Source organism: Theropithecus gelada, chromosome 6 (genome assembly GCF_003255815.1).
Source record: "Theropithecus gelada isolate Dixy chromosome 6, Tgel_1.0, whole genome shotgun sequence".
Lineage (NCBI taxonomy): Eukaryota > Metazoa > Chordata > Mammalia > Primates > Cercopithecidae > Theropithecus > Theropithecus gelada.
In genome coordinates, this window is record NC_037673.1 from 165,811,141 (window position 1) to 166,387,856 (window position 576,716).

At 43.8% G+C, this 576,716-nt stretch overlaps 3 protein-coding genes, 1 long non-coding RNA gene and 1 pseudogene across 6 annotated transcripts in view; 2 read left to right on the forward strand and 3 right to left on the reverse strand.

The window, feature by feature from the left end:
- Window positions 1-34,106: 34,106 nt before the first annotated feature.
- Window positions 34,107-469,564, forward strand: DOCK2 (dedicator of cytokinesis 2). The gene is made up of 52 exons (XM_025388691.1): window positions 34,107-34,223; window positions 51,314-51,397; window positions 65,627-65,667; window positions 66,877-66,932; window positions 67,415-67,511; window positions 70,516-70,664; window positions 77,953-78,088; window positions 80,417-80,571; window positions 85,555-85,636; window positions 92,275-92,410; window positions 94,838-94,913; window positions 95,853-95,929; window positions 96,485-96,610; window positions 98,796-98,920; window positions 104,952-105,050; window positions 108,727-108,799; window positions 108,912-109,015; window positions 110,817-111,000; window positions 111,150-111,247; window positions 112,995-113,084; window positions 114,155-114,255; window positions 115,424-115,558; window positions 143,202-143,310; window positions 153,402-153,472; window positions 155,222-155,328; window positions 197,335-197,483; window positions 227,785-227,880; window positions 369,694-369,792; window positions 372,468-372,562; window positions 383,544-383,622; window positions 394,481-394,581; window positions 394,672-394,730; window positions 405,022-405,170; window positions 414,389-414,474; window positions 420,712-420,868; window positions 422,826-422,866; window positions 427,254-427,344; window positions 428,217-428,336; window positions 431,973-432,062; window positions 433,662-433,766; window positions 436,452-436,593; window positions 441,485-441,566; window positions 443,190-443,274; window positions 444,085-444,171; window positions 453,662-453,838; window positions 455,273-455,356; window positions 462,091-462,228; window positions 463,844-463,971; window positions 465,090-465,261; window positions 466,342-466,462; window positions 468,020-468,162; window positions 468,984-469,564. The coding sequence occupies exons 1-52, from the start codon at window positions 34,181-34,183 to the stop codon at window positions 469,044-469,046; spliced, it is 5,493 nt and encodes a 1,830-aa protein (XP_025244476.1). The 5' UTR covers window positions 34,107-34,180; the 3' UTR covers window positions 469,047-469,564.
- INSYN2B (inhibitory synaptic factor family member 2B) lies at window positions 248,422-367,374 on the reverse strand. 2 transcript variants are annotated; one of them, XM_025388693.1, is made up of 4 exons: window positions 366,910-367,374; window positions 269,497-271,765; window positions 268,313-268,387; window positions 248,422-250,954 (listed from the first exon to the last, which is right to left on the reverse strand). In XM_025388693.1, exons 2-4 carry the CDS (start codon window positions 270,840-270,842, stop codon window positions 250,768-250,770), a joined length of 1,608 nt encoding a protein of 535 aa, XP_025244478.1. In that variant the 5' UTR covers window positions 270,843-271,765; window positions 366,910-367,374; the 3' UTR covers window positions 248,422-250,767. The 2 variants fall into 2 exon arrangements, with proteins under 2 accessions (XP_025244478.1, XP_025244477.1); XM_025388692.1 differs by having other exon boundaries at window positions 366,891-367,374.
- Window positions 469,565-491,945: 22,381 nt separating the features above from the next.
- Window positions 491,946-495,417, forward strand: FOXI1 (forkhead box I1). Of its 2 annotated transcripts, none has more exons than XM_025388987.1 (2): window positions 491,946-492,574; window positions 494,095-495,417. In XM_025388987.1, exons 1-2 carry the CDS (start codon window positions 492,001-492,003, stop codon window positions 494,655-494,657), a joined length of 1,137 nt encoding a protein of 378 aa, XP_025244772.1. In that variant the 5' UTR covers window positions 491,946-492,000; the 3' UTR covers window positions 494,658-495,417. The 2 variants fall into 2 exon arrangements, with proteins under 2 accessions (XP_025244772.1, XP_025244773.1); XM_025388988.1 differs by having other exon boundaries at window positions 494,380-494,657.
- Window positions 495,418-521,838: 26,421 nt separating this feature from the next.
- LOC112627106 lies at window positions 521,839-529,384 on the reverse strand (annotated as a pseudogene).
- Window positions 529,385-571,101: 41,717 nt separating this feature from the next.
- LOC112626573 overlaps window positions 571,102-576,716 on the reverse strand; it is an 8,451-nt gene continuing 2,836 nt past the window's right edge. Inside the window, exons 4-5 of the long non-coding RNA XR_003119913.1 lie at window positions 574,329-574,419; window positions 571,102-572,653 (exon numbers count right to left, since the gene is read on the reverse strand). This is a non-coding gene — a long non-coding RNA (uncharacterized LOC112626573). The remainder of the gene's footprint in view (window positions 572,654-574,328; window positions 574,420-576,716) is intronic.

The following is a 576,716-nucleotide window of genomic DNA, read 5'->3' on the forward strand; positions in this document are numbered from 1 at the left end:
TACTCAAGAAGAAATAAAAAATCTCAATAGAGCTATAAAAGAGGGAATCAAATCAGTAGTCAAAAAAACTTTCAAAAAGAAACGCTCATGACCAGATGGTTGCACTAGTGAACTTTACCAAATACTTAAAAAAGAGCTGATGTTTCTAAAACTAGTATGACTCAATCTCTTCCAAAAAAATTGAAGAGATTATTTCCTAACTAATTCTATGAGGAAAGTATTGCCCTGATTCCAAAGCCAGACAAAGACATCAGAAGAAAACTACAAACCAATATCCCTTATGGACATAAATGCAAAAATCCATAACAAAATACTAGCAAATTCAATCCAGCAGCATACTGAATTATATACCATAACCAAGTGGGATTTGTCCCGCGAATGCAAGGGTGAATTAAAAATAGGAAAACCAATGTAATATACTGTATTAGTTTCTGGTGAAATGAATTATCACACATTGAATGGCTTAAAACAATAGAAATGTACTGTTTTATAGTTCTGGAGGCTAGAAGTCTGAAATCAAGTTGTCGGCAGGGTCTTGCTCCCACTGAAGGCTCTAGGGAAGAAATCTTTTCCTAGCTTTTGTTGGCTCCCAGCAATCTTTGGCATTCTTCTTAGCCATCACTCCAATGTCTGGCTGTCTTCACACAGCCCACATCTCCATCCCTGTGTGTCCTCTCCTCTTCTTATAAGGACACCTTAACTAAGTATGATCTCATCTTGATCCTTAACTAATTATATCTGCAAAGACCATACTCAAAATAAGGCCACATTCTAAGGTTCTAAATGGATAAATTTTGGGGGTATACTATTTGAACTAATACACCGTAGTAACAGAACAAAGACGGGGAAACCCCTGACATGATTATCTCAGTTGATGCAGAAGAAGCATTTGAAAAAATCCAGTATTTGTTTATGATTTTTAAAACACTCGACAAACTAGAAATAGAAGAGAACTTCTAAACTAATTAAAGGGCATTAATGAAGAAAATTAATGAAAGTATGAAAAAGTCATACTTACTGGTAAAAGACTGAAAGTTCTTCCCCTAATATTAGGAACAAGAAAAAGATGTCTGATCTTGACACTTATATTCAACATTGTACTGAAATTAATAGCCAGGTCAGTTAGACAAGAAAAAGAAACAAAAGGCATCCAAATCAAGAAAGAAGGAGTAAAAATACCTATATTCACAGATGAGATAATCTTTCACACAGAAAATATTAAAGAATTCCCCAAAAATCTATTAGAGCTAATAAATGATTTCAGTAGTTGCAGTATACAAAATCAACATATAAAAATCAGTAGTATTCTTATACACTAGCAATGAACAATTGGAAAATGAAATTAAGAAAATAACTTTATTTAAGCAGCACCAGAAAGAAAAAGCTCTTAGGAATAAATTAACCAAAGAAGTGAAACTATTACACACTGAAAACTACCAAGTATTATTGAAAGAAGTTAAAGATTTAAATAAATGGAAAGATATCTCATGTACATGAATTGAAAGACTTAATATTGTTAAGATGGCCATACTTTCTGTCTTAGTCAGTTTGGGCTGCCATAACAAATTATTCTAGACCGGGTAGCTTAAACAACTAACATTTCTTCTCACAGTTCTTAATGCTAGACAGTTCAAGATCAAGATGCCAGCAGATCCAGTACCTGCTGAGGGCTCACTTTATGGTCTGCAAATGGCAATCTTCTTGTATCTTCCACATGGTGAAGAGCAGAGACAGAGAATAAGTTTGTGTCTCTTTTTATAAGGACACTAACCCCATTCATGAGGGTGGAGTCCTCATGACCTAATTACCTCCTAAAGGCTCCACTTCCTAATGCCATCACATTGGGAGTTGGTATTTTGAAATATGAATTTTGGCAGGGGGATACATTCAGTCCACATCACTAACCAAAGTGACCTACAGCTTCAATACAATTCCTATCAAAACCCCAATGAAAACGTGATTCTACAATTTATACAAAATTGCCAGAGACCCCAATAGCCAAAACAATCTTGAAACAAACAAACAAACACACACACAAAAACAGAGTTAGGGGACTTACACAGTCCTATTTTAAAACTTACTAAAGAGACAGGAAACAAAGTATTGTAGAACTGGCATAAAGATAGACATAGATAATGGAATATAATTGAGAAATAAATGAGACTATAAGTAAATCAGAAATAAACCTGTACATGTATGATCAATTGATTTTTAACAATGGTAGCAAGACCATTTAATAGGGAGGAAATGGTTTCTCCAACAAATGATGCTGGAACTACTTGATAACCACATGCAAAAGAATGAAGTTAGACCCTTACATCACCTCATATGGAAGTATAAGTTCAAAAATGAATCAAAGACCCAAATGTAAGAAGTAAACTATAACACCCTTAATAGAAAATATAGGGCTAAATCTTTATTACCTTGGATTTCACAGTGATTTCTTAGATATAACATGAAAAGCATAAGCAACAAAGGAAAAAATAGGTAAAATGGTCTTCATCAAAATTAAAAACTTTTGTGCATCAAATGACACAAGTGGGTAAAAACATATCCCACAGAAGGGTGGGGAGCAAGATGGCAAATAGAAGTTTCCACTGGAACACCAAATTTAACAACTATCTACACACAAAAAAAGAACCTTCATAACAACTAAAAATCAGGTGAGCACTCAGAGGACCTGATTTTAACTTCATATTACTGAAAGAGGCACTGAAGAGGGTAGGAAAGACAATCTTGAATTGCTGATGCCTCCTCTCTGCCATCCTCCACAGTGGCAGCATGGCACAGAGAAAGAATCTGGGTGCTTGGGGAAGAAAAGCACAGCAATTATTAGGCTTTGCATTAAACTCAGTGCTGCTCTGTCACAGTAGAAAGCAAAACTGGCTTAACTCAGCTGATGCCCACCCACAGAGGGAGCATATAGACCAGCTCTAGCCAGAGGGGAATTACATATCCAAGCAGCCAGAACTTGAGTTCCGACAAGCCTTACCACCAGGCTAAAGTATTCTGGCATCCTAAGTCAACTTGAAACTCAGACTAAGTCACAAGGACTGCAACTCCTAGGTGAGTCCTACTGCTAACCAGGACTCAGAGCCAGTGGACTGAGGGGCACATGACCTACTGGGATACCAGCCAAAGCAGTTAAGGGAGTGCTTGCATGACCCCTCCCCCAGCCACAGGCTATAGAACTCATGGCTCCAAAACAGATTCCTTGTACCTGAGGAGAGAAGAGGGAAGAGCAAAGAGGTCTTCATTGTGCATCTTGGATACTGGGTCAACTACAAAGTAAGACAGGGCATCAGGCAGAGTCATGAGGCCACCATTCCAGGCCCTAGCTCTTGGACAACATTTCTAGACACATCCTGAGCCAGAGGGAACCCACTGCCTTGAAGGGAAGGACCCAGTTATGGCAGGACCCATCATCTGCTCACTAAAGAGCCCTTGGGCCCTGACTAACTGCTAGTGATACCCAGATAGTATACTGTGGGCCTTGGGTGCGACTCTGCCTTCAGACAAGACTCAGCACATTCTCAGCTGTAGTAGCTACAGTGACAGACTCCTTCTGCTTGAGAAAAGAAGAGAGAAAATTAAAAGGGACTTTGTCTTGCACCTTAGGTACCAGCTCAGCCACAGGGGGATAGAGCACCAAGCAGGCTTTTGCAATCCCCAATTCTAGGCCTTAACTCTTAAATGACATTTCTGGACCTGTCCTGGGTCCAGAGGGAAGCCCACTGCCCTGAAGGGTAAGCCCCAGGCCTGCCAGCATTCACCACAAACTGACTGAAGAGCCCTTCAGCCTTAAGTGAACACTGGAAGTAGCCTGGCAGTACTGCCTGTGGGCCTGTGGAGATGATGCCCATGGGGTGACCACCCAGCTCCACTGCCTATGAAAAGGGGAGGGAGGAGTGGGAAGAACTGCACCTTATGCTTTGAGTGTCAGCTCAGCAGCAGTATAATAGAACACCGGATAGATGTCTAAGGTTTTTGATTTCAGTTCCTGGCTACTGGATGGCATCTCTGGACTTACCCAGGGCCTAAGAAAACTTACCACCCTGAAGAGAAGGACATAAGCCTGTCTGGCTTTGCCACTTGCTGATTGTAAAGCTCTGCTGATTATCAAGCCCTAGGACCTTGAGTGAATGTAGGTGGTAGCCAGGTAGTGGTTATAGCAGGCCTTGGGTAAGAAGCAGTGCTGTGCTGACTTTAGGTTTGACCCAGTGCAGTCCCAGTAGTGGTAGCCACAGGGGTGCTTGTGTCACCCCCGTCCCCAGCTCCAAGCAGCTCAGCACAAAGAAACTCTTTATGTTTGGGAGAAAGTACAGGAAGAGGACAAGAGTTTCTGCCTGGTAATCCAGATAATTCTTCCAGATCTTACCCAAGAGCACCAAGATGACACCTCTATGAATTTGCAAGAACCACAGCCTTACTGGACATGGGGTGCCTCCTAATGAAGACATGGCTTAGATCACAACACCCAAGTCCTTTTGAATGCCTGGGAAGCCTTCCCAAGAAGGACAGGTACAAATAAGTCAAGACCGTGAAGACTACAATAAATACCTAATTCCTTAATGCCCAGACACTGACAAACATCTACAAGCATCAACATCATTCAGGAAAACCTCACGAAATAATCTAAATAAGGCACCAGGGACCAATCCTGGAGAAACAGAGATATGTGATCTTTCAGACATAGAATTCAAAATAGCTGTTTTGAGAAAACACAAAGAAATTCAAGGTAACACAGAGAAGGAATTCAGAATTCTATCAGATAATTTTAACAAAGAGATCAAAATAACTTTAAAAAATCAAGCAGAAATCTTGGGCTTGAACAATGCAATTGACATACTGAAGAATGCATCTGAGTCTTTTAATAGCAGAATTGATCAAGCCAAAGAAAACAATGAATGAGCATGAAGACAGCTTATTTGGCTCACTCCTGTAATCCCAGCACTTTGGGATTTGCAGAATAAACATTTTTTCCCTCAGCACGTGGATTATTCTAAAAGATAGACCATATGTTAGGTCATAAAAGAAGTCTTAAAACGTTGCAAAAATTGAAATATCAAGCATCTTCTCTGACCACAATGCAAAAAACCAAAAACAAAAAACAAAACAAAACAAAACTAGAAAGCAATAACAAGAGATATTTTGGAAACTATACAAACACATGGAAATCAAATAATATGCTCCTAAATGACCGGCGGGTCACTGAATACATTAAGAAGGAAATTAAGAAATTTCTGGGCTGGGCGCCAGTGGCTCACACCTGTAATCCCAGCACTTTGGGAGGCCGAGGCAGGTGGATCATGAGGTCAGGAGTTCGATAGAAGCCTGGCCAATATGGGGAAACCCTGTCTCTATTAAAAATGCAAAAATTAGCCAGGCATGGCAGCACATGCCTGTAGTCCCAGCTATTCAGGAGGCTGAGGCAGGAGAATTGCTTGAACCCAGTAGGTGGAGGTTGCAGGAGCCAAGATCATGCCACCACTCTCCAGCCTGGGTGACAGAGTGAGACTCCGTGTCACAAAAAAGAAAAAAAAAAAAAAAAATTCTGGAAACAAATGATAGCAGAAACACAACATACCAAAACCTATGGGATACAACAAAAGCAGTACTAATAGAAAAGTTTATAGCTATGAGAACCTACATCAAAAAAGAAGAAAAAATTTCAAATAACCTAATGATTCATCTTAAATAACCAGAAAAGCAAGAGTAAACCAATCCCAAAATCAGTAGAAGAAAGGAAATAATAAGGATCAGAGCAGAAATGAATGACCTTGAAATGAAGAAAACAATAGAAATGATCAATGAAACAAAAAGTTTTTGAAAAGCTGAATAAAATTAAGAAATCTTTAACTAGACTAAGAACAAAAGAGAGAACACCCAAATAAATAAAATTAGAGATGAAAAGACAGATATCACAATCTATATTACAGAAATTTAAAAGATCACTGATGGCAACTATGAGTAACTATATGCCAATAAATTGGGAAATCTAGAAGAAATTGGTAAATTTCTAGATATGTAAAACCTGCCAAGAATGAACAATGAGGAAATCCAAAGCCTGAACAGACCAATAACAAGAAACAAGATTGAAGCTGTAAAAAAAATAGTCTTCCACCAAAGAAAAGCCTGATAACTTCACTGCTGAATTCCACCAAACATTTAAAGAACCAATACCAATTCTACTCAAACTATTTGGAAAAATAGAGGAGGAGGAAAGACTTCCAAACTCATTCTGTGAGGCCAGTATTACCCTGATACCAAAACCAGACAAAGACACATCACAAAAAGAAAACTACAGGCCAAAATCACTGGTGCATATTGATGCAAAAATTCTCAAGGAAACACTAGCAAAACAAATTCGACAACACATTAAAAAGATCATTCATCATGACCAAGTGCATTTATCCCTGGGATGCAAGGATGGTTCAACATACACAAATCAATCAATGTGATACATCTTAGCAGCAGAATAAATAACAGAAATTCAATTTCAATTAATGCTGTAAAAACATTTGATAAAAGTCAACATATCTTCATGATAAAAACCCTCAAAAAACTGGGCATAGAGGGAATACACCTCAACATAATGATAGCCATATATGGCAGACTCCACAGCTGGTATCGTACTGAATGGGTAAACACTGAAAGTCTTTCCTCTAAGATCTGGAACATGACAAGGATGTCCACTGTTACCACTGTTATTCAACATAGTACTGGAAATCCTAGCTAAAGCAATCAGACAAGAGAAAGAGATGTAGGTGTTTAGGGCTATGAACATTCCTCTTGGCACTGCATTTGCTGTATCCCAGAGGTTTTGATAGGTTGTGTTGTTATTGTTGTTCAGTTTGAAGAATTTTTAAATTTCCATCTTGATTTTATTTTTGACCCAATGATCATTCAGGATCAGGTTATTTAATTTCTATGTATTTGCATGGTTTTGAAGGTTCCTTTTGGAGTTGATTTCCAGTTTTATTCCACTGTGGTCTGAGGGAGTGCTTAATATAATTTCAGTTTCCCCTGGAGGCATCACATTACCTGATTTCAAACTACACTATAATGCCATAATCACCAAAACAGCATGATACTGGTATACAAATAGGCATGTAGACCAATGGAACAGAATAGAGAACCCAGAAATAAACCCAAATACTTACAACCAACTGATCTTTGACAAAGCAAATAAAAACATAAAGAGAGGAAAGACACCCTTTTCAACAAATGGTGCTGGGATAATTGGCTAGCCACATGGAGGAGAATGAAACTGGATCCGTATCTCTCCCATAATACATATATATATACACATCATATATATATACACTATACACACACACACACACACATATGATAGAATACTAGTAATCTATAAAAAGGAATGAATTCATGGCATTTGCAGCGACCTTGACAAGATTGGTGACTATTATTCCAAGTGAAGTAACTCAGGAATGGAAAACCAAACATCACATGTTCCCACTTATAAGTGGGAGCTAAACTATGAGCATGCAAAGACATAAGAATGACACAATGGACTTTGGGGACCAGGGGAAAGGGGTGGGAAGGGAGTGAGGGATAAAAGACTATAAATAGGGTGCAGTGTATAGTGCTCAGGTGATGGGTGCACCAAAATCTCACAAATCACCACTAAAGAACCTACTCATGTAACCAAAAACCACCTGTTCCCCAATAACCTATGGAAATAAAATTAAAAAAAAAAAAACTATGCAAAGAAAAAGAAGAGTGGCATAAAATAAAGTCTTGAAAAAAAATCTAGAATTCTGCACCCTGTGAAATTATCCTTTAAAAGTGAAGGAGAAATACTTTCTCAGAAAAACAAAAAATGAAGGAATGTATCACAGTACAAATGCTTTACAAGAAATATTCATAGAAGTTCCTCAGAGAGAAGAAAAATGATATAGGTCAGAAACTTGGATTTACATAAAGAAAGAAAGAACTTTAGACAAGGAAGGAATGAAGATAAAATAAAACCTTTTTTCTTATTTTAATTGATCTAACAGATAACAGTTTGCTCATAATAATAAGAGCAACAAAATGTATTGGGTAATTATAGCCTATGGATAAGTAAAATTAATGAAAGCAATGTAATAAAGGATGAGAGAGAGGAACTGACAATATTCTGTTATAAAGTACCTGCCTTACCTGTTAAGTGCTATAGTGTTATTTGAAAGTGGACTTAGATTAGTTGTAATATATATTGCAAACTCTAGGGTAACCACTAGTATTTTTTAAAGTTTAATTTGATAATCTAAGATGACAGGAGAGAAATTAAAATCATACAAAATGTTCAGTTAAAACAAAAGAAGGCAGAAAAAGAATGGAAGACAAAAAGGAAACAAAGAACAAGGGTGATGAATAAAAAACAACTACAAATATGGTAACTATTCATCCAACAATATCAAAATAACTTTAAATCTGAATGGTTAAAATACAATTCAAAGACAGCCTATTGGAGTAGATAAAAAGCTGAAACGCAATTATTTGTTGTCTGCAAGAATCCCAGTTTAAAGACCCAGATAAATTAAAATTGTCGAAATATGTGAGGTAAAAACTAAGTGAATGTCAAGGAGAAATACACAAATCCATTTTTATAGATGGAGACTTCAACACCCCTCCACCATTAATTGATAGATGCTCCAGTAGTGAAAAAAATCAGTAAGGATATGGTTGAACTGAACAGCATCATCAATCAACTGGATCTAACTGACATCTATTGAACAACAGCAGAATACACATTTGATATGGCTTGTCCCTGTGTCCACACCCAAATCTCATCTTGATCTGTAATCCCCATGTATCAAGGGAGGGACAAGGTGGGTGGTGACTGGATCATGGGGGTGATTTCTCATATGCTGTTCTCATGATAATGAATGAGTCCTCATGAGATGCTATGGTTTTACAAGTGTTTGGAAGTTCCTCCTTCACTCTTCTCCCTCTCCTGCTGCCTTGTAAAGAAGGTGCCTGCTTCCCTTTCTACCGTGATTACAAGTTTCCTGAGGTCTCCCCAGCCATGCGGAACTGTGCGTCAATTAAATCTCTTTCCTTTATAAATTACCAAGCCTTGGGTAATAGCTGCATAGGAGTGTGAAAATGGACTAATACAACAATCTTTTCAAGTTCACATGGAACTGTCACCTTAATAGACCATTTTTGAAGTCATAAACACACAGTAACAAATCTAAATGAATAAAAATCATATAAAGTATGCCCTCAGATCATGATGAAATTAAGCTAGAAATCAATAACAGAAAGACAGCTGGAAATTTCTCAAAATTAAACAACATACTTTTAAATAACATGAGTTTAAGAAGTCTTAAGATACATTTAAAAATTGTTTAAGCTAAAAGGAAATGAAAACACAGTTGATTTAAATCGAGGGATGCAATGCAAGAAGTGCTTCAAGGGAAATTTCTCACATTAAAAGCATATATTAGAACATTCAGGAGATCTAAAAGTCAATGCTCTAAGTTTCCACCTTAGGAAACTAGAAAAAAAAATAGCAAATTATATCCAAACTAAGCAGAGGAAAATCAATAATAAATAGAGCAGAAATCAGTGAAGTTAAGAACAGGAAATAAGTAGAGAAAACCAATGAAACAGAAAGCAGGTTATTTGACAGGATCAATAAATTAAGAAACTTCTAGCCAGGCTAACTGAGAAAAGAAAAGAGAGAAGATAAAAATTATTAGTACTAGAAATAAAAGAAGGGTTATCACCACTGATCCCATGGCCATTGAAAGGATAATAAAGGAATATTGCAAACAACTCTATGCCTACAAATCTGAAAACTTAGATAAAATGACCAATTCCTTGAAAGACACAACCTACCAAAATTCACATGAGGAAAAATGTATAATCTGAGAAGGCCTATACCTGTTAAATAAAATGATCAGTAATTAATCACCTTCCAAAACAGAAAGCACCAAACTTTTGGTAGAATTCAAACGGTTGAATTCAGTTGAACAAACAGTTGAACAGAGAATAGAAGCAGACAGAATACTTCCTAACTCATTCTACATGGTCAGCATTACCTCAATACCAAAACCAGACAAAAATCTTACCAAAAAAAAAAAAAACAAAACAAAACTACAGACCAATCTCTCTCATGAACAAAGATGCAAAACTTCTCAACAAAGTATGAGCAAAATGAACCCAATAAGGTACAAAAAGAACAACATGTCATAACCAAATGTGATTTACTCTAGGTATGCAAGGCTGGTCCAACATTCAAAAGATCAGTTAATCCATCGCATCAACAGACTAAAGACAAAAAAATTACATGATAATATCAATAGATGCAGAAAAAGCATTTGACAAAATCTAACACCAATTTATGACAAAAACTCTCATGCAAACCAGGAATAGAGAGGGATTTTCTGAACTTGCAAAAGGACATCAACAAAATACCTATTGCTAACACCATGCTTAATGGTAAGAAACTTAGTGAATTCCTCATGATTAGAAACTTGGCAAGATACCCCCTCTCACTACTCCTATTGAACATTGCACTGGAAGTTCTAGCTCATGCAATAAGACAAAAAAGGGGAAATAAAGATAAAGAGCCTTGCAGTCTTGAAAGAAGTAAATAAAACTCTTTTTTTCAATAATCAACAACAAAAAGCACCCTGCTAGAACTAATAAGCAATTATAACAAGTTTGTAGGATACAAGGTTAATGTGCAAAAGTCCACTGCTTTCCTATCTACGATTATAACAATAAAAAAGTGTACATTAAAATTTAAAACATGATACCATTTACACTATCAACTCCCCAAAATGAAATTGTTATAACAAAATATGTACAATATCTATGTGAGACAAACTACAAAACTCTGAAGAAGGAAATCAAAGAAGATCTAAATAAATGAAGAAACATTCCATAATTATGGTTAGGAAGACTCAATATTGTTAAGATATCAGTTCTTCCCAACTTGAGCTTTAGATTCAATGCAATCCAAATCAAAATTCTAGCAGGCTGTTTGATGGATGTCAATAAACTGGTTTTAAGGTTTATATGGCAATGTAGACGACAAAGAATAGCCAACACGATATGGGAGAAGAAGGACAAAGTCACCAACTTCAAGGTTTAATATAAAGCTGCAGTAATCAGTATAGTGTGGTGTTGGTGAAAGAATAGACAAGTCGATGAATGAACAGATTAGAAAGCCCAGAAGTAGACCCACACAAAGTCAACTGATCTTTGATGAAGGAGCAAAGGCAATTCAGCGGTGGTAAGATAGTCTTTTCAACAAGTGGTGCTGGATCAACTGCATATCCACATGTGAAATAAAACAAGACAAAACAAAATGAATCTAGACATAGACCTCATATGTTTCATGGAAAAATAAACTGGATCTTAGACCTAAATATCAAACGCACAGCTATAAAATTTCTAGAAGATACTATAGTGGACTGATGGCCATCGTTAATCTTATAGACATAAAATGTCTCCTATAGTGTATTATGTTAGGATCTTGTAAGACGAAACAGAACCAAAATATCAGAGGACTCACAACTCCTCTCCCATGTCCCCACCCACAGACAACAAAAATTTTTATTAAAGACTGTGCTTTGCTGTACTGACAGAAGGGGGAGCACTTTAACCTGGAACCTTGTAAAATACAGTAGCCCCGTCTCCCTTATCTGGGTTTTGCTTTCCGTGGTTTCATTCACCCAGGTTTAACAATGGTCTGAAAATATTAACTGGAACATTCCAGAAATAAACAATTCGTAAATTTTAAGTTGCACATTGCTCAAAGTAGCATAATAAAATCTCTTGTCATCCTGTTTTGTCCTGCCCTGGGCCCCTTTGTCCCGGATATCCACGCTGTAGACGCTATCTGGCCATTGGTGACTTAGTAGCCATCTAGGTTACCAGATTAATTGTTGCAGTATCTTGGCGTTTTTATTCAAGTAACCTTTATTTTACTTAATAATGGTCCCAAAGTACAAGAGTAGTGATGATGGCAATTCAGATATGTCAAAGAGAAGCCATAAAGTGCTTCCTTTAAGTGAAAAGGTGAAAGTTCTCAAGGGGAAAAAAAAGTCACATGCTGAAGTTTCTAGATCTACATTAGGAACAAATCTTGTATTTGTGAAATTATTTGTCATGAAGGAAAAAGAAATTCATACTAGTTTTGCTGTCACACGTCAAACTGCAAATGTTATAGCCATAGCACGGGATAAGTGCTTAGTTAACATGGAAAAGGCATTAAATCTGTGGGTGGAAGACATGAACAGAATCGTGTTTTGATTGACAGCAACCCTGTTTGATACTATCTATGGCTTTGGGGGTTTTGGAATGTGTCCCCTACAGACTACTGGGGGGATTGCTGTAGGCCAAATTTCTATGACATAAATAGGCAAAACCAAACCAAAGCTATACAAAACTATTATATGAAAGAAACAGAAAACAAGACTAACTCAGCTGATGAGCTCCTCCTCCCATCACCCCCACAAAAGCCAAAATGAAGAAGAAGTAAACCATGGCACAACACTCTAAATAGAGAAAATTGAATGGGAACACCTTATTAGATGTTTAAAACAATGAATAATTTGGGTGGGCACAGTAGCTTACACCTGTAATCCCAGAACTTTCAGAGGCTGACACAGGCAGATCACTTGAGTCCAGGAGTTTGAGACCAGGCCTGGGCAATGAGGGAAAACCCTGTCTCTACTAAAAATACAAAAATTGGCTGGGTGTGGTGGTGGGCATCTGTAGTCCCAGCGACTCAGGAGGCTGAGGCAAGAGGATCACTTGAGCCTGGGAAGCGGAGGTTGCAATGAGCTGTGATGGGGTCACTGCACTGCAGCCTGGGCAATAGAGCCAGACCTTGTCTGAAAAAACAACAACCACAAAAATTCCTCAATAACTTAAGCGAAAAGATCAAGTCACTTGCAAAGACAAGAGAAATAATCTGATATCAAACTTTCCCAAAACAACATGCAGAGGAAGATATTAATGAGACAGCTTTTTAAAAATAAGGAAACTGCAATTAAGCTTCCTCCATGTAACCAAGGATTTTATATGCATCAAAGCTATTCTTTACTCATCAAGGCTACAATAAAACAGTTCTAAACACTTGAGAACTTAGGGAATTTTGTACCCACAGATCCTCCTTGAAGAATCTCTTGGAGAGGAAACATTTCAACACAAGATGACTCGGGAAACTCTTGCAAAGGGATTTAAAGAATGAACAAATGAGCTAAATACATTGTGCATAACTGGAACAAGGCTTCTCACTGTTGGAGAGGGGACTTAAAATATGGAAAGGAGGAAGGCTAAAATGAACCTTGTGGTGTTGGATTGGAATCGGAGTATGAACTCCTAGCTCTATCTACTGAGTGGTCCCAGGAGCAATAGCATCCCAGCAGCCATGAGAACACATAGCACCCAGGTCTTGGTTTCGTAACACCATTCTCCACCATAATGAGCCAGGACTCTGGGAAATGGCTCATTCGAGGACTATGCCTGGGAATGTATGAGATGAGCCTTGAACACCTTGTGCCAGAATGTAAGAAAGTGCCCAAAGAATGATGGGAGCATGTCAAAATGACTTGAGAACCAACTTAAAGTTTCTTCCACTGGCCAAATCAGGGATAATTTGAGCAATTAAATCACTGATAGTAATGGGCTATAACCTATTGAGTAAAATAAAAAACCAGAAGTTCATACTATTACAAAGGAAGGAAGGAAAAACTTTTTCTCACAGTAGAATCTCAGGTAATGAATATTAAAAAAAATAGAATTTAAAAATCTATTTGGTAATTATATTAACACATGATTCAGGCAAAAATCATCAGTAGATACAAAATGAGTGGAGTAATGTTTGATAAGTTATGGAATATTTACATAGTCGTATAGCGTCTTTTCACAAATATATATCAATCACAAAGGGAAAACTAGTAATCCTCTCATGGAGAAATCTGACAGATGTCACCTCAATTTATAATAAAAGTTAACATAATTGTTATAATGTATCTCCAAATATAAAACTGTGAGGAAAAACAGAGCATTACTTCTAGGGTATTCCTGTCTTAAATTGCATAGATTGAATCTAACAATAAGGAAACATTGTAAAATCCTGAGTTGCATTCTATTCAATACCTGGGTTGTACTCTCCAAAATGCTAAGATTGCTAGGAGCAGTGGTTCACACTTAATCCCAGTGCTTTGGCAGGCTGGGGTAGGAGAATTGCTTTAGACTGCGAGTTTGAGATCAGCCTGGGCAATATAGCAAGACCTCATATCTACATAATATTTTAAAAATTAGCCAGGGATGGTGGTGCCACATGCCTGTAGTTCTAGCTACTTGGGAGGCTGAGGTCAGAGGATCACTGAAGCCCAGGAGTTCGAGGTTACAGCGAGCTATGATCATGCCACTGAGCTCTGGCCTGGGTGACAGAGCAAGACCCTGTCTCTAAAACAAAGAAACAAAGATCATGAAAGGTAAATAAAGGTGGAGGAACCGATTCTGATTAAAGGAGATGAAAGAGACATATCACAAGTGAATGCAACTTGTGATATGGAATTTTCTTTTGTTAATCTGAAGGAGGACCTTAACTGATAGTATTGTCCCAATGTTAATTTTCTGAATTTGGTTGTTGGACTGTCCTTGTTTTCAAAGAAATGCACAATGAAGTAAATAGTTTACTGTGAAGTAAAAGTGTATCATTTCTGCACCTTATTCTCAAATGGTTCAGAAAAAGGTAGTTTATATATTGAAAGGGGCGTAATTAAGCAAATATAGTGAAACGTTAACATTTGAGGAATCTGGGTGAAGAATCTACATAAAATTTTTTTTATTCGTGTGACTCTTTTTTAAGCCTGAAATTGTTACAGGTAGTTATGCATGAGCAGCACAGGAGAGGGCTCTCCCCCAACCCACTAAAAATGATGGTGTTTCAGCAATTCTCGCATTGCCTCTCTAAAAATGATAATTTGGCAGCCAGGGAGAGAAAAATCTCCTGATGGTCCACACCTGTTAACATTAAAAGTGCTACTTGAATGCAGACCCCAGGGAGAAGCAGCTTCTTGGGCATGTGTGATAAGAAAGAAAACGGCGAAGTATGACATTCTGGGGACACACACCACCAGAAAAAGGAAAAGAGCCTCAGACGGGCATGTGTGTAACGCCCTAAACACACTGCGCGTGCTCAATTCCAAAGCGTAAGGAAAGCACTGCGCGTGCGGAAAGAATCACGGGGAAAGAGGCGAGCCTATAAAGTCCCAGGATCAAGGTTAAAGGGCTCTTTTTTGCTTCTTCTCTATCTTCGACATGGAGGTACCCACTTGTCTCTCCCAAGGGTTCCTTCCTGTTCTAAAGCCTTTTTAATAAACTTCCACTCCTGCTCTGAAAGTTGCCTGGGTGTCTTTTTCTGCTTTTTGCCCCTCAGACAAATTTCTTCTGAGGAGGAGGTAAGGACTGAAAAGTTGCTTGTGGACGCCTACGAATTTGCCTCCAGTAAGTCAGCTCTCTGCTACCACTAACAGAATTATGTTAAAATTAGACGTTTTTAATGTCATTATTTGCAGGTTCTATGTCTGTGTAGAAAATCTAAAATATTTTGTTGGTAAACTATTAAAATTGATAACTGAATTTACTAAAGGCACCTATCACAGATAGGGTCGATTTTTAGAAATCAATTATATCAGCTACAAACAGAGAAGATTTTTTAAAAATTAAGTTATTGTACATACATCATATGCCTAGAGATAAAGTCAACAAATAGATCTATAAAATCTCTACACTGAAAACTACAAAACATCACAGAGATGAAGAACATGTATATAAGTAGTAGAAAATACCATATTAAAGATATCATTAGTCTCTAGATTGAGCTAAAGATGTGAAACGATTGCAATAAAATTTATGATACTTTTTTTTTTCTGGATCATGTAAGTTGATTCTAAAGTGTATATGGACTTTGGGAGGCTGAGGCGGGCAGATCACCTGAGGTCAGGAGTTTGAGACCAGTCTGGCCAGCATGGCAAAACCCCATCTTCAGTAGAAATACAAAAATTAGTCAGGCGTGGTGGCAGGCACCTGTAATCCCAGCTACTTGGGAGGCTGATGCAGGAGAATCGCTTGAACCTGAGAGGCAGAGATTGCAGTGAGCTGAGATCGTGCCACTGTACTCCAGCCTGGGTGACAGAGTGAGACTCTGTCTCAAAAAAAAAAAAAAAAAAAAAAAAAAGTGTATATGGAAATGCAAAAGGCCAGGAATATCCAATGAAATCTTGAAGACCACAGGTGGGGCACTTACACTAACAGAACTAAAGCTCTGTTATGAAATGATAATTAATTCAGTGTGGTATAAAAGCAAACATAGAGAAATAGACCAAAGGAAGAAAACAGACAATCCATAAACAGAGTCAAACATGTATGCTCATCTGATTTTTGACCAAAAAATGACACTGCAAACGCAAGAGGGAAAGGATAGTCTTTTGAAAATAATGCTGGGTCAATTTGTATAATGTATGCAGAAAAAAGTTACTCTTGATCCCTATCTCAACCGAATGCAACTATCAAGTCTAAATATACTGCAGATATAAATGTAAGGCAGGGTAACTTTCCTTCAGAGCTCAGTTTTAAATCCAAAATCTCTGACCTCATGGAGTGTTCTTTTTAATATATAATAGTGTTTCTTATAAGCCTTGAGGAATACCTTATATGGAAAAAGAGGACAAAGAAAAGTCAGCAAAGGAAATATAAAAGAAGCACACATAAAGAATAATTAAAAAGAGAATAGGATAGTGTAATTTAAAACCTAAAAGAGTGATTTCCCTCAGCTGAGCAGATGGCCATTTGAAACAATATTTTTCTTATCTGGTTACAATGAATTCTTTACCATGAATAATCTATTATTCACATTTCCTCTAGATTTCCTTACTGAATATCTCCACCCCCCACCACCCTCTAATAGTTTCAACTGGTGCTTGTGCATCAAAAGAGAAGAGAGTTTACCTGAGCTATTTTTGAACTGTTTTTACTATATGAACTATCCACAAAGTTGGAAAACATAGGATAAATTGTTCAGACAATATATTAGTCACATTTTACATTAAAAAAATATGTTCCACAAAGTTTCAGCATTAGGTCTAATTGCTAACCTGGAATGGGGGGGCGAGTATAATTGGGAAAATAGTATTTATTGAACTGTTTTTAGATTAACAATTGAACGATTTTCTTTAATTTAGAGGTATTCGACCTGAAAATTCTTCATCAGGATGATGAAGAATAGTATATTGAGCAATATTATTTGACACAGAAACCAATAACTCTTTAAAATTAAATTTGTTCCATGTTTCTCAACTTTATGGACACCTTGCACAATAAAACATAGTTTCTAACACTTATTAGCACTTTTCTATCTCACCTAATCAGAAACATAAGATGACACGGTTACATTGGTGCATGTTTAGCACCTCTCTTATGTGATGGTTCTCTTTGCTCTGTCTTGCTGATTTACCAAGGAGGACAAAACAATGGAGGTCACAGAAATTGTTAAGCCCAGTTCTGATATGCCAGTGGGGCAGGGAAGCGCTGTGTAAAGAAGGGTGGGTCCCACCCTTGGACCTGTGCCTATGGACCTGACTGAGAACAGACGTTCCTGTTTTCATGGCTGGATGTTGTATTTTCTAAGACCACTCTGGCCCACCATGTCCCCCTCCATCCTGTGCCCGTATAAACCTGAGACCTTGGCAGGCATGTACACAAGCATCTGAATATTGAGAGGAGCAGAGGAACAGAGCAGCACAGAGCAGTGAAGAGTGGCAGAGAGCAGCGGGGCGGCACAGCAGAGAAGGAGGGAAGAGATGTCTGAACATCAAGAGGAGTTCAGCAGCGGATGGCTGAACTCCAGAGGTAGATTATCTCTCCCAACCCTCCACCTTCCCGCTGCCCATCCATCTCACTGAGAGTCATCTCCACCACTCAATAAAACCTTGCGCTCAACCTTTGAGCCCACATGTGATTCGATTCTTCCTGGACACTGAGCAAGAGCTTGGGATACAGAAAGCTGTCATACTGGCCCTCTGCCCTTGCAGTAAGGCAGAGGGTCCATTGAGCTGATTAACACTCAAGCCATCTGCAGGTGGCAAAGCTGAAAGAGCTATGTAACACTGGGGTTGCCGGCACTCACCACTACACACTACTGTGGGGTTGAAAGCCCAAAGCACAAGCCCCGGCCTCTGCACCTGCCCGTCTGCATGCTCCCCCAGGGGTCTGAGCTGTGGGGCAACTGGACAGGCGAGCCACACTCCTGTTGCATGTCCTGCAAGGGGAATCAGGGAACTCTCCCATTTCAGTTCTATAGCATAGCTTTGGCAGTTATTCCTGGAAATCCCGTTTCTGTTGTTTCAGCCCACTCATCAATTCTGTGATCCACTTAGTACTCTGCTTCCTACTTAAATTAGTGAGAGTAGATTCTGTTCTCTGTAAGTGAACTACCAGCATAGTCATCCTTTTAGAACAAAAGCACAGGCCAGGCAAGGAGACTCACACCTGTAACCTCAGCACTTTGGGAGGCTGAGGCATGTGGATCGCTTGAGCCCAGGAGTTCAAGATGAGCCTGAGAAACATGGCAAGACCTTGTGTCTACAAAAAATAGAAAAATTAGCTGAGTGTGATGGCATGCACTTGTAATCCCAGCTACTCAGGGGGCTGAGGAGGGAGAATCACCTCTGCATTATTTTAAGCCCATTGTTGAGGTCTACTGCTCAGAAAAAAAAGATTCTTTTCAAAATGTTATTGCTCATTGACAGTGCACCTTGTCACCCAAGAGCTCTGGTGGAGATGTACAAGAAGATTGATGTTGTTTTCATGTCTGCTAACAGGAAATCCATTCTGCAGCCCATGGATCAAGGAGTGATTAGGACTTTCAAGTCTTATTGTTTAAGAAATATATTTCTTAAGGCTATAGCTGCTGTAGATTGTAGATTCCTCTGATGGATCTGGGCAAAGCCAATTGAAAACCTTCTGGAAAAGATTCACCACCATTTTTTTTTTTAATTTTACTTTAAGTTCCAGGATACACATGCATAACGTGCAGGTTTGTTACATAGGTATACATGACCTTTGGTGGCTTCCTGCACCTATCAACCTATCATCTAGGTTTTAAGCCCCGTATGCATTAGCCATTTGTCCTAAAGCTCTCCCTCCCCTTGCCTCTTCCACCTGACAGGCCCCAGTGTGTGTTGTTCCCCTTCCTGTGTCCATGTGTTCTCGTTGTTCAACTCCTACTTATGAGTGAGAACATACAGTGTTTGGTTTTCTGTTCCTGTGTTAGTTTGCTGAGAATGATGGCTTCCAGTTTCATCCCTGTTCCTGTAAAGGACATGATTTCATTCCTTTTTATGCCTGCATAGTATTCCATGGTGTATACGTGCCACATTTTCTTTATCCAGTCTATCATTGAATGTGTGCATATGTCTTTATAATAGAATGATTTCTATTCCTTTGGATATATACCCAGTAATGGGATTGCTGGGTCAAATGGTATTTCTGGTTCAAGATTCTTGAGGAATTGTCACACTGTCTTCCACAATAGTTGAACTAGTTTACATTCCCACCAACAGTGTAAAATCATTCCTGTTTCTCCACTGCCTCTCCAGCCTCTATTGTTTCTTGGCTTTTTGATAATTGCTATTCTGACTGCATGAGATGGTATCTCATTATGATTTTGATTTGCATTTCTCTAATAATCAGTGATGTTGAGCTTTTTTTCATGTATGTTTCTTGGTCACATAAATGTCTTCTTTTGATAAGTGTCTGTTCATATCCTTTGTCCACTTTATGGTGGGGTTGGTTTTTTTTTTCCTATAAATTTGTTTTCTTGTAGATTCTGGATATTAGACCTTTTTCTGATGGGTAGATTGCAAAAATTTTCTCCCATTATGTAGCTTGCCTTTTCACTCTGATGACAGGTTCTTTTGCAGTGCAGAAGCTCCTTAGTTAGCTTTTGTTGCAATTGCTTTTGGCATTTTTGTCATGAAGTCTTTGCCCATACCTATGTCCTGAAAGGTATTGCCTAGGTTTTCTTCTAGGGTTTTTATGGTCTGAGGTCTTTAATCTTTAATCCATCTTGAGTTAATTTTTGTATAAGGTGTAAGGAAGCAGTCCAGTTTCAGTTTTCTACATATGGCTAGCCAGTTTTCCCAACAACATTTATTAAGTAGGGAATCCTTTCCCTGTTGTTTGTTTTTGTCAGGTTTGTCGGAGATCAGTTGGTAGGAGATGTGTGGTGTTATTTCTGAGGTCTGTGTTCTGTTCCATTGATCTATATGTCTGTTTTGGTACCAGTACCATGCTGTTTTGGTTACTGTAGCCTTGTAGTATAGTTTGGAGTCAAGTAGCATGATGTCTCCCCAGCTTTGTTCTTTTTGCTTAGGATTGTCTTTGCTATAAGGGCTCTGTTTTGGTTCCATATGAAATTTAAAAGTAGTTTTTTTTTTTTTCTAATTCTGTGAAGAATGTCAATGGTAGTTTGATGGGAATAGCATTGAATCTATAAATTACTTTGGGCAGTATGGCCATTTTCATGATATTGATTCTTCCTGTCTATGAGGATGGAATGTTTTTTCATTTGTTTGTGTCCTCTCTTATTTCCTTGAGCAGTGGTTTGTATTTCTCCTTGAAGAGGTCCTTCACATCCCTTGTTAACTGTAATCCTAGGTATTTTATTATCTTTGTAGCAATTGTGAATGGCAGTTCATTCATGATTTGGCTCTCTGCTTGTCTGTTGTTGGTGTCTAGAAGTGCTTGTGATTTTTGCACATTGATTTTGTATCCAGAGACTTTGCTGTAGTTGCTTATCAGGTTAAGGAGTTTTGGGGCTCAGATAATGGGGTTTTCTAAATGTAGAATCATGTCGTCTGCAAACAGAGACCATTTGACTTCCTCTCTTCCTGTTTGAAAACCTTTATTTCTTTCTCTTGCCTGATTGCCCTGGCCAGAACTTCCAATACTATGTTGAATAGGAGTGGTGAGAGAGGGCGTCCTTGTTTTGTGCCAGTTTTCAAAGGGAATGCTTCCAGCTTTTGCCCATTCAATATGATATTGGCCATGGGTTTTTCATAAATAGCTCTTATTATTTTGAGATATGTTCCATCAATATTTAGTTTATTGAGAGTTTTTAACAGGAAGGGATGTTGAATTTTATCAAAGGCCTTTTCAGCATCTATTGAGAAAATCATGTGATTTTTGTCATTGGTTCTGCTTATGTGATGGATCACATTTATTGATTTGCACATATTGAACCAGCCTTGCATCCCAGAGATGAAACCGACATGATCATGGTGGATAAGCTTTTTGATGTGCTGCTGGATTTGGTTTGCCAGTGTTTTACTGAGGATTTTAGCATTGATGTTTATATTCGCCTGAAGTTTTCTTATTTTGTTGTGTCTGTTCCAGGTTTTGGTGTGAGGATTATGCTTACCTCATAAAATGAGCTAGGAAGGAATCCCTCCTTTTCAGTTGTTTGGAATAGTTTCAGAAGGAATAGTACCAGCTCCTCTTTGTACCTCCAGTAGAATTCAGCTGTGAATCCATCTGGTCCTGGGCTTTTTTTTTTCATTGGCAGGCTATTAATTACTGCCTCAGTTTCAGAACTTGTTATTGGTCTGTTCAGGGATTTGACGTCTTCCTGGTTTAGTCTTGGGAGGGTGTATGTCCAGGAACTTATCCATTTCTTCTAAATTTTCTAGTTTATTTGTGTCGAGGTGTTTATATTATTCTCTGATGGTGGTTTGTATTTCTGTGGGGTCAGTGGTGATATCCCCTTTATAATATTTTATTGCCTCTATTTAATTCTTTTTTCTTCTTTATTAGTCTAGCTAGTGGTCTATTTTGTTAATTTTTTTCAAAAAACCAGGTCTTGGATTCATTGAGTTTTTGAAGGGTTTTTGTGTCTCTCTCTCCTTCAGTTCTGCTCTGATCTTAGTTATTTCTTGTCTTTTGCTAGCTTTTGGATTTATTTGCTCTTGCTTCTCTAGTTCTTTTAATTGTGATGTTAGGGAGTCGATTTGAGATCTTTCTAGCTTTCTGACGTGGGCATTTAGTGCTGTAAATTTCCCTCTTAACACTGCTTTGACTGGATTCACCACCATTCTTAATGGCATTAAGGACATTTGCAGTTCATGAGAGGAGGTCAAAATATCAACATTAACAGGAGTTTGGAAGAAGTTGATTTCAACCCTCATGGGTGACTTTGAGGGATTCAAGACTTCACTGAAGGAAGTAACTGCAGATTTGGTGAAAATAGCAAGACCTAGAATTAGAAGTGGAACCTGAAGTGAAGATGTGACTGAATTGTTGCAATCTCATGGTAACTCTTGAAAGGATGAAGAATTGCTTTTTATGAATGAGCAAAGAAAGTGATTTCTTGAGATGCAGTCTATTCTTGGTGAAGATGTTGTGAACATTGTTCAAGTAATTATAAACGATTTAGAAATATTACACAAATGTAGTTGATAAGGCAGAGGCAGGGATTGAGAGGACTAATTTTGAAAGAAGTTCTACTGTGGGAAAAATGCTATCAAACAGTATCATATGCTACTGAGAAATCTTTAATGAAAGGAAGAGTTCATCAGTGGAGTAATTTATTTGCTGTCTTGTTTTAAGAAATCACGGCCAGGTGTGGTGGTTCACACCTATAATCCCAAAACTTTGGGAGGCCAAGGTGGGAGTATTGTTTGAGCCCAGGAGCTTGAGATCAGCTGGGGCAACCAGCTGGTACCCTGTCTCTACAAAAATATTAAAAAATAAGGCTGGACATGGTGGCTCATGCCTGTAATCCCAGCACTTTGGGAGGCTGAGGTGGGCAGATCACCTGAGGTCAGGAGTTCGAGACCAGCCTGACCAATATGGAGAAACCTCATATCTCCTAAACATACAAAATTAACTGGGCATGGTGGTGCATGCCTGTAATCCCAGCTACTCAGGAGGCTGAGGCAGGAGAATCACTTGAACCTGGGAGGTGGAGGTTGCAGTGAGTAAAGATCATGCCATTGCACTCCAGCCTGGGCAACAAGAGTGCAACTCTATCTCAAAAAAAATTAATTAATTAAAAAAATAATTAGCTGGGCATGGTGGCACATACCTGTAGTCTAAGCTACTTGGGAGGCTGAGGCAAGAGGATTGCTTGAGCCTGGGAGGTCAAGGTTGCAGGAAGCTACGATCACGCACCACTGCCCTCCAGCCTGGATAACAGAATAAGACTCTATATCAGAAAACAAAGGAAGAAAGAAAGAAAAATAAAGTTGCCACAGCCACCCCAACCTTCGGCAATCACCACTCTGATCAGTCAGTAGCCATCAACATTGAGGGAAGATCATCCACCAGCAAAAACAGTTATGGTTGACTGAAGGCTCAGATGATTGTCAATATTTTTTAACAATAAAGTATTTTAAATTAAGGTATACACATTATCTGTGTTCATAGACATAATACTACTTCCACTTAATAGACTGTGGTATAGGATAAATATAATTTTAAATGCATTGGGAAACCAAAAAGTTTATGTGACTTGCTTTATTTTGCAGCAGTCGAGAACTGAACCCTCAATATATCTGAAGTATGTCTTTATTTTCCAAACTTCTTTGCAGCTAGATGTGGGCATGGGACCAATTCTTGGCCAAAGGAATGTGAGCAAAAGTGTTGAGTGCTACTCTGAGCCATGCTCTTAATTCCCTCTAACTCCCTTTCTGCTGACTGGAATGGAAATACGGTGGTGAGTCATTGTGGATTATGCACATAATGATTGTGAACCTGGGGGATAATGGAATAACAAGAAAGAAAGAGCCTTCACCCTTGACAATGCCATAGAACTGCAATACCAACTATGCAGAAAAGAATTGGACTTCTGTCTTATTTTGGCTACTTTATTTTTGGGTCTCTGGCTTTGGCTGCCTACTTGATCTACATATTCATCTCTTGGTAGGCAAGTCCTATGGATACCATCTCTGAAATATATTTTGCATTTGACTGCTGTGCCCCTACCACTTGGTCCAATCCACCATCATCTTTCCCTGGATGCTGAAATTACCACTAACTGGTCTTGTCACTTTTATTCTTGACCTACGGAATTTATTTTCTAGTTGAAATATTTTTTAAAAAAGATTATATTACCTCGTGCTTAATATCCTCTAGTGACATTGTCAATGCCTTCCACCTAAAGACCACCAGCAATGTACCTGCAGTAGAAAAAAAAAAGTTAGGTTTATTGCTTGTGGCTGCATACCATGGAGAGTCATGGGATGTTCCAGTAAGAGTATGTTAGAAGGGGCTTTGCTATGGATAGGACTTGGACTTGTGTTATGTGATTTGCAGTAGTGTTTAAGAAGGCAGTGTTAATTCTGTGATTAGGTAGCTTAATACATCTCATTTAGAAGAATGGAAGACTAGAATGAGGCTAAGCCTGAAACTGATTAAAAGGAAAAATCGGTAGTCGTTCATGTTAGCCATGATAGAAGAATGATGTTTGGTCATTTTTGGTTTGGACAATGTTCATGTTTTGTCTGTGTTCACTGATGATTACAGAGTTGTCTTATTTTTGTCTAGATTCATCACAGTCACAGGCTGGCCTTGTCTGATGTTGATGTTCAAGAAATTGTTCATGTTCAACAGGAGAACACCACAGCCTACCTGTGGGGACCCAGCCAGCACCTGGCTGTCTTTCTCACTTCCCAGTACACTTCGAGTAAAATTCCACCTCTTTAGTGTGATCTTCAAGGTTTTACATAATTTGGTTCCTACCTAACTTCCAACCTAAATTTCACTGCACAGTCACTGCACACCCATGACACAGGCCCTTTTTGGTTTCTTAAATGCAGTAAGCTTGTTTTCCCACTGGTATCTGTACAAATATGGTTTCCTCTCCCAGGAACATGTTTTTCCCAAGGGTCACTTCTTAAGAAAAAATTTTTACTTTAAGTTCCGGGATACATATGCAGAATGTGCAGGTTTGTTACATAGGTGTACATGTGCCATGGTGGTTTGCTGCACCTATCAACCTGTCATCTAGGTTTTCAGCCCACAGGCGTTAGGTATTTGTCCTAATGCTCTCTCTCCCCTTGCCCTCCACCCTAAGACAGGCCCCAGTGTGTGATGTTCCCCTCCCTGTGGCCATGTGTTCTTATTGTTCAACTCCACTTATGAGTGAGAACATGTGGTGTTTGGTTTTCTATTCCTGTGTTAGTTTGCTGAGAACGATGGCTTCCAGCTTCATCTATGTCCCGGCAAAGGACATGAACTCATTTTTTTTTTAATTATTATACTTTAAGTTCTAGGGTACATGTACACAACATGCAGGTTTGTTATATATGTGTACATGTGCCATGTTGGCGTGCTGCACCCACTAACTCGTCATTTACATTATGGCTGCATAATATTCCATGGTATATATATATGACATTTTCTTTATCCAGTGTATCACTGATGGGCATTTGGGTTGGTTCCAAGTCTTTGCTATTGTAAATAGTGCTGCAGTAAACATACGTGTGCATGTGTCTTTATAGTAGAATGATTTCTATTCCTTTGGGTATATATCTAGTAGTGGGATTGCTGGGTCAAATAGTATTTCTGGTTCTAGATCCTTGCAAGGCTGTGGAGAAATAGGAATGCTTTTACACTGTTGGTGGGAGTGTAAATTAGTTCAACCATTGTGGAAGACAGTGTGGTGATTCCTCAAGAGTCACTTTTTAACTATTACTTTCTCAGACAGCCCTTCCCAGACCATCCCCTTTTCCACTCTCCCACAGTACTCTTTATATAATGTATTTTCTTTATTAAAATGTATTATGTACATGTGGACTTTCTGCCTTCCCTTCTAGGCTACAAGATTGATGAGAGCAGCAATCTTGTTTGCGCTGTTCCCCAAGATATATCCTCAGAGCTTTTCACATGATGGGTTCTCTGTAGACGTTTATGAAGTCAAGGAGCACTCGGCCTCTAGGAATGGGTGGAAATCCAGGAAAGCCACAATTACAACATGGCATGCAGATGTGTGTTGGACTTAGAGAAGAGATACACCCAGATTATTGGAGGCTTATTGCTAAAACACAAAGGCTTATGAGGAATCTATTGCCTCTTTCTAAACCAGATAATTGATTTCTCCAAAAAATCAAGAGATTGAGATTGTTCAAGAGGCACTCTTGGCTCAAGTAATTTGCTTTCTGCAGTAGTGTCTACCACTTATACTTCTGAAATGAGAAGACCTAACTGGGTTGGTTTGCTATCACCCAATACAAAGCCTCCTTATTGGCCAGAAACTGTTGGCCTTCCTCGTTTCTAATACATCCACCAAGGTCACAACTCAATGTCTATGGGGACTAGGCAGGTAACTTAAATGAGTGAAGCAAACTGGGTTTGTTGTTGTTATGGCAACTGAAGAAGAACTTGTTCTATGTAGACCTACATCTATGACTATTCCTCACATCTGTAAATATATACATTCTCTCCCATGTTTCCTGAAACATGTATCTTGTCAGTCTCTCCTATTTTCCCACTTTTGATGGAACACAAGGCCAAGCAGTATTTCATTTTTGTTTTTACCTCAAGAAAAACAACTGTGTAAGCACAATGGTAAATAGCAATTGAGATTTGGCCTCAGCATCGGAGATTGTGGCAACTGGAGTGCATGCTCAAGCTCAAGGACAGCTGCCGAAGCTACCTCCAGCTGAACCTGCCTTGTGGAAATGCAGTGTCTACATTTATTTAGAGAGAGACTAGAAATCTAGAAGTTCAGGTAAAATCTCTTGATTGTTAATTGCTGGCAATTTGTTTAAACATTAAACACTGTGAAAATAAAATATGCTTGTTAAACAAATATGTCATCCTCCAGGTTTGACCTTTGGACTGCTAGTGGTTGGCCCCTGTCAAATATCATTGTTTCTAGATGAGTCAGTGCCAACAAGATGTGGAAAAGGAGCAGGGCTGATGTCACTACATCCAGTGTGATCCTTGGCAGCTTTGCAGAAGAAACCATTGCGACTACCAGACAGACCAGTAGTTCATGAGCATGGGCTGCTGCAGGAGGGTTATCTAACTGGAGGGGGAATTGGGAGGTGGGGAGACCAAGTAAGTCTTCCCAGAACTACTTAACCTAGAGGGCAAGAAGGGGTATTCCTATTGGAGGAAGGGCTACAGCACACACAGATGTGAGAACTTGTGGCACTTCTAGGAAACTTCAAACTGCACCATCTTGTAAGAGTGTAGGGTGATTGTGCATGTGGTGCAGGGAGGTGGTATAAGAAGAGGCAGAGGAGGCAGGAAATGAAGCTGTCGAGGGGAATGACAGCCCTACATGATATTCTTAAGACTTTAAATAGTGTCCAAAAGTATTTGAAGGATGCACTGAGAGATATTATTTTGGGCTTTGATGTCTTAGTCTTACAGTTGAGGTAAATCCCACTGGCAGATACCTAGAGCATTAACTAGCAGTAGGTTTGAGGCTATTAACATTTTCAAATATATATATTTAATAGCAATATAATTTAATATATAATAATATAGAATATAATAATAATATAATTTATATATATATAAATAAATTTTTTTCTTTCTGTAGTTTTTCGGGAAACAGGTGGTGTTTGGTTACATAAGTAACTTCTTTAGTGGTGATTTGTGAAATTTTGGTGCACCCATCGCCTGAGCAGTATACACTGCACCCTATTTGTAGTCTTTCATTCCTCATCCCCTTCCCACCCTTTCCCCTTGAGTCCATTCTGTCATTCTTATGCCTTTGCATCCTATAGCTAAGCTCCCACTTATGAATGAGAACATACAACGTTTGGTTTTCCATTCCTGAATTACTTCACTTAGAATAAACTTATGATGAAATACTACCGGAATACTACTCAGCCATAAAAAGGAATGAATTAATGGCATTTGCAGTGACCTGGATGAGGCTATGAACGTTTCATCTGATAGAGCAAACTCTAGGTAAGCAGGAAAGCTCTTGGTTCTCCCTATAGCCAACCCTCACACCCACAGTCACTTCTAGAGTTTTGTCTGTTACCTGAAGGCAGAATTATTTGAATGCCTACTTATCTACATGCCATCTTTGTTGTTGGGCCTCCTTCATTTACTGTAGCTAATTGATTTTGGGAGTGTATATCCTTACCTAGAGCCTTTTATGGTCCTGATAGGGACCTGGACTCCTCTCTGGTGAGTAAAATTTAGGTAAGTACAAGTTTTTGCTTTTGACTATCTGAGCTGCTCAGAATATACTTGGCTATTTGCCATGACTGTAACAGGTAACACAAGAAAAGAAAATGAGAAAAATGTTGACTAGTACTGTGGAGGCTGGAGTTTCCAAAGGCAGTCATGTGATGGACACAGGTGGATGGGACACGAGAAGCCTGTAGGCATCCACCTACTGACATGCCAGTGCTACCTCCAGGTAGCCCTCTCCCCTATCTGGGCCCAGGAGCACTCTGGCTGGGAGTTGGGGGACATATGTAGAAGGAGACCAAATCCCATGAACTACTCAGAACAAGCTGACAGGCACTATAGTGACACCAGTGGTGCCCAGTGAGGGCTTTCCAGGGCAAGAATGGGAGGAGGGCACTCGAATGCCTTGAGATGTAGCTGTTTAGCAACTGTATGGAAATATTCCAATATTTAGTAATCATTACAGGCATGCTAGAGAAATCTAGCCAAATCTTGGACCTGAATATATGACTCTGAAAAAGATGAACATGAGAAACCTCCCCTTCTGCTGTGCCTTAGGGAAAGAGTCTTCTACAATTTACCTAAACCATGAGTTCAATTAGATTTCTTTGGGCTATGCTTGAGGCTTTGCATAGCTCTTTCCTGTGGAATGTCTTTATTTCACAAAAGTTGTAAAACCTCTCAAGTTATTACAAACCTGCTTTGCTTATTTTTTTTCTAGATTATTCCAGAAGCTTGAGAAGACCAAAACTGCTTGGGCAAAGGGTCTCAGAAGTAACATGGAGAAGAGATTGGAAGGAGGCAAGGTTGGAGGAAGGGATCTCTAATCCAAGTTAACAAGTTCGTGGGATGGGGAAGAGGGCAGATTCAACAGCTGTTTTTGAGATTATCATTTGGAGTGAAAGGAAGATTGGGATGAGTTAAGCTTCTGACCCGAGTGAAGTGAAGGATAATGATGCACTCATAGGCAATCATAGTGGATACTGGCTACAATAAGGGATTTCATCTCTCTGACCTCAGTTTGCTTATTAGCAAAATGGGGGTAAAATTGGGGTAATAATGGTACCTGTCTTATGGGGCTGCTTTTAGGATGACACGAGATAATGCATATCAAGTGTTTAAGTCTGGGATTGACAGGCAGTAAGCATTCACTGAATGGGGCTTAGAAAGTGTTCAGTGAATTTGCTGCAAACCACAAAGCTAGGTAAGTGATGGAGATGGGGTTCTAGCACCTCATTAAAGCACAGTCTGGTCACTTCACTTGTTAACATCGGGTAGAAGCAGTCAGAAGGGGGACAAGTCTAGGGAACAGTTATGTGATGAGCTTGGTTTTGAAATATGGAGACATTGATGGAGTGGGGAGGGGATGTCTAGTAGGTAGTTGGACACATGGGACTGAACTTAAAAGAAATCTTGGCTAGAGATGTCCTTTTACCCACAGTCATCCCTCACAATGTATGTGAAGTTATAGCCATCGAGAGTGTACTACCTAATAGTCAAGTAACTGACAGATGATGTTTAATAAAATTGTGTGACCAAGATTATTGTAAATTCTTTAAGTGGTTTTAGTCAGATTTTTATGTTTGACTATTGATCTCTCTTGCCAAAAAATTTTTATGGTGCCATAGAATTGTTAACTGTAATGAAAAGCCCATATTTCAGAAACATAAAAGCCATCTCCTAACCATATGAAGTTTAAAGATTTCTACATTAAAAGCTACCCCATTAAGAAGTTAATTAACCCTCAGTCAAAATTTCTAGACTTCATTTCCTTCAACTGAAAGTAGTTTTATAACTCTTTTAATATGCTGAATAATTTGTTTGTTTAACATTATTTAAGGAACAGATTCCTATTATAGCTTGTGTCACAAGTTGAATGGGGAAAAAAAATCTTCAGTGCTCCTCAAGTTTGATCTTATTTGCTTTCTGGCACCACCACCCACTCTTGGCCTCCCATCAGATACTTTATCAGACTGTTGATGTGAAGTTGCCTGTTTGTATGTCAGAAGCTTAAACCTAAATAAAAAAAAAAACAATTGTATTTTATATCACCTGGCTACAAGTTTATGAAGACAATACAACTGTGTATAGCATAGTGGGAGATGGCAAACTATGGTTCACAGATCAGATCTGGCTTGCTGCATGTTTTTGTACGGCCCATGAACTAAGACTGGTTTTTACATTTTTAAATTGCTGAAGAATATAGAAATAAAGGTAATATTCCATGCTATATGAAAACTGTAGGAAGTAAAAATTATATTTTATGGGAACACAGCCATGCTCATTCATGTATGCATCATTTATAGTTGTTTTCATGCTACAATGGCAGAATTGACTATTTGCAACAAGGACTGTATATGGTGTTTTCATTGCTTCATAGTGCTGTCCAGCAACCCACTAATCACAAGGATGAGGTTACAACTCCACAGCATTTAAAGTGCATATCACTCTCTATAGTAACATTTTAAAAAATTACTAGTGCTATAGCCACCATGTCAAAAAGAAAAGAAAGCATAGTGGGCTCCAAACGTCATGCTTCTAAGGCACCGTGGAGTGTGTATTGTTTTCTTACCAAATTAAATAGTGCTATGGTTTAAATGTGACCTCCCCAAAGTTCATTTGTTAGGAATTTAATCCCCAATATAACAGTGTTGGAAGGTGGAGCCTAATAAGATGTAATTAGTTAATCATGAGGGCTCTGCATAAATAGATTAATGTTGTTATCGTGGGAGTGAGTTAGTTATTGAGGGAGTGGTTAGTTACTGTGAGAGTGGGTTTGTTGTAAAGGTGTGTTTGGCCTATCTTGCTCTCTGGCTCTTTCTCTGTCACCTTCCACCATGGGAGGGCACAGCAACAAATGCCCTTGCTAGATGTTGGCCCCTTGATATTTAACTTCCCAGCCTCCAGAGGTGTGAGCCAAATAAATTTCTGTTCATCGTAAATTACACAGTCTGTAGCATTCTGTTATAGCAGCACAAAACAAACAAAGCAGAGGAGAAAGCATTGTGTTTATTACATGTTGACACTCCAAACAATATAATAGATTAAGCACTCATCACATTTTTTCCAACTCACACAAAAGCAATGACCAGAAAAATTAGAAAATTTAAAATAATATCTCATCACAGCACAATTTCTTTAAAATAATAAAAAATGAAAATGAGAGTACAACCAGAATAAGTTTCCAAGTGGCTTGTTATGCAAGCAAGGCAAAATATTTTATTGATGTTGAGTTCATTAAATCATGTTTGATTATAGCAGCAGATGGAATATATCCAGTGAAAATAAATTAGTTTAAGACTATTAGCCTTTTGGTGACACTGATTGCTTGGTTAAGAACATTGACAGCAGCATCAATAGTGAATTTTAAAATGTCTTCTAGTGGTTTTCCTTAGCTCTTGTTGACAAATATTACCAATGCAGCTCAGTTGTTTATTTGAGGAGTCAGTGCTGAGTTTGAAGTGAATGAAGAAATAGCTTCTATGAAGAGCCTGTGTAGAAGAACTATGGGCAAGATTATTTTAAAAGAAAATGAGAAAACACTAATTCAACACGACCTGAAGTGGAATCTGCCAAGATGTGTTGCAACTGTTCATAGTAAAAAATATCTACGGAGCAGAAAAAGGCTTTTGGAACAAATTTAGAAAGTGGGTGAAAATGTAAGATATTTAAAGCCTATGATTACTAATTGTAATATTCACCATCAGGTACTTTGTGGAAAATATTTAAATCTGTGATGTTATTGAATCAGTGGTATCAAAAGTTAATTTTATTAGCTCTTCTGGACTTTTAACCATTGCCCATTTAATAAACATTTTTTTCAGAAATAGGAAGTAAATATCCTGTCAGATCAGCATTAACATATGAACATTTGAATCAATTTCAATAAGGCACATTAACTTTGAACTCCAATAAGGTGAAATGTGATATCATTCCCATTGTATTTTTTTGGGGCCCTACTAAGCCAGTATTACAAAAAATATTCATTCACCTCATATTTTGAATTTTATTAATAAAAATTTTTAGAAGCTTGTTTTCTTTCTTTACATAAGTACCTTCATCTTACATATATATTTGATTTTGCTTTCCGGACAACAAAGACTAAAATATTGACTATCTGTGCCTTTACAGAAAATGTTTGCCAACCTCTATTGTATAGCCCCAATTTGTAATGCTGTTGTGTTAGCTAGTTTTGTGAGTCAGATTGGCAAGGCTGTGGCCCAGTTATGCAATCAAACACCAAGCTTCACAATCTTCACAGGTGTTGCTGTGAAGTACTTTGTAGATGTGATTAACATCTTCTATCATCCATCAAATTCAATTAAGGGAGATTATCCTCAATAAATTGGGTTGGTGTGATCCAATTAGTTGACAAACCTTATGAATAGAACTGAGGTTCCTTGAAAAAGAAGAAATTCCTCCTGAGGATAGCTCCTGCCTGTGAATTTCCAAACTGCTCTTCCTGACAGCCTCACAATTGTATTAGCCAATCCCCAATCTCTCTCTCTCTCTCTCATATATATATACACACACACACACACGTATATATGTATATGTATAATATATATGTATGTATGCATTTATGTATGTATGTATATATATGTATGTGTATATATAATCTCCTATTCTGGTCATCTGGGGGAACCCTAATGCCACTGCTGTCTGTACAAGACATTATTACCTAACTTACGCTGCTAGAAAACAGAAAAGAAAATAACTGCAGATAAAACGAAATAATTTTTTGTCACTCCAGTTCAGCTGTGATACTGCCTATGTATCTTAATGACTCTCAGTGTAAAGCAGAAAGGGGTAATGAGAGTCATGAATAAAGAAAGAAAACTCAGCAAAACTTAAATTCAGCCTTATCACTGTGGATCAGACATGATTTTTTTTCTGGACAGAATCTGTTCCCAGAGCAAAAAATGAGATTTTTCGAGGAAATGTCTCCATTAGCCTAACTCTAGGGCTCTTTTCCTGGGGCCCACTATTGCTGGCTGTGACAGCACCCTTCACCTTGCAGTGATGTTGGTAAATAGTGTATTTACGTATTTTCAGAATAAAACTTCTAGAGCTTATACCAGATTTTCCAACGGGTTTGTGGCACCAAAACGATAAAAAGCTGTAAATGGGTCAGGCGCGGTGGCTCATGCCTGTAATCCCAGCACTTTGGGAGTCTGAGGCTGGCAGATCACCTGAGGTCGGGAGTTCGAGACCAGCCTGACCAACATGGAGAAACCCCATTTCTACTGAAAATGCAAAGTTAGCCGGGCGTGGTGGTGCATGCCTGTAATCCCAGCTACTCGGGAGGCTGAGACAGGAGAGTCACTTGAACTCGGGAGGCGGAGGTCGCGGTGAGCCGGGATCGTGTTTGCACTCCAGACTGGGCAGCAAGAGAGAAACTCCGTCTCAAAAAAAAAAAAAAAAAAAAAAAGGCGGCTGTAAACGATCCACCTCCATGTCACCTGCTGTGTACATTGCCTCTCTAACCCTTAGAATAATCATATGAAGTAGGTACTAGTATCCCATTTCACAGATGAGAAAACTGAAGCTTAGAAAAATGAATTCATTTGTCCCCGTCTGGATTCGAACCCAGATCTGACACCAAAGCTCACGCTGAGGGGAGTTAAGGAAATGGTTTGTTCAGTCCCCTAGGCAGGGCAATCAGAAAACTCTCTGCACTTGCGGTGGCGGTCTGGGGAGCCCCAGGTGGGGACTGGCCTCTGCCCCCTCGCCTGGGGAGGAGACAAGGTGGGAGTGGTCCCCAAGCTTTGCGTGAAGTGGGGTGGGGTGGCGTGTCCCAGCCTACGGGGCACCAGCTTTCTAGTGTGCCCCTGCCCAACGGGAGGGAGGAGGGAGCGGGGAGCCCCGGGGAGGGAGGAGAGGGCGGGCCCTGAGAGGAGTTTGAAAAGAGGAAGGAAGTGGGGCCCAGCGGCGCCCAGCTACCCCCTGCCAGCTTCCCTGCGGGAGGAGGCGAGGCCCCGGCTCAGTCATGGCCCCCTGGCGTAAAGCTGACAAGGAGCGGCACGGCGTGGGTAGGTGCGGGTGCCAGGGCGCGGCAGGGAGCGGGACAGGTGGCGGGAGAGCCGCGAGCAGGAGGATGCTGCGGGGCTGGCCGCGCGGGGTGGGCAGGGCGCGCCGCCTGCAGGTCAGAGGGCGCAGCCTGCGGCGGCGCCCCGGGGCTGAAAAGCCGAGGCTCGGGGAGAGGACGGCGGGACCCCACCCCGCGCGCTAAGCACAGCCCTCGCCTCTCGCCTGCCGAGGGAACCTGAGGCATTTCTGAGATAGGGTCAAGACTTGAGCTTGACGACTCAGCTCTTCTCGCCAGACTCATCGTCCCCAGGAGTGCCCCAACTCGCCGCATGGGAGACTTGGCCTTATAGAGGGAGCTCCACTCTCCTCAGGCTCAGCCTTGGCCTGCCCACCATGCATACTTCCACCCCCTCCAAAGCGACACCCATCTGCCTGCTTCCCCTGTCTGTTCCTTCTGGGTCAGGTGACTCCCGATTTGGCAGGGCATCCAGAGGGCAGCTCAAGCTTGGGGGATGGGGCTGGACGGTGGGGTTCTCTACTCAGCCCCTAAGAGCCTCTGGGGAAAAAGGCTCCCGTCAGGTGGTCTGAGGGTAACCCAGAAGCTAGCTTTGTCAGCCTCAGCCATCTAAACTCCCAGAGGCCTCTGCCTGGAGCTCAGGGGCGGAAGTGGTGGCTGGGGGAAGGGAGGCCTCAGGTGCTGCTACTCTCTCTGAGTGGCATCCGTGGTGCAATCTTCATGGACTCACTGTGGTTTTCAAACTTCAATATCAATTAAAAAGTCACTCTGGAGCTTCCTACACAGGCAGATACCAGACACCATCTCAGAAACAAAGATTTAGCAGGTGAGGCATTGGAAGACCCAAGCGCCCAGAGGGATTCGATGCAGGGGGTCCCCGGGCCGCTGTTCGGGAAACACTGCCCTGGAGAGATCAGTAGTTATCCACTCAATTACTGGGCACCGGGCATGGGGTGGGGGGCATTTTGATATGAATGGTTCCCATCCAGAGAACAAATAATAATTCATATCCTCAACGGGCAGTTACAAAGTAAGGAAGGATACAGCTTCTGCCCTTGAGGAGTTATGTGGAAGGCTAGAGGCTTAGACTGGGAAGTCAGAACTGAGTTGAAATCAGGGTCTGTTTCCTCATCTATAAAGTGGGAATGTTAATAATAATGCAGGTTTCATGAGACTCTTGTAAGGATTGAATGGGGTTATGCATGGAAAGCATTTAGTAGTGTGCTGGCTCAATGAGAATTAGAGATTGAGGTCAAGGGGCTTACCTAGCAGCTTCAGAACCAAGAGACACCAGCACCAAGATGCACCCTAATGCCAGATTCAGGACAGTCATGCCTTATGAGACTGTAGTGTTTCATGGTTTGCAAGACCAAATGTCATGCAGTCTGTGTCTGACTTCAGAACCCGCATGTGAGGCAGTGTATTATTCCCACTTTACAGATGCAGTAACCAAGTTAACATCACTTGGAAGCAATGAAGCTGGGCCTTAAATTCAATTGTCTTCAGACCCTAGGTCATGGCACCAGAAAAGCATCTAGAAGGGAAACATCATGGGTAAAGGCAGGGAGCTGGCATCCCTGCAGTGTGTGGGTCAAACAATAAGTATTCTGCTTTGGTTTTAGTATTGCTTTTAGTGTTAAAAAAAATTGCAGAGGTAGATTATGGCTAGATTGTGAAGGGCTCTGAGTGCCAAGCTTCGAAGTTTGGATTTCCTTCAGTGAGCACTGGAGGTTTTGAGCAGTGTCATCTGGAAGAAGTTAAATAGTTAATTAGGACAGGAGTGGGGATTGGACTTAGAATAGAAGGAAAATGGGTAACAGTTTTACCTGTCTACTTTCTGCCTGGTTAATCTAGCAGGAGGTCACTTATAATCAACATTTCCTGTTAACTTTTACTAGGTTAATCCACTCTGCCTGAGGCTCTTGTCAGTGAAGAGAGCTTTCTCCTTTCAGGAGAGAGGAAAGGGTAGAAAAGGAGGAGGTAGAAAGAGAAACTAACAGTATCAGTTAGGGTTAAGTGTGACTAAGGGTGACAGTAAACTTGCAAAATTGTGGCCTAACTAAACTGCAAGTTTATTTATGTCTTGCATAGAAAGCTCAGAAATGGTCTGTGAAGAGGTGGTAAGGTGGCTCATTCTGTATCTCACACTGTATCCTTGGCATGTGACTTCTGCCTTCTGAGCCACACAGGCTGCTTAAGCTTCGGTTATCAGGTCCACCTTCCAGCCAGCAAAAAGGATGCAGGAAAAAGAAGGTCATGACTTTTCCGTTTAAAGACATTTACCTGAAGGCACACTTGACATTTCTTCTTACCTCCTATTGGCTAAAATGTAATCACATGACTGACTATAGCTGCAAGGGAAGCTAGAAAATGTAGTCTGTAATGTAGGCAGCCATGTACCCAGCTAAAAATTAGGAGTTCTCTTCATAACTAAGGAGAGGAGGAAGAATATTGAGGATGATGTGTTAGTTTGCTAGGACTGCCATAGCAAAATACCACAGACTGGGTGGTTTAAACAACAGAAATGTATTTTCTCACAGTTCTCGAGGCTGGAAGTCCAAGATCAAAGTACCAGCAGTGTTGGCTTGTCTTGTGGCCTGTCTCCATGGTTTGCAGATGGCTGTCTTGCTGCCTCTTCATTGCTTTCTGTGCAGGCACACCCTTGCTGCTTCTTCCTCCTGTCATGAGGACACCAGTCATATTGGATTAGCATCCCACCCTAAAGGACTCATTTTAACTTAATCACCCCTTTATCTCTGAATATGCACTTACCTCCAAATAGGAGTACATTCTGAGATGCTGATACTGGGACTTCAGCATAAGAATTTTGGTGGGGACATAAGTTTGTGACAAATAATCTGTGGCTTCTGGCATGGTATTTTGGGACTATAAAGAGGGCTTCAAGGCAGGAGTCCTGAGACAAAGGGTGAGGGTAGAAAAGAGTTGTTTACCCTGAAGCTGAGCCTCCCAGACAGATTTGTGTGGGACTCTAGCTATTCTTGTAGGCGAGGGAAAAACTTCTTTCTGCTACTGCATCTTGGGTTTTCTGTAAATTAGACTAACAAAAGACTGATGAACAAGAGAAAACAAACAAGTTTATTAGCATGTACATCCTGCTTACATATGGAGTACTCAAAGGGTTGGTTTGAACTTGAGCTTATACAGCATCTTAGCAAAAGTACAATAAAGGTTTAGAGAAGTAGCAAGACAAAGGAGGGTTTTAGGCTTCCAAGGGCAGCAAACTGTGGGAAGGGAAATATATGGGGAATCTAATGGAAGATAAAGGATTATTTGTGCAGGTCCATCTTGGAGCCAACTTTGTCTTCTTCATGGTCATAAAACTTTCCTGGGAGAGGGGATTTATGGCAGTCCTTATTTCTTAGGAGTTTCTTCAGATAAATAAATATCCAGGAAAGCTTCTTTCTGTACCTGTTGATTCTTATGTGCATCCAGCTCAAAATAATATGCCCTATGGAAGTGGCATATTTTGATCACGTTTTGATCAGAAACCTGTTCTGTATGCAGCTTCTCTCTAGCTATGGTTTTACACCAATGTGTGGTGTTGAGGAATATTTGTTGGTTCCTTCTGAGGGCGGTGAGGGAGAATCTGTTCCAGGTCTCTCCCCCAGCTGCCAGTGGTTTGCTGGCAATCCTCAGCATTCCTTGGCTTGCAGAAGCATCGCGTTGATCTCTGCCTCCATCTTCACGTGGTATTCTCATTGTGTGCGTGTCTGTCTCCACATTTCTCCTTTTAAAAAAGACATCCAGTCAGATTAGGGCCCACCCTAGTGACTTCAGTTAAATGTGATTACCTCTGTAAAGACTCTGTCTCCAAATAAGATCATATTCTGAGGTACTGGGAGTTGGGACTCCAATGTCTCTTTTTTTTTTGGAGGGGGTGGGCACAATTCAAACCATAACAGGCTCTGCAGAAGCAGAGAAGGGATCTTTTTCACATCTTGGTTGGGGAATATGGAGGAATCCATGACCAGCCCGTGGTCCAGGGATGTGGGTGATGCTGTCATAGCCCAGTACCCTGGACAGAGCTGATCCATGCACACTGACAGACTTGGAGTGGGCAATGTGTGCTGGCGTCATTTGCAGCATGGATTTTTGTTGCAGGGAACAAAATCTAGTCAAACCAGTTCAAGGAAAATGTGTGTGGTATGTATCTGTGGGAAAGCAGGGGGAAGTGGTGTATTTTAGGGTCAGAAGAATCACATGGAAATCCAGGAAACAGGAGGAGCCAGGCCTCGGAAAGGGCTTGAACTGAGGCAACCCTGGAATCCTCTGCCTCTCCTCTCATGGCTTCTCAGCTTCTCTGAGCATGCCGGCTCTGGTCTCCTTTCTCTCCCCACCACCTCCCTTTGATTGTATTGCTCTTCATAGCTGATACTCTAACACCACAGTGGTGACCCCAGGATGCAACCCACCCCTCTCTGCACAACCTTGCAAGTCAAGCATCCACTTAATCTTCTGTGTGTTTATTTGTTCAAAGTCCCAGTAGAAGGGAGTGGCAGCTTGGTTTCCCTTTGTAAGAAAGACCACCCAAATCAGAGGTCATTGCCAGCCTAAGAATGGGCCTCACTCTGGAGAAGATGCTGCCCCTGGCAGGTCTAATTCTCTGTGACTATGAGGTGGGGTCACGTGGCTTGCTACTCATCTAGCAGGAACCATGGGTGGGGACTGATTCTTTGAGTGGAACCTGCATTCCAAACACACCCAGGGCAGAACTTCACTACAGAGGGACCAATTATCCTGCTTTTATTGCCAAAAGCAACAGTTGAAAAGAGAGCATCATTCACTCATTAACTTGTCCATTTGTTCACTCATTCATTCTTTGTGAACTTCTTAAATACTTGTTGGGTCTGTGTGCCAGGCATTATGCTAGTCACTGAGATTACTAGAATTAGGCCAATATGGCCCCTATCCTTCTGGGGCCTATAGTCTAGTAGGGAAGATGAAAGAGAACTTCATGAATAAATCAGTAACCATATAATTACAAATTGTGATATGTGCTATTGTAATATGAGTGAGAATATTAGGAATGGTCTTGAATTAGATGATGTGAGAAGGCCTCTCAGGCGCAATGGGGAAAAGAATTCCAAAGCCAGTACTTGGAGGGATATTAATACATGCATCTTTGCTACAGTGGCTGACTGCACCTTTGGACTGGTCTCCAGAAATTAGTCTGGTGAAACAAAAATACACGGATTAGACATCTAATTCCTTCCTACCACCAATTCTTAGGTGCCGGGGCTTCCTACTTTCAGATGCTTCAGCAACTTGAGGCTGTTTAGGAGTGCCTGCTGGGCTGGCTGTTTGAGTTCATATAAGGAGACTGTCCTAATCCGTAGTTATATGGGCACCTCATTAGTCTGTGGACATCTTGCCCCTAACCATAATGTTTGCATTTGAATGAGCCTTGAAGACAGATTGTGTTTTCTAAGCTCTGCTTCCTCCTGAGATCAGCATCCTATTGCTGCTGTCTGTTGAGAGAGGAAATGTAGTCACCATACTGCTTTGCTAATTTCTGGACCTTTGGATTTGTTTTTTTTTTTTTTTTTTTTTTTTTTTTAAAGCTTACAGGCCTTTAATCTAATAGTCAATTACACATGGGTGCCGCAGTCTGTGCTCTGCAGCATACGTTCTGCAAATGGGGAATGATAGTGCTTATCACCACGCAACTCCAGAGGAGTCTGGATAGAGACACCACAAATGTTCCCTTTAATAGGCACTTTCTCCTTTCTTCCCCCTTCCCTTAATAGGTGTGAACTGAAAAACAGGCTGAGTTTGCGGGCTGCTTAAGTCTTACTCTGTTGTTAGTTCTCCTTGGAGAAAGTCATTCCTTGTCTCCCTGCCCCCCACCGGGTCAGCTTCTGCTTTGGTTTAAAGTCATGGTGGCAGAAACTGAGGCTGGAGAAAGTATGACCGCTAACGTGGGCACTTCCCAGAGCCTTCTCCGTTCATCACTCTAGGGCAGTGGTCTGCAGACGTTTCAGCACCAGGGGCTGGTTTGGTGGAAGACAATTTTTCCACAGACTGATAAGGAGGTGGGGCGGGGTGGGAGGGATGGTTTTGGGATGAAACTGTTCCACTTCAGATCGTGAGGCATTAGATTCTCATAAGGAGCATACAACCTAGAACCCTCGCATGCGCAGTTCACAATAGGGTTCCTGCTCCTGTGAGAATCTAATGCCCCTGCTGACCTGACAGGAGGCGGAGCTCAGGCCAATGCTGGATTGCCTGCTGCTCACCTCCTGCTGTGCAGCCCTGTTCCTAACAGGCCACCAACTGGTACCGGTATGTGGCCTGGGGAGTTGGGGACCCCTGCTCTAGGGCACTGAGTTCCCTTGACAGCACATGGCCCCTTGGATCACAGCTTAAGCTAAGATGATGGATGGAGACATAGGTGGACAGTCTGATGTGCACATTGTCACAGCACAGGGTCTGAGTGGGGCAATAGGCATTTGTTTGGTTGAATTAAATGGTGCAATGCCAGGCCTAGTGACACCCTGACTGACATGGTGGGCTGCAGCAGCAGGGCCATCCCAGTGTCAGCTGAACCTTGAGGGGTTTCCTGGAAAGTGGGTTTTTGCTGCTGGCTTCCCTGGTGGTAGCAGTCAGGGAAGGACCCTTCCAAGTAGAACGGATAGCCAATGTAAAAAGGAGGAAGCCTCTCTGATGTGTGGGAGGCCAGTGTGGCTGCACTAGAGTAAGCAACGCACAGAGCAGTAGGAAATGGATTCTCTGAGAGAGGTCATAGGGAGCAGTACTTTGTAGGTATTGTGAGGCTTTTACTCTGAATGAGGGAGGGGGACATTGCAGGGTTTGAAGTAGAATTGTAGAACGACCTGTCTTATGTTTCAAAAGGATTGAGCATAGTAGTTTTATGATGAATTAATCAGGAGGAATTAAATGTGGTAGCAGGGGGACCAGTTAGGCAGCAACAGTGATAACTCAGGCAAGAGATGGCGGTGGCTTGGAGCAGGAGGGAACAGTGGAGACGGTGAGATGTGCTTAGATTCGGGATGTATGTGTTGTAGGTCAAGCAAATGGGGTTTTCTTCTTGGAATGGATGTGGGTATGAGAAGGAGAGAGGAGCCAGTGGTGACTCCAAGGTTTCTGGTCTGAATAGCTAGAAGAATGAGAACTGCATCGAGGTCTTCCCTAGTGAAAACCTTGATCTAAGTAGTCATCGACGTTGGCATAAATCATACCATTGCCTCACATTTTGTAGCATGGTACATTTTTTTTTTTAAATTTTACTGACAGTTCCAGGATACAAGTGCAGAACATGCAGGTTTGTTACATAGGTATACATGTGCCATGGTGGTTTGCTGCACCTATCAACCCATCATCTGGGTTTTAAGCCACGTATGCATTAGCTGTTTGTCCTAATGCTCTCCCCCCCTCACACCCCCCTACCCTCCCCCCGACAGGCCCTGGTGTGTGATGTTTCTTTCCCTGTGGCCATATGTTCTCATTGTTCAACTCCCAGTTATGAGTGAGAACATGCAGTGTTTGGTTTTCTGTTCCTGTGTTAGTTTGCTGAGGATGATGGCTTCTAGCTTTATCCCTATCCCTGCAAAGGACATGATCTCATTCCTTTTTATGGCTGCATAGTATTCCATGGTATATATGTACGACATTTTCTTTATCCAGCCTATCATTGATGGGCATTTGGGTTGGTTCCAAGTGTTTGCTATTGTAAATAGTGCTGCAATAAACATACGTGTGCATGTGTCTTTATAGTAGAATGATTTCTATTCCTTTGGGTATATACCTAGTAATGAGACTGCTGGGTCAAATGGTATTTCTGGTTCTAGATCCTTGAGGAATTGTTTTCCACAATGGTTGAACTAATTCACATTCCCACCAACAGTGTAAAAGCATTCTTATTTCTCCACAGCCTCACCAGCATCTATAGTTTCTGGACTTTTTAGTAATCGCCATTCTGACTGGCATGAGATGGATATCTCATTGTGCATTTCTCTGATGATCAGTGGTGCTGAGCATTTTTTCACGTTTGTTGGCCACATAAATGTCTTCTTTTGAGAAATGTCTGTTCATATCCTCTGTCCACTTTTTGATGGGGTTGTTTGTTTCTTGTAAATTTGTTTCAGTTTCTTATAGATTCTGGATATTAGACCTTTGTCAGATGAGTAGATTGCAAAAATTTTCTCCCATTCTGTAGGTTGCCTGTTGACTCTGATGATAGTTTCTTTTGCTGTGCAGAAGGTGTTTAGTTTAATTAGATCCCATTTGTTAATTTTGGCTTTTGCTGCAATTGCTTTTGGTGTTTTCATCATGAAGTCTTTGCCCATGCCTATGTCCTAATTGGTATTGCCTAAGTTTTCTTCTAGGGTTTTTTATTTTTATTTATTTATTTTTTTGAGATATTTATTTATATTTTTTTAGAGTAGAGTCTCACTCTACTGCCCAGGCTGGAGTGCAGTGGCGCAATCTCGGCTCACTGCAAGCTCCGCCTCCTGGGTTCACGCCATTCTCCTGCGTCAACCTCCCGAGTAGCTGGGACTATAGGCGCCCACCACCATGTCTGGCTAATTTTTTGTATTTTTAGTGGAGATGGGGTTTCACTGTGTTAGCCAGGATGGTTTCGATCTCCTGACCTCATGATCCGCCCGCCTTGGCCTCCCAAAGTGCTGGTATTACAGGCATGAGCCACCGCGCCCAGCCTCTTCTAGGGTTTTTATGGTTTGGGATTTTACATTTAAGTTTGTAATCCATCTTGAGTTAATTTTTGTATAAGATATAAGGAAGGGGTCCAGTTTCAGTTTTCCACATATGGTTGACCAGTTTTCCCAGCACCATTCCACTGTATTCCATTGCTTCTTTTTGTCAGGTTTGTCGAAGATCAGATGGTTGTAGATGTGTGGTGTTATTTCTGAGGTCTCTGTTCTGTTCCATTGGTCTATATGTCTGTTTTGGTACCAGTACCATAGTACATGGTACATTTACAAAGCCCTTGTGTTATCATGTTTAGCCCTCACAGACACTCTAAGAAAAATAACTTCTGTCCTTATTTCGCAGGTGAGGAAACTGAGGCATAGATCTTTGAGGTCTCGCTGAAATGCAGCCTGTTCCAGGCAGTTCTATCATACCTCACCCCCTCTATTTTATGGAAGTTGCCCCTTTTCACTTTGTCTTTTAGTTAGTCAACTGTATGTCATCTTCCCCACTAGCTGGTACATTGTTGGAGAGCAGAGCTGTATGGAGGGTTAACTTTGAGTCTATTCAGCATCAATGCAATAGCAGGAATGTGGGAGGTCAGAGAAACTAATCATTATTGTAGCCTACATCCCCTTGAGAATCCTGTGGCAGCTAGAAGCCCTTCTTCCCACAAAAATATGCACATGGGCAGTTCTGCATTGCAGTGTCACCAAAAGTCATTCATGGAAGCCAGTTAAGGTCCCTGGTAAAACGTACTCATTTTACTCTGTAACTATTTAATAAACAAATACAATAGACATAGCCAAAGCGTTCTGCCCATGGTATGAATTCTTGAAGCTTGTCAAGAGTCAGAAAACAATTCTTATAGTCTGTTCAGATGAATTAAGTTCAATAAGCCTGCGCTGACTGATGGTCCTTAGCTGGGTATTTGGGCCCAGAGGTGAATACAATAGTTCAGGAAGCTTACTGTTCAGTCATAACCTCTCTTTCTGTATGAGGCAGCGGAGAGCACCATTATTAGTACTGATGTCCCCATTGGATGGGTTGGGGGCAGTCCACCCTTTGCTTCAAGTTACTACAGCTGCTGTCATTCCCTTCATACTTCCTTGCAGCCTTGCGTTGAATGATCTGGGCACCTCTAGAATGTAAGCTCCATGATGGCAGGGCCACGTCTGTTCTTCTTCTTCAGCACAGAGCTGGTGCCCAGTGGTTGTTGATTAGATGGATGAAGAGGTGGATTCATAGGTGGATGGATAGTTGTTGATTAGACGGATGGGTGGGTAGTGGGTGAGTGGATGGATGGTTGGATGAATGGCTGGGTGGATGAGTGGAGGGGGAAGGGCATGGGTAAAGGGTAGGGGCTGGAGGTTTTAAAATTTTCTGGTGACCTTACAGGATTCAGATGGACTGAGTTGCCCCATCTTGCCTTTATCTTCCCACCCCATCCCTTTCCCTGTCAGGAGGCGAGGTCCTGTGAGAGCATCCTAGCACAGCAATAGAGTACTCTTGAACTCGTCTCCAAACGGTGGACCCCTGCAGATGGTCGCTGTTCTAAGCTCACCAGGTCTCCCTGGGACTCCATTCAGATGGCCCTGCCATCCATCCCTCGCACATCAAGCTGGTTGCCCCCTCTTTTCCCTGCTGTCACAACCTCTCCCCACCTCCTTGGGGGCTCTCAGTCCAGTTCTTCCCCTTGCCAGTCTCTGCCCCTCCCTCTCCCTCCAGTCTCACTTCCTTAGTGGGGCCTCTTTTTCCCTCTGAGAGCCCACAGCTGCTGTGACTTGCAGTTTAGCCGTTCACTTCTGAAGACAGCTCTTTGTTTCTTGTGTGTTTATTTTGTCTCTTCAACTAGATTTCACGGAAGCTCAGGAGAGCAGGAGTCACCCCCTCTCACCCCACTTTTCTGACCTGCAGGATCCTGCAGAGCGCCAGATACTCTCTGCATTTGGGGCTGGAGGGCTGATTTGGTTGATTTCACCATAAATTTTCTTCCAGCTCTGTAGTGTGTGTGTGCATGTGTGAGTCCGGGAGTGTGTGAGAATGTGAGTGTGAATGTGCCTATAGGAGTACTAGAATGGAGAGAGTGAAATCCAGCATGATGTTTCAGAGCAGGATTTGTCAACCTTGGCACTATTGACACTGTGGGCCAGGAAAGTCTTTGCTATGGGGCTGTCCTGTGCACTGTAGGATGTTTAGCAGCATCTCTGGCCTCTAGTCACTAGAGGCTAGTAGCACTGACACCCCCGACTCCCCTCCCCGAGGTTGGGACAAGCAAAAATATCTCCAGACATCAACAAATGTCTCTTCCAGTGGGGCAAATTCACTCCCAGTTGAGAATCACTGTTTTACAGAATTCATTGGAATCCTAAGTTTCCTCTTGTTGACTGGGCATGTCATTGACTCGTTAAAAACTGACCACTACAATATGCAGCCCATAAAGTTGATATCATGGTCCAGCAAGAGGCCTGAAGCACCTGGCACAGTGCCGGGGCCAAATGCATCTCCACTCATGAGAGGCGATGTGAGTGTGGTGCATGGCTGAGAGCGTGTGCTCTGGAGCCAGCCTGTCTGGGGTGAAATCCTCACTTGGCCCCTTCTTTGCTGTGTTCACCCCAGGATGTTTACTTGATCTTGCACTACCTCAGTTTCCTCACCTGTAAAACAGAGACAATAATAATCATACACACCCCAAGAACTGCAGATTCACGATTAAATGGGTGACTGTGCGTAAAGCCCTTGGAATAGTGTCTGGTACGCGGTAAGTGTTTGGCAGAGGTTAGCTGTTCTTGTGATTCCTCTGCTCTCTCCTGGTGGGTGGAGGAACACCTCCTCCTTCTAGGTTCCCTCTGGCTATAATTCTTCAGCCTCATTCGCTGCTGACTAGCGCCCGGGTTTGAGCTCTGGGGTGGCTGCCAGAGGCTTCTGCTGGGTCATTGCAGTCGCCCTGTGGATGCAGTGTCAGGATGCTGCCTCAGTGCTCAGGCTGTCAACACCTGTCCAGAGACTTCCTCTGCTTGCGCGTTTCAGTGAGCGCATTTCACTTGAATCCAAAGTGGACCTGCCGGCTAGTTCTGTTTCCCCCTGGAGTGGAGACTCTCCAAAACCCAGCTCAGGGACTGGAGAAGTGAGCTTCGGGCAATTACATTCTTTCTCCATTATTGCTTTTGTTCCTCTTATACAGTCACTTGTCCAAACTCTATTAACACTTGGTGTTGGCTGAAGCTTGTGTTTTCAAACATGTCAGCAGATGGCAGGGCCCCAGATGAGGTACGAATCCATCTCAAAGGGTCACACGGCACTTGATGGCTGCAATCAAAATTGGCAGCTAAGCTGGGTCAGCGTCTCTTGAAGCAATCTTGAGAAATGCAAGAAAGAATATAGCCAGAAGAAGGGACATAGCTGCCCTTTGTGTTCATTCACATCCCTTCAGTCCAGTGAGCGTTTCTTAAAAGTTCAATAAATATCGATTGCACTTCTACTGTGGGCCAGGTGCTGGGAATTCAGTGGTCAACAAGATAGACTCAGTCTCCATCCTTACCGAGGCTGGAGGGAAAGACAGGATATAAACAAGTCCAGTATGTATAATAGAGTGTGATGCCAGCAATGGCCTGGTGAGGAAGCAGGGACTCTGGACTCCACTCTGGGTTTGAATTTGCTTTCTGCCACTTACTATGTGGCTATGAGTAAGTTCCTTAACATCTCTTTGAGTTTCTTGTATGTTACAGGAAGACTAATAACTTGAGGTTACTATGAAGATTAAATGGACTGATACAAGTAAAGTGCTGGGGACTTTTTTTTTTTTTTTTTTTTTTTGCTGGCGTCTTGCTCTGTCGCCCAGGCTGGAGTGCAGAGGTGCAATCTCGGCTGACTGAAACCTCTGCCTCCCAGGTTCAAGCGATTCTCCTGCCTCAGCCCCCCCGAGTAGCTGGGACTATAGGTGTACCCCACCAGACTCAGCTAATTTTCGTGTTTTTAGTAGAGACGGGGTTTCACCATGTTGGCCAGGCTGGTCTCAAACTCCTGACCTCAAATGATCCACCTGCCTCCCATGATGTTGGGATTATAGGCGTGAGCCATTACACTGGCAGTGCTAGGGATTTTGCCTGTCTTATCTATCACTGTGACTGTAGTACTCACAGCAATACCTAGAACACAGCAGGTACTACATACTGTGTCTGCAGTACTTAGGACAGTATCTAGCATACACTAGATGTTCACATGAATATCTGTTGAAAACACCATGCAGTATGTACTTGGCGTATAAAATGTGCTTTAAATATTTACCATTTTCTTAGGAAGCAGGGTGTACAGTAGTTAGAATTTAGACTTTGAGGTCTATCTATATGTCTTACTAGGTGGAGCAGTTGTTTACCAACCCCTTCCTCAGTTTCCTTATATGTAAATCAAAGAGAAACATTGAACTTATCTCCTAAAATTGCACAAAGCACAGAGACCCTTCTTTAGTTGTTTTTATGAGCCACTGTGCTAGAACAATGGTGTTTACTTTCACCTTAGCTCCCTCTCTTTGGACTCCTGATGAATAGAGTACTTCAATATGTTTAGGTAGAATTGGTAACTAATCAGTGGATTTGATTTCCAGGGTTGCTAGACATTCCATCTGCCTCAAAATAGCAGTCCAGTGGCTTGCCAACCTGGGATTTCCAATATGAGTCCTTGCTGGATTCAGTGACCCAAGATGGCTTCGGTACTTGGGAACATCCCTTTGATCCTTGGCCATAAATGCTTTGTTCTGGGTGGGCTTGTCAGGATACTGGTTTCTGCTTTGGTTCTTACGTATGGTGCTTTGGCACAAGGAGAGGTCAAGTCTTTCATAGGGAATGTATCAGTATTCCCCAGGGCTTGGCGACCTTGCATAATGGGGAAGCTGGAATGGTTATTTGTGGGAATGGCCAAGGGCTTGAGGGGCTGTGGGTAGGCTTCCCCGATTTGTCTGTCTTTTGTGGACAGGCACTGGGCAGAGTGGACCCAGCTGTGATTTCTTCCTCTTGTTTTTCTGCCTTTTTCATCCCTTGTTCAAAAGTTGAGAGTGGTTAGGCCCATCTTAGACTGGTCAGAAGCAAACTGAAGGACAGAGATAAGCCATCAAACTTAGCAGAGGGGCATTCTGGCTTGGAGCTTCCTGTTAGTCATCTAGAAGACTAAACAGAATTGGGTATTCATAGGCAAAGCCACTTCCTTTGTCAGTCATGCCTGCTTTTCTTCAAATGGAGCCTTAAGAAGCCCTTATGCAAGGCAGAAATAGATTTATAAATTAAGTGCCAAAGTCAGTTACTTTCATTTTTGTAATCAGTGAGTACTTAGAATGAATACGCATCTTCACCTTGAATACCCAGTTTCAAGATCTGTCCAGGACATCTTAAGCCAATCTACTGGCACCTTCTCACCTGACATTGCTGGGCAGAGGATGAGGGAAGATTCCCGAGGAAAGCAGGGAGTTGCTGGTCAGGGAGTAACATACAGTCCTGCCCCACCTCCAGATATCTGATGGACACACCTGATTTGCTCATGCTCCAGAGACTAACGCACGTTGTGCATGGTTTTCTTCTGTTGGAAGCCTCAGTTGCTTCCACCATCCTGTCCAGTTGTACTGCCAAGTCCTTAGGCAGACCACTTGGGCTGGAAGAGCAGGGAGCAGAGTCTGCCCAGTGAGGACACCAGCAAACTGGAGTGTGTCCAGGCGACAGCAGCCTATAAAGGGAAGGGGGTTGAAGTCAGGCCAAGTGCGGAGGGAATGAAGAAACAGGTTGCGTTTATGCAGGAAGAGAGAAGCTTCGGCGTCCCCCGAGGGCCCTCTCAAGGTTTGCTTTTAGACACAGGGTTAATTTGGTTAAGTGTTGGTCGACAGAGCCGTTGGTTGCAAACTGCAGGAAAGTAGATTTAAAAGTGACACAAAGTTCTGAAGGAGTGAGCCTTGTTCAGGAGATAATATAATGCTAATAAAAAGAAAAGTGACTACCATTTACTGAGCACTTACTATGGCTGGACATTAAGTCAAGTCGTGTATGGGCATTAATATCAGCTGAGCCTCCCAGGAACCCAATAAGGTAGGGACCATTATTTCTTGCATTCTACAGTTGGAGGAACTGAGGCTTAGGGAGATGCAGCCTCTTGCTCAGGCAGCCTGTCCCTGGCTCTTACAGTGCCTTTCTGTGGATTACAAAAAGATACTCCTCCTCTGGTGGGCACAGTGTGAGGGCAGTGTGCAAGCCTTGGCAAGCAGATCACAGGTTGGGTGCCAGCCTTCACTGCTCTCTTGATTGGGTGGCCTTGTGCAGGCCACAGCCTGGGCAGTTGTACACTGCAGCCCTAGGCTTGAGACCAGAGCCAGGAAAGGACAGAATTGGCCTCAAAAGCCACATCTGTCTGACTCCAGAGACAACTAGCTCTTAACTCCTAAGCTTTATCATCTTTCAGGGTGGACACTTCATCTCTCTGAATGCACACAAAGGGAGTTAGGGATATGGGGGACACCTGGGAGCAGAGGGGACAGCCTGTGCTCCTCTCCCTTTAAGCATCCTAAAAACCCTGCTAGATAGGTACTGTTAACATCCCCATTGTAAGAAAGTGAGACCCAGAGAGGTGAAGTCACTTGCCCAAGATAACATAGTAGTGAGTGGCAGAATTGGGGTTCCTTCTGAACCGCTCTGGTCTTTTAATGTGGTTTAGGCAGACGTGCTGGGGAGATAGTACCAGGGGAAGGAGGAAGGATGGAAGAGGGAGGGAAGGAGATAAGTGGGAAGAGGCAGAGATGAATGAGAGTTAGAGACTGGAGGTGGTGTCTGTGATGCAAAAGAATCTGCACCGAACCCAGCGGCATTTCACCCAGCTTGTACATAGGGGTTAGACACAGAGCAGCTTTGGTCATTTAGACCCTGGTCACTTAGTGGCTCAGTCTATGGTCCGTGTCCTCAATGTTAAAAGGAGGTAATTATGAAGAGGCGGACCTGTAGAGTAGAGGAGTGGGAAAGAGCATGGGCCTGTACTCCCAGGTCCAGCACTGTGTGACCTTGGACAAGGCAAGTAACCTCTCTCTGCCTGAGTTTCTGTATCTGAAATTTGGAAATAGTAAGACTTCTCACTTCCAACGATTATTGTGAGAATTAAATGAGTAAAGGCACATGGAGAACTTAGAATCATGTCTGGGATATAAGTGATTGCTACGTACTAGTTCTTATTAGGATCCACAATGATAAGCCACTTCCAGAAAAGTGGGGCATGCCTACGTTTAGTTCCTGTTTAGGATATAACCTTTTTACAATGGTATCTTCTTATCTTAGCTCCCCACCCAACCTTGTGGGGTGGGTAAGAGTAGCACAATAATGCCCACTTTACAAGTGGGGAAACACATTTAGAGGGAAAATGAGTCTGTTTTGTAGCGGTCACCAGCTAGAGTGGGTTTGGAGGAGTCTGGAGATGTAGCTGCTCCCGGTCATGTGGGCAGCAGCAGGACTGAGGGCATCATGAGGGACTGGAGCTCACACCGGGGCCTTCCTCCTGGTAAATCTCCTACACAGGTTCCTTCCCTTGCATAGCCCTCTCCATCATCCCAGTGGTCTGTGCCAGTAGGGGAGGAGCATGGACCCAACTCAGCTGGCCCTGTCTCCAGGAAGCCTCCTGTGGCCCCCATGCATGGCTCCAGCATGCTATCTCCCGTGCTCTCGAAGCACCTGTACTTCCTGAGCCCAGACCATCCATCTGGTCATTGCAGGGAAACCTGTCAGCTTCTCCCATTAGAATACAAGGCCTTGGCTGTCTAATTCTACCATCTGGTTACTGGTTATGAAGCATTACAACATGGCAGGCTCTTCACGTGCTAGGACTCTGTTTCTTTCTCATAATAACTTGTCATAGATCCCTGGGGTGCCTGAGCTGGAACTGAACCCCAGGCCTGGCTGAAGGAGGGGCTCAGGTTCTCAGAGGACAGAGCTGCCTGGCTCTCCTGCCATCCTGCTCACCAGTTCATCTCTCCCACCTAGTATAACACCTCACAACACTTCAGGCGCTTAGTATGGAGTTTCTTTTTAATTGTAGCAAAACATGCATAACAAACGATGTACCATTTTAACTGCCTGGTGTACAGTAAGAGGACAGTCCGTAGTAAATATCAGCAGCCTCCTTGTCACTCAGGCTGAATGCAGGGCCTGTGTTGAGGAGAGGCGAGCTTTGGTTAACAGAAGGTCTTGGGAGCCAGGCTGACTCTGAAATGACTCTTGTGGCAGGCAATAGGTTTGTGTGTCAGTTTTGTTTAGCCCAGGTGGGCTGCATGGGCATGGAATGGACTTGAGGCAGGGATAGCAGGAAGGAGCAGAGACTAAAGAGATCCAGAGGTCTCACCTAGCTGTCTTTCTTTCTATTTCACAGCCATATACAACTTCCAAGGCAGCGGAGCCCCCCAGCTCTCCCTGCAGATTGGTGATGTGGTGCGAATACAGGAGACATGTGGAGGTGAGTTGCTGGCCCATGCCCCAGGTGCTGGACCTTTGGCTGGTGGAAGCCTATGGTACACCCAGGCCCCTCAGCCCTCTCTCTGCACCTGCGACTGTGTGGTCTGTTTAAAAACGTTTTGGTAACGCTAGTAATTAGAATGTACTAAACAGAAATGTTTTCTCATTTTAAGAATGTATGTTTCATAGCGAAAGCCTAACTGGGTGGTTCGATATTTGTTATGTTCTCCATTTGCCTCAGCCATGGGGCTATTCAGCCCGTGACTCTTGCTAGATACAGTTCTTTATTAGTATTAATATCATGATAAAGGGAAATAAGCATCATTAGGGTTTGGAAGGGTCCCATAAATCACACCTCTAATTCCAGGAGAGCTGATGTGCACAGTCGTGTAATTTGTTTACTGCATGAAGGCACCCAGCCTTGGGAGCAGGAGCTCACTGCCCTCCCCAAGCTGGGAGCCCTGTCTTGGGCAGTGCGGTGGTATCTCTTTCTTTCTCCTACAAAGGTGCCATTGCCTTGTGAAGCCAGGTGTCTACTGGGCTGTGTCCACCCATGGTAGTGTGGTGGTCGGGAGTGCTTTTTAAAATTTGCACCAAGACTAATAATGGCCTTGGACTCCTAAGTCAGGCAGTTGGAAATCAATATGTCACTGATAAACTTGATATTGGGAGCATGGCTTGGGCATGAGAACCAAATGAGCTACTGATCTGTTACCCGCAGTCAGGCATGCTCCACCCCTCACTGGCCCAGTCGGCCCATCACGGTTCCCTCCTGCCTGGGCCTGCTGGTAGCTCCTGCTACATGGAGGGCACAGAACATGGGCTTCCTGTGTCTGGGTAGAAAGGCAGAGGAAGAAGAGAGAGTGGATTGAGCACATAGGCCTGGTGTGCCCCCAGTGAATCCATCAGATGAGGACCTGGGGAGGGAGTGAGGGTCAGGGAGGAGGCACATGTGCCACTGTGAAGGAGGCCTTCCGTGGGGAAAGGCGGTCACTTGCGGGAGTAGACGTCTTTGGTCCTTTCCACAAAATAGACACTGTGCTACATTCTTTATAACACATGATCCTAGTCACTCCTCACCACAACCCATAGGACAAGCGGTGTCCTTTCCAGTACTGGATTAGCCACATGCAATCTCCTAGGCAATGGAATCCCCAGCTGGGTCTGAAGATTTGTACAAGGATGCTTGTGTAAGCACATACACACACACACAGACACACACAAACATACGTGTGTACATATATACACATATGCATACCTGTGCACATAGATACAACCAAAAAAACATACAGAAAACCATTTTTAGGGGAAATAATTTGAAATTTGATATTTCAAGATAACTTTAAAAGGGGTCATGGGGGAGATGAGAACTTTGTTCATCTTCCTTATATTTATTTTATTCTTTAGTATTATTTTTACTTGGGGTTGTAGATGAGGGGATACCAGGGCCTGCAAAGTTCACACTCCGGCCCTGTTGAAACCTTTTACACAAGGAGTGGACAAGGCTGGAGGAGAGGGGTGGGGACACTGTCCTAGAGAACTGGGTCTGTGATTCCAAGCACCCTGCCCCCTGCCCACAGCATAACCCGATCTTTTACAAATCTAGTTCTGCCCAGTGGCAGACAAGCAAACTGTAGGTGACTACCAAGGGCAAAGAATGAAAATAAAAACAGCAGCAACTCTCCTCAGTGCCTCTTTCATGCTACTGGATGCTAATGCTGAGAAACAGATATGAGACCTCATATTTGCAGATGAGGAAATGGAGGCAGGGAAATGGGAAATGACTCATCTAAAGTCGCACAGTGAGCCAGTGGATTTTTTTTTTTTTTTTTCTTTGAGACAGAGTCTTGCTCTTGTCTCCCAAGCTGGAGTGCAATGATGCAATCTTGGCTCACTGCAGCCTCCGCCTCCCAGATTCAAGCAATTCTTGTGCCTCAGCCTCCTTAGTAGCTGGGATTACCAGCATGCACCACCATGCCTGGCTAATTTTTGTATTTTCAATAGAGATGGGGTTTCGCCACGTTGACCAGGCTGGTCTTGAACACCTGGCCCTAGGTGATTTGCCCACCTCGGCCCCCCAGAGTGCTGGGATGACAGGCATGAGCCAACGCGCCTGGCTCCAGTGGCTCTTTTCTGATGGCCAAGCCCACATTCTTTCCTCCACCCATGCCTGCCAAAACAATAACAAGGCCTTGGTCATTATTTTCTGTGTCCTACATTGTGAAATCCAGATGAGTATTTTTCTTTTCGTTGTATGCAGTTTCCCTGGATAGAAAGCTTGAGGGAGCAAACCTCCCCCACAGGCTGCCATAGTCAGAGCCTTGCCAGTACCTTTTCCTGGCCTGGCGCCCTGACCTTTACGAAGGGTACTCTGGTGGATTCAAGCCACCTTTATTCATTCATCTCAGGGACACCTTTATCCTTTCTTTGGTTCTGATTTTCCATTTCTAATTCAATTAGTCTTATTTTAATGTATCTTTGTAAATTAGTCACAATATCTTGCTGGAAAAAGCTGGATATATTCATTTGGTAAGTGGCTAATAATTTATTAATTCTTTGAAAAGACGGTGTTCAGAAGTCTGCTAGAATGAGTCTAGCTATCTGAGGAAATATCGTATCTCCTGGTATGCAAATTATTAGGACTTCTCATGCATACGCTCATGACTATGCAGAGTTTTCAAACTGGAATTTAGGGGATCCAAAGGCTTCTTGGGGTGCCTTAAGTGGCAGAAGGAAATGGAGCTGGAGGGCGTCTGAGAGCAGGTCTGGTGTTGTCCACTTTGCAGATGGGGTGTGTGGTCTGTGATTCTGATCGAAAAAAAGAGTTCCTCCAAAAATATAAAAGATGTGAAAACCACAATGTTAGTCCAAAATTAGTCAAAACTGTGTAGTAGAAAGAATATGGGTGTACCCGTGAAATCTTCTTATAGAAAACTACTTCAAAAACAAAATCCAGCCAATTGAGAGGTGAATCACAATAAAGCAATATAGGATTAAAAAGCTATGATAAAAGGAAATAGTGGCCAATATTGGGTCAAAATGAATCGGTTTATAAAAATTGATATTAAAAACAGTAGGAATTTCTTGTAGAAGGCACAAACATAAAAAAAAGTGTGATATTTTTCCCCCCAATCACTTCCTTCAGTGATATTTGGTTGACATCTTTCCTGGGATTTGGTGACATCAGAAGACTTTAATCTCATATCCATGTGCTGCTCACCCACTTCTTCCCTTTCCCCAGTTCAGATAAGACCTGGGGAAGGAGTGAGTTTGGGATGTTTTGTTTCCTATTCTTTGTCTTCCCTACTGAAATAAGCCTTATGATTGGCCAGCCCACCGTACAAATGGTCATGTAGCCGGGGAATGAAATGCCAGATGCCCCTGACATCATATTTATGGCTACCAAAAGAATGTTACTGTTGGGAACCTAGAAAGTATTTTTAAAAATCTAATAAAATTGAGACTTGGGAGGAGAATGGAAGAGAATAGCTAACTCAATGACATCACTTTGACAACGAAGTCAGTGAATATTAATTGGAAATAAAACATGGAATTAAAAAAAAACCACTTCTATCTTTGAATGCTTTTCATAACAATTTTCATTTTAGAGAAGTTTTTAAGAAATCTTTTTAGTGATAAAGTAACATTGAATCGAAGTTCAAATGTCCCTCAATTTCACTTGGTTTCTTTTTCTTCTGTTAAATACAAATAAGATTAAATAAAATTTTTATTTATATAGTATCCTCACTATATGCTCATTTTTATGAGAGTATTTTAAAAATCATATTTTGTCTTTTTATCTGTCATTCTATGTACATAAAAATAAATGAAGAGTTGCCTGGAATGATATTAATAGTATTTTTCTGTGTAATGGGATTCAGGATAATTCTTTAAGTTTTTATGTTTGTACTTTTCTGTTTAGTTTAAATTCTTTATAATAGCATATATTAGTTTTAAACAAACAAAACAAAATACAGTCTTTAAGCTGGGCATGGTGGTGTACACCTATAGTTCTAGCTACTTGGGAGGCTGAAGCAGGAGGATCTCTTGAGCCTAGGAGTTCAAAACTAACAAGACTCTATCTCTGAAAAATGAGGCAAAAAAAGTATGAAGAGTAAAATAACAGTCACTTACATCCCAACCACCCATAATTAATCATTGCCAACACCTGAGGATATTTGCTTCCAATCTACAAGACTGCATTATTATTATTATTATTATTATTATTATTATTATTATTAAGATGGGGGTTTCACTTTGTTGCCCAGTCTGGTCTCCAACTCCAGGGCCCAAGCAGTCCTCCTGCCTCAGCCTTCCAAGTACCTGGGATTACAGATGCATGTCACCCTGTCGGGCTTTCAGTAGTTTTAAAATCTTCCCCGCCACCTCCAGTAAAGAAATGAAAAGAGCACTGGCTTTTATTCCCTGCTTCTGCTACTCACTAGTGGAGTCATCCTGGGTATGTAAGCTTTAGGTTTCTCATCTGTCAAGTGGGTTGTTTTCACCTTGCTCCTGGGCTTGTTACGAGGATAAAATGAGAAAAAGTAAAGAAACTGTCTAGCACCAGCCTGGCTCATAGAAGGTTCTTTGTGTTTGTTAATTCCATCCTCTCCCCCATTATGTAGCGCTTTACCGAAACTCGCAGATGTATGTTTTTACAACATGGCCCAGAAGCTAAATCTTTGCCTGGAATGGGTGAGGCTAGCCCTTCCTTGCCTATGTACTAAATTTCCTCAGCTGGATGAAGAGGGAAAACAGGACCCTAACCTGGAAGTTTAAACATGGGTGAATTTCACTTTTTATTATAAAGATAACGTATTGTTATGATAAAAACTCCCATAGCTCAAGATGGTACTCATGCTACGCCTTAGACATGAAATGCTGACTTCATTATCCATATTATATTTCTCATACTGCCTCTTTTACCCAGAGGCGGCATAAACATTCTGTGTTTTAGATGTGGAAAACACATGTAAGTGTACTGAGCATAGGAATTCCTCATAGAAGGGACAAATATGAAAAAAGCAGTGCTAGTTTATTTCCCCCCAGTCACTTCCTCCAGTCATACTTGATTGACATCTTTCCTGATATTTGATGACATCGGAAGACTTCAATCTTATATATCAATTGTGTAGCTCACCTACTTCTTCTGTTTCCCTGGTTTGAACAAGACCTGGGGAAGGAGGGAGTTTGGGTTGCCTTCTTTCCAATTCTTTCTTCTCTACTGAAATAAGCCCTCTGTGATCAGCCAGTCCACTGTAGAAATAGCCAATTAGCTGGGGATTGAGATGCCAGATGCCCCTGACATCTTTGTGTGAAGCTCCTGGAATGCACTCATACTGTGTTTGGATGTAGTTTTGGGGTGGAGGAACTGTATCATGCCCTCCTACCTCCAAAGGCTGTCATGGGAGAATTGCTTGAGCCCAGGAGTTCGAGGCTGTAGTGAGGCATGATCATGCCACTGCACTCCAGCCTGGGCAACAGAGTGAGACTTTGTCTCTAAAAATAAATAAGTAAATAAACAAATAAAATCAGAGGAGTGAGGGAGGAGATGGATAGAGCATCCTCTGCTTTTAAAAAATAACGCATTGCTTTTGTTGTTGCTGTTTTCCAGAAATGCAACTACATACTCTATGTACTATTCTGAGACCTTCTGTTCTCATTTGAAAATATTGGAGTGCTTTCTAAGTGAACACATATTTATTACCACATTGTTGGTTTGGCTGCAAAAAGCTTGGCACAATGAGATTTTGAATGTACTCCTCACCGAGTAGGGTACACCCAGAGCCATACACAGTGGCTTCCTTGCTAATAACTCTTTTCAGGGTGATCTTGACCCATCCAAATTATTTGCTTTTAGTATAAGTGAGGACATTATGAGCACTTAACATGGAATCTTTTTAAAGCACCACCTTGCAGGTGATAGTCTTTTGTTCAGGTGTGCTGTAGTGACAGGTCACTTTGAAAAGGACTCCATTTTATTCAGTAAGGCTGCTTCATTATCAGCAGTGTGTATATGAAGTTTTCTTCCCTTCTGAATGAGGATGAGGCTAAGACATCAGTAAACTTCCATTATGTTTCATTTGAGGCATGTCTATTTGCTTTGTTGTGATGGAAATATGTTGAAACGACTTTAGTGAAAAAACAGAAATGATATTATAAATCCATATGTCCTGAAAATAAAACAGAAAATGTGCCCAACTTTCTCTGCATTATTATTAATTGATTTTTTTTAAAGAATGGTATCTACTAACTCTTTTGGACACTGGGAAAACTCTCCGAGTTTGAGGCACTATTATTCTCATTTTATAGATGAGTGGACTGAGGCTCAGAGGAAAGTATTAATTTGTCTATGATCACACAGTTAAGTAGCAGATCTCCATCAAATTCAGACTTTGATTGCAGAGTTCGTACTCTTTAAAAATTTTTAAATTATATATATTTAAGGTATATAACATGATATTATGAGATACACATAGGTAGTAAGATAGTTATGATAGTGAAACAAATTAACATATCCATTATCTCACATAGTTACCTTTCTTTTTGTTTTTGTTTTTGTGGCATCAGCAGCTAAAATCTAATCATTTAGCAGAAATCTCAAATACAGTACAATTTTATTGACTATAGATGCCTTGTTGTACATTAGATCTCTAGACATGTTCTTCCTACATATCTGTTACCCTGTAACCTCTAATCGACATTTCCCCATTTCATTCCTCCCATCCCCTACCCTGCCCCGGTAACCACTGTTTCATTCTCTATGTCTGTTTATTTGACTCTTTTTTTTTGTTCCATATATAAGTGAAATAATGCAATACTTTCTGTGTTGTCTTATTTCACTTAGCATAATGTCTTCCAGGTTCATCCATGCTATGACAAATGGCAAGATCTCCTCCTTTTTAAAGGCTGAATAATATTCCATTGTATATGTACATTACAGTTTCTTTATCTACTCATCCATTGGTGAGCATGCGGGTTGTTTCCATATCTTGGTTATTGTGAATAATGCTGTAATGAATATGAGAGCACAGACATCTTTATAAGGCAGTTACTTCATTTTCTTTGGATCTATGCCTTGAAGAGGGATTGCTGGATCATATGCTAGTTTTATTTTTAATTTCTTTGGGAACTGCCACACCTTTTTCAACAATGAGTGTACCAATCTACATTCTCACCAATAGTGTAAAAGAGTTCCCTTTTTTCCACACCCTCTCCAACATTTATTATCTCTTGACTTTTTGATAATAGCCGTTTTCACAGGTGTGAGGTGACATCTCATTCTGGTTTGATTTTCATTTTTCATTTTTTTTTTTTTTTTTGAGGCGGAGTCTCGCTCTGTCACCCAGGCTAGAGTGCAGTGGCCGGATCTCGGCTCACTGCAAGCTCTGCCTCCCGGGTTTACGCCATTCTCCTGCCTCAGCCTCCCGAGTAGCTGGGACTACAGGAGCCCGCCACCTCGCCCGGCTAGTTTTTTGTATATTTTTTAGTAGAGACGGGGTTTCACTGTGTTAGCCAGGATAGTCTCGATCTCCTGACCTCATGATCCGCCCGTCTCGGCCTCCCAAAGTGCTGGGATTACAGGCTTGAGCCACCGCGCCTGGCCTGATTTTCATTTTTCTAACAACTAATGATGTCAAGCACCTTTCCATGTATCTGTTGGCCATTTGTATGTCTTCCTTGGAGAAATGTCTATTCAGGTTCTTTGCTTATTTTGTACTCATTTTTATACTATTGAGTTATATGAGTTCTTTATAAAATTTTTGATATTAACTCCTTATCAAATGTATAGTTTACAATTTTTTCCCTAATTCACACGTTTTTGTTTCATTTTGTTGTTTTCTTTAGTATGCAGAAGGTTTTTAGTCAGGATTCACACTCTTTACCAGTCTGTTTTCACACTGCTGTAAAGAAATAGCTGAGACTGCGTAATTTATGAAGAAAAGAGGTTTAATTGACTCACAGTTCTGCATGGCTGGAGAGGCCTCAGGAAACTTAAAATCATGGTGGAAGATGAAGGGGAAGCAAGGCATGTTTTACATGGCAGCAGGAAAGACAGAATAAGAAAGGAAGTGCCATACTTTTAAACCATCAGATCTTGTGAGAACTCACTATCACAAGAACAGAATGGGGGAAACTGCCCCTATGATCCAATCACCTCCCACCAGGTCCCTCCCCTGACACATGGGGATTACAATTTGAGATGAGATGTGGGTGGAGACACAGAGCCAAATCACATCATTCCTCCCCTGGCCCTTCCAAAATCTCATGTCCTTCTCACATTGCAAAATCAATCATGCCTTTCCAACAGTCCCCCAAAGTCTTAACTCACTCCAGCGTTAACTCAAAAGGCCAAGTCCAAAGTCTCATCTGAGACAAGGCAAGTTCCTTCCAAATATGAGTCGGTAAAATCAAAAAAACAAGTCAGTTACTTCCAAGATAAGTGGGGATACAAGCATTGGGTAAATTCTCCCATTCCAAAAGGGAGAAATTAGCCAAAACAAAGGGACTACAGGCCCCATGCAAGCCCAAAACCCAGCAGGGCAGCCATTGAATCATAAAGCTCCAAAATCTCCTTTGATTCCATGTCTCACATCTATGCAAGGTTATGTTGGTGCAAGGGATGGGCCCCCAAGGCCTTGGGCAGCTCTGCCTCTGTGGCTTTACAGGGTACAGCCCCCACAGCTTCTTTCACAAGCTGGTATTGAGAGCCTGCAGCTTTTCTAGGCACACAGTGCAAGCTGTTGGTGGATCTACCATTCTGGGGTCTGTAGGATGGTGACCTTCTCCTCACAGCTCCACTAGGCAGTGGCTCGCTGGGGACTCTGTGTGGGGGCTCCAACCCCACATTTCCCCTCTGCACTGTCCTAGTAGAAGTTCTCCATGAAGATTCTGCCCCTGCAGAAGACTTCTGCGTGGACATCCAGGCATTTCCATACATCCTCTGAAATCTAAGCAGAGATTCCCAAAGTTCAACTCTTGTCTCCCGTGTCCCTGCAGGCCTAACAGCACATGAAAGCTGCTAAATCTCGGGTCCTGCACCCTCTGAAACAACAGTTTTAGCTGTACCTTGGCCCCTTTTAGCCATAGCTGGAGGTGGAGTGCCTGGGACACAGGGCGCCACGTACTGAGGCTGCACAGAGCAGCAACGGGGCCCTAGGCCCAGCCCACAAAACCATTTTTCCCTCCTAGGCCTCTGGGTCTGTGATTGGAGGGGCTGATATGAAGATCTCTGAAATGCCCTGGAGACATTTTCCCCATTACCTAGGCTGTTAACATTCAGCTCCTTGTTACTTATGTAAATTTCTGCAGCTTCCTTGAATTTCTCCACAGAAAATGGGTTTTTCTTTTCTATCACATGGTCAGGCTGCAAATTTTCCAAAATTTTACTCTCTGCTTCCCTTTTAAACAAAATTTCCAATTTCAGACCATCTCTTTGTGAGTGCATATGATTATATACTTTTAGAAACAGCCAGGTCAGATCCTGAATGCTATGATGCTTAAAAATTTCTTCTGCCAGATACCCTAAATCATCTCTCTTAAATTCAGATTTCTACAGATCTCTAGGACAGGGGCAAAGTGCCGCAGTCTTTTGCCAAAGCATAGCAAGAGTGACCTTTGCTCCAGTTCCTAAGAAGTTCCTCATTTCCATCTGAGACCACCTCAGCCTGGATTTCATTGTCCATATCACTATCAGTATTTTGGTCAAAACCATTCAACAAGTCTCTAGGAAGTTCCAGACTTTCCCACATCTTCCTATCTTTTTCTGAGCCCTTCAAACTGTTCCAACCTCTGCCTGTTACCCAGTTCTAAAATTGATTCCAGATTTTCAGGTATTTTATGGCAGTCCCCCAGTTCTGTCAGTACCAAGTTTCTGTATTATTCTGTTTTCACACAGTTATAAAGAACTACCCGAGAGTGGGTAATTTATGAAGAAAAGAGGTTTAATTAACTTGCAGTTCTGCATGGCTAAGGAGGCCACAGGAAACTTACAATCATGGTGGAAGGTGAAGGGGAAGCAGGTACATCTTACACGGCAGCAGGAAAGAGAAAGAGCAAGGGGGAAGTGCCACACTTTGAAACCATCAGATCTCTTGAGAACTCGCTGTCATCAGAACAGCATGAGGGAAATCATCCCTATGATCCAATCACCTCCTACCAGGTCCCTCCTCTGACACAAGGGGATTACAATTTGATATGAGATTTGGGTGGGGACACAAAGCCAAATCATATCAACCAGTGATAGGTACTAGCTTCCATTTGATCTCAATATTATTATATATTTCAACACACAAGAAAGAAAAAGCACTCCTAAGTACTCATCACTCAGATGAATATCAACATATTTATATATGTTTACATATAAATATGGTAGCGAGAGAACTTATATATGTGTGTTTATATGTATATACACATGTTTATATGTATATACACACACATATGTATATACTTTCTTCAGACATTTGTTTTTAAGAAACAAAAATTTCGAATGAAATTGAAATCCCTTTTTACCCCTCCTCTATTCTTTTTTCTTTTGTCCATATGTAGGTAACACTTATCCTGAAATCAGTATGTTTTCTTTCCATCCAAGTTTTTGTACTTTTGCCAGATGCATATACTTTCTAACCTTGTCTAACAAATAGTGTTTGTAGCACTCCTCTGGGGCTAGGTGTTATTTCCCTCACTCTACAGATGAAAACACTGAGGTTTAAGTGACACGACCAAAGGCTCTGTGGCTTGGCAATGGCATAGGGAGGACTGGATCTCCAGACCTCAGATTCTTTTTTGATGGTGTGGGATATTTTAAATCTCCTGCCTCCCCTGACTCTTACAGGATTTGAGAATTTAGATAGATTTGATATTGGTATTTGAGATGTGAAAAGAGAGGATTATCTGAATAACTGGCACTTTACAATTTTCCAAAAGAATTGTACAAATATTTCCTTTTCTCATCTTCCTCCAGAATGCATGTCTAGTCAGTTCGGGCTGCTATATATCATAAACTGCTTAAACAACAGAAATTAATTTCTAATACTTACGGAGACTGGAAAGTTGAAGATCTAGGCACTAACAGATCTGGTTTCTGGTGAGGGCTGCCTCTTGGTTTGTAGATGGCTGAGTTCTTGTCATAGCCTCACATGGCAGAGAGCAAAGAGAGAGGGAGCAAACTCTTTTGTAAGGGCACGAATCCCATTCATAAAAGCTCCATTCTCATGACCTAAGGACCCCACCTCCTAATGCCATCACATCAGGTGTCAGAATTGCAACATATGAATTTTGGAAGGACACATTCAGGCCATAGCAATGCGCATGGTGAATTTTATGTTAAAGAAAGTGGTTATTTCATGGAAAGGGTTAGCAAAAAACCCTTGTTATTATTGAATTCAAAAGAGTGTTGAACTCAGGAGCGGATTCTGGGACATGGTAAATGCCATGTTACACTGAGCCTGCTTTTGATCATGGTGTCCATTGTCCAGCAATTTTTCTCTTTTGTACCAACTGTTGTTATCTGCCCAGTCATGTCTTGGAGCATAGACAGATGTAGCTGATTGGTGACCATATTAGGGAACCAACATCAGTGGTCGGAGATAAATGACCTAGCAGAAGTGAAAATGCCAGAAAAAAGTCATAAGGATAGTCCTGATGCAGGTGATGCACTAGGCATGGGTTTGGATTCTGGTTTGGCTGCTTTTCTGCTGAATAATGTGTTGGAATTTCTTCCCCACTTATTTGATCTCAGTGTCACCATCCGGCAAGTGGAGATAAAGCCTTCTTGCAATGAATCCCTGGGGATTTGTTCCTGAAAGCATGTAGCCCAGTGCAATATATATAGTTGGTGCACAATTAATGTTGATTGAACTTGAACCTGGGAGCCAGAATAAGAATATTGGGTGTAAGTGTCAGCAGAATCCTGTTGTCAGGAGTGAGCTACAACTCTGAGAATTAGGAAACCTATAAGATGTATACACATAAGCGAGTTTTGAGGTTCAGAGCAGGCAAACTCCTTGGATCCAGGAAGACTAGGCACCCTAATGGAGTCCCTGTCACAGAGATGCAGATGTGGACATGAGCTTTGTATAGGGACCATCTATTAGTCCCTTGATTGTTTTTCTATTTTTTGGTGGATTTTAGTGGACTTGGCCATCATGTGGGTTCAAGTCACTGCTACCAGATGACTTTATCTGTATTTGCACTCTCACCCCATCACATGGGAGACAATGTGACCAACCAGCTTTAAGGATTGGCTTCAAAGTCATATAAGCTTGAGTTTGAACCTCGGTTGTCTGATCTTGGCCCAGCCCATCAATTTACTTGAATATCAGTTTTCTCATCTATAAAATGGGAATGATAATACTTAGCTCACAGTGTTGCTCTGAGAATTAAACGAGAGAATGCCTGTACAACATTTAGCATACAGCTTTGCATGTTGCAGTTGACCAGTGAAAGACAGGTAATAATAATATAACAAAATTGCATTTCTATCTAGTTGGTGAAAAGGGGCAAATGAAGGAGGCTGTTGTATCACAGTGCAGCAGGGTGTTGCTTGAGTGTAAATCTCAGCTGCATCACCCACTAACTGTGTGACCATCAGCAAGCTGCTTAATCTCTGTGCCTGTCTATTTTCATTTGCAGAACTGAAGCAGGAATAGTACCTACTTAACAGGATTGTTGTAAAGATTAATTTATAATTTGACAAAACAAAACAAAAAATGTCAACAGAGTTACCAGCACATCGGAAGCACTTAGAAAGTATAAGCAGTATTGTTAATTATGGATTATTTTTCAATAGTTGTTGACAAATAATTATAGGCTACTGAAAATAGAATGTGATGCTTCATGAAGTAGAACATCTTCCATCACTGAAAGTATTCAGGTGGAAAGTAACTTAGTGGAGATTTAGTTTTGGAGATTCAGACACTGAGAAGCTGGAAATATTAATATTAGGTAACCATCAAATCATTCCCTCATAATATAGGAAGCATAGCGTGATCGTTGCTTATGTTCAAAACCTGACACAGCAACCTCTACTAGCTGTGTGATCCTTGGAAAGTCACTTAACTTCTCTGTGCCTCAGGTAGGCCACTCATTTGTAAAAAAGGATAATAACAGTTCATACCTCATACGGTTGTTACGAATATTGAAGGGCTTAATATGCAAAGAGTGCTTAGAATGGTATTTTTATTTCCCACCTGAGATTCTCTTTCTAACCTCCCTTTCTTCCTTTCTGTTTTTCCTCTCTCCTTCCTTTCTCTTTTTCTCCTTCCTCTCACTTTCTGTCACTCATGGCCGCCTGTTGCTTCAGAGTTTCCTTTAGGACCTGGCCGTCAGGCTGACTCATGACTATGAAGGGTGACTTTGCATTTTAAGTTGTTTGTTTTGGGGCTTGCTTGTATGTCTGTTGGGAACATATTTCATCAACAATCTGTCAGCCCAGTAATGAGGGTCTGCTAATGAGGCTCCCAACAGACGCGTTTTATTTACAGAGATGACAAATGCCACTCCTTGGCTGTGTTCAAATCATTTCAAAGGCCAGTGGACTCATTACGGTCATCAGGACTTGCTGCACCCGGGCATATTTTGTCTGACTGTGTGTAATTTGGATTTCTGTTCATTGAAACATTTTTTAATATTCCCGCAAAGGCAAGATCTTTTAAAATCCCTGTCCCTTTATCTGTCCCTAATTCCCTGTCCCTTTATCTGTCCCTAAACTTACCTGTTTTGTAATGACTAACTTTTGTAAATCACATTTTAGACACCATTTGCTGCTGTTAGAACTGTCAGTGTTATTTTAGGATGTTTGCCCAAATCCAGGAGCATTTCTATGTCCTGAAAGCAGGAATTGAAAACATGCAGATGATCACAGGGCCCAGGAAGTCAGTGGACACGAGGGAGGGACTGCATTGGGGCTGGCGGACTGGAGGCAGATGCTCTGTCTGGTGGGCCCTGCTGCTCTTCTCCTCCCAGCTGGTTGGGAGCACTGGCCAGCACAACTAGAGCTCCTGATTTTTCAAAATCAGGAGCACCTTTATATGAAGTTTACTTTTAGATGTTATTTTGAGATGTGGCAACCAATTCAACAGATTTCAAAGATTATGAGCTTCCAGAGTTTGATCTCTACCCAAGGTCTAAAGCAATTTGCAGTAGTTTTACTAGTTAAAAACAAAACAAAACAGAAAAACAACAAACTTGTAATAAATGAGGGACCTGTTTCTTTGTTTTCTCTTTGCAGACTGGTATAGGGGATACCTCATAAAGCACAAAATGTTACAGGTAAGGTCACCTGATTTTTATTTGGGTCAGTACTAGATGTCTTCATATGGCCCTACTATCCCATCTGAGCAGGTCTCTCCCACCATTGTTCCTCAGCAAAGGGAACCCAACCCTCCCTCCTGTGCCCTGTGCTCTCTGACCTCTGTGCCTTGGCACTTGCTGTGCCTCAGCTCCCTCCCGTTTCCCTCACTCTTTAAGGTTCATCTCTGCTGCCATCTTCTCCCTGCAACATTTCCCTATATGCCACTCACTTGATTTATCCCTTCCTCGAGTCTCTGGGGGGTTGTGCCTTGATAAATTTGAAATTTATTCTACTGCCTTCCTTTAGAGTTGTTTGCGACATTCAGTCATCTCATCATCCGTATATCCAGGTCAACACAGAAAGGACAGGCCTGGTTTCTACCTTCGAGGGGTTCTCTTGTTCTAACCTCATGTTTCACTGTCGTCTCCATGCGAGCAGATGCTTGCTTTGCTTGCCTCATTTTCTCTCACAGCATCTAGCACAGTGACCAGGTGTCCCCAGTATGTACATTGGTTGCATTTATGAAGGAAGGGATTTCCAAGTAATTGATAAACTTACCTTGTTAACTGAGCCAAATGTATGGAGCAAGGAAATGATAGAAGCTTCTTCCTTCTTCCCTGACATGCTGTGTTGGGAGGGATGCCCCTACTCTGCTCTCTCAAAGAACAATGGAATAAATGCAGGCAGAATAGGTCTCAAATCAAACTAGCCCAAATGCACCTAGGAACGTTGTTGCTTCAGGACCAGTTATTTCTGACCTTCCGGTTGTTCCTGACCGTGAAGGGTGACTGCTTTCCGGAATTGGGCAGGTGACGGGAGAAGCAGAGCTCCTGGTCTCGCTTAAAGTCAGTGAGTGGTTTTGGTTGTCTTTCAAACGATACTGTCTTATAGCCCACCTGTAGGATGAGTGGCCATAATGGGTTGGAGCATCCCTTGGGATCTAGGGCTATGGTGAGACCTAGGGTTATTGTGGGATCTGGAGCAACTGATGGAGAACTGGAGGGAAAGCCAGATCTAAATAAGTAGATTTGGAATCCAGCCCCTGCTCTATCTGGCTCTGGGTTTATTCCTTTAAAGTCTGAGGATTTTATAAGCCAGTAGCTTTTGAAAAAAAATTATAAAGACCTAGGGTCATTCATTTCTGCGGTGATATATCTTTTTATTTCATTTTGTTTTGTTTCCAACAGGGCATTTTTCCTAAGTCATTTATCCACATCAAGGAAGTGACAGTTGAGAAAAGAAGGTATTTGCCATTCTTCACCACACTTGACCCTCCAGTGGCTTATGGATGTCTCTGTCCTGTTTATTTTGAGAATCTGACTTGGCAGATCTGAGGGGTGCTCAGCTAATCTTCCTCGTGCCTGTGTGTATTTGTGGATCTCCTTTCTCTCCCTCAATGGGAGATCTAATGCAAGTTGATTCATGTTCAGATCTGACTCTGAGGGGGTATTAGTTTGGGGAATCAAACTTTTTGCTGGCGGCTACCTTAGAACTGTATTAAAGTAGATTAATCCTAAATAATGAGCCCACCCTAGCAAAGGAGGACATAACAAAGCAAGTCCCTTGTATTTGCATAACGTAATTGGTGTGGCTGTTGGAGGCGTTTTAGTCTAATGTCAGGAAGGGCCCTGTTCGCAGCTGCAGCTTAATGCAAATTTGTTCGTGTTTTATCTGGTCAGCACCTGGGTCTCAATTTCACACCACTTTTTCTCCCACCTTAAATAGAAATACTGAGAACATCATTCCTGCAGAAATTCCTCTGGCACAAGAAGTGACAACGACACTTTGGGAATGGGGAAGCATCTGGAAACAACTCTATGTGGTGAGACTCAGAATTGCTCCCTGAGATGGAAGCTTCTTGCAGTCTTCAGTTTGGTTCCAGTTTTCAGTTTAGCATTGAGTCAGGCAGGTGGAGGTGGCTTTGGTGACATAGCAGAGCGCACACTGTTAACGTATGAGGACATCAAGGCCTAGAGAGGATCGGGGACTTTCTCAAAGTCACAGAGCTAGCTAGTGACAGAACCATAATCAGTGGTGTCTGCTGTGAACCTTAGGTGTTTAGTACAGAAGTTGTCAAAGTTGAGCATGCATAAGAATCACCTTGAGAACTGTTAAAAATAAAGCTTCCTCCCAAGGGGTTTAATAATCTGCATTTTTAGTAAACTCGGATTTGATTTGCTAGTCTGCTGATAACACCTTGAGAAATACTGTTCTTAATACTTTAATTAACCAATGGCTATTGTCCTCAGATCTATGAAGAAGTTTTGACTCTGGAAAAACAAAGAACATATTTTTGCATTTTTTTTCCCTGTTTGGAAGCAAATCTAATTTTAAATCCTCCTTTGATGCTCTCAAGCTCCTAATGAAAGCAATTAGCTAAGCAAACCATTAAGCTGAGAGTGAAAATGTCAACCAAGGCTTACTGCATGCTTATTACGTGCACACATGCTGGTGAATGCACAGGATTTGTAGACTTACCTTTCATGGTCTTAAATGTTGACTCCCATGTGGACATTTCATAATGTCCGTTATGAAGACATAATTGGCACACTCAATTTTATTTGCTTTAGAAAAGTTTAGGGGGCAAATAGCATCCTTTGGCTAAAGCAATTTTTTGTTCATCTCCACTACTCTCAACCTTTTTTCTTTTTTCCTTTTCTTTTTTTTTTTTAAGATGGAGTATTTTTAGTAGAGATAGGGTTTCACCATGTTGGTCAGGCTGGCCTTGAATTCCTGACCTCAGGTGTTCCACCCACCTCGGCCTCCCAAAGTGCTGAGATTACAGGCATGAGCCACTGTGCCCAGCCCATTAGCCGTTTTAAAACATCACAATGACATGTACCATTGAAGCTTGGCATTTTCCCTTAGGAAATCTTTGAATAGTAAGTCCATTTGCTCTAGTCAGGAGGTCCTTAAACATCTAGTACTTCGGTATCACATTCCTGATTCTTGCCATATCTGCATACAACCTGTGTAACATTTACTTAACACCTGCATTGGATCTCTTTTCAGTAAGCTTGAATCTATAGACATAAAGAATGAGATAGCATGCTGCATCATTCCAGCAGTTCTCGATTCCCCATCTCCAACTAGATGCCCCACAATTCAGTTCAACTCTGACTACCCAGGGTTAGTGCCAGACTCCATTGTTTAAAGCCTCAATCCCACAAGATAGCCCTCACTTTAGATGCCAGTCACAAGTCCTGGGTGCCCAGGCTACCTGAAGTTCTGTTGGACTTGGCTATAAATTCAGGGATTCTCACTACCCCTCCCTGCCTGGGCACTCCCTTTTCCCACTTCAGGTTTCATAATTTGTTAGAACAACTCAGAGAACTCAGGAAAGTGCTATACATATGATTACGGTTTTATTATAAATGGTGTAATTCAAGAACAGCCTCGTGGAAGACAGACAGAGGGCAAGGCTTAGAGGGGCACAGAGCTTCCATGTCCTCTCTCGACGCACCACCCTCCCAGCACATTGATGTGTTCACCTTCTGGGAAGCCACTCAAACATTATTCACCAAGAGTTTTAATCAGAGTTTCATTACACAGGCATAATTGATTAAATTATTGGCTATTGGTGCTTGAGCTCAATCTTCAGTCCCCCTTCCCTCCCAGAGGCTGGGGTGGGGCAGGTGGAGGGGAATGGGGCTGTTAAGTTCTAGCCCTGTAGTCATGTGGTTGGGGGTTTGGTTCCTGGTTGGTTCCTCTGCAACCAGCCCCTCATCCTGAAGCTATCTAGGGGGCCCTCCTAGAGTCACCTCATTAGCATAAACTCAGGTATCATTGAAAGGCTATTGTTAGGAATAAGAAAATATATTCTTATCACTCTGGATATTGCAAGAGTTTTAGGAGCACTGCTTCAAGAACCAAGGACAAAGTATATGTGTGTGTATATATATGTGTGTGTGTGTGTATATATATGTGTGTATATATATATATTTTTAATTATACCACCCTCACTTCCCCAAATGGAAAGACAAAAGTACTTGGCACAATTAGAAGAACGTTATTCAACTAAATACAATGAAAACAAGATAACATTATTTTTATTAAAAAAAATTTCGGAGACAGGGTCTCGCTCTGTCACCCAGGCCGGAGTGCAGTGGGGCCATCATAGCTCACTGGAGTTCTAAACTCCTGGGCTCAAGCGATCCTCCCGCCTCAGCCTCTGGAACATACTTGCTATTGTACCCGTCAAAAGCTCTGAGTCCAAGACCTTTACTCTCTCTTTGTTAAAAAAGACATTAACAATGTGTGGGAGGTGTTAGAGACATATTACTATAAAACTGCAGCTTTCTCTTTCCCTTACACAGAAGGAAGGAAACGGAGTGGAAGAGAATCACCCTAGGGGTCCATGTTGTTTGACCTTGTATCTTTGTACCACGAAGAGCCATCTTGCTTTCCATAGGTGGTACACATGCCACACTTTGGGGAATGCTGCCCTAGAAGCAGTCCTTTATCATCAGAGAAATGGCCCTGGCTCCCAGCCTCAAAGGGCCTGAGCTTTGGGACCTCCATTAGGGCAGATGTTCGTAGCATTCCTGTTCAATAAATATCTTTTTGGATAAAGTCAGAAATCACTCATTCCTTAACCAAGAAGTGATTGAGATTTTTATTTTTGCTTTTGGGAAATCCCTGTGGCCCACGGGGAATAAATATTTCAACGACTAGGACCCCCACCTAATCACTTTGTAGTGGGTAGGGCTGGGAGAGAGCCTCAGGCCACGGCCCTTGACCACACTCGCCTGACTTTGGCACAGCCTGCCAAATAGATGGTCAGGCCCCTTAACGCAGGCGATTATGGGTTGTTTCTTGTCTCCTAGGCCAGCAAAAAGGAGCGTTTTCTGCAGGTGCAGTCCATGATGTACGATCTGATGGAGTGGAGGTCCCAGCTTCTCTCAGGAACCTTGCCCAAGGACGAGCTGAAGGAACTGAAGCAGAAAGTCACGTCCAAAATTGACTATGGCAACAAGTAACCTCTCTTTCCTCTGTAAAGAGGCTTTCTTCCCCCAGCCATCCTCTCTCTTCCCTTTCTCTCTCCCCAGAAGCTTGGTTTCATTTTTAGATGCAAGTTTGTCACTTTCTGTTTGGGAGAAGGTTGTGACCAATGGCTGTGCTTGTGTGCTGTTGTTACCACCCCCGGGGGACCGAGGGACACGCAGGTGGAGAGAAGGCTCGTGCTTACGCGGTGTTATTACCAGGCTGAGAGATTTAGGACACTCATTTAACCTACTTCCGATGGACTAGGGAGCACAGTCATGCTGGTTCACTTTCAGCTTAGTTGTCGTTTTATCCCTGCATTTGCAAAATTCTCCCTTAAATCCCAGTGTGAGACTTAATGTCTCTTCCCCCATCCGAAAGTATCCAACCCACACACCATCAGCTAACTCAAATGCACAATTACAAAAATGTTTCCTCAAAAGGGAAGAGAAGTAAAAATTGGTTGGGATTTGAATGCTATCGAGTTAAGGAGAAAATGAGCCAATTATTTGAGGTGGGACAACCCACTGATAATAACATTATAAGTAACTCTTAATCAGAGCTCGTTGTACACCAGGCTTGCTGCTAAGTGTTTTACAGGCATTGTCTCATTTAATTCTCGTAATAACTCTATGGGGCATGCAGTTTTATTATCCCCATTTTTTTCAGATGAAGAAACTGAGGGTTTTCAGTAGGGTAGGTAACTTGTCCAGAGTTGCACAGCTAGTAAATGACAGAACCTGAATTTAGACCCAGGCAGTCTGGCTCCAGGGTCCATGGGCCTCACCACTCTGCTACTTGGATAGCATTTGGGAACTATGAGGACCTCCTCTCCCTCCTGATCTTTTGAATGGCCTCCAAACATTCTGTTCATTTGCTCATTTATTCCAACCACAGACATGTATTGAGCACTTATAGTTGGCTGGATTTCCTGCTAGGTATTGGGGCTGTAGAAATAAAAGTCCCTGTCCACTCAAGGGTCACAGTTCCAATTAGGAGTAAGCCACAAGTAAACTGCTGATATGTACTGTGATAAGTTCGATAGCCCAGGAAGCAAGAGTTACTTTTAATGAACCTTAGAGAAGGAAGTCAAGGAAGACTTCCTGAAGGAGGTGACCCCTGAACTGAAGTTTGAAGGATAAAGGGATATTAAGGAGGCTCAAAACAAGAAGGAGAGTCAGGGGCTCATGAGAGAGCATGGCATACTCAAGGAACTGCAAAGCAGGTCTGAAGGCTGGAACACAGGGCCTGAGGGGGAAGTAAAAAGCCCATTTAATGGGAATAAAAAGAAGTTTCCCCAGCAGTCAGGCCAGGCTTTCTTGTCCTGCCATAAGCACTAGGAGGAGGATTCTGAGAGGAAAGTCAGTGGCTCCAACTCACAGCTGATCCAGGAACACAGTCCCTCTGCCAGTGCCTCTGTTGGCATCTGGCAAGCGTGTCCAAATCTGCTTATAAAGCACATCATCCTAAAGTGACAGGAAGGGTTTGCCATGCAGCTGCTACTGCCGTTGGTTCCATGGTGTCTTTAGCTGAGAACAATTGCAGCTGAGTGTATGGGAATTGAGAGCTGCTTTGCAATGACATCTACGACCTTCAAATGTTGTTTTCTTAATGGGGGCTCCTGAGAAGAAGGACCAGGAATGGAAAAAGTGGTCGCCACTCACAGGAAGCCTTCCCTGATTTTCCACTACCCTCCTTGGGCCGGGGTAGGTGCTCTTGAAGGCCCTGAGTAGTAATTGCCTCCTTTTTGGCCCGGCTTCCCTCCTGTTGTGGGAGCTCCTATAGGATGTTGACTGTCTAAATCACCTCTATGCCTGTGCTTGGAACAAGGTGTGCACATAGTAGGTGCTCAGTGAGTGATAACTGAGTGAGTGGGTGAATGGTGGTGATGGGAGAAAAAGAAGAAAGAGGGTCCTCCCTAAACCAGCCCCTCTGCAGCATCCTCTGACCTAGCCCCGTGCTTTTAGTTCTGTCAGCTTCCTCTGGGGAAGTGAGAGATGCCCTGTGGCACAGGCTGAGACCTCAAGCTCAGGGGCCCCCTTATTTACCTGACCACTTCAGCTGCAGGCGAGAGAGTTGGGCATCTTATCACTGGCCTGATAGTTCGGGTGCTCCGAGCTCTGGTATGGGATGGGCAGCTTCCCCAAATCCAGGAGGCCCACCGTCTGGGCCGAGTGTCGGATCAGCCTGGGACTGCCTACCTCCAACCTCCAGCAGCTGGGAGAGTGGGTGGGGGTGGCACAAAGTGGAACTGAACCTTGGAGGAATGGTCAGAATGAGCTTGTTTCTTCTCTCATTCCATTACTTCATTCAGATACCAAACTTTCTTTACACACCTGGTAGGCCCCAAGAGTACAGGGTACAGACACATACAAAATACAGCCTCTGTTTTTAGCAACAATCAAAAAGCAAGCAATGAGAAATAATGATAACTTCCAGAGTGCTCACTCATTTCCGGAGGCACGGCTTAAAGCCCTTTCCAGGTATTAACTCTGTGAAGTCTCACAACAACTTTATGAGGTAGGCACTAATCTCATCTTGTTTCTCAGGTGGGGAAAGTGAGGCTCAAGAGCGATTAGGTGTGTGATCTGAGAAACCAACCTAGATGCCTCTTTATCAACTAAGATGGACCCTAAGGTTCAGGAAACAACAGCTACCTATGGGTCGAGTTGAGCGTTCAAGGGAGCTGGCTTGGCAACTCCCTAAATTCCTACAGCTACGAGAAAAACACCCTCTTGCCAAACTCCCTAACAGTAGGAGCCATCAGGCAGATTATCAGACCCCTCCTAACTCTGATTTACATCCACACCACTATAACTCTAAGCGGACAGAGGACTGGCCTGCTAAACATTCTTTTTTGATAGAGAACTGCAAACCTTAAGCCAGTTTCAGCTAGCTTAAGGCTGTCCACAAACTCTGTCCAGTAGTTCACCTTTTGATGTAAAGTGGCAAGTTTCACCTCATTTTAATAATAAACCCCACCCCAAAGTGAACATGGGCTGTATGTTACATACAGGTTTACCCATAGTGTATGCTCTTGTCTCCATAAATATGTTAATTTTTTCCCCAAACCTGCTGACTATGTATGATGTTGGCTCTGTGAGGCATAAAACCCAACACGTCCTTCCCCTCTTCAAAGAAAGGGCACCTTCCACACATACCAGAGACTGTCTCTTCAAAATTTGCAAACCGACGTCACTAGTAAGGTTCTCCTTTCTCTTCAAAGTTTGCAAACCAATGTCACCAGTAAGGTTCTCCTTTTGTAATGAAGCGCAGGCTCTGTTGCCCGCTGCTTGCAAAGCCAGTAACAGGGACAAAGTGCATTGTAAGGAAAGTGACTTTATTTCCAAAGCTAGTCATGGGGAAACATACAGGCTCACCCCTCTAGAAACCACTTCAAGACTCTGGGCTGAGGGCAAGGGTTTCAGAAAGGGAAGCTGGATGTGGGAGGCATGCAGGGGCTGTGCAGGGTGCAGGGGCTGTGTGTCTAGGCCTGATGCCGGTCTGGAGAACAGGCTGGTGCCATCTTGACAGTGGCCAGGCTGTCGATCCATCTTGAGGCAGTCTTTAAGTGGGGGAGAATTCTGTAGCTGCACCCTCATGCCTGGTTTGTTTTCAATTAGCCCCTGGAATTTCTTAACAAGCACAGAGTTAAGTAAATGTGCATGGAGTAAGAGCGTATATGGTAGAAGAGGGAAGGGAATGGAGCTTCAAAGTAGGTTTCAAGGGTATATTTTAAGACTAAGGAAAAAAAGGTTTCTACAGTTTTTCTCAAGGCTACATCTTGAGTTTTGCTTTTGTTTTTTTTTTTTTGTTGTTTGTTTGTTTTTTTGTTTTTTTTGAGACAGAGTCTCCATCTATTGCCCAGGTTGGAGTGCAGTGGCATGATCTCAGCTCACTGCAACCTCCACCTCCCGGGTTCAAGTGATTCTTCTGCCTCAGCCTCCCAAGTAGCTGGGACTACAGGCGCATGCTGCCACGCCTGGCTAATTTGTGTATTTTTAGTAGAGACGGGGTTTCACCACATTGGCCAGGCTGGTCTCGAACTCCTGACCTTGTGATCCACCCACCTCGGCCTCCCAAAGTGCTAGGATTACAGGTGTGAGCCACTGAGCCTAGCCAAGAAAAAAGTTTTAAAATGCATTTTGAAGCTGAGCTCCTTGGTTACACTTTCTACTATTTAGCCATCCCAGTGGTCTTTTGAACAGCAGGTGATTTTGCTCAAGATGCAGTGGAATTTGAACTGATAATGTGGCTGCAGAGTTCAAGTGCTTAACTGCTGCACTCTACTGCCTTCCAAGAGCCATGTGGGTTAATAAGGGAGGCAGAGAAGTAAACAGCCACTTTCAGTCGGAAGTCATACACATTAGGAGTGCAGGAAGCATGGGCAAGAAGGTTGGAGGATGTGGGGGTGGGAGTCAGGGTGGAGATGACAACCACTCTGAATCTAACTAGACCAGCAGGAATTATTAGGTGAAATGGAGAAGAGAAACTCAGAGGGAAAGAATGTGGGAGATGAAAGGTTCACGTGACCACGGAGAGGAAGACATGGGTGGACTGGGGCTGGAACCTTGAGGATTTTAGTGCCAAGTGAGTCTGGATTGTCCAGACAGCAGTGGGGAGCCATCACAGATTTTTAGGTGGCATATGCAATGGTGCAATCATAGCTTACTACAGTCTCCATCTCCTGGGCTCAAGTGTTCCTCCCACCTCAGCCTCCTGAGGAGCGGGGACTACAGGTGCATGTCACCATGCCCAGCTGAGTTTACCTTTTTTTAAAATTTTATTTTATACGCATACAGTGGGGGCTTTTCCCTCTACCCTCATCTTGGCTTCATTTGATCACTTCCTTGAACAGATGAGAGCAGTGGGATTACATCCTGATGAGAGGATGCCTAAATGTTCTGCTCCCCAAAATGCATGGTGGCTGCATTCAGAGGCTGTGGAGGACAGCCTCTCCTGCCCCTAGGTCACAGGAGTCCTGTCAATCCTACTGAAGCTCCCAAAGTTCCAAGTGATTTTGATGTCCAAGGATTAAGGAATCCTCAAATGACTTCTCCACATCCCAAGATAGCCAGACCTAGGAGAATGTTTTATTCATGTATTTTAGAACCGAATCCACTTCGATACATATTGAGAACAGCCAGAGAGATCTTGGCATTAAATTATGTATCGGCAATGCTCCATCTTTTCCAAGGTCAGGAGAGCCTCTGCTAAGCATTAGCTGAATGCGTTTCTTCCCCCTTAGCATTGCCGTTAGGCAGCATGGCTGTGCACCATTATGAGTCATATTGAGTTGGGAGTTAATTTCCTAATGAATGTGCACAAATGGGTGAACCTTGGCTCCCTTCCTACATTTGGACAAGATGAGAGATGTGCCTCTCAATTCGATTCTCTGATAGAGATGAAGACGTAGTCTCCTTCATTTGTCTTGCTGCCCTTCCAGAATCTTAGTAGTGGCAACCAAGCAGGACTACGGTTGGCCTTCTCAGAATCCATCAGCCCACCTCCTCCTATCTTCTTTGTATGGACAACTGAGGCTCTTCATCTCAATATCAAGTGCAAAAGCAGTTTCAAGTTAAGGTTTCTGCAAACATACCCTACCCCACCCTGCAACCCATACATTGCTCCTAGGCTCCTCCTATCTATTATAGCAAGCATACCAGAGAGGTTATGAGTGTGGACAGAGATGTATTCTTAGTTTTCACTAGCTATATGACCTTGAGCAGATTAATTAGTCCTCATATCCTCAGTCTTTTCTTCATTTGTAAAATGGGGTTATTAATAGTATCTCCTTCATAGGGTTGTTATGAGAATTAAATGGATTAATTTTATGTAAAACACTTATCCTATGTGAGCTTATTGTAAGTGCTGTGTGAGTTTGCTGCTGTTAGTGTCACTGATGCTGGTCAGGATGACAGGTGTGATTGAAACAAATCAGTACCAAACAGGGAAAAGCTTGTGGCCTGGAAGTCAAATAGCTGAAAGCAAGCTGTGGGTAACAGTCAATATGTCTGAGATTGTTTTTCCCCAACTGCTATTTTCAAATTTTTATTGAATAATATATAAATACCTCCTCTGTGTATATATTTTTAAAAAGGCTAGGTACGGTAGTAGCTGGGCATGGTGGCATGTGCCTGTAGTCCCAGCTGCTCAGGAGGCTGAGGTGGGAGGATTGCTTGAGCCCAAGAGTTCGAGGCTATGGGAAGCTATGATCACGCCACTGTACCCTAGCCTGGAAGACAGAGCAAGACCCTGACTCATTAAAAAAAAATTAAATAAATTGAGACAAGGCACATGTAACCTTTGACCCCTTTACTCCTCCAGCCCTAGGCCCCTAGCTGTCCCACGGATAACTTGTGTTGGTAGTTTGGTCCTTTTTTTCATTCAGAGCTTTCTTTCATACATAAGCTTACTTTTATACATGCACCCAGATAACATATCTGGCCTATTTTTTGTTTGTTTTATTATTTATTTATTTATAAAAATAAATATTGTATGTACACTATATGCATCTTTCCATGCTTGATTTTTGCACTGAAATATATTATTAAATATAGTAAAACTATATACTATTTTAAAAGCTCTGCTATATGGTATTCCATTATAGATAGGTCACTGTTGATTTAGCCATTTCTCTTTTAGACTTTTTTTTTTTTTTTTTTTTGGTGAGATGGAGTCTCACTCTGTCACCCAGGCTGGAGTGCAGTGGTGCAATCTCGGCTCACTGCAACTTCTGCCTCCCGGGTTCAAGCAATTCTCCTGTCTCAGCCTCCTGAGTAGCTAGGACTACAGGAGCTCACCATGATGCCCAGCTAATGTTTGTATTTTTAGTAGAGACGGGGTTTCACCATCTTGGCCAGGCTGGTCTTGAACTCGTGACCTCAGGTGATCCACCTACCTCGGCCTCCCAAAATGTTGGGATTACAGGCATGAGTCGCCATGCCCAGCCGACATTTTTTTTTTTTTTTTTTCAATACTTGCTGATGCGGTCAAGGCTACAACACATCCTAGTTCAAGTGTTGGGTGTTTCAGTTTAATACCGTGGAAAATACACCTTTTTAAAAAATTGAATGCACACTACTACAGTACCTTCCAAAGGGGGTCTACTATACCAATATGCACTCACTAGCAGTGTCCCAGGCTATCAGGGTAGAGCTCTTCTTTGTGACTGTATGATCCCCTGAAATCAGTCGAACTTTCTGGTAAAAAGCTTCTCACCTATCAGTGACCTAAAGTTCTCCCCTGATTTATCTTCACCTCCAGTTTTTGCTTTACAGAATCCTTGAGTTGGATTTGATTGTCAGAGATGAAGATGGAAATATCTTGGACCCCGATAATACCAGCGTCATCAGCTTGTTCCATGCACATGAGGAAGCAACTGGTAAAATCACAGAGCGTATCAAAGAAGAAATGGTGAGCTTTACTAAATAGGCTTTGGCCAAGTCATCCAATCATTGAGCACATCATAAACTTAAAACAATGGGCTAATGAACCAGACTGTGTATTATTCAAGGGGATCTGTCTATGGCCTGAGATGATCAGCAGCCACATGTGTTTAACTGTGGTTTTGTACCCACATCTGTAATTCATTCAACATCCATCTCACAGGTAGTTAAATGCCAGGCAAGTTTCTCGATCTCTTGGCACTTGTAGCTTCCAGAAGGGAGAATAGAAGAAAGGCGATAAAAAATTAAATAAATAAGTGAAAATATTAATTCCAGATGAGTTTATAAAAGGCAATGAACCAGGGTTATGTGAATCAAAGTGACTCAGGAGCTATGTTAAAAGGCACAGCCACAAAAGGCCTCTCTCAAGAGTGACATTTGAGCTGACACCTGAATCATGTGAAGGCACCAGGCCTGGGACGATCTGGGACAGGGTGTTCCAGGCAGAGGGCACAGCAGGTGCAAAGGCCCTGAGGTAGGACTGCATTCTGACTATTGAAGGAGTAGGAAAGCCAAACAAGGATGAGGTGTGGTGAACAGTGGGGGAGTTCAGGCAACGATTTGCAGAGGCAGGTAGGTGAAGCCAGATCTCGAAGGGCCTGAGGGGTTTTGGAAAAGAGTTTTGATGTTATTCCCACTGATGGGAAATCAGTGAAAGATTTCAAGGAAAGGTTAACAGTCTGATTTTTATTAAAAAACTTATTTTAGCTGCTCTGTATTATTTGAAAGCAATTGTGTTTTTAGATTTATTAAGATATAATTTTCATACAGTACATTTCACTCATTTTAAATTATGCTTTAATGAATCGTAATAATATATTGTGTTGGATAAACGTCATGACAATCAAGATAAAGAACAGTTCCATCATCCTAAAAGTTTCTTTGTGCTCCGTCTCCAGCCCCAAACCCCGTGCAACCTATAATTTCCTGTCACTATAGATTTGCCTTTTCTAGAGTTTCATATAAATGGAATCCATGCAGTATTAATTTTCTGTGTTTGACTTTTACTCAGCATGATGTTTTTGAGGTTTATGTTGTTGTGCATATTAACATTTTGGTCCTTTTATTACTGAGTCAGTACACCACTGACCAGTTACCAATGGTATATAGCATTGACCAATTATTGGGCATTTGGGTAAGTTTTCAGTTCAGAGCTATTATACTAATGCAACCGTGAACATTGGGAAACAAATCTTTATTTGGACATGTTTTGATTCCTTTTGGGCAATACTTAGCAGTGGGATTGCTGGATCATATGATAAGTGTATATATAACTTTTTAAGGTATTGCCATGCTATTTCTTGAAATGGCTGTACAATTTTTTGTTTTTTTTTTTTGTTTTTTTGAGACAGGGTCTCACTCTATCACCCAGGCTGGAGTGTAGTGGTGTGATCACGGCTCACTGCAGCCTTGACCCCCTGGGCTCAGGTGATTGTTCCACCTCAGGCTCCCAAGTAGCTGGGATCACAGGTGCATACCAACATGCCTGGCTAACCTTTTTTATTTTCTATAGAGATGGGCTTTCACTGTGTTGCCCAGGCTGATCTTGAACTCCTGGACTCAAATGATCAGCCCATCTCAGCCTTCCAAAGTACTGAGATTACGGGTGTGAGCCACGACACCAGCCCAATTTTGCATTTCTACCAGCAATATATGAGAGTTTTAGTTGCTCTACATCCTTGTCAACACTTGATATTATCAGACTTTTTAACTTAGGCATACTAGCGGTTGTGTAGTGGTATCTCATTGTAGTTTTAATTTTCATTTTTCTGATGTGCAGTGATGTTGAGTATCTCTTCATGTGATTCCTGTCATTTCCACTTGTACCTTCTCTTGGGAAGTGTCTGGTCAAACATTTTGCCCATTTAAATTGGGTTATTTTCCTCAAAATTAGTTGTAAGAGTCATTCGTATATTCTAGATACAAATTCTTTGTCAGATATGTTTTGCTAGTTTCTCCAAATCTGCACCTAGCTGTTGCATCCTTCAAAGAGCAAAAGTTTATAGTTTTGATAAAATCCATTTAAGCAATATTTTTCTTTTATAGTTTTTGCTTTTTATGACACTAACTTTATGAGGAAGTCTGGGTCAGTGGCGACATTTCCCAAGATAGAAAAATACAGGCGAAGAGAGTCAAAGTGAATTGATTCAGGTTGCAGAAGCTTTTGATGGCAGAGCTGGGTGGAATGTGCAACACTTCAGGCTTGAACCCAATGTCCTTGACTATCTCTTTGTTGCCCTGAGTGGTGCTAGGCTAATTTTCTCTATCTTCTTTCCTTCTTCCTTCTGCCTTTCAGTCAAAAGACCAGCCAGATTATGGAATGTATTCCCGGATCTCCTCATCCCCCACCCATAGCCTCTATGTGTTTGTGAGAAACTTTGTGTGCAGAATTGGGGAAGATGCTGAGCTCTTCATGTCTCTCTATGACCCCAACAAGCAAACGGTCATAAGGTAGGTATGTCCAGTGTTGCCCTACTCCTCTGACTGTGGGAAGCAGTGCACAGAGCATCTTTTCCTTCCATCCTCACTTATGGAGCAATTTCCACCTGGAAAAGAGACTGTGCCTTAGTGAGAATGTGGAAATAACTTCTTTGGAGGGTGTAGGAGTTGAGTGGAAGTGTTATTTACCACCAGTTTTTTCCCACAGTGGAGTTTATGGTTGTAGGGTTTTGTAAAATAGATTTTGATTACCAGAAAACAGTCAGAAATAACAAGATTCAGACAAGTAGCATTGGCTAGAATAAAAATGTCTACTTCTTTTTTGTTTTGAGACAGGGTCTTACTCTGCTGCCCAGGCTGGAGTGCATGGGTGCGATCACAGCTCACTGTAGCCTTGATCTCCTAGGCTCAAACGATTCTCCCACCTCAGCCTCCTGAGTATCTGGGACTATAGGCATGTGCCACCACACCCGGTTAATTTTTAATTTTTTGTAGAGGCAGGGTCTTGCTGCATTGTCCCGTCTGGTGTCGAACTCTTGGCTTCGAGTGATCCTCCCACCTTGGCTTCCCAAAGTACTGGGATTATAGGTGTCAGCCACTGCTCCCTGCCAGTATCTACTTTCAGAATAGGAGTTAAGAAATGAATGCTCCAAATTCTCTGTAGCGGCAATAGGCTAAGGGTATAGGCTCTGAGATTCGTCTGGGTTCACATCTTGGCCCCAGCCTTTACTCTTTCTTAACGTGGGGCAGGTTGTTAATATTTCTTAAGCCTGAGTTTCCCATCTGCACAATGTGAGTGCTGACCTCACAGGGTCATTTCCTTCAGGCTTTAATGAGAAAGAGTTGCGATGCACAAGGCCTGGCACATGGTGCCTGTACTGCAAGGGGCAGTGGCTGTTATCATTACTACTTTAATAAGTTGTTCTTGGCAATGGAGGAAGTGAGGGAACTTCTGGGTGCCTTGGCTCAAGGAAGGGAAAATACTTTTGGGAATCTCCAGGGAAGAGACTTTGCTGCCCCTCCAGCTCCCACTGCCAGACTCCTAGCCTCTGCTCAGACCATCCTTCCTCTCAAGCAACCACTGCCTGTCCCCTCCATTAGGGTTTTAGACCAAGACATGGTCTCATATTCGAGGCCACTGACTGTGAATACAGGCGTGCGCCACCACGCCTGGCTAATTTTTAATTTTTTTGTAGAGACACACATTAGAAAGGAGCTAGAACATGATCTCTCTGCTTTTGTCTTCCTGGCTTGTTGATGTCTTCCTGGCTTGTTGCTATGATGATGAAATGAACGAGTACACCATGCCTGGTGAATAGTGGTGCTTCAGTAAACAGCAGCCTCTTGGAGACATGCATAAAACTGGAGGGGCTGTCCATCTCAGAAGAATGTGCTGGGGTCTGTACATTGTCCCATCTAATCCTCACGGTTCTGTGTCATTAGGATGAGAAAATGAGGCTCAGGGAAGTCAAGCAACTTGCCCAAAGTCACAAATATTTGTAAAGAGCAGAGCTGGGATTTATACACAGGCCCATCTGACTCCAAAGACAAGCTATTTCCCACTTAAGTCTGTCACCAAGGAATGAGTTGTGTCAAGTATTCTAAACCGTTTTCACCAGGGTTTCAGTACCATTATGGTGGAAAGGTATTTATTATGCACCAAAGTCCCTAACCTTAAAGAGTCAGCCCAATTCACCTGGCTTAGCCTTAGTGGACACTGAGAATGAGTGTCCCTGGTCCCTTAGGCCCACCTTGAATTGCTTTGGGTGTCAGAGGCAGAGGCCCCTTGCTGTTTCCTTTCAGTTACTCCCAAGGTTCCTGAAAGGCTCACTGGTTGCAGTTTCAGGAGCCTTGGAAGCAACTGAGAGGGAATAGTATGGGGCCTATGACACACAACAGATCTGAAAGTGCTCACAAGCAGATCCTAAAAGTGCTTACTGCCTGCCACATTGACGAGGGAGTGTGGTTGGCTGGCCCCATCTCAGTGATGGATGGCTGGACCATCTCCGTGGAGGGAGGCCATGAATCAGCAAGGTGGCAGCTGTGCTCCCTGCCGTGCCACCTGGCATGCCATGCTCAATGGGGTGTGCCTGAGTGACATCTCTGAGAGTGCTGGAGATGAGAGCCAGCCCTGGGAAAGTGGGGATGAGCAGAGGGAGGAGGACAAAGCGGGCAGAAACCAGCAATCGCATAAAGAGGAGAAAGCAAAGGAAAAAGAGAAGAGGCACAATGCAGGAAGTGGGGAGGGGAATCTGGGAACACTCCCAATGTCAGTCTCACTCTGAAGAGCTGCTCTTCCCCTAAGCAAGAAATCTGGGCTCCTGCCTGCTTTGGCCAGGGTCGACATACAGTGAAAAACAGGCATGTTAAGACATCTTCAGTGTGGCCCAGATGTGGACTGGGGAGAATATAGCTGGGATCGATGTTTCAGTGTTGGACTGAATCATGGTCAGATCCCCAGTAGGTCCCTGAAGGGATCCTGTTTGGGAAATTTAATGTAAATTTTTACAGGACAAAAGAGAAGCAGTTCAGGTATCAGTCTAGTAGTAAGTCTTATGCCCAAAAATTGTGTGATGAGGAGTTGGAATAGTACTCCTCGTTCCTCCGAGGAGGGTGTCATTTGGAGGAGGTCTTACCTGTCTTGGTGCCGTAGCCTTCAGATTCTACCACCTAGATCTTCCTCGGTGAGGACGGATGGGGCCAGCTCAGCCCTCCAAATTGCTGTCCTTATTTATGATTGTGCTTCTCCTGGAAGAAAATTGCTGATGCTTGCTGTTTAGATGTAGCAAGCTGGGTCACTGAGGGGCTTGCCTACATATGATGGAAGTTACTGGAATGTGTCTAAGCATTTCACTAACAACAGTACAGAAATTACCAACGAGAAAGAATTAAAAATAAAAAAAAATTTGGATAGAGCATTCCTGGTTAGTTTACTGCAAACTCCACTACAATTTTTAGATCTTACTGAAAAAAATACAAAAGATGAAAAGATCCACTTAACTTGATTGAGTTTTAAGCATTGGTTAATCTGGGACTATGTTCATTTTTGCTATTGGCCCCACTGCCTGCTTGAACTCTGCTCAGTTTGCTCTCATTAACCTTTTAGGGGTGACTGGAGAGAGAGGAACCAGACATTAGAGATAAAAAAAAAAAAAAAGCTCTAAAAGGAAGTTACGTCCCTTTAATTTTGCTGAATTCTTTTATGCCTTCTTAGGCTAACTTGAGTTTTAAATTTTTAAAAAAATCTTGTTTTTAATTCAAAGTAATGGGCACTTATTTAGCACCGACTATATGCTCCTAGATGGCATGGAAAGTCTGATGACTCAACTCAGCAAACTATATTAAGCTTCTTCTAACTTAAATAAGTGCTAGACTTCTCTGTCTTCCTGGAGTGATGGGACTGACCAGCGTGATGGCTGCTAGGAGATGTGAGATGGTAAAGAATCGTATGTCAGAACCACGTAGCTGCTCCTCATAAAACCCTCCAATGGGTTTCCATTACTCTCAGCATCAAGACAAAATCCTTGAATGACCTACAAAGCCTATGTGATCTAGCATCTCCCTCTAATTTTTCTCTTGTAACTTTCCCTTGAATCTGTTTGTTTTTATTTATTTTTTTGAGATGGGGTCTCCCTTTTTACCCAGGCTGGAGTGCAGTGGCACAACCTCTGCTCACTGCAACCTCCGCCTTCCAGGTTCAAGTGATTCTCCTGCCTCAGCCACCCTAGTAGCTGGGACTACAGGTGTGTACCGCCACACCTGGCTACTTTTTAAATATTTTTAGTAGACATGGGGTTTCACCATGTTGCCCAGGCTGGTCTCGAACTCCTGACCTCAGATGATCTGCCCACCTTGGCCTCGCAAAGTGCTGGGATTACAGGCATGAGTCACTGCGCCCAGCCCCCTTGAATCTGTTTCTTAGATGCATCCTGCTCCTTCCTGACTCATGGCCTTTACTCATGTTGACTTTGCCTGAAACATTTCCCTTTCCTACCTTCTTTTCCTGACCAACTTTATTTCATGTCATTTCCTCAGCAAAGCCTTCCTTGACCACCCACTAGGTCAGGTCCATTTGATATACATTAAGACAACATCCTGAACTTTTCCTTTATACAGGCTGACTATTCCTTATTTAAAATGCTCGGGACCAGAAGTGTTTTGGATTTCAGATTTTCTCTTGGATTTTGGAATATTTGCATTATATATACCTACCAGTAGAGCATCTCTAATCCAAAAGTCTGAAATCTAAAATGTTCTAATGAACATTTCCTTTGAGCATCATGTTGACATCTGTAATCCAAAAGTCTGAAATCTAAAATGTTCTAATGAACATTTCCTTTGAGCATCATGTTGACACTTAAAAATTTTCAGGTTTGGGAGCATTTCATATTTTGGATTTTTAGATTCAGGGTTCTTAGCTTGTAGCACAATTTTATATAAATAGTGTCACAATGGCATTTAAACAGTTATTTAATTGTATCTTAGATAATGGCTGAGACCCTATATGACCCATCACAGTATGACATTCCACTCAAGGAAACAGCTCTACATTCAAAGGGTAACTTAAAGTAATTCAGATCTTTACTCAGTGTTGAATGGGGAATGGGCCGGAAAGGGTAAATATATTCTTAATGTCCAATAAAATATACTAAAGTCCTTTCCCCTGTCATCTCTGCCATTCTCAGTAACCTCTATCAGTATGCAGATGCTCTTCAAAAATATTAGACAGCTGTGCCAGAATTTGCTTAGCAGATGGGAGAGGGACAGAAGTGGGAAATACACATATGTTAATAGTTCTTTGCTCTTGCCCGTCTAATGTCTGTCTCTCAACACAACTGTGATCTCTCGGAGGGAAGGACCATTTCTATCTTAAACAGCTGCCTACACCCAGCAGCCAGTAATGTGTTGGGCACATAGTAGATGCTTGGTGAATGTTTTTATTAAATGGATGCCAGGTCCCCTGTCAGTAACAGGCTGCCACTCTTCTTCCCACAGTGAGAACTACCTAGTGCGATGGGGCAGCCGGGGCTTCCCTAAGGAGATTGAGATGCTCAACAACCTGAAGGTGGTCTTCACGGTGAGTGTGCACCCTCTTCTCATTACCGTGTTCCCCACCCACGAAAACGTAACCTTGGAAATAAGGCTGGTCAGAAGCTCAGGGTGGAGTGTGGCTCTCCTGCAGAGCTGTGTTCTGGGCTTCATGCAGAAATCCGAAGCCGACAAAGGACATTGTGTGCCTTGAGGAAGCTTTTGGGAAGATGGATGTTCACCTCTGTCTCTCCTTATCTCTCCCTATCTGTCTGACTCCTGCATACACACAGAACAGATGCAGAATGCTACATAAACAAGCACCAACTTCTTTGAGCAATAATGCCCAGGTGAACTGGGCACAACAGCTATTTTGATTTTCCAGTTCATTCATGATTAACCTGAGTTCCTTTCTTTGTTCAGGGCTTTCTGAAAAATCTTTCTAAAATATATCAGAAAAAAATAGGACCTTCCTAGAACATTGACTGCCTTGGTAAATTGGACATTCTGAACATAATTAAGTCATAGATGACTAACGATCTGGTGGGTCCTTAGGATCATCCTTCTAAATACCAATACTCACTGGGCAAGACATGTACATAGAAATGTTGAAATCAATTGTTATTTGGATGATTTATTTCTGAGAGTGAAGCTGGCTTTTTAGCTCTGAATAGTGGAAACGGGAAAGAAGGAGATAAGTAAAGGTTATAATTTCTGGTACAGACCCATTTCTCATCCTGTCTCCATAAGGGTGTGTGCTAAGAGTGTGATTTTTTATGGATTTATTTTTTTTTTGGAGATGGAGTCTCGCTCTGTGGCTCAGGCTGGAGTGCAGTGGCACCATCTCGGCTCTCCTGGGTTCAAGCAATTCTCCTGCCTCAGCCTCCTGAGTAGCTGGAATTATAGGCGTACACCACTACACTGGGCTCATATTTGTATTTTTAGTAGAGATGAGGTTTCACCATGTTGGTCAGGCTGGTCTCGAACTCCTGACTTCGTGATCTGTCTGCCTCGGCCTCCCAAAGTGCTGGAATTACAGGTGTGAGCCACTGCGCCCAGCAAGTGTGATCTTAAGACACCTAAATATCTTAGCATTGTCTGTAAGCTCCTTTGGGGAGAACATTATTTATGAGATTTTTTCCACTATATTGCCTGTATCCGCAAGGGAAATTACAGAGAAGGAGTCAGGGAGGGATTTGGACATTGACCAAACAGATGAGTTGGATCCAGGAGTGACCGACATGCTAGATTAACCTACCTTGCTCTACAATAATTTTCCAGTTACAGCCCATTAATTGCAACGTCTTATGTTATGTTGTGATTAGACTGAGGTATAGCTGATTAATTTTGTTTGTTATTTTCTTAAAAAATGGGCCAGAGGCATGGAATAGGATCATAGGTTGTAATTGCTTAGGCAAAGTTGCCTTGGCATATATAGATGTGCCTCCATCCTGTTTATCTGTTATTAGTTAGAAGGAGGAGCCTATTTGTTTTCTTGATAAATAGGAGAGTCCCACAGGCCTTCCTGATTAAACCACAAGACAGATGTTTCGTGAGAGGGAGAAGGACGGGGAATCAATCAGTGGTTCGTTTTGCAGAGAACCAATTCATGATGTAAACATGGGGGAAAGAGCATCAGTAAATTTGTGTCACACAGCATTAATGAGAATGTAATGTTACCTTCATGGAATTCTGCCTGGGCCACGCCTCGGCTCCTCAGAACAAGTGGAGTTGAGCGCCTTGGTTGACAGGCTCAACAGGCGGATGCTTCCCTCTGTTGACATGATCAGAGTCCTGATTTGGGGGTGTATTAGTTCACTCTTGCATGGCTATAAAGAAATCCCTGAAACTGGGTACTTTGTAAAGAAAAGAGGTTTAATTGGCTCATGGTTCTGCAGACTGTACGAGAAGCATGATGTTGGCATCTGCTCGACTTCTCGGGGCGCCTCAGGAAACTTGCCATCATGGCAGAAGGCAAAGGGAAAGCAGCCTTGTCCTATGTGGCCAGAGCAGGAAAAAGAGAGACAGGGAGAGGTGCTACCCACTTTTAAACAACCAGGTCTTAGGAGAACTTGCTATCATGATAGCACCTTTGGTGCTATCATCATTTCTCATGGTGTTAAACCATAAGAAAGCACCCCCATGATCCAGTCACCTCCCATCAGGTCCCACCTCCAGCCTGGGGATTACATTTTAACATGAGATTTGGGTGGGGACAGTGATCCAGACCATATCAGGGGCAAGGAAGGTGATGGTGCTCTCACTTCTTGTATCGATCCAAGAGCTAGCTGATGAGTGCCTACTATGCATGTGCTCTGTGCAAAGCACTGGCGATACAGCAGTGAGTGCTTTCATGGTGCAGTGGGGTTAAATTCAGATAATAAAATGCATGCACAAATAAACAAGAGCAATGTCAGAAAGCAATCGAAGCAACGCAGGATAATTAAAACAGGGTGATGTGATGGTATGTGACTGGAAGTTACTTTCAACTGGGTGGTGAGGTGACATTTAAATTAGAGATGAGATAAGACTTGGCAAGCATGTGTCTTGCTGGCCTTATTTCCTCCCTCTCTGGATGTTAGCTCTTCCTGGTCTCCTATGTTGGGGGAAGGCTTCCAGCTCTTTGAGCCTCTCTGAGCCTGGCATGTAGGTCCAGTTGACTGTTGACTTTCCTCCTGTTTTGTTTTATTTATTTATTTATGTATTTATTTATTTATTTTTATTTTTATTTTTTGAGATGGAGTCTTGCTCTGTCGCCAGGCTGGAGTGCAGTGGTGTAATCTCGACTCACTGCAACCTCCACCTCCTGGGTTCAAGCAATCCCCCTGTCTCAGCCTCCCGAGTAGCTGGGACTACAGGCGCATGCCACCACACCCGGCTAAGTTTTTGTATTTTAGTATAGACAGGGTTTCACCATGTTGGCCAGGATGGTCTCAATCTCCTGACCTCATGATCCACCCACCTCTGCCTCCCAAAGTGCTGGGATTACAGGCATGAGCCACTGCTCCCGGCCCTTTCCCTCTGTTTTGTAAGGGTTTACCCCACAAGGCTATGTAAGAGGAAAGCAGCATATACTATGAGGTTCCCTAAGATTTAGCCCAGTTTCGGGGTGGCTGCTAACACACCGCAAACAAGAGTGAACAATAAAAGAAGAACTAATGAGTTCCTAAATCAGGTGTCACTTGTTAAGTTCCATTGTCCTGCTTCCCCAACACTTTCGAGTTTTATAAGGCCAAAGCAGAAATGACTGGGAGACACCATGGTTTGGAGCAAAATTCTGTATAAGGATTGCCAGTTGACACATCCTCCAGAGAATATAATGTGAATATAGCATTTGGCTATTTTTTACACTTTAAGATTCTTTAGTGTGGAGGTATGTGTGGGGGGCGGCAGTGAGGGCGCCGTCCGATGAGACAGCTCTAAGAGGTCTGATATCTTCCTTTGAGCAAGTAAAAAATTTTTAAGAGAAGGGGGTGGAATGGGGGCTTACCTAGGAATCTTCTAGGTTTATGTAGTATATTAGTTTGCTAGGCCTGCCATAGCTATCACAGATTGGTTCATATAAGCAAAAGAAATGTATTTTCTCACAATTCTGGAGTTTAGAAGTCTGAGATTAAGATGTTGGGAGGGTTGGTTTTCTTCCTAGGCCTCTTGTCTTGGTTTGCAGATGCCTGTCTTCTCCCTGAGTATTCACCGTGGTCTTCTCTCTGTCTGTGCGCTGATATCCTCTTCTAAGGACAACAGTCATACTGATCAAACCACCTCTTTTTAACTTAATTACTTATTTAAAGACCCTGTTTCCAAATGCAGTCATATTGTGAGACACTGAAGATTAGGTATTCAATATATGAATTTGGGGTATGTGTGTGTGTGGTGGGGGTGGGGGGGGCAAATCAGCCCCTTCGTGTCTAGGAAGCTTTCAGGTATCAGGGCCTCTGTGGCCCTGAAATACCTCTGAAAGGCACCAATGTAAGTATTTCAAAAATATGAAGAATCCTAATTTGAGGAGAGAAGGTATTAGGGATGGAGGTCATTATGAAGGAAGCAGGATTCAAGTTTTAAGGATGGAAAGGATGTGGATATGTAGAGGAGGAAGAGGCAGGCATTGGAGGGGAGGTGTGGGAACAGGCTGGTCAGGAAGAAAGATCCAGAGTTGGAAGAGAGCATTGTGTGTTTACAGAGCAATAAAGAAATCTTTGTGACAAAAATAACCTACTTATATTCAGAGAGTCATGGGGAATCAGTGGGCTAGGACAGCTGGATATATTATGTCTAGGTCCTTTCATGTCAACTGGGAAAGAGTAGAACTAATAGGGTAGGAAATAGGGAGCTATTAGTGTTGTTTGGGGGGAGAGAAATGTTATAATAGCTGCAATGTCTAAAGATGAATTCGTAAGAGATTTCAGGGTGGTTTGGAAGAAGGAGTCAGGCCAGAGACAAGGCTGTTCCAACCATCTGGATGTGAGATAATTGGGATCTCAAATTCAAATGCCTGCAGAACAAGGCAAGGGACGCAGATGATGGGGTGGGGCGTCTTTCTTAGCCTGAAAAGCAGATGTCCATTCCTGCAGCTGGTGGATGGACAGCCCTTGTACCAGTCAGTGCTCTCCGGGGAGACAGAACCCATGGAATGTAAGTTTGAGATGCTAAAGGTAGGCTGGCAGGCTGGAAACTCAGGCAGGATTTCTATACCACAGTCTTGAGGCAGAATTCCTCCTTGTCTGGGAAACCTCAGTTTTTGCTCTTAAGACCTTCAGCTGGTTGGATGAGGCCCACAGACATTATAGAACGTCATCTCCTTTACTTAGTCAGCTGGTTGTAGATATTAATCAGGTCTACAAAATACCTTCATAGCAACATCCAGACTGGTGTTTGATCAAACAGCTAGGCACCACAGCCTAGCCAGGTTGACATATGAAATTTAACCATCACGGTCCCCAAGCAGGAAGGTGTGGACCACACTGGGGCCTTGCCTTGTTCCCAGAGATTTCTCACAGCCCCACTCCTTTCCTCCTATACCAGCATAGTGAGAGGTTGGGGATGGCAGCTGTGCATTGGTCCTGGATCTGATGTGAGCCGACAGCTTGTTCCCAGTGCATATGCCCACAGGAGAATTAACTCGAAGGAGAATAAACTGTTCCCTTTTGAGACCTGGCCCAGGGTATTCTACTCTGATGCCAACAGCATGCCTTGTTGTTTCTTCCTGAGCTGATCCTCACTGGCAGGGGGCCCTGGGATCACTGAAGTTTTTAGATTTGAGCAGGCAGTCAGGAGTTTCCTCCTGCGTGCCTTTCTGATGGCAAGAGAGCTGTACTGTAGTAGCTATGTTTGTGGTCTTTGGTGTCAGGAACTGGGCTGAAAGCCCAGAGTCTCATGGGCTATGGTCATGACCTTGGGGAAGCCTCTTATCTTCTTTGTGTCTCAGTTTCCCCATCTGTAAAATGGGGATGCAATAATTGTATGTACTTCAGAGATGTGAGGGACTGAATCTGATGATGCATGAATCGCTTAGCATAGTGGATGAGACATTAGTGCATTTCACCACTTTTGGCTTTTCTAGACTCAGTTGAGCTGGGTCTGGTGGCTCATGTCTTTAATCCCAGCACTTTGGGAGGCTGATGTGGGAGGATTGCTTGAGCCCAGGAGTTTGAAATCAGCCTGGATAACATAGTGAGAGCCCATCTCTAAAACAAACAAACAAAAAAATTAGCTGGGCATGGTGGCTCGTGCCTGTAATCCGAGCTACTCAAGAGGCTGAGGTGGGAGGATTATTTGAATCTGGGAGATTGAGGCTGCAGTGAGCTGTGATCATGCCACTGCCATCTAGCCTGTGTGACAGAGTGAAGCCCTGTCTTCAAATAAAGTAAATAAATAAACAAACACACAGATAGTTAACTGCAGTTTCCTGACCCCTTGAAGTCAGGTGCGGCCATATGCTTTTCTTTGGCAAATGACATGCAAGCAAAAATGATGTGCACCTCTCTTGGGTAGAGGATTTAAGAGCCAGAAGTGATTTGCCACATTCCTTTCCCCTGCCACAGAGACAATGAGAGCAGCTATGCTGAGACAGAGCTGCCAGCCAGGGGCCCAGAGTAAGTAAGTAATCAGAGCCCCCACCCCTCTGCATTGGCCCCGTAGACTGCACTAGAAGTAAACTTCTGCTGTGCTATAAGCTCTGAGATATTGGGGTTGTTAGCACCCCCTCAGCCCAACTGATGGCCACACTTCAGATGTTCAGGAAATGGTAGCTGTTATGATTTTTCTCTCTTCCTTTCGCCTTCTCTCTCAGAGGTTCTGAGCAATGACGTGACCGATGGCGTCATCCGAGTCGTCTGTAGCAAATGCTACTTTTGGATCCATCACCTCAGCATACGGAGAATCCTGTCTGTACAGCTGATATTCCACCTCTACCCTTCTCTCGTCCTATCATTTTGAGAGGGAAGAATTGGGATTAAACACTAGAGTTCTATCACTCATTTTCCTTTGCAAACTTTACCTTGCTTATCTGTAAAATGGGTGTGAGAGCCTTGTTTTCTGTGTTTTCCAGGTCTTATTGTATGATTGGTCCATGTATAGCAAGTATTATGTACATCCCTTAGAAATGACTATTACTGGGTTTTCTTGTCTACTTTTTTTTTCCCCCCCATTCAGCACATGATGGGTAATTTTTTGTTTCTTTCCCCATAGGATCTTGGAAACAAAGACCTCAACAGGGATAAAATTTACTTGATTTGTCAAATAGTCCGGGTCGGCAAGATGGATCTTAAGGATACTGGTGCAAAGAAGTGCACGCAGGGGCTGAGGAGGCCGTTTGGGGTGGCAGGTAAGGGACACACTCTGCACCATTAATTTTTATTGGAGCGCACATTTTATGTGGCTGAATTGTAATGATGATTTCTTTCCCAACCTCCTCCTGCTGCCCCCACCCCTGCAAAATTTATGCCAGACAGCCCTTAATAACTACATTTCTGGTGACTAAATCGAAATAATTGGTGACTAAGTCCAGATTTATGATGAACACAGTGAATCATGGGCTCCTCTTGTCTGGAGCAGAGCACTGGGAGACCGGTGCCGTCTGAGCAGTTGACGCCTTTGCTCCCCAGCTCTGTGAAAAAGGAAAAACAATACAGGCAGGATCTAATTATGAGGAGCAAATCATTAAAAAAATATATCTAGGACAGGAAATGCAGTTACACAGAATGAGTCACCTACCACGCATCTACATTCCAGATGGAAATGGACATTTGGAGAATTGGTGTGACCCGAGGCAGAGCCCTGCCTGAGGCTGCTGTACAGGAACATCCGCTCTGCATTCCTCTTAAGCTTTAGCTCTCTTGGGGTTTCTAAGGCCCCACTTTTATGGTTTTAGTTATGTTTGGCTACCACTTATACTGTTATTTACCTAATGTATTTTCTTTTAATCAACCTACTTTACATAATGTATGTTTTTTGTCAAAGGCAATTTAAATACCTGTGAAAATGGTGATTTGATATGCCAGTTTTATTCTTTTTATTAAAATATAAAATTGTAAGAGTATACCATTTATAACTCCTGCATACCATAGCTAACCTCAGTGTTTCAGGTTTCTCACTTCAAGATGCTCTGACCTGTAATCGCAGACCTGCTTACTCTCCAACTAGTCCCTTGGCACTGCTTGCAAGGTGGTGGAGTGGAGGATATTTTACTGAGCTCACTGTTTGTTGTTTTTTTTTTTTTAAAACCTGGGACTGCGGCTAGCTAGCCAGCCAGTGATCTTGGGCAAGCATTTTTCCCAGGGCCTTAGTTTTATTATGTGCAAAATGAAGAACTTGCACCTGATTAATTCATGAAGTCCTCTACTGCTCTAAAATGCTCTGATTCTACCTGTGGGGCGTTTCTGACACCACGGTGTTTCCGTTAAGGCAGTGAGGGTCTTCCAACCTTACTGCAAAGTGTGTCTTTGTCCTCAGCTGTAGCCTGACCTCTCTTTTAGTGTGAGGTGACAGAAATGTGATCTAAACTGGTAGAAGAAGGAAAAAAGGTACTTTATTGGTGTAACTGAAAGGCTTATGAATAGATTGCTTCAGGCATAGCCGGATCCAGGAACTCAAATCAATTTGTCTCTTTCTTGCTCCTATGTCCTCATGCTGGCTTACTATGAAGAATTTGTCTCTTTCTTGCTTAGTCCCTATGTCCTCATGCTGGCTTACTAAGAAGGTGGCTGTCCAATTAGTTGGCAAATTATCAGCCAGCTGTTCCAAGCTTGCATCCTACCAACTTAGCAACCCAGTGGAAAGAATGTACCTCTTTCCCATTAATTTCAGCAGAAGCCCCAGGAGCTTTAATATAGGTCATGTCCTCATCTCCATAGTATTTACTCTGGGCAGGGAGAGATGATTCTCTGATCTACCAGGTCCTCTGAATAACTCTGGAGCCAAAGGGAAATTGCCCCGCCCTAATCACAGCACTGAGGATGGATGAGGAGAGTCTGTTAGAGAGAATAGATGCTCAATTTCTCCTGTCTGCTCTCTGACTCCCCTCTTGATCTAGATGCAGTCAGTGCTTGGTTATTACCCAAACAATTTTAATGGCCCCCTGCCCAGTGCCTGGAGTGTTTGAGGTATTTTCTGTAACTAGGGTATGGGCTTGATTTGAGCAGCTTTTTTCAGCCTTCTCCTACACTCCCATTTCTATAATCTCCATTCTAGTGTAGGAGTTCTTTACCTTGGTTTTGGGACCCTTAGTGGCTGATTTAAGGAAAGGTTTCAGAGGATACGGGATCTGTCTGGAATCACAGGATTTGAAGATTCTTCAGTTACGTATCTGTACATATGGGTACGCTTATGAAAAGAGGGTGAATATTTCATGAGATTCTCAGATCCTACAGAGACCCAATCACTGCTCTCTGGTTTTGTAGGCACAGTAGACATTCAATACATGCATGTCAAATCCAAACCTAATTGCTGAATTCCACAGCCATGGCTCTGACCCTTTCCTTTCGTCCTCTGCTAAGCCATGGTGCTCTTGGATGCCTCTCTGGCCCACTGACGTCCTAGTCTGCTTTGCTTAGAGGTATTTGCCGTGGTGCTTGCATGCAAGGAACCTCTGCCGTCTATGTATTGTGCAGCACTGGCTTGCTTGCCATTTTAGGCTTCCCTGACCCCCAGGCATCCCAGGCCCTACCTCCTGTCCCACAAGCTCATCCCACTGTCATCCCTTTGTGGGAGCAGGAGGAAGTTAAACCATTAATTCATTCTGTCCTCTTTCTAGTTATGGATATAACAGACATCATCAAGGGGAAAGCAGAGAGTGATGAAGAAAAGCAGCACTTCATTCCTTTTCATCCGTAAGACATTTCCCATTTCTTTCTATTCAGCCACATCCTTTGTCATTAAGAGCTGCTGGAGCTCAGAGGGCACTGGTTCCCTGAGTTAGTGATAGGCAGGTGGAGCCTCCCAAGGGAAGTGCTGGGTGAGAATCATTGGCTCAGTGCCCAGGCACTCAAAACCAAACAGCTTTTCACCCATTCATTCATCAGATGTTATTTATGCCACAGACATTTATTGGCAGCCTGGCAGAGGCTGGCACTGTGCTAAGCATGGAGGATGAAGTAGTGAACTAGATGAGCCCTGTCTTCATGGAGCTCGTCATATAGATGGGGAATTAAACAGATAATCAGCAAAAGATTAATGCATTAATTACAAGTGCAGCAGAAACCACAAAGCTGTGAAGCAGCAGCATTTCAGAAGCGTGTGGCAGGGAATCCTAACCTTGCTCTCATGTGTAGACATATCCGTAACTTACGAGGAGGGCAATAAGGAAGGTGAATATCCTCTCCTCTCCTGTTCCAAAAGGAGTCCTCCAGAAAGCAGGGCTCCAGTTTGAGAGCATCATCAGTACTTAACAACCCTAAGGATGGTCCAGCTAATGAGGCTAGTGACTTTGCTGAAGGCGTGTGATTACGACTTAGCAGGAGCAACTCAAGGCTTTACCCTTGCTGAGCAGATATGCATGTTGAAAGCTTTGGAATCCTGCCTTTTTAAGCATCTTCCTGGAGAATAAGAAATGGCCTCTACCTGTAGCATTGATATTCCAAAATTTCAGAGCCACATTGCTTTGTGATAAAAAGTGATGTACCTCTTGATAGCATGTATATACCCTGAGCTGACACACGCAAGCTCGCTTTTCACCTGAGGCATGTGGAGGGTCTGGGGAGCTTCCTGGGGCACCTTGAAACACAAGGAGGGCACGATGCGGACATTTCATGCTCTCTTTTCCTTTCCAGGGTTACAGCTGAGAATGACTTCCTACACAGCCTGCTGGGCAAAGTCATAGCCTCCAAGGGGGACAGTGGCGGGCAAGGTATAATGCCAATGTGCCAGTGGGCTGAGCCTGCTCCAGCTTGGGAGCCCCTAACTCTTCAGCAAATGAATCAAAATCCTCAACCCTGGGATGCTTAGCTTTCTTTCCCGACAGACCACTGGGAAGAATGGGAACATACGATCTATAGGGATAAGTCACATCTCCTGAAGCAAATTGGAGGCTTGTCCTTGTGCCCAAAAGAAGAGAGGAATTGATACATCCTGAATGTCTCCTGTGTTCCAGGGGCACGTTAATAAGTTACCTTGTTTGATTTCATTCTTACTCCAGGCCCATGAGATAGGTGGTGTCATCCTCACTTTGGGCTTAGAGAAGCGGGATAATTTGCCAGAGGCTGACACTGCTGGAAATAATTAGTGGGATTCAGACCCAGAGATCTCCCGCTCCAGGGGCCCCGTGGGCTGAGTGGCTGCATCTGTGGTTGTATGGCTCTGTTCCCAGCCATCTCCAGAAAGACAGAGGGGAGAGGTGGCAGGAGGGCCGACTGAGAGAACACTTGCAAAAGTGGGCTCTTCACCGTGAGCCATTCCTTTCCAGGCCTCTGGGTGACCATGAAGATGCTAGTGGGTGACATCATTCAGATTCGCAAGGACTATCCACACCTGGTGGACAGGACCACCGTGGTGGCCAGGAAGCTGGGCTTCCCGGAGATCATCATGCCAGGTGAGACACAGCTGCTCTAACCTTCCCCTGGGGACATAGGGGCCAATTCAGCTTGTCTGATTCATTTTCCTTTTAAAGAGTCAATTCCTTCCTTTTTTACTGCCTCTCTCCGTTTCTCTCCCTGAAGGTAACCACTAAAACTGATTTCTGTATATCCGAAAGCTTCTATGCATTAACAAAATAGACACATGCACGTAAATATACACACATACCCCTTTTCCCCACAGATAGGGTCATACTTTATATTCCTTTACTTAATATATTTTATATAGTATTCTACAACTTGTTTTATCACTTAATAATTTATTGTGGACATCATTTCTATTTTACTACATGCAGGACAGTTCCACTCTTTCTGGGAGAATATTGTCATTCTCTTATATTTTTAAGCTTTTTTTTTTTTTTTTTTAATATTACCAAAGGAATTCATGTTCATTGTAAAATATTCAAATGGCATGAAAAGGTATAAAGTGAAATGTTAAAAACTCCTTCATATCTTTATCTCCAGAAGTAGCCAGTACATTTTCAAATGTGTGTGTAATTTTAAAAAATGAGTTTATATAATATTAAACAAAAATTATAGGAGAGCATTGTTTTAGACTAAGTTCCTGCACCAGCCCCCAACATACCAGACTGAAAATCAAAATGGAGTCAGCCATGCTAAAGTTTCATGTCACCAAACCTAAAGTAAATTGTTATCTGATCTTGTAAGAAATTGGGAGAGTGGGGAGAGATGGGGGAGAAGAGAGAGAGAGAGAGCGGGGTGGGGGGAAGGAGAGAGAGAGGGGGAGGGAGAGAGGAAAGAAAAAGAAAGAAAAGAGAGAAAGAGAAACAGCCTATTTTCCAGACAGGCCATTTTCAGTTTTCAATGGGCATAACGAAGTTCCCTTTGCTTTAATCCTCACAGCAAAGGGTAATCTGAAGTAACCTGATGTTAACCAATCAGTCACTTTTCTATTTTTCTGTTTCCCTGTTTCATCCTTATGAGAGCAATACCTTCGAAATAACCAATTCGCTCTGTCTTGCTTCTACTTCCTTCAGGCCTTCTCTGTCTATAAAGCCAACCTCTTCTGCTCAGCTCTTTGGAACATTGATTCTATTTTATGGAATGAAGCATTACCCGATTCTAGAATTGCAATAGAGCCAAGTGAGGTCTTTAAACTAAATTTGTTGTAATTTTGTCTTTTGACAATAGTAATACTCTTTTGAAACTTTTCTTTTGTGTCTTAAACCTGTGTCTTGGACTTCTGTTCACGATGGCTCTCACTGACTTGCCTTTTCTTTCCACATTTTTCTGGTGGTGGTCTCCTAGGGCCTGTGCTGTCATTTATTTGTCCATGCTTTACCTGAGACTTCAATTACTTGTGTATCCCCTTGTAGGATTTTCTATTCCTTTTTTTTTTTTTTTTTTTTTTGAGATGGTGTTTGGCTCTGTTACTCAGGCTGGAGTGCAGAGTACGCTGGTGTGACCTCGGTTCACTGCAGCCTCTGCCTCCCAGGCTCAAGAAATACTCCTACCTCAGCCTCCTGAGCAGCTGGGACCACAGTCATGTGCCACCACACTCGTCTAATTTTTCTGTATTTTTGATAGACACAGGGTTTCGCCATGTCACCCAGGCTGGTTTTGAACTCCTGAGCTCAGGCGATCTGCCCGCTTTGACCTCCCAAAGTGCTGGGATTACAGGCATGGGCTACCTGTGTCTGACGGATTTTCTATTTTTCTTGCCTCCCTTCCCGAAGATCCTCTGCAGCTCCTTCCTAACCCTGTGTACCTAGGATACATGGAAAGTTGCTCTGTTCTGCTCCTATACAGTAAAACATCGGCAGATGTGTATGTTTGGTTGTTTTCATGGGACAGGATCAATTCAATTGGAGCTTTGCTTTGCCTTCCCAGAAGGTGTCACTAGAGGATGAAAATTAAATGATTTTTAATGTTGAGAAAAACATGGCCAATTTTGAGTGTCCCTACTTCCCTTTTTGCAACTGATTTCCTAGCATCCCTTCATCCCCTTGTTACCTACTTCTCCAGCCTCCCTGATGAGGGAAAAATGCTTTCTCTAAGCAGTTCTGATTTTAATTAATAGCAATCCAGGTGGGGGAGCTTCTTCTCACCCTCCATCCCCTCTAGTTAGCGTCTCTCCTGCTGCAATCCACGCTAACTCTTGTCTCTCTCCTTATGCCTCAGGGGATGTCAGGAACGACATCTACATTACCCTCTTACAAGGTGACTTTGACAAGTACAACAAGACCACACAGAGGAATGTGGAAGTCATCATGTGTGTGTGCGCAGAGGACGGCAAAACGCTGCCCGTAAGGGACTCGCTGCTGCTCTGGGTGACAGGGTCCCCCTTGGGGGCCTCTGCTTGTAAAGATGTACTTTTCCTCTCCGTGATTCTGTTGTCTAAATGCCAGGTGCCTTTGGGATGGTGTTGAATAATGTGATCTACACCTTTTGAGCTTGGTTAGCGCAGTGTTCCGTAATAAGACCTTGTGATATTTCCTTATCCAAAGCAGTTTTTCAATGTCTGTTCCTTTCCTTTCACAACTCCTTCTTCTACATATGTATGTATGTATATATATGCATGCATGTATGTATACATGTTGTATGTATGCATACATATATGTATGTATTTTTGCTTGGTCTCAGCTTATAGGTTAGCTTTCTGCAGTTAAAATGTTCTCATGGAAACCTGAGCTGGTTTATTCAGGCAAAGTCCATGGTAAGAAAGAGGATCAATACAGTGCCTTGGGCTGGTGTGGAGGCTCAGGATGTGCTCAAAGCAGACATTCTCAACACTTAATCTAACTCCCCAGCGCTCAGCCAGAAATGCTGGTGGAAAGCCTTATTCGTAAATTGGCCTCCAGAGAGCTAGCCGGGTGTATTCAGGAATGCAAAGCGCATTGCTATATTTATACAGCATATGTCCTGTCCAATATTTGTCATGTGTGTTTATATTTGTTTGCTTGTATTTCCTTTAAGGTTGTCAGTGCCGTGCCCAGTGCGTAGGAGGGTTTTGTTTCTCGACTCCTCGTTTCAGAGTAGTTAGCTGAAAAGAAAATCAGCTCTCACGAGAAGTTTTAGCATGGGCGAATATTCCTCCTAGGCCACTGTGAGTGATCAAATAGCCAAGTAGGGCGGGTGTGTTCATCAGAGAGAGGGTGTGAAGATGGAAGAGGCATCAGTTCTGTCCTTGGGGCCTGGAGATCAGATTGATACTTTGTACCCAAGAATAACTAACATTCACAGGGGAATTACCAAGTGTCAGGCCGTGTGATAGTATGACACATTTCCTTTATTATGCCCCATTTTACAGATAGGGAAACAAAACCTTTGTCACTTACAATAACTCGCCCAAAGCCATAACGTTAGCGTATGGCAGAGATGGGGTTTGACTGGTTCCAGACCCTCTGGGACACTTCACTACAATGCCTGTACATGTAACAAAATTCTCCAATTTATTTCTCATTTTAAAAAATGAGGCTAATAACCACTGCTCACAAATTTGGGAAGATTCATAATCATTTTTTAAATGTAAAGAAATCCTCACAGTTGCCTTTTTGTTCCTAAAGACTGGTCATGTTAATTAGTATCTGTTTGAACAAAATCTAAGCACTGAACGCATCGTCCTTTTGTTGGAATCTGAAACTTTTCCAAAAAATAAAATAAGTGAGAAACCCTTGGCTCCAAGGAGCATAAAGGAGCCGACGGTTTTTATCTGAAAGGGAAATTGCAATTCCCAAGTGTAGAGATCATCGCTTTGAAGTTACTTTTTTTTTTTTTTTTGAGACGGAGTCTCGCTCTGTCGCCCAGGCTGGAGTGCAGTGGCCGGATCTCAGCTCACTGCAAGCTCCGCCTCCCGGGTTCACACCATTCTCCTGCCTCAGCCTCCCGAGTAGCTGGGACTATAGGTGCCGCCACCACGCCCGGCTAGTTTTTTGTATTTTTTAGTAGAGACGGGGTTTCACCGTGTTAGCCAGGATGGTCTCAATCTCCTGACCCCGTGATCCGCCCGTCTCGGCCTCCCAGAGTGCTGGGATTACAGGCTTGAGCCACCGCGCCCGGCCCCTTATCCAGCTTAACCTGTTGGAGAACTTTTTAACCTCAGCTTCATTTTTGAAACATTGATACACTTACCTGCGATGCTGCCAAAGGAAAAATTAAAAGACACAGTTAACAGGCAAGCAGCCATCTTATCTCTTGTCTGAACCATTCTTTCTTCCACTTTTGTCACCCTTTCAAGTCACTCCGAGCAGGCTGAGCAGATGCACTTATCAAAGATGAGTAGATAAGCAGGGATTCTGGGGCCTGGCATGGAAACGAACCATGGGGCATGGTGATAATTTGTGGTTTCCTCTGTTAGGGAAATTCTGAGGGAGTTCAGTTGACTGACTATTGAAAATTGCTTAGGAAGCCTGTGGGAGGCTTTCTTTATTTGCAGAAATAAATATGACCGCCTAATTAAGTGTCAGGCAGCACATTCAAACACTTCTGTTTGATATTGGCGGGCTCCTGTGAGAATGGTCCCCTTTAGAAATATTGATTTCTCCTCCTGCTCTAGGTGCGTGCACACTGTCTTTGGCAGGGCAGGACCAGAGGGCAGAGGAGGTTAGGCCTGCGCATGGCTCCCCTGGGGGTGTCAAGGGCCTTGCTCAGGAGGGGTCATACAGAGAAGTTAATGGGGTGGGCTCTGGGGTCAGGCAGACAGGGTTCAAATTGCAACCTCCCTTTCTTATTAGCTGTGTGATTTTAGGCAAGTGTATTCATGTGTAAAAAGAAATAACAACCTCTTCTCATGGGGTCGCAGGTTAAACAAAAGAGTGGGTGTTAAAACAACTGAAAGTGTATGATTGGATTGTTTGTAACACAAAGGATAAACGCTTGAGGACATGGATCCCATTTCCATGATGGGACTATTATGCATTGTATACTTGTATCAGAACATCTCATTTACTCCATAAATACACACACACACACACACACACACACACACACACTATGTGCCCACAAAAATTAAAAATTATAAAATTAAAATTAAAAAATTAAAGAAAAAAAACCATGCTGCTGGCACAGCAGCTCACACCTGTAATCCCAGCACTTTGGGAGGCCAAGGAGGGCAGATCCCTTGAGGTCAGGAGTTTGAGATCAGCCTGGCCAAGAAGGTGAAACCTCCTCTCTACTGAAAATACAAAAATTAGCTGAGTGCGGTGGCTGGCACCTGTAATCCCAGCTACTCGGGAGGTTGAGGCACGAGAATTGCTTGAACCCTGGAGGCAGAGGTTGCAGTGAGCTGAGATCGCACCCCAGCCACTCCAGCCCGGGCGACAAAGTGAGACCCTTTCTCAACAAACAAACAAAACACACTGTAGGTATAAGGCACCTGGTATGCAGTAAGTACCCAGCAACAGGAAGGAGAGTCACATTCAGAGAAGGGGACAAGTGCAGGGTGAAGCCCTCTGAGGGACCTGAGGGAGTCAAACAGGCAATCCAACCAGAAGCAAGTTCTGGTGAAAGAGAAAGGCTCAGATGCTGGGCCAAGAAACCTCTGTTCTTCTGAGACCAACCAGCTTGAGGCGGTGGAGGCAGGGGATAGGGGAAATATGGGATAGTGGTTAAGACCATGACCCCTGGGGCCAGACAGCCAGGTGCAAAGCCCAGCTCAGCCTGAATTAGTAAGAGGACATTGAGGCAGTTACATAACCTCTCTAAGCCTGAGAGTCTCTGTCTGAAAATAGGACCAGCAATGGCACTTTGCTTTTGTGAATATCAGATGAGGTAATCTACATAATAAGTGTTCATTAAATGTAGCTATTACTATTAGAAGGGTATACTGAACTCCTGGCCTGATTCCCACCTTAGGAATGCTAATTAGCATCTTCCCATGATGTGGTCTTGTGAGAGGAGAACACTGTCTTTCGTAAAGTATGTTCACCTCCCTGGGATCATCTCGTTCTCACCTGATTCCTACCAAGTAAACAGGGCATGTGTTAGGAGCTTGGATTTTCTCCTGCAGAGATGTTTCTTCCAAGGCCAAGCCAACATGAAAGCCTCCAGGCTTCCTGATCCTTACTCAGATTTTCTTCTACTGACCTGAAGTCTCCCACACCTATGAGGGGCTCTCACTGTTAATTGGGGGCCATGGGGATAGGCAATGTAGAAAATGATGGAACAGTGTGATTTGAGATATATACCATTCTATATTTTCCCTCGAACTGGGCTCAGTCCCTGGTCACAATGCTGTCTGGGGGCACTTCCCAACACTGTTTTCTCTCTGAAGTGTTGAGGGCCAGGGCACTATCTCTGGCTTTTCTCTGACTGGTACTGAGACTTTTTTCTCCAGCCTTAGGAAATCAAAAATTTTCATCATCAGTACAGTTTTGTGAGATTCAGTTGCCTGCCATACAGCAGTTTTACTTTCACCAGAGATATATGTGTAGTTTCTGGTTTTGTAAGCTACATGGGATTTACTGTAACTACAGAAGCTCTAAGCCCATAAATGTCACCAGATATAAATCTTTGTAGGCTGGAAGGCATCTAGGTTCTTATAGAAGGAACACTGGATGAGTAGTTAGAGGGTCTGTGAGATAGTCTTGGCTTTGTCACTTTTTGGGCAAGTGGCTTAATCTCTCAGGGCCTCAGTTTACCCAGCTGTGAAATGGGGATGCCGATAGTAAGCGTCAGAGGTGGTTATGAGGACTGAATTAAGCGAGGTGGTGTGTGTACAGGGCTTAGTGTGATGCTGGACACAAAACCCACTCTGAATGGTTAGAAAGACTTTGGAAGCATGTGTTTTTAGCTTAGTGCCTTCGGAAGTTCTGGAAGGCTTCATCCCATGGAAAAACAAGAGAGTTGTGTGTCTTCACTCAGTTCTGGTTCATTGGTTACACTTGTTTTTCTTTTAAAGATACATTCTGAAAGGACTACTGCGTATTCTGTTTTCAAATGGATCGATTTGGCTGCAAGTACTGTCAGTCAATATTGAAACTGAGCTCATTCCTTTTCCATACCTCGGAAGCACATAGGGAGATTTCCAGTGCGAAGGGCAGTCTTCCTTTCCCCAGGTTCGCGGGGTTCGCCAGGGCTCACGGAGTGTCTGTGTGTGGCCAGCTCTGGTGATGCAGCCTGCGGAAGGTCAAGGATCCACGGGAGAATCTGATGGAATCTTGTGAGAGGCATGACTTGCCATCAACATGCCGAGAGGCACGCAGTTTGCAATTGCAGGGGCTGGGGCTCCAGAACCAATCTTATGAATCTGGCAATCTGAGGATTGAAAACTGTTTGGCCTGGTATAAAAACCATACTTAGGGCCCCTTCTGGGTAATCCTAGCTTGGATCTTGTTTGGGGGCCGAAGGGCTGGAATGAACATAGAATTAGGCATTGTTACATGCGACTAGGAGATCATTCCTTGTTAGTCAGCTCCTTTCTGAACCTCTGAGGGTGATTTTTATGGCAAAGAATAAATGTCCCACTTGGGCATGTGTGCTCTGTGCTCACTCTCTGCTCAGAAAGCCCCTCCCACATTTCTGCTCTGAGCCAACTTGGAATCTTTCTTCAAGATACTCAACTGTCATTGCCTCCAAGAAGTCTTCCCTGATTCCTCACCTGTCCTTGTGTCCTTCTTCTGTGCCCGACAGTAGTGTGTACACGTGTCTGTCATCATGTTGCATTGCTGTCATGATGTGTTCCCTAAAGTTTCCTGCACTAAACTGTGAGCTCACATCAGGTTCAGTATCTGAGCCATTCCCATACCCCAGTGCTCAGCATGGAGTACCCAGAAGATGTTCTGTTATTGTGGCCTGAACTGAGCCTCCTCCCCGAAACCCCCTCGCTCCAGACTTGTTCTCTAAGGCAGGTGCTCAGGAGTCTCTCTGAAGCCTATGCTCTCTCCTTTTGCCCAGCACTGCCCACCGCCCTGATGTGTTAGCTGTGGAAATTCATCAGAAGAGTTGCTACTGGGCTTATCTGAGCCTGCTTGTAAACTTTGTGCACATTCGCATTTAGGAAACAAATAGGATTAATAAGACTGGCAGTGTGCAGTAACTCCAAGGCTGGTTATCACTTACAATAAGGCAGTCACATCAATGCCCTGGTGCACTCCAGTGGTTTCCAGAATGGAAGTAATGGAATTTCTGTAGTTAAGCGCCTGTCAGTCCGGTGGCTGGGGCGCTTCTGTGTAAATCTGTAGTAGAGAAGGAGTCATTATGGGCACCTGGCATGAGGGCTAGGGAAGGCAGGGTTGACCCAGTCCCTAAGGCTGGTGGTAGCCTAGGGACCAAACCTGTGCAAGCATAGAAAATGGCAATTCTGTAATGTTTTCTCTCACTTTGTCTTTCTTGGGTCAGAATGCAATTTGCGTGGGAGCAGGGGACAAGCCCATGAATGAATATCGCTCCGTCGTGTACTATCAAGTCAAACAGCCACGTTGGATGGAAACAGTCAAGGTAATAATTAATAAAAATAATAATAGATGCGAACACATGTCTAGTTCTTACCATGAACCAGGCACTGTTTTAAGTGCTTTATTTAAATAATTTATGTATTGCTTACAATAGCCATGTGAGGTTTGTACTAATATTTCCTTCATTTTATAGTTGAGGAAACTGGCACAGAACAGGTAAGTAGCCTGACCAGGACCACACTGCTAGGAAACATCAGAGCTGGGATTCAAACGTGAGCAGTCTGGCTCTGGGTCTGTGCCCATCACTGCAACCTGAGGGAGCAGAATACTGACTGGAGCAATTAGCATTTTTTTTTTTTTTGAGACAGATTCTCACTTTGTTACCCAGGCTAGAGTACAGTGTTACCATCTCTGCTCACTGCAAACTCTGTCTCCCGGGTTCAAGTGATTCTCCTGTCTCAGCCCCTTGAGTAGCTGGGATTACAAGCGTGCGCCACCACACCAGGCTAATTTTTGTGTTTTTAGTAGAGACGGGGTTTCACCTTGTTGGCCAGGCTGGTCTCAAACTCCTGACCTCAAGTGATCTGCCCACCTTGGCCTCTCAAAGTGCTGGGATTATGGGCATGAGCCACCGTGCCCAGCCTTCTTCCTTTTAATGAGAGCAGGCGAGCAAGGCAGTTCTGCACATGGACCCTAGACCCAGAGAGTCTGGGTTCGTGTTCCAGCCTTAATGCTCACCAATGGTGTGACCTTGGGCAAGTCATTCACCTGCTCTGTGCCCTGGTTTCCTCATCTGTAAAATGGGAGCAATAGGTGGACTGTGGAAGTAAAAGGATTTAATACACATAACACTGTCAGACAAGTCCTTGGAAGAGAGTACTTATTCAGTTAATACAACTCCTGATTATACTTGGCAGTTATCTCAGTCTGCAAAACTGAACTAGATTTTACATTCCTTCAAGATGCCCTTCAAACACTTGACCCTTGCCTATTTTTTACCCACCCCTCTACAAGGCAGTCTAATTGGTAGTGGCAGGCAGCTTTGCGCCTCTCTGTGTAGTTGCGGGGGGAAGGCAGAGGAAAGATATAGTTGTTCCAGATATCTGATGAAGTATCCCTCCAGGTCCTTCTCATATGGCATCTCCCCGCAAAATGTTCTGTGGAATACTAAGTGGTCTTTTATTAAAATAACATTTCAGGCTAGGTACAGTGGCTCATGCCTGTAATCCCAGCACTTTGGGAGGCCAAGGTGGGTGGATCACCTGAGGTCACGAGCTCGAGACGAGCCTGGCCAACATGATGAAGCTCTGTCTCTACTAAAAATAAATGAATAAATAAATACATAAATAAATAAGTTGTGCATGGTTGCATGTGCCTGTAGTTCCAGCTACTCAGGAGGCTGAGGCACAAGAATCACTTGAACCTGGGAGGAGGAGGTTGTAGTGAGCTGAGATTGCACCACTGCACTCCAACCTAGGCAACAGAGTGAGACTCCGTCTCAGGGAAAAAAAAAAAAAGAATCATATATTAAATGTATTAAAATAACATTTCCTTATCAAATGTGAGAAACTTGAACAAATATAGAAGTTAAAGGCTTCCTTATGTCAAGTTCTTAGAGCCCTTGAGATGTAAATGTGCTCTGCAGATCTGCAAAAGGAAATAAGGATGCAGAGCACATCCCAAAACTCATTGACTACAGAGCATTTTCCTTTTTCCTAGCGTCATATCCTGGAGTTAGGATTCTGTTGAACATATTTTAGAAATTCCTGGTTTTAACCAAAGCAGGTAGGAGGCTTGATGGAGCAATGTGATTGTAAACAACATATGAGAATATATTATGTTTATCTTCATGAAATATCTAGCTAAATTCTGAAGCCAGACATGAACATATTGGAGGGGCACAGGGTGACAGAAAGAACTTCTTTGACTCTAGGTTATAGCAGAAGTCACCATCTGTAAGGTCTTAGGGTCCTTGGAGGCACCTCTCTGAATTGGAAATGACCCCCTAGCGTGTGTCTGGTGGTATTGTCAGCCAGTGGAAATGGAGGCCTGGTGGGTGAGCACCTTGGTTCCCTTGATCACCCTTCCTTGGTGCAGGATGTAACCAAAATGGAATTGTCAAATAGTCCTCTTGTGGGTGGTGCCCATTTCATCAAGCTGCGCTGTTCTACTCAGCGGTGAGGAGTGGCAGAGCTTGCAAGCCAATGTGAGCCCATCACAGGCTGCATAATGCCTGAAAGATGCCCTTTTGGGATAATTCCTTGACAGAAGTGACATTAACCACAAATATTCACATTACCAGATCGTCACACTAAGCAGAAAGGAATAACCTGCATTGGAATAAGGATGTGGAATCAATTCAGTGAACACTGAAGCTTGATCATAGCTTCAAATATCTCTGCCTTATCATTAGCAGCATTCTTTATTCCCCCTAGGCTCTGTCTCCAAACACAAGACGTACACATTACTTCCTTTTCAGCGATAGCTATTCAAACCCCAGCAGTTCTCCACTTGTTACACATGTTATTACTTTCCTCAGTGTGTCTCCTCATACCCATTGCCTTCAAATTGATGACCTTGTCAACTTTGAGGTCAGAAAGTTGATGTACCACGTTGGGTTTCTCTTCTCTGTTCTCTCTTGCACCTTGGTTATATCTCCTTGCTACCCCTTGTCACAGGGCTGTTACACATTGCCCCTTGTGTAACATGGGACCATGAACTCTTTGAGTGTGAGGACTCTGCCTTGTATCAGCATGACCAGCACCCCACATGATTATAGTTTCTAGTGAACATTCAACACGCAGGGAAAGGATGAATTGGACTGCAGTTACCCGTGAGGCCCTCAGTTCCTTTGCTCTGCCTGAAACATGGACAGGATGGTGGACCTCCTCAGGCTCAATTCTCATTTTCTGCAACAGAAAGTTCCCCCAAGTATACATTTGTTTTTGCGTTTAATAGGCATCTGTACAGTACAAATTGTGTTCCTTTTTAAAAAAAGTGTCCTTTTCTCAGGTAGCTAAGCTTCTCTGCATTGGCCTGAATCTCAGATTGCAGAGCAGCTGTGAGACTTTGGGAGGTGGCCTGCACAGAGCCAGGCTGAAAGCATCATAATCAGTGATGCCAGTGGGCCATTCACTGGACAGGGATGCCCAGGTGACCAGTGGGTTGTTGTCTTAGCTCAGTGTCCTTGGAATCAAAAGCATCTGGACATGTGTCCAATCAAGGGTGAGATGAGCCCTAGGATTTTTCCAAATATTATTGGATTAAAGCATTTTTATTAATTTGCATAAATGAGAATCCTCAAGCAACCCCCCTAACAACCATTGTTAATTTGCTAAGCCCTGCTGCAATTGCCAGAACTCCTAGAGTGTGTAAGGAAAATGTGCATTGTGCAGTTTGCAGTGCATCAAATCCTGTGCTAAAGTTATGTGACTTTTATATCAATTTGGGGAGACTCATTTTTCCTCACTATAATTTACAGACCTCTTTTCATTGGCTGGGAATGCAATTTGCCAAATGGATTACATTTGGTACTTTATTTTCTCTTCATAGCTAGTTCTTATGTAATTTATTTACAGTTCATCAGGCTCGATGGATGGGTTGTAAATCAGCAGGCAGCTCTCTCAGTTAAATGGTCAGGCTGCCGTGGAAGAGTGGGGGTGCAGTGGGGAGGGCCCTTTAACTCATTGTGTTCTGAGCTCTGGTTTCTGTCTTTTGAGGTGGCTGTCCCTATTGAAGACATGCAGAGGATCCATCTGCGATTCATGTTTCGACATCGGTCATCTCTGGAATGTGAGTACCATACTGAATGGCATCTCTGCACCTCCCTCTAAGGGGAGAAGAATGGAATAGCTGGGTGGCCCATGTATCATTTTCTTTCTTGACCCCACAATGCTATTTCCAGCTAAAGATAAAGGAGAAAAGAACTTTGCCATGTCCTATGTGAAGCTGATGAAAGAAGATGGGACTACTCTACATGATGGATTCCATGACTTGGTTGTCCTCAAGGTACCATGAGTTGGAAGGAGCTCTGCACTGAGGGGGGTGCAGGAAGCAAGAGGGTGATGGCAAAATTGCTTAGTGGTCAACAGCAGGGACCCCAGAATCACACACACCAGGGTTTACCAACTTTGTGGCCTCTTACAAAATCTTGACTTCTTTGGGCCTCTGCTTCCTCATCTTTGTGCCCTCAGTGAATAATTGTGAGAATTATGAGACAGCGCATGTAAACATGGCAATGATGAGTACATGGAAGAACTCAATACATGGAAAAGGTTATTGTTATGTACAGAGAGGTTATCGTTATGACTGTTATGTACTCTTGATTCTGTAAGGACCTCTATGGCATGTGTAGAGGACGTACAATAAACATTTGAGAGATGCTGCATTGTAGCTAATGGAAAAATATTAAAACCTGTGGTCCTGATCGTGTTGCTGCTGATTAAGCCTGTACTCATCTCACATGTCTTCCTGAGTCTCAGTTTCTTTTTTCTTAAGCAGTTATGGCAATATTTATGACAACTCACTAGGATGACCCATGCAAAAGGGCCATCTAAACTATAAAGGGAGTGCAGATGTCCACTATTTTTATTTTTACATTATGAGACTTGTACGGTTTTTGAGAAGTGGAGAAGTGTTAGTCTGGTTTTACCTGCTGCTTTCCCACATGCCCTCTTATGACAACAGAATACATCTACTAGCACCTGGCTGGAGGCAAGTGTATGGCTGTGAGGTAGGGCAAGGTTGAGTAGCCAGCACATGGATCACACCATTGCCCTTGGCTTTCTTAGCCTTGTAGGCTGAAATTGCCCTTTTGCCTGTGGGATGCATGGCAAACACAGCCTCATCAAGGTTTCATCTCATGGTACTCTTGTACACTTCTCTGAGTCTCTCTGACTTTCCCAGAAAACCTCCTTTCTTCTGTACAGCCTCTGTTTTCTCATTTATCACACATAGAGTTCTTGGCTTGAAAGCCCTTCTTTCCTGACAGAATGTGAACTCCTTGGGGTCAGAGGCCCAGTTGCAGTCAATTTTCTTTTACCCCCATTAGGTCCCAGTTTCCTTGACTGAGGATAATAATAGTATCTGCTTCATATGATTGTTACGAGGCTTAAATGAAATGAACCAAGGCATATAAAACACTTGGTACCACTCCTGGTGTGGAGTAAGATAAATATTGTCTTCTGTAATGCCTACCTCTAGTCATTCATTTTAGCATGCCAAGGCACTTATGTGCCTATCACTCTGCTATGCATTCTGTATGCATTATTCTATATTATTTGCTCAGGTATTCTAGGAAGTAGGGATGATGATTATCTTCAGTTTACTAATGAAAAATAAAATGAGACACCAAGAGGCAAAATAATGTATTCAAGAAAGCATAGACCTGTGAATGGCAAAACAGGGTCCAGATCCCAGCACATTCTTACTTAGTGCCTTTGCCATTAAATTCCTCTTTAAGCTAGATTCCTTATTTTGCTGGTGAGCATATATTATGATCTCAAAAAAGGATGAATTAAAATGGACTGTCTGGGAATTTTCGATTCCATTTTTATTTTGCCATTAATGAAGTTCAGAGAGCTTTCACCTAGTGGATCAACCCCCTTTCCATTCATATGTCTTTGAATTCTTACCTGTATTGTGGAAAAACAGCCGTGCCACACAAGCCAATGTCTATTGCATCTCTGATGATTTTCTTCACTCTTTATGACTCTCTTCACTTCACAGTGTCTAATTTATCTGCTGCAAACTCTGTGTAGCATTGGACGTGAAGCCTTGGCTTGGGACAGTAACCAAGTGTTGTTTCCAGGGGGACAGCAAGAAGATGGAGGATGCCAGTGCATACCTGACCCTTCCTTCTTATCGACACCATGTGGAAAACAAGGGGGCCACGCTGAGCAGGAGCTCCAGCAGCGTTGGGGGGCTTTCTGTCAGCTCCCGGGATGTGTTCTCCATTTCCACCCTGGTGTGCTCCACAAAGCTCACTCAGAATGGTAATGGGGGTCATCAAGAATTGTGTCTGTGGGGAGTGTGTGTGTCCGTGTGTGCGCGCGCGTATGCATGTGCTTGCAGGCCCAAGAAGGTCCTGATATGGACAGTTAGGCCAGTAATGATACTTCTGAATGTCTGGACTCTATTTTAGTGGGCTTGCTGGGTTTGCTGAAGTGGCGTATGAAGCCTCAACTGCTACAGGAGAATTTAGAAAAGTTGAAGATTGTGGATGGAGAGGAAGTGGTGAAGGTCAGTGGGGCTTCATTTTGTTTGTATTCTTACACTAGTGACAGAACTCTCCATGTGGGTGGCTTCAGGGGAGAAACAAGGTATTGAAGGACATGGGGAAACTTTTCTTCCAACAATGGGACACATTCTCCCAAGTTGCCTTGAGGAATCTTTATTGGGAAATCCAGGGGAGTGACTTGGTTCAATGGCACTGAATGTTGGGTGCCAGAAGACAATGGTTATGTTCAATCTCTGGAAATAGATGAGCCTGGGTGTAAATCCCAGCTCTCCCACTTGCTAACTTTATGTGATAATATAAGTGTGACATAGTTCTCAGGGCTGTTATGAGCATTCAAGGTGATAATATTTAAAACTTACTCAATAGTCTCTTACACATAGTACACAACAATTAAACCAAAGCATATAAAACAAAGTTCAATAAATGGTAATTATTAATTATTTTTGTTGTCATATGTTGATATATATGTATATGCATATATATGTATGTATGTGTGTGAGCATACATATGTGTGTGTGTGTGTGTATATATATATATATATATATATAGTAGTATGATCTCTTAGTACTACCCACACATCATTGTTAGAAATAAAAAGTATTCTTGGTTTCTGCTGCTTGGAGAGCATTATGTATTAAAGATGAGAAAGGGAAAGACATCAGGGCTTACATTTTAAGTGAAATAAGCAGAAAACAATGCAAATGTCAGATGTATTATTGCATCTACATGGTAGTGGAGAATAGAAAGTGTCTGAAGTGCAAATCTAATTAAAGCAACCCTTCTCTCCAGCCTTATGAATTGGGACAAGTGTTTCCCAATGGTCCTGGAGATCTTGTTTCCATGATACAGTTAGAAATTCCAAGATTAAACATCTTTATATGGCAGCTATGTGTTTTGAGGGATTATAGGAAATACTGACCCATCCTTTAGGAGGGAGGAAAATCAAGTTTTATTTAATTGCCTCTACCTGGAGAAGCAGTGGTAGAATTTCCAGATGCCGTAAATGTATACCACTTCCCATCTACCTCGTTCAGCAATGGCAGAGTAACTCCCCAAGACACCACTTATAAAGTCTATAGCCTTTTGGTAGCTTGGAGAAGTCATGGAAGAAATGAGACTTTTGTTGTCTTCCTCTTGCATTCTTTTTTTTTTTTTAAAGTTTGTTATTTAAATATGATATACATATGATGAAATAGATACAGAGCAGTTATCTTAAGAGTATAGCATAATGGATTTTTACACACGTACACACCATGTGTACTCACCACCCAGAAGAAGATACAGGCCATTTTTAGCATTATAGTAGATTCCCTCTTACCCCTTCTCAGCCAGTAGTCCCCTGGGGTAATCACTGTCCTGTCTACCATCATCGTTGATGGGTTTTTGCCTACTCTTGAATTTCATAAGAATGGAGTAGTGAAGAGTGTACTTTCTCTGCCTCATATATTTTACTGAATATAATGCTTGTGAGAATCATCCTCATTGCTGCTTGTGGAAGTAGTTTGCACTTTAGTCCAGCTGTGTAGTATTCTCTAGTGTGAAAATGCCACCATCTGTGTATCCATTCTGCTGTTGATGGGCAGTTGGGTTCCTCTGGCTGTCATGAGTAAAACTACTCTAGACCTTTTGAGCATGACATGTGGTGGATGTGTGCTCTCATTCTCTTGTAGACACTCAGGAGTGGGATTGCTGGGTCACCTGCACTGTGTCTTGTTTCTGAAATAGTGTAACCTTTGTTATTTCTTCCAGTTTCTCCAGGATACTCTGGACGCCCTCTTCAACATCATGATGGAGCATTCTCAAAGTGATGAATATGACATCCTCGTCTTTGATGCCTTGGTAAGAGAGAGGGGAAAAGTGTCTAGTGACAACAGGCATTAATGTGTGTCTTACTGTGAAAATACTGAGAACTCGTGGCCCTCATGGCCTTTTTCATGAATTCTTTGGAGGTGTTGTAATGTTTGGCAACAAGACCAATAATGAGCTGCTGTTTCCTTTTGCTTCTTACCAGTTCATTTGAAAGCATGAGGCATGGTGGGTGAAAGGGGAATTTTAAATGCTGATGTCAGATTGACGCTGGCTGAAGGTACATGAGGCTGGATACTGTAAATGATTGCCTCTGCTTTCCATCAATGTCGGGAGCTGGTCCCTGGCTAGGTTGTGAAGCACCCAAAATGTTTCCTAGCTTTCCTTTCACCTTTTTCTCCCCATTTCCTCCAACTCGCTAATCATTACATTTCTCCTACCCACCCAGAACTTTCCATGGTGCTATACCATCCAAATCTTCTTAGTCCTCCCCTGTTGTCTTTTTGTCCTCTCCATATCTCAACTCAGATTTTCTCAGTGTTTTCTCAAAATAAACATAAGAAACATCTGCATTAGGGAATCAGTGCCCAACAAAGTTTTTATGTGTTAACCCCTCATGTCATGGATATTTGCATTTTTAAAGAGGTTACTGAGAGACAACGGTGGCTTAATCAAGTGCTTCCTCAGAGAGTACCCTAGAATGCTACCTCTCAGAAAAGATGTTTCATGACAAATATATGCTTTGATTAATTAATTTAGGGAAGTGTTGAATGTTGCATGACCCTTTTAGAGATTCACAATGTACATAAGTATATTAAAGATTCTAAAAAGTTTTGCAATAAGGAAGACAGTCTGATAATGATAACCTGACATTTCTCAAAACTTATTTGACCATGAAATCCTTTTCATCTTAGAACACCCTGCAGCACACTTCATGAAACGCTTTTTTGGGGAAGATGCTACTTTAATAAAGAGGACTCATTATGTATTACTGAGCTAATTCCTGGGCAAAGGATTTTAATGGGGGTTAAATTATGCCAGGTAAAGATGGCTTCCTGCCCTGGGTTTGCCCTGAAAATACTGCTGCCTTGCATCTTCCTCAGATTTACATAATAGGACTCATTGCAGACCGGAAATTTCAGCATTTCAACACTGTTCTGGAGGCTTACATCCAACAGCATTTCAGTGCAACCTTGGCTTACAAGTAAGTAATTGTGTACCTGGGGACTTCTTGTCTACTACCTTCTTGCCCTGCCAGGATGCCTAGGGCACAAGAACTTGAGTAATTTTCTTTTGTCACTAATCTGTGTGAGCTCTCCATTCTCTAACAAAATCTAACCTATGCTTGGGTTATTTGGATATCATTAAAAATGTGGAATACCCATAGGTTTGGATGAATGCCTTATGGTTGCAGTGGTACCTGGAACTGCTTATTCATCCATTCAGCTTGTGTGTTCTCATTTCTTGAGTGGACACCAGGACTTAAAGGCTACAGAGAAGACCAGGCATGGTGGCTCACGCCTGTAATCCCAGCACTTTGGGAGGCTAAGCTAGGCAGATCACCTGAGGTCAGGAGTTGGAGACCAGGCTGGCCAACATGGTGAAACCCTGTCTCTACTAAAAATACAAAAATTAGCTGAGCATGGTGGTGGGAGCCTGTAATCCCAGCTACTCAGGAGGCTGAGGCAGGAGAATCACTTGAACCAGGGAGATGGAGATTGCAGTGAGCAGAGATCACACCACTGCACTCCAGCCTGGGTGACAGAGTAAGACTCATTTCAAAAAAAAAAAGAAAGAAAGAAAGAAAGAAAAAAAAGGGCTACAGAGAAGAAAGTGCACATGCCAAGTAGCTCGGTCTGGCTTGGGTGTAGGGAGAGGGTGAGAGATAGGAGTTGATGCTGGGGAGTTTGGTGGGGACCAGATTGTGAACGGGCCTTGAAAGGCAGGCCAAGTAATTTGAAGTCTGCCCTATGGTAAAGAAGAAACATAGAAAGTTCCTAAGCAAACTTAGAGTTCTGTGATATTACAAGAACATGTTCTATAGAAAGAAAAAGCTGAAAAAAAGACATTATTGCCACCATTATTCCCCATTATTCCCACTTGTAGCCTGATTGTGACTAGTTTTCCTAGTCAAAAGATTTTTTTTTCCTCCCTATCTTTTTCATTGCTGGCTTTTTATGAGCAGGAAATACTTATTAATTCCCTGTAATAAATATAATTTTTATGCAGAATTATTTTTATGCTTACAGACGAGTAAGTGAGCTTGGCTCTACTACCACCTTTAACCTTTGATTGAATGCCTTATAATTTACTGAGCAAACTAATTACCATGATGAAAGAGATGTATTTAGAAAATATTATCCCTTATTCAGGAAATTGATGACAGTGCTGAAGACTTACTTGGATACTTCCAGCAGAGGGGAGCAATGTGAGCCAATCTTAAGAACGCTGAAGGCTTTGGAATATGTGTTCAAGTTCATTGTTCGGTCGAGGACATTATTTTCACAGTGAGTACTTGTTATGTAAGAGTGATTGATTAGCTCTGCAATTCCTCTGGGATACAACAGTATTTTTACTGTAGGAGAAACTCGTTTAAAAAATTATAACCAGCTGTCGATCAAAAACAGCTCAAGAATCCAACCTAGAGAGTAATGAATATGTAATAATCGTACCTCTAAGTTCATTTGGAAAAAAAAAGAAATCTTAACATGTTGCAGAGTTATTTTTTATCCAGTAAATGTGATTTGAGGCTCTTCTGTGTTTCATCTAACATTCTTCATTTGATTTGAAATACGGTGAACATTTTCCAGGAATCTATATTCAAGATTAGAGGGCCTGGGAGCAGGAAGGGCAGAACTCAGGGAGTTTGACGTTTATGTGGCTCTTGTAGGTTGTATGTGGCCGGTAAGCTGGTATTTGCAGTTGACCTGTCTATCCTTGAGATCCTAGTAGCCAAAAAGTGAACTGATGCATTAGGGTACCTTAGAAGATTTTGATGGTCAGTATCACAGAGGCCAGCTGCCTTTTTGAAGGGCTTTGGAGATGAAGGCATTCAAATGCAATCTACAAAAGAACAATTCATGTTCATCCTGACCATAGGGCAAAGTTAGATAGAGGATTGTTTGTGTGTGATCAGGTTTGTTGTGTGTGATGGAAAATAAGAAAAACATTCAAGGAGAGTGTTGTCTGGATTCTTAGTGCAAACAAAGAACGCTCAACTGAAACTGACTTAGGGATAAAGGAGACTTTATTTCACATCATTGAAAAACCAAGGGTGTAGTCGGCCTCAGGCATGGCTGAGTCCAGATGCTCAGTGTTGTTGGGATAGTCTTTGTCTGTCTAGATCTGGACTCTGCTTCTTTTTGTTGATTGTCTTATGAGGCAAGTTTTCCAATGCAGAGGCCACTAGAATCCTCAAGTTTACATTCTACCAGTGGAAGCAACTCTACGTTCCTTGTTGTCCTAGCAAAATCCTGTGTCAAGAACTGTCTTGGGTCTTGTGTAGTTGTGGTCACATGTGCATTCCTGGAGTCATGGTCAGGTCAGTCACTTATGGTGTGGACTTGTTATGTTGGAGAGATGACTTCTCAAAACAAACTTCAATTAGCCTGTGCAACAAAGCAAGACCCTGACTCAAAAAAAAAAAAAAGACCATCATTGTGATTATGATCATGACAATGGATGGGCTGTTAAAGCTTTATACTTGACAGTGCACCTGAAACAGGCAATCATCTGGGATTCTCTTAACACATTCTTTGAGATTTCAGGTGATGAATAGAAAGATGTGAGTGTCTTGAACCATGCCACAGAACAAATGTACTTAGGTCATTCTGAAAGTGAAGTGTCTGTTTCAGATTCCTGTGGCTTGTCATTTAGTCAAGTCTGAGTTGGGTATTCTTCTAGGTTTGAGAGATACTTGTCAGTGATTTGGGAAAACCAATAGGAGACTCCAGTGAGTCTAAGAGTGATTTTCAAGAATTCAGACATTGTAGTTACAGCGTAAAAGTCAAGGATATCTTATCCCATCTTCCAAGTGGGAATGTTTTATCTATAAGAAGAATATGTCTTTTCTACTTATCAGAGATTTTCTTCAGTTCTTCCTTTTGGTGTATTTATTTTATTGCTTCTCGCCTCTCCTGTATTTCTTCCCTTTTCCCTCCCTCCCTTCCTCCCTCCATTCCTTCCTTTCTTCCATTTTTTCCTTCCATTTTCAAGGACTGAGCTTCTTTACAAAGCCTCTTGCAGTGCCTGAAGCTCAGACAACCAACTGTGCAGATCCCCAAGGTTTCTGAGCTTGTGGAATTACACAAAGTTTGGAGCAGACTGTGCTTCTCTGTTCCATGTGATGGACACTAAGCAGCTCCCTGTCCTACTGACAGGCACAGAGAATCAGACTGCAGAGTTAGGATAACTCTCTAAAAGAGAGAAGAACCAGAACATGGTGCTGCAACAGGAGTTGCTCCCACTTGTCTCTGCTCCTCACAGATCCTCATGCTGCCCCAGGCTAGAGTACAGGGGGCAGCATGGAGTAATAGTTATGAGCAGATGTTCATGCAGGACAGACATTGAGTAGAGTGGTATCTCTGCCCCTATAAGTACTGGGGTTAGTGATTGAATCAGCCTCTCTGAGCCTCAGCATCCTCATCTATAAATGGGGATAAACCAGTTCATTGTGTTTCAATGATGAAATGAGATTATGGGTACAAAGTGCTCCATGCAATATCTGGTACTTATTTCATACATTTAATAAATGTTAGCTGGTATCATGTTTTCACTTAGGAGAAACAGCAAGGGTGCTTTTCTCTAAAACTCAGATTTAAATTATTAAGAAGAAATTCCAGGGTCTTGATTCAAGCTTAAAATTTGACTTACTACTTATACTATCCTAAGTATAGGATTTCTACTGTTTATTTCTCTGGAGGCAGGGATAACTTTTACCAGGTGTCTGTGCTTTTTGAGGACCACAGTGTGGGACTCTCCTGGCCCCAGGAATTCACCTTGGTCTACTGCTAGCCCTCACTGGGTAGTCCTGATTGTGTGTGTTGCTCTTATTTCCTCTGAGTGTAGTCAGGCCTCTCTGGCCAGAGCAGCTGTGGTGCCCAGGTCTCTGGCCTCTGCTTGCTATGCTTGGCTTTTCTTTGCATCCTGCCTTCTGCTCTTATTACAGACCTGCTTATTTGGGTCTTGCTTCCTCCCCCATCTCCATTTAACCCCGATCTTCTGCCTTCCACAAACTCCCCCTTCACCAGCCCCAGCCCCAGCTCATTTGCTTATGAGAAACTTCCAGCTCAGAGGTGAAAGGCACAGTCTCTAGAGCCAAGGCTGCTTGGGTGTGAATTCTGAGTTGGAATCTTGCCATTACATTTACTAGCATTTACAACTTTGGGCAAATTATTTAATCTACCTAAAGCTCAGTTTCCTCTTATGTAACACAGTCATGATAGTACCTAACATGCAGGGTTGTTGTACAGACTAAATGAGCCCAGTGGATGTAAGGTACTTACTTAGAGCAGTGCTGGTCACATAGCCAGTATACATGGTTATTCACGTATCATCTTCAGCAGTCTCCACAAAAATTCTACAGAGGAGCCCATTTTCTGACTTTATCTCCTACTACTCCTCACTCACTTTGTGCCAGCCACACTGGACTTGCTGTGGCTCAAGCTCCTTCCTTACTTAAAGGCCTTTGCACTCTTCCCCAGATCCGTTTGTTGACTCCCTCACCATTTTTATATCTTTGCTCAAACATTTCCTTCACTACCCTATTTAAAATTGCAACCCCTGTCCCGTGCACTGCTGATTTATCTCTTCCTTTTGGTCTTTTTTTCTCCCCATAGAACTAAACATGGCATACTATATAATAATCATGCTTTTGTTGACTGTCCCTTTCTTGCTAGAATGTCACCTCTGTCAGGACAGGAACCTTTGACTGTTTTGTACACCGCGGTACACTAAGGCAACTAGGACACAGTAAGAGCTCATTAAGTATGAAATTGGACACCATTTATAGCCCCCTTTCACAAAGAAGGAGACTGAGGCTTAGATTCAAGCTCAACGATCACACAGCTAAGAAATACAGCATAGTGAGGCTTTGCACTCTGCCTCATCTGATGAAGCAAATGTGAGAACATGGTCATTTTTTCTGGGCCATGCAAATGTGAAGTCCGGCTGGCCATGTTGAGGGGCTGTCCTGAGGGAGGGCGACTCTGCCTGGAGGGGTGGATGTACTGAGCGACATCCGCGGCTGCTGAGAGGCACACGGCTGCTTGGGTTTCAGTGCTAGGAAGCATGGTACCATCCCTGAGTTCAGGAGGAATTCAGCAAACAACAACAACAACAACAGCAACCACAACATGAGCGGGAGCAGGCGTGGTCAGGAAAGGCATCCTTGCTGTTATAGTGAAGCTATCCAGGCAACTGTGACTTTATCTTCATCCCCAGGGAATAAATAAAGAAAAGTTGACATAGGACAGTCCAGGTGAGCTCACACTCCTTGGAAACAAGGCACTGGTTCGGGAGGGAAAAATTGCACTCTGTGTCCTGATGGGAGCTTCACCAGCTGGAAGCTTCATTCCGCTCCCTACCCCCGAGAGCCGAGAAAGCCTGCCCTGGTGTGCACAGTTCCACTGGCCTGCACTGGAGCTGCCACTGCATTAACAAGGGCGTCTTAGGAGCATGATTCGCAGCTCAGTGACACCTCCAGTCTAGCTCCCCTCACCCAGGGCCAGACATGATTGCCCTTTCTCTAATTGCCTTCAGCATCAATGTCCAGAACCCAGACACCAGCTTTCTGGTACTTTCTTTTGCCTTCTGTTTTTTTTCTTATTTGCATATTTCTTTATTCCGTGCCACCCTACCAATCAACCTCTACCTTATCCCCTCCCACCAGCTTAGTTTCTTCCTATGTAAATATTATATAGTAGTTTACCTTCCAGGTCATGAATATGTTAGGCAGCAAGACTGTCTGAATAAAGCTCAGGGCAAGTCAATGTAGCTTGCAGTCAGAGGGAGCACATAAGCCTCTGCCTTTTGAAACAAATACGAATTTAACTCAGAGGTACTTGCCAGTGTGATTTGTTTTTATTGTTCATGTATGAATAAATATTAAAATGTAATAATCTGTTTATGCCGAGCATGAGCTGAAATGTCTGTGACATTGCGATTCCTGTTTCTTCTGCATGTAATTTGTTTGCATGTTAATGCCATTTATTTCTGTGTAAGCCTCTTTTTGGTTTTGAATATAATTTCACTTTTGGAAGACAGTAATGGCTTAGTAAACTGAACAATTGCAGTTAATGGAACTATTTTATGATAGCATCAGCTTGGCATCAGATCAGGATGAAAGAGAAAACTGTCACCAAAAGGATATCATCAAACAGTGACTTCTCTTTAATTTATTATTTATTTTATGAATTGCCGCAGTACTCAGGGAAAGCTAAACAGCCTTTCTCATGAACATATGTGAAAGTGGTTTGTCAACTGTTAAGTGTGTTGTGTGATTATAACATGAAATTGTGCATATGCATGAGCTATTTATTTATTTATTTATTTATTTATTTTTCCTTTTTAAAATTATATCTTAAGTTGTAGGGTACATGTGCACAAAATGCACATTTGTTACATAGGTATACATGTGCCATGTTGGTGTGCTGCACCCATTAACTCATCATTTACATTAGGTATTTATCCTAATGCTATCCCTGCCCCAACCCCCAACCCCTGACAGGCCCCCGTGTGTGATATTCCCTACCCTGTGTCCATGTGTTCTCATTGTTCAGCTCCCACCTATGAGTGAGAACATGCAGCGTTTGGTTTTCTCTCCTTGTGATAGTTTGCTTAGAATGATGGTTCCAACTTCATTAATGTCCCTGCAAAGGACATGAACTCATCCTTTTTTATGGCTGCATAGTATTCCATGGTGTATATGTGCCACATTTTTTAATTCAGTCTATCATTGATGGACATTTGAGTTGGTTTCAAGTCTTTGCTATTGTGAATAGTGCCGCAATAAACGATATGTGTGCATGTGTCTTTATAGCAGCATGATTTATAATCCTTTGAGTATATACCCAGTAATGGGATCCCTGGGTCAAATGGTATTTCTGGTTCTAGATCCTTGAGGAATCACCACACTGTCTTCCACAATGATTGAACTAATTTACACTCCCACCAACAGTGCAAAAGTGTTCCTGTTTCTCCACAACCTCTCCAGCATCTGTTGTTTCCTGACTTTTTAATGATTGACATTCTAACTAGCGTGAGATGGTATCTCATTGTGGTTTTGATTTGCATTTCTCTGATGGCCAGTGATGATGAGCATTTTTTCATATGTCTATTGGCTGCATAAATGTCTTCTTTTGAGAAGTATCTGTTTATATCCTTTGCCCACTTTTTGATGGGGTTGTTTTTTTTTTTTTTTTTTTGAGACGGAGTCTCGCTCTGCCGCCCAGGCTGGAGTGCAGTGGCCGGATCTCAGCTCACTGCAAGCTCCGCCTCCCGGGTTCACGCCATTCTCCTGCCTCAGCCTCCCGAGTAGCTGGGACTACAGGCGCCCGCCACTGCGCCCGGCTAGTTTTTTGTATTTTTTAGTAGAGACGGGGTTTCACCGTGTTAGCCAGGATGGTCTCGATCTCCTGACCTCGTGATCCGCCCGTCTCGGCCTCCCAAAGTGCTGGGATTACAGGCTTGAGCCACCGCGCCCGGCCGGGGTTGTTTTTTTCTTGTAAATTTGTTTGAGTTCTTTGTAGATTCTGGATATTAGCCCTTTGTCAGATGGGTAGATTGCAAAAATTGTCTCCCATTCTGTAGGTTGCCTGTTCACTCTGATGGTAGTTTCTTTTGCTGTGCAGAAGCTCTTTAATTTAACTAGATCCCATTTGTCTATTTTGACTTTTGTTGCCCTTGCTTTTGGTGTTTTAGTCATGAAGTCTTGTGCATGAACTTTTAAATAGTTCTCTGTTCCCTTTGCCTATGGAAATATTAGTAAACATTTATTGGGCACCTATTATGTGCCAGGCACTTTGTTAAGTCATGAGGACCCTGAAGTTAGGAAGTCAGGCTTCCTCAAGTATTGGCAATGTAGTGGACAAGATAAACATGCATCCCAGCAATCAAATCACAGTTGCCTGAGATAAGCAATGATCAGTGATGCAATATCACAGTGGAGCCCTGGAAATGGTTCTTGTGGGAGCAGACAGATTTGAATGACAAACCCTACCTTGGGAGGATCAGTAATTCTTCTCAGAGGAGGTGATGTTTCAAACTGGACATTGAAATGTATTTAAGAAGCCAGCCTAGCCAGGCGCGGTGGCTACTGGGGAGGCTGAAGTGACAGAATTGCTTGAACTGGGAGGTGGAGGTTGCAGTGAGCTGGGATCGTGCCACTGCACTCCAGCCTGAGCGACAGAGTAAGACCCTATCTCAAACAAACAAACAACAACAAAAAAATAAAAATAAAAAATAAATAAAAAGAAAGAAAAGAAAAGGAGCCAGCCCATGGGACGAAAGAGACTCTCAAGTTCTAAATACAATCTATGAAATAGAACTTCCAATGACTCCTGCTACTCTACAGTAGCATTTATGAAGCCCCCACTCTGTGCTTGGCCCTGCAGTGCTTTTCTAAAAACTCCACCTCACTTAATACAACAACCATGCAAAGCATAGGTATTATGATGCTCATTATATAAAAGAGAAAACAAGGCTCCGAACGGTACAGAAAGTAACTCCAGGTCATACTCTAGACGTCGGCAGGGAGGGATCTGACACCCAAGCTGAGGTTCTTGCCGCTGTGCCGTGCCCACACATGAACAGCATGTTTGTGGGGAAGAGTAGCTAGTGGATGAAGCCGTGGTGGTGGAGGGGCCCTGAGGCATTTGGAGAGGAGGCTTGAAGCTGAATTGTGAAACACCTTGACTGTCAGAGCCAGCAGCTTGACGTCATCCTGTATCCAGGGGGATTTTGATGTAGATCCTACCTTTTACTCTCAGAGAGCACACAGTGAGTGCCCCAATAGGTGTACACACTAAGCCATTGGGATCAGATAACAATGTTAAAATTATTTTATCTCACATGAAGAAATTAAACTTATAAACACTTAATTTAGACTAGCAGATGGATATCATTTATAAATAAATAAGCATCTATTGAGTTTCATGCTTAAAATGGAAAAAACCAAATTTCTCCTAAGAGCAGTTTGGAAACTGCTGCTTTTGGCAGTGGGGAGCCACTGAAGTGCTAAAGCAGGGGGTTAACATGATTAGATTCACGTTGTAGATAGAGTACTGGGGAAGAAAGGTTAGGTCGTGGAAGACGGGATGCAAAGCGAGAGATGGAGATGGGCTATCAATGGTGAAGCTGTTGCAATAATTCAGGCAAGAGCTCTTGAACTAAGGTAATCATGGTGGTACTGTGGAAGAGGAGAGGAGGAAGATAAGGGTTTACAGATGAGGAGATGGCCAGAACTAATTGAATATAGGAGTGGAATTCAAGGAGAGGGCCAAGCCAGATGATCTGACTCGACTTTCTGGTCCATTTGTCCTGGCATTGCAAACCAGCATGAGAAATACAGGGGAGTAGTGGGTTTTTATAGTGTAGTGGGCTTGGGACATAAAATATTTGAGGTGTTTATTGGCAGAGCCAGATGAAAATGTATAGCAGGCAGTTAGATACAGATACAGGTTAGGAGTTCAGGAGAATGGAGACACAGTTTTGGTCAAAAGTGATCCAAAGAGACATTTGAAGCTATAGCACAAGGTGAGTAATACTATAAAACTCAGAATGAAACCCAGGGAGTCAGCCCATTGAAGGGATGGGTGAAAAGAGGGTCCCACTAAAAGCTGGATTAGGGACATAGGATAACAAGCAGAAAGGATTGTCGTTCCAGGAACCAGGAAGGAGAATGTTTCAAGGAGGGAGTGTCGGCAGTGTCAGGTGCTACAGGGAGGCCATGGGAATGGAAACTGATTAGAGGCATGATATTTTGCAACAGAAGGTCATTGTTGAGTTAGCCAACCCTTTCCCAGAGCTTAGCATCTTTCCTAATATCTAGTCCAGAGGCCATCAGAGAAAGCAGAGGGGTCAGGGTTTGAAGTGCATTTGATTTCCTCTTATCTGTTTGTGAATTACCTGCATTTGGATTGTCTTTTTCCAGGGTGTAGTCCTAGACTGACTTCCCTCATCCATCCTTCAGAGTCTGGGGAAAATTTCATACTTTGCTCACAGCAAAGTGTAAGACACTGGTCTTGTCTGCTTCCACCTCCCTTTAAATGGTGCAGAACGAGGCTATCCTGTGCTGTAGACTATTAAGGGAAAAGCTGTGGAGGACACAGATATTCATTCTTTTAGGTTGAACTGGTAAACTATTTCCTTTGATTGTTAACTCATTATTGGAAATCTGGGAGCTAGATTGCTGGTTGAACCCTTGCCTAAGAGCAAAGATGGCTGTTTCTGTCAAATGCTGAGGCTGACAGTTGCTCAGAGAATGACTTGGGCGGGAGAGCAATTTACTGAATAAACGTATAGACTTAGAAACTGCGTTTGCCAATCCCCTGTAACGAAATATGAACATACCAGATAAGAAGGGTCTAGTTTGCCAGAGGGGTGAAATTTGCCATGCTAACACAATTGTCAGGGATGCTGAGTGCAATTGGGATGACTAGATGTACTTTGTGATCTTCGTCAAATGTACTTGAGGCAGGCATCACCCCGAAGGAGAATTTGTTTCCTTAGTAGAAAATAATATATTGCTCATTTGTTGGGCTTGCTGTTTATTGTGTCTTTGGGGTGGAAGGAAGATGGAAAAGGACTTTATCATGAGGCACATATAGTCACTGTCCTTCAAGTCTCTAAACTGGTCCCTCCACCTGGCAGATCTACTCTCCCACATACAGGAGAGACATATAGCCTGCTACAGAGACACATTGATTTCATTCATTCGTGTATTCAGTAATCACTTTTGAGTCTTACTATTTGGCCAAGTTCTATGCTAGGAGACTCTAGTGAATAAGAGAGACGGAGTGTCTGCCACATGCTGCCTTTATATTATACTGGGGGAGACGGAAAAACATAAAGAAATGAATAAACCAAGTCGTTTCAAACGGTAATTAATGCCAGTGAAGGAATAAGCAAGTGTGTGGCTGAGACAGGGGTGGAGAGGGTAGGGGGTAGCGGAATACAGGGTATAGCAGAGTGTTGAGGCTCTGGAGCCACACTGCCTGGGTTTGAATCCCAGTGACTGTGACCTTGGGCAAAGTCACTTCACCTCTGGGCCTTAGTTTCCTGGTCTAAAGTGGGGATTACCTCAGAGTGTTATTGTGAGGGTTCTGAAAATGTGATATTTATTTATTTATTTGTATTTTGGAGGTGGAGTCTCACTCTGTTGCCCAGGCTGGAGTGCAATGGCACAATCTTGACTCCCTGCAGCCTCTGCCTCCTGGGTTCAAGTGATTCTCCTGCCTCAGCCTCCCGAGTAGCTGGGAGTACAGGTGTGCACCACCATGTCCAGCTAATTTTTGTATTTTTAGTACAGATGGGGTTTTACCATGTTGGCCAGGCTGGTCTCGAACTCCTGACTTCAGGTGATCCGCCTGCCTCAGTCTTCCAAAGTGCTGGGATTACAGGTGTGAGCCACTGCTCCCGGCCCCGTAAACCGAGATGTGAAAGATGCAAATGAATCAGCCACTTGAGTGCTGGATGGGAGAAGGAGGTGAAGGGAGGAAAGCTATGATGAGCAAGTGCTCTCACAAGGTGAAGCTTTTCAGAAAGTTGGAGAAGACTGGTGCTGGGGGATGTATGGTGAGCACAGGGCAGAACAGGAGAAAGATGAATTTGGAGAGTGGAGAACAGGAGAAAGATGAATTTGGAGAGCGAGACAGAGGCTATCATTCAGGGATTATTCTAGGCACACTGCAAAGTCCTCAGAGGGCATTTAACTAAAAATGCTTGCATGTCAGGTAGCACGTATAATACTTGGGTGATAAGAAGGGTTTGTGTCATGGACCACATGTGTGTTGCAACCCCTACACGTCTCTTTAGTTACCTCACATAAGATACACAGGACATAAACTGTCCATTCTTTAATCAGGCTAGATGGAAGATGGACATCCTATGTTTCCTCAAATCAGTGAGCAATCCCTAGAGTTCTAGCAATTGCTCATCCGTTAAGCATTTTTGTTCTACAGTCACCACACTTACTATTTTTAAGAGCCATTTATGTTTCAGCCACCGTGAATTTTTTGTTAGTTTTGAACAATTTTTTTTAAAAATTTTAAGTATATGATTATAGCTACCATTCTCTCTCTGTCTCTTTTTTTAGAGATCAGGTCTTGCTCTGCTGCACAGGCTGAAGTACAGTGGCATGATCACAGCTCACTGTAACCTTGAACTCCTGGGCTCAAGTGATCTTCCTGTTTTGGCCTCCCAGGTAGCTAGGACTAATGCCCAGCTAATTTTTAAATTTTTTTGTGGAGATGCAGTCTCACTATGTTGCTGAGGCTGGTCTTGAACTTCTGGCCTCAGGTGATCCTCCCACCTCAGCCTCCCAAAGTGCTGAGAGTACAGGTGTGAGCCACCACACCCAGCCTTGCCACTTCTCAATACTGCATTAATGTATGGGCCTAAAGACCCTGATATGGTTTGGCTGTGTCTACACCCAAATCTCATCTTAAATTGTAACTTCCACAATTCCCCTGTGTCCTGAGAGGAGCCCAATGGGAGGTGATTGAATTATAGGGGTGGATCTTTTCTGTGCTGTCCTCATGATAGTGAATGAGTCTCATGAGATCTGATGATTTTAAAAACTGTAGTTTTCCTGTACAAGCTCTGTCTTTGCCTGCTGCCATCCATGTAAAACGTGACTTGCTCCTCCTTGCCTTTCTCCATAATTGTGAGGCTTCCCCAGCCACATGGAACGTAAGTCCATTAAACCTCTTTCTTTTGTAAATTGCCCAGTCTCAGCTATGTCTTTATCAGCAACACGAAAACGGACTAATACAGATCCTTATTCCTCAAAGTAACAGATGCTATCAAAGCCATTTGATGTGATTATTAGCAGTCATTGTGCCCAGGTACATTCTTGTGCACAAGTATACTTTTCCTCAGAAGAAGGTTCTTCCAAAGTATAATTTGCTGGGCTAAAGGGTATTAATTATTTTTTTCCTGAGTTCCTATCAGATGGACATTCTTTGGGAAAGGGCAAACTTGCATGTCTTGAGTGCCCTAGGAGTGATAAAATGAAGAGCTTGCCTATATTTTGGGTTTGGTGTGGTGACTCATGCCTGTAATCCCAGCACTTTGGGAGGCTGAGGTGGGAGGATCTGCTGAGCTCAGGAGTTTGAGACTAGCCTGGGCAACATGGTGAAACCCCATCTCTACTAAAAATACAAAAATTAGTCTGGCATGGTGGCACAGCCTGTAGTCCCAGCTACTTGGGAGGCTGAGGCAGGAGAATCACTTGAACCCAGGAGGCAGAGGTTGCAGTGAGCCGAGATTGCAGCACTGCACTCCAGCCTGAGTGACAGAGAGATACCCCATCTCAAAACAAAACAAAACAAAAACAATAACCATATTTTGTGAATGAGCCACAGGTGATAATACTTCATGCTAACAATTAAGAATACCCTAAATAGCATGAGCCACAGCATTTTATTCTCCTGACCTCTGTCTCTTCCTGGAATCACTTTCTTCCCTTGGCTCGCTAACACAGAACTCTTTTTGTATTCCTCATACTGTTATTTTCTCTCTGAAGGTCGTAAATGCTTTTGGTTCCTCCTTTCACTCGCTTCCCGCTCCCTAGCTGAATGCATCCATGCCCATTGCTTCAGTTATCACTTCTATGCAGATAACACAGAAATCCAGCCTCACCTCTTCACGAAGTTCCAGATCCATATATCCAATCACTTGATATATTCTTTTATAGTATATCAAAGGCAACTCCAAGCTAACACATCCAGAATCAAACTCATGATGTGCTCTATCTCACTGACCCACAAACCAGCATGTAGCATGAGACAGAAAAGAGGGACTTGTTCTTTTTTTTTTTTTTTTTTTTGAGATGGAGTCTCGCTCTGTCACCCAGGCTGGAGTGCAGTGGCCGGATCTCAGCTCACTGCAAGCTCCACCTCCCGGGTTCACGCCATTCTCCTGCCTCAGCTTCCCGAGTAGCTGGGACTACAGGCGCCTGCCACCTTGTCTGGCTAGTTTTTTGTATTTTTTAATAGAGACGGGGTTTCACCGTGTTAGCCAGGATGGTCTCGATCTCCTGACCTAGTGATCCGCGGGACTTGTTCTTGACACCTCATTCTGTTACTCCACATATGATCCACAGTCAAGTCTCAAACCTTTCTCCCTGAAATGTATCTGAATTTACCTATATCTTTCCATCTTTACTGCTAACCTCCTATTCCATGTTCTTACCCTCTCACATGTGGACTACTGTATTCGCTTTCTCCAGTGGTCTTACTATATCCATTGTTGGCTTCCTACAGTCTATTTTCTATAAAGGTTTTTGGATTTCCTAAATAGACAATTATAGTATCTATAAATATAGAACATTTTGTAACTCCCTTTCTAATCTTAATTCTTTCTCTCCCTATTTTACTGTACTGGCTAGGAGTCTAGGTCAGTGTTGAATAGAAATGGTAATACATATTGTGCTTTGGATATTTATTGTAGATGCTTTCCATCAGTTTAAGGAAGTCAATAGTTATGTCCATTATGGAGAGATAATAGGTTTAATTGTGATGACTGATATTTTGAATTTATTTCTACCATTTTAGCTGTGCATCCTCCACACCACCGATAAGAGAATTATTGGTATTAAATATTCAAAACTTCAAATCCAGGAAAACTAACTTCTAGCAACATAAACAAATGTTTCTGTCCTTTTTCTGCCTTTCTTTTTTTGGGATTATTTTCCATTTCCTCATTCCCTTTTTTCCCTTTCATTAGTTTGAAAGTTACTTTCTGTATTTAATACTATTAGTGGCTACTTGCATATTTTATCATACATACTTAACAGAGTAAAGCCTAAAGTTGCATTTTTAACATTTCCCTGAGTAATAAGATTTCAGAAGGCTCTGTCACCTCCTTCTTAAATATTATGCTAGAATTATGCTGCATTTTAGTTTTACTTTCTAAAAATAACTCCACATTCTAGATACTGTTTTAAACAGTTAGTATTTATGTTTTTACCAATAAAAGTTCATCAGTACTATTCTACTGTATACTTAAAAATGATTAACTTGGTAAATTTTATGTTATGTTTTTAACCACAATAAAAAAAAAAAGCTCATCACTCTTTCTCTTATCTTAGACCTTTCATATTTGCTTACTTTCTTTCTGGGGTTAATCTTGTAGAATTAACTTTAAGAAATTCTGTTGGTAAAATCCCTCAAATTCAATTATCTGATTTTATTCTGAAACTTGAAAGGAAGTTTTTCTAGGTATAGACTTATAGCTCATTTTTTGTTTACTGTCATCTACTGTTAATGTTAACTGTTAGTCTTACTATTGTTTCTTTATAGGCATTCTGGTTTTATCTCTCTGGTGGTTTGTAAGATCATCTCTTTCTCTTTGATGTTCTGCAGGTTCACCATGATGTACTTAGGAATGATTTTGTTTATGTTACTAGGAGTTAGTTTTCCTGGATTTGAAGTTTTGAATATTTAATACCAATAATTCCAAAAAGATTATTATTCTTGCCTTTTTAAATATTCGCATTTCTCCGTATATTTTATCATCTCTCTGAAATATCAATCGGCATATGTTAGACCTCATTATATTCTCTAGTTCTCATAAATTCTCTTTCATATTTTCTGTCTTTTTTGTTTTCTGGGTTCATTCTGCCTAATTTCTTTAAACCCATTTTCCAGCTTACCAAGTTCTCTCTTTAGCTTTGTCTAATATGCTCTTTAACTGTCTGAGTTTTTTCTTTCAATTACAATATTATTTTCAAAAACTCCATTTTGTTCTTTTTCAAATCTAATTGTTTGTTTTTATAATATTTTGTTTCTTGATCATATTTTCAAGCATCTTTTTAATGTTTTGAAGCATAATGAATGTGCTGGGTTTGTATACTTTGTTGCATAATTCCAGTAGTGGGAGTCTTTGTGGGATCTCATTCTGCCTCTCTGTTTTGGGTGACCCCGCTTCCTTATGCATTTTGCTGTTCTTATTATTTCCTGAAGCTAATTGTCCTTGGAACTTCATCAATTGGCATATATATTTTAATTAAAGTTTTTAATTTTCCTCCAAAGAAAATCAGAGTTTCCTTCTTTCATTCACCTGGGGCAATACCAAACAGAGACCTCATTAGTTAAAATTTCTTTTTGTGGATACAAGCAAGGAACATGAATTTGGGGGAAAAAACAAAACAAAACAAAACAAAACAAAAAGAAACCACAGGTTAGGACTGGCTTGTGGTTAAGAATTCTCAATGGAGATATGTTTTCCTTCTACACACAGCATCAAAGACCAGGGCATTTCCTTCCTGTTTCCTTTTGTGCAATAGGTTTATTTCTTTTCCTCCATTTTGAAGAAGATGCAACAAACTGGGAAACCAGCTTTATATGAGGGTCTCCAATATGCGGGTCCTAGGATTGATCTCATTTCTTCTATTCCCCAGGCAGGCATCAAAATAGAAGTTTAAGGACATGAGGGCTTGGCAGATGCCTTCAGAGCAAAGCTGGCTGCGTTGCTCTGATGTAACCAGAGACCCGCTTTGCTTTGTGTTTGTCCTCTGCGGATTCCTTACTTTCTTGACAGTTCAGTGACTCATATTTAAAATCCAGCTTTGGTAATTGTTTTCACTGACAGGTTTTCCAGGATATTTTGTTCACCATACTGTCAGGAATGGAAGTCTTTAAACTTTACCCTGCAGCCAGAGCGATCTTTCCACAGTTCAAATTGGATCACAGTACTGTCCTTCTTAAAATCCTCTTATTTCTTTTTATTCCTCTTAGGTAGAAGACCTAATGTGTCCTGCAAGGGTCTCCTGGTCTGGCCCTGTAGCCCCTCTGGTCCCCTTTGACCTGACTTCCCTAGGTGAAAGGAGAGGTCTTTCTTCACTGTGGAATTGGTAGCTTTCATTCAGCTCCTCTGATTCAGCTCCCTTCTGCTGTGGGGCCTGTGCACTTGCTGTTCCTGCAACCTGGACTGTTCTTCCCTTTCCTTCTCACCTAATTTTCTCTTATTTATCTCTCCTGTGTCCTCTCAAGAATCACTTTCTCAGGGAATCTATCCCTGTATTTTCTGGCTAGGTCAAAGCTCCCTATTTTACCTTTTCATTGCCCACGTATTTTGTGTTTGAAGTACATATCACAGTTTCTGTTTTACATGTATAGATGTCAATTTTTATTTCTTTGTATAAATTCCTTAATTGCACAGTGACTGGTGCATAGTAGGTGCTCAGCACAGTCGTTTGCACAATAACAAAAACACATTTTCATTAGTTGAATAACTTATCTTATGGAGACCCTAAGCACACTTACTTGAGCCAAGTAAAAGCTGCCGGTATTAGTCCGTTCTCAATTGCTACAAAGAACTACCTGAATCTGGGTAATTTATGAAGAGAAGAGTAAGTTTAACGGACTCAACAGTTCCATAGGCTGTACAGGAAGCATGGCTGGGAGGCCTCAGGAAGCTTATAAACATGGCAGGAGGTGAAGGGGAAGCAAGCATGCCTTACCATGGCAGAGCAGAGGGGAGAGGCAGAGAGAGAGAGAGAGAGATGGAGAGAGAGGGAGAATGACAGAGAACCAAGTGGGAAGTACTACACACTTCTAAAAAACCAGATCTTATGAGAACTCACTCACTCTCATGAGAACAGCAAGAAGGCAATCTCCCCCATGATCCAATCGTCTTTTGCCAGGTCCCTCCCCCAACACTGGAAATTACAATTTGACAGGAGATTTGGGCGGGGATGTGGAACGAAACCATATCACTGCCCTTCTTCTAGAATTGCGAGTCCATGATTTTTGAGTTTTTATTTATATCACCCCTCATGGCTTGCTTCCTAGGCTAATGTGATGGCTCTTTTTACTGGTTTCAGGCCAGGTGTACACAGCTGGGTCAGCAGAGTCTGGTACCTGAAATGCAGCACTGGATTTTAAAGCTCACCTGTTTGGGTCAGGGACCTTCCTCTTTTATCAACTTTTCCTCCTCTGACATGTTTTAATGTAATAGTCAAGTGCCTCTCCATTGTAGTAAGTGTTAGAATGTGACCTCTCCTAAACCCTAGAAGTCTACACAGGGTGTATTAAATCCCCTGCACTGGTTTGCACCCCGGTCTTTGTCTGCTGTGTGCATTGCATGCCCAGATTTTCTACCTGGACTTTTGCCATGGTGTTCCCACTTTGGAAGGCATCTGTGGGTTTCTCAGCCTGGAATCTAAAGATGGTGAACAACTTTTCAGTATATAGGTATTTCTCAACTTTTAACAAATTGCTCTTAAAGCCTATAGCTTCCAACACACCTTTAACTCAGGATTTATTCATCCTTACATTCAGCAACAATGCATCATGTACCCGTCCCACGCATACTGGGCTGTAAAACTTAGTTTCTTTTTTTAAGCACATGAGTCGATAATGAAAGTTTCTATTTCAAAATGAGTTCAAATACGTGTCTAGAGGTAGAACTTTGGTTTGCATTAGTAATCACATGTTTATCCAACACATATTGAGTAGGCCACTATACTAGGTACTAGAAATGTAACAATGAATTGGACAGCCTAGTGGAATTGGACAAAGGTATGAACGTTTTTAGTGTAGTTGAGAAGAGAGACATGAAGCAGATAATCATGTGGATGCATGTAAAATCAAGGGGAAATGTGTGTGAGGTGCCCTGGGAGCATGCGATGAAGAGATCAGCTTTCATCACAAGGTCAAGAATGCTTCTCTGAGGAAGTACCATCTAAGCTGTGACCTGAATGATGAGTAGGAGTTGGCAGGTGAAGAGGAGGAGGGTATAGTAGGTGAAAATAAAGTCAGGGGGCGCTCCCTAAGATAGGAGGGAATTTGACCCAAAGGAACTGTGGAAAGTCTAGGGTGGCTGGAATTCAGTGACCTAGGGATAGAATGACTGGACATTGCCTAGAAGGGTAGGAAAGGGTGGCTCTTGAAGAGCCTTGAGTGTCAGGCCGTGACCTCTAGAAATGATCTTAGGGAAATGGGGAGCTGTGATATTATGAAGTATGTACTTGGTCTTTGATCCTTTTTCTTGGCGTACATCTCCTAGAATCCTTAGAATCTCCACAGAGTGCTGTCTTTTTGCATGTTAATGAATTGACTGAAGCCTGGAAACCCTTAGGTAGTTTCAGTATGAGGGGTGGCCATCTGAAAGAGCAAGGCAGGATTAGAGGGTTGGGACTTTCAGCCCCACCCACAGCCTCCATGGAGGGGAGAGGGTTGAAGTTAACTTGATCACTGATGGCCAGTGTTTACATAATAAAACCTCTATAAAATCGCAAAAGGACTGGGTTCTGAGAGAACCCAGCAATTCCAGATAGCTGAACATGTGGAGCTTCCTGGAAGGTGGCATTCTGGACAGGGCATGGAAGCTCCGCATACCTTCCTCCCCATTCCTGTATCTTTTGTAATAAATACTCTTTATAACAAATCGGTAAATGTATTTCCCTGAGTTCTGTGAGCAGCTCTAGCAAGTTAATCAAACCCAAGGAGGGAGTTGTGGGAACTTGAATTAATAGCCAGTTGGTCAGAGGCACAGATAAAACAACCTGGGCTTATGATTGGCATTGGAAATGGGGGGCAGTCTTGGGGACTGAGCCCTCACTCTGTGGGATCTGACTCTTTCCAGGTAGATAGTGTTGGGTTTGGACTGAATTAGAGGACACCCAGCTGTGTCCACTGCAGAATTCATTGCTTGCTTGGTGGTGGGGAGAAACTCTCACACATTTGGTCACAGATGTCTTCCGTGTTCATGGTTGTAGCATGGGAGCAGAGGGAAAATAGCGTGTGTTTTTTCCACTTAGGAGTGATTAAAGGATTTTCAACAGGAAAATGCTATGATCACATCTGTGTTTTTAGAAAGGTCCCTCTGGCTATTATGTAGAAACTGGATTGAAAGAGAATAAGAGAGAGGCAAGGGGAACTGGTTCAGAGATGCCCAGAGGTGAGAGGAGATGGAGGCTTGGTCCTCCGTAGTGCTGAAGAAGATAGAGAGAGGGAAATGGCTTTTGGGGTGGAATTAATGGATCTTGATGACTGAATAACTTTCAAGCAATTCAAGATAGCTCCTTCTTAGCCCAGGGCTTTGACTTGGGCACCTGTGGGGCCCTTCATGCTGTGCTTGGAAACTAGAGGGTGTTTTGTAAACAGATAGAAATGTTCATTTTCAACTCAGGTGCTTAAAAAAGAACCTAAGTCTTATGGGCCAGTATAGTATGGAATGTGTATGTAATGTGTTATTGCTGAATGTAGGAAAGAACTCTCTGACAATAGAAGCCGGATAAGAATCCTGGAGAATTACCTCAATGGTAAATAGTTACCTAAATATAAGGACGCAAGGGCCCAGAGAGGAGTGTTCCAAAGGTCTGAATGTCTGTAAATGCTAGTCTGGTTTAGAATTGATTCAGTCCTGTGACCAATACCATTATTCCTTCTGTTTCCCTGTCCTCTGCTGGCAGCCTGGTGGGCCCTCGGTCATCCTACTGCACAAAGAGGTCTCCAGGCACTCAAACCTCAATGCATTTGATCTCCACACTCCTTGGGTGTTCCCAAATTTCAAAACAAAGAGTTTTATTGCATGTGCATTTTTAAAACTGACACCATTAGTAAGGAAAATGTTTAAAAAAAAATCACTGAACTATACACACTAAATGTCAGGGCTCTCAATGGAAGAGCAGGGAGCCTGGGGTTAATTTTCCTTTTCAGGAAGCCACAGAATCAAAGGACGAAGTTCAATGCTCTTGGCATGACCATAGTTTAGAGTAATAATAACTCGGCATTTCTTGGGCCACTGTCTCTCTAGCTGCAGTTTATGCCAGAAACTGGGAGGCAGGTGAAAAATCAGCATCTTGATTCTGTAATTGTGGAGGGAAAATGGCCTCTAGTTGTATGTGACCTTCAGTTAGATTCTCTAGCCCCAGCCTTATTCCCACATGAGAATGAGAAATTTCAGGACAGGCTTTGGAGAAATGGACTGTCGTAGGAAGGAGCTATAAGGCAAGAAATACACCAGAAAAAGAGTAGATCTCTCTTTTTAAAATTAAATGGAAATTTCACTTGTGTTTAAAAATCAGAATATAAAATAAGTGTATATAATGGGCATGTTATACCTAATCCCCTTTTCTAAGAGATAACTAAATTATTGATTTAATGTACAGATTTCCAGATTTTATTAAGTTTGCATGTATGTCTCCATAATCATTCGGCAAGTCATTTTTTTCTGTTACATATTTTCGGTTATATGGAAACCTCCTAGATTATAAACAAACAAGCAAACAAACAAAAACACTGAGGGAAGAAATGATAAGAGAAGTGGTCAAAATCCAACTTCTTCTTGGCACCCAGACTTTTATACCGACTGGGCCATAGACAAAGAGCTGGAAGGAGTGTGCTAAATATTAGCTACTTTTTCAAATAGATGATGCAATCTGTATATTTCTCTGTGTGTCTTGGAAACAGGGAAGAAAGAGAGATAGAGAGTGTGCATGTGTGTGCTTTTTTCTGTCTTTAGGAATATTGTTTTGGAAACATTCAATTTCTAATTATATTGGGGGAAAACCCTAAATACCATTTTTCATGCTAATGGAGAAATTTACTTAAGTGCAGAATTACGCAACTTAGTTTTCTTGCCAAATTACATAAAGTGTGCAGCTCCTCTGAATAGAATGAAGGATGGCACGGGCACACATCACACACTGTTCATAACTTAAAGTTCTTTTCAAGGCTTTTGCCTGCATCTTATTACCTACTTACTATTAATTTATTACACAGGGTTGCCATATTTCAAAAGTAAAGTGAATGTTTCAGATGGATTGTTTTTCTTTCATTTCTTCCATATTGTTAACTTCTATTTTTTTTTTAATTTAGACTGTTTATACTTCCACCAGAGGCAGTTTTTCTTCAGTGATTGCATTAATTTTTATGTGTTCATTCTAGACATTTTTCAAACAGAATCTCCACATGTTAAGTTTTGTCTTCTTTTCTCTCATCCACAAATCATTCTTTCCTGGTGTTATTTACAGGAAGAAGATGTTAGTGAAACTCCTTTGCGATTTGCCCTAAGGAATGATCCCACCCCAAATGTCAGGCTCTGGAAAAGTAACAGCTCAATAGAAATGATTTTGTCATTGACAAAAGTCCTTGGCACCAGGAGTTGATCTGCACCCCGCCTGTGGGCTGCTGGGGGTATGCAATGAAGTAAAGCCTGCACAGTCAGCTCTGTGGCCTCTAGGGCTGCTTGACAGTTGACACTGGCAACACTGTAGTCATTCTAACTGTTCCTTACATGTTCTCTTTCTCATGAGGCTTTGCCTTTCTCTTCTGACAGAAGACATATTTCCATTTCAACTTTGTTACCCTTTAGAGGAGAATTTCTCTGACCATTGTGTATGTGTTTTGTTTTTGTTTTTGGAGACAGGGTCTCATTGTGTCACCTAGGCTGGAGTGCAGTAGCTTGATTATGGCTCACTGCAACCTTGACTTCCCGGGCTCAGGTGATCCTCCAGCCTCAGCCTCCCAAATAGCTTGAACCACAGGCATGTACCACCATGCCCGGCTAATTGTTGTATTTTTTTGTAGAGACAGGGATTCTCCATGTTTCCCAGGTTGGTCTTGAACTCCTGGGCTCAAGTGATCCTCCCATTTCGGCCTCCCAAAGTGTTGGGATTACAGGTGTGAGCCCCTGCACCTAGCCTTCTGACCACTGCTGAATAAGACAGCTAACTCTCAGATTCTGTATCTTAGTCTGCAATTTCTTATTTGTTTCAGGTCCATACACCTTGATAGCGGGGAAGAGGTGGGGATGGTGGCGGCGACCATACAGGGAAGGGGTGAATTAGGAAGGGAACTGTCTCTTTCACAAGTCCTTTGCCTGCCTATTTCATGACTTAAATGTGCCTGCCTAGTGCACTGAAGGGCCTCATTCTATGAGCAGGATTGGGAAGTGCAAGGATGATCTTCAGACAGACTCAGCTGCTGGTTTAGCTTGAATTATTCTTGGTCCCAGGTTGTGGGGTGGGAGGGGGAGAGAGAGAGAATACACTTGACCCCTTGACTCCTGTCTTAAAGTATATTGTGATTTTCCCAGAGTAATCACTCTTTTGAAACCAGGAAAGATTCAATGGTTCTTTTTGTAAAGTCACTAATTTACACTTATCTGAATAGAGCAAATTATTGGCTCAGGGGAAGGAACACCAGCCAAGTCACCTTGGTTTTAGAGCTGGAATAGAAAAAGGTTAGAGCCAGCCTTCTAACTTCCCTCCGACAGTCCCATAGCATCATCCCCTGGGTAACGGATGCCTCCCAACCCACTGACTTGCTCTTGTTCCTGGGGTCATAAATTATTTAGCTGCCACTTATCTACCAGAATCTGTTACTAATTTTTTTTTCCCCCGAGATGGAGTGTCACTGTGTCTCCCAGGCTGGAGTGCAGTAGCGTGATCTCAGCTCACTGCAAGCTCCATCTCCTGGGTTCACACCATTCTCCTGCCTCAACCTCCTGAGTAGGTGGGACTACAGGCACCTGCCACCATGCCTGGCTAATTCTTTTGTATTTTTTATATAGTTAGAGTCTGGGTTTCACCGTGTTAGCCAGGATGGTCTCCATCTCCTGACCTCATGATCCACCCATCTCGGCTTCCCAAAGTGCTGGAATTACAGGTGGGAGTCACCGCGCCCAGCCCTTTTACTCATTTTTATCTCCAATGCGGTGCCTGGCATGTAGTAAGTGCTCAGTAAATGGTAATTGTCTTTATGAAGATGCTGATTTCTTTCTTCTTACAGTTCAGGAAGCAAAAATGGGTGTATCCAAAAGAAAAATGATATGATGTAATAATAGCTAACATCTATTGTTGACTATGTACTAGACACTGCTAATGGCTTTACATGCGTTGTTTGAAATTTGAGCAACCTTATGGGGCTAATACCATTTTACTAATGAGAAATCTGAGTCTCAGAGAGATTAGGTACCTTAGCCAAGGTCACCCAACTAATAAGTGACAGAGCAGGGCTATGAACCCAGGCAGTGCTGCCTAAATTTCTCTAATGCCTAGAAGAGGCAGAGAAGGAATCGGAGGGATGGATGCCTTCAATGTGGAAGTGATCGAGGTACAGAAAATGAAAGAGGGTCAGGGTGTTAGAATCCACCCCTGGATTCTAAAGGGAGTCTTCCCACTTGCTTTCTGCAGCCTGAGGTTGCTTTGGTTAGATTCTGCTCCCCTGGGATGCTAGCCTGAGGTTGGCATCTCAGTTTTAGGCTGAGGCTTTATGTACCTGCGTGGAAGAGGTGGTGCAGAGCATTGTACACAACATATGGGGCTCCATTTGCATTTAGTGAGTGCTCAGCTGTGCGCAGTGTCTCCTTAATGAATCACATGCAAGCCGAGCATCGCTATATTTATCCAAGCCCTGGGAGCAGGAGCGCTGGCTGTGGTCGACTTGCATGCCCCAGAACAGTGCCTTGCAGGTTGTTCCAGTTTTCCTTGTGGTCAGGGCCGTAGGGCCCTTCAATAACTTGTTCCCTGCCAAAATCTGCTGGTTTCTGAAGTATCTTTCCAGGCATTCTAGGCCAGAAAAAATGTTTACATCCTGAAACTATAACAGAGACCAAGCACTAAAAAAGAACCTGGAAGCTACATCTGCTGTGCCCTTGACTTCAAGGCCGCATTTGAAGAATCGCAGACAGCTCAGGCATTTTTATTTTCTTTTCAGGTCTTTCAAGGGGGGTCCCGCAATGCTTAATCACCCTGCTATCATCACGTTACTTCTTCCTTATAATCTAAAACCCTTATGAATTTTTTTCCTTATTGACTCCTTACTTGAAATATTTCTTTTTATAGTTGGGCATTGGTGGCATGTGCCTGTGGTCCCAGCTACTCAGGAGGCTGAGGCTGGAGGATTACTTGAGTCTGGGAGTTTGAGGCCAGTTGGGGCAACATATTGAGACCCTGTATCTTACAAAATATTCCTCTTATGCTCAGATCAGAGAGTTTGCCCAAATAATCACTTCTGTGCTTAGGAATCAAGAACAAGAATTTCTAAAGTTTACTTAACGCTGATTAAATGCCAACTACAATATTAAGCACTTGCAAAGAATTATCTCATGTTTTTCACCTCAAAATAACCATTCAAATGAGCATTAGAACTACATTTTATCAGGAAGAAAAGTAAAATTTCAGAGAAGTAATTAACTGAGGCCACACAGCAAGTATATGGAGGGGTCTGGCTTGATAGCAAAGTCCTTTATATGAAATAGATTTTTCTTTCCTTTCTTCTTCCCAGCTGTGGTCATGTCCTGTGACTCTTCTTCCCATTCCCAGCCATTCCTCAGATAAAAAAAGTAAATATTTTTAAATATGTGTATCTATTTTAGATATATATTTTTTGAGATTTATATACATAATATATAATTATGTTTATGATTTATATTTAAATTTATATAAATTTATATTTAAATTTTAAATTTAAGATTTATATTATGTAACATATATATATACATATATATATATATAAAAATAAAATAATTTTCCCCCATTTTCCTCCTAGAATTGTTTTTTATCCTTTATAAGACTTAGGCAGGTGCAGGATATATTTTCATCCCTGGACTCCAGTGTGGTGTCAAGCTCCTTAACTTGTGACGTGGATAGCAGGGAGCAGATTGGATTCCCACTGGGGTGGAGGCCCCTAATCATGGCTTCCTGGGATTTGTGTTATCTGCCTTCCCCTGTTAGATGATGAGAACACAGAAGAAGAATACGTGGTTCTGGTTCAAGCTATGTCACTGGCACCGTCTGTGACCTAGAGCACATCCCTGCTCTCTTTCTCGTGAAAATCAAATTTAGTTTCCTGCAAAATTTAATGTCGAGCAGAGAGCCTTGGTTTAGTCTTACAGACTAAAAATCTTTTTTCCTTCCAGCTCAGTCACGTAATATTTACAAGCTGGTGAAGCCAAGTCACTTGCCCACTGTGGCCCTTAGTCTCTTCATCTGTACAGTAAGAGCAAGAACTAAATGCTCACCAGACTTCCCAGCAGCTCTTGGTATCAAACTCAGGGGAGCTGCAGGAAGAAGCTGGCTCTACTCTGCCAAGTTCTGACTCTCGAGGGTTTGCAATGAAACCAGCAGAGGCTAGTCTAGGCAAAAAGGAGAGTTTATCGTAAAGATATTTGTGCAGCTCATAAAATCCAAAAGAAGTTAAATAATGAGACACAGAGACGTTGGGAACCAGGACAGCCTCAGGGATCTCTTCAGCAGGAGCTCATGACCCTTCCCTCTGGAGTGCTGCCATTCAGATGACTCCAAAAAAGTCTGTTTTTATGTTTCTTTTTTAAAAATGACAAATTCCAGAAGGAACACTGCCAGGGGGCCATTCAGTTATGCAGGGTAGGGTTGGACAGACCAATCAGCAGGAAAGTGTTGCTGGAGCCTAGCCTTGTTGGAGGAGCAGGTGGTTCCCAGGAGGACCTGGGCAGAACCCCTCACCACACACACAGGTACATCCTGCAGAAAGAGCCCATGTGTCTGTAAATGCTTGGGCAGCCAGGTCTGGGTGTTACATGTGGGTGGGAGACAGAGTGGGCAGGCTCAATACTCTAGAGCAGTAGCAGCCATAGTGATGCAGTTCATTCAGTGTTTTCAGGCATCTGTGCCTCATGGAAAGAGTAACAGACTTCAAGGCAAAAGGCGTGATGGGTGGACTGTCCGTTAGGGATTGCTGGTGGCTGTGGGCACAAAGAAAGACAAACAGTGTGATCTCATGGGGAGGCCGACCACCAGCACTATGCTGGATTAAGATCCTCTCTTTTCAGCCAGGTCAAGGACAGGGTACTCTGGTCCCATCTTTTCCACTTTGATGACATCTGGGCAAGTTTCAGCCTCTTGAGAGTTTTTCTGTTTCCTTATCTGTGAAGTGGGAATGAGAGCAATGATAATCATGCTACTCTTCCAGTTGATAACAGTACGGCAGGTGCTAACATCCGCTAGGGCCAGGTACCCATGCTGAGCGCTTCCCATGTGGGTCAGTCCTTGCAATCCTCTGACACAGTACTGTTACGGTTTACACTTTGTCCGAGGCTTCTAGAAATTAAGGAGGCAGTAAAGTGTAGAGCAAAGCAGTGTGCAAAGAGACTGAGAGGCTGGGCTCAGAAGCCGATGGCCCGTTTTGAATTCTGGCTCTGACACTCACTGGCCTGGTGTTCTCTGGCATGTTGCGTAAGCTTCATTAATCTGTAAAGTGGATGTGATACTAGTGCCTGCTTCATGCTGTGGTTGTGAGGAGTGAGTGATTTCACACGCATTCAGGAAGGTGCCTGGAGCAGAGCGGTGCTCTGTAATGTTTGCTGCTGTTTGTAATAAAGTGCCTGCCGGGCAGTGGGGATTTGAACCCAAAGCAGATTGGCTCTAGAATACATATGCTGTGGCAGTTATCTCTCATGGCGGGACAAGAAGGCTCAGCAGTGAGCAGTGTAAAAGCCAGGGTGGGGGCAAATTAGCAGAGGGAGCTATGGAGCTAGGGAGAGGAAGAGAATGACGAGCCCTAGGCATGTGGCCACTTCAACACTCCTTGTCTCTGTGACCTTGAGCTGGACCCAGAAGGTCAGCAGCAATTGCTGAGTCCCCGTAACCAACGGGAACATTCAGCACTGACTTCACTTATGCTTCTTACTTCAGGAGGGCTTTAGAGAGGGGGTTAGTTAGAAAAAGAAGGAAAGAAAGAGAGACAGAGAGTGACTGAGACAGAAAGAGAGTGACAAAGTCAGGGGGTGGCGGGGGTGGGGAGAGAACTAGATATAAAGACATAGAGGCCCAAGGAGAGAAAGAAAGTGATTAACACTCAAGAAAATAAACAGAAGGGGCACACACTTAGAGCCAGAGAAATGAAGTAGAAAGAGGGAATAAGGCTGAGGGGAAGGATGGGGATTTTGCAGAGACAGTGCTGAGGGGGCCGTGACTGGCTGGCCTGCTCTGTGGTTGAGAGGTAAACAAACCTGTTAAGTGTGTCAGTGCTTTATCTAGGAAACCACCTTTGCCAAGGCCCGGGTGCACTGAGGAGCTTTTTGAGCATGTAGGGCCGTGACAGGAGAGAGTCTCTTTATCTGAATTGGAGACAGGAGCGCTCTTCTGTGCATTTCACACTGGAGGCCACAGATTAGGCTGTGGATATTTCATGGTTGGTGATAAATGCTTGTTTGGAGAAGCCTTGAGCTGAACAACACTCCTAAGGCTGGGGAAGGGGTTGATAAAAGGCAGGTACCTGGAGACTGGTTTTACATGAGGGACTGGTTCTATGCAATTTTACACTTGTATATTATCATAGGCATTGAAAGTTCCTAGAAGGATACCCATTAAAATGTTGACAATAGCTAACCTCCCTGGTTGGATTAATGAGGAATCTCACCTTCTAAGTTATGTATTTCAATTAGGTTTACATGTTTAACAGTGTAGGTACTTCATAATCAGAGAAACAAAGGCTTAAGATAATAACTACACTCCTGAAATGAGGGCAGGGAAGGCAATGGCCCTTGGCATAAAATGGATTGTTGGGACTCATCTGACAAGCAGACAATGGGTGGTGGAAATGGCAGTGCATTTGGAAATATTTCTCCTGGATGTTTCCAAGATACTTTGAAAATCTGATGACCACAATGTTTTTCCTCTGATTCTTGCAGAAGGGTGAAATTATTAATGTCTCCTCAGCTAGGACAAATTTCCTTCCTTTGGGGTTTCCTTGGGGTTTAAAAAAATACAGCAGAAGGCGTATGCCCTGTTAGTCGGTGGGTTTCTGTTGGGTATGGTGGATGTGGGGCTTTACCCTTGAGAGAATGATGCACACAGCATCTGCAGAATCCTCTCCTCCTTGAAGTCCCCACCTCCCACTCCTTTTTGTTTTAAGTTTCAAATGAAGTTTGTGCCTAGTACACATTTTTAAACGTATTGTCTGTTAGCTTGAGAAATGACCCAGATGTATCTTATTTCAGGCTTTATGAAGGCAAAGAACAGATGGAGTTTGAAGAATCCATGAGACGGCTCTTTGAATCCATCAACAATCTGATGAAAAGTCAATACAAAACTACCATCCTTTTGCAGGTTGGTTTATGCTACAATACAATCTGTCTTTCCCTTGGCCATCCAGTAAGTAACAGCATGCTAAGATAATATCTTCTTTTGCTGAAATATGCAAACTTGTGTCCAGTGAAGGCCTGGGCTGGCCACTTGGTTAAATACCAAGGGCTCCTCAGGACAAGAGAAAATGTATTTATTATTTGCTTCCCATGAAGGTAGCAGTGCCTTCTTTTAAAATAGCTCTGAAATTTTTGTTACCTAGAAGGAAATTAGTCAAACCGGATCCACTTCCGATGGAGAGAATAGTTACGGTGGCAGTCTCTTAAACTGAGTCTCCAGTAGTTTAATTCTCGACAACATAAAGGCAGGGACCCTTTTGGGATTAAAGAGGGCTCCTCAATAAACAAGAGGTACTTTGGAGAGAATGAGTCCTCTCATGTGTGGTCCATGATGCTAATCTGTGAAGTCTGCAAATCTTTGAGAAACTGTGAGGCCTAGCCCTGTGTTCGGGAAGGAGTTGAGCAGCCAAGAGTCTGAATGAAGAGGCTGTTTCAGGGAGACTTCAGAACTTTCACAGAATGTACTTGCAGGCACTGGGGGTGCAGGTGGGGGAAGGTGGGAGTGCCTGATGTGTTGTGAATAAAGGAAGCCCATTTATCTAAATCAATGAGTTAATGCAGATTTTTGCTGCTGCTGCTTTTATTTTTTTTTGTTTGTTTGTTTAAATCAATGTTATTCTTTTAGTTGCTAATTTAAAGATCCATTATGCCTGGGATGCCCAGGCACTGGTTAGAATTAATGAGGTACTAGTGTTTAGCTAGAATGAAGGTGAGGAAGCAGAGGCAGAAGTCAGCCTGGGGAATGTTTGCTTCTCACACTATGGATTCCAGACTGTGCACGTTAGAATTGTGTGGGGATCTTTAATAAATTCTGATGCCTGGTTATAACCACCAGACTTTCTGATTTAATTGGTATGAGTGTGACCCAGGCCAGGGGATTTTAAAAATTCCCCAGGTGATTTTACTGTGAAGCAAAGTTTGAGAACCACTCTGCTGACAGCTTCCTTTAATTTAACAAAGAGTGGAAACCTGTGTGTTGAGGAAGGCAACTGTCTTATTCATCATGTGTCTTCAACACTCAGAATAATCTGGATAATTCTAACATTTATTCTCCTCAGAATATGTACCTATATTTCTTGATCTAAGTGAACAGCTGAATGTCCTAACACTGTTTGGTCTTATGTAACAAGACTGTTTCTTTAGCCCCTACTGGGGATCAGTGTCTTCCCTTGGGTTAGTTGGAAGTTCATTGTTTTAGTTTTCATTTTTCCCTTATCCCCTGCTGGTTAAAAAACAAACCAAAAACATCTTCCTCGTATTCCTAACACCCTCATCATTCTCTGACAAAGGGGATCACAGGAGCAGGGGACAGCATGAGGAGATGCAGCAGGAGCCCCCACCAGCCACTGCATCCGTATCACCTGGAAGCAACTGAGCCTCCAGTGAGCAGCCACACAGTGTTGGGATATCCGCAGAGAGCCAAGAATGGCCAGTTGCCATGAGAGGGGCTATAGGGTTGAATCAGGTGTGAAATCAGCTCTAAGGAAGCTGAAGTGTGAAAGAGCAGAAATGATGAGCAAATAGATAAAGCCAGTTTCTCATCCCAGAGGAGAAAGGTGCTGATGCCCCAAAGAAGTTGAGGTGCCATGGAGAGAGAGAAGAGTGGAAGAGGGAGTAGGTCATTGTGGAGCTACTCTTTCTAATTTCAGCACCTGTTTCCCTATGATGGGCTACAAATGTCTTCGGGAAGGAACAAAGGGAGAGAGAGAGTAAGAAGGCAGGGAAAGAAAGAAGGGAAGCAAAGAGGAGCAAGTGAGCATTTGCCGCTCTGAAGACATCTGGTCAACAGGAATGCTCTTTATCAGCTGCGTGATCTTACATTGGTCACTTCTCAGTGCCTCAGTTTCCTCATCTATAAGATTTCATTGTGCGGGTGAGGATCAAATAAACATTCTCCGCAGAAGAACAAGTTATAAAATGCTATGCAAATGCAGTGAACTGATACGATTATTATGGTTTTGGCATAAGTCTTTTTACCCAGGTGGTTCATGTCTGGGTAGCTGTGTTAGAAATGCCTTGCTTTCCTTGTAATTTGGGCCAGGTTTGTTGGTTTGTTCTTGCAGATTTCTACCTCAGAGACATAGAAAGGGGCTTCATCTCTTTTTCAATTTGCTCTAAGGGTCAAATTTAGCCTCAGGGATTTTCATAAAACCAATGATGCTTTCCACCTATTTACATAGCTGTTGAAAAGTTATCAAAGAAGAATTTAAAGTTATATTCTAATATGGAGAGCAGTACCATGTGAAGAGAACTTAATGATGAGGGCAGAGGGGTCAAGTCCCTGTGATGTCTCCAAATCCCACATGTGGAATCTTCTGTAGACTTTGAGATTTGCTGCAGGAGATGGAGCTTTGGCTTTTGACCAGAGAGATTGGGCATGTAGCCTTGGGCACATCATTTTAGCTTTCTGGGCCTCGGGTTATCCTTTGTAACATGGAAGGCCTAATGTATAATTTAGAGGATTACTGAGAGGGTGAAATAAAGTAATATATGTGAAACATGAAGTATAAAGCCTTTTCCATAGTTTGGTTTAAATCATTTTTAATCATTTATACCTCTTCCTCCTTTACTTCATCAAAAAACAGAAGCTTTTTGGGTATTTTACTAGTGAGGATTCAGAAGGTGGGTTATTTGTGTTCCTAATTTTGTTACACAAGACTAAATAGTGTTAGGATGTTCAATTATTCAGTTCGATAAAGAAATATAGACACACATTCTTAAGAGAATAAATCCACAAGAAGTGACTGTATGAAAACATGCATGGCAAAGTTTCAGCTAGTGAAATAGTACGAGGTGACTGGAGTCTTGATTCTGAGCCTGCATAGGGTGTGAGCTATTAGTAACATCAGCCGTAAGTGCCGGGTGGGTGCAGAGGATACGAATGCCCATGGTTGATGTTCCTGGTTCAAACTTTTCACATCCAGCTGGGTAGCGGCTTATGTTGGAAACCCTCATTTGTGACCAGCTTAATTGTGAGTACAGCAGATCTGGTTCAAATCTCAGCTGTGTCCACTGTGAATTCTGAAACCTAAGCAAGTTATTGCCCATCTCTAATGCTCACCCAGCTTTTGTGAGTTGCTTTCTGTGGTTTTTCTTATTGTTCTGAGTTGGCACGGAAGCAGCTCACCAAGACCATGGAGAATTGAAAGCCAGTTGTTCAAAGAGGAGAGGAGCAATAAAAATACTTTCCACTGATTGGGTACCCACCATGTTCCAGGCATGGAACTGGGCTCTTCATATACAGTGTTTTAAATCCCGCCAGAGATCTTCAAGGAACCACTATCCTCAGTGTCCATAGGAGGCTCATAAAGTTAAATAGTTCATCCCAAATTACACGTATTCATAGAGCTGGAGCTAGGATTTGAATTCACCCAGGTCATCTGCCTCCAAAGCGCTATTCTTCTCTATGCCACAGGTAAGGTTTAGGCCAGGGGTTCCCATGTTTCAACAATGGGCCACGTGCTCGGAAGTCCTTATGTGTGACAGCCCTGTAAGTGTGTTGATAAAACTGATGGCAGATTCAGAGGGTCAACACCAGACACTTGTAAATTAGACAGAGCTCAAATGTGAGTAAAAGGCATATGGTGATGTTGTGCAGGCCAATTTGTCCCATTCTCCTTACGATCCATGGTATTTCATAATGCTCCAATTTGATGGCGCAAGTGGAATTAAATGAACAGTTTGTATTGAATGACATGCTCTCTTGGCCACTGTGAATGCCACTTATGCTAATGAAGCCACTGGAGTTTCCAGGAGGGCAGGGGACTCTGCCATTTACATCCCCATTGTCTGGAACAATGGCTGCCACACAGAAAGTGCTCAAATATCTACTGTCTGAATGAATGAATGAATGAATGAATGAATGAATATAGGTGAATGCAATGGTGCATGCCTATAATCCCAGCACTTTAGGAGGCTGAGGCGAAAGGATCTCTCAAGCCCAGGAGTTCAAGACCAGGCTGGGGAACATAGTGAGGCCCTGTCTCGACAAAAAAATTAAAAAAAATTAGCTAGGCATGGGGGCCTGCCCATGCCTAGTGGTGTATGCTTGTGGTCCCAGCTACTCAGGAAGCTGAGGCAGGAGGATCACTTGAGCTTAGGGGATCAAGGCTGCAGTGAACTGTGATTGTGCCACTGCATTCCAGCCTGGGTGACAAAGCAAGACCCTGTCTCTTAAAATAAATAAATAAATAGTGCCGGGCACCGTGACTCACGCCTGTAATCCCAGCACTTTGGGAGACTGAGGAGGGCGGATTACAAGGTCAGGGATTCGAGATCAGCTTGGCCAAGATGGTGAAACCCCGCCTCTACTAAAAATACAAAAATTAGCTGGGTGTGGTGGCAGGCGCCTGTAATCCTAGGTACTCGGGAGGCTGAGGTAGGAGAATAACTTGAACCCCGGAGGTGGAGGTTGCAGTGAGCCAAGATCGCGCCATTGCACTCCAGCCTGGCGATAGAGCAAGACTCTGTCTGAAAATAAAATAATAAAATAAAATAAAATAAATAATTCATTTTGTTTAGTTTGATGTTTCAGTGTTTATTAAGTGTCAAGTGTTGAGCTAAAAGCTTTACATATATTGTTAGCTCAGTTGATCTTTTTAACAACAACCTTATAGGACAAATAGTGGTTTCTTAAAAATTTTACTCTAATTCCATGATATACATGCGCAGAATGTGCAAGTTTGTTACATAGATATACATGTGCCATGGTGGTTTGCTGCGCCTATCAACCTGTCATCTAGGTTTTAAGCCCCATGTTATTTATTAGCTATTTATCCCGATGCTTTCCCTTCCCTTGCCCCCCACGCCCTGACAGCCCCCGTGTGTGTCGTTCCCCACCCTGTGTTCTTATTGTTGCTCTCCCACTTATGAGTGAGAACATTTGGTGTAAAGCAGAGGTACAGACTATTTGTCTTTGCATATAGTCTTTATCTCCGCTTTGTAAATGAGGAAAATGAGGCTTAAAGAGGTTAAGTGACTTACCTTGGCTGAAAATTAGTAGATCTTGGATTTAAATTTTGGCTGTATAAGTCCAGAGTTTGAGTTCTTAATCACCACCAAGCAATAGCATAATTTCATTAAGACCCAAGTCTTCTGGCAAAACGCCAGGTGGATAAGACTCAGGGGTCCCCATAAAGTTGAGTTACAGAAAGGATGGAAGCACACATATTCTAGAACCTGTTGATCCCTTTCCCTTCAGTTTGCCTGAGAGATTAGTGATGATGCTGAATGTCCTGAGAGAGCTGCATTTATTTACCCCCAGGAACAACTCAGCATCTCAAAGTAAACTACCTTCTTATGGTCATGCTATGGGGAATTCCTGCAACATCGTTTTTCCAGTTTCCATGGACCTTGATCATCCACTGCTTGGCTAAAATAAGAGGATTAAAAATTGATGGGAATAGTACTTGTTTTGAATGCCTGTGGCTCTTGAATGAGGAAGATGTCTGGTAGCATTCTTGCATAACTCTGTATCATTTCAAGACATGTTCATTTTGGCCAGAAGTCTGTGTCTACTGGCACCAACACTGGTCACTCTGTTTGAAAGAGAGAGAAAGGGAGGGGAGAGAGAGAGAGAAAGAGTGTGAGAGAGAGAGCGAGAAAGCCTGAGAGCACTCAGCAGACAAGTCCCTTTGAGTTTGGAGGCATGCTAGTTTGGTTTTGATTTTTGTTGTTATGTTTAAACACTCGCTGTTTTCTAATTCTGGTGAAGTCCATCTAGATAGCAATGATGTCAAGCGTCCTCCCTTGATTTACCTCTGGGACAGTAAAACCACTATTGGTTGCTTTTGGTTTGATTCTCTTCTTGAGGGATGTACCTGGCCTTTGGCAGAGGGGTTCAGAGTGGACGATTAATCTAGGAAATTTACTCAGTGCCACGTGATCACCTAATTAGTGAGATAGCAAACATTTTCCTGTTGGCCTTTCTTGCAACCCCTATAGATGTGGTAATGAGGATCCTTAACTTAAGGGATGTCAGAAGAACTGCATTTTATTTTCAAAAACTATTCTTACAAAGGGTAGGGGAAGCTCTTTTTCCACTTCCTCCTCCAAATTAGCCTTCTTGCCCCTGCTGAATCCTCCCCACTTGCCGAGATAGAATGCCTCTCCTATAGTGTGACGGACAGTAGTGGATATACTGGATCAGAGCCAGCTGGACAGAGCTGGGTACACATCCTTGCTTTGCTACTCATTAGCTACGTGGCTTCTGGCAAGTTATTTAACCTCTCCATGCCATAGTTTTCTCATTGGTAAAATGGGATTAACAGTTTCCACTCACAGAGTTGTTGGAAGAATTAAATGAGGTCATGCATGTCAAGTATTTGGCATGTATACAGTTCCCAATAATGCTTCCTATTTTATTATTTATTATTTATTTATTTATTTATTTTTGAGAAAGCATCTCTGTCTGTCACCCTGGCTGGAGTGCAGTGGCAAAACACAGCACACTGCAGCCTCTAGTTCCTGGGTTGAAGTGATCCTCTTGCCTCAACCTCCTGAGTAGCTGGGACCTCAGGCCTATGCCACCATACCTGGCTATTTTATATATATATATATTTTGTAGAGATGAGGTCTTACCATGTTGCTTAGGCTGGTCTTGAACCCCTGGGCTCAAGTGATCAATCCCTCGGCCTCCTGAAGTGCTGGGATTATAGGCATGAGCCACCATGCCCAGCCATGATTCCCATTTAAAAACCCTATAATTCGTAATTGTATTATATGTGTACATGTATATATGCATCACGTGTATGTTTATGTGTATACGTATGTATATGTATGTGTGTTTTAAGTATTACACACAATATATCCACAATATAGACTATGGAATGAAAGTAATAATGATATAATATTATTTTATGAAGAATGGTACTAATAACGAGAGTAAAAATGATAGAATGGTTGGGCGCGGTGGCTCCAGCCTGTAATACCAGCACTTTGGGAAGCTGAGGCGGGTGGATCACCTGAGGTCAGGAGTTCAAACCCAGACTGGCCAACATGGTGAAATCCTGTCTCTACTAAAAATACAAAAAATTAGCCAGGCGTGGTGGCAGGTGCCTGTAATCCCAGCTACTCAGGAGGTTGAGGCAGGAGAATTGCTTGAACCCGGGAGGTGGAGGTTGCAGTGAGCTGAGATCACCCCATTGCACTCTAGCCTGGGCAACAAGAGCGAAACTCTGTCTCAAAAAAAAAAAAAAAAAAAAAAAAAAAAAGTGCTTGGACTAGCCTTTTTTCAGGGCACATGCCTCAGTATATGGTATCCCTTTAGATTTTAGAGGTTGTAAATTAGTCACCTCCGGGAGAAATGCAGCCTGCATTTGTGTTTGATTTGTCTAGCGAATCAAAGCATTAAATCAAAGTGTTAAAACAATTGAATAGGAATAACTGAGTCTTTAGGCAGAGAATGGAATCCACACACCTCATCACTTCCCACTGCCCTGTCCTCATTCCATATCACTTCTTTCTGTTGCTTGCCTAGCCCTGCAGTCATCTGATTTTGCTACATCTGCTTGATGTTCCCTGATAAAGATGGTCCTTGACCAACTAGGTTGGAATGTACTGGATACTGTGACTGCCTGGAGGAATGTCATAATGCTTCTTAGTATATTAAAATTATGAAAAGTTCTATAGTTAAAAAAAAACTCACTGGTTTATCTTTGCTTAAACCAATGCTTTCCAAAATTCTTTGATTGCAAACTCTTTTCCTCTACAGAATACCTAACACCATCCTATGGGACAAGAGGTTCCAATAGAACATAGTTTCAGAGACAATGGCTTTGGAATGTTGTTTTATATTATAATCTACATTTAAAAGAATAAAGAATAAATCTCTAGATACAAAATCCAATAACTATAAAGAAACAGTCTGACAAATATGACAGCCTACAAATTAAAATCTTTCTATGCAATGGAACAACAGGATAAGTGGGAGAAAATTCTTGTAAAATGTGTTACTGTAAAAGGGTTAATATTATTGATGCATGAAAAATTTTATAAACCAATAAGAAAAAAAACCCAAAATATGAACAGAAAAAGGATATGAACATGCAATTTAGTAAATATAGATGTTCAATAAATATGGAAAAGATGCCCAACCATACTAACAACCGAAGAGTTGCAAATTACACATCAGATCAACAAAAATCTACAAGATTGTATGTCCAATGGTAGCAAGGTTATGGGGAAAGGAACAGTTAGTTAAGGGAAATTGGTTACTGTATCTTCTAAGGTAATTGACAATCTCTCCTAAAATTTATATGTCTATATGTTTTCATGCACTAATTCTTCTTTGAACAATCTATCCTGCAAGGATCTTTACAGATATACAAACAGCATTTTTTTTTACCACATATTTATAATAAAGAAAAACTGACAATAGCATGGAGCCTATTAGCAGGGGTGGGTTGAAGAAGGTACAATGTACCCATTTGAGCAGTGCTGGGCAGTGGTTAGAAATGAAAAGAATCCACTCTATGAGAAGGCAGGATGCCACTGGTGTGTAGTTAACTACAGAAAGCAAGTTGCAGAGCTGTATATTTACATACACACACACACACACACACATGCGCATATACGTTCACGCATAGAAAGCAGTCTAGAAGGAAATTCACCACCATGTTAACTAACAGTGGAACTCCCCTCTCTGGGGAGGAGAGATTGGGGCTGAGAGGAGGATGTGATATAGGACTTTGGAAACCATTTTCACCCTAATGCCTTATCTGGTATGAATGTTTTTACATTGAACATATAGTATTGACTTTTTAAATTTTAAAAATTATAAACAGCAGGAAAAAAAAAGGATGAAGGCATAGAGAGAGAGAGAGTTGCTATTTGAGTAAGGTGGCCATGTAGCTTAAGGGTTACAAGAAATGGCTCTAAGTGCAGCCTGCCTGAATTTAAATCCTGGCTCTCCACTTGCTAACTTTTCAACCCCAGGCTAGTTATTTAATTGTGTGCACCAGAGATTCCTTATTTATGAAAATAATATTTCCCTTGCAGGGTTGTAACCAATAAGATAATCTATTAGCAGTCTTTGGCACAGAGTCTGCCCTGTTGTAAATTCTTAGAGAATAATCGTAATCATTATTTATGTTAAGTAAGAATCTCAGTTGTATATGGCTAGGAGGAAGATTTTCTTTAGGAAAGTAATTTTCACGATTTTTACTTCAGTCTGATTGTTAAAGGGTGATACATGTTAATAACAGAACACCTAGAATATATAGAAAATAAATAAAAAATGCATACTTCCATTAGATTCTTAAACATTATTTTCCGTTCATGTGACTCACAGTTCTTTCTGCTGAAACTGTAGTCTGCCCTGCTGCTTAGCAAGTGGTGTAGGTATGCAGCAGGTGAGTATGGCTCCTACGTCTGGATGCATCAGTTATTTGAAGACAGGAACCAATCCACCACAATGCTCAGCTTTCCCAACCCAGCTAGTGGACCAAGACATGCCCACTATTATTCACAAAGTGGCCAGGGAGAGGAAATATGAATAACTTGCCACCAGCAAAGCAATTCGAGTACACCATCTTCCATTAATAATATAAGTCACCATTTATTGAGCACTAAAATAGGCCTGGTGCTCTGTTGGATGCCTCACATATATTCTATTTAATCTTCACAATCCTGCAGAATACATATAACTCTGTCTGTTTCACAGATATGTTAATGTCTGAGAGGTTAAGTGTCTTGTCCAAAGCCACATGGCTAATAAGGTGTGGAAACAGAATTTGCAGATCTATAAAACTACAAGGTCTGTGGTCATTCTAGTCTATGTTATTGCTTCCTTGAAGACAGAAGTTGTGACTTCACTTTTGTATCCAAAGAAGTCCGTGCTTACGTTTTGGTGTACATACAGAGACTTGCATCAATATTGTAATGTCCGGGATGCAGGGTCATTCTCCTCGGATCTGTGTCATGCTGCAAAGTACCCTCTTTGCCAGCACAGACTTGTTGATGTGAGGATCACTCATATGTATTTTACATTCCACGTAGGTGGCGGCTTTGAAATACATCCCATCTGTCCTCCATGATGTAGAAACGGTCTTCGATGCGAAGTTACTCAGGTGAGAGCTTATGTTGTACTTTCTTGGGCTCTGTTGGCAAGGCAGGGATTCAGAGTGGGAGGAGGGCTCTTATGGGGAGCTCCAGATGGGCACTCAGCTTGGGGATGGGGAAGACCTGTGGCAGGGGATGTTTTCAGGGCTTTCAGTGTGGTATTTTTACCTTTTGGTTTTCTTGTGCCAGACTTTGGTGAGAACCAACTGTGTACTAAGCATCCCTCTGATGATATGAAAATTAATCATATAGGTTAAAAAATTGATGTTTGGAATAAATGTTTTCATTTCACCCGGGCCTGAATGTTATTTTGGGTTCCACTCTTTGCCCTGTAGACCCCACAGTTGCAAATGGAGAACAACCTAAGCATAGCTAAAGAGATAATGGAGATGGCTCCCTTTTCCCTTCTCCTTCTTAACTACACTCAGCTCATAGATGAACACATTATTTTAATGTGATTATGCTGTTGGAATAGGGGCATTTCAATCAGATATACCTTCTTCTTTTTAAAAAATGTATTGTAGTTTACAGATAACAGATTTCAAAGACTTTTTATATTTAAATACTTACAGATATAGAAAAGAGTTGCAAAGATTACATACAGAGAATTATCATATGCCCTTCACCCAGCTTCCCCTAATGTCAACATTTAAATAACTATGACACATTTATAAAAACTGAGAAATTAACATGGATACAGTTCTCTTAACTGCACTCTGGACTTCATTCAGATGTCACCAGTTTTTTCATGGATGTCCTTTTTCTGTTCATATGGAAGATTTTTGCTAGCTCCTTCTCATCCTTCAGACCCTCAGGCTAAATGTTATCTTTTTGGAAAAGCCACCACTGGATATTGTAAATAAATTAAATTTCTCCCCCTGCCCCTGTGCCATTATTCTCTGACACAGCTCCTTATTTATTTCCTCCACTACATACATCGCTGTGTATTGATTTGTTTGCTTCTGTGTCATTTGATGACCTCTATTAGAATGTAAGTTCCATGCCAACTGGGACCCAGTCTGTTCCCATTGTATTCCCATTTCTCTGTGCTTTGCCTGTCTCATATTAAGTAGATGTTTAATAAGTCCTTGAAAGAATGAATGAATACAATAAGTTTATTTTGGGAAGTCAACAAGGACTATAATTTTGTTTTAGGGTATTTTGATTCTCACCGTATTTGGGAAGAGCTGTCTCCCTTTTGATGTCCCAAACTGGTTCTAATCCACAATTTTTCATAGTGTTTTAAAAAAATTAGAGACCTTTTTGATTTTAAGACTTATCATAAAACATTACCAAGCATAAAACATTTGTAAGTAAAATGGTATGGTAATGAAGTCAGAACCTTGTTTTGAACTCTTGTTTCTTTAGCTTCCTAGCTGCATAACCTTAGGAAAGTTAGCCTTTCTAAACCTGAGCTTTCCAACTTATAAAATTGGGATTAGTATTGTGTATAGCTTGTAGAGTTACGAAGTTTACATGACATAATGAATGCAAAATGCAAAGTGTGTGCTTGGTATACAGTAACTGCTCAGGGCTATTGGTATTATTTTCAGATTTTTACATCTCTTTTAATGCTACTAATATTCTATACCAAGAACAACTTGTACATTTTTACTGAAGGCTTACCTTGCACCTCATGCTCTGCCCGGACTTGGGGGTTTCCCAGAGCTACAGGTCCAGGGATGGACTGTAAGTGCTATGAGGTGGGAGACATTGGTCTACCTTGCCCTACCAGCTCCTATTTTTCCTGCCCTCAGCCAACTCCTGTATGAGTTCTACACCTGCATCCCTCCTGTGAAACTCCAGAAGCAGAAAGTACAGTCTATGAATGAGATAGTCCAGAGTAACCTCTTTAAAAAGCAAGGTGAGTACACAGCACCCTTGCTGGGGTGGGGTAAGGGGCCAAAAAACCCCACATCATTTTGGGGAAGTTTGGCAGGAGAGGGCAACCTGTCCAGTGACTGAAACATCTCTTTTCTCACAACTCCCTTGGTCTGCATAAATGCAAAAAGTAGAAAGTAGCTGACAACTTAGATCAGAATCTAAATTGATTTTAGGAAAGCTGAGGTTGCATTGTTTATTTCTCTTGAGAAAGTTTAATGAGGTTTTTTCCCCCCCTGTATGGTTTATTATTGCTGTCTTTAACTTAAGGGGAAATGGATAAAGTTCCTTTTAGTAGAAAGAGCCTTTCGCAGGGAAGTTCTTAAAATTTTGAGTGTGTAAGAATAAACTGGAGAGCTTATTAAAATGCTAATTCCTGAGACCTAGCTCGAAGAGTCTGATTGAGTAGGAATTAACATTTTTTGAAGTTTTTAGAAAAATGTAAATTATTTTGGAATAGGTAATGCATTTACATGGATGAAAATGCAAAGGTATGAAAGAGTGCCATGTGGAAAGGGTCTCTCCAGACCCTGTGCGTGGCTACTCCTAGTCCCTTCTCCAGTGGCAAAAGGCATATCCAGTTTCTTGTGTTTGCTTCTAGGCACACTCTGTGGATGTGGAATCAATTACGTATATGCTATATATTCTTTATTATTATCATGCAAATGGTAGCATGGTATGTAACTGTTCTGCACTTTGCCTTTCTTCACTTAATGGTATATATTTTTGGGAGATCATGGAACGACAGTGGATTTGCACAGAAGTTATGATCAGAGCTTCTGCTTACCCTAAACTGGTCACCACTGGGCCCCACTGGCAGAAGACTTAGAGTTCCCTATCTTCAAGGTCAGTCAATTAGATGTCGATAGCTCCTCCAGATTTGATCAGGCAGGATTTGGAAGCTCATATTCATCCTCTACCTCATCTCTAGGAATGCTCTGCATGCCTAGATTTTCAAAATGGATCATGCCTTTTGTTCCATGTAAAAGAATGACCTGTTCAGAAACTCTGCATTCCTTCACTCCTATCTGTAAGGGTGAAGAAATGACTTTTCAGAATCAGTACTTTTTTCTGTATCCTAAGACCCAACCTTTCCAATTTTCAATTTCTCTATCCACATTAGTGTCAATAATAAAATGAGAAGCAAACTGTGCAAGAAACAAAAGGTCTTAGAATTCAGAGGATCAGCCATCACCCGACTGGAATTTATTCAGGGAGTGAAGCCTGAATATTTATGCAAATTGCCTGGTAATCACAGAAATATTCAGGAACCACTTCACTGTAAAGATGTTTTTTTCCAATGCCGGTTAACATGGTGCATCCAAAATTGCTGTCTGCATCCTATCCCCGGAGTTAAGGGTAGGAGGAGGATGTGGGGATGAAAATGTTTTTGTGATTTTAACATTTATGTGTGTGGTTTCCTGACCCTTTAGACAGATGTGTGACAATAGATTAATCCAATAAATATGTAGTTTGTTTGAGCAAGGTGGTTTTTGTGAGACTATGGAGACTAATTCTGGTAAGTCCTGTTGCATTTCTTGTGTGACTGTGCCTTTTTAAAGTGAGAATTCCATGGTTTTAAAGTTCTGATTTCCACCTCTAAATAAATTGCCCTTAGCCCAAAAGCATTGAAATATGTCTGCCCCTTCCTACCCCGGAAGCCCTTCGCAGGATTTCAGGTGCTGCCACTGCAGAGACAAATTGAGTCCCATCCTAGGGACATGACAAGGACAACTCTAGCTACGCGTATGGTGTGGCACAGGCAGCAGGGAGTGGACTGCCTGGCTCTCCTTCATTGTTCAGAGCTGCTGTCATTGTCAGGGGCCCAGCTTGGCATCGAGGCCAGATGGAGTGATAGCACGGGCCTGGGCTGGGCATGTGGTGTCAATTCCAGCCTCACGGAAGTCAGAGTAATTCCTTTACTGCAGCCACATCTCCAGGGTTGGGAGGAGGCCTCTGAGGGTTAGCATCATGGCAGGGCAGGCTGGACAGCTGCTACTTCTCAGTCCTGCTGTGTGTCTGGGTTTCAGATTCGGTAAAAACCCTCTGATTAATATTAACTGACAGAAGGCCCGCCCTGGCGTTGTACACAGTTATAAAAGAAAGCAAACTTCTTACCTTTAAATACACACAGAGACTAGAGGTAGACAAAGTGTCCTTTGGGGACCCATTTCAAAGAGGAGGCAAAGTGTAATTAGTGTGGCCACGCTCGGCTCACATGTGAAAGTTGCATGCCCCTACTCACAGCTGAGAGATAGCTCCTCTCCCACCATCTATTTGCTAAGTGAGCCCTCTTACCAAAATAGTCCCAAAGGGAAACTTCACCTCATCCCCTGTCTTAAATCCTCACATTCCCAATGAATAAAACCTGAGTTCATTATGCTTCTCGGTGTCCACTGCCCTTGGGTGAGCGTCTCTCTTTATACTCTTAAAAAAGGTGAGTGTGATTCCTCTGGCCAAGTTTGAGCAGTAATGAAATTCCTCCTGTTATTCTCCCTGTGAAGTGTCCTGTGCCTCCGGGACGTGATTTGCTTTGAGCCTGCACTCATTTAACTGCCAGATGTGCAAATTGCCTGGAGTATTTTCAGTGACATTTGCTTGTACTCACAGCCTTGAACATTTGTATTGACATTAAGCAGAGGGGCCAGAAGGCTTTTAAGCACTTTCTGAGATTTTGGCAGACTACCCTATTGGCCTGTCGTCAGGAGGATCCTATGGAGATGGTGGAGAAGGGTTTATTGGTTAAGGACGGTGGTTCTTGGGCCACACTAGACCTGAGTTTAATTCCTGGTTCAGCTTTTTACGTGACTATGTGACTATGGGTAATTTTCTAAACTTCTCTGATCCTCAGTAAGCTCATCTGTAAAATGGGAATAAGAACAATAACGTCTGTCTTAGAGGGTGATCGTGTGGGCTAATGAGATGGATGATGCATTTAAAGTACTTGGCACAGCGCTGGGCTCTGCATAATGTCTCATACTAAGCAGTAATTGTTATTATTGGTGTTGTGGTTATTTTTCCTGCTGATCCCAATTTCTGTGCTGACCTTTAAATTCCTTGCAATAAGGGAGTTCCTTAATGTTTGATAGTTGCACATAACCCTAAGCTGCGTGGTTTTCCCCAGGGTCTGAGAAACACAGGACCTAATGAATAAAAGGGCCTTGGTTGGTACATGCTTTGCATTCTGGCTTTGAATGTGGGTTTTTTTGTTTTTGTTTTTGTTTTCAATTTTTATTTCCCTAGAGTGTTTTTGTAAAGGGGCCATGTTACGTATGCCTAAAAGAAGTAGAGGTCAAGGTGAAATGTTTGCAATTTCTCACTTCATTGTTTGTGTTACTACAGGCTCCAGCATAGTTACATAGTTTTGGACACTTGACAGCCCTCCTCTCTGATTTACCCCTCAGGGCTCTTTTAAAACACACACAGAGACACACACACACACACACACACACACACACACACACACACACGGTTTTTTCCTTGTTTTCTTTATGAAGGCAATTAGCCTCAACTTTGATTTGACCTATGATATTGAGTAAATTACTTAATCCTTGCAAGTCTTAATTTCCTCATCTGTAAAATGGGAATAGTCACAGAATGCGTCTCCTTGGGTTGCTGGTGCATCAGTGGCACATGTGGCTAGTTAGCCTGAGAATTGCAGGAGTAAGGAGTCACCACCAGCCAGGTTCCCACATGGAATGGCTTGGTCCATGTGGATGACTTCAGGTTTCAGTGAGAGGAGAACTGAGAAACTTACAAACACTAATTTGCTGTCTTCTCCAACACAAGCTCAGACCTACCTGGTGGTGATGACAGGAGAAAGGATGCACAGATATGCCCGGAGAAAGCTCCAAGGGGAGTCTAGGAGAAAAGTAAACCCTCTGTGCCTTTGAAACAGATTTGTCCCTACGAGAACCTCATCTCCAAGAAATGTGTCTTTTTAGTCTGATGCTAATCAGAGGCACCATCTGGTTCAGTGTAAACTGCTTTAGGATCCACATTGCTAGAGCTTTCTCTTCAAATTTCCAAAACAAACACAGAGAGAGATTGACAGAAAGAGAGAGAGAGAGACAGAGAGAGAGACAGACACCTGACAGAGATTTGGAAACTCTTTCAATGTTTATTTTCAGCTGGTGGATTTTTTTTTTCACTGGGAACTTTATTGAGAAGCTGTTCTTTGAGCAAAGCATCCAGTTTCCCTTTTATTAAAGCATAGCTTCCTTCTTCCCTCTCATCTGTTGCCCACAGTATCTGGAGATGCTGCGTCCTCGATTCACAGTGTACAAGGGGCTAGACAATGGTTGAGGGAAAGAGGGATGGAAATAATTTTGCCCATATCTTTTCTAATCATCGTATCATTGTAGCATTGGGCTGCGAATAAACAACCCTCTGACTCTAGCAGTTACTACTTTTATTTTTTCTTTTCAACTTTTATTTCAGGTTCATGGGGAACATGTGCAAGTTTGTTACATGAATTGATTTCATGTCAGGGGTTTCATGTGCAGATAATTTTGTCACCGAGGTAATAAGCATAGACCCAATAGGCAGTTTTTTGATCCTTACCCTCCTCGCACCTTCCACCATCAAGTAGGCCCCGATGTCTATTGTTACCTTTTTGCATCCACGTGGACTCAATGTTTAACTCTCACGTATAAGTGAGAACATGCAGCATTTGATTTTCTGCTCCTGTGTTAATTCGCTTGGAATAATGGCCTTTGGCTTCATCAGTGCTCTGCAAAAGTATGTGATTTTAATCTTTTTTATGGCTGCGTAGTATTTTATCATGTCTATATACCACATTTTCTTTATCCGGTCCACCATCAATGCATGTTTAGGTTGATTCCACGTCTTTGCTATTGTGAATAAAGCTGTGATGAACATACACAGGCATATGTGTTTATACATGTTTATGTCCTTATGATAGAATGATTTATATTCCTTTGTGTATATATCCAGTAATGGGATTCCTGAGTTGAGTGGTAGTTCTGTTTTAGGTACTTTGAGAAATCTCCGAACTGCTTTGCATGATGGCTGAACTAATTTACATTCCCTCCAGCAGTGTATATGCATCCCCTTTTCACCAAAACCTCACCAGAATCTGTTCATTTTTGACTTTTTATTTTTATTTATTTATTTTTTTGAGTGTGAGTTTTGCTCTTGTCGCCCAGGCTGGAGTGCAATGGTGCGATCTCAGCTCACTGCAACCCCTACCTCCTGGGTTCAAGTGATTTTCCTGCCTCAGCCTCCCAACTAGCTGGGAGGTACACCACTGTGCCTGGCTTTTGTATTTTAATAGAGATGGGGTCTCACCATCCTGGCCAGGCTGGTCTCAAACCCCTGACCTCTGGTGATCTGCCTGCCTCAGCCTCCCAAAGTGCTGGGATTACAGTCATGAGCCACTGTGCCTGGCCAATTTTTGACTTTTTCATAATAGCCATTTTGACTGGTGTGAGATGGTGTCTCATTGTGGTTTTGATTTGCATATCTCTAATGACTGGTGATGCTGAGCATTTTTTCACATGCTTGTTGGCTGCATGTATGTCTTCTTTTAAGAAGTGTCTGTTCACGTCCTTTGCCCGCTTTTTAATAGGGTTGTTGTTTTTGCTTGTTAATTTGTTTAAGTTCGTTAGATTCTGGATATTAGACCTTTGTGAGAGGCATCATTTGCAAATAGGTTGTCTGTTTACTCTGTTGATAGTTGCTTTAGCTCTTTAGTTTAATTAGGTCCCACCCAATCAATTTTTGATTTTATTCCAGTGGTTATTACTTTGGTGAGCTTATGTAACATCTCTGAGCCTCGGGTTCCATGTCTGAAAAATTTGAAAAATGTGAATTAGGAGTGTCATAGAATAAGAGACCTTTGATTCAGGATATCCTTATTTTGGATCCTAGCTTGATTGCATACTAGCTGTGTTCCTTGGAATAAGTAACCTCTCTGAGCTGTAGCTTCTTTAGCTACAGAAATGCGACAGCTTATGAAAAACAACTAACAGAGTGCCAGAGACACAGTTGCTGCTTATAAAATGCATCTATTTTGTCTGTTGTGTAACAGTACTGACCATAACAATAGTAATGACATCAACAGCAACTTAAAGGGAGAGACTTAATATTTATCAAATGCCAGCTCTGTATCAGGTATTATATACAGCGTAAATATATGTTAAGTTTTTACAAAAACGCAATGGCCTAGAAAGTTAAGTAATTTTCATTCCAGTGAGACCAAATATTACACAATGTATTAAGGTATTAATATTTTGGACTGTGTGATCCTAGGGTTACAAATTAATCTCCAAATCTCCAGTGGTTTGATAATGGAAAGGTTTATTTCTCTCCTTTGCAAAGTCTGGTGAAGGTCATATTCCTTTTGTCCCTCCTGAAGTTGTGCCAGCTGGTGCGTGTGGCCTCCCTGTAGCAGGAAAGATAAGAAGGGAGGGAAGGAGCACAGTGGCTCTTAATGACCTTGGCCTGGAAGTGACATCCGCCAGTTCCACCCACAGTCCATTGGCCAGAACACATCACATGTGCTAATGCCAGATAATCTGGGATGCAAACTAAGCACATGCACATGCAATATTTGATGAGCACTGCCTCTGTGACTCACAGGTAGTAAGTGCTGGAACTGGTTCTGAGTGCAAGTCATTTGAATAACAGAACCCACCTTTTTCTCACTATACTGTGCTTTATTCTTATGAGGACTAAAAAGGAGCAAATAGTGGTGTATTGACTTGGTAATGCTTCCTTCTCCGTGTGAGAACAAGTGCTTCATCATTCATCCTGAAGGATTTGTTTATTTCCATTCCCCGCTCCCAACTCCTCCCCCAAATGCCAGGCTATACATGAACTCTAACAGGTGAGCACAGGAACCCTTGCCTGGAAGGGAGATGAGGCCCTTGCTGCCAGCAGTTGCTGTGTCACCTGTGGCTTCTCAGGGCACAGCTTTCCTGCAGCAAGCCAGGGTATTAGCAGGCTGTCCAAGACTTGGGATGTTGACATGAGGGTCTGCTTCTGAGACTGTTCAGAAAGAAAAGGCAGTTGGGAGAACAAAGCATCTATCTCTCAGGATGTGCTCTGCTCTCATAGTGGGACTGTCATCTCTCTTTGCACCTTACATGCCCTTGCAAAATTCAGTTCATTGCATATAGTGCCTGGAATATCTTCTACTGCCTCCCATTCCCTACCCCAACCCCAAGACATGCTCAACAGGCAACCCCTATTCATCCCTTTAAGAACCAAAGTAGCCCTCAAGCCTGCAATAAGTCCTCCCTGATGGCTCAGGCATTTCGGCTCAATTCCATTCAACACTTAGTCCCTGGGGAAGCAATGTGGACACAACTGTGGCGAGTGAGTAAACTTGTGCACCATGATCTCTGTGCAAAGAAAATGAAGCTGCTTCTTTTTGTTTGTTTTTAATCTAATTTAATCTTCTTTTGGAGTCTCTACTTTGTGCTGTGGCAGCTTAAAAATTTCAATACATGGTATCTTATGGCTCTAGATTTAACCAGTCTTTCTGACTCAAAACAGTCCCCAGCCTCCCAGGAACTCAAATAGGAAGGGGAAGAAAAGCACAGGTTTTGGCGTTTCCCTCAGTTTATCTAACATGACTCCCTTGGGGACTTTAGCCCCAGAGGGGATGTTGGTGGTACACACACATTTTGTGGCCTTGGGTCTCAATGCCAGGTGAAGGGGCAGCTGACCCTTCCCCTCCATCCTATCACCTTCCTTTCTGAGGAGGCTGTCCTCATCTCTGTCCCTGGGGTGGTAGAAACAAAATGGCTGCCAGGGTACCTGATGAATGGGGAAAGATGTGAAAGTAGAGGGTTGAATACATTGCAGATATTACCCGATTCCCAAAGGGGGCAAAACAACGCATCTAACCTCAACGCTTAGATACCCCTGAGGAGTTTGTTAAGATTGCAGAATCCTGGACCCTACTCCAAAGATTGACTCTGACTATCTGGGGAGGGGGCCAGGGCTGTGCATGGTGTCAGCCCGCCAAGGGGCTTTGGATGCAGGTGGCCCTTGACCTCTCTCAAATGGGAGGCATAGCTCCAGGAGCCTGAGGAGGGAAAGGAAAGCAGTGTGGGCATGGACACAGCTCCCCCATTGCAGAGTGCAAACCTCCATCATGACACTTGACATGTCATTCTAGCATTCTCTGTTTATGGGACTGTCTATACTGATGGAGTGAACTCCTTAAGGATAAGGGAAGTTATAAGTTTTGTTTTATTTACATTCCTGGTCTGTACACATGTTTATGTGCCTGGTCTCTCAGAGGCTGATCTGTGGGCCTTGGTAGTAAAATTCACCATTATTCAATGGCCAATGTCCCTTTAAGAAAAGAAAAGAGCACACCTCAATTTTACACAGCTGGAGCAGTCCTGGCCATTAATTCAAAATACATCTTATTATTGATCCACACAAGGCAGGCTTTTATTTATTTAAATGTTATATTTGTTATTTTTAATAACAAATGTAGCATCCACGCACTCGCCACACAAAACAAAAGCTAGGAAGTTAACAATCACTTACATGTAACCACATGACTACCTTTCTGCACCTAAGGTAACCACATTCTTGAGTCTTTTTTTTTTTTTTTTTTTTTTTGAGACAGGGTCTTGCTTTGTCACCCAGGGTGAAGCACAGTGGTACAGTCATAACTCATGTAACCCTGAGCTCCTGGACTCAAGCAATCCTCCTGCTTCAACTTCTGAGTAGCTAGGACTACAGGGACATGCCACCACGTCTGGTGAATTTTTTAAACAAAAACTTTGTAGAGGTAGGGTCTCCCTATATTCCCCAGGCTGGTCTCAAACCCCTGGGCTTAAGTGATCCTTCTGCCTTGGCCTCTCAAAGCACTGAGATTACAAGCATGAACCATTGCACCCAGCCTCTTGAATCTTTTGTTAATCATTCTACTGCTTTCCTTTTCATGCAGTTGTATTGCATTTATGTATATTCCTAGTGTTTTAGTTATTTTAACTTTATGAAAAGTGTATTGAACTGTCAATAATTTGAAGGAATTTATTTTTTTTTTTACTTAATATTAAACTAAGAATCATCCATATTACTGATTGCTGGAGTTCATGTTTTGATGACTATAGGAAATTCCATTGTGTGAATAAGACATAATTTGTTCATTCATGCTTTCAATTTCAGGCATTGGGTTGTTTCAGTGTTTCTTCTATTGTAAGCACTGCTGCTAAGAACATTCTTATACATGTCTCTTGTTGTAAATGTTCAAGAGTCTCCTTTGGGGATAGAACTACTGGTAGATTTGCTTGGCCATAAGGGATCAGAATCTTGAAGAGATAGTGAACACTCTTTTCCAAAGGTGGTTGTACCAATTTACACTCCCACCAGCAATGCCGAAGTGGTCCTGTGTAGCCACAGTCTCTTTAACACTAGATATTGCCCTACTTCTTAATCTTTGTCACTAAAATGGGCTTAGACTACGTCATCACTGTCTTTAGTTGCATTTCCTTGATCACCAGTAATGCGGAAAATCTTTTCTTCTGTTTCTTTGCCACTCGTGTTTTGTTTCTTTGCTATGTCTGTTCGTGTCTTTTGTCTGTTTTTCTTTTTCTTTTTCTTTTCCTTTTTTGAGATGGAGTCTCACTCTGTCGCCCAGGCTGGAGTGCAGTGGCGTGATCTCGGCTCACTGCAACCTCTGCCTCCCGGGTTCAAGTGATTCTCCTGCCTCAGCCTCCTGAGTAGCTGGGATTACAGGTGTGTGCCACCACACCTGGCTAATTTTTGTATTTTTAGTAGAGACAGGTTTCACCATATTGGTCAGGTTGGTCTTGAACTCCTGACCTTGTGATCCCTCTGCCTCAGCCTCCCAAAGTGCTGGGATTATAGGCGTGAGCCACCGTGCCCAGACTTTTGTCTGTTTTTCTATCAGATTAGTTGTATTTTTCTTATTGATCTATAGGATATTTAATATATTCTTTCTACTTATTTTTTGCTAATTTTATGTATTGTGAATATCTTCTCCCAGTTTATACCTTGTCTTTTTATTTAAGATGTATTTTCATAAGCAAAAGTTCTTAATTTTAATACAATCAAATCAATCATTTTGTTAGTCACATTTTTGTGCGTGCCTTAAGAAATCTTTCTCAATCCCAAAGTCTAAAATATGTCCATTATTTTTACTAAGAATTCTATAATTTTAGTTTTGATACCTAAATCCTTTATCTACAGAGTTTATGTTTTATATGTAGTGTGAGTAGCAATCTGATTTTTGTCTTTCGTCTTTGTTTTTTTCCCATTTGACCGCACCTCTTTCCCAACTTCATCTGCTGGACAGTTTCTCCTTTCTCCCTGCCAGTGTCATTTTGCATTTTCAGGACATTGCTCTTTCCTACAGGCTGTGGGCTGAGTCGCTATAGCCTAGATTGAATCTCTGGTGCTGAGGACAGGGTTGCTGTAGACTGGATTCCATCTCTGGTCCACAACGTGCAGGTTCTCTGTGCTATTGCTCACTGAGAGCTGAAGGATTAGGAAAAAGGAGTAGCCTCTCCTCCTCCAGTCAAGCCCCTGAATTGGTCTTCAGTGTGATGTTAGCATCCTGGGAATTATGTGCCAAGGCATAGCACTTACCTTCTCTAGGCTTGCATTTTCTCAATTATGAAAGAAATAATTTTCCTTATGGTAAGAAGTTGCTTAGGCTCATAGAGCTACCTTCCTGTAGTTTCTTTTTGTATCTGATAATAACAGCACTGAACTGGGAGCGAGAAGACCTGAATCCTAGTAACAAAAACATCAGCAGTTGCAACAGCAACTGACATTTATTGACTGCTCATTATGCACTGGCACTGTGCTAAACAGTTAGGTATATTATCTCATTTAGTGCACAGTTGTGAGATCTTGGGCAAGTCCCTTTCTGTAAATGATGACACTGAACAAGATTTTGTAGTGTTCCACCAACAATGAAAATCTATGTTTTAAAAAAGTCATCCTCTGATTCACAGTGATAATAATTCTGACTCTTTTTCACATAATATCATTTAGTGCCTTAAAAACCCTCCTCTTCCCATTGAAAAATATTCTCCCAATACTGTATTGAGAAGTATTGAGAAGCATTCCCCCAGTACGTCTCAGCATCCTGCCTGAGCCGGGGACAAGGGATGAGGCCATTTTACAGAACTTTACATGAATGGCAGGTGCTTACATGATGCATTCGAGGTTACACAGCTGGTCATTAACAACGCCTCACGTGCTGGAGCATTTCATTTCTTCAAGAAAGTACCATGGATTTTGAGGACAAGTTTTTTCTCATCAGAGCATTTAGAGGCATCAAGGATCTTCAAGTGAGGAGCCCATTTTGCCCATTTCAACTGCAGTGTTACAAAGCCATAGCCAGCACCAAAACGTCCCTTCCACACTCTGGAGATCTGAGAAGGGGCTCTCCCTCACATCCTCTCTTCCTGTTCTGATGTGATGGATTGCAGACTTCATTCTCAGAAAGAAACCTTCAGATCCAGAATCAGAGAAGACAGTGATTTAATGTGCTGCAGAACAAGTCCAAGAGAGATTTATGAAAGTGTCTATTGGGGGTGGGGGTGTGCTGAAGTTAAAAAAAATTGGCATACAATCAAGGAAAAAAATCCCTCTTGAACTTACCAAAATAACTTAGAATAGCAGCTTTCAATGGCATTATGAACTACAATTTAATTGGGGGAGAAAAAAATTCCAGATCACTTCTTTAATAGCAATATAAATAGACTCAGTAAACTCTGTGTGTGTGTGTGTGTGTGTGTGTGTGTAATTTACCTCATTAAAAATAGAGAACAACAAAATCACTCTGTTCTCATACCTTTCAATCTACATTCCATGAGATTCTTACCTAGTTTTGGAATGATTCTTTGCATTAATGTAAGCACACATAATGAGGGCATTTATATAAATCTTTATAAGGTTATGCATTTACTCCAAAATTTTGTTTTCACTGTGAAATTGCAATCATGAATGATTTCCATTATGCTGAGGAGGGCTTTTAGAATGTTGATATGGTTTGACTGTGTCCCCACCCAAATCTCATCTTGAATTGGAGCTCCCATAATTCCCTCATGTTGTGGGTGGGACCTGGTGGGAGATAACTGAATATGGGGGCAGTTTCCTCCATACTGTTCTCGTGGTAGTGAATAAGTCTCACGAGATCTGATGGTTTTATAAGGGGAAACCCCTTTCTCTTGGCTCTCATTCCCTCTTGCCTGCTACCATGTAAGACGTGCCTTTTGCCTTCTGCCATGATTGTGAGACCTCCCCAGCCACATGGAACTGTGAGTCCATTAAACTTCTTTTTCTTTATAAATTACCAGTCTTGGGTATGTCTTTATCAGCAGTGTGAAAATGTGCTAATACAAGTGTCCTGAGACTTTTATGTTGATCTGTTGAAATTTGATGTTGTTAGATTATTTTTCCCCAACATCTTCTTAGAATAGAAGGAAATTTCCTGAAAACTACAATACGGTTGAATTGAAAATTAGCTGCAGATTCATTTCAGTTCAAATACTACTTATTAAAAATCTAAAACTGTGGCAGCACTGTACTGTGAGGACTATTAACAAAATACAGTAATAAGTAATGTATGGCTGCCATTTATTTAACCATTATTTTGTGCCAGGCCCAAAATAATTAACTCATTTCATTATCATGACATCCCTGTAAAGTGTATGTATCACTATTCTCATTTAACAGGTGAGGAAACTGATAAGGAGGTTTAAAAACTTCTCGGTTAAGAAGGTTTTAAAACTTGCCAGTAGTTGCACACCAAGTAACAGCTGAGACACCATTCCAACTGCGGTCTGTCTGATTCCCCAGCACATGCTGAACTGCTGTGCTGGATGACTTCTGGAAGAGAAGGGTTTCTGTCTCCAGGAGCTTATGATTGGAGAAGAAAAGATTTACCCAAAGATCTCTTTCAATTTGAGCTCACACATGCTGGGCAGGTAATATAAATGAGTGAAGGGGCAGGGTCATAGTTATTACGAGATTTGCTAAGATAATCATTCCTTTTCGAATAGATAGTCCTAGTGTCACCTTCACTTGTATTTTTACAACTCAGACTTTCTACTTGCCTATTAAACATGAGGGAACCTTCTTTACTTCAAAAAGAAATCTGATTTCTTTTGTTTTCCTCCCTAAAACACAGTGCCATCTAGTTAGTCATCCATATCCCCATGGCTGTTTTTTTTTTTTTTTTCTTTTGAGACAGTCTCATTCTGTCACCCAGGCTGGAGTGTGGTTGTACAATCTTGGCTCACTACAGCCTCCGCCTCCCAGGTTCAAGCGATTCTCTTGCCTCAGCCTCCTGAGTAGCTGGGATTACAGGCGTGAGCCACAATGCCTGGCTAATTTTTTGTATTTCTGGTAGAGACGGGGTTTCACCACATTGACCAAGCTGGTCTAGAACTTCTGACCTCAGGTGATCTGTCCACCTTGGCCTCCCAAAGTGTTGGGATTACAGGCGTGAGCCACTGCACCCAGCCATATGCCTGTGTATGACAGAGACAAGTATACAGTGAAATGTTTCTTTGCTACTAAGGAAGCAAGAGTAACAGGTATCAGTGGCCACTCAGCTCTAGGAGGAGAGACTATAGGGATTGGTGAGGACTGGGGCAGAGTCTGTGCTGTGGGTAAACAGGACAGCAGTGAGGCAGGGCCATGTCAATATGCAGACTCAGTGCTGCTTGATAGTCTCTCACTCTTTCTTTTTAATTTTTTTTGAGATAAGTCTCCAAAGTAGAGACCTGCTGATTTATTTTTAAATGATATAGAAGACAAACAAAACCTACAGATTGACCCAGAATAGTAGTTTCTGGTGCAAATATAATGTTTATAGAGTTTTAATAAATTTATAAGGTTTTCATAAATTTATTATAAATAGATTTTATAATAAAGTTTTATAGAATTTTAAATATAACTTATAAGTTATTATGTTTGTAAATAACCCTATAAGAATGACTATTGCCAGAATTCAGTGGAAACAGGGCTGTTTGGGGACAGTTTTATGGAGAAGGCGGGATGTCAGCTGAACATGAAAGGCCAGTGTATGTGACACGGGCCCTCTCTGGACAACAGCCTGTGGGAGATCTTGGAGTGTCTGAACTGCAAGACGCCTGCTTCTCAACCTCAGCAGCACTTGGGATTCCTCCTTGCCTGATATGCTCTCTTGCTAAGGGGGGCCTTGGACCACACCGAGACCTCTACTAGGCATGCTTCTGGAGATGTTGGCCCAGAGATGGGAAAAATGGCATTTCTTCTTTATGAAAGTTAGGATTATCAAAATATCGTGAGTTGATTGTAAGACATTTGGAAATGTATAAAATGTCCATGATCTCACGATTTAGAGGAAACCATTATTTATTCTTCCTCTCTTTTGTATCATGTATATGATACGATATAATATGAATCATATCATATATGTATATGGGTCTCACTCTGCTGCCCAGTCTAGAGTTCAGTGGCATGATCATGGCTCATTGCAACCTTGACCTCTTGGGCTCAAGCAATCCTCCCACCTCAGCCTCCTAAATAGCTAGGAATACAGGCACACATCACCATGGCTAGCTAATTTCAAAATATTTTTTGTAGAGACAGGGTCTCACTACATTGCCCAGGCTGGTCTTGAATTCCTAGCCTCAAGTGATTCTTCCACATTAGCCTCCCAAAGTGTTGGGATAACAAGTGTGAGCCACCACATTTCACCTGTATCATATATTTTATATAATTGGGATTTTGTTTTACATGCTCTGTAGTCTCATTTCTTTACTGAGAATTATTGAGAACATTTTCCCATTCTGTTTTTAAGGGCTTCACACAACTCTTCGTAGGACACTGGCTATAATCAACTTTATGGCTTGGCTCTGCGCCCCTGACCAAATCTCACCTTGAGTTATAATAACCCCCACATGTCAAGGGTGGAACCAGGTGAAGATAATTGAATCATGGTGGCAGTTTCCCTCATGCTGTTCTCATGATAGTGAGTGAGTTCTCATGAGATCTGATAGTTTTATAAGAGGCTTCCCCCTTTGTTCGCCACGCGTTCTCACTTCGTCCTGCTGCCCGGTGAAAAAGGTGCTTGCTGCTCCTTTGCCTTCCGCCATGATTGTAAGTTTTCTGAGACCTCCCCAGCCATGCGGAACTGTGAGTCAGTTAAACCTCTTTCCTTTATAAATTACTGAGTCTCGGGTATTTCTTTATAGCAGCATGAGAATGGGCTAATACAACCATTTTTAGTATTTTCTTATTTAAGGATATTTAGGTTAATTTCACTGTGTGCTAGAAAAACTTCCTGGAATTCATAGCCTTAATAGACAAATCATTGTTCTCTTTACTTATTATTTGTTTACCATTGGACGTGAGTCTCACCCAACCTTACTCGTGTTTGTCCAGGTTTTGACTTTACCTTTTCCCTTCTTTTCACACACAAATGTGCACGCACACACACACACACATACACACACAGGGGATTTTGCTTCCTCCCTGTGTGATAGATTCAGCATGGAGCAGACTGTGTTGTCCTCAAGTTAAGGAGTTGGAGTAACAAGATCCAATTCCGAGGGACATGTTTTCATAACCCTGCATTATCCTTGATGGCAGGGGGTGTGTCTGTGTGGACGTTCCCTGAAATACCAAGCACTTAAATGCGACCACACTGAGAGCCCTCATTAGCCCTAGGCAGCCAAAGTAGATTTGCTGAGCATGCCACCATCCAGGCTGGAGAGACTGCCCACATGGAACCAGACGCCACTCAGACACTCCAAGATCTCCCACAGTGGAGAGGGGAGCCAATTATCCAAAGGCAAATGAGACTCTAATTACAGCTTCAGCTAAAGAGTGGGAAATTATTTGAGGAGAGACTTCCCATTTCTGGTGTAGGCAAAACACAGGACAGTTGTTCAGAACTGGGGGCTGGATCAAGTCCTGATTTTACTGCCTTACCTGGGATACTTCACCTCTGGAAGCATCCAATTCTTCATCTGTGAAATGGAAACAATATAGAAGGTTGACCTCACTGGTTTACTGTGAGCATTGAATGCGATGCTGCTGGTGAGAGGCATAGAGAGACCTGGTCCTTAGTAAGGACTCATAAACCAAGTTTCATCATCAGTAACTATTACTAGTGTTACCATTATTTGTAGTCATCTGATAGCATCATAGAAGGTACAACTGGAAGTCAGGAGAGCTGGAGTCTCAGCTCTGCAGTTTCCTGTATATTCCAACTTAGAGAATGAATTAATCCCTCCATCTCATTTTCCTCATTTCTCAAAGAAGAAGCTTGAATGAGGGGGATACACGGGCACACATTCCCTCCTAAGGTTTGTGGTCCTAAGCTAACTGTAACCTAAGGTTCAGGGTTTGAGTTACTCTGTGCACAGCACTTAGCACCTTCCGCTACCACAAGTGCTCCTGGATGCTGGGAACCCGGCTCCTCAGTTACTATTGCTAGAGTTCTTACTAACACACAGGGGCGCATTGTGCTGAGAAGTACCTATCATTACCTTTACGAATCCTCCCATCAACCCTGTCTTACAAGGGCTGTTATGATCACCTCTTTGCAGGTGCTAACGTTGAGACTTATATAGGAAGCTGGGATTTAACCATAGGCTCCTAACACCCATACTAAATGGTTGCGGTGTCCACCATGTTCAATAGTGACTAGTAATATTTTTGTTCTCATAAATATGAGTTGAGCTGCACTTGAGGATTTGGAAGAACTAGGATGGAGAGGACCACTCAGCAGTGTGCTCATATTGTACTCTTCTCTCTTTTACTCAGTCCTTTCAAAACTGTAGGCACAAAAGGCAGGAAGGCAACACCTGTAAGATCTTGGGGGCAGCTCCTGCTACCTCAGCCCTGTCTAACTTTCCCTCTCTGTAAAATGGGACTGAAAAACAGTTGCTCTGCCTATTTGCCTGGTAGAGTCATTTTGAGTTACACGAATGATTGTATATGCGTGTGCGCATTAAAGAATTTGCACATTGGGCATATCGAACGTTTGAGCTGAAAGGAATGTTAGCCACCAGCTGCCCAGAGATAGTCAAATTCAGCAACTGAGAGAAACCCTGAAGAGGCTTCACCTTGGGTGTATAACAAGCAGGCCCACTTCTCCCTGCTTCTTAGAATAGTTCACTGTACTTGTGTCTCTGTCAATCTCTTGATCTACCAATCTATCTATATATCCAAGAAAATTTTGAGCAAAAAAATTCTAAGTCTAAAGAAATATGTGGTATTTGTTTTTCTGTGCTTTGCTTATTTCACCTAGCATCACGTGAAAAATTGATCTGGCTCTGATAAGGACGTTGATAGTGGGGAAGCTGCGTGTGGGTGGGGACAGGAGATATATGGGAACTGTGTACTTTTGACTCAATTTTGCCGTGAACCTAAAGCTGCTCTTTAAACAAGCCTACTCAAAAAAAAATATCTATGCAGTATAAACATTGACCTGAATTACTGCCACCTTCAATCCATTTTACAGAGGAGGCAAAAAAGGCCCTGAAGGAGGAAGTAGCTCTTCTAAGGCTACTGAGTAGAAGAGTTAAGATAGAGCCCCTTGTTCAGCGTTTGCTGCCCACATACCAATTTACGTACCAATCATTAGCACTGGAAGTGTGGCCTTCTCCCTCCCTGGCTTAAACGGTACACTTCAGTGCCTTAGGGAGGTGGTGGCGGGGCTTCCGTTTCACTGCCTGTGCCCATGGTGGTGCCTGTGGTTGGAGGACATCTCTGCCATTGCTGGCTGTCTGGCATCACTGTGCCTGCAGTTGTGAGCTATTGGTGGTGGTGTCCAGTGGCTCACACTGGTTCATTGCTGGGACAGTGAGATAATTTCCTAGGGCCAGCTCTAGAGGAACTCATAAGATGATTATGTGGTGGCTGAGGTTCAGGTGGGCTCAGGCTTCCTGCCCCACCAGTTTCAAGCTATGCAGGTCTAACCGTCTCCCTGTCTGACTCTGTCTCTCATTTGTTCTGTCCCCACCTCACCCCCACATCATCCCATGCAGCCCCTTTTTTAAATCTTCTGCTTCACTCCATCCCTAGAGGAACTCCCCCTTTCCCCTCGCTCTCTTCTTAAGCCTGAACAACTCTCATCAGCTTCAGACACCAGCCAGTTCCTAGGGAGGCAGTTCTCCACCCAGTCCCTTCAGGTTCCAGGTGTGGGGTAGGTGTAGTGACTGACTGAGGCCCTGTAGAGAGAAGGTAGGCTGCAGGAATTCATCCCATTGCATTTGCCCTCCCAGAGAGCGTTCTAACCGATTTTCTTTCTGGGTCACCGAAGAAGTAAGGCACACCTTGCCAAGGTGAGCATTATTTTTTCTCAGACCCAGTCTCTTCTAATCTAATTTGGGGGTCGTGTATTTTCCCTTCCACCATGGCTTTGGCCTTGATCCTTTTGGATCTAGCAACCCTGGCATTACTGTGCTAAGAAGCATTTGGCTCTTTCCCATCCAGTGTGAGCCCAGTTTGCCCTGGTCACTGCCACCCTCCCCTAGCTGTAAACTCTCCTCTATGACTGAGGAGGCACAGAGTAGCTCTGTTTAGATTTGTAAGCTTTAAGACTTCCCCAACCCAATGAAGGTGTGTGTGTGTGTGGATGTGTGTGTTTAATGTGTGGTGAGCCATTCTAACACACCTCCTGGTGAAATCTTTAAGGGTTCCCCAAAATGGATGGGAAAGGTGTCCACTTCTTTTCTCATGGTGAGTTAAAATAATTTGGCATCCAATAAAGTACCTCTGGGCCTTGTGTGCTGGCAGCTTCTGGGCAGGTTGACGGTTTCCTCCCTGTTCATATTTGTTTCATCGTAAGCCAAACAAAAGCACTGAGAATCCACATATTCGGGATCTCAGGGGCCTCTCCTCCTTCTCTAAGATTTTCTTTGTACTTACACTACACCAGCTTCCTGACTTCAGGTAAAGAGTGTGTGTTTTCTCTCTGTATTCCCAGTAACTGGCACTGGGATAGGTGTTTGAAGGTGAAAGGAGCAGTTACCTTCATTGAAAGAAGGTAATATCGTCTATTGAAGAAAACGCTGCACAGTAGGTCTTCACTTATGTCGTCCCTCGGTTCTTGGAAGCTGTAACTTTAAGGGAAATGATATATAACAAAACCAATTTGCCAGAGGCTAATTGATATAAACAAGAGTTAAGTTCCTAACTTAAAATATCACCATAAAATATCGCCATACTTCTAAATAAAGACCAAAACACTTCTAATATTATACATTAAAATACATGTGAGCTGTACATACATTTAAGAATAATAAAAACAAGTAAGATCATGACTTACCCACTTATTCCAGTTCAGGGTCCTGGTGGCTAGAGCCCATGCTGGCATCTCAGGGTGCCAGGCAGAACCCAGCCCTGGACAGGATGCCATTTCATCACGAGGTACACTCACACACACCTACCCTCACTCACACGATGGCCATGTAGACACACTAAATGAACCTGATGCACATGTCTTTGGAATGTGGGAGGAAATTGGAGTACCCCGTGAAAATCCACATAGAAATGGGGAGAATGTGCAAACTCCACAGATAGTGGCCCCAGCTGGGAATTAATTTTTTTTCTCCTCAAGGTTATAACAAAACAACATTGAATGAAACGATGTTGTTATTCAAGGACCTGCTGTGCTAAGAGCTGGAAAATTTAAACTCTAGTCCAGGAAAGCTCCTAACAAGCGGTGTGACCTTGGACAAACCACTTAACCTCTTTGGGCTTCATTTCACATTTATATAATCAGAATGTTGGATCTCTGAGATCCTGTTCATCTCTGATGGTCAGCCAGTCTCTGTTGCCAGGACAGCAGAGAACAAGAGACAGCAGCTTCAAGTACTATTTATTTATTTATTTATTTTCTGAGATGGAGTCTTGCTGTGTCACCCAGGCTGGAGTGCAGTGGTGCGATCTCCGCTCACTGCAAGCTTCGCCACCTCCCGGGTTCACGCCATTCTCCTGCCTCAGCCTCCCTAGAAGCTGGGACTACAGGCGCCCGCCACCACGCCCGGCTAATTTTTTTGTATTTTTAGTAGAGACGGGATTTCACCATGTTCGCCAGGATGGTCTCGATCTCCTGACCTCGTGATCCACCCGCCTCGGCCTCCCAAAGTGCTGGGATTACAGGCGTGAGCCACCGCGCCCGGCCTCAAGTACTATTTAAACTGCTTGAAAGGCATTCTGTTTTCCTGGGGTTCTGGGGGTACTAGTGTCAGCCTGACATGAACACACGGAAGGACTCACTGTGTTTGGATGTACCCAGGTTAGGGTTTCGTCCACACAGGCCATGGTGTGTGAATCCAGTGTGTCACTGAGAGGCCTGTTAGGACTAGGTCTATGTTTCTTGGTGTGGGACCTGGAACTCCACCACTTTCTGCCCCTCTCCGCGCCCCTCCCCAGCCCCCCGCAGAGAGGGGCCGCAGTTAGGGCATTGCCCCCTTTGCAGGTGGATGTTTCTCTCCATGCAAGTGTTTGTGTGGGTCTCAAAAATTTGCTTTTCATCAGGCTCATCCCTGCCAATGTCCCAGATTTGCCAGAACCTCCATCTGCAGCAGGATGCTTTGTTTTGTTTGTTGGTTTATGGGGATTCTGGGCTCTGTCTCTGGGTACAGTGGCAGGTTTTAAAATCAGTTACAATCCAGGTAACAGGAGGTTCGCCACAGCACTCTGCTGTCTGTTCAAGGCCTGTGCTGAGAAATGAAGCAGGTCCCAGTTACCTCTCAGAAAATTTGTGGTATTTCAGGGGACTACAGCGAGTTGCAAATCTTGATAGGTGGTGGGACCTGTCTGCAAACAGCAGACTGGCTTATATCGTGGTTCAGCAGGAAAAGGAGAGAATAATTCCCTGAGCATAAGATGTGTTGCTCCCTCTTCTAGTTTATCAGGAGATATCCACATACATCAAGAGATAGACCCTGGGTTTGGGGTACAAGCAGGAGAGAGGGTTATTTCTTGTTCTTTTTCCAAGAAGATGGGAAACTGTGGCTGTAGGCTCCTTATTTGTGATCAGGTTCCTTGCAGCTCATTAATCTCCAGGGCTAAAGCTGACCAGTTACTCCTTTCTCTGTCTCTTGCCAGCCTAGTGGGAGAACACTAGGCAGCTTCCTCTGTAGGTTTTTTTTTTTTTTATTTTATTTATTTTTTTTTTAATTTCTTGATTCATCCTGGGAAATGGGTACATCCACAGAATGCACTGCTGTGTGATTGCAGGTCTCCAGGTCCTCATTTCTATGCCTTAGGGTCAGAAATAGGGGGAACACAGAGAGCAGGACTACCTAACTGTTTTGGAGAAATTCAACAGCCATGTAGGTCTTCAGTTCTCAACTGCATTCCAGGTTTGCTTTACCCATCCTTGCCTAGGGGATTTCATCCACTCTGCGGGCTCAATCCCATCCTGCTGCCTACAGCCGCAAAACTTAATTTTTAGTCTAAGTCTTTGCCTTCATCTCAAGACCTGTATCTTTAACTGGCTTTCTGACATATCAAATTCCACACGTGATAGATGGAGCCACCTTTTTGATGAAAAGAGGCAATGCTTAGAACAGGTTTTTCAATTCAAAAAATGTTTATTGATTCTCTGGCATAAACAAAACATTTTGTAACCATTTAGAAAATACGAAGATGATGGAAATATGGTGATGTCCTCAAGGAGCTTGCCTTTATTTGCAAAATGAGGCATTCTTTATTATGATTCAGAATGAATATTTTATAGTGGAGATAATAAGCAAAGGCACCCTGAGGCTTCAGAGGAGAGAGCCAGAGGATGAAAGTCATTCTTGTAGTTTAAAACCTCCAAAAGATTATTTAAAATGAACAAGAAACACCAAAGAACTTCAGAAATTGGAAATATTCAGCTTTTATTATATTAGATTTGGTAACCTCTGATTTTTTCATGATCTTGACTTTGGCCCCAAATGTACAAAGAAGGTTTGTTGGATGATCTCCTTGCCAAAGTCTTGAGTTCTAGAGAGCCATTTCAGGGTTTTTCATTTTGTTTCATAATTGAATTGTATTCATCAGTGACTTTGGAAAAGTCATGTCATTTTTTTGGTTCTTAGTTTCTTGATCTGTAAAATCTGGATGATAATGGGGTTAAATATGATTATTAAATTATTAAATTTAAATTATTAAATTTAATTATTATGAGATTACATAATGCTCAACACAGTCCCTGAATGGCAATAAATGCTAGATAAATGATAGCTTGAAGTTAGTATGATTATGATTTCCATTTTAATTATTCATTAATAATTATTATACCAATTTTTATTATTGGTTTGAAGCTAGAGCCACTGTAGAGCATTAAAAATCAAAAGTTGCTTAAATTGACTTTTTAGAATATAGATAGAAAGAAAAAGCTTTGGGAGAAAGACGGTGTTCATATGTACTATAATAATTATGATACTAGTTACTTTTAATAATTTTTATAGAAACTTACAAAGTAGATTGTTATCACTATTTTGCAGATGGAGAAACTCGCTTAAATGTGCCAGTTCTTTCAAATAAGCAAGCTTGCAGATACTTAACTAATTTTTAACTTTGATGTATTTGTTTTTTCCCCTCACAATCTACTGTCTCCTAAGAAGGGGGAGATACAGCTGATAGTTTGAAATTAGCACCCTCTTTTACTCAACCAGCATAAAATACTGTTTGACCCAGGCAAGTGACGAGGTGATGATTTGTAAGGCCAATTTAAATCAGTGTCTTGCCCACTGGCTTCCAAAGTCCAGGGATGTGCGGGTATATATTTTGGGCAGTCAGGTTCTGTTGTGCATGGATTGCAGTCAATTTCATTGATTTTTTTTTTTTTCTCAACACAACAGTTTCAAAAGGCTCTTTTGCTCCCCAAATAGCTGATCTTTTCAAACCTTTGCTCTTTTTTTCCTGGTAAGACTTTCAGATAACAGTGTAAATGCAATTAACCACACATTTCAGATGATGATGAGATATTTTTGAACATGTTTAACGGTTTCACAAAACATAGATGGGAAAAGTTGAGTGACTTCTTGGAGAAATTGCGTAATCCAACCTGTTCATTTTCAGCCCAGGAAACTGTGGTTCAGAGGGGACATGACCTGCCCAAGGTCACACCACAAGTTAGTGGCAGAGTTGGAATTAAAAGTTAGGAATCCAGATTTTAGTTTCTTTCTTTCATTTGCCGGGTAAGCAAAACTATTTTCTTTGGCATGAAGGATAATTTCAGGTGTGTACAGATAGAGGACTGTATCCAGAAGGGAAGTTCATTCATTCCTTTCAGTTCCCTTTCAATCCTTCTGATTATGTCAAGGATTGTGTATCTTTGCTGTTTTGTTTTTATCTTTCTCTAATAATCTCCTTTGATAACAAAGATGGAGCAGACCTCAGGCTTAAGCTTCTCTTAGAATTTAATAAAAGTGTTTATTTTTATTGTATTGATTGTTATGATATCTTCCATTTATGGCAAAGGATACTGGTTTTCTGGTTGAGGTAGCAAAGTTTTCTTTTAAAATAAACTTAAGCAGATTCAAATGAATTTACTTTACGAAAAATATTAAGTAAACAATAGTGCAGGTGGAAATTATGATGAGTACATAGCAGGTTTCCACTGAAAAAACATAATGATAAACTAAAGCTTGGAAAATACTCAATTTGATTTTGCCCTTTAGAAAGCTCTAAGCTCTCTGAAGATAGATATGGCTAAATCCCAGTTTCCTTCTTATTCATGTCATGTCCTTTTTAAGGAGCAGTCAGAAAAACAATCATTAGATCTAAAAGAAGAACATAAAAACTACCCGTGTATGAGATGAACTCGTGTGTCGATAACCTCATTATGGGCAGCTTCCCTACAAGCCAAAAAGTTGGATCAGCAACCAATCTAGTTTCAGTAAGGAGGTAGTTTTGTTTATATTTTACATTATAAACAGTATGCGAATGCATTTGAAAACAGAAACTCGTTTCATTCTTCAGGGACTGATGCTCTATTTTAAGATATTTTATACCTTATTCTTGCCTTTTTTTTTTCCTTCCTAAGTTCTCTACCTTCTGATCACCATCCCATCAGAGAGTGTGAATGAAGAAAAAGATGGCAAAATGCAATTTATCAAACATTTTCTCACTATTAACACATTTTAGAGATTAGCATATATAGAACAAATGGAATGGGAATATTAAAGTTATTCATTAAAATGGAGTGTAGAACTTTCCACATGTTTCTTTCATCTATAATTTACCAATATCAAATGAATACTTGGAAAGAAAGATGTACTAGATTGCAATATTTGAGTGTTTTTCCCATTATCTTTAATAGCAATTCTCCAGTATTGCTTAATTTGTTTCCCTTCTCCCTAAAGCAGAAGTTTCTTCTTAGCTGTGACTTAGTTATCTAGGGATCCTGGAGCTCTGAAGACCTCCATTATGGTTTGGCTAAGATGAGCTTGCCTTTCCTAAATGCTACACAGAACTCATTCATGCCCGCTCTTCCTGTGGGCTTCTTCTGCTGGCCATTAGTGCTTTTTGTGGACTGCTCCTTCAGTGGAAAATTTATTCTCATTTAGAGGAACCTGAAAAAAAAAAAAAGAAGGTAGAGTCAACTTCTGGTGACTTATGGGCAGTTAGAGTCAAATGTTTGAAAAATGGGCTTCTGAATCAGCAGAGATTTTACAAAGTGACTGGTGGAACTGCATACAAATTGGTAGAGTACAGAGATGCCAAGAAATGATGCTACTTCTATTACCACTAATAAAAAGACTGCATTGCTAAATTCAGGGCTAGAAAGGTTAATGATGATACATTCTTTTTTAGTATCAAAGATTAACATGATAACTTGCATATTAAAGTGAATTCGGACCTACTGCTAATGGAAGGGGCATACAAAATTAATTTCTACAGCACCTCATAAATGACAATCACTCACTTTTCTTTGGCTGGTGTTCTTTGTCTTGGCAGGGGCTGCATGTGTACTTAAAGTGGGCACACTTCTGTTAGTAGTGGGGCATCTTTGGCCCCTGAGGAATTTGGGAAGCTTGGGGCGTGTGCCCTGTAGCTCTTAACCACTGCCTGTCTGCTGGGTGTTTACCTGCTGGGATGTGTGTACTCCATTACCAGCCATCTTGTTGACTGGCATGGATCTTGGTTTTAATATTTAATGAGATGATGAAACCATGCTGAAATGAGAAGAGCGTGGAAGGTGGGAGAAAGAATGGGAAAGGTAAGAAAAGAGCTGCCCTCTCTTGATGGCAGGAGATTCTCCAAGAAGAATTCAGCACAGCATCTTCAGGCAACTATTTGCCATCTTTTCCCTATTGAGTACCAAGGCTCAGCTGATGTAGAAACATAGCCTGCCCAGTCTTTAAGAGCACAGGTTCTGGAGTCCAAGTACTTGATTACAAGTTCCAGCAAAATCCCTTGAGTAACTTACTTGACTTTTTCAAGACTTACTGTCTGTTTTAAACAGGAAAAATAATATGAACCATATATATATATATATATATATATACACACACACACATATTTATATTTTATATAAAATTAAATAGAACTTTAGTATAATTTACATATAGAAAAATACACACATCTTAAATATATAGTTCATGAATTTTTTCATATGTAAATCTATTAGCCACCACCCATATCAAGATACAGTATATTTTCATTACCCAGAAATTTACATATAAATATTTTAAAAATTAAATAACAGTAGCTTATACTTTTATAATGCTTTCCACGGGCCAGGTATGCTGATCTTAGTGCTTTATGTTATCTTGTTTCATTCTCACCCAGAGAGGTGCCGTTATTATTTCCACCCTACAGATACAGAAACAAAGACACAGAGAGGTTAAGTGATTTCTCCAAGATCACACAGACAATAACCGATATTCCACTTCCACACTCTGCTCACTGTTGTCTATATAGCACTTACCATGTGGTCTGTTACTGACTAAGTGCATTAGAGGAATGAGAATGGAGCCTCCTTGATGGCCGACATTTCCTTCCATTCCTCTTCTTCATAGTCCAGTTTATCATTCTGCCTTGTCTCGGGCTGACGGGCTGTGCATGGTACTCTAGCAGAGTCTTTGAGGGAAAAGATGGTTCCATCCCTACCTTCAATACTCAGATGCATGACTGGTGCTCTAGAAGTAGTTGTTGACTGTTACTCCCAGAAAATCCTGTCCCCCAGCTCCCCACTAACTGGCATGACTTGGTAAAGTGAGAATTTTGACAAATGTACAGGTGGGCTCACCGGGACCCCTGCCAGTTTGGGCTGCTTAGCCACCTTTGGGCTCAGTCTTAACCTTGTCCTTGTGATAGTCTACAAATTTCAAGTGAAAATCCCTCCTGTTTCTGGGTCTGTTGTGGCTCCCTTGTCCCAGCTTCCCATACTCATGTCTCCTCTGTCAGTCGTCATTCTTGCCCAGTTGCTACTGCTTTTCCTGCTCTACTTTTGCCTTTTTTTCTCTTCTTCTCTGTCTGTCTTCTCTTCCTTTGCCTTTTCTTTCTTCTTTTTCTCCATCTTTTTTTCCTCTTGTACCTCTTCTTTTTTCTTTTTCTCTTCGTCCTTCCTCTCCTTTTTCTTCTCCTTTTCATTTTATCATGATCTTCATGAGCAACACCAAATAAAATTAAGAAACCACTCTCTGCTAAATGCATTGTAGTTGCCCATGGGAATTTTTTTTTTTTTTTATAGGAGGCAGCCACGTCCACTGTATCTCTCATATAGTTAAACTGATGCTTACCCATTTGTACTAGATTATTTTCAGACATATTTAGCCAATCATTCCTTTGACATCTCCTTTTGGGTGTCTTATAGATACTCAAACTCATTATTTCCAAAACTGTACTCATTCTTTTCAAGAAAACCTCTTCTTCCATGACTTTTCTGCCTTTGAATCTTTCTCATCTATGCCTTGGATCCGGTCACATCTCTCTCTTTATCACCTGCACGCTGGTCCTGTAACACCCGTGTGTCATATGGAATGCTTGGCATTTGGCAGATGGTCGACACATACTTTTTCATGTGAATAGAGAAATGGAAGTGTCATGGAGGGACAAGCACACACTCATGAAACCTCCTCCCTTTATTTTTTTTTATATTTCACAAGATCACAAAACACAGTCAAGTGACTTGAAACCATTAGCTTTTCTCCAGTTCTTTTCAGAGCTAAGATTTCACAATTTGAGTCAAAAGCAACAAATGACTACTAAGCTCAATGTAGAACGTTAACATTAAAATACAATATGAAAATTTTCTTTAAGAATTTCGTGCCAGAAAAAGCTATGGTTCCTGCAAGGAATTGGTCCTCTTCTATCCTAATGATCAACAAACTCTAGAACTTGGATGGCTGCCTTTATGGCCCCAATAAGGGCAGTTGGAGTTTATGTTATCTTGTACACTGGGATGCCATCTGTCTTCTTTCATTCTTTTTGGACGAAGGTAATGTATAAAGAAATACTTATAACTAATAATAAACACATGAACAGATAATGTGCAAAATTATTTGCAATTTCATAGGAGTACAATGGGAGATTCATGTGGGGGCTACTGAACATAATTTGAAATGTGGTATGTTTCATTTCTTAACTTTTATTTGAAGTTTGGGGGTCCATGTGTGGGTTTGTTACATAGGTAAACTTGTGTCATGGGGATTTGTTATGCAGATTATTTTGTCACCCAGGTATTAAGCCTAATACCCATTAGCTATTTTTCCTGATCCTCTCCCTCCTTCTACTCTCCACCCTCCAATAGACCCCAGTGAGGGTTGTTCTCCTCTATGTGTCCATGTGTTCTCATCATTTAGCTCCCACTTATAAGTGAGAACAGTAGTATCTGGTTTTCTGTTCCTGCATTAGTTTGCTAAGGATAATGGCCTCCAGCTCCATCCATGTCCTTGCCTCCACCCATACCCTTGGACATAATCTTGTTCTTTTTTATGGCTGCATAGTATTCCATGGTGTATATGTACCACATTTTATTTATCCAGCATTTCATTAATAGGCATTTAGGTTAATTCCATGTCTTTGCAATTGTGAATAGTGCTGCAATGAATGTATGTGTTCATGTGTCTTTATAATAGAATGAGTTATATTTATTTGGGTCAATACCCAGTAATGGGATTGCTGGATCAAATGGTAGTTCTGTGAAATGCAATATGTTTCATTGTACATATGTTTTCTTACTGTTCCCATCACCTCACTGCTCCTTTCCTTTAGTACACATGGACTGTTCAAAGGTAAGGAGCATATGTTGTCCTCTCTTTGCACAGAGAGCTCATTACATGTCTTTAACTGTTATTTATTATCTTTATTTCCTACCATCTCATACTTTCCCCAGTTCTTCTTTTATTGCTGTAGAGTCCAAGCAAAATCTCTTTGATCCTCTTATTTAAATATTGGGCCTAAGTGTATGATTCATTTATTAAATCACTCTTTGCTTTGGGCCTTTTAGGGAAGGGCTCCCCTTGGCCCTTTTTTACAAGTGAAGAAATAAAGCAGGCAAGAGCCCCTGCTCCTCAAGTCTGTCTCATCTCTCTACCTTCTTAGATGAGTGCTTTTAGAAAAGAAAAACAGGCCAGAGGATAAATTCTTCCCATTTCCATTTTTATTTACAGGGACAAAAATGGCTGTGTTTTTTTCCTTTCCTCTTTGAAGTTTGCTTCCCGTTCTTCAGTTTATTTGAAATATAGTATACTTCTCGGTTTTCCTTTTGTAATAAACAACACTAGGTTTTAAATCTGCGGAGCTGTAAATGAGAGGAGCCCCAGCCTCCTCTCCTTCGGAGCTGATATGGGGAAGGTGAGGGAAGAGGAGAATCAGATGATGATTGGAAACAATTAGACAACCATTCCATTTTGCTAATGCTTGAATCCAGGATAATTTTCTCATTTAATTCTCTGAAATGAAGGGCCCCTCTGTTAGCCTTAAAATGTAAACAAGAGGCTTTTAATGCATGATTTTCCCAGAAATGGAATGCTAGCTGCTCATATTGATCCAAAACATTGCTGTTGGCTTTTGTTCTTTTTGGTATTTGTAAGTTTTGTGATGGCGACGATACAGGATTGTTCATGTGCAGCTTGAGGATTGTCAGTAAGTGCTATTATTATTCTAAGTTGCAAACAGAAATGAAAAAGGACATTCAGAGAACGCTTGCCTGAGCCCTCCATTAGTCTGTCCACATACAAAAGGGAAAATGGAAATCTGAGGCATATATCCCAATTATTTCAATTTATACCCACCTCTTAGAACTCAATTCTCTGAGTTTGGTATTCAGACAAAAGTGTAGTTTGTTTGAATGATGCAGATAACAGCTTTAAGTCCACTTTATTCCAGCCTGTCTGGACCAGGCATTTGTACAATTTATAAGTTAGCAACAGTGGAAGAAAACTGAAGCTTTAACACGCTCTGCTTTGGGCTGAAAAACTTGTGCATAGCGTTGGATCCCAAAGCCTCATTACACTTAATAACTGCAACTGAATTTGTATCATGTTTTATTTTGATCTTTTTACAAAAGAGTCATTCTCATCTCCATTTTTGGAGGGTGAGAAGTAAAATGGCTCATCCAAGCCTGGTGGTAGTAAGGCTGGGATTCAAACCCAGGTCTCCCAACCTTTAACCCAAAGCTCCACTCGCTATGCCATGCCTTCCTCTATGATTAGGTAAAATGGCTCAGGGGAGGTGGTGAAGGTAAAGAAACACACATACAGCTCTCCTTCTACACCTCCCATCCCACCCGCAGCTGCTATCATTTAGTTTCCTCGAGGATGGCACAGAAAAATGAATATTGACCAACCCAACACTAAACAAGTTTCTGATTCTATGAGTTGCCCTGAATACAGACCCCTTATTTGCCTTCAGCAAACACTCATTCATCTAACACTTATTAAGATCCTACTGGAAAACAGGCATTGCGTTAGGAACTGTAGGAGACATGACTTGATTGAGATTGGATATCTCACCCCAGGCTCTCGCTGTCTAATGAGGAAAGGTAGCAAATGGCTTGAAGTCACGATTGCTGTTTGCTAGCCAACTGCTATGTGATGGGGAAGCCCAACCGACTATAGTTGAATAAAAAAATGAAAGAAGTGAATGACTGGACTAAAGACTCAACCACTGAGTTGACTAACACTCGTTATTGTTTAATTCTGGGGTTCTAGGACTCAGATTTGTTTTCACCCCCCTTGGACTGTAACTTACGAAACCACAACAACCAGGCCAGGCGCGGTGGCTCACGCCTGTAATCACAGCACTTTGGGAGGCTGAGGCAGGCGAATCACAAGCTCAGGAGATCATAGCCATCCTGGCTAACACGGTAAAACCCCGTCTCTACTAAAAATACAAAAAGAAATTAGCCAGGCATGGTGGTGGGTGCCTGTAGTCCCAGCTACTCGGGAGGCTGAGGCAGGAGAATGGTGTGAACCCGGGAGGCAGAGCTTGCAGTGAGTCGAGATTGGGCCATTGCACTCCAGCCTGGGCAACAGAGTGAGACTCCTCTCAAAAACAAACAAACAAACAAAAAAAACACACACGCACACACACACCACAAACATCAATCGATCATTAAGCAGACCAAAAAAAAAAAAAAAAAAAAAAACCACACAACAAACATCAGTCAATTATTAAACAGACCAAGCAATCCAACTCTTGGATTTTCTATTTAAGGCCAACTTAAGGGAGTTAATAAACTCAAAGGGTGGCTGCCTCAAGCTAGCAGAATCTAGGAATTGGTAATAATTGCCCTGCACTCATGAGCTGGAGTGAGTGGGGCTGGAATGACACTGGTGTTGGAGTCAGGTCCGTGCTGGGGCCTTGCCTCTGTTGGAGACACATTAGCTGGGTGAGCTGCATGGAGCTCCTATTTTCTCATCTGTAAAATGGGAACAATGCAATCCATTGAATAGATTTTGGTAAGGAATAAATTAATTCTCAGTATGGTGTCTATAATCCAGCAGGAGTTCAATGTACATTGCATATCTCTCACAATTAATATTCCACTCTCCCACCCCCCTTCATGCCAGTAATTTCTGTCCCCTTTTAAAAAATATGAGGCCGGGCGCGGTGGCTCAAGCCTGTAATCCCAGCACTTTGGGAGGCCGAGACGGGCGGATCACGAGGTCAGGAGATCGAGACCATCCTGGCTAACACGGTGAAACCCCGTCTCTACTAAAAAATACAAAAAACTAGCCGGGCGAGGTGGCGGGCGCCTGTGGTCCCAGCTACTCGGGAGGCTGAGGCAGGAGAATGGCGTAAGCCCGGGAGGCGGAGCTTGCAGTGAGCCGAGATCGCGCCACTGCACTCCAGCCTGGGCGACAGAGCGAGACTCCGTCTCAAAAAAAAAAAAAAAAAAAAAATATGTTATAGTGACCCTGGCTGCTGAGAAGACTCTATTTGAGTATGTGAACATGGACTAGCTAATAAAGAGATAAAAGTGTAGGAGTTCCTGGTTAAGTACAGATTGGGAGTCATGAAGCCATGGAATTCTATGAGTCTCCAGAGGGGACTGGCATGAGGGAATAAGGGATTCTGTATGGTGTGATGCAAATGAGAGACAGTGGGTCAGGGATGATAGCCCTGGAAGGGTGTAGGAGGTGCTGACCAATCTGATAGGTGTCCTGAGCACTTATAAATCAATGTGGATTCAGATGTCACTGAATTGGAAATGGTGTCAAAGGATGTGAGACACAGATCTTCATAGTCACCACGTTAGTGGACTCATTTTTCCTCTTGCATGAATTTGAAGTAGAACACTTTCCTAAATATTTCGCTTTATTTATGTAATGTGTGTGTGTGTGTATATATATTTATATATGTATACATGTATGTGTGTATATATATATATTTTAAAGATGAGTGTCTTGTTATCTTGCCCAGCTGGGCTTGAACTCCTGGGCTGAAGCAATCCTTCCATCTCAGTGTCCCAAGTAGCTGGGATTGCAGGTGCATGCCCAGCACCCAGCTAAGAATCCTTCTTTAAAGATTGTCAAGATTATCCAGTACAGAGGCAGCTTGGTCAGCCAGAAGCTTTTTAAATTGCTGCTCCTTTCATCACCAGGATGAAGAGGTGGGTGCACAGTCTTCTGACAGGCCAAACCGCATTCATCTGGTGCGGCACTGCAAATGGAATCATTCTAAGCATTAGGAAACAAATCAAATTTTGGGTCCCAATTCAATTGGCCTTATCTGCAATTTTACTTTTCCAAAAGCACTTTTAAGGAGCTGGATTGGCTTCTTATTTTTCCAAAAGCACTTTCTAAGGAGCTGGATTTAATGAGCAAGCTAGCAATGAGGAGGCCAGTCAGCAGTTGCAGGCAAGTGCAGTGGGATAACTAAGGGTGCAAGTACCTTTCAGAACACACTATTTATGTCCTAAATAGCTTTCAAAAGGTGTGATGATAGGCTATCTCAGTGGCCATTTCCCACCATCAGAGAAATGTTGATGGGAGTCTTTCATTACTTGCTAGTTGAGGCCAGGAAATGGTCTCCATGATTACACTCTAATTTGATAAACCCTAAAATGAATCTATTGCTGTCTCACTCAAATGCTCCAAAATGCATATGCTTACATAGGTATGTAGCACGTGTAATCCATCAGCAGGTCATGTTGACTCTGCCTTCAAAACATAACCCATGTTCGTCGACTTCCCTCTGTACTTGCACCCTTGTCTCTACTGCCGCAAATGAGTCAAGCTTTCATCTTCTCTCCCCTGCACTGTTATAGTAAGGAAGAAGGATAGCTTAATAGGTATGAATATGGGCTCTGGAATCATATTTCCTGAGTTTAATTCAGCTCTGCTTACTAGCTGTATGATTTTAGGCAAGTTACTGAACCTCTCTAAGCTTCAGTTCCCTCGTCTGTAAAATAGGTATAATGATATACTTTGTAGAGAGAATGCCTGATAGACAGTGAGGGTGCAATAAATACAAGCCCCCTTCTTTACCTCTACAGAAAGCCTCCTCAGTGTTTTCCCACCTTTCTCTCTAGGGCCACCATTAAAAACACAAAAACGAGAAGTGTTTATCACTACCCGGGAATCAAACTTTTTACCATGGGCCACAGGGCCTGATGAGACCTGGCCCTGGCAACTTCTCCAAATTTATCATCTCACATTAAACCCCTGTTTCCTGCAACCCAGGCACACTCATGTCCACTTCATTCCTCCAAGGTCTGCAGATTTCCATCCCAGCGCCTTTCCATGCCCTTTCCTCTGCAAGTGTGCCTCCCTGAGATCAGCGCATGCAGCTCCCTTCTCTCGCTTCAGGTCCCAGCTCAAGTGTGTCCGGCTCAGCGAGGCCTTCCTTGACTGCTCTGTATGAAGTGGTCTTCACAGGCCCCTAGAGGATTCTCTTCATCCTGTCACCTGGTTAATTTCCTTGCTGGTAGTTATCAGTGCCCGTTGTCACATCAGCTCTCATGGCCCCCAACTCCAGCACCTGCCTCCCAGGGCTGCCCTCAGGCTGCAGGACCCTACTTTTCCCGGGGACTGGAACCACCCAAAGTGCTGTTGACACCCTGGGTCTGAACATTCCAGGTTCATCACCCCTGGAGTCTACACTGCCTCCAGAACTCCTCGTAGGATTGAGCTCAAAAGTTATCTTTTGTGAGGCTTGCTTGATTTTTGTACTCGGTTTGGCCTCCTTCCCTCCACTTCCCTACTCCCCTTGCATATTTTTCTGGAACATCTCCTAGTAAGTCCTCTTCACCCAAACTTCATGTTAGAGTTTGCTTCTGGAGTATCTAACCTAAGACAACTATTAACTTGTTCATTTAATTATTTATAGCACTTTACTAGAATATAATATCCATGAGAAGAGTGAGTATTGACTATGTGTGTATGCATATATATGTATATATATTTAAACATACATATTTAAGGATATGAATATATTGCATGTCGACTCTCAGAGCTTTCAAATTATATTTATAATCAGTGTGACTTTTTTGGATACAAACAGATTCACATCCTGTTAAAAGTTCTTTACTTTGAGAGGCCAAGGTGTGTGGATTGCTTAAGCCCAGGAGTTTGAGACCAGCCTGGGTAACATACCAAGATCCCATCTCTACACACATACATATACAATAACAGTTCCAGCAGTTCCGTGTCGGCCAACCCTCCCTGCTGTCTCTGTGCTTCTAAATGGCAGGAGCCAACTTATTATAGGGTATTTGCTTATTAGGTTTAGTGCAAAATCACTTTTTATGTTCGGTATAAAGGATATATGGTAAAAACAAGAGCTTGGTTCGGACTTTCAATGGATATCTAGTATAAAGTTTTGAAAGTACGTTTTTCCTTAAGGATTTACCACCTAACTGTATTTTTCTCCCTTCTAAGATACCTGGAGAGAATTTTAACTGGACGCTGAGTTCTAACATTTCTAAATAGGCTGTTTGTTTAGCTGGGAGATATATTTTGGCCCCATAGGGGTTCGTAAAGTGGAGACATAGATGGTGCCGGAGGGTGGCCAGAGGGCTGCGGGTGGTGATTCTGGGTTTTGCAATGAGGTGTGTTTCGGGGGGTGAGGCAAGTGACTCATGGGGAGCTGCTGAAGAATGCGTTGGGGGAAATGCTAGTGAAGTTGTAAAAGGCTTGTAACCTGATCTGGAATATGAAATTTGTGGGTAGTTATTGATTTCCCAGTGGGCGGAATTAGTTTTCTTTGTGATATGCTGGCTGGAGGAGGGAGGTTGTGAGAACAAATCGCTAACTGTCAGACTAGAATCGTGTCTGTGGAGGTCTCCCTTTGTGTCCAGTTGATCCAAGCAAGTGGCTTTCAACATCTGCAAATGCTCACAAACCGAACAGAAGAAAAGCAGCCTGGCAGAGCAGCGCTGGGTTTACACTGGGCAGCCCTGCCTGGGAGAATTTGGGGTTTCAATTACAGGGGGAGGGCAGGGTGAGCTGTGACATCTGTGGCCACCCCCGCTTCCCCATTGCCAGTCCTCCGAGAGAGTTGAGCTGAGAGGAATTCGACTTTCAGTCAATAGGAACTTGGCCAAAGCCGAATGAGTTTCACCTTAAAGTCTGTGAAAAATGGAACAGGATTGAAGAGTCGATTAACACACACTGGTGACAAAGTCAGGGGCTGGATGTGAGTGGAATGAGATTCCAAGTGCAGGCTGCCATAGTCAGGCTTGGAAACATGGGCACTCATGCTGAGGATGTGACTGAGCCCTGACACAGATGCATTGCTTATGTTTAACCTTCTTCCCCTGCAGTAAGAGAGAGGCTAGAAAAGTACAGTGCACTATACTCCAGAATGTCCTAAAATCTGTATTCTGATGGTGGGACCAGGATGTACCTGGGTTCACAGATTGGCAAGCATTTCCCTAGCAGGGATATAGTGTCCATCTTGTCTTATGTTTTATGAGTGACTCTTTGGGTTCTCCTTCTCTCAACATGAGTTTCATGGAGGAGAGGGGTAATGGCATATCCCATGGAAATCGCATTATATCCAAAGGCCACTGCTGACCTTCTGTTAGTTCTGAGTGAGTGCATGTGGATTGGTGTAGGGCTGGTCCTGAACTGGCACCTCTCAAAAAACCTGGAGGGATGATGGTGTACCCCAACTACCGCTTGGGCCTTACTTTCATTTATGGGATGACAGCAAGAATCTCACTGGTTTTCCTGTTACATAGAAAATGACTGTATCGTGTGATAAATGGTAAGATGGAAATATGTTGAAATATATTATGGGTGCCATAGGAATGAAGAAGAGTCACCCAAGGCAAAGTTGGGGTGTCAGGAAAATCATCCTAGAGGATTTCACGTCTAAGTTAGGAGCTAGAAGGGAAGAAGTCAGGAGAAGATGGGCGGGACAAGAGCATTCTAGGCAAAGAAAATAACGTGAAAATTCAGGAGAAGGAGAGAGTTTGTGGTTGGAACAGAGAGAGGGAGGTGGAGAAGTGGCAAGTGGTGAGCGCCCACGATGAGTTGAGGGAAGAACTTGCTCACAGATGGCCTCCATCCATGCCAGAGAGTTGAGAAAACTCATCCTGAGGGCAATAGGAAGTTACTGAAGAATTTCCTGACCACAAGGGACTCCTGTGCAGGGAGCAGGGAAGGCGGTTAGGAGACTTGACACAGAAAGTGGAGGAAGTTGGCTTGAGGGTAGAATGGGCATAACTTCATAATGGATTAGATGCTGATGTAAAGAGAAGAAGAACTCAAAGACAGTCTCTTTGCTTGGTTGACTGTGTGACTGGGGGTGTCCTCACTCTCAAGAGACAGCAAAGGAGAAAGAACAGATTTGAGGGGAGGAGGGTCAATTCAGATATGGTTTTTAGGAATGTTTCCTACTGGAGCTGGATTGTGGCTGTGGTCGCAGATGTGATTTTGGCTGGATGCACGTCAAGGTGGTTTTCCAAACTGACAAAGAATTTTCATTTAGTTCTTCCAATGGGGCTGATACTGGTGAGGAGCAGGTGAAGAAAAGGGTCCTCTTATTTGAAGTGTCCATGAGCCATGAAATAATTGCAAAAGCACACCACACTTCAAGAGGGCTATGCATTCAGGTAGGTAGCACTGACTGCTGCATGACAAAACTTTCCTAAGGGAGGACCCAGAACCCAGAAATACTGCATCTTCCTCTCTGCAGTCACTTGGACAAAGAAAACCCTTTCGATTAAAACCCAAGGAGTTGAGTAGTTCTGCAGATTCTCCCATGGCTGGTCTGAATTATAATTTGGACTTGTCACTTGGTGGCAAGTCTCCCAGCCTTTGTCAGACATTGGATACCTAAGGCAGGAACCCAGCCTGGGTGTGCAGGTCTCTGACATTCATTACCTCTGCCTATGAAGATTGATTTCAGGGTTTGCACTATTTATCTTCAAAACCATTTGTGTTTGTTGGTTTGACAATCAAGCAGCAATTTAGAAATGCTGCTTCCTGGAGCTTTACAGACTAATATAATTTCACAGCTCCAATTACAAAAGAGAAAAATTATTTCATCTACAAACAGAGGAGCCAGACATTTCTGAGAAATCATGGTTAAAGAGAAGACAGAGTACCTTTTGAAAAACAGACCATGTTATTAATGGCCACTTCAGTGAAAATCTTGCTGACTCTCCACACCATGAGCCTCCATCTTATGGGGATGCTGGTTTTGAGAATCTGTAAAGCGTCTGCCTTTCAGCTTGATAAACTATTGCTTCTCCTGATGCCTGGTCTGCAGCTCCCACAGCCTCAGTACTTTGTGAGCAAGGCAAACATCCACTGTCTTTCCACCTAGCAAATATATCCTTCCTCCTGCAACTTCCTTGGAACCTATGTTTTATAGAATCCTAGAATTTTGGATGTGGCTTTAATAATCATTCACTTCATCCCTTCATCTGATACTTTACCTCTTCCTCGTGCCTATCTATAGACGCAACTTACTACTTGAATACTTCTAGAGATGGAGAACTTACTATCAGACTTTTCCATGAAAAATCTACTAGCTTAGTTCAATTTTAAGTAGGATTTAAAGTCCGTGATTTCCCAAGGAGATCTTTCATATCTAAAATCTCCTGAGTGGCTTTTTCCTTGGATTCATATCTTAGTAATGGGATTTATGTGAGGTATCTCAACTAGAGTGCTAACAGAATGACCTTTTAAGGAAAACCCTGACCTCGGTTATTCCACAGCTCTGTTTTATGACCGCTCCTAATAGGTTGCCACTCCTAAGGTGTAAAGGTACTAAGTGTTTTTCCTGTCTACTCAAGTCTGCTTCTTATCTCCGTTGGCTCTGTGCAATGATGGGGAGTTAACCCCTAGTCATTCCTTTCCACCCTAGAATAGTGACTGGCACATAGTAAGCCTTCAATATATGTGTAGAATGACTGACTGAAAGAATTAGTTCAATGTGTGAATGGGTTAGTTCTTGATCTGCCTTTACATGGCTCCTTCCTATAGGTCCTACTGACCCTATTTTACAGGTGGGGAGAGTTTTAAATAATTTTTAATCTTGAGTCACAAAAAGCTATTTTAAGCCTTAAAACATTATCATCTTGTAGTTTAAGCTCAAGGCAATTGACCACGCTTGATTTGTTTTTTACTACCTTGCTTCAAGGGCTTATCAAATCTTTAGCTTCGGCAGAATCCAAATTCGTTATGTCAGAAGCTAGGAATCTAGGGGACAACCCACACGCTCTTATATTCATTGTTATCACCTGGATTGTCATCACCATGGCATCTTCACTGCAGTGACACAGATTTCCTGAAGGCACATCTTTTGGTGACTCCCTTTTACCCAGAGGACTGTGGAAAAACAAGACTTTCTGTTGTATTTTAAATCTCCTTTTTTAGAATCTCTTATTTCACTTTTCAAAGAGGAAGACTTTACCACCTTTATCTAACTTAATAAGATAATGCACAATTTTTATCTTCTGGTTGGGCTTAGTTATCACATCAATGAAGGCATAATTGGGAAGTATCATTAAGTTAGGGAAGTTATTCGTCTTCCAATGACAAAGCATTTACCACTTCAGATGAACTCACCTAGTTTTCTACAACAAGAATTTCAACACTTAATTTCCCTCTAGCAAACAAAACATTGCAAAGTTACAAGTTCATATCCTTTTGAAGATAACTTTTAGCCAGGCAGAAGGAAATAAAGAGAAGACAACTTTTAAAATAAACTTGTTAATGAATATTGTAAGACTTTTTTTACCCTGCTTAATAAATACATCTGGATGAAAATCTCAACTTTTTAATGGCAAGATATGGACTGAATATTTAACTTAAGTAATAGGGTAATTGATAAATTAATATATTTTCTCCAACTTTCTCCCTTATCATTCTAAATAAAGGGTAGTGGCTAATCAATGTATTGTACTCTCAAAAGTCCTTAGACCAACAAGTGGTTGTTTTTTTTTTTTTCTTTTGAGACTGGGTCTTACTCTGTTGCCCAGGCTGGTGTGTAGCGGTGTGATCATGGCTAACTGCAGCCTTTACTTCCTGGGCTCTGCTCTTCTCACTTCAGCCTCCTGAGTAGCTGGGACTACAGGCATGTATCACTATGCCCAGCTAATTTTTAAATTTTTGGTAGAGATGGGGTCTTCCTGTGTTGCCCAGGCTGGTCTTGAACTCCTGGGCTCGAGTGATGCAATTATAGGTGTGAGCTACCATGCCCAGCCCCAACAATATATTTCTTCAGTGCAAATTTCTCATAAAGTGTCATTAAAGCTGTGACCTATGATTTTATCTACAATTTTAAGCAAAGCAGAATCAAAATTTTTGTCATCTATAATTTTCTGTTTCCATAGAACTGACACTTCGTTGCAATTAAGAACACTTCTTTTAAGTGTTATCTTTCATTATTCTCCTTCCAAGAGAATATAACCCTAGATTTATGTTCTCTAAATCACCAAGTGTTCTCTAAGTCCTCACTCTTCTTATTGAAATGTTATCCACGTGTCACGGACTATCTCAAATGCCACCTCCTCCATTCCTTCAGCCAAGATTTACTGACTCACTCCTATGATCCAGGTACTGTATCAGGCACTTGAATTTTAGTTCAGCTCTCATGGAGCTTACTCCTTAGTGGGATGAATGGACATGAATTACACTTACTGGAATTTAATTAAAAACTGAGATTGGGCTCTGAGAGAAGGGACATACTCTGTTAGATCCTATAAAGTCTTCTATGAACCTTCTGACCAGAGCTCATGAGAGGGCTTCTGAAGCACTCAATGTGTTTTGTGACTCTATCAGTTGGGACTCTTTGGTTTCAAGCAGCAGAATCCTACTCTGGTAAATTTAAGTAAACACAAATGTATTTAGAAGAAAGGGAACAATCCATAGAATCAGAGGAAATGCTGGGAAACTAGTTATCAGAGAGGAGAGACTCCGAATCTTGGAGGGAGAGGGGACTCAGCATGCCCCCCGGGCAGCCTCCTTGGGGCACTTCTGTGATGACAGCAGAGCCCGAGAGACTGCACATTTCTCTTTTCTTTTCTTTTCTTTTTCTTTTTCTTTTTTATTTTTTTGGAGATGGAGTCTTGCTCTGTTGCCCAGGCTGGAGTGCAGTGCTGTGATCTTGGCTCACTGCAATTTCCGCCTCCCTGGTTTAAGCTATTCTCCTGCCTCAGCCTCCTGAGTCACTGGGATTACAGGTGCCCACCACACCCAGCTAGTTTTAGCTTTTATTTATTTATTTATTTATTTTAGTAGACGTAGGGTTTCACCATATTGGCCAGGCTGGTCTCACACTCCTGACCTCACATGATCTACCCGCCTTGGCCTCCCAAAGTGCTGAGATTACAGGTGTGAGCCACCATGCCCAGCCAAGACTGCACGTTTCATGTAGTGCATAAGAGCAGTCTCTGCAGTCGGGCTGGATTTACCACTTACTAGCTGTGTACACATGACAAGTCCCTTTGATTCCTCATCAGCAAAATGGGGAAATAATATTATCTACCTCCCTTAGTCACTAGGAGAATTTACTGAGATGATTCATGCAGGACACTTGCAACAGTGCCTGGTACATTGTAAGCACTCAAAATACTGTGTATTAGTACCATTGGCAGTTATCGTTATGAACATTCCCTCAAGATTCAGATTTCAGGAGGCCATCCTAATTGGGGCCAGGTGTCCAGCCCTTCTCCACGGGAAGGCAGGCAGCCTATGACAGCTTCTCAGGATTATAGCCCATGACAGTATGGCTCCCCCACGTACAGTCAGGGTGCTGTGCCAGAAGGAGTGGGTGGTAGCTCTTGGGCTGACAGAATAAGAGATGTCCTCTACCTCTTCTGAACTTAGTCTTATTCTAATTTCTACCATTGTTCATTGATTTTGCTTTTTTTTTTTTTTTTCCTGTAATCACCTCTGTCACTTTTTAAGTACCTAATGGGCAAGAACCACATCTTATCTCTGTACCTCCATAAAGAGAGTATCTTCCACATTAAAGATGTCCAATATCTATTTGTTAGATTGAATTAAAATGAAATCCTGCTGTGTATGATTCACATTGCAGCTCAAGCAGCATCTGAGTGGGGGCAGCTTGACACATTTTGGGATTTTTTTTTTTTCCCTCAAGGTTTTCTGTTTTCAAGGGAAGTATGGAGACAAAGCTGTGAAGGGCTTCAGAATCTTCCAGAAATTTCCCTGAAACAGCAATATCAAGAGACATACCCTTCTCTGCAAGAGTTTTCATTTCTTTCTTTCTGTTTTTTGAGATGGAGTCTCACTCTGTTACCCAGGCTGGAGTGCAGTGGCATCATCTCAGCTCACCGCAACCTCCATTTCCTGGGTTCAAGCGATTCTCCTGCCTCAGCCTCCTGAATAGCTGGGATTATAGGTGCACGCCACCATCCCCAGCTAATTTTTGTATTTCTAGTAGAGATGGGTTTTCGCCATGTTGGCCAGGCTGGTAAATGAAAGCAATATGCACAAGGATGCAAATGGAAGGTTGTTCGTTTTGTACTGTCTGTACCAGTGAAAAATGTCCAGTAGTACAGGTACGGGCTGAATAGAAAAATACATCCATAATAAAGAGTACTATAAAACAGTTAAAAATAACTAAGTTTGTCCCTAAATGTAATAATACAGAAAGTGCTCCAAGAAATATTAGTGCATGAAAAAAAGTCAAGGTTCAGAGTAATATATACATCATGGTCCCCTTGTATAAAATGGAAACAAAGCCAGAATAACTATATGTTTTATACTGATAAACAGATAAGTAAAATTGTATAAAAGGATCTTGGAAGTTTATAATCACAGTATATGACTTAAATGCAAAGTTAAAACAACACTAGATATTTCATATGGCACATTTTATATGTATGTGTATATATAAAATATATAGAATATATTAGAATATACATATTAGAATAACTGGTTGCCCCTGGGTAGAAAGGGTTAGAAAAGGGACTAGAATTATGAATGATGTTCTCAGGAAATCTTAACCTAATCTTTAATATTTTAATTTTTTACAAGGAGAATGTCTTCATGAACTGTTTATTTAATGAAAAATTATATGCATATATGAAAGAAAAGAAACTAAAAAATGAGGAATTCTACATGCCTCTGAACTGTCTTTATTCCAGAATGCCGGGACATTCTGCTTCCTGTCATCACCAAAGAGCTAAAGGAGCTGCTGGAGCAGAAGGATGAGATGCAACACCAGGTCCTGGAGAAGAAGTACTGCGTTGAATTGCTCAACAGCATCTTGGAAGTCCTTAGCTATCAGGATGTGGTGAGTCCTCCTGATGATGTAGATATCCTGGACTCAGACTAGGGCTAAGTTGATTAAATTGTGAAATATTGATGCTGATGGATAGCAGCTAGAGTCTAAAGATAAAAGTCAACGGCTTGCTCAGCAGGCCTACTTTTCCTGTGACTAACCCCCATTGCTGTGAAGGATGGCTAGGGGACTAGAGTTAATCATGTAGCATTTTGTCACTGTGTGTCTTGTCGGCGAGGCTTTCTCAGAATGTGGGTATAGACATTATTGCAGCCTTTTTAGATGGCTTGTCCATGTACTCATGCCCTAGTTTGCAGGGATGGGAGGAAGAGTTTCCTATGCCTAGACAGCCAAGAAAACTCTCGTGTCTGCTTTCTTAGCTGATTTACTTGGGTTTTGTTTCTTCAGTTACCTTTTGAAATGGCAAAAATGATTAAGCCTCTTCCTGGATGAGCAGATTGCCAGGGCTCAGATTCCAGAGATAGGGCATGGAGTGGGATGGTGGTGGCCATGAAGTCATTGTATGTTTTGTAGACATCATTCAGAGATTAGCTGGGGATGGAAACCAAAGGAAAGTGTCAGTGGGAGTAAGCGGAGGGCTTCCAAAGGGCTGAATCTGCAGAAGGTAAGCCAGATGAAGTGGTGAAGACTGAGAGGTAGTGATTAGACCCAGGCCTGGAATTCTTAAGCATTGGAAGATGGAAGGAGGGTGCTTGATTTGACCCAGGTTCCTCTGGCAGCTCCTCTTTGTCCTTGGGTAATGTCCAGGAGGTACTCAGTCCTTAGATGGGACTGGTTTCAGAGGACTACATAGACCCAAATAACCAATACACTTTTTTCTAAGTGTTGGTGTGAGCCTTGCCTTTTTCTGTCTCCTCCCTAGAACATCCTCAGAGAAGAGCTTTCTAAATGAACTGTGTCTATGATTGACTGTAATTCAAAAACTCTGCAGAGCAATGTTCCTTTACTGGTCAGATCCATAGTCAACCATTATGATCAATTTCCTTGCATGCTGCCTCTCCTGTCTCTTCCTTTCTACACTCACCATCCCAGTTAAGCTGCTTCTTGTCTTATTATTACATATGCATAGCTTGCTTCATTCATTCATTCATTCATGCAGAAATATTAATACATATGATATACCCAGTGTGCGCTAGGCACTGGGAACAAAAAAACCTGTCCCCGATATATAATGACTAAAATCTAGATGCGTATTTGGGGTACAAGAGCTACAAAGGATATATGTGTGTGTATGTGTTTATGTGTAAGCATTTTTGTCAAGGAAGCCTACACAAAGGAGGTGAAACTTCAGCTAGTGTTCAGTGGTGAATAATTAATGATCAGAGCTCTACTTTATTTGTTGCTTTCTAGGCACTGGGCTAAATGCAATCTGCACATTCTGTCTGCTCACCCTGATCCTAGATACTAAGGCTTATCATTCCCATTTTAGAGATGAAAAACCTGAAATTCATAGACTTCATTAACATTTGAGGCCAAATAAATAGAGCAAATAAATGTCAGGATCAAAATTCAAACCGAGGTCAGTCTGATTCAGACTCTGAGTAATCACAGGCATGGGGCATATAAAGTCATGGTCTTTTTCTTCTCTTTTTCTGTCTACTCCTACCTCATGTAATGGAAAGACAGTATAATAACCGAGAGCTTAGATATTCAAGATTCATTCAGATGATGATGTTAGGATGATGTTTCTATAAGGACATTCAGTAGCTAGCTGTTGAGCTGGTTCCAGTCTTAGCTATTTGATCTTTTTAAAAATTGTTTTTTTAAAGGGAGATTTCAGTCTTACTCATAGTGTAGAAACATGAGGGTTTGCCGATGATTTCTGTGGTAACATCCTATATAATGTTGCCTCAGTCAGGGAGGTTGATCATGCCTGTGATCCCAGCATTTTGGGTGGCCCAGGGAGGAGGATTACTTGAGGCCAGGAGTCAAGGTTTCCATGAGCTGTGATCTTGCCATTGCACTTCAGCCCAGGTGACAGAGCAGACCCTGTCTCTCTCTCTAAAAAAAGTTTGCCTCTTTCTGTTGAAAAGCCAATCCACAATGTTTTTTACATTTTAGTAATGCTCAGATCCCTTTTAATGGAGAAAAATGTGGATCCTTGGGAATATGCCAGTGTCCCCCTGTTTGAGGGACCCAGTTATGATGTGCTAATTGTCAAGTTCCTGGTTTGGTAGAGGGATGGCCCAAGTTCACGGTTATTTGTGAAGCAGGATGCTGCGGCTCTGTCCATCCCAGGGGAGTGGCCTCCTAGAGCTCTACCCTGACAGGCTGTCATCATTTTGCACATTCCCTGACATCAGACACTGGTGAGAAGAGGCTGCTGTCTCACACACCCTCAGTACTTAGGGCTTCAAAGCCAAGAGGTGAGTGGGAGGCTCTGAGCTCCCCATGGGGGATTGTGGCATCTGGACTTGAGGTGTGTGGGAGGTGCGTGTCACTCTTTCCCGCCTCTGAATGCAGTGCTTTTATAATCAATTCTGACTGTGGGGACTAACCCACCCCTTTCTCCGGGTGAGCAACTGTCTTTGCTGGATGGGTTATTAAATACTGTTATCACCATTGAATTTGGTACAAATTTTGATGCTTTTGGTGAGCTTCACATCTCACCTCTCCAGCTCATGAAGATGGAAATCTCTCTTCTCTTCTCAAAAGCTTCTTCAATGAATAGGAGGCATTTAGTAGCCATGATTACTTTGAGCTAAACTGAAAATCAGAGGCCCAAAAGTACCTAATCTAAATTTCTCATGTTCTAGCATATAGCGGCTCTCAACATTGCCTCATTGCCTGCATAGTCATATCGCCTCGAGAGTTTTTATTTTATTTATTTTTATGCCAGGTTTCTGCTTCTGCCTCCTGAGTAGATAGAACTATAGGTACCAGCGACCACACTTGGTTAGTTATTTAATTAATTTGTAGAGACAGGGTCTCACTATATTGCCCAGGCTGGTCTCAAACCCCTGGCTTCAAACCCCTGGCCTCAAGTGATCCTCCTGCCTTGGCCTCTCAAAGTGCTGGGATTACAAGCCACCTGGGGAGCTTTTTAAAAGTCAAACCAGCAGGAGGCAGCCAAATGGGTAGGCACATAGGGGCGGGTCCCTGGTGAAACCCCATCTCCAAGCCAAAGACAGTTTAAAACCTGAAAGCCAAGCTATATGTTAAATCCTCAGACTGGACTGAGAACTTGTCTTAGTGTTTGGCACACTTTCCTCTGATTAATCCCCACCCTTCACTCATTTTACATAAACTTACCTTTTCCTAATTGGTTTTCTACACTGTCATGCCCACCTTTGAGTGTTGTCTTCACTTTAGCCTTTTTTTGCCTACTCACAAACCAATCGGCAGTCCCCATTCTGAGTCCATTAGGCCCCAGAGCCAGTCACACAAGGTGTGGGGAGGGACGGGGCGGGTACAACTTTCCAACCTTGGGGTAGGGGAACCAGTGCCCCCCCCCACCCCTACTATGTCCCCCGTGCCCCACTGAAAACCGTTTTCACTGCTCAAGAAAATTATTCTCCACCCCCCTCACCCTTCAATGTCCCACGTATCCTCATTCTTCTTGGGTGCGGCACAAGAGATCAGGAACCGCTGAACATGGGTACAAGCTATAACATAGATGGTGAGCTGGATGGGCTGAGCGAGGCCTGGGCAGGGCGTCACTGGCTGGGGGTCCCCAGCTTGCAAAGTGACTGAGAAGAAAAGTCTTGCATCAAAAGCAGTAATACCTAGGCCCCTGTCCCAAGTATTCTGATTGAATTGGTCTGGGGTTGGTGGGGCATTGCAATGAGAAGGTGATGATTATGAGGTGATACTAACTGTCAGCCAATGTGAAGAGCCACAGTTGTAGTGCAGGTCTCAAACCTGAGCAGGCACCCCCAGTAACCTGGAGGAGCTGTTAAAACACATTTCTGATCATTAGTCTGGACGGTGGGGTCCAGGCGTCCAGTAACTTATTTTTCTATCAAGTTCCCAGGTGCTGTTGATGCTACCAGTGTAGAGACCATGCTCAGAAACCATTGCTCTAATTTGACCTATTTTCTTTTTTCCTTTGATATTCACTGGAAATAGAGGAATAGCTGGGCTCATTCTCAGTTCTTTACTTTCTTAATTTAAGAGCCCTGTCCAGTCTATAAAATCTAGCATCTTCCAATATGCATTTAATAAACCATAAAATGGCAAATATTTCAAACACATTAATTTGTACCCATAAATTCATTTTCATGCGATAGAAGGGGCATGGAATATGCAAAGATCCAACTTTGAAAATTCAGACTGTAGAATGTGCTGTTTGCTTTCTACAGGTGCCAACTTCTAAAAATTGAATATTTAGATGAAAACAAATAAAAAAGGCCCCCAGAGCAAATGTTCTGGGTTTTTCTCCTGGTTGTTTGGACCTTCTCTGCTGACAACAGCATAGCCATTTTGACTGGCTTTTAGTTGACATCATGGAACAACACATTGTCCCACCCCAAGCATAGAGACTACGTCCACCTACTGGAGCCGTTGCCCACGGTAGAGCCACATGTGGAAATTTAGCAATTATAGTGCAGGATGGCAAGCTTCCATTTTGGGGGGCGTTGTGTGTTTGGGGAATGGGAGAGGATGCTTGTCTTCAATACTGTCATTGTTTGGGTACTTACAGCTCAGAGCAGCAGGCCAACCTTATTCTTTGAAACCCTGGGTGTCATGGTAGGACTCAAGGGGAGATGTCTGCCTTAGCCTGGGTGTTGATTTTTTTTTAATGATAGTGTTGAATTGTCTCACCCAGCTTGCTCCTGGCCTCTTAGCATATGAAAGGGACCAGCTCAGGTGAAGGATAAAAGGCCTGACTTCTTCCTCTATTAACTCGTTTTCTCCCCCGTCACTGAGCAAGTTTAGTTGTCAACTCCAGTTACTTTGAAGGGCGGTTTCACACTGGCTTCGTTCTGTGCTTTGCTGGCTGCTGAGTAACTGATAAAATTTAATATTGCTCCAGACCCGGAGGGAGTTGGTTTTTCCCCTCTTAAGACAGGGTTGTTGCTTTTATGTTTCTTTCCTCAAGAAAAAAGAGAGTCATTGTTTTCTACTCTGCTTAGCAGTCTTAAAGTGGGTAAAGATGACTCCTAATTCTCAAGAGGAAAAGGTGTCGATTGTATCTGAATTGTGGACATAGGGAATCCCCAGAATCATCTTTTTTAAAAAAATTATTTGAGTCTATTGGCTAAGCCTGAGTGGGGGGGCTACCAAGGTACTCTATTAGTCATGAATGGTTTGAGGGTTCTGATTTTGTTTTGTTTTGTTTTGAGATGGGGTCTCACTCTGTTGCCCAGGCTGGAGGGCAGTGGTGCGATCTCAGCTCACTGCAACCTCCACCTCCTGGGCTCAAGCAATTCTTGTGCCTCAGCCTCCTGAGCAGCTGAGATTACAGGTGCCAGCCACTGCTCCCAGCTAAGTTTTGTATTTTTAATCGAGATGGCATTTTACCATGTTAGCCAGGCTGGTCTCAAACTCCCGACCTTAAGTGATCTGCACACCTCCGCCTCCCAAAGTGCTGGGATTACAGGTGTGAGCCACTGCACCCGGCCAGGTTTTGATATTTTTATTCACAACTTAGACACCGTTTGGGAGGCTTTTGCTTTTGCTGAATGCAGTGTCTCTTGCTTGAAAGGCTCTTCCAATTTCTCATCTTTCTCTGCAGGTAGAATCCTAAACTCGTTTTGGGTTCAGCTCAGATAATACTTCCTTTCTGAGATTTTCTCAATTCCATCCCCTCTTCCTTCCCTTCCCCTCTGCCCGCAGGCAGAATCAGGGACTTCCTTGTCTGTGTTTTCACAACCATGTGTGCACCCTGATATCCCAGCACCAATCATTTTGTGTTATTCTCTCCTGTGTAACAGAAGGCTTTGAGTGAGGAAGCTTAGGGAAGCTCAGAGAGCAAAGCATACCCCCTGACTTCACAGAGTTTATGCTTTCAGCTTCAGTCTCTCCCATCCCACTTGTACTGTCTATGCTCTGGTTCCCTGACAATTCTTTCAATTCCTTGCTTGTGCAGCACTCGCTCACTTCTCACCGCGGCGGAGTGCCGTTCACACTGCCTGAATGCGTCACCTCTGCTCTTAGCCTAGCTAAATCCTACCTTACCCTCAGAAGTCAGGTTGAATATCTCTCTCCTGGGAAGCCTTCTCTAATCCTCTCCCCTACGTCTCTTGTGGTCCTAGGAGCAGCTCATGCTTGCTCCATTGTGGCACCTGTGTTGTCACTCTCTGTGGACTCTTCTGTCTGTCTGCAGAAACTGGAGTGCTGTGAGGAGAGAGATCTTGCTGGTCTACCCCCCGCCCACCCCACCCCAGCACAATGCCTGGCTCTTGAAGCTATGTGAAGGAAGGAATAAATGAATGAATATGTCTCACTCCAATTAATGGCAGGGGCTGATTTCTCCCTGGGGTCTTGTGCGCTGAGTGCTAGCAGGGTATTCTTCTTTTTGCCTTCTTTAGATGTCAGGTGCAGAGGGTTGAATTAATCACACTCCTGAGTTCATGACAGGTCATCTTCATTGGTCTGTGCAAGCTCCTCCCCTGTTCTGTGTGTGTACTTGCGTGTGTATTCTGTCATAAAACAAAATTGTATCAGATTGATTTTAGTGTTCTAATTGACTCTTATTAGTGATTCATGAGTCAGGCATTCATATCTAAAAGACAGAAGGAGCTCTCTTGGGCGCAGCAGAGCAGTTGGTTATTGTAAGGTAGCTTGAGCAGGAAGAAGGAAATGGGATGATACAAAAACGTGGGTTGGTTAACATCAGGTTACTTGTAAGAGTTAAAGCAGGGGGACTTCCTTATCATGCCAGCTCAGGTGACCATGCCCTTTCCATCTGATTGCTGTGAACCTTCTGTTTTTAAGAAAAATTGGTCTGTTTGGGGGATTTTCCTACTTCCTTAAAGTTCCCATTTTAGTATGACACACTTAGTACAGGTGACTCCATCTTGGTTTGATCTGGGCCTAGTGCAGTAGCTCAGTTCAAAACAATGGACTCCTGTGTTTTTATTTAGCAATTTCTTACCCTTTATCCCCATCTTCTACTCCCATTCCACATGCTCCCCACCCCCCATGAATGATTTGTCTAATGCGTTGAATATGCATGTGTGGTTTTGGGTGCATGTATGTTTACACAGACATACACAGACACACACACATGCACTCATGCCTCTCCTTTGAAGAGGATCAGATATGGACAGCAAAGGGCATTAGCATCTCCACTTGTTAGAATCCCGATGGGAGGGGAGGGGACTGTGGCATGAGCAGGAGTCCTCCAGACTAGAGGGCATTCTTGGTAGAGTCCTGCCCCTGACCTGTGTGGGAAAGCAGTCCACCCTGCCGGTCTATGCGTGGGCGCCTTCTTCTGAAGTGCATCCTCTGTGGCCACTCTGAGCTCTGGGTTCTCTGATAAGCCCAGGCAGTTTGCCTGCTGCAGGGTGGAAGGGAGCCTGCCACTGCCTGTTTGTATTACTATTTAATTCCCAGGAATCAATACCACCCTGCAAGAGCAGCAGGGTTTTTTTCTAACCTATCTGCTCCCTCATATTTCAAATAAAAGGCAGGGAGACAAGGCTTGTTGAAATTCTTTTGTCTGTGGTGCATTCCAGAGAGCAGCTAATTGAGCCCCAAACTTGAGGTTGAAATACATGAGATCGCTGTACCTTCTGCTGTGCCCAAGGCTGCTTTGTTTTCACCCCTTGCTTTTCCTCTGGCTTCCATGGAGTTAGAAATGCCCTCCTGAGGCCAATGGCACAACTTCCATGGATGATGGTGTACTACACACTTCCCCAGCACCTTCTAACTGGCAGCGTGTGTTCTTATACAACACAGTTGTTTGTTTCCGGCCCCAAAGTGGCAAGGTAGATTTTACTATCCCTATTTAACTGGTGAGGAGGCTGAGACTCAGAGAGGCTAGGTGACATTCCCAACTCAACAGCCTCTCATGCACCACTTTGCCTCCCCCCACTCCCCATCTACACATCGCCCTTAACAGCACTGTCACCCTCACCAATTCCCTGGAGGAGCCTGTACAGGCTTTAAGTCAGACCGCATCTTGTATCCATTCCAGAAATATTTAGAAAGTACCTATCCTATGCTCTATTCTGTGTGCTGGGGCTACGGCCGTCCGTGAGCAGAGCAGGGGATAAATTCTAGCTCTGCTGTTATTAGCTATGGGACATTGAGAAGTCATCTAACTTCTCAACCCCAGAATGGGTCCTCAACCCTGGGTCCATGGTTAGGAACCAGGCTGCACAGCAGGAGTTGAGCAGCCAGAGAGTGAGTAAAACTTCATCTGTGTTTACAGTCACTCCTCATGGCTTGCATTACTGCCTGAGCTCCGCCTCCTACAGATCAGCGGTGGCATTAGATTCTCATAGGAACGCGAATCCTGTTGTGAACTGCCCATGAGAGGAGTCTAGGGTGCATGCTCCTTATGAGAATCTAATGCCTAATGATCCGTCACTGTCTCCTATCCCCCCCAGATGGGACCATCTAGTTGCAGGAATACAAGCTCAGGGCTCCCATTGATTCTACATTATGGTGAGTTGTGTAATTATTTCATTATGTATTACGAGGTAATAATAATAGAAATAAAGTGCATGGTAAATGTAATGCATTTGAATCATCCAAAAACCACCTCCTCCACCATCCTTTTCATGAAAAAATTGTCTTCCATGAAACTGGTCCCTGGTGCCAAAAAGGCTAGGGATGGCTGCTCTAAGCTGTCTGTATGATGAGGATACTGTTTTCCCAGGTGTGGCAGAATGACAGGAAACAAGAGCACCTGTGAAAACATCCAGCCTTATGCCTGGAACATAATCTGCACTCTATGCACGTGGCTCTCCTTCTTCCCTCACTGTTCCGCTTCGCTCATATGCTCTTTCTGCTGTCCCAGGCTGCTTCTAAAACATCCCTAGAATTCTTTTAAGGACAGTACAGGGCCAAGTGGCTGCCTGGGAAAATGCAAGGCAGGCACTGAGCCTGGAGAGAACTCTGTAGCCCCGTTAGTATTGAGGGCAACCCCCAAGCCAGCCCTGGTGGCAGCCAGATGGTTTGGAGCCCTCGCAGGCCCCACAGAAGGCTTGCCAAGAAGCGGCAGATGCTGCTGCTGGAGGCAGGCCTTCCCCGCAGGGTGTCTGGGCCTCGCAGGAATTCCTGGAGTGACTGGAGAAAGGTGTCCTGTCCTTTCAGGGGCTCCTGTGGGGAATTCCAGAACTTCAGAGCTCCTGATCACCATTGTACCGGGAAGTGAGCTGGAGCTGGCTCTTTCCAGCTCACAAGAACCAAGTATGAAATGTTTAGGAATTTTGTGAGGCAATTGTTAAATAACTGCCATTATTAAAAATTGTTATAAATCTCTAATTAAATAAACTATATTAAAATCTAAGGTAATAAGATCTCAAAACTCAACAACTTCCTGATGAGCTGGCTCCATTTCATTTTTGTCTACCCTCTTGAGGTTGTTTACATCTATTGTGTCTGTGCGGTGGAAACAGTGTCTCAAGCTCTGCTGCTGTGCCTTGAAATCAACCAGGAAGGGAATGTTAATGCCACAGAAACTGGAAATCGTTACATGTATCCAGGACTTTATTTTTTTCTTTCTGGAAAAACAATGGATAAACATCTACCAGCACACCCCTTCCAGGGACTCAAAAAAATGGCCCCAAATAAGAAAAATCCAGAGACCCAAGGGAGCTGCCTGTGCACTTCTCTTCCCCTGGTGGACCCTAAATCCGCCATCCTCTAAGGGTTCTTGAGGGACTTGGCAAAGCCAGTATGCTCCAGGGGTGTAGTGTTTTTAAGACAAACAAAACACCCAACATAGACCAAGGAGGGGAGATAGGTTTTATTTCTCACGACAGTTCTCATTGGTCTGCTGTGGCTTCTTTCCTGATAGTGTTGAGAATGTCAAAGTCTCCTGCAGGGCAGTGAGAAAGACACTTTGGTTCCTGCGGTAGGTGAGGGGTGGGGACCATGAGTTGGGTATCATGGATTTGCTATGCCTAAACTAGATGGCCAATTCCAAAATGTGGGGAAGGTCATTGTGACGGGGAGATTGTTATCTTTCACCTCAGTAGGTTTTGGCCTTAAGTAGGACATAAAAATTAGGAAAAGTTGATTTTTGATTCGACAAACACCACTCAGATTTATTGCTGCAAGAACCATCGATGGTTACTAAAAGTCATGGACAAAAGTCTGATAGGAAACAGGATATTTGCATAATCTCAAAGTATCTTCCCAAAGTATCCACTGATTAATGGCACAGGGAAAGATAGTAGCTTTACAGTGGAGACACCTGATAGACCTTATCGTAACCAAATGAGCAAAGGGAAACCGCCAGCAGGGAGACATAGTGACGTCATGTGCCTCCTGGCAGGATGCACTGAGGACTCTACATCTCTTCTATAGGAATATTGCCAAAAATGTACAGCCTCAATCTGATGATGAGAAGACATTAGACAAACCCTAACTGAGGAGTGAAAAATACCAGTCTAGTCCTCTTCAAAAGTTAAGGTCATGAAAGACTGTGGTACTCTAACAGGTTGGAAACATGACAACTGGATTCAATGTGAGATCCTGAATTGAATCATGGACCAGAAAATGGATGTTAGAAGGAAAACTGGCAAAATTAGCATAAAGGCTACAGTGTAGTTAATAGCATTGGACCAATGTGAATTTCCTGGTTTGATTATTGTAATCTGGTAATATAAGAGGTTAGCATTAACCAATGCTGGGTGAAGGGTGCATAGGAACTCTCTGTGCCATCTTTGCAACTCACTAGGAATCTAACATTATTTCAAAATTTAAAATGTTTTTAAAAAGCTTATTTTTGAAGTATTTAAGGGATGATCACTCACTTACGAAGAATGAGGTTTGAAGGTGAGCAGTTCTGCCAAGTATACTTATTTCTATGTGAAGGGAAATACCACATAGAAATTAGTGTAAAAACCTGATGGATACAGGATTTTCTGCTTTATGAGTTAAGACAACAAAATCCACAAAGGACTAGCCTTACTAGAAAGTTCCATTTGCAAAATTCCTAACTGCCTCAACCAATTAGGAGGCCAATGTAACCTCCCACCAAATGAATGATTAGGTAATTGCATGACTAAACCAACATTTAGCATGCCTTAATCCAGGACTAGGCTCTGGGGACGTGGGACTTGGAGGAGCATAGGAGCCTGTCCTGTTCTCAGGGACCTTGCAGCCTATAGTATTTCACATGGGCTATTTGACAGCCCTAGCCATGTGGTAAGTCCTAGGCCAGGGTATAGGACTTGAGTGTCAGCTGATCTTTGCCTAGCGAGCATGGAAAATGGTTGGTTTGGCATTGCTTAGGGATGGTCTTTGGGTTGTGTATTCTCAGGGAATTCATCTGGAAAATAAGACAACAGCTTTTTCTCACAGTTGACTAGACCTATCCCTAGTAAAGTTTATGATCCACCAGGTTCAGTTCCATGAGCACCAACTAGAAATACTTCTTCAGGTATTCTTTAATATTCCATCATTTGCCATGACCAAAGTTTAAAGAAGTTCACCCACAGCCAAATCCACAGTGGCCTCACACACTCCCTCCTTCCTGTCCTTAATCTCCACATCCTTCTTCACTGCCTCTCAGAGCCAGGATGAGGGTGAGGCATGGCCCGGGAGGAAGGGCAGAATGTAATGGGGCACCAAAAATTCAGTAATCAAATCAAATAATACCGTGACATTTTTTAAAAAATCAATATTTTGTTATTTTGTTTGCCATGAGTTTTTGCATTAATTTTTTAAACAAAACATTGCATTGTTAATTTTCTTGATTACTGAGTTTTTTGAGACCCCTTCAATTTTGCTCCCTAGGCTAGTGTCTCACTTGTTTCACTCTTCCCCCTAGTCCTGGCCCCTGCACAGTCCTCTCATCAACACTGGCTGACTGCACAGTCCTCTCGTCAACACTGGCTGCCTGCACAGTCCTCTCGTCAACACTGGCTGCCTGCACAGTCCTCGTCAACACTGGCTGCCTGCAGTAACAAAGCTGGGCTTTGACCCATAAACAGCGTGGCGGCTTGGAGGGATGGAGAAGGTACCTTTCTATTCTCCCTCCAAGACTGTGGAGGGGCTGCGAAAGATTTCTATCTGCTGGGAACCCTTGCATAAAAGTACTAGTTGAAAGGAACAGCCATTTACACTCTAAACCTTCACTGGGGCAGCCACTTGGTTTCCAAAAAGCATTTCTTGCATAATGTTTGAATTAAATCTCCCCTTCGAAGTTGGGAGGCATGAGTTAAAAACCCTCTCAGCATCAGAGAAATATAGCTATGTTTGGTCCAGGTTACAGTTGCTGAGGGAACTATAACTTTGATTTGCTCTCCTGGTATAAATGTAAATCCTTAAGTGAAATGAGTTAAGCGAGGGAGGAGGCGCTCTGTTTTTAAGGATGTGTTTGATCAGCAGCTCTGTCTATGGTGCCCCACCTGCCATGCACAATCTGATAGGCAGCAGCCAAAGACTGCCGCGAGGAAGCTTCCAGCAAATGATCTAAGAGTTCTAGAATGGACGTTGTCTCAGGGAGGTTTTTAGATCAGTTTTGTCTTAGAGATAAACACAATCGGTTTAACAGTCCGGATTGGCAAATGAAGTTGAATTTCAGCACAGTTTCTGCAAGCCACCTAGCATGCTAAAGTCATCTTTGACCCTCTATTTATTACCTTGTCTTTGGCCTGAAATCCAAACTCAGCTTCCTTTTCTTCTCCAACCACATTTCCAACTGTTTTCAGCCTGCAGTTTACATTCTAGCACAGCCAGACTCGCACTCTCCCACCAAGCCTTCATGCTCTTTCTTCTTTCTTTGTCATTTACCCTGTTCCTTACATCTGGAAGAGGTTCTTTTGTTCCCTCTTTTTCTTTTTTTTTAATTTTTAATTTTTGTGGGTATATAGTAGGTGTATGTATTTATGGGGTACATGAGATATTTTGATACAGGCATGGGATGCGTAATAATCGCAGTATGGAAAATGGGGTATCCATGTCCTCAAGCCGTCATCCTTTGTATTACAGTCAATGCAGTTATACTCTTTTAGTTATGTTAAAATGTGACAATTAAATTATTGCCTACAGTCACCCTGTTTTTCTCCCTTCTGTCTGTCTTGAAAGCCTTCAACTGGTGGTTTATAACCTGAATCTAGCCCACAGATGTATTGTGTCTGGCTTGCAGAATTATTTCATAAAACCCACAGTCCCACTCATTCCTATTGCTTTCTAGATGACTGGGTCCACACTTTTATATTATCCATCCTGCCTATGTAGACATCTGAATTGTGACCTCTGAGAGCCAGACCCTGCCTTTCCTAATAGGCCCAACCCAATTCTTCCTCAATTAAGAAATCTCTCCAGGTTTTTAGCTCCATCTCACTCACCACCTCTCCTGCATTCTGAAAACTTTCAGCCTTATCATAGAATTTAGCACTTAATTATATGCAGCTTGACATTTGCTCTTGTCATGGTAGGCCTTTCTGGCACATGTTGGGACAAGACTAACACTTTCTGTTATTTCTCTTTTCAACTGAAGTAATATCTTTCTATCCAATAGCTCACTCAACATTACCTAAGCACCTATGATCTGTTAGGTACCATGCTAGGCCTTTGGGATGCAAAGGTGTTGAAGACAAGCTCCTCTCTTACTAGAGACTAACTTGGAGACCTTATTTCCCAGCACTTGGCCTCAGCGGTCTATTCATTATTTCAGAGCACATCTAGTGCTTCCTAAGCCTCACTGCCTGGTTAACACTCCTCCCACTGCTACAATAAACGTTCTTTGAATATTTAAATCATATTTGTCTTTTGAAGCCTGAGTCAGTTTCCCTTATATTTGCCTTGCCTGGTCTGTTTCACAGACATGTGTCCACCCCTGTCTCTTGGAAATTTGACATAGGCCATCATTTATAGAAAATGTTGTTCTGTGGGTGTCCTATATGTGGTTTACAGACTCTCCAAGGACAGAGCTGATCCAGTCTTACATTTCTCCTGTATTTCCACACTGTGTGGCCATAGTGCCAGACTCCAAGCAGATATTCAATAATTAATCTCCATGGTTTGATTGATCCTCCCATCTTCAATTAGTCTACTTTCAAGAAATACATGCTGACACTAATTTTATTTTTTATACTCAGTGGAATCCAGTGAGAAAGGTAAATCTGCTGCTTTTGCATTAAAACATCGCATAAAAAGCAGGTTCCAACTTTGAGTACTGCTGGGCTCCCAAAGTTGTTTATACATCAGTTTAGAATTCAGTCTGCATTTTCCCACAGAAATAATGCCTTGGGGTTGGTCACACCCCCAGGCCAGCCTACATGGCCATGTTTAACCTGTAATGTTTTGAACTCTGGGGCAGAGATTAGAGCTCACATTTTCTTCTCCTCATTGCCTGAAGAGTGTGGAGGTTGTATGCGCTTCGCCTTACCTGACAGTCACCGCACTGTGCCCAGCTTTACAATGTCTGTTTTCTTATCTGGATAGTAACCCCCATGAGCACAAAGACCACATCGGTCTTGTTCACTTCCACATCCTAGCACAGTGCCCAGCACATTTATTGAGCAGTCAGTACGTACTTGTTGATTTGGATTGAGTTAAATTCTAGTTGAAAGATGATGGACTTTGGAGACACACAGGCATGGATTTGAATTCTAATGCCATCACTGACTAGCTGAGTGGTATTGGGGCCTCTCTGAGCCTCAGCTTATCTCTCCATATTTTGTTAATTCATAACACCAAGTTGCTGAGCATGTGGTTAATACCAAAATGTTTTTTCTTTCCTTCCTTACTACCTTAATCTCTCAAAAGCATGTGATTAATTAATTAATGATGTCTTTTCTTAGTACACTATTTGTTAAGGTGGTGGTGACAGGGAAGGCAGTATTTGATGCTAGGGCCTTTTCGCAGCTTTTGGGAAGTGTTGGGTTCTATTTCCAGCTCTAGTTCTAACAGACCATGTGACCTGAGATAGGTCACGCAAACATATCTGTGAAACAGCAGTGAGCGATTTAAGTTATTTTCAGGCTTTTCCACATAAGTATTAATCATTTCAGGTGAGTGAATATAAATGCTCAATGTTCTGGGGGCAGAGTCCAAAGGTTGAATTTATTTGAATTCAGTCTTACATTTTATCTTAATTATTCATGCATACTTTATATTCTAATTCATGGTGGGTACTTGTTTTAAAAATATTGACATAATGTTATTCAGGTTAATGAATGCTTGCTATAAGCCCAACTCTGTCCTAAGCCCTTTATATTCAGAAGTCAGTTTATTTCTATCACAATTCTTTGAGTAAGCTGTTATCATCTCCATGTTACTGTTGAGCAAACTGAGGCTTATATGAGTTGAAATAAGTAAACTCAGGCTACAGAGCAAGTTAGTGGCAGGGCCAGAATTTAATTTGTCCAAATCTAAACTTTTTGCTTATACTTCATTAAAGGGTACGTAAAAACAGAGACTTCCCGCAGTCATCAAATATATTAACAAAAAATGCCTTCGCTTTTATATCTGGGGGCAAGGAATGACATGATTCAGTGAGGGTAAGTGTAGTTAACCTTTCCAGAAATACCCCCAGGAGACCAATTACTTATCTGCTTAAAAACTACCCTTGGCTGGGCCCGGTGGCTCATGCCTGTAATCCCAGCTACTCAGGACGTTGAGGCAGGAGAATCGCTTGAACCCGGGAGGCAGAGGTTGTGGTGAGCCAAGATCACGCCATTGCACTCCAGCCTGGGCAACAAGAGCGAAACTCCATCTCAAACAACAACAACAACAACAGCAACAACAAAACTATCCTTTGCTGGGCAGGGTGGTTCACGCCTATAATACCTGCACTTTGGGAAGCCAAAGCTAGGGGATTACTTGAGCTGAGGAGGTTGAAGCCAGTCTGAGAAACATGGCAAGACCCTACGTCTTCAAAAAATTAAAAAATTAGCTGGGCATGGTGGCATGCACCTGTAGTCCCAGCTACTCAGGAAGCTGATGTGGGAGGATCGCTTGGACCCAGAAGCTAGAGGATGCAGTGAGCTGTGATCACTCCACTGCACTCCAGCCTGGGCGGACAGAGCAAGACCCTGTCTTGAAAAAAAAAAAAAAGAAAACCTATCCTGGAAGACGAGTCACAACACCACACCCTCTTGGCTATATGGTGAAAAGTGAAGAAAGAAGAGGAGATGGTACATATAGAGGGAATAAGTAAAGAAGTTGCCAGCATCTTTGTTTTTTGAGAAGACATGACTTAGCACATCTATTATTTTTCATCAAACTCTGAATTGATAAGATGTAAAGTAGTTTAGACAATGTTGCTACCCATCTGTTCATTCTTTCATCCAACCATCCATCCATCCCTCCATTGACACGTTCATTTTGTGTATTTATACATGTACTTAGTGTTTACTCTGTATTAAACGTGACACTACACTTTGGACTTTCAAAATGGAAAGGTGTGGTCCCAAGAAATATGAACAAAGTTTTGTGGGTACTCAAAAAGAATATGCAACTTTGTCTGGGGTAAGGTGGAAGTTTGGAGTGGTTGAGTTCCCAAAGATGATGATTGGGCTGAGTTTTTCCCTGGTGAACAGGATATTACCAGGTAATCAAAGGGAGAAGGACATCTCAGACACAGAGAAAAACATGCTCTTATCTCTGGTGGCTCTCATCTCTGGGGAGGACGAGCTGACCAAGACTGGTTGGGGTAGGGCCTGGGAGAAACGAAACCTGTCCAGACCCCAAGGACTGAACTCTCTGAAGAAGATGCCTGTAGTCCAAGGTGAAGATGTGGTGAACTCTGTTTCCCGTCATGATTGTGGGAAGATCATAATCAGCATTCTAGGGAGAAGGTAGTATTCCAAGAGTGGTTGGTCTGACTCACTGCAAGTGAGACTTGATACAATTTCAAGGAAAGGGGTTGGCAGCAAGAATATATGAGAGTTAATTCTGTATTATTAGGCTCCACTCTTAATATGGAGAGGCACTGTTATTATAAAGCCTTACTTACTACATTGCAAAGAACACATCAGGTGCATGTTTCTTCCAGCTGGCTCTGCAGCACCTCCCTCAGGACACCTTCTCACATTTCCCTAGATTGGGTGATGACGTTTTTTCTGAGCTTTCTCAGCTCCCTGTGATAGCACTGTCAGGATCCTTCCTTTACCATGTGGTTCTTCCCCAGTCCTACATTGCTAATACACTGTGCTCTCTTAAAAGCAGGGGCTAGATTTTCCGTCTCTGAATCCTCAGAATCCAGGACAGAGCGTGGCACGTAGTGAGTCGGTACCACTCCGTATTGAAATTTATGTAGAGAGCTTTTACAGAATAACAACGCTTGAGTCTCATCACCAGAGACTTAGAATTTGTCTTGGGTGGAACCTGGGCATGAATATATTTATATATATGGAAAATCCCCAGCTTGTTCTAAAAATGCAGCCATGGTTATAGACCACTGAAGCAGATGCTTAGATAATGCTTCTTGAGGTATTGGACTATAACAGATATAACAGATATTACCTCATTTTTTGGTAAGGCAGAGGGTTGGAGAGGAGCTGCAACCTGCTGTTGAGGCAGCTTCTCAAGGATCTCAATTCACTCCAAGCCACAGAAACCTGGGAGCAGATGACTACTTCGAGATGCTGCATACTTATCTGAAAGAAAACCTTAATGTGCTCCTGGGAATAAGCTCATGGATTTGCTTCAAGATGACGTGGTTATAATAACCAGCTAAGCTAGGCTGTCACTGTTGAGAATGGAAAGTGACTGAGCATTCATAGAAACTGCTTTCCTGCTCACCAGCTTGTTGGGGAAGGCTCAGAGCTACGGATTAAAAGTGGGGGCACCGAGTGTGTTACAGAAACTGGAAAATGAAGTGGCCATCTTTCTACCATCCAGAAAAGCCACCAGAAACTGTAGATCAAATTGGGAAATTTGGAATAAATCAAGGAAAATAAACGAGTTCTCCCTTGCCCAAATTTATTGTAGTTGTATAGGTGGATCTGGGAGATTTAGTGGAGGAAAAGGGAGCACACAGCCTAAGCTTTCCAGAAAGAGCTGGGGATGATGGTGTTAGAAATGTGACAGAACTTTAAAAATGTTGAAATCATTGGTAACAATTAGAAAACAGTAAAAAACAACAACAACAACAACAACAAACAAAACCCAACACACATGCTTTTTCAATGTTAAAACCGAGGCACATACTCTGTTGTGGGGGGCGGGGTTAAGAGAGAGAATGCATCCATATTTCCCAAGATGAGGAGAAATGCCCTTGTTCTAGGAGGCCGTGATTTTGCCAGCACCATGGAGAAGGGCACACATTATCTCTTGCTTATTTTTTATTTATACAGATGGGTTTCTGGGGAGGGTTTTGATTGTATCCAATCTGAACTGACAAAGGCAACCCTGATGTCTGTGTAACTGCATGCATAGATCAGAGGATACAAATTCACTCCTTAGATCTATTGGTCTTTTCCGGCCAATTCTGTTGCATTTTAGACTGACATACTTCCTCTGTCCTTTCTTAGCAAAGGAAAAGAGGTTCAAGGGTGAGATTTAAAAACCTCCCTTTGCTAGTAATTTTTCTAAAGTTTCTGATAGAATTAATCCCTAAGCAGACCGGTCAGTGAGAGTGGGCTCTGAATTCTGGCTGAGGCACAGGATGCTGTATGTTTTATGAGATTGGCCTCCCAGCTTGGTTTCGCACCTGCCTGACTTGGAAGGGATTTGTGGGAGGAGTCCATTTTGAAAAATGCCGATAGTAGAGTTTTGATTTGGGGAAACCTGCTGAGGAAACTATCAGTCATCACTGAATGAGCCTCTGATGTCTGTATTCTCTTTCTGGAGGGTGGTGGGATAAGTAAGGGTATTTTCACTGTAGGAAGGAGGATAGAATGTTGGATATATTCTTTGGTTTCTCTCATTCCCTGTCAAAGAACCCCTTAGTCTTTTGTATGTGGTCAAGCTGTGTTGTCAGGACAGTTGAAGAAATCTGTGCCCAGAAGCTTCCAGATCCTCTATTCTAGCTCTACCCCCTCATCTAAGAATCTCTGCTTTCTCTCTGCAACAGTTACATGACGTCTCCTATTCGAACTTAAATCCACTTAGTTAAATCACAGCAGTTACTTATTCTGTGACAGGTACTTGAGCTAGGTGTTGAGCCCAAAGTAGTGACACAGACCTAATCCCTGTTCTCAAGTAACTTACCAATAATTCACAATCTGTTTGTTTAACAGTGTAAGCGGGGGCAGGTCCGAGTGGATTATGTTATGACTCCCTACCTCAGAGGAGCTTATAGTCCAGAATTTTAATGCTCTCATTCAGGACTGGTGATGATGCAGAGGCATGAATAAAAGGAAACACTAGTTTGCCATTGGATGGGGGAGAAAAGGGAGGAAAGTCATGCGGGGAGGGAGGGAGCTTGTCCTATCTAGGATGGCTTTCCGGATAAACAATTGCAAAGATTTTCACCACCATGGAGTCCTTTTCTTATCCTATGCCCATGGATGCATGTTTTAAAATACACTGTCTCTCAGAAAAGCAACATGCATTAAACATTGATTAATGTGGTTACTCATTTAAATTAATTAATACTATAGAAACATAATTCAGAATTTTCTGACCAACAGAGTTAAACAGGTTGTCTACTTAGAGTTTATCTTGTTCTCATTCAAACAAGGAATCTTGGCATTTTCATTAGCCCATGCAGTAATACTGAAGACGAGTGGGTGTACAATTTCTGTTAAGCTTTTTGAAATATTGCAAATAGCTCATGTACCCCCATTTCTGCAGTAAAAACCTTACCTGAGACCATTGCTGCAGGGCCATTTGTTCATGTAGTTCAATTTTCACTTAAGCTTTGAAAGTTTACACATTAGGATGGTATAGGTACAGAACACAGGGCCTGTGACTTTATTGGCTCAGAATATTTGTTAATTGACATTAAACTATTAAATATCAAAATTCAAATAATTGCTTAAGTATTTAGAAAATGAACAGTATATTAGCTAGTCAACTACAACTCAACAGTTTTGCAATTATATTTACATTGTATTTATTTGGAGAGGTTTTTTCTTTTTAACATCTTTGACACGTGATATGAAATGGGGCCTTCAAAAGTCACCTTGTCTAGAGCCTGCTCTCTTGTCTAAAGAGCTGCAAGAAAGGAGACTGAGTGGTATAATTTAAGATCTAAAAGCAGATGACCCTGTTCTTCCTGGAAAGTAGACTGGAGATGCAGGTCCCTTGGGCAAGACATATCTGCTATCTCCTATTCTATTGTGTGGATAAACCATCATTTATATAATAGGATCCCCGATTTGGGGATATTTATCTTGCTTGTTACATTTGGGTATTATACATAATACAATGTTGCTATAAATAGCCTCACACAGTGCAAGAGCCTTGCAACCAAAAAGACATGGGAGCAGATCCAGCTCCATTGCCTACAGTTCTATGGCTCTGGACAAGTTGCATAAACCTTTAGATTTCCTCATTTGTGGCATGGGAAGAACCAGGGTAGCAGATTTATAAGGTTATTCCGTAAATTAAATGAGGTGGCTCATGTAAAGCACTTATCATAATGACTGGCATATATTAAGTGCTCAATAAATATTGAATGATAATAATAATTAGAATGTATCTTACTTTATATCTTAACATGGGGTAATACTTATCTCCGGGGTTCTTGTCAAGACTCATTGAGATATTGAACACAAAGCACACAGCCCATTGCCCAGCACATGGTAAGAATTCAACAAATGTTAGTTTTGCTTTTTATCTATTTTTTTGCACCTCATAAATTTTTCCTGTTTTGAAGAACAAAATAGTAAAGTGGAGCCCATCTGAGGCACATCTTCATAAGTGTCTCCAACCAGCCTTTATTCATCAGCATTAAGATATTTAACATACAGGCTTTAGGAGGCTTAATGTTTTTCTGCTCTAGCCTTCAGGTTGGAGGTTCCAGTATATTTTAATAAAAACCCTTGCAAAGCAACTTAGAGGATCTAAATAAAAAAAATGTTTTGCTCGTTGAGTTGGTTTCATAGTTGTGCCTTTTAAAAGAATGTTAACCCATGTTACTTTGCAGTGCTTTTCTGTCCATTTAGTAATGTTGGCAACAGTGATGCAGCTCGTGAGCCCCAAGGTTACATCTATAGCCCCAGCATGGGGTGGGAGAGCTGCTGGGGATGGGGAAGGAGGAGAGCCATTCCCACAGCAGCCTGACACCCCTGAACACAGGGCTTCCTGGGTGTACATCCCTGGGATGTATCCACTCAGTCTCCTATGGACATGGTTCTTTAGGATTGCAGCCTGACTTTCATTTCTTTCCAATGGAGAAAGATTTCTATTTTCATTGTTACATATATGATGATGAACATTTCCAACAAAACAAAGCAAATAAAATTATCCCTTTAACCTCACATCTGTCCCTCCTCCCTCCCACTCAGTGATATCATTGTTAATGGTGTGCAATACATTTTTTCCAGACTTTCTGGACATAGAAAATAAAATTTAAAAAAAGAAAAGGATTATATTGCATATGGTGCTCTGTAGTCTCTTTTTAATGAACATATTTAGGATATCTTTCCAGGTCAAGATCTATCTACCTTCTCCTCCATTGTGTGAATAAACCATCATGTACATAATAGGATTCCTGATTTGACCACATTTATCTTGCTTGCTGCGTTTAGGTATTATAAACAATGCAATATGCTAGAAGCAGCTGTGCACACAACTGTTTGTCTTATGATGTTCTTTGGACAGATTTACAGAATGATTTACCATCTGCAAAGTGCTGCCACATCCATCCATTTATGTGATCCAAAGAGGTGGAGGCAGCAGTCACAAGCCTGGACTTGAGTCAGGCAGGCCTGGGCTGGAACTTGGATCAGCAGACCACAGCCAAGTACTTCACTTCACTCATCTCTAAATCTGGAATTGTAGAAGTATTTCTCCCATTTTATATGTGCTTGCAGGATTCCTTAAGTTAATGTATGTAAAATACTTAGAAAAGTGCATGCCACATAGTAAAACGTTTTTAAGATATTAACTCTCAGTGTTGGAATTAGCTATGGTTCCTCAAAACAATTCTGATATTGTGGATGCCAATGCATCCAATATACAGATGAATAAACTTGAGGCTCAGAGAGGCAAGATGGGTCAAGGCCAATGACCAACAAGGAAAGAGAATAGTTAATGACAACTTCATAGTCTCTGTGCAAGGAGAGACTTTTGCAGAGCACTTTTCATAATATTGAAAGAGGTTGCCAGAGAAGTTGGAGAGGGCCTAAAGCACCATTCCATTGTGCCACTGACACCACACTTCTGATCACGGAAGGAGCATGCAATCAGGCAGAAATGAGCTTAGGGTCAGGTTTGGCCATCTGTGAATGGAGCATTCTTGGACAAGTTACTAAATCTCTCTAATTCTCGTGTTGTATATCTGGGATTTCAGTGCAGTTTCATAAAAAGTTAAACGAGATTATGTCAAGTCTGTATGCACAGTTGCTGGCATATAATAAGACGTTGAAATCTGTGTTAGCAGTAGTGTCAGAAGTAGAACCCACATCTTCTTTTCCTTTTGATTGTATCCTGCTGCTGCTAACTCCAACCCTGTCTTCTAGAGAAGGCTAATACAAAGTGTAAGACATGTGTGACAACATGAATGCATTGCCCAAGTCCTACTTGGCAAATGGGGTGGGGATGCTCACCCAGTGGGTGGGGAGAAGCAGAGATGATGGGATACAGCAGTGCCACCCACCCTACCTTGTTGTTTCTGCCTCCCCTTCGCTGAGCTGCCTCTGTCCCTGGCTGCCTCTGAGGCTTGCTTCATGCAATGAGATGTCAGTGCAGTAAAATCTTTCAGGATGGAAACCAGTTCAAACAGGAAGAAAGAAGACAGCACTAAACCCAGAACTCATGCAAAAATCACATTCCCTCTAAGGGCCAGAGAGAGAGAAGGTGACTGTACTGTAGATGATCTCTGTTACTGTTTTCAAAGTTAGATATTTTCTTTCCAGGTGTCTGTGGTACCTTCAAGATAAGAAAGAAATGGAAAAGACCTCTCACATAGAACACAGAGTGGAAAAAACAGTAGTAGCCATAGATTGCTGCTGTTTTCACTGTAAGAATATGCATTCTTTCTCTTTTGCTTAAAAAAAAAAAGTAGACCTTTGGATTTCACTCTGTAACTGTGACCTTGTGATCTTCCTCTTAGTACTGAAAAGGCCTAAAGACAAAGCAGGCGGAGGAGGTGAGATTATTCTTGGCATGAACACAGGGCCAAGGCTGCCTGTGTGCTGGACTGGAGGAAGCAGTGGCCCCCACAATATTCAGCAGAATTGGTCCCATTCTAGCTCTGATGACATTTCCTGTCACACGTCACTGGTCATATTACCATGTGCAAACCGCTTCCTAAAGCTGAAGTTTTTCTTTCTGTAAAATTAGGGATTGCACTATCACTCCTTTTGAAACCTTAGACATTTACATGACACAATCATATTTTTAAAAATGTATGACTATCAGATGTATGTTTAATATATTTAACAAAATCACCTCACTTCTAAATATTCAAATGTGAAAAGTTTAGAGTAGAATTCCCTTGTAAAGATGGTCAATTACAATAGGTACCTATTTTTCCTCCCTCTTGAAAACCTCCTAAAAAAATAAAAGAATTTCTTTGAAAGAAAGGTAGGAATCATACGGAAAGTTGGTACATGACATAGCAGACCTGAGAAAAGTATTTCATCAGCCAGCAGTGGAGGACCCTGAGGACTCATCCAATCTAAAACAAAGTTTCAGGAAGTGGTAGTACCGGGTGCCCCTGCACGTCAGGGTGAATGAAAGGAAGGAGCTCAAATAAGGAGGATCAATTGAGAGCCTGTTACGGAAGCAATCTGATTCCATGGGGCTGAGTTATTGAAGGTGTATACAATAAAGAAGAAAAAATAGAGGATATCTGGCCCAGGAGATGCCAGACAAAATTGAAGACAGTGATACCTTACTCAAAAGCAGATTTCAATCAAAATATGCATCCTGGAAGCTAAAACCTCCAGCACTTTCCTCCCATTCAGCTCCTAGAGCACTGGTGGCCAGGCCTTCACACATCATGCGGGGATCAGACAATTCTTATTAGTGAAATCCAAGCAGTCCAAGAAGAAAGACTTGCATATATTGATATTGGCATCTCTCCAACTAAATGTCCCAAGCTCATCACCCTGCAGTAAGCTCACAGACCACAAGCCCTACTCACATGCTCAGGCAGTGCTCTCCAGCTAAATGTCTCAACCAGATCACCCTGCAGTAAGCTCACAGACCACAAGCCCTACTCACATGCTCAGTCGGTGATCACCTTAGCATCACACACACTGAAATGAGAACATAGCCCCAAGGATTAAAGAGAACTAAGGAACAATGCTCGCATAGAAGAGAGAGTGCAAAACAAGCAAACAGAAGAAAAGCTACTTGGAGGACACAGACTCTGTGAGGCAAAGCAAACTTTAGAAAATAGGCAGAGAGAACTTAGAAAAACAGCGGAAGAGACCACTGTAAATCGGGAGATAGTACTTAAAAACACTAAACACTCAGAGAACTAAAAGGAATCTTGGATTTTTCCAAATTGCTTTTTTTGGGGTGGGGGGTGGGGCAGGAAATGAGGAGTGTACAAGAAATGGGAATCCATCATAGTTTACAACTTGGATGAGAATGGTATTTGCATATTCAAAATATTTTAAATAATAGATATTGATCAAAGCAAAATTATACCATAAGTGTATGAGAGGAAGGAGAAATGGAAAGGATGCATGTGCCTGATGGGACAGTGGGAGGAAAGAGTGAAATGCTTGTTTTTTTTTGCTTGTTTTTTTTTTCTTTTGAGACTGCTCTATTGCCTAGGCTGGAGTACAATAGTACGATCTCGGCTCACTGCAACCTCCACCTCCTGGGATCAACCCATTCTCCTGCCTCAGCCTTCCAAGTAGCTGGGACTACAGGCATGCGTCATCATGCCTGGCTAATTTTTATATTTTTAGTAGAGACGGGATTTCACCGTGTTGGCCAGGCTGGTCTCGAACTCCTGAGCTCAGATGATCTGCCCGCCTCAGCCTCCCAAAGTGCTGGGATTACAGGCATGAGCCAGTGCCCCTGGCCAAAATGCTTATTTTTTTATGGTGGACAGTTAATAGACAACGCCAAAAAGTAAAAAGAAATGTTTAAAAAATAAGTAACATAAACATATTATTGGCATCATGTTCATAAATGCCAAAATAACAATTACAACAGCTTAAAGAGATACGAAGGTTCCTCTGGGAAGGGGATCATCAGAGACTGCTATATTTTGTTTGTTTGGGGATTTGGATTATTTTTTCCTTTTTTTAAGACAGGGTCTCACTCCCTGTTGCCCAGGCTGGAGTGCAGTGGTGTAATCACAGCTCACTGCAGCCTCAACTTTCTGGGTGCAAGCCTGCCTCAGCCTCCCCAGTAGCTGGGACTACAGGTGTGCACCACCATGCCAGGCTGATCTTTTATATTTTTAGTAGAGATGGGATTTCGCCATGTTGCCCAGGCTGATCTTGAACTCGTGGGCTCACGCAATCTTCCCGTCTTGGTCTCCCAAAGTGCTGGGGTTATAGGCATGAGCCACTGTGCCCAGCTTGTTTTGTTTTTAAATGAAGCTTGAAGAATTTTCAGAACTATATACACTTATAACTTTGATACAAATAAAATTTTATATCAAAACCATAAGTAGCATCATTTGTGTAAAAGTAGATTTCTCAAATTATTAAATATGTTATCCTATGCAATTAGACACTGAGCACGTCCAAGTTTTATTTAACTGATAAACTAGGAAACAAGCTGAACAACAACCACCTGGTTCAAAAGCATTCAGGTTTCTTGATATTTTGTGAGAGAAGAGATACTTGTATAAAATTGTCATTAGGTATAAAACAGGTAAATGTTATCCAGAGTGATAAAACTATGAGTTTTAGCAAAGCTGCAAACATCACATTGTATCATTTTTCTGCAAGTTAACTACTAACTCTGCAAGGTTATAAAATTTCTAGTTTCTAATCAGTTGTGGATGGTTAATCCAAACAAAGTTGTATTCCTGAGAGGGTAAAAGGACCTTCAGTGTGGTTTTTCCAAACGTTCTATTAAAAATATCATGCAATCCTCATTTTGCTTTGTTTCCAAGTTTTGGAGCTTTTTCTTGCACACTTGCCATAAATATAACCAACTTCAAAAAATAAACGCAATAAAAGCAAAACAATGTCATTAAGTTCTAGGTAGATGCTGTTTGCTGCCTGCTCTGACCTGAAGACTTTCCTCTTTGTTAGAAAAGGGGTTTTACAAGAACTAGAGAGGTATTAAAGACATAGTATCACCAAAAGGAGATTTCTCTACCCGGTATCATGAGAAGTGTTGAAAGAAAAATGAAAAAAAAGGCCACATTTTTTATATAATTTGGTTTAGTGTTATGAAATGCTTTGTCTATTGTTACTTAAAATATTCTCATATTTGGTGTGCTCTCTTATTCTAGAAATCCTGCAGGAGATCAGTAGTTTTGCACTGCATTCGGCAAAGTCCTAGGACTGGCCTAGGGCCAAGAGTGAGTCAAGAAGAGAGGGCTTGGCTCCCTTAGCCCCGACCCTGCCTGATCCCCATCCACTCCCAGCTCACCTTCTGCTGTGTTATGTAGTGAGCTCCGCATAAGACTTCATTTCAAGTCCCTTCCAGATACCAGCGCCTATAATTATTAAAAGAAAAAAAATCACTACAATTTGCAGTGTGTTTAGGTTGGATGGATTAATTTCTTTGCCAAGGCCGTAATGGGAAGACTGATTTTGTCATTTCAATTACAAGCCACCATTTAGTTTGAGCCCGGAAGTCACTTTCCTAGAGTCTCCCTCCACTTGCCTGGTACTGGAGCAATTAACAGTAGGTGATTTGTGGCTGCACTTTTACTGCTTAGCACAGGTTTATCATCTTGAAAGTTTTCCATTTGCATATACGCTATACATTCTTTGGGTGACATTTCGATATCACTTGTACTGCACTTTCTGCTACGTGCTGGGAATCTGCAAGCCCAGCCAGAGTACTGATGCAAACCAAGGGGAATGTGAGTCGCAGCCACCACTTACTGAGGGCTTACTATATTCCAACCCCCAGTATCAAAGGCTTTACCTGCATTACCTTGTTTATTCCTCAAACCTTGAGGTTACTATTATTTGCCACATTTTATAAACAAAGAAACAGAAACTCAGAGAGGAAAAGCAGTTTGCCCAAGGTCACCCAGCCCAAATGAGCAGAACTGGGATTCAAACTCAAGTATCTCTAATCTCAAAACACTCTGCTCTACAACCTCCCAATACTGGGAGCTTTCCGAGTGAAATGAATTGAATTTGACAGTTTTCTACTTTTAAATACCAGACTTCCTGAGCAGTCTAATTGCTGCTCTTTGGAACAAGAAGAAATGGCTATTTAAAAGAAGCAAGCGGCAGGAGGTCAAGAAAGGGGGTTTTCATATCTGTATTCACAAGGGGAGAGATGTAATCCTGGAAAAAAAATAGCATCAAAATGAAAAACATTATATAAATTTGATGACATTGCAAAGGAATGCAGAAAAGATAAGGGAGGGGGAATACATAGCATTGAAGATTTTATAAAAGGCAGAGAAAAGATCAGAAGTCACTGAAGGAGTTAGAAGTTGGTCCAATCGAAGGCAGGGTCTATCCATCTTGACAGATGGAAGGAGGAGGATGAAACCCCCCAAGTAGCCACCAGAAATCTATGATCGTGTTCCAGTCTGTGTGGGTGCGTTTGGGTAAGGCGAATACTCTGGAGACAGCTGTTGGGTTGAATCCTTTCTTGCTTACTTCCTCACTGGGTGACCCTGGATACATTACTTAACCACTCTGGCTTCAGTGTCTTCATCTGAACAGTGGAGACAGTAATGTTGCTCATCTGGATGTGAGGCGAGGTAAAGTGCTTAGCAGAGTGCCGGGCATTTAGGAAGCACTAAAGACTGTCAGCTGTGGTCGTTGTTATAACCATGAACATCATGTTCACGTAATGTAAGAAACAGGAGACTGTAAGTCAGCAAAATGGCTTGGAGAAATAAATGAGAAGGAAATCAGGAGAGAGGTTCACCTTTGGGCCAGAAATATGGGGAGGTCTGTCTTCCCTGGCATTGAGTGTCAGGAGTAGAAAGGGCTGGTTGGTGGGGAGACACCAGCCAGTCTCCAATAGACTGAAGTCTGGCTGCACTTTATGAAGCAGAGGAACTTGTTTCTGTAAAATAAATGCTCTAACAAAAGGTCCAGTGGCAGAGGTTCTGTTGGTGGTTCCACAGAGCTAGAGAGTCTGGGACTAGCCAAAGTGACAAAGTGAGTCTAAGGCAGAAAGAGAAAGAAAGCTCTGGGTTATTCATCTCTGGATGCCAAAAGTCATTGAAAGTCACTGGGGCAGGGGGAGGACATTTTTTAATAAGCACATCTTCTTTCTTTTTCTGGCCCTACCCAAACTGCAAATCGACTTCTTTTTCACTTTATAACCAACTTCCTGCAATTCCTCACATTAAGGGACAAAAACCACACTTAAGTTTATCGCAGTAAAGCTTGCTGGCATACTTGTAAATGAGCATGGGTGGTCATCCATGTTTTCAGCCACCATCCATTTAGCACTTTCTTTATGCCAGGCTCTGGCTAGGTACTGGAGACACAAGGCTATTCTCAAGCCCCCATCTCCAAAGCTAAACAGCGTGTCACATCATAGTTCTTAGCCATCCAAATAGCACACCTAAAATTCAGAAATTGCTGATGCCCAGGCTCTGTCTCAGACTACAGAACCTCCAGCAGAGGACCCAGGCATATATGTTCTTCCAGAATTGCACATGCCATTTTTATGTCCACATCAACCTTGAGAAAACCTACATTTTTGTAGATGAGAGAATTGAGGTTCAGAGAAGTGATAAGTGAGGTTGCACAGCTGGCAAATACAGCATTGAACTTCACACCCAGAGCTTCTGAAGTTAAGATCCCACGGCCTTTCCACTTGGCCATGGCCACCCTCGCATATGCATGGTATGCAACTCTGTGCCTAAAAGCCATGCTGGTAAAATGATCCAAGATATAGAGGAATATGCTCGAAACCCTTGCCGACTACAAAAGCTCAAAAAGGATCAGCAAATCCTACAGAAAGTTTAGGGACCCGTATTTAAAGTGGACAGAACTCAATACCTGTTACAACCTGACTCACTGTAAAATTCCACCCAAGGTAGATAATGTGGCTTCTATTATACAAGCATGATGTGGTTACCATTATGTAACCGTAGTTTCCATTATATAACCCTAGTCCCGGGGCTCCAGAAACACTGCCTCCTCGATTTGTCCCTCCAGCCTCCAGGTGACAGTGACTTCCTGCTGTGGCTGACTCTAGGTTACCTTGCTTGGTGTGCTGGCATTTCTGTTACCTGTATAACCAATTCCCTGCATTAAATTTCCTCCTTATTCCGGCTCAGATCCTGACTATTAGATGAAGAAACCAAGGATTAGAAAAGTTAATATAACTGTATTTGTCTGTTCTTGGGCTGCTATGAAGAAACACCTGAGACTGGGTAATTTATAAAGAAAAAAGGTTGAATTGGCTCATGATTCCACAAGCTGTACAGGAAGCTGTACTGGCATCTCCTAGGCTTCTGGGGAGGCCTCAGGACGCTTTTACCCATAGTGGAAGGCAAAACAGGAGCAGGCATCTTCACGTAGCCAGAGCTGGAGGAAGAGAAAGAAGGGAGAAGTTGCCACACACTTTTAAACAACCAGATCTCATGAGAACTCACTATGGCGATGACAGCACCAAGAGAGATGGTGTTAAACCATGAGAATCCACTCCCATGATCCAGTCACCTTCTACTAGGCCCCATCTCCCACACTGGGGATTATGATTCAACATGGGATTTCACCGGGGACACAGATCCAAACCATATAATAACCAATGCAGTACTAGTTATGTCAGAGCTAGTATTCTAGCTCCAAAGTTCCTGATTCCAAAGCCTAAGTTAAGAGATCTGAACTTATATTTCAGGTGACTGGTGGAATTTCTTATGCCCAGCGCAGGTGGTGATGATGATGATGATAATGACGGCAGTGGTGGTGGTGGTGTTGGTGATGGTGTGGAAGATCACCATGTCTGACCACTATTGTCTGTGTCCTTTGGACATTTGTGCAGACACAGTGTCCTAGTTGTCACATAGATGTCTCTGACTGTATTACAGGCCTTCACCTACCACCACATCCAGGAGATCATGGTCCAACTGCTGCGGACAGTGAACCGGACAGTCATCACCATGGGCCGGGATCACACTCTGATTGTGAGTAGATTATTTCTTCTTGTCAAATGTTGCAAGCTCTTCAGCATCTAAAAATGGATTTGCTGAAAGGGCAGATCACATGGAACTCCCAGCATTGATCATTGCTTTGTTTTGGAGTACAAGGACCAGATTTTTCCTGTCTGAGTTGGGAGGACTTGAGAATTAACTCAAGTTGTTGAAATAAAACAAGGCTTAGGACTTGTCTAGTTGAGTGTACCGGCACTAAACTGAGTACACCAGCAAGGGTGAATGATCACTGCTGAAGACAGAGAAGGGAGAGCAGCTTTTGTAAGTGAACAAGGTATAACATCCCAGATGCATGTCCACTAGGAACCTTTTCCTCTGGCCTACATTCAAGTGGTGCCCAGTCTCAGGGTCCTGTGAGCTTGGTTTCTGAAGGGGCTTCATTGTGTGTTAACTCTGCTCATAGATGCTGGTTATTCAAGGTCATTACTACATATTGAGCTATTTTCTGCATAAACACTATGTTCTGAAGATCAGGAAATTTCTGCCCCATCATCTGATTATTTTTCTTCTCCAGACACAGAACCCAGCTCGAACCCTTTAACCTCTGCCCATCGTGCTTTAAACCAAGGACTCAAACTTCAAATGTTTACAGGGGCCAGTCACCAACATAAATGAGTATGCCCAACCATGTCACTTCTCTGCTCAAACCTGCCAATGGTTGTCCATCTCACTCAGAATAAAATCCAAACCATTGCCAGGCCTGGAATGCCCCTGCCCCATGCTCATTGATTTATGTGTTCCTCCCACATATAAAACATGATGGATGTGCTGTTTCCTTTTGAGTCAGGTATCACCTAAGCATAAAGGCCTCCCTTCTCTGATCACCCTGTCTACAATTCCCAGTACCTCTCCATCCACTAAAAATCATACCTTCTTTATTTTTCTCATTACTTATAATTGGAAATACACATTATATTATTTGGTTATTGTCTAGCTATCCTCATGAGAATATGAGCTCCAGGAAAGTAAGCATATTTGTCTGTTTTGTCATTGCTGTGTCTCTAGGTCCTATAACAGCACTTGGCATATAGTAGGTGCCCAATAAATACTTTTGAATGAATAAATGCATGACATGTGACAGGCAGGGACTCTAATGCTTAAAAGAGGATGAGGGCTACTCAGCCCTGATTGATTGATACCATGTGAGATTGGACCCTGTAGTTGCTAGAATTCCCAGTATTTCAAGAGAAACTGAAAATTTCCATGTTTTATGTGAAATTTTCTGATATTTCAGTATTGGAAGTTCATTTAAAAAAATAATGTTTATACACACTTTGTGACTCACAAACAGCTGGATTCTCTTCTGAAAGCCACTCTGACATTCCTGCTTTACACAGTGGTGACATCTATGGGGAGCATCAGTGGTGCCAGCTACTCTTGCCTTTTTTGGACAGAGAGCCATGTAAACTGGTCTTTGTCATTTGTCTCACTTACCATCCTTCCACTTTTGAAGTATCGCATTTTTCTTTTTTCTTTTTTTTTTTTTTGGTTTGAGAGAGAGTCTTGTTCTGTCACCCATGCTGGAGTACAGTGGCATAATCTCAGCTCACTGCAACCTCCACCTCCTGGGTTCAAGTGATTGTCCAGCCTCAGCTTCCCAAATAGCTGGGACTACCAGCGTAAGCCACCATGCCCAGCTAACTTTTGTATTTTTAGTAGAGGCAGGGTTTCACTACATGTTGATCAGGCTGGTCTCTAACTCCTGACCTCAAGTGAAGCATTTTATAACCTCCTTTATCTTTTTTCCTTCTCTTTGGAGTAAACCTAAAGATGATCATCAGTCCATTTGGGTCATTCTGTACATAGCAGGCTCTTAACTTCCTTTCCTGTAGAACAGTGATTCTTTTAAACAGGGCCTGGATCATAGGAAGCACTAAATAAGTGCTGTATAGTATTATTTTCCTTTCAATCTGGTAGAGTGAGGCTCTCTCTCTTTTGCATTATCTACGCAGGTGAGTAACTACTCAGTACTGCCAGTTCTATGAGCTTTTTATTTGATGCTCTGCTTTTGTAGCTGGCTCTTCTAACACACATTCCTCACTGTTGCCCCATCAATCTTTACCAGGACACTCCCCTACTCTGGGATGTACAGTAGCTCCCCGCTGCCTACCAAATTAGGTCGTAAATGCATTAGCCCAATCATTTTCAGCTTCTGTGATCTGATCTGGTCACAACCACATTTTTCAGTCTTTTCATCAACTTTTTTCCATCCAAATATCCAGCCAAAATGGATATCTGGATATTGCCCAAACATGCTGGCACTGTCTTACTTGCAGGCATAGCCTCTGCTTCTTTCTTTGCCTGAAATTCCTTCTTGTACCTTTCAACATGTTGAAATACTACCTAGCTTTCCAGGTCCAGCACAAATGTACCAAGCTCTCTTTACCTTTTTTTTTAAAAAAGCAGTTTTTCCTGGCTAGCATGGTGAAACCCTGTCTCTACTAAAATACAAAAAATTAGCTGGGCATGGTGGCGGGCACCTGTAGTCCCAGCTACTCGGGAGGCTGAGGCAGGAGAATGGCGTGAACCCGGGAGGCAGAGCTTGCAGGGAGGTGGAGCTTGCAGTGAGCCAAGATGGCGCCACTGCACTCCAGCCTGGGTGACAGAGCGAGACTCAGTCTCAGAAATAAATAAATAAATAAATAAATAAATAAATAAATAAATAAATGCAGTTTTATTGAAGTATAGATTTTACACTTTAAAATTTAACCATTGAAAGTATTCAGTTTGCCGAGTTTTAGAAAATTTATAGTTATGCAGTCATCACCGATATTCAGTTTAGGTACTTCTTTTACTCTCCAAAGTTCCATTTGCAGTCCTATTTGCAGTCACTTTCTTTCCCTCCTCTCGCCAACCCTAAGCAACCACGAATCTGCTTTTCGTCTCCATAGATTACCTTTTCTGGGAAATTTTATACAAATGAAGTCATACAATTTGAGGTCATTTGTGTCTGTGTTCTTTCCTTAGCATGTTTTTGAGGTTTGTCCGTATTTTAGGACATATCAATACTTCATTTCTTTGCATCGCTGAATAATGTTACATTATATGAGCTTGCCGCCTTTTGTTTAGCCAGTCACTAGTGGATTGATATTTGGATTGTTTTTAATGTTTGACTATTATAAATAATACTGCTTTGAACATTCACAAACAAGTGTTGTATGAATGTGTTTTGACTTCTTTTGGGTAGAAATCTAGGAGTGGAATTGCTGGGGCATATGGGAAGTGTATGTTTAACTTTAGAAGAAACTGCCATACTATTTTCCATAGTAGCTATAATGAGAAAATCCTGGAATTATATATTTTTAAAAACATTCCCTGAAACTAGGAGGGAGCAAAGTGATTAAAGAATGACTTGGATGAGTCCAGCTTGACCAGTAGATGAGTTTATTACGACTTACATATGAGGTACTCCTGGATGGCGGCAGGACAGCTTTAGAGATCAACACAACCTCGCAACCTAAAGCTGCTTTTAAGCTAATTTTCTGGCGCTTTGCCTACTGTGTGTGCGCGATGGGTCTGTTCTCCTTGGTAGATTCTCAGCTACCCTCTGGGATGTTTGAGTTATTAGGGACACCTGCTTCTCAGCTGGGCACCTTGGCATTGGCTCACCACCCAGCCTTTAAAGACAAGCAGCGTACATACACTCCTAAGTAACCCGGTGGGTGACCCATCACAGGACGTGGCTGTACCACTTCACATTCCCACCAGCAATGTTTGAGGTTTTGTTTACCCACATTCCCACCAAGTCTTATTATTGTCAGTCCTTTGGATTATAACAGTCCTAGTGGTATTTTGCTGTGGTTTTAATTTTCCTTTCCACAATGATGAATGATATTGAGCACATTTTCATGTGCTCTGCTTTTTTTTTTTTTTTTTTTTTTTTTGAGTCATTTTTATCTGTGAACTTGTCACAGCTCCTCTCTTAAACTGTAAGACTTTAAGGCTTGTGCCTATTTGTGAAATAAATGGAGTAATAATAGATCTTCCTCATAGAGTTCCTGCATGAATTAAATAATATAATACAGGATAAGAATTTGTAGATGTGCTTCTTATGCACAGTATTCATTTATTTATTCCTTCAGCAGTTTATGAGAACCTCTTAGATACTCAGCACGAAAACTCAGAAATGAGTTAGGCATGGTCTGTGCCTGGAGAAAATCAGACCTCTTCTGATGTGATGTCTCTCAGGCATCTCAAATGCATTGTGCCCCAAAGTCAACTCATTGCCAGCTCCCTGAAGCCCACTCCACACTCCACCTGAATTCGGGATCTCAGTTTATGGGACTGCCATCCTAGATCTCGAGCTGCCCTTGCCCCTCCCTCCCTGTCACCTGCCTGCCCCTTCCATTCACTCACCCAGTCCTGCTGCTTTCAGCCCACCTGTCCCCACTCTCTCCCCACCTGGGCTGGAAAAGCTACCCTTCCTCTGTCCCTTGACCTGTGTTCTCCGAGGCCCTGTGCATGCCTAGGTCACTGTGCTCATTGTGCTTAGGACATTGTAAGGTAATTTGTAGGCTTCCCCCATATTTTGTGGACCCCCTGAGGTCAGGCACCCTGTTTTACTCTTTTATCCTCAATACCCAGTGGGGTGCCTGGCATGCAGTGGGTACCCAAGTTTTTTGAGCAAATGAAAGCACTAATGAAATGAAATGAGTGAATGAGTGAAATAATCACCGAAAATGCTATCATTTCCTACCTTCATATTCTTGAATGCGCTTTCCCCTCAGATTGCTTTCCCTTATTCAACAAATGTGTTTTCTAAATATGGGAAGCCACATTTCAGGGAGTAAAGAATTGCCTGTTAAGACTTTCTGGCTCATCCCTGAAGCCTTGCAGAGGTTGTAAGTTGCAAGCTGTGTCATAGTATCAATGACTTTGGAGTTTACTAGTGTAATTACAATGCTAAGAGTGCTGCTAAGAGTGCTGAAGAGCCAGAGGCCTGTGGCAAGCATACCTCACTAGGAGCAGAAATGTACCTGAAACAGAAGGAAGCAACAAACAAGGTTTTCTTAAGATATAGCTTCATTTTCATAAAATGAGCCTTTCCAGCAATTCCTAGAATAGAAATATCTCCTCCAAATTAAAGAAAATGATGTTGGAAAGTAATTACTCAGGGGTCAAGGGTCCCTGTCTTAGCACTGAAGGCCCCAATCTAATTTTGAATTAAAATTTGACAAGGAGGAGAGATCCCCATTCCACCTGTCACTTTTAATTTTCCAGATGTGATTTTTATTGGTTAGTTTCCATTGCTTGGGAATATTAATCAATATTGGTGGTAAACACCATACATGTCAAGTACTTTCGAAATCCCAAGAGGACCTCAAATGGGTAGAGGATGACTGGTTGCAACTCTCATTCTTATACAGGATTCGTGACACTTTTTTTTCTTATTTTCATGGATAGGAACTTGCAATAAAAGGGTTTAGCCATTAAAATCACAGGAACCATAGGGCTAGGATGGATTGCTTGTTGGGCTCAGTGCTTTGCAATGATGATTCCTGATTTTTCTATAGATCACTTCCCTGAGCAAGGAATTGTTGGTGACAAATGAGCAAAACGGAATTTTGCAAAAACAAAAAACAAATGACTTTTACATGACTAGTACCCTTTCATCCTCTCTCTGCCACGGTCTAATTTGTCAGGTAACTTCTTGTTTACTTAAGTCCTAAGGAATTTGACTTTGGTGCTGAGAAAGGGAGCATGGTTTGATAGAAAGGATATCTATATATCTATATATCTATATATCTATATATATGCTTTTATTTCAATACATTTGGAGTACAAGTGGTTTTTTGTTACATGGATGAATTATATAGTGGTGAATTCTGATATTTTAGTGCACCCATCACCTAAGTAGTGTGCATTGTACCCAATATGTAGTTTTTCATTCTTGGCCTCCCTTCCACCCTCCCCCTTCTGAGTCTCCAAGGTCCATTACGTTACTCTGTATGCCTTTGCCTATTCATGGCTTAGCTCCCACTTTAAAGTGAGAACATTCGGTTTTTGGTTTTCCAGTCCTATGTTACTTCACTTAGAATAATGGCCTCCAACTCCATCCAAGTTGTGGTAAAAGACATTATTTCATTCCTTTTAATGGCTGAGTAGTATTCCATGGTGCATATATCCCACATTATCTACTCATTATCTGATGGGCAGTTAGGTTGGTTCCACGTGTTGGCAGTTAAGATTTGTGCTGCTGTAAACATACATGTGCAAGTGTCTTTTTCGCATAATGACTTCTTTCCCTTTGGCTAGATACCCAGTGGTGAGGTTGCTAGATTGAACGGTAGATCTACTTTTAGCTCTGTAAGGAATCCCATACTGTTTTCCATAGAGATTGTATTAATTTGCATTCCCACCAGCAGTGTATAAATGTTCCCTTTTCCCAACATTCACACCAACATCGATTTTTTTTTTCTTTTGAATAATGGCCATTCTTGCAGGAGTAAGGCGGTATCTTATTGTTTTGATTTGCATCTCCCTGATGATTAGTGATATTGAGAATTTAGATAGAATATTCTGCCTTATCAGGAAGAACAGGAAAAAAATTCTACATTCTTTCTGCAGATAATTGGCTAGTGACTTTTTGCCAATTTAATCTCTCTAGACCTTTTTTTTTTTTTTTTTTTTTTTTTTTTTTGGTGCAGTAAACTGTACCATATTTGAAATCTTCTTCTTATATCTGAGTTTCCTGACTTGGCTGACAATTCCTCTTCTCTTTTTCTATCTCCCAAGCTCCTGAATCGGAGACCTAAAATAGATTTTGCTCAAGTGCCAGCCCTGGCTGATTGGTGATGGCTGCCTGTAGAACTGTGTTGAGGAGGATGCAGAGGCTACATGTTGGCTCAGTGGGAACAACTGGGGAATTGATTAGTGCTGTCTGTCATGGCCTGCGATTGGAGAACAGAGATGTATGCAAGATACTTGCAAATATTATGTATTTACTGCAACCATTGGTGTTTTCCTGGCTCAGTCCAGAAACTCTTGTATCAACAAGATTCTCTTGTACATATTCTTGGTTCCTTGAAATAAGCTGTGGTATAAAAGCAGAAGAGTAATGGAAAAAACAGTCTTGGAGAGCCTGCCTTTCCTGGGGAATGATTTCCTCAGGCTACATGCCATATTTTATCAAATGTAAGATGTACCATGATTTTATGTGCCCATAAGAAAGAAAATTTGCTACCAAGTATATTGTGACACAGATTGTAATCTTCAGAGATGTTAAAATATATTATTTGAAAAGTTTGACTCAAAATGCCTACTGTGTAATGGATTGCATCTTGAGCCCTCACACACAGGTAGGCAATTATTGCTGTCTCCTGTTGTTTAGGGGAGCACATTAAGTAGCAGAGGATGAAAGCATCATGTCTAAAGTTACGCTGCTGGTAGGAGTAAGCAGGATGTGAACCAGGGACACCGGAGTGTGTATGTCTCTAGTCATCTGTGCTCCCTTCTAGGAAGATATTGTCCTGTCTCACAGGTCTTAGAGCAGCTTGAGGAAAAATGTCCAGGCTTGTTTATGTGTGGTGAGGGCATGCCTCAAAAACACTTCCTGGCTGATGCATCCTGTTACTGACTGCTCTAGAGAGGGTTGTCCCCTGTCTCCCGCCACCCCAGTGATGGGGACGAACAATCCCATAGGGAGAATCAAGCAGGGAACTTGAACACTGCCAGAAGTTCTTGGAAGGAAAACAATCTGGTGATTTTGTTGAAATTGGGATCTAGCCTTTATTTTGGGTAGTTAAAATAAGCCTCTAGATGATATATTTGGGGCCTAATTACCCCGGTTTTCACAGAGGAGGCTATTGAGTGTTTAAATAAAGGTAAATGCTTGGCGTCACACCAGCTCCAGACATTCAGAGCAGTTTGTTCAAAAAGAAAAAAAAAAAAAGGAAATTGGAAGTCACCCCGTCCTCTGCTGCTTCACCTCATAATAGTACTGGAGACTCCGGGAGGCATCTGTGTCATCAGAGACTGGGCTTCAAAGCTCTGACTTCACTTTTCACTCCTGGGACACCAAATTGGAAATGACCCAACTAAGCAACTACTCTGAGCCAGACCGTGAGCATAGAGACTGAGTCAGGGACTGCAGCAGGACAGTACCAACTCCTCCCAACCCCAGTCTGTGACAAGCAGGAAGGAGGACAGTCTAGGACATGAGGAGGTGTGATTCCCAGCCAGGAGTGGTTAGTTGGCTCTTGGCCTTCACTCAGCGCCCCTATACCTTATTGGAAAATAGTATTTATAATAAAGCTATCATTTAATGGCACACACATCCTGTATGCTAGGCAAATAGCTAAGCACCTGATGTGTTTTACCTTACTTCACCTGCATCAGATGCTCATGTTTTACATCTGAAATAACTGAGACACAGCGAGGTCATGCAACTTGCCTATAACCACACAGCTTGTTAGTGGAAGAATTAGGATCTGAACCCAGGGAGTACTGTTTTGGAGTCCCTGCCCTTAAATAGTGTATCATACGCTCCTACACTATGAATAACTAAGCTTATTCTTTACGAATCAAATATTTTAAGGATAATAATGAGCACCTGAAACTCAGTTGCCACCTTGCCTGGATCATGGAATCTAATGAGATCATCTATGTGGCAACTTGCAGAAACATATAAAATGGCACAGAATTTCTGGTGGTTTCATGATGACAATGATATGTTTAGGATTGATCTCCTAAATTCTGGTAATTAAACCACAAAAACACTTTGTTTATGTGAGTGTTGGTACTTATGAAATAGCAGGCTTAACATAAGAGGATGAGGCTGGCATGGAGTTTCCAAAGGATTCTCCTTCTGCCTTTAGCTCATCTCCAGGCACTGTTCATCCTGGTCCCTAAAGACCTTTGGACTCTACATGCTTCCTTCCCATTGAGACCGCTAGCATGAGTCTAGCCGCAACCAACTCTTATGGTTGTCCCTGGTCTGCAGGACAATGTCAACAAACACCTGCTAAATGAATGAAAGATTTTTACTGTCTACTTGTATTTCCACACAAACCGTCATTCTTTTTCTCAATATGCAAGTGTTATTCTTGTTAGCTTTATGTCATGATTAGATGTGGAGAGTAAGGGAGGAGAAAGAGTTGCTGCTGAGTAACTGGATCGAGTGGAAAAAGACAAGGCTAGGGGTGGGGAGAGGAAGCATCACCTCCACAGAATGCACTGTCAGTATTAGCAGTTCACATTTATGGAGAATTTGTGTGACCAAGATGGTACCAAGCACTTTAAGGGCATTATCTAATTTAGTCTGTGAGATTGGCAATAATTACTATCTCATCTCAAAGTGGAAATGGCCATTAGAGGGCTTGAACGCCTTCCCAGCATTGCAAGCCTGGGAAGGAGGAAGCTAGGATTTGTATTCCATCCGAGTCTGCCAGGGCTTAAAGCCCATCTTCTTAAGCAGCTCACTGTACTTGTCTAGGAACTTGTTTTCCTGAGGTAAAATTAATTTAATTGAGAAAATTCCTGAAACTGTATGTGCATGCGTATGTTTGTATGTGTCATATATGTGTATACCTGTTTGTGTGTATGCATATGTGTGTTAAGGTGAGATCAGGGAGAGAATCAAGTTAAGAAAGAAAATAGTAAAAAAAAATTAGACAAAAGACTTGAAATGACAGTTTGTAGCCAAAAGGTGGCATCATGAGCTTGGGGTAGCTTGGTTGCAGCTTAATATGATAATATGGATGGTGTGCAAGTTTTTTGGAGGGGGAAGCATTGCCTTAATAAGGACTTTGGTGAACACATATCAGGGCATACTAGGCCTAAAATATATATGCAAAACATGGATTCATATCTCAACTTTCAGAGGACCTGTAACATGTCTGCACGGAAGTCATTTATCAAGGTAGACTTCGCAGAACTAGAACTGGGTCTTGAATGCCATGAAAAACGTTAATGGGTGGAGAGGAAGGCTTGGTGCATTTTAAGTGGGAGGAGTATTTCTTGCCCTATCCCTTCTTGCAGTCTGCAAAACTCTCATCATTCTGCTAGGCCATCTTTCCAGTTGTTCTTTGTCCTTGTTTCAGTTACAGCATTACCACATGTATTGGAATTTTCTCTTTACCTATCTATGCTCCACAGGAAAGTAAGACCCATGCAGGAAGTGACCACATCCTTTTATCTTTCCATTCATCCTTCCTTCCAGGGCATGGTGTGTAGCAGGCACTCAATTCAAGCTATGGCAGTAAATTAACTTAAAGAACAAATGAACTGAAGGAACAAATTAATGACAAGCTTTACAAAGTTCAATTTTAAAAATAATGTGAATAAAGTTTTGTTTCATGCCAGTCTTTCCTGTAAAGATTTTTTAAAACATAAAATTCCCAAATACCTTACTAGCTCTGGGTGACAGAATTCTTTCAGGCAAACTAAAATATGAGAGCTGGGGCATAAAAGAGCATGCTTCATTCTCCAAATCTTTCTTCCATCCCATGATTAGCTGCTGCAGAAATGAGAATTAAGAGGAAATATGAGATTCCTCGATTTGTTTGGATAGCTACTGCATTCTCCCTGCTGTGTTCAATGGAGCAGACCTTTGCTATGGATAGGAGTGCTCCTAGATAATGATGATGATGTCACTGCTGCCACTGCTGTTGCTGCTGCTGCTGTTGCCATGAAAGTTTCACTTGACTCAGTACATATATGTATTAGTCCATTTTCACACTGCTATAAAGAACTGCCCAAGATTGAGTAATTTATAAAGGAAAGAGGTTTAATTGACTCACAGTTTCTCACGTCTGGGGAGGCCTCAGGAAACTTACCATCATGGTGGAAGGGGAAGCAGGGATGTTTTACATGGTGACAGGAGAGAGAGAGAAGGGGGGAGAGCCCCTTTATAAGACCATCAGATCTCATGAGAAGTCACTCACTAGCATGAGAACAGCCTGGGGAAAACTACCCTCATGATCCAATCACCTCCCACCAGGTCCCTCCCTCAACACATGGGGATTATGGGGATTACAATTCGAGATGAGATTTGGGTGGGGACACAGCAAAACCATATCAACATGTTTCTGCAAAGTAAGTAAGTTCAGGCCCTGGGGAAGCTGGTGCTCAAGCAGGGGACTTCACTGGTCACACAGGGACTACAGCTGTCAGGAGACAGAGAGAGAGAGAGAGAAAGAGAGAGAGAGAGAGAGAAAGGGGGTGAGGAAGGGAGGGAGGGAGAAAGAGACAGAAAAAGAAAGAAAAAGAAAGAGAGAGAGAGAGAAAGAAAGAAAGAGAGAGAGAGAGAAAGAGAAAGAGAAACAGAGTTTGGAAATTATTCAGCAAGTGCTGGTAAATGCAGTCACACAGGATGACTGGTCCATCATCAAATCCTAATGAAATTACCTCCAAATATCTCAGTGCCTTTCAGCTTCTGTTAGTGGAGCTGGACAAATCTGATTTGAGACAAATAATTTTAAGGGTGTTCTTAAAGGTAAGACTCCACTGTATCTTTTGTCCTATTTCCTGGCACTGGAAGAGAGGCCAGCTTTTTCTGGTCCCTGGAGAACTTAAGAAACAGCATATCTGCCATTTGGGCATTGGCTGAGCACCTCCATCCCTGACATTGCTTTCTAAGTGCTATGGAACTGGGGACAATCTATGTGGTTTGAAAGGAGTTGACAAGCTGAGAGCCATTGTCCTCCTTTCCTCAAGAAGGGAGGAGGTCTCCTCATTCCACAGCTAGAAAGTCTCTTCACAGTGCAGATCCCCATTTTGCTTCTCTGTAAAGTGGGGCTAGTAATGGTCATTACCTGCCAAGCTTGTGGTGAAGACTGAATAAAAACATGCAGAAGCTCACTGCACAGGGCTTAACACATAGTAGGCCCTTGGTAAATAATAGCCATTATTATTCCCCTTGTGGGCTGTCTTCTCCCTGCTTTGACACAGGTGTCAGGAATAAGATTACAAATTATTTTACAGCCCTGCCTTTCAATCTTTCCTGGATTTGTGAAGTAATGTTCAGCTGTTGCTATGGCTGGGCTGTGAAGAAAGCCTCCGTGAAATACAATGAGGCACACTGTGTCTGCTGTGAAGGCCTGGAACCCACATTGGGAGGAGAAATCCTATCATGAGTATCCTTCCCTGGGCATTGAGGGTCTGACAATTCCTGATATGGAATTGTCCCCACCCAAATCTCATCTTGAATCCCCATGTGTTGTGGGAGGGACCTGGTAGGAGGTAATTGAATCAGGCAGGCAGGTCTTTCCCGTGCTGTTTTCATGATAGTGAGTAAGTCTCATGAGATCTGATGGCTTTAAAAAGGGGAGTTTCCCTGCACAAGCGCTCTTCTCTTGTCTGCCACCATGTGAGATGTGCCTTTTATTTTCTGCAATGATTGTGAGGCCTTCCCAGCCAAGTGGAACTGTAAGTCCAATAAACCTCTTTCTTTTGTAAATTGTCCAGTCTTAGGTATGTCTTTCTCAGCAGCATGAAAACAGACTAATCCACTGCCCCTGGGAAAATCCCGTGGGAACAACTGCTGATGAAATAGGCTGCCCCACAAATCTCAGGCCCATCACCGTCGTCCACGGCACTGGCCTTAAGTGACTCAAAGGAACCAATTCTGTCAAATGATCCTTCAAAATCAAAACCCATTTTTCTAGATTTATGCTACATTCATTCAGTGATGCATTTGTGTAGCCATTAAATTATATTTATGATGATTTTTAACAACACAAGACTATTCTATGAATTCTATATAGAGAGAGGGTTGCAGGAATGAAGTAGCAGCAATGACAACATTGACAACAACAGTAATAACAATAAAGTCATCAAGGAAACTGAAGTTCAAGGAGAGGAAAGAAATATGGCCCCTCACCAGAGGGCCTTGATCTCTCAGAGCTCAGAACATGTTCTAAGGCTCACATTATGTTAGTATCTTCTGCTTAAAGGACACATGACTTGCACATTTCTGGAGTTTTACTTTTAAAAAAATCATTTCACTTTCCTTTTATAATCAGGAAAAATAACTTTAACACTATTTCTTTGAAAATAGGAATTAATGAGACAGTCAAACTTACTGAAACTTTTTTTTTGAAACAGAGTCTCACTGTGTTGCCCAGGCTGGAGTGCAGTGGCATGATCTCAGTTCACTGTAACCTCCGCCTCCCAGGTTCAAGGGATCCTCATGCCTCATCTTCCCTAGTAAGTGGGATTACAGGTGCCCACCACCACACCCTACTAATTTTTGTATTTTAGTAGAGACAGGGTTTCACCATGTTGGCCAGGCTGGTCTTGAACTCCTGATCTCAAGTAATCTGCCTGCGTCAGCCTCCCAAGTTCTGGGATTCACCACACCCAGCCCTGTAACATTTTCATATATATAATTTCACTTTTCTTCTGAAGAGTCTGTAAAGACAGAGAGGCACAGGGTTTCATTTTAAAGATAGAGGTGATGTGTGGAAGTGAAGATATTGTTCAAAATTATGCAGAAAGTCAAGGGCAGAAGTCAGGACCCCCAGCCTGTCCTGGTCTGTCTCTCTTCCCCTGGACTGCTTTTCCTTGAAATGTCTCCATTGTCATATATTCTCCCAATTCATTCAACAAACATATACAAAACATTTACAGCATCTCAGGCAATTCGAGAAGCCCTTGGAGAGTCCCAGAGATGGAAATGACAATTGTGTCCCCCCAGGAATTTTCTTTCTGGTGGAGATGAGCATGAGAGATTGACAAAAGAAATGTCAATATAGCATGAAAAGTGGCAGCCTGCACAACATGCTCTGGGTACTCGGAGGATGCAGTGACTAATTCCATGGCAGCAACGGGGGATGATCAGAAAAAGTTACAGAGAGGAGGTGACATTTAAATTGCAACTTGCTGTCTGGCATCGGAGTTAAGAGCCCAGGCTCCCAAGCTTGGCAGACCCTCAGAGAACTCCAGCCTTCACCACCTCCTACCTGTGTACTCTGACAGATTACTTATCTCCCCCTAAGCCTCCATTTATTCTTCGGGAAAATGGGGGTAATCATAAACTACCTTGTGGTAAGTTTTTTGAAGAATAAATGAGATAATGCAGGCAAAGCCTTTAGTAATAGCTCATTGTAAATTCAAGAAACTAAAGCTTTTATTATCACTATCAGTAGTAATAATGCTAATCTCCTTTTCTTTCCTCTAAATTAAAACTATTTTCTGTGGTAGATAGGTAATGGAATGGTGTCCCTTGTAGGGAAAACAACATTTGCAAAGTCACTGATATGTAACAGCTTCTTACTTTTTGGAAAGTGGCAAGGAGATGGGGTTGGGGGAAGTAGACCAGTAGGAAGTTAGGTTATAAGCACTAGGTTGGCGTTAGATTATAAGGAGACTTATTTGTAGGGGAAGGAATTTTGATGCTCTAGGATGGTAGTGGGATGCAACTAGAGATATAAAAACCAGGGAATGACATTGCTAGATGTGTGTCTTAGAGAGAGGCCCCAGGCAGCTGTAAGGGGGTAGAAAATGGTGAGAGAACATAGATGTTGAAGAACAGTGCAGGGGTCTACGTGGAAGAGACAAGGGATCCCGATCGTGAAGTCTTTCAATTAAACTAAATGACACTTCCTGGATTTGGACATTACAAGATGAGGAAAGCTGCTCCTACTCTCAGGGAGTTTAACATATAGTGGGAAAAGGGGAAGATAATGAGAAAGAGCCACAAGAGAATACGTATTGGTCTGTTTTCACACTGCTATAAAGACATACCCAAGACTGGGTAATTTATAAAGAAAAGAGGTTTAATTTACTCATAGTTCCATGTGACTGGAGGGAGGCCTCAGGAAACTTACAATCATGGCAGAAGGCGAAGGAAAAGCAAGGACCTTCTTCACATGACAGCAGGAGAGAGAGAGCAGTGAGGAGCGAAGGGGGAAGAGCCCCTTATAAAACCATCAGATCTCATGAGATCTCTCTCGCTATCACGAGAACAGCCTGGGGGAAACTGGCCCCATGATCCAATCACCTATCACCAGGTCTCTCCGTCAAAATCTGGGGAATTACAACTCAAGATAAGGTTTGGGTGGGGACACAAAGCCTAACCATATCAGAATACAAGAACAGCATTTGGATGGGTTCAAAAGGAGGCAATGGGACATCCAGGTGGGGTGAATCAGAAAAGGACACCTGCTTATTGTCAGAAGCTGCCCACCAGCCCTTGAGCTATTTGGTACTAGGCTGGTGTCTGCACTGCATTTTCCGCTCAGTATCCTTGGCACCTTGCATGGCAGAGATAAGGGGCTTGATGACTGTTTACTGAAAAAAGCGATTCCAGACTGAGGTTCATCTGAGATTTTTGGAGCCAAGGGGTGCATATTAGTGGAGATGAGGTAGAGTTTCAATCCTTGAAACGCACTCCAGGTCAGCAGCCTGAGTTGATGACTGCTGATGTTTTGTGTTGTTTTGATTTTGTTCCCTTTGATCCCTGACTCTCAACTACCGAAGGTATATGGTTTTTTATTTTAAAACAAAAAAGCACACCAAAGACAATGACACCAGCAAGTAACTTCTCATCACCTCCATCACCCATCTGTGATTTCTGTTTGTGGAAATGAATTTCATCGGGCTTGGTGTGCTCAGTGGAAAAACTGTGAATCACTCTCAAGTTCAGCAATTAACATGACTCAGCCCTTGGTTCATGAGCAAGAAGGCTTTTCTGTCAGCATAACCAGGGTATCATAGCACCGTGTCTGCTACCTGGGAAACCAAGATGAAGCGCCGAGTAGAGGTCACCATGTTTAACTTATGATTTAAGAAATAAAGGTTTTTGTCAGGAGCAAACATACAGGTTTCATTTGAGTAAAATCTAATATAGTATATTACGGATTCTAAGAATTTGTGAAAGCCATTTATGATAATAAAACTCTTATTTGCTTCCAAGCAAATCATCCTTTGGTGTGATTTTCCTGCCTTTTCACTTTAGTTCTGCTTTGAGCCAAGGCAAAATGCTTTGCCCAAAATGTTCCTTTAGTTAGACCTTGTCTCTTTTAAATTGCATTTTCTCTGGAATGGACTAGGTCACATGTAATAAATTCTGGCATTTTAATAGAAACATTACAGGGAAAATAGTTAACAATCTGCTTTAATTTCAAAAGTCATTTACTCTTTGATATGATAAAGCAGTATCTAGGTAAAATGTGCAGAATGCATTGGGATTTAATTATGATGACAATTTATTCTGAAACAATGTTAAACTGGACCATCAATATTCAGGACAAAGATCTTGGCAGGAGGAAGGGTACTGGGAGCAAACATTAGTGTCTTTTTATTCCTGGGTCCTGAATGCCGTGTAGACCTCAGGAGAGTTAGAAGCCTTGGGCACATTACCAGTGGCAGATCCTAATTTCTGTAAAGATCTGAGACTAGGGCATGATGGTGAGAAGGTGGAAAAATTGCTGTTTCTGTTCCTCAGGGACTTAAGTTTCTCTTTGGGGAAGACTGGTTATTTGATCTGAGAACAAAACTAAAAAAAAAAAAAAGCACACATACATAAACCAAAACCACAATAATAGGTCATTTAATTCTAGGAATTAAATAATCCATCAATCATTTTGGGAGTATACTATGAAATAACTTGAATGCAGATATGTATAGATTTATACCATATATCATTCGGGACTGTGCCCACTATGGTACCATCCTAATACGAGTACTGAAGGACCAGGGATAAACTGGGGATTAATTTTTAGTGTATCCCCACTGAATCCAGTGTACTCATTAATTTATTTCTGCAACGAGTATTTAAACCCCATTATGGTACATGATGGAGATACAAAGGCAAGCAAGAATAAGCAAGATTCCTTCCTTAGGGAGACTACAGTCTAGATAGATACCTTGATCAAAGAATGACACAGATATATGTACAAGGACAACTGTGCCAAGGATTTCAATGGTAAGGTCCCTTGTGCCAGCAAATGTTTAAGAGGGGTATTTGGCATGGTCTGGGCTGAGTTAGTGGTAGTCATGGGAGGCATGACCTGGGAAACTCCAACAGAGCTGCAGGCTGGGCAGGGAGGGTGGTGTAGGTGGGGAGTATTGCAAGCAGGAGCAATGGGAGCCTTTAGGGACTGAAGGCATGGTGGGTCCAAGAAAGCCAAGAAGGCTGGCTGAGACTGGAGGACAAACACCAGAAGGGCCTGTGGTGGGAGCGTACAGGAGAAGCAGGGCAGGATGTGCAGGGCTTCGGACCACAGCAGCAGACCTGGTCTTACTTCCTAAGTATATGGGGAAGCCACTGAACACTAAGTCAGAGTGTAACATTATTCCCATCCAAATTTTGCAATGATTGCTTTGGTTGCTATGTGGAGAAGATACTTGAGAAGTGAGAGAGGGGCTGGGAGCGGTATCGTGCACCTGTAATCCCAGCACTTTGGGAGGTTGAGGCGGGAGGATTACTTGAGCCAGGAGTTTGAGACCAGCTTGGACAACATAGCAAGACTCAGTCTTTACAGAAAATAATTGTTTTTAAAAAACATAAGGGAGTTGTGGTGGTAAGCACCTGTAATCCCAGTTACTGGGGAGGCTGAGGTAAAAGGATTGCTTGAGCCTGGGAGTCTGAGGCTGCAGTGAGCTAGGATAGTGCCACTGCACTTCAGTCTGGGTGACAGAGTGAGACCTTGCTTCAAAATATATTAAAAGAAATAAGTGTAAGAGAAGATATTGCATGTGGGGAGACCTATTGGTGAGGTTCCTGCAGAGGCCAGTTGAGAAATGATGTGGGTTTAGAACAGGATGCCCACAGTGGAGAGGCACGCCGACCTGAGAACTTGGCTTAGTTTGGTAATGAGAGGACCAAACTGTGTGTATTGCCAACGGATGCATCCCTGCTCTTTATGGGCTGAGAGTTCTGTAGGAGGCAGAGAGAAATTAGACATTTGCAAAACCTCAGGAGTAGGGGTGGTATGATATGGTCCATAGAAATTTAGGCTGTAAATTGGTGAAAAGAAGATGGGGAGGAAGTTGAGGTGAAGGTACTAAAAAATGGGATTATGTTCATTAAAGCAGTCAAACGTGGTTTGCGCCGAATGCCGACAGTGTTGGATTAGGATTTGTCCCCCGCACTTTTTCTTGCAAGCAATGCTTGATGGGCGTAGTGATCATAAAACATCTTTGTTTCTTGGCATTTATAAAAAGAAATACATTTTTAGCATACAGCAAGTTGCCTTGAGCAGCTTAAAATGAGAGCCTTTTCAAGTGAAGGTTATATTGAGGATTCAGCTCAGCTAATGAAGGTAAGAACGGGTTTCAAGTCTAGCCTCATGCTTCCTGGAATGGCCCCGGCCCCTCACACATTCCACCCACCAACCACATTGCTCCCAACACCTACTTCCCCACAGGATTGCTATAAGCCCTTGGTCAAATCATTTAGCCTTCCTTAATTGACTCATGCTTAAAATGGAAGGGACATGGCTCTTAAAGTCTCTTTCACCTCTAGGATATTTGATTCCACACAACAAGAATCTTTCATTCCCAGAGTGCTTTGCTGTATTTTATGTGCCCATATGCTCTTTTGAATCATGGACGACTTTATTACTTAACATTACTTAACATTCATTGTCATGGTTTCTGGTGGATCCTTCTTTTTTTTTTTTTTTGAGACAGACTCTTGCTCTGTCACCTAGGTTGGAGTGCAGTGGCATGATCACAGCTCACTCCAGGCCTCCCCGTCTTGGTTTAGCTATCCTCCTGCCTCAGCCTCCTGAGTGATGGGGACCAGAGGTGCAAGCCACCACCCTTGGCTAATTTTTTAATTGCTTTAGAGATGGGGTCTCACTACGTTGCCCAGGTTGGTCTCAAACTCCTGAGCTCAAGCAGTCCTCCCACCTTGGCTTCCCAAAGTGTTGGTATTACAGGTGTGAGCCATCATGCCCACAGGAAGTGTTCTTCCCTTGTCCCAAGAAAAACCTGTTTCTGAAAACCACTGCAGCTTCATGGAGTTACTTTCCTTTCTGTCTCCCAATTGACTTCAATCCACAAATGACTGAATATGCATTTATTGAGGGCCTGGCCCGATGTGTACCCTACATTGTGCTCTTGGCTGTCACTCAGTTCATTGTCAAGGCACTCTTGGGAGGCAGGGGGTATATCAGAGGAATCAGAGGCTCACAGAGGCTAAGTAACTTGCTCAAGGTTATGCAGCAAAAAGAAGGTAGCACAACGCTGTCAAACTCGAGATTTCTGATTCTATGTCCAGGGTTTGTGTTTGTTGTTATTTCTCTAAATTGGGGTTTCCCAGAATGGGAGACTCACTCTCCAGGTGTAAACCCAAGCTGGTTTTAAATGGTTCGTGGAGAAGGCAGGAAAAAGAATACTGAATCACATGACAGGAAAGTTGTTTTCTTTTCAGTTCTCTCAAACATCCTGATTAGTCAAGTAGAAAATGGGCTTGCTGTGAATGCGGCTTTAGTATGTGTTGAATATTTGCTAATATCCCCTCTTAACAGAGAGCTGGTCTCAGGCTTAGCAGCCTCAATAGCAACAAGGTTTAGCAAGAATTTAATAAGATATATTTTTATTTCATCTTCTATTTTTGGAACATGATATTGTTTTTCTTTACATTGGTGATATAAATTTGACTTTTAAGGAAAAAAATTAAAGGGGAAATAATTAAAGAAAAGTACTGAATAAATTAGAGTTCAGGTGTCTGAGCATAATGATACAGGTCATGCATGTGCATCCCTGGGAATGAGGCTGGGAGCAGCTCTCCATTGATTCATGCTGCCTCCCTCGCTCACAGGATACACGGGGCTTCATGTGATCATCATGACACTAAGTTCTGAATCTGCTCTTTATTTATTTCCCTTAGAAATATATAGAAGCAATTATAACGAAAGCCATACTTGCCCTTAGGACCACTGAGGTGTGCTTCTTAAGCATACATTTTGTAACCGAAATCAACCCAAGCTAGTAATGGAGTCTTAAAACCTAGAAAAAATATGTAAGTTTATTGCAAAAGATAATATCCCATTTAAAACAGTTTAGAAATTTACAAAACCTTACATCAGTACATCGTCTTTAAGAAGGTACTCTATAGATGAGCTGGTATTAAGTTCCAAGGATAGTGAGTACGCATTTATGCATTGTTTTTTAAACTACAGAGAAAGCAGCTACATAAACTCCTGCAATTTAAGTTGATGTATTGGTCTTTTTCCTTTCAATTTTATAAAAGTAATTTTTGCTAAATTAATACCTCTCCAGATAACCAGATCACCTCAAGTACAGCATTTCTGTAGAATATCATGGTAGATGTTACATAATATTTTACAAAGAAGCAGTGATTTTCACATGAACAAGTGAGTATGCAGTTTTGGCATATGTGTGTATGGTGTTTTAAACATAGAGACGATCATTTTTGTTCATCAGGAAAATGTTTATGGAATCCTGTTTCCTCATAATGATTTTAAGTATCAATTTTTCAGAAGATAACTCCTTCCCAGTTCCAGCTCAGTGGCCCAAGCAATGTGGTGTTGTGCTTTAGTGTAGAATCAGTATAGCCTTGTTTGGCTGTATTTCTAGAAATGTCAACATTTCCTCTCTCTCTCTTTTTTTTTTTTTTTTTTTTTGTTGTTGTTTGTTGGGGAAGTGCACAAAATGTCAACATTTTCTAGTCCCAGTTTTATTTAATTCCGTTAAGGGTTCATGTGAGGGCCCCAACTGGAAACATATCTATGACCGCATGAGCTTATTAATTTTGTGTGAGGTACCTCAAACATCTCTTTATCTTGCCAGGCTAACTTTGGCCAGTAATCCAGCTCAGCTCTGAGTCACTCAGCTCACGTAATGCGGAACGTGCTAAGAGTTTATAAAGTAGGAAAGCATATGTTCTTATCTCTATTCAAGAATGGACAAACAGGCCCTGGAAATTTAAGCCATTTGCCAAAGGCTAGTGGGATAGACTGCTTGGTTGCCTGGGTCTCTTAATTCTAGGAACGGGGTTTTTACATTCTAGCATGATGCCCGAGAATGTAAATTCATATGAAATTAGTGTAAGCAAAGCAAATTAAGATGGAAGCTCTACTACAAGATAAAATTACATAAGAGATCCCAAATGATTTCACTTTATTGGATTATCCTCTATTCTGTTCTTTTCCATTGCTGGGGCCAACTGAGAGTCGATTGTATGGATACAGGAAAAAAAAAAATCTGTGGCTTTTAGATAGTGGTAGCATATCTTACTGAAATGTGGCTTCTTAAGTATGACAAGTGTATTTATCTTAATTCTAACATGACGTTATATATTCCGGTCTCATTCTGTGGGCTTAAACATTACACTAGAAACAGAACAAGAACATCTTGAATGACATTCCAAGACTTAAATAGTGCAAGCTGATATTCCTTGCCAAATTTCCCTTTCATTCTCACTGAAATAGCTTTGTGCACTGCATTGCTATGACAGGGGAAGGTGAAACCATCAGAGTGGTTTGCTCAATTAGGCTCCATTTACAGTGGGGTAGGTACATCCCACAAACACACAGGACGCTGTGCTCTACAAAGATTCTAGTTTAGACACTGGATCTTCAGCCAAGGGGATTACAAAATACCTTCTTCGTTTAATGTATGTTTAGTTTCAGGATCCCTTTCTAGCAATGTCAATCTAACCACATGCTGATGGAGAATTTAATTCAACCAGAAGGTATCTGAGCCTTTCCATCCTACCCCTCATCCCCAAGAGTATGTGGCAATTACTTAATTATATTACTTTAGTCGTTTGTTCAGCCATGCAAACTTGACTGGGTCCACATGTATGCAGGTCTTGTCAAAAGAATGAGCCAAACCTTGAAGAACTCAGACTTTGGGATAGAAAGGTATTTAAAACTAAAATAGAAAAAACTATATCCTCATCCCCAGTCCCGCTACTTTTTCAATCAGGTGACCATTGCCTGGTCACCAGGAAGGGAGTCTGTGTTGATTAATATATGTTTGAACCTATCTACATGGCTGTTTCTGGGATGAAGGGATGAGAAACAATGTTGTGTTTTATCTTAGCCATATCTATGTTACTCATAAGATGTAACTGATGGACAGGTTCCTGGATCTCATGATTTTAAATGTTGCAGTTAAGTTAACTATGGAATCTTAAAGTTCACACCGAAAACAGACTCCACCCAATTGCCAGGTGGTCTCAGGCCCCAGGCAGAGAAGAAGCATGATGGTTTAGGGTGGGCCCTGGAACAGCTACAACTGCTGAAATCCTCTTTGAATTACAATTGTCCAGCACACACACCAACAAGTTTATACCCTGGGGTGGCCTGACTCTGCCACAGGCAGAAAGGTGCATGCACCATGAGATGACAGAGCCTTAATTTGGGATCAAGGGGATCAATTAGAAAGGAAAACAACCCAACATACCAGGGTGAACCTGCATTTTATGCCCTGCCCACTTCTCTTGTGCTTATTATGCTGATATCTTAGAAAACTGCCAGTTTATCTCATTTTTTCTATGGTACCTGCGTATAACCTATAACATCCCTCTATCTTCCGGCTCTGCACAACACTATTTTTTTCTTTTGGGTTGATGAACCCAGGATGGAAAGGAAGTGCTTAGCATCATGGAGGTGTTGGAAGGTATAGTGTGGGGTTTTGCTCGTGGTGGGAATCTGGACTTGCAACTCAGCTTGAGTTCTGGCTGAATGTGACGGGGAACTTGGCAAGTGGTCACCCTAGTGTCCGTGAAGCCCTCAGCAAGCAGTGGCACGCACTCAGGTAAGGATGGCCGTCAGGTGTCCAGCAGCGGCTACATCAGCTCCAAGGTTCTTCTGTTCCACAGACCAAAGGGCTCACAGCCCAGGGCCTTTGCAAAGAAGTGGGGCAGACCTTAAGTGCAGTGGATTTCCCATCTCAGGGAAGTATGTGGAGATGGGGGGCTGGGGGATGGTCCCAACCAGCTCAGATCCACCAGAAGCATTTCTTTTTCACCTTCTTGGTTTTCCGCCTTAAGTCCTGCTTTTCCGGGGCTGGGGGTTCTGCTGGGGACTTTGGTGGGGGCGATGCCTCCTCGACTGGCTCTGCTTCCTCCAGACTCTGCAAAACTTCATGGAACCTGCCTTCCTGCTGCCGAAAATCATACTCTACACTGAAAAACACAGAGAGGAAGGAAGGAAAGTAAATTCGAATCAGCACAGACTGATTTAGCATCACTCAGCCCCAACTAACATGGAAGAACAAGAGCTTTGGGATCAAATCCTAGATCCTTAGGTACCTACTGGCTGTTTGACCTTGGGAAAGTGATACCACCTCTCTGAACCTCTAGTTCTTCATTGATTGAATTGGCACCTGTAACGCCTTCCTCACAGGGATGTTATTGAGGGTCAGTGAGACCTGATGGCAAGTGTTCTGTAAATATTGGCTCCAGTCTCTCTCTTAATCATTAATGGGTTTTCTTTGCATGTGTTATGCATGAAAACTTTAATAAAACCATTATTAAAAAATTGAGATAATGCAGAGGAACAGATAAGAAAACTGACTGCTCAGTTTCATCGTCTGTAAAATGGAGGTAATATGAGCACCTATCTCAAAGGCTTTCTTTGGAATTAATGTGTGTAAACTGAGATCATATAAATGAAGTGCTCAGAGTAGGCCTGGTGTGCGCTAAGTCCTCCGTATGTGTTAGCTTCTGTTACCGCTATCATCGTCATCATTAACATAATTTCTACCAATACATTATACCTTGCTCTTTGAATTGCATCTCAACTTAAAGATGTGTCTTGGAGAGCTTTACATGTAAGACTGCCTTGTAGTATTCCTCAATATGATGTATTTAAATATTCCTCTACTGATGGATGGACGTTCCCATGCTCTTTTTCGTTGTTGCTGTTGTTGTTGGCTATTTTACTTGTGTGTTTTGGTGTCATTAACATACAGACTCCATTGTCCTGTGCTGATTATCACAAACATCGAGGAGGTGAAAATGAATTTGTCGCAGACCCGGGGTCCTTGAGGTCAGGGGACATGGGTGTTGAGCAGAAGCCTGGCCTGTGGGGAGTGGGTGCTGATGCTGTCTGTGACCTCTGCGTGTCTGGGAGTCAGGCCAGCAGGACTCAGAGGCTGAGCCTGCTTCCTCACTCTGGCTAACCCTCCCCAGAACCCAGAGAGCCGGGGCAGGAAAAACAAATCCTCTTAGACATCCCTGTGGGCTGAGCACAGGTTCCCTCTGTCCTTGATTGTCCACTTTCCTCCATGAGGAGGATTTACTTACAGAGGAATTTTCAGCGCCAAGATGCTTATAAGAAAGCTCTTAAGCTTTTCGATGTGTTTGTTACCTGGTTTCATACCAGGGGTCTCAGAAGGCCCGAGGATGAGGAGCCAGTGTGGGAGTGTGGAAAGTGGAGGAAACGTGGTTATGAAAACAGTGCATTGTCCTTGTGTAGCCAGGAGGAAAATGAAATGTTGCATCTGGTAGACCAAAGACCCCATGTTGGTTTACGATGTGGCATGACTGGCCAATGACTTTATACCCAGCAAGGGCTGAAAAACAGCTGTCATTAAAGGGACATCTGCCCTTGTTACCTATCCCCAGGGCCGGGAACCCAAGTTTGTGCTGCTGCAAACGCATGTTGCCGTTGCCATGCATGACGGATGAAGCCCCAAAGGATGCCTTGTCCCTGAGCATTCTGAGATGGAATCTGAGATGGAAGAGGCAGGGCTGAAGAGTCAGAGGGTGAGGGGGCCCGTTTTTTGTTTTTCTTGGAGGCGGAGCTTTTTTTGAGACGGAGTCTCGCTCTGTCGCCCAGGCTGGAGTGCAGTGGCCGGATCTCAGCTCACTGCAAGCTCCGCCTCCCGGGTTCACGCCATTCTCCGGCCTCAGCCTCCGGAGTAGCTGGGACTACAGGCGCCCGCCACCTCGCCCGGCTAGTTTTTTTTTTGTATTTCTTAGTAGAGACGGGGTTTCACCGTGTTAGCCAGGATGGTCTCGATCTCCTGACCTCGTGATCCACCCGTCTCGGCCTCCCAAAGTGCTGGGATTACAGGCTTGAGCCACCGCGCCCGGCCGAGGGGGCCCGTTTTATAGCCAGACTGACGGGGTATTGGTTCTTAGGGAGCACTAGGAAAGGGTATCTGATTGTTTTGTTTCTGTATTTTTCATCTAGACTTTCTTCTCCTCCACTTACATCCCTTCTCTTTCTGTTCTCGCTTGCCTTCTCTATGGGAACATAATCCTGGCTGGATGACCTATAGGCCGTTATTATGTTAAATTAGAATTATGTATTATGGATGAAACATAGGCTATGTTTTTTAAAGCAAAGCTCTACAGTTTCACTGTGAGATCTTGGAGAAGTCATTTCCCACTTCCAGGTTGTTGTGTCCTCATCTGCAAAATGAGTAGTGCCTACGCAAAGGATCTCAGTGAAGCTTAAATGCTATGTGCATATACAACATGCAGCACAGAGTAGGCACCAAGTATTCAGCCAGTCACTCGACAAACATTTATTGAGCATATTCTTTGTGGCAGGCCCTGTTCTGGCTCCTGAGGAAGGAATGGTAGACAGACAATCTCCCTAGCCTCCTGGCACTGCCAATCCAGTGACTCTGTGTCCTCAGTGCTGGCATCAGTAGCTGTTAGAGACCTTCTCGCCAAAGCCCAGAATTTGCCAGGCCAGTGGGCAGAAGCATCTGCAGACTCACATACTGACTCTTTATTTCAGGCGTCTCTATTTCAGGAAAAACTCTCAAACCATGTTTTTCCTCTGCTCTCACACAACAATCATCAACACAGAAGAAGCCTTCTATGACCAAAGGCGTGGGAGTTTCTCTCCACTACCAAGCAGTGGCCACCAGTTGGTGTCTTCCAATTCAGTTCCAGCACTATCTACCGAGAGATAGCATCAGATTCCACAGACTGGGGGCTCACTCCCACAAGACTTCCCCCTTGTTCCCCCCACTTACAAGTCCGGGCCCTTGGAACTCCTGACCAACTAGCTTCAAGTTGGGGTTCCCAAAACCCCTTCTTTGGGTTTGATTAATTTGCTGGAGTGGCTCACAGAACTCAGGGAAATACTCACTTACGTTTACTGGTGTATCGTAAAGGATATTGCAAAGGATACAGACGAAGGGATGCGTGGGGCAAAGTGTGGGGGCTTCAGCCCCCCTGTGTAGCACTCCTTCCTCCGGGGTATGGGCAGAACCCACTCTGGAATCAGTCTCTTGATCCACAATCAGATTAGAGTCCTGCCTTAGGCAGGTGACAGGAAGACAGGAGAAGGTCAGAGAGAGACTCTGCTTCCTGAGGCCTAACTCACCCAACATGATAACAAAAGATTGTAACAAGGGCTATGGGAGTTATAAGCCAGGAACCATGGGTGAAAACCTATCTGTCTGTCTGTCTGTCTATCTATCTATCTATCTATCTATCTATCTATCTATCTATCTATCATCTATCTAATCTATCATCTATCATCTATGTATCTATCTATCATTATCTATCTATTATCTATCATCTATCATTATCTATCTATCATCTGTCATTGTCTGTCTGTCTGTCTATCTATCTATCTATCTATCTATCTATCTATCTATCTATCTATCTATCCATCTCTAGCATCTATTTGTCTCTATCTATTCATTCCCCCACACAGATAGGTCACACACATACACACATATATAATCATAACATCACAGTCTCCTATTTCCAGGAGGCATCACCTGGTACTGCACCCCTGTTTGTCTGGGGTAGGGTAGAGTGGGTTTCTGTCTGTACCACCTGAACCTCATTCATCCTAGTGGAAACTGAAGGAGATGGATTGAGAGCCTAGGCAACCCCTGCATTTCAGCAAGGAAGGACTTTAAAATGGTGAGTTGCAAGCTCTGATTCTCACCCCTGTAGCACTGGGAACACACATAGTTCACAGATAGGGAGCATCTATATTCACAATGCTCCTAGCTCCTGAAATAGCCCTGCCCTCCCTACTGTGGCAGAAAAACAATCTTCATCATAGAGTACCAGATGGGGCCAAAGAGAGTGGGTGCCCCCTCTAGGATTTTAGGAGTCTAAGATTTTCTTGTACAAAACATTCCATCCATCATCAGTCCATCCTGCTCTGGGCCTGACGCTTTACCAGGTTCCAGGAACACAATAGTAAGTTAGACAGATGTGGATACTGTCCCCAGTGTGTTTGAGATAGGTGATTAAATAACAATTGCTTTCAAAATATACTTCTTATTTCTTTCAACTACTCCTACTTTCCAGTTCTTCATCCATATGCTTCTACCAAATTATATGAACACACACATGCACCAGCTGCCTTCCTCTCCTTATATGTGAAGTGTCTCTGACTCCGTAATTCAAACAAACAAACAATGACAACAAATCAGCTGAATTTGACAAGATTTACAAGTGTCCTAATACCTGTTTAAGAAAAATAAGTTGGGCGTGGTGGCTCACGCCTGTAATCCCAACACTTTGGAAGGCCCAAGTGGGAGGATTGCTTGAGGTCAGGAGTTTGAGGCCAGCCTGGGCAACATAGCGAGACCCCATCTCTATAAAAAATAAAAAATTAGCCATGTGTGGTGGTGTGCAGCTGTGGTCCCAGCTACTTGGGAGGCTGAGGTGAGAGGATTACTTGAGCCCAGGAAATTGTGGCTGCAATTAGCTATGAGTGCACTACTGCACTCCAGCCTGGGTGACAGAGTGAGTCCCCGTCTCAAAAAGAAAATGATATTAATGCTCTGGATGATTCCAGAATGTGTATAGAACTGGCAGGCCTGGGTCGAAAAGACCAGGAGATGGAACGGAAACTTTGTCTCACTGTCACAACTTGACGCCCAGCCCAATATAGAGGATGGAGTGAGGGCCCCAGAATTGAACACTCTTGGGTTTGAATGGAGGCTGAAGCACTTCCTGGCTGGGTGACCCTGGGCAAGTTTCTTCTCTGCACATGGCTCAGTTGAACTTGGGAGTTACACTAGCTGCCTCGCTGGCTGGCTGTGCAGATGGGACGCAATAACAGGTGAAATCACTGCACACAGAACACCGTCTCGGCCCACTCCACTCTTCCTCACTAGGTCCTCTGCCTTCCCATCTCAGTTCCTTGCATCAGCCTTCAGCTCTTCAGTAGCTGCACACCTTACCAGCAGCATCACTCCTCACCCCTCCCCACCATCTACATTCAGGGAAGAATACACTCTTTGTGTTTCTATGGAAACACAGCAGGGTTCCATTATAATCACTGGGATTTAGGGAGCTCCCCACTCCCCTCTTGTGACTGCCCCCACTGGTCTTGAACAATTTAAAGGGGATCGAAAGTAACTTTCTTTTCAAGACCAGGCAAATAGCAGAGTATGGAGAAGTGTGTGTGCTTTGGAAGGAAATTTATTAATGTTTTTTAGGCCAAAGCAATTTATTAACATAAAGGAAAATTGCCACTTTTCTTTTTATTCATCCGTTTGACACACCGCAGTTGAATCTGGAAGGGAGGAGAGGGAGTATATTTTGCTTTGGTGGCAGCTACCTTATAAATGGGGAGGGACAGCGCCCTGTCATCTGCTTTGTGTCTTGGGGCTGGGTAGAAAAGAGAAGATGCATTTCTGTTTCCTACTTAGCTACTTACACCGTGCTCAGCAACCCCTTGCAAAGAGGAATAAGTTGCCAGCTTGGTGAAAATTGAAGTCAATTCTTAGCAGAGGGTTGTTTGCAGATACTGGAAGACTCTCTGCTTTGGGTTTCAGCTCAAGGATCCAAATAGCACACCAGTAACTTTTCTAACCTCACCTCCCTTTCACTGCTTCCACCTACTCTCTGTACCCTCCCATCCTTACTATCTTCCACCATCCGTATTTCACATATGCTCTATATTCCATGCAGGATCATAAGAAGGAAGACAGGTGCAGAGTGCTGAGTTTGCAGAACCCTGGCTTACAGTGGAGGGTAAATAGTAGTTAAGAAATTGTTACAATGCAAGATTCTGAACACGAGCCCTTGAGATAGTCCAGAGCATTCAAGGTATGTGAGTTGGTCCTCCTGAGGAGGCATGGGACATAGGACCTGTGGTTCAGGGATGCTCAGTTAATTGCCTGAGGAACCTTAGAGCCCTTCACATCCAAGGAGATGTCTGAACACGGAGCCACACTGCGTTTAGAGAGTGAGCTATGTGTAAATCAGAAATGGTAAGAACTTTCAGGTTTCCCTCTTGAGGGCACCTCACTAATCTAGCTTACAGATCAGTGCTCTAGCCATCATGCTTGCTGAAAAGCAGAAAGCTGTTTTTCTCGGTAATTGGAAGCAGCAAGAGCCCCAAGTCATGACTTGTCTGGAAGAAGAAACAGTGAGTAACAAATAGCAAAAACTAGATAAGCACATGAGCAAACAACAGAGCAAGGTTCTGGATGCAAGATCTTGGCTGGGTAAACTGAAGTTGGGTGAACCAAAAGGAGATAAAAATGGATGTAGAAACAAACAAATAACAGAAGCCTCTTAGTTGTATATACCTTTTGAATTTGCAGAGTGTTTTAGATCTGTGTGTTTATTTTACCCTCATCATAGCCCAGGAAGATAGGAAGGTTGTTGCCCATTTAACAGACAAGCAAGTTGGCAAAGGGAAGTCACACTGTAAGTTACAAGCAGAATCTAAACCTGATGTCTTAGTCTGCTTGGGCTGCTATAACAAAATACTACAGACTGGGTGGCTTATACATAACATACATTTTATTACTCACAGTTCTGGAGGCTGGTAAGTTGAAGATCAAAGTGCTGTTAGTTGGGTATCTGGTAAGGGCCCTCTTCCTGGTCTATAGACAGCTGTATTCCCTCGCTGTGTCCTTACGTGGCAGAAAGGAGAGAGGGACCTCTCTGAGTTCTCTTTATAAGGGCACTAATCCCATTCATGAAGACTCCAAGTTCATGACCTCATCACCTTCCAAAGCTTCTACCTCCAAATATCATCACATGGGGCATTAGCAATTAATTTGAATTTGTGGGGTGCACAAACATTCAGTCTATTCACCTGGTTTCCTCACACCTGGTCCTTTGATTTTTCTGTTTAAAGAAGGATCCAATGTTTTAGCCTTGGACCTAACTCTTTCCAGCATTTTATTCTAAGGAGAAGAAAGAAAAAGAGAGTACCTGGACCACATTCGATTAGGACACATGGTAATTTAAATGGGCAAAAATAATAACTAAGATAAAAAGAATGATGGTCATTTATGGAATGAAATCTATGTGCTAGACACTATGCTACAAGTTTACATTCCTTCGCTCATGAATTCTCAAGTCCCATGGGATAAATAACATTTTTTTTTTTTTTTTTTTTTTTTTTTTTTGAGACGGAGTCTCGCTCTGTCGCCCAGGCTGGAGTGCAGTGGCCGGATCTCAGCTCACTGCAAGCTCCGCCTCCCAGGTTTATGCCATTCTCCTGCCTCAGCCTCCCGGGTAGCTGGGACTACAGGCGCCCGCCAACTCACCTGGCTACTGTTTTGTATTTTTTAGTAGAGACGGGGTTTCACCGTGTTAGCCAGGATGGTCTCGATCTCCTGCCCTCGTGATCCACCCGTCTCGGCCTCCCAAAGTGCTGGGATTACAGGCTTGAGCCACCGCGCCCGGCCGGGATAAATAATATTACCTTCATTTTATAAACGAGAAAACTGAGGCAAAGAGAGGTTAAATATTCTGCCAAGGGCATGCAAATGTAAGTGACAGAGTCAGAATCTGAACCCTGAGAGTCTAGCCCCAAAGCTTATACAGTAAGATGTACTGGACCAAAAGAACATAGTAATCTGTATCTGTATGAAATCTTGATTGCAAAATGTGTAGGGTGGTGGGGGTGGAGGTGGTGACCAAGGCCTGGTGCTCCTGGATGACCTCACAGTCCCCTGTGGAACCAGACCCAAACTGGGGCTGGGGTGCATGGGGGACTCTTTATGGACCAGCTGACCAGTTCGCCTTGGAATACTCTTTCTCAATTTCAGGGCAGCCTTGATAGGGAGGCTGCATACCCAAAAAAGGTGCTCAGCTTCTAAGGAGGCAGCGTATTGAAGATAATATCTGGGGTCAGCAATCTTGGGTCTCGTGTAGGCTGCTGCTATCTCCAGTGAGCCGTTTTGCACCTCCTTCTCAGCAGTGGGTCCTGCTCTTTTATAAAGAGACATGCCGACAAGCCACTGCCTTCAACTACACTCTAAGCAAGTTGGCCGAGAGGTGAATGATTCATGGCATCTCCCTGAAGACAAACCATCTTCCAAATTCCCCTCCACCTCTTCTTCATCTCTTGTTGGAGCATTTCTGTGGTCCCTGTTTCTGCAGAACACAGGTGCACCACTGATTTACTGACCTCCTGCAACTTTCTCTTTTAAAGAATTAGCTGTAAGAATCAATGGATGCAGTGAGGGTAGTTTGGTTCTTGTCCATTTGGATAAATCATGACACTTAGGAAGGCGTCTCTGGGGAAGAATTACAGTCTCGGATCACAGGAACTTTAGTTTGTATGTTTTTCTCGCCCCAGCCTGGAAGGGACATTGTTCCTGAAACTTTCTCCTAGTGACCAGTTTGCTCATTTTTTATAGGGTTTAATTTTGAGCTTCACAACTTGCAGCTATTTCAAATTGGCAAGTCTACCCCTTCTCCTAGGGCATCTATCTGCTGTTGAGTCTTCAGAAAATCACAGGTTCTCTTCTCGGCACATATATAAATGGGATCAAGCTGCAGAAATCTCTGCTGATAGCTGTCTCTGAAAGAAATCTGTGTTTTGGGTTCTGTGACTCTGTGCCAGAAAGATCTGCCTGTGAAGCCCTCAGAAGGCGTAGATCATCTCCGAGAAAGTTAACACACTTATTCACTGACGATGCAAGGTCACAAGGAAAGAGGGGAAGGGACAGGAAAGTCTCCTGAAAGTAGGACCTAGTTTTGAGCCCTGGCTCCCTTGGATCTTGGACAGATCACTTAACCTCTCTGAGTCTCAGTTTCCTCATCTGTAAAACGGGAATGTTAATCCTATCCACATTTTAGGATAGTTAGGAGTCTGAAATGAAACAATAGATATATAGTCTTGGGCAAAATGTCTAGTGCAGTGGCTGGCTTAACAAATGGTAATGATTATTACACTTACTTGATGGAGAAATAAAGATCGGATCACTCTGTGGTCACCTGTGGCCTCTGTGCCAGCAGCCACTCATTTGTTATTCCTCTGAAATATTCAACTTGTGTAATTTTATGTTTATGGCATGTATCAGCCTCTTTCGCTATTAATGCATTAAAATAGGTTTCATTTTTTATTGCGGATAAATTGCTGATGCTGTAAATCCTACTTCTTTTCCTTTACACTCTAGGGAGAAAAAGAAAGGGATAATGCCATTCAAGAGAATCAGGGAATAGAGACAAATGTCTTGGGAATCAGCCTGTTGGGACTCAGAGAAATTTTACCTTTTACATTTTACATGTACCCCAAAGTTCATGGCTGTTTCCCAAAGAGACAATTGAAGCTGTGTTTGCTATTGGTTGTTTTGGGGATGCTCGAGGGTGTTGCCATGACGTCCACAGCCCAGCATTTGAAATAGTGTGGCTCAGTCCATATTGCAATTTGATGAAAGCTGCAAATACATCTGTGATTACTAGAAAGAAGAGTTCTGCTGTGTGCCTTTATCATTATTTTTTACTGTGGACTTCATTGCTGGCCAGAGGGAGGATCTGTGGCTGGAAGACAAGGCTCTCAAGAGTTCACCTGGCTCCACGCTGGGAGAGAGTCATAAGCAGACAAAAAGAAAATACTAAATAATTTAAGTGAAAAGTTGGCTACTAAACCCATAGGACTGAGTGCATATTGCATTTCTAGAGAAATGCCTTTTTCTCTGGTTAGGTAATAGCTTTAAGTGGCAGGCAAGGCCAGAGCTCAGTGGCCAAATAGCTTAACCAAGAAGGAAACTCCCGGAAGCACTCTCAGACCATCAACCGCGTGACCTCAGGTGGTTCACTCAGCTCTCTGGAGCCACTGTCTCCTCAGTGATGTGGAGCCCTTGCTTTTCTCTTGCCGGGTGCACAGCTGTGAGGCTTTGGCCTGCATTCCAGGGAGCCTCCTTGTCATACTCTGAATATGAAAACTGTGAAGGGGACGTGCTAGGAACGAGAATGCTGGTTGCTAGATACAAAGGGAGGCTCTTGCAGAGAGTCTCCTTTACAAAATCCATAAGTTCTCTCTTTGGTCCAGAAGAATTTATGAGTGGATGCATCAATAATGATTAAAAGAAAAAAGTGGCCGGGTGTGGTGGCTCAAGCCTGTAATCCCAAGACTTTGGGAAGCCAAGGTGGGTGGATCACTTAGGGTCAGGGGTGCAAGACCAGCCTGACCAACATGGTGAAACTCCGTCTCTACTAATAATACAAAAATTAGCTGGGTGTGGTGACGGGCACCTATAATCCCAGCTACTCAGGAGGCTGAGGCAGAAAAATCATGTAAACCTGGGAGGCAGAGATTGCAGTGAGCCGAGATTGTGCCACTGTACTCCAGCCCAGGCAACAGCGAGACTCTGTCTCAAAAACAAAACAAAACAAAAACCAGTGGTTTGTGGAGTTTGAGAAAATGAGTGGGTGGTGGTGGCAGATTCTGCATGGCATTTAGCTTCATGCATGGTCCTTGGTTCCCAAGCATGGGGTGACCATACCCCTGTCCTGAAGTGGGGATGTAGTGGTAATGGTCAGCACTTGGAAACCCACCTTTTACGTGTGTCTGCTGTTCTGCTGTTGACCCTCTAGGACTCACCAGAGGGTAGTTCTTAGCATTTGGTCTCTTGGCCAGAGAGCAGAATTAGGCTTTAATTACTCTCAACTTTTGTTGGAGGAAAAATGTCAGCCTGGATTGCCAATCAGTTTCTGATCTCAGATGAGGCCTGAGGAACTGAGAGAGGTGGGAGAAAGGAAAGGTTACAGCTGAATCCCCTAAGTATTGCATAATGCAAGCCTGGGCCCCAGAGTGGCCTGAGAGGGACTCCTTTTCTCTTCTCATTGGAAACAGGAGGCATCAGAAGATATGCCTGCTCCATGAATAATCCTCTCCTCTCTCTTCTTTTCCTCGCCCTTGCCTCCATTCTCACCTGTACCCAACATATATAATTAGGTCTATATATGATCATCTAACCCTAAAATCAAAGCCAAGCAGAAAGGTAATTCATCTTTCCAAAGATGTATGAAGAACTAAAGCTACTTTCTGGGCTATTTTACAAGCAAGTATTTTTTATCCATGGGCTGGTTGTCACAAAACTTTCTAGTAAATCAGCTATCTTCTTTTAAGACCCTGATTTTTTACTTAAAAAGATCCTCAAGCTTTATTTGAACCAGCCTTTCCCAGGGAGCTTGCTGCAACTGCAGCTTCCCATCCTCCACCCCACACTCTCTGATTCCGTGGCTTTGGGGCTGAAACCCAGCAACCAGTTTCCACAGACACCCAGAGGTTCTGATGCAGATGGTCCATGACCATACTTTGGAAGCACTGTCTGGGGCCTACATCTTCAATGCAAACCCTCATGATGCCCTTGGCTGAGTGGAAATCAGTGACGATCGAACATTCCCCTGAGCCCTAATATCCTTCAGATGAGTCTGGCATCTGGAAGGTAGCATGCTATGGAATCTGGCTTGCTGGAAGACAGAACTGTGTGCTGCTGTGGCGGTTACAATGACTATTTCCAGAAAAATTGTGCAAGTGCCTCAGCTCTCTCAGCTTCAATTGCCTAATCTGAATGTTGAGCAAGTGCCTGACCCCCTCCTGAGCATCAGTTCCGTCATCTGTAACTTGGGGGCACTTCAATCAATCTCATTGTCGTGAGGATTAAGTGTGAAAACAGAAGGTACTTCAAGTGATCAGTAAATGATGAATCCTCAGTAAGTGGTAGCTCTCTTCTTTCTTTCCCTTAAGTTTCAGCCCCACAGATCTCTTCCGTCAGCTGTTATCATTGTAAAAATCATCAATGAAAGTCAAATAAACTAGCCTCCAATTGTGAGGATTTAATCTGAGTGTATCTGAGTGTACTTATTTCCTTTTGTTGAAATTACTACAAATTTAATGGCTTAAAACAACATAGATTTTACTCTTACAGTTCTGGAGGGCAGAAGTCCTCCAGAGCTGTAAATCAGAGCTGTGCTCCTTCTGGAGGCTCTAGGAGAGAACACATCCCTTGCTTTCTCCCACTTTTAGGGGCTGCCATGCCTCTTGGCTTGTGACCACAGCACTCTGCCCTTTGCCTCTGGCATCACATCTCCTTCTCTGACTCTGATCCTCTGGCCTCCCTCTTTCTCTGTGGCCCTTGTGATTACACTGGGCCCATCCAGACAACCCACCCTGCTCTCCTCCTTTGAAGTCATTTCATCTGCAAAGTCCCTTTTGCCAAATAAGGTCACATGCAGAGGGTCCGTGAGTTAGGATGTGGACACCTTAGGCATTATTGTGCCTGCAAACCTGGGTTTTGATATTTAGCATTAGATATTTAGCAAGAGAACCTGAAGATCTGATGTTCTGACTCCTTCTGCCAAAGAGATCACTGGGACAGTTCAGACACCAGAGAAAGGAGATATTTTCACCTGGAGTTTTGTGGTTCCCCACAGTCAAACTTTACTTTCCCACCGCAGCCAGGACAGAAGTCCCGGGCAATAATGTCATATGGCCTGGAAGAACAAGGGTTTCAATGTCCTATGAAAGTGCAGCAAGCTCTCTGAGTCATCAGAGAAAGGGTCTCTCTTGTTGAAAGTATGTGGCATTCGAGTTGTTTTAAAACTGGCAACCCATGGGCTTACATTCAGCTTAAAAAGATCCATTGAGAACCAGCTACATAGAAGCCCTCATTCCTAATGAGAATATTTGTTTAATCCTTCATTTCCCCACCCAAGGGTGGTGGTGTACACTAATAGTAACAATGACTTTACTTCTGGACAATCTAAGTAGCTGTCTCAAGTCCACTATTGCTTTTCCTTCCTCTCCTAGTTAATAGAGTCATTTCTTTCGTTAATAAGCACCTACTGAGCACCAAGTATGTATGAAACAATGATCCGTGACTTTGAGAGACTAGCCATTTGCTGAAGGAAAGAAACTTATAAACACTCTATTACACTGCAGTAGGATCAGTGACCTAGCAGACAAGGGCTCATGGCATGGGGGTCCTTCTGGGGACAGATTGGATTGTGAGGTTGTCCATATAACTGACATTTAAGCTGCAAGACTAAGAAATATCCACACGAAGCAGGGCAGAAAAGACATCCAGGAAAGCAAAGGAACTTATGCAAAGGCACTGAGGAATGACAGAACCACCAGCTGAGCACCTAGTTCCCCATGGCTGGAGAGGAGCCACAGACTACCTGAACCAGGACAAGATTGTTTAGCAGGGGAGTGACATGGTCAGATTCTATTTTTCAGATGCAAGTTAGCAATCTGCATGGAGGATTACTTGAGATAAGGGAAGAGAGACCTGTGTCAAAAAAGTCAATTAGCATTGAAGTGACAAATGACAGCAGCCTTTTTTGAACCTGCAGCAGAGGAATTGGAGTGAAGGGGTTGGATTGAGCAGTTGGAATCAGTAGCTTATTTGGTGTATGAAGAGAAAGTCAAGGGGGACTGTGATATCTTTATGGAGTTGCCTCTTGGTCAATGGTGTTGAACAAAGTGAGAAATATGTGAAGAAAATTAATTTTGTGGTGAAATGGGTGTGTTTGGGGATATGACAAATTTGAGTTGCCTTGGGATATGAAGTGGAAATGTCTGTAGGTAGTTGGTTGAAAATTTTAGATATAAAGATAGATTGATATAGATATCAGATAAAAGGTAGCAGAAAGTGGTGCCACAGAAATAAAGTCCATGAGTGCAGTTGAAGAAGTGGTGGGAAGAGACTAAGGATAAGAAGAGGAGCAGCCTGTCCAGGTGGACCCTGGATGAACAATACCTCTTCTATTTCTCTCACCTCTCTAGCACCTTTTAAATCCTACATGGCCAATCTGTCTCTTCACCCACTGAAAATGGTAAGCTTGCAACTCTGTCTTTCCAATTCCAGAACCGCATGCTTGGATGGTAGATGAAAAGTTTTCTGGGAAAGACCTCTTATTATTTTCCTTTAAAACATATTGGAGACATTTTACAACTTAAACCAAGCAGTTTTTTCCTGGGAGTTATGTCTGGAAAAGAAATGCATGATCTCTGTAGTCAAAGACCTCTAAAGAAGCACTGCTGACTATTTTTAGCATGAGTGTAAAGATGAATGCTGGAGATATGGCTGGAAAAGTAGAGAAGCGGGTGAGGGAAGGAGGAGCAAGCGACTTAGAGAGACCTCATGCCCTTGAGAAGGTGAAAAGGAGCCAATTCTTTAGGGCACCATTTCCCAAACTTCAATCACTCATTCTCCACCTTCATGGTTTTGCAAGATTCCCCATACCATCTACACAATTATTCACTTCACTTTTTTTTCTCTAAATCCATCCACTTTTTGAATTTAAAAACATGTTTTATATCAAACAGGCAATATCACTTTTGGAAATGCAGACCTGCATCAATTACAGAAATATTTAAAAGGGCTAGTTTTAAAAGTTAAAGCCTTCAATAGAAAAAGTAAAAATGATTGTATTCTAGCTAGATAACTATTGCTTGCTCAGGGCTGTGAACCTGAGACCTGTTCTTTCTTTGCAGAGAAATGTGATAAGCTAGCATTAGGAAGGTTTTAAAGACGTTCTAGTACCAAACTCAGATTTTCCCCTCTGGGTTATTGGAAGGATTGAAATAAATTTGAAAAGATAACAACTTTCGTACTAAGTAATTTAATGTTATTTAATCTTGGATACTATGGTGGCATTCACTCAACCCTTTGGGTAACTTGTGCTAGGATTAATGCTAAGGAGGAGTGAAGGAAGTGATTGGGGCCAAAACAGGCTGGAATCAGCTTGTGGTTTAGAGCCAATTGCCACTCACTTCCTGTGGAGATTATGGTAGTCAAAACAAAAGGTTCCATTCACTTTGATGTACATAATTCCCTGCAAGCTCTTGAGAGCCATGGATAGAATCTCTAGGCACTGGTGTTGGGACTGTGCTCTTGGTGAGATAGGGTGTATCCAAGTGTTCAATGGTAAGAGGAGAGTCAAGGAGGCTCAGGGAGCAGAGAGAATGAGTTTGATAGAACCAGATGACCCCACATGTCTTGATAAGAGCAAGCAGCATAGCCATAGCCTCCAGCTGCTGGAGCCTCTGGGAAATACCACTTAGGAAACCATATGCATGGCTAACTTAGCAGCAACATCTCCAGAGAAGAAGATCCAGTGAGCAATCCATCATGCGCCCATCTGCTTTATGTACAGTGACATGCACTGAGCACATCCATCACCTGGGAGAGAGATTGCGGCTTAACAAGGCCTGGGGATGAGTATTTCACATCACTTATTCATTCGTTTCTAAGATCTGACTTTCCAGAACACAGTGCAAGTTTGAAGTCATTTGAATGTTTTCTAAAAAAAAATGACAACTCTCATCTTCCCACTGTTGCGACGATGGGGCTGTTGTTCAGATCTCTTTGCTTTCATCAAATTAATTGCCCATTCCCTACAATGGCTTAGATACAAGGATATAGATTCTGTCTGGGAGAACAGTCTGGCTTTGAATGGTAATGAGGGATATATGCATACAATTGCTTTTCTTCTGGAAAGGAAGGTGTGCATGAAGGTTTGCTAACCCATCCAGGGGTGTAACTTAATTTAGAATGTTTGCTGGAGATGTTTGAAGTAAGTGCTAGAAAAATGCAAACATTCTCAGACGTGTTGGAAGGTCATAGTTTAGCCAAATATTGTCACTTTTAATTTGGCTTAGAATATCAGAATGTCAGAACTAAAAGGGACTCTTGGGACCGTTTAATTAAAGACCCTCATTTTTCAGATGGGGAAAATGATTTGCCCAAGGCCAGGTCATGAAACTCATAGTAGACTTGGAAATCTTGCCCTTTTTACTCATATAGGCCAAATAAAAAATCATTTTAAGGTAGTAGAAAATACATTATCTGGCTCCGGAAGAGAAGAGAAACTATCCAAAATTTAAATGGAGGTTAGTTCAAATTGATTCTTCTTGTTTATGATGAATAGTTTTATCCTCTCTAACTGTCTAGACATTTAATAATTTTTGTCCTCCTAATGATTAGAAAATTTGTTCAAATTGAGAGATATAAAAAAAGAAGCAGGAAAAAGAGAGCAATTGATGAAACTTCTACTTAGGCTTTCCAATGCTGCAGGGCTCTTCCAGGACCCTCTTTTTTTAAAGGAAGACGTCACATTGAGGTGAAAGGCATTTATCTGTGAGCAATCCTGCATCTTCTGTTATTTGATTAAAAACAGGTGGCTCCTCTTTATAAGGAGCTGATGGGTTCCATGAAAAGATGCTCAAGGCCCTGTGTAAGTAAGTACAAGCACCTCCTGCCTTCCAGGCACAAGGTCTCTTACTCAATGAAATCTCAGGATTCTGCCAGAGAGAATGAGAAGTTTTAAAAGAAGACACAGGCAACCCAATTAGGCTCCAGTCTGCTCGGGCCCTGAGCTGCCAGTTTTCAACAAAAAGAGAAATGTAATAGAGAAAGCAAAACTGTTCACTTTGGTCAACAAAATTAGATATCGTCAATGGAAAGTCCTGCTTTTGACCACTTTTCTACTATGCCATGGAAAGTGGTCTTCCAACTAAGGGGGCATTGATCTTTCCAGTAAAAACAGGTATAAGCCCTTGGATTTGTACAGAGGTTTGCAGTTGCAAAAGACATTCACATATATGATTTCATCTGGTCTTTATGGCAACTCTGAATAGGGATAATCGTTCCCTATGCAGATAAGGAAAGTAAGCCCAGGTTAAGTTAGCTGATGTCAGACTTGGGGATTAAAACACAGATCTTTGACTCTAAGTTTACACTGTATATCATGTTTCCATTTTGTCACTTACAAAAATCTACTGCAGCAAACTTACTCTGTGCTAGAAGGAAATGACATACTTAGAAATGAACATAAAGTTCTTATCATGGTTCTCCACTGTGCCAAGTAAGTGCTTGGCATGGCATAGCTGCTGTTGAGGAAGAGGCAGTGTGGTGGAATAATTAAAATCACAGGTTTGAGATTTGAAAAATCTGGATGTGAGTCCTGAGTTTGGCCCTTTCTGCTCTCAGAAAATGCTCTATGTGAGCGAGACCGAATGCCTTAACTTCCCTGAGGGTGGAATGAGATGCAAATGTGTGTGCCAAGCTTACCATGATGCCTGCACTTAGTGTTTGATGAGTATAGGGATGATTACATCAAAAGGGTATGCTCATAGACTTTGCTGTAAGGAAACAAAGCAATCCCTGCCTTGGAACCAGATGTTAACATTTCATAGTTAAATACCTTGGTTTTTTTGGTCTCAGATATTCAGAGGCCTCCTGTTTTTGCCTCTCTTGACTTTCTGCATGTAAAAGTTTGCTAGAGTGTTCAGTGAACCCTATGGCTTTATAGTCTACAGAGCAGACCTCGCTTGTGGCCAGGTACCTGTATATGATGCACGCCGTGTTCTGGCAGGTACTGCAATTGTTGAGATCTTGGCCAGTTCGATAAAAGTTGCGCCTGCAAGACAGAGCATTTGCTGGATAAATCTATGGGCAAAAGTCACATGGGCCACAAACATTCAACCTACTGGTCCCTTAGTCCCTATAGCACAGCATTCATGGTGCTCTTAAGTTGCATGGCCATTACAAATAAGGAAACAAGAAAGTCATGACAATAGGAGCTCACATTTCTAGAAGGCTTCATACATGTTTAAAGACTTCCCAAGCTGAGAGTTTTTTCATGCTGACAACAATCCTGTGAGATGAGGGATTCTGCAGGTGAATGGAAGGGAGGTTATTAAAACTCCTGACCTCTTAGTTCAGTACGTTTCACTCTGCATATCACAGTGTTTCTCTCCTATATGGCAGTGCTGATTCTGATTCATACAGCAAATGCCAGTTAATGACTTCTCTCTCCTACCCTTTTTGATGAGCTTTAACCATTGCTTCTTCTCTGTCTTTAGAGAGCACTTTCTGGAAGGACGAGCATTTCACATCTAAACAAATAACTGCCTTTTCCTCCTATACTGGTGCTGAGTCATCCAGGACAGCATTTTGTGACTTTTTTCTCTTGGCAGAAAATGAATTGTGCAAAATGAACTGTGATCTCATTTCAGTTCCAATTAGTTGGTCATTGATGGACCAGCCCAAGTCATCAAAGTAGTCAGTACAGGGGAAGGTCAATAGTAAGCTGAGTGGCCACCTCAAGTCCTTTGTCACAATGACACGAAGAACGGAAATACTGTACAAATGCAGTAACTTGCTAAGAGGAGGGGGATGGGGAAGTGCCTTCCTGCTATCGTTTTCCCCCATCATATATCAACGGAACCCTCATCTTCATAAAAATCATTTTTGATCCTACTGCTCCATTGCTGCCTTTTCCCATTCTGTTAACACCTGAAAACGAAAACAAACAGCAGTAGAAATCCACAAAAACCCACCAAAGCCTAGAACTAAATGAAATTGCATTAGAGAAAAGGGAGGTCTGTGGTTATGATTTGGAGAAACAACAGTACTTCAAACATTTTGGAGACATTTTTACTAAAAGAAACCAAAGCTGTCTCTGCCCCTGTGTTAGCAAATGACTTCACCCAGTCATTTTTAATATGAAAAAAAAAATCTCCTTACCCTTCAGTGAGAGCTCGAGCTTTCTCCAAGTCTTGAATTACATTCAAAAGGACTTTAATTTTCTCTTGGTTCGAGTGCAGAGATTCTTCCACGGATTGCAGTCGGCCTTGGAGGTCGCAGAGTTCACCCCGTGCCAGGTGAATTTGATTAATGTCACTAATCTCCCTGTTGCTCTGAAGTTTGGTCTCACTCTTTGAAAGAGAGGATGGGAGGTGATCACTTCCTGGACAATTTGGAAACTCCAGGGTGTCTGACTCAGTGGGGTTGTTTGCCGTCTGCCCCTGACACCCAGGGGCAGATTTCGATGCACTGTTAATTTTGAGTGACACCAGATTCTGGTGATTGTTACTTGATGAAGGACAGTCTGAGGCTCTTCCTGGGTAGGCTGGCTGGCTGTGGGAGCCTGATGAGGGGGAACTGTGAGTCCGTGGAGGTGAAGGAACACACGTTTCCTTTGACTGAGATGACAGTGGGCCAAAGTCTTTGTCATCCGAGTTGTCTTTGGGCAAAAGCAATTCAGGTTTAAGTTTCTCTGTGCCTGGTGTGTGGCTGGCAACGCTAGTGGCATTTAAGCAGGAGGTGGATTTTTCTGAATCTGGTAGAGTCATCCTTCTCCCATCACCTGGACATGTGTCACCCAAAGGGTGTATGGAGTTACTTACTTCAGCTGGCCTGTCTGGGCTGAGAGCAGACTCTCTAGCTTCCCAGGAAGGACTGTGATAAATATCATCTGGAACCTGAATGGCAGCTGTGGCTTTCTCTAAGGACCTCCAAGTTCCTGCTTCCAAGCATATGCTAACAGGACCATTGCTTTGCACCTTGGGGACCCTCGGGAGGAATGTGTGGGACACCTTGACCCTTCGAGGCCCATCCTCAAGATGCTGAGCCAACCTTAAGTAGGCAAGGTCAGAAGACACAATGTCCTGTTCAGAGAGGTTGCCGTTGACCTGGATGGCACTTTGGGATGCTGTTGGCATTTCCACCAGGGACTTGCTAGCTGTGAGTTTCTTCCTTTTGAAAACTGGGAAATGCTTCCTGAGACTGGGGGAAGTTTGGATCGCAATGTTGCGAAAGCCCCCTGCCTTCTGGGACCTGGGGAAGGACAGCGAGTAGGTGGGGGGATGATGGTGCCTGGTTGCTTGAGTTTTCCCCATCACAGCCAGGTCTTCTGGAGTTCGGACATCAACCTCAGCTAGGCCAGCTGGATTCTTAGTGGTCCCATCTTCCTTGAATCTCACCTGCTGGGATTTGCTCCTGCGGTGGTGAGGTTGTTTCACAAACTCTACTGATTCTAGACTGTTACGCTTTAGAAGCACAGGTCTCACTTTCATATTTTGCTGGGCCATTGAGCCTCAGTGGGAAGGATCAGGACCATACACTTCTCCTAGGCACATCTCCCCTTAGGTCTTTGGAGCAGTATCTAATGATGGTATTTCAAACATAGAGAACTGCTGGCCAGGATGGAGTTGTCCTCTCCTCTTAGTATGGGAAATCCTGTTGGCCATTCCCAACCTCTAGAGTCTACGTAGGAACTAGCTGTAATGCTTTCCCTGCAGTTAAAATATTAATTCATTGTAGTATAATTGCTCCTTGAAAAAACAAATGAGTTAGGCTAACTATTAAACATCTGATCTACCAAGAGAGCTGGTAGGCTGTTTATCAAGGGAGGCTGGCATGCAGTTCTGATCTTGGAAGATCTGGTTGTCTTGAACAAAAAGACAACAAAAGTACCATTTAGGGGGTAGTGCCAGACTCCCAGTGAGTGAATTCCAAAAGAAACCTGCTACATCTAGAACATACGGCTTTTTCTCCCCCCGCCCCCAGAGCATTAATGTCCAGTGTGAAACTGCAGGAAACTTAAAAGCATCTTCTTTTCATAGCAGGTAAATAAGTGGAGAAATAAATGACCTGGGGGTTTGCTACTTTGATGATACATGATGCGCCCAAGGGAACACTCCCATTTAGGTCAATCACAGATTCCTCCTTTGGGGCCATTGTTTTCTTTCATGTTGTCTCTCTTTTCTTCAGTGAGGGAAACTTATCTTCCTAAATAGCCTCACAAAACCCAGTGGGGTATGACCAGGACAGGATTGAGGAATCATAGGGGATTCAGTGGGCAGAGTCCCTGTTGTGGTGTCTTGGCTGAAGTTCACATGTGGGCACGGTGAGCTATGTCTGCAGCCTCCAGGATGACGTGTGTTTGCTTGGCCTCAGGGGCTGGGGTCTGAGACCAGCTGGGGTCTGAGATCTGCAAGCAGGCGAGGAGCACCTGAAAGGGAAGAGACAACAGTTGCCGCTGAGAACGCAGTTTCTGTGGACCTGGATTTCTCTTCCAATTCTAATTTCCTAGCTGAGTATTTTGAGTGGAGGGTCTAGGAGTAAGTTAACCATGTGACCTTTCTCTCGGTTCTCTTTGTGAGCTAGGCACTTTGTGGGTGCAGGGCCTTGGAACAAAATGCCTGTCTGCCTGGACCCTTTTCTCTCTGCACTTCCGCACATCACCCAGACAACTCCTATTCATCAATTGGGAGTCCCAGCAATTTCTCAGGGAGCCTTTACAATGACTCCCCCTTACTCACACACCGAGTGCCAAGACCACATCAAGACCCATTGTACATCCTCGTCACATTTTTCACAATACAAATTGTAGCTGTTATTCAATAAGCATTTGTGTATGTATTTATTTAGTGTGCATCTCCTCCACTACCCTGTAGGCTCCAGGAGGGCAGAGACTGGAACCATCTCATTCACTGCTTGAGCATTCCCAGCCCTCTTTCTGGCTCACTATAGGTGCTTAAGGAGAATCTGTTGAAAAAGTGGATGGTTGGATGAAGGGCAGGTCCTTCTGAAGTAAAAGAGAGCCTGGGCATGAAGAGGAGTGAAGGTCCTAGAGTATCCTGCTAGGGAAACGGGATCTGTGGACTCGTTCTGCTATGACTGCAACTTTATTTAAGGACAAAATTCTCCCCTGATGTCTTCATTTCTTATTGCTTTCCAGGAGATAAATGTGCATGAACTTCTCTGAGGAACAGCTACCTCATAATAATAATAGCCACCATTTATTGAATACCTACTTTTACCATGCTGAGGACTTTACTTGCATTAATTAAAACAACTCATATTTACTCAGTACTAACTAATGTGACAGATGCTGTTCTAAGCACTTTCCAAGCCATAACTCATTCATTAATCACAAATGACTCTATAAGGGTAGATGATATTTTTGTCCCCATTTACAGTTGAATAAACTGAGGCCCAGAAAGGTTAAGTAACTTGCCTAAACATATCCTACTCCCTTTCCAATATTGCATTATCTCATTTAATCCTTACAAAAAATCCATGAGGTGCCATTATCCCCCTTAGACTTATGGGGAAATTGAAGCTTAGAGAGGGTAAGTACTCAGTAGAGGAGCTAGAATTTGAACCTAGATGTCTGTCATTCCAAAGTCCACATTCTTAATCATGAAGTTATGACTCTGCCCTTTTGGGATCTGCATGATATGTTGACAGTTGCTAAGAACAAGGGTAAAAGACCCTTGCAGATCTGGAGAGATGCAGGGAACTGTCCCCTGGCCTTGCCATGGCAAAGCAAACCAGAGGGTTTGCTGCAAGTCAGAGGGATTACAATGGCACTGAAATGAGGAGAGTTCTAAGCCTGTCCGGATTGACCGAGGGATTTTAAAAGAAAATAAAAGTAATAAAATAGCCCACAAGTATTTGGCTGGCTCTGAGAAAGTAGTCTGTCTTAGAACCCAGCTGTATTGGTCTGGTCCCATGCTACTAATAAAGACATACCCAAGACTGGGTAATTTATAAAGAAAAAGAGGTTTAATGGACTCCCAGTTCCACATGGCTGGGGAGGCCTCGCAATCATGGTGGAAGGCAAAGGAGGAGCAAAGTCATGTCTTACATGGTGGTGGCAGGCAAGAGAGAGGGCATGTGCAGGGAAACTCCCCTTTATAAAACCATCATATCTTGTGAGACTTATTCACTATCATGAGAAAGACCCACCCTCATGATTCAATTACCTCCCACCAGGTCCCTCCTACTACACGTGGGAATTATGGCAGCTACAATTAGAGATTTGGGTGGGGACACAGCCAAACCATATTGCCAGCCAGCCTTATCATACAGATAAAAACCTTGGTTCCATAAACGGACACTATTACTAACATTTTCCATCACACCATTTGGGGTGTTCATTGTGAGTGCAGCCTAAACTTTGTCTGTCAGACTTCTGCTTTCCCCAAGAATTGCTAGATAATGTTCATAGGAACTTTGGCTTTTCCTGATCCTAGATGCCTTGAGAGGGTCCAACTAACCCAGCAGTGCTGGGAGAGTGTGTGGCACATCCTGGAAGATATTTGGATTCATCTAAAATGCTAATGAGTTGTCAACTTGTCATCAACCTTTTCTACTAACTACTGCTAACATTCTGAGTGTACCTTAGAACCTGATTCAAACCCTGCCCCTTACTGGCTGAAGGACTTGGTGTGTTTTTCGTCTGTAAAGTGGGGATGACATAGCGTAGACACAGACTCATGAGTCTGATGTGAAGTCAGTGAGACAATGTATGCAAAGCTCTCAGCCCAGAGCCTGGCACACATTAGGCAATCGGTGTGTGTTTTCTACCGTTGCTGTTATCAGTATTGCAATCACCTGCAGCCAGGGCTTCTTGCTGTGAATGCCAGGATGTGTGTGGATGTGCTGTATCTAGGGAGAGGGACGATAACTTTCAGCAAAGCTCATGGAGCTCTGTGAGCCCCAGTGGTGGATGAACCACTATCTGTAGCTTTTCCAGAGCAGGTAGAGCCATCGTGGGACAGAACGAGCAGAGTTTCATGAGCAGGTTGTTCCTCATTTGCCTTGCCTGTTTGAAGAACAGGGTTGGCTTCTAAGAGTGGCATTGTCACCTACCTCTCTGAGGAGATGAACCTACTGATCCCGAGTTGCTTTACACAAAAATTCCAAACAACGGAACTTTTAAAATTGGTCCTATGTTTCAATGACTTTGTATAGGACTTTTAGGTCTGGGAGAATCCAGTAGACAATTTCCTCAGTCCATGACTAATCCTTTCTGCATCTTCTTCCTCAAATAATAATTAAGCCTGCCTGGATGCCTGTGATGATGGGGAGCTCAGTACCCAATTCCCTAGTCCATAATAGTTATTTTCATTAATAATAGCAAGTATGTATTAAAAACTCACTGTTAAATGCCATGTTAGCACCTGGCATTTAATCCTCAAAATGACCTTCTGTATATTATCCCCATTTTGCAGAGTACGCAGTTGAAGTTTGTGAGATGATCACATGCTTGAAAACACACAGTTCATACTCGTCATCTTTGTACTGCAGAGCCTAGATATTTATATGTGTACTTTTGTGGGTTTCCTTGACTAATTATTTTTTGCCTTCTTAACTGCTTATTAGCACTTCATTCTGGGAATGATAACTCACACAGGCTACGATTGTCTGAGGCTGGTTTTCATAAGAGCTAATGCCTAGTGCGTTGATTATGTGCCAGGCATTGTGATTGGTATGTTTCATTTACTCTCTTCCTTAATCCTATGACACTCTTAGAGGCAGGTGCGATCAGTTCCCCATTTTATAAATGAGGAAACTGAGGTACAGAAGATGAACATATTTGTACCAAGTTGTTCACACTGATAAGTGATGGAGCTGTCATTTGGACCCACAGACTGACCCTGAAGAATAGGCTTCTCACCGTTGGGCCTTCTTGCCTTCTTCAGGACTGGAAAGATTAATATTTTTGTGCAAGGCTAGCAAGCAGGTTTCAAACTCCCTCCACATTTTCATTCTGAAAGTCAGTCATTATTCTGGTGTTAGCCCTGCCTTTTCTCCAGGAAGTTTATGTATCCTTTAGATGTTTTCTTTTAATCTTTAAAAGCAGTTGGTTTTCTGCTTATAAACATATTATTTGTTCATTGTAAAAATTCAAATAATACAAATAAACAACAAAAGGAAGAAAAAAATCACCTGACATCTTACCACCCAGAAAGAGCCACAATACACCAACAATTTGGTGACATTCATTCTAGCCATCTCCCTGTGCAATGCTTGCACAGAAATTGCATACACAGAGAAGCTTATGGACAGAAAGCCTTTTGTTCACTGAACAACCTGGAGAAAGTTACACATTATGGCATACAGGTCACACTGTCCTTTTAAGTAGGCTAACATGAATTTGTCTAGTTATACAATTATCTATTTAAATAGTATTTTTGTGGACATTTAGGTTGTTTATAGATTTTTGGTATTATTTAAAAGTCTATAAATAACATTTTTTGTATGTAAATCTTGGAGCACTTGTCTAATTATCTCCTTGGAATAAATGCCTGAAGAAGAATTACTGGGTTAAAGTAGCTGTGCATTTTACATTTTGTTGGTACTACCATGTTACCACTCATCCTTCTATAAAGTTCTAATGTGCAACGCTGCCATTACTGCGTGAGAAGACCTTTCACCAGAACCTCTTTGTTACTGTGCTTGGTCAATTTATGATAATTGTTTTTGTCATTGCCAATAAAGTACAAAAGAAATTGTATCTCATTATTCTTGATAGGGAATTTATATAAGAGTGCACTTTTTTTCGTATATTGGTTTTACACAATGTTTGATACAAATAAAGGCTGAAAAGTTGAAAATGAAAATTTGAATAGCCAAGCAAATGTGGAAACTCTCGTGTTTTAGACAGAACCTAGGAAGTTTAGGAAATACAAAATTTTCTGTTGACAAAAATATTTTGTGTCCCAACTCTTCTGCCCTTGATGTCCACCATGACCCTTGTACAGACACATCTTGGGGAATACACCTGGCTAAAAGCACCCTCTGGAGGCCTTTAAGTTTTATGGGCTCCCAGTTGTCCATTAATTCACATTTTCCTAGGCATTGGAGGTTAGGGCTAAATTAATATCCTGGCCAGGATCCAGAATCGTTCCCTAGAGGTGGTCACAGCTGCCCCACGGCTGGAGCTATTGTTGATCTTTGCAACACTTTATTCTGTCCTCCCTTGATTATTGACTTTAGTGAACATGAACCAACGGTTTATGTTGCATCTATGCCTTTGGCCCACATCAAATGGTCCTCATGGAATCAGTGTCCATTCAGTAGATACAGAAACATTGGACAATATCTCTGTAGGTTGCCCACTGTGGGCTTTCACTGGAATTCCTGCCCAGTCCTCTTTTCTCAGTGTATTTAGGCCATACAGTGAGGGGTTAAGTACATAGGATTTCGCTTATTATCTACCTAGATGAGACTCTTCCACTTTCTGACTATTGACCTGGAACAAGTGAATTGATCTTTGTAAAACCACCTAGACTGATTGTGAGAATTAAATGAAATAGTTATATTAAATGGTCAGGATAGTCAGTGTTCACTCTTCAGATAGAACCCAGCTGGTAACCATGAGATACTTGTGAATTGGTCTTGGGCCCTCCTCTTTCCCTTGGGATAGTAAACTGTAGGTGCATTCATGGGAAGGAATGTACAAAGATGGCATTCCCTTTTCCGAGGAATGTACAAGAAGTCCTATCTCCCTGCCGTCTCTGTACTTTGTGTACTTTAGCATTGTGCTTGTTTCTCTATATTGTGATGATCTGCTGACTTCTAGCCTCTTCAACTAGACTATAAGCTCCTTGAGAGACAGGTGGTGATGGTCTACTCCGAGTCCTTATCCTCCGCTTGACACAGAGGGTCGGTCTTACATAAATTCTTGTAAAACAAATGAATATAATCCTGTATTATCTAATTTGCCTTAGCTTCTATGACATGGAATAGTTGGATAGTCGCATAGAATAAATATTTGCATAACTAAGAGTGAAGGAATTAATTAACTTCCAACATTTTTTTTTTCTTTCAAAGATTTATTATCAGTAGGTCTCATGTCTGTTCTCTAGTCTACTATGCTTTCTCTCTTTATGACAGATTTAATTTGGTTGGACTTTATTGAGATTCTGCTGTGAGGTGGGCACTGTAATAAATACTGTGGAGATTCCAAGGAGGAGTAAGACCTGACCCCTATTGTAGCTCTATGAAAGGACCTTGCAATGCCAACCTCATATGGAATCTGTTCCTGAGAATTGCTACACAATGTTGTACAGGGTAGGGGAGGACTTAGAGGAAGGCATTTGATTCATTTCATGCATCCAAATTCTACCTTACTTATGAGGGTGCTTTACATGTTAACTGGGGTTCAGACTGTCCTTCATGCCAGGAGTCAGCAAGTTTTTTCTTTAAAGGGCCAGATAGTAAATATTTCCATCTTTGCTGACCACACAGTTTCTGTTGCAACCATTCAGCTCTGCCATTGTGGCAAGAAATAAGTCATAGACAATATGTAAACAAATGGCTCTGGTTGTGTTCCAATAAAACTTCATTTATAAAATATGCAACTGAATGGATTTGACCTGGGAGCCATAGTTTGACAACCTCCGCTTTAGGCACTGGGAAGTCATTGGTGGTTTTTGAGCAGGAGGCTCTTGATTAGGTTGTTTTTCAGAGGAGGCTTTGTTTGCTGACACATTGCCATCTCCCTTCTCTGAACTTAGTAATAATAACCTTTACTATTTATACCACACTTTACAACTTGCAAAGCATTTTCAAATCCCATGTAATCCCCACTAGGGAGGCTGGGAAGCATTATCCCTGTTTTAAAGAAGAGGAATTCAATCCAGAAGGATTCAATGATTTGTCCTAAGTCACAGAGGTAGACTGGAACCCTGTTTTCCTGCTACCAGCCTCAGGGCTCTGGTGGAGACCCCGACTTTCCCTCCCTTTAGCTGGCCGGACATCTAACTACTTTATGTGTTAGTCCAGTTTCCTCAGCTGCAGGGTGCATTTCTAAGGTATAGGGATATGTCTTCCACTCTTTTTCTATCCTCCAAAGTCCTAAGCACAGTGGTGAGTCTTTAAGGAGCCATTTACTATTGATCATTCACCTCTGGGCCTTGTGGTTCAAAGTTTGCTTTCCTTCCATTTGTATTCAGTTAATTGCTCGGTCAAATCTGTTGGTAAGGGTTACTCCATACTCATCTGAAATCAAAGGGTTAATGCTTGTGGTCCAAGTCTTCATTTATCTTTCCAATTTGAAATTTGGAAAGATAATTTTCCAAATTATATATTCCAAAAATATACCCCTTTCCGGCAGCTTTCTCAATAAGGAAAAGGGTATATTTTGGGGGTCTGCCTAAATCTACATTTTGTTGTAAGTGGTCAAAGAAACAAAGGGAATTGACTTTCTTTTTAGCACCTGGGATTACTAAGCATGGGTGAACTTGAGGAAAGAATTAGGCACCAAAAAGTGAGGTTAAAATCCAGACTTATATATTTGGGACCCTGAAAGATGTTGGATACGTACTGATCATGAAATCTTGTTCTCACTTTCCTATATACCATGTTTGACCTTTTTGCACAAATTCTGGTATTCATACCCAGGTCTCCGTCATCTCTCACCTGTATCACTGCAAGTGTCCCCCTCTCTTGTCCTCTTTGCCATCTGTCCTCCACACGGCAGCCTTGATAATATTTAATGAGATAATATTTAATGAGATCACATCAGGCCCCTCTTTGAAACCCTGCAAAGGTGTCCCACTACATTTAAATTAAAATCCAAACTAGTTCCATAACTTTCAGGGCCACAACCTTGAACAGAGGCCACAACCCTATGTCATCTGGCCCCTGCCTACCTTCCTGGTCCCATCTCATCTCATGCCACTTTCCCCCTTTTCTGTGACCTGGTCTGTGACCCTGAACATGCTAGATTCATTCTCATCATCTGGATTTGAAATCTGCTATTCTTTTGTTAGGACTCCTCTTTCCCCAGATCCTTCCGAGGCTGTCATCTCCAGGAGACACTCCCTGATTCCCTCTCCCCTTCCATGTCCCTCTATGCAGCAAAACCCTGTCCTATTAGCTTATTTGTTTATTCTCTGTCTCTGCCCCCATTTATTGAAGAACTTTAGTATTTGTTGAATGAATGAATAAAGAGTAAATTCTTATAGTTAGAGGCTTCAAGGAATCAAGGAATCATACAACCTTAGAAATAGAACAGAGAAGTTTAAAACTTTAGACCTTGGGGAGAATCTTATTTAATGATTTTCAAAATTCCTTTAGCAGTAAACTCAGCTTTCCAAATCCAAACTTAAGCACAATTCCAATATCTAAAACAGAATAAAAGTGGAGTTGTTCTAGAAAATGTGGGGGATTCAATCCTGGGACTCAAAGCAAACCTAAAAACCGAAGACAACCCCCCTCATTCTAGAGATGGGGAAACTGAGACTCTGAGCAGCTGTCTTCTGCCTGCAAATGCTTCAAGAAGAACAAAGTCACTGGTGTGCATCCCATACCCCAGCACAGCTTCTAGCATGGAGCAGGAGCTGGGGGAGCATTGGTGGAACTGCACGAGTGACACACTGAGTTGAAGGCAGAAGTGGAACTGACGTCAGTGCAGGGTCTCCTGTTCTCCAGTATGCCAGGGAGAAAGGTTGAGGGCCATGGCCCATATGTGGTTCCAGCTCAGGTGCCTCATTTGGAACCAGACCTAGTGGAGAAGACAGGCTTTCTGATCCCAGGGTCCTCTCCAATGGATGGGCAAGCCACTAATGCTATTTTTTTCTACCACTCTAGCCCTCTAATTGCATTTGTCACCCAGGGAGATACGACTACCATCTACCTCTACCTCCTCTTCATTTTTATCCTTTCTTCTGCCTTCTCTTCCTTTTTTAAAAAAAATAATAAAATGTTTCAGGTATGCAAGACAGCACAGAGGACAGTAGAGTGAACATAACAAGCATGACCAGCCTAAGACATGAAAGGTTACAAATCTAGCCGGATTATCCTGCGGATTTCCTCTCTCCTTTCTCCTTTTATTGTATTTCCCTCTGTCTTCCCTGCTTCTTTTCCCCCTCTTCCCTTCTGTTCTCCGGCATGGCTCCCCATTTCATTTCTCCCCTCTCCTCCCTGCTCTTTGTCTCACCACCTTACTTGCCCTCCTCTTTCCACACCCTACCCTTCCTCTTCCTTCTCCATTTCTTTTGTTCCTCTCTGGCTCCTTCTCTTGCCTTCTCCTTCTCTCTTGCATCTTTATAAATGTTTTAGGGTCAGTGATTCATTCCTTTGGCTCATTCAGGGTGAGGAATCAGCATCTCCTGAATTTCCTCTCCTGTGAGCCTCAGGGCACCTGCCCTGCAGGGATAATTCTGTGTTGCATGCATCCCTCTAGCCAGAAGCATTGGCTGCTGCCCGCTGAATCTGAAAGGTCACCTCCAGCTTGCTTTCTCCAGGGGAAAACCTTTACTACCACCAGATGCAACTGCTGGCCAATTCATCCAGCTTCTCATAGAGGAAAGAGCATTGGCTTAATATTATCTCTATATTTCTCAGCATTTTGATTTCTTTCCAGAGATTTTTCTGATATTTCTCAATACATTTCTTTTTCACTATATCACTGGGGACATTTTCTTACCTTTTTTTTTTTTTTAGGTTATACCACTTTTTGACTTTAAATAATTTGACTTATTTTTCCTGGGGTCAAACACTGGGGGAGCTGCCTGCTCAGACAGATAGAAGAATCTAGAATCTTTTGGATTTATTGTCAGAGGAATAACTGTGTGGGTCAGATGGAAGTGGGAGAGCAGAGGTGAGTGGTCATGTCTCACCCCTCTTCTCCATCAGCTCCATCCAGAAAAAAACAACAGGAAGCCAGACAGCCAGTGATTTGCATTGCTGTAAACAGATTGACTCATAGGGTACAGAGTTGGCACAGGCCACTTCTAAGTTCTTTTTCAATGTTGAGGTGTCAGCATTTTCCACATGGGAGAGGGATCCAGTTGGAGTGGAAGAAGGCAGGAAAGTCCTTTTCCATCTCAGCATCACTTTCTGTGGTTTTGTGGTACTTGGAAACTCTGTTTACACTTGACAGTCTCTTCCTATGGATTGTCTAAAGCAATTATGAATACAATTGGAAAAGTCTGTCCATTCTGAAGGGACCTATGCTCCAGTATAGACCAGTCACACACATTTGGCTGATTAAAATACTAGTCGTGGTACTAAAAACAAGACAGACTCCAGTGACCCCTTATTTGTCAATAGCACGGCCAAAGTTTTCAAAGCATTTTTAGATTTACTAGCTCATTTCCACCTCACAACAAGTTTTGCCAAGACTAGGCATTATCACTCCCATTTTGCAGATGAGGGAACTGGTAGAGAGGGGCGAGATTTGCCCAAGATGAATGTGGTCTGGCCAGACCAAAAGGACAGCAGAAATTTCATTAGATCAGGGAGCTTCTAATGGAGGCTGGAGGAAGCTGGGTGCCTCTAAGAGGTTCCTTGGGTGGGGGCTGGCAGGATTGGCCCACAGCATGGCTTGGAAGTACCCCCTTCTCCTGACATAGATACACACTGCACACCCACCAAGGACAACTGTCGGGCCCTGGACTCTGCAGTGCGCCATCCACCCTGGTACAGCAAAGCATTGGCAGGCAACTGCAATGAAGGTTTTCCCACTTCTGGATCCCTGCCTACACTGCAGAATTTTCACAAGGGGAAGAGAAGGGGGGAAGTTTATGGTCTGATCTAATCACAGATGAACGGAGAGCTTGGTGGCAGCAAGCAGCTTGCGAAAGCGCATGACTCCAGTGCCATTAAAGAGCCCACTCTTCATTTCTGAGATGAGTAAATGGTGTGCCCAGCAGCATGTGCAGCACACAGTAGGTGCTCAGTAAATGGTAGCTTCCATTGTTCTTATCTTTACCATGATTACCATTATGCATTGGGCCCCAAGTTACACAGAAACGGGACAAAATGCCAGGATTTCAGAGTCCATGCGGGGGTTGTGGCAAATCTCAAATAACATTAAAAGGCAGAAGTAATAAAAATGAAACTCAAGGAGAAAATGCTGCCAAATGTCCCTGTCTGCTGGTTTTGGTGGTGTGGTTCCCTGTGAGGTCTGCCATTTCTTAAGGGGCCAAGAACATCTCTGTGGCTTTTTGTCATTCATTTCCTCCTCTCATGCAGGAATCTCAGACCATTGCTGGAATTGATGTTGCATTCTGGGACTTAGCTCTCTGCCTGTGCAAGCTGTGAAGCCCCATCCACCTCCCATGCAAATCACAGGCCGCGTAGCACACCTTTAATCGCCTCTCACTTATGGGCTCGCGATGTTTGCCTAATGACAAGGGATGTCCTGTTTCTCATGGATGCTGGTCAAATCCAAAAGTATAAAAGCTCATATTTAAATGTCCCCCTTCCTTCTTTCTCCTTTCCTTCCTTCCTTTCTCTCCCTCCTCCTTCCCTCTCTTTTTTCTTGCAAAGGGAAGAGCATATGGGTAGAGAGAACCACCCAGCCTCAACCCCACTTCTCACTGTCCAGGATAGGAGACAAGGAAAGGTACCGAGCTGAGTGGAGACCTTTCCTGGAGATCCAGGGACAAGGGGGTGGTCTCACTCCTAGCCACCTATACTCACCTGAGTCTTCTCCCCTGCCCCTAGAGAAAAGCAGCCAGCATTCATGCATCCTCTCCTTTTGGGGGTAGGATCACACTCCCCAAGCTCCTGCAATGCCCCATACTTTCACCCTGACTCCAACCACTGGGGATTCCACCTTCCCTCCATGTTACCTATTGTAACCAAAGCCCCCAAGAGCAGGATGACATTCCATCTCCTGGAATGAAATACTTATCAGGACTTGGCAAAGCCTTTCTCTTACAAAGAGTTATTCATACACTTACACCTAAACTTGCTGAATGACCTAGGACAAGTCATCTCATATCTGGGATCTCAGTTTCCTCATTTGAAAATGAAAGGAGCATTTGGCTCACATAACGCAGTGCCTGGCACATAATAGATATAGTAAGAATCAGCCAGCAGACCTCTTGGCTTCCAACCTTCCTTCCTTCTTCCCTATTTTCTGGCCTGAAGTTGTCCCCTGATTACCACTACCCTTGTCTTGCCTGAACAGGGACCTTTATGCGAATGATATGATCTCAAGCCTGGCCTTGGCCACCCTCCATGATCCTTTCTGGGCCAAGGACTAGGACAGCCTCTCTGTTTCCCAGCCCAATGTCTGAGCCTGATTGACTGCGCTGGGGCACAGGGATTGGAAGGAACACCCAGAGCATGCAGGCAGATGGTGAGAGAGCCGGAAACCATTGCTGCTAGGGGTGCGGGGAGGGAGTCAGCAGTGAGCAACTTCTTAAAGCTGACATCAACATTCCCCGTTCTGGATGAGATCCAGAATCTTATGGGTTCAGAGTTTATCTGAAGTACCAGGACCCTTTAAATCCCATGTGGAATGGCTGGGGGTGGTCTGATAATTTAAGTAGTGTGGCATGGTGGACAAGAGCTTGCATTCTGAAAACAGACGGCTTAGGTTTCAATGCTGGCTCTGCCATTTTCTGTATCTCTGTTGGAGGGTAAATTACTTAACCTCTCTGGGCTTTGATTTTCTCGTCTGTAATATGTGGCTAATAATATTACTTAAGAAGCTGTAGCTAATAATATTACGTAAGAAGCTGGCTGTAAGATTTAAACAAGGTGACACACTCATAAAGCTTTCAGAAAAGTGCCTGTCAGGCCGGAACTACTTAATAAACGTTGGTTCCTATTATGATTACTAGCATTATTACTGTAGGCAGTATCATCATTATTATTATCAAAGTGTGAGAACCAGCAAAGATTTCTATCACCCACTAGTTGCCCCTCAAACTCTCATCTGTGAAGCAGGAGTATTTATGATATAGCCCCTACCCGCTGCTTACAGTGGGCGTGGGAGCCAATTGATAATGTACAAGAGGATGCATGTTTATAATAAAATGCAGATGCCACAAAACTAAAAGCAATTAGTAAATGACCGAAGATAAGAGGTAAAAGATGAAGTTAATAAAGAGGAGAAAAACTGAGCATCAACTTTGACTGAGCTTCCTAGTAAACCAAGGCAGAAAGGGAATCATAGTAAAACATATTTTTGTCATTACTTAGTGCTTAGTGCTGAGACATTTCATCATGAGTAACAACCTTTTTTGTAGCCTTGAACTCTAAGAGAAACTTATCCTAAGAATATTTATTATGAATTTATTTACACATCTAAAATTTTAGGCTTTCTCTATGAGAAAGAGAATCCTTATGAGATTTGGAAAGTATCACAATAAAAATGGTTGAAGAAATGTGAGCGCTTTTTTTTTTTTTTGAGACAGAGTCTTGTTCTGTCACCAGGCTGGAGTGCAGTGGTGCGATCTTGGCTCACTGCAACTTCTGCCTCCTGGGTTCAAGCGATTCTCATGCCTCAGCCTCCCAAAGAGCTGGGATTACAGGCACCTGCCACCACACCCAGCTAATTATTTTTGGGTTTTTTTTTTTTAGTAGAGGCAGGATTTCACCATATTGACCAGGATGGTCTCGATCTCCTAACCTCATGATCCGCCTGCCTCTTCCTCCCAAAGTGCTGGGATTACAAGCGTGAGCCACCACACTTGGCAAGGAATGTGAGCTCTTTAAGCAAGAGAAGAGCAAACGGGAAGACATGATGATCCCTTTAAAGATTTCACTACTGTATCAAGTGGGAAGTCGGGTCGTCCCGTGATATTTCCAGAGACAGAACCATAGCCCCATGGTTGAGAGCCTTGAGGATGCAAACTGAGTTTCAGCTAAAGGCAGAAGTTTCCTCATACTCAAATAATGCAACTCTGCCTTGTGATGGGGTGAGCTCCCTGTCCATGCAAGCATTTGTCTAGAAGGTCATCATCAGGGCCACATGGAGAAGCTCTCACTGCACTTTTAGAGAGCAAAGAGATGACTCCTTCATCCCAGGATACTTTAATTTTCTCCAGGTCTGTGTAATAGAGGAGTGGACTCTCAAAAGGAGAGCTGAGCTTTCCTCCCTTGAACGCGGATGAACAACTCTAATAAAACCCATTTCCTACAAAGCTGCTCCCCTAGAAATAAAGGAGCAGGCTAGGTAGAGCAATCAAATCACTTTTTAAAATGATTCTTTAAGATGAAGAGTGTTAGGAAATAATTTGGCTAAGCAATTGTCGGTGGATTTGGGGAGAGAGTCCCCTGTCAGAAGTGACTGTGTCACCTGCCCCCAACCTTCTTGTGTGTTGTTCTTCCTTTGTGTGTCCCAGCTTTCATCCATACGTTCTGAGATTCTGGGGCTGACTGGGGCTGCATGAACAAGTATGTGTCCCTGGGGCCTGGGGTTCCCACAGCCCTACCTCAGCTCTCCTCTGCCCATCAACTGGCTGCCATGGTCTCCTTTCTCATGGAGGCTCTGCTTGGGAAGGGCCGTATATTGCTCAGCACCATGTGATTGGTGCCTGCACAGAGTTGGGCCTGCAGCAGCCAGGTGTACTGTATGGTTAGGAGCATGGGCTCCAGAGCCAGGCTGTCTGGGTTTAAAATCCAGCTCTCTCATTTACTAGCTCTGTGACCTTGGTCAGGATGTTTCAACTCTTTGAGCGTCAGTTTTCTTATCTGTAACACGGGATTGATAGGAGTATCCTCTACACACACACACACAAAACAACAACAATAACACACACCGGATTGCAGTATGAGTTCAATGAAAGAATGACAGTTAAGCTCTTTACATAGTGTCTATCTTATCTACTATATTGGGGTCAAAAAACTCTTTCAATCAAGGGTTAGACAGTAAATATTTGCAGCTTTGTAGGCCATGTGGTCTCTGTTTCAAGTACTCAACTCTACCATTGTAGCCTGAAAGCACACATGGGCAGTATGTAAATGACCAACCATAGTGATATTCCAGTTAAACTGAATTTACCCAAACAGGTAGCAGGCAAGATTTGGCCCATGGACTGTAGTTTGCTGCCCTTGTGTAAAGCAGCAAGTCAGAGAACCAGATGGAAATGAGCAACCACAGAGACTAAAGGGAAGAAGCAAAAGGTGGTAGAATGGTGGATTCAACAGTAGCACTCAGAAGTTAAGAACTCAGTCTGTGAAGCAGAACAGGTCGGGTTTCAAACCTGGCTGGTGAATGGCGTTTGCTCTCTGAGCCTTGGCTTCCTAATACATAAAGTGCAAGATGGCAAGTAAAAGGGACCTTTCTCAAATGACCGATTTGTGGGTTAAAAGAGAGATTAGACATGGTGCCAGGCTTCTAGTAAGAGCTCAAAAAATGTTAGCAAAGAGGAGGATGATGACAAGGTGGCTGCTGAAGTGAACTAAACTGAATTGAACCACAGCCTTCTTTTGCCTTCAGCATACCCAGACGGTGTGGCTCATTAGGAAGAGCAAGAGTCTTAGATCCTCAGAGTGCCTGACTTCCTGCCTTGAAACTTCTCTCACTCTCTGTAAAGTGCAGCCAATTCACATTCTTTCTCCCTAAGAATCAAGTTCAATGAGACCCTGGAGGGAGAGCCTGCCTACCACCTACCTATAAATAGGATGGCAAGTCAGCACCAGCATCGATGATTGCAGGTCAAAAATGAGACTTGGCCTCTCAGTCTTCCTCACCTCAAATGGACTTGAGGATAGAAGGGCCAAAAGATCAATAATGGAGAATATAAATGTTTGTCATTCTCTGTTCAGAGCTGCTTGGGCACTCAGGTTTGGAGCAGGACTAGGAAGGCCCTGGGCTTTGGATTGCTTTTGTTCGATGTTAGTGTCCTGGAAATAGACCTCTCTACATACCATGTTTTGTTGGGAGATGGATTGCCATCCACAGTGAGACTTTCAATGTTCCTTTCCGTTTCTTGTTGGCATACAAAGACTGCATAACAAATGGATTTCCCCAATGTGTTTATAGTGTTGTGCCTTTTGTTGACTCCATAAGTTTTTATTCTTTCTTTACTCTCAGATTTTCCAGAAAAAAATTAAACAGATGCTTACAGCCCTAATTAATGCTAACAGGCATCTTCCCTAATCATATATTAATTGATATTGATTTTCAGTTATGTCATTTCCTTCCACTAAGATCATGAGAGTCTCACAAACTGTCCATTGTATTCACTTCAGGATCTCCAACACTAGAAACCACAAGCTGTCTTTTCTTTCTTTCCTCCTTCCCTCTCTCCATTTAGCCTTTCTTCCCTTCCTTCTACTAAGCACCCACTATGTGCCAAACATTGTACTGGGCATCAGGAACACCTCCAAGCTCTCAGATCTAAAGGAGGAGATGGGCAGGTAATAGGCAGCACGGTAAGAAGCAAGCTTTAAGCAAGGTCAGGTATTGTAGAAATCCACCATCCCAGGCCCTAACCTGTTGGGACTTTAGACAACCCTAACCTGTTGTCGCCTGGTGGAGGGGACATCTGAGCCAGGCTTTCTACAATGACTAGGAGTTCAAGTCATTGAAAGAAGGAAGAAGCAGGTTCAAAGGTGTGCCTTGAGTCTAGACAGTAAAATGGAAGTTGTTCCTTCCACATAAACTTAATTATTGTGACTGGGCGGGATAGTGGCAAATGTCAGGAAAAAACTGGCAGGAGGCATGGCATGAAGGACTTTGTAGGCCAGACAGATCTTCTGGAGTAATTTCAACATCTTAAAGCTTAGGCAAGCTGTACATTTACAAAACAAACCTAAATGTCGAGTCTCTCCCCTTTGGGCTGAAATTATATCAAAAGTATTGTCTCCTTTATGCACTACTACTAATTAGAAGCTTTGATTAGCAGTATTACATGCTTTGGATGAACAAAATGATAAAATAAGCTAATTATGACTTAATGTGTAGAATTGTTACCCACTATCTTTCAATACACCAAGTCAGTGCAGAGAGGGAGAGCAGCAAAGAGGTTCTTGGTGTTGAAAAAACTGAAAAATATTTCCTCCTATTACCAAGATACAGATACAGCCTGCCTGGAATTGACTTTAAGTAAAGTGATGAAACCCAGGAAATCATTGATTAGGAGTTCGCCATATATCTAGCATTGTCTTCACCTTGAGATAGAACTGGTGTACCAAACAGCCAAGGTCTTGTCTATTTTGGAACTTAGTTATGGGTAGGAGAGGTTGATATTAAATGAACAAACATCCAAGTAAATATGGGTTTATAAAACGTGCTAAATGTTGTGACCAAAAAATGGAGGCCAGTGGGAGAATAATGAGTCATAATTTACACTGTGGGTAAGGGAAGTGCCTTCTGAGGAAGAGATGTTTGCATTTAGGGGGTACGGTGGGCGTGATCGAGGTGATGGGATGGGCATGAGAAGAAGGTGTTCCAGGCAAAAGAACATTGTGCACACTGGCTGTGGTGCAAGAAAGTTATTTGGCCTTTGTAACAGCTACAGAAAGGCCAGCTTGGATAGAATCCAGAGAACAGGCCATAGTTGGTCTTGAAGCGTTAGGCAGGAGTGATGATATTGGTCCTGAAGGCTACATTAAGTCTTTTGGTTGATTTTTGAAAACAGACTGACTTCAAGAGGTTTAAGAAGGGTGTGTGTGTGTGTGTGTGTGTGTGTGTGCATGTGTGTGTGAGAGAGATATTAACACATTTGCATTTTTAAGTAATTTTTCTGGTTCTGAGAAAACGGACTGGACGGGGCAAAAGTGGAAGCAGGATGAACCAGTGGGGAGGCTGTGACAGTAGTCCAGGTGACACATGATGATGGCAAGGTGGTAATAGTAAAGATGATGAGAACTGGATCAACTCAAAAACACTGGATATTAGATTAGTTAGAATTGTAGTGTGAGATGGAAAGATGTAGAGGAAGGAAATTAATTTGATTTGAGTCTATTTGACTTAGAAGGCAACATTTTGAGATACCTAGAATGATGGCTTCTAATAGGCTTTCCCAGAGCCATATGGAGGGGTTTTCTGGACCCTCAGCCATGTGCTATGATGTGACCACCATGTTTGCTTGCATCTGTTGGAGAAGAAGGCACCCCTTCCTCTGCATAGTGGCCACCTTGCAAGAACACATGGCTCTGGGACCACAACGCCCTCTCCTACCCTCAAGTTTGGAGCATGAGTGGTGTACACCACACCATATCAGGCATTGGCCTTCAGAAGTAAGAGATCACCCAGAGGTCCAATCAGTCAAACGGTTTGTTTCTCCATCTCTGTGTGCCAAGGAAACCACAGAGACCAAAAACACAAATGAGGCTGCATCTTGATCTGTAGGGTTAATGCCGTCTATTAGAAATACCACAAAAACACTGAAAAGATCAAGGAAAGTCCAGGAGGGGAATAACCAGGTAGTCTAGTCCTGTTTAACTCCCCTACAAAAGAGCTGATGAACTGCCGAGAAAAGCTGTCACAGGAGCAAAGAGGCACAATCATAACCAGCATCAGTTGGTGGTTACTGTGGACGAGGCCATCTTTTTAAGGCTGTGAGTGCTATTTCACAGATCCTCATGTTCCCAGTGAGCCCCATTTTAGGAAGCTGAGGCACAAAGAAGTTTAGTGACTTTGCCCAGCCACCACAGGAGTGAATGGTCCAGCAGGGCCTTGGGCTCCAGGGGGTCATGCTCTTAGCCACTATGTGATTCTATAGCAAGAGGCCACAGGCTATTAAGGTCAAGTAGAGTGGTTTCTGGAAGGGACAGCCTTGACCTGGGTTGAGAAAAGTGGGAAATACTGAGTGTCAGCTGCTCTGTAGACTGCACCCCGCTGAGGCTCCCTGGGGCCATTTGGGAAGCTGGGTTCCTGGCGTGATGCTGAGTGTTCCTCGAGAGGGAAGCCCCATTCCTGAATGCGTATTTTGTCCTCAAATCCTTCTGAGCACCCGTAATCCACAGAAAATGGGTTGGGTACTAGGGACACGGCAGTGAGCTCAGACATTCTCCCAGAGCCCACAGAGTAGTGAGGGAGACATAAAAGAAAGGGGTGAGGCTGGGCGCGGTGACTCACGCCTGTAATCCCAACACTTTGGGAGGCCAAGGCGGACGGATCATGAGGTCAAGAGATTGAGGCCATCTTGGCCAACATGGTGAAACCCCGTCTCTACTAAAAATACAAAAATTAGCTGGGTGTGGTGGCACATGCCTGTAGTCCCAGCTACTCAGGAGGCTGAGGCAGGAGGCGGAGGTTGCAGTGAGCTGAGATCATGCCACTGTACTCCAGCCTGGCGACAAAGCAAGACTCCATCTCAAAAAAAAAAACAAAAAACAAAAAACGGGGTGGGGGTGAATTTCAATGTAAGGTGGTCATGGTGGATGTCTGTAGTCTCAGTTAGTGGGGAAGCTGAGGCGGGAGGATCTTTTGAACCCAGGAATTTGAGGCTACAGTGAGCTATGATCGTGCCTATTAATAGCCACTGCCACTGCACTCTAGCCTGAGCAATACAGTGAGACCCCCATCTCTAAAAAAACAACAGCAAAAAAAAAAAAGGAGAAGGAAAAAGTTAAGAGCAGGGTGGTAAATACCCACCAAGAGGAAGTCGGGGTGCCGCAGGAGTCCCTCGGAGCAGCATGCATCCCTGATATGTTTCTGTGGTGGTGTGAGTGTGAGAGGTGGTGGCTAAGGGAGCCTCCTCAAGGGCAGGGTTGTCTAATGTGAGCTTGGAAGAGAGTAGGAGCCAGCAGGGGCTGGGGGGTGGGGGGTGTTCAGGTGGGCACAAGTAGGGAGATGGGAGAAAGGAAGTCACTTCAGGACACAGTAGGTACAAAGGCCTCCAAGTATGGAGATAAGAGGGAGCAAGGCTCTTTTGTGGAACTGAGAGAAGTTCAGAGTTCCTAGAGGGTCGAACTTACTCAGGGCAGGGAGAGAAAAGAAATGAGTTTGGAGAAAAGTGGGTGAGAGCTCCGTCACTGTAGCAGGGAGTTTGGACTTAACCCTAAGAGCAGTGGAAGCCTCCAGTGGGTTTTAGGGGAGGAAAGGTTGGGCACAGTGGCTCACACCTGTAATCCCAGCACTTTGGGAGGCCGAGGGAGTTGAATCACCTGAGGTCAGGAATTCGAGACCACCCTGGCCAACATGGCAAAGCTCCGCCTCTACAAAAAATACAAAAATTAGCTGGGCGTGGTGGCGAGTGCCTGTAATCCCAGTTACTTGGGAGGCTGAGGCATAAGAATTGCTTGAGCCTGGAGGCAGAGGCTGCAGTGAACTGAGATCTTCCACTGACTCCAGCCTGGGCAACAGAGCAAGACTTTGGCTCAAAAAAAAAAAAAAAAAAACCAGAAAAAACAATGTTTAGGGGAGGAGAAGGTAAGACAGTTTCTGGGGCTGCCTGGATCCTTTGTACTTTCTCAGGTGAAAGTGGCTTACTGACCTAGTCTTTGGCAAGAAGCCTGATGATTTGGTACCCAAGAGGCAGTACTGCTTGGTTTCAAGGAGGGCTTTCCCCTCTCGGTCTTAATGCTAGTTGTCCCTTCCTTTTTCTTGCAACGCTGGGCTTGCTGAGTAGCTGAGCTGTGTTGTATTTTTTAAAGAGCAACTTGTTCTCTCTAAATCACCTACCTGTCTATGGAATTTCTACCGGTGTGTTCAAACACATCTCCAAGGTCTCACTTCTGGGCAGCTTCCCTTTAATGGGGGTGGTGGGGAAGGGTGCAGACAGGCAGGGGAGGGCCTGAGGGAGTGAGGTGGGAAGGGGTTGGCAGACAGCACGAGCCTTTAGAGTGCTGGCGACCTCAGCAGCACCATCAGCTCATTCTCTCTCATTCACATGGAGAGCTTTCAACCAGCCTCTCCCCCTAGTGAGGGCCCCTCAGTCCTTTAAGAAGGCTTCCCATCATTTAAACGGACGATAAGTCTGACAGATACCGAGGGTGGCCTCAGCTCAGCGAGCATTAACTGTATTAGCTACGTTGGAATTTCCATCAGTGACACTGTATGGAGCTAATTTGTGGGTTTGTTAATCCCCAAGTCACTCCTAATAAGAACACGTTTCTGTGTGGGAGTGCCTGCCCAGAAGACTATGGCACCTTCACAGTTGCTGCACAGCTGAAGCAGCTCAGTGTGAGGGAAGAAACCAGCTCTGGAACCCAAGAGACCCAGGTTTGAATCCCAGCTCTGCCACTCCCTTGCTGCGTGACCTTGGGTAAGCAACTGAACCTCCCTGAGCCTCAGTCACTCATTTGAAAATGAAGACAGTCGTCACGACACTCTCATGGGGCTGTGGTCAGAATTCAGGGAGGCCGTGCAGAGTGCTCAGTAGATACGAGGTGCTGGCATGTATTTTCTACAGTGGGTTTAGGAAGGGCTGCAAACTCGCATGGCTTCAGGGTAACACAAATGGGTGAAGCCAGCTGAGAGCAAGCTAGGCAGAGAGAAACATGCCACAAAGGGGTCCCCTGCTGTCAACTGCAGCCTCAGTTGGTGAATGAAACCCAGGAGCAGTACTGTCAGAGCCAGTGTTTTCTTCAGGAGAAGCCAGAACTTGGTGTTAGATATCCCAACTTTTAAATGTTGGAGACTGAATTAAGCTTTTCAAATCATCTGGGGGCAAACTAAATACATCTGAAAGCTAGTTGCCCCTTGGCAACCTCTTGCTTTTTCTTTCTGCAAGAAGTGGTTTAAAATTGGGTCCTCAGTATAAATAGCTCGAGGTTGCCTGGCAGAGTATGTTGGGAGACGACAGTCTGTGGCAAAGTAATTTAATGCCCCCACCTCTCGGAGGGTAATGTCACTAGCTCATCAAGTCCTGTATACGGGCTTGAATGATGCCCAGAATCGAACTGAAATAGAGAGGGATGGGCAGAGACTGGACAAACCATCCAGACTGTGTGCTGTCATAGAGCACCCCCAGGAGCGGTCACTAAATGGCAGCATTTGCACCCAGGAACTGCAAACCACCCAGGTGAGCAGGGCTCACCGCGACTGCGATTGGTCCTCTGTCCCTTTTGGACTTAAACAAAGTGAGAACACTTTGGGGCAAATGTAGCAGCCAGGAAGCTTTTACTTTCTGACAAGAGGATGTCTAAACATTCACTCACAGTCAAGCTAATTTCCTAAAAGCTACTCTCTTAACCTGACTGTATCTAAAATGTCTGCTGCCTTCATTCAGAAAGCTTCTATTCCTCTTTACCCATAAACATTTTCTCTTACACAAGGTTTAACATCTCAGCCGGTGTTGACTGGTTGGAAGTAGATGGGGTACTAATTATAAATGAATGTGAAGACATTTTTCTGACACTAAGAATTACCAACAGTCCTGAGTTCGACCTTCTTTACATTCATTCGTTCAGTAAATCCTCAATGAGTGATTACTGCATGCCAGGCATTGTGCCTAGGGCCCTGGATAGTCAGAAAGTTCTTTCTGACATCAAATGCAAGCTTTGCTGCCAGCTAAGAGAGCCTCAGTTTCCTCATATGTAAAATGAGTATGATCATAGTACTGACTAATGATTATTTCAAAGGCTCACAAGACAGTGCTTGCACACGACCAGCATTCAGTAAGCATTAGCCAGCAAATGAGCATTCTTCTCAGTCAAAACCACCATCTTTTGGGCTTGGTACTATTATCCCCACTTCTAACATAGGAGCAAACTGAGATTTCTAGATTTTTAAAATTTATTTTATTTTGTTAGGTTATTTCATTTTATTTGTAGAGACAGGGTCTCCCTTTGTTTCCCAGGCTCATCCCAAATTCCTGGGTTCAAGCTCTCCTCCTGCCTTAGCCTCCCAAAGTGCTGGGATTACAGAGATGAGCCACCCATGCCTGGCCAAAATTGAGTTTTGCAGTGACAAATTACCTTGATGAAAGTCACACACCTGAGCAAGTGCTGGAGCTGGGATTGACCAGTCATCTAAGCCATTATCTTTCTGCCAAATCATAGGGAGGACCATTCCTGACCTCCTTGCTTTACTGTCAGAAAGAATTGAAGGGTGGTTCTAGTTTAAGCTCTGTAAAGTCTACAGGGAAATTAGGGCCTGAGGTAGAAAGACGGCCAGCCACCTCTCTCCTGCTGGAAATGTGCATGAGGCTGGTGCTGATGGTGCTGAGAAAGCAAGTGCTGTCTAGAGGGAAATAGTATCATTCAATAAATATTTATTGAGCTCTGCTATGAGTCAGGCACTGTCCTAGGGACTGGGACTACAGCAGTGAACAGAGCAGGGTCCCTGCTCTCACTAAGCTTATGGTCTGTCCTAATCCTGTAGGTGAAAAGATGCCAAATGTAAATATGAGGTCTTAGGAATGCCAGTTGAAATGAATGGAAAGATATGGGCAGAAATGCATTTGGGACCCACATCTGGTGGCTGCTATGGCCTTCATTGGTCACCAATGAAATATTTTCTGCTTATTGGCAGGCAACTTGATTTTGCATTTGGTTTGTGTCATTCTTAGGGCTACTGAAGATACAGCAATGTGCCCAAGTCAGATGAACATGCCCAATTTTAGGAGAAGATTCTGCTTTCATCTGGAGGCAGTAACCATGTATTTCTAGAAGGGAGCTCTTGGAAAGATCCTCTGGCCAGTTCTAGTCTAGTTCCTGTTTACTCTCTGTTTGGTTTAAGTGGCTGATAATTGGGCTCCTGCAGAGAAGCAGCTAAAATCTGTGGCTTGTTTGTTTGAAACATTTTAGAAAGTCAAAGTAGTTAATGATAATGGTAACTACCACTTAGCGAAGACTAGTTGCCAGTCATAGTGGCAGACGCTTTACAGGCATTATCTAATTGAATCCTCACAAACAACCCGGTATGTTGGAAAGTTCAATTATCTCTGTTCTACACACAAGAAAATTAAGACTCAGAGAAGTCAAATTCTTGCTCAAGATCACACAGCTGGAAAATGGCAAAGGGGGAAATGAACCAGGCCTTTCTCTAGAGCAGTGGTTTTCAACTAGCGGTGACTTTGCCCCCACTCTGCAACCTTCCAGGGGACATTTGGAAAAGTCTGGAGACATGTTTGTTTGTCACAACTGGGAGGGAGTGCTACTGGCATCTAGTGGGTAGAGGGCAGGGATGCTCTAAATATCCTACATTACACAGGTACCATTGGCCAGTCCCTATCCGTAAACACCTCTTGTGCAGGCACTTCTTGCCAAAACACTTTGCATTTTATACAATATTCCCAATCTCCACGGAAGTGTTGTCTTTACCTCCTCTCTTGCTGTGCCTTCATCTAGAAGCTGTGATGGAACAATTTACATCAAGCCATCCCCAGGAAAAGCTTTCATTGAACAACAGAGCTAGGGAAAGCCCAATGTATTCTGCAGCCCCATTTCAGCTAAGGTTCAAGCTCACTAAAGCCAGAAAGGAATTCATTAGTGCCTTACAGGCTGCAGGACAAATGTTAATAGCTTCACCTTTAATTTAAACTCAGTTTTATTTTTATAGCTGGTCCCTTGGTGGCAACTGGATTTATTGGGACATTTTTAACAGCTGAGGCAAATCAATAAAGTATATAAGCACATGTGATTCTTGTACTATGTGCAAATATAATTCTGGTTCCTCACGTGCATATAGGCATACTCACATATGCTCTAAGAATATGCTTTTCCCTCCTCCATGTTTTAAAACTCATCCCCAAATCACGACATTTGGTCTTCTGAGTATGGCCCCCAAGTTATGAGATAGGCAAGGACCGGAATGAATAGAGAAATGAACACAAATAGGTTCCCACCTGCTAGGGGAAAATAAATCCTTAAAGCATATGGGTCCTGGACGCTTTTGCCTATCTATAAATGCCAAGCAACATATTGCAATATGGAATCATGACCAATGTTGGAAAACTAAGGATACAGTGAACTATGTTTGTAGTTGTTCTTCATTTTACAGGTTTCAATGCATTTTTCTCTTTTCTTTTCTTTTTTATTTTTTTTGAGACCGAGTCTCACTCTGTCGCCCAGGATGGAGTGCAGTGGCCAATGTCAGCTCACTGCAACCTCTGCCGCCCGGGTTCAAGCAATTCTCCTGCCTCAGCCTCCCGAGTAGCTGGGACTACAGGCCCCCACAACATTATTGCATTTCACCTTCAAAACAACCCTGAGGCATTATCCCCATTTTGCAGATGAGAAAACAGGTTCAAAAAAATTAGGAAATATGTCCAAGGTCACAGAACTTGTCTCTGGCAGAGAAAGCCGCTGTCTGGTGCTATTTCTGTCGTAATTGTCAGTCCCTAGAGTGAATGTGAGCGAGGCTGAGCCAGTCTGCCTGCTTTCAGTAGCTGCTGCTGATATGAGGAGAGTCTGTGGATGATTTCATCACCTTTGCTGTGCCTCCGTTTCTAAAGCCTTCATTCTTTATCAGGGCTCAGCTATGATGTGCTGTCCAATATGAGAACCATGTACCACATGAAGCTATTGAAATTTAAATTAATTAAAATTTTACTTCCTGGGTCACATTAGCTGCATTTCAGGTGCTAATAGCCCAGTGTTGCTGGTGGCTACCATGTTAGACAGTACAGAACATTTCTCTCTATTGAGTAGCACTGGATCAGAGTGATTAAGGAAATAAAATCAGTGGGACATAGAATATTTCAGAGAGATGCTATTCAATTTGCAATGAATTTTTAAAAATCTAAGTTTTTGCTTTTTGAGGTTTCTTCCTCTAATATTTGGTCTAAGTATTTAGTTTTGGATCCACACTCCATTAGGTACCAGGATGGGAATATTTCCCTGTGCTTATCTTTATGTCAGTCTTGCAAGGTGAGTATTATTATCTGCAAAATGTTTCTTTTGGATTAAGGAACAGGTTTAGTTACTTGACCAACATACATATCTTCTAAGTGGTAGAGCAAGAATTCAAACTCAAGCCTGCCTTCTGAACCTATGTACGTCTACTTTACTCTGCACCGTGAGTCCTCAACAAAAAGAATTTTGGTTCTACCCCAAAGCCAATGTCACTGTGAATAAAATACAATCCAAGATCATCACTTACGAGGATTATTATCATCCAGACTTGGAACTTCTAGAATGGTCTGAGTAGATAAACAGTGGGAAAAATCACCTAAGGCATACTTTATGCTAAATGTCACTGAGTTATTTCCTTGGGACTAATCCTCTTTTCTTCCCAGTCCAACAATTGACCCTTGTACAGCTGGAGCCACAAAATGCCGCTCAAATTCTGCACCAACATTTTTTTAATGACTCTGCAAGTCACCAGGGTGCCTTTCTCTCAGCCACTGGAACAAATTTGCCATGAGGACACTTAATGTTTACTCTGAATGGCACCAAAACCAGGCTTGTTTCCATGTCTGTGGCCTGGTGTTAGCTGAGCCATATGTTCCTGGCCCAGATGGCTCTCAGTTCTAGATGATTAGTACCACAGATCCAGATCCCAAGTCTGTCCATTTGCAAGGAAGAGGACAGTCATCAGGCAGGCCTTTCATGTTAGAAGTGGACATCTGAGACAAACAGGACATTGTTCCAAGCAGGTCACCGCCACACGGAATATGTAAGGATAATCTCTTTTGAGCCCTGTAATTACGTAAGCAAGGTCACTACAAAGTCATTTAAAATTGCATCTCCAGACAGTTCGATGGCAGAGGATCTACCCCCTCAGTGCTGATTTATTGCTTACTCTCTTAACTTTTTAAAAAGATCAGCAGATTGATTGTGCTGCCTGTGGTTGGAGACGTGCTTACCTTGTCTCAGACCTGATTCATAAAACATGACTGACCTGTTTCCAGCGTCCTTTCCCTGTGTGCCCAGGGAGCTCCTCCGAGGTTCACTGCACTAAGTGTTTGGCACTGAGTGAAAACGATATGCCATGTTCGCAGCAGATGACCCAGCAGGGGCCACGGCAATGAAGTCCCCAAAATGACCTGTTACATCTCTAGCTACAAGACTCAGGGAAACAGAGAGGCAGTTTCTAATGGTCTCCTGGAGGAATTTGGACTGATAACTAAACTTTTTAGGTCACAGCTTTCTTGAGAAATGGCAGGTGCCCCTTCTGCTTCTGGTGAGGTCGGTCACTGGTTCCAGTCCCCCAGGAGGCTCTCTCCAGCCCACCTAGTCGGTTTCCCATGCTGGGCAGGTTAACCATTTGTCCTCAGAATGCTATCCTCACAAGGCACAATTCCTGAGTCCTTCATCTGTTTGCGGTATGAGTCACCTGGAAGTGAGAATAATAAGCGAAACGCTCAGGTGCCTCCAAGGCTCCAGGAAAAGCATTTCTACTTTTGCTGATGCTCACTGGTCCACTAGCAGGCAGCTGTTGTTCTGGCCACTAAATCTCAGTGACATCACTTCTTTTCTAGGTGTATTTCCTCATTAATGTTTTTATTTTATTTTATTATTTTTCACTGACAAAATGGCCCCTAGTCAGCCAGTTGATTTAACAGGGCAGGTATGCGCTGTGCTTAGAAACAGAGGATTAGAAAAAAAGGGTGATCATTATTAGAGTTCCATGCCTTTCTCAGATCCTTATTAAGCCTCTGCTGCATTCCACACACATACCAATCTTGTACGAATTTCTGTTTATTAGAGAAGTCTCCTTCGCTTCGCTTTTCATATTGTGACATTCACAGGACATCAGAGCCAGTGGAGCCTTTAGAACCTAGAACTGTTCCCACTACACTGAGCTGTACATAAGATTGCCCTCCATGTCCAGACTGGGGATGTTTAATGTGGCCAGTGACATTTTTCCAAGTCTGTTTATTACCTGCTGGTGAGAGTTCCTGAGACAATTTGAGATAAAACTTTCGGAGTAATTATACTTTATGAGGACATAATACCCTTCAGGCTTAATTTCACATGATGCTAAATCAATACTCATGTTCAATTCTTTTCTGTCTGCCTTCAAGTTAAAGGCCACAATATTAAAGTTTCCTATATAATTAGCCAAAAAGTTGGTGCTACACAGATGGTGAAAATTGACGTCAAACCCTTTATCTGATTGTGCAAAACCAACACAAGACAGGTGACATATTGGGTCACCAAGTTGCATCAGCAGGTTCCATGGAAAGCCTAGATGCCAGGAAAGAAAATAAAGGGAGGGAAGTGTTTTCTACCAACTGCTGGGAAAAATAATGCCCCACTGTCGTCTTCACTACCAGAGTCTCATAGGGCTATTAAATGTCTTTCTGTTTTCATTTCCATGATGTTTCCTAGGTTGAAATTGTTCTCTCTAGAATGATGGTATAGGCCAAGATCCCTAACACTAGAGGGCATGGGCTAACTGAGTACTTACGCACTTCAGGCTGTTGACCAACCAAAGCACCTTGCTCTTTGAAAAAAATGGCATCTACTGAGCCACTCTTGTTGATACAAGGGACCCTGGGTATAAAAAAAGGAAAGCGATTATTATTTTTTTCTTCTCCTTTCTTCTTTTGTTTTGTCTTTCAATTGTAGGCCAGGCCTTTATTTATTTATTATTTTATTTATTTAGAGAATGGGGTCTCACTATGTTGCCCAGGCTGATGTCAAACTCCTGAGCCCAAGCTGTTATTTATGTTTTATTTACAAGTGCATTGGGTTCCCTGGTTGAAGGGTGGCTCTTATATACATGCCCTTTCTTATCGCTGTCTGTTGGCTTTCAGGATTGTTGCTCTACTTGCAAAGGGTCTTTAATAGTTTTAGCCACACACAAATTCATCTTTTGGTATGTGTATGTGTGTGTGCACATATGTATTTTCTTAGGGTCTTATTGAGACATCAGCATTCTCCCCATCTTAATAACTACTCTAATACATAACTCTTTCTGTTCACTTAAAATCATTATGTCGTAAACAGAATTCTTTATGTGCAGTTGTGTGTGGTGGAGTGTGTGTGTGTGTGTGTGTTGCAGGTGGGTACATTCATTCATGTTGCATTATACCCATAATGTATGAAGGTAGTAGGAAAATGGAGTGGTCCAGCTTATTGTCCAATGCCATGTGGTTTTTTGTAAAGAAAGGAGGATCAAACATAGCAGAGTGGCAGCAGCAGCAGCCGCAGTATAACCAGAGTGTTGAGAATTTTTTTTTTTCTAGGAGGTACTTTTTAAAAATTTTTTTCAATCAACTCATTTGAATAGATTACTTAATTAGCATTTATTGTTTGTAAAATTCCTTGTCCAGAAGTAACATTTTAGGGCCTGCAGTTTTGAAGAGAGACAATTTAATGGGTGATAATTTTGTATAGAATTTTCAAATTGATTTCTTGGTAGTAAATTGTTCCTCAATTGTAGTGCCTTCTCAACACTCATTAGACAGCAAGGCTTCTTTCTAAGTGCATTCATAACCATTAAAGTGTTGTTTCTAGTTTCCTGTCATTTGAAACAGGTCATAACTTCAGGCACAAACATTTAAAGGACAACTATACTTTTACAATTTCATTAGTGTTCTAGGAGAGTCAGAATGTGCTATTGAAGTTTATAGAGCTTTGCAGTTCCTGATGGAAACTATTCAGCTCTACTCATCCCAAGAGTAGAGATAACCTTTCTCTTTGTACAGAAAGTTGTGTCACTTCAATTCCACTCTGCCTGAGTTTTATTTATCAGCCTGATCTATGGCTAGAACTATATAGAAGCTTCCTAGAACCTGTTTACAATTCACCTGCCCTCCTCTTTCTCCAAAACCCCCCTGGGAATAAAACAAGCTCATTGTCAAGGAAACTCCCTGGCAGTAAAGTACTCTTTGGTCCTATTTTCTACTGGCTTCTTTGATTTTTTGGGAGATGATGCTTAAATGTATTACTCAAAAGGAGCTCTAGAAAATTTGAAATAAAACAAAAATAAAAATAAACGTATTGAAATTCCTTGATATGTGCAGTGGTTTGTATGCTCCTGGCTTTCTGGGAGTATGCAGCTTATGAGCAGGGCTATTTCACACTTTGTTATTAAATTCAGTGGGGAAAGTGCAGTCTTATCATGCCCTCTGCCTGGACATTTTCTAGCCAAATTAGGTCTACAAAACGATCTAATTGGTCTAACCCTCTCATTTTTGATCAATGAGGAATTAGATGCTTAGCTATTAGAATAACAACTACAATGTTGATCCCGTTTAAGAACTTTTTGTATACTGAGCAAGAAACTTTGAGGACATTATCTCTTTTAATCCTAAATTCCAGTTGCCAAGATGGTAAAGAAAGTGAGATTGTGTCCATTTCCACAGATGAAGAAATAGGCTCAGAAAACTCACATGTCCTGACCCATATCACACAGCAGTTTACTAATAGACTTTGATGGACACCAAAGGTGTTTACTAAAGATGCTCTTTCAAATGAAGCTTTTGACTGAAGAAACAATATGCATGCTCTGGTCCCTCAGAACGCCTTTTGTATAGATACTATACATCCCGAAGATAACCCTTCAAAGCAAACCTTGGTTCCAACAAAACTCCTTTCTTCTCTTTGACCTAACTCTCACCAGTTCCCAAAATTTGTGGATTTTTCAACTTGATGCTTTCCTCATACTGTGTCCTAAAACTCAAGTAGCCTTACCCCATCCTTTCTGACTCTTTTATAATCCATGTAGATATTCTCTTCCTAAACCTTTCTTTGGTTAATCTCACTGATTCCTTCATTTAGAAAAGAATATGATACTAAATGCCTACTCTGAGCCAGGAGCTGCTCTTGGGGAATATCCGTCACCCAGACCAACAGGCTCCTGTTTTACGGGGCTTTCAGTCCTGGGTGGAGGGATTGATTATTGGAGAACACGGAACTTGGATTCAAAAGACCAAGGCTAAATTAGAAGGTTAAAACTGGCAGATATGGGAAATGGTTGTATCTTATCTGGCCTGCACATTGTCTTAAAAATTGAATTCATTGGTAGCATTTTAAGATCAAGAATTTCCACATAGAAAACAACCTGGATTTCAGGCATTTTAGCAGTAACCTGGGTCCACATCCCCATAAGGCACCAATCCCTGCAGGAGGAGCAGTTCCATGGCCTTCTGGTAGGGCAGGGTCTTTTAGTCACCTTTGCCTCAACCATGGCTTTTCGTGTCCAGCCAGCTACACTCATGTAGGTGATCTGTTGACCTCTGTAGACACTTTTGTGTCCCATGGAGTAAATGATCTACAAAGTCCCTTCACACTCTGACATAGCTGTTGTTGTCTGGCTTCCTGTGCTTTGCTGTGGCCTCTTCCCACAGGCAGCGCCTGCCCGGAACTGGCAGCCAGACAAAGAGAATCTGCCTGGCCCCAGAGGAGGCTCCGTCATTGCAATGCACACTCACAGCACAGTCAGCCCCTGGACAGCGACCAGCTGTCTTCACCCCAGAGCCGCTTAGAATCAATTCGAGGCCTTGATGTTGAGGCCCCACTGCTTGAAAATTTCAAGAGATTTAGCACAAATAGATAAAACTAACAAAACTAGAAAATCAGAAATTGTCTCTGGTGGAAGCCAAACAAATCAGAAATGAATAAGGAGAGAACTTTTGGGTAAAAGCAAATAAAGGCTGTGTAATATTTGGAGGAATAATGCTAATTATTACTAATTTTAAAGTTGTTTTTTGGTACTTTGAAAATCTTTACTCAAAATCATCAGCAAAAGCAACAATAACCACTAATATTAATTTCAGGCCTATTGTGTTTGTCTATTTCATTTAATTTAACCCACTGCCCCCATTTTACCGGCGGAAAACTGAAAACCAAAGAGATTAAGTTATTTACCCAAGATCATGTAACTAATGTATTGAGTCTCAGATGTTTTAATGATTTTGACTCATTTCCAATTTGCCTGGCTATATAGAGAAAATATTTGAGGAATTGACAGGAAACACACACACACACATACACACACACACACACACACACAAACCCACACACAGAGGGAGGGAGGGAGAGAGGGAGGGAGGGAGGGAGGGAGGGAGGGAGGGAGGGGGAAAGAGAGAGAGAGAGAGAGACAGAGACTGAACAGATTATTTCTCCACTGATGTTCATTATTTAGATCTATTTTCAACATTTAAAGGCAGTTGTCAGCATGGTCACTTCAGCCATTTTAAACCATCAAGGGCCAATGAGCAAAGTGTTTTACTGAAGAGTCTACGTATGGCACTCAATGATATCCCAAAACTGAGCTGGTACATAAATCCAAGAAATGCAGGTATGAGATTGGTGACTTGGGATTTGATCCCCATAGGAAATCTGATTAAAGGGTTTACATTGGTTTAGAAAAACAATGTATCAGGGAAAATCCTACTCTTAAAAAATGTTATGCTGAATTCTGTAAGATGATAAAAAAACACGTCACACTAGACCAGAAATATTACAAATGTTCTCAGATTCTCCCTTTCTCATTTGCTCATGTTTAGATTAGAAGTATGGGAACTCAGAGGGCAGAACAGAGGGTTGCCAGGCAGTGAATGAGAATTCAGACTGGATTTGAGGTCTTCCTGATTCCCAGGCTTTACTCTACCAGGCAGAAGCAGAAGCTGCTTGAATTCTGAAAATAGAGTCTTTTAAGAGTGTGGGATTCACACAGAACCTCTTCTAAACAAGCTGTCTGCCTCTGAAATGTGGGACAAAATAATTCTAGGTGTGTTAGTCCAACAGGAGCCTGTGACTTGGGATTTGTGTCTGCATATGCATGGATCTAAGGAAAGAGCCACTTTGACAGGTGGCCTTTCATCAGGCTCTTCAGTGTCTTAGTCAATATCTGGCCCACATATTACCCCTGTTCTGGAGCTGAAGAAACCTTGCCATGGGGACAAAGGCACTTAGAGAGTGAGAGCAGCATAGCAAAGTGGTTAAGGGGATGGACGCTAGAATTGGAACCATGGCTCTGCCACTGACTAGCTATTGGGCAACCTTTCTGTACCTCAGTTCCCTTATTTATAAAGTGGAGATGATGATAGTACCTCCTTCATAGGATGAAACAAGTTAATACATTTAAAGTGCTTAGAATAGTACCTGGCACATAGTGGGTATTAGGTTAGGGACTGGTAAGTAACTTCTCAAAATATGAGATATTGTTTTTAATAACAACAACCAGTATTTTGATCCATTTTATGTGCCAGGCACCAGTCCAAGAATTTAGCATATATAAGTCATTTGATTTTCAGAATATACAAGGTAATATTATTACCTTTATTTTCAGTTGAGAGAACTGGAGTATAGAAATGTTAGTAATATGCCCAAGTCACATAGCTAGTAAGTAATAGAGCCTAGATTTGAAAGCAAGCAACAATCTCTGGAACCCATAATTTTAGCCACTATGCTGTAAAGAAATGCAAACAGCTATTGTCATTACTCTTCCAAATCCAGGACTGAATTTATTCATTGCAAATATGGTGGATCTCAGAGAGCCTGAGGCGGAAGATGGGCACCTACCTATGTGCCTCTCTTATTACCCAAAGCTTAAAGTTAGTGGAGTTGACATATGATCAAGCCACCAAATCTCAGCATTTCTTTGGGCAAAAGACAACATTTTTAGTGAAAGAAAATTAACAGCAACCAATCTGGCTAGGGATTCTAGGTGACTCTTGCCACCTCATTTTCAGTCATTCTCACTAGTGTTGGTTCCACAACCACATTATAAACTGCTAGTAGACCGGGCCAATATAATTGCTCATCTCCCATGACACCGAAGTGTTGGACACTCAGAGTTTCAACAAATACCACTGAATGAATTGACTCCGTTTGTTTGTTTTGCACCCTGACACCAACAGCCCTCATTGCTTAGAGATTTTTTTCCAGTAGTAAAAGTAGGGATTCTAGAGTTTCCTTTGGTACAAAGTTTGAGCTCTAGTGCTTTTTAATTCCTGTGACTATCAGTGGAGCAGATTATTTTTTGATAATGAAATCATCATAGCTGGGGCTCTGTGGATAACCTTTGACTTCCCATCGAGAGAAGTGTAGGATAAAATGAAAATTGAATATTGTTTGTTGATGCTTTTTAAGGGATTGCTTGCTGTTTTTTAGTGATTGGAAAACACTAGAAAGTCCCAAAGGAACCAGATATGCATAAAAAGAGAAATGAAGGGGAGAACATGTCCATAGGGGAGGTCTACAGGGAAAATAATTGAAGATGACAGAAGACATAATGTCACACTCAGAAAGGGATTTTTTCTGGCCCTACCACACAGAAAATGATGACCTTGCAGTGGAGAGATAAGACTGGTAATTAAGGAGGAGTTATTGTGCTAAAGCTGGTCTTTCCTTTCCACTGGTATTTCATTCTGGAAACTGAAATGGGGCATTAAATAAAGAATGGTGTCTCATTTCAGGGGAGAGGGACTTACAAACTATCAAAACCAGGACTGAAAGGAGCCCTGAGCTAATGTGTGTTCTCTGTTACAGAATTCTGCCTTTCAGCAAGGAAAGGTATTTAGCTGGGATCTGAGGATTAGCATAAACTTCTGATAGTCTACCCTTCCTATTTTGGGGGAAAAAGTCAAACCTTAGTAGAATCTGAAAGCTTAAAAATATCCTGTTCAATTTGCTTTGGATGGCATTCGTTACTATTAAAATTTTAAAAATACAGAAACCATATATGATCCTTGTCTAGGGAGACTGCACATCCTGTTTTGTCTAGGACAGAACCAGTTTATATTTGTGATACTGGTATAATTATTACTATCTCTCAAAATGTTCTGGTTTGACTAATAAATTATACTCTGCCTGTATATAATCCAGTGATTCTTCTGCTAAGTATCTGACCTAGAAAATTACTCACACACATGTACAAGGAGGTTACTGTAGCACTGTTTATAAATCACAACATAGGAAACCACATACATGCACACTAGAAGAATGGCCAAATGAACTACAGAATATTCATGCTGAGAGCATCATCTCACAGTTAAAAGACTGAGATGGATCCATATGTGGTGAAATAGGCAAATCTCCTAGATATGTCCCGAGGGGAAATAAACAATCTTTAGAATATTGTCCAATATGATACTGTTTAGGTTACTTTAAAAATGCAAACTATACTGGGTGCTGTGGCTCATGCCTGTAATCCCAGCACTTTGGCAGGCCGAGGCGGGAGGATCACCTGAGTTCAGGAGTTTGAGACCAGCCTGACCAACATAGAGAAACCTGGTCTCTACTGAAAATACAAAAATTAACCAGGTGTGGGGGCAGGCGCCTGTAATCCCAGCTACTCAGGAGGCTGAGGCAGGAGGATTGCTTGAACCTGGGAGGCAGTTTCAGTGAGCTGAGATCATACCACTGCACTCCAGCCAGGACGACAGAGGGAGACTTTTTCTCAAAAAAATACAAACTCATTTAAAAGATATTTTAGGGTCCACGTATATGAGTATGTAAGATGGAAAATGAAAAGGCATTTATAAACTAGAAACAAGGGTTATGTTGGATAGAAGTGATGGGTTTGGATTCAATATAGTGGTCAAGGGCAACTTTAACCGTATTATTTCAGCTTTTTCCTAAGGACACTATAATCTTCGATTGCTTGTGGAATTGATCATTTATTTTAAATGTAATTTAAAACTTAAAACTATGTTCCAGAGGTGATGTTGCTCAGTTCATTGTTTTGAATTGAGGTAACTGAGGCCTTGAGAAGCTGCGTAAGTTTTCCAGGGTCACGCCATTAATATGGGGCAGAGGTGGGGCCCAAATGAGTCTCCTGACACCCAGTTTCTTTCTCACCATCTGGACAGAGGTTTATGAAGATTTACTGAGTTGCCTTCACTCCATAGATGGAAATAAATGGCTGGACACAAACTTATTCACACTCATCAAATTTTATTTCCCTTAAGTCCCCAACTAAAAAGTAACAGTCAGTATCATTAATTGACCCCAGACTGACAGCCACCTGGTTTATTCTCTGGAGTCTACCATCTGGTTTTGTTTTGACCTTAATTCTCTAGCATGTGTTTCTTTGATGTGGACATTAAAGTGATCATTAATGGTTTGAAGAAGTGGTAAGTGTATGGTGAGAAGAATTTTCCTGGTATATTTTTATGACGGTTATCATGGGGTCTTTTGCTTTGTTTTGTGTCATTGCCTTTCCTCAGGTAAGCAGTGCACTCATGGCCTTTCCCTGGCGATTCTTTGAGTCCCAGCGAGACCTGCTAATGTGGGGGCAACTGGAAGCAACTAAACCCTTATTCTTCCCTGGAGTATTTACATATTAATAGAGATCAGGACCTGAAGTTAAATTTGATGATGCTTTAAAGGTGGAAACTTAGACATTAACCAGCAGATTAGTATTAGTGGAAAGGATTTTACTGTACTTTTTTTGCCTTCCTAATTTTTCTGAAATTATGCCAGATAGCTACATTTTCTGTTAATGAACACGTATTCTAGTGATATATGTTGTCCGTGTTGTTGAATATAGAACCCAGCACTTTACATGAATTATGTCATTTAATCCACAACACAACTTTATGAGATAATGATTTTATCTCCAGTGAATAAAGAAACACCAAGAGATTGGCTTTTTCAGATTTAGCGTCTCAGGGAGGATAACACAATAGAAGATAGAGCTAGGTTCAAACCCAGGCAGTCCATCTTCAGAGACTCAGCTCCTCACCACCATGCCATATTGCTGGCACCATAATAATGATTATGCAGTTATTATGCTGTACAAAAATAATGTAATACAATAAAATATAATATTATGTAAGATATAATCATATGCAATTAGCTGTGTGGATACTCATTTGCATACTTTGATTTCAGAAACACCAAGGGGAAGAGAACAAAATACTTTCTCAGAGAGTTGTTGATTGTATTCCTGAAACTAGGTGGGTTTGGCAAAGTTTGTAAGGTGGTTTTTTTCCCTTCCTTTTTGGCTCAACAGTTTGCTGGCTGGCATTCATACTTGGGAGATAAATGCAAACCGAGATCTCACCATTCACACCATTCCAAGAGGTCACACATCACTTGTTGAATAACTGATGGGTTTGGAAAGAGGGCATGGCTGTAACTTAGCTGAAGAATTCCACTGATGTCATAAAAGTGATAGCTCAGCCCCAGTGGCAGGTGATGGACAGTATAGCCATTGAGAGCACATCAGCTCTGTGCTCGTTCCCATCTCCTGTCTCTGCAGATGTAATTTATAGCTGGAACTTGGCCCTTCCTTTGGACTTACAGGAAAGCCTAAGAGCTGAATGGCTGAGCTCATCATGATCTACGTGGATGGCTCTTCTCATCTTTCTGACCTCCACCTTAGGACACCTGGATCTCCTCCAAGCCCAGTAGTGGAAAGTTCTTTTCCTAGAGATCAGCAGCTCTTATTGTCAAAAATATAGTTAAACAGTTTATTAGATGAACTGAGATTCATATTGTTAGATCTTCCCTCAGTCCATGAGGGCACTCTCCTAATTACCCTTGCAAGAATATGTTTTATTCCTCAGTTATTTTCCAATTCCTTCTACACATTTTTTTAAAGAATCTCAATCCCAATGTTTTGCTTCCATAAGGGAAAAGCATGGAGGGTGATGGTCAGTAGGAATGAATGTAGTGTTAGCCTGGAAAAGTGTCTGGATGGATAGGGAAAGTACTCAGAAAATTGTGTTTCCTCCTGATGTAAGATTTTTGATTAGAATATTCAAGATCATCACTTCCTAATATTATATAGGAAATCTCATAATCGTTATAGGAACATAGGAAATCTGTATAATCTGTATTTGTATTTACTATGTTATTGTTCTTTCTCAACATAGGGGTTTTCCAGAAAAATCAATGAGTCTAGATTTTTGAGGACTGCTGTGATATTCTTTTAAAGATGAAGACTCTATTCAAGCCAAATTTTCCCAAACACATTCCATGGAACACCAAGCACATGGATCAACAGTTTTGTAGTCAAACATTTGGGAAACGTTGCCTCTTTCATCCTCTTAGGAATTTGCTGTGGTTCTAAGCATTCCTGCATCCAGTAAAGATGTCTGTTTAACTTTGTTTAACCCAGTGTTTTCCAGTTTCACCTCATCGAAGAGCCCTTACAGAGCAGCGGAGAGGAGTGCTTGGGAGAAGCCAGTTTTGGAGATGGGATTGCATCCCGGAGTACATTGAAATGATTGCTTTCTTGAGGATTAGGCCCCACTGATGAGAACAGGCTGGAAGCAGTGTTATGACAGTCTTTTCTCAGAGCTCTTAATCGAACTTTTAAGTTTCTCAATTGAATAGTGCGCACATACGATATTTTACCCTTTTGCTGAAGGAACATAGTAAATAATACTGTGATAGCCCCTTGACAGGAGAAAGATGATCTTTAAAAAAAATGCTCCAGAGAGGTTGGAGGAGAGAATTACTTTTATCTGTGTCTGTCAGAATCCCATGTATATCCTGGTCCTGGGCAAACATTATTTAAGAGCTTTGCCATGACTCAAATACCTTCTTTCTATTCTGCTCATTTCCTTTTCTTTTTAGCTTTAATGCCATTCCACATTTGAGAGAGAACATTAACATAAACTGCAGTAATGTCACTCGTCAATATTTGCATAGCTAGGGTGCAGCTTTTGGAAGAAGCTCTCCAGAAAAAAATTACAGTACAGTGTCCACGTTGCCTAAAGGTATTTATTGCTTCCAAAGAATGAATTCTCTCATCTTATGGAGGAAGAGATGGGGGCTCAGAGGAGATGAGCTCTAATTTATGTAGGCTAGAACCCATGATAATATTCACCTGGAATACCAAGAAATAATGTTAATACATAAAAATAATGTAAATCATGTCAATGCACTGCAGCTGTTAGCTGGACGATCTGGAACTGGTTCACCTGGTCAGTTTAGAGCTTTCTGAACTCCCTTGGTATTGTATCCAGACTAGGCTTGATACATTTAATTATCTCAGTAAGGTAGATCTTGGCCATCACCTTTGAATAATACCAGCAATGAGAAAAATAACCCTTAATGGTTGAGGATTTACAGTTTATAGAATATCACCTACATTATCTTTCTAGGCTGATGGAGTTACCTCATTTAACAGATTTATAGTGCTCAGAGAGGTTAAGTGATTTGTGTATGGTCACACAGCTTAACACATAGTTGAGCTGGAGCCAGATACTAACCCCTTGTATCTCCCTTAAATTGCGCTGTCTCATTCCACAGAGCTCCTCAGGCAAAGCTGTTTGATTGCATATAACCTACATTGTTTGAGTATCTGATACATGCTGGGTGGTTTTCCAAGGGGAATTATTTGAAAAGGAGTTTGAAATTTGTATGTTGAGGTTAGATAACCTCTTTATTTAACAAACACCTGTACATTACAGTGTTTATTGTTATTACAGGCAAGTTTCTAAGCACTTTGTAAATATCAAATTGTGAATTTCTCTTATCAGTTCCACAGGCAGATATAATTTTACTGCATTTCACAGATGTGGAAACTAATATGAGAGGCTAAATAATTTCCTGGGGGACACAGAGCCACCACCTCATGGAACTAGGATTGTCCCTAGGCTCTCAGGCTCCAGGGCCTATGCTCCTCACCTCTGTGCTGGGCTCCTTCTTCATCTAAATTCTCTGTTTACACAAGCATGGGACTGGGTAGAAAAACTGGATAGAAGGTGAATCAAACTGAGATGTTTTCTTGGTCTAAACATGAGATGTCTGGCTGGTAAGCTTATATGAATGGTTTTTACTTTTTTCTTTATACTTTCACATATTTCCTAAATTTCCTACAGTATTTATGTGTTACTTTCCTAATAATGAAAGGGCATACGCAGAAAATGCATTGGTTCTAGTATCGGATTTCAGCCTTTATAGATGTTGGTACAGACATACTGGCAACCTCTTTGTTAGCAGCGTGTTAGCACACGTGCGCGCACACACACACAGACACGCACTCTCTCTTTGCAGGGGAATTTTGAGCCAGAAATTGATCTGTAGGCCCATATTCATTCCTTTGTGCACTTTTCTTTTGTGACCTTGGACACATCTCTATACCTCTTTGAGCCACTGTTTTCCCATCTGATAAAAGAAGGATAATATTGCTTCAAAGAAGGTCAGTAGGACTAAGTAAGACACTGAATATGCATGTATTTTATAAGTTTGAAAGTGCCTTAAAAATGTGAGTGACTGTGTTTAGGTAAAAACATATATGGCATGTTTTTTAGTTTCCCTTCTCTGTTATTTGCATCAACGTTATGCAACTTGTGTTGCAGATAGAGTTTGCCAAGGAGGATTTTATCCTGCAGCCCTCAGCCAGTCAGGGTATGAGCTAGATGGAAGTTTTGTGGAATAAGCAATCTGCTGCTCCCTTGGAGAATTCTTTAAATTTGCAAGAAGAAACATTGCAGTTGGCAAAATGGAGCTGGAGTAATAACATTTATCATTCAGGTGGAGGCTTTGTGTTTGCAAAGGACCTGGTAATTGGTAATTAGCTGATGCCCCTTGCCTCCTCCTGCCACCCTCTTCCTCCCCACCCTGCTGTGCCCCCTGAAATCCAGAGGCAGAGGCACCTGCATGCTCCCACTCTGCTTCTCCCTGCACAGTGCCTGGAAAGTGCCAGGGGGCCACAGCCATCTGATGAGTTGGTATTGGGTTGAGTTACACCAGCCATACACACTAGCTCTGATCCTGAGCTGGGAGTAAATGAGGTCAGGGCTAGGAGACATCAAGCTTCAAATATATATTTGCAAAGTAAATAGGAAGTCTCTGTCCTCATACTCTTTCCTTGTCACCTTTTCTCCCTGAAAGTCTAACCTCTTTTTAGTCAGTTTCCTGGTATCTACGGACCCATTTTACTTCCTGCGACCATCCTGTCGGCAAGTCACATTTCCCTGTGTGTTTTCTCATGTAGGACTGATTTTTCTCATTCATTTGTTCCGGAGAAGAATTAGGAATCTGAGAATCTTGATGATCTGTTGGCTGCTTCTTGGGTAGCAATTTAGACTCTCACTGAACACCCATCTCATCTTTTCAGATCTATTCAATCATGTTGAAGTTCATTTGAACGAACTAAGCCTTCCTGTTAGCAACCCCATCTTGCTTAAAAAATGGAGACTCCCCCCTACCATTAAAGCAGATCTGAGAGACTTTTCTTGAAGGAGGGCTGAAAATTGATAATTAACAGGACACTTCTTTTCCAACCTTCTTTTCTTTTCTTTTTTTCATCGATTTGAAGTATCCTGGGATGCTCTTTGGCCTGGCATGTGGGTAGGTAGGCATATTGTCAAAGATTGAACTGCAGTTTTTCAATTTGTGACTTCCCTGACAACTGCTTCCTCTAGAAGTCCTCAGAAATGAAAATGGGAGTGTGTATCTGGACACAATTGCTTCTCCCAGTCTTCCTGGGGATGTTCCAATCTTGTCAACCAGTTTTCAATTTTGTTTCTGAGTGTTGACTCGAGTAATTTAACCATCGATAATATTAGACTTCTCTTTTTCCTTTTTCTTTTTTTTTTCTCTATTATTCTTTTTCTTCACTATCCACCCCAACCCCCCATTCATCTGTTCCTTTTATGGAAGGCCAAAAAGTGTAATGCATGGTAAAGAGGGGAAAAGGGACTCTGTAGTAGGGAGCTGAGGACCTAGTTCAGTCAGGCATCCCTAGCTTAGCTTCAGTTTCCTTATCTGTAAAGTGGAGAAGTCAAACCTGCCTTGGGGGCAGGTGACTGAGACACTGCAGGTAAGATCACAGGAAAGATGGGTCATGGTAAGATCATCATCCTTTTGGAAGACTGAGGTGGGCAGATCATGAGGTCAGGCGGTAGAGACCAGCCTGGCCAACATGGTGAAACCCATCTCTACTAAAATTACAAAAATTAGCTAAGCATGGTGGTGCACGCCTGTAATCCCAGCTACTTGGGAGGCTGAGGCAGGAGAATCGCTTGAACCCAGGTTGCAGTGAGCCAAGATCATGCCATTGCACTCCAGCCTGGGCAACAGAGCAAGACTCTGTCAAAAAAAAAAAAAAAAGCGTTGTCCTGGGGTGTAATCCCAGCAGCTCTGCCATTGATTGGTTGTGTGACCTGTGGGACTTCTATAATTCAGTTTTTTCCTCTGTAGAATGGAGTGACAATAGCACCTGTCATATAGGGTTGTGTTGGGAGCATTAAAAGAGATCATGTAAAGCGCTTTCCAGGATGCCAGACCAATAATGGTGAGTCCTTCATACATATTATCTATTGCTGCTATTATCACTGTTCCTGAAATTTAGCAATTTCTGGTTCCCTGGGGAGAAGTTGTTCCCTGGCAGCTGGCGTTTTAGGTCTTGTGTTTCCCCCAGAGACTCTTGTGAAATTCTTAAAGGGGCTTTGTGAGTATCATCTCTGAGCATAACTGTGTGCCCAGGAGCTCACAACATGGCCCTCATTCCATGGCAGCATGTCGTCAGCTCCGGTTAGTCTCTGAGTCTTGCTTAGAGCTGAGCTTGGAAAAGAGAATTTCTCTCTTAGAGACAAGTGGGATGCTCTGGGAAAACATAGATCTGGGACGCCAGTCAAGCCAAAGGGATCCAGGAGTAGGAGTTCCTATAGTTGGCATGGATACGGATAGTTAGACCCAGGCCCAGTGCCTGACTTGGGGACCACAGGGAAGCCACTCACCTGATCGTCTCTCACCCGCCACCTGCAGACCCTGCTCCTTACTTGCTGTTTGAGAAATATTGTCGTTTTGCATAGGAGAGCACTGTTCTTACTTTTGACGAATGTCTGAAAAATGAACCTCTTATCCTCTACCTTTTTCAACTGTCATACACATGCTGGCATTAGTGTTAACAAATAGGCCCTTTTCCCTGATCGCATGAGCCTCAGATTATGGTCTGCATTGATCTTCTGTGAGCTCAGGTGGCCATATCCAAAGAGGGCCTTGTGAACATGATGACTGAGAAAGATGAATCTGGGCACTGCATGAGCCTGGAAGGTGGGGGCAGTGATGTGACACATCAGCTCACCCAGGCAGGACAGAATAGGGTTTAAGCAAGGAATGCATTAGAATGCATTATGCCATATGTCACCCACTTACCATGGCGTAGGACTAGAGGGGACCGCAAAGATTATTTAAAGAAAAGCAAACCAATGCCTTTAAGGCTTGTGACTCTGTAAATAGAGGTGAAGGTTGGCTGGATGCATTCATTTAGCAACTAGTTACTTATTGAGCTTTTACTGCATCTCAGGCACTGCAGTGGCAACACGGGGTGAACTAGACAATGCCCCTCCCTCTAGGTCTTCTAAAAAAAAGACCATACAAGGAAAAATAATTGTAAATTGTGATACCAAAAAAAAGGAGCAGAATAAGGAAGAACTGAAGCTTGGGGCAGAATAAGGAAGAACTAAAGCTTGTGTACCACTACAGGTACACTCCTACTTTAGGTGGGATGGCCAAGGATAACCTCTCTGACATTTGTGTTAAGAATTAAAGCCATGTAAAGTGCTTCCCAGGGTGCCAGACCAATATGGTATATTCTTCATAAATATGCCACGTGAAGAGTGGGAGGAACAAAAGAGCATTCCAGCTGGAGGAGCAAGCCTTTGCAAAAGTTGAAGATGGGAAGATCTCGGCCCTTTCCAGGACTGGAAAAAAGGCCCCTGGCTGCAGAGTCACAGAAGAAGGGAAGCAGCTTCAGATGAATTTGGAGAGGTAGAAGGAGCCAGATCCTCTAGAGCCTTGTAGGCCACAGTAAGGGGTTTGAATTGTAATGCAAGGCAGAGTTCTCAAGCTCTAGCATAAATCAGAATCACCTGGGGGGCTCCTTCAATAGAGATTGTTGGACCCCATCCCTAGAGATGGGGATCTTCTAATGAGTTCACATGTAGTGCCGATGCTACTGGGCCAGAGACCAGACTTTGAGAACCACTGCTGCAAAGAAGTGAGAACCCTAATGGAAGGATGTTTCATATAATTAATTTGCAGGTTTTAGTAACTGATGGCGTGTAGGGTTAAAGAGGGAAAATATTCAAAGATAATTCTAAAGGTACAGTCCTGTGTGATCAGGAGGTAAAACATACAGGAAAGATTCTTTATTCAGGGCTGGATGATGAGATGGTATAGCCAGCAGGAATCCTGGGTTTCAGTGGATGCGGGAATTAACTCACAGACCCGTGTGTGTGTGTGCATTTTTTTAACAGGTGGTAGAGAGGGTATAAATGTAGGGGAGAAAGTGCACGGAAGCAGGATAAGATACTGTCAACCTGGGGTTCCTCCAGGCCTTCCCAGCAAAACCCTTCCCCCTGCAACTCAGGGTCAGCTGCCTCACTGGCTCGCCCCACCCAAGGCCAAACCAATATTGACAGCAGCCTCAATGCACCAGCAGGTGGGGTCTACAGTTATTCTTGCTGCCACAGGTCTTATACCAGATGGCCCTTGGTGGGCCAGCCTGTTCTTGCCCAGCCTGTTCTTGCCCTATTCTGACCAGTGGCAGTGCTGCCTTACCAGGGATGCTCAATATCCACTTGAATGAACCAGGTCTGAGTTTGCACTGCTCTGCCCCAGAATGCCCCACTGTTTTCATGTAGTTGAGTAAGTTTCCCAGGCTTAGTTCTACCAGAGCCAGCTCCTCACTTCCCCATCCATCAGTGCTGCTGAGAGTGAATCCAAGTTATGGGAGTAACCTTGCTGAGCAGGAGGCCAAAACCAGTGAGTGACATGAAGCATAGTCTATCCAAAAGAGAGGCCAAGAAACCATGGAAAGGACAGTGTCATGGAGGCCTAGTGGGAGACAAACTTTTAAAAGAGGCAGAGAGATCTAAATATGTCCAGCTGTTGAAGTGTAAGACATTAGAAAAAAAAATATGATTTGTCAACAAGTTATGACAACTTCATAGAGAACAGTTATACAGCAGTGAGTGGGTGGAAGAAAATAGCAATCACAGCCCAGTAATGCGCATCTAATGTTATTAGGTTAAATACTACACAAGTAATTACTCAGTGGTGAAAATTATTAATTGCGCACATGATGCTCACTCTATGCCCTGGGTGTTTCTAGTCCTGCTTGGATAGTGGAATAATTAGCAGATAACTGCACTATTAATTATGCCAAAGCTTGCTTTGAGATAGACTAAAAGGCCAAACATGTAGGATGAGGAGGAGCTATGTGTTCCATTCATCTCTGTGCCCTGAGAAGAGGAGATGGAAAGCTTGAGGTCAACCTGGGCCCACAGCTGGCCTGGTAGACTGAAGTTCTGTCATGCCCTGCCTTGAAAGGGAACCAGCATGCCTATGCAGGAAGCCCACGCACATAGCACTTAGGCATAGCAGGGGGTTAAAGATGTTTTCAAGTTCAAGTCATGACGCATTTATAAGCCAGGGTCCCAAGGGCCAACATTTTCCAATCTCTTCCTCCAGCATTCTTGGCCGTATGATAAACATTTCTCATTCCTTTCCCCATTGCCACCAACAAGATCATCTCACATGCGTAAAACTCAGACTAATCCCATAGCTTTTTACACCCGGATTTTCCAAAGCAAATCCTGGCAAATGATACATAGAACTCCTAGCTTATCTTGCCATGGGATGAGATAAGATGGTAAGAAGCCATCCTGTGGCCAGGCGTGGTGGCTTACGCCTGTCATCCCAGCACTTTGGAAGGCTGAGTGGGGAGGATTGCTTGAGCCCAGTAGTTTGAAAACAGCCTGGGCAACATGATGAAACCTTGTCTCTAACAACAACAATAACAGCAACAACAAAATTAGCTGAGTGTGGTGGCTCATGCCTGTAGTCCCTGCTACTGAGAGGCTGAGGCGCGAGAATCACTCGAGCCTGGGATATGGAGGTCACAGTGAGCCAAGAGTGGACCACCGCACTCTAGCCTGGGCAACAGAGTGAGACCCTGTCTCAAAAAAAAAAAAAAAAAAAAAAAGAGAGAGAGAGAGGAAGAAGCTGTCCTGCTGGAGTCTGAAAGCATGACCTAGCACTTTGCAGTAGAACCTTCTATGATGATAGAAATCTTGTTTTGTGTTCCAATACTGTGGCCACTAGCCATGTATGCTTATTCAACACTTGAAACAGGGCTAATGTGACCGAGGAATAGAACTTTGTTTAATTTAATTTTTTTTTTTTTTTTTTTTTTTTTTGAGATGGAATTTTGCTGTGTTGCCAGGCTGGAGTGCAGTGGCGTGACCTGGGCTCACTGCAATCTCTGCCTCCTGGGTTCAGGTGATTCCCCTGCCTCAACCTCCTGAGTAGCTAGGACTACAGGTACACTCCACCATGCCCAGCTAATTTTTTTGTATTTTAGTAGAGACGGGGTGTCACCGTGTTGACCAGGGTGGTCTCAATCTCCTGACCTCGTGATCCGCCCTCCTCAGCCTCCCAAAGTGCTGGGATTACAGGTGTGAGCCACCGCCCCCTGCCTAATTTAAATTTAAATAACAACATATGGGTGATGGTTAAAGGAGGACATCAGAAGACACTCTGGCTTTAGTTCTCTTTATGTGCTCACGACTGGGGTTGTCTGTCTGGGCTCGAGGGACCTCAGAGCCTCTTGGGGTGATGTGTGTCCTCCGGGATGACATTTCTTGGACAATTTCCCTCCTCCTCTGAAATGCGAGCTTCATTCATGGAAAATGAGTAAAAATCTGCCTGGAATTACTTGCGAGGGTGAAGGATGAACATATTAACAGGCTATAGATAATAAGAAAATCCTTTAAAAATGAATGTGGTGGCTGCCAAATCAATTTGTGCAAAATAACGGTAGACAAGGATGAGCTGTGGCTGACAGGGAGCAATTAAGTTTTGTAATTTTGCCTTGAATTATTAATTTCAAGAAGGGTTGCTTCTCTCACTGCAGTCTACATCTTCACCCTTTGAGAGCTGGGTGGAAAGCACTGTGGGTGAGCCTGCATTTCCAGGTTGTTGAGAAACCATCTCTCTTCGTTTCTTTCCTTATGCTTTCAGCTCTTCATCGGGGTTTGCTTTTCATTTTCTTCTCACATTCACAACAAATTAGCCATACAAATAAATAAAACAAAATAAAGGAGACCTGTCCCAAGAAAAAGCATCCTCATCACGTTTCGTAGGCCACTCCCTTTTACAAGCTGTTCCTGCACAGCCATGGCAGGTAATCATGTGCGCACCAGACAGAGGGGAATTTCTAAGTTAAGAAAAGTGGATTTGTGGGAAGTCATTTTCCTCCAGGTAAAGAGAAAGTGGCTTTGCTTGTCTGGTTGACTCATTGGCCAAACTAATGATGCTACTAACACCCCTGATCTCAGGATTAAGCATTGTATGGGATATTGTGAGTCATGAAGGATTATTCCTTCCTACAGAGCCCAGCTCTAGGAAACCATCTTACAATACATGTGCATCCCGAAGAGGACCAGGAGAGTGAGGAAGGCTTGGCTCAACCCAGCCCAGTTGCTGACAAGCCATCAAAGTACAGGTCTTACTTCCAACAGTGGGTCAGTTGGAAGTGACAAACACTAGCATCTCTCAAAGGGCTTTGCCTTGATATTACCGCCTCTCAGCAACTGACCACTTCTCCCATTTGCCTGAACCCTCAGACTTCTTTGAAGAAACTCTTTCCACCTATCCAAGTACACTAAGTTCCTGGCATATAAAATTACAAGTGTTTATTTTATGAGGTGGTGTGGCTTTGTGGAAAGTTGTTTGGGGGTGGGAGGTCAGACCAATTAGGGTTTTAATTTCATTTCAGTTACTTACTCGCTGTTTGACTTTGGCAAAGTGACACAAGATCTCTGAGCCTGCTTCCTTGTCTGTGAAACTGGGCTAATGCTGCTGTGTGGGATAGTGGTGAGGGTTATAAGTGAGGAAGGTGAAGTTCCCAGCACAGTAGCTCGCATGGGAGAAGGTGGCTGGCACTGTCCTTCCGGGAGATGGAGGCACAGTCAAGTGGCCCAGAGGACAATTCCCAGCTAGCCCCAGAAATAACGAGAATCCTTCCTCCAGGGATCATAGCCTTCTGAACTGCTTCCCTCCTGCCTGCCCTTCTCTTTGTTCCTCTTTCTTCACTGGGGGTCAGGGAAAATATCATGCATTCATTCACTCATTCATGTATTCAACAAATGCCTCTGGAGCTTGCTGCCTGCAAGGAACTGCTCTAGGTGCTAGGAATACAACATAAGCAAAACAGAATCCTGACCTCATGATGCTTGTATTTTAGTGGGGAGTCAGGCACAGATGTAATAAACAAAGAAGATATAACATCCAGTGACAATAACTGCTATATAGTGAGATATATAGTAAGAGGATATGATGGAGGTGAATTAACATCAATGGTGAGTATCTGATTTCTAGCATCACCTGCATACACACACAGAGTAAGGAGGGTGGGTCCCTTAGTTTACAAAGCCCTGTTATGAGGAAGGAGCACTGAGGGGGACACTCACTCATATGAAGGGACTGCATGGAGTGGGATCTAAGAGGTGGGTAGTGGTTGGAACTACACCCGCTGCAGAGTAGTTGAGGAAGAAAAGGGGAAAAGACAGGTAAGTGACATGAAGTAGGGAGAGAATGGGGAAGAGGGATGGCAGCTGCCACGTGGCAGGAGAGAGGGAGGTTTTGGAGATCTCTCGGTTGATGGAACACGCTTCTGGGTGTCCTTATGGAGCCTCAGGAACCATGTGCGTGCCTTGCTGATGCTTTTGCTGTCAGTTTTGGGTTTTTTAGATCTGGGACGCTTGACACTGACCACAGGGTGAGCGCCAGGCTGGATTTGTATGTTTGTTGTTTTAAGTAATCTAAACCTTATAAACACATGTACGGAGAAAGCCCAAGGCTCTTTCACTGTTCCCTACATTCCAGTCTCCAGAAGTGACTTATATTCAAAGGGAAGTGTGAATCCTCTCTGATCTTTTCCTGTAAATGTACAAACACTCACCTATGCATAGTGTTTACAAATAAATAGTGGTTTCCTTGTCTTTTTAAAAAAGAGATGTGATATCATACTTTTGCAGGGGCCAAATAAAAAAAATAACTACAAGAATATTCTAGTACCAATCCTTCATCCTCAAACTGTAGTGGTTCTACAAAAAGGCCTTTCTCTTGCCCCCACTGTCAAGCCCTCCTAACTTCTCGGCGCCCTCTGCCTCTGCCTGCCATTCTCTGCAAAGAAATGGTTTCTTCAGCAGGTATTGGCAGGCAAGATTGTATCTTTGTCTTCCCACCTATCCTGCAGTCATTAAGTAAGAGAGATCCCCTTACTCCCGACCCTCTCACCTGATACGGGGTAAGGAGAAGGGCGCAGAAACTAAATGATTCACCTTTTGGTGTACCCTGAAAGAGAGAGGAGATGAGTGATATGTTGCCATGGAAATCAGGTTCTGTTTACTAGTAGCTTCCCCTACTTGGAGTGCATCAGGGTAGCCTGTAAGACAGTGGCTCTCAGCCCTGGCTGCACATTGCAATCTCCTGGGGCTAATCAAATACAGATACTGGTGCCTCACCCCTAAGCATATGATTTCATTAGTTTGTGAGATGGGCTGGCATCCAAGGTCCTTCTAATGTGAAGGCAAAGATTGAGAGCAGCTGCTATAGAAGAGCTCTTTCTGGTAAATCAGTCATTATCCTGAGCATCAAGAGTCTGCATAAATAAATTCGGAACTGTGTCTTATGTTAATGTTGATGTTGCACTCACCTGGGGAAGGAGCCTGCTCATTTGCCCACTTTTCAGAAACAATGAATCTGTAGTCCAGCCCCTTCCCTTTCTTCCTGCTCTCAGCCTCCTTGCTTGTGAGGAGTAACAGCTGTAGAAGTTAGGAGACCTTACTGGCCACACTAAGAGAGTACCTGTGTGTGTGTATCAGCCTTCAAGCAGTTTTGGGGTCAGACACCCACTTCTCAGACTTCCAGGCAGCTGCCAACCTTTGCCTTCCCTTCTTGGATTTCTTTCAACATGCAGATTTATGAGGCAAGGAAAGCGTGAGGGGTGGCTGGCGTCCAGACTTACTGTAACCAGAGAGAAATGAACAGAGTGTGCTCCAGGGGACATGCAGCACTTCCTGAACAAACTACTGGTGTCGCCGTTAATGCTGCTGACTTCGGAACCTCATGTGTCTGTCTGTCTTGTTCTTCACTCAGCAGGACCAGCATCTATTGCTAATGTTAGGTTAAAGATTTTAGGGCACAGCACGCCAATCTTCCCTTGATCCATGCTGCTCATTGGTCAGTGGTCACGTTTGTAGCACACCTCATGTCTGTGGGGAGTGGCTGTGGGGTTGAGAACTGCTGAGGCAGGGGGTTGAGTGTTCCCAATTAGGGGTTGGCAGTAACCACGTACTGGGGTGGGGCTTCTGCCACTTGCTTTATTGTTCATGTAATAACAGTGGACTTGGATTGTGAATTCCTTGGAACAAGAGGAGTCCCTTCTGCTGTCTTTACCCGGGAAGACTTCTCTGATTTTCTGGGCTGGTTTGCATTCCCCTCCTAGGTACTTTGGTAGTTGTTCCTGGAGTGGATCATAGCCAATACCACCCTGGGTTGTTCCCACTAATTTACCTATCCACATGCCCGTGAATCACAAACCCTCAAGGGCAGGGTGTCCCCAGTGCCCACACCACACTTGTTTTGTAGTAAGAGGTGCATGCACATATGCTAGGAGATGGAATGCTTATCAGCACCCACTTTTCTTCCAGCCTAATTGTATGCACTATATTCACACACACACCCGGATCTAAATCCTGCCCTTTGCTTCTGGGCTGTCTGACCTTGGGCAAGATACTTCCCCTTGCTAAGTTTTGTCTCCCTCCTTTCTAGGATGGAGCTGGTGATAGGACTGAACCGATTGGGTGCTATGGAGTATTAAATGTGATAGTATCTGCCAAGGGTTAGCACAGGGCTGCTCACAGGATCAGTGCTCAGTAAATGCTAGTTTCGTTATTATGTATATGATAAATTGATTGTAGTGTCATCTGCAAATAGGTAAATAAAGTACTATACATTGCCAAAGAACTTTAACCACCTCAGACTTGATATTTATTCCGATTAAACAACAATGACCTGAGAAAGTAGTATATAAAGTGATTGTGCTATGCTGGATACAATATCAGCTACAATGCAAATGTTAGCAGCCAACACACTGACTGTAGCCATCTAAGATTATTGGGAAGGCAGGAAAATTCATAGAAAGAGCACTGGAGAGGGAGTCCATGTGGGCAGGTAGCTAAGCGACAGTCAAGACAGCGTGGCAAGGTTTGGATAGAAGGACTGGCCTGCACTGTGGAGAGCTGTCTTAATTGGAGGGAGCAGCTGTGTATAAAGACAGTCCGCAGGGCAGCATGCCGTTGCCGTTTCTGAGTAAATTTGTACACTGTTTGCAGGAACTAAGATCTGTGAGTCACTGCCAAGATCCTCTCTTTTGTACATTATCAGATCAAAATTTTAACTCGACCTTAAAAAGGTCTCATCTCCCATGCCTGTGTAGGGAAACTGAATCTCAGATGTGCCCTTCTGTTCCCACGGAGCCATCGCAGAGACTTAGATTGCCCTGGCTTTCTTTCTCTTCTTGTGTGCTAAGCCACCAAAATCTGACATGCTGAACTTAGTGGTGGAGTTCGGGTTGAGAGCTGATTTCTAAAACCGCCACCACCTCTGAACGGCACACATTCAGATATCAGGTCAAGGTTCGGAAGACTATTAAGAAGCCAACACCAAGACATGCTAGTGGAGAAGTCGGAGTTTTATCACGTCCTACCTACTTTGTGGTGAAATGAAGGTCTTCGTAGTGAGATGGTGATGAATATTGCCGATGTGGCGAAGTCATCCTTCATCACCGTGCTATTCTGCTTAGAGCTCCAACTGCTACATTATGTCTTAAAACTTGTCAAGTTGTGCACAGTGCACTGACTTCATAGGAGAAAAAACGGGTTGTCTAAAAATATCAAAAATCAGACATTTCTGGTAGAACGAGACATTATAACTCAAAAGTCCAATAGATAAATAATAATTAGCAATGACATTTACCCCACAGAGCAGGAAGAAAACAACATTCTCTATCGGCTACATCCTCAGATGGTTACAGTTTCCTGCCTCTAACCACAACTAATGAAAGGCCAGGCACACAGCCTTTAGGAAGTTAACATAAATTTTTTCTTGGGGAGGTGGCATGGAGGTGGGGGGATCAACTTTAAAGAAGTCTGTTTCTGTTTCCTAAGTATTTTGCCAATAAAAACAAAATAGTTCCCCACTTGTTAGAAAATGTTACAGAATCACCTGTCTGCCCTTGAGGAGGTGGAGAACAAAATCAACAATATTTGCATTTTGACCATACACAGAATTAATCCGTAGAAGCACAGGCATTTCTGAGGCCCAAGCGTGATAACACTGCCGTGCGTGGTTTTACAGACAAGATAGTGTCTGTGCTTCAATGACAGCGATGGGGCGAGGCTGCAGCAAGGGCGAGGCGTTCCTAGGGCAAAACATTTTAGGATGGTGATGCCTCATCCTCAAACTCTGAACTTACCTGGTCATTTTAGGAGGGGAAACTGAGGCTCCAGGAAGTGAAGTGATTTCTCAAAGGTATCACAGCTAGTCAATAGCAGATCCAGTACCCAGGGAGGGAAACAGCTGGTTATAAGATAATCAAAATGAAGAAACACACCTATTCTATCCTGTGTGTATTTCGGTGGGCATGTTGGGGAGAATCATTGGTGGTTCTCAGACTCCTTTTTTTTTATGAATTAGCAGATCCTTGGATTTCACTGGAGAAACCAGTGTGGCTACTGATCCATTAGAGAATCTAGCATTCCCCAGAGAGCAAAAACCTGCTTGTGGGGGTCATGCTCCAGCCTATATAGATTTGGTGCACCAACACTGCACCGACCTCATGAATAATCTCTGATCAGAGGATACTAATTAAGATGTGGCAATGCCCACTTAGTAAATTAGCTAAAGTGACAAAACTCAATTTAAATAGCAATTTTGTCTCTAGTGATAGAATTATAACGACTCCCTTCACTTAATGAGCCAGACACTTAATAATTCAAACATCCTTAGAGAAAAATCAAACAAAGCTTCTCCATCCCACACTGGGTTTCCCACCACCTCTCCTGCCACTGCTTTGCAAAAATGGCAGCTTGGACCCTGTGGAGGAGAGGCTTGGTATTCGGTGAGCAGGGAGGGGCTGGCCAGCTTCTGGGCAGGGTAACTGGTAGGTGACTTCTCCAACAGATTTCCAGCCAGCTGCCTGTTTTTGTAAATCAAGTTTTACTGGGGCACAGATATGCTTGTTTCTTTATATCGTTGTCCAGAGCTGCTTTCATACCACCGTCAAAAATTTGAGGAGTTGAGTAGTGGTAACAGAGACCTTATGGCTCGAAAAGCCTTCAGCATTTATTATCTGGCCCTTTCAGAAAACAATCTGACCCTTTGGGAACAAGTTTGCCAACCCCTAGACTTGGACTGTACTTTGGATCTGTGGTTCTCTGGGTGTGCAACCTTGAATAGATACTTCCCACATCCCTGGCCTGTGATTTTCTTACGTGTAAAATGGGAATGATACAAAGACTATCTCCTGAGACTGCAAGAATTAGGTAAGATGATGCACGCTTATCTGTGCTTGACACATAGTAAGTGTTACACAAAGGGCTAATGAGATTAGTAAAAGCAATGATAATAGGAACATATATTGAGTACTTACTATGTTCCAGACTGTGCTCAGTTCTTTACCTATATTAACTAGTTTAATCCCACAACAACCTATGAGGGAGATATTATAATTATTTTAGTTTTACAAATGGAGAAAGAGTATTTATTATCATTTTATCTATTCTTCTAAATTCTCTCGTATTTACCCATTTAGTAATACTTTTGCCCAGTAGTAACTGCTCTCCTGGCTGGCAGGCTGCTCAAGGGAAGGTCCTGAGGGTCCTCATTGTCCCTGGACCCTGGACCTGAAGGCATTGATCATTCTATTGGTCACTGACAACATTGAAATCAAATATTTCTTCTCTCACATGAGTGGTGGGTCCCTTTCTCCATTCTGCCTGCCCAGCCTCCCTTCTTTGTCTTTCATATCCTCTCCTGGCCTTTGCAGTGTAACAGGAGGTGGACATCACCCCCAGGTACGGCCAGGCAGGTAGTGAAAACTCAGGCAGGTAAAAACTCAGAAATCCTAGGAGCCATTAAGGTTTGGAACAGCCAGATATACATGTATTCAGCACACATCTCTTGTGTGCCTAACATGCCCCAGCCATGGAGGTTATACCTGCAAGACAAAATGCTCCCTGCCTCTCTAAAGCTTGCGGTCTATTCAGGAAAACTTTACAGCTACCGCACAGCTGCCACCTTAAAGAAATCTTTCTTTTTCTTTTGATTCTTTCTTTTTTTTTTTTTTTTTTAGCACAAAAGTAAATGTGTTCTTTCTGGGGTGTCCATGTCCAAACCCAGTCACACATCACTTAAGGATAGGGATATGTTAAGAGAAATGCATCACTGGGCATTTTTCTCATTGTGTGAACATCAGAGTGTACTTACACAAAGCTGGATGGGAGCCTACCTACTACACACATAGGCTTTAAGGTGGAGCCTAAATTGCTCCCAGGCTGCACACCTGTATAGCATGTTACAGTCCCGAATACTGTAGGCAATGAGAACACATTGATAAACATAATGTGTTTTTCTAAACATAGAAAAAGCATGCCAAAAATATGATAGGAAATAAAAAATGGTCTACCTGTATAGAACATTAATCATGTATGCAGGTTGAAAGTTGCTCTGGGTGAGTCAGTGAGTGAGTGGTGAGTGAATGTGAAGATGTAGGATGGTTACTGTACGCTACTGGAGACTTTATCAACACTGTACACTTAGACTATACTACATTTATTAAAAAATATTTTTCTTCATCAACAGAAAATTAACCATAGCAGACTGTAACTTTATAAACTTTTCATTTTTTAACTTTTTCACTCTTTTGTACTAACACAGCTTAAAACACACACACATTGTATAACTGTGCAAAAATATTTTCTTTCTTCATATCCTTATTCTACAAGCATTTTTTGTTCTTTCTCTTTTTTTACTTCTTAAACTTTTTTGTTAAAAACTAAGACACAAACACACACAGTAGCCTAGGTCTACACAGTGTCAGGACCCTCCCTATCACTGTCTTCCACCTCCACATATGGTTTCATGGAAGGTCTTCAGGGACAATAACATTCATTAATTTGTCACCTCCTGTAACAATGCCTTCTTCTGGAATATGTCCTAATGACCTGCCTGAGGCTGTTTTATAGTTAATTTAGTAGAAGGAATAAACTCTAGACTGTGATATTAAATATGACACAGTAAATACATAAACCAGTAACAGTCATTTATTATCATGATCAATTATGTGCTGTATGTAATTGTATGTGCTGTACTTTTATATGATGAGTAGCACAGTAGGTTTGTTTACAAATAGGTGAGTGATGCATTGTGCTCTGACATTAGGATGGGTGCGATGCCACTAGACGGTAGGAATTCTTCAGCTCCGTTCCGTCATTGACCGAAACATCGTTATGCAGTACATGAATTTATTTGTTTTCATATAAAATTAATATGATACTTAAAGTTCTTATAAGGAACTCAGCTCTATATTAAAGTCCCTAAAAAATATAAGAAGGGGAAAAAAGTCAACCTAGAATGAACTCCTTCTCTATGTCAGGCACTGAATACGGTACTTTGCCTGCTTTAGCTCATTAATTTCTTACCACAAGAGTTGATCATTTGCTATTTCATATGTGGAAAAACAGAGATTCTGAGTGTTTAGGTGACTTGCTCAAGCATAGTTGGCTATGAAGAGGCAGAGTCATCTTTCACATCTTACCCCCACACCCCAACACCTCCCATTCCCGTGGGAGTTTTCTCACTGTGTCATCTACAGCCTTGGGGATGGCTGTGGGTGGGGGGAGGGGTGATTAGGGTCCCATGGTCCCCTCCCTCTGTTGAAGCAGTGCCTTCTTCCACTGTTTTCTGTGTGTGTATTCTACTGATCTTTAAAAGGGACCTGCTGCTCTAACAATGAAGGTAGAACTGTGCTGAGAAGTTGGTGGTCTTTATGGAGTGCCCGCTGTGTGCCAGACTCTGGTCACTCTCAACCGCAGGCAATCTTGTCTCCCAGCAGACATTTAGCAGTGTCTGGAGGCATTTTTGTTTTTCACAACTTGAGTGTTGCTATTGGCATCTAACGCAACGGTCCCCAATCTTTTTGGCACCAGGGACCAGTTTCGTGGAAGACAATTTTTCCATGGACAGGGAGGAGGATGGTTTCGGGATGATTCAAGCACATTACATTTATTGTGCACTTTATTTCTATTATTATTATATTTTAATTTATAATGAAATAATTATACAACTCACCATAATGTAAAATCAATGGGACCCCTGAGCTTGTTTTTCTGCAACTAGACAGTCCCCTCTGAGGGTGATAGGAAACAGTGACAGATCATCAGGCATTAGATTCTCGTAAGGAGCGTGCAACCCAGATCCCTCACATGCACAGTACACAATAGGGTTTGTGCTTCTATGAGAATCTAATGCCACCCCTGATCTGACAGGAAGCGGAGCTCAGGCGGTAATGTGAGTGATGGGGAGCGGCTGTAAATACAGATGACGCTTCACTCACCTGCCGCTCACCACCTGTGCAGCTGTGCAGCTCAGTTCCTGATGGGTCACAGACTGGTACCCGTTCATGGTCCAGGTGTTGGGGACCCCTGATCTAGTCGGTAAGGCCAGGAATGCTGCTGCTAATCACACAGTGAGCAAGAATTGTCTAACCTAGAATGCTGATAGTCCCACGGCTGAGAGACCCTGTTCCATACTAATTCTTAGGTAAACAGAGGTGAGAAAAACAGACAGAAAGCCTGCCCTCATGAAGTGTGCTTCAGTGGGGATAAGTAGATATTAATCCAGTCACCCATGCTGAGTCTTTAATCTCACAACTGAAGCAGCGCCCTGAAGGGAAAGCATGGGGTGTCTGGATAGGAGATAACAAGGACTCCTTGTCTCTGAGGTCCGGGAAGGTGCTTTTCGTTGTTGTTGTTGTTGGATACAAGTTTTGCTCTTGTTGCCCAGGCTGGAGTGCAATGGGTAATCTCGGTTCAACACAACCTCTGCCTCGGGTTCAAGCAATTCTCCTGCCTCAGCCTCCCAAGTAGCTGGGATTACAGGCGTGTGCCACCAGGCCTGGCTAATTTTGTATTTTTGATAGAGACTGGATTGGTTAGGCGGGTTAGAGAGGCTTCAGTCTGAAGGCAGAGGGCAGGTGGAGTGGGAGTGGCGTAGGCACAGGTTACTGCAGGTGCAAAGGCCCCGTGGAGCGAGGGCAAGTGTCCGTTGGAAGGTGCGTGGATTAGAAAGGGCAGTGCAAGAGGTGGGCTACACAATGAGGGAAGGAAGAACCAAATCTGGCAGAACACTGGCCATCTTAAGGAGTCTGGACTTGATTAAACTAAGAGCTGTGGGGACCGTGGGGGATCCTCCAGCAGGGCATGGTATGATTTTATTGGAATTGGAAAAGATCACTCTGACTGTTATGTGGAAAACAAACTGAATGGAGCAACAGTGGCCCTAGGGAACTAGCAGACATTGAATACCACACACTTTCTTGCATTGCAGGGATGGGACAGTTCCCCTCCAGAATAGAATCCCGCTTCCCTGGGGCTGCCAATTTTGTTTTGTGTTAACTGCAGGGTCGCAGTGCATCAGGAACTCTATCACCCATAAATGTCAATCCCATCCTTTCTCCCAATTTAAAAAACTCACACCATTCAGACGTAAAACTCTATCATATCATTTCGGTTTCAGATCTGTTCTGTAGTTGCAAAATAACAATTCCACTGCTGTCGTTAGCCTGAATGAAAACAGTTCGACATGAGAAGGATGTGGGCCTGTCTCTAATTTCTTTTTTCTTTATTGACCTTTTCCAAGGTGTCAGAAAGCAGATTCTCTCATTAAGATGTTGACACCTGAGAAAGTCTGTAGTATATCTTATTTATGGCAGTGTGTATATGGGTGATGGAGAAGGGAGTTAAAAAATCAACTGTCAAGGCAAGAAAAATATTATCTTCCTTGGTCTATTCTGTCTCCCCAGTGACTTCTGACTTCTCTGAATCGTGAAGTGGATCCGTGCCTCTCCCATGGTCTAATTAACTTAGAGGGAGACTGGGTAGGAGGGGAAATATCTAAAGATGCCCAGAAACACAGGTTTGTGGAGTTGACACAATTCATTTCTGATTAGCAACAGTTCATGCACTCGTCCATGAGCCACACAGATGTTCAAGTGGGCTGTCTTGAGGTATTGGGAAATTATCATAAATTTGAACTCATTTGCAAGGATCGATTTCCATATTTTACAGAAAATTGTAATTTTCCCTCCCAGGTTCCCTCCATTGTGAGGAGGAGGAATTTTTTCACCAAGATGGTGCTGGCTCTGCTGGAAGCAGCTTTGATGAGTTGAGGATGCAGGGCCGTCTGGAGCTAGCCTTGGCCCTGCAAGCAATACAGAGAAATAGAGGGCACAGCTCCTGCCCTTCACATTGGTCAGAGAGGCCACAAGGTTTCAGGAAACAGAGACCACCAACTAGCCTGCTCAAAGGTTAACTGTCAGGAACTGTCTTTGTTGCTTCCAAGGCTTGGTCTGAACTCTTCCTTTCAGCCTTGACCACGGTGTGTGCTCGCCTCTGACCTTAGATTTTCTTACTCAGCTGAAATACAGAATGACAGTAATCCCTTCATAATGTCATTAGGATTAAATGAGAGACTCTATGTAAAACACCTGGCGAATCGTATGCACGGGACAAACATGGTTGTTGATACCAATAGCTAAAAAAGAGGAATAAGTATAGGAACGTGTTGGGCTGGCCTGGAGGAACGTGCAGGTCTTTGGAACACTCTGCAGCTTCTCTATTCCATTCAGTGGAAATATCAGTGAGTTTTCCCCACACCCAGACCATCAATGTCCCTGCTTCCTGAAGTACCCGTGTGAAGTTGAGTTTCAGCTTTGGAGCATGCTTCAGGAATGTGAATTGGATGAATAGGTTTTAAAATATTCATTGGTACATTTCCTTTGAAGCAAACCCAGGATTCTGGGTTGGATTTATCTTGAGGAATAAGCAGTAGCTGTCTAAAGGTTGATCCCACCCTGAGATCCAGGCCCTGTGGACAGGCAATACTGAGGTCCTGGACCTGTGGCCCAAGGGCCATATTCTACACAGGAATATGATTTATTGGCCCAGACTTTTAAAAAATGTGAATCCTTTGCTAACACTTAAACTCTAGGAGTTTTCACATAAAAAGATTTTAGGACTTCTCTTGAGAAAACAGAAGGTCCCACGTTCCCACAAGAGGCCATCGCACGTTGATGAAGAGTAGCTGTTTTCACAAGATTAGGCTTGCTGTTTGGTTACCCTCACCTCCTGGCTTGCCTATTATATTAATTTATTTGCCTGGCCTCACCAGGCATTAGCGTTTGCAGACCCTGGGGCAGTGGTTCTCAAGGTGATCAGTGGAATCAGCATCACCTGGGAGCTTGTTAGAAATGCACGTTCTCAGGCCCTGCCCAGCCCTACTGATTCAGAACAGTTGAGGGTAGGGTCCAGGGACCTGTGGTTTAGCCAGCCCCCCAAGTGACTCTGACGCTCATTAAGTTTGAGAATCCTTACCCTGGGATAAGGGATAAGCAATGGAAAATGAAGGGAACTGTTTCTAATGTCATCTTTGCCACTTAATTCAGTGGGAAAGTTTAGAAAAGCCACTTTGCTTTTTTACTGTCTCTGTAAAGTGGTAAGAGTGGGCTAATTGACTCCCAAGGACCTTGTGGCCTTAGCATGGTGTGACTCTATAATTCTCCAGGTCTGTGGACTAAGAATTCATATTTATAAAGCACTGACCATGTGCCAGGACTGGGGTAAGCACTTTACCTGGATGATGTCATTTAACACTAACCATGGCTCCCTTTGAGGACTCATTTTATAGAGGGAGAAATGGAGGCTCAGGGAGGTGAGCTGCCACATCAAAGGCCCTGCCTTGGAGTGCCCTAGATTTATGTAACTGAGAGCTGGTGAGCCCCAACTCCCTGATATTCTATTTCCTGTGACCTGCCCGTGCACAGAGGTATCTGAGAGGTGGTGATGGCAGTGTGGCCGGCACCTCAGAACAAAGCTGGCAGGTCCTTCAAGGCAGGCAGAGGCATGTTCTGCTGAACAGGAAGGATTATCAAAAATAGAACATGGCAGCTGTGGCCTTCTCCAGCCCCAGTAACAAGGAGCCAGCTGTGACCCTGCAGAGAGATGCTGAAGGAGGTAGGAGATTTGGAGAGGGAAGGAGGGAGAGCAGCCAGATCTGTGCAGTGACTACCAGTGAGGCTTTGAAACTCCCCAGTCCTCAGTGGAATCCCAGCCATCCCTTATGGAGTGACCTTGGGAGAGCATTTTAACACTCTGTGCCTTGATTTCCTCATCTGAGAAATGGGGATGATCCCCACTTCCAGTGACTGGGAGCAAACAGGTTCATGAAAAGCATCTGGGATGCTGTAAACAGCTGAATATGTGGTGGCTTTCGCCAGTGCTAGGAACCTTGCTTGCCCTTTCTGAAGAGCTCTAGAAGCACCTTGTGCTGTTGTCTGTGATGATGGGAAGGCTGAACAGTTTCTGACCATGGGAAGAGCCTTCCTCCTCCATCTGCCTGGTGGGCTCCGTCCAGTTGCTCAGAATGCTTCGTTTTCCAGATACCTTGTTTCATTACCCTGTCTCTTGTCTGCTACATGTTCTAATTTCTTTTTTCCTTCAGAAATCCTCTCTGGGGTCTATCCACCCTGAGAATGGCTGGCAAATGCCTCTAGGAGGATTTAAATCCTGACTACAACTTCAGAGGTGTCTTCTTAGCATGACCAGGACAAAAGAGCATTCACAGAGACCCTCAATTCTCAGATTAGGGAGCAGACTGTGGTTTCCTTTCCTTTCTCTTGACCCCAGAAGAATCCTCTGACATGGTTAACAAGGGGTGGGTTAAAAGCAGACAGGCTGGCTCTGCTGCAGCGGGGTGACCTTGGGGAAGTCGTGCAGCCTCTCCACTGTGTCATCATTCATACAATGAGTCAATAATACCATACTAATGCCTTAGCAGGCATACACCGAGTGGTAGTTCTCTTCCCTCCTCTAGTTACAGGACATATATAATTTTGGGCAGAGAGCTCAAGGGGAGAGACTAGAACAAATTTGAACTCTTTGGGTCTCAGAGTGAAAAATCAGTGAGAATCAACTCAACAGAAATGCTAACAAGTGTTATTACTTGAGCTGTTACTTTGTGCCTGGCTCAGTGCCAAACATTTTGTGTGTGTTTGTCTCATGCAGTCTTCCCAGGCGTTCTTTTTTAATTAGGGAGATATTATTATGCTCATTTCAAAGATGAGACAATCAAGGCTCAGAGAAGTGAAGTCTGTTGCCCAGAGCTCACAGCTACCAACTGGCTTAGCTGCATCTGCAGTGGCCTCTTCCCACGTGTGCTAGGAAGGAGTAAAAGGGAGGCTGGATGTGCTCCTCCCACCTAGAAATCACTCATTCTTTCAGCCTGCAGAACACTTCCCTCTGGGGCTCTCAGCCCCCAAGGCTTTTCTTCAGCCACCAGCCCCTCTGGTTTTTGTTTATTGTTTTGATTTGTCCATGGCCTCGGTCCTTTGTGCAGCCTGATTTCTCCTGGCTTCAGGCCCTAAGACTCGTCCTTATTTGCATAGGAGTCATCCAGAATATTGATGTGGCTCTTTGCCAGCAAAGTGAGCATCCCCCACACTGCCGGCTCCACGAAACCACATGAGCAGGCCAGGCAGGCTCCAGCCCTGGTGCAACACCCCGATGCCATCCCCTCCTCTCTGCTCCCCTGCATCCGTTCACAGACCATCAGCTGAGCAAAGCTCCTCAGAGCCGAAGCTGTGTTTACCCAGGAAGCCCCAGTTCACTTTGGCAGGCCATCGCAGCACAGCAAATATGAGGAAGGAGCGCTCCACAGTCTCCCTGCCCTTGACAGGGGAGGGGCCTCGAGTTTCCAGTCACTTGAAGAGAAGGCCAAGCCTCCAGCCCCGTAGAATTATTCCTGACTGCCACAGTGAAGAAAGTAGTGTTCCAGCCCCCCTCATCCAGCCCAGCCAGGGGTAGCCGGAGTCAGGCATCTGAGGGAAGTGATGTGTTTGCTGTCTAACTGGGCCACTGAGGGGGATGAGTCACAGGAAGTCCAAGAAGGCTCTCCCAGGAGCTACCTTTATGTTTCTTCGTGTGTATTCTTAGCTGGTTTTCATATTTGGAGGAAAGGGCAAGAATGTTTTGGAAATTGGTCTTTACCCCAGCTCCTGTGTTGGGCATTAGGTGGGCAGACTTCCAGCAAAACACTGCAAAGAACTGGGGGATCTGGCATAGTCATTCATTCATTCATTCATTCATTCACTTCTTCATTCCACCAATCTACTGAGGACTCATTGTGTATCAGCCACGGTTTCAAGGAAAAAGACAGGCCGGTTCCTGGTCTCTTGGAGCTACATTCTAATGGGGTGGGGACAGACAATAAACAAACCTAATAGAAAAGTAATTTCACACAGCAATAGGCAATCTGAAAGTCACACGGTAGGATCCTGTCATTGAGAGTGACATAGGGCTGAGGGAGAGTACTTGAAACTGGGTGGGCAGTGAAGACTTCACCGTGGAAAGGGCCTTTAGGCTGGACCTGAATATCAGACGGAGCTGGCTATGCAAAGATCTGGGGGGACAGTGTTCCAGGCAGAGGGAAGAGCATGGGCAAGGCCCTGAGTCAGGAAGGAGTGTTGCCATATGGGAGGAATGAATGAAGGCCAGAGGGTTTGGAGAGGAGCAGTGAGTATACCCATGCTGGAGTGAGTTTACGATGTATCTGGAACTGTTCTAAATGCCTAACCTGCAACATGCATTTATCCTTACCCAACAATATGACTCCCTGTTACCATTTTGGAAACTTAAGTTCAAAGAGATTGTGCAAACTTCCAGAGTCACATACTTCATCAGTGATAGAGCTGTGATATGAACTCAAGCACTCTGATAGGGGAAGCTGTACTTTTAACCTGTACATTGTACAGTCACTGTAAACTCACTTGAATGTATTAACAAAATGTTGCAAGATTGGGAAGAGGAGATGAGTCTTGGAATAGGACAGAACATTTTCCAAGGGGAGTGGGAAGGGACCTGGCATTTGTTGATGGTGCCTAGGCTGAGTGCCAGGCACTGGGCTGCACGCTTTCTCATCCATTATTCTGATCCTAACCCTGCAAGTAGACTTCATTAGCCCTGTTTTACAGATGGTGAAAGCACAGGCTCAAAGAAATGAAGCTTCCTGCCCAAGGCCATGCAACTAATATCAGATTGCCCGAGTAAGGGTTCAGGGCATCTGCCCTGGCACCTGGTCCTTTCTGACCCTCCACATTAAGCTGATTCCTTTTTGTCTCGTTATTTCTTATTCCTCTCCTTCCAAAAATGAAAATGAATATCCCCCAAAACGTAAAAATCCTAACAATAAGTGCACCTGCTTTAGGGTGGAGGGAATGGCGGGCCATCGGCATGCATGTATTGTTCTTCAAATTACCTGTTACCTAGAGGGGAGGAGCAGGACCGGATCCTTCACGGTCTTGGTGCCTGCTGGGTGAGCATGAGCACACAGGCATTCCATAAATAAAAAGTAAATGTCACACCGTGCAGTGCCCGTGCGTTCTGCAAAGCTTCACCCAGGGGTCCTCGCAATTGCCAGAAGCAGGGTCAGGATTTGTCATTCTTATTCCTCTCAGGCCTTTCCCCCTGGGGCTGATCCCGCCTTCAGGAGACCTAGAGAGCTCGTCTTGTAAGGCACCGAGAGAGGAGCCACGCCACCATTCGGTACACACCCTCTTCACTTCTTAGCTTAAATTCTAGGTGTGAAAATTTCATCCCACCTCTTCTTTTATTCATTCACTTGAAAGGTAGTTGTTTGTCTGCTGTGACCTAGGCTCTGAAGATATTCTGGGGAACAGTGTAGATAAAGGCCCTGCTCTCACAGAGCTTATATTTTAGTAGAAGGATTCAGAACTTTTTTTAAAAAAGGTAAGCAAATACACATAAGTGCTATGAAAAAGATAAAACACAGTAATGACAGAAAGAGATGGGTAGGGGGAGAATGATTATTTGCACCTTTCTCTGTTTTTTCATACCCATTCATCCATCCCTCCCTTTCTCTGTCCACTCATTCATTCATCCATCCCCTACATCTCTCTGTGTATTTGACTATCGTCTACCTACACACACATACAAACACATATACATTTATATATTTTTATAGGCCTGTCTTCCTCCCACCCTCCTTTCCGTCTCTCCTTTCTTACATCTCCTTCCACAATTTTTTTTTTTTTTTTTTTTTTGAGACAGGATCTTTCTCTGTCCCCCAGGCTGGAGTGCAGTGGTGTGATTATGGCTCACTGCAGTCTCGAACTCATGGACTAACTGATCCTCCCGCCTCAGCCTCCCAGCCAGCTGGGATTATAGATGTGCGCCACTGCACCTGGCTCACAACTAATTTCTGACACCCACTCAGGGCCAGTTCCTCAAGGTGGTTTGTCTTTTTTTTTTTTTTCCTTCAGCTCCCCAATGACTGGCACCTGGTCATTTGTCCGTGCCTCCTCAGTAATGAACATACTGTTTGGCATAAGGCGAGCATAACAAGCATTTGTGAAATCACCAAATTATAAGAATATCCTATACTATTTTTATATGCATCCAATTACAAAGGTGTGATAGAAGCCTCGACGTGCCCTCCCAACCTTAGAATCACTGTGTTCCCGATATGAAGGATGATTATTAAATGAAAAGCAGCAGAGCATATGGATAAAGGTGTATAGCCCTGTGTTCGAATCTCCTTGGCATCTTTTAAGTCAAAGACTATTCCATTTATGAATCAGTTCCCTGATTGTCAATTCAACTTGACAAGCATTTGCTGCACAACTACTATGTGCAGAATGTGGTAGGGATTCATTGAAGATACAGTCCTTGCCCTCCTGTTTTATACTTCCCAGGAGGGAGATCATAATAATGTGGACAGAACTGTAAATAGAGGCACCTGGGAAGCCTCATGGAGGCCCATGGGAGGAGAGATCCCGTTCCATGTTCCTGGGGCTGCCTGAAGGGACGGTTTTTGAAATTTTTCTCGAAGGAGATAGCCCATTAGCCCAGTTTGGCTGAAGGAAAGAAGGAGTCAATGAAAAGTGAGAAATAATTTGTAAAAGTAGCTGGAGCCTGAAACTCCATATTGAATGGAGACTGAATTTGGAGGCGTTGGTATCCAGAGGCGGGGGAGCATAGCAGCTTTTTAATGATGGGGGTGATATGAAATGGAATACTGTGATCAGGTTAGAATTTGATTTCTTTGGGCTGTGGCTCACAGAGTAAATAGCATGTTCAATGTGATCTTTAAAATAAATTACAGAGATCAAAAGGGAACAGAGTAGGAGAGTTTCTGAGTGTACACAGAGGTGTAGCATTTCGGATTCATTTAATTAAAGGAGCCAGCTGAGAAGGTTGTCACCCTGTCATTTAAGAATTTTTGATAGAAGAGCCAGAGGTTTCATTTTTGAAGTGGCAAATGCAAATAGACTCTTCACCATACCTACATGCTCATATCAGTTAGTAACTCTTCTTTCTCGATTTTCTTTTATAGTTAATACTGGCTTAGATTATCCTCTGGCAGGATTCACATTTACCAGAAAAAAAAACAACCTCACAATGAAGGAGCGTTCTGCATTTGAGGGGTCACAGATGCTTCCCACCGAGGGATCCAGTGCCATCTGTTCTGAAGCACGTTCAAGCCCATCTTGCACGATTCTCGGTGGTGGTGGCCTTTCTCTCCCTCTTTCTGTTCTGCTATCATGAGATGAGACAGGAACCATCATGGAAGGTGGTTGGAAACTTGGTCGCTGGAGCCAGCCTGTCTGGGTTCAAACCTCAGCTCTAGCTCCATGCCCCTAGAGAAGTTATTAACCTTTCTGAGCCTCACTTTCCTCACAAGAGAACACGTAGACCTTCCTCATAGGGTTGTTTGAGGATTAAGAGCCTTGATATATGCAGAGCGCTTAGTGTCTAGCATTTACGAAGCACTCAAAAAACAGTAGTGTCATCTCAGCATAACAGTCTTCAGACTTTCAAACAACAGAAGCTTTCTCAGGACAGATCTAGGTAAACAGAAATAGAGATCGCTGTGTGAACCAGGGTTGAGCATGGCCCCTGTCTTGTAGCAAAGGAGTCATTCTCTAAGGGTTGTGTCAGTTTCTCTTTTGGTTTTGGTTCTTGCACCTGGATCCTGCTACAGATTTTTCCATGTGACAGGAGGCCTCAGGTGTACTGTTTTCCCCTATGAAGTATTTTGTCCAGTGTTGTGTTTCTCTGGGAATTTTGTCGTTATTCCTGGTAACAGCCACATTCTTTCGTAGCATCATTTGATCTCTTAAGATTAGGGTGTATCGGGACCAGATTCTGTCCCCAACTCTATGTGATGAACCACCAGCTCCAGCAGCCTCCTCTCACAATCTGGGCCGCAGGTTCTTACTGAGGCTGAGCCAAACACTGGCAGCCCACGGGGCAGATGTGGCCTGTGATGTTTTGACTGGTCTTCATGGTGTTGGCCCACTCAAAATTATAAAATTAATTTGAATTTGATGAGACTATGTAAAATTCAGGAGGCTGAATGTAAACATTTAGATTTCCAGCTGCTCCGAAGTCAGATTAGCCAGCATCACCGGGCCTGCATTCCCACACCACAGTGATTGGCTGGAGCTGATGAGAGCTGCCTGCCTTATCTGGGACACAGTCCCCACCAGCCCTTTCCCTCCCTGGCTACTCTGTCATTCTCACTCTTGCAGGGATAGAGTCAGGGCAAGAGAAAAGGGGAATGGTTCTTATACTCATTCCTTTATCAAATGTGGAAGACTTTAGGTTTTACCTTCCCTAGCGTGGACAGTCTCAGGGACCGTCCCTGCTTACCTTCTTTGGTCCTCTGATTTGTTTCATGGACATTCCTTCTGAAGCTGCATATGTGGCCCCAGACAGAGGGTTCTTAATGCTTCCAAATAATACAACACATGGCGGAGTCAGGGCTTGAATCCAGATCTTCTGGATACCACTGCAGAGCCCTTGCCCCTTCCCCACGTAGTCTCCTGGGTTAGGAATTCTTGGCTCATTCACTCAAAGACTGCTGTGTGCTGCCTGCTCAGCTCTGGGGGTTCAGAGATGGAGGATGTGGACACCTGCCTTGGCATCGCACCCTGATCAGTCCAGTGCACCCATTCATTGAACAGATAGTTGTCAGTAGAAATCAAGTGTTTGGATATTGAGAATAGCATTATGATGAGGATCCAGAGTATGTTATTAATAATAATGGTATAATTTTGAGCTTCTGTTATATAGACAAACATATGTGTGGCTACAGCAAGGACTGTGCTCAAGATTTGACTTACATTAGCTTGTTTAAGCCTCTTCCACACACTATTTAAGGCAGGTACTATTATTATCATCATTTTATGGATGACAAAACTGAGAAGCTGGAAATTTAGGAAACTTGCCCAAGATCACACAGCCAAGAAGCAGACACCGGAACCAGAGCCCCGGGCTCACAAACTTCGCTGCCTTCACTCCTAGGCTGTATGTTCTTTTGACCATCTCTCAGCCAGGAAGTCACTCCCTTTTATACAAATGACATTGTTGGTGATGATGGTTAAATATTTCTATCGTCACAGCATGTGAAAGAGAGAGCCTCGTGATTTGTTACCTAAGCCCCAAGGGCTTCTCCTACCATTTCAGAGAGATGGAAGCTTTTCTTTGCCCCTGAACTGTGACTAAGAAAACAGAAAGGAGGAAAAACCCATCAGAAAACTAAAAATCTCTCATCTTTGCAAATAAGAATTCACTCTAACTGAGCTTTTTTGCATGCAGCACTGGGAAGAGACCTTGTTTTTTATTCTATCAACTTGTCCATATAACAATTTATTGAGAACCTGTTGTGTACCCGATGCACTGCTGGCATAGGGTATGTAAAAATCAGTGCAGCATGGTCCTCTCTCCAAGCAACTCAATCTACTGCTTGGTTTTCTTTTCTGGATCATTTTAATTATGGTTCCCCTTTAAGTAAAGGACAAACAGAGAAGTAGCACTGAGTCAGATTTTTGCCACTAGTCTTATGCAGGCAACCTATTTTTTGTAACGCTCCCCACACATGGGATCTGAGCCAGCTGAGCCCAGAAACCTCCCAGGCTGAGAATGTAGTGTGGCACTTCAGCACATGAAACTGTGCAGGAGTCTATACAACTAGCATGTTGGCCACAGAATCCCTGCTAAGGGTTCGGAAATAGAAGGGGTGCACAGCACCCCACCTACTTTTCCTAATCCCATGGATATCAGGCTCCAGCCAGCCTTGCCCCTGGAATGGAGACATCTCAGGTAGGGGTTGTCATTGTTCCAAGCTTCCTTTGATGCCATTTCAATCCTGGGTGTAGAGTTGCCACATGGAGAGTGAAGCCACCAGAATACATAAGTGAGAAAGGAATGGAAAGATGGACAGATACTTAGATAGACACATAAATACTTTGCAGAAGTCTGGGACAGTGGAACATACGAAGAGAGCCTCAGATAGGGAGAGAACAGTAGGTTGATTGTGGTAAAGGGAAGGCTTCACTTTGTTATTCAATATACTTATTTATTGAATGGTTTAAACAATATGTATATCTTTCTAATTAAAAGAGAATTTGGGGCCGGGCACGGTGGCTCATGCCTGTAATCCCAGCACTTTGGGAGGCCAAGGTGGGTGGATCACGAGGTCAGGAGTTTGAGACCAGCCTGGCCAACATGGCGAAACGCTGTCTGTACTAAAAATACAAAAAATTAGTTGGGTGTGGTGGTGGGTACCTGTAATCCCAGCTACTCAGGAGGCTGAGGCAGGAGAATCGCTTGAACCCAGGAGGCAGAGGTTGCAGTAAGCCGAGATTGCGCCATTGCACTCCAGCCTGGGTGACAGAGCAAGACTCCATCTCAAAAGAAAAAAAAAAAAAAGAGAGAGAGAGATAGTTTGGGCTTTAGAATAAGACTGGAGTGTGAGTCAGTCCTAGCTTCCTCTATTTCTGAGAGTTATGTGACTGTGGGCAAATTGTTTCAGATCTCTAAACCCCCAATTCCCTTGTTTATGAAATGGAGGTCATGGGGATTGAATGAGATTAAGTCCTGTATAAAATGCTGATGAAGCTGTCAATAACATCAGCTTTTTATTACTATTATTTGCATTATTAATAGCATTAGAAGAGGCTGAGAGTCAACTACAGAGGAGACGTCTGTGGGCAGAAGAGAACCACAGAGGAGGTAGCTAGTAGTGGTAGAGCCAAGCAAGGAATGGGTTCCATTTAATGCGGTGTAAAGTGCACTCCTCATTAGGGAGATGCAGCTCCCTCCCTTCTCCACCTGCCAGCACTTGTTTTCTCCTCGGGAAACACCCGGGATGGCAAGCATTGTATATGGTTAGGTGGCTAAGAGCATGAGCCCTGGCTCCATTGGTTTTCCATTCTAGCTATGCCACTTACTTGTTCTGAGTCAGTTTTCTCACCTGTAGAATAGGAATGGTAATTGTATCTACCTCAAGAATTGTCTCACCAATTAAGTGAGTTAATGCATGGGAAAGGCTTCACAAGAGCCTGGCACAGAGTAAGTGATTTATAAATATGAGAACATATTCTATACTCTGATTCTAGACCAATCCTAAGACTTTCAAAGACCCTGAACACTCTTCCTTTTGGAGATTTCACCCCACATTTTATCAAACGTACTGAAAGTCACCCACATTTCACATTAATTATTATTATTATTTGCAGTAGTATGTTTAAAAGAGGTTTTAATGATTTTGCTTTTGGAAGTGTTTGGCTGTGACGAACTCATGGCTGTGAAGCCTTAGCAATCGCTGGACATATTTGAAAATCCTTTCAAAGTGAGGAACAAATTGTTTTTAAGTGTAATAAAATTTTTATGAACTTCAAACTTAACAATTAATGATGTTTACATAACATTCCTTTATGTAGACATTTAATTAAACTTTTTTCTATTTTGATTTTTCAGTTTTCTCTTTTTGTATTTTAAAGCCAAAAAAGTGTTTTCAGACCTCAGGAAAGGGAATAGATGAAGGCAGTCAGGCAGGGACCAGAAAGGCCTCTTGGCCACCCTCCTGAAGCTGTGGTTCAGCAGACCCAGGCAGAGCCTGGGTACAGAAGGGACCTGTACACTTATCTATCTCTGTTCTTCCATTTTATGAAAGGGGTAACTCAGGTCCAAGGAGGGGAGTGACTTGCCCAGGATATAGTATAGTTTGATTCTCCAAACGCAGAATCTTGGGCCCTTTCAAACCTGTTGCTGTTGTTGTTTCTTTGTTTCTACATGTTCCAAGATGATTTTCAAGGAGTGGCTCTCAAAACCCAGGGGAGGAACCGCATGAGAGGTCAAGGCAGCTGATGCTGGGAAGGCTCACACAGGTCCACCCGGGCTGCACATGTGTGTAACGCAATGACCAAATCGACAGTGATTTGAACCCGCAGCCAGGGGAGTGTGGGTGAAATATGAGCAGACGTTTCCACCAGCTGTTAAAACCTAGCAGGGGCATTAGGAATCAGTCGCAGACTGTGCCTCCTGTGACTTGGCAAACCTCCATGCGGAAGGCTCAAGGGAGCGGAAGAGCAGTCACAGGTCTCCACCAGCCAAGAGCAAACCCAAGCAGAGCTAAGCACTTCTATGCCCTCTGAAGCAAGGCAACCCCATAACCTTGCAGAGATTCGGGAATGATGGAAGCTGAGGAGCTACATGGCCATGTCAGGAGGATGATGAGATCGCCAGGCAGCTGCCATCAAGTTAGGATTCAGAGTGATCCTGGAGGAGAAGGGGAGATGCCCCTGCCTGGGACCACACAGGATAGAAGGGCATCTGGACAGTGCCAGGCCATGTTCAGAAAGTGAAAGGCCTTTCCCATAGGAAGGTTCTGGGCCCGAACACTTACTGAGCGCCTACTGTGTAGCTGGCATATTCAATAAGTGTTAAAGGAAGGGAGAGAGAGAGAGACTGGGAGGGAAGAAAAGAGGAGGAGGAGCCCCTGGACAGTGGGTGCTGTCACTCTGAGGCTCCTCCAAGGCCAGTTTGTGGCTTCAACCTTACATCTTTATACCTTTGAATTGGATGAAATGTATTTTCTCTTGGTCATTAGGGCACCAGTGCACAATTTCAGTATGACTTTGTTAGTTCTTTCCACCTGGTCATTAATGTTCTGGGGACTGTGTAGGAAACAGTATCATACTTCTTCTCCTGAAGAAGGCAGGCAAACCTGGTTTCGAATTCTAGCCTAGCCACTACATAGCTGTGGAACCGCAGAGACATTCTTTAACCAATCTGAAACTGAGTTTCTTCATCTGGGCAATGGGCACTAAGAATTCCTGCCTCCCAGGGCTTTAGCAAAGTGCCAACAGAGTCCCTGCTACATAGCAGAGGTTCCATAGATTCAGTTCCTTTTCATGTCTCATGGTCAAGGTGGCCTTGCCTGAAACTAAGACATAGCTCATTGTACTGCTCGAGTCAGAGCAAGCCAAGTGTGCTTTGGGCAGCTAATGTACCTAAGCCTGGGTCGTGAGAGTCCTAAAAAGGAACAGGGCGTGGCTCTGGAGCTCAAGAAAACAGAGTCAGATGTGGGGGAGACATATATTTGAAAAAAATAAAAAAAGAGCACCAGGCTTGGGTTCCGGAGTCTGGGTTATCTTCCTGGCTTTGCCACTAATTTGCTACATGTCCTTGATTAAGTCACAGTAGTTCTCTGAATCTCAGTTTCCTCTTCTCTCCTGCAAGGGCAAAACTTGATGGTCTCTAAGATTCATCCTGGTTGAGCAAGTGCTAAGCTGCATGGCACAAATTTCAGATGCTCCTTTCAGTGTGTCCAAGAAGAAAATTCTCAGAGACAGTTGGAGTGCCTGGGAGCAGCTAGAAAAAATTAGGGAAATGATGCCAAGATTTAGCCACAAGTGATACTGCTAACTTAAGAGGCTGCTCCTGATCTCATGGGGGTCTTAAATTCTTTCCTCCAGTCCCTCTCTCTTGGGTTGTATTGGAAAGATTACTGAAGTGACCTCAAGCACAACAGGTTGGATTCAGGTTAGATTTAAGGAGGGACTTCCAAACAAATGCTTTTAAAGACATGAGCTTGCAAGTGAACAGAGAGAAAGGCATCATCTACTTTTTAGAAGCCTTAAGATGCTGGGCACAGGTATATTTTGCATTCCTGAAAAGTGATGTGCTAAGAAAATACATTGACTCAATCCTGCTTAAAATGCACCGGAGTGTTCACTATTTAAACTCACGAGGATGCCCTTAAATTCACCTGTTTGTAAATACAAGCTTTGTTCAATGAGGTTTTTAAAGTGAAGTTTCCCTATCTGGATCTCTCTCATAAAAAGTTCAAATGTAATCTTTCTCAGAGGCAGAGAAATAAATTGAATTCATTCTCAAGGTTCCTTTTAGACCTATGGGTCCAGGAATGCATCGACTATAAGGAAAATGTGTATGATGTTTCTGTATTGGCCAACATGACTGGTTTGTGTCCCTGGAGGACCTGCAGAGCCAGCACTGTCTTCCTTGAGTATGTCTCAATCATGAACACCAGGCAAAACCACAGGAGCAATACCGTTATTCTGGAGAGTTTGTTCTGGGGCCTACTAGATGCTGAGTAGAATTTGGAATCCGATTTGACCTCCATTTACTCTGCACCTTGTACTTTGCAGTTATAAGACTGTCAGCGCCATGAGGGCAGGGACTATGTGTGATTTGCTTCTCACTGCATGGCATGGAATGAGGGCACTCAATAAATAATGGTGAGTGAATGAATGAATTAAAATGGACACATCAATTCTAGTTGCCTTTCTGGCCTTTAGCCAGGTACTTAACTGCTCTGAGCCCCAGTTTCTGCATCCATAGCATGGGGATAGTAAGAGTTCCTACTTTGTAGGATTGTCATCAGGATTCAATGAGACAAAATAGACAAAGTGCTTAGCGCATTGTATAGAACGTAATAGGCACTCAACCAATGTTAGCTTAGTACTACTTTTTCTATGTAAGACCATGTTGTCCTTTCCACAGCCCTGTAAGGAGAAGTATGCTATCCCCACTGAACAGATGAGAAAACTGAAGCTCAGAGGTGTCAGGTGACTGCCTGAGGTCACAGGTGGGGACTGGGACTCCTTGGTCTGTCCTCTTTCTACTGCTAAACAGTCTGGTGAAACCACATAAGGACTCATTCCTGGTAATGGGACACTAAAGGCAATGTACAAGGAAGTCTCAGGAATATATGGAAACCCTTCTGAGTTTTCCAGCCCCCAGAGTACCTTGGCTCTGTGGAGTGAAGTCCTTTGATTGTCTCAGGTTCCTGATCTGTTCATGACCCTGTTAGCCCAAAAGCTGGTAGAACTCCATGTGGTGTTACTGTTCTTTGTCTTCCTGACTCTCCCTTGCTCCCCACCTGCATTGCCTTAGGCATTTATTATTTCCTTAAACATGCCTATTTGCAGAGACACACTGAGCTAAGCAGCAAAAGTGGAGGTTTCCAGTGGGAAGTCCACTGTGAGGGTGTAAGGCGTCAGGAGAGGTCCTACCAGCTCACCTTGACCAAGATGCTCATATCCTGTGCTTTTGAAAACGCAAGCAGTGCAAGAACATTTAAAATTCACCCAGTGGATACGTTCCCTGTGTGGAACCAAGCAGACATGAGTGCAAGTGTGAAACATGACGTCCACCTGCACAGAGAAGGACAAAACACAGTCTTTGTCAACTTGATTGTCTCCCCTGTGGTGAGAAATGAGGGCCTGGCTAAATGGAACACAGAGAATCTGGAAACTTTGTTTTGCAAAAAAAAAAAAAAAAAAAAAAAGGCACCTACCCCATTTACACTTAACTGCACTGTTAATAAGGAGCTTATGAATCTATTAGATATGGTCTTTGCCTTCCTTCTCCATTCTAAGCTTGGGTTTCTGGGGACAGTGAAAAGCCCCAAAGGTGGGAAAAGCAAGAGGAGGGCAAACAGAAAGTCTGCAAACTCCATCATCCGAGATGGTTTAGAACATTCTGCTTGAAAAGCTGGTGTGCATATTTAAATTACAGCTTTCCATACGCAGAAAAGGCAGCTGTTACCATTAGCCCAGCACCCTTTCCCTCTTATTATTAAAATAGAGGACAAAGGGGGTGCTTTTTTTCCTGGGTTTCTTTTTTGGTATAAATTTACAAAATGTGGTTTAAATGTTGATTGTATAGGAACAATGTCACATTTTAAGATGCAATGTTAGGCATGGAACTCTCTTAAAGATTGTTAAGTAAGTATTAAATCCAGGAAAAAAGCTGGTGTGCAGCAATGCCCAGCAATAAAGGGCATTCAGGCAGGAGGGGCTGTCATTCATCAGCTACCCAGTCATCCTCATAATTGGTTCAGGGCAAAGGGGTCTCACCTTTTCATGCTTCTCTGTTTTGCCAAAAATACTTAAGAGAGTCGGGGAAAAGCCTAGTACACTTTGTGTCTCTCAAAGACAATGTGTTTTATCAGCACTAGCAACTCATGGTTGGTTAAGGAAAGAGGCAGGTTCCTAGAATCCAAATCAAACAGCTTCCATTAGTAAATTACTAACTTAACAGTCTTTAAGCCTAGGACTGGGCAGAAACAACATTTGAAAATGTAGGTAGCATTGCAGAATATTCTGATGAGTAGAAATCATGTATAAAAAGCACAAACTGGCTGGGCATGGTGGCTCATGCCTATAATCCCAGCACTTTGGGAGGCTGAGGTGGGCGGATCATGAGGTCAGGAGGTTGAGACCATCCTGGCTAACACGGTGAAACCCTGTCTGTACTAAAAATACGAAAAAATTAGCCAAGCGTGGTGGTGCATGCCTGTAGTCCCAGCTACTCGGGAGGCTGAGGCAGGAGAATCACTTGAACTCGGGATGGCGCCACTGCACTCCAGCCTGGGCAACAGAGAGAGAGACTCCATCTCAAAAAAAAAAAAAAAAAAAAAAAAAAAAGCACAAACTATTCCTAACAACTTTAGGGGAATCAGAAGATCATTCTGCAGAAGTAGAACAGGTTTGATGGCTTGATGTTACTAGAAAGAGTTTATGGTTCAACATAAGGAAGAACTTTCTAGCATTTTTAATAGTCCACAGGGTGAGGGAATTTCTGATTAGGTAGAGATCTCTCTCTCTTTGGAATCTTGCAAGCAGCGGTCACTGGATCTTTTATTGGGAATGCTTCACAGAGGATCATGCATAAGGGTAAGTGTTGGACTAAAGGACCTTAGAGAGTCCGTCTAGTTCTGAGGTCCCCGACTGTATGTTACTTGGCCTTGACTAGATATTTTACTAACAGGTGCCATCCTAGTTATTCCACATCCTTAGAGTCATTGTAGATCTAGAAAGATCTAGAAGTAGTTCTGTGGAGACCGGGTAGAATGCTCAGAGGGCAAAATAGGAAGTACAACAATAGGATGGAAAAGAGGTTTGGCCAGGAAAAGAGGAAACAGAAGCACTTTAGAGAGCTGAGCCTGCAATATTAGGAAGGAGTGCAGGCAGCTTGTTTGGTTTCTGTCGAGGTCCAGATAAGAGTAAATAGGTTAAATGAAATTTAACCAATGTAAAGCTGGATCATCAGAGGTGGAGTGTCAGATCTCAGGCTATCAATCCCTCAAAGAATTGCCTTTATTGAAGGTGGATGAGGGAACGGTCAGGTTGAGGAGCATTTTATGCTTTTGTGAAACTGATTAGGGCAAGGTCTACCCTACCTCTCTTAAGTTCCTTCGTAAGGACCCATGATAAATTTCCACCAGTGTATAGTGCTAGACGAGAAAATAACGTGGTTCCTATAGAAAGCTATGTATGCCTCCATGTCAAAAGATAAAAACTGTATATATGGGTATCTTTTTTTTCTTAGTGTTAGAGAATTCAGAGACAGATCCTTGGGTATTTACATCTGTTCAGTTCAGGTGCCTGAAAGGTGCTATTTCTGATTCTTGTAGCAGATGAACTCATTTCAGGCCATTGATAATGTTCATATGTCTTGTTTTTCAGCCTGCCATTCATCTCACATCTTTTGGGAAGTGAGTAGGCTCAAATCTCATATACTCAAGATGAAATGGAATAAAAAGGAAAATTATTGATTGGAAAGAAACATGGGGTTCTAGGATAGGTTTTCAAGGTGGATTGGAGGATTTCTATCACTTAAAATGACCAATAATGGAGGGCCAGTCATTTGACTCCACATTCTTGGCCATCATTAGTCACCTGTACTGGTGTTGTGCATATTTGGGCTTCTGTGTTGTTGTTCCCTCCTCCCACAATCCATGGTTTTACTTTCCATGATTTGTTACTTGCAGTCAATTGTGGTCCAGAAATATTACATGGAAAATCCACAGATAAATAATTCATAAGTTTTAAATTGTGTACTGTTCTGAGTCATGTGATGAAATCCTACTCTCTTCACCTAGGATGTGAATCCTCCCTTTGTCCAGTATATTCACTGTACGGGAATGCATGTATAGGAAAAAAATCATAGTATATATAGGGTTCAGTATAGACTATGAACTGAATATATATACTAGGGTTCATAGTATATATAGGTTCACTATCCATGGATTTGGGCATCCACTGGGAGTCTTGGAACATATCACTGAGGACTAAGAAAGATGACTGTAGCTATCATGGTAAACACCCCAGTATATTACATGAGTGAGTGATGGCAGTGACACACTGCTTATGTCAACCTGTTGCCCATTTGCAACTTCATGCATGTAGGGAGATCAGTCATATGTCCTACAATTGTTATTGGCCATAGATGAGGGGACATAAATGGGTAGCCCCCCCAAGGGCAATTAATGGATCATCATCATTTTTGATGTTTCCACACCTAGGATAAAGGCTGTCAGAGTTCTGGTATCTGTGAAGGTTTGTGGAATTAAATTAAGATGAATGGAATATAATTGAAGTGACTTGAACTGCACTGAACAGAATTAAATTGAATTGCCTAGTCTTGCCTTGCATCAGGGGAATGTATTACCTTTGCTAGCTAATCAACTCTAACAACAGAGCAAGAATAAGTATAGCATGCTGAGCATAATGGTTGAAATTTAAACATGTGTTCATTTTAAAACTATTGACTGTGCACCTTTTAAATTCAGGCACTGCGTTGGATGCCGGGAAAACATGGTGAACGAAGCAGACATTTCTCTGCCTCGAGGAGCTCCACCTAGGAAAGGAGACAAGCACTAAACAAGTCTTGCATAAATAAATATCTAATTAAAATTGTGACAAGTGCTAAGAAGGAAAAGTATAAAGTTGTGTAAGAAGAATAGAAGCCAGGCCAGGTGCAGTGGCTCATGCCTGTAATCCCAGCACTTTGGGAGGCCAAGGTGGATGGATTACTTGAAGTTAGGAGTTCAAGACCAGCCTGGCCAATATGGTGAAACTCCTTTTCTACTAAAAATACAAAAAATTAGCCAGGTATGGTGGCAGGTGCCTGTAATCCCAGCTCCTCAGGAGGCTGAGGCAGGAGAATCACTTGAACCCAGGAGGCAGAGGTTACAGTGAGCTGAGATTGCACCACTGCACTCCAGTCTGGGTGACAAAGTGAGACTCTGTCTCAAAAAAAAAAAAAGAAGAAGAAGAAGAATAGAGGCCAGAACTTACTAGAACAAACCAATTTGTCCAACTTGGAGAAAGTCAGTGTGTCTGGGCAGAGTGGTGGCTGATGAACCTGAGCTAAAGGCTTCACGCTTTATTGTGGCTAAGTAGAGATGTGAGTAATAGGACTGGGTTTTTAAAAAGCCTACTCTGGTTGCTCCCTGGAGGGGAGAGAGCAAGATTGGAAACAGAGGACAGTTAGGAGGCTATTGCTGTAGTGTAAGGGAGACATGATGGTGGACTGACCTGAGGTGGAGAGAAAAGGGGAGAGTCTGGCCATATATTATAGGTGCAGTCAGAAAGAACTTGATCAAGAGTTGGATGTGGCCAGAGAAAGTAGTAAAGATGTCAAAGGTTTCCATAGAGGCAACTGGAAAGTGGGGGAGGATGGAGGTTCCATTTCCCAAGAGAAGGAAGAGAACTAGATTTGGGGTGAGCAAAGACGTGAAGATGAATACCAACTGAGCATCTTGAGTTTGAGATGCCTGCAAACATTCACCTGGAGTTGTCAGACAGGTAGTTGTGTCTGTCACTCCGTCTGCAGATATGTTCTGAAAGCCTAATCTGTGTCAGGCTCCATGGTGGGTTAGACAAAGAGGTGAGACAAGATTCCTAACCTCTCGGAACTTATTGTCTATTGCTTGAAATGACATATTAGAAAATACGGTAATAAGAAACAGGGAATGATAACACTTAGAGAGAAAGAGAAGGAAACAGGGCCTACCATAGGAGTTGAAAGGGGAAGAAAGCACTTTCTGCTGAGATGGCAAGTGTCAAGGTAGACTTCAAAATAAGGAGAAAGGGTATCGAGGCCAGACTGGGGATGAGGCAGAATTATCCTTGCCCAGAACAGAGAAAGCCTTAGCTCCCCTGTTCTTGCCTGGCTGTATTCTGCAGATATCCCTAGGCCAGGTGCAGGGTGGGATGTGGAAGGGTAAGGGTGGGAGCTCTAGCTGGGCTAAGGCTAAGTGTGGAAGAATTGACATTTTGATGCTTAAGTGGGGCTTTGGGGCTATCTTTACAGTTACAGCTCCCATCCCTGAAATAGCTACTGGGTTCCCCTGGAATATGTGTATCAGGAAACAACACCTTCCACTCCTTGCTCTGTGTTCATAAGGTGCTGTCACCAAAAGAGAGTCTGGGAGGGCCTGAGGATGCTCTTCACAATGGTGCCTCTTTAAAATGGTCCAGGTGGGCTGGGTATCAGTTTATGTCCATGAACGGACGAGATAGATGATGACAGGTCTCTATTTTCTCTAAATAAAATTAAATCTAACCCACAGCAGCCTTGACCTGACTTGGCTGGCATTCACAGGAACTCAATCTCAGCCTTCGATTACGCCTCCATCCCTCTCTGCTCCCTCCCCATCCAGAGAGTCATACAAAAGTCCCTGGGGACCTATGCTTAGCAGTGCATTCATGGTGACTCCTCTGGTCCTAGGCCCATTGTGGTCACTGCTGATATTCTCATTGTACAATTGTGCATGTCCCTTAGAGCTGGAGGCTTTGCTGGTTTGGTAGTGCTGGGCCCAGCGGGCAACCATCATCGGGGCACTTACACAGCCATTCCCCTCCGGAACATGCCAAAGCAGGTGTTACTGATCTTTGCTACCCAGAATCTTAACCATCCCCTCACCCAGTCTTGGGAGTCTCTTTTCACCCTTTCTTTGCCTCGGTTTCTGCTTCCTCCTCCCTACCAGCAACATTTGTTCCTCTTCCTTCCCCCTAGCATCATTCACTCACTAGAAATGCTCTCTAAGGCCCTGGCTCTTACCCTTGAGCACCCAGCAGAGTCCCTGGAAAGGCTGGTTAAATATAGACCGCTGGGTCTGCCCCTAGATTGTCTAATTCAGTGGGTGTGGGGTGGAGCCTGAGGATGTGCATTTCAAACAAGTTTTCAGATGCTGCTGCTGCTGCTGCTCCAGGGCCCACACAAAGAGAACTACTGCTCTAACGGGAAGGAACAAAAGTCCTACCCCCATGGACGTGGCAGGATTAGGGGAGGGAGAAGGGGGAGGAGAATTCCAGAAAGGTTGAGGTACAAATAAATATTTCCACCAGCTTCCGTGCCATCCACCACCTCCTGTTGAATGATGAAATTCTACTGACCAAGACATGATTCAGGTGCGGATTTGGGGAAACTCATCTGTATGCAGAGGGAGACCCAAGGGAATTACATTTTGCGCTTTATCCCTGGTGACCACAGGCCTTTTCTTAGCCTGGAGTTCAGGACTTCTGGTCTGGGACTCCCAAACTCTGGCCCACATCAGGCCGTTTCTGGAAAGTTGCTCTGCTCCCATCCCCAAGCTCAGACTATAAATTTCTTTTCTGTTGCCTGGGCCTGTCATTGAGAAGACTGGCATCATCTGCAGAATGTATTTGCAAGTAAAATGTTCAAGCAGCAGGAGGGAGGCCTGGGAGGGGGCAGCTAGACGCGGTGAACTATGTCAGACAAGTGGCCCATGGGAGCTGGCGGCCCTCTGGCCAGCTCTTCTGCTGGAATAGAGACCCAACATCTCTGCCTGCAGGGCTTCCTTTTGCACTTTTCTCAGTGCCCAGAGATGGGGCTGCCCTTGAAGGGACCATGGTCGAAGTTGGTAAGCCAAAAGTCAGCCCTTCCGCCTCCTCTCCCAGCAGCAGTACTACCAGGTGATCAGGCTGGAGCTGCCCTGCCTTCAAATCTTATTGGTGCCATGTACTAACTGAGTCAAGTTTCAGATGAGCTGCTTCTCCCCTCTGAGCCAAAGTGCCCTCATTTGTAAAAGGTGGCTAATAATGGCATCTACTTCCCAATGTTGCTTGGAGGATTCGAAGGGGAACTGCATAGAAATTGCTTAGCTAGTATCTGGCACATAGCACATGTGCAACTAAAGGTGAGTCTCCATTGCTCATGACTATTACTCTGTTCTGGATATTGGCATTCATATCTCAGTTTTCCTCATGGACCATGAGCTCCTTAAGAGAAGAAGCCAGGTCTGATTCCCTTTTGAATCAATTCATTCAATCACCAAGCATCTGTTAAAGTTGGACTGTGTGCCACTTCCTGTGCTACTAGCCCATCATCCATTGCTGCACATAGTATGTAAGTGTTACTTGATGGTTAGTGAGTGAAAGGGGAGGATTGCAGAGAAGGCTTACAAAAGATACATTTTATTGAATTCCTACTGTGTGCTAAGGCAATGCTCCTTAAACTTCCATGGGCCTAATAACCACTTGCAGATCTTAGAATCACATTCTGATTCTTCAGCTGTGGGCTGGGACTTGCAATTCTTCATTTCTAAGAAGCTCCCAGGTGATGCTAATGCTTCTGGTCTACAGGCCACACTTTGAGTAGCAAGATAGACACTCCTGTGCATTATGTCACTACTGCTTGCAAAACCTTATGGGATGAGCTTAGCAATGAGAGTTTATAGAGATTAAATAGCTTGCTTAAGATCACACAGCTGGCTAGTGTTGGAGTCAGGTCAGCATGCCTCATTTTTGTCTGTTGAGCTCACTCACCCTAAGAGCAGTGGTTCCCAATGTTTGCCACATATTAAGATCACCCAGGGAGAATTAAACATCCCGATGTCGGGAGAGCTGGGTGGCAGGTAATTCTAATGTGCAGCAGAGTTTAGGAACCATGGCCTCAGAGTCCAACCTTATCCAAGGTACAAGAAAGGAAAGGAGAATAATTTTGACATCTCTCTAATTTCAGGTGCCAATTATAGACTTTCAGAATTTGGAGGTCTAGGCCTCTTTATGATGTTACAGATGAGGAAACTGAGGCCTACAGAGGTTAAAATATTCACCCAAAATCACTTAACTCATTGATGGCAAAGTTAGGACTAGAACTCAGGCGTCTGGGCTCTCACCTTTGACCCGGTTCCTGTGCTGGAGGAGAAATCCAGGAACAGAGTATCCATTGGAAAGCCATCTGCATGCTCCTCCGCCAGCTGGGAACTTGGAGGCTCAAAGGAGACTTAGGTTTCCCTAAGATGAACCAGGGAAACATCCACTACCCTCAGAAGAGCAGGGGGGTTTCCTTTGCAATATTCTGCCAATCTTGAAATGGCAGTGTGCAACAGAACATACTTGGAAGTTGTAAGGCCTTTAAAATTCCAAGATGAAATATATAATCCCATTGTGGTAGCAGCATAATTGGTGGCTTGGTTTAGTGTAATAAGGATTTATTGTTTTAATCATAACATAATGTACATTGGTTGGTTGCTTCATAACAAAGATATAATGGGCTACAAATGTGTACAATAAGATTTTGGGTGGGGGGGGTCAAGGGAATGGCATGACTCAAAGTTTAAGAGCCCCAAATGTTAGCTGTGCCTGTGTAGCTTTACCATATAACCCATTGACAACTTAGCCCTATGATGTGCTGGTATGCTTAAGTGTAACCATTTATTGAGCACTTATTCTATGAGCAGAATGGTATTATCCACTTAAGGAATGTAATCACATTTAATCTATATAAGATCCCCATGAAGTCAGCATTACTTACAGAGGCCTGCACAGCAGTAATTGGAGGAGCTGGGATGCAAATTCAGCTGTGAGTGAATTCAAATCATCACACTCGGCATAGGAGCTGGCTCCACACCTTTATTTTACAGGTGAGGATGAGACAGGAAAAGCAATCCTGCCACACAGGGACAGCAAGTGGCAGGACAGAGCTGAGACTATGGTCTCCTCACTCTGGGACGAGTGTTGTTTCCTACTACATCCATGGAAAAGAGGCCAGAAAGATTGGCCCGGACTCCATGAACTGTTCCCCCTCCTACTCAGGCTCCAGCCATTATGCAATGAGGAGGTTACTTTCCATACAGACCAGACTTTGGTCTAATGTTTTTGAGGAACCTATTCAATTAAAGAGAGCCCTTCATCAATCCATGTCCTATCAAACTAGACTTAAATTAACACATGCTACATAGATAACTACAATCTGTGTCCCACTGATTCTTCCATCTGGGATCATATTATATATCCATTCATTGAGCAAGTAATGGTGAAGTACCTCCTATGTGCCAGGCACTGTGCCAGGTGCTGGGGATAAAGAGATAAGGAGAAAGTAGGACACTGAACCAGTCTCTGCCTTCCTGGTCTTGAAGTAGACAGATAAAGTGAGTTCTGGAAAACTGCCATCAGTGCCATGAAAGTGATATGCACAGGGACGTGAGAGCTCAGAGGAGGGCCCTGACCCCAACTAGGGGTGGAGAGAATACCAGAAACCTTTCCAGATGAAGTGATTTCAAATACGGGACCTGAAATTCAGTAGAGGTGACTATGTCAATTGTTTAAAAGGTAGGTAGATATGTGTGTTGGCTCAGATGCTGAACAAGGCTTCTGGTAAAGGCAACAGCATGTGGTCAGGCTGTCAGAGGTGATCAGAATATGATCTAGATGTGCAGGTTGGAGGGAAATTAGTAGAAGTTCTGTGTGGCCAGATGGCAAAGTTTAAAGGGTAGAGTAGGAAGAGTGGAAGAAATGAGACTGAAAGGGAAGAAGGACCAGGTCATGCAGGGAACTGACCACCATGCTAAGAGGTTTAAATTTTGACTCTATGAGTAAGTGGGATCTATTTAAGTAGGATTGAGACTTAGTCTCTTTTCCATTGTAGAGAGATCACACTCTGACTGCAACAGAGAGAACTGATTAGAGGGGCCAGAGTGGAAAGCAGGGGGTGCATTTAGGAGGCTACTGCAATAATCCAGGTACTGATGATGGTAGCATCAATCAGTGCAGTAAGAGTGCAGGGAGAGAAATGAACAAACTCGAGACAAATTTCTTTTTCTTTTTCAAGACAAATATCTAAATCCCCAGGGCTTGGTGATTTATTGAATGTGGGAGGAGCGAGAGAAAGGGTGGAACAAAGGACTATGGGGGGATTACTGTCCTGGTCAAAGTGGCTGGTTCTGAAAAGGAACACAGAGGGAGGAGGAAGAAAGGTCTGAGAGGGGCAGGATCATGTTGACACATTAATATGAGCTGCCCATGAGGTGGAAATGTCCAGGAGGAAGTTGGATGCTGGATGTATAAGTCTGAAGCTTCAAGGATTCTCTCCTATCAGAAAAGACCCCAAAGCTGACAACACTTTGTCATCTCATGAGAAATGGCCAAAAGAATGACAGCTTGACCCCAATCATAGACTGGTTGTTTCAGCTTTTAATATGGCTCAGGGCACTCAGCTAAGCTTCAGTGGCCCTGTGGGCACAGGACAGCTGAGAAGACCTTTGTCCTTTAAAATCACAGCAAATGAGGCAGTCCTCTTAACCTCTTTGATGGGAGTCCAGCCACTCCCCTCCTTGGGATATTTTTACTGAGTGCTTTCTATGTGTCAGGCATTGAGGATCAGGACTGGGAAGAAGGTTCCTGCCCTTGAGTGTCTCCAGGGCCAGTGGGGGCAGACACATGAGCATATGGTTAAGATACCACATTACAGGTGAAAGAAACGTTTGGGGGTCAGTGTTCAGTGGGCCCAAGTGCTCTTCGACTTCAGTGTGGTAAATATCACCATGGAGTTGGTGCAGATACTTGTGGGATGGTTTTCGTTTTTCATTTTGATGAATGATGTGCAAAGCTCACAACTGCAGAGAAACTGAGACTTCAACTTAAGCTTCAAAATCTTCACATTTTTCAATGTTATCACAATTTTGACTCTCTCCAGTTATTAGGAAGGGCACTCCCCAGGTCAACTCACTTGATACTGTGTTAATGGTGATGAGCAAAATAAAAGGAGGACGAATTGAGTGTGATTAGAACACAGAGACAGACTGCCCTGTTCTACCCATACCAGGTAGAATAGAGAAGGCTTCCCGGGGGAATAAATGGCACTTGTGTGGGTCTTTAAAAATGAATTACGCACTTTAGGAGGCCAAGGCAGGAGAATCACTTGAGTCCAGGAGTTTGAGACTACCGCGAATAACATGGCGAGACCATGTCTCTACAAAAAAAAATTTAAAAATAGCCTGTTGCGGTGGCATGTGCCTGTGGTCCCAGCTTCTCTGGAGGCTGAGGTGAGAGGATTGCTTGAGCCCAGCAAGTCAAGCCTACAGTGAGCCACGATCATGCCACTGCACTTACCCTAGGTATCAGAGTGAGACTGTGTTTCAAAAAAGAAAAAATGGCCAGGGGTGGTGGCTCACGCCTGTAATCCCAGCACTTTGGGAGGCTGAGGCAGGTAGATCACCTGAGGTCAGGAGCTCAAGAACAGCTTGGCCAACATGGTGAAACACTGTCTCTACTAAAAATACAAAAATTAGCTGGGGCTGGTGTCAGGTGCTTGTAATCCCAGCTACTTGGGAGGCTGAGGCAGGAGATTCACTTGAACTAGGGAGGTGGAGTTTGCAGCAAGTTGAGATCATGCCACTGCGCTCCAGCCTGGGTGACAGAGTGAGGCTCCGTCTCAAAAAACAAATAAAAAAGAAAAAAATGGATTGGACTTCATTTGTGTCAGAGAGAGCATCCATGGCTTTTGCAAATGCCAAGTAGTGAAGAGAAGTTGAGAGTAGGTGGTATGTAGGAGGGTGGGGAGAATTCACAGAGTGGACAGCTTTGCATGCCATTCTGTGGAGGCATTCCCCAGAGGGGAATGGCAGAGGCTGTAGGGAAGAGGTCACACGTGCAGTGTCCACAGGGTCCAGGCAGAAAACAACAGTGAGAGAACTAGGTGGGGTGACCACCTGTCCTGGTTACCTAGGACTGAGGGGTTTCCCAGGAAAAGTCTCCCAGCAGACCAAGATGAGTTGATCACCCTAGAATGAGGGCAGGCCTTGCCTGCCTAGAAAGGGCCTGCTCTCTTCGGTGGGCAGCTCCTTGGAAATGTAGACTGGGATTGCTGGATCTTCCAAATGTCCAAGAGAAACTGAATATCCGAAATTTAATGCAAGTTCTTCTGGTTTTTAAACGTTGACAACAAACTCAAATGTTTTAAAAACATGATGCCGGCCAAACCAAGCATTTCTGTGGGCTGTGTGAGGCCTGCAGGCTGCCCTCTTGAGGATCTCTGGCTACAGTGATGTAAGTCCCATGTCCCACCTTGTTCCTGCCCTGAGGCCAGTTAAAGGCATGTTCAGATGACTTTCATTATGCAGAGTGACTTCAGTGATCAATCGTTTAGTTTTTAATTTGATGTTCTTAATCAGATTTGGATGCTGAGCACAGAATGTAATGGATCAAAGCGGCAATGAATAGTGGTAATAGGGACATGCATTCCATTTTTTTTTTTTTTTGAAAGATGAAATAATTGCTCAATGGCTTGTCCTGTCCCAAACCTGGAAACCTATTTGGTCAGAAAAATAAGAATGTATTTCTCAAATATCAGCCTTAAGGTTTATTTATCCTGGGCATCTGGGCAGCCCCCTGGCTGAAATAAGGCTAGGAAAGAACAATCACTTTGTGCGTATCTTGGAAGGTCAGGGGACTGCTGTTTGAAGGTGGTGAAGGGTGATAGAGTTAACTCAACGTTGTCTTCCTGTGACTGGGTTGTAATGTGACTATGGAGAAACCACCTAACTTCTCTGGTCCGTGGTTTCCCCATCTGTGCTGCAGGGAGGCTAGCTTGCAGGATAGTTCCCAAGAAGCATCCTCCCCATCAACTCTTTAAGCTTTAACTTTGATTTGACTTTTGCTGGGATTTCTCTGGCCCTGCCAGGGTGAAAGAGTCAAGGGAGATTTTAAGGAAAAAATCAGTCCAGACAACTGTGACATCTTTTTTCTTTTCTAGATGGAATTAGTAGATATGGGGCTTTAATAAGTTGATCTGATATCTGGGCTTCACCAGGCCAGCTCTCTGAATGGCATTTTTCATTGTGTCACTTGATTTTTCTTTAATTAAGTGTGGATAAGACTATAGGTATGGGAGCTGGGTGCAGGAAGAAACCTTCAAAGGCAGGGGTTTTGCAGTCAGGGAGCCATCCTCTCCAAGAGAGGGGAGGTGGGGCAGGTGGGGGAGGACCTGCATTCATGCCAAGCTGCAGTGTCACCTTTATTAATGATGACGGGGAGAGGGAGTCAGCAGGCAGCTAATGCGGACTGCAGAGGATGGTAATCGGGAGGTGTTGCTACCATTCCAAAGGACAGGGAAGTGGGATAAATGGGAATTTAAGAGGCAAGAGGTGAACAGAGGCAGAGAAAGGCAAAAAAAAAAAAAAAAAAATTGAGTATGATGTCATCTGGAAAATTGCAAACCAATGAATCAATGAAATATCATTCCCAGAGCAGGGAGGAAGCTGCCAGAGAAGGAGCCAGGCTGCCGGGAGCTGGGACCTGACAGGAAGCACAAGCTGGGTTGGCTATGCAGTGCCCTAGCCAGGGGTTAGCCACAGCTGGCACGTGAGCCCTAGGAATGGACTTCTACTTTCTTCTGCCCCTTTCCTCCTAGAGCCTTTTTTTTTCCCCCACGAAATACATCAGAAGAATGCTCTATCCAAAGGGGCTTTACAGGAGCTCGTTAATGTGAACCCTTGGAGTCAGCTTTTCAAACAGTTATCTCTGAGTTCAGCTTCATAGGATTTTTCTCATCATGGGGATCAGCTTCATAAAAGCCAGAGTGTGATGATTCTGCCAGTTTTTGCTGTTAACAGATGAAATAGTACTCCCTTTATAGAAATGAAGAGCAAGGACTTTGGGTAGCTTTCTTTAGTTCTCAAGAACTCGTCAGCAGAGCTGCCCTGAAGGCAACACAGTAGGCAGGTGCCTGCATGGCATCCTATTACCTACAGATTTGAGGATCAAAGCCCTTAGCCAGGCATTCAAGGCCCTTCCATAGTCTTCCCCTCCAAATATCTCTCATAGTCACCCATGAACTTCTGCTGTACCCAGGCACCTTGCTCATTTCCACCTCTGCCACTTTCCTCATCCTGTTCCAACATATAAATATGAGGCAGCAATTTCTCAATATATATACTACCACTTTCCTGCCCTTGCCCATGGCAGACATCACTAATCGATCACCACACTCTTTCCTGCTGAGCTAGGTCTTGGCCTTAGAATTATTTCCAACACAGCTCCCCATACAGTCACTACCAATCAATTAAATGAATCAAATTATAAAATAAAATGTATTTTCTATTATTGATCTAAGATGCCCTTTCCCATTCTTAGCTCAATCTCTATCAATCTTGTAGTTTCTCAAATCCTACAGGCTCTGTGAAATTTTCAGTATTTCTACCTTCATAGATTGTTCCTGCTTATTAAAAGCCTAGTGCAAACCTTACCTATAGCATGCATTTTGCACTTATAATTTAGATCATAATGTATCTTCCTCTTTATGGATCAAAGCTTCTCAACATGAGTGCTAGTGACATTTGGGGCTGGATCATTTTCTTTGTGGGAGCTATCCTATGCATTGTAGGATATTTTAGCAGCATCCTTAGCTTTTACCCAATAGATGTCAGTAGCAACCCTCTCCATCACTTTTGACAATGAAAAATATTTCAAGGCATTATTAAATGCCCTTTGAGGGCCAAAATTGCCCCAGTTGAGAGCCACTGTGAGATAGATGATAGATAGATAGATAGATAGATAGATAGATAGATAGATAGATAGATAGATAGATAAAATCTCTCCTGTTAGTCTGAGACCTTCAGGGTGTGGACCAGGATCATACATGACATAGCTCCTTACACACAATAAGTGCTAAATAAATATTTGATAACTGATTGATTAATTGGAAATGAGGACTGAGGAATTGTCTAGGAAGCGGGAAAAATGTTCCCCACTGTGGACTAAGAATTACACCTTCAGTGTGTCCTTGCTGCAGTTAAGCACTGTGGAATTGAGCAATGCAGAGTTTGCAAAGGGGCCACCTCCATGCAACCATCCCGCTCCCCAATAAGCTGTTAGCAGATCCTAGCACCTGAGTGTGCTGTGACTAGCAGATCTCTTGCAGCAGAAACAACTAGAAGAGGGAGGAAGTGCTAAAAGAGGCCTGGATAATACGTTTGGCTTGAACTTTAAAACATGATGTGAGAGACCTTCATTCCTCTTCACTCCTCAAGAAGGAAAACGAGGTAAACTGAAGAAATCCTTTTATCCACAAAGTAATCTTCCCTCCTGGAAGCTATCTGGCTTGGTCACCTGATGTTCTGTGAACATATTTATCTGTCAGCCCCCTCTACTCCCTTAAACAATAGAGACTTTGTAAAGGGAGAAAAAGGGAAGAAACTATAAATCTTCACCCGCAATGCAGCTGCCCCCATTTCTGCAGGGGGGTTTAAATCATCCTTCACGAGTGAACCAGAAGCGAACTCTACACATCTCCGGTTGATCACAGACTGTTCCTGGTGAACCAGGAATGGAACTGAGACTGAGCATTGCAAGAAGTCTTTTGAATACCTATGTGTGCTAGGCTCTTTAAGGGACCATCTGCATGTGTCTTCTACCTTCATCCTCACTACAGTCCTAAAGAGCCAGAATGGTTATCTCCATTTACAATGAGAGAACAGGGTCTAAGAGGTAAAACAATTTGTCCAGAGTTCCAGAGCATGTCAAGAAGAGCTGGCATTGATCCCAGGACTTAGGATGTGTCCAGTGCCTGCCAGAAAAGCTACATCTATGAGAAACTAGATATATTTCCTAGTATGTGGTATTGGTACCTCATACAGAACCCTTCTTAGCCTTCAAATCCCAAATACTGCAGAAAACAGAAGGGGTGTCCTCTGCCATTCAGAAGAGTCATTAAGAAGGCTAGTTCTGTCTGTGTAACTGTGTAACTTTACCAATTGGTCTATCTGTGTATATCATCTAGCTAGCTTTATCCATATGTGCATATATCCATCTATTCATTCATTGATTCATCTGTTCATTTATCCATCTGTCCATCCATCCATCATCCATTCCTCCACTTCTAAATAGGCACAAGAGATGTCAATGATGTTTCCTAATATTCAAGGCTAATTCAGCAGGGGGAGAGGTGGTGAAGTGAACGATGGCACACTTTTCTTTTCTTCATTGTCTTTTGAGGTATAGCTTAATTTTAATGATAATAAGATAATATGTTTGCAAAAATGATAGTCTCCTTTCTTTCTAAATTAAATGAAAGCATTCTGAAGTCAAGCTGATCTAGGCAAGCTATATCTCCTCTCTGTTCCTTGGTTTCCTCATCTATAAAGTACAAATGGTGCTACCAACATCTACTGAAAGTTTGGAGGATTACTTAAGATAAAGCATACACAGTGAGTGCTTGACGCATAGTAAGTACTCTGTAACTGTCAGCTATTATGATCATCCGTGTACTTTTTAACAGCCTCTAACACGTAAACATCTGACTAATACTACTCTTCTGATTTTTTTCTTCCCTTGTTATGACCCTATAAAAAGTCCTTTCAGATGGGAAACAGAGGCTTAACACTGTATCTAACACATATTTAGCCCTTGAAATGGTGATTATTATTACTGTTGTTTAGCCCACAATACCTCCTGTCCAAGACTTCACATCCTTTAGGGACAACTTTTCCCATAGAAGGTTGACCTTCATGTCATTTTACCTTGGATGTACATGTTTGCAGGAAAGAGGGGGAGCTGCTTAGGATCGTTATCCAGAGGTCTACACCCTAGCAATGTTCCTGGTTTTGATTTTTCTCGGGGAGGTGTGAACTGAGGAATGTACCATATTTTCCTGCACAGCCTTTCCTGAGATGTTCAGTGTGAGGCACAGAAGCCCATCATTGTTGTATACATGGGGAATAAATCCTTGTTTCTGAACCTGTTCTTTTTGCGTTATATTTCTGATCCCCTCCCCCAACACCCACACACACATTTCCATGGAGAGAGTTAGAAACAGGATAATTATGTTCTGTTCCATTAAAAACTGGGGTATCCTAAATGATAACCCCTGTCCTGGCAAGCAGGCTTCTCAGGTAGGCCCCCAGACTTGAATGGCTTTAACCAGAGACTGGGAGCCTCCAAAATTAGGCTTCTGTTCGTTCAACTCTGCATGACAGGGAGATGAGCCCACTGGACTTGAAGACAAATGGAATCAACAGTCAACGTAAAACTAAAGTCCATGCCCACACCTGCCAAAGGAGGGCCAGACTCAGCTAGAAAATAATCATTTAGCAAGAAATGCTTGCTGAAGAGTGACAACCATCAGGAATGAGGAAGAGTCAACATTTAAAACTTAATTTGTGCCTTTCACAAACTCCTGACCCTGGGAACAAGTCCAGTCTAGTGCCTTGGAGATGGGCTGGTGTGGAAAGACATGGAAACCGCTTCTCTAAAGAGGAGAGCTTTCCAACACCCAACAGCCAGAGCAAGCTTCTCAAAGTCCAAATCAATGGCTTCTCTTTGCACTTAACAAGAAAACCCCAATTCTTGCACTGACCTCCAAGGGCCCATGGGATCGGACTGCTGCCTGTCTCTCTGACCTCATCATTTACGGAGCCTTCCCTCAGTCATACCTTTCCACCACACTGAACTTCTTTCAGCTCCTCCGACACTCCAAGCACATCCCACTTCAGGGCCTTTGCATCTACTGTTTTGCCAGATTTTTGCATGACCTGTTTTCATCATTCAGGTTTCTACTCAGATGTCAACTCTTAAAGAAGCCACTACAATCCATTCTATTGAAAAGAGGGCAAATATTCCATCTCCATGCTATTGCTTTGTAATATTTCATTAGTAGCACATATCATTATCTAAAATGATCTTACATGTATATTTCCTTGTTTAAAGTGTGTTCCCTCTATTCCCAGCTCTTCCCGACTGGGATATGAGCTTCTGAAGAACAAAACCTTTGGTAGCCTTCTCAGCTGTATCCCCAGTATCTAGACCCATGCCTGGCACATAGTAGGTGCTGAGGAAATATTTGTTGAATTAAGGAATGTGTGAAAGAAGTATCTTACTCTGGCTCACTAGAATACAATTTAAGATAGGGTGCGTTCAGAGGTAGAACAAAACTTCTTTCATTTCTGGCCTCTCCTAAGGCAAAGGTAGTCAACACAGGACCCTAACTTTTCAGAGTTTATGGAGGGAGTGGTCCCTGTAACATTATTTTAGAGATGAGAAATTCTATAATAAATTCAATCTCCCATCTAACAAATATTTATGAACCCATGCAATATGCAAGTTCAACTCTAGCTTCTGACAAAGAACAATGAATAAATGGACACAAATCTCTGCCCATGAGAGTGCCGACATGGAAGACATGGCAGGCTTTTAAGAGAACACAGGGCTTACAGTCGGAAAGGCCTAAATTTTAGGCCCTATGTCACCATATACCAAAAGTCTGCATAAGCAAGCTACCTGACCTCCAGGCATCTAACTTTCCTCCTCTATAAAATGGGCATAAAGCTGACCTCATGAGATTCTTGAGAGGATTCAGTAATTGCTGTGCCCCTGGCACCTAGCACTTGGTGGTTGCTATTGAGATGATGAATGTAGGGCTCTGGGCAAAAGGAATGAATTAATGGAATTTTTTTTCCTTCCACTTCCCCTTGTGATTAAACATCTCATCATATACTTTAGAAGTTTTCAGGTGATCTCCAAAAGAAAAAAAAGAAGAAGATTTAAAGTGATTTCACACCACAGAGCCACAAGCACAGGCTCCAACCAGGATCAGAAGGTGTTAGTTTCAAATGAAGAGTGTGTAATGAATTCAGGCTCCTCCTCGAGCCTTGATTCAAAGCGGCCTGTGCTTCTGGCCCCTCGTCTGTGCTTGAGAGCTGATCTGTCATTAATGCCCACAGCGTCAGGCAGGGGTGCACTTGGCTGACTCTGTTGGAGTTGCCATGTTATACAGATGGAACATGTCAGGGCACACCCAGCGTATGCAACATCCAAGTGGCATCTTTCTGTTTTCCTGTGATGTTATGCCTTTGACATGTAGCAGTCCACACGAACCTTGTGGATCAGGAAGCCTCTTAGGAAAGAAGGTGATTTGGTTTATTCTATTGCACAGCAGGATGCCCTGAGTAACCAAAGAGTGTCACTGCACGCAAAGACAGACAGACACCTTCTTAAAGCCGAACAACTGGGAAACTAAGTTTTCGATGAAGACAGTTATTTTTCATGCTTCTGAACAATGTGGGCACTGTTGTCACTTTTCCTACCTGCCAGCAACTGTTCCTGAATAAAAGAACTCTCCCGGCATGCTTTGTTCCAAGAGGTACACACTGGACTTACTGAACAGCGGCATGTTGTTAACCAAAAGCATGTTCAGTGGCAGAGCCTCTTAGCTGTTCATCCCAAGCTGTGATTGGGAGCGCTTGGTGTGTCCATAGATAGTCATAGGTAGGCGGAGTCATCATTTCCTCTGTCCAGGTCAGGAATTTCAATGAGCTAATCTGCATAGCTTATCTGGACTTCAGTCAGCAACAAGACAATACTAATAATAGCTGCTATTATCGAAGGCTTTCTGTACTCTAAGTCCTTTACACAAATTAATTGAATCCTCACCAAAACCATGTGAAGTAAGGAATATTTTTATCTCCTTTTATAGATGAGGCAACTGAGGCATAAGACCCTGCTTGAGGTCACAAAACTAGTAAGAGATAGAGCTGAGATTTGAACTCAGGCTTTCTGGCTCCTAAGTCCCCACTCTCTTGCTGGCATCCTGGCAGAACCAGATGTAAGCCCTTTAGAGCACTGCCTTATCTGTCCTGCTCATTGCTCCACCCCTCACTCCTAGCACAGAGCCCAGAACGCAAGGACAGACCGCACACCTTAGTTTTCTCAGAGAGTGCTCCCAATTACAATTCTGAACTGCCTGATAAAGCTCTAAAATGAATGGGTTTTAGAGTCCCTGTTTTTCCTGACACCAAAGCCTCCCACTTCCAGTCCTGGACCCACCACACAGACAGCACCAATTTCATCCAAGAATAAAATCTGTTACATAACCAGATGGCAGACATGGGGGTGAATACAGAAGCAACCTGTGAGTGCATTCGGCCACTCCTAGTCGCCAAAGCACAGCTCCTAGAAAGAACTTTTCATCTCTCTCTGAGCCTCCCTCGGCATGCAAACTTTCCTTCATCTCCTCTCGTTGGTGCTTTCTATATTTTATTTTATTTTGGTCGTGCGCATTATTTGAAGTTACTATAGCAACGTGTCACCAGCTGGTATCACATAGTAATGTTGGCATTTAGGTAGCAAGCTTCCGAAGTTGGCTGTTTTTCTCCCTCTGCGATCTCATCACTCCTACTAATCTTAGGTGAGTGGGGGATGCATGGGCAGCACCCATGTCCCTCGCCCCTATTTTGTTTGTTTCCAAAGGCAGGGCAAACTGGTAGCCTTTCCCTCAGTTCCCTTGGCACTGCAGGGGTCCTGGCTGTGTGTGTATGTGTAGGTGTGTTTGCATTAGAGGTTGTTAAATAGATATGTTTAAGTTGAATGTTGTACACTAAAATTATTGGCATTATCAATATGATGATGATGATGATGATGATGTCTTTTTTGACAAAAGAATGGAATGATTTGGGAAGAGCTAATCTCCTGATCACAATCACCTAGTATCCCAGCTAATTAATTCTGGTCACATAATATTGGGTTTCTCTTTTTTTCCCTCATCATCACACAGTGAGCAGACCCTCACTCTTTCCCTTTGGAGCTTCCAAGTGTGCAAGACCTCCCTATGTCCCGATGGGCTGAATTAATTGAGAGGATTGATTGTCTTGGATCACTGAAGAGGGTTCTGTACAGCAAATAAGCCCTGCCACTCAAGGTGTTAAGTAGCCCCTCATCAGCCAAGTGCCTGTGATGATTGCACTTATTTTTACACGTTTGACCTAGTTTCAAACCGTGTCTCTTCATGCTGTGATTCATTAGCCACGTTTTAAACCATCCCAATCGGGGCGAGGTGACACTGCCTGGTTTGTGCCAGAGTCTCAGATACAATTTCTCCCTGGAATTTAATATGCAAGTCTCCCTGGAATTCTGTTTTAAGAAGCAATTTCCCATCCTGGCATGCTGCTTGGGTATGGATGAGTGGCTGCCTCATTCCTAGGTAGTAAATATGTCGATTACAGAATTTCTGCCAGGGATGAAAAGAGGGGGATTCTTGCTAGCCTGGAGACTACAAGGGATCCCTCCACCCCTCTGTCCCCCATGTAGCATTCAGGCTTTTCCAGGTTTCTGACAGGGCTGGGAGTTCGAGCTCCTACACTATAAAGTTTGAACAACGTCACTGTTAGGGCTGTCTAAGTTGCTAGGGCAAATGCAGTCTGATCAACATCCACTCACCCCCTATTCCTATGTCTCCTTCTAAAAATTTAAGACGTGGTGGATATGGAAGTAAGGTCTCAAACTTTTACAGAGGGGCAGGACACAAATGCCATTTTTGAGGAAACTACTGAAAAAGAGACACACGTCAGAGAAGCAAAATGTTATTCCATGATTCTATCACTGTGTGACAAAAGAGATGGTTTTTAAAATCCAAATGACAGAAAGGAGACTTTTCTGAACACGAAGCTGCTGCTAGTGTCTCACTCCGTTTCAGGTTATCGATCAGTCGCATCGGTATGATTTCCCACAGATCTGATACCAAAGTGGGCTAGACACCATAGCAGAAAAAAAAGATGCTTCTAGTCGGAAGTAAAACACTGTCACTTTTCATTAACAGCCAAATGCAGGTAACTTGTCCAAACTTCAGTCACATTGCACTACAAATCGTACTGAAAGGCATGCAACCGGGTTTTTCTACGTGGTAGTGAGAACTAAGAAATTAACAAGCTGGTAAAAGTAATTTTGATTGATCAGTGAACTACAACACACCGACCAACTCCTAATAAAAAGATAATGGTTTCTTTCATAAAATAGCCACTCTCTCTAGATGGGGACTGGAATCCCCCTCCCTTTTTATCTTCTAAAATGAAGAATGGAAGTTTCTCTAAACAAGGCTTAAGACAATGCATCCTTTTCAAGCCAATTCCAGGCAACTTGAGAGCCAAGGTTTGTTTTTCTTCGCTTTTTTCCCCTTTCGAATTCAAATCAAGCCGTTGGAAATAACAGGCATTCCATGTCTATGCATTTGAGAAGCCTGCAATTCTGACAGTGGTGGATTTTCCGCTACATACCATCACACACACACAGACAAGCTCCCAGTCTCACTGTTCATTCAAGTCAAAGCTTTAAAAGTAAACTATTGTCCAAGAGATGATCGCATTTTCTCTTAGAGGACCATCGATCATAAAAAATAAAACCTACCCACATCTCTTACCTTGAAGCAGTGGAATTACCTGCAAAGGATGGTCCCCCTTCCTTGCACAATGAGCCAGGCTTTGACCAGCAGCAAAATTACTCCAAAAGAAGGAATAATAAGTCCTTTATGTTGTAATTTTCACTGTTTATATGCAAGAAGTGTAGTGGGTCTGCTCACGTAGGAATAAATAAAAAGCCGAACAAACTGCTCGGCAGCTACCATGTGAAAAGAAAAGACCTCTAGTGGCCACAGGCTGAATTCTTTAAGGAAGGGAGAGGAGAGATGGAGGGAGCAGCGGAAACACACGCTCCCGTGTGTGTATAGACACATACACACACACACACATGCAGGCACACACACATGCACATACACACACTCCTACACCCCTCAAATGCTAAGGTTTCTCCTTTCTTGCATTTGGCCTGGCTGGAGGTAGAAACGAGAATAATGGTTATTTCTTCATGTAAGTGGGAGCCGGTTAAATTAGTGACGGCGGTGTTCTGTCTAGTTTGAAAGGGATAATTTCACACACTCACTACTACCTCCTGGGGGCCTGAGCAGGAAAACAAATTTGACTCTGGCTCTTCAAGGAGGTGCCACTCGGTGTAGAGGCTACAAGTTCCCATCAACAAAGCATCATCAGCCATTGTCCCTGAGAGTCTCAGCTTTGTGATCTCCTCCGGATTTGCATGTTTTCTAGTCATTTATGGTGTGTGGGTGTGGTGGTCACTTGGCAGGGAGAGCCAGCTTCCTGGGCTTGTAACCTTCGCAGTCATGACAGGCACCTTGCTTAGAAGGGCTCCATGGCTGTTTCAAAACGGAATAATTTTAAACAAGGGCTTTGCATTTTTACTTTGTTCTGAGACCTACTAATTATATAGCTTTTCCTGCTGACAAGGAAAGCATGCTATCCCTAACTTCCCAATTGGAAAGAACCTAGAAACAAATGAAAATCCATATCATGGGAGCTACTTTTGGGAGTATAAGCTTACAAAACAGTTTTCCAAAAGGCTTCCTGTTTCTCTACCACTGGAACGAAATTGTAAACCTGGGAGGAAATATATACACATGTATATATACATACAGGCATACCTCGTTTTATTATGCTTCACAGATACCTGTTTTTTACAAATTGAAGGTTTGTGGCAGCCCTGCATTGAGCAAGTCTCTTGGCACCATTTTTCCAACAGTCTGTGCTCACTTCATATCTCTGCATCAAGTTTGGAAATCCAAGCAATATTTCAGATTTTTTTTCATTATTATCATACAGATTATGGTGATCTGTGACAATGACCTTTAATGTTACTATTACAATTATTTTAGGGCACCATAAACAAACTTCACGAAGGCAAACTTCACTGTTCTTTTTTTAAGAAACTGCCACAGCCACTCCAGTCTTCAGCAACCACCACCCTGATCAGTCAGCATCCATCAGCATCAAGCCCAGACCCTCCCCCAGCAAAATGATTCCTATTTACTGAAGGCTCGGATGATCATTAGAGTTTTTTTAGATCATTTAGTTTTTTAAATTAAGGTTTATGTTCTCAAATTAAAATTTATGTTTTTTTAAACATAATGCTATTGCATACTTAATAGACTACAATACAGCGTTAACATAACTTTTATATACACTGAGAAGCCAAAACATTCATGCGACTGGCTTGATTGTGATATTCACTTTATTGTGGTAGTCTGGAACCAAACCCATAATATCTTCAAGGTATGCCTGTATATATTTCATATTTGTTATTAACAAAAGAAGAACTTTATATATATATAAAAGGCAACAGTTTATGGTAAAAAAATGCTTTTTTCTTTTTTTTTTTTTTTTGGTTCAAACATAGTACTTCCAGCCAGGCCATCGCCATCTTCCACAAGCCCGTGCTTGGCTGGACCACAGTGGAACTTCATTTGGCCAAGATGGCAGTCCCGGTGGAAATGTGCAAGAGACAGTCAAGAATGACTTCTCACCCCTGGTGGATTCGTGGCTAGTGCTTTGTTTACTAGGTTCCAGAATAGATCTCCCTGAATGCTGCTTGCAGACACTGAAAACTCACCCTGATATGGACTGATAAAATCTGGGAAAGAGGAAGCAGAAAAGGCTATGCTGATGTCTTCTGGTGTATGAAAGGGTGTGGTTCCTCCTCTGCTCCCAGGATCTCCTCTCTGTGTCCCTGCTTTGATTGTCCTCTTGTTTGAATCTTTCTGGTACTTAGCTGGCTTTGCAAATTGAGGGTCTTACTCTTTTTCTCTAATGGGTTAATCTTCCTTTCCTGACTAGATATTAACTCACAAACAGCAAGGGCCATCTCTTCTCATTTCCTTCATCCCTCTCAGCCCTTACCAACTGGCAGGTCCCAGGAGGTGCTGGGTTGCCACTGACTGATTCCTGGTGATCCAACTACGGATTCCTCTGCAGAGAACTTTAGTGCATTTCAAGGTGCCAAAGGAGCCATCTGATTGGTTTGATACTCCTCTAGAGGTAGATTCAGATGATTTATTGTCCCATTTGACAGATGAGACAATTGGGACTAACACATGTAAAATTATTTGTCATAAAATGAAACTGTCTCCATGATTTTGATATAGGCTGAATTTCCTGACACAAGTACAGTGCTCTTTCCCCAGTGTGCGAACAGCAGGAGAGGTAATGGATCAGGTGTTATGTTTATGTTTGGCACTCCTATTATAGTCCCAGGCATATAATAGTACTCAGTAAATACTTTTTTGAGGAATGAGCCATAAGGAGACATTTTCTCACAGGGAAGTTTTCCGTGGTCCTCTCTCAACTATTTGTGGTATTTTTCTTCATTTCTTGCAGAGTCACTTTGTGGCATGTATGACAGCCATCTTAAACCAGATGGGTGACCAGCACTACTCCTTCTACATTGAGACCTTCCAGACCAGCTCTGAACTTGTGGTGAGTCTGTAGGATGCTGGGGGCGAGGAAGAACTCTTTCATCTCTGGAACATGCCTTCTGTCCCTGTCAGAGAGACCTGAATGTCTACCACATAATCTAGATATGACTTAACCAATATGTACTGATGAATCACAGACGTTTCAGGGTTTAAGAGCGTGAGTGTTAGAGTCATATAGTCTTAGGTTTGCATCTAGGATTTGTCACTTGCTAACTCTGTGACCATGGGCAGGTGAATCTCTTTTATTTGTAAAGTGGGAATAATATAATTTATGTCATACGGCTAAGAAGGGGTTGCATGAGAAGACAATAGCTCTCATGTAGTAAATGCTCAGTAAAATAGAGCTCTTATTAAAATCACAAATGCCTAGAGGAAGTTGGCCTCTGGGCCCCCTTCTTGTAGCCTCTCAGGAGGCATTTGCTGCAAGACCATCTGCCCGTGGCCTCTGGCTTCTATCTCTGAAGCTGATGACTTCATTAACATAGAGCCCAGCCCAGGCTATTCCTGCCCCAAGGGTGGAGCAGAGCACCCTTTGCCCTCAGTGTGGCCACCTTTCTCACTGTCTTGTCGCTACCAGGTTCAGGAGTCCCACTGCTTGAGGTCACTCTCAACTCTCCCTAGAGAGACCGGGCCACCAAAATGGGATCAACCTCAGAGAGAGGCTCATAAAAAAAAGAAAAGGAATCATTAGAAAGTCAATGCCCTACCCCTTCATCCATTCAGTAGTGAGATGTTCTCTCCATTGGAGCAAGATTGGCAAGAAATGGAACCTTTCTCTCAACCTCCAATTTCCCTATAGCTTAAGACATGGAAGTAGAAAAACTGGACTCCTAATTTTTGATCCTCTATGGAAGGAAAGGTCTCTGGGGGAAGAAGGTAAGAAATGGAATTCTTATTGATTGAACACACACATTTTCTTACATAACCCTCACAAAAGTATGACATGGGAATTAGGAGTCACATTTCACAAGTCTACAATCTGCTTGCTCAAGGTCCCATAGCTAGTATGTGGCGGAGGTGAGGTCTGGACATTGACTGTAACCCTTATACCATGCTATCTCTTCTCATTAAGAAGCCACTCTTCCCATCTATGAGCCAGGTGCCTTCTTCATTTCCATAGGAAGGGGATGTGCCTGTGATGAGAGCCACACTTCCCCAGGTGACATCAATTATGAATAATATAATAATACTCACCATCATCATCATCACGTCATGAGAATTTGTAAGAGACCAGGCTCTGTACTAAGCATCTGATTGGCAGTATGCACTTAATCCTCACAGTCACCCTTTGAAGTAGATATTATCCCCATTCTGCTGATGTAGAAACAAGGACTTAAAGTACTGAGGTAGTTTTCCCTAGCAACAAAGATTCCTGGAAAAGAATAAATGCCATTTCCAGAATTTTGCAACTTAGCTTAAAGCAGTGATTTTCAAATTATGTTCCTCCTATCCTCACTATGCTTTACCATAAATGTGCACACACGCGTGCATGCACACAAACACACCTGCACACACACACACACACAATTCCACCAGAGCTGTTCTACCTTTATATATTTTATATATTGGGCTCCAGGTAAGACTTTCTTTGAACAAAGAATTCTGCTGTTAAAATAATTTGAAAACCACCAACTTAAGGAAACAACTCTGGACGGATTTCCTGTAGATTTTGAATTTTACCTAAAGCACGCTGGTGGTATGACTTCACTACCTCCAGCTCAAAAGGGTCTCAGTGCCAGTGATTCTGGTCTTAGCTATCTGGATTTGTCTTTATTTATTTTTTATTTTTTGAGACAGAGTCTCGCTCTGTCACCAGGCTGCAGTGCAGTGGTGCGATCTTGGCTCACTGCAACCTCTGCCCCCCAGGTTCAAGTGATTCTCCTGCCACAGCCTCCCGAGTAGCTGTGATTACAGTGTGCGCCACCACGCCCAGCTAATTTTTGTATTTTTAGTAGAGACAGGGTTTCACCATGTTGGCCAGGATGGTCTCAATCTCTTGACCTCAGGATCCACCCTTCTCGGCCTCCCAAAGTGCTGGGATTACAGGTGTGAGCAACCGTGCCCGGCCTCTGGATTTGTCTTTAATTTGTGTTCTCCAAAGATGAAGAAAAAGTTTGGCTCACTGCAAAATCTAGGGAGGGCGCTGAAGTCCACTTTGAACCTCTTCAAAGGAGAGGAAGAGTTCCTGTCATTGTGTCTCATCCAGTCTGCTTGTGTGTGTGTGTGTGTGTGTGTGTGTGTGAGAGAGAGAGAGAGACATATGAATTAGCTGTATTTACAGCACTGCTAATTAGATTCATTTTAATAAGAGTTTATTTGCTCAATGACCTGAGATGCTTTCATACAGTGAGATTATTTCCTTCTCAAATACATATTTGGGAAAATGATTATAAAATTGCTACATCAATGGTACATTTACTTCTTTATTCCCAAATATGAAATTAATAGTGCTTTATTTTGAGAGCATTTTCACATCCCATATTCATCTTCCACTGATATTTGGGAAACGGCATTCCAGCATTCAATCTTAAGCTTCCATTTAATGTAGTTAATGAAAGGCTGTGTCCTTTCCCTTTTCCTCCCTCCAAAATATAATAAAGAAAAAAATTAAAGAGCCGACAAGCTCTGAGTTCCTGTAAAACAGAATGACATGTGTGCTGTGCTTCATTGTTTCAGGACTTCTTGATGGAGACGTTCATCATGTTCAAGGACCTCATTGGAAAGAACGTGTACCCTGGAGACTGGATGGCCATGAGCATGGTTCAAAACAGGTGAGCTGCTACCTGCTTCTATAAAGCTACCTTACCCAGCCCTCGCTTCAAAGATCACTTATTTCGAGTTAAAGTAGGGACAATTTCTCCCTGCTGAAAAGAAATTAAAGTGTTAAGGCATCCTTTCTATCTTTAAACCCAGGGAAAGACTCCTCACCAATCTTGAAGCTACTCAAAAAGTCCTCGCCACCTTCTCCATTTTTCAAATCCCTGTTAGAATATCATACTTCATCTCTGAAGCCTTTCCTAAACTCTTGGGACAGGAGATCTTAGAAAAGCATTTTAAAATGTATTATTTTAATTTTTAAAAAAATAATAAAATATATTCTGTGGCATGGTAAAATAAGTTTAGGAAGCATTAATTAAATGGCTTTGAATAGATTTCCATGCTGCAGGACTTCTCCGAGCTTTTAATATGCTCATGTGATTTTTTTCTAAGAAGAGGATTTAGGATACAGCATTCCATGTGCCCATCCATTTGCACATAGGATGTGCATTTGCTGTGTCTATGTGTATATCTATAATACCTGTTAACACTCCTAGACTATCAGTGTAACCCAAGTATAACTTAGATGTCCTATGGCGCATCAAGAGATAAAAGTAATTCTAATCAGTTTCAGTCTTTGCTGCTAGATCTCTTATATCATTTCACCAAAGTAAAATCCAAATTATAACATTCATTAATATTTTCTAATATTCCCTTGGGCTTATTTCTAATATTCCTTGGATTTTCCCAAGCCTCTCTCAGAACCTGATTCCCAAATCCTGTCCGTCAATTCCTTTAAAACAGCATCTTCTTGGCTCTTCTCTTTTCTTTCTCCCTGCTTTCCTTTGGCTTCTTTTATTTGTTTTAGACTCTTTCATGGAAAGTCCTTCATATTATACTGGTGTCTAGTTTTTTCTCCCTCTACCTATTGCCCTTGTTTTATATCAAAAAAACAAGCATTGGGCTGGCAAAGATAGAAATATCTCTAGAGGGCAGAATAAGGGGAGAAGTTAAAAAGACAAAATCAGAATTCTCTGAAGTGAAAGGGAAAGAGGAAAGACTAACTCAAATTTGCCCAAGCAAAAAGAGAATGTATTAGCACAGATAACTGAAAGAACCCTGAGGTGTGGCTTCAGGCATGGACGTATCTAGGTGCTCAAAGAGCAATGAAGAGAATCTGTGTGTGTGTCTCTCTCTGCTTTTTCTATTTACCTTATTCTCAGGCAGATGCTGTCTTCATAGTGGGGAAAATGGACTCTAGAAGTTGCAGATATATTCCTTGTTGTATTTTCAATGACGATAGAATGAAAAGACTTCTTTTTCTATAGGTACAGAAAAAATTCTGAGGCCAGTCTTCAAAGGTCTGGCCTGGGCTACATGCCCATCCATAGACCTCTGCGGCCAGCCGAATGAAATGTACTGTTAAATCAGGCTTGGATTTCATGACCCGCCTTTGGAACTAGGGGTGGGTGGTGTGGTCAGTTCTACCAAAACCACAAAGTCAGGGGATAAGGAAAGAAGCAGGGAGAGTAGTTCTTCAAAGGAAAGTCTAGAAGTTGTTACCAGAAAGAGGACTAAATGATGGGCAGCTGAATGCACAGATATCCAGCCTTGATCCAGGGTCTTGGGACTAGAGCCCTGGCCAGGCAACTTCTCCTTCTGAGATGTCTAATGGTCCTTCTGGAAGAAACATATGCTGGGCCCCGTGGGAGTGCTTTGAAGGAATATCTCCTCCTGAAATCCCAGCTTGATTCAAACTTTAGCCATTTTTGGGACAGGCCCCCAGAAATGATACAATAATCCTTGTTTCTTTATACCTAGAAAATTAGAATGTAATCTCCTAAGGGACTTAATAAATTGGAAATCTCTCCTAAATAGAAATAATAGATTTGTATCTCTTAAGGGTCAGCCAAGTACTTATTTTTTTTTTACATTAAAGAAAAAAGTTAGACTCCGGAACACAGCCTGGGCTTCAGACTCTTTAATTCTGCCACTTTCTCTTTCGTGGGAAGTCTTTTAACCTCTTGGAGTATTAGTTTCCTAGTCTGTAAAATGGGGATAATGGTAGTTTCTATTTCATGAAAATTGCGTTGTGTGTATAAGGATAGAATGAGTTACTCCTTAGCACAGTGCCAGTATCAAGGAAAAACTCAATAATAATAGGATTGATATCACTAGGTGATGACAACAAACTTAGCCTTGGACTAAAGAAGCATGTGTTAATGTCAACCAGAAAAGATTACTTTTTTCTCCTTGCAGGCACATAGCTTAGTTCAAATATTTTCTTCATCTTCTAGCCAAAATGATCTCTTATATTTATAGAACACATGAAATGTTCTCACTATTTTTGCATTTTGTATGATATTATAATAGCTAACATTTATTAAGTACCTAGATCCATCACTGTTGCAAAGGCTTCACATGTATTAGTTCATTTAATCCTCCCAATAACTTTATAATGTAGAACAACTGTAATTCACGTATTATATAGGAGGAAGCTGAGGTGCAGAATAGATAAGTAACATACTTCCTGTTGCATTGCTGAAAAGAAACAGAAGCCATTTCATTGAAGCCAATGCTCTTAATCTCTGTATTATTATTATTGTTTTATTTATTTATTTATTTTTGAGACAGAGTTTCGCTCCTGTTGCCCAGGCTGGAGTGCAATGGCGTGATCTCGGCTCACTGCAACCTCCACCTCCCAGGTTCAAGAGATTCTCCTGCCTCACCCTTCCGAGTAGCTGGGATTACAGGCATGCGCCACCACACCTGGCTAATTTTGTATTCTTAGTAGAGAAGGGGTTTCTCCATGTTGGTCAGGCTGGTCTTGAACTCCCAAATTCAGGTGATCTGCCTGCCTCGGCCTCCCAAAGTAATCTCCATATTATTAAGTGCATTTTGCCCAGAGAGGTGAAACAATTCTCCAAGATCATGCCACTAGTAAACAATTTCAACCCAATTTAGATAAACAGAACATATACCATGACTTATCCCAGACCAGTATTCCCCAGAATACTATTTTCTTTTCTCCAAAAAGATGCAACTTATTTATGTGGTCAGGGCCAGCTTCACTTGTCAGTGTGTCTGGACATTCCAACTAACTTTTCTTCCTTCCTGCCATGATCCGCATGTTATTATATTTGGCCTGTTTTTATAATTTTTCTATTATCACTTATGATGTCTGTATTATGTATGCATTAGTCATCTATTATTTACTTATCTGTTTGTTGGAAAAGGGAGTGGGGTTTTCTAGATTTTAATGTCTCCCCAGCTGTGTACTGTTTGTGTATGCAGACATAGTGACACATCTCCTGCAAGAAATACTTCCTGTTACAGCGTTTTTCTTTTTGGTAAGCTGCAACACTGAGTAAGATCTGATTTACATGATGTCGTTAATTTTTAAATGATCGAGTTCTTTATAACGTTGTAAATGAACAAGATTATGCCTGGAAACCTCTTTTACCTCTCTTCCATCTGCACCTCACTCTAGAAATCCAACATTTTAAGGAGGCTTAGGATTTATACACATCCCTAAAGTTACCCTAAATACAGTTAACCACCAAATATTTATTGAATTTCATGGGCATCCAAGGTTCTAGGCAATGGACAGGCCAATTTAAGCTATGGTCCCAGAAGGCAGAGGGCTTCTGGTCTAGCTAGGGAAACAGTAAATATTCCCATGGAAATGTAAGCTGCAGTTGCTGTCATGAATTCGGAGCCCAGAAAGAGACCAGAGGCAGAACAGGGCAGTTAGGACTTATGGTTGCCTGGGTTCAAATTCCATCTGAGCAAGTTCCTTCACCACTCTGGACTCCGTTTTCCTCACTGTAAAATGTGGCTAATAATGATACCACAAAGGATATTTCTGGGAACTAAAATGAAATAATATGTAGAAAGTAGTTAGAATAGTGTTTGACACATAGCAAGCGCTTCATAGATGTTAATTTTGCTTTCTATTTCTATTTCTATGGTCTGGATATATCCAAACTACTTCACTGAAGCGCAAATCTGGGCTGGGTCTTGTCTACCTTTTCATATGGTGGTTCCATCAATGTGCTGTTGAATCACTGACACCCATTTTCCCTTCATCCTACTACCTTAATTTGTAGTGATCATTCATTTTGGGGGTCCTCACCTCCATGTAATCCAGAAAGAAAGAACCCTCTTTCTTTTTTTTTTTTTTTGAGGCAGAGTCTCACTCTGTCACCCAGGCTGGAGTGCAATGGCACAATCTCAGCTCACTGCAACCTCCACCTCCTGGATTCCGGTGATTCTCCTGCTTCAGCCCCCTCAGTAGCTGGGATTACAGGTGCACGCCACCATGCCTGGCTAATTTTTATATTTTTAACAGAGACAGGGTTTTGCCACATTGGCCAGGCTAGTCTCGAACTCCTGACCTCAGGTGACTCACCCGCCTCAGCCTCCCAAAGTGCTGGGATTACAGACATGAGCCGCCATGCCCAGCTTACCTCTTCATGGTTTCCTTAATCAGCAAAGAACACCTAATCCTGACATCCAGCTGGCTGCAGGATCCCGATCCCGGGAGCCTGCTGCATCCCTAACTGGAATCCCAAATTATGCAGAAAATGTTTGCGGGCACTTGGGGTGAACTGTGTCTTGTCACTGAGCTGGAATATGCTGATTCATTCTAACCTTTTGGTCCATGGAGCATTTTGTGTGTTGTAAAGGAGGCACTTAAAGGCTCTGTGGGAGAATGGATATCCCAGTGGCTCAAGAGGAGGGATGTCTATGTCTTCCAGCCAATGCTTCCTTTTTTTTTTTTTTTTTTTTTTTTGAGACGGAGTCTCGCTGTGTCGCCCAGGCTGGAGTGCAGTGGCCGGATCTCAGCTCACTGCAAGCTCCCTCTCCTGGGTTCACGCCATTCTCCTGCCTCAGCCTCCCGAGTAACTGGGACTACAGGCGCCCGGCACCTCGCCCAGCTAGTTTTTTGTATTTTTTGGTAGAGACGGGGTTTCACGGTGTTCGCCAGGATGGTCTCGATCTCCTGACCTCGTGATCCGCCCGTCTCGGCCTCCCAAAGTGCTGGGATTACAGGCTTGAGCCACCGCGCCCGGCCCAATGCTTTCATCTTTAGTTCTGACCAGTAGAATCAACTACATCCCATGAATAACAGGGGATTGGGATTTGGATGAATAACAGGGAATTGGAATTTGGAGAGGCCCTTTCTCTCCCTTGGTGAATCTCACCAGATAGGGCATGTCTGCCTCCTCTCCCCTCTTTTATTCACATGATACTGCCTGTGGGCATGGGTCCATGCTGTGTTGTCACATGGGAGTATCATCAGCCTCGTATCCTCCTGCCCTAGAACTTCGAGGCAGTGGGCAGTTGAGGATAACTCTAACAACAACAGCTGACATGTACTGAGGACATCTATGTGCAGGCACTGGGCGCCTGCTTCCTGTACTGCATCTCATTTAGTCTTCACACATGGCTCCTTTTACAGATGGGGCAATTGAGATTCACAGAGGTCAACCACCCAGCCCATGACCGCAGCTCAAAAGAGTGGCTGAGTGGGAAGGTAACTCTGGCTGGCTTGCAGCACCTGTAGGACTCTGTGCACCTTCCACTCCTGGGCCCAGGCCAGGGAGTAGTACATGTAGTGTGTATAGGCTTATTCTCGGCTGCCTCCTGACCCCAGGATTTGTTCTGCCACATGAAGAGAAGTAGGAAGCTGGGGACTCGAGCCAGCAGGCTCTGTGAGGCCTCACACAGAACAGTTTTCAGGATAGCAAGCCTGGGTTTGGCTCCTCTTTCTGCCAGCTTCTTCCTACTCACGACAGCTGACTTATCTGTTCCCTGCTCTATTGCATATGGCTTCTGGTTCCTCATGGAATCATCTGCCCATGGCTTCTGCTCAAGGCTCAGATTGCATTCTCCCTCCTTGTGGGCTGGTTGAAAGGATGGATCTACTTGTGTCCAGGCTTGGGTATCTCCATTGCACAGTACTATACCCATAAGACCACCCATGGGCTGCTGGCCAGCCCATGCACGCTGCTTTGAGTCACGTGTTGGCCCTAGACCCAGTCAGCTGTGGGCAGGCAGCAGAATGATGTGGACGAAGTGTGAAGGGCTGTGTGCATGGCAGGCATGAGTGGAAGCATGCCAGTGCCGGAAGTTCAAGGAGCCAGTGTGTCCTTCTGGTTAATTGGAAACACTTTAGAGAAAGACAAACCTGAGTTTAGGTCTGGACTCTTCTGCTTCTTTGCTGTTTGAATGTGGGGAAATTATTTGCTCTTTCTAAGGCTCGGTTTCCTCTTATGTTAAATGGGTATAACAGTAGCTCCTACTTCAGTTTATAGAATTAAGTGAAATAACGTTTGTAGAGCTCTTAGCACAGGCCATATGAATGGTGGCAATTGATACTTCCATCATTGTTATTATTAATAAAGTGAGCTCACGGCTTGGATTGAACAGAATTACAGAGATGTCCTGTGGACAGAACTGCCCTGTGGTTAAATACCTAGATTCTGCAGACAGTGTAACTACATGTAAATCCTGATTTTACATGTACTGCCTGGGCTTTTGGGAAAGTTACCTAAACTCATGTCTCTAAAGTGGAAACCGTATCTAATTCAGAGATAGGTGAGCATTAGAAAAACAAAAGCAACAGAGGAAAGAATCCATGCAAAGCCCCTAGCGTGGAGCCTGGCAGACAGTTGAAAACCGTGGTTGGGATTGTTCTTCCTCCTCTACAGCCACTAAGCAACACAGATGAGACACAGGAAGTGCTAGGTTGAGATTTGATAATGAACTTTGTTTTCAACAATTCAGGTTCATTGTTGACAGTAATAGAGTTGAGTGTGTTTTCATCCTGACCCACTTTACTATATGAGTGCTTAGGCTTTAAGTACAGTTATTGCTGCTGTTGTTGTTGTTGTCGTTTTGAGACAGTCTCACTCTGTCGCCCAGGCTGGAGTGCAGTGGCGTGATCTCGGCTCACTGCAACCTCCAACTCCCTGGTTCAAGCAATTCTCCTGCCTCAGTCTCCCAAGTGGCTGGGATTACAGGCACATGCACCATGCCCAGCTAATTTTTGTATTTTTGTAGCAGGACGAGCCACAGACAAAACCTCTCAGACACTGAGTTGTGGAAGGAAGGGCTTTATTCAGCTGGGAGCATCGGCAAGCTACTGCCTTAAAATCCGAGTTCCCTGAGTGCACAATTTCTGTCCCTTTTAAGGGCTCACAACACTAAAGATTTCACATGAAAGGATCGTGATTGATTTAAGCAAGCAAGGGGTACGTGATAGGGGTTGCATGCACCGGTGGTCAGAGAGAAACAAAACAGGGCCGGGAGTTTCACTATGTTCTTTTATACAATCTATGAAGAATATTGGTTTCTAAGTTATGAGTTGATTTTTAACTACTGGGGTTAGGCCAGGCAGGCCCAGGCCTGGTTTTGGGCCTGGCACTGGGCTGCCTGTCTTTGGTTTTACTTCCTTGTTTTTTTCTTAAAACAGGTACTGAGTATAAAACAATATAAAACAATATGAGAGGGTCTCTCTCTCTCCTCATTTTTAGTAGAAACGAGGTTTCACCATGTTGGCCAGGCTGGTCTCGAACTCCTGACCTCATGATCCACCCATCTTGGCCTCCCACAGTGCTGGGATTATAGGCGTGAGCCACTGTGCCCGGCCTATTACTGTTTTTAAAAAAATAAGAAAAATGAGAAGAAAAATGCCTTATTTTTCCAAACCCAAGCATGGGCACCCAGAGTGAAGTGATATTATGATTTCCAGTGTGTGGCTATGAAAGGCTCTAGAGAAAGGGAGGAACTTTGATTTACCTGCTACTAATCTCCCTCGTCAGCACAGGGGCAAATCGGTTTGTGGTCATTAGACTGGCCTTTGAGGCTGGAGACAAGTTTAAGCTGACAACCAAAATAATGACTGTTCCTGGAATGACTGATAGCATTGATGCTGCTGAGAGTGTGTGAAAGCCCTCACTTTGGTATTGTATTCGAGGTTCTGAGATGTTTACATATAATGTGACAGCCACTTAATGCATTTCCATCTGGGGGATCAGATAACTCATCTTTAAGGAGAGAATACAAAATACGATGTTGTTTCAAAGGCGTATTGGTGAATAACAGACTAACAAAACCACAGAAATCTCCCTTTGTGACAGCCTGATGGGGTGGCAGATTTTGTGGGATTTTTATTTCTGTTTTTGTATGGTGCTGCCTGCCTCAAAACTGGCTGCTAACTGAGCCCTGTCCTCTGTCTGCCCTGTTGTCTGGCTCTTGCCTTTAGAAGAATAAAGCAGTCCAGAGGGGTCTGAAGCCACCTCAGCTAGCGACCCTGTGAAAAAGGTTCCATTACTGCTATTTCACAAGGGAGGAGACTGAAACTTCAGGGGTTATATTAACATGCTCCAAATCCACACCGCTGGAGAGTAACAAAGCCAGAAGTCACACCCATTTGTGTGTGTGTGTGTGTGTGTGTGTGTGTGTGTCCAAATCCTGTGATCCCAGTGCCAGGATGCACTGCCTTCTGCGTTCAACAGTCATGAAAGTATCTTAGTGAACACCTGGCCCTGCAGTGCCTGATGTAGCAAATGCTGCAGATCCTCCACCCACCATCTCTTGAACCACCCAAAATCTGCCGGCAGCTTCGGTGGACATTTCCCATGCGCCCTGAGGCTTTCTTTCTTCTTTCTTTCCCTGGGCTTTGTCTGGCTACAGAGTGCTCAGCTCACCTACAGGACAGGCCAGAAGTGACAGGGACTTCCTGCCCATTGGAGCAACTTTCAACCAGTGAGGGGGCTGGGGGCTGCTGCTAAGGCATAAATAGCCCAGCCTTTTTGTTCCCTGGGAGGGGACACTTCTTATATGCATATGTGTTCTGTAAAGTCCAGGTGTAGGATATGAGAGAAAGACATAGTCAAGGACGTTACCAAAATTGTTTCCTTTTTCTCCCCCGACTCTGAGCAACTGGAAGAATAGAATTGTCCTTAACTTAGATGGGAAGACTACAGAAAGAAGTATTTCAGGGTGGGTGTGGGGAGGGCAAGTGGTCGGAGTTTAGTTTTTGACATGTAAGTTTGAGATGCCTATATGTTATTCAAGTATGGGTATAGATCAGAGAGCTGGAGTGCAAGCTGGTGTGTAGGGGGGAGGCCAGGGATGGAGATAAAAATTTAGGAGTTAAAGTCATGTGGACTGGGGAGTATGTGAGAGCATAGAGGGAGTCTGTGATTCCCAGAAGAGTAGAATCTACTAAAGGAGAGAGATGTTACTGAGTCATACAAGTGAATCATCCTAGACCATGATGAACGCTGGGAACGGGAGTTGCAATGAGGATCCCTTCGGGTACACATGAGTACAGCAGACCCTGCCCTGCGGAAGCTCATAGTCTGAAAGAAGAGATGCGGCTGCACACAGACAGCTGGATATAAAGTGTGCTCATAGGAGGGGTGCCAGAAATAACCTCAGAGAATGGGGGTGGTCTCAGTCACTTAAGGCTGGTGGGATGATGGAAAACTAAGTGAAGAAGGCTCTCGATCTGGACCAGGAAGGGTAATGACCATGAAGAATCCCAACTTTCAGAGATGAGAAGGCGAGGGACATTCTACACAAAGAAAGAACATAGACAGGGATTTGGGAAATACCAGAAACACAGGGTACTAGCAAGAAATAATCTTAGAAAAGAAGGTTGGGGTCCCATCATGACGGGAGGGACTGTCCAGGGAAAGAGCTTGGACTCACCCTGTAGGCAGTGGAGAGCCATCAAGTCAGTGATTGATATGACGGAGCTGTCCTTTAGAGAAATGAGCTTTCCAGGATGAAGAGACAGGAGGCTGCAAGACCAGTCGGAAGGGCTTGGCAAGGAGGAAGGAGAGAACAACATGGACAGGAAGACACTTAAGGGGAAATGCAAATTGACAACAAGTACCAAAATTATAAACGTGCATGACATTTGACAAGTATTTTTTTTTTTTTTTTTTTTTGAGACAGACTCTCACTATTGCCCAGGCTGGAGTGCAGTGTCATGATCTTAGATCACTCTGCAACCTCCACCTCCTGGGTTCAAGGGATCCTCATGCCTCAGCTTCCCAAGTAGCTGGGATTACCGGTGTGCACCACAATGCCCGGCTAATTTTTGTATTTTTAGTAGAGACAGGGTTTCACTACAATGGTCAGGCTGGTCTTGAACTCCAGACCTCAAGTGATCCACCCACCTTGGCCTCCCAAAGTGCTGAGATTACAGGTGTGAGCCACCGCACCCAGCCCATTTGACCAGTATTATTACTTGGAGGAGAACAGTGGAGAAGGGGTATATATAGCAGGTATATGATATACACAGAAGAGTGATCATTAGAGCATTGTTTATTACAGAAAAATACTGAGAAAAAAAAACCAAAAAGATCCATCAATAAGAAATGGATTAAACAAACTGTGATACATCCGTACAGTGGAATGCTCTTCAGTGATTAAAAAGGATGAGATGTATCTACATTCATTGGCATGAAAGAAGCACACAATTTATTGTTGAGTAAAAAAGACAGACTGAAACAGCATTTGTTGTTTAGCCCCATTTATCAAAATGATACCCTTAAAATATCATTTGTTTACATACATCTAGGGAGACCTTTGAAATTATGTTCATCAAAACGTGGATGACAGTTTTCGATCGGTGATAGGATGTGGTAGCATGTTGTTTATTTGTTTGTTTGGAGGTGGGGAGGTGATTTCTCTTTAGCATGAATTTTCTGCCATAAGCTTGTAATATCTTAAACATAAGACAATGCAAATTTTCAAAAAGAAGTCAAACAGTTATTGAGTTCTTGCAAGGCAAACAGCCCCAGGTCTAGAGTGTGAACAGTTGTTAATCTGCATTAGCTCACCTCTCTAAATCGGTAATTTGGCCTTTGAGCCTCTCCCCAAAGAGGGTAAGGGAATTTCAGTCTGGCACAAGGACAAAGGAATGTAAGGCATCATGCTCAGATAGTCTGGTAATTTTCTGCCCTCTTCCAGGGTCTTCCTGAGAGCTATCAACAAGTTTGCAGAAACCATGAACCAGAAGTTCCTAGAACACACGAACTTTGAGTTCCAGGTGAGTATGAGGCACCAGAGCTACCCTTGGAGCTGCCCAGGGCGTCTCTGACATCTTGGGCTGATCGCTCCATCAGACACATCCCAAAGCCTACAGAAGCTGTCCTAGTCTTTCCGGGGATTCCCACGGAGGGTTGTGGCTGGGGAGAAAATTCTCAGGCTTTCAACCAGGTCCTTGATTAAATAGTCACCAACTGATCATCATATGCAAATGTGACTGTATAATGGATCTTATGCTAACAAGGAGACTTGCATTCATTCATTGTCAGAGTCGGTACCACCTTTTAAAAATGTATCACCTTTTTTTTTTTTTTGCTTTTCTATTGCCTGGAGCCAAAAGAGCAGCCAGTCATAGACAATGAAAAATGATTTACAATCAAGTTCTTCAGTACAACTTTGTGGCTTCCTGATTCCTTCGAAAGTCAGTTTTAGTGCTCAGCCAAGACCTGGGACCTCTAAGAGATTCAGGGCCCTAAAAGTATGTGCTTGGGGCAAACAGAATGACACACCTGCCCAGGTCCAGGCCCAAGAAGAACAAACTCTGTGGGAAAGTCCAAATTGCTGCCTCTGCCTGGAGAGGTGAGAGGGAAGGCTCCCCACAAGAGGATCCCCTCCAGGGAAGCCTCTGATCCCTTGCATCTCTTGCAGTGGGGGCTTAGCACGTAGGAGACACTGAGCTCATGAACTGCAATGATGCTGTTTTTTCCTTGCTCATCTAAGTTGTTCAGTTCCTGTCTGGGCTTTCACCTCTCAGAAGCTGAGCAACTTCAGGCAAGGCCTGGACTGTATCCATGCCTCAAGTGAGTCATCTGTAAAATGCAGCAACTACCCTTTCTACTTCAAAGGGTTTTTCCAGAACTGGAATGTGACAAGGGGCTTGCTGGGAAAACCCACTTGTAAGGTCCCATAAGTTTCTGTTCAAATGTTTCCTCCTTAAAGAGGCCTCCCCTGCCTGACTCCTCTCTGAGGATCACCCCCACTGACCCCACGGTCATTATGCAAAACCACGTGGCTTCCTGGAGTCTCTTCATACCACTAAATGTCATTAGAAATCATCTTTCTTGCTGGGCGCGGTGGCTCAAGCCTGTAATCCCAGCACTTTGGGAGGCCGAGGCAGGCGGATCACGAGGTCAGGAGATTGAGACCATCCTGGCTAACCCGGTGAAACCCCGTCTCTACTAAAAAATACAAAAAACTAGCCGGGCGTGGTGGCGGGCACCTGTAATCCCAGCTACTTGGAGGCTGAGGCAGGAGAATGGTGTAAACCCGGGAGGCAAAGCTTGCAGTGAGCTGAGATCCGGCCACTGCACTCAAGCCTGGGCGACAGAGCGAGACTCCATCTCAAAAAAAAAAAGAAGAAATCATCTTTCTTCTCTACGTGCGTATTTCCTCTCTTTACTCCCATAGAACTTAAGCCTCATGATTATAAAGACCTTGAACACACAACAACTCTATGCTCTGTGCCTGGCACATGGTAGGTCTTCTTGGGGAGGTGATGTCTGGGCTGAGGACTGTGAGATTCACCCTGCTGAGAGCACCAGCCTATGAGTATTTGTTGAGAGGATGAACAGGATCTCTGAAGAAGATTCTCTTGAACTACCTTGCGTTCAAATCAGGCAACTGAGCGACAATGAGAGCCATGATAAAATGAGTAGCTGCCATTTTCTGATGATTAACACATGCCAGATCTCACGAGAAGCACTTTAAGGGCATTATCTTTCTCAGTGTTTACAGCCACCCTACAAGTTAGCCACTATTACTAACATTTTTTTCTGCTCTAAGGAGGCAGGAAGTAAGACTCAGAGATAATAAGGAGACAGCCTGGTGTCACTGAGCACATCAGTGCAAAGTTGGGACCAGAACTCAGTGGTGGCTGACACCAAGGCCCACACAGATGACAACAACCACGTGCCAGATATAGACTTTCACCCCTGCAGGGGGTTGACTGCCCGACTGGGTCTGGGTGAGAGTTTCTCCTGGCATTATAAATCTTCGACATGGGAACAAAGAGTATCTCTTTAGCTGGTTTGAATCAGGAGAGATGCTCGATTTCCTTCCAAATGTGGCTGAGATGCCTGCAGGCCCTGGTCATGGGTATGTCCAGGGAAGTTTCTGCTTTTTGGGAGGGGCAACTTGGAACACCATACCTAGAGGCCAGAGGTGACAGGGTTTGGTCCATATAACTGCGAGCTAGTTTGTTCATCTCTTTCCGTGGGTGTCAGCAATTGCAGCCTCAAACTTGCTTTCCGACTTCACTCTTTTCCATGCTCTTAGATGGCAATTTTCCAAGAGAAGCTCAACTTCATTCCTTCAGGGCATTCCTTTAGGTTTATATCCTGTTTTCCTGAAAGAAAATCTGTATTTGAGAGATGCTCAGAGATTGAGCGTTTCATACATGAGAAGTACGGGCTTGCAAGCTGAGTGACTTTAGACAAATTACTTCATCTCTGTGTGCCTCAGTTTCCTCAACATTAAATCAGGATACTAATAGCAGCTATGTCATTGGATGGTTGTGAGGATTAAGTGAATTCACATAAAGCATTTAGAACAGTGCTGGGAACATAGCAGCCGTTTAATAAGTGTTAGCTCATTATAATAATAGTAATTTTATTATTTGGATAATGATTATGATGATCATGCCCCTAAATGTGTCAGGGCTGGGAATGGATGTCAGTCCTTGATAAAAGGACAGGAGGCCTCTTTCTGGTTACCACAACATTGCCTGGGGCTGTCACACCCACAAGATTCTGTAAAACAGAAGAGTGGCCAACATTACACAATAAAGTAAGTCTCTTTTCCTAATGAGGCTTCCATAGCTATTTATTGAAAAGTACCCAAGAACAGGATCATTTTCCAACCTTATCTTTGTTCTCCTACCTTTTCCTCCCTCTGTGTGAGAATGGATTTGTTCTCTGTACCCTGCCTGGAACACACCTTGTCTCCTTCTTACGGTCTCATTAATTATGCATTTAATATCAGCAGGAACAGCATCCATCACTGACTGCTGCCTGTCTTGGCAGCCACTGACCAGAGGAGGGGCAAGTGCAATGAGATTATCCCTAATATCTTTCCCAGAACTGTGGTTTTGTGATTCAAAGGGCAGAAAGTAAGAAGCTTGGTGACTGCCACTCTGTAGGTGACAAGAACTGGGAATTATAAAAATGGTGTTTTCTGCTTGCGGCTGAGATCACTTGCATTCTAGGCCCTATTCAGGATGCTGGTCCTTGGTGTCTGCATCAGTTCACGTGGTCAGGGAAGACAAAGAGAGGATTTCAAATTCAAATCAGCAAGAAATTGTGTTCAAGAACAATTCTTATGGGCCCAGACTATTGCAACACGCTTCAGGGAACTCAAGCAAAGAACACTGCCCTACCCTCAAGGATCTTGGAATCTTGGTAGAAGGCTATATAAATCCATCTTCTAGCATCCAGGCTTTTGAAGAGGGTGACTAACTTTATTGGGCATCTACTTAGAAAATTTTGATTGTCATCATAATCTTGTTAGGTTGGGATATACCCATTTCACTGGTGAATTAACTGAGCTTCAGAGAATTGATTGACTTTTCGGTTAAAGGTCATCTAACCAATAAATGGGGCTGCTGGGATTTAACCCCAGGCTTGTCTGCACAGCACATCCTCTTTTCACTCTTCCGCTCTGTCTCTTAGGAATTGGGTGCCTTTGGATTCCAGGAGACAGCTTTATTTAGATCCAGAAGCACTCTCTGCCCTTTCTAATTCTTACTGGCACTGGGATAGAGAGCTCTGAGATGATTGGCCGGAAGATGAGACTCTCCATGTTGAAATCTCTGATTGGCCCTGGAATCAGAGAATATACTTGGACTCCAGAAAGACTCTGTCTTGGGCAGCGCTGTGTTTGGTAGTGAGATGATTCTCTCTATTTGGGGATGCTCTAATTGGCTCTAGGTGGTGGCCATTTCTGCCTAGGCCTTGAGGCATTTTTGGATTACCAGCCTATCCTGGGAACCATTTTTGATATCCTGTGAAATGAAAAACTTCTAAAATATCTCTAGCCTTTAGTAGAGGCGTGAGGGCCACCTTGCTCTTTATAATGGGAAATGTAACCGGTGATGCCAAAAACAGGCGAAGGAGAGACACACACAGAGGGAGCAGTCATCAAAGCCTTGCAGCCTCCCATAGCGCCCCCACAGGGGGACTCATGGTGGGATGGTTCCACAGGCAGAACGGTGGGCACATGCTTGGGTGCAGTTTCCCCAGCCCTGCCTGCTTCAGCTTTTAGGCCCCAGACATCCTCTAGTCTGATATTTCTCACCTGAGTCCACACCTGGGGCCTTCGACTCCCAGAACCAGAAGCATCCGCCGAGTGGTCATGACAGCTGTGCCTCTGCCCCAAAGAGGAGGGCAGGCTGACTGCATCTCAGCACCACTGCATGCTGGTTTCTTTTTTTAACTGAAATTTGACATAAATAATGATTCCAGGTCACTGAGAAAGAATCCTGATTCTTATTTAAAAAACCCTTGATCTCTCTGCTATAAGGACTGTAGTCTTTATAAACATCAGATGGACCAGTGAAAACCGTAACCAACAATAAAGCGGAAAGGACACTGAGAAGAGAGAAGAGTGATTTCAGCAGAAGAGCAGGGCGGTGAAGAATGCACGACCTGGAGTCAGATAAACTGGATTCAGATGCCACCTTCACCATTTTGTAGCTCTGTGATGTCGGGCAAGATATTGAACCTCTCCGGGCCTCAGTTTCCTGATCTCTAAAATGGGGAGAATAATTATACAAATCTCATAGTTTTTTTTTAGGGGGGTTTAACCAGAATGCATGCAGTGTGCTTGGTTCATTAATGAACTCATTCAAAAAATAATTTCCCAAGCACATGCTGGCTCAGACATAATGTGCGATACCATATAAACAAGAGTAAATTTAAAAAGAAGGTTCTTGCTTTCTCGATGCTGACAACCAGTAGAGGAGACAGAAAATAAATTAATTTTGTTGAAAATATGACATAGATGTTGTGAACAGGGTATAATATGGGTGAATAATGGGTAAATTCACTTTGCTTGGATGAGTGGAGAAGGCTTTTTTGCAAGACTAAGAGTTTACTAGGCAGTGATTCTCTCGTCTAGTCCCTACAACCACACCCTTTAGATACTATTGTCTTCCTTTTCTAGGTGAAGTTACTGAGACTCAGAAAGGTAGGGTACCTTGTCCATGATAATGGAAGTGGTAATTGAATTGAAACCCTGGAAGGCAACCTGACAGTGTCTATAAAAACAAAGACAAAAAACAACTAAACATGCACAGACCCTATGTCTTAGAAATTCCAGTTCTAGGAATGTATACTACAAATGGAGTTTCCCATGCATAAAGATGTTTAAATAAGGGTGTTGATTACAGCATTGTTGCTAGCGGAAAAAAAAAAATTGGAATCAAGCTAAATGTCTATAAATAGGGAATTTGGTTAAAATTAAAGTACATTCTCATAGAATACAATGTAGCAATAAAAGAGAATGAAGCAGATCTGTATATGCTAATATAGAAACATTTGCAAGATATATTGGTAAGAGAAAAAAGCCAAGTGCAGCAGACTTTTAAAAAAGATGTCTATACATACATTTGTTTATGCATAAAAAAATTCTGAAAGGCTATCCCAAGGAATTGTTAACATTTTCTTCTGGGGAATTAGACTTGGATCCAAGGTAGGATGGAAAATAACTTTCTCCCATTTAATATTTTCTATCATTTTTTAAAACTATGTGTGTATATTACTTTCATAATTTCTTGAGAGTTAATTAAAAGTAACTAAATTCTCATTATACCCACTAGCAGTATGACTTTGGGTGGTCTTTTACTTTATCTGGACTTTACTGTTTATCTCTGTGCAATATGGTAGTCAGAACAGATGACACTTAAATTTATTCCAGTTCTAACCCTCTATTGTTCTATCATTTCAGAATATTAAATTCCCAATCAGAAATCACCTCATCCCTTCCCCCAGGGCAAAGAGACCTGTGCATTTTGCTAAAGAGACACTGTAGCTTCCCCTAGTCAGCTGAGGTAGACATTTAGTAGAAATATCACCAGGCAGCTTGTAGCAGGGCAGAAAGAAAAATCTGGGACCCTTTGAAGAATTTCTCTGACAATACAGCAATTGATAAATAAATATTTTCTGGAGCCCAGCTGTATTCAAGTCCTTGTGCTGAGCATGGCATTAGAGATACAAATAAATGGAAGACAAAATTTTGGTACTTGTGGAGGTTACAACTGGAGAAGACAGGGCATACAAATTCTCCACAACCAATGCTGTCATCAACACCACCATTCCATACACTGAGTGCTTAGTGTCAAGCCTGTAGTGGATGCCTCATTCTCATATTATTGATCCCGTAATTACAACAGTCCTTTATGGTAGGGACCATTATTTTGGGTATTTTACATAAAGGAAAATGAGGCTCAGAAAGGTCAAGTAACTAGCAAAAGGCAACCCAGCTAATAAGCAATAGAAATGGTTTTCACACCCTGGTCTGCAACACACTGACACATGTCCTCTTGACCATCAGACAGTGCTGTCATGAGAAACGAATGGAGCACAAGGCCAGGTGCAGAACAGTGGACTAACATCCATGATATCACACAATAAGTGCTCCTCAAATCAGGAAGTGATCAGGCAGACCCAATGTGCCCTGCAGTCTAGGAAGCCTTCATGAAGGAAGCGGGTCTTGAACCCAGCTTGGATGTAAGAATAGGACACAGTCACTGCGGGTATGAGAACCACTGTGAGTGAAGCCAAGGAGACCAAAATGCTCCTGTGATCTCTGTGGAGTCTGAGCAGACCAGCCCACCTCAGTGGGCAGTTGTCGAAGGAGACAGCACTGGGGACCATGGAAATTGTATGAGACTTTAAGAGCCAGGTGAATGCATTTGGATCTGATTCTTTGGGAACAAGAGTGAAGAAAGGCTTGGGGCAGAGGCCTTATAAGTATTCAGCAATATCTAGTTGTGACCACGGCTCACCTCTAAGAGCACTGCACAGAGCCACATACTGTGAGTACCTCCTCTGAGTTCCAGAAGGCATTCCCACAGAGCCCCATGGCCAGAACTGGGCAGGGGCTGTGAGTGAGGTACTTGGATGTGCCATTTCTGATCCACTAAGAAGATGAGGCACAGCTATGGCTTCATGGTTCATAAAGGTCTTCCAGAATGGAAGCCAAAACCAAAACAAAACCAGGTCCACTCCCATGACAGTTGAAACATATGTCCACCCAGAGATTTGTACAGAAATGTTCATAGCAGCATAGTGTCAATGCTATGATTCATAATAGTCAAAGACTGGAAACAACCCAAATGACCATCGGTGGATGAATACGTAATCAAAATGTGTATATCCATATGGTTGAATATTATTCAACAATAAAAAATGAAGTACTGATCCATACTACAACATGGATGAACCTTGAAAGCATTACACTAAGTACACGAAATCATACATGAAAGGTCATATATTTTATGATGTCATTTATATGAACTGTCAGAATAGGCAAATCCACAGAGACAGACAGTACATTAGTATTAACAGTTTCCAGGCAGTTTTTAGCAGTGCAGACAGAAAAATCTGGGACCTTTTGAAGAATTTCTGTAACAATATAGCAATTGATAAATAAATATTTTCTGGAGCCCAGCTGTATTCAAGTCATTGTGCTGAGCGTGGCATTAGGGATACAAATAAATGCAAGACAGGATTTGGGTACTTGTGGAGCTTACAGCTGGAGAAGACAGGGCATACAAATACTCTATACCCCGTGCTAACATCAACACCACCATTGCATTTACTGAGTGCTTGGTGTGTGCCAAGCCTGTGGTGGATGCCTCGTGTTTGTATATGTTCCAGGGACAGGGTAGGGGAAGATGTTGGTGGGGAGAAGAGGGACTGACTCTTATGGGTAGAGGGTTTCTTTTGGCGCGATGAAAATGTTCCAAAATTAGACAGTGGTAATGGTTGAACCACCCTGTGAATATACTAAAAACTAAATTATGCACTTAAAAAAGTGAATTTTATGGTATATAAATTATATCTCAGATTAAAAAAAAAAGAAAATCAGGAATGGGATGACAGAGAAAATGCTTTTTTGATGGATTCATTCAGGGTAGAATAGAGAATGGCAAGAGGCTCAACCATATTTGACATGTCTTACGTGTTAGGTGGCATTTCTGAAATTATTCTCACGAGTAATTATAGATTGACTTGCTTTGTTGGATACCTATTTCCGATGTACCTTGATTACTCTTTTGCTGTCTGCTAAAATCAGAGATTTCTCACTTTCATGGAAACACTCATTTCCATGTCTTGTGGCCACGGTTTTCTCTTGCCCTGGCTTGTTGTTTCAAATTCTCATCTTCAATGTGAGAAGGTGTAAGCTCCGCACATCAGCAGACCAGAGACCAGAGCTGCACATTTTCACAGCAAAGCCCTGGAGAAGCTGCTAAGTCACTGGGGTGCCGGGAGGAAAGGCAGTCTGAAGGGGTGCGGACAGGACACCCAACCTGCCACATGTGTTTACATAAACAAGGTTGCTATGGAAACAAGGAGATTTGATTCCAAATGTTACAAGAACCTTTGGAGGACTTTGAGGAAGGGAGTGGCATGATCTGATGTGTTTTTGTTTTTGTTTTTGTTTTGAGATGGAGTCTCATTCTGTCTCCCAGGCTGGCGTGCAGTGGCGCGATCTCAGCTCACTGCAACCTCCACCTCCTAGGTTCAAGGGATTCTCCTGCCTCAGTCCCCTGAGTAGCTGGGATTACAGGCATGTGCCACCATGCCCGGCTAATTTTTGTATTTTTAGTAGAGACGGGGTTTTGCCATGTTGGTCAGGCTGGTCTCGAATGATCTGATGTGTTTTAAAAGGTTCTTCTGGTCTCTGCATGGAGAGCTGACTTTAAGGGGGCCATGAGCCAAGAGGCCACTTCACTGCATCCCAAGAGCAGTTTGGTTTTTGGGGCCCTGGGTGATAAAGGTCCAAGTAAAGAAAAAAGCATTCACTCAACAAAATGTAAACTGCATGAGGCCAGGGATCACTGTCTGTGTAACCGCTGCTCTGTCACCTCACTGTGGCAAGGCCTGGGCACTTAGCAGATGTTCCAGAAATATTTGTTAAATGCATCCCCAGCTGAAGACTGACCGTGGTGTGTTAAAAGAACCCCAGATGTCAATTGGAAGGTCTGGATGCAGATCTTAGCTCTGCTGTGTGTATAACAAGATGAGAGACTTAGGCGAAATACTTAACCTCTCCAAGCTTCAGTCTCCTCATCTGAAGGAAGCTTAAGATGAGGAATGAGAGCTATCAAGTGTTGAGCGATGAAAGGAAGATGTATGGGAAAGTTCCTGGCCCATAGTAAAATTAGAGTGCTTGTGTTGCTTCTTTCAAAGACTGGAACCGCAAACCCATTTGAAAGTCATACTCTGGGCAGCAATCATGATGTTATGTTATCAGTGGAAGAGTTGCCTCTTTTATAGTCTTGGCCATCTGCAAACACGAATGAACATCTTTGAGTTAAGGATGAAGGTCTCAATGGCAGGATGATTTCTCTGGCTAATGTTACCTATCCTGTTGCTACAAACACTGTTGAGAGGGGCCGAAAGTGGGTGGGCTTTGTTCAGCAAAGCTGTCTCCCACCTGCTCCTTGCAGGACCTTGGCATCTTGCAACAATTGCCCTTGAGCACCAAAACCCTAGGTGGTATCACTGGCTTTGGTACCAAAGGAACCACTGGAATAAAGAAAAGCACAACAGCAATGAGGCTAGCAAGGATTTTTGAGCTCTTACTGTGATTCGTGTCTTTAAACACCTCATTTTGTGTCATCTTTATCACAGCTTTCTGCAGTGGGTACCAGAGTCACCTCAGTTTTGCAGACAGGTTCACCGAGGCTCCGTGATGAATCCATGGATTGTAGATCCATGGTTTGGACCTATAATATCTCTGGTTCTGTAGCCTGTATCAATATTGCCATCGGTGTGGCCAATCTTTTGAGCAGTCACCATGTGCTGACTCCTTTACCTGCTCTATTTCACTGCAAGCTGGTGGAGTGGGTTCTAGTATCAGTGCCTCACATTTAGCACTAACAGATCAGGTACATGCAAAAATCCTTACAAGCCTGCATCTCAGCTGGGCCAGCAGGGGCTGTAACTGAACCGTGCATCAGAATCACCTGAGTGCTTATTAACCTGCAGATTTCTAGGTCCCACCCCTAGAGGTTCTGATTCAGTAGGTCTGGGCAGGGGCCAGAGAATTTGTATCTCTAACAAGTTCCCAGGCGCTGCTGCTGCTGCTGATCTGGCAACCACACTTTGAAACCATCGAACTAAAGGGAAAGAAAAGGCAAAATATTTTAAGACAGAATGGATTGCAGGTTGGTCCTCCAAGCTGTCAGGTGAATTAGGGAGGACTTCCAGAGAGGCTGTGAATCCCTGAACTGTCTTACCCTTCATCACCCTCTAATTCCAGGGCAAGAAACAGCTCTCCGTGGCACTCAGCTGGGGCAAGTTGTCTTTCAAAAAACAAAACAAAGCACAAGGACAAAAAAACAAAAAACAGCAACAAAAACAACAACAAAGAAAACCCCTAAAATTCTCCTCTTCTCCCAAATCCTGTTGTCTGAGAGTGGACATGGTAGTGCCTAGAGAAATCCATCCATTGTCCTCACTTTGGCCAGGATGTTAATTTCAGAGTCAGTGCCAGTTAGAAAATTGCAGTGGGCACAATTAAACTGGTTCTGCCTCTATCTTCTGCCATCTTCATAAATTATTCACACTACCCAGCGCTCATGCCTTCCCACTTCAGACCCTCTCCATAACTGTTCTCTGCTCTTTCATTTACAGCTGTGGAACAACTATTTTCATCTGGCAGTGGCTTTTATCACCCAGGATTCTCTGCAGCTGGAGCAGTTCTCGCACGCCAAGTACAACAAAATCCTGAATAAGTAGGTTGCATTTTTGGATTTCCTGAAGAGGGGGAGGTCCATGAGATCCTCTGAGTTGGTGCCTGAAGCAGAGGTTTTTGTTCCTCCTAGGTATGGGGACATGAGACGGCTAATTGGCTTCTCCATCCGTGATATGTGGTACAAGCTTGGTAAGTAGGCACACACATCCAGATACTCACATCGGCATGCACCAAACTCCTTGAAGACCATCTATTGGAGGGCCACAGGGGTTTTAGCAGTGGGAGCATGAAATAACAGTTCATTACTGTGTGTACCCCGGTTCTTAATAAGCGCCTGATTGTAATCTGAATGAGAGGGGGTCCCCACACGCACACCTACCCCCAACCCTGCAAGCAGCTGTGAATATGCTTCTGCTTGATGCCTCCAGTGGGTTACAGATCCAAATGGAAATTTGTAAGATGGACCAGGACTGTCATGGGAACTCATGTGCTCACACATCACACGAATGCTTGCTGCTGATTGGAGGGTCATTCTGCATCCTGTATAGCATGGTCCACAAAACATACTCCAACGTCATGGCGATAATTGGTTCTCTGAAATATGAGAGGGTCTTTTTAGCTGAAAAGTGACCCCATAAGCTGTCTCTGCCTCAGGGAGCTGCAGGAATCCTGTATGGTTTCCTGAATGATACCTGTGGAGGGAGGGATGGAACCAAGGAGGCATTTATTGAGACTCTGAGTCAGTCCCATGCTAAGAAGATTGTATTTAATCTTCACATCACTTCCTGTAAGATGGAACTCTTCCCCCATCCTTTTATTGATCAGGAAACTCAGAAAAGGAAGTAACTTGCTTGAAATCAAACAGCTGGAAGCCTCCGAGTATGGTTTTGATTCCACAAGGGCAGGGGCCATAAACCTTGCTCATGGCCTGCATCCTCCTCTATAAATATGTGCTGAAAGGATAGATGGATGGATGGATGGATGGATGAACAGTAATGAATTTTTTTGTTTTTCTGTCCCTCCTTGACTCTCTGATTCTAAATTGCTCTGCCCTGGGTGTGACTGTTGACTTTCCTACAAGTACTAACTGTGCCCATCTCTTGGATTTAATTTTTGTTCCCTCTTCAGACTATGCTTCTTGCTTCCCCAGACCTCTTATTGTCTGCCAGTTCCCAGGGGTTTTTTAGGCGGTAGTTGCATGCCCCTTCCAGCAAGTTCTATCCACTGTGGAGGAAGCATAGTACAGTGGAGAGACTATCAGTCTGGGTTCTGTGGTTGCTGGTAGCACCAGACTCAAGCTAAGAGAAGTACAGGCTGGATAACAGGGAGGTTGCAGGTTGGCTTACAAAGCCCAAGGCAGAGCCGAGGACCCAAGCCCAGAACAGACTGCCACATCTTTGCTTTGGGCCTTGCTCTGACATTTACAGGCTGTGAGGCCTAGCATCACCAGGCCTAAGGTGGGGAAATAAGCACCCTCACAGGGGGCTTATGAGGGTCATAAGAGCACAGCTGGGGCAAGTGGAGCCATGGAGGCCACCACCCCCACATCAGAGTTTTTATCATTATTGTCATCCTTGCCCCATCAGGATGGAACCTAATTTTTCTGTTCTCCCTGGCCTCTACCCTCTAAGATGCCAGTAGCACCCTCCCTAGTTATGACAACCAAAAATGTCTCCAGACATTGCCAAATATCCCCTGGGAGGAGGGGTACCACCTCTACCCTGTTTTTCTAGAAAGGCATGTCTTTCTCAGTCTATCTTTTGTTTCTCCACACTGGGTAAGGACTGGGATATAGGAAATAATTGATGTTTCATTTACCATTGCTTTGCAATGATAGGGGAATGGGGGGACATCGTGTAAGCACAGGCCCATACGACACCCGGAACCTGACCTCAGGGTCAGGAACATGAGAAGGAGTAAGGGCCTGCAGCAAAGTGAAGATGACATACCCATGCAGAGAAAAAAGACAGTCGCTGTTCCTCTCCAGTTTATTGCTGTCCTACTGAAATGCAATCCCAATGTTTTCATACCTTTCAGTTTTTCGAAAGAAGCCAGGAGACTGGGTTTTTCAATGTATTTTCCAATTTATGAATACTAATGAAAACTAATTGAAAGTTTTCAAAACATCAGATGTGCTCAACACATGATGGACCCAGATTCAGTTCACTTCCAAGTTTGCATTCGCTGTTCTACAACAGCAGAGGCTGGATAAAGCTGTGGCAGGCTTCCTTCCCCAGCTCGACACCCCAGGCACTGCCAGAATTGCAAAACAGGGATCTGTGCTTTGTTTGTTTCAAGTCCTTCCACATGGCCTGCTCTTTTCTGAATGTCCTTCATTGCCATTGTTTTGCACACAGAAGATTTTATTTAGATATAGATTATGTTTTGGCAGGCATTCCTGCACTCCCAATTATGCTGATGAATGAAAAGATGTTACCAAATATTCCACCTGCTTAGAATCACAGAACGTTGGAGCTAGAAGGGCCCTTCAGAGATCGTACTGTCCAGCATTTTTCAAACATTTATTTTTAGCTGAGGACCAATAAAAAAAATTCTCATGCTTAATAAGTAAATTGGATGAAAATAGAGCTATTGTAATTGAAGTGAGGTGGGAGACCCAGAGCCCGTTATAACAGGCTTCTCTTGAACTTCCCTTGTAGAGGGTTTTCTAGGGGGAAGCCCTGAGCACTGCAGAGAACAGTTGGAAGCAACTGATCTGGTCCAATTCACTGTTTTACTAATGAGGAAACTGAGGTCCAGAGAGAAGGGGTTTGTACAAGATCATGTAGTGGGTTAGAGGCAGAAACTGGACGAGCACCTTGGCCAGAGTATTTGCTCTGAAGCATCACAGACTCCCTGCTGTTAGCAAAAACCTGTAGGATGAATTAATACAATTAAAAGACATATCCGTCAGGGGTTGGGAGTTGGTTGCAAACAAGAGGCATTGACTGCAGCTGCGTTAATCAGAGAAGGTATTTATTAGAAGAGCAAGAAGGAGCTGAAGAACCAGGCTTCTCTTGTTCCTGGCTACCTGAATCCAGGATTCAGTGTTTTAGGATTGCAAATTTGCTCGATTAACAATGCCTTGTAGCAAGTAACAGCCACGTGGCCCAAGTCTCTCCCATGAGAATCAGCAGAAGCATACCTGTTACGGCTACAGGAAAGTTTTTTTTCCAATTAAAAACAAAACAAGACAAAAACCAAGAGGCAAGGAGAGGACAGATTGAATGAACAAAACACATTTTTGCCCATAGGCCTCCCCTTTCTTTCTTTCTGGAAAACAACAATATGGCTGGAGGGGCAGTAGCCATCTTAAAGCCATGAGGACAAAACTCACATTCTGAGGATGAAGGAGCAGCTCTGGACCAGCCATCTTTTGGCTTCTTGTTAAACAAGAAAATTAAAGCTTCAGTTTAGTCTTGGTAGTCAGATTTCTGTTGCATTCCTGATACATCATCTAATTCAACCCTGCTGATTGTATAGGTAAAGCTGCCAAATGAGGCCAAGAGAAGCACAAGGACATTGCCAAGGTCAAAAACAAGTCAGTGACTGAACTGAGGCTAGAAGAGCCTGTCTCTTGATCCCAAGTGCAATGTTCTTACAAATAATTTTTTTTCAAAGTGTATGCAAATTGTTTCAAAGGGCGTGAAATAACCAATGATCTATGTTTTTTCAAAGACTACTGATAATGAGTAAATCATAATGCATGTTAGTTTTCTAAATTTTGTTTTAAGGCCAGAAGCAATCAGGGCATCATCATCACGATCATCAGTATCATCATCATCATCTTCTCATCAAGAACAACTCGGGCAACCCTGTGATTATAAGATAGCTAATTGCAAATCTATAATCTCAGGCTTGAAGATTATTTCACATTCTTCAGGGAAAAGTCTAGACGAATTGTGTGTGTGTTGTTTTGGGAGAGGAGGTATGGGCAGGGAGGTCTTCATGGCGAGAAGGACAACATGTTGTTAAGGAGCCAGCCACTCAGGGGTTAATGCCATTTGTTGTTTTGGATCCTGGGTGGATGCCAAATGGAATGTACTTTTCCCAATAGTGTAGCATCATAACATTTGATTTCTGCTTGGCATGAAGCAATGCACATTTTGCGCAAATGACTTTGCACTTAACCCTCCCACGTTCACTTGGGTTAACATTGAGCTGCTGTGTTAACACTCGTTGTGGGAAAGAAAGACACATTCCAGAGCCTGGCATCTCGGCCTCCCATGAAGGGAGATTGGCCTGGCCAAACCTCAAGAGCAATTTGGCCATTACTGTTTAAGCACCTACAGAGCGCCCAGCTCGGTGCAGAGCTCCAGAGAGTGGCACTGTCAAGTAGGGAAAAGTAACAAAGTGAAATGTGTAGTGGGGACTCAGGAGTTCAGGCAAAAGGGATATAAGTGAGGACTGTAAGGATGATTCCGTATGATGGGGAAATGGCTTCTGAATTGGAAGGAGGACCATGTCAGGACTGAAGGAAAGACAGGGAAAGGGTAGGTATTCCAGGGAAGCAACCAGCCCAAGCGAGCATGGCTTCCTGGGGTTGGGGAGTGGCTGCTGGGAATAAATGGGAAACGGGATTAGTGTGGCCATCCATCCATTCGTTTACTCATTCTTTTAATAACCAACATCGAGCACTGTGGTAGGCTCCCCAAAGATGTCCATGTCCTAATCCCCAGAACCTGTGGAATATGTTACCTGACACAGCAAAGGAGACTTTCAGGTGTGATAAAGTTAAGGATCTTGAAGATGGTGAAAGTGTCTTGGGCTATCCAAGTGGGCTCAGTACAATTACAGCACCCTTATAAGTGAAAAACAAAAGCTGGAGAAAATCAGAGTCAGAGAGTGATTTAAAGAAGCTGCATTGCGTGAAACCCCGTCTCTACTAAAAAATACAAAAAACTAGCCGGGCGAGGTGGCGGGCGCCTGTAGTCCCAGCTACTCGGGAGGCTGAGGTGGGAGAATGGCATAAACCCGGGAGGCGGAGCTTGCAGTGAGCTGAGATCCGGTCACTGCACTCCAGCCTGGGCGACAGAGCGAAACTCCGTCTCAAAAAAAAAAAAAAAAAAAAAGAAGGTGCATTGCTGGCTTTTAAGATGGAGGAAGGGGCCACGAGCCAAGGAATGCCAGGATCCTCTAGATGCTGGAAAAAGAAGCTGGGGAAGGCAAGGAAACAGATTCTTCCTTAGATCCTCCAGAACGAACTCATTCTTTCCCAGACGTTGATTTAGCTCCATGCAACCCCTTTCAGACTTCTGATCTCCAGAAGTGTAATAAAATAAATGTGTACTGTTCTAATTTACTAAGTTGGTGGTGATTTATAACAAACAGTTTTAGGAAAGTAACATACACATCCTCTGCATCCCAGGTACTATGCCAGTAGCTGGGGTTAAAGCCCGAAACGGATTAGAGATATAGCCCCTGACTTCATGGACTGGTGATCGTTGCACTGAATAGTTACACACTAACTACAGCATTATTTAATGACAGTTGTGAAGGGGAAATAGCTGTAGAATGGAAACTTGGGGCACCCACAGAATTGGCGACAGACTCCTGCTTAGTGAGTAAGTCAAGGATGGCCTCCATGAGGAAGAGCCAGAACCCCTGAGCTCCAAGCAGTGCTGTTCTTTAGAAATAGAATACAAGCCTCCTAATTATGAATGCTTTAGTGTCTTTATTTTTCAAAAATTAAAAGAAACAATAAAGTTAATTTTAACAATACATTTAACACCATATTCTAAAGTGTTATACTAAACATGTAATCAATATAAAATGTTACTGAGATTTTTTTTTTCCTTTTTGGGGTATCTGGTGGAGTTTTTACACTTACAGCACATTTCCAATGGACTAGCCACATTTCAAGGGCTCAAAAGACTCATGCAGCTAGTAGCTTCCATACTGAATAGCACAGCCCTAGAAAGTGAGAAAGGGTTTTATTTGCAGAGACATGGGGTGGGGATAGACTTTGGAGGGGGGTCCAGGAAAGGGAAGGAAGAAGAGCTCGTTCCCAGAGGAAGGCCCAAGGTGGGAAAAGCAGGGTGCGCTGGAGGAGTGGGAGCCAGGCAGGTGGATGGAGGGTGACCAGGTGAGAGGCACAAGATGGGTATGGGGAGAGAGCACAGGACTAGAGGGCCGGCAACACTTTATCCTGTGAACAAGGAAAGTCATAGGAAAAAAATGCTGTGAATAAGCATGATCCAATTGGGGCTTTTCAAACATCTTTGAGGACGAATGAGAAAATAGTTCAATGAGACAGAGAAGAGTGGAGGGTTGTGAGTGTCAGCCATGGTAGAGAAGATAAATCCATCTGACCCTTTCCCAGTTCAGCTGTTTGCTTTAAAAGTGAACAAATGAAATGACCGGCCTGAAAATTTCCATGAAAAGCTTCAGGGAGCTCCATGAGGTTAGACCTTGTCTTTTCATATTGCTTAATCTAAAACTCAGCATAGAGCTGAAGCCAAAGTACTTACCAGCAGCAGCAGCAGCAACAGCAGCAGCACTTACTGAGCTTTTGCAATGTGCCAGACACTGTGCAGAGCCCTTCGTTTGCACAAACTCTTAAGCTTCGACAATTCTATTAGGCAGATTTTACTATCTTTATCTTACAGATGAGATCATGGAAGCTCAGGGAAGGTAAATGACAAGCACAATGCCACACAGCCAGGGAGTGGTGGTGGCAGGACCTGACCGACCCAGGCTGTCAGACTCAGAGACTCTATGGGGCCTGGAAGGAAGCTGAGGCTGGGCAAGTCCTGAATAATGAGGAGAGAATTGATTGCCTGTCTCAGAGCATTGCCAGGAGGGAGTTTTTCCAAGCCTAAGACAGAGGAGCAAAGATCTGTGGATCTGTGTTCTGTCTTCCCCTTTTGAACTGATTTTTTTTTTTTTTAATCAGCTCAGCTTTATTTCAAAGTCCCCAGGAGGCTTGCTGGACTCTGAAATCCAGGGAGTCATAACTTGCCTCATCCTTGTTCATTTCAGGGTCTGTGCCAGCCTTTGGAGAGGGCTTTCTGTCCCATGTCAGCCTCAGAAAGTCGTGGCTTACCCAACTTAATTCTCAGCCAAGTTCACAAAAGCCTCCCTTCCTCCCTCTTTTCTCCTTTCCCTCCTTCCCTCGTTTTCTTCCCTCCCTCCCTCCTTTTCTTCCTTCCCTCCCTCCCTCCTTTTCTTCCTTCTCTCCTTCCTTTTCTTCCTTCCCTCCCTCCCTCCTTTTCTTCCTTCCCTCCCTCCTTTCTTTCTTCCTTTCCTCCCTCCCTCCTTTTCTTCCTTCCCTCCCTCCTTTCTTTCTTCCTTCCCTCCCTCCTTCCTTCCTTTCACCCTTCTTTCTTTCCTTTCACCCTTCCTTCCCTCCTTCCTTCCTTCCTTCCTTCCTTCCTTCTTTCTTTCCTTTCACCCTTCCTTCCCTCCCTCCTTCCTTCCTTCCTTCTTTCTTTTCTTTCACCCTTCCTTCCTTCCCTCCTTCCTTCTTGTTTCTTTCAAGGTCATCTCCTCAGTGCCCTCAGACCCTTTGCATTCCACCCTACAGTCCACTCCCGGGAGGACTGACAGAGGAGGTCACTGTACAAATGAGAAACCAAGACCAGAGAATTCATGGGACCCCTTTCCACCCACACCCCCTGAGCTCTTCTCTGTGCTCTCATTATCAGCAGATCCTCTCCCAAAACCTGTGTAATCTGGCATTTGGGTTTTTCCTGCTGGCTTATTGGCACTTTAATAGCCTTTTCTAATTGGTATCTGTTGCCAGTGAAGTTCAGCTTCAATTACATGAAAAAGACCCTCTTAGTAAACGCCCTTCTTTGCCTTTTCTCAAATACAGCAGTAGGTGTGTGTCTTGCTTGAGCACTTTTTTTCCCAAATGAGTTTGTATTCAGTTAGCCACAAATATGTTCTGCGTGCATGTGTATGCATCTACATATGTAAAGATACGCAAATACATACACATTTGTATTACTTGAACACAAAATCCAATGTGCTGAAATTCCTTTTTTATGTAAATGAATAACATTTCTTAAGGGAGCATTGTAAGGGCCATTGAGGTCACACTGTATTTGGAGATCACCATCTCTCTCTCTGCTTTCCCTGTTCTGCCAAATATCTCCTCAACGGACTGTAAAGAATACAGATGAAAAGTATGTAAGAAATCACGAGTCTACAGCATGTCTGCCCTTTATTTTAAACCATCTAAAATTTGTCCTTATCATGCCCAATGCCCTCCAGTATTCTAAAGACCTTTGTTGCGTAAGCAATTTCTCCATTCAGTGGTGGCTTATCTGACAGTTTCCCATTTACCTTCTACCTATTTTTGCACTCGACTTTGAATTTTAAAACCCCACTGTGGTTTGAAAAAGACTTAAAGGATCTTGAAGGATGAAATCAGAAATCTAGATTAGCAATTACTATAAACCTGCCAGCAAGGAAGTTGTTGTTGTTGTTATTGTTTTCTATTTGGGCCAAAGCAAAGACCTGAGGCTTAAGTGTAATCCAAATGCATCATCTAATGAAGCTTATGTCCTGGAAAAGTGTCTGTGTTTTCACTCAACTCTGCCTGACTCCACTGTTTCATTCTCACTAACTGAAGATAGTCCTAGGATGAAGCCTTTTTTTTTTTTTTAATCTGAATCCTGGGCAACTACTCCAACATTAAGCCTCATTTAGGTTGAAAGAAAATTCGTTTTCTTACTGCTTTCCCTCTCAGCTCCTTTTCTGAGCTTTAATCGAAAGCAGCCGTGCCAGGCCACATGCCATACCACCTGAGTTTCTGCACCCTGAGGTGCTCTCTGCCCCAGGCGAAGACCACAAATGTTCATCCTGACAATGGATAAATATGGGGTGGGTACTGAAACTCAGAAGGAGAAGGAGGCAGCAGCTGATGAAATCTAGAGGTGTCAGCTTCAATGATAGGGTTACTTGAATATGCTGACCCTCACTTCCCAGGAAATCCCTGTGATTCCTAAGTGCTCCTCTTTATTCCCTATCTGCCCCTTCTGATGCATATTTTCTGAAGATTCTGCTCAGTTCTGCTCAATAAGTTTCCCCTTTATGGTTCATTTTGACCAAACATCACAAAGATAATATTAATAGCTAATGCTGTAGAAAGTAGGTGATGTGCCAAGCATTGTCCTGGGCACTTGCTAAATAATCACTCATTTTTTCTTTGATTCTTTACAACAACCTTATAAGATAAATACTGTTACTGTTCCAAGTTACAGATGAGGACACCGCGGTCCCGAGAGGTGAGACAAACTTGCTCAACATGACACAGCTACAGTTGATAGTGGAGTCAGTTTACTCACTCAGGCCGTCTGGCTCCAGATTTGGTGCCCTTAACCACTGGGCAACACTGCCCTGGCACTGATTCTTCTGTGCTCTGTGCTAAGTACATGCAGACATATTTTTACAAGATCTTCTCAACAGCTGAATATTGCTATTGCATTTTTATGAGCCATATATACAAGTCCCACAGCCAGAGAATGTAGGAGCTGGAAAATGTATTTTCTCATTCAGCAGGTGTTTACTGATCATCTAATAAGTCCTGTGCTCAGTGCCATACATAGACACAATGAGGAGAACAGACCTGGTCTCTAGTGGGGGAGGCAAATGTTAATCAAATGATTCGACATATAAAGACATCGTTTCAAACTGGCAAAACATATAGAGGCCGTGCAAGGTATCTTTTCTAGCTAAGGGTGGGAGGTGTAGAGAGGAGGCTTTTCTCCCAGAGGAAGGAGTGTTTAAGCTAAGATAGCACCCATCTGGGGGAGGCTACGTGGTAATGGGTAGCGGGTTAGGGAGCAGGCAGGGAAAAGTATTCTCAACAACAGGGCGTAAAGTGCACAAGCCTTGCTGTGGGGGAAGCAAGGTGAAATTGTGACATTTGAGCCACCCTAGCTAGGCTAGAATGCCAGGAGCCAGGGGAGGGGTTGGAGGGAATGCCTTGAAATGAGGCAGAAGAGACGAGAAGTTGTGGTTCATCTGATCCTCAAGCTATGTGTTAAATCTCCTTGTTCCACTGACCACACTATTATAGCAGGTTCTTAGCAGCAAATTTTGCTTTTCTCATTTCATAAAACAGTTGGTAAAAGCCCATTTAAAAACTCTCAGCAACACGGCGTGTATTGCAGACAGGCATAATTTCAAATGTGCTGTGCTTTGCCATCTCTAACATATTCAATCATGGTCCTATTTGCAGAGCAGACGGTGCAGGTGAAAACCCTTGTAAACAGTGACGTGCTTTCCACACGCGCACCCATGGTATTAGCCTTAATAATCGGGCTTGTTTTGGATAATGCATGCACTCTAACGGGAGTTAATATATGTTAAGTGTTCAAAACGGTGCCTGGCTCGTGGTAAACAGCTATATAAGTGTTCACGATTGTTTTTACTATTATGCCTCCCTTTTTTTCTTTCCCCAGGCTTGGTCGGGGGAGGATCTGTGCCTCGCCAAACTGTTATATGTGTTCACGTTCCTCTTCTCTTTCAGGTCAGAACAAAATCTGCTTCATCCCAGGCATGGTGGGCCCTATATTAGAGATGACACTTATCCCTGAGGCTGAGCTCCGGAAAGCTACCATACCAATCTTCTTCGACATGATGCTGTGTGAATATCAAAGAAGTGGGGATTTCAAAAAGGTAAAAAATGAGGCCGGAAACTCATGCCAGCATCCCTAATCCCCAGCCCATTTCCCCATAATGATATCGTCTTTCCATCTCCCTGAGCTTCATTGAGAGGCTCGGCGGCAGGATAGGGACATTTATTCATAGGCCTGGAATGAGCTGGCAGATCAGATTTGGTCACTATTCTATCAAGCTTTTCCGTCCGAGGGCAAGATTAAAATGCACTTTCTTGCTGTGTATTTGCTCAGTCTCTTTCTCAAGAGTCTAAGAACCCCACGTCTCTACCTAATGATTCCCTAAAAGTGTGCTCCCAGGGCCCGCTCCTCCCAGCAGTCCCACTCTCTCACCCACTCTTGTCTAGTACTTCGTCTTCTGGGCTGACTCTGCAGATCTGTGTTATCCAGAAAAGGCCGACACTGCTGGGTGTCACACTTGTCCACACATCAAATCTGATAGCAAATGGAGTTAGGGACATGTTGCTCAGGAGGGACCTCTGGATCTGTGAGGGAATAGGACGCTGACCCCAGCATGGAGGTCGTCAGAACCTCTGTGAAACATAAGAGCCGTTGCCCAAATATTGTCATTGAATATCTGGTCAAACTTGAAGAATGAGGTCCATTTCCTGGGCCTGGCCATGCTGGGAGCTCTGGCAGTGGAAGAAGCACCAGGTGCCACAATTGGCTCCTGGCACTGCTCAGTGACATTACCCTGTTTAGGAAAGTTGGTCTTTAAGTCCTATCAAGGCTGCCTGAGCAGTTCCCTTGGGTCTCACCCTCTGTCCTCTCTGCCCCACATCCTCACTTAGTTTTACCTCTAACCAAGCTTCTAACCCTCCTCTCTCCCCCAGTGCGTCTACCTCTTATTCCTACCATGTCCTGCCTTAAAACAGGTACTTAAAAGGCAGCAGATTCCAAACTGCCTTTCCTTAAGATCCTTAGGGATATTTCCCTTCCTTTACCCATTAATACCCTAACCCCCACAGAATAAAGCACACACCGTCTAGCCAGCATCCCAGCCCTGCCGGCTCTAGCCTTCTGAGGAATGTCTCAGCCATCCTCTCCAACTCTCCCCGCCTCACCTCTTCTCCACCATCCCTTCAGCCCATCTGAATGGCATTGCCTCTGTGGGTGTCCTTCGGGCATTTTTTTCATCCCATTACTTCTCTGCACAGTCACAACCCTGCCTCCCAACACCTTCTAAACTCCTACTGATCCTGCGAAGCCCATCCAAATGCCATGTCGTCTAGGAGGTCTTTTCTCCGCATTCCTGCCATTTGATTTCTAAGACATGACTGTTATGTACTGCCTTGTTTTATACTCATTTCTGTGCATTTTTCATCTTCCTCATCTGCATCTAATGACGATAATGATGATGATGATTATAATGACTGACTTTAGATATTTACTACGTATCAGGCATATGACACCTATTTTCTATTAGTTCATGCAGTCTTTTTTAAACTACAACTCTATGAAGTAGGTAACATTATCTTGTCTTACCCATTTTAAAGATGAAAAGAAACTGAGACTTAGAAAGCTGATGTCATCTGCTGAAAGTCACCGTCAAGAAAGTGGCAGAACAAAGGCTGCAACAAGCAGGTCACTGCAATTCCTAAACCCATGCTGCAACCCGCACTATCCAGCCACCAGTATCTCCCAGTAATACTGGCTGAATGATATTCGCTAGAGCAGTGCTTTCCCTAAATATGTCCATGGAGCACTGATCCAACAAGATACTCTAGGGAAGAGGGTTTCAAGGTTAAATACCTTTGGAAGCCACTGCATATTGGAACCCGTCTTAGAGATTCCCAGGGCATATTGGAACCCCTCTTAGAGATTCCCAGGGCATATTGACAGAGTCAGGGCACTGAGACATTCCATGGCCAACAGATCTGTCATTTCTTAAATTTATTTCTTAAATTTATCCGTTGTCAGGAGGAATATTTGTGGTCTTCACCTGGGGCAGAGAGCACCTCAGGGTGCAGAAACTCAGGTGGTATGGCGTGTGGCCTGGCACGGCTGCTTTCGATTAAAGCTCAGAAAAGGAGCTGAGAGGGAAAGCAGTAAGAAAACGAATTTTCTTTCAACCTAAATGAGGCTTAATGTTGGAGTAGTTGCCCAGGATTCAGATTAAAATTTAAAAAAGAAAAAAGAAAAAGAAAAGTTGTTCGAGAGGAATAAGAGACTACTTTGCTATGATGATACCACTGTGAGAGGTAGCATTATAGGGACTTTAGTGCCAGAAGGGCTAGTGACCAGCTGCCTTTTTGTGAAGAGCCTGAAAAAAAATCAGGCTGAGTAGGTCAAATGGAGAAAGAGGCCATATCTGAGCAGTTGGGATAGGGGGAGTGGAGGGTGAAAGCTTGGATTGAATGTTTGAAGGCAGCTTGGAATTTGCTGCCTTTTAAGTGGGAGCAAGGTCTATGCAGCTTGGTACCATGTGAAGGGCACACACCATGAGATGAAGGGCACTTGACTTACCCTAAGACCCACTTCTGAGGCCAGCAAGTGCCTTAGAAGAGTTCCTGGGAAGAGGTGTGCAAAAGAAACACACCAAGTGCCTGATGGTGTACAATGTCCCAGAAAGAAATAAGACCTGGTCGCTGCCTGGATTGTGACCTGACAGATGTATTTGGCGGCCTCAGAGGGTTTCACTCGAGTGTGATTTTCCTTCCCTAAAGGATTCTGGTATCTTGGTTTCTCTGTAGCATGCACCCACCTGTTTTATCTGTATGGAGTCATTCCTTGGGCTCCTCACTCCAGTGTGCGTTCATTCTGATCATGTTCCCCAATCACTTCTCCTCGCTGCTCCCTTATCAAAAGAGACAGGACAATCAGGCTGACTAATGAGGCAGATGCCCATGTGAAAACCAGCCAGCGTGCTTCATAGGAGCTCAGCTGGGGGATACGTGGGCCCAGGCATGGTTTTTGGTTCAGAGTAAGCAGTCATGGAAGGCGTCTCCAGGAAAGGGAGGTGGTGACACCCTGCTGAATCTCAAGCAGCCTTGATGGCCATAACAAGAGTGAACCCCAGGACTGGGGTGTAGAATCCAGGAGGGCTGGTGTGCAAAGTGGCATTAGTTCATGATGCTAAAATAATCCAATGAGAGAAGAACCAGGTCCCCCAGAAGACCACGTTGTTCCCTTTCTAAAATGTGGGTTGCTTAAGGGACAGAAGAAACTGAGCAGGGGCTTTTCTCCCAGGTCATACCAAACCCTCTGGCCTGATGCCAGTTTCTTGAAGTTCTCTAGTTCTCATGCCTTTGTATGGGCTCTTCCTTTCATATCTTTGCCTGAAGAGATCCTAGACACCCTTCAGCTGAGACTTCACATTTTGGGAAAGGCTTTCCTTCTTCCTGAGGCAGTGGTTCATCTGGGTACAAGAGACAAAGATTTGCTCAAGCCAAGTATACATAGGCTGGAACTAGGACAGGAAGGTGTTAGACTCTCAGTGGCTCGGGGTTCTGGGGGCTGAACAGGAGGTGACTCCAGGGCAATCTCTCTCTCTACTCTGGGTTTCTTTTGCAACCTCCATGCCAGATTTCCCTGTCTTGCCTCTCACCTAAATTTCATAGACAGCTGATGGATTTGACTGATGACATTTACCCCTCATGAGTGCAGCGCTTCATCCCAGATCATCTCGGGGGTCTCTGTCCATTGTCTAGGACTGGATGTCCCATCCCTGGTACACCACATGATTCCCTTGGTGGAGCTGTGGAAGGACAGTTTCAGAAAGAGGGCCTTAGGTGGACCCCACTGTGGCTGGCTTGGCCAGTACACATGCTAGAGTGAAATGTACCCCGTCCTGCCTGGGTTGAGTGGTCATCACACTTGTCCCACACAGCACAATTACCTGCTCATAGGTCTGTCTTCCACAGCAGACTGTGAGCTCTTGAGAGCCAAAGCTGGTCTCTCAGTCCTGAACTCCCAGTCCCTGTCAGGTGTCTGAGATGCATGTTGTGGGCACCATGTCAGTGTTCCCAGAATGAATGGATGGAGGCATTTAGAGCCCCATGCCAAGGCATTCAGGGGAACCACATCAGCACAGGGGGGTACATTCCAGCAAATGTTTTTATAACATAGAATAATGGGGGTTGCTCATGACTGAGTAATCCCCTTGTGCTGGGTAGACCAGCTGTCTTGCTGGCCAATTCTTTGTGGAAGGAGGGGACGTAGGTGTTCTGGATGCTGTTGGTGGGAATGAGTGGGAGTCCTGGGGTATAGAGACCTTGGAGATTGGTTAGCTAGATTCAGATGGTAGAACAGAACTGTGTACCAGTCAGCATGGGGATCTGCGCCCTCAGCAGACAGGAGATCCCAGAGAGAATTCTTCTCTCAGAGAAAGAAGAGGGGATAGCATCTGACAGCAGTACCTAGAACAGTGCCTGAACACCATAGGAGCTCAATCATTGCTCACTGAATGAATTAATAGATGGAGATAGCCATGTTGGCAGATTCCACTGAGACTGCATCTTGGCATGGAGTAAGTTGGTGATTTAAATTGTTTAGAACATAATGTGGAAAAGATTACATCAATTCAATAAATCTGCATTGAGTGTTTGCTGTGTTCTGGGTACTGTGGTTCGGATTCAGATAGACCTACTCTTTATAAGCTGAATAAATGTGGGTAAGTTATTGAACCTCTCTCAACCTCAGCTTCTTCATCTGTAAATTGGGTATCAAACTGTCATTAGAGGTTCCCATCCCAAGCTCTTTGCGGGGATGAATTGGAACAATTAGAGACAACTCAAAGAAAATTAGAAAGCTGCGCTGACTTCCAGACACCCCTTCTCACATGGCATTCTCTTTTCCAGATTCCTCCAAACTCTACTTCTTTCCACCCAGGATAACTGGCATTTCATAACAGAGGAGGTCAAAAGCAGACTTACTGGTGTTGATGTCATCATCATCATCTTCCTGACATCCAGGCCTCTAAAACCATCTCTGCCCTTCCCATGTCAAAGTCAGCACCAGACATGTGAGGAAGAGCAATCATTCCCCAAATCTCACACTTCCACAGGGCTGGGCTCCAATCAGAAAACATTCTAGGAAAACAAGATGATAAAAATAGCCAAAATGTTCTAAAGCAGCCAGGAGAGGTGAGAGAAGCAATGCAGGGAAGGCATGAAGCAAACACGAGGCCCATATCAGGTCATTCTTCTGGAAGAGGGAGGCCCAGGCAGGAGGTTTGGGCTCCTGGAGTCCACTCCTTTTTTCTTGATTAGAGCTTCTTAAGACTTGTATTGGGCCTCTGTAGAATCTGACTTCTGTAGTGGCCCTATGAAATCGATGGATACTCATTAGCAAGCATCCACCTCACAGCAGTGGGGTAAGAAGTCAATGATATGATACAGTCGTGTAGCTGTGGATGAAAATGGCAGTAATTTGGAGAAGCCAGAGATACATCCTCAGCTCTGGATGGTGACGGTGTTGGGGGTAAGGACTGTTGCAGTGTCATTATGGAGTGTATGTTTGGGAGAACCTTTTTTTTTTTTACCTTTTTTTTTTTTTTAGACAGAGTCTCACACTCTGTCACCTAGACTGGAATACAGTGGCATGATCTTGGTTCACTGCAACCTCCTCCTCCCGGGTTCAAGCGATTCTCCTGCCTCAGCCTCCCAAGTAGATGGGTTTACAGGTGCCCACCACCATGCCCAGCTAATTTTTGTATTTTTAATAGAGACAGGGTTTCACTGTGTTGGTCAGGCTGGTCTTGAACTCCTGACCTTATGATCCACCCGTCTTGGCCTCCCACAGTGCTGGGATTACAAGTGTGAGCCACCGTGCCCAGCCAGGAGCACCTTCTTGTGTTGGACCTTGGGCCTACCCTAGCTCAAGTTCATCCATCCGTTGGAACTTCAGACCAAAGTCCTACTTTGCCTCAGCCTCCTCATTTGTAACATGGGGATGATGATGTTCTTCTCCCTTGGCTGTTGTAAAGATTAAATGAGAGTATGATGCCCGTGATAATGACAATGACAACACAACGACAATAGCATGATGAGCTTTGCTAACAATTATTGAGCACTTACTGTGTGCCAAGTGCCTTTTACTTGTGTTTGCCCTTTAATTTGTTACAGTACCACTACAAAGGAGATGCTGTTTCAAATCTCCATTTAATAGATGAGCACACTGAGCCTCAGAAATGTTTATTAACTTGGCTAAGGTCATAGGGCTGGGAAAAAAGTCAAAGCAAGACTCAAACCAAGTCTATTCAATGCCGAGGGCTGTGATCATAGCCATTTCTGAGCACAGCACTGACCCTGGGATATACCTGACTGAGACCTTACCCCTCCAGCTCACCCCAAGGGCTCAGGCATGGTGGTGTGGTATCATTTGTCTCTGCACACTCTCTGGCACCCTGTAATTTCCCTCCTGGCAGGCTCTTTTGTGACGCTGAGACAAGTGCTTATTTACCTCAACCACTTCTCTGCTCCAAAGAAAAGTTCAGCTCACCAGGAAGAATCATGCCAGCATTTCCCAGTGAACCCCTCAGACAAGAAAAAATGCTGCTTTTCTCCCCTTGCGCTGCTCTCTGGTAACATTCAGCAGTAATAACAATAACATTAGTGGTGATGACAAGTCGATAGAGCACAGCGCACACTTAAGGTTTGGCACTTTGCTTGTGCTTTACATATAAAATCTCTGTGCCCTGTAACTACTCCACACCGTAGGTACTACTGTTATGCCGGTTGTATTGATAAGGGGTAGACAAATGCTGGCCCACAGGCCAAATTCATCCTTCCACCTGCTTTTGTAAATAAAGTTTTATTGGACTACAGCCATGCCAATTTGTGTACGTGTTGTCTAGGGCTGGTTTTGTGCTACAGCAGCAGAGTTGAGTAGTTGTCACAGAGACCATCTGGCCTGCAAAGCCTAAATTATTTACTGTCTGGCCCTTTACAGAAAATGTTTCCCAGTCCCTGATGTAAATCCTGACACTGAGGATTCGAAAGACCTACCAGCTTTCCCAAGATGGCAGAGGGAGGCAGGGAGGGATTTAAAGCCAGACAGCCGCATAACAGACTCATCGTGTAGTCCCTCAGCTATATTTCTTCCTGCTCTAGGCTTGGCAGAGAAGACATCTCTAAGCATGATAGTCCCCAGCCCTTGACATTGGATAATATTCAACACACACATAATGCTTGACAGGATGCACCACAGAAGGGGCATGACTCGTTTGCAGACTGGCAGTCTAGACCCTTGCCACACTGGGCCTCATCTAGGTGTCTGTTCCCTTCCTCCCTCCCTCCCTCCCTCCCTTCCTTCCTTCCTTTCTTCCTTCCTTCTATTTGTCCATCCATCCATCCTTCTCTGCTTAAGCTGAACGGCTGTCCTCATCTTTCTCCACATTCCCACCTTGACACTTTTGCTCACACCATTTCCCTCATCTGGAATGCCTTCCGTTTCACATTTACCACAGTCCTACCCATCTTTCCAGGCCCAGTATATCTCCTTCAATAAGTCTTCCCCAACTGAGGCAACTCATGAGAAATTCTTTGGCATTTGTGCTGTATCAGCACAAGCTTTTGATCCCTTCCTTAGACCCTTTGTGCACAAAAGTGAGGGAACAATGGCATCACGGATGATGTGTGAATCAGAGGGAAGAGAAAATGTGGTCCCTGCCTTATCATCACCTAAAGATTCCAATTCCATGGAGCTCTGTCCTTTATGCACAGGAAAGAGCCTGCCAAAGGTATCTGCCATTCATCTGGGACTTTAGACAGGTCACTTAAACTCTCTGAGTCTCTACTTCTTCACCTGTAATAATTACTGACACCGAGGGTTGTACCAAGCAAGGGCTGGCCACTCTTCGTGCATTGTCACATTTAAAGGTGATCCATGACCTCCAGACTTCATGAAGTATTATGAAGACCGGGTGTCAACAGGTCACGTTAGAAGCCAGGACTCCCCAAGTCCTCTTTTGCCAAGCTCCCCTTTCCCTCTCCAGGTGCCAGTTTATTTTTTAATGGTAAAATGAGGGAAGAGCAGACTGCACGATTTGGATGGACTCTTCAGGGTATAATACTAAAACAGTACAAACCATTTTGCATCAAAATCATGTTAAAAAGACACAGGATGACTTCAAAACAATGTGTTGAATAAGCCATGCACTCCAGTGGGTGAAATGCTTCTTAACATGGAAAGTAGGGAGACAAAACATTCTGTGGCTTCAATGCCAGTTGGTGGAACTGTAGACAGATACTTGCTTTCTGATCACTTACCTAATCTGATCTCTGATCATTACAATTGTCACCAGTCTTGACTTATCTAAGACCTGACATTTGCTCCATGTCTTATGAGTATTTTTCATCATTTCTTTGGTTGGAGGGAACAAAACTCCAATTCAAACTGGCTGATATATACACAGATCAGCTCATATGAATGGGAAAGCATCAGATGTGACTGAATGCAGGGGCTCACAAATGGCATCAGGCCTCTGTTTCTCTGTATCTTCTGCTCTCTGCTTGCCTCTGTATTGGTGTAATTCTCAGACAGCCTCTTTCATTGTGGTCAGCAGCAGCTTCAGGCTCAAGACCTTCCATCTTTAGGTTGAACAGAAAGACTCATTTTGCTAAGAGTTCCTATAAAGCCTCAGATTTAGCATCTCACTGTCTCAGTCCAGACCTTTATTAATGCTGGGACCTGGGCAATAAAATATATTGATTAGGAGCTAGGCCTGTGTCAGGTCTCCACACCTGGAATTAGGGAGGGATGTTCAGCCCACCAGAGCCCCAAGGACTACTGTTAAGACTGGTGTGATCACCAAAATATGGAGAAAGGAATGAAGGAATGCCAAGCAGGCAGAAACAATAGCTGTCCAGGAAATATGTCCATTCCCTTTTCCTCTTTCTGCAAATTTTCTACTTAACCTTTGAAAACAAGCTCAAATAACATGGGCTGTGAGAAGTCTTCCCTGACCTCTTCTCCTTCTCCTTCTCCTTCTCCTTCTCCTTCTCCTTCTCCTTCTCCTCCTCCTCCTCCTCCTCTTCCTCCTCCTCCTCCTTTCTTCTTTCTTCTTCTTCTCTCTCATCACCCATGGCTCCCCTTCACTCTCTGGGCACTCCAAAAAGGCAGACATAGTATTCTGTTCCATTTTGCATTCCCAGATCCCAACACTCAACCTGGGAGATAATGAGTGCCCCCTAAAGCTTTGGTTGAAATAATGAATTGACTAATTTCAGCCCTCAGCCTTCTAACGTTATTGTTGATTTTTGCCTCCTGCATCTTCAGTTTGAAAACGAAATCATCCTGAAGCTGGACCACGAGGTGGAAGGGGGCCGAGGCGATGAGCAGTACATGCAGCTGCTGGAGTCAATGTAAGTTCAGTGCCCCGTGTGCAGGAACAGCCTGTGAAGGTCAGGTGAGGCGGGAGGGCTCAGAACTCCAGGGGGCTCTGAGTGGTTGTGTCCTCCCCTGGAGATCGATCTAGAGGCTCATGGGTATCGGCAAAGCTCCATTTTTGGAAGAAACCTCACATTTCTCTCTGGAGTGGCCATTTGTTTGGAACTGACACAATGGGCCAGATGAAAAGAATCTTTGCTGTGTCGGGAAGAGGGAAATAATCCACCAAAATGTCTACTTTCATCACATCTTAACTGTGGAATATGGTTGCTATTTTTCCTTTCTTTTCTGTTTAAATATTTGACAGATGTTGGTCATGACCTACATTTATTGAGCACACATACTAACTTAGCACGCTATTGTGCAATGTGCTATGTAATGCCTCCTTTAATCACACTTACTCCCTTTGATGCCCATTTCACAGAGGTGGGCCCTGAGGCTGAGGGAAGTAAGCACATTGTTCAAGGAAACTGTGACAAGCTAGTGGAGTGGACAAGCTGCATCCTGAACCTAGCTCTGCCTGACTCCAGTGCCCAGGCCAGGGGCAGACAGTGGACAGAGAACAGTGCCCAAGACCACTGGACTTGGAGTCAGGACATTGTTTTAACAGCTTTCTTGAGATATAATTCACACGCCATGCAATTTACCCAAAGTGTACAATCATTGACTCTCAGTATGTTCACAGAGCTATATAACCATTGCCACAATCAATTTTACAACATTTTCATTACTCCTGAAAAGAAACCCTGCACCCCTTAGCCACTGCTTCTGCCAGCACACACACACGCACGCGCGCGCACACACACACACTCACAAACACTCCCCCATCTCCCCTAGCCCTAGGCCACCATTACTGTGCATTCTGTCTTGCCTATAATGTTTTCAAGGCTCATCCATGTTGTAGCATGTTTCAGTACTTTATATCTTTTAATTGCCAGATAATATTCTACCATATGGATGTACCCCATTTTGTTTATTCATCTCTCAGTGGATGTGTATTTAGGCTGTTTCTACCTTTTGACTATGAGTATTGATTCTGCTGTGAGCATGCAGGTACAAGTTTTTGTGTGGACATAACATTTACAGTCCTCTTGGGTATATACCTAGAAATGGAATTGCTGGATCATATGGTACCTATATTTGACCTTTTGAGAAACAACGACTATTTTCCAAAGTGGCAGCTCCATATATATTTCTACCAGCAGTGTATAAGGGTTCCAATTTCTCTGCATTCTTGTTAACACTTGTTAATATCTGTCTTATTGACTACAGCCACCCCAGGGGGTGTGAAATGATATCTCATTGTGGTTTTGAATCGCATTTCCGCGATGTGTAGAATTCATTGATTTTCAGTACACTCACAGGGCTGTGCACTTTTCCATGTGCGTATGGGCCGCTTGTATATCTTTGGAGAAGGACATTGGGTTTTGATCCTGGCTCTACTGATTAGGAGCTGTAAGACTTCACAGGAATCACATATGTCTGGCCTCAGTATCCCCATTTCTGAAATGGGAATAATAAAGCTCCTGTGGTTATTCTGAGAACTGAATAAGTATAAAGCATCTGGCACACAGCAGGTAAATGCTTCATAAATATGCTTCCATCTCCAGGCCTTGCTCCCAGTTTCTGTGTTTGACAGCTTGGTAATTGCCCCCTTCTCCCGTGAGGCCTTCTCCTGAGGCTCAGGAACGTGACTCAGACATCCCCACTTCCCGCTAACTGTATATTCTCTGATTTGTATGATTCTCTGAGATCACTCTGGTTTGGATTCTTTCTTCAATCCTTTTTGAATATTTTAATTTCAATAAGAAAAGAAAACTGAAGGCCTTGTTCTGACCCCTACAATAAGCCTCTCCACCCTGCCCAACCAGCCAGAGCCCAGAGGACAGGATGGCGCTCCAGGCAGTGCCATCGCAGCTGGCCCCTGTCCCCTTCCTGTCACTGTGCATGGCCCTCACTAAACACTTAGAATGCAAATGCCATTTGGCCAGAAGGAGAAACCCACTGTCTGCCCCTCAGGTGGATATGGAGACTGATGTATCCGGGAGGGAATAAACAGTGTTCTGGCTGAGTCAGTGCTTATCTTAAAGTTCTAAACAAGAAAATCAAAATATTGACCAGAAGTGAAGCCATGAACAGTGCTGGCAATTTCCATTTTTATAAGTGGATGGGGCTCTGCGGCGGTCTTCAGATGATCAGCTGGGTTTTCAAATCCTTCCTGAGTGATTATTTATAAAAGGAGTCCTTAGAGGTCAAAGAAATTAAAGACAGCTCATTATTTTTTCTCCTGAAGTAGACGTGTGAATGATTTTTACACAAAACGCATCAAGTCCGACACAGGGAGCCAGGGCCGCATCAGAACATCCATGGGGCCCCTGTGCCTGCTCCTTCCTTTCACCTCTCTGAGCCTCAGTTTTCTTATCTCAAAACTGGGGATAAAAATATTACCGAGCCCTTAGAGTTTTTGTTGGGATTGAATAAGAAAAATCATGTTACGTGCTTAGCACAATTTCTGATACTGAGTGGTTAGTCTAGCAATATTAATTATTAGTAGTACAGATTGATTGTCCCTTATCTGAAATGCTCCGTACCAGAAGTAGTTTGAATTTGGGATTTGTTTTTCAGATTTTGAAATAAGTATACTTAATAGTTAAGCGTCCCTCATCTGAAAATCCAAACTCCAAGATGCTCCAGTGAGCATTTCCTTTGAGTGTCATGTTAGTGCTCAGAAAGTTTGCATATCACATTTTCAAATAGGGGACAGTCAACTTGTATTACTTACAGGTGGATAGCATGGTAGTTATTTGAAGCCATGAGCTTACCTATCTTTTCTCCCCTGGGCTACTTGAGATGCTTGAGAACACGCTGTGGTGTTTCTCTGTGGGAAAAATATCTCCGCTAAATTTGACAATGATTGGCTTGATTCTTAAGGTCCTCCACTGATACACAGGGCCCCCACTGGGCAGATACAGTCCTGTGGGCACATGGCTTGGATGGAGCCTTGGTGAGCTATTCTCCCTGTGGCAACTGCAGCCTTGCATAGGAACACAAGGTTTAAGGCATGGAGTGGGGCTGCATTTCAGTCCTCATGTGCTCTGTGCAGTGCACAAGCTATATAACCTTACACAGAACTCCAGTTCTCCCAACCCTCAGAACTCTCCTTGGAACTCCCGCTCATTGATCCACGTATATCTGAAAGTGTAAGTCTCACATTGAATGGAGTCATAAGACACTCCCCTGCCTTTCTGTATTTTATTCCTGGGAATAGTTCTAGAAGTGGTGAGGGAACCAGAAGGTTGAAGCAGATAGATGTATGTTCTTGGGCCTTTATCCTACCTAGACCCTTTCAATCCCTGGAAGAGGACCTGTCACGGGTCATTTCATTGCAAAGAATGAAAGAAAGTCCAGTTTCATTAGCACTGACAGAGAGGGGGAGTCTGGGATCCTCCCTCGAAAAGCCTCCAATGCCAAGTGCAAATCAATTGCAGGGAGGAGTGAGCCCCTTCTAGTCCTCCCCCGACAGGAGCAGAAGCAGTGTGGCAAGTGTCCACCACCCTTCATTCCACCGTGTGAGGAATTAGCTACATTCCCTCATGATTCCCAAAGCTTTTGTTATTGCCACTCATACTCTGTTGTGGGATTACAAGGTAGGCAATTAAACAGGCTTAGCATGTGGTCTGGAACACAGGCAGTACTGAATAAGTGGTTGTATCATTATATATTATGATTAATTTTTATCTATGTTTCCCATGCTAGACTGTGATCTCCTGCAACTCTGAATCCACAGTTTCTAGAATGCCACATGTTGAGTGGAAGGATGGACAGTGGATGGATGGGTCATTTCTAGCCAATGTTCCCATCCATTTCACAATCCTAGATGGTTTGAGCACCTTTCTGGCTTCATGCATAAAGAATAGAGAAAGAAAGCAAGCCAAGACCTTTTTCATCTAAACCCTGGTTTCTCCAAGTGTGGTCCATGGACCCGCAGCATTGGCATCACCTGGGGGCTTGTTAGTAAGGCAGCTGCTCGGGAACCAGCCCAGATGTGATGAATCAGAATCTATTAACACAATGCCCCAGTGATTCCCATGCACGTGGAAGTTTGCAAAGCCCTGAACAAAACCAGTTGTTCTTAATGTGAGCTGCATGTCGGAATCTCCTAGAGAATGTAAACAGTAAAGCACTGCTGCCTGGGTCCACCCACAAAGATTCCAAAGTTACTGACCTAGGTTGGGCATTGGGCTTTGTAAAAGCTCCCCTGGTGATTCTGTCATGTGACCAGAGCTGAGAACCTCAGATGTGGCCAAGCTCAGACCCCGAGATGTCTCCTGCCCTGGAAAGCTTTACAAAGTCACACACCGAACACTGGGAAGAAGCTTTGTTGCATTGTCATTAGGGTGGCACACAGGGCTAGAAGTGACTGTCCCAGGAGGAGGCATGCACAGCTGTGGCTGAGCCAGACAGGTCTAAATCACAGAGCCATTTGCATCTCCCATTGAGAGCCGGGGAACAGTTGCTTTTCCCAGAGTGAAGATGGATTTGTCTTATCACAGCCACAGTTTGAGATGTCGCCTTCTTGCAGCCTGGCTTGGCTTCTTGGAGGAAATGACTCTCAGAAGTCCTTGCTTTTCTTACCTTTACCTTCCTAAGGGCCCCTGGAGAGTTACAGTTCCACGGGGAGAGGAGACAGATACAAATCGCGTGGCCTGCATAATGTCTACTTGAGATGCCTGAGAACACGCTGTGGTGTTTCTCTGTGGAAAAATATCTCCCCTAAATTTAACAATGATTGGCTTGGTTCTTAAGGTCACCACTTCAGCTTACTATCAGACCGATATTGGGAAGGTCCTTTAATCTTTCTCAGCCTTCATTTCCTCACCTGCAAAATAGGGGGAATAATTCTCACTTATCAGAATTACTGTGAGGATTTCTTAGGAAAAGTAACTAGTACAGTGGCTGGCACAGAATAAGTAATTAAGAAGAAATAGTCATCAAACAAAATTTTAACCCATCTGTTTCTCCCCACCTAGCCTGTGGGCTGCTAGACAGTAGATGTGGTTCTTTTGTATATTGATATCTTTCTCCCCACCACACAAGGCCTAGCAACTAATAGGTGCTTAAAGATGTTACATTTTTATTTTTGTTTTTAAAATTTAGAATATGAATACTAAAACAAATATTGTAATTAAAAAAATAATTTACACATACTTAAATAGAAAATTGGAGGCTTTTCTTTCCTATTTTCCTACCTAAAGGCTTGTTGGAAACAACCGTCACTACGAGTTTGGTGTCTGTCCTTGCTGACTGTACATGGCACTTTATAAGCACACGGAGATACATGATAGCCATGTGCACTCACACACGCATGCAGTGTTTGGCGGTAGAGACACGGATGCTGGGGCCAGACTGTTTGATATTCCTGGGCCTTTCTTGGACAAGTTAGTGGGCCTCTCCATGCCTTCGTTTCCCTATCTACAAAAGTCCCATCTCATAAAACCGTGACAGGAGGTTAAATGAGTTACCATTTGCATGAGGTCTACAATAACACCCAGGCCATGCTAAGCTCTGTGTCAGTTGGTTAACTGAAAAACAAATATTGTTCTGAGACTTACTTTTCTCACCTAGCTCTATATTTTATAGAGCTTTTCATACCCAGACATATTGAATCTCTCTAATATTTTTAATGTCTTCATAGAATTCCATTTGGTGAATGTACTGTAATTTACTTAGGCATTTCCCAACTGATGAACATTTAAGATGGTTCCATCTATTTCACTATTAGACACAATTTGTGAGTATTATATCTTTGCATACTTCTGGGAATATTTCTGTAGAACAGATTCCACAAAGTAGAGTTGTGGGGTCAGAGGATATGCACATTTACAATTTTGACAGATACTATGAAAATTGCTTCCCCAAAAAAGTTTTGTTGATTTATTCTCAGCAGGGGTGGGTAAAAGTGACCATCTCCCCCACCATCATTACCCATATTGGAAACTATTTTATTTTTATTTTTTCCCATTCTGATGTTAGGAAAAAAAAAACACTTGCTGCACTATATGGATAAATACATGAATAAATGAACAAAAGGAGCAGTCAGGGAACTTGGATTGACTGACTGATTTTGCATGTGCTCTATCCCACTACCTACTGGCCCCAGCACACTCTTTATCCCCAGCCGTGAGCTCACTGCCCTCTGGTCTCTGCCACAGCCTGATGGAGTGTGCTGCAGAGCACCCAACCATTGCCAAGTCAGTGGAGAACTTCGTGAACCTGGTCAAAGGCCTCCTGGAGAAGCTGCTGGATTACCGGGGCGTGATGACGGATGAGAGCAAAGACAACCGCATGAGCTGCACTGTGAACCTGCTGGTGCGTGGGGCTGGCGGGTCCAAGTCAGACCAGAACCCTGCATGGGGCTGGGCTTTCTTTGGGTCTCACGATTGTTCTTCATAGGGAAGCGGTGCTTAAGGGCTTTGGAAAGCAGACAAATGTGGAATGGAACGTCTGCTGTGCTTTCTGCTAGCTCTGTGTCTTGAGACTGTCACTTCACCTTTCTATGCCTCAGTCTCCTTATTTATAACATGGGATTAATGCATATTACCTTTAGCACTCAACACATCATGTGGAAGGGAGATGACAGTGTAGACTGGCTAAGAGTATGAGCTTTGGAGTCCCACAGCCTCTGGGTTTCCATCCTGTGTCTGATAATTAATAGGATGGACAAGCTAAGGAAATGCTCTGAAGTCTTAGTTTGCTTGTCTATTACGAGGATAAAATAATGGTTCCAATTTCATTAGGTTGTATTGTCCTGGCCCATGGTTAAATGCTCAATATGTGTTAGTTTCCTTCTTCTTATGGAATGGAGTCACACTGATAACTAGAATTGTTGTTACTATGAACCAGGTTAACCAGAAAAACTAATCCCAGATCCAAGTTATTAACCCCTATATTTCATGAGCTCCCATGGGCTGGCTGCCAAACAGCCTCTCTCACATGCTCTGTGATTCAATCAAGAGACAGGTAGGTAAGCAGCCGTAATGCTTCATATTCACCATGTCATCCCACCTTAAAACGGTTTAAAAGAATGAAGTTGACCAAAAGGTCATGTGGCATCCGTCACATCAACCTCCCTACCATTCCCAAGGTTCCTGAAACACAAACCCTGTCCCCATAGCTCTGTTGTGTGGCCTCCCTTTACCCGAAATGGACTTTTTTTTTTAACAGCCTAGATATTGCCCTTGATTTCCCAGAATGCCAAGGAGAGTTTAAAAATCCTGATGACAGCAGAAAGGAATTCATTGCTAATAACTCCACCAGGCCCAGTTTACATAAAGATCATGCAGAGGTGTTTTCCACAAGCTGAGCAGCTTCTCTCTAAGGAGAGACAGAGTTGGTTGAGGAAAATGACCTTTAACAGCCAGCTAGGATCAGGGAGAATGCTTGGAACAGACAGTTCTCCAAGCACTTAGACACCACTAGGTTTCAGTGAGTTGCTTAAATATGGTGTCAAGGAGGCGGGTGGGGATGGAGGTGGTATCAGGACAGATGATGTCCAGTATGATTTGCTGCCCATTGACTGTGTGCTCTGGAACATGTCACTGCCCCTCTCTGAACCTCAGGTGCACATGGGTGTGCTGCATTAAACCAGGATATGCACCTGGTATGGCTCAGGGATTGGACCAGGACCACCTGGCTCAGAATCTGTAAGAACTTGTTTTAAAAAATGCCACGGGATTAGGATCTCTGGTGGTGAAGTCCAGGGTAACTACTAGTGTAAATGGCCCCTGAGCTGGAATAGGGACCTAGATTCCTATGTATTGCCAAGTTTAAATGTTTTGACTACAGAATCCCATATAACTCCTGATAGTTCTGCACCATCAGGAATTCTGATCTCCTACTATTACCGAGGTGCTGTCACTCACTTTCCAACTCAGGTGCTTTCCTGTGCAAGGCCTGAGCTTCGAAACTTCAAGCTGGGCTGCCTTTCAACACGGACTTGGTCAAAGTAGACTACCCCAGTCTTGGCAGCCCACCTCTCAATGCAGCCAAAAACTGATCTGCACCTCCTGATATGTGATGGCTGAGACACATCAGGTCCTCTGTTCCTTTGTAGTCTAAGGGTCAGGGAAGTGACTTTCAAAGCAGAATCTTCCAGTGAGGCTGTTTGATGCATCTTTGGTGCATCCAGGATAATAAATTTCCTATTCCTATCTCAGGGTACCCAGATAGTAAACAGCAATCTTCCTCTCATCTTCATCACCACACCCTTGACCTCTGTGACATTGCAAAGAACAACACTCATCATTGTTTTTCCTCCCCTATCTAGAATTTCTACAAAGATAACAACAGGGAGGAGATGTACATAAGGTAAGATTCATAGTTTCTGAAATCCAGATCTGCTGTGTCACTTTCCTGCTCAGTATCCATCGATGGCCCCCTGCTGCCTTCAGGATAAAATTTAAACTTCTCTTCTTGACATTCAGGCCCCCTGTGTTGTGATTCCTGTCAATTTCTCCAGATTCAACTCCTTCATTCTCCCATAAAACCACTTGAAATCGTCTAGGCCTTCCACGCTGTCCTGTTGTTCCCACAGCTCATATTTTCCTGAAGAGCGAATACTTTGTGATTTGAGCTGTTGGGGTGCATTTGTACTGTTGCAGGGCTGACCTTGGATAAATTACTGTGAAGCCCGAGTCCAGACATGTAGTAAGACCATTGACTAGCCCAGTTTTGAAGGGGAAAAAAAAAATACGAAGATGCATGATGTCTGCATCCTTGTAGGCATTTAAACGATATTATTTAAATATATCATGAAGGGTTTTTTGGGGATATTAGCCTGGAGCAGAGAACTCCTTTGCCAGTTTTTCTCAGAATCTCATATTTTTTTCTGCAATTTAAAAAGTATTGTTACTTTTATTTATAATAAAAATATGTACTTATTATAAAACAAAAATAAACTTATACAGGCAAGCAACACAAAAAATGAAATAAATTCCCATAATCCATACATATTTCCAGACCTTTTTATGTTTATATATACATTGAATTCTATGCATACATATTTTTTGCAAAAATGGCTTTATATTACTTGTAATTTATTCTTTGCTTTTTCTAACTTGACAAGAACTCCATATCGATGGATGTATATCAACATCATTTTTAATGAAACTATAAAATTTTTTTCCAGAATATACCATCATTTATATAGCCAATCCTATATTGTTGAACATTTAGGTTGTTTCCAACTTTCTTCTACAATAAAAAGGATAACAACTTTTTTTTTTGGGGGGGGGGACATAGTTTCGCTCTTGTTGCCCAGGCTAGAGTGCAGTGGTGCCAATTCAGCTCACTGCAGCCTCTGCCTCCTGGGTTCAAGGGATTCTCCTATCTCAGCCTCCTGAGTAGCTGGGATTATAGGTATGCACCAGCACACCTGGCTAATTTTGTATTTTTAGTAGAGATGAGGTTTCACCATGTTGGCCAGTCTGGTCTCGAACTCCCAACCTCAGGTGATCTGCCCACCTTGGCCTCTCAAAGTGCTGGGATCACAGGCATGAGCCACTGCGCCCGGCCACAACAACAAAATTCTTGAACATACACCTTTATGCACATCCTTATGAGACTGGAGCCCTTGAGGTAGAGTCAACCAGAAGATTGAGGAGTAAGGTATTTACAGGGCTTTTGTCACATTCTGTCAGAGGGCAGAGACTTCAAGTCTACACTCACTCTGCTATTATGGCAGATATATCTAGGTACCTAGTTTAGCATTACTCCAGAAATAGGAGCTATCATTTGGAGAAAAAATAATTTTACAGGTTGTCCTGAGTTTGGGATATTTATAACATCATTAGTCATACCTTATTGTAGCAGGACAAAGCTTTAGGGTCTGAAGGACCTCAGTCCCTGCCTCGCGTTTTCTGTAACCTTGGATAAATTCATCTTTCTGGGTTGAGGTTTTCCTACCTGTAGAATGTTTCCATCCTGCCTTCTGTTTTGATGATTAAATGAAGTACTGTAAGTAATATGGCTGCCCCATGGTTTCCTCCATCCAACCTTGTTTCTCCCCTTCTCATTTTAGAAACACAGACGGCAAATCCCAGACCTCCACAAGCTTTGGAAATTTAAGGCCCGTAGTAATCTAGGAAAACCATATTTGTCTAGACTGCAAACAGGGTATAGTCTGAAAATCTGTTCTGTTTGGCAGGCAGAATATTTAAAAACATTTTTAATTGGCTGCCAAAATTTAAAAATCTGGAGATTTTACATAAAAATCAAAATTTCCTTTTTCTCCTGGAAAACTCAGAAGGCGTGACAACACTGGGTCCTCGTCCTATTCTGATGACTGTTAGCCGAACTGGGTGGTGGCAGCCATTCTGGACACGGCTGGAACATTGTCGTCATGACATCATCTCTATTCCCTACTGTGCTACTCCCCGCCCACCTCACTCAAGCACCTGGCACCTGGAGGTGCTTGAGTTTTGTATCCCTGGTTGAGGGATGTCTTCTTTTTATTAGGGTGTCTTCTTTTGGGTTCTGCAGCAGATCGTCAGACCCTTGAGTTAACAAGGAAGAGGAGAGGGTGCCAAAGGAGGAGTTGAAAGTAGCAAGGAAGCTCTCCCCTGGGCTGCTCTCCCCAAGTTTTTTGAACTCAGCCATCTAGGGGTCTGAGGCATGGAGGATGGGCAGGAGGAGATAAGGCAGAATTAAGCTATGTATGCACACACAGATGTTTCTAAATTCCAAACTCTCTACATGGAGGTCATGTGCAATTTCACGGTTAACTCTGATTAGCAGAACATTAGGCGGGAGGAGAGTGGAAAGGCTGCATCTGTGAAAGCAGAAATCACTGAGCCTGAAATCTGCTTCTGGCTCTGGCTCTTTTAACCTGGATCTCAGTTTTCTCATTTTAATAGCATTGTTGGAATGATGAATTGATAAAAATACATGATAATAAAACACCCATTTGTTGAATGAATGAATGAATGAACGAACGAATGAATGTTTCTGCCTGGGAAGCTCTCCCAACTCATCCCCTTCCCCTTCAGATCAACTGTTCTGCCATGGGAACCTTTCTAGAAGCCTCTCTTCTCCCCACCTGGATAAAGGCTGCTCTCCTAGTACCATAGACCACTCCTTCACAACACATATCATCGCTGTGTTCTTGCAGTTACGTATCTGATGATTTGATTCATGCCTGTCTCTTCTCCTAGACTTTAAATCCCAAACCCTGAGAACAGTGCCTGCTTTTGTCACTGCTTATCTCTAAGGCCTGGAATAGCCTGGATGCCCAGTACAGCTTTGCTGAAAGAATAAGTGAATGAACAAAATACTGACAAGGCATCCTAGCACAGCGGCTATCAAATCACCACTAGGTGACCATTCCTCACCTCAAAATCTTTGGCGGTCCCTACCCTGATTTCAGGCGGCTTACATTTGACCCACTGGCCCGTTTTATGTGGCCAGGAACCCTGAACATTCGCTGCTCCTTTGGTGAGCTTCATGCAGAAAGCGTTTTTCTCGAAAGGAACATAAACCTGAGCACTGAGACATGCGTTGAGTGGAGATGCCCGAGAAATCCTGTGTTGCCTGGTGTGAGACCGTGTGTCAGGGTGGAATGCTGGCACCATGGCAGGCATTCCCTGCCTCTCCTCTCCCAGGAAGAAATCAGCATCTCCCCTCACCACATTACATAGAGTTGGGTTTAAATAAATCCTCCTAATGATATGCAAGTCACCAGTACAGTGGTTCATTGCCTCTGGATTCTGTTTCCAACGGTGGCAGGAGAGAATGTTTTGTAGAGGAATCTAGTTCACAGTGATAATAGATAACAGCTGCCGCTGCTCAGTGCCAGCTACAGGCTAATCACTTTCAGAGCATACTTGCATTTCTTAGCAGCGATGCGAGCTGTCATGTATTGAGCCTTTTGTAAGACACACATGGTCTCCTTGGCCCTTTATATGCCCAGTTACTTTATAGATAAGTTCTGTGAGTGTTGCCATTTTACAGATGAGCAAACTAAGGCACAGAGAAATTAATTCACTCCTTAATACCTATTATGAATCAGTTATCTAAGAATTTTTCAAAGCACCCTGCCTTTGTCCTTGTTCCCATCCTCAGTACCCCTCAGTTATATTGCCGTCTCATGGTTCATAACTGGGATCTCACTTTTCAAAGGGACAGGAAGTTAAAATGTGACTGCAGTCAAATAGCTAACTCTTCCTACTGACAGCTCAAGGGGTGGGAACTGTCCCTTACAGCTGCTGTGGCTTGTTCATACTCCTGCAATGATACAATGATTAAGAGTAGGGATCATGTCCTGACTCTTCTGTTTATTAGCACAGAACTCTAGATAAATTGTCTCTCTCTCCTTTGTTTATTTCTCTTGCTTGTCATATTGCATTGGCCAGAACATTCATTATCAAGTTGCATGTTATCTGGGATGGCACCTAACTTGTCCAGGCCATGGTTCTCTCATCTGAAAATAGGAATTCCTGAGACTCATCTCACAGGGTTGTCATAAAGATTAAGTAACCTAAGAAATTTAAAATACTTAGCACAGTACCTGGAATGCACTAAGTACCCAACACACACTAGGTGCTGTCATTATCACCCACACAAAGGGCTGGTTATCCAGGAAGGAGGACTTTCTTGCCACCCAGAGAGGTACCCAGTTGTTCTCTGGGCTTCTGCTTGTCCCTGCCAGGTGTCTCCTTGTCACTGTGCCTGGTAGCTCAGCATATTTTCCCTCAAACAGGTACCTGTACAAACTCCGTGATCTTCACCTGGACTGTGACAATTACACAGAGGCTGCCTATACGCTCCTTCTCCACACTTGGCTTCTCAAGGTACTGTCACTTTGGGTGAAGGGCATTTATTCTGGGATCCTGACAGGGCCTCACAGCAAGTCGAAGAGTGAAAAAAGAAAAAAAAAAAAAAGAATAATAATCCAAATACATGTTGTTTTGCTCTGTGTCTCCAAACTCTTGAGCTGGCAGGGTACTTTTTGCACTGCTTCCCTGATCACATGTGGTTTTGAGTGATCTTTACATTTAGCAACAACAACACCCCTCCAAGATATGTTTTGCAGTTTTATATAATATCTAAACTGCTATTAACAGTAAATCATTGGCATGCCCACTGAGCTGCTATGCCTTCTGTTGAGAACTTAGCTGTAGCTGGCAAAAAAATCAGAATGATTTCCTTTGGCTTTGGGAGAGCTGGGGACATGTTTCTTAGGGATTCGAAGTAAATCCCTACAAAGCGCACACAGAGAGCCAACAAAGAGTAAGATAAATGCAACTCAACAAAAATCAGGAGGCTTCACAAGTGGAAATTGCAGCCCAGCATCTCTCTGACTGACCACTGGCACCCAGGACAGGCCCGGGGAAGCTAGCAGAGGGGAGGGCGTTTGCAGGGCTTCATCGGACTCCTAATCACTGTGGTTTTAATATTTCACGTCCCCTCATTTGTCTGTTTTGGAACTTGGGACATTAGTGCTGCCTGGAGGGCAACTTCCAAATATCCTGGGTACTCATGCCTCAAAAAGGCAGCCTCTCCAGTGGTACCCCAAGTTTCCAGAAGTAAGCTGAGTTCAAGAAAGGAAGAGAGACCGAAAGGACAGGGTGTGGGGAGGGCGGTTCCTGCCTTTAATCCTGGGAAGATACCTGCTCTCGGCAGCCTCTGGCCCTGTGTGACTTCCCGTGTCTTCTCTTTGCAGTGGTCGGATGAGCAGTGTGCATCACAGGTCATGCAGACGGGCCAGCAACACCCCCAGACACACCGGCAGCTCAAGGAGACGCTCTATGAGATCATCATAGGCTACTTTGACAAAGGAAAGGTAATCTGTCCCTGCCGCCCTCTCTCTGTGGGGAACCTGGCCACTGGAAGGGTGGTTCTCTCCCATACCCTATATCCAATCTATCCTCAGCTCTGTCAGATATCCCTCCAAATCCTAACTCTGATCACTTCTCTCCACTTCCTCTGCATCTCCATTCCTTCCACCTCCATGTAAGGCACCAACATGGCTCACCTGGGCACTGCAATGGATCCTACACAATTTTCTTGCTTCCTCTACTACCCCCAACATATCATCCTCCATAGAGAAGAGAGGATGATCATAAAACATAGATTGGATTATGCCATTCCCCTGCTCGCAATTTCTTAATGGCTCCCCCAATCTACTTAAAACAAAGTACACAATCCCTTCCATGGCCCATGAGGCTCCCCATGAGCTGTGCCCTGGCTGCCTCTCTCATTTCATCCCTGCTGGGGTCCCTCTTGCTCACGTGCTCTATGCCAAGCTCTTTTCAAACTCAGGGGCTTTGTACTTGCTTTTCCCAGCTGGAAGCATTCCTCTACCATAGCTGCCCACTGGAAGGCTGGCTGGGATTCACTCAGATGCCACATGCTAAGGAGGCCTTCCCTGACCACCACTAGACAAACCAGCAGCATCTCTGCACCAGGTTACCCTTATGGCTTCTTCAAAGCACTTGTTCCTATGAGACATCATCTTGTTCATTTTCCTTTTACTTGTTTATTTTCTGGCTCCCCAATTTAGAATGCCATGAGATCAGAGACTTGACTTGTCCACTGCTAAATGCCCAGTGACTAGGACAGAACCTAGGAAGTCCCCAGTGAATATGTAGGCCTGTGTCCTAGGTTCTGTTCTAATCACTGGGCATTCATAAATGAATGAACTGAATGGATGAATGACATGCACTGTCATCCTTGATCTTTAAACAGCAAGGATGCTTGGTTGTATTTGGTCAGGAGATTGGCCAGACCAGCTGTTGCCCAGCTCCAGCCTCTGGTGGACCTTCAGGAAGTACCAGCCCCAAAACTTCCATGCACCCTATAGAGAACATAGATCGGTGGCCACACGCTCAAGCTCTGGGGCCAGATGACCCAGCTGCAATCCTTGTTTCTTTACCACCTACCCTTCCCTTGACCTAAGAGACTCCAATCCCCACCCATAACAGTGAAATGCTAATAGTACCTTCTTTCTAGTTGTGCTATGAAATAGAGTGAGAAAATGCAGGTAGAGCACCTGGCGTAGGACCTAGTGCATGGTAATAGCTGGTGAAATGTCAGTAATCGTCATCATTACCCTACTCCACCACTTCCTCTCTCAAGCCTTTCTTGAGTCCTCTGGCTTACCTGCAGCCCTCCCTCTCCTCTGCATTGCAAGACCTCTTACAGTTTATCAGGACGTAATTTAGCACTTAATTTGGGCCTGTCCTGTCGCTGTAGTTTATTGCATCTGTCTTAGTCGGATCCCACTACCTTTTCTGGAAAGATAAAATGAGGTAATGTCTGTGGAAGGGCTTATAAATTCCCAAGACTCAAGCAGTTGGAGAGCACTGTTTTCATAATTTACAATTATAAGCCTCTTGAGGGCAGAGATGCTGCCATCCCTTGAACCTCCTGCCCTGCTGGGTGTCAAGTCAGAGCTTACTATTTGTTTATCAGCTGATTAAGTAGGTTGCAGTGTGAGAGCCTAAAAGTACATGTTGAGCTTTGTCCTCAGCAAGATATTCAATTCAGCGCACTCTGTGCTGAGCAGAGAGGAAAAAGGCATGATCCCCAGCCTCAAAGAACTTACTGTCTAGTGGGCAAAACAGACATGCCAATAATAATCTCTTTTGCATTGCTCTTTGGCATTATGCAATGACAGGGAAAAAGGCAAGGGAACAGGGTGGTGCCAAAGTACTTTGGGAGCAGAGAGGAGGGAGCAGATGGGTACAGCTTACCCTGAAAGCCGCTGCTATGAAAGCTTCTAGAAGGAAGCCCAAACTCCTCAGCACCCCGTCAGCTTTCCTTCCCCATACCTCCTCAGGGAGGCTCATTGCTCCAGGCACACATGCTGGCTTTCTACTCATAAGTTCATCTTGCTATCACCCGACGGACTCCTCTAAATTGCTCAAAACCAAACGATTTCATCTATTGATGTATATACTTTGTCCAGTTATGTTCCATGAGAGCAGAGTCTGTCTTGTCCATCTTTATATCTGTTTCGTTACTGCACACCACACCATGCCCAGAACCCAGCGTGTGCTTAAAAATGAATGTGTAAGACTCAGAGAAATCAGTGACTATCAGAGGTCCCAGTGGCCACACAGGCAGAACTGGGAGGAAATCCCAGGCACCTGACTTCCTGCCCCACCGCTTCCCTGGTCTCTTAGTGATTTCTTAACCCATGGGGAGAGCCTTTCTTCTCCCTGTTCATATTACAGTGACAAGTAGACAAAGACCTATACTTGAGCCCAACAGTCCCCTGGCCTCAGCCCAGGGGGATTACCCCCACCTTCTGGTTCAGGGTGAAGAGAAAACCTCAGCCTGGCCCGTACACTTGGTTCCTCCTCCTAGCACATAAAGCATTTTTATGCTGCTTGCTAAGCTGTCCGTGGGTTTACAGCCATGGCGTCTCCACTCGGCACTTGGTTTTATTTATTTTTATGCTTGGATGCAGAGAGAGCACTTTTGCTACACAGCTCACACTGCATATTGGCAACCTCCCCTCTCTCCTCCTCCTACCTCCCCCAGCTTCTCCATTTAGGTGCATTTTCCATTTTAAACTGAAGGTGAAATGTAATGGGTATCCCTTGAGATTGCCAGCCTCCGGTCCGCCCTGCATCTCCCCTGACTCTGCAGACCATCCTGACCTCCTTCGGTCTAAGAGAGTGACGTGATCTATTGACTCTTGTCTAAGACAGAGAAGAGAAGTATCCACTGTGTTTAGGGATAAAAAGTCTTAATTTTTTTTAATACTCTAGCACCACCCCTCCCACCTCTATGCTACCTGACTCCTTACTTCCACACGTCAAATAATCCCAGTAAAAAGCGTCAGGATTGGCAGAGTTGAAGAATCCCAGGACTGCATATCAGGAGAACTGGGGCCTGGCCCCAACTTTGTCCCTGGAAACTCTGACCTTGGGCCACCTTGTTCACTTCTCTGTGAACCATTTATCTTTGGAAAAGGGGGCCAATACTTCTCTGAGGAGGTGAGGGAATCAAAGGTTTCATTCACTAAACACGAGCATGTGGGAGGCAAGGACTGAAGAGCAAGACCCTGGAGACACACACGGAGGCTTGCATCCCGACTCTGCTTTTAGTGAGACGTTTGACCCGGGACAGGTTGCCAGGCCTCTCTGAACCTCTGTTTCTAACCTGGACAATGAAGATGGTGTCAGTTACCTCTCAGAGTGGTTGTGAAGAATCAGAGAGCGCGTAATTAAAGGGTTTAGCCTCATCTGTGCCTGCTCAATTATTTATCAAGAAACTCGGGTGAGAGGCCAGAGGAAGGTCGTCCTCTCTAGGAAGCCCCCCAATCCCTCTGAATGGGGGGTGGGTCTGGATCAGAGCGAGGTTTCCACTCAGTCCCAGGAAGCACAGCTAAGCCAGGGTCCCTTCCTCAGCAAGGGCTCTGCAAACCTGGAGGTGCTGCCTCACCTTTGTCCCTGTGACCTTCCTGTAGATGTGGGAAGAGGCCATCAGTCTGTGCAAGGAGTTGGCGGAACAGTACGAGATGGAGATCTTTGACTATGAGCTGCTCAGCCAGAACCTGGTAAGGCATCCCCTGGGAAGGCTGAATGCCCTGCAGCCTGGGTGCTCAGGGCCTCAGCTCACCCAAGATCCTAGGGAGATGGTGATGAGGGCCAGGCGGGGTTGGGGAAATAGAAAATGAATGGAAGGAGGACCTGAGCGAGGCTGTACTGAGCATCTCGCTTCCCGTTCGGAGTATTTCCAAAGAGAGATGTCGTGGGGAAATGCTTCGGTGACAGCGTCTCAGAGGGAGCTTTGAGTACCTGCGTGGGGCTGCAACTGCCGCCACCGCCACAGCCCCAATAAACGCTGTGCTACATTTGCAGTAAAAGTTCCACAAATCACTAAACCAATTAAATAAAAACACAAATTTGTGCTTTCTGATTAACAGATAAATCACGTTAAAATGCTCCCCATCTGGTTACTCCCATTAGCATCGATGCTCACGATTTGGTGGGGGAAGTGGAGAGCAGGGGAAGCCAGCCCAGCTGATCCTGCTTGTACTGCAGAAGCCTGGGTTTGGCGGGGAGTTGGACTCTGCAGGGAAATGCAGAACTTTTTGGCTGCTTCCCTCTCACCCACACTCCCCACATATTTTCTGGCTGCCTGAGCAGCAGGACCCCAGGGACCCTCTTAGCCCATTTAGAGAGGCCAGGCCAGCGACTTACAGAGTCAGAATGTTAGAAAAGGATTGATAGCTTTTGGTGGGGGGAAGGTATGGTGATCTTGTTAAAAACAACTGAGCTGTTAACTGTTTTCACTGTTTGTAAGATGATATGCAAATACACACACCAAGAGACACCTGATACCTACCCCACGTGTACCTCCACGTAGATGTTTGCCAATGCCTATAATGCCTATGCCCAAGACACACACACACACACACACACACACAGAGGATACATTCAGACACACACTAATGTATGTGTACTTGCCTGCACAGAGTCCACATCACACAGGCATCTGTCTAGATCCACATGTATCTTCCAGATTGTATCAAATGGAAGATGCCATCGATCATACATCATTCTTTTTATTGTGCCGTGTCATGATTCCTTCAGAGCCAACTGCAGTTATAAGATGCCATTAGGTGTAAAGTAAGATTCAGACTGTTTCCAGAGATGTTAAAATATGGAAAACACACACCTCTTAGAATAGATGAAATGTCTTAGGTATACATGCACAGGAAAACAGGAAAACATCTGTATCCGGGGACATTTATTCATTCCCTAGCCTCACAAATCCATGCCCAAGTGTGCATGGAGGTGGGAGCAGAGATGCAATGATGGGAACCCTGGATGCAGCTTACTGGGTTCAGCTCCATACTTACTGGCTGCTTTATGAGATACCATTTCTTTATCTGCAAAATGGAGATACTCATGGGATTACTACAAGGATGATTCAAGTAACCACGCTAGTGCAGGTAGAGTGATTAACACAGTCCCTGGTATACTGTAAATGTAGCTATTACTATTGTGATTATAGACATAGCACAGATATACAAATATGTGCACATGGCTCATTGGTTCTGGTATAATAATGTCTTCACTAAGGCCTCTTGGAGTTGAATGTGCCTTTGATACACATCTGTGTTGCAACAAACCTTGTTTTCTTCCTTTAGATCCAGCAGGCAAAATTCTATGAAAGCATCATGAAAATCCTCAGGCCCAAACCAGACTACTTTGCTGTTGGATACTACGGACAGGGATTCCCCTCCTTCCTGCGGGTGAGTTTGGGGGTGACTTGGACACCAGGCGAGAGCCCTGGGGCCTCGGCATCTCAGCGGTCCCTCTATGCTTTGAGGATTTGCTTGTGCTCAGAAGCGGTGCTCTTCTCTGTCTGAGTGCTGCCCCCATCCCCAGGAGACTCCCCAGTCAATGCTCCCATCCTAATCACCAACATCTCTCATCTACTGTGTTTCTTTAACTACACAGCAACTACAGCTGCCTCGTGAGGTAGTGAATTTCCTGTACTGGAATGAGATGTTCAAAGAGTGGCTGGAGGACGTTTGCTGGCAGAGGTTTGCTGCCAGGAGTTACTGTAGAGCAGTCATTCTCAGACCTTTTGGTTTCAGAACCTTCTTTCTCTTTTAAAAATGATTGAGGACCCCAAAGAACTTGTGTGTATAAAGATAATCTCTATCTACATTTACCACATGAGAAATTAAAACTAAGAAAATGTTTTTTAAAGTGTTCATGTATTTGAAAATACAAAAATGGTCCAGGCATGGTGGCTGATGCCTGTAATCCCAGCACTTTGGGAGGCTGAAGTGGGCAGATTACTTGAGCTCAGGAGTTCAAGACCAGCCTAGGTAGAAACCCTGTCTCTACAAAAAATACAAAAATTAGCTGGGCGTGGTGATGCACACCTATAATCCCAGCTATTTGGGGCCTGAGACAGGAGGATTACTTGAACCCAGAAGGCTGAGGCTACAGTGAGTCATGATGGAGCCACTGCACTCCATCCAGCCTGGGTAAGAAAGAGAGACCCTGTCTCAAAAAATAAGTAAAATTAAAAAAAATTAAAATAGCAATAATAGACCCATTACATGTTAACATAAACTGCAATTTTGGGAAAAATACCTCTATTTTCCAATAAAAAAAAATCAGTGAAAATCACGAGATGGCTTCACATTTCTGCAAATCTCTTTAATGTCTGACTTAAGACATCTAGATTCTCATGTCTGCTTCTGCAATCTGTTGCGATCACACATCTCGCAGCCTTGGAAAGCTCCTTTGTACCCTCATGGGAGAATGAGAATGAAAAGGATAAATAACAGCTTTCATGTTATTGTGAAAACAGTGTGATCTTGTGGTTCCTGAGAGGGTCTTGGGACCCTCAGGTGTCCCTGGAGCACAGTTTCTGAACCGCTGCTCTAGTGGCTTATCTACCCATCATGTGATGAATTGGATTAGATCACCAGTAGGCTTCCTTCAGTCTGGGAGTCTATGGTTCAATTCTGGGGTGAGGGAAATACAACAGAAATGGCAAATCTGGTCTCCAACCTCACTTGATTTAGTCTAGTCAAGGAGATAAATCACTCACAGTTATTGGTCAACAATCAATGTGGAGGTGAGAGTGGGCCTGCAGGAGTGACTGCCATGAGCTGCAGAGAGGGGTGCAGGCTTCATGGAGGAAGTAGAGGCAGCTTCCCACACCTGGCTGTACATCAGAATCCCCTGGGGAACTTGTTAAAGTGCAGACTCCTGGGCCCCACTCCCACAGATTCCATTTCAGCAGGTCTGGCGTGGGCCCTGGGCATCTGAATGTTTTTCTTTTCTTTTCTTTTTTTTTTTTGAAACGGAGTCTTGCTGTGTCGCCCAGGCTGTAGTGCAGTGGCTTGATCTCAGCTCACTGCAACCTCTGCCTCCCGGGTTCAAGCTATTATCCTGCCTCAGGCTCCCAAGTAGCTGGGACTTCAGGCACGCACCACCACGCCCAGTTAATTTTTGTATTTTTAGTAGAGACAGGGTTTCACCATGTTGGCCAGGATGGTCTCTATCTCTTGACCTCATGATCCGCCTGTCTTGGCCTACCAAAGTGCTGGGATTACAGGAGTGAGCCACCACGCCCAACTGGGAATCTGAATTTTTAAAAGTCTTCTAGGCTCCTTGGACAATCAGCTAGGTTTGGAAACACTGATATGTAGAGATAAATGACAGATGTGTGTTTGGATAGAAGAACTTAGGGGCCATTTTAGGCAGTATGGATGGCACAGATGTCTAGAGCAGAGTTTCTCAACCTCAGCACTATTGATATTTTGGGCCTGAAAATTCTTCATTGTGGGGCTGTGCTGTGCATTGTAGGATGTTAGCAGCATCCCTAGCCTCTACCCCGAAGGTTCTAGTAGCATCCCCCACTCTCAGTTGTGACAACCAAAAAATGTTTCCAGATACTGCCGATGTCCCTTGGGGGACATCACCTTTAGTTGAGAATCACTGGTCTGTAAGAGACGAACATGATCAGGAAGGATAAAGAGTGTGTTTTCACAGGCTTAGAGCTAGAAGCCAGGTGATGAGGATATGAAAGCTGAGTCCTTCCAGCCCACAGGTCTAGCCCACATGGCCCATTACAGGCAACGGGGAAATGTTGTGGCCATGTATAAAGGAGAGTGGGTGTGACACAGTGAAACCTGAGTGAGTAATTATTCTGGAAGCTGTACATAGGATGGTAAGAAGAAAGTTCTCAGCATCCATGATCTTCCCTTCCTCTAGACTCTTTAGAGTAGTGATGGCCTCTGCTAGGTCAGTGAGGTTGAGCTCTTCCTTTCCCCCTGTAGGGAAACCAAGAGGAGAGCGATGCACTGGAGGTCCCCATAGACTGTGGTCATTTTACAAGCTCCCCAGCTTTGCTTGGCCCCTTTCTTCACACCTGGGTCCCCAAATCTCTAATGAGCATCCTTTCTCTGCAGAACAAAGTGTTCATCTACCGCGGGAAGGAGTATGAGCGAAGAGAAGATTTCCAGATGCAGCTGATGACCCAGTTCCCCAATGCTGAGAAGATGAACACCACCTCTGCCCCGGGAGATGATGTGAAGAATGCTCCAGGCCAGTGTATCCTTGGAGAATGCCCAATGGGCCAGACCTGAGCAGCCCTGCCGGGGCTGCAGCCCACAAAGACCCACCTTAGAGCTCAGAGCTGCTGCCAGAATCATTGCAATGGTGCCGTGTCGCAGGAACATGCAACATGTTCTTTGGATCCATGTTCTTTGGATCCTTTTCTGGTCTCTTCATGATCCTGGTATCTCGAGCTCTGTTTGGTTTGGAAATTTTGTCTCCATTTCCTCTTATCTTTGGTGCTTTTTAAAAAGTGCATGAATGTGAGCTAGAATGTCAACTCCGTGAGGAAAGACGCTTGCTCTGGCTTGCTCTCTGCAGTAAGTTCCCATCTCCCATGGTGCCTGGTACAGAGTGACTCCCAGTAAATATTCGAGATAAGATCCAAAGAACCCATCTCAATACATCGCAAATGTTGTATGCATTGATTAATTCACTCACTCACTCATTCATTCTTATATTGAATACTCTCAAGCCCTTACTCTATGCTAAGCAAGGTGCAAGGGACTGGAGATTTTCATTCACAAAATGGTCCTACGTTCAGGGAGCTTACAGTGTAGCAACTAAAAGAGGCGTTAAGTGACTAACTGCACTATTCCATATTTATTTACAAAAATATAATCTGTGCCTCGAGGAAGCCATGCAGAGTACTGTGGTTGGGAAAGGAGAGAAGGCATCCTTGAGGAAGGTGACGTTTGAGATGACAAACAACCAAAGCTTAGCAGGAGGTGGGGAGAATATCCCAGACAGAAGGAGGGATGCTTCTGTGCAGAGGCCTTAGGCCGTAAGGAGCATAGCAGTCTCCACGAACTGAAATGATGTCACATTGCCATCATAATAAAATCAAAACTGCTAAGCAAGGCCTGCAAGGCCATCCATGATCTGACCCCTGCCTGCCTGTTCGGCGTCATCACTCCCCATCCTTCTTTCCCTTTATCACATCCCTCTGACCACAGTGGTCTTGTTTCTGTTCCTGTGATGTGCCCAGCTTGTTGCCGCCTCTGAGCATTCATATTCTCTGTTCCCTCTGCTTGGGGTGCCCTTCCTCAGCTCCTTACATGACTAGCTGTCTCTTACCTATCAGACCCTAGCTTGGCGTCACCTGGAAGAGGCCTGCCATGGTTTTTCTATTGTCAAATGTGGCCTTTCTGAACTCTTCATGACCCTGGTATCTTAAGCTCCGTTTTCCTTGGAAAATCTGTCTCAATTTGCCTTTATCTCTGGCTCTTTTTAAACATGCATGGAGGTGAGCTAGAATGTAAGCTCCATGAGGGAAGATGCTTGCCCTGGCTTGCTCGCTGCAGTTAAGTCCCCCTCTCCCTGGTGCCTGGTACAAAGGGACTCCCAGTAAATATTTGTTGATTAATAGAAATAAAAAGGAAACAACACAGAAAGAGGAAAGAAGAAAAGAAATAAATAAATAGAGAAAGGGAGGAAGGAGGCAGAGAAGCAGCCAGCTCGCTTGGAGTACACAGTACACAGAAGTCACATGGGGTGATGCTAGGGTGCAGTATAAGTGAGTGCCAGTGCGGCCAAGCATGGTGTTTAGCAGGCCAGCAGCTGGTGTTGGGCAACAGACAGGATTCGCATGGTAGGGAGCATATAAATGCAAGAATACGGCCAACTGCTGAGCCAGGGAGAGCATTAACTCAGCCTAGCTCCCAGCATTGCACCCTTTAGCACAAATTAAGTTACAGCGTTTAAAATGGGGTTAACAGGTTGCATGGCTGGTCTGCTCAGTCTGCTGTACTTTAATCCAAATATTCTTCTCTCCAGTGGTAAATATTCATCTGTAACCTTTTCATTATGCTTGCCTGCCCTGCGTACCTGCTCTATCATGGTTATTTGCAGGAGGAAACGCAACTGGTGGTGGGCTGGGCTAGTTACAAATATAAGTCTGGTTATAGGCGAGACATAGGATTAGTTCTAAGGCCTTTCTAAGTGGACCTACTGGGATTGAACAGCTCTGTGGCCTTTTAACATGAGGCTAGGGAGAGAGTACGTGTTCCTGGGACATAGCTCTCCCCCCGTTCAGTGCCAGGAGGCAGGTACAAAAGAAAAGGGGAAGGTCTATTATTTGCTAACTGTCCTTTTCATGGAACTGAGGGCTTTATATCCTATAAAACCCTCTAAGGGGAGTGTTGATTTTCCCTATTTCATGGAGAAGAAATATGTGGGGCAGAGACGTAAAGTGGTTTGCCTAAGGTTACAAAGCTAGTTAGTGATGGAACCAGTACTTAAACCTCACGATCTGTCTGTCTGAAAACCTATGTTCTGGTACACCATTGTTTTTTAAAAGATTGATGAACAGCATTCTCCTTATTAACTGTTTACCATGTACTAGGCATTTTACATGCATTGTTGTTTTACCCTCCAATACTTCTACAAGTTAGGTATTATTGCTTTCTGCATTTTGCTCATAGGAAAACTGAGGCTCACAGAATTTAAGCAGCTTGCACAAGGTCACAACTAGGAAGTGATGGAGCTGGGATTGGAACCCAGGCCTGCTTTTTGACAAAATATTGAGTTCTTAATGCTCTCTTCTCTTGCCTTCACTTGCGAAAAAGCTGATAAGCAGTCTGAGAGGGTGACAGATCTCATTTCTCACTTAGGTATCCAAGTAGGGAACGATCATTGAAAGCCAAAGTCTCTTTGTATGGGGTCTGCAGTTGCCCAGCCCTCTGGGACCCCAGTTCCACGCATACATTCAGCATGTGGCATAACAACCTCACCAGCCATCCTCCTGGCACAGCTTCAGGGGACTCGTGTCGCAGACTTCCCCAGGACAGGTTTGGATTCTCCTCTTGGGCCAAGACCAGTGGCCAAGATCAGTAAACATGACCTAGAACCTTCTCTAAAACAGGGGTCTGCAAACTTTCTGGAAGGGGTCAGATGGGCAGTATTTTAGTCTTTGTGACCACGCAGTCTCTGTCACAACTACTCTGCTGTTGTAGTGGGAGAGCAGCCACTGAAAACCCAAAAATGCACGGGTATTGCTGTGTTCCAATAAAACTCTATGGACACTAAAATTTGAACTTTCTATCATTTTCACATGTTACAAAATACTTTTTCCCTCCATTGAAAACTATTCTTAGCCTCTGGGCCTTACAAAAACAAGCAGTGAACCAGATTTGACCACAGGACCATAGTTGGCCAACCCCTGCCCTAGACTTAATCCAGAATGATTTTCTTCCCAGAGCAGGCTGTTGGCCACATGGCTTGAGAAAGAAAAGGGTTTTCCTGAAAATCGTAGAAATACTTTCACTGAGATTTATTCATTCGTGTTAAACATTTTCCTCTCTCACGAAGAGAAATCTATTTAAGGCAGAAACAGGCATCAGAAGTAAATCAATGAAAACCCTAACATATTAGCATAGAGTAAGTTCATCAGAGAGAGGCAATTCAATTTAATCTGGAACTAGGTTTTGGTCATTTCTTATGTGTGAAAGAACCATAGTCTCTGCCATGAAGAAGCTCACAATCTGGGCAGGAATGGAGGGTGTGAGGTGGGCTAGGGGGAGGAGGAAGCCGACAGGGAGCTGGAGGGTATATCCTAAGAGAAGCACAGACAAAGGCTGTGGAAAACCAAAGGAAAGAAAACAATTCCCAACTGGGGGGTGAATTTTGTTTTCATGGACTGTGGTGTTTGACATCTGTCCAAAGGGCTCACAAGAGAGGGATGCTGATGAGGGAAAACGTTCCAAGGAAAGGGAGCAGTAGGATCCATTGGATATCCAGATAATGATGAAAAAATGGGTGAAGGCCATGTTGGCCTAGCTTTGAATGCTAGCTGGAAGAGTTCTTGATTCCTTAGTTGGCAGACATGTCAGGCCCAGGTGAAGATTTTTTTGGAGTCATGGTGGTCATTGGGTAGAATAGAGGGAAAAGACCTTGAATACCTAGATAAAAGATGTGGGTAAAGAAGAAATGGGAGGTAGGGAAAGGGAAGAGGGTCAGGAATGGGACCAGTGACCGCTGACTTTGTTCATCCAGTTTGCCATATTGTCAGCTTAAAAGGACTAAAGACAGATCTAGCAGAGGCATGACAAGGGTCTGACCCACATAGTGCCTCTCCAGTATCTAGGCCTGTTGCAGACATCACTCATCCACCATGGGACTCTTTTCCACTGAGTCTGAACACAGCTCCTTACCATCCTGCTGCAGGGAGTTGCTTTCAAATTTTCAGAGTTGGAGTGCAAAATGACATTTATTTGCATATTCTATAGCAGTGCTTCTCAAACTTTAGCATGCATATGTATCACCCAAGGATCTTTCACAGATCCGGACTCAGTTGGTTCTCAGATAGTCCAGAGTCTCCACTTCTAACAAACTTACAGGTGATGCTGATACTACTGGTCAGAGGGTCACCTTTGAGTAGCGAGTCCAGAGTGAAAGAATTCTGAGCTTAGAGTTAAAGGACCTGAATACAAACTTGGATCTGTTCTTACAAGTTGTGTGACCTTCAACAAGTGGCCTGGCTTCTCTGGCCTCGAAGGGGACAATTTAGGTTAATAATGCACTCAGTGGAATTGAGAAGATCAAATGAAATCATGAGGAGATGTACTCTGCAATTGATTTGAGAGCTATAAATTCATTCAATGGCATTATTATTAATGATAATGTAGCAATGATGATGATTAAACACCACTAGCCAACTCTGTTTATAGGGGCTGAGCCCTGGCATAAGGTTGCAAGGTGACAGCACTGATAAGGACCTCAGTAACTAACTAGTCATTAGTGCCTAGTGGGCAGCAGCAACCTGAGGTTCATCATTCAGTAAAAATGTGGCTCCATAAAGGCTGGCCTGGAAGGTCTCAGCAAGGACCAGCTATACTTAAAACTGTCCCTGAAGCCAACAGATATAAGTCCTTAACTACATGGATTTCAGACATCCAGTGCTTCACTGTCCAGCCTGTCTTGGATGAACACCCCAGGTTCAAGAATAAGCCAGTGCCTGACCAGATTATAAAGTAAGACTCATTGTCCACAGGGAAGAAGGATGGGGAAGAGAACCCATTGGGACCACCAAACTGGGCTGGTGGCAGAACAGACCCCAGTGTCTTTCTAGTTCCTTCTCCATCTTAGCCAGTTTGTTCCCCCGTTTTCCTCTTGGGCAAAGAATCACCCTCCAATTAGCTGGGCTCTGCCCCTGACAAGGCTGAAGCCAGGAAGGATGGGAGGCCCAGGGTTATGGCTCAGCAAATCCTCAGCAAGCATTGAGCATTTGCTCAACTGGATGCACTCAGCCTATTTGTTGCTCAGGTTGATCTCAGAGTGGCCCCAGGGAGTCCACAAACAGAGTGTGACTGAGCAAGTGATAGGCAGGGTGGAGACAGGGGACCTTGGCCATGCTGAGCACATGCTCCCAGAGGGACATCCTCTCAGCATGTGTGAAGGTTGTACATTGACAATGGTGTGTTCTGGCTCTGATAAAGGTACACTAGAGGAAGTGCCATGAAGGCTGATGTCCACCTGTTCTGGATCAGATTGCAAAGTCACTGATGAGGCCACAAGGTGGGGCCTCTGAGGGACCCAAGGCTGTATGCCTCCCAGCTGCCCAGCTCATTCCCCCCATCCCATGCCCAAGTTCTAATGGAGCACTTGAGTGTCTTAAAGTAGGTCCTCCCCTCTGGGTGGGACAGTCAGAAACAGGATCTGCTTTGCAAGATGAAGGACCCTTTAGGGACAGGCAGCCCCTCCCAGCAGCCTCATGAAGTGCCACAGCAGAGCAAGTGGAGCTCAGCTTGGGTCTCAGCCTCCCCTCACCTTCTCACCTTCTGAGACAGGCACCCATGAGCAGGGGACAATAACTATGCAGCTAGCACGGTGTTCTGCTGGCCCTGATGTTAGAATCTCACCAAGGATTCAAGAAGACAGATTTGGGGGTTTGGCTGGGACACCTAAAGAAATCCTTTGAGGACACCCCTGGGAAATTAGGCTCAGACCTCAGGTCCTTTGTTGCGGATCACAGGAAATCATGACCTAGACCATCAGTGTTAGAATTCCAATTGCCTAGGCCGGGCGCGGTGGCTCAAGCCTGTAATCCCAGCACTTTGGGAGGCCGAGACGGGTGGATCACGAGGTCAGGAGATCGAGACCATCCTGGTTAACACGGTGAAACCCCGTCTCTACTAAAAAATACAAAAAACTAGCCGGCCAGGGTGGCGGACGCCTGTAGTCTCAGCTACTTGGGAGGCGGAGGCAGGAGAATGGCCTGAACCCGGGAGGCGGAGCTTGCAGTGAGCTGAGATCCGGCCACTGCACTCCAGCCTGGGTGACAGCGCGAGACTCCGTCTCAAAAAAAAAAAAAAAAAAAAAAAAAAGAATTCCAATTGCCTGGATACTCTAGGGGTACTATGTTCTCAAAGGGGCATAAGACCAGTCTACCTTCTAAATTGCCTTGTCAGGAAAGCCTGTGCAAAAGTCACTCTTATGGAGCCCAGAGCACAGACCTTGATTTTAAATGCCACCACAAGGGACTCTACTAGGCCTGAAGTTTACTGTAATGAGCCTCCCTGGACAGTGCAGGGTCAGATCTGGTGTCAGCAGCGGGCCATAGCTACCAGGAGCCTCAGCCTCTTCCTGTCTTTCAGCTTCTACAAATCCAACTACGTACAAAGGTTCCACTACTCCCGGCCCGTGCGCAGGGGAACCGTAGACCCGGAGAATGAGTTTGCCGTGAGTATCTTCCCTACTCTTGATCATTCCCTGGGGCCACCTGGAGGAACCAGAGCATGCATCAGCCAACCTCAGAATGGGAAGGAACTTGATCCAAAGCCAGAGAAAATAAAGCTAACCTCCATGGATACCATGACGTCCATTCCCCAGTCTCTTCCATTAGGGCCTGTGCCCTTATTTCTTGAGCCTTTTCCCCTTTAATACAGAACCCGGGCCTCATGTCAGAGGCACCTTTTCAACCACAGGGCATTCAGGCATTGCCAGCAGGTAGAAACCCTCAGGCTAAGAAGGGGTGTTGATAAAATCAAACCTTCCAGCAAACACCAGTAAGAGGTCACAGCAATTTAGTCATCGCTGTCCCCCGAGTGCTAGTCTCCTCTGTGTGTGTCCAGCTAGGATTCAAACAAGACTGGAATAAGGAGGTGTCTCCAAGTCTCAGCTCTTTGGCTTGGACTGTAATTCTTAATATTTTTGGAGCCACTGCCTCTTTGAGAATCTAATGAACACTGGGAACCCTCCCCCGAGAAAACAAATGGATACATTCAATATTGCCTAAAAATTCAGACTGCTAATAAACCGAGGTTAAAATTTACTTGGCCTAAGTCCAGGGAGAGCTTACAGTTTATGTTGGGAAAGAATTCTTAAGGGTAAGGTGAGAGCGTGTTTCTGGGTCTTGCAATATTTATTCTGCTTTTGGGTAGCTGGGAGGCCTGGGGACCTGGCTGGGTTTCTGCCAAGCTTCTCTGATACCCAGGTTTCATAAATGTGTTTGTTGCTTTCCCGCCTTTGCCACCCCCTGCCCATGGACAGTCCATGTGGATTGAGAGAACCTCCTTCGTGACCGCATACAAGCTGCCGGGGATCCTGCGCTGGTTTGAGGTGGTGCACATGTCGCAGGTGAGTCTGGGACATTCATGGCAGGGCCACCCCTCCTCCGATGCGCAGGGCACAACCAGTCTCAAGGCCCCTTTGACTTTACAAAGGAGACATGTTTTTCTTTGAAGCTGCTGTGTGAGTCCCAGAATTCCCATGCAGGCAGCATTCAGAATAATGCCTTTCAGATTTTTTTTTAAGTGTCAGATAACCTTTTTGTTCCCTGCAAATGAAACTTTCCATGGCCTCCAGTAATAAAGCTGGTGAATGGGGAGCTTCTGTTGGGCGGGTGGGGTGTCGCAGAGGATGAACAATCATCTCCATCCCCCTCATACTCCTGTCATCTCAGTACCCCCTTGGGGGCACCTGTGCAGTAGCCCAATATGAACCCATTTTATAGTTGGACAAACTGAGGCTCAGAAGAGAGAAATCATTTGGCTAGAATCCAAATGTTTGAACTCCCTTGTGCAGATAAACACCTATTTTGCTTCTCAGCACAGCTTAGGGTCTCCATGTCCTCAGACAGCTAAAGATCTTGCAGTCCCCAAGATACAGAGGAATGGTCATTGTGGTTGTGAGGAAACTTTATAAATGGACATATTTAGGATGTCTTATTTATTTATTTATTTATTTATTCATTCATTCAGAAAATACTTAATGTGCACCTAACATGTTAGGCACTGTTTTAAGACCTAGAGATTCTGCAATGGAGCTTCCATTCTAGTGGGAAAGAGGACTAAAAAGGCAAAGTAAATATATGACAGATGATGATAACTGTGATGGAAACAATTAAAGCAGAAGGGTGATGGATGAGGGACTGCTATTTTAAGTAGGATAATCAGAGAATGCTTCCCTCTATATTGGCTGTTGAGGAGAGGTCTGGAGGAAATGAGGAAGGGGTCCATGCTGACATTGAAGAGAGAGACATTCCAGCAGAGGGGACAGCAAGTGCAAAGGTCCTGGGGCCAGAGTATGCTTGTGTCCAGACCAGAACAAGTGAGGGTGAGTAGCAGTCGTCTGATACCAGATCACGTAGGACCTTGTAGACCACCATAAGGACTTTGACTTTCCCACTGAGTGACACGGAGCCACGAGCAGAGGAGGGACGTGGTCTGACTTGCGTTTTCAGGCTATTGTATCAGACGATAGCATTGAGATAGTCACTTCTACCCTTAATGACCCTCTCTTTTCAGTGAACCCAGCAGCTCAGTAGCCCTTTTGCCTCCTTTTTATAGGCATGACTTAGACCTTGGAAAAGTATAACAATGATGGTGAGAGCAAAAACATTGTTGTGAGCATGGGCTCAACTGTTCATATGCATGATCTCATTTCAACCCCTCAGCAACCCTATGAGGTAGATATTATTATTCTTCCCATTTTACAGATGTGGGAACTGAGAGGCAGAGTTAATTTGTGCATTGTTCAAGGTTAGTAAAAGAGATAAGGTATGACTTTAACCTCCCCTGTCAGGTACCTGGCTTGGACTCTTTATCTTTTTATCCTTAAGAAAAAGAAAAAGAAGCCCACCCCAGCCCACCCCAGCAAGTAGTACCCCCAAAAGGAAGGAAGTGTCTGTGCCCTTGCTTCATGGCACATGATAAGTTTTAACAAGTGCCCCAGGTGCTGTGTCAGAGGTTTATAGCAATATCTCATTTAATTCTCATAGGCCCCTGTGAGGTACATACTATTATTAGCCCTATTTAGGAGGTAAGGAATCAGAAACTTTCTACCAATCTGTAGCCTCTGCCCATTAGCCCTGACTGAGCCCTGTCACCTGGTGGTGCTCAGCAAGGCGTCTCTTCTGCAGTCATTCCTGCCAAACTGTAACAAACTGAGAGAGCCCATCCCTGTACTTCCCATTCCCTCAGCTAGTGTGTGTCAGCTCAAAGCACTTATCTCCTAATAGACTACATAATTTTCTTGTTTATTTTTAGTATTAAGAGAATATTAATGTAACATTAGACTATAAGCTGCACTAGAATATAAATTCCAAGAAGACAGGTATTTTGTCTATTTTATTTTCTGCCATACCTCCAAGTGCTAAACATAGTCCCTGGCCCACAGCTGATGCTAACTAAAGAATACTTACATAAATTAATCAGTCAATCAATATGCAGACACCCATAATGTCTAAACTGGTTACCTTATTTTATAAACTCAGCATTTTGAAGTTAGGAAAGAAATAGTCAAGATTTTGGCTTGTTTCTTTTATCCTGATGCCTTTTCATAGAAGGCATTGGGGAAACCTTCAAAAAGTTGGCCAGAGTGAATTTATCTTTAATGGCCTCTCTCAGATGAGTTAGCAGGAATTTCAGGGTGTCTCAGATACAAAAGTTTAATGGTCTTGTAAGTGACTTCATTTCCAAAGATTGTTTTGGTGTTATATGAATTTTATCTTGTTCTCAGTTATTTCCTCCATAAATTGTCATCATTACAGTAATGTCTATATAGAGAGGCATTTTCTGATGAGCTTCAAGTATAAGTTCTGCTTATTGGGGTTTTATTTTTTTCTTGTTCTTGGCCCTGAGAAATGGAGTTTTTACAAGGAGCCCTTATCTAGGGGTCAGAGATCCAAATTCAACTTGGTCACTAATGAGTTATACATGTTAGATACGGATTGTATATCTCTGGCTCTTAGTTTTAATCATCTATAAATAGGAATTGCAAAATGATGGAACTTTAGAGCTTAAAGGGACCTTAGGTGTCCTTTAGTCCAAAAGCTATAAACTCGAATACCTTCATAGCCTAGTAAGGGCTGTGGCAAAGTGCAGTAGCAACAGCCCCCTCCTCCATCTCTGTTGAATTACATTTTTAAAGGTTAGAATCAATGTGCTAGCTAAGTGACAGACCTCCGCCACCTGGTTTGGCTTGTAGTTCTCCAAGTTTTTTGTCCTGATTCTTCCTGGTTCTTGTCTACCTGCATTATTTTGTATATGAGAAAATGAGGCCCAGCAATGGGACGTGAACTGCCAAAGCAATTGTGGCAGAACTCAGAGGTCATGAGAGCACCTATCCTGTGCAGCTCATAGGATTCCTGGCTAGACTTAAGAAGGCAATATTGGTAAAATGGCTTTGAAACATATGAAATGCTGGGCAGGGCGTGGTGGCTTATGCCTGCAATCCCAGAACTTTGGGAGGCCCAGGTGGGTGGATCACAAGGTCAGGAGTTCAAGACGAGCCTGACCAACATGGTGAAACCCTGTCTCTATTAAAAATACAAAAATTAGCTGGGCATGGTGGCATGTGCCTGTAATCCCAACTACTCAGGAGGCTGAGGCAGAAGAATCGCTTGAACCCAGGAGACGGAGGTTGCAGTGAGCCGATATCATGCCATTGCACTCCAGCCCAGGCAACAGAGCAAGATTCCATCTAAAAAATAAACAAACAAACAAATAAATAAATGAAATGCCACCTAATTGCCAGGGATCAAGATCACTTTCATCTTATGTTCCCTCACCCATCCACACACACTTTTACATTTTTTTGTAAAGCACCCTCCCCTAATAATTCATTTTCCCTTCACAGCAAGCCTGGCAAGGGTTACTATGTTGATAGAGAAACTGAGGCTCAGCTTAGGGAAAAGACCAGAGATTTGAGGGCTAGACTAAGTCCCAACAGCCCATTGATGGCAAGTGTAGTATCAAAGCTTGATTCACATGTAGTGGAGGAAGCCCGCCTTTGCAATCAGAAATACCTGAGTTCTCTTTCCAGCTCTGCCCCGGGGCTCCGGGATAAGTGATTTAACTTATTCTTGGGGCAATGAAATGCGCATGGGTGTAATGTGGCCAGCATGGGATGGCACATGGGAGGCAGTCGATCAGTGAAGTCATCCTCATTATCATGATCATTACTTTTATTCCTGTTATTAGCTAAACCATAGGTTTAGCTTCTGAAATCTAGGCCTCCCACCAACTGTATAACTCCTGTAATGATCTGAAAGTTACATATTTAGTTTACACAAATGCCCATAGGCGAGAAACCAAAATTATTTTCATTCTCATTCTCTGTTCCTAATGGCTATAATGAGGATAATACTTTGGGAATCTAAAAATAGTTTCAAAAGCAAGGAGGAAAGCCAATCAATAGCTCTTTCCATTTTTAATGACTCGTCTTAAAGCCTGAGTCTTTCAGATATGGCAGGCTATTGTTCAAATGCAGGTGTGGCGCTGGGCTCAATCCAAGCAGTGGTGATAGATTTTCCTTACAACTCAGTCTACACCTTGGCTCCTCAGAGCCCCCACAGAGTTGGTCTGTGTACTTGACAGATACTAGACCATAGGTTTCACTTTGGAGGACTATGGCTGCAGCCCAGTTGGACAGCATTCTCCTTCAATTAACATTATATGTGTGTGCATGTGCAGGTGTAGGGTGTGTGGGCATGCATGTGTATGTGTATCTATGTGTGTGTGTATATGAGAGAGAGAGAAAGAGAGAGAGTCAGTCAGTCATTTCCCAGGGCAGAGATCTGATCTCTGATCTCACTGCAGAGATCAGTCATCTTCAAAAACATCCAGACACAGGGTAACGGAGTGAGGAGGCTGTAATTTCACAGAAACGGTTTAAAAAGATGACCAAGAAGACAATTAGCAACATAGCAGACTAGAAAGCTCCTGGCTCTCTCTCTACCCCCAAATGCACCAGATAAACATCTACTCATGGATCGATTCCCTCTGAGAGAAACTCAGAGATGAAGTGAGGGACTTCTACCTACCAGGCACTGAGTAAACATCCACATTGAATCGATACGAAAAGCTGAGGCACACTCAGGCATGCACCCTGCTCTGACACTGTGCCATAAAATGGAGAAAGAAACTCCCAGTACTCATCTTCTATCCCTGTGGAGAGGAGAGCTTGGACCTCACATATACCATTCTAATTTGGAGTTTCTTCATTGGTTGGCTCTTAACTTACCAACTCTGAGACTGTGCAGAGTTAGACACATGCAAGTCTCTTTAGACCACAGGAAAAAAATCAGTGGTTTTATATGGGTGCACATGAACTTTCAGGCATTCCATCCCCTGAGGAGAGTATAGTAAAGGGTCTTTTATAAATGGAACCCCCTGCTTCTCCCCAGAAGGCATGTATGACACACTCTTCCAGTGGCTACGTGGCAGCCTGGCTTCTACATAACTTCCACTGAGGAGTTAAGGGGCAAACACATATTAACCCACTGGCAGCCTGAGAAGCAGGCTGTCACTTCTCAAGCCTTCCCTCCTGGCTCACCCCAGCAATAACGACAGGTTTATAAATCCTTCCTGGAAGGAGTTTGTCCACACATCGAGTTTCCCAACTTTTACAACTTCCACCCAAGGGCTGTATCCTAAACACCCTAGCTCTGGGAGCAGAGGGGACTGGCATATGCCTGTTTCCAAAGACCACAGGAGAAAAAAAAAAGCAGCAGTTTTATACAGGCATGAAAGCACTTCCAGGGCTTCATTCCCTGAGAGTGGTGCAAAGAAAGGGCTTAAAAAATTGCAACCCCCTATTCCTCCCTAGATGAGGTTTATGCTATGCATTGAGTGTCCCAACTTTTAGAGCTATCTCTAAAAGGATTCCATCTAAACCTCTTAGCTCTGGGAACAGAAAGGAGCAGGTGTATGCAAGTCTCCCTAGATCACAGAACAAAGAGATGGTTTTAAATGGGTGCACAGACACTTCCAGGGGTTACATCCTGGAAGTGCAGAGAAAGTGCAGAGCAGTGCAGAGAATGGGCAGAAATGAACAGCTCCCATTTTCTTTCTGGAAGGGGCACACACTTCCAGTGGCTGCTTGATGGCCTGGCATCTAACAATCTTGCATCAGGAAGCTAATAGGGCAAACAAACAATAGCTCTCCAATAGCCAGAGCCAGAGGTTGGCACTTTACAAGCCTTTCCTCTGTCTCAACCCAGTGATAAATCCAGGTCAATCCATTCTTCCTGCAAGGAGTTTGGCCATATACCAAGTGCCACACTAGAGCTCCCACCCAAGGGACTGTCCTCTTAATGATGTAGCTCTGGGAGTCAATGGGATTTTGTCTTCCTGAGTGGCCCTAGACCACACAAAAAGAGGTGTATATACAATGGGTCCAATTTCAACAACTATATCCCCAGAATCAGAGGGTGCAGCCTGAACCTGAGTATAGGCACTTGCCACAGATTCTCTCCCCAGCTTAGTGCAGAGAGAGTGAGAGCTAATCACCCATGCTCAGCTTCACAATGAAGATGGAAGGAACTGGAACACACATTTAATACTCCAACCTTTTCAGCTACATCTAGAGAGTCTAGCCCCTGCCTTATCTGTCTCAGGGTACTGACAGGAAGTGACACATTCTAAGCAATAGGGGTCTACCAAAAACAGAGACAGCAGTCTGGGCAAACAGAGATTTGAGAGGAACCCTAACATTTCAGATTGGATGGATTGGTCAGATCCTTCTTCTACATAAGGCCAGTCTGACAAGACTGGGAGAGAGAACTGTCTTATCTAATGCAGAGAAACTAACACAGAAACCAAAGGAAAATGAAGAAACAGGGCAATATATTCCAAGTAAAGGAACAAGATAAATCTCCAGAAACTGAAATGTGTGGAGTCCAGACATGTGATTTACTCAGCAGGGAATCCAAATAATGCTCATGAAGATTCTCACCAAGGATGGGAGAGCAATGCAAGAACAAACCGAGAATTATAACAAAGAAAAAGCATAAAGTGTACCAAACAGAAATCATAGAGCTTAGAAATATTATAACTGAACTGAAAAATGCCATAGAATGGTTCAATAGCAGACTAGATCAAGCAGAAGAAAGGATTAGTGAACTTGAAGACAAATCACTGGAAATCATATAACCTGAGGAGCAAAAAGAAAAGAGAATGAAAAAGAACAAGGCTGGTATAAGAGAATTATGGGACACCATCAAGTGTAACAACATATACATTATTGAGGTACTAAAATAAGAGAGAGGGAGAAACTAACAGAGAACATATCCAAAGAAATGACAAAAACTTCCCAAATCTAGGAAAGAAACTAGAAATCTAGATCCAGAAAGTCCAAAGGACAACACATAAGATAAATCCAAAGAGACCCAAAAGTCTTTCTCAGACAAACAAAAGCTGAGTTAAGCATCATTAGACCTGCCTTACAAGAAATACTAAAGGTAGTTCTTCAAGTTGAAGGAAGAGGATACTAGTTAGTAATGTGAAAACATGAAAATATAAAACTTGCTGCTAAAAAATATGTACATTGCCAAATCCAAAGCATGCTAATACTTTAATGATGGTGGGCAAATCGATTATCTAGTATAAAGATTTAAAGGCAAAAAATATATAAAAGGACAACTAAATCTCTAATAGTTTGTTAAAGATACAAATTATTTTTCATGTAAATTGTGACATCTGAAATATAAAACATGGGAGGAGAGGGAGTAAAATTGAAGTTTGTGTGTATGATCAAAATTAAGTTGTTAATCAGCTTTAAATAGCCAGTTATATGTATGTTTTATGTAAGCCTCAGGGTAACTACAAAGCAAAAGCCTATAATAGATTGTACAAAACATAAAAGACCCACAGCATATCACTACAGAAAGCCATCAAATCACAAAGGAAGAATGTAATAAAGGAAAAAAAGAACAAAGAATCTATAAAACAACTGGAAAACAATGAACAGAATGGCATTAGTAAGTCCTTACCTATCAATAATGACTGAATGTAAATGGATTAAATTCAATAATCGAAAGGCATAGAGTGAACAACAACAACAACAAAACCTAATGGTATTGTATATTAGTCCATTTTCACATTGCTGTTGAAGGCACACCTGAGACTAGGCAACTTACAAAAGAAAGACGTCTATTGGACTTACAGTTCTACAGGGCTGGGGAGGCCTCACAGCCATGGAGGGAGGCAGGGAGGAGCACGTCCCATCTTTTGTGGATGGCAGCAGGCAAAGAGAGAGCTTGTGCAGGGAAACTCCCTTTTTTTTTTAAAACCATGAGATCTCGTGAGACCCATTCACTATCACAAGAACAGCCTGGGAAAGACCCGCCCCCATGAATCAATCATCTCCCACTAGGTCCCTCCCACAACATGTGAGAATTACAGGAGCTACAAGATGAGATTTGGGTGGGGATACAGAGCCAAACTATCTGATTTGTTGCCTACAAGAGACTTACCTCACCTTTAAAGACACTCATAGACTGAGAGTGAAGGGATGGAAAAATATATTCCATGCAAATGAAAACTTTTAAAAAGAGTGTAGGGGCAGCTATATTTATTTCAGACAAAATACTTTAAGTGAAAAACTGTAAAAAAAAAAAAAAAAAGACACGGTCATTTTATAGTGACAAAGGGGTCAGTTCATCAAGAGGATATAAAAATTGTAAACACATATACACCCAATGTTGGAGCACTGGAATATATAAAGTAGACATTAGGAGATCTGGAGGGAGACATAATGATGGTAGGGTATTTCAATATCCTTTTCAACTTTTCAACATTGGACTGACCATTTAGCCAGAAAAACAATAAGAAAACATTGAACTGAAACTACATTTTAGAGCGCAGTGGACCTAACAGACATATATAGAACAATCTGCCCCACAGCAACAGCATACACATTTTTCTGAGGTGCACATGGAACACTCTTCAGTATAGATCATGTGTTAGACCACAAAACAAGTCTTAACAAATTTAAGATTTTTATTTAGTTTGTTTCAGTTTAGTTCATGGGTCAGCAAACTATGGGCCATGGACCAAATTCCACCCGTCACCTATTTCTGCAGTTTTATTGGCACAGCATTCTCATTCATTTACATACTGCCTGTAGGTGCTTTTGCCCTACAATAACAGAGTTGAGTAGTTGCAGCAGACACCATCTGGCCTGCAAATCCTAAAATATTTACTATCTGGCCCTTTTACAGAAAATGTTTGCCGACCTCTACTTTAGGTTTCTACTCCAGATCTCATGCTCTTGCAAACTGCACTTTTTGCCAGTTAGCTTTGGATGGCACTCTGTTTATTCTGCCTTCCAAGAGGTGTTGGAGAGGTGTTCAGCTTAATTTTCCCAACTAAAGTGAATCTACCTTGGAACAGTGACCCATCTAACAACCAGTCTTAGGACCTACTATGTGCCAGGCTGGGTGCCCACATCGCAAGCTGCTCTAATCTCTCTAGCCAGTAACTCACACATAGTGTCTGCCCAGCCAATACTGAAAGGGTTGAATTGGCTTGTGTTTCACCCAGATAACAAGAAGAGAAGACCTTCTCTGGGGCACACTCAGCATCTGAAGCCTCAGCAAGTACCTGATATTTCCTGCTTCTGCCTCCCCAAAGAAATCCCTTTGTCACTAAGCAGAAAGCTAGCCTGTCTCTCCCCAGAGAGCAGACAGCCTCCAGAGCTCAGTAATTACAAGATTCTGTTATAGCCCCTTAGGGAGCATTGCCTTAGTTGAATTCCCACCCCAAGTGAAATCAATACCAGTAATACCTGTTTTTAAAGTGACTTAACTAAGGCCTTTTCTTCCTGGTGATCTCATTTTCAACAGACCACAATTAGTCCTCTGGAGAATGCCATAGAAACCATGTCCACGGCCAATGAGAAGATCCTGATGATGATAAACCAGTATCAGAGTGATGAGACTCTCCCCATCAACCCACTCTCCATGCTCCTGAATGGGATTGTGGACCCTGCTGTCATGGGAGGCTTCGCCAAGTATGAGAAGGTGAGGATTTCTGTGCTCCAAGTCCACGGGAGCTCAGTGAACAGAGCAGGGGGCAGATGCAGCTACATGTCACTTATCCTACTTTGGCTGTCCTTGTCCCCAAAGGGACCCTCAGCTTGGTTGGCCCTCGTGTTTCTACAGCCTCATGTCTTAGCGAGCTCCTGTCTCCCTCCCACCCTCCTTTCCACACCTTGTGCTGGGGCAGGAAGGGGCAGGAAGGGGCAGGGGTCATAAGAGCCCCTTATCTCACTGGGCAGATTCAGGTGGCTCTATTAAGGAAAGGCTCTGGGATGAGTGTGAGCCAGACCATAAAAGTACATGCCAGTTGTATAAACCCACCTCTTCCACAAAGGATGTGAAATGATGTGTACAAATGAAAAGAAATGAAACTCAGAATCTGTGAAAAGACATACAAACTAAAAGATCAACTCCAAGAGGGGAGCTATAATCTAGATATCAAAGTCATAAGTTCCCTCCAGAAAGCCCCACATGTTTGAACCACAGATTTTATTTTTGAGCTTCCCGGTGTTCATGGCAAAAAGGGAGATAGCATCACTTATATGAGTCACATTATCCACTGGAAGGAAAATACCCATTTCTCAGTAAGGAGACATAGCTTTTCTTGGCATTGAAATAGAATAGAAAGTTCTTACTTGCTTTTCACCTAGCAGACACTGAAGGAAAAATGAACTCCTCATTCTAACAAATCTGTTGATGAATTTCCTATTATCTTTCCTATGTTATCAATTGATGTAAAACTAAGAATACCACACAGTAGTGTAATTCAGGGACAATAATTCCAGTCACCTAATCAATCCTTCCAGCTACCCTCCGATACCCATGCAGTCATCATTGGTAACCCTTTGTGCAACCTTGAGCAGTGATAGGATATGTCTGTTTATACATGCGCACACACTAAGGACATGAGCCCCAGAAAGGGGCTGCCAGGGTCACTTGCAAAGAGGGATGCCATGAGGTGAGCTGGAACACCCACCCAATGAGATTCCTTACTGAATTATTTTCCACAGAGCAATGTTCTCAAACTTGAAAGGAGCATCAGAATCTCCTACAGTGCTTCCTGACACACAGGTCCTCACCCCACCCCCAGAGTTTCTGATCCAGGCTGTCTGGGCTGGGACTAGAGAATTTGCATCTCTAACAAGTTCCAAAGTACTGCTGCTGCTACTGGCTCAGGAACCTGACTTTGAGAACGACTTCCCCAGAGTTTGCAGCCCATTTCCACTGGGTACTGATTTGAACCTCAAAGCAGATAAAACATTGTCGGTCTCTCCAGACCTCTCACTTGTGTTCCATCCACATGCCTGTGACCTCATCCTTGCCCCTCTCAAATTGAATCTTCTCCCAGTGGCAAAGAGATTGGCTGTGAAATGCCAAATGAACAGAAAACCCTGACCTCCTATCTGTCCTCCCCAGGCCTTCTTCACTGAGGAGTACGTCAGGGACCACCCTGAGGACCAGGACAAGCTGACCCACCTCAAGGACCTGATTGCATGGCAGGTAAAGCAGAGCTGGCAGGGGGAGCATCCTGCCCTTCTTCCTTTCCCCCAACCATGGTTCACTTGCCCCAAGCTAAGCTCTGGCTGAGGCAGCCTAAATTCACATGGCCTCCTGTCCCTTGCTTTTCAGCCCCTCTTCCAACTCTGTATCACACCTGAGCAGGTTCATCCTGGAACAGAGATTTGGGGCACTGCACTCTTGGGTGTTGCATGGTGCAAGGCAGCAATGCTATGCTGGATGGTGCTAAGATTATCTTATTTGATGTTGAATTCAGGGGATGGCTTTTCACAGCGGGATGAAAATGAACACCAGGCCCCCACATTCCAAACCAGCACCTTCCCCCGACACCCAGCACAGGCCAATCTGATAATAGAAGACTTGAGCCCCTACTCCCACTTCTCCTCCTTTTAGAGCTGACCCAGTTTGTTGCAATAATGCTCAGATGGATATCAGATTTTGAAAATAAGTGAGGCCTTTGTGTGGTTGGTTGTGAGTCAAAGGGTCTACATCCTGCACAAGCTGCTGCTCAGCCCATGAGCTTAGAAGGCACCACCCTGCTGTCTCGGGCTGGCCACTTACCTGCCTCTCCTTCCATTCTCTGCTTGCATCCCTCTTCTTCCTGTGGACTCTGTCTTTCCTCCTTTCTCTCCTTCTCTCCGTGCACCTGTCTCTGTCTTTCCCTCTCTTTCTTAGAAGCCTGCACTTCTATTCCTTGCCTCTCTGTCTTTTGCCCCCCACCCCTGCACATCTTACTCCTGTCTTGGCTTCTCTTCCTCTTCTCTCTTGTTCTCCCTCTCCCTGCAGAAGCAACAGTCGGCTAGATCCCTCTCATAGAGGCTTACCCAAGGCTAGGCTTCCCCTCCAGGCCCACAGCAGCCCCCTCCTCAGACATTTGCCCACTCTGGGCTCTCAGAAAACCACCCAGCAGAACACAGGGGTGATCTCCAGAGGGCAGGAGCTGGCAGGAGGTGAGCAGTGGGTGCAGGGGCAGGTGGAGCAGCTTGCAGCTGCCTGCCCTCCCTCGCTTTCTTCTTGCCAGTCACTGTGTGAAGAAAAGCAAGCTTTTGTGGTTGGGAGTTTTTGTTACTCTAGGGAAATCAGGGAATGAGAAGCATTGGGTGCAGCCTCTTTTCTTAAAATAAGAATTCCTAATTCAGGTCCTTCTCTGCCTCTGCCAATTTATGCAAAGTGGGGCTTTAAAAATGAAACACCAAGCACTGCACAGACGCGCTTTTCCCGAATGCATGTTGTGTGTCTGTCTGGAATTTTCTCTTTCTTTTTACCTTGTGCCACCTGTGAAGCCCAAATATCCCCAAGGTCCCCAGCCTTCTGCGGTCATCATGCCCTTTATTATTCAAATAATGATGTTCTCCCTTAGCACCCCCAACTTGGGAAGCAGGAAGGCCAGGCTTTGATTCATTCCCATCCTCAGATATTGCTGGGAGGCCTCAGGGAAGGCTAACATGTCACACAGATTTGCTTAGCTATTGGATGTCACTCTGAATCCATACCATTGCCCTGGTCCTCTCCACTGGGGACCTCTTCTCATCTGGAAACAGCTTCTCCATGCTGTGTTTGCTGTACCCAAATGAACTTCAGCTTCACAGCACAGCAAATATCAAGCTGTACCTTCTAAGAAAATTCTACTACTGTCTTGGAGCTTACTAGAGGGACATTACCAACAAAGCTGGAAGACTTTGAACGCATGTACTCTGTTAAATGTGACAGCTTCTGAGAGCCATTAGCTAGGCGCCTTCAGACACCGCCCCCTAGTGGCTGCCTTCTCCTTAGCACCACCCGCTGATCCTGGGACCACCTATACAGAGGCCCACCTAACCCCCAAACGAGGTTGACCTGAGCCATATCCCTCCCACCCAGAACCCAGGCACCCTAACTATGACCCCAGGCACCCTAACTATGGACACCTGCATGCAAAAGATGCAGCCCTGCTCATAGCAAAGGCAGTCTTTTAACATTATCACACGCAGCAGATTAGCTCTTCCCTACCTGTGTCATTCCATTTGTTCTTGCAACTTACATTTATTGAGCCTCTGTTGTGTCCTAGGCATAGTCCTAGGCAACAGAGATAGTGATGGACGAAATTGGGCCTGCTCCCTGCTCACTTGGAGCTTAATTCTAAATTGGATCTTGGTTTTGCAAAGTCAAATACACTTTGAATTTACTTAAAACACAAGAAGGCTAGATTGCAAGGGGAGTGAATGTATTTGTACCTCTAGCAACCGAACAAATGCTGAAGCCTTCAAAGTACATTTGGTGTTCAACGTTTTGCAGATTTCAGGATCGATAGCTTGTTAATTTCTTTGTGAAGACTTTCTCTCTATTTTTTGGAATAAAAAGATGTCTATAGTATGCTCTTTTAAAGCTTTTGTTGTGAAATATTATGTACAGAAAAGTGCACATAAAAATATATAACCCACTTATTTATCAAAAACGTACATCCATTTGACCACCACCCAGATGAAATAGAATTCTGCTAGCTCCCCTAACCCTATTCTTATGCCTCCTTCCCTAAGAGTGAGCACTGTTCTGCTTTTATAGTAATCATTTCCTTGCTTTAAAAAAAGTACTTTACCACCCAAACACTCATTCTTAAACACTGTAGTTTTGATTTGCTTAATTTTGACCTACATGTAAACAGAATCACATAATATACAGTCTTTCGTATCTAACTTATTTTGCCCAATGTTATGTTTGTGAAAGTCATTCATTTTGTTGTACAGAGTTATGATTCACATTCATTTTCATTGCTATGTAGTGGTCCATACAGCTGGCTTATGTAACTATACCAAAATGTATTTCTTTATTTTTCTACTAATAGAGAATTGGGTTTATTTCAGTTTGGGGCTATTACAAGTAATGCTATTCTGAACTTCCTTGTGTGTGTCTTTTTGGTACACATATGCACAATTTTTGTTGGGTATATACCTATGCATTGACTTGTTTTGTCATAGCATATAAGGATATTCAGCTTTAGTAGGTACTGCCAATTTTCTATCACTATAGGTTAGGTTATTTTACCTGTTCCTGAACCTCTTATAAATTGTATTATACAGTACAGTATGTACTACTGTATCTGTAGCTTCTTTTGCTCAACATAATGCCTTTGAGATTCTTCTGGGTTGCTGCACATACTAGAGGTTTGACTTTTTTTGTTTCTAAGTGTCATCTATTGTATGTGTATCCAAATTACCAATAATATGTCAATTTATTTATCCTGTTGGACATTTGGTGTTTTTCGGGTGTTTGATTATGAATAAAGTTGCTATGAACATTCATGTTGATGCCTTTTGGTGGACCTAAGCACTCAATTCCTTCAGTATACGTGTAGTAGTGGAATTGCTGGGCCATGCACATTTAACCTTACTGGACACAAGAAGCAGTTTTTCAAAGTGGCTAAATCAATTTTCACTCCCACACAACTTCTAAGTCAGTTGATTCACATTCTCCCTGACACTTGATACTGGGAGTCTTTTTAAATTCTAGTCCTTCTGGTGGATGTGTAATGATATCTCAGTTTAGTTTTAATTTGCATTTCCTTCATGAGCAATGATGTTGAGCACCTTTTCATATGCTTACTGCTAATTGGATTGCCCTTTTGTGAAATACTTTTTCAAATCTTTTACTTATGTTGTTAATTGAGTTGTCTTTTTATTATTGATTTATAGGAGTTTACATATATTCTAGATATGCGTCTTCTGTCAAATGTATGTATTGCAAATATCTTCTCTTAGTCTGGCTTGTCTGTTTGCTTTCTTAATGATGTATTTTGATGAACAGCAGTTGTAATTTTGGTCAGGTTTAATTTATCATATTTTTAAATGATTAGTGCTTTTGTGTCCACTTTAAGAAACCGCAACTACCCCAAGATCATGAAGATATTCTTCTATGTTTCATTATGAGTTTTTATTGTTTAATCTTATACATTTAGGTGTATGATCCATTTTGACTGATGTAAAGTAAGAGGCAGATTATTTTCTTACACAGATTTCCAATCTCTTCAGCACCATGTATTGAAAAGACTATTTTCCCCCACTTTTGACCCCCAAAATTGACCATATATGTATTTGTCTATTCTGGACTTTCTATTCTGATCCATTGGTCTATGTCCATGCTTATAGCAGTACCATACCATCTTGAGTCTTGAACTCTAATAGTAAGTGCACCCCAATTGTTGCTTTTCATCAAGTGTGTCTTGCCTCTTCTAAGTCCTTTGTATCTCTCTGTAAATTTTAAAATAACCTTGCCAATGTTTACGTACTTCTCTAAAACACATTGAGATTTGGATTAAGTGTACGTTAAATATTAGATTAAATTGGAGAGAATGGCTATCTTCTCATCCATGAACATGGAATATCTCTCCATTTATATAGTTCTTTAATTTTTCTCAGCAAAATTTTGTGGTTTTCACATATTTTTTCTTTCATATATCTTATTAGATCTGCTCTTAGGTATTTGATATTTTAAATTCTATTGTAAATGGTATTGTTTTTAAATGCTATTTTCTGTTTGTTAACTTTTCATAATACACTCGTCTTATGATCTTTTATAACGTTTGTACTTCTTATAGTTATGTTTTTCAATCCTAATATTGGTTGTTAGTACCTTGTATTTTCTTGATTAGTCTTCTCAGGATTTTATTAATGTTGTATCTTTTCAAAGAAACAAATTTTGGCTCTGTTGATCCTCTCTGTTGTAAATTTGCTTTCTATTTTTATTCATGTCTACTCTTACCTTTATTATTTTCATTCATTTTCTCCCTTTGAATTTAGTTCACTGTTCTTTTACTAATATCTTGAGATGGATGCTTAGCTAATTTATTTTCTGTCTTTTCTAATATGTAAAACTAAAGCCATAAATGTATCTCCATTTACAACTTTATCTCACTACTTTTTATATGTAGTTTTTCCATTAGTATTCATTTTTATATAAAATCTTTGTCTTTTTCATGAATGGAGGATCTTTTCTGTTCCTATATATTAGTTAAATTTTTTAGAAAAACATATTTTCGTAGGCTCTCTTTATTCTATTTCTTCCAAATTCATTCTGTTTTTTCTTCCTTTATTCTTTCCTTATTTTCTTCCTTATTTGTTTCTTCCCTGTCTGTCGGTCTGGTCTCTGTCTTTCATATTGGAGACTTTCCTCCAATGTCTGGTGATGCTTGGCGTTCTTTTCCTAGTTAAGAGTGAGGCTAAAGAAAGTCTGTGTACACAAGAGAGGGCCTTGGCAACTGGGTAGCATTGCTGTGTGCTAATGGAATGACCCACAGATGCCTCTCTCTACATGGGACTGTTCACATTCTCCAGAGTCAGACCCTCCAAGCTGTTCTATAGAAAGAGAGTCCCAGCTGCTACACTGCTGGCCATTTGGGAATTGGGAAGTGGAGGTCTCACGATCCAAATGCAGACTTTCTCTTCAACTCCTTATTTGCAGTCTGGCTCCTCATTCTGCCTTCTGTTGTGCCTGATGCCCCTAAGCCCAGAGCTCCTTGTTCTAATTGTTCTAGATGATAAGCTCCTCCTTCTTGAGAAAATGGGAAAACAGAACACTTGGCTGCAGGGTGAGGCAGTCAGAAAATCTAACTGCTCCTGATAAAGAACTTCAACACATTCCTCTGTGTTTGGCCCCTCAGCTCACCCACCTTCTCTGTGGTGCCTGGTGCCTCCAATCCCTGAGGCCCTCCTGGCTTCATGGAGGCAGATTGGCTTCTTCTATCACCACCTCCCTCCTCTGCTCTGGAAGGTCAGTTATGTCCTCCCATCTCCTGGCACCTGCACACATTGTGGGGCAAGTTTATGAATGTCTTCAAGTTTCACTGAAGATTTCAGTTTCTCTTTCACCTTGTCATTTCTGGGGGACCTCTAATAGAAGTAAGCAGAAATATCTTTATGTCACCATCATGAAAGCAATTTTTCCCCAAATAACTCATAGTCTACCCCTTTGCTCCCCTGGTAATGTTTCCCTGAGACCACACAACTGAAGTTCTCAGCTTCTCTTTCTAACAGTGCCCACCATGGCTCTGCTACTCTCCCTTACCATAGCTGCCACTTAGACAGTGTCCACTGACCTCCTACAGGGACAAATAAGACTCCAACTCCCTCACATCAATCCTCTCCTCTTCCCTCATCTTCCTAAGGCTTTTACATCACTTTTCAAAGCTCCCAACTGGTGGGTTCACTTTATGATATTAGCACATTTATATCCTTCTTCAGCACCTGTATAAAGTGCAATTGGCTCCATGTGGTAAGATGAGGCTATGCCCCCTCCTCTGTTTTCTCTCAGCTCTTGCCTTCCTCTATCTCCCAGCTTCTGACATTCATCCTTTCACTTTAGTATTGCCAAGAACATCTTATGCAAGATTTTAAATCAATGCAACAGAGATTCCCCTGCTCTGATCCCCACACTTTGCCCCCAGGTAGATTCTTTAAGGGGGCCATTTTCCCAAGCATGTGGCTTCTCATGGGGAACGGGAGAGTCCAACCCTCCTATGAGGCAAGGGAAGCTGAGGGTCTTTCTCCCCTTTCCAGAGCAAACCACTTGTTTGCAACTTTCCCCAGGGGGAAAGCTGGGGACCCTGTGTGCAGGTTTCTGAGGACCCTGAAGCCCTTGACGAATTCTTCGCAGGCAGACTTGACTGTAGCTGCCGTGATGGGCTGGGTGCCAGGCTGAGGCCCACCAGCCAGCCTCTGGCTCATTCTTTACCACTTTCTCTCCAGATCCCCTTCTTGGGAGCTGGGATTAAGATCCATGAGAAAAGGGTGTCGGATAACCTGCGACCCTTCCATGACCGGATGGAGGAATGTTTCAAGAACCTGAAAATGAAGGTGGAGAAGGAGTACGGTGTCCGAGAGATGGTATGGGTGGTTCCTATGGCTTGGAGGGGTGGGATTGGGCAGGGTGGGGCAGGGAAGGATGCTGGAGGCTGAAGTTGGAAGGGACCTAGCAAAGGAAGCTGCTTCCAAAGAAGATGGTGATGGCCAGCATTGCTTTATCCCATCCAGGGGAACCCTGCTGGAAACTTGGTCCAGCAAAAATAACCCCCAGACAAACTCCAGTTACAACTGGATTGTGCAGATACCAACTACTCAAGGGACTGTGTAATAATAATGAAAGCTACATTGATGCAGCATCTACTATATGCCTGGCCTGATTCAAGCACTTGACATCTACTAGGTCATTTAATCCTCACCACAAGCCTGAGAGGCAGGAATGATTTTTAACCACTTGTATTTCTTCTGAGGTTCAGAAGGTCAGGTAACTTGCCAGAGGCTATGTGGCAAATGAGTGTGCGGCAGAATTTGCATCTGGCTGTGTTAGTTCAAGACCAGTAGTTTTGGCCTCTGAGCTCCTTGGCCTAAAGAGGTCATGAGCCTGGTGCTTACAGGGTGCTTCTTCATCCTCTTCCTTATTAACTGGTGTTATAAAATGTCAAGGCCATGCAATTCCTTTAAAACCATCTGGTCCAGCCTTCCCATTTTACAGATGGTAAACCTGAGACCCGGAGAAGAACAGTGAGTTACTGAAAGAGCCTAGAGGCACACTCAGGTCTCTGATTCAAAGATGTTTTTCCATGAGACAGGTTGTCACTTTCAATACTCCCTACATGAAGTCCCTGCAATGCAATTCTGATGCTGACTCCCTGGAGTTAGATCACATTTCACAGGTTAGAAGCACAGTCTTAGACACTTCCCACTTCAAACACCAACCATAAGCTTCAGGGACCCAGGCCACCCACCCTTCTGCCTAACTGGTTACAAATTGGGGGATTCCCACTACCCCATCGGGTTTCATAATTCACTAGAATAATTCACAGAACTCAGGAAAGCATGATACTTACAACTTCAGTTTATGATATAAATCAAGACCAGCCAGATAAAGAGACACAGAGTGAGGTCCGGGAAGGTCCCAAACATGAAGTTTCCATGTGTTCCAGATGCGTCCCCTTCTGGCACACTGATGTATGATTACCAGCCAGAGAAGTTCACTGGAGCCTAATGTCCAGAGTTTTTATTGGAGTTTCATTATGCAGTCATGATAGATTGAACCATTGACCACGTGATGGAAATCAGTCTCTGGGCCTGTCCACGCCCTGGAGGTTGAGCTGGTATTACATGGCTCAAAGCCCCAGCCCTATAATCATTGAGCTGGTCTTTCTGGCCATCGGGAGCCATCTTATTAGCATAAAATCAAGTATGGTCAAGAGGGCCACCATGAATAATAACAAAGATACTCCTATCACATAGGAAATGCCAAAGATTTAGATATTTTCCTCCAGGAACCAGGAGTAAAGGTCAGCCACATTCTTTATTCTACAAGAACCCCTAGCCTCAGCCAGCCAGGAACTTTTGTGTTGATGCTCCACTCAGCCCCACAACGCTGCCCTGCCCAGGTGGAGGGAGAAGGTGACAGGAAGGTGGGGGCCACCTTCCCCAGGCTACAGCTGCTAACCACCCTGTTCTCCCACTACAGCCTGACTTCGACGACAGGAGAGTGGGCCGCCCCAGGTCTATGCTGCGCTCGTACAGACAGATGTCCATCATCTCTCTGACTTCCATGAATTCTGACTGCAGCACCCCCAGCAAGGCCACCTCAGAGAGGTCAGTCCCTGCACCCCAGGGAGCCCCCTGCACCCCTGCCTCCCTGGCTCAATCCCTTCTCCTTCTCTCTCTTCACCAGCAACATCCCTTCTACCTTCCCCTTCCTCCTTTCAGTTTAAAAGCCTTTTCCCATCTGGAGCCTCACAACTACCCTAGGAGGCTCATGGTTAGTATCATTTGTAGGGGATTATCGGAGGCTCAGAGAGGCAAGGCAGCTTTCCTGAGGCCCAGCAGGACTCACCTGCAGTCCCCAGACTTCTAGTCCAGTGATCTCTGTCAGCCAGCCAGAGCTCCTCACCAAGCCTGCATCTTTCTAGAATATTGTCACCTCTCACTGGAATCTGTTCCCTTTCAAGGAAGCTCCTCCCAATCACAATGGGATGTCCCCGTTGAAGAGCTCCTCCTCCTGCACCACCTACCCACCCCTCTGTCGGGGGTCTTCCCTCCTTTGCCCCCTTCCGCCTTCCTGGAGCCCTCTGGTCATCATTGCTGGACCCTCCAGAAACTTCCCAGCAGACCTCAGAGGCTACTCTTGCCCAGAGGGAAAAGGATGGAAACGTCTTCTGTGTTTCACAATTCTAGGGGCCACCATTCACCCTGACCAACTCATCTGTTCTAATCATAGACACTATGAGCTACCCAGCACTTACCATATACCAAAAATGTGCCAGTGGTTCCTCCAACCTCATCTCATAGCCACTCTGCAAGGTCTCTGCAAAGACCCCCGTCTACTGAAAAGGAAATGATGGTTGGAAGGGGTTGAGTGATTTACCCAAAGTTATTCATTCAGCTAATAACTGACCGGGCCTGGATTTGAATCCGCATTCATGCTTTCAACCAGTCTTCTCTCCTCACCACCAGTTTCTTTGCTATGGCTCACTTCTTTCAATTTCATTTTACCATGAATAAAATAAAGTGAACTTTACTCGTTACATTTAAGTGTTTGTGGGTTGAGCAAGTTGCTCCCCAAATCCTCTGCCAGATTTGCTGATCTACTCTAGATCCTGTAGTGACAGCTCAGGTAGCCCGAAGGTCCCCTTCAGCTTCCTGGGTCCTTGCAAGGCAGTTCCACTGAAGCTCTAACTGCAGTTTCTATTGCTGCCCCTCTGGCCTTTCAGCTTTGACCTGGAATTAGCACCACCCAAGACTCCGAGAGTGGAGCAGGAGGAGCCGATCTCCCCGGGGAGCACCCTGCCTGAGGTCAAGCTGCGGAGGTCCAAGAAGAGGACGAAGAGAAGCAGCGTAGTATTTGCGGACGAGAAAGCGGCTGCTGAGTCGGACCTGAAGCGGGTGAGCGGCTGAGGCAGGTTGCCTCTCCAGTGCTGTCAGCAAATCTGCACTACATGCTGGGCACAAAACCCAGGGCTTCCAGATACGGGATCCCCGAGGCCCGCTTCTGCGGTGCTGTGGGTATTGCAGAGGCGGCACCCTAGGAGCTGAGAGGTGAAGTGCTTACTGCCCAGGCAGCTGGGGTGGCTGGGACATGACAGAGCTGGGAGTCAAACCCTGACCTTTGCACTTCAGAGCCTGTGTGTATCCTTTCCACCATCACACAGGGCTTTTCCAGGCGGGGGAGAAGCCACCTGTTCTCCCACCAAAGGGGACCGCAGCCCACTTGGTATTGGGCTAGGTGTTTCTATAGCCCCCAGCCCTAGGTCTGTTCTAACCACTGACATCTCAGACCCCTGCAAGCCCCTCCTGTGAGCCAGGAGTCCAGTTGGGGATGCAGAGATGAAATCTCACTGTCCTGGCTTTGAGAGTTTTGGTCTCGTAAACTAATAACTTTTTAAAAATGAGACTTGGTGTCAGACAGCCTTCTTAGTTTCCCGCTGGAAAAGAGGTTTGTCAAAAGCATTCTGGGAGCCTGGGAGGGGTAGACGGATTAACTGCCCTGGCAAGGGAGGGGTGCCAGATGAAAGAGCAAGGGGCCAACCAAGATACCTTGGTGAAGAAAGGGCCCTCCAGAAACTTCCCAGTGGGCCTCACAGGCTACTCTTGCCTGGATGGATAAGAATGGAAATGTCCTCTGTGTGTCTCAATTCTAGGGGACACCATTCACATGATAGTCTAAATGAATGCCACCCCCTCCACCCCGTAGTTGTGTAGTGTGCAACTTGTGAAACCATACATGGCAGACTGGCATGGAATGGTATAAAATAGAATAAATGAACTAGGAGCCAGCTTCATAGAAACCATGCCACACCCTCATCCCTGATCTTTCAGGGCCCAGATCTGCCTCATGCTAAGCCTCTCTCTCTCTTTTTTTTTTGTGTGTGTGTGTGTGTATTTGTGTGTGTGTGTATTTGTGTGTGTGTGTGTATTTGTGTGTGTGTGTGTGTGTGTGTGTGTGTGTGTGGTGTATTCCTCCAGCTTTCCAGGAAGCACGAGTTCATGAGTGACACCAACCTCTCGGAGCATGCGGCCATCCCCCTCAAGGCGTCTGTCCTCTCTCAAATGAGCTTTGCCAGCCAGTCCATGCCTACCATCCCAGGTATGCCCCCTGCTGCCACCAGCATGAGGGACTAGAGATAGTGCAGACCACCAGTCTTGTGGGTGGAGGGTGGATGGGAACTGTGTCTACACAACAAAGTGGGCCAGGCATCCTGGAGTTAGAGGCTGTGCTCACAGCCCCCCACCCTCTAATCTCTCCCCACACCCACCACTTCCTAGCGGTGACACCATCCCAGCAAGCTCCAGCAGGGACAAGGGAGAGGCCTGCTGTCTCTTGGGCCCTCAGAATTCACTGGGTATCCATTTGTCACACTAGGTGGCCCCTTGTTCTCAGTTAGCCAGGCCTCCCCAGGGGCCAGAAGTTTGCCCTTGGTATGTCCCTAAGACCTGTGGCTTCTTTATGGACCCGGAAGACTCTTTCTGGCTTTACAAAAATGGCCACCACATCTTATAGCTGCGGAGTGTTGGGTGCATAGACGCTCCCTATCTGCCATCCTCGTCACGCACTGTCCAGTGAGGAGGTTAGAACACAGCCAATGGTCCTAACTCACAGAAGAGAATCTGAGGCCCTAACAAGGGACATGACAGGGGACATGGCATGCCTGAGAGCACTCCATCTGGCATGCAGAAGTCCTTGGCATCTGCTGCTATGTGCCTGGCTCTGTGTGGTAAGGGCCAGGTCAGAAGGGAAGAAGACAGGGCCAGTGCTGCCCTGTGGAACTCAGCAGGCCGATCATGGTGAAGACGCTTGCTGGTTCCCGAATGTTTGGGGTGCCAGGCCCTGCGCCAACTGCTACTCCTTCATTATTTCATTTACACCACTGCACATACCCAGGAAGTAGTTCATGTCATCCACCCCATTGTATGGATGAGGAAACTGGGGCACCGAGAATATCAGTCTCTTGCCTATCACCAGCCAGCAAATGGCAGAGGCTGAGTTCAGACCCAGGCCCTCTTCCCTGGAACCAGGCACTGGCACCTGCCCACTGCCCTGCCACCCCACGCCTGCAACATTTGGCTCAAGCCATTTCACTGGTATCTTCTCCGCAGGTCTCACGACACCCAGGTGGTCTGGGCTCTTTCTCCCATTTGGCCAGTGTCGAAAGCAGCAGTCAGAGAGTAACTAATTTTTCATGTCTCTGTGACTCCAGGCTGGGGCTGTAACCACTAGGCCATCTGGCCCCTCCACCAGGTGACACGTGGGTCTGAGACTCTCTTCCCAGTGTCTCCTGCAATGGGGAGAGAAATCCAGGGTGTTGGTGTTGGGAGCTGGAGGAAGAGTAAGCTCACACTGTCCCCTGCCTTGGAGCAGAAGGCTCTGTGTTTCCCGGGGATATCAGGGCTTTGGGGCAAGGTTTTGACCAGGAGCCAGGAGGCTGAACCCTTGTCTGTAGGGTGGGCAAGCTTCACTGCAAGAGGACAGCTTCAACGCCCCCTGGCGTGGCAGGAAATAGGCTTCCTGCGTCCTGCTTGGCACATACAATGTGTAATCCCTGGATGCTGGCTCTGTCTCCCAGCCCTCCCCCTGTCTACCTCCCCCAAGGCACTGCCCCTCCTCCACCCACCCACTCATGCCCCAGCTCTACTCTCCTTCCAGCCCTGACACTCTCAGTGGCAGGCATCCCTGGGTTGGACGAGGCCAACACATCCCCCCGCCTCAGCCAGACCTTCCTCCAACTCTCAGATGGTGACAAGAAGACACTCACACGGAAGAAGGTCAATCAGTTCTTCAAGACGATGGTGAGGACACTGAGGGTGGAAGGAAAGGAAGACGTTGGGAGGAAAAAGGGAAGACAGCAATGCAGAGAAAAGAAAATGGGGGGTCGTGTGTGCATGTGTGTGCATACGTTGTCATTCCTAGGGAGGCCTAGTCAGGAGGCCTGAGTTCTGGGACACTGTGCAGCAATGCCCAGAGGGCGGTTCTCCTCTGGGGCCCCAGGCAGCTCCTCTGACCAGGATTGACCCCAGCTAGGCATGTGCAGGGCCCCAGGACCTCAGAAGCAGTAAGTGGCCTGCCCTCACCTAAACTGCCCCTTAGTGCCACAGCACTTTCCTATTCAACCTATATCACAAAATCCTACAAATTGAACGTTAGTTTCCAAGCACTGATTCTGTAAGTCCCATCTCCTATCGTTACTTGTTGGCCTTTCCTCAAGATCAAGAAGGTCCCATAACACATCTGATCCTCAAGGTAATATGTAATCGGGACTCTGCTACTACAAATATCTCAAGTGTACCGTGAGCTCACAGTCAGGCACTGTGCTAAGCACTTCCCAAGCATGGTGCCATTTGAGCTCCCACTCTTAGGATTTTATATGGGAGGCTCACAGGGCTTGGTAAGTGATGTGCCCAAGTCCACACGACTAGTGAGCCTGGGCTCACTCTACTGTCTACCACTGCCTTTCTGGCCAAAGCCAAGGTCATAGCAGCTCACATTCACTGGTTTTTGGGCAGGGGTCAGTGTTGGGGCCCTTGTGATTAGGACTGGGAAGCTCCATTTTGGTGCTTAATCTGATCATCCCATCTTGGTTTTGTGCTTGTTTATTCTCTTCTCTCAAAAGCTGGCCAGCAAATCGGCTGAAGAAGGCAAACAGATTCCAGACCCGATGTCCACGGACCTGTGAGCTGCTGCTGACTAGGCCTGCGTAGGAGAGCCAGGGAGGGGAGTTTCTGGAAGAGGAGAGCCATGGGTGGAACACCAAAGCCTCACAGAGTGGGAGACTCTCCCCATCAGTTGTCCTCACTTAGAGGAGACAGAGGAGCCAGTCAGGTCCCAGAGCTTGAGTGCTAACAAGCCCAGCATCCCCTGGGGCTGTGATCATGGTGGATGAGGAAGCCTCAATGTAGATTCCTGAACGCAAGGAACCAGCAAGAATGCCTTCTCCCAGTGTGCTCTCCCCAACATCCTAGGCACAGCTTTCATAACCCAGTTTCTTAGGGGTAAGAAACTGTTTTTGTTTCATTTATGAAGTCCCAGAACTTAACAGAAAAGAAAGCCTTTTAAATATTCTTTTTAATTTTATTTTAGATTAACAGTTTTGTACTTTACATTTTTTAATACAACCAACCAGTTTCTTTTCTAGCCAATCATCTCTGAAGAGTTGCTGTTTCTTACTGACAATAAAAAATGTTCTCTTGGTTCAAGTAAGCCTTGTTGCCTGATTGTGTTGGCTGACTCTCCTGGGCCCAGGACTGGGCAGGAAGCTCCCTGGAAGGAAGGCCCAGGGACTGCAGTGATGTGAAGGAGCCTGGTGATGCCCTTGCCCAGTGCCAAGTTTCCCCACCTCATCTGTGAGAAGATTCTTCAAGAATCTCCATGACTCTGGTTCCTTAGGTGCCCAACCCTGGGCTACCAGCATGTTAAAAAAGTTGGCCTGGTCTTCCTCATGGATCTGAATAGTGGAGTGTCGTACCTCCTTTCTCCACCTTTAGAAAGAGATAGCAAGACCACCCAAGCCTGGTCACTCTAGTAAAGACCAAACCTAATGCCAAAGAGTTAGGAAAAGAGGGGTCTGAGGTCCAGCAGACTCATAGTTGAGCTCTTGGATCTTGTCACTGGCTCCAAAGTGGTGGCTTTTCTTGGAGGAATTCTCAGGTTTTTCAGATGAGGCCCAAAGGAGGTGAGTAGCTTTGTCAGGCAGCAGCAAGAGAGGATGGGAGCAAAGTCCCACCTCTGGATCCGACAGCGAGCAGGGAGCTGTGCAGGGGAGGGTTCCAGAAGGAGGCTGAGGACCCACTTGAGAAGGAAATTAATACTGGGTAAGTGCATGACAGCGCAAATTTCAGAAGTAGAGCCATCTGGAAACCTTGGAGTGGATGCTTATTTACAGGCTGAGTCCCTGGGGTAGAGTAAGAGAGGAGAAAGAATGATGATGGTAGCTCAAATTTCTTGAGCCCTGATGGTGTCTGGGACAGTGTTATAGACATGATAAGAATTAACTTCCTAAGTCTTGATAGCAGCCCTAGGAGGTAGATACGATTATTACCCAGATGAAGAAATGGAGGCACAGAGGCGTGAAGTGACCCAAGACCACACACTTAGTAACGAATGGCTGGGATCCAAACCCAGACAGCTGGGTGGGGAGTCTGACTCTTAGGCACTACCCTACATTGTCTCTGGGACGCCTTAGTGCACAGAATATCCTGAGTCTTGGTAGCCTTTATGCACCCCAGCCTGTCCCTGGTGGCCTCTGTGTCCCTGCTGCAAGCCCCATTTGAAGATGTGTTGCCTAGTTCAGCTTCTAGTCTCCTCAATAGGCCAGAAAGTCCTGTTTTGATGATTGTTGGGGTTTGGGCTACACCAAACACCTTTGGGTTGCCTAAGGTGAGTAGGCAGCACCCAGAGGATTGGACTCTGTTACAAGCTTGGCCTTCTCATGCCTGCTTTTTCTCTCATTATGAACTGATAAAATCCTAGTGTTTAGCCTTGACATGTAAGCCTTTCCAAATACCAGTGGGCAGTGGGGGCCAGGGAGGAGGGGGCAAATCTCAACAAGGAAAAGAAAATGGTTCTCCCTTTTCCCACAACTACAGAAAAACAGGTATGATCCTGTGCCTTGAAACTGTAGATGTTACCCTCACTCAGGAGAACTGAAAGACACCCATACTCAGAGGTTGTTGCTACATCGTCCTGGGAAAGTAAGCTTTAACCTCTGAAAATTCTGTAACTGATCAATCTCCTCACTTAATACTGTGTGGCCCTGGTAATAATACTTCTGAGTTCCATTTTCTGAAGATTATCAATATCTATGAGTTTTCTTATTAAGTCTGAACGAGACCGTTGGCACTTTCCTGTTTTCCCACATAAATGGAGCAAGACTTAGTTAAACCCATAAACAGGGGTTGAAAGTCAAATCTCATTTCAATTAAGACTGTCATCAGGTTGACAGCCCACTTAATCCTTTGCCAGAAAAATTTTAGATGCTCCCATTACATAGCAGGAACAACAATGCCAGTAGTAATAACAATAACAAACAACAATAATAATACAGCTGCCACTTACCAGGCACTTACTCTGTATGTCATTTCCTTAAATCCTCACACCAATCCTATGAGCTAGACACTAGGGTCCCAGCCACACTGATGTGAAACTCAGTTCCAAGGTTGAGGAGTTTGTGATGTGGCCTTGTCACCTGACTAGTAAGAGACACAGCCATCTCTGTCCACACCAAGCCTCGTGATCTTAATCCACACATTCACTTTCTACCTGGGAACTCAGCTCAATGTCAGACTCTATTTCACAGTCCATGATTGTTTGTAAGTCTTTGCCTACAATGCCAATGGTGGCACCTGGGAAAAATGAAGGTGGGGTTAGGCATTTGGCATAGCCCTCCTGGTACCACCGATGTTCCCTCATTGTATACAAGTTCTGTCCAAAACAAGCTAGTAGTCTCAAGGAAGGGTGTATGCGTCAGAATTTCCAGAAGGAGGTAGCATTGGATGGGGTGGGAGGAAGGATCTCTTTATAAGTCTTCCTTTCTTTATGTTGTTTTCTGAGACCCTTAGAGACTACTTCATCCAGTGCTCTCATTTTACATAGTTAGGTGATCTCTCCAATGGCTGTGATCAGCAGGACCCAATCTGGAATCCAGGTCTTCGTCCAGGTAATCTCCCATCAGTGGAACTCTCTCACCTTTAAGCACCCAGTGACCCTTGTTCTCTGTCTTCAAGACAGGGTTGATATCTGCCATTCATACTTGAGTTTGATCTAGAGCACTAAGTTCCCTTCCTTTCCTTAAGGGAGGGATATTTTTAGCCTTTATTGCTAAGCATGGAGTAGAAGTCTTCCTTCTTTCTTCTAGGCTTTCAGGCTTATGTCAGCAAGTAGAAGAGAAATTGAGGGAAACAAATGGCCTTTCCAGCATCCAAAATCAGGGTGGGCTCTGCTTTCCAGACATACTAAACTGTAACACATCTGTTTGCCTCTCCTGGCTGAATCCTGGGTGCCTCTGCCTCCCTGCCATAGCTTCAGTTCCCTAGGAAACAGATCCTCAGGCAATGATTGAATGCCATGCTCTTTTGGGGCTGCACAATCTTAGGGTGAAGGAAAGAGGGAAAAGGGATTGGAAGCAATAGAAGTTGAGGTATTAACTCTACTTGTGTCTGGTTCACACTAAGCCACAGAGACTCAACTTGTCAGGCAGCATTGAGCAGGATATCTTTGGGCAGGGTATAATAGAGAAATCAGACCCCAGGAGAGTCTGTAGAAAGGAGGAAGAAGGCTGGGTGTGGTGGCTCACGCCTGTAATCCCAGCACTTAGGGAGGCCAACGCGGGTGGATGATGAGGTCAAGAGATCAAGACCATCCTGGCCAACATGGTGAAACACTGTCTCTACTAAAAGTTCAAAAATTAGTTGGGTGTGGTGGCACGCACCTGTAGTTCCAGCTACTTTGGAGGCTGAGACTGGAGAATCACTTGAACCTGGGAGGTGGAGGTTGCAGTGAACCGAGATCATGCCACTGCACTCCAGCCTGGCAACAGGGTGAGACTCTGTCTAAAAAAAAAAGGAGAAAGAAAAGGGAATGTATTTGCCCAGCTTGCCACTATCTCAGTCTCCTGTTTCTAGTGGTAAGTTCCCCCTATTGGGTGTGGTAAAACCCTTCATGGTTTTACCTGTGGATTGCATCATCTAGCCCTTTCAGTAGCTATTTGGGAAGCTATATCCCGTGCCCCACAAAGTGGCACTCCATCCAAGGGCAGAATTTGTATAAGAAACCAGCAACTCAGGTACTAAGACAGTAGTCTGGGCTCTGTTGCAGCAAGGAAAGGGAAGACCAAGCCTTTCTGGACAAGCAACTGGTGGACCCCAGGTGGGAGGACCATGTGGACCCAAGTTGGCTGCAGTGGCTACTGAGGTAGAGCAGACAGCTGGCGGCCCAGAAAACCATGGCCTCTGAAGGAGCCAAGAAGGCATATGAGATTGTCTGAGACATTCAGACCCTCACATGCCCCTTCTGTTATCTCCTGCTCCTATGAATCTTCTGTGTGTGTGTGTGTGTCTGTGTGTGTGTGTGTGTGTGTGTAAGATGTACTTTCTCCTTTCCTACAAAAAGATGAACAAATCCATATGCTTTCTCCTTTCCTAAGAGGGGATGTCCAAGTCCATGTGCTTTTTCCTTTCCTAGGAGGGATGTCCAAGTCCGTGTGCTTTTTCCTTTCCTAGAAGGGATGTCCAAGACCATGTGCTTATTCCTTTCCTAGGAAGGGTGTCCAAGTCCATGTGCTTATTCCTTTCCTAGGAGGGATGTCCAAGTTCATGTGCTTTTTCCTTTCCTAGGAGGGATGTCCAAGACCATGTGCTTTCTTTCCCATTAAGAGATGTCCAAATTCATGTGCTTTCGCCTTTCCCGAGAAGGGATGTCCCAGTCCAATCAGTCACAGAGTCCATTTCAAGGTGGCATTCAGTTATGATCTCCCACACAACCTACAGCAAGAAGATTTGTGAAAGAAGCCACGATAGCTGCTGTAGCTGGACCAAGACTATGACAGATACTCATCATTTCCTTCCTCCACCACCCAGTTAAGTGTCTCTGACCCACAGCTCACATTTCATCTGGACTGGGTTGCCTGCCTGCTGGAGTGCTCAGACCTCTTATCCCCAAAGGGTCTAAGTTTTAATTGCTCCACCCTTCTTGGTTTGTGGTTGTTGTAATTACCTATTGACCATTACCAGTGGGCATAAGTGTACTAAGAAAGGGCCCAGTGATCCCCTTGGTTCCAGACATGCTCCTCTCTGCCCCTGTTGAATCATAACATCTAAAGTCCTCATGTAATCAGGGTCAGTTGCTGGTCCATGAGCGTGATAAGCCAAAGTGGCCAAGTGGTAGTCACAATTCCAGTTCAATGGGGGCTTCACTCTGTCCCTACCTTGTGACCATGTTATGGGTTGATTTGTGTCCTTCCAAAATTCACATGTTGAAATAATAACCCCCAATACCTTAAGATGTGACCTTATTTGAAGATAGTGTCTTTAAACAGGTAATAAAGTTAAAACAAGGTCATTAGGGTGGCTATTAATTCAACATGACTGGTGTCCTTATAAAAAGAGGAAATTTAGAGAAAGATGTGCACACAAGGAGCACGCCACATGAAGATTAAAGGTACAGATTGGAGGGATGCGTCTGCAAGCCAAGGAACACCAGATTGCCAGCAAACCACCAAAAGCTAGGGGCAAGGCATAAACAGATTCTCTCTCTCAGTACCTAGGGGAAAAAAAAACCGGCCTGCCAACACCTTAGTTTCAGGCTTCTGATCTCTAGAACTGTGAGACAATACACTTTTGTTGTTTAAGCCACTCAGTCTGTGGTATTTGTTGCAGTGGCCCTAGCAAACAAATACAGACCGGGAACTCACATCTTACAAAACCCAAGGACAGGAGGCAGCAATCCCATGAGTGGGTCACTGGTGTGATAGTGAGAAGGGCTTTTGTACTCTCACACTGGGCCCCCAGCTTTAGGAGATTTTAAAGACATAGTATTACACACCACCCATAGTATTATACATTACCCACTGTCCACTGAATTTACTACAGACTGGAGGACGGCTCCCTGAGAGGTAGTGTCCCCCACTGGAACCTTGGCTGAACCTCTAAAAGGCTGTGCTCTGTTCCATCAGGTTGGCTGCTTCTGAATGATGGGGTTTATGGTAAAGCTGGTGAATCCCATGGCCTTGAGCCCATTATGTTTAGTTCCTTGCTAAGAATGGGTCCCTTGTTCCAAGTGAAGGTTTGTGGAATCCTAACTCAATGAACAAGGTTTTTCTGTAAGCCCTTAGATGATAATAGTGACAGAAACATCATGGACCTTAGAAGGCAACCCCACATCTAGAGGATGTTTTGATCATGGTCATCATGAATTGCTGTTCTTTACAGGGTAGAGAGGTCTCAGTGTAAGTGACCCATGTTTCCCTAAGCAATGATGCACGTAATAGACTCAGTGTCAGTCTCTGCAACTAGCAGGTGGACACTTTGCAGTAGAAATAGCTATATCACACTTGGTGAGAGGAACTCCATATTGTGGAACCAAGTTAGAGCCTCCATCTCTGCCACCATGACCACTTGCTTCGCAGGCCCATTGTGCATTCGATGGATGGCAGATGAGCAAAACTGAGCTATAGGACTGGTCATCCAACTCCTTGATGGTTGAAAGACTGATCTGTGGTCTTTCTGGTGAGCAGTAAAATATAGATCTGCACATTTTGAGTCTACTCCCATTGGATCATGAACATACTTCTTCCCCAGACCCCCAGTAATCAATATTCCAGTATTATTCCTTTCAGTCCTCTGACCAATCAACAAAGCCATTCTTTATGGCCCAGGAGTATAAATGTCTATCTCAGTTCATGTTCCCCTCTTTTTAAGGAAGACAGCCAAGTGTACTGCTCATAGCTCTAACATTGGGCTGCAACACAGCTGCAGTCCATTTCCAGCTAGCATTAACACAGTATGCCTTCTCCATAAGTTGGCCATGTAGAATCCCTCCATAAGTCCAAAAGTATGGGTTGAAGGACAGGCATGAATGAAGCAAAAGTAGGTACCATGGAATTCTGCGCCATCAGTTTTTATCATTTACTCATGCCTTCAAGACTTGCTTGAGCCCAATGTCAAAGATACCACTTTCATCTATGATGGATGTCTGCCACGCTCTGCCTTATGATGTGGAGACAACCATGACGCCCATGGTGGACATCTCAGGTCGCATGGTCCCTTGGTGTCACATAGTGAGGAGCTCAACCTCTGAGGGGACCCAGTAGCACTCCGAGAGCTATTTTTCAGACAGAGAGTCAAGGAGAACATAAATTTGATTTAGATTCTGAGAGGTATGTGCTGTCATTATCCTATAGGGTCTTGTTAGCATCTCCATTCAGCATCCACATCTGCCATCAGTATCTCTGGGGTAATCAGATATGGCCTCAGAGGCAGAGCAGCTAGAACCACAGCCTAGACCTGCTGCAGAGCATTTGTCTTTAGGTTCACTCAAATTGGCATACTCCAGAGTCACCTGATAACAAATTGGAAACAGTAGTCCACAGTTTCTTTGTCCAAGATCCAAAAAGACTTTTCAGCTTCTATGTTTCTTTTTTAGTAAAAGAAAATGTAAGATGCAGCCTGGGTGCAGTGGCTCATGCCTGTAATCCCAGCACTTTGGGAGGCCGAGGTAGGTGGATCACTTGAGGTCAGTAGTTCGAGGTCAGCCTGACCAATATGGTGAAATCCCACCTCTACTAAAAAATACAAAAATTAGCCAGGTGCGATGGTTGCACACCTGTAGTGCCAGTTAGGAGGCTGTGTTGGGAGGATCACTTGAACCCAGGAGGCAGAGGTTGTGGTGAGCTGAGATCATGCCACTGCACTCCAGCCTGGGCGACAGAGCGAGACTCCATCTCAAAAAAAAAAAAAAAAAAAAAAGTAAGATGCAACAGCTTGTTTTTTATATTAAAGGTGATGTCCCAGCATGCCCTGACAACTGGAGCCCCAAAATTGGTAACAGTCATATTGGTGACATATATCAGGCCCCTAAATCACTCAGGTTTATCAACCCACCCTTGTAGCATGTATGTGTCTTGGTGGGGAATCTAGGGTGCCTGACATTCCCTCATCACCAAGCCAATGAACATGATGTCATGCGTGTAGAGGAACAGTGTGATGTTTCTGGGAATATCACTATAAGCACGGTCCCTATGGATTATCTTAGGACAGGAAAAAGGAGAGTTGACATAGTACCGAGACTACACAGTATAGATATCCTGTTGTCCTGCCATAGCAAAGCAACCTGCCTTTTCATGTTCCTTTCATATGGATGCTAAGAAGAAAGCATTCATGAAACGAATAACCACATCCAAAGGAGCAGAGGCTGTACAGACCAGTTCCTGTAAAGATACCAAAGCCCACATAGCATCTAGTGATATTGATGGTAGTCCACTATCACCTGCCAAGATTCGATTCATATTTAGAGGACAGACAGGTGAATTGAATGGGAATATTATAGGGGCCACTGCCCATACATTCTTCAAGTCTTCAACAGCTGTGTTTATCTCTGCAATTCTTCCGTCTGATCTTGACAAAACAGGTAGTTTCTGGGGCTTCCACTCAGACTTTCCTACTGTAATGGGTCTAACTGCCCAAGTCAATAAACAGACGCAAATGTGAGTATGTTCTACATTCAGGAATCAGGCCAAGACCCCTATCACTCGGTCTCCACTGGTCCACACTCCAACCAGAGGACCATCACAGAGTTTTACATTCCCTGATACTGGTGTTAATTCAGATCTCATATCTACTCATCTTTGAGGGATCCAGATATTTCCTTTTCCCTGGTTCACAGGAATAGCCATAAGTCCCTTTGGGAAAATTTAGAGAACTATTTCCCGAAGATACTTGTGAGTACATTGCAGGGTTTTGTCTTAAAGAATCAGCCTCCCCTTCAGTCAATGGGCCTTGGTGTAGATCTGAAAGCTGAGTGAGGGGTCACAATTTCCCATAACCATGGCTGATGTTCTGATTATGTAAACAAAACAACAATCTACATAGCTGTTCATCTATTTGGCCTCTGGGATACCATAACCTACAGTGGTCAGTGTCATAGATCCCTGTGGGTTAAGGCACCCTGATTCTCTCTCTTGCCCTGTTGCTCCTCGTGATAATTACCTCTACCTAGGACCTGAAAGTCGGGTGTAGGTACCTGCCTTTCCTAAACTAGAAGTCCATCATCCCCACTGACATGAGGGAGCCCAGTTCCATGCCGGCATCTCCTGCCATTAACATTGACCTAGAGAGGACGGCCACTCCCATGCTTGGTGTTTCTATTTGCTTCCTGTGGCTGCCATAGCAAATAATAAACAAAAACCCAAACAAACAAAAAGCTTCAGGTGTTTTAAACAACAGAAATGTGTCCCTTCACAGTTCCAGAGGCTGGAAGTCTGAAATCCAGGTGTCAGCAGGGCCGTGCTCCCTCTGAAGGCTCCAGGGAAGAATCTTCCCTTGCCTCCTCCTGGCTTCTGGCAGCCAGTGATGCCTGGTGTTCCTTGGCTTGCAGCAGCATCACTCCAGTTTCTGTATCTAACTTCACTTGGCCACCTTCTCTCCATGTGTGCCTGTGTCTCGTGTCTCTGTTTCCAATTCTTCCTGTTCTTATAGGGACACCAGTCATTGGATTTAGGGACCACCCTAATTCAGGATAGCCTCATTTTAACTTGATTACCCCTGCAAAGACCCTATTTCCAAGTAACATCACATTCCCAGGTTATCCAGAGTTAGGACTTCAACATATATTCTCGGGTACACAATTCAACCCATAATGCAGGTACCCTTCACTTTTTGTCCTAAATTATATATACCCTTTAGGCTTTTCCAGGGAACATAATCTCAGGTCAGACATAATAAATTTCTTCTGAAATACCCACTTCCCTGAGCTGTCTGATCCCTTCTGAACTAACAGTGTTGAATAAACCAAGTTCTGGTGTGTCTACTCCATTCAATATAGGCCACCCTCTGTCCGAGCTTCAAGGAACTATCTCAGAAAACTATCAAAACCAGCACTGGGCGTCTGCCCTAACATTGAATCCTAAACCAGGAACAAGTGCCCCATGCTAATGAATTCTCTATCTGATCCTATTTCCGAAAACTTCCTAAGCCTTAGCACCCTCAGATCCACTCCCATGCCTGTTCCCAGTACCACCAGACAGATCCTGCAATTCCATGTAAGCTATATATCCCCAAGACAGGAGACACAGCTTGCCTCCCAGGCTGTGCTCCCCTCTCAGACCTGATTCTGGTTGCTGGGTGGAGGCAGTAAGGGGCGGTGGAGCCAATTCTCCAGAGGAACAAGCATCCACTTGCAGGGCATGTGTTTCAAGCAAGAGCTCCAAGAAAGGGGAGACCATTCCCTTCTGATAAGAGAGAAGGGCCTGCTTCCACCAGGCAGGATGTTTGGGGGATTCAAAATGTTCAGGCTCACAGGCCTGAAGGTTTCTACATCAGATCTTTGGCTGCAGTTTTCCTGTGAGGGCCCTGACTTTACTACAGGAGGCTGTTGAGGCTTTGCATTCATGTCTTTGCAAGTCTTTCACCCTTTTAACCAGTCTCTAACCCAATTTCAGCAGTCTGCTCTGCAACTGCATGTGATGAGGTCTCTAAAACCAGCTGTGATGGGCACCATAATAACCCCTCAGTGATGTCTGTATCCTAACCCCTGGAGCCTGTGAATATGTTAGGTTACCTGACAAAGGAGAATTAAGGTTGCAGATGGAATTAAGGTTTGCTGATCAGCTGAGTTTAAGATCGTGGAGATTACGCAGGATTATCCAGATTGGTCCAACATAAAGACAAGGGTCTTTAAAAGTGGAAAGAGGAGGCAGCAAAGGAGAGTCAGAGGATGCCATGTGAGAGGAAGTCACTGCCTGCTGCTGGCTTTGAAGATGGAAGAAGAGGTCATGAATCCAACGGTGCAGGAAGCTCTAGAGGCTGGGAAAAGCAAGGAAACAGATTCAGCTCTAGAAAGGAACATAGCTCTGCTAACACTTCCTTTTTAACCAAGTGTGATCTGTGTCAGACTTCTGGTCTGCAGACTTAAGGTAATGAATTTGTGTTGTTTTGAGCCATGAAGTGGTTGATCATTTGTTGTGCACAATACAGCAACAGGAAACAAACAGAGAGGCCCTTTGATATTGGGAGCGTGCCTTCGGCTGTCCTAGCCTCACAGTTTCTATTTGAAAGACCTCCAGGACAATCAAAACTACTCCACAGGTTTTGTAATTGTTATTATCCTGTAAGGCACCTCAGCTATTTCATCACCCAGTGCATTTTGCAGGTAAAAGCATAAGGAATGATGATGTCACTGTGTGCAAGGAGCAATTTCCATCCCACTTACTATTAGCAGTGGGGAGTTCTATTGTCTTGGGACACTTGAGCAATGCAACTCCAAAATCCCATCCTGAGAGCCTGTTTTCTAAATTCTCTTCCGTTCCCAATTTGATGACACCCTGAGTCCCCTAGAATCTGTTACTCGAAGAGTGGTCTGCAGAAGAGCACTATGGGCCTCCCCTAGGGGCTTGTTAGGAATACAGAATCTCAGGCTTCACCCTAGACCTGCTGAATCCTACTCTGTATTTGAACCATACTCCCAACTGATTCAAATGCACATTAAAATTCTACAGCCCTGCCGGGCACAGTGGCTCACACCTGTAATCCCAGCACTTTGGGAGGCCAAGGTGGGCGGATCATGAGTTCAGGAGATCGAGACCATCCTGGCTAACATGGTGAAACCCCATCTCTACTAAAAATACAAAAAGTAGTCAGGTGTGGTGGTGGGCACCTGTAGTCCCAGTTACTTGGGAGGCTGAGGCAGGAGAATCGCTTGAACCTGGGAGGGGGAGGTTGCAGTGAGCCGAGATTGTGCCACTGCATTCCAGCCTGGTAACAGAGCAAGACTCCATCTCAAACAAACAAAAATTCTACTGTCCTCGTGCCTGTAATCCCAGCACTTTGGGGGGCCGAGGTGGGTGAATCACTTGAGGTCAGGAGTTCGAGACCAGCCTGGCCAACATGGTGAAACCCCATTTCTACTAAAAATACAAAAAAAACCAAAAAAATTAGCCGGGAGTGGTGGTGGGCACCTGTAATCTCAGCTACTCAGAAGGCTGAGGCAGGAGAATTGCTGGAACCCAGGAGTCAGAGGTTGCAGTGAGCTGAGATTGTGTCATTGCACTCCAACCTGGGTGACAAGAGCAAGGCTCTGCCTAAAAAAAAAAAAAAAAATCTAAAAGTATTGGCCATGAAAACACAACCCAAAGATTAGAAGCTGATGGCTTACTTGGGAGTGCAGGTCCGGGCACCAGGAGGGAAATGGAAGTGAGGCAGGGAAAGGTGTGGAGCAATTGAAAGCAAAGCATTACGGTGCTGGACACTGCTTCATGACAAGCTGCAAAGAGCCAGCTTGTTGGTCACAGAGGTGCCTGCTTGTCTACTCTTGACATCCCTGGAAAGGATATATAGAGTATTCTATCTCCTATTTCTTACAGCCAAAGGGAGAATTAACTAACTCCCTGCACTTCCAGGCTGCATCCTCCAGCCCCTCTGGCATCACTTGGGAAGCCAGATCTATCTTTTGCTCAAATCAGGTTCAGTAAGAAACTCAGGGAATGCAGCTGGTCGGCCTGGCTGTGCAGCAGCACCACAGGGGAGTGGTCCAGCCTTCTCACCCAAATGACTCACTAGCCCTAGGTAGTGCACCACGAAGACCCAAGTAAAGTAGCTTCAACCCCTTCTCACTGGAACGCATTGAATCATCCCAGCCAGGCATGACCCCTCCAGGCTCAGACCAGCCAATATTCAGAGCATTGGCTGAGGTCTAAGAGGCTGGGTAGACCATCCCCACTGCCACTTTTTGTTTGCTTGATCATTTGTGATTTGTTTTCTGCAGAGTGAGGGCAAATTCCCACTGACGTGCAGAGGGACACAGTCCCCAATTTGAAGATGGCCTTTTACCTAGGAAGCACCCAGAAATCCCTGCAGACATTGATGAGGACATATTCATTCCAGAAGAATCTCCAGTTCCTGCAGAGATGTAATCAGAGAACTGTGACCTTTGGAAAAAGAATGTGACCTCTCTAAGCCCAATTTCCTCATATGCGACAAAGGACAATGACAGATGGGCATTAAGCCAGCCAGAGGAACTAAGGATGTGGGATAATGGTGTCTGCCAATTCCCCCTGAGTCAGCCCCATAGACTGATCACATAGAGCTCTCTTAATAATAAGGGGCTCTCTAGTAATGGTTATAGTGGACAGCCCTGGAAGTGGCACCAGTCCCTGCCCTCCCAAGTCTCCCACCGTCACCCTGAGGAGGCGTGTGTTTGGGATACGGAAGTCTCCCTCAGGGTGCATACGGCTGGTGGCAGCTGCATGATCAATGACACCCACATAGACACACACAGCTCTAGACCTGTCTGCACTGAGTCCCAGCCAAGGCATTTTCCAGAGAACATCAAAGGGATATATTATATCTCAGGCACTGAGCAAAGAGGACGAATGTGTCCTGTTCAGAGGTCCCAGACTATCACAGTGCATGCTACTTCCCCACGGTGTCCCCCAGGTCCACGACTCCAGGCCTTGCCACTCCAAAACTGACAGACATTCAGTGAGTACCTGTCATTGTCTGCTGCTGTATTAGACACTAGAGATACCACAACAGCCAAGGCAATCTCTTTCCTCACACTTGAAGCACAAGTGAGAGCTTAATGATCATTGGCTAATTCATTCCTAAAACCCACCCGGTAGAAAGGGGCTCCAGATTACCATTGGTTCCACTTCTTTTCCTTTGGTTAAGGAAACAATGTTTACTAATGGAAGGAATTAAAACGCTTTTTTTTTTCTGAAAGCATTTATTGGCCAATGCAAAGTGGAGTACTGCCAAGGCCACTGGGTCCAGAATAATTGTCATTTTCCCTTTCCCAAAGGAAAGATAATCCAGAAAGAGCCCACGGAGGGTTCCCCATCCTTGCACCTCTAAATCATCCTGAGATTTAGGGCTCGAGAATGGCAAACCTCCTGCTCAGAATCTGACGCGTCAGAGCTATTCATACACAGCCTCCACTAGTTTGGTCTCCAGAATGCACATGCCCCTAACATGGGGAACACGCTATTGTGCGGTACCACGAATAGCAAGTTGAGAAGCTCCAATGCTTTGGTGGGATGAGATGAGGAAGTTTCAAAATGGGTTAACGAGGGTTGATAGCAGAGGAAGAAACCAGTTCCAAAGCCGAATTTTCTCTCCAGAGGATTCTTGCCAGAGGTAGATTTTAGAAGGCAGAGTTGCAGGTTAGGTGAAGAATAGAGGGATTGGCAGTAAAGGAAACTGTCCCCTTTGAGGGCGTGAGGCAGGGAGTTTAGTGTGGGCTTCTGTTCACTGAGAGTCAGGACAGAGCACAGGAAAGGCAAGAGTTGAAACCCACCAAATACACAGAACTGGCACTATTCTGGAAGACTTTAATCATGGTTTATCAAATATCATACGCTTAGAAGTTTATAATAATTAACCCGTATAATAGTAAGGGTTAATAACTCAAACTCTTATGACTAGCACAATGAACCATATTGTTTTTCTTAGATTGCACTCTTTATGTTTCTAGTAAGAAAATCCTTGAGAGTTGCATACACAGTTATTTTATGACTGTTTATGAAATTGGGAAAAGGTAAGTAGATTTTATGAAATGTATGCCCCTATGACAGACCCCCAAAATTCATTTTGATCTTTCAAAGTTTAAAATTAAAAATAGGAAACGTATTTGGTGTTAAATGTGTAGAAAATCTAACAGTAATTACAAAAGTACAAACCAAAGAACGTTTGGAAAATCAATCAGCTTCTGTGAATTGTCCCTGCTTGGCGTTCAACTTTGAGCACACTGACAAGTGAATAGGTGTGATTCCCATGTTCTTGGGAACTGCCTACAGGGCTGGTCACACGAAAATCCACCCAGCTGGACACGGGGCAGCGCAGCTGACTGTGGTTCGCGGAGATGGCTTCCCATGTCCAGTGAATAGAGACCCATGAGATCGCCACCACTGTGGTCCTGATTTCCACACGACAACGCAAAGTGAAGAGAACAGCACACAGCCCTGTTTCCCTCCCTCACAAATGCACTAAGAACTTAATTTGCTCCTAGCATTGTCCAAAGTCTGGGAGAAAATACTGTCTCTGCCCTCAGGGTTACTCCAGATCTAGTTGTGAAGTCAGGCAATAAACTGATGATAGCAGCAAAATGAAACCCATTCTAGGCCTGAAGGGTGTTCAGAGTAAGGAGGAAACGTGGAGAGTGGCCTGGAAACCAGGAGGAAGGCTTTCGGGGAAGTGGCGTTTCAGCAGGCGTTGAAGATAAGCGAGAGTCCTCCAGGAAGCGGAGGGGGCAGGGCACTCCTGACAAAGGATGTCCTGCAAGGGGCCAGGCAGGCACCGGAGCATCAGGGAGACGTTCTCGTGGCCACAATCCAGGGGGTGCAGAGGGTGGATGGGAAACTGATAGGAGAGGTCCAGCTGGGGCTTAGTGCATAAGGGTCTGGACTGCCATGCTGAGAAACTGGCACATTGACAAGCAGCACGTATGAGCACCTAGTGTGTGCCAGACACTGTTCTTAGCAACCTACACTTAACACCTTCTGAAAGCTCACAACCACCCTCTGAAGTACAGACTATCGTTCTACCCAATTTACAGGTGAGGACACAGGCACAGAGAGGCACAGACACTTCTCCCAAGTCACAGAGCTCGGAAGTGGTGGAACAGGGACTTCCCGCTGCAGGCTTTGAGGAAAAGGCAGTCAAGTGGCATGTTTCCAAGGGATAACTTTGGGGACAGAGCCTGGATGCCTATATCACTTGGTTTCTAAGCTGGGTGTGCATCAGAGCCCCTGTCAAGCCTCACCTGGTCCTTACAAATCAGAATCTTGGAGGCCTGGGTCCAGGAGAGTGTGTTTTAATAAGCCCCAAAGGCGGGGCCTGAGGTCCTTCAAAACCACCCAGCTCTGCCTCCCATTTGCTAGACAAAGAAACTGAAACCCAGGCGGGCACCACAGCCCAAGCCCACCAAAGCCTTCATGAGTGAGATGAGGACAAAATGATGGTGCCCAGCCTAGAGACACTTACTCCAGCCAGCATTCTTCACCCAGAGCGTGGAGAGGGAAGGGGAAGACGGGAGGGAGGAGGAGCTCTTTATGGAGCAGACACCTTCTCTAGGTATAGGATGAAGGCCACTGGTGGTATGGGAGGGGACCTTCAGTGCATGGAATCACAGCCACACACAATATTGAATCCCATTGTGTTAGTTATTTATGGCTGCTGTAACAAATTACCACTAAATTAGCGGCTTAAAACAAGACAGATGTGTTCTCTTACTGTTCTTGAGTTCAGAAGTTTAAAATAAGATGAGGTACAACTCCAGGTGTTGGCAGGGCTTGCTGTTTCTGAAGGTTCTGGGAAGAATCTGTTTCCTTGGCTCTTCTGACTCCTAAAGGCTGCAAGGCATTCAGCTTTCCTTGGCTTGTGGCCACATCACTCCAGTCATCTTTCACTCTCACACCTCATTGTCTGTCATTAAATCTCCCTCTGTTTCCCTCTAATAAGGAGAGTTATGACGACATTGGGCCCACCTGGATAATGCAGAATAACCTCTCCAACTGGTCATGGATTTAATCACTTCTGCAAAGTGTCTTTTACCTTGGAAGATGACCTATTGGCAGATTATGGGGATTTGGACTGAAGCCTTTGGAGAGGGAGGGGCTCATTACTCTGCCTACCACTCTCATGATCAGAAAATCTCTTCTTTTCCAATTTTGTTTCAATTCTCTTGCCTTCTCCAGAAAGAAAGTCTCGGTCCTTGGCCAGCGTGTTTTGGCACCTCACTAATACTTGCTGACCTCGTGTTCGAGCAGAGTGAGCACACTCAGGCCAGAGCCTTCAGCAGACAACTGACGCCTCCTCAGTGTCCTCATCTATGAAATGGGGACAATTATAATCTGGGTCTCCTAGGGTTGCTGTGGGGGCTGAATGAGATAACACAGATAAGGTGCTCAGGCTGTGCCCATGACAGTGTAACCACTAAATAAATACTAACTGATTTTATTTATCGCAAGTGATCCTGATGACCGATGATCCATTTCCAGAAGTTATATAGAATCTATCTTTAAAACAAGTTTGCTGAGTACAAATCAGAAACAGAGCAAGAAAGCCAATGAGAACTTTTAAGTATGGTGTATCAAAACTTCAGGTACCACACAGAGATGACAAACACCACAAGCAAAGGGAGCCTCAGTTTGTGTGGCCGTGACGGTGTCCTGAACACCAGCCCAGAGCTGGTACTGGGAAGACAGCCTGGTATTTGCTGAATAAACGAAGGAATGAATTACAGCCGTGCATTGTTTCAGAGGCATTTCCTATAGTACCTCATCCAGGCCTTGCAGCAGCTGTTTTCCATAACCACAAACAGACTCAGAGATTAAACATCAAGGCTCTCAGAAAACGTAGCTGGAGGAGTCAGATTCTGACTCAGGTCAGTCTGCCTGCTGCTGAGCTGCCTTCTAAGACACCTTTTCCCATTTCCAACCCAGCTCTCACTATTCCCACTGCAGCAGAGGTAAATTCTTTTTCTCTAAGCAACTGTTTCTCCCAGGAACCTGACGCTGAAATCTCTCACTCTGTCTCCTGTCCTTAAAGGAACCGAAAGAAAACTCTTCGCCTGCCTGCCCTGAAATTTCATCCAAGCCCTGCAATCTACTTACCGCTTTTAAACAGGCGGCCGCCAGAGGACGGTATTGATCTACATTTCCTCAGACAAGCACCTCAGAAGCCAAAAAGCCGCAGAGCACCAAGATCACCTTCAGCCTGGCTAATGCCTCAGCCAGACTTCCACAAAGCCCATGCTCAGGATGAAGAAGCCATCCCCCTGTCAGCCCCAAATACCCCAAGACACGGCTCTCGTGAACACTGTTGCCCAGGCAGGCAGACAAGGGCTCATTGCCACTCACAGAGAACCCCTATCATAGATAGTAGGTAGTACTGCAATAATTTATCCCCATTTTACAGATTAGGAACCTGGGGCAGAGAGTTAAGCTAGAGGCCAACTAGTCCCTAATCCCCTGATTCCCCGCCTCAAAAACCTTTGTACCGTGCTAGGCTCCTGGGAATCCTGGAACTTAGAAACTATTTGTGTATTATGTGGAGAGAGGGGAAAGAGTCCATAAATCAAACCTCTAATCAAATGTGGATTTGGGGGAGGTATCTAGGGTCCAAGAGCTGGGGATATTGTAGCCCCAGCTGGTGAACCACCAGCATCTCCCATCACCTCGGACTCCCGAGTCCCTAATGAGAGCGAAATGTATTGAGCAGGTGCGATATGTACAGTACCGCCTGACAGGAAGTGCCCAAGCAGTACCCGGAAGTAGTTGGTTTTACCGATAAGAAAACTAAGGCCCAAAACAAATGGTTGCTGTCTAAGGTATAACAGTGCCTAAGGAGTAGAGACAGGATTGAGACCCAGAAAGTTTGGTTCCAGGGCCGGAGCTCCTTGCTCCTGGCACTGCCTGTGTGATCCAGTTCCAGCCAAGGAGGAGTGGCAGACAGGCTGGCTCCCACCTGCCTCCTTCATCTCGGTGGCTGGTCACCCTCTTTGTGCCTGCTTCCTCAGAGTTCAACAGGGAAACTGAATCTTACTGCACTGTGGCCCTACATGAGTTCATGTTTGTGAAAATGCACACCACCTCCTACCAGACAGGTGAACTGAGATCCGACTTCTAAAAGAGTATGATTCTCAATCCTTGAAAGTCAAGGCCAGAAGTGGCAGTGCTGGTTGATCACAGTCAGGCTGGGGGCCTGTGTACAGTTACCCTTTCTGCAGGACTTGAGTCAGCATTGGCCTCTGGGCCCAGCAAGAGCCACAGCTGACTGCTGGGATATGTCCTCGGGGCCATGGCTCCCAGATGGCAAGATTTTCCCAAGGGGAAAGCAAATGGTTGAGCTTCGCTTGGAGGAGGATATGATGCCAGGCCTCCTGCCCAGAGCCCTCTCCCGTGTCAATATCTGGCCTCAAGTACCCTTGCATTCATCATCATCCTCATGATCTGTAGCTTTTGCAGCCCCTAGGTTCCATGTTTTACGTATATTACTTTTTCCTTCCAAATCCGCGTGAGACAGATTCTAGTTTCATCCTCACTTTATTGATAAACAAAGGGAGGCCTCGTAAGATTAAGAAACTTGGCCAAGACCACACGGCTATCGAAGAGCAAAGCTGGGATTTGAACCCAGTTTTATCCAGTCCTCAGGCCTGTGGGTTTCATGGTTTATTGCTTTGTCCCCAAATGTCCCAATTTGGGGTTCAGAATATACAGAATATATGGTCTTTCATGTCCAAGAAGTCCTCCCTCTGGACCGTAGTATGCAAACGGCAGCCCAAGCGTTCCCTAGGCAGGCTCAGGCCCTCACACGCCCAACTCTTATTTTTTATTTATTATTCTATTATTATTTCCCTGACGCTGGGCAGAGTGCATCTTCTCAGGTTTGAATTTTCACTTCTAGAAATTTCAAAAAGTTTAAAATAATTTCATTCACAAAATGACCCTAGTTGTTAAAGACATTTGATTCTTTTCCCAGAGGCCCCAGGTTGGTCAAGGGGGCTGCAGGACCGTAACTCTCAAACTTCACTGGGGGGTGGGAACAGCTAGCTCCTGTTGTCTACCCCAAGGGCTGGCGCCAGTGTTCCTACAAATCTGGAATGAAGGGTCCTCTGGGGATGCTTTGGACACCCCTGGCCTGAAGGTTTAACCTTGTGACCAAGTGCAGGGAAGCTGTGATCCCCAGCTACTGGGCTCTGGGTGCCAGAGGCTCCCTGTGAATAAGGCCTTTTAAGACAGGCCAGGCTTTCTCTGATCTACTGGAGGAAAGGAACTGGGGCCCACGTGCAGCTAGGGAGGCTCAGGTGAGCATTCCTCAGAAAATGCCTCTAAAGCAGGAGACGCCAAAGTAAGGCAGAGTGGGTCCTGACCCAGCCATGAACTTGTGTGACTCTGGGCCCTCTCTGATCATCATCTGTAAATGTAGAGTCTGGCTATAGAACCGGTGTCTACACTGAATATTTCTCCCTGTGTTTTTGAATTGTAATCCCTGTCACATCCCCGCTGCATGAGATTAACTCTCAGGGTAGCAAACGTAGGTGTGCTTGATTATACACAGCAAACGTATACTGACTATAATCTATAATAACTGATATTTATTGAGTGGGCCTCTATGTGCCATGTGAAATGATTAACATTGGTTACACTGACTACCTCACTGAATGCTCACAGCGACTTCGTGAGTTAAGTACTGGCATCATTCTCGTTTTCACCAGAAAACACTGAGGCTGAGAGAAGCGGGACCACTTGTCAGGGCCTGCAGTTATTTGGCATCAAGGCTGGGATTTGCAGCTGGGTCCTCCTGATCTCAGAGCCTGTTTGCTACGTCTCTGCTATATCATCTCTTTTCAGTCTTTCACATTTAACCCCAAAAGCAAGTCACCTGTGTGCTTGCCTTTCTCTAATCATTTAAATCAGAAACCACAGGAAAGCAGCAACAAAAATTGCATCCAATTCTTCTTCATCCAGAAATAATAATTGGCAGTTTGATATTTATATTCCTAGATTTCATATACAATTATAAATATATATTTGTACTAAAAATATCTCATGGCATTTTGCAGCCTGTTTCTCCAAATAATATGAGAACATAAACATCTTTTCATATTGTTAGTTATTCTTCCACAATCTATTTTTCATAGTTGCATAATATTATATAATATTACATCATCTACATCATTTGGATGATACACTATTTAGGCAATCCCCTACTGTTGGACATTTAGATTAGTTACAATTTGTCACCGCTATAAACAATGCTGTGGTGGGCATCCCTATGGCTAATTCTTTGCTCTGGTTAATTTTGTAAGACACGCTTTGAAAAGTGAAGTTGCTAGGTTAATTGTAAGGCTTCGAGTCTGTACTAAGGGACTCCAATGTGACTGTTGTTTGAAAAGTCAGGGCTCTACCTTCTGCAAGCCAGGCCTCCTCATAGAGAAACTCTACTAAACAAAAACTCTGCCTCTGGCTTGACTCTGCAAAGTGTGCCTTACTCTCAGCCTTATCTGAACAGCCAGAGCCTTTCGGAGAGTCACATTTCATCACTATTTTATGGTGGGGACAGGTTCCTCTGGGACCTGGAACTCATCCTCTCGACACCAATATGCTGAAAATGAAATGTATTCAGTCTCATTCATGTTTGCCACATGTATCCCCACATGACCGTAAAGGAGGAGCAGAGAGGGGGAGAATTCCTTGGGGAGCATCCCCTCCAGTTGGGACAGTCAGTGACCTCTTTCTCTTGCCTCAAAGAAACGTAGGGTATGCAGGAAGTGGGAGGAAGCTGGATGGGAAGAAGAAGTAGAAGGAGGCAGGTGGGAGCAAGGTGGTGACCAGAGAGGCTGACCCCAACTTTTCTCCCATATGCTTGATCACAGAGAGAAGTCTCAGCTGCTACCAGAACCTGGTCAGGGGCCAGCCTACCCTCTAAGTAGAGAGACCACCACCCATGGCCCAAGCTGAGGACCTGACCTGGGGCACCAGGGGAGGCTGGGACAAGATGGAGGATGGCGCCCAGATAGGAGAGGAGCTGGCTGAGCCACAGGGAGAAGCCAGCAGGAGCTGCACCTCCTGCTTCTGGAGCCTGAGGGAGAGAGAAAGGACGTGTGGGGCATGGTGAGTCGGGGGCTCTCCTCATGCCGTGGCTCCCTCCATGCCAGGGGCCTCTGCGAGCTGAAACATGAAAGGTCTTTGGATCAGAGGGAGCTGGGAGCCTGCTTGCCCTGCAGCTGGAAAGAAACTTAAATTGTTCAAGTTCTCTCACTTTTCCCTGAAGACCGATTCCCATTTTCCCCTTTTGCTATTACTTTTTTTAAGAGCCTTGCTACTCTGCAGGCACATTCTCAGGTTCTCTGCCTGTCTGCAGCATATATGCATATGCATGTGTGTGTATGCGTGTGTGTGCATGTGTGTGTGTGCATGTGTGTGTGTGCGTGTGTGTGTGTCGGGGGAGGGTGGGGAGCCTATGACCGGTTGCCCCCTTGAACACCACCAGGGGCCAGTCCAGGCCCCTCTGTGCCCTCTTCTGAGTCTCCAGGGCCGGCTCTTTCCTGGCAACTCCAGAAAGTGCCTCCTCACCTCAAAAGACCAAGAAACAAGGCTTCTGATAAAGTGTCCCACCCAGTTCAGGCTGGGGCAGTTGGTCTGAGAATGAGCGGACATTGGGGGGAAGAGGAGGGAGAATAAAGGGGATGGGAAGAGAGGCTCAGAGAAAACGAGAGGTAGAGAGAAAGGGACAGAGTGGAAGAGAAGGAGGAAGGGGAGAAGCTGGGGAGATAATGAGGATGGAAGCGAGAGACAGAAGTGGAAAGAACTGGAAGCCTAGAGACAGAGCGGGAGAGAGAGAGAGAGAGAGAGAGAGAGAAAGAGAGAACAGGAATGAGCAGCTGTGATGTGGCCAGAGCAGTTCATAGAAAAGAAACTCAGTTCAGAGCAGAAGGAAGGAAAGAAAATAAGAAAGAAACAGAATGAGACGCAAAGAGGAGAGGAGGGAGAGAGAAGGAAAGCGAGGAGGGTAAAAAATGTGAGGAAAGAGAAGGACAGAAAAAAAAATGAGATGAAGCAAGACAGAATAAAGGAGGGGAAAAAAGAGGGGAATCAGGAGGATGGTGAGAAAAGACAGGAGGGAAAGCCGGGAGAGAGGCTAGAGGGGTGTCCTTGCTGCGCTGCATGTCAGCTCTGGTAAGCCGTCTAGCAGGTCATTAGTGGGGATCTAAGGCGCCAGTGGGAAAGTCCCCTCCCAGTGGGCTGGAGGCTGAGGGAGGGCGGGCCCTGGGCTGGGATCCGCAGGCAGGTGGCCGCCCCTGGGTGGGGCCGGCCGGCCAAGCCCTCGGGGTATAAGTGCGAGGCCGGGCCTGCTGAGCACCTGTCGGGGGCAGCTCCTGGGTGCAGGTGCCAGGTAGGTGGCTCCGGCCAGCCCAGCCCCAGCATGAGCTCCTTCGACCTGCCGGCGCCCTCCCCACCTCGCTGCAGCCCCCAGTTCCCCAGCATTGGCCAGGAGCCCCCCGAGATGAATCTCTACTATGAGAACTTCTTCCACCCACAGGGCGTGCCCAGCCCTCAGCGGCCCTCCTTTGAGGGGGGCGGCGAGTATGGGGCCACCCCCAACCCCTACCTCTGGTTCAACGGGCCCACCATGACCCCGCCACCCTACCTGCCCGGCCCCAACGCCAGCCCCTTCCTGCCCCAGGCCTATGGCGTGCAGAGGTCGCTGCTGCCCAGCGTATCGGGGCTTGGGGGGAGCGACCTGGGCTGGCTGCCCATCCCTTCGCAGGAGGAACTGATGAAGCTGGTGCGGCCCCCCTACTCCTACTCGGCTCTCATCGCCATGGCCATTCATGGGGCACCCGACAAGCGCCTCACCCTCAGCCAGATCTACCAGTACGTGGCCGACAACTTCCCCTTCTACAACAAGAGCAAGGCCGGCTGGCAGAACTCCATCCGCCACAACCTGTCGCTCAACGACTGCTTCAAGAAGGTGCCCCGGGATGATGACGACCCGGGTAAGGAGGCTTTGAGTGTGGGGGGTGTCCCCAAGGAAGGCTCACTTCCTTCCTTCCTTCCCAAGACCCCATTCTAGAAAGTTCTGACTAGGGCTGTGCCCCCCGAGACTGGGGGATGCTACCAGGCAGGGCAGAGGGGAGCTCAGCAGTGGAGGAGAACGTGGACGTGGGGGAAGATTGGGTTTTCAGTCCTGGCTGTGGTCCTGCCCAGTCAGTGACCTCCAGCAGGTTAGACCTCAGAGCCTCAGTTCCCTCATCAGAAAACCAGGGATAGTGATGGCATCTGCTTTGCAGGCTACAGTGGAGGTGATGAGATAATGTACACAAGGTCTTTGGTGTTATCAAGCGCTTAATCGCCAGCAGGAATTACGATCATCTGCATCTCCAGCACCCAGCACATAAAAAGTCTTTGGTGAATGAATGACTGGACCAAGTAAAGCCCAAGGGCATCCCAAGACTGCCGAGAAGAGGATCTGACCTGGGTTAAACAGCCACTATTGGCCCATTTTGCTGCCTGCCCTATTTCTACTTATGTAACCTCCTTTAACCCCATGACACCCCTGCAGGGTAGCTTTTATTAAACCCATTCTACAGATTAGGAAAATAACACTCAGAGGTGACACAGGATGAAGTGATATGATGGAGCTTGAATTTAAACTCAGTTTTCTCTAACATCAGAAATTGTGAGCTTTTCCTTTCCAATGATGCATTTCTAAAACTCAGAGACCTGCAGAGAGGCGTGTACTAAATAGTCATGCATCCATTTCCCAGAATTAAAGTCCATTTTTGTTCCACCGCAGGAAGCCAAGGTATAGCTCAGAGGAACCCCAACTCTGCCCCATTTGAGGTTGGCAAGCGCCAGGCCTGTTTGTCCCCAGAAGAGGGCAAGTGTTCTGTCCAAGGACTGCTGTCACCCTCAGGCTGAGAGACGGTAGCAGGAAGAGTTCAGGACTTCCCTCGAGATGGTACCTCCCAGCTGCAAAGCCCCTTTCCATATCCAATGTCGATCGTTCTCAGTGAGCCTGAGGAAGACAGGGGCAACGGGCCCACTTTTCAGACTAGGAAACTGAGGTTCTCCCAAAGCCTCTCAGTCAGTGAGGAGCAAAGCCAGGACTCAAGTCTGTCTTCAGACTCCAAGCCTAGGACTATTAGGGAGTCCCAGAGTTTTTCCTGAGTCTTCTTTTCCTTCAGCATTGAAAGCCCTCCATCCTGCATCCCCCAGCCTCTCAGCATCCCTGCCCCCGGTACTTCATCCTTCTTAAAGAGACCTACATTGCAAACTCCTTAATGCCTGTGCCTCTCGGCTGCAGTCCCAGAGGGCCCTGTCATGGGCTGCTTAATGAAAGATGGAGGTGGTGTGGTCCATCAGTTGATGGAATTCCTTCATTCCTCAGTCTCTGTCTTTGGGTCTCTGTCTTCCTGTATCTGTCACCTTGTCTTTTAGTTTATGACAATAAGAAGGAACAGAAGCAAAGGGTTTTGTCCACCTCTCTACTTACCCCCTTTCACTTTTGTATCAGGCAAAGGGAATTACTGGACCCTGGACCCCAACTGTGAGAAGATGTTCGACAATGGAAATTTCCGCAGGAAAAGGAAGAGAAAATCAGATGTTTCCTCCAGCACAGCCACCTTGGCCTTAGAGAAGACAGAGAGCAGTCTCCTGGCAGGCAGCCCCAAGACCACGGAGCCTCAGGACATCTTGGATGGAGCCTCACCAGGGGGCACCACCAGCTCCCCAGAGAAGCAGCCCTCCCCTCCCCCATCGGGCACCCCTTGCCTTCACAGCTTCCTCTCCTCTATGACAGCCTATGTGAGCGGGGGGAGCCCCACGAGCCGTCCCTTGGCCACACCAGGACTGAGCCCTGAGCCCAGTGACAAGACGGGGCAGAACTCACTGAGCTTCAACTCCTTCTCCCCGCTCACCAACCTCAACAGCCACGGCGGTGGGGGTGACTGGGCAAACTCCATGCCCACCAACACGCTCGGCTATGGAGGATCTGTGCTCGGCCAGTTCAGCCCTCACTTCTACAACAGTGTCAACACCAATGGTGTCCTCTACCCCAGGGAGGGCACTGAGGTCTAGGTACAGAACAGCTCCTCAGCCAGATGGACATGCCAGAAAGAAAAGCAGTGGAGGTCCTCCATGCCAGCCCCATGGTGGTCCATGACTGTGGAACTGCCCAGACATAAGCAGGAGCCTCTGAGGAATCCACCCTCTTTCTAGAACACTGGTTAAGCCTCCTGTTTATCACACATAGGCCCACACACAGAATCACCAACTTTGCAATGGAAATACTGGTGCCTGCAGAGCAGCAATAACAGTGGCAGGTGCTGTACTAGGCTCTGTACTGGCCACACTTACTACTGACAGTCACCCTGTAAAGTTCACAAACCTCCCCATTGAACAGATGAGGAAACTGAGGCTCAAGGAGGTTAAGTAACATTTCCAGGGTTATATAAACTAGTAAATGGCAGAGCTAAGAGTCAAATCCAGTTCTATGTGATCCTCAGAGATTGGAGGCTGGGATAGAGAACTGGTTGAGTAGCCAAGGAAGGTCAGTGTGAAAAGCTTGCTATGGCAAATAGAGCAAAATCTCTCCGCTGCTTTCTGTCCACCAACATTTAGTGTCAGCCCCGGCACATCTTGTCCTGGTCCAAGACCTTATTCTGCTTGCCCCAACTTCCCTGCAGACACTCCTTTTGCTACCACTCAAGGAAGGAAGTCACCAGTGGCCTTAGTGCAGGAAACTCAGCCCTGGTGGCCCTGCAGAACAATGCATCTAACATGTGCAGTGCATCCCCATGGAGAGACATCATTGCTCCCTAGCCCCCCCAGAAACCTTGAGCAGATCCAGGGCTCAGTGAGAGGAGTGGTGTGTACCCCTAAATCCTTCCACCCCAGCAGTGCCCATCTGTAAAATCTTGTAAAGCCCAGTTTCCTGTGTGCATGTCATGGGCCAGTGAGCTGGAGATGGCTGAGTCTTCCAAGAGAAACAAGGCTGGATAAGCGCTGCTTTTTTTTTTTTTTTTTTTTTTTTTTTTTTTTTAGCCCAGGAGAGGTGGATGTTTGTCTGAGGAAACAATGGCCTCAAGGGAGGGACTCGGGCCACCCTCACACGGGGTCTCTGCGTGATCTCCTGGATTTCTCCTTGTTTTTGTGAGTACTTTTTATGCCGGTGATGTTTCATCACAGAACACCCTGGGAAGTGTTGTTTGTTTTATTTTCTTTTTAATTAAAAAAAAAATGTGGTGCAGAAGCGTGGGCCTTCGTTATGAGATTTCCTGTCTCTCAGCTGCCTGGTGCGTTCAACAGGGGGCCAACTGCTGCCTGGAGCTGAAGGCATTTGGGACAGGAGACAGAGAAAGAATGCATATCAAGACTCAAGACTCTTTTCACCTCTGCATTGGTGTGGAGCCCAGACAAAAGCCCCCAAGGAAAAGAGGGGAGTCTGGGAAGGGAGGATAGGGTCTTGGAAGGAATCCATTAGTATTGTATCCCAGTCTTTATAGTTCATGCAAACCTCTTAACTGTGCTATGATCATTTAATTCTAACAACCCCGCGAAGAGGGGGGGTACTAGTCTCATTATACAGATGAGAAAACTGAGGGTCCGAGTGGTTGAGAGATTCGTGTGAAGTCCACATCCAGTCCATACCTAGGTTTGTCTGACCCTGCACCTCATCATGCTTCAGGATGGTCTCAGATGTGACCAATGCTAGAGGCAGTAACAACAGTACTATGGGCTGCAATTCACTGAGGGCTGTGGGCAGTTCCTGGGTCAAGTGCTGTGTAGGTGGGACCTTTTTAATCCTTACAGCAGCCCATAAGTGTGTATGCTGGTGATCCCCTGGGGTCCCTGACACAATGCCTGCTGCAGGACTTGTGCATTGAAGCTGGATATTTTGTTAGGAGTTCTCTCTTTAGGTGTGCACTGAGAGGGCTTAAACCAGGAATAGCTGGCCATTTGCATTGCTGCCTACTCAAACCCTGGGGCCTCTCTTTCCTTGGAGTGACAGAGGGGAGCTGGTAAATAACAACAACAATGACAATGATGATTGATGATGACGATGATGGTGATGATGATGATAAGAGCGTTCATCATGGGTTGACCATGTACAAGGCACTGCATTAGGACTTGACCTGCTTTATTGTATTTAATCCTCAAAATAATCCAGTGCACTCAATACCATTATTTTCATAGGTATTATTATTACCATTATTGTATAGGTAAGAAAACTGAGGCCCAGGGAGATTCATACCTTGATAGAAAGCAGCCACAGTCAGGACTCAAGCAGTTCCATTGATGCCTTGGCTAAAGTGCTTCTCCACAGAATCTAGCAATGGGGAGCCCAGGACTTACCACAGGACAGCAAAATCATGACAACCAAGAGAAAAAGAAGCAGGGCTGCCTGAGAACCTCTCAGCCCCTTTCCCTGGGAGTCCTTTTCCGCAGGGATACTTCTGGCAGATTCCATGTGGCCTATGAAAGTAAAAGGATGGGACATGGTGTCAGACTGTCAGACTGTTAGAAAACCCAAGATAGGCCTGCCCCTTTCTGCAGAGAAAGGAAGCCTACAGCTTGGAGGGAAGGCACTCCACAAATGTCACCAGGACAGTGAGGTCAGAGTCAGAATTAACATGCAAGTCCCTGAAGCCCAGACTAGGATTCTTTATCACACTAGATCCCTCTGTCACCAAATTTGCCCAAACAGACCACCCTCTCCATTGATCATCTCACTGCCTGCTCTTCAGCTCCTACTCCTTCCCCCAGGTGGGTCTGCAATGGGCGAGGGCCTGGGCCAGAAACGAGGTGTGAAGGGGCCCAGGGAGAGCCCAAGCCAACCCGGAAGGGAGCCGGCCAAGGGAACCAAGGCCCACAACCTCAAGTCGCCAGTCTTCTTCAGCACAAAATCCAATGATGGGCACATGCAGAAAGGAGAAAGTGTTTAGGGCTCTGACAACACAAAGACCCTGCCAACTCTTGCCTGTGGCCCTGCAAGGAGTTCCTGGTAGCAGCGCCAGGAGCTCATGGGAAGCGTGGCTCTGCAAGCACCCAGAAGGGCACAGCTGAGGGGAGTCGCAGGCCAAGAAGGGGTCTCCCAGTAGCTTCCATGGTGGCTGCCTGCCCCTCCTTTGGTTCTCTTCCTCTGAGAAGAAGAGAGAGGGAGGGAGGCAAGGAGGGAGGAAAAGGTGGGATAGAGGAAGGGAGGGGTAAAGGACTGGTTATTTACCAAGCACTTAATTGTGTGTGCAGTGCTGTGCATGGACACTTGCATGATTAGCCTCCTACTCTTTGGCTCCATGTTGAAGCCATGGTGTCCAGCATCCATAAAGGGTCTGAGAAAAGGGCCACCTGGAAGGCTGCCTGGAGGAGATGTGACTGGAGCTGAAGGATGGTGAAAGTGACCTCATTCAAACCACTAATTTACCCTCACCCTCCAACAGCCAAACTCGAATCCTCCCCAAGCCCTGAGTTAGCGTGCCTCCATTTCCAAGTGACGTGGAGGTTGGGGAAAGTAGGCCTCAAAGCAGAATATATATGTATAATATACATACATTTCATAATCCCATTTATTTTAGTAGGCAAAGTTGCAAGAGGAAAAGTTGGGCAATACTATACATAAAATACTAGCAGTCATTGTCTGGTGGCTAATAAAATATTAGGTGTGGCTTTTGGTCATTGTGTTTATCTCTTGCGTACAGTGGACATATTGTCATCCCAGGCCACCACAGCTAGATACCACTGCTTCCAGTGACAGGGGTGCAAGAGACCTGCCATATTGTCCCATGGTCCCCCCGCCAGCACAGATGACTCATCCTGACGGACACCTGACCCAAGCTGAGGTCTTTCTGCTATGGCTGAGGAATGAGTCCCCTTAGCACAGACATGGCTCTTAGGCAGCCACCATTGAAAGAAAGGGGAATCAATGTGAGACCAATGACTTATCTAAAATGTGAGATTCAAGGCTGGGTGTGGTGGCTCCCACCTGTAATCCCAGCACTTTGGGAGACTGAGGCAGAAGGATCATTTGAGTCCAGGAGTTTGAGACCAGCCTGGGCAACACAATGAAATCCCATCTCTACAAAAGATTTTAAAAAATAGCCAGGTGTGGTGGCGTGTGCCCATAGTCTCAGCTACTCAGGAGGCTGAGGTGGGAGGATCACCTGAGCCCAGGAGACAGAGGTTGCAGTGAGCTGAGATCATGCCACTTCACTCCAGCCTGGGCAACAGAGTGAGACTCTGTCTCAAAAAAATAAAATAAAATAAATCGTGAGAGTCAGAAAAACAAATGCTCAGACTTACTGAAAAGCTAATGCCAAGCTGGTGAGAGTGTTGTGGGAGTTAAAAGGTGGCAGAAGCTCTCCTCGGAGTTCCTGGAGGGTCCAGCAGAGATCAAGGCACAAGACTGGAAAGGAAGGGGGGTTTGAGGAGAGAGCGGAGGGGTCGCAGGGAAGTAGCCAGCATTTATGAGCCCCTGCCATGCACTAGGCCCTGGGGACTCATGGAACATGCAGTTGTCTCCTGTCATCTTCACAATGCCCTGGGCCCGGGGGAACATTTTAACCATTTGACCTATGCAGAAACTGGGACACCCAGGGTTTACGCAGCCTCTCAAGATCTCAGACCACAGTCTACACGCTTTAAATATTAGGCTCCCCCACACCCCTGTAAATGGGCACTGTGAGGCCTGCCATCAAGTGAACCATCATTCTCCTTGCTAGAGAGAGCATAGGGACATAGCATCTGTATCAGGAAAGCCACGTCGGCCAGCACATCACAGCAGGCCCAAGCTTTGTCTCTGTGGGAGGCTCAACCCCCTGCCCTAGACACGGACTTCATGCCTGCCCTCTGCTTTCCTTCAGCCCAGAAGGAGAGAGACCTGGGCTGCTTTTTCTGCTGACCTGCCTTTTGATATTCTCCTTAGGAGCTGCTGTGAAAACACAATGAAATTGGCCTTTGTCTCTGACTTTCTCTATTCAGTGCTTCTTTGAGGTTCTTGTGGGGCAGAAATATTGCAATGCTGCAGGCACCATTTGCTTCCTTTTACTTGTGGGCCCCCACATGACCCATTGGACATATGCTCCTCCCTTGCAGAAGTCTTTGGAATCCCAAGCAGAAGGCCAAAAATGCAGGTGTGTCATGGAAGTCATACAACTATTTGGGGGAACGCTCCTGCTTTCTTTCAGTTCAGGCAGATGAGGTAACAGCAACATTTAACATTTGTTGCATGTTTAGGACGAACTATGTACTTCTTTTTTTTTTTTTTTTTTTTTGAGATGAGGTCTCACTCTGTCACCCAGGCTGGACTGCAGTGGTGTGATCTCGGCTCACTGCAACCTCCGCCTCCCAGGTTCAAGTGATTCTCCTGCCTCAGCCTCCCGAGTAACTGGGACTAGAGGCGCCCGCCACCATGCCTGGCTAATTTTTGTATTTTTAGTAGAGATGGGGTTTCGCCATGTTGGCCAGGCTGGTCTCAAACTCCTGACCTCAGGTGACCCACCCACCTCGGCCTCCCAGAGTGTTGGGATTACAGGTGTGAGCCACCGTGCCAGGCCTATGTACTTCCTATAGATTGCTTAGCAATCTCAATGCCACTGAGGCTGACACTATCATTATTTGTATTTGGTATGGAAGTAAACCAGTATTCAGAGACATTGAGTAACTTTTCCACGGGGGCAGGAACTATAAAAGAATAATGCACAGAGTCGACTACATACAAATGAGTTGTTTCTGTACGGCAAAATCTCCATCAACAGAGTAGGAAAGTAAACACAAAGGGAGAGAAGTGTTACAGTATACATGTCAAAAATTTAATAACTGTATTATAGGGAGATCTCTGGCAAATTAGTAACATAAAGACTTTCCCAGCAGAAAATGGGCAAATCTATTTTCACCAACAAAGAAATGCAAATAGATAATAGACACATGAAAAGAAGCCTAGTCTCACAAATGATCAAAGAAAAAAGACCACAGTGATATTATATCCTTCCCACCGACACATTAGCAAAGCCTAGAACTGTCAAGGATAGGAGGAAATAGGGGCCCTTGTCTCATATATTCTTGGATGAAGAACAAGGCAAAACGATCTTAAGGGTGATTTCAATAATGACCATGGAAATGTCTAATGTATATGTCTTTTGACTGGAGGATCTTTCTACTAGGAGTTTAATTTTGAGGCTGAATATGCCAAGATGTATGTGCAAGATGTGCCTCACAGAGATGTTTATATTAGTGCAAAGCTTATATTAGTGAAATGCAGGAATAACTTGAATGTCTACCATCAGAAAAATGGAATAAATAAACCATGACATGGTTTATAATAATTCTGATGAAAGACTATGCAGCTACTGAAAAGGCATGAAAGAGATTTAGCAGAACTAACCGAAGCGATATCAATGATATCCTGCACAGGGAGAGGGCAGGGAGAAAGATACCAAACAGGATGGGTCAAATGTCTTAGATATGTGGATATATACTATGCGTTACTTAATGTAGGGAGGGTGAGGTAGGACATAGATGATCTTTCTTTAGCTACCGCAAGCAAACTAGTCATATGTCACTTTCTCTCTCTTTTTTTTTTTTTTTTTTGAGACGGGAGTCTCACTCTGTCACCCAGACTGGAGTGCAGTGGCACAGTCTTGGCTGACTGCAACCTCCGCCTCCTGGGTTCAAGTGATTCTCCTACCTCAGCCTCCCAAGTAGCTGGGATTACAGGCACCTGCCACCATGCCCAGCTAATTTTCGTAGCTTTAGTAGAGACAGGGTTTCACCATATTAGTCAGGCTGGTCACGAACTCCTTACCTCATGATCTGCCTGCTTGGCCTCCCAAAGTGCTGGGATTATAGGCGTGAGCCACCACGCTTGGTCACATGCCAGTTTCTCCAGTGGCTCTTCCTTTCTTTTGGTGCCTTGGAGAGAGCACTGGATTGGAAGTCAGGTGCTCTGTGTTTGAGTGCTCTCCCTATCACTATTTAATGCAGTCCTGGCACTTATGGACTTTGGTTTACTTGACTGGAAGAGGAAAGAGCAGAATAAAATGAAAGCTGGGCTTCCTTTAGCTTTGACCATCTGTTTTACATCTGTGGTCATATTTTGATGCCCCAAAGAACCCTGAGAGGTAAATGAGGACAGGGAATATCTCCATTCCCCAGATGACATACACAGAATTGAGGCCTTTTGTTAGTGAAGCAGTAGGTTTGGGGACCAAGTGTAGTTATGTGAGCTGTCTCCAATGTCATGGAGTGCAGGTGAGGGCATGTCAGAGCTCATGTAGACTTAAAAACTCCCCAAATTTGGTATATGAGAAAGCTTGGACTGCCATAATAAAATACCACAGACCGGGTTGCCTAACAACAGAAATGTATATTCTTATAACTCTGGAAGCTGCAAATCCAAGATCAGGATGCCAGCATGGTCAGGTTCTGGTGAGGGACCTTTCCCAGCATGCAGATGGCAGACCTCTTGCTATGTCCTTACATGGCTGAGAGAGAGAGGGAGGGAGATAGTTCTTCTGCTTACAAGGCCATCAATGCTATGGGATTAGGAGGACATCCTGGTGACCTCATTTAACCTTAATTAGCTCCCAAAAGCCCTGTCTCCAAACATAGTCACACTGGGATTAGAGCTTTAACAAATGAATGAGCCGAGGTGCTGGGAGAGTGGACGCCATTCAGCTCACAGCATGTGGCTATGCAGGAGAGAAAGAACTAACCAGCGCGAAAACAGACATGGATGAATTTAGGGCCAACAGAACTGAGAGGAAGCTCTTGAATGCAGCTCTTCCATGTGCAAGTCCCCAAAACTGGACTTCTAGGGGAAACAGGACATAGTAGACAATGAAAAGATCACATGTTTTGGAGAGTGACTTTCCCAGTTCAAACCCTGGCTACTACCATGCTGTTGGGCAAATCCCCGAGAGGCCTTGGGTTTCTCATGTCTAAAATGGAGGTATTTGGACGCTCCCCACAGGTTCATCAAGCGGCTGTGAAGACAAAATGAGATAAGGCTGAGTTTCTGGGCACGTGGGGCACACAGCACTGGCATACGCAGATGATTTTAGGTGACTTGTGGATAAGGCGTTAGACAACACCGACGCAGAGGAGAAAGCCGTTCTTTTCTAACTGGGTTCAGGCGTTCCTCTTTTCATCCAAAGAGAAAAGTCCAGCTTGATACACACATGTCATCAGCACCTCCCAATACCTGCCAATCTCCCTTTTCCACAAAGGCTTTAAGCCCTTTGCAGGAAATAGTATCCAACAATAATTGAAGAAGAGTTTGCATTTATTTTTACAATTACCTTCTCTATAAGGGAAGTGAGGCTGGTTTACTTTTTAAAGTCATGACATAAAGTTTCCTTTTCAAATAAATTTATTTTAGAAAAAAAGAGCTGATTTAAAGAAATAATAGCAAGTCAATGATAGTGCAGGTGAGATGTGACTATGGCTAAAACAAACCAACCAACAGAAACCGCTCAGCAAGAGCAATGCTTGAGTGACCGAATTTGGCGCAACTCTGTTGCTGGAGATAAAGTACCAGACCCAGAGAGAACAACATGGGCATGGGAGGTAGGACTGACTTGCAGCTCCCACTTGGATGGACAGAACAGCATGTGGAGACTCACATCGTGAGCTTTTGCTCCAAGAACCACTGTGGGAGCATACCAGGAAAATGAAAAGAATACGCAGAACCTTTGAAAGAAGGGGGTTGCCACTGCAAAGGCTGAGACAGCTGAAAAACGGTGAGTGTACGAAGTGTGAGGGGGGAAAGTCCACCTCCGAACACACATCCTCACTGGGGAACCTGAAAATCCAGATCACCTAAGAACGACTGAACCTTACCTAAAGCGTATACTGCCTAGGTGATGGGTATACCAAAATCTCAGAAATCACCACAGCAGAACTTATTCATGTAACCAAACACCTATTCTCCAAAACCTACTGAAATAAAAAAAAAAGAAGAAGAAGAAGAAAAACAACATAACCACTGAAGGAAAGGCTGGAGATCGTGGTAATGTATACCTAGCAGATGCATTTATTTAAAATGTAGGAAAATTAAGAAAATAATGTGAGATAACCTTAGAAAGAAGACTATGACCACATTGTTAGGCTACCTCCAGCTATAATGAAGCTTTAAATAAATTAATTTTGCAATAGTGTTTTTAATGTATTGGAGTAGAGACAGAAAATACATAAAGGACCTATTTAAAGGCTTTTCAGTGACTTGAGTGAAAAGACTGTACCAATATAAGGTTTCGTCTTGATTACTGCTGGTATTTCCACCTGCTAACACCTAGTACCTACTAGGTGAATAATACATGTTTGTTGAATTACTAACTTAATGTATAATAAAGAAATGCTTAACTAATGAAATAAGAGAGGCTGAGCTAATATAATGATAATGGTAATAGAAAATAAGGAACAAATAGAAAAATATTGTTGAGACATAATCAATGTGATTTAATATTAGATTGGAAGTGGAGAATGAATATATGAGTTTGGATTTTGGAGCCCGGGTGCATTGTGGGTGGAGTAGGGAAGATAATGAGGTTTTTATCCTCACTTGTATGTAGAAAAATTTTTTAATTGTTAATCTTTTATTGGAGGTATAAACTGTGGTTGAGCTTGGTAAATCCCCATAGTACAGAAAGGAACACAAGAAATTGATCATAATTAACATGACATTGAATTTACAAATTATCTAGCTCTACTTTTTGGAATGGCTAGAAACAGTGTTCTTAGCTAAGTTCTAAAAGGATTCTAAGCAACCTGCATATTTCAATGAATGGATAGCTCAGGTCCCACTCAGCTTTTCTCAACAGAAAATACAAAATGAAAAAAGCTAATTAAGTAGAAAAGTTACCCTATAGTTCATCTCACAATTTTAGAAGCAACCCATTTTACTTTAAGTACTCCTAACAGATACCTTCTAAAAGGCAAGGATACTGGTAAAAATAAAACAACATTCCCAACTCACAAGGTTTCCATCTCTGCCCTGATGAATGGTAAAATAATCAAGATGATTTACATACTCCTCACTGTGATATCTGGCTATTTGCTAAAACAGATGTTTGGTTTTTGTACCATAGATATCTTGAGGTTCCCCTAGGCAGAAAATCATAGGAGAAAGGAATCTCTCCTGGAAGACAGAATCTTAGAGAGGAAATCACATTGATCAATCTGACCAACCTCTCTTTGGAATTTTAAAGTAAAGCGTCAGTAAAAGATGATATTTGGCTACCTTAATAGTCACTTAGCAATTATAGGATATTACTAGGAAGTCACATTTCTTGTTCAGGGAAACAAGCACATTAGATTTTCCTGAAGTTTTACAATCTAAACACAAATAGACTCAGACCTGTTAACTGGAAATGGGGCCTCTTGTTAGAGTTCTTTGATCTTCCTGATACATTCTGTGTACATAGGAAAATAACTGCCTGTACCAGTCACCATAAAGAGGTTTTAAGTATATGATAAACATTAATCACTTCACATCTGAACTAGCAGAAGCAAATTGTTAAGGCCAGGCTGGTCTCCCTGCAAGCAACAAGGACTTCATGGGAGTGTAGTAAGGAAATGGAAACACATTACATAACCATATATACAATTGCATGCTGCTCAGCCAACAGTTTTTATTCTGGAGTTGTAATCTTGTGTTCAAGATCCAGTCCGCAATCCATTCAATCCCATGCTTTACAAACAGTGTTCTCTCCTGTATAAAAATTCACGGGCAGCCAGAAAAAAAAAAAAACTTACTAGAAACAGTAATGTGTGTTACTTGGAAAAGGCAGATCCCCCCTGTTCTCTTCTCCATGGGAGACAGCACCATCGGCCTCTGTTGGAGCAGTTGGTCCCTCCTGTGAGGGCTTCTGGTGTCTGCTCCATCAGGGCTGCTGAGAGACTTGCATTCTGGAAGGAGTAGGTTGACCAGCACCTGTGGGAGATGCTGCTGACAGGCATAAGAGGGGAATGAAGCTGCTTAGGCTCTCCCCTCAGGCAAGGCTGGTCCCTTGTCACCTGCAGGGATTCTACCTTTAGCCTGAGTGAAGTGGTTTACATTGTCCCCAGCAAGAGGCTACAGAGAAGACTTTGTCTTCCTGGCCCTGCTCAAAGTTGAGAGCTCAAACCACCCTAAGGACTCTAACCATCCCAAAGGTCTGCAGTAGCCCCCCTCACCATTTTCTGACCAGCCCAGGCAAAGCACAGCATTGGCATTGTTGACTGGGCTGCTTGGACTGAAAAGACAAGACCTGGGTGGCAGGGCCACCTGTCCCGCTGTCTCAGCAGGTTTGCCTGACTCTAGATTTCCCTCAGAGGCCAAAAAACGGAGTCTCCAGGAATTACAGAACACAGTTTCTGGCAGGCACTTTCAAGGGTTTCCAACTCCTTCCCTGTGCAAAGGAGAAAACCCAAGCCCAGAGAAGGAAAGGGACTTCCCAGAGCCACACAGCAAGTTAGCAGCAGAGCTAGCACAAGAATTCTTATGTCCTGAATCGTTAGCTAGGATTACCTATTTCCAGAAGAGAGTTTTTCAATGTACAAGTGTAGCAGAAATGTGAAACTCCCAGGCCCCACTATATAACGAAATCAGAAAGGGGAAGGGAATTAACAGCTATTAGGTTGGCACAGAAGATTTTGCCATTGAAAATCATGGCAAAAACCACAATTACTTCTGCGCCAAGCTAATATTAAGCACTAGATACTATTTTAGTTTTTAAATGAAAATATCTTATGTGGTCCTGTTACTCTTGCCTCCTCTGCAACCCCTCCATTTCCTGTAAAGTATGAAGGGAGATCTCAGAGAGTAACCTGCCATTTAGATTAGCAAGATGTAGTGGGAATAGCATGAACCTTGGAACCGGGTAGGCCCAGTTCAGTCAAGCATGAGGGTATGGCCTTGATCGATGAGAACTCCACTGAGTTCAGGATCTTCATCTGTAACTTGAGAGTAATAATCCTGGCCTTCCGTATCTGGTAAGATCAAATTATCATGCAAAGTGCTTGGAGAAGAGTAGGTGTTCAAAAACAGTGGCTTATAAACAAATATTTAGAGTATCTGTATTCTGATATTTGCAATGACATGGATAAAGTTTAAAAACACTATGCACCTCTACTTCTGGCTAAATTGCTCTTACCAGATCCTACCTTTGAATTGGTAATGAACTCTAAACTCTGTGGAGAAAAATAAAAACAAAACAACACCACCATCTAAAGTCACTGAAGAGTAAACAACAGGCAAATTCTCAAGTGGGGTTAATTTTAAAAAGGGATCTGCATGGTGAGTTACCTGTTTTGTGGTATATACATAGGGCTTTACTGTATCTTTTATCTTTACCCAAATCTCTGGCTGGTTCCTGAACCATGCATGTACAGGATGGGCTCTAGACAGATGAGAATAAAAGAACGTATTGGATTTTAGCTGCAGCCCAAGATGCAAAATTTGCAGTTTGAGCCAAATCAGGTTAATTGCCTACTAAACCAAACAAACAACGAAAACCAAAATCTCAAAACTCTACAGAGGAATATACAAAAATGCAGGGTTTTCACAACATTCCAATGTCCAGAATACAGAATCCAATATTACTCATCACATGAAGAAGCAGGAAAATGTAACTCACTCTAAAAAGAAAAGATAATTAAAGAAGGCTGACCTGATATGACTTGATAATGGAATTATTAGACTAGAATTGATAAGTAGCTATTGTAACTGTGGTTATAATAGGCTTTGGGAGAATGTTCAGATGGCTTAAATGCATTTTTCATGTGGAATGAATGTGAATTATTAGGTGCCAGAGGAAAGACTGTGGCTGGTTGAATAATGTTGCCTAAATAGCTATAGGTCCTAATCCATGGAATTTTTGAATATTACTTATATGACAAAGAAATTTCGTAGGCATGACTAAGTAAAGGATCTCAAAATATGGAAATTTTCCTGGATTACCCACGTACATCCCAAGTGCAATCACATGTGTCTTTGTAAGAGAGAGGCAGAGGAATATTTGACTATAGAAGAGGGAGTGTGAACTGTGAAGACAGAAGCAAGAGACTAGAGTGATATAAAGAAAGGACCATGAGCCAAGAAATGCAGGCAGCTCAACAAGTTTAAAAAGTCAATGAAATGGAATTTCCCCAAGATATTCCAGAAAGTACCAACCCTGCCAACACTGACTTTAGTGCAATGAAACTGGTTTCAGACTTCTGGCCTTCAAAATTGTGAAATAATATATTTGTGTTCTTAAGACACCAAGTAGTCTGTGGTAATTTGGTACAGCAGCTATAGAAAACTAACACAGTAATTTTTCTCAAGTAAAGAGAAAGACGATTGTAATGAATGGAAAGTTAGGACATCACCTACAAAAAAGAGAAAGCGTAGAAAAATCAAAATTCTAGAAATTCTAGAACTAACATATAAAATGTCTTTTAAAAATCACTAGCTGGTCATAACAATTGGAAGGAGATGACAGAGAAAGAATCAGTCAATGTGAAGATAATTATCCAATCCAATGTTGAAGACAATTTTCCAATCTAAAGAAAGGGGTGAAGAGAAAAGATGAACACAGATTTCTAGACCTATGGAACAATATCAATAGATTTAATATGTGTGTAACTGGAGTCTCAGAAGCAGAAAAGCAAGAAAGTAGATCCAAAACTACATACTTGAAAAAGTAATAGCCAATTTTCCCCCCAATTTGGTAAAATACATCAATTTACAGGTTCCAGACATCAGCAAAATAAATACAAATAAAATCTTACCTATGCACATCATAGTCAAACTTCTGAACTCTAAAGACACACAAAAAAATTGAAACTAGCCAGAGAAAATAGCACATTTTATGTAAATGAATAGTGACTTCTTTTTTGGTTTTGTTTGTTTGTTTGTTTTGTTTTTTGGGACACAGTCTCACTCGGTTGCAAAGCTGGAGTGCAGTGGTATGATCTATGATCTTGGCTCACTGCAACCTCCGCCTCCTAGGTTTAATAGATTCTCCTGCCTTAGCCTCCCAAGTAGCTGGGACTACAGGTGAGTGCCACCAAGCACAGCTAATTTTTGTATTTTTAGTAGGGACGGAGTTTCACCATGTTGGCCAGGATGATTGCGATCTCCTGACCTCGCCATCCGCCCACCTTGGCCTCCCAAAGTGCTGGGATTACAGATGTGAGTCACTGCACCCGGCCATGAATAGTGACTTCTTAGCACAAACTATGGAAGCCAAAACATAGTAGAACAACATCTTTAAAGTTCTGAAAGAAAAAAAAAATCTGTTAACTCAGAATTCTATAACCAATAAAACTATCCTTCCTTCAAGAATGAATGTAATCCCATGTTCATGGATCAGGAGAATTAACACGGGTAAATGCCAATACTCCCCAAATTGAACTATAGATTCAATGGCTTCCCTACCAGAATCCTAGGTGCTCCTTTATAGAAATTGTCAAGCCAATCCCAAAATTTATATAAAATTGCAAGGGGCTCAGAATAGCCAAAACAATTCTAAAAGAGAGAGACAAAGTAGAATAACTCACACTTTCTGATTGAAAAACTGACTGCAAATCAACAATAATCAAGACAGCAGGCTATTAGTACAACGATAGGCATAAGGACCAAAGGAATAGGATTAAGAGTTTAGAAATAAACCTATACATCTAATTGAAACTCATTTTTGACGAGGGTGCCAACACCATTCAATGGGGGAGAATAATTTTTTCAGTAAATGGTGCTGGGACAACTGGAAAGTCACATGCAAAAGAATAAAATTTGACCTTTGTATCATACCATGTACAAAATTTAACTCAAAATGGAAGGACTTAAATGTAAGAGCTGGAAGTATGAAACTCTTAGAAGAGAACATAGGAGTAAATCTTCGTGACTTTCCATTTAGCAAAGGATTCTTAGATGCAGCACTAAATGCACAGGAAATAACAAGATTAATACATCGAGCAACATCAAAATGAAAAACTTGGGTGAATCAAAGGACACCAAAAAGAAAGTGAAAAAAACAATGCGCAGAAGGAGAGAAAATATTCACAAATCATATATCTGATAAAGGACTTGCATGTCACTTATCTAAAGAGCTCTTACAGCTCAATTCTAAAAAGACAAATAACCAATTAAAAAGGAGCAAAGTCTCTGAACAGACATTTCTCCAAGAAAGATGTACACATGGTCAGTAAGCACATAAAGATGTTTGATGCGATTAGTAATCAGGGAAATGCAAATCAAAATCACAATGAGGTACCACTTCATACCCACTAAGATGGCTAGATTCAAGAAGTCAGATAATAACAAGTGTTAGCAAAGATGTAGAGAAGTTAGAACCCTCGTATACTGCTGGTGGGAATGTGAAATGGTGTAGCTACTTTGAGAAACAGTCTGGCAGTTCCTCAAATGATTAAACATTGAGTTACCATATGAACCAGATCCTAGATATCACCCAAGAGAAATGAAGCATGTCTGTACAAAAACTTGTATCACAAATATTTACGGCAGCATTATTTATAATAATCAAACGGTGAAAACAACCCAAATCTCCATTAATGGGCAAGTGGTTAAACAAACTGTGGTATATCCACACAATGGATTATTGAGCTATAAAAATAAATAAAGCATTGATACATGCTACAACCTGTATGATGTATGATGAACATTGAAAACATTATACTGACTGCAAGAAGCCAGTTACTAAAGTCTATATATTTTATGATTCCATTTATATGAAAGCCCAGAACAGGGCAATCTATAGTGACAGAAAATAGATTAGTTGTTGCTTAGGACTGATGAGGTTTGGGAGGATGTGGAGGTGATAACTAGAGGGTATTAGGTTTCTTTTGGGGTAATGAAAATGTTCTAAAATTGACTGTAGTGATGATTACACTTATTTGTGAATATACTAAAAAATTGAATTGTACGCTTTAAACAGGTAAATTGTATGATATGTGAATTGTATCTTGATAAAGTTTTTTTTTGAAAAAGAAGAAATGTAATAAAAAGACATTTTCAGATAAAAGGAACTAAAAGAATTTATCGACAGCAGATCTGAACTAAAGAAAATTATTTAGGCTGAAGGGATATGATACTAGATGGAAACTCAAATCTTTCAGAAGGAATGAAGAACATCAGAAATGGAAAAAAAAATCTGTGTAAATATGAAAGTCTACTTTTTCTTTTTAATTTTTAAAAAATGCACAAACTGAAGCCAAAAAAACTCCATCATATTATAGAATTTATAATGCACATAGATAAAATACAAATTACATACACTATATGTATGTAGATATAATACAAATTACGGTATTTCATAAAACATGGGGCTGGGGTGGGAAGGTAAATGGGTCTCTATGAGTGCAAGGTTATTGTGTACATATTTTGTGAAGTGATACAATCTTAAGTCTAAATAAACTGTGAAAACTTAAGGATGCAACCCCTAGAAGAGCCACGAAAAATAATGCAAAGAAGTGTAACTAAAAAGCTAATGGATACACTGAAATAGAATTCTTAAAAATATTCAAATAATCTTTTTTAGAAACTGATCTATAAATCAATGATTTTAAAAAAACCCAAAATTTGAGGAAACCATAAAATAGTAGCCTTAAATCCTATCATATCAATAATTACCTTAATTTTTAACGAACTAAACACTACAATTAAATGGCAGAGGTTTTCAGAATAGATTTTTAGAAACAACTCAACTATATACTATCTATAGAGACACACTTTAAACAGAAAGAACACAGGTTGAGGATGTAAATAGTAACATAAGAAGGCAGAAGTGGACATATTAACATCAAGTAAAATCGACCTCAAGACCAGGAGTATTACCAGAGCAATAAAGAGACTTTCATAATGATTATATGACCAATTCATCAGGTGGGCCTATATTCATAAATAGAAAAGCTTTACATACATGAAGCAAAAAATGACAGAATGAAAGGGAGAAGCAGACAATTTCACATACTCGCTTGGAGATTTTAACATCCTTCTCTCACCAATCAACAGAACAAATAGCTCAAAAAATCACTAAAGACAGAGAATCTGAACAACACTAGCAGCCACCTTGACCTAGTATTTACAGAACACTGCATCTAACAGTACAGAATACATATTCTTTTCAAGGGCATATGGTATATCCTCCATGTGCTGAGCCATAAAACAAGTCTAATTGAATCAAAAAATAATTTTTAAACATCATGCTATGTAAAACAAAGTAAACACAAAAAAGTACATTCTGTATTACTCCATCTACGTTGAATTCTAGAGTAAGCAAAGTAAATCTTTAGTGACAGAAAGTAAATCAGTAGTTGTCTGGGGCTGGGGTGGGGGCAGAGGGGAATATTGTTTGGGAAAGGACCCTGCTGAACCTTCTGGAATGATGGAAACATTCTATATCTTGATTATTTTGATGATTACGTGAGTATATACATCTGCCAAAACTCATGGATCTGTACACTTAAAGTAGATGCATTTTATTGCAGGTAAATTACACCTCAGTGAAGTTGATTAAAAGAAAAGCAGATGTTTGGAATTCACACTAGAAGTGACAAAGCTGGTTAGAACACTTGCTGGGGCTGGTTCCAGAGCACTGAATGAATTAGCCGCCAATATTTGAAACCTGTGAGATTTCAGGCAAATATCAGGACTTAGGCATCTCTGAAAAGTAGGAAGCTCTGGCCATGCTGAACCAAGCTTCCCCTGGCAAACTACGGCAGGAGCTGAGCAGCAGCTAACCCATTCAGTGGAGCACCCCCTTCCCGTGGCCAGTCTGCCTGCTTCCCTCACTTAGTGACCCATCTAGCCCTGAAGGTTTTTGTGACCACTTGGCTAGGGTTAGTAGTGGTTACCACTTACTAATTTACCTGCTATCGCATCTACGTGTATCTCTCAGCATCTGACTTACACTCTTATCAGGCATAGATACACGTAGTTTTATTTGTATATTTGAGTACTTACTATGTGTAAGTTGCATTGCTACGCAGTTTGTGTATATTATCAAATCCTTAGAACAATCCTACATAACAAATTCTACCATCCCCATCTTGTAAATGAGAGAACTGACACACAAAGAGTTGAAGTTCATACCTCATTGGCAATAAGTGGTGGAGTCAGAATCTAAACTGTCGGAGTTTAGAACTGTCTGATTTTAGGGCTTGTGCTTGTCCAAGGATGCCCTACTGCACAACTCCATGAGCCATTCACATTGTAGTCCCCTGAGCTGTGTGGGCTCCAGGAGCTGCCACTTGCATTCACTACAATGCAAATGGTGGCCTTTTATGCTAACTAGGGAAAGTTTCTCCTTATAAGATGAAAAGGATGAAATAGCTCATCTGTGGAGTGAGGGGAGAGGGTCCTTCTAGCTCTGATTTGATTCAGTCAATAATATTTTCTTAGCACTTACTTTATGTCACGTGCTGATCTGGGTATAGAACATACAGCAGTGAAAACATTCCCTGCTCTCATGGAGCTCACCTTCGAATGGGAGAAACAACCAATAAAAACATAAGCAAGTTGTACAATTACATCAAAATGTAATCTGATGCCAAGTGATGATTATTACTATGAATTAAACCGAAGCAGGGTAAAGACTCAGACAGTGACTGGGGACACTATTTAAGATAGGGAGGTCCAAGAAGGCTCTCTGAAGAGGTGACATTTGAGCAGCCAGCCACGCGAAGCCAGACATGTGAAGGAGCCATCCATGGAAACATCTGAAAAAAAGGCATTCCTGGAGGCTGTGGGAACAGCAAAGTACAAAGGCCCTGGAGAGGAAATGAGCTGGGCACGTTTGAGGAACGACCAAAAGACTAGTCTGGTCGGGAGGGTGAAGGAGAAGAAGCTGGTATGACCTCACAGTCCTTGGGAAGGAGATTGAGAATTTGCACAGAAGGAGAGATGGGAGACAATAAGCTCAGGACTCTCTGAAGGGCAACCAAAGGGCTCAGCACTCAACCCCAGGAGCAGCTGGCAACCCTCCTGAATAGTGTGTCAATTGAAGTGCAGGCAGCAGTGCTCTAATTGTGGTTGTTTTTTCCAAAACACAGATGGCAGTAGCCTGGTTTGCAGCAGGATGCTGATGACATCTGGTCTGCTTTCGATAAATCCTGCTTATGTAAAATTTCTGCTCCATTTCAGTCACCAAAACCTCTGACTCATTCTATCTGAATCTCAGGCTATAGGATGTGCTGGACAAAGAGGGAAACAATGTCCCTGAGTGACAAAGTGGACACATTCCAGCCCTGCCATTCACCCATTCGCTTATGTGAATCCCTCCTCTCTGCACCTCAGACCCTTCTCTGTACAAGGGGGCTACCCAGGCCTAATTTACAGGGAGGCCTATGATAATTAATCAAGATCAGGTTGTTTGAAAACATTTTGCTCAGGACCAGTTAATGTATTTACTTGTTTGTTTTCTGTTTTCCCAACCATCCTGTAGACTCCCTGACAGCAGGGTCCTGTCCATCTGGTTCATTGCAGCCACCTCAGGACAGAGCACAGAGCCTGGCACCCCGTAGGTGTGCTCAACAATTACTTGCTGAATTAATAAAGAGTATTGCTTATTAACCATCTGCAGATAGAATGTTGGATATGGCTTCAGGAACTTTTAGTTTCTGAATGTTACCAGAAAGGAATTTTCTCTGTCAGGCCCAAATGGCTACTGCATGATTTGTCTGTGTGAAGGTGAGTAGGGGATGGTTATTTCCATGTCAGTTTCTCTCTGAATGTGCACATTTGACTGTGAACCTGTTAACTCATCCCACCTGCCTTTGAATTTTCTACCCAATCTACTAATTTGGACAAGAGAGATGACATTGGCTAGTATCTATCCCAAAACCTACTATGGAGAAGGAATTAAATTAATGCCCTTAAGTAATGCATTTATTACTAACTAGGGAATTTAATTTTTGGTAAATATTTATTGAGCATCTCCATTTGAAAGGTGGGACTCAACATAGGTTAAGTCACCTACAGTCCCTTTCTTCAAGGAACTTAAATTCTAGTAGGAAAGACAGACATACATACATCAACTCATCATATAAATAATTAACTGCAATTGAAATCAAAGCTAAGAAGGACAAGCATAGATGCTACAAGTATGTTCATCAGGGCGTCTGACTTGGTCCAGGTGTCAGGGAAGGTTTCTGTGAAGGGACAAGGTTTGAGCTGAACCTGAAAGATGAGAACAGAGAAAAGCTCTGAGCCAGGCAGAGGGAGCAGCCAGCACAAGACCCAGTCCTGGGAAAGTTGCATTTCTTGAAGATCAGAAAGGAGGCTGATGAAGGAGAAGCAGACATACAATGATATTGGAGGCTTGGCAGGGGACAGGCCAGGCAGGGCTTTGTGGACCGCTGGAAGAACTCATATTCATTCTACAAACAATGTAATACCATCCATATGGTTTCAGTCAGGTGGAGACAGGAGCACATTCATCCTTAGATATCACTTTGGCTGATGTTTCTATGAGGCTCTTATCAGTGTGTTCAAAACTGAAATCACAGGTTCGATCTTCACACAATCTTGCAAGGTCAATAGTGCAGTTCAAACTCTCCCCCATGTTACAGGTGAGAAAACAGGCACAGGGACACAGGGAGGGCTTGATAAAAGCCACTTGGCCAGACAGGGCAAAGTGTTTAACTCTGCATTTCAGCCTTGAGAGCAACCTGAATCTATCAATGAATAAATGGAGTGTGGGAAGGTGTATAAGGAACTGGATATTAAAAGCAATCCTATGTTCTCTTTCCCCAAATCTCCCTGATAATATTCCTACAGAGGGGCAATCCAAGTAGATGTGAGCAGAAAGTGGGTTGATGGCAGACCTCACGGTGAATGACCAAGCATGTCCCCTCTTCCCAGCACCGAGAATTTGGCATCAACCTCCCCTGGGGAAGGCACATGCCTAAACCTCGTCCACAGCTTGGCTTCTCTCTGCTACCACTCCAGCGTTCCTTATCTCCAGATGAAAGCAATTTTCTTCATTTCAAAATTAACAAAACAACAATGACGATAACATGCATTTGATATTGTTTTGTTTGTCTGCTCAGCGTCTAGAGCCCACCTCCTCCTTCTGGTAACAGCACCCTGACTTTTCCCTTGGGAAACAGCTCCAGGGTGAGCAAATTACTCATGGCCAATGAGGTTCAGTGTTGGCCTCTCCTTGAGCCTAAATCATAGTAGGTACTCAGCAGATGTTTGCTAAATTTAATAACAGTTATTATTTAATGACTGTATTAGTTCAGGACTCTTGGTAGCAAATGATACAAACTTCCACCCAAGAGAATTTAATTGACTTGTGTAACAAAACATTTCTATGATGGGACTGGCTGCTCTCCCACCATCAACAGTAGGTAGAAGTCTATAGCGATGCAAAGAAGGATGGTCAGAGCTTTGAGCTCAAGGAACAGAGGAGACAGAGATGGCAGCATCTATTTGCAGCAACAGAAAGTCACTCTAGATAACCATAAGTGGAAAATGACAGAAGGGAAAGCTCTTCAGTTTCGTGGGTTCAAAGGTAAGGCTATAAAACTGTGTTCAGAAAAAGGTGAGGGCCAAGGAAGACCAGGTGCAGGAATTACACTTTGCATCACACCACTGGGACACTGTGGTTAGAACCCCAGTGTTGGCTCCTTGTCACTCCTTCAGCAGAAATTTCTTTACCTGTGCCTGCATGTTGCCCTCAAGACTCAAAGCCCAAGGGGCAATGTCCAATTGATTTGGTGGAGGTCCTACACCTTCACTCTGCCTGGATAAGGAGAGGTGGTACCTGAGCCCTGACTCTTTTTAAGATTCACATGGAATTCTTACCAAAAAAAAGAAAAAGAAAAGAAAATGGGGCTTGAATGGCTGGCAAACACATGACAAATGTCCATTTCAAGAGGTGAGCAGATTAACAATCTATAGGGACCCTAAACTCAGATTCAGGGCTGACTGAGCATGTGTCCCTACTAAAAACATCCCATTCAGTTTCAGAAAGTACTCCTTTGGACAAACCATGTGAGATTCAACTGTAAGCTACCAAAATGTGAGAAACTTAGATTTTATTCTTTAGGTAGTTGGGAGCTGTGAAGGATTTAAGCAGTAGGGAAGAAACATGTGACCAGACCTGCACTGAGAAAGATCCCTGTGACTGCTGAGAGGAGCAGGGAAGAAACTGGAGTCCCAAGAAACTAAGAGACAGATGCTGGTTCAATCAACCTAGACAATGGCTAAGGGCCTTGGAAGGAGGGAGGTAGAATTGAGAAATTTAGAAAGAAAAGGGCAGCAGGATTTGGTGACTGAAGTGGCTGAGTAGGAGGCAAGAAATCACCAAACTCCTGGCTTTGGGGACCAAACGTTCCTCTAACACCTCCTCCCAAGTGCTTCGTTTTTGTTAGCATGGAAAGGATATTGTAAAGGCCAAATTACACAACCCAAGAGGAAATCCAAAGTCAGACAGAGAGAATAATAGAAAGGACTATGGGGTTGGCAGTATGATTCATTATTATTCTTTAAGGTAAGGAGAAAAAAAATAATTGATCCTGGATGAAGAAATTGGGCTTGGCTGAGCCCAGGGCTGTGGGAGGTAAGTCCTGCTCCAGAACTCCTTGGGGGCATGTGGTTGAGGGGCCAGCAGGAAGGAGGGGGGATGGTGGCTGCAAAGGTTTAAAAAGACATTTTGTCCCAGACTGGTGATGGGAAAAATCTACAGGACTGGGTTTCAGTGGTTGGTAGCGAGGACGCCATTGGCAACCCTCAGAGCCTTTCCTGCTGATGAGTGCCTCATTGCCAACTTACCCAGTTTAAAATAAATCTTCAAGCTAGCCTGGAGGTAACTCCGCCTGAGCTTTGTCTTTTGCAGATGAGGAAGTGCAGGCTGAAAGATCAAGCCACTTAAGAAGGTCACACAGACAGGAAGTGTGGAGTTCAAGCTCAACCTAGGCTCAAGATTCCTGATTCCAGTCCAGTTCCCCCAAGCCATCCTGCTCTTTGGGGTTTGGGGTGTATGCCAAGTAGGATCTCTCACTGATTTGGCCCCTAGCACCATGCTTGATAAATATTTGAATAAGGGAGTTAATTTTCCATTGGTTTGGTATCAGTTGATCCATCAAGGGACCAGGATTAATTAAATTTCTCCTATGGGAAGTTAGAGCAGAGGAGAGAAAAATTAATGAGCCCTAGATAGGTCACAGAGACTTCTCTGAGAGTATCAAGGGGGCACTGGTTATGCCAGGAAGGGAGATGAGTGGACCAGGAAACCAGGACAAGAAATGCATGTGAGTGGGTCTTCCTGTTAATTTTTCATGGTTTCCTAAGAGTGATCAGGCAGGAAATCCAAAAATTTTGATCGTGGTCTTTAAAGGATTTCTAGCCTCTCCATGGATATAGGATCATTGAGGACATGGAGTTGGGAGACTAAAATAATGCAATTTCTGACATAGTTCAATGGCCTAGGTCAGAGGCCAGCAAACTTTTTCTGTAAATGTCCAGATAGTAAACATTTTAGGCTTTGTAGACTAAGAGGCAAAATCTAGGATATTATGAAGATGCAAGAGAGAAAAGAAAAGACCACAAAATTCTTATTGATGAAAATTAAAAAATAATAACAACCGAGTCCATTTTCTTGAAATACAGGTTTGCTAATGAGAAGATGGAATTATTTTGGGGGGGAATAATATTTCATTTAATTGGATTTCAAAATTAGTATTTTGTCACATCACAGTCAATTGTAAACGTTTATCTGTTAGTGCTGATCTGCAATGGATTTACCATATTTTGTTTCTGAAAATATCTTTCACACTGACAGCTGATAGGTGTGGCATCATTGTGATTTTCCGTGCACCAAGAAGCAGTGCTAAGCGATGAGACCTACTCATACATTTATGTATGTATCATTTACATACATAAACCATATGTAAATGAATGAGCCTTGCTTATTCCAGTAGAATTTTATTTATGGACCTGAAACTTGACTTTCACATAATTTTCACATGTCAAAAATGTTCTTTTTTTTTCTCAGTCATTTAAAAATGTGAAAACCATTCTTAGCCCATGGGCCATCCAAAAACAAGCAGTAAACTAGATTTATCCTGTGGGTTTAGTGTGTCTTAGTGAGTCAAGTTAAACCATTCATAATCAGGATTGTCAAAGGAAATCTGATGTTGTATGGTTATTCCTAATATCTGCCTGGCAAGGAAGAAGTACCTAGGAGGAAGGCCAAAGAGTTTAGATGGGACTAGAAATAGGGCGTTACTTGAGTTTCACCTTTGGAAGACTTCAGTCTGAGTCCTAGAATGAGGGTTCTCCAACCTTCCCCTGATTGGGGTTTGTAGGACTTGACCCGTGCCCTCTTGGCCCAAGACTCTTTATATTCTGTAAGCCCTATCATGGATTCCATTTCTGTCTGTGTGGCCATTCTGAGTCTTGATACAAGCACAGAGGTTTCCAAAGGACAGGGCAGAGCTGCCTGCAAAGAACAACCTCCCAGACTGCTGAGACCAAAGCGGTGGGTAGGCCTGGGGGTGCAGAGTGTCGCTTTCAGAGCTACAGCTTCAAAGTGGCCCTTATCTCCAGACACACAGGTGAAGTGTGCCACCTGTTTATGAGTAAACTAATGGCCTAATCTCAGCTGGAGGCAAGGTAATGGGGCAAGGCAGGGTTGGAGAACACTCAGGCCATGCTGCCCAAGGTTTAACCCTCTCTAGGCTCCAGCAAGTGAATGTATAAACATGGCTCCAACTGAAGGGCCAGCCCTAACCAAACCACAGTTTTCAGCTAATTCCTATAGGATGGGGGAGAAGCCTGCTCCAAACCAGGACAACTCCACCTCTTCATTGTGTAGCCAATGGAAAGTTGGGTTGGCAGCTTTTAATAACTTAGAAATGGCTGGGGGAAAAATGTTCTGAATCATTTACTCATTCAGCAAATAACCTTGGAATACGTACTCTACGCTGGTCACTGATGCAGATATAGACTTGGACAAAAGCCACGTCATCTGGCTTTGTTCAAGCTGAACAGTCCCTTGACCCAGTCACTGATGGAGATACAGACGTGGGCAAAAACTGCGTCATCTGGCTGTATTCAAGCTGAACAGTCCCTTGGCAGTCTCCATGACAGGGCAGAGGGCATATTATTGTATCCATTTTACAGAGGAAAGAGCTGTCACACACAGTGTCACACAGGAAGGTAGACGATAGTGTCAATGTCCTTCATCTTAGTATAAAGTTGTCTTCTAAAAACTCTCCATTATTTATTAATTTATTGACTCACTTATTCATGATTTCCGCACAGTGTTACTTATCCTGCATGAGACTCTCACACCAGTGCTTGGGGTGTAAGAACACAGGATTGCGTTCCCTTTTCTCAAAGAGTCTGTGGTCTTAGGGGATTCACTGGGGTCCACTTTCGAAACCAAGACAGCAAAGGAGCACTAGGAGAGGAGTGTTCTGTGCAGATACTCAGTCATGTGATAGCTAAGAGATGGATCTTCCATTTAATACTTTGCCTTAGGCAAGTCACTCTCCTCTGTTTCCTCACCTGTTAAGTGGGTATAACAATAGTACCGACTTCACTGGGTTGTTGCGAGGACTGAATGAGATGACACGGAAGGTGTCTGGCACACAGTCAGTGCTCAATAAACAGTGATTACTAAAGAAAACCCATGAGGAAAGGCTAAAGGGTCTGGAATTCAATGACACAGCTAATTTTGCTTGCTTTATTTTGTTCATCTCAAAGATTTGCTTTTAAATTGAACATTTTGCACAGTTATTAAATGTATGAACTGGCCTTGTTTATACCTATGATCTAGTTGAATCCTCAAAGCAACTTCTTGGAATAGGCATTGTTAATTTCTTCCCATTTTGCAGATGAGAAAACTAAGGATCAGTGATGAGAAGTTCTCCAAAATCACACAGCAAGAAAGGATGTGAGTCAGCGTCCTGGGCTGCTTGTCTCCACCCTGGTCTCCCTTTTGTTACATGATGGATGGGATTTGGTTGATATTTGGCTGTAGATTGGGCAGGAAAACCAAGGTTCAAATGGGGCAGTGAATGGCTCAAATGTGATGGGGAAGCCCTGATGGGAAGGGTTGTTAAACCTTGGAATGGGCGACTCCAACAGAAGCAGAACCCCTTGCCAGGATGACTTCCCCGCCATCTTCCTGGATGACTCACAACTCACAGTGGTCCTACCTATAGGCAGCAGGCCAGGGGATGAAAAAGATGACCAGCCACTGTCTTTACTTTCCCCAAGTTCCCCAAATGTTTTCCCCCTTCATTATTATTCAGTCAATGATGACAAAGCTACTAGTGCTGCCACTGCTCCCCACACCGCTGCTCCCACTCCCACAAAGGAACTCTATCCTGCTCCATCTATGCACCATTTAATGCTGAATCACTCGGTGATGGAGTGATCTGGTGTCTGTTTACACAGAGGAAGCCCCAGCCAGAAGACCTGGTCGATCCAAGTCAAAGGCATCTGATCCCCAGCACACGCCCTGCCATGTGGCCTCCCTTGCCCACGCAGGCATAGAATCTACCAGGGCTCTGCTTCCCACCAAGCTGAGAGGCCACTGGATTAGTTTCCTACATCTGCCTTAACAAATTGCCACAAACTGGGTGGCTTGAAACACAGAAGTTTATTCTGTCATAGTTCTGAAGGCCAGATGTCTAAAACCAAGGTGTCAACAGAGCCAAGCTCCCTCCGAAGGCTCCGGGGTAGGGTAGTTTTTCCTGGCCTCTTCCAGCTTCTGGTGGCTCATGGAATTCTGGCTCGTGGCTGATAACTCCCATCTCTGTCTCTGTCATCACATGGCCTTCTCGCCTTCTCTGTGTCCATGTCTTCTCCTCTTCTGTTTCCTAAAAGGACGTTTGTCATTGATTTTAGGGCCCACCTAGGTAACCCAGATAAGTGCATCCCAAGATCTTTAACTTAGTTACATCTGCAAATGCGAGTTTTCACATTTTCCAATTCTTAAACTCAAATAAGGTCCCATTCACAGGCTTCAAGGGTTAGAGCATGGACATATGTCTTGGGGGTCACCTCCAGCCCACTACAGCCACAGAATCTTTCTTAGCGTAGTGCTCAAATTAGTTGACGCACACACAAAAAAAGATGTTGGCCCATGAAATGCAGGCCTTTCATTTATTTATTTATTTATTTTTGCTCTCTGAAATTTTTATTGGCCTCCTGCTCCCCAAAGTGGACCCTGCTTCTCCTGGGTTAATGTCTCAGAACTTCGGAGTCACTAGTCTCAGACACCACTTTGCCGTCCACTGTCTGGTGGGTGGTGGTCTTTTGGGTGGTTTAGTTGGAGTTGCTGCTGTCCAGGGCATCATCAAGACTGAATTCCTCACCATCTTCCAGCAGGCGGCGGTAGGTGGCGATCTCAGCCTCCAGTTTGACCTTGATGTTCAGCAGGGCCTGGTACTCCTGGGCCTGAAGTTGCCCCTCTGCCCGGGTCTATGCCAGCTCTGACTCCAGGTGCAGCAGGATCCCACTGAGCTTCTCCATCTGCACGGTGTAGCGGGCCTCCACCTCCCTCAGGTTGTTCTCCAAGCTGGCCTTCAGATCTCTCATAGAGTCCAGGTCGATCTCCAAAGACTGGAGTGTATGTCTCTGCTCTGTTGAGTGTCACCTCAGCAGCTTCAATCTCGGCGGACTGCGTGGTGACCACTGTGGTGCTCTCTTCAATCTGCTGAGACCAGTACTTGTCCAGCTCCTCTCGGTTCTTCTGAGCCAGCTCCTTGTACTGGACCCAGTGTCTTCCATGATCTTGGCAAGGTTCTGAGATTTGGGGACATCCACCTCCACGGTCAACCCAGAGCTAGCAATCTGGGCTTGCAGTCCTTTTACTTCCTCTTTGTGGTTTTTCTTCATGAAGAGCAGCTCCTCCTTGAGAGCCTCGATCTCTGTCTCCAGCTACAGCCCAGTGACATTGGTGTCATCAGTGACCTAGTGGAGCCCACGGATGTCGCTCTCCACAGATTGGCACATGACCAGCCCTGTCTCATACTTGACTCTAAAGTTATCAGCAGCAAGACAGGCATTGTCGATCTGCAGAATGATGCAGGCATTGTGCACAGCATTTGCGAAGATCTGAGCCCTCGGGTCCTCAATGTCTTGAAGTAATGGCCCCAGTAATGGGACCTGGGGTCCCTTCTTCTCCAGATGCTCCCCAATTTTGTTCTCCAGCTTCTGGTTCTCGGTCTTCCGGCTCCTCACTCTGTCCAGGTAGGAGGCCAGGCGGTCGTTCAGGCTTTGCATGGTCTCCTTCTCACTGTGGATGCCTCCCATTCTCACCAGACCCCTGGCCATCCCCGCAACCAGGTCCCCAGACCTCAAGCCGCCCTGGAAGTTGGTGGACATAGAGATCCGGGAGCCTGAGCCCCCAGCACCTGCATAGATGCTGGCTGCGCTGCTCACTGGCCGGGCACCGTAGCTGGGAGTCTGGATGGAGCCCAGGGACTGGTAGTTGGTAGAGAAGGTGGAGAGAGTGTTGAAGCTCATGCAGTCTGGGAAGGAGAGCAAGAGGACAGGATTCAGGCTTTGCTGACCAAGCCTTTTATAATCTCGAGACTAGATCAACCCTAGTGATTTCATCAACTATAAACTTCTATGGAGTGCCAGTTATGGAAAACTCTCAGTATCTCAACTGTGCAAGGGACCATTTACTGAAAACTAAAAGAGAGAATGTATCAGAAAGGGCCTAACATGGTGTCTGGCACATGGTGGCATTCAGTTAGTATTCTGAATACTGACTCTTCTAGACACCTTGCTGGGTCCCATAAGACATAGTCCCTGCCCTAAAGAAGAAGCTAGCAGCACCACTGGTAAGAACATAACCTCAGGAGATCCTAAAGGGAAGCAGCCCGAGGGAAGTTTCTTTTGTAGACAGAACATTCCTCCCACTCGAAATCACATATTTAACATCTGTCTTCCCCAATTCTTTCGTTTTTGTTCAACAAGTATGTTTTAGCTTGATCAGTTATGTGCCAAGCTCAAGAAATGAAATATTAAGCCAATGTCCCATGGGACGTGGCCTACTGAAGGAGACAGGATTGTAAGGATATGCAACCAAAATCAAGATATAACTACAGCTCTAATGGGAAGAAGGAGCCCTACCAGAGAGAAGCAAGGCTCTACTGCAGATCAGAGGTCAGGAAGCCCCTTTGAGGAGGAAACATTTAAGCTGAAAGATGATAGGATTTGACCAAGCAGTGAGCTAGAAGAAGATAAACTGAGACCTCAGTGGGGTAGAAACTATGTCTGTGTTCACTTCTGTCCCCCCAAAAACTAACCTAGTACCTAGCACATAAAAGGAGCTCAATAAATAGGTGTTAGATTGCATTTAATTGAAGTGTGGTTATCTAACCCCCATTTTACAGGTGGGAACAGCAAGGCAGAGCACCTAAGCTTGCATTTGACAGGCATGGATTTCTGTGGACGAGGAGAGCCTAGCTACCAGGTTGCTGTGGTTGTCCACACCATCCTTCCTGCCTCCCTCAGGGCCCTCCCTTCTTGCCTCAGGCTCCCTGAAGGACGTATGTGCCAAACCAGGAGGAAAGAGGGGAGGAATGGGGGCAGTTGAGGAGGGAGGCCTCATTTCAACCTGGTACAAGGTGAACTATTTATGGCAAGAACCAGATGAGCAGGGAGCCTGGATGCTCAAAAGTCATGGAGGAAAAATACCCAATTCCCAGCCAGAGCGCCGAAGAATTGTTCTACTGGGACAGCTCTGCCCTGTCATACACTGGACTCCAGGGCTGCCCTGACAGGAGTGAACAGACCCCTTTCCCATGTTGTCTTCTCCCTGCCAGCCTCATTCTGCTCCCCGGTTGTGTCCTGGATGATTCTCACACATTGTCCAGGCTCAGCTCAGCTGCCATGTCCAGCAAGACGCCACATGGTCCTCTCCCTGTTGGGTTAGGTGTCCCTGCCCTGCTCCTCTCATAGCCTGCAGTCGCTGCCCTTGAGATGTGCTGTGTGGTCATTTTCCGATGGTGAATTCATTCCAAGCAGCGATCATAGCCTGTTCTCTGTTGTGTGAACCCAGCACCAGCCCCTGAGCCTGGGTACATAGGTACCCCATGAGAATTCAATGAATGGGCAAGTGAAGAAAAAAATATAAGTGAATGACACTATCAATCAATCACAACTTTTTTTTGTAAACAATTGCATGTAAATGTCAGAACCACCAGTCAGCCCCAGGCCTGCTTTGTACCAAAGATTGTCAGCACCCCTGTCCTACAAGGGTATATGGTCTGCCAGAGGGTCTACAGGGTGAGGGCGAAGAGAGATATACATGACACTAGAACAGCCTCCAGATGAGAATTTATTCTTTTGCCATCGTTGAGCCGCTGCTACTACATGCAAGGTGCTGCGCTAATGCAGTGGACTCAGGTATAAGACATGGCTTCTGCCTTCAAGGAGTTTGCAGTTTAATCAGGTCAGAGAAGACATATTGATGAGTGCTGGCCAGAGTGGTTGCAGGGCACAGAAAGGAGGTGGGATGGGGGTCACAGAAGGAGTAGGTAAGCCCAGACCAAGGTTGGCTTTGGATAGAAATTGTCCCACAGTTCAGAAGCATGACCAGCTCTAGAAGCCAGGGACTGTGGGTGTACATCATAGCATATAGAAGATGTCTCCCTGCCCCAAGGCTGCAGCATCAAATTCTGCCTAAATACCTCTCTCTGTCTCTCATACACACACACGCGCGTGCGCGCACGCACACACACACACACAATGGTATCCTGGTGGATGCTTCAGCCTCAGCTTTCCCCAATTCCCTCTGACTCCTCTTCCCTCCCCCTCCTGTCACCTTATTCTTCAGTCAGGCTGAGCCACCAGGAGATAGTTGAGGACAAAAGCCCAAGGAAGGACACTCAGAAGCAGATCTTTCTTTCCATACCCCTACAGTCCCTCTAACCACTGCCCTGCAGGTCTTTCAGAGCTTCCCAGGCCACAACTGCAAAGAAAGTCTGGTCCCGCACCCTCTGCATTCAGGCTGAGGTCTCATGGCGCATGAGTGTCCAGAGCTCACCAAACCCTCCTCGTGGACAGAGTTGGTGCCAGGCTTGGCAGAGCTCCTTGGCTTGGCTTCCTTGGCTCCTGTAGGTGGAAGGCCCCTGAGCAATTGTGGTTCCTTCTGGGTATCTCAGCCAACCCGGAACTTCAGCCACAGCACCAGCACCCACAGGTAGCAATTGTGAAAAAGTAAGGCCCTGTGATGTCACATCTTAAGAATAGTGCTGAGCAATTACCCACACAAACTCAGGCTGGGACTGGAGTAAACCTGCACTGCAGCACTGTGTGCCAAGAAGCATGGTGGCTGCTGACCACTAGAAGACCCCCATCCCGCTGGGAGGCGTAGCCTCCCACCATGGCCTAGGGGCTGCAGGCTTCCCCAGAGAATACTGAATGTGGCGCCCGAGCTCATCTGCTGGGAGGTGTTTGGGCAGCATCCTGCTAGGGCCCACGGGGTTGGCTATGAAAGTTCCTGCAGCATGAAACATGCCTTCCAAGAGAAGTCTTTCCCATTGGAATCTCCTGGGCACAAGGATGCTTGCCCATGGTATTCACAGAAGAGTGGCAGTCTAATGCAGTGTTAGGTGCCCAGGCTTGAGAGAAGACCAGGCTCAAAGTCTAGCTTTTTCTCTTAACTAGGTAACCTTGCATCTGTCTTTTACATTTGTGCACCTCACTGTGCTGATCTGTAAAAGAAGGACAATGGCAACCCCGCAGTGGTGCCCCTGTGAGTTCCCTCCCTGTCCCCCTTGCAAACCAGGTATTGCCATTAAGATAACACGACATTAAATCAGCCTGAGATGAGTTTTGAAACGGCAATTCTACTGGTTCTTATTGCAGATCAAAGATGAGAGCAATGAGTCACAAAAATGTATCTCTTGAAAGATAATGCATGCTCACCATAGTCCAGACAGTGTCCTTGGTATGTTACAGAATCTCAGTTAATTCTCGTAATGACTCTATGAATACTATTATTCATCCCATTTTACAGATTGAAAAAGCAGAGATCAGAAAGGATGTGATTTTGCCCCATGATAGCAGAAGCTGCCAGCTGTCCCTCAATACATGATCTTCCTTGTTCCTTAGGTCTAGACTCTCTGATTCTTATCTGGAAACATGGCCAACCAGAATAATGACCTTTCCTAAGCTCCCTTGCATCCACATGTGGTCATGTGATTAAGGTTGGCCAAGGGGGTTTGGGTTGCTATGATGTATACAGTTCCAGGAAGTGTCCTTAAAAGGGGCTAGGAGGGGAAGACTTTCCCTTCTTGTTCCTTACTTCTTTCTGCCTGCTAGAATGTGAGCATAAGGGCTGGAGTTTCAGCAGCTATCTTGCTCTGTGAGGTGCAAGATCTTTGGAAAGATCTATGCAGGGCAGAGCCCGGGTTTCTGGCACTAAGGACTGCCATATCGGTCATGGACTGTTGCCCGTCAGACATTAATGTCTATCTTATTTAGTCACTATTATTTGGGACCTCTTTTAATTTGCACATTACCTTAATCCCAACTGATATTTCAAAATCAGGTGGCAAATAAGGGGCAAGGTTGGTATTTAAACCCTGCCTCTCTCATCCCAAAGGACTCTTAAATGTCTCTCTCTGTAATGTGCACATGTATTTGGATGAGCTGGGGGTCCAGCCTTGAGGGTTTTAGCACCAGTCCATCATTTGACACTTCATATGACTTGTACGCAGAAGTCACATGAGGATCCACCTTCTCTCCCAGCACTGGATCCCTGGTGACCACAGCTCAGCCCTGGGTGCCCCTACTGGCCCAAGGAAGACCCATACATTTTGGGTCACTCACTTCAGGCCAGGGAGACTTTCAAGGACTTGCAGGAGGTGATGGTGAGGAGTGACCAGCCTGTTAGTCTTAATATAGTCCTAAGAAAAGTTGCTTAGAGTGCTTCTTTCAAAAATAGAAGCATTTGATTGAGTCCTGGCTTCTGGGGGTATATAGATAGTCCCATTCTCATTATATCACTTGGATTGATTTGCAGATTAATACCAGGTTTGGAAAAACCGCCAACCTGTAGTGCTAGACACAGGAGACACAGATATCATATACCCATGTCCACAGCCTGTGCTTCTGCCTTTCCAGTGGATTCTATTCTGTTATGGGTGGCAGTGGCAGGCCAGGACTGGACGGGGAAGGCCTACAGCTCCCCCTGCCATCTTACTCTCCTAACAAGAGCTCGCTGTGGCCAGGAAGTCTGCATTCACTTGTTGAATCTTCTCCACAACCCTGGGAGTTCGCACTATCATTACCCCCACTTAAGGGAATAGGGAAATTGAGCTTCAGAGAGGTTCACTACCTTGCAAGTATACAACACAGCCAAGATTTGAGCAGAAGTGTGTCTAAACGCTGTTACCAGTAAGGGTTTTGTGTACACCTGGGTGAGGTGGGGGTCTGGGCATCTGGGGTGTTGAGTGCTTTCAGGGAGGAGACACTGTGTCTGGGGATGGACTGGGGAGAGGAGATGGTAAGAGCACATGTGAGATGGGAATCCACTCATTCAGTTACTCCTGGGCACCTGCTATGTCCAGGCGCCGTGGATCTCAAAATGAAACACAGCACCTTTCCTCAAATAGGACAGCAGGAACAGGCACAGGTGCTATGGGACTCTTTGCACACACTATGATGCTCACAGGAGACCCACCCACTGCAGTTTTCAGAGATCCCCTGGTGCCTCTAGGGATTCATCCTATGCCACATCTGTAATGTCTCCAATTCGCTTTACATACTGCACGGAGGATCTTTTTGAAACATTGCTTTCTGGATAATATCTGAACTCCCTTCGTGCCCACCAACGACAGGTCTGTAGGTGCCTCTTCTGCGTCACTGTTCACACTGCCCACCCGGCTCCCCTCTGTGTACCCTTTTCCTCTAGGTGCCAGCCATGCAGGGCGCTGGGGAGGCACTTGAACAAGCATCATTGCTTCCTGCCACTGTGCACTCGGACACCCAGAGCCCTCCCTGGAATGCCCTTCCCATGTCCAGCCGACCTGGCAGTGGGAAGTGACCACCTCATGAAATCTTCTCTCTTCTCCTGCCCATAACACCAATGCCTCTATGGCACACACCTGGCAGAGAAGCAAATCCCAATGCCCCCATGTGTTCGGCTGACTTGGCCAGTGCCCATCTCTCTAGGTGCTTCTCACCATTGCCCATGTCCACCAGTTACATGAGTCTTCTCCAATGCCAGCTCTCTGACTTCTCAGCAACTTCACATTTTCTGTTCTCTCTGCCTGGGATGTTTTTCCCTGGGGACACCACACTTTGATTTTTCAGGTTCCAGCTTCCTGCACAAGACAGACTCTCCCTGACCACCCTATTTAAAATGGAAGCTCCTTTCTTCTTGATCTCTGCGCACCGCTTGGTTTTCTCATGATACCAGCACAATTGCAATAATTTTGTGAACGTCTTTGCGTACTTGATCTTTCTGCCTCCCTGCACTTTCCACTGCATTGTGGGAGGAGGCCTTGCCAATGATGCTCCCAATTGTATTTCTGGCCTTTGAAAAATAGTGCTTAATAAATATTCATTGAAGAGATGGTGGCTATGTGGGTGTATGAAATAACTACGTGGGGATATGAAATAACTCAGTTAATGTGTGTGGATGACACTCTATGTAAATGACATTTTAATAAAAAGTAGATACCAAATGTATTGGCTACTTGAAAGGAGAGCTGCAGCATGAATTTGCCCATGAGTCTTATTCTTCGTATTTTGTCGCTGGTGTTTAACACAGAGTCTGACCCAACATTTCCTCCACTCTAAGATGCTCACGTTCCCATGATGTAAAGTGGGAGAAATCTGAGTCCATTACGCTAATGTGCTCTTCCTTTATATTTCCTCTCTGAAAGGCATCATTAAACCAATGGTGCATCTTCAGATAGGTGACATATCTTAGAGTATTGAATGTAAAAAACAGTGTTTATGGAAATCACTCATTTAAATGTTGAACTAACTGGACTTGAAGAGGGATCAACTCTTAAGGGAGCTTGAAAAGGGGATTTTGGGGTTTCCACCCTACTTCCATCGCCTGTTTAAGGGGAAGAGCTGTTTCAAAGAGCTACAGAGAGCACATTCGTGAAGGCCTTGGGATTGGATCACCCGTGGCTGGACCCTAGTTTGCTGCTTGGCAGCTGTGTGACCTTGAGCAGAGTGCTCAGCCTCTCTGAACCTTAGTTCCTCATGAAAGAGGGAGCATCATCCATACCTTGCAGAGCCTGGTAAGGATTAAGTGAGATAAAGCTGGGGAAGTCCTTAGCCTTGCAGCTGGTGTGCAGCAAGCCCTTAATGAAGAGTGGCTATTATTAGTAGAATTTTGCTCCAGCCCGGCCCCTGCACTGGGTCCTTGGTGCTCACAATCAGCCCACTGTGAGTGCCACATAATGGTGTGTGTGTGTGTGAGAAGGGACCAGAGTATAGGGGAGGAGGAGGAGGTACTGCCCTGGGGCCTTGCACCCTCGAATTATCTTCCTCCCAGTCCAGCCAAGCTGTTTCCTTCCCTCTGCTAACCTTCAGTCCTCTGAGAACCCAGCTCTAAGCCCCAGGGGTGCTGGGAACAAAAGGGCACAGTCAACAATCATTTCAGCTGGTGTCGGAACTTCTTTTCCCTCCAACATCCCTGGGCTTCAGAAGCCAGGAGAGGATTTCAGCCTCAGAATTGGAGCCTGCCCATCTTGTAGTCTCAGCTACGGCCCACCTGCTGTCCCTCTCTGAGTATCCTGAACTGCCTGGAATCCTGAGCCAGCCAATGCTGTTTTCACCTCTGAGCCTTTGTACTTGTCATTATCACCCCTGACGCTCCCTGCATATTCCACTTCCAGCCCTGGGCCCTGAAATGGGATCTCCTTCTTGCCTCTATATTACGGGTGAGTCAACTGAGTCCCAGAGAAGTTTGGCAACCTGCCCTAGGTGACGTGGTGGCATCTCACTTCCAAGGGCATTAGGTGATCCCCCACGTCATTCACCAAAATAGTAGTCAAGAGGTCTGCAGAGCCCCCGGATGGCAGGCTTTATGTTCACTCTCTCATTAAGTGTCACGATGCTATGAAGTCAGTATTGTCCTCTCCACTTTACAGATGAGGATGCTGATGTGTTCCGTCACTTGCCTGACGGCACACATTGGTTAGCAGAGGTGGTCTTGAATCTCTAGTCCCTCGGGACTCAAGCCAGTGCCCTAAACAACCTCATTCTACTGATTTCTGGGGATTAGCATCCTGAAATTGGGACATGCTGTTTTGTAGTAAAATAAAAGATTCAGGGCCTCAGGAGGAGCCCCAAAGAAGGTGGGCTTCCCTGACCAGGCCAGACAAGTAGCACTTCTTCTTCCTCAATTCTTCCAAGATCCTTGCTTTTTACAGGATGTAGTAAGGTTTTAGCCCTGAGGGCCCAAATACCTTGGTCACTTTGCAGTAGAAGTGCAGTTTTGTTTTTTTGAGATGGTGTTTTGCTCTATGGCCCAGGCTGGAGTGTGGTGGCACAATCTCGGCTCACTGCAACCTCTGCCTCCCGGGTTCAAGCGATTCTCCTGCCTCAGCCTCCCGAGTAGCTGGGATTACAGGCACCTGCCACCATGCCTGGCTAATTTTTGTATTTTTAGTAGAGACAGGGTTTCGCCATGCCGGTCAGGCTGGTTTCGAACTCCTGACTTCAGGTGATCCACCCGCCTCACGGGCTCAAGCCTGTAATCCCAGAAATGCAATTCTTAAGAGCACCAACTCCAAAGATACCTGCCCAGGTTCAGATCTCAGCAACTCTACCTTCCAGCTTTGAGCCTTTGTGCAAGTGACTTAGCCTCTCTGTGCCTCAACTATTTTGTCTGTAAAATGGGAATAATAATAGTATCATTGTTGGGATATTAAATGAAATAGTAAACAATAAAAAAATGTTAGGTTGGAGGCTGGGTTATGTTTTGTTTTTCCTGATATGGAGCCAGGCATTCATAGGGATTCTTGCTTTCTTCAGGAGGCGGGTGCTGCAGCCAGGTAGCTGGAAACAGCGATGTGAAAACAGTCCCAGGGCCGAGTGGGGACAGCCAATTTCAGCAAGTGTCCCTGCCCAGCAGGGGAATTGCTGCTTGAGATTTGGAGGCTACCTGCTCAGGCCTGCCTGCCAGTCCATTGAGTGGGCCCCTCCGGGCCAGGCGCCTATTTTCATTATCAAGGCCACATTCCTGGGATTCCTTGGTGACTAGGCACTTATTACAAGAGAATCAAAGTGCCAAAGGAAACTACTCATTTGAGGCCGAGACCTGGATTTTTCATTTTTATAATTGGCCCTTGGGTCTGTACGTCCTGGGGATACTGGCGGAAGGGAGCTGTCGGACAAAGTGTCTTTATGGGACCCCAGTCACCCCTGGGGGAGGGCGGGACTGGCCCCCTGCCAGATCCGCTGGGCCCATGCAGAAGGCCCTCCAGAGGTCATGTTGTCCAGCCCCTGCCACTCAGCCTGACTCCTCAGCACCTAGGCCAGAAGGACAGGTGCTTACGTGAGAGCTGACACATCTTTGTAGAAGGAGACAAAGACTTGGAAATCCCCTCTGTGTCCTCCCAACCAGCTATCTATCCAGCCCAGCAGTTCTCAACTGAGAGTGAATTTCCCTCCAGAGGACATTTGGCAATGTCTAGAGACATTTTGGGTTGTCACAACTGGGTTTATAAAGGGAAGGTACTGCTTGCATCTAGTGGGCAGAAGCCAAGGATGCTGTTGCTAGGGACTGAATGCTTGTGTCTCCCCAGAATTCCTATGTTGAAATCCTAACCCCTGATGTGATGGCATTAGAAGGTGGGACCTTTGGGAGGTGATTAGGTCATGAAGGGGAGCCCTCATAATTGCCACTAGTGCCCTTATAAGAAGGGGCCAGAGTGTTCTCTTTCTCTCTCCACCGTGTGTGGATACAAAGAGAAGTCAGTAGTTTGCAACCCCGAAGAGGGTACTCGTGGGAACCTGACCCTGCTGGCACCCTGATCTCAGACCTCTATCCTCCAGAACTGGGAGAAATACGTTTCTGTTGTTTAGAAGCCACGAGCTGTATGGTGTTTTTGTATTGCAGCCGAATGGACTAAGACAGATGCTAAATATCTTACAAGGCACAGGGCAGCTCCTCATAATGAAGAATGGTCTGGCTGCAAGTGTCGGTAGTGCTGAGGCTGAGAAGCCTGGAGCTGGCCTCGATCCCACGCTCTGCATCGAGTGCCCACGCTTTCCCAGCTAGAGTTCATGGAAATGTAAAAAGGGAGGATGGGCTGCTCAGGTGCATCCTTTAGGAAGACAAGAAGTGTGGCCCAGTGCAGGGTGGGAATAAAGGCCAAAAGACACACCTTTTTACCAGATGGACAGCAAGGGGGACATAACAGGGGATTTGGAATCCTGCAGACCTGGGTCTGCACCTGGGCTCCATTCCCTAGCTGTGGAGCCCTGGGCAGGTCACTTCATCGGTCTGAGCCTGATTTGTGAAACAAGAGGATCATCCCCCTTGCAGTAAAGGAGGTACATCTGCCTCATGGGGTAGGTATAAGAATTAGCAGGGATGATACCTGTAGTATCTCTAGTGTATGCCTGGCATGCAGAAGGTTCTCCACATATGAGTTTCCTCCTCCCTCCCACTATGAGAACCTGCCTGGCTGTACCTTCCTTCTCCCTGGCCTCCTAAGACCCATTCTCTGCCCCAGCCAGATGAGGCCTTGCTGCCCCATTGTCTCCTTTATGCCCTCGGCCTCCCTCCTCTCTTCCTCTCCAAATCCTCCCAGCACCAGGGCCCTTCTCCCTGTAGAGCGCCCATGCAGCCCCACCCCATGGCCATTCTCCTAACCCAGCACGGATGCCCACCTGGCTCGCACGCTGGCTCCTGTGGGTCGCTCCTGGCTTTAGGGGGCATGAGGGTGTATTGGGGAGTATGTGGCATGTGCAGTGTGTGGTGGGTTTGAATGGCATGTACAAAACTGGAGAGATGAATGTCTCCAGATTTCCCAAACAGTCTCATCATTCCCTCCCTTTGTGAAGGATGCCAGGAAGAAACCCATTACCATAGACTTTCCCCAGTCCATCCATCCTCCTTCTCTGAGCACTGACTCTGGCCAAGCCCTGTCTTAGACACCGGGATAGAGAGAGGAACCACACACGACCCCTGCTGAGGGTCATGGTGGAGTGGGGTGCTCTCTGGTCAGCCTGGCCACACCCGGAGAGTGGTACCTGCTTTTCAAAGTTGAAATACTCCTTAATGATTGGTATACAGCTGCTACTCTGGGCCCCGAGGGCATCTTGATTCCCCAAATCCAGCAGGGACCCTGCTCTGGGGCTGTGCCTGGCCTCCTTCCATTGGCTCTGACTGGTGCTTCTGCCATACCAGTTGTTAAATACTTTTAATAAGACTCTTTGGAGACAGATGCATGATCATTCTGGAATTCACTAAGAGCTCCAACTGGAGGTGTCAAGAAGATGGAGCCATTAACCCTGCCTGCAGGATGTCAAAAAAATCTTCAGAAAGAAAGATTCTCCTCTGCAGTCATGAAAGCTGTGAGAGGATCTCCACGGAGATAAGAGGGACAGGTCAATCAGGCACAGGGAATAAGAAGCGCAAAGGCAGGGCGGAGCAGGGCAGAATCTTTGTCGGAAAGTCACATGTTCCCAAGAGTGTGGGATGTGGAGATAACTGGAAAGGCAGTCAGAAAACTAAGCTGGAAAAGGCCTTGAATTCCAAATTCAGGCACAGCAGCTACCTCAGCCTTCCCCAGGACTGCCGAGGACCGTGTCAGTGCCATGCTGTAACCCAGGTCTAGGACTGGCTATATAGTCCATGGGGCCCAGTGCAAACTAAAAATCTGGAGTCCCTTATAAAAAAAAATAGGAATTTCAAGACAGCAACAGCAGAGCATTAAACTAGGGACAGGGTTCTTGTAAACACAGTTCCCCATGTGACCGCACAAGTTGTGTGCCCATTAGGCAGATGCCACCAGGACCACTGGTCTGAACAGATGTTCTGTCTGGGATTAGAAGAAGATAGCCTGAGTCCACCAGGCCTGGGTAAGGAAGCAGGAAATGCCTCTGCAGAATTCCCCATAGCCTTCCTGGAGATCAGCGGCTTCCCTTGGTAAGGTATCCGGTTACCACTCCAAAGGTGCTGTTTTCAGAGCGTTCATTCATCAGTCAGATTTGTGCAGCAGTTTTTGCTAATGCCTTGCCTGCCCAGCTGACCCTGCCACTGCTTCTGGCAAGGGCTGGCTCTGACCACTGGCCCGTGGCTTGAGAACCTGCCCAGAGCCTGCCCAGGCTCCATCTCACACAGGGCCTAGCTGGTGAGTGAAGGGGGCTTCAGTGGCCACCTCGCTAGGAACCAATGAGCCCAGTGCTTCTGGGAAAGTCACTGTGTCACGTTGCTAATTCCACTTTCCCAGAGAGGAGATAAGCCGCCAAATGGAGGTAGAAATGAACAAAGGCCTAACTGTCCTTTTGATGCAAATTGAGGCCTAAATCAAAGGCTCCTCTTCTTGGGGTTAATCGAATCATTTGGTTAAAAGTTTAGAAGCATTTCACCACAACCTCTGTCCTCAGCAACCTGCCCTCAGTATTTGCATATGTTTTGAATGAAAATTGTCAGGACCATGCAAACTAGACAGCTAAATGTGTCTTATCAGATGGCCGTGGGGGATCTGAGGGGGAACAGGAGAGAAACACAGGTCAGACTGAGGCTCTTGTGTGGCTCTGGACCTCAGTGATAGCATCTGCACCAGCCCAGGCTGATAAGCAGCTTTCTCCATTTCACCTGTGCCTCTGTGACTAACAAGCCACCTGCAGAAACTCGGAGACTTGGTGGGACCTGGAGAAAGATAAAGGACTTTTTATGTCCCTCCAGATCCCAGGGAGCTCAAGCATGAGGAGCAGGGTGAGGGTGCTGCTGCCCCTAAAAAGGGTTTCCCTCAGTTGATCCATTACTCCATTGATCATTAAGCACTCCATTCAGTCATTTCTTCCTTCAATATTTCAACTGTCTTTACAAATAATACCTATCTCTAGGGAAAAAAAAAATCTGACGGTAAATACAATCTTTATTTTCTTATTTATCACATCACATGCATCACAAAACATCTTTGCAGGAAAAATAATTACAATAGAGATTTGCCAAGTGAAAAAAAATGACTCTGAAGCTCCCCTAATTCCATTGCCCAGAGGGTTACCACTATTAACTTTTGGGGCTGTGAGATCTTCCAGACTCACCCCGTGCATTCAGACACATGGAACTCTGTGTTACTGTCAAGCACATTGCTTATTGCTTTCTAACTGGTTTCTTTCTTTTTTTTTTTTTTTTTTTGAGATGGAGTCTCACTCTGTCTCTAGGTCAGAGTGCCGTGGTGCGATCTTGGCTCACTGCAACTTCCACCTCCCGGGTTCAAGCCATTCCCCTGCCTCAGCCTCCTGAGTAGCTGGGATTACAGGCACGTGCCACCACACCCGACTAACTTTTGTATTTTTAGTTGAGATGGTGTTTCACCATGTTGGCCAGGATGGTCATGATCTCTTGACCTTGTGATCTACCCACCTCAGCCTCCCAAAGTGCTGGGATTATAGGCATGAGTCTCTGCACCCGGGCAACTGGTTTCCTTTTACTGCTACTTTCACTAGCCATGGTATTTCTCCATGGGCAGCATTCATGGCATTTGGGTGTGTAGGACTGCCCCTCACATAGTGAGCTCTCGCTCATGAATTGCCAGTGTCACATTCAGATTCTTACGGCAACCAGAAGCTCCCCTGCTCCCAACATGTCTGGACTCACCCTGGGCTGGGGAGGTTAGTGATACGGTGTTCAGATCAAATATCTCCTTTCTGCCAGGCGCCCTGCTAGGCCCAGGGGATGCTGAGCTGAGCAAGATGTAGTTGAAAACCAAATAAGTCATGTGTTCCAACTTGCCAGGGTTTTGCAAAGAAAGCAGCCACCCCTCCAGTCATATAGTTTGCAGGTTGGGATTTGCATTTTGCTCTCCAAAGACCCTTGAACAACTTAGCATTGCCCACTGCCCTTCAGAGCTTATTTCTTCTTCCTGCCTACCTATAGGTTCCAAGCTCATTGTAACGAGCCTAAATTGCTTTTGGAATGGGAAAACACAGTAAACTTATTTTTTACAAAATTTATCAGATATTAACGTGCCCAGTACTTGGGCAAGCACTGTGTGAGAGGTAATAGATATGGAAGAAAAATCTTCAAATCTACTTACAAAACAAGGACAATCCATTTTCATTTCAAGCTGCTTAATATGTTCAAGGGTTAGAGAATAAGGACAAGAAAGACTATGTATGTTTTACAGGATGATTCTTGTGTCACAGAATTGTTCAGGGCAGGCTTCCCGAGATGATTGATAATGTGATTCAGAGAAGCTTCCACCTACCCCAGGACTACGAGGTGTGCACATCTCCTGTAATAGAAATGATAGTGATGCCATAAATGGCACCATTACACTTATCATTAACTCAGTTTCTCTTGTATGTGGGGGCTTCTACACATCTTGATGGCAACGACAATGGCGATGACTTGACGTAATGAGCTTAAGTGGGACGTTGTGTGCCATACAGTAAGCATGCAGCAATGGAGAGTTAGGGTGTTTATCTCACTTCTTTCTCATTACAGCCCTTGCAGTAGGTGTTATCTTTCCTGTTTTGTCTGCTAGAGACCAGAGTTCAGTGAGATTCAAACACTGCCATAGATCACAACAGCTACCAGATGAAGGAGCTGGGATTTGAACCTTCCTCCCCTAAGAGCCAGGATGAGGTGGGTTAGAGCTTTGCTGGAGTTGCTTGGCTAAATTAGGGGCTACACCAACCCAGCTTTTCTTCTTAATGTTCAAGTTTCTTTGATGGGTTCATTTCTATGGACTTTCCTCAGTACTTCCAGAGACTGACTTGCTATTGTTTGCCATTTCTCACCCCTTGGCTTTGGTTTGAGTGGGAAATCCTCAGCATTCGATCCTTTGCTGTTCAGCTTTAATTCTACCCTACACTAAAGGCCTCTTAACTTTCACTTGACTTTTCTCAAGCTCTTCCTGTTTCTGTCTAGATCAAAGCCTAGTTTGTAGCCTGATGTAGCCTGAATATTGAAATCTATCCCCTCGGGCATACCCAGTTACTAAATTTGTTTCAATGTTTTTGAACATTAGTTTTGGAGAAAGAAAAGGCAGAGTTTGCTTTGGACCAAAGACTCCTCACTTACTGGGACTGTCATAATCTTCAAGAGTTTTCATTTATCTCTATAGCATAATTCATAAATCCTTTCTACTTTTCAGAAGAAGGCACACTGAGGCGTTACGGTGGCCCCCCCACTGCCTTTGACCCATATGGTCTTTTAAATACATTTAATGAATTGTCATCATTCAAAAATGAAGGGGTTTGACATAACAAAAGAGATTTCCTGCTTCTGCTTGAAAAGGATCTAGGCATATCCAGAAGATCTGGAAAGACTAGACCTGCATTTTGAGCCCCTGAATAACAGTTGCTCCCTATAGATAGCCATGCAGTCCCCACCATGAGCCCTTGGTGTTATATCTAAAAAGTTATCACCAAACTCAATGTCATCTAGATTTTCTTCTATGTTATTTTCTAGGAGTTTTATTGTTTTGCATTTAACATTTAGGTTTATGAACAAGGTTGAGTTAATTTTTGTGGAGAGTATAAGGTGTGCGTCTAGATTATTATTATTATTATCTTACATGTGAATATCCATTTTTATAGCACCATTTTTTGACAAGCCTATCTTTTCTCCCTTGTATTACCTGTGCTCCTTTGTCAAAGACCAGTTGACTATATTTGTGTGAGTTTATTTCTGTGATCCCCTTTTCAGTTCCATTGATCTATTTGTCTATGCCTTTACCAATACACAATGTTATGATCCTTCTTAGTAAGCTTGAAGTTGGATAGTATTAGTTCTCTGAATTTGCTCTTCTCCTTTAATATTGTGTTGGCTAATCTGGGCCTTTTGCTTCTCCATATAAACTTTAAAATCAGTTTGCTGATACCTGCAAAATAACTTACTGATTTTTTTTTTAAGATGGAGTTTTGCTCTTATTACCCAGGCTGGAGTGCAATGGCGCAATCTTGGCTCACTGCAACCTCTACCTCCTGGGTTCAAGCAATTCTCCTGCCTCAGCCTCCCAAATAGCTTAGATTACAGGTGCCCAACACCACGCCCATGTATTTTTTTTTTTTTTTTTTAAGTAGAGACGAGATTTCACCATATTGGCCAGGCTGGTCTTGAACTGCTGACCTCAGGTGATCCACCTGCTTCAGCCTCCCAAAGTGCTGCAATTACAGGCGTGAGCCACCGCGCCTGGCCAACTTGCTGAAATTTTGTTTGGGATTGCATTGAATCTATAGATCAAGTTGGAAATAACTGATATTTTGACAATATTGAGACGCTCTTTCTATGAACATGGAACATCTCTCTATTTACTCAATGTGTTTTTCCCTGAAGAACCATGAATTCAAATTAAAACAGATACAAACAGAGCTGATCAGGTACATAAGAATGGGAGGTGGGGAGAAGAGGTGGGGAGAAGCCCAGCCAATTAAAACTCTGTCCTTGACCAAACTTCACAAACAGGCTCTTCTGTGCCCTCGTTTAGACCAGGCCTTATCCTCAGGCCTTGTCTTTGGCCTTCCTGGTCCAGCTGTAGCAAAAATCCTGCTAAGTCAGTTTTCCAAGAATCTCCATATGCTTGCTATTTGAACACCTTCACTATCTGTTCAAATTCCTCATTCCCCATCTTTGATGTTTAAGTCTTTGGCCTGCCTTCAGCAGAAATTCTGTTAAGTTGGTTTAGCACGAATCCCCTATCCCTGATGTCTCCTCTTAATAATTTTCCATTCAATGACCCCCTCACTCTGCTCATTGACTAGAAATCCCTCTGTCTTTGCTGTATTTAAGTCTTCCTTACCATGTTAATGTGTCAGAATAATTTTCTTCTCTAACACAGCTCACTAGGACTCTGACACATCTCTAAGGCATCCTAGGGTACCAGCAACACTGTGCGAAAATCTCTGGGTGCTTCCGGCTCTGAGAATCCAAGAGTTTTGGTAGGGAGCCAGGGATGAGATGACTTCACCGCACTTAAAACTTCTGTACACACTCAGAGGTACATTTCTGTCTTTTTCTCTTGGGAATTCTACCTGTGGAGTTGGAAGCACTATTTTTTTTTTCTTTTTTTTGAGATGGAGTCTCGCTCTGTCGCCCGGCCAGAGTGCAGTAGTGTGATCTTGGTTCACTGCAACATCCGCCCCCTGGGTTTGAGCGACTCTCCTGCCTTAGCCTCCGGAGTAGCTGGGACTACAGGCACACACACCACCATGCCCAGCTAACTTTTGTATTTTTAGTAGAGACGGGGTTTCGCCATGTTGAAAGCACTATTTTTGTTGTTATTGTTGTTGTTGTTGTTTTTGGGACAGAGTCTTGCTCTGTCGTCCATACTGGAGAGCTGTGGCACAATATCAGCTCACTGTAACCTCCACATCCCGGGTTCAAGCAATTCTCCTCCCTCAGCCTCCCGAGTAGCTAGGACTACAGGCATGTGCCACCACGCCTAGCTAATTTTTGCATTTTTAGTAAAGATGGGGTTTCGCCATGTTGGCCGGGCTGGTCTTAAACTCCTGAACTTAGGTGATCTGCCCCCCTCGGCCTTTGAAAGTGCTGGGATTACAGGTGTAAGCCACCGTGCCCAGGCTGGAGGCACTATTTTTTATAGATTATAGTTTTACTATTGTAATTGTGATCCCCATTATTCTCATTTTTTGAAGTGAGGACACTGAGACTCAAAAGACTTGCCCAAGGTCATACAAAGAGGAAGCGGCAGAACCAACATCAAAACTCAGGACTATTACTTAAATTCACATACCATAACCTTTGAGACCCAACTTTGCGTCTGGATAAATAGAGCATCGATCTTTTAAAACTTGCTGTTGCTAAGTAATTTAAAAACATTGCTCTCTATTAAAGTAAACACTGATATTTTATGGATTAGAATTACATGGTACCCAAAATTATGGAAATTAAAATACAAGCGATTTCAGAAAATAGGTTGGGGATGTTTCTGGCATTTAAAGAAGACAAATATTCAAGCTGATGGATATCCCAAATATACTGATTTGTCCTTTACAAATTATATGAATGTATTAGATTATCGCATGTACTCCAACAAAAAAAGAAAATAGGTTGGATACAGATTACTCCTGGCTCCCCCAAGAAATATTCATTCATTTCCCTTTGCTCCTTAAAGTTCTTCAATGGAAAATTGTGATAAGCAGTGGATTAAATCAAGTCCATTTTGCAGATGAAAAAAACTGAGGCTCAGAGGTACTGTTTTCATTAAGCATTGTTACATCCATTTAACTGATACTTAGCCTTTAAAAAAAATCAGAAGCCATATCATTTCTTGGTTTCTATTGAATTTAAATCCTCTTTCTAAGTCAATAAATTGTTTTTGGCATTTCACATGCAAGCACTAATAAATTCTGAGAGGGAAGACTTCCTGCTCTCATAGAGCTTAAATTCCAGAGGCTCAAGTGAGTTTCCGATTAGAAAAGGTCTTTGGGCAAAATAAAGATGCGCTCAACACTCCCTGTTACTTCATATTCTATGCTGTACAGTAGTTGTTTTCAAAATGTTGTTCTAGGACCTCTGGGGGCACCAAGACCTTTGCAGGGGATCTGTAGGATCAAAATTATTTTGATAATAATAAGGTTTTCTTTTCTTTTCTTTTCTTTTTTCTGTACTGACATTTGTACTAATAGTGCAAAAGTAATGAAAGGTAAAACTGCCAACTCTTAGCAGGAATGGAGGTGGTGACAAGAAACTGCACTAGTGATCACTGTATTCTTCACCATTCACCGGAATGGGACAAAAAGCTAGTTTCACTCTAGAATGCCCCTGACGAAGCAGTTGGAGTTCATATGTTTTTAATACTCTGTGTAATGAAACAGGAAGTGTGCATAAAGCACTCATGCTGCATGTGAGGTTTCGCTGCATACTTGGCTTGGCTGTAGGCAAAGTATATTTGCCATGACTTCAGTTGCAAGCTGAACTTGCTACTACTTTCAGCGGAACATCATTTTTACTTTGAAAGAACAACTGGCAGATGACTATAGTTTTTCAGTCTTGAGTATTCCAGACACATTCTTGAAAATGAAACAAAATAAATTTGTCAACTCAAGAAAACTTGACAGAATGTGTTGCATTGACAAAATTAGAGCTTTATGCAATATATATAGAATTTTGGAAAACTTATTTCTGCCACTGTGAGCTTGTAGTTAAAATCTCCTGATGACATTAGGGGCATTCTTAACTACTTTAAAAAATATATTATACAAAGGCAATGTTTCAAAATAACTCAGTGCAGCAGCACTCGTATTTCCTCATATACTGCAACCAAAGCAACATATTATAATAGATTGAATGCAGATGCCAATGAGAATCCAGCTACCCTCCAGTAAGCCACATGTTTAAAAAGATTTGCAAAATGTAAAACAATGTTATTGTTTTGTTTCAGAAAAATCAGGTTATTTTTCATAAAATACTGTCTTAACATGTATCATGTTTATTGTTTTTCATATGAATAAATTCATATTTTAAAATTTATCAAATTTATTTCTATATAGTAGCTACGGATTCACATAAGTCACTTAACAACTATTTGAGAACCTCAATAATTTCTAAGAATGTAAAGGGATCCTGAAACCAAAATATTTGAGAACCACTGCCAGCTGTAAAGAAGGGAGGCTTGCATTGCTCCAGTATTGCCCAGCTGTGCCCAGACCCTTTCAGGATTGTAAATGCCTGTCTCTCTGGGCTTAGGCTGTGATGAGGGCACTTGGAGGCTCCTTTGCATAGAGTCCTGGCCAAAAACAGATGGCAGACTCAGAAGAGTTCACTCAGGAAAATGTAATGGCCTACTTACTAAAGTCTGGACCAGGCTTAAGGACAGACACCAAGAAAGGTAAGAAGGCACCCAGGTTGGTTATTGTGTGATGCCATTGCCACTCCCGGGGCCAGAATGGGCAAAGGAGGGGGTGATCACCTGAATCGAGCCAGGTCTGTAGTGGTAGAATAGACCTGCAGTGCCACAACTGTGGCCTTGAATGGTGAAGCACAGCTACCACCAACCTGTGGCCTAGAAAATCCTGAGATAATAAATGCACCAAACTCTTTCTCCTTTGGCCCTTCAAGCTCCTTTTGGTGCCACCAGTTGGCTGGACCCAGCCAGAAGCCAGAGGGAAAGGATCCTGATGGTGCAGTCCAAGGAAGCCGGTCTCCTGGGGCTTGAGCAGGATGGGGAAGCAGAGATAATATTGTGGACTGAATGGTGTCCCCCAGATTTGTGGGTTGAAGCCCTAACCTCCAGTGTGATGGTATTTGGAGGTGAGACCTTTGGATGATAACTGGGTTTAGTTGAGGTCATGAGGTGGGGATTAGTGCCCTAATGAGAAGAGAGACACTAGTGCGTGCTCTCTCTGTCATATGAGGGCACCATGAAAGGGCACCATGAGCCAGGAACCCGATCATGCTGGCACCCTGATCTCAGACTTCTAGCCTCCAGAAATGTGAAAAGATGAATGGCTGTTGTTTAAGCCACCCAATCTATGGTATTTTGTTCTGGAACTGAGATGACTAATACGTATGGTAAAAATGGGGGCAAGGGACCTACAGAGAACACCTAGCACAGAGGTGACGTGGTTTACTATAACCTTGAACCACCTACTGGGGTCACAGCGGGTGATGCTTCACAGCTGGTCTGAATGGATCTTGACGGTCAAGGGCCACTGTCGGCAGTTCCATGCACCCTCAGTAACTGCCTCTATGGGAATGACTGACTAGAGGTTTACAAATAATCATGACAATAGCAACAACACCACCTGGCATTTGTAGATCACTTACTCTTTAATCTTATCTCATTATCTCACTTACTCTTCACCACAGTCCTACAAAGCAGGAATAATTTTTAGCCCGGTTTTACTGATGAGGACACTGAGGGTCAGTGAGGCTGAAACACCACCTTAAGTCAGGAGCCAGATTTCCGACCAAGGCCATCTGGCTCCAGACTCCTTGCTTTTCTACTCTTTACTACCATGACAGCTTCTTTAGCCTTCTTAGTGAGGGGATCGAGTCTGGTCTTCCGAGTAGTGGTTATATATTTAATTCCATGAACCAAAAGACTTTAGTGTCAAGAATTGTGAAGGATCTAAGATTTTACTCTGCTTTCATGCTAATAATTTTATCTACTTCAGTCTCACGGATGTTGTCAGAAGATACAAGACTCTTGGGTCAGAGACAAAAGACAACTATTCAAAGCATAGCAAGTAGCATGAGTTCATATTTATGTCAGTTTCCCTTGCCCCAATTTCCACAGAATAAAGTGAAAAGGGCCAGGTAACTTTGCACATTTAGGTAACAGAGGGTAGTGTGTTCCGGGAGAGGTTACCAAGATGAGAGAACGCAAATATTTTATACCGAGCAGTAAGTCTATCTGACCTTTACCCCAGAGGGAGACATTCTGGATAGTAAACAAATCTGCACTTCGCTCTGCAGAAAGACACTGTATCTGTCTCTGTCTTCCAAGGCTGCTCCTTACATAAACATCCTTGAAAAGACAAAGGCAGCCAGCTGGTAAGAGACACAGGAGACCCATGGAGAACTGTCTTCTAATTCTCCGAATTCCCCAGACTTGCACACATCACCTAACTGGATATGTCACCTTGTCCAAGTCCAGGACAACCAAGGTCCTGGGAGCACCTTGGAGCAGGGAGTACAGTGGCTCCTGTAACTACGACAGCTCCACTAATGCAAACTATATGACAAGTGAGGAACATTAGATGACAGTCAGGCTTCAATTTAAGTAAATTTAATTTTAAAGATATAAACTTCCTAGAGGAAGTTGTGAAGCGAGACTTCCATGCTCTTTGTTCCTGCGGCTGTTGTTGTTCTGTTTTAACAAGTTAATCCTTTGGTGGATTTCCAATAAGATCTAATTTGCAAAAAAATGTGTTTGACACCAAATATTTCATAACCCATCTAAATACATACGCTGGGCCAATTTGTGTTACTGTAGAACCACCTGTCCTTACTTCATGCTACTCGTCGGAGTATAACAGTGCATCTCAAACTTGAACGTGCAGAAGAATCACCCCCTGGGGCTTGTTAAGACAGATTCTGATTTAGTAGGTGTGGGATGATGTCTGAGATTCTGCACTTCTACGAGCTCCCAAGTGATGCCATATTTTGAGTAGCAAGAGATGAAAACACAGTAGCACTGTCTTATATGGAAGTCAGGCTTCCCTAGAACATAAAAAAGCCAAGGGAGGAGGGGCAGGCTTTTGCCAGCCACTCTGTGGTTGTCATTAGTGCCTGCCTTTGGGTGGGTGCTTTCTTCTTTAGCCCACGCTCCAGCCCAGTTGATTTTTACCTACTGTGCAATCTGCACCACCTCATAGTCCCGTGTGTCCTCCACCCCACCACCCAACCCCTGTTCAATTACCTAGAGGAGGCGGGAAGGAGGAGTTTTCCATCAACTGCTCCCCTCCCCTCTGAGGGCCAAGGGAAGGCTGGGCCACCCGCCTCTGTTTACTGTAAACATGAGGAGCTGCTGCTCAGGCTTCCACTAACCCTCTCCCACCTCCCAGGGCTTCTGTTGGCCCAAAGCTCCTGGAGGCCACCTTTAGCCTCCCTCTCTCCCTAAAGCCCTCGTCTAGGGCTGACCCTGGAGGCTGCATTCTAGCCCCAGATCCTCAGAAGGGGAGCTGCAGAGGTCTTAGGATGAGTCTGCTGTATCCAAACTGACACAAGTTTTCTTGTGCCCCCTACACATTGGAGACATCCCTTTCTCCTGCCCTCCCTCCCTCCTGTTCACTTGACTTCTTCCACCCTTCTGTAGTAGTCAACACTCTTAGTTAGAAGTGACAGATATACTGCACACACTAGTATTAGGAGAAAATATAAAAGAATAAAACAAAAAACAGTGACTTACAAAACCAAGAAGGGGCTTCAGGTTCAGCTAGATCCAGGGGTTCAAATGATATGGTCAATGCTTGCTTTCTCCATCCCACTGTGCTGTAATCACTGTCTCCTACCAGATTGCATCCAAGAATCTTCAGCTCTAATTTCATATTCTCTCAGCTTAGTTAACGTGTTAATAAAACAGGTTCTACCTGAACCAAATGAAACTGTGATGTCCACAGCACACTTTCTCTTTCCTTCGATCCCTCTTTCCACCTCTTATTCCAATGTAGATAAGGTAAGGTTGCTATCTTTTGTCCTCAAAGATCTTATAGTCTAATGGGGAAGGCATGGGGCATATACCAATAACTACAACATTCTATTATCAGGACCATGGAAAAAAGTATGCGCAGATTCTGCACACTTTTATTGGGTTCCTGGTACATGCCAGTTCTACATTACTCACTTCCATTTCTGTAACCTGAGCTGGCCCACCAGTGTGTGCAGTGCCCGTAGCAGGAGGAGCTGCCAGGGTGCTGCTCATGACAGCGGAATCTACACTGGGTCATTTCGGCTCACTGAGGCAGTGTCCCAAGCGGGGATCAAGGAGAACTGGGAAACCCTAGGCACCTCCAGTGACTCTGCCTTCCCATCCAAGCATGTCCCAGCAGGAAGATAAGGGGCAGTGCAAGGGGAAGGGAAGGGAGAGGGGGCAATAGGCATACATTGTGAGCACAGCTGGGCATAAAAAGTGTTGGGCCAGGACTCACGCTGCACTGCACCCACGCAATATAAAACTCCTAAACTCATGAGCGTCTTGCATGTGGAGACCAAGAATGGCTCTAGAGAGCTTCATAACCACCCTGAGATTGTATGCAGCAGGTCATGGGAGTGTGGAGGGTGCAGTTTTTGGGGAGATGGTTGCTAGCTTCCATCACATTCTCAAAGGCGTTCACTACACCTTCATGATAGACCCATAATCTGACAGCAATACTCCAACGCTGCTGCCAACGCAGTCCAAGCCACCTCCCCTTGTAGCTGTCTTACCTTTTCACCTTATCTCCAGGCCTCAGTTCAAGGGCCTCATCTCATCCCTATCTCACTCTAAACTCCTCATGCTAGCCTGGTTTCAAACCTAGTTCTGCCTACTAGCTGCGTGATCTCTTTCTCTAAGCCTCAGTTTCCTCATTTATAAAATGGCCTGGTAATAACAATCTTGAGAGCAAAGGCCTCATTAAATGGTGGCCATGGTACCCTTCTTCTCTCACCCTTCTGCCAGTCCCATCACAGAGCTAATAACTTTTATCAGGTGTAGTTTATGTCATAATCCACATTCTTCTTTTATAGGGATGCTGCAAGGATTGGAGGTGATGCTTTTATTAAAGCATCCAGTGCAACACTTGGCCAGAGACAGTGCAAAGTCACAGGAAATTTTTTACCTCCTGACTTCATCTCTTAACCTTTTATCTGATTCCTACCCTGCAAACTGGGTTTCTGAGTCTTCTAGTCCAAAAGGACCCAGGGAGATTTCCCCCCATCACCCACGGCATCCGTCCCCACCCCATCTCCTGACTGACATTGGAACACTGAGACCCCAGTAGTTAGGGGCCCATTGGACCCCTTGCTGGCCAAGTCAGGTCTCTGACTGACACTAGCTTTTCCAAGAAAACCAGCTCACGGGGCTCCACGTAGGAAAAGCAGGCCCTTTTACGTGCTAGCACTTAGGCAGAATTTCCACTTTTTTTTTCCCCCTAATCTTGATGAACTTACATTTAAAACAGGTATCGCCTTGCTAGTTTCTGGCAGCAGTGCCCAGGCACAGAGATATGGGAACTAGAGCTGCTGAGTCCTTACATTCTCAGCTGAGGGAAGCCTCCACCCTTCCCACACACTGTTCTGCAGGGCAGCACCCCTGGAACTCACCCACCAGGGAACCGGACCTGTCCAGTGCTCTCTGAGCAGCTGTTCCAGATGCCCCCAGAAGGCCAGGAATGGGTGGGCTGAGGTCTGAGGGCCAATTCTCAGAGATAGAGCAAACCCACCTGATTCTAGAGGGAGCTGCAGCTCAAATCCCTTGGAGACAGAAGAGGGAAGGAGAATTAAAGTGTACTAAGGGTATCTATAGACCAGGTCCTTTGGGAACATTATCTTATTTAAGCCTCATAGCAGCCTTGGGGTAGAGATCATTATAGCCAATTTGCACAGAAAAAGCAAAAAACAAGACTCTGTAAAGTTATCTTATTCCAAGGTCACACCGCCGAAGGTGGCAGAGTCAAGGTTTGACCTAATTCTGCTCAGTACTGCTTTCTGGCTGTGCAACCTTGGGTAACTTCCTTCCTCTCTCTGGGCTTCAGTTTCTATATCTGTACAATGTGGCACTAATAACACCACCTCATGAGATGTTCTGCAACTTCAGATAGCCCACGTCAAGCAGTTGGCATGGTGCCAGGCATACAACACATTTTTTGAATGAATGAGTGAAGGAATGAATGATTGGGAGGCAACTCAGCTCCAGCCCCATTTAAAACTCTGTATTTCATCCATGATTTGTAGAGCTCATATTGATATCAGAGTGTGCCAAGTTTCCCAAGTTTCCGTCAGTCTTCATGATATCAGCCTGACCATTTTTCTTCACTGAAAGAACTTCTCCAACTCCACTAGTGAAGATCCTGTCTGGCCAATGGCTACCAATTCTGAGAGTCCTCATGGGAACCCAACAGCTGAATGTAGAGACCTGCCTGACACTCTCATTCTAGAACATTCCATGTCCTAGCTAGGTGTATCCGTTCTTTAGCTTCTCTAAAAGCACTGCCTATTGCTGGAGGCAAGCGACCAAGCCCCCAGAGTAACGGGAGCCCTGAAAATAGCTTCCATTCAGTGTGTCCCCTGAGGACAGACACCACCTTGCCTCACCATTGTGTCTTTAGTTTGCTGTAGAGTGCCTTGCATCTGAGAGATGCTCAATAAATGTTTGTGGAATGAACAGAATCCAAAGAGAGTTGAACAAAAATGTGCAGGACTTACAGTTCTTCCATGTGCAGGCAACACTGGGGCTTCGGCTGGGATGCTGGTGCCCAGCAACAACTTGTATGTGGCCCTGGGGTCTGTTTCCAGGACAGTGGGAACCCCTGGTCTGTATTTTGTTAAAAGATGAGTTCCCTGGGTCCATTTGACTGAATTTCATTGAAGGACATTTGAAAACGGAAACTGAGTAAGGCAAATTAGCCTCCCTGGGTTCCTGCAGAGAGCACCTTTTATGAAACTGTCATTTCGAATTTCCTCTTCCTTTTGTTTTGGTTCACACAGCCTCTCTCAGAGAACAGATTGAACCCCATTTTCCTCATTGAAGATCACATCAGTGCAAGGACATCCTGTCTGGATGGGTAGGAAGTGCACCGGGAGATGTCTACCATGCATCTGGGCCCCACAGGAGCTAGCTTCTGGCTGCCATCTCTTAGGATCTCACCACCTTTGCACCTTGCAACAGCTCCTCTCCTCAATGTTAAGCAGGCACAGGGCTGATTGCCAGTCAATTCCAGAAGGATGAAGTTCAAAGGGATATCTGGAGCAAACAGACTTCAGGTGGCAGACGAGCCGCCGGGTGCAGCATGAGCAGGGGCTCCCAGCAGAACAGGGCAGGCATCTACTGGAGGGGTTAAGACCTTGAGCACTGGCGTATGAAAGCTCAGGGGTCCAAACTCGGCTCCACCACAAACCAGTTTTAAGACTTTGGGCAAGTTACTTAATCTTTTACAACCTCAGTTCCCAAACTACAAAATGAGCCTAGCAATAATGTCTCATCATGATACATTTTAAGATTAAATGAGCCAAAGCCTGTAAGTACCTGGTGCTTGGGAAACGCAAAGCCACTCAGCTGCTGGTGGGCACGCATCGCTTGGGCATCCTATAATCTGTCTCGCCCACTAGACTGAACTACTCGAGGGCAGGAACTCAGGCGACCAAGACAGGGCCTGGCCCGCCGTAGATACTCATCAGTTATTTGTTGAATACATGTCAGACGAGGCTGAGTGGAAATGACACTTACTCTTGTCATGTTAGTAGTATTGATTTATCCTCCTGTCTCCTTAACTAGACTGAGGTCCTGGAGAACACAGATAGATGAGCTTTATTCTTCCATGCATTCCCAGTGCCTAGCACACTCTCAACCTCTCTGAGTCTCTGTTTCCCCCATTTATTCCCCCTATTGAGAAATAAAAGCCCTACTTGGCAGGGTTTCTGAAGGTAACATGAGTCAATACATGTGAAACACTGCACGGTGCCTTGCCTTCGTAAAAGCCCTATGATGGCAACTGTGATCATAACGACTACATAAAGGTTTCTGACCTGGTATCCAGGGCTTGCAGGTAAGCTTCCACACACTCCCAGGGTGTGGCCATTGGAGCTGATTCATGGACGAGCTTGGAGACCTCCTACCATTTACTAAATGCCAACCTCTTCTACACTAGGACCTGGGTGGGCTCCTTTAAGTGGCAGGTAACTTGCCCATGATCAGACACCTACTAATCAGCAGAGCTGAGAGTTGAATGCGAGCATCTGGTTCCACAGCTGTCACGACTCATCTTCACTGTTCAGCTTCCCTAAGGCCTGTTAGTTTCTCAGCCTGAGCACAACTGACCTTGTGGACCAGATGGTTCTTGGCTGTGGGCGGCTGTCTTGTGCCCTGTAGGGTGTCTAGCTGTATCCCTGCCTCTGCCACTAGATGCCATGACCTCCCCCAACCCCCAGAGTCGCAAGGACCAAAAATGACTCCAGACACTGACAAATGGCCCCTGGGTTGAGAACCCTCAATTGAAAACCACCTTTCCCCTCTCCCAAACCCACAGGAGCCCTCTCCCATGGGCATACCAAGGCCATCGTCTCCTGGGACGGGAGTACCTCGGGAAGAAGTTTGAACTCTCCTCCAGTTCCACTGACTTGAGAATGACCTGGTGAGTCAACCCCCTCTGTCAGGATCCCTTTTCTCATCAGCAAAGGGCGCCAATGTCCACCAAACTGCCCAACTCAGAAATGTGGGCATCACCCTTGACCTTCTCTCTTCCTCACCACCCTCACCTTTTCTCTCACTCAGTCCTATTGGCGCTACCTCTTGATTATTGTTCAAATCCATCCCCTCCATTCCCCCTCCCCCTCCTCTCCTACCTCGGTTCAGGCCGCCGTGTCTCACCTCTGGATCAGCCTCTCAGACAATGTCTGCCTCCAACCCACCCTCTCAAGTCCAAGGTGGTTTTCCCAAAACACAAATCTGATCACTCCCTGCCTTGGGTGTTTTCTGAGAGCATCCTCTGCTCCTGAAAGCATTGAAATGACGCAAAGCCCGGTTAAACTCTAAGCTCAGGCAGAGCTGGGGGATAAGCCTCACTCCAGGCTCTTAGCTCCCTGATCATGAGCTGCCCTGTTTGTCTCTTCAACTGCATAGTACATCCTGTGCAGGCAGGGATGCCTTGGTCCCTGGACTCTCAGTGTGCAGCATGGGATGCACACAGCCAGCACTCAGCAAGCACTCACTGGGTGGACAGATGAATAAATGGATAGATGGGTGGAGCGTGGTGCAGGCCTGTGCAGTGCTCTAAGCTAGGGATGACATCCTGAGCCCACTGCAGGGGCTCCAGAAATATTTGTGGGGAGACGAATTTCTATGCTCAACTTCAAGGGGTTCTCCACTGTAAGAGGAAGATGAATGCCCTTCCTATATGGGCATTTTACATCTTGAGGCAGGGATGTGCACAGCGAGATGGACAGGATACAGTAGATTATTTGCTATGTGCCTCACAGCTCTCCTCTGAGTCGGACTTTTCTTATAGGAACTAGTTAGAGGAGGGGATCACTTCCCAAAGAACAAGACCCTGGAGACTGGGAGCATCTGACTGACTTTATTTTAGGGAACACTGACAAGAAGGTTCACTGTGTTTATTTGGCAGGTGCAACCTCACTCTGTTCAGTGGGTTTTCCCTCCATGGTGGGGAACAGGTTCATTCCAGCAGAGGGGCTGCTGGGGCCGGCATGGCAATGGCCATTGAGGGCACAGAGCACCCTGTTTCCTCGTCCTCCCGCAGCACCCTTGCCCTCCCCTGCCTGTCCCTGAGCCTGAGGGGCCAGCCAGTCAGAACCTGGGGCTGGGGATGGTGACAGCTGCACCTGCCCGGAGTCAACAGGATTTGTTCCCCTGGATTTTCCACACTGGTGGTTCCAAGATCGGGTCTGATTGCCTGCGTACCTTTTAAGGCCTGCCTGGGAGCAGAGCAGGACCTTGGGGAGGCTGTGGGTCTAAGTTGTCCGGAGAGAGCTCTCCTGAAGGTGGCAGGTGGATGTGACTCCCATTCAGCCCCACTCCCTGCCACAGACAGACACATACAAAGAAATAACTAGGAGGAGAGAAGGAGTCAGGCAAGCGACAGAGCCTAGATTAGGGACCAGCTGAGGCCAGGCCAGGTGGGGAAAGAAGGGGTACTGCCGGCTTGGTCTTGAGCCAAGGAGATGCTGGCAGAATGAAAATTAGGGCTCCAGCTCATTGGTTCTAGAATTGGAGCCCAGAGCGTTTAAGTGAAGGTGATTCAATAATAACTTCTGAGAGGGCAGGCTCTGGAGTCAACAACTGAGTCCCAACCCCAGTTTCTTCCCTTACTCTGTGACCTTGAGCCAGTCCCTTCCCTTCTCCAAGCCTCAACTTCCTCACCTGTAAAATGGGAATTGTAGTGAAGATGAATGAGACAAAAGATTAGGTGTTCAGCCCAGGACCTGGCATGTTATGGATGTTTTGTCTTTGCGGTAAGAGATCATCCCTGCGTGCACTCCCCATCTTCACACAGATTAGGGACAAGAAAGAATTGGGCAGCCTAGGATGAGGGGCAAGTGGGGAGAATGGAGAACAAGCCACTGCTGGGACCTGTGACCCCAGCAGGAGCTTCCCTTGCCTCCATCACTCCATGTCCCACGCGAGAGGTGGCAGCAGAGCTATATTGGAGGAGTGGGTGATAGACTCCTGTTTGTCAGCTGTGGCAGGTACAAGTGGTTACCCAACCAGCAGCCACCCTCCCGCAACGCAAAGCACTTCTTCCTTGCAGGCAGAACTCGCTTTCCATCTTAGAGGCTGAAAATGGTAGACACTGTCTTGCCCAGGCTTCCTTACACATGGGCATGTAATTTATTCATGGAAACAAACAACCTTCTTTGTTTCTTTCCCAACAACCTTCCCATGCCAGACACTGACATGGGGATGTGATGCTGGAAGCTGCAGCTGCCCATTGCAACCATGAGGGGGTGAGCCAAGACCACACCAATGTGCAAAGGATCAGAAAGATGGAAGGGATATTCTGGAACTTTCATGGCTCAGAGTTCTTGTAATGTGGGAGAATAAATGAACTCACTGCTTAAACCACTTCTAGGCAGGCCTTCTGTTATTTGAAGCAAAAAGCTTTCTAGCACCAAGCTTTCTTTTCTTTTCTCTCTCTCTCTGTCTTTTTTTTAAATTACATTTTAAGTTCTAGGGTATATGTGCACAACGTGCAGGTTTGTAACATATGTATACACGTGCCATGTTGGTGTGCTGCACCCATTAACTTGTCATTTACATTAGGTATATCTCCTAATGCTATCCCTCCCCACTTCCCCCTCCCCCATGACAGGTCCCGGTGTGTGATGTTCCCCACCCTGTGTCCAAGTGTTCTCATTGTTCAATTCCCACCTAGGAGTGAGAACATGCAGTGTTTGATTTTCTGTCCTTGCAATAGTTTGCTCAGAATGATGGTTTCCAGCTTCATCCATGTCCCTATAAAGGACATGAACTCATCCTTTTTTATGGCTGCATAGTATTCCATGGTGTATATGTGCCACATTTTCTTAATCCATTCTGTCATTGATGGACATTTGGGTTGGTTCCAAGTCTTCGCTATTGTCTAGCACCAAGCTTTCTAAGCTTGAGAAAGACATTTTGAAAAGTTGTGGGTCTGGGGCTATAAACCAGGTGTTCCTAGAGTCTCCCACTGCCTTTATCTGGCCCTGGTGGTAATTGCAAATCTTAGGAAGTCATGGAAAGCTGGGTCTGAGACCACACATCACATCCCAGCATCCCAAGCCTGCAGGCAGAAACTGGTGAGTTGCTGAGATCTCGGGTGTCATTCAGTGTGTTTGTCACTCCTTCCATCAACGAAGTAGACTCTGGGGCCTACAGAGTGGCCAACCCTGGAGAAGGTGATGAGGAGGCAGAGCTAAAAATGCATGTCTCTGCTCATGTGTTCATTCATGTATTTAATTAACACTTACCCAAAACATCAATATATCCCCCAAACTTATTTTAATAAAATGTGGTGTTTGCTTTGTCATCCTTTTGAACACATCCTCCAGGCTTCAATATTCCAAAGTGGTCCATGAATGCAGAAATATTGGGAACCACCAATTTGTGCAAGTCACTAAATCTTTCTGTATCTCAGTTTCCTTCTCTGAGACAGCAGCTAATTTCGTCAGGTGGCCTCACTGGTTCTGGCTAAGAATCTGAGCAGTCATGATTTTAAGACCTCCCTCAAGAAATGTGCTACCACAGACGGAGGTCTAGGCTGGGGTCCAGCTTCATCCTTAGGCTCCCAGGTTCTGGAATCTAGCAGACTTGGTTTGGAATACTGACTCTGCCAATTGTTTACAGAGTAAATCTGGAAAAATTTGACTTTACTTCTCTGGCCCTCAGTATTCACACAAATGACTGGGAACACACAGCACCTGTCTCACAGGGCGTGATCAGGAGTCACTGCTCTTAGCTATGGTGAACTCTTGGCACAAGCAAACAATAAATAGTAGCTATTTTTCTTGTTGTGTTTTTGTCACTGTTAGGGAATCTCCAGTCTTATTGAAACATCTTCCATGAAAGCCTCAGAAAACCCTCCTGACAAAATTTATTTTAACTTAAGAGTTAGACCTACACCTTCCAATAGGGGAGGAGGGAATATATCCACAATCCAAAGAAACTGTAGAGGAGTCAGTATGTCAGAGCAGAGGGCCCTGTAAACAGCATCTTGATCCTCGCCGCCCTCATTTCACCAACAGGGAAACAGCAGCTCAGAGAGGGAAAGAGCTTGGCCAAGGTCACACAGCAGGGGCCCAGACCTCCTGACTTCCCAGGTAATACAATCCTAAAGCAAAAGTGTCAAGAGTTAGGAATAGACACAATTCGGTTTTCTGGCTGTCAAACATCGGGAAGAGAAGCAGAAGGAGGTTGGAGAACACTAAGCCTAACTTGGGGCCAGTCCTTGGGGAAGACAGGAAGATGACCCTCTCTTCTATTCGCCCTTTTAGTGTCAATTTCTCAGTTCTCCTAAATGACCCATATCCTCTCCCTACTCACCCTCTAACGTTTGTTCTTAGGAAAGAATAAATTCGAGTTGCAGGGATGGTGGGCATTTGAATTTTGTTTATTACAAAGAATATGCTTGGATGGTAGAAGTTGATGCATCAAGGATCTGAGTTGGATAGCTACCCTTTAATTACTTGGTGGAGTCAACGCCTATTAGGATCTGCTCTACGCCCAGCACTATGACAAACACAGAGCGTGAAGACAATTAATTTGATCCCGCATCCTGCCGTCATAGCACAGAGTCTAATGAGGGACAGAGACTCAGGAATCCATCACTAGAGCTCATTAGATGTGAATGATTATGGAGGTGTGTTTACAGCACCAGAGGAAGGCGGTGCAGGAGTGAGGCCTTCTACCTCGGGGGAGGTGAGATCATAAAGGAAGGGAATCAAGGAGAGACGAAATGTGGGATGGTCTTTAGGAGGGGATGAGGGACGAGAGATGACCTAATGGGTACAATGTATGCTGTTTGGGTGATGGTTACAACTAAAGGCCCAGACTTTACCACTATGCAAAATATCCAAGTGAAAAAACTGCACTTCTACCCCTTAAATCTACAAAATTTTAAAATATATATATTTTTAAGAGATAGGAAATGACACAAGTGGAACCTCAAATGATCAGAAGTGTGGCCCCACTTTGGGAAGCCAAGGCGGGTGGATCACCTGAGGTCAGGAGTTCGAGACCAGCCTGCCCAACATGGTGAAACCCCATCTTTACTAAAAATACAAAAATTAGCTGGGTGTGGTTGCAGGTGCCTGTAATCCCAGCTACTCGGGAGGCTGAGGCAGGAGAATTGCTTGAACCTGGGAGGCAGAAGTTGCAGTGAGCTGAGATCATGCCACTGCACTCCAGCCTGGGCGACGGAGAAAGACTCCATCTCAAAAAAAAAAGAAAAGAAAAGAAAAGAAAAACAAAAAAGAAGTGTGGCCCTTCCTGCCAAGTGGAAGGACCAGAGGGAAGTTCTCTCCAGGCAGAAGGAGGGCAGGAGCAAAGGTGAGAGATGCAATACTTGGGATACAGCTAGGGAAGAGGGAGGCCTAAGTGTGGGGACGGCAATGGGGAGACTGTGCTCAGGGGGCCCTTGGAGGTGACCTTGATTCCCTTACCCTCTCTGACCCATGCCCACCATCAGGTAGGTGGAGAAAACATTATAGTAGCCACTGTGGACTTAGGGGGCCTAGGGCTGAGCTGAAAAGACATTTTAGAAATGGAAGTCTGTAACAAAAGTTCAGGTGTGGTAACGAGCATGGGGCAGGTGAGAGAGGCAGAGCTTAAAATTTGGAGAAAGGGCTTGCCCTCAGTCTTCCTCCCCTACTTCCTCTCTCCCTTCTACCGTCATTCCTTTCCTTCTTTCTCATTCATTCCCTCATTCATTTATTCATTCATTCATTCATTCGTGTGGCAAATATTTAGTGAGCACCGCTGTGTTCCAGGCATCCGGCAGGGCTTTGAGTGGCAAACAAACAAGACATGGTCCCTGTCCTATCAATTTGGGCAGACAGGTGAGAAATAACACAACACTGACACACATGGGGGGTGGTTAAGACTTTCTACCTTAGCTCCCTGGACCTGGAAGTTCCTAGAAGGCCAGGGTGGGAGTGTGACAAGGCCCCATCTGTACCTTAACCCAGGCCTGCCCCTTTTCCCAGCACAGTGGTTCAGGTGTGGACTCTGGAGATGAAGGTCCCGGGTTCAAATCTTGGCCCAATCACTAGCAGGTGTGGTCCACCACTCTGAGGCCCTGTTCCTTCACTTATAAAATGGGAATGATTTCATATGAACCTCACGGAATTGTGGTGAGCACTAAAGAGACGATGCCAGTCAAATGGTGGCTGTGGCTACAGGGTGAGTATGAGGGCTTTTTCTGGAGTGCTGGGGGTATTCTGCCTTTGATCTGGGTGCTAATTACACAGGTGTGCTTGGGGTGTGAGCATTCATTGAGCTGCACATTTACGATATGCACACTTCTCTGTAAGTATGTTATACTTCAATGACAAGTTTTGAAAGTCTTCGTCCAATGCCTCTTGTTGAGCTCTGCTAACAACAATGAATGCTAATGATTGTCAGGGTCCTATGGTCTTGCTCCCAAGAGATGCTGAACCAGAATGTTCTGAGTTCAGGAGCTTGCCGCTCTCTGGAGCTCTGGAAGGGCAGATTATAATGGGGAAACTGAGACATTGAGAGCCAGAGGCTCAAGGTCATGGGGCTCAATAAGAGCCAAGTCACCCAGAGCCCAGCAGCACCCTCCCCTTTTACCCCCCTCCCCTCCCCTTCGCTGCCTGTCAGCAGCTAGCAGGGGTGTGGGGGCCCATTAAATCCTAGGCAAATGGGCTCTGGGCGCGTGCAGTCCTCAGGTCCCAGGACAGCTCAAACAGGCCTGGACTGCCTGGTGCCCCATGGCAGCTGCCCCCTGGCCTCTAAATGATGGTGTGGAGCACTTGGCTGTTTGCAGGGTAAACAGGAGGGCTGGAGCAACGGGAGGCGGGTGTGCTCCGCTGCCAAAGCAAAACAGAGTCAGTGCAGGGCTCCCGCACACCCTGGGGGGCCGCTGAGGGCCTGCGGTTGCTATCAGGGTGAACACCAGTTGTCATTAGAAGGGGAGGCTTTGCTTCAACCACCTCCAGCAAGTTCTTGCACAGTTCATCCTGGCAGCCTCTGGCGTGGGTGAGATAGCAGGGTAAAGTTAACCCTTGCCTCTCCAGCACAGAAAGGAAGTAACAGGCCTGCAGAAAGCACTGAGAGCCTCAGGCTGCCTCAACTTCTGTCCCTGCAGTACCTGGTACAGTTCTTGGCTTCCTGACCAGGAGACAGCATGGGGAAGTAAATACACACAAAGCCAAAATGCGTGGGTTCAAGTCTGGGCTCTCCTGTTCATATTTGTATGACCTGGGGCCAGCTATCTAACCTTATTCCTAATTGCAGCCACTGTGAATATTGAACACTCAGCAACTTAAATAGCTAAACAGCTCAAGTAGGTGAGTATTGTCTTGGGGGCAGCCCCTAGCCAGTTCCCAATGAATGTCATAATGTGGGCCTAACGCTGCCATATTCGTAGATTTCTCAGGAGACACACAAAACCTAGATTCCTATGTACAATCTCCTCATCTGTAAATGTCGGCAGCTAACCAGAAAACACCCTGTGGCCTATAAAAAACAAGTCTGGCAGTTGGGTTTGACCAGTGTCCCTAGTTGTGGACCACAGATCTAATCGCATCCTCAGCTTGTTAATGAGAAGACTGAGGACCAGGAAGGAAAAGTGATTTGGCCAGCCTGGCGCAGTACTGACTGCCAAGACACCAAAACACCCATTGTGGGTTAGGGCATCATGTATGTACACAGCAGCTCCTCCTCAAGGTAGGCTGTATAATCCCCATGAAAACTCAGAGGGGTCGAGCAATTTGCCAAATGTCACCCATTGGTAAGTTCCTAGCCTGGATTCAAATTCCAGGATAAGTCACACTGTCTCCCTAGCACCGAAAAAACTGGAACCCACACCTGTTTCCTGCCCCGTGAGGATGGCACTGCTGTCACGAGACCCACTCTGCCACACCGTGGAGGGCAGCCACTGCTCCTGCCTGCTCGCCTGAACTGTCTCCCAAATGCCCAAAGAGGACATCTTAACGCTTGCAGGACAGTGAGCTGGAATGTCAGGCTGTCTTTCTTAGAAAAGTCTTTATTATTAAGCAATATATAAATATTTTATCATTATAAAAAATCAAGTGACAGAAAAGGTAAAGAATTTGTCTCCTCTAATTCCACTCCCTTCTTAGGTACAATACTATTATTAGTGGTAATGCTACCTCCTTATAGACCCCCCATTTTTTTTTTTTTTTTTGGAGTTTTGCTCTTATTGCCAAGGCTGGAGTGCAATGGCACAATCTTGGCTCACTGCAGCCTCCACCTCCCAGGTTCAAGCGATTCTCCCACGTCAGCCTACCAAGTAGCTTGGATTACAGAGGCGCCCACCATCACACCCAGCTAATTTTTTTTTTTTTTGTATTTTTAGTAGATATGGGGTTTCACCATGTTGGCCAGGGTGGTCTCAGACTCGTGGCCTCGGGTGATCTGCCCACCTCAACACCCCAAAGTGCTGGGATTACAGGCATGAGCCACCGCACGTGGTCCCTTATAGACCCTTTCTTTGGAACGTTCTCAAAGTTGCCCCAGGAGCTGGCTGAGGGCCTGGGCTGGTCTGAGACACAGTGGGGCTGAGCTGGCCATCACTGGGCAAGACAAGTCCTCTGGCCAAGAGCATTTCCCAAGAAGCCAATGACCATAGAAGACCTTCAAGGGTTTGCAAGAGCTGCGTAGATAACACCCGAGCATCAGGGAGGAGGAAGATGTCCAAGGTGGTGCTTCCCATTGTGGCTAGGTCAGAACTACCAGCCCTAGGCAGAGGGAGGTGTCTCTAGTTCTTTCTCAGTTCTTCAGGTAGTATCAAGCTGAAAAGTCTTGAGAGCTGCTAGGATGTCTCAATACCTCCGCAACACTTGCTCTCTCATTTTAACAAGCAGAAGGCAGGCCTGCTAAGTCTTAGCGCTTCTGCAAGCCACAATGCCCAGCTATAATTGAGTGGCTTGGTTCTGTTTCTATCATCTTCATTTTACAGTAGCCTTCTATTTATGGCAAGCCGTGCTGGTTGTCCACTTATAACCGGTGATGGAGATTTCCTCTTAGAAATAAAGTTTGAGGGTTTCTTCAGTTTAAATTAAAATAGTAAATAAATAATGTTTCAGTTGATTGATAGAAATGACGAAAATCATTCTGTTGGGAAGGAAATGGCTGGATTCTGGCACCTGCTGTCTTAGATGAGGACGGCCTTCTTAACAAAGCCCCGAAAGAGGTTGTCCAGCCACCCTGGAGGCATGCAGTGTCCCGCCTGAGCTGCACAGTGACTGGACTTATGAGGAATAAGCAGCAGCAAGCCCAGGAAAATGTGAAACCAAAATGCCCTGTGACGACCCAGAGAGGACCAGAGTTACTCCTGGAAGCTCCGTAAAGTCGGTCAGGGCAAACTCGAGGACACAGAGTGAGTCTCTCAGCCTCTCTCTCTTCAGGACTCTGTTGTTTCTGAGCAAGGCCTGGGGACTGACATAGGTCTGGTGTACTGCAAAGAGCCCTGGACCAGAGTTCCAAGACCTCAGTTCCAGGGTCAGGGCTGTTGTAATGAACAGCTCTGTCCTCCTGGGGGTTGAAAGGGCAGGTAGTACAGTTAAGACTGTGTGGGTTCAAAATCCTTCTCTTCACTTTCTGAGTTTGTTTCTTTCCTCAAATTACTTATCCTCTTGTGCCTCAATTTCCTCATTTATAAAATGGGAATAATAATGGTTCTCATCCTTGTGTCCTTGTGAGGATTAATTGAAAAAAATCATTTGAAGTACTCAGCAAAGGGACAGCAAGGAGCAAAGCTAAGACTCAACGGATATGAGCCGTCATCACTATGTTAACGACGATCATGAGTGTTTTCTAAACAGAAGTCTGCTTATATAAGGAGACTTTGGAAGCTTTCTACTTTGTCTTGATGTTCATGGCCTACATGTGCATCCAGCTCAGCTTTTGGCTATGGAACCTTAGGCAAGATGATCATAAACTCTTTAAGCCCTAGTGGCCTTGTTCTTAAAAAGAAGTGAATTGAATTCCTGCAAGACTGTTTTTGTATTCAGTGCACTGGTGTGTGTGAAGACACCCAGCATGTTGCCAGGCACACAGAGATGTCTAACTTGATACTTTTCTCTCCTCCTCCCCGCAAACACACACACACACACGCGCGCGCACACACACACACACACACACGCGCGCGCACTCTTATTTTGATCTTGGCCCGAGGCTGACAAGCCCAGATTAGTGATCAGTGACAATTTCGGCTTTATCAGCTCCACTCAGGAGTATTTGCATACTGGTAGAGAATCTGGAACAGGAAAACACCTCCTGTCTCAAAAGAGTGAATTGCAAATGGTAGGATTATCAGATTTCATTCATTTACTCATTTCATTCACTGAGGACTTGTTTGTGCAGTGGCCTTCTAACAACTTCATTTCATTACAAAAAAAAAAAAAAATGCATGTGTTTAGAAAAAAGTGAACAATTCAAAGACAAAAAATACATTGAATAGACTCTTTTTTTTTTTTTTTTTTTGAGACAGAGTATTGCTCTGTTGCCCAGACGGGAGTGCAGTGGGGTGATCTCTGCTCCCTGCAAGCTCTGCCTCCCAGGTTCATGCCATTCTCCTGCCTCAGCCTCCCAAATAGCTGGGACTACAGGCGCCCGCCACCACACCAGGCTAATTTTTTGTGTTTTTAGTAGAGACGGGGTTTCACTGTGTTAGCCAGGATGGTCTCGATCTCCTGACCTCGTGATCCACCCACCTTGGCCTCCCAAAGTGCTGGGATTACAGGCGTGAGCCACCACGCCCGGCCTCAATAGACTTTTTTTTTTTTTTTTTTGAGACTGAGTCTGGCTCTGTCGCCCAGGCTGGAGTGCAGTGGCCGGATCTCAGCTCACTGCAAGCTCCGCCTCCCAGGTTTACGCCATTCTCCTGCCTCAGCCTCCCGAGTAGCTGGGACCACAGGCGCCCGCCACTTCGCCCGGCTAGTTTTTTGTATTTTTTAGTAGAGACAGGGTTTTACCATGTTAGCCAGGATGGTCTCGATCTCCTGACCTCGTGATCTGCCCATCTCGGCCTCCCAAAGTGCTGGGATTACAGGCTTGAGCCACCGCGCCTGGCCCTCAATAGACTCTTAAACCTCATTTCTCCCATTCGTCTCTTCCTTTTGTACCCACTCAGAGATAAGCAAGGTTGACACTTGGTGTAAATCACTCCGTACTTCTCTTTAGGGTCATGGAAAGATGTATGTCCACACATAGGAGAGGAGGGAACAAAACGTGGTTTGCTTTTTCTTAAAAGATCATACTATAAGTATATATATATATTTCTTTGTATGCTTTTTCGCTGAATGCATCTTGGCCATCTCTCCAGACCAATTTTAAAAACCTCATTATTTTTCATAGCTGCTTAGTCCGATAGAGTAGAGTGCCATAGTGTATTCAGTTTATTCAGACTCTCCCTTATTGGACACATTCGTCTTGGGGAGATTTTCCAGTTCCCTCTTGACAAATACAATCAATGCAGCAATTATCATCGACGTGCATATGCATTCTTACAAGCTTTCATTTTTCTCTGGTTAGAGTCCCCGAAGTGCCATTTCAAGCCAAAATGTCAGTACCACTTGTACCCTTATTTGAGGAGTCAGGGACTTGTTGCCTACAATGCAACAACATTCTAGGGAGCCTGGCGGTTTGTCAGGAGGATGGAGCAGCACACGTCGACTAAGTGCCAAGCACCCTGCCTCTAAGGATTATCTCATCTCATCAAATCCTCCCCTTAACCCTGAAAATTAGGGAACAGGGATGGGAAGTGCCCATTATACAGGTACAGTGGAAATGCAGGCTCAGAGAGAGGAAAGCATTTGCCCAAACTGGGGGATTCTGAGAGTTCAGCCTGACTCTGTGGAGCTGAAGAGCCATCGCCGTCTCACAGTCGCTGCTGTGGGTTGAGCCATATGCTGATGATATCTTGTGTGGGAAGACCGGCACAATTTCAAAAATGAGAGGTGTCTGGTGTCAGGGCAAGTAGATGCCGTTGCAGGGCCACCCCTGCTCAGGAATGGTCAGTGTTATTAATGGTGCTGTCTTTTTTTCTCCCTGTTACTAATCCATCAGTATTCTGGCTAAATGGCACCTTTAACCAATGAAGGAATTTGCTTGTCTGGAACTCTGAGGGGCGCTCATAAGTCTTCTTTCCTTCTCTCCTCTCTTTGCAAACTGGGGAACACACTGATGCCTGTAGACAAGCTGCATGAACCGGCTGAAATCTTAGGTGGTAAAAACACTGGACAGAAGGTGGTGAGAACTTTGGCTTTTCTCAATCAATAGAGGTCCCTCTCTCAGTCAATAGAGGCCTGACGGAGGGGCCTCTATTGATTGAAAATTCAACGAGTTCTGGGCCGTGGGGCCTGGGAAGAAACTTCTGGCTTCTAGTCATTCAAATAACTAATTTGAATAGTGAAGAAGTGAGACAGATTAGAGATGGAATGGGATGGGGAGACACAATGAGGGAGAGAGAGAGAGAGAGAGCGCGCACACAGGGATCATTCAAATAGACTATTTGAGCCTAATTTGACTAGCAGGATCCAGAGACAGTGCAGAGAATCCCACTGAACTGATCACAATTTCTGAAAGCCAGAAGCACTCAGCAGTTGTCCCAAGTAATTACTGATGTTCATACTGTACATTCGGGTTCCTGGAGCTCCTTTCTCCCACATGATTTCACAGAGTTCTTGCAAACTGCCCTTGCAGCCAGAAGCAGGAGACCCGTTTTACAAATAAGGAAACTATGGTTGCAAATCCAAGGGCAAAGGCAAGCAGAATTGGAAGGCCCGGCATCTGATAAGCTGAAGGAGTCTAAAGACAGAATTACCAGGGATCCCCAAACCCAGCCCTTCTCCTCCCACTCCCAGCCCCTTTCCTGCCAAAGTGTTCAAGGTACAACAGCCATGTGGACTCTGGTCTGACCATGGGGACTGAGCCATCTCTGGAAGAGGCCAGGGTGGAGGAGAAAACAGAAGGCTTAGTTCTCCTGTCTTACCAGTTTTGTTTTGTTTTTTAAGTTTTACGTGTTTCAGTGTTCAACAAGTGCCAGGATGCAAGGGGCAGGGTCCATGACAGGCACCGCTCTTGAAGGCCGGGGGTATCCCAGTTTCTTTCCTAGACCGTGGGCCAGGTGCCAGCCTTGCTGCCCTCTCCAGTTCCACACCCAGTTACTTGGGAGTGAAACTCCCAGGCTTTAGAACCAGACGGCCCTGGGTTGTGATCTGCCTCAGGTCTGGCAGCTGTGTGCCCTTGTACATGTTACTTCACCTCTCTGAGCCAGTGCAGTCCATCGTCATAAGAAGCAGGTGCAGGAGTATTGTGAAGGGGAAAATGCAGAAAGCAATATCTGTGGAGCACTTAGCTCAGGGCCTAGCAAGGAGTAATCAATATACAGTCCCGATATTCCCTCATGGCCTTTTTATTGGGTTTTTTTTTTTGTCACCAGCACAGTTATTAGATGGGAGCCTGTACAGAAATCCTCTGAACTGCTGGCCAAAAAGACAGAAATTCTGACTCAGGGACTTGGGAAGGGCCTAGAAATAGGGCACCCAGTGGGCCTCAAGGTGAGCAGAGGCCAGAGGGGTCCAAGCATAGGCCTAAGAAATGTCCTGGGCTCTGCGTGGCCCTTAGTGGCTTGGGAAATACTCTTTCAGCCAGATTCCATCTGGCATGACACCGCGCCCCGCCACTCCCCAGGCTGCACTGGGCTCCCCCATTCCCTGAAGGTCTGGAAACGCGTCCCACTCAATCCCCCGTGTTGCCTGGCCATATTCAGCCTCTATTCGCTGAACGGAAATAGTGGGGAGAGGGGGTTGCAAGGGAGGGGGCCAAGCATCCTAATTCAGTGTCCCTCTAGTTCCTTCTCTTTCAAAGCCGAGCCCTGGCCTCAGCTCCCAGCACAGGCAGCCTGGGACCCAGCAGGCCAGCCCCTCCCCAGGCTCCCTGGATCGCCTTTGGATGCACCTGCTTCCCCGCCTGCAGCCGGCTCCGCCCAGTCCCGGCAGCCAGCCTGGGGTTTCCAGAGCTCATGCTGCCCCCTTGAGGTCAGCTCCTGCAACTTTTCTTCTCAGTGTGGGACAGTCCCAGAGGGAAGAGGGTCAAAAGGCTGGGAATGGCTTTGCTCCTGCACATGGCACCTCTGGCCAACAAGCACCCAGAGCCCAGCTAGAGCCCACCTGGGTGGCAGTGTGTGCAAGCAAAAAGATCTATCTATTCGAGTGGCTCTGCCCCTCCCCTTGACCTCCCTATCTGTAAAATGGGAACCATGATGATACCACCCCCACACAGCCTTTGAGAAAACTGGCTGATCACTTGACTAGTACGAGATAATCATCACTGTGATGATCATGGCTGTCATATTGAGCACTTCCTGTGAGCCAGGCACTGTGCTTTGCATATATTATCTCATTAAATCCTCTCAAAAAACAAACTTCTGAAGGAGGAACTATTAGCGTCCTCATTTTGCACATGAGAACACTGAAACTCAAAGAGAGCTGGTGACTTGTCCGGAGTGACACACTAATGCAGAGGACAGCCAGGTTTTCAGCCCAGGTCTGTGGGACACCAGACCCTGTCCTTCACCGACCATAGTGTCCTGTCTCCTGGAGTTCAGATTACTTCCCGCATCTCTCTCCCATCTCTTTCCCATGCTTCTCTTCCATCTTTTCTCCGTTCTCTGTTGCCTTCAACTGATTTGCTTGTCACCGTCTCCAGGTCACTCTCCAGCACCACTGTCCTGGATGGCAGAGCCCCAAGTCTTTGCATGAGGAAGCAAGCTATTAGCCAGATTGTGAAGTGGGGAACAGTGATGCCCAGAAGGCCGCTCTGGCCCTGGACGCTGGTGCAAGAGATGCCTAAAGTCACAGCTTAGTCTCAGTGCAATACAGACTCTGGGTGAGGCAGACATAGAATATTTCAGGTATGGAGTCTTGGAGGGGGCTCTTGGAGCACCACCTGGAAAGTAGCAAGGATGGCAGCTCCCAATTATTATGCACTTACTGTCTTCCAAGCATCGGACAATGTCGGCATTCATTGAATCCTCTGAAGTAACACTGAGGTCGGTTGTACTGGCCCCACTGGACAGGTGAGAAAGCCAAGGCTTGAAGAGATGAAAACCCTTGCCCAAAATCACATAGCTCTTCAGTAAAAGAATCTGAGTTTCAGACCAGATGGGGGTCTGCCTGGCATGCAAACCCATCTATCATATTGCCTCATGTGTCATGCAACCCACCCTTCCCACTGTGGGATGCTTGGGTCCTGGTTTAGTGAACAGTCACTGTGCACAATGTTAAGGGGTCCAGTGGGCCCTGGCCAAGTGCTCCCAGGATGGCTGAGATCCACCTGAATCTTACCTTCACCCTCTATAGCTTCTCAGCCCCCTCAGCCTCTTGGAGGAGGCCCACTCTTTCAGGATGCTTGGAGGAAGTCAAGGACCCTAGGTTCCAAATGTGTCTACAAGTGCTCTTTTGACCTCAACAAGTTGCAGAGACTGAAAAAATTGTATAGTATAGCTCAGTGACTCAGATGCCCCAGCCCTGCAACTTCCTATTGAGATGGCCTTCTCTGAACACTGGTCCCTACCTTTGTGGAATGAGGATAATGGTATAACCTCCAAGGGTTGTTGGGAAGGTCAAATGAGCTAAGCCCAGTCACATGCTTTCTCAGCAGAACACTTGACAGGTGGTTGGGGCTCAGTCAAGGGCAGCTATCATTAGAACCATCAATTCCCTGACCATCTCACACTGATCCAAAGCTTCCATTTGTCTTTAAGATAAAATGGGGAAAAATAATTTGTGACTGATGAATACAGACAACTTAATAATTACCCTTTCAAAACAAAGGGTGTTTGGGGCAAAATAGTAAATGAAGTCCTTGGTACCATTGGGAATAAAAACGGGAAAATTCCAAAATGGGGATTTCTGCTCAGAAGTACTTGGCCTTAGTGAGTGAGGCTCTCTTAAGGTCTTAATAAATGAGATGTCCAAGGGTCGGGAGTAAGGAACCAGAATCTCACTAAATGGTCATTCTGAAATTGTCCTTGAGTCTGCAGGAGGTCACAGGAAAAGAACATGGTGTTTTGCTATTTTAAAAGTGTGGTTATGGAAAGGTCTCCTCTGACGGGTTCCCAGAACTGTTCTTTACTCTGAACTCTGAATACGGAGGCAGATGACTTGGAATTAGCCTTCTTCCTCCTTCTCCATTTCCTTGTTCTGGCAACAGTGCCTCAGTCTGTCCCTGGAGTTGGGTGCTGCAGCAGTGAAAAGCTCTAACCTGGGAGTCAGGAGCTCTGGGTAACAGCTCTGGCTTTGCGGCCAGCCGCCTGTCACCTAGGCAGATCAGATCACCCCTCTAGACCTCCATCTGCTCTCCAGTAAAATGAGGAAGTTAAATTAGATGGTTAAGTTATGGATGTCCTGACATTCTTGGATTTCTCTTTAGTAAATATTAAACTGTTGCTTTTTCTTCCTGGCCACAAAGAATTCAAGTGTCTCTGAATTATTTTTACAGCCTCTTTGTCTAGTCCAGGGCCTATTACAGTGGAAAGGACCTGGCATTCTGGCCCCAAGTTGGCTATTTACTAACTGAGGGAATGTGCAAAGGCATGCCCCAGTGAGCCCATTTCTCCATCTTGAAATGTGGCCCAATGTTCCTATCATAGAGCTTTTGGGAATGACAATATATATAAGGCATCTAACACACAGTAGATACGCAGGGATCTTCTGTTGAATAGGCCCACATAGAGGTGGTTTTAACTTAACTACTGGCTTCCAAAATGAAATGCTGTTCCTGTTCCGCCAGTGACTTGGGACACATTTATCCCCATTAACGCTCCAGTTCCCAGCAAAGGACATGCTTCGTTGCACCAGTCAGCACACCCGGAAATAAGGAGCTCTGTTATTGTCCCTAATGGGCTTAGAAATAGCTACAGATTTAAGCCTATGGATGCAAAACACTGGCTTGATCTGGAAACTAGGGGCTGACTTTCTTTATCCATGAAGAGAATTTTCAGAGCAGTCAGTTCTTTTCGAAAAAATCACCCCAATTTTTCCAATGCTGGAAAACCAGACAGGCCCCTTCTCTCTTGCCCCACAACTTAGAATCCAAGAGGGTCCAAGATGGAAGGCAGCATAGAGAACTCTAGTTCAACCCCTCACCTGACAGGAACAGAAACTGAAGGTCCAGGAGAGAAAGGGTAGCACAGGCAGTTAAGTCAAGACGGGGTGAAATTAAGTGATGAAGTTGACCATCAATGTACCACATTGTATTTCCTGCTCTGCACAGCACCTTCACACACACGGGCCCCCTTAATGATCCTGTGAGGTAGATATCGGTGTCTCCATTTGACAAAGAAGGAAATCAAAGTTCATAGTGCTAGAGGGACTCCTCCATGATCACCTAGCCTTGCCCTCTCATCACCGTGGCCGATCCAGAACTTCTCCCTGTGGCTATTGGAAGCATCAGTACGACTCTGAACAGAAGCAGACGTGCTTGGGTTTGCTGGGCCCAGAGGTTTAACTTGTGGGGTTTGGAGGGAAGGGCTGCTGTGTGTGTCATGGTGATTGTTGAGTGTGGGGACACAGTCACTCCCACACCCTGGGTCAGATAAGATGGAGTATGCCACCTCCAAAGTCAGTTATGTGTCAGACTCATAACCAGTGTCAGACTATCAAGACGTGTGGCCCCTGCCCTCAGGAAGCTGATGGCTTGCCTTAAGAGACAGAGGTAACCCCTTTGAGCCACTCAGAAAATAGTATCATTCAGCAATAAATAGGAGCAGACTACTGATACACACTGCACAGATGACGCTCAAAACCCCATGTCGAGTGGTAGAAGCCAGGCACAAAAGAATGCCTACCATATGATTCCATTCATACAACGCTACAGAAAAGACAAACCCAGTGTATAAGAACAGAAAGCAGATCCATGGCTGTCTGAGGGTGGGGACAGACTGAGAAGAGGCACCACGGAGCCTCTTCAGGTGATGGAAATGTTCAGTATTTGACTGTGGTGGTGGTGGTGGTTACACAAATATAGACATTTTTAATAAGTTTATAAAAATTCATTGATTGGTACATCTAACATGGGTGTGTTTATTATACATACATTAGACCACAATAAAGCTGATTTTGAGAAAACACACAGTCCTGACTCTCATGAAGCTCTCATTCTGGTGGAGAATACAGATATTAATACAGCCATTGTGTAAATAAATGCAAACTAATTATAACTGGGATGAGAGCTATGAAGGACATCTCGTGGAGTTTGAGAGTGTAATAAGGACTTGGTCAATTCAGACTGATCAGGAACATTCTCCCGAGGGGTAACTTTAACCTGAAGCAGGCATGAACCAGGGAAGATGACTTGGGCCATGGGAACAGCATTTGCTAAGGGCCTGTGGCTGAAGGGGATCCTGTCAGAACCATTGAAAGAAGGGGCAATGAGGATGGAGTAGAAGGAGGGGAGTGGGGACGGAAGGGGATGCTTCCCCGGAGGTGAGCAGGGGTAGTGCATATAGAGATTCTTAGGCCCAGATGAAAGTCTACATTTTTCTTGAGAGATGAAAGTCCACTGAAGTGTTTGAAGGGGTGGTGGTAAGGGAAACGAGTGGCGAAGTTGTTGGGACAACACCATGGAGTTAGTACTCACCTCTCCCTTGTTCTGGCTATAAGGTTCCTGAGATGAAAACCGAGCCTCAGTGACTTGTGTAGTCCCCAAAGAAATTTCAGCAGCACTGAATATAAAGTGATGCACAAGAACTGTTCTGAATGACCAAATGAATGGATGAATTATCTGAGGTTCCAAATATGTGCTTATCCAAAGTCATCTGGTAAGTGATAAACTTAGACGAATTTAATTCTTCTCTCCAAACTGAAGACGTGATAACACAATAACATGTTGGGCAATATGGAGATACGGGCCTGTTATTCTCTGTGACCCGTGAACTGCTGACCACAGAGGGGACCCACTGCCAGGGAGCCAGTCAGAGTTCATCTCTTCCCCTGGCCCTTACCCTTACAGCATGTCCCTCAGCTACTCAGCCAAGACCCTCTGGGGGCCACCCCACCTGCCTAGTGGCCTTATTGTGCCAAGTCTCCTCTACACACACTTGAGATCCAGGTGTTGCCACCCACCAAGCTCGCTGAATGCACAATGTGCATTCTCATGCCTCTCTGCGGGTTCTTCCCTCTCCCTAAATTCACCTTCCTTTCTCAGATCCACTGGGAAACCACTGACTATGGTCTTGAAGACCCAACTCAAGTATCTGCTTTTTTGGAAGCCTTTTCTTTCTGCCTCACCCCATTAGCTACTACCTCATACCTGCCTCAGGTGCTGTACTTGCAACCTGATCCATTTACCCGTGTTCCTTCTTGTTCAAACACACAACCTTCTAGCACTCTTATCTGCACTGTTTTCTTCTCTGTACTCCTATTTCCTAGCTTGAGGCAGGATGAGGTGGTGTGGGATGGGTTATGGTTGAGTTTAGGTTGATCCTTTAAAAAGACAGATGACCAAAGGGACAGGGAGAAACACTTTCACACTGCTGGTGGGAATGTAAACTAGTACAACCACTATGGAAAACAGTGTGGAGATTCCTTAAAGAACTAAAAGTAGAACTCTCATTTGATCCAGCAATCCCACTACTGAGTATCCACTCAGAGGAAAATGCATGATCATACGAAAAAGATACTTGCACATGGATGTTTAGAGCAGCACAATTCGCAATTGGAAAAGTGTGGAACGAGCCGGCATACCCATCAATCAATGAGTGGGTAAAGAAATTGTGGCATATATATATATATACACCATGGAATACATCTCAGCCACAAAAGGGAATGAAATAATGGCCTTTGCAGCAACCCTGGGTGGAATTGGAGACCATGATTCTAAGTGGGAGGGGAATGAAAGATAAAACACTACACAATGGGTAGAGTGTACACTGCTCAGGTGATGGGTGCACCAAAGTCTCAGAAATCACCACTGGAGAACTTATTCATGGAACCAAACACCACCTGTCCCCCATAATCTATTGAAATTTTTAAAAAAGAAAAAATATATTAACTCTTTTCAAGGAGGTAATATTTCTGAATGATATGGAAGTCCGTAAACAGAATTTTCCCTCTGTTTGGGCCTCCATTGGTTGTGAATCAGTTTCCCCAGACTTTTAGCCCAAACCCTGGGCAGTTGGCTCACACCTCTTGGTTTTCATACTGAGATCCTTGGGGCTCTTCCCCACATGCTGCCGCTTCCCTGCGCTTTGTCCTCTGTTCATGACCTTCTACCCTCCAGCCAGGAAGAACCAGCACCCTCTGTGTAAGGAGGCAAATCCTGTCACATTCCCAGTGCAGAAATCTGCAGTAAGAGGTACATACTGGCTTGACTTCACGTTCCAATCTGAGGAAGCCTAATTGTGAAGGCGCTTTTTGGTTGTTTTAAATCTAACGTTGACCATGGAAAGCATAGGATTTTTTGCTTTTACACACTGCAGAAGTTTGGACAAAGTTGCAAAATCCTACAAGAAGGGATATTTTCTTCTTCTTCTCGTGTCCTTTGGAACAGATTCATTTCTCCTTTCATCTTTTAATGAAAATTTAGCTTTTCTTTCTGGCAAGACCTTAGGGTGAGGTTTAGAACAAATTTCAGTTAGGCAGAGAGAGTAAATGCAGTGCCTGGTTGTGGTAGAATCATTGGCTTTGGAATTAGATTAATGTGGTTTCCAATCCCAGCTCTGGCCTATCTGTGAAAGCGTGACTTGCAGACAGGTGACCACAAACACCACAGCCATAACGACGATAACGTGCCTCATGCTGAGGTTGGACTATTTGCAAAGCACCTAGCTCAGCCCCTTTAGGCTCAAACTTCATTTAATCCTCACAACGACCCCAAGAGGTAGTTTACATTTACAGAAGAGGTGGGTAACTGAGGCTCAGGCTCAATATGGTTAAGAAATGGAAATGAGTTTCCCCCCAGGCGAGGTGGCTTTGAAGCTGGAGCTCCCAGCCACTCTGACATACTGTTGTGTAATTATTGCTATTACTCTTGACAGACTAACCTCTCAGATAAGACCTTGCTACTTATATAATGCAGAACCTTCTCTTCCCAACTGGACTGTGATTTCTTTGATTAAAGTGTTTGCATCTCCTTCATCTCTGTATTTCTCATGCCCCCAATCCCAGTGGAAAGTGATTTGTACATTCTAGAGGTTCATGAAATATCAATTGACTGACATAAGTGGGCTTTGGAGAGCCCCTAGCTTTGGTTTTGCAACAGCAGACCTCTCTTTCCCTGTCTACTTGTCTTTTAAAAAATTGTCTTACATATGATTGACCCTTTATAAAGGTAAACATATCAAATGCAGAACATTCAGAAACTCTAATGAAGAAAAAAATGATTTATAATTTCACTACCAAAAGGTATCATTTTGTCTGATGTCCTTCCAATCTGCCTGTGCAGAGATTTATGTTATTGCTCTTTACAAATGTGTATTTTTTACAGTAAAAATAGTACATTTGCACGTTAGGAATGGGGAAAAAAACTGAAAAATAATACAAGTTACTCAGAATATCACAACCAAGAGTTAGCTGTTGTTAACATTCTGACACACGTGGACTTCACTTCATGTTCCAATCTCAGGGAACCTAATTATGAAGGTGTTTGTTGAGTTATTTTCAGTTTAAAGTTGAATATGGAAAGTATAGGATTTTTTATTTATTCGTAATGGCCGCATGATATTCCACTGTGTGACTGAACCAAAAATCATTTATCCAGTTACAACTTGTTGGGCATACAAGTTGTTTTCAATCCGTCACTTTATACATACCAGTGAAATAAACATCCCTGCTGTTGCTGCTGAAGGATTCTCTGGTCACGGACCAGGGGTAGAGGTAACTGGAGTGGGCCCACATGGCTCTCGGACTCCACAATCTGAGTTTCATCTGCCTCCCACTGTTGTTCTTTTCAGTAGGGGTCTGCCTGCGTCACCTGTGCATCTGAGCCCATCCAATGCACTGGATTCATCTGGAGGAGGAATAGGTTTCCGGCAAGGAACTGACTTTGTGGGTTCTCCTAGGAATCTCCTGCAACTTTTCTAGTGTGTTGGCTTCTGATTTCTCCTGTAGGTAGACACACAGAAATAGAGGGCAAAAAATAGAAAAAGAGACTTTTAAAAACTAATTTATGCACATAAAAAACATTCCAACAGTTTAGAGAGAGCAAAAAAGAAAAAAGTCATTTCTCTCTCTCTTCCTCAGATGCCTTATTCCCTTCCTAGAGGCAGCTGTTGCCCACAGTTTCTCCTGTTTTCTTCCAGAAGAGTTTGCAGTCACCTCTCTATCCACTCACACAATCATCTCTATCCACCTATTCATTTGCTCAGCTATCTTTTTTCGATTTATGTATGTAACTAGCTATTGATCCACCCAGTCATCCATCTGTAGAAAAATCAGGAATATTTAAATGAGTAGTTATCACAAATACAGCATTTCAGAGGGGGCTTTAGAAGGTAGGAGCGTGGGTCCCCAGCTCACCACCAACCCACTTTGTAACTTTGGCCAAGAGGCTCTGCTGCTCTCGGCCTGTCTCTTCCTGTGTAAAATGAGGCCGACAACACTCCCAGGGGGCGGTGAATGTGCCCTGGAAAGTGGAGACATGGAGTGGATGGAAAGGCCTGGAAAGGCCCGTGGAGGGTGCCGCTCTCCGCTCAGGCCTGCAGTGAGGGAAGACCCAGCGTGCTTTTTCACCCAAATGAGGGGAGCAGAAGAGGGCAGAGGGAAGCGAAGAAGGTGAGGGAGTGCCCCCCTGGCTCCCCCACCGCCTGGTGGAAAGGACAGGGTGATGTTTCATAAACATTACCTCACGTGTTTTCAGGGAGATAAGGTGTTTAGTAAACGTTGTTGGAGGAGGACCTGGCCTGGAGAGTCATCCGCATGACCACCACCAGGACACACGGCTGCCTGTGCTGCCTGCTTGGACTGGCTTCAGGGGCCTCCAGCTCAGCTTGCCCAAAATACAGGAACCAGCAAGTGGAGCTGGCTTTATTTAGTGTAAATAGAGGCAAATACTCTCATGCTGAAGGACAAAGAGGTTATGCAGGAAGAGGGCCGGCAGCCTGCTCTGGTCAGGAGTCAAGGTCTATGGGCACCTGGAGCCCAGCACTTCCATGTGGGGTTCAGCTCTCTGGAGCTGGGGTTTGCCTCAGGGGTTCCATGTAGCACAACCCCTCAGGGAGGCATTGACATAAAATACCATGGGAGTGGTGCCCCTGGAGTTGTGTAGCGGGGTGCCTGGTGCAGGCACAAGGAAGTGCTCACCATTTGCTTACAGGGCCGACCATCTAGGATCCAAGGAAACCTGAACTGGCCACCAAGTCCGCTACCGTCCACCATTTACCCTCCTCTCAACCACAGGAGGGCCCTTGGCTACATCAGGTTGGCACTGGGCAGTAATGGTGTATCCTTCCTTATCAGAGCAAGACTTCCCTCCATTCCCACACAGTCGAGTCAAGGGTGGCAGCAGCACAAGACGCTTTCCCTGAGCCAGTCCTCTCTGGACCCTTGCCAGGGAGCAGAAATGTCACAAATGTACCAATCTGAGCTCAATGAGGAATGTCTTTGCTAACTCTCAGGGCCCCTAGGCATGGACAATGGACCAGACCCCAACCTATTTTCTTTTTCAATTCATGTTCCCGACACATTAATAAATGAGGAAATTCTAATACAGATTTGCAAAAATCGTGATACAATTGAAACTCTTGCATTTAACAATTTAATGCTTTCAACATATACTCACCCGAACACACTGACTTGGCAATGATATCGAGTCTGAATTGGAAAGCCTTCATGAATATCAGGCCCAGGGCAAATTTCTCTTTGGCTCTACTCTGTCAAAGGAAATGAGAATTTAGCTTAGTAAGTGGTGCTGTCCTCCTCACTGGAGGCATGTAAGCAGAATGGATACCACTGAGGGAATCACTGCATAGGCCTGAAGCTGTCTGGGAAATGTGAACTGCAGGACATCGCCAGCACCAAGGTATATTTGGTTCCAAATCTAGTTGTAGAGAGGTCCTGGCTGGACACGACAGGTCATGCCTGTAATCCCAGCACTTTGGGAGGCGGAGACAAGTGGATCACCTGAGGTCAGGAGTTCAAAACCAGCCTGGCCAACATGGTGAAACCCTGTCTCTACTGAAAATACAGAAAATTAGTTGAGCGTGGTGGTGTGCTCCTCTAATCCCAGCTACTCAGGAGGCTGAGGCAGGAGAATCGCTGGAACCCTGGAGGAGGTGGTTGCAGTGAGCCGAGATTGTGCCATTGCACTCCAGCCTGGATAATAACAGCAAGACTCCATCTGAAAAAAAAACCAAAAAAATCCTTCCTGCTGAGCCGAGCTGACTTGGCTGTGAGCAGAGGCAGAGTCTGGGAGGCACCCCACCCTGAGCAGCTTTCCTGGAACTGCATAGTGTTTGATGAAATGGATTGAAAACTCAATTTCCATCTCAGTGCCAATTTGGGGTCAAATGATATATTTCACTTTTGTCAACGAGCTTTGTTTTTCTGAGCCTCAGTTTCCTTATCTGCAAAATGGGAGTGATACTTCCTGACTTGCGGGGCTGTGGTAAAAACTAAATAAGATAGTGTATGTCTGGACCAACTCAGCATCAGGCACACAGTTAGCACTCACATACGCGGCGTGAGAGGTGCGAGGCAGCCCCTGAACTAAAACACTAAATCAAAAAACATACGGAGCTGGGCATGGCAGCCCACGCCTGCAATCCCAGCTTCTCAGGAGACAGAAGCAGGAGGATCCTTTGAGCCCAGGAGCTTGAGTTCAGCCTGGGCAACATAGAGAGACTCCATCTCTAAAATAAAATAAAATAAAATAGAATAAAATAAAATAAAATAAAATAATTAAAGAAAAACAGATACGAGGAGGAGCTCTTTCTGGCTTTCCCTCCTGGTTCCAATTCCACAGCTCTGGAATCTGCACCTGGCAGGCCCTTTAGCTCTGAACTCAAATGCCTGGCCTTATTCTGGCAGTGTTAGAAGCACAGGCTTGGGTTCTGGGGGATGAGTACAGGTAAGTGACCTCCCCTGGGATTTCACTGTGCTTCTGAGCACATGCAGATAGACAGATAGTATCCTTATAATAATAACTATTATTTATGTGGCTCTTATTATTTGCTAGTTACTTTCTGTGTGCCCTTCAGCAAGGTACTTAACCTCTCTGAGCCTCAGATTCCTTATCTAGAAATCAGAGAAAATAATAATGCTTATTCAGAGTGATTGTGAAAATAAAATTAGCTCATACATATAAAACAGAACAGTGCTTGATGCACAGTAAATTCAAAATGTAAATATAATTAACACTGTAAATACATTGAAACAATATAAAATTAGTTGTTATTTGCCAGGCACTGTGCTATACACATATGCGTGATTCTCAGAACAACCTTCAAGGTATCTACCATTATTATAATTCTCATACAACAGTGGAATAAACTGAAAAGTGAAGTAAATGTTGCCCTAGACCACTTGGCCAATAATTGGCACATCCAAAATTCAAAATTGATTGGCTCATTCCAAAACCAAGCTCCTAATTGTTATGTGCTTATGAGTGTGGAAGTAAGAGACTGTCAAATATTACTTCACACCCCCACTTCATTAGTTAAAAAATAGACAACCGTAACTGCAATGATGCCAACAATTACAAAACTCATCTCCACAGGACCCCTCTCAAGCTACAAGCAGATGGCATCGATCCTGACTTTGCTGCCATGAAATTCCCTCAAGAGAGCCCCTCATCAGGGGTCCTGAGTTTGCAGACAGTCATTAGAGACATCCTTGCTTGGGAAACAGCTGCCCTCCACCCTGATTTCACAGCTGGGGAAACGGGGCCTGGAGAGGAGACTCATCTGATCCCCTCCGTTTTATGCCGCTCCTTCCTCTTGCCCGTAACACCACACCATGGAGCTTTGCCTCTCGGGGCCTATTCATCTCAAATCCTTTTTCTGATTAGCTCACTGTGCTGCCTGCCACCGAGGTTCTCATCAGAGCACTCATGGGGCCTTGGCTATTTAAAAATTCTGTTAATTCGAGAAGTCTCTGCCACTGCCCCTGCCAGCACCAGGCTCACCCATGTTTGGCTTTTGCATTCTGTGCTTCCTAATCCCATTTCTGG

What these genes read in the sequence shown, in the direction of transcription:
- INSYN2B (XM_025388693.1), bottom strand. Translation starts at nt 270,842, where the DNA reads ATGGCCCAGCAAAATATGAAAGTGAGACCTGTGCTTCTAAAGCGTAAC. An exon ending in GCTCGAGCTCTCACTGAAGG is followed by an intron (nt 268,388 to 269,496) that starts GTAAGGAGATTT and finishes TCTGTCTTGCAG; the next exon opens with GCGCAACTTTTATCGAACTG. An exon ending in ACGGCGTGCATCATATACAG is followed by an intron (nt 250,955 to 268,312) that starts GTACCTGGCCAC and finishes TGTGTTTTTCAG; the next exon opens with TGTAGAGTATGATTTTCGGC.
- DOCK2 (XM_025388691.1), top strand. Translation starts at nt 34,181, where the DNA reads ATGGCCCCCTGGCGTAAAGCTGACAAGGAGCGGCACGGCGTGG. An exon ending in ACACGAACTTTGAGTTCCAG is followed by an intron (nt 383,623 to 394,480) that starts GTGAGTATGAGG and finishes TTTCATTTACAG; the next exon opens with CTGTGGAACAACTATTTTCA. An exon ending in ATGCAGCTGCTGGAGTCAAT is followed by an intron (nt 414,475 to 420,711) that starts GTAAGTTCAGTG and finishes TCTCTGCCACAG; the next exon opens with CCTGATGGAGTGTGCTGCAG.
- FOXI1 (XM_025388987.1), top strand. Translation starts at nt 492,001, where the DNA reads ATGAGCTCCTTCGACCTGCCGGCGCCCTCCCCACCTCGCTGCAGCCCC. An exon ending in CCGGGATGATGACGACCCGG is followed by an intron (nt 492,575 to 494,094) that starts GTAAGGAGGCTT and finishes CTTTTGTATCAG; the next exon opens with GCAAAGGGAATTACTGGACC.